The sequence below is a fragment of the Durio zibethinus genome, chromosome 5 (assembly GCF_047325235.1).
Source record: "Durio zibethinus cultivar Kanyao isolate XHJ-2024 chromosome 5, ASM4732523v1, whole genome shotgun sequence".
NCBI classification, from domain to species: Eukaryota; Viridiplantae; Streptophyta; class Magnoliopsida; order Malvales; family Malvaceae; genus Durio; species Durio zibethinus.
The window spans coordinates 33363813-33911335 of record NC_143166.1 but is presented as its reverse complement, the minus strand read 5'-3'; the positions used below and the strand labels follow the sequence as shown (position 1 = coordinate 33911335).

General features: G+C 33.5%; 57 protein-coding genes, 2 long non-coding RNA genes, 1 other non-coding gene and 25 pseudogenes across 137 annotated transcripts; 45 read left to right on the top strand and 40 right to left on the bottom strand.

The window, feature by feature from the left end:
- Positions 1-12735: 12735 nt before the first annotated feature.
- LOC149518941 (uncharacterized) lies at positions 12736-13708 on the bottom strand. Its single transcript, XM_089761523.1, has 2 exons — positions 13184-13708; positions 12736-13085 (listed from the first exon to the last, which is right to left on the bottom strand). Exons 1-2 carry the CDS (start codon positions 13379-13381, stop codon positions 12897-12899), a joined length of 387 nt encoding a protein of 128 aa, XP_089617649.1. The 5' UTR covers positions 13382-13708; the 3' UTR covers positions 12736-12896.
- A 20361-nt stretch (positions 13709-34069) lies between these two features.
- On the bottom strand, positions 34070-34925 carry LOC111281711 (uncharacterized). Of its 2 annotated transcripts, none has more exons than XM_022869360.2 (2): positions 34480-34925; positions 34070-34381 (listed from the first exon to the last, which is right to left on the bottom strand). In XM_022869360.2, exons 1-2 carry the CDS (start codon positions 34825-34827, stop codon positions 34157-34159), a joined length of 573 nt encoding a protein of 190 aa, XP_022725095.2. In that variant the 5' UTR covers positions 34828-34925; the 3' UTR covers positions 34070-34156. The 2 variants fall into 2 exon arrangements, with proteins under 2 accessions (XP_022725095.2, XP_089617648.1); XM_089761522.1 differs by having other exon boundaries at positions 34525-34920.
- Positions 34926-35928: 1003 nt separating this feature from the next.
- Positions 35929-37314, bottom strand: LOC111282696 (actin-100-like; annotated as a pseudogene).
- Positions 37315-37621: 307 nt separating this feature from the next.
- On the top strand, positions 37622-40271 carry LOC111283185 (cytochrome b-c1 complex subunit 6-1, mitochondrial-like). 4 transcript variants are annotated; one of them, XM_022871626.2, is made up of 5 exons: positions 37622-37713; positions 38026-38073; positions 38721-38805; positions 39894-39983; positions 40061-40271. In XM_022871626.2, coding segments are annotated over exons 2-5 (210 nt in total). In that variant the 5' UTR covers positions 37622-37713; positions 38026-38071; the 3' UTR covers positions 40094-40271. The 4 variants fall into 4 exon arrangements, with proteins under 4 accessions (XP_022727361.2, XP_022727363.2, XP_022727360.2 ...); XM_022871628.2 differs by lacking the exon at positions 37622-37713 and adding an exon at positions 37744-37762; XM_022871625.2 differs by lacking the exon at positions 37622-37713 and adding an exon at positions 37751-37833.
- A 1211-nt stretch (positions 40272-41482) lies between these two features.
- LOC111283184 (zinc finger protein ZAT3 pseudogene) lies at positions 41483-44095 on the bottom strand (annotated as a pseudogene). The gene is made up of 2 exons (XR_016342410.1): positions 43956-44095; positions 41483-43733 (listed from the first exon to the last, which is right to left on the bottom strand). The product of XR_016342410.1 is annotated as a zinc finger protein ZAT3 pseudogene (transcript).
- Positions 43802-48980, bottom strand: LOC111283182 (ubiquitin domain-containing protein DSK2b-like). 8 transcript variants are annotated; one of them, XR_016342408.1, is made up of 9 exons: positions 48427-48980; positions 46571-47335; positions 45493-45704; positions 45300-45413; positions 45029-45087; positions 44515-44656; positions 44346-44435; positions 44064-44253; positions 43802-43955 (listed from the first exon to the last, which is right to left on the bottom strand). XR_016342408.1 is itself a non-coding variant. In XM_022871621.2 (9 exons), exons 1-8 carry the CDS (start codon positions 48665-48667, stop codon positions 44105-44107), a joined length of 1659 nt encoding a protein of 552 aa, XP_022727356.2. In that variant the 5' UTR covers positions 48668-48980; the 3' UTR covers positions 43802-43955; positions 44064-44104. The 8 variants fall into 8 exon arrangements, 4 of the variants coding, with proteins under 4 accessions (XP_022727356.2, XP_089617440.1, XP_022727355.2 ...); XR_002689343.2 differs by having other exon boundaries at positions 44055-44253; positions 44628-44656; XM_022871621.2 differs by having other exon boundaries at positions 44628-44656.
- Positions 48981-49989: 1009 nt separating this feature from the next.
- On the bottom strand, positions 49990-52694 carry LOC111281707 (F-box/kelch-repeat protein At1g57790-like). The gene is made up of 2 exons (XM_089761313.1): positions 51071-52694; positions 49990-50619 (listed from the first exon to the last, which is right to left on the bottom strand). The coding sequence occupies exon 1, from the start codon at positions 52580-52582 to the stop codon at positions 51071-51073; it is 1512 nt and encodes a 503-aa protein (XP_089617439.1). The 5' UTR covers positions 52583-52694; the 3' UTR covers positions 49990-50619.
- A 144-nt stretch (positions 52695-52838) lies between these two features.
- On the bottom strand, positions 52839-55117 carry LOC111282744 (isocitrate dehydrogenase [NAD] regulatory subunit 1, mitochondrial). Its single transcript, XM_022870982.2, has 4 exons — positions 54407-55117; positions 54072-54311; positions 53442-53520; positions 52839-53273 (listed from the first exon to the last, which is right to left on the bottom strand). The coding sequence occupies exons 1-4, from the start codon at positions 54908-54910 to the stop codon at positions 52999-53001; spliced, it is 1098 nt and encodes a 365-aa protein (XP_022726717.1). The 5' UTR covers positions 54911-55117; the 3' UTR covers positions 52839-52998.
- Positions 55118-56303: 1186 nt separating this feature from the next.
- Positions 56304-58261, bottom strand: LOC111282560 (SEC1 family transport protein SLY1 pseudogene; annotated as a pseudogene).
- A 3233-nt stretch (positions 58262-61494) lies between these two features.
- LOC111282562 (cucurbitadienol 11-hydroxylase-like) lies at positions 61495-64909 on the top strand. Its single transcript, XM_022870692.2, has 9 exons — positions 61495-61777; positions 61879-62203; positions 62428-62577; positions 62654-62908; positions 63019-63108; positions 63195-63273; positions 63406-63512; positions 63631-63758; positions 63840-64909. Exons 1-9 carry the CDS (start codon positions 61578-61580, stop codon positions 63931-63933), a joined length of 1428 nt encoding a protein of 475 aa, XP_022726427.1. The 5' UTR covers positions 61495-61577; the 3' UTR covers positions 63934-64909.
- A 59-nt stretch (positions 64910-64968) lies between these two features.
- On the top strand, positions 64969-67329 carry LOC111282561 (putative flavin-containing monooxygenase 1). 2 transcript variants are annotated; one of them, XM_022870691.2, is made up of 5 exons: positions 64969-65490; positions 65639-65876; positions 66055-66230; positions 66400-66758; positions 66828-67329. In XM_022870691.2, exons 1-5 carry the CDS (start codon positions 65053-65055, stop codon positions 67165-67167), a joined length of 1551 nt encoding a protein of 516 aa, XP_022726426.1. In that variant the 5' UTR covers positions 64969-65052; the 3' UTR covers positions 67168-67329. The 2 variants fall into 2 exon arrangements, with proteins under 2 accessions (XP_022726426.1, XP_022726425.1); XM_022870690.2 differs by having other exon boundaries at positions 66400-67329.
- Positions 67330-67367: 38 nt separating this feature from the next.
- Positions 67368-74248, bottom strand: LOC111282563 (protein DETOXIFICATION 45, chloroplastic-like; annotated as a pseudogene). Its single transcript, XR_016342007.1, has 15 exons — positions 74140-74248; positions 73961-73987; positions 72918-73105; positions 72248-72624; positions 71687-71811; positions 71099-71242; positions 70824-70974; positions 70570-70702; positions 69671-69768; positions 69481-69581; positions 69131-69294; positions 68700-68775; positions 68444-68556; positions 68247-68342; positions 67368-68153 (listed from the first exon to the last, which is right to left on the bottom strand). The product of XR_016342007.1 is annotated as a protein DETOXIFICATION 45, chloroplastic-like (transcript).
- LOC111282144 (lysM domain-containing GPI-anchored protein 2-like) lies at positions 74037-76657 on the bottom strand. Its single transcript, XM_022870107.2, has 4 exons — positions 75740-76657; positions 74964-75084; positions 74682-74863; positions 74037-74421 (listed from the first exon to the last, which is right to left on the bottom strand). The coding sequence occupies exons 1-4, from the start codon at positions 76434-76436 to the stop codon at positions 74330-74332; spliced, it is 1092 nt and encodes a 363-aa protein (XP_022725842.1). The 5' UTR covers positions 76437-76657; the 3' UTR covers positions 74037-74329.
- A 167-nt stretch (positions 76658-76824) lies between these two features.
- GPAT9 (glycerol-3-phosphate acyltransferase 9) lies at positions 76825-81066 on the bottom strand. Its single transcript, XM_022870106.2, has 12 exons — positions 80854-81066; positions 80710-80767; positions 80308-80426; positions 80044-80143; positions 79730-79825; positions 79445-79541; positions 78709-78796; positions 78533-78629; positions 78355-78440; positions 78101-78220; positions 77853-77951; positions 76825-77227 (listed from the first exon to the last, which is right to left on the bottom strand). The coding sequence occupies exons 1-12, from the start codon at positions 80973-80975 to the stop codon at positions 77179-77181; spliced, it is 1131 nt and encodes a 376-aa protein (XP_022725841.1). The 5' UTR covers positions 80976-81066; the 3' UTR covers positions 76825-77178.
- Positions 81067-95710: 14644 nt separating this feature from the next.
- LOC111282591 (uncharacterized) lies at positions 95711-101288 on the top strand. 6 transcript variants are annotated; one of them, XM_089761312.1, is made up of 7 exons: positions 95711-95823; positions 95928-96212; positions 96279-96547; positions 96659-97217; positions 97493-97689; positions 98221-98444; positions 99825-101288. In XM_089761312.1, exons 2-7 carry the CDS (start codon positions 95930-95932, stop codon positions 100561-100563), a joined length of 2271 nt encoding a protein of 756 aa, XP_089617438.1. In that variant the 5' UTR covers positions 95711-95823; positions 95928-95929; the 3' UTR covers positions 100564-101288. The 6 variants fall into 6 exon arrangements, with proteins under 6 accessions (XP_089617438.1, XP_089617436.1, XP_089617435.1 ...); XM_089761310.1 differs by having other exon boundaries at positions 96279-97217; XM_089761309.1 differs by having other exon boundaries at positions 95928-97217.
- Positions 101289-115765: 14477 nt separating this feature from the next.
- LOC111281706 (serine/threonine-protein kinase BSK1-like) lies at positions 115766-133508 on the top strand (annotated as a pseudogene). Its single transcript, XR_016342006.1, has 9 exons — positions 115766-115777; positions 123706-123972; positions 124067-124201; positions 130124-130256; positions 130349-130453; positions 131133-131222; positions 131518-131704; positions 132112-132456; positions 132802-133508. The product of XR_016342006.1 is annotated as a serine/threonine-protein kinase BSK1-like (transcript).
- A 318-nt stretch (positions 133509-133826) lies between these two features.
- Positions 133827-135586, top strand: LOC111281705 (uncharacterized). Its single transcript, XM_089760421.1, has 3 exons — positions 133827-134005; positions 134111-134215; positions 134290-135586. Exons 1-3 carry the CDS (start codon positions 133827-133829, stop codon positions 134669-134671), a joined length of 666 nt encoding a protein of 221 aa, XP_089616547.1. The 3' UTR covers positions 134672-135586.
- On the top strand, positions 135045-137359 carry LOC149518940 (uncharacterized). Its single transcript, XM_089760420.1, has 6 exons — positions 135045-135167; positions 135240-135342; positions 135624-135718; positions 136003-136124; positions 136299-136390; positions 136548-137359. Exons 1-6 carry the CDS (start codon positions 135045-135047, stop codon positions 137357-137359), a joined length of 1347 nt encoding a protein of 448 aa, XP_089616546.1.
- A 1763-nt stretch (positions 137360-139122) lies between these two features.
- Positions 139123-140451, top strand: LOC111281704 (uncharacterized; annotated as a pseudogene).
- A 223-nt stretch (positions 140452-140674) lies between these two features.
- LOC111283104 (uncharacterized) lies at positions 140675-142617 on the top strand. Its single transcript, XM_022871516.2, has one exon. The coding sequence runs from the start codon at positions 141574-141576 to the stop codon at positions 142447-142449; it is 876 nt and encodes a 291-aa protein (XP_022727251.2). The 5' UTR covers positions 140675-141573; the 3' UTR covers positions 142450-142617.
- A 10120-nt stretch (positions 142618-152737) lies between these two features.
- Positions 152738-154129, bottom strand: LOC111282415 (NAC domain-containing protein 6-like). Its single transcript, XM_022870483.2, has 3 exons — positions 153813-154129; positions 153450-153718; positions 152738-153310 (listed from the first exon to the last, which is right to left on the bottom strand). Exons 1-3 carry the CDS (start codon positions 153994-153996, stop codon positions 152903-152905), a joined length of 861 nt encoding a protein of 286 aa, XP_022726218.2. The 5' UTR covers positions 153997-154129; the 3' UTR covers positions 152738-152902.
- Positions 154130-159861: 5732 nt separating this feature from the next.
- Positions 159862-162219, bottom strand: LOC111282358 (cytokinin riboside 5'-monophosphate phosphoribohydrolase LOG5-like). Of its 7 annotated transcripts, none has more exons than XM_089761306.1 (8): positions 161956-162214; positions 161768-161865; positions 161610-161640; positions 161379-161478; positions 161230-161300; positions 160985-161128; positions 160709-160786; positions 159862-160159 (listed from the first exon to the last, which is right to left on the bottom strand). In XM_089761306.1, the coding sequence occupies exons 1-8, from the start codon at positions 162073-162075 to the stop codon at positions 160055-160057; spliced, it is 747 nt and encodes a 248-aa protein (XP_089617432.1). In that variant the 5' UTR covers positions 162076-162214; the 3' UTR covers positions 159862-160054. The 7 variants fall into 7 exon arrangements, with proteins under 7 accessions (XP_089617432.1, XP_089617431.1, XP_089617429.1 ...); XM_089761305.1 differs by having other exon boundaries at positions 159925-160159; positions 161756-161865; positions 161956-162217; XM_089761303.1 differs by having other exon boundaries at positions 159925-160159; positions 161230-161478; positions 161956-162219.
- Positions 162220-172278: 10059 nt separating this feature from the next.
- On the top strand, positions 172279-174283 carry LOC111281702 (uncharacterized). The gene is made up of 3 exons (XM_089760419.1): positions 172279-172324; positions 172419-172727; positions 172839-174283. Exons 1-3 carry the CDS (start codon positions 172279-172281, stop codon positions 174281-174283), a joined length of 1800 nt encoding a protein of 599 aa, XP_089616545.1.
- An 11811-nt stretch (positions 174284-186094) lies between these two features.
- On the top strand, positions 186095-188496 carry LOC111281701 (uncharacterized). The gene is made up of 2 exons (XM_022869355.1): positions 186095-186263; positions 186428-188496. The coding sequence occupies exons 1-2, from the start codon at positions 186095-186097 to the stop codon at positions 188494-188496; spliced, it is 2238 nt and encodes a 745-aa protein (XP_022725090.1).
- A 449-nt stretch (positions 188497-188945) lies between these two features.
- Positions 188946-189619, top strand: LOC111281834 (auxin-responsive protein SAUR64 pseudogene; annotated as a pseudogene).
- A 2228-nt stretch (positions 189620-191847) lies between these two features.
- On the top strand, positions 191848-201327 carry LOC149518939 (auxin-responsive protein SAUR67-like). Its single transcript, XM_089761521.1, has 2 exons — positions 191848-192169; positions 201221-201327. The coding sequence occupies exons 1-2, from the start codon at positions 191896-191898 to the stop codon at positions 201295-201297; spliced, it is 351 nt and encodes a 116-aa protein (XP_089617647.1). The 5' UTR covers positions 191848-191895; the 3' UTR covers positions 201298-201327.
- A 117-nt stretch (positions 201328-201444) lies between these two features.
- LOC111281700 (uncharacterized) lies at positions 201445-206147 on the top strand. Its single transcript, XM_022869354.2, has 4 exons — positions 201445-201520; positions 203655-203853; positions 203952-204001; positions 204097-206147. The coding sequence occupies exons 1-4, from the start codon at positions 201445-201447 to the stop codon at positions 206145-206147; spliced, it is 2376 nt and encodes a 791-aa protein (XP_022725089.2).
- A 612-nt stretch (positions 206148-206759) lies between these two features.
- LOC111283109 (auxin-responsive protein SAUR68 pseudogene) lies at positions 206760-207403 on the top strand (annotated as a pseudogene).
- A 1425-nt stretch (positions 207404-208828) lies between these two features.
- Positions 208829-209286, top strand: LOC111283192 (auxin-responsive protein SAUR68 pseudogene; annotated as a pseudogene).
- A 4920-nt stretch (positions 209287-214206) lies between these two features.
- On the top strand, positions 214207-216070 carry LOC111283122 (auxin-responsive protein SAUR68 pseudogene; annotated as a pseudogene).
- Positions 216071-217104: 1034 nt separating this feature from the next.
- Positions 217105-222342, bottom strand: LOC111282653 (uncharacterized). Of its 2 annotated transcripts, none has more exons than XM_022870837.2 (4): positions 221509-222342; positions 218947-221096; positions 218208-218848; positions 217105-217644 (listed from the first exon to the last, which is right to left on the bottom strand). In XM_022870837.2, the coding sequence occupies exons 1-2, from the start codon at positions 221864-221866 to the stop codon at positions 221086-221088; spliced, it is 369 nt and encodes a 122-aa protein (XP_022726572.1). In that variant the 5' UTR covers positions 221867-222342; the 3' UTR covers positions 217105-217644; positions 218208-218848; positions 218947-221085. The 2 variants fall into 2 exon arrangements, with proteins under 2 accessions (XP_022726572.1, XP_089617428.1); XM_089761302.1 differs by having other exon boundaries at positions 218208-218772.
- Positions 217145-217944, top strand: LOC111282650 (auxin-responsive protein SAUR61 pseudogene; annotated as a pseudogene).
- LOC111282651 (auxin-responsive protein SAUR67 pseudogene) lies at positions 218848-219308 on the top strand (annotated as a pseudogene).
- On the top strand, positions 220523-221055 carry LOC149518938 (auxin-responsive protein SAUR68 pseudogene; annotated as a pseudogene). The gene has a single exon (XR_016342406.1). The product of XR_016342406.1 is annotated as an auxin-responsive protein SAUR68 pseudogene (transcript).
- Positions 222343-224571: 2229 nt separating the features above from the next.
- On the top strand, positions 224572-224847 carry LOC111281699 (auxin-responsive protein SAUR64 pseudogene; annotated as a pseudogene).
- Positions 224848-226349: 1502 nt separating this feature from the next.
- Positions 226350-226893, top strand: LOC111282652 (auxin-responsive protein SAUR63 pseudogene; annotated as a pseudogene).
- A 4401-nt stretch (positions 226894-231294) lies between these two features.
- On the top strand, positions 231295-234522 carry LOC111283108 (lysine histidine transporter-like 8). Its single transcript, XM_022871520.2, has 5 exons — positions 231295-231790; positions 231898-232034; positions 232242-232669; positions 233661-233792; positions 233902-234522. The coding sequence occupies exons 1-5, from the start codon at positions 231402-231404 to the stop codon at positions 234388-234390; spliced, it is 1575 nt and encodes a 524-aa protein (XP_022727255.1). The 5' UTR covers positions 231295-231401; the 3' UTR covers positions 234391-234522.
- A 954-nt stretch (positions 234523-235476) lies between these two features.
- Positions 235477-237714, bottom strand: LOC111282847 (uncharacterized). Its single transcript, XM_022871110.2, has 3 exons — positions 237112-237714; positions 236471-236656; positions 235477-236009 (listed from the first exon to the last, which is right to left on the bottom strand). The coding sequence occupies exons 1-3, from the start codon at positions 237559-237561 to the stop codon at positions 235722-235724; spliced, it is 924 nt and encodes a 307-aa protein (XP_022726845.1). The 5' UTR covers positions 237562-237714; the 3' UTR covers positions 235477-235721.
- An 898-nt stretch (positions 237715-238612) lies between these two features.
- Positions 238613-247485, top strand: LOC111282110 (GDSL esterase/lipase At5g55050-like; annotated as a pseudogene). Its single transcript, XR_016342405.1, has 7 exons — positions 238613-240440; positions 240544-241294; positions 245878-245970; positions 246111-246245; positions 246343-246585; positions 246714-246965; positions 247214-247485. The product of XR_016342405.1 is annotated as a GDSL esterase/lipase At5g55050-like (transcript).
- Positions 247486-248535: 1050 nt separating this feature from the next.
- Positions 248536-251122, bottom strand: LOC111282109 (uncharacterized). 2 transcript variants are annotated; one of them, XR_016342404.1, is made up of 4 exons: positions 250418-251122; positions 250222-250341; positions 249483-250065; positions 248536-248874 (listed from the first exon to the last, which is right to left on the bottom strand). XR_016342404.1 is itself a non-coding variant. In XM_022870060.2 (4 exons), the coding sequence occupies exons 1-3, from the start codon at positions 250973-250975 to the stop codon at positions 250054-250056; spliced, it is 690 nt and encodes a 229-aa protein (XP_022725795.1). In that variant the 5' UTR covers positions 250976-251122; the 3' UTR covers positions 248536-248874; positions 250013-250053. The 2 variants fall into 2 exon arrangements, 1 of the variants encoding a protein (XP_022725795.1); XM_022870060.2 differs by having other exon boundaries at positions 250013-250065.
- Positions 251123-253863: 2741 nt separating this feature from the next.
- LOC111282793 (rop guanine nucleotide exchange factor 1-like) lies at positions 253864-261929 on the top strand. Its single transcript, XM_022871035.2, has 5 exons — positions 253864-254424; positions 254998-255114; positions 255212-255750; positions 256185-256538; positions 261302-261929. The coding sequence occupies exons 1-5, from the start codon at positions 254139-254141 to the stop codon at positions 261734-261736; spliced, it is 1731 nt and encodes a 576-aa protein (XP_022726770.1). The 5' UTR covers positions 253864-254138; the 3' UTR covers positions 261737-261929.
- A 5581-nt stretch (positions 261930-267510) lies between these two features.
- LOC111281818 (heterodimeric geranylgeranyl pyrophosphate synthase small subunit, chloroplastic-like) lies at positions 267511-269524 on the top strand. Its single transcript, XM_022869525.2, has 2 exons — positions 267511-267997; positions 268765-269524. Exons 1-2 carry the CDS (start codon positions 267641-267643, stop codon positions 269428-269430), a joined length of 1023 nt encoding a protein of 340 aa, XP_022725260.2. The 5' UTR covers positions 267511-267640; the 3' UTR covers positions 269431-269524.
- A 148-nt stretch (positions 269525-269672) lies between these two features.
- On the top strand, positions 269673-274051 carry LOC111281816 (F-box/LRR-repeat protein 10-like). Its single transcript, XM_022869521.2, has 4 exons — positions 269673-270752; positions 271054-271259; positions 271413-271506; positions 272404-274051. Exons 1-4 carry the CDS (start codon positions 270585-270587, stop codon positions 273841-273843), a joined length of 1908 nt encoding a protein of 635 aa, XP_022725256.2. The 5' UTR covers positions 269673-270584; the 3' UTR covers positions 273844-274051.
- Positions 274052-274658: 607 nt separating this feature from the next.
- LOC111281911 (serine/threonine-protein kinase STY46-like) lies at positions 274659-283023 on the top strand. 3 transcript variants are annotated; one of them, XR_002689179.2, is made up of 16 exons: positions 274659-275514; positions 276028-276142; positions 277519-277619; positions 277701-277820; positions 278232-278286; positions 278635-278745; positions 279078-279128; positions 279970-280145; positions 280220-280327; positions 280823-280896; positions 281063-281238; positions 281447-281542; positions 282142-282238; positions 282356-282409; positions 282575-282709; positions 282809-283023. XR_002689179.2 is itself a non-coding variant. In XM_022869710.2 (16 exons), the coding sequence occupies exons 1-16, from the start codon at positions 275132-275134 to the stop codon at positions 282887-282889; spliced, it is 1917 nt and encodes a 638-aa protein (XP_022725445.2). In that variant the 5' UTR covers positions 274659-275131; the 3' UTR covers positions 282890-283023. The 3 variants fall into 3 exon arrangements, 2 of the variants coding, with proteins under 2 accessions (XP_022725445.2, XP_022725448.2); XM_022869710.2 differs by having other exon boundaries at positions 282158-282238; XM_022869713.2 differs by having other exon boundaries at positions 274683-275514; positions 282158-282238; positions 282634-282709.
- A 135-nt stretch (positions 283024-283158) lies between these two features.
- LOC111281915 (serine/threonine-protein kinase ATR-like) lies at positions 283159-300864 on the top strand (annotated as a pseudogene). Its single transcript, XR_016342403.1, has 16 exons — positions 283159-283785; positions 284282-284427; positions 284579-284691; positions 284886-285220; positions 285346-285470; positions 286090-286233; positions 286310-286891; positions 286974-287049; positions 287525-287837; positions 288685-289921; positions 290331-293445; positions 297940-298208; positions 298320-298889; positions 299336-299949; positions 300228-300422; positions 300549-300864. The product of XR_016342403.1 is annotated as a serine/threonine-protein kinase ATR-like (transcript).
- On the top strand, positions 300469-306248 carry LOC111281912 (uncharacterized). Of its 5 annotated transcripts, XM_022869714.2 has the most exons (6): positions 301548-301855; positions 302577-302828; positions 303545-303685; positions 304080-304814; positions 305480-305780; positions 305887-306248. In XM_022869714.2, exons 1-6 carry the CDS (start codon positions 301739-301741, stop codon positions 305901-305903), a joined length of 1563 nt encoding a protein of 520 aa, XP_022725449.2. In that variant the 5' UTR covers positions 301548-301738; the 3' UTR covers positions 305904-306248. The 5 variants fall into 5 exon arrangements, with proteins under 5 accessions (XP_089617426.1, XP_022725449.2, XP_022725450.1 ...); XM_089761300.1 differs by lacking the exons at positions 301548-301855; positions 305887-306248 and adding an exon at positions 300469-300997 and having other exon boundaries at positions 305480-305872; XM_022869715.2 differs by lacking the exon at positions 305480-305780.
- Positions 306249-306402: 154 nt separating this feature from the next.
- LOC111281913 (uncharacterized) lies at positions 306403-312294 on the bottom strand. The gene is made up of 14 exons (XM_022869719.2): positions 312045-312294; positions 310783-310894; positions 310116-310228; positions 309600-309722; positions 309299-309504; positions 309043-309118; positions 308597-308683; positions 308364-308444; positions 308196-308228; positions 307794-307847; positions 307661-307702; positions 307483-307561; positions 307318-307388; positions 306403-306702 (listed from the first exon to the last, which is right to left on the bottom strand). Exons 1-14 carry the CDS (start codon positions 312210-312212, stop codon positions 306616-306618), a joined length of 1332 nt encoding a protein of 443 aa, XP_022725454.2. The 5' UTR covers positions 312213-312294; the 3' UTR covers positions 306403-306615.
- Positions 312295-315468: 3174 nt separating this feature from the next.
- On the bottom strand, positions 315469-316677 carry LOC111282462 (uncharacterized). Its single transcript, XM_022870551.2, has one exon. The coding sequence runs from the start codon at positions 316218-316220 to the stop codon at positions 315726-315728; it is 495 nt and encodes a 164-aa protein (XP_022726286.1). The 5' UTR covers positions 316221-316677; the 3' UTR covers positions 315469-315725.
- An 817-nt stretch (positions 316678-317494) lies between these two features.
- On the bottom strand, positions 317495-323226 carry LOC111281698 (transportin-1-like; annotated as a pseudogene). The gene is made up of 15 exons (XR_016342005.1): positions 322575-323226; positions 321705-321992; positions 320862-320951; positions 320694-320771; positions 320518-320598; positions 320020-320070; positions 319766-319852; positions 319421-319693; positions 318868-318969; positions 318572-318634; positions 318425-318499; positions 318221-318292; positions 317970-318094; positions 317752-317809; positions 317495-317660 (listed from the first exon to the last, which is right to left on the bottom strand). The product of XR_016342005.1 is annotated as a transportin-1-like (transcript).
- A 5308-nt stretch (positions 323227-328534) lies between these two features.
- LOC111281697 (21 kDa seed protein-like) lies at positions 328535-329681 on the top strand (annotated as a pseudogene).
- Positions 329682-337217: 7536 nt separating this feature from the next.
- LOC111282162 (protein CHAPERONE-LIKE PROTEIN OF POR1, chloroplastic-like) lies at positions 337218-341660 on the top strand. Of its 2 annotated transcripts, XM_089761298.1 has the most exons (7): positions 337218-337310; positions 337585-337924; positions 338637-338799; positions 338904-339024; positions 339254-339573; positions 340287-340647; positions 341316-341660. In XM_089761298.1, exons 5-7 carry the CDS (start codon positions 339451-339453, stop codon positions 341489-341491), a joined length of 660 nt encoding a protein of 219 aa, XP_089617424.1. In that variant the 5' UTR covers positions 337218-337310; positions 337585-337924; positions 338637-338799; positions 338904-339024; positions 339254-339450; the 3' UTR covers positions 341492-341660. The 2 variants fall into 2 exon arrangements, with proteins under 2 accessions (XP_089617424.1, XP_022725873.2); XM_022870138.2 differs by lacking the exons at positions 337218-337310; positions 337585-337924; positions 338637-338799; positions 338904-339024 and having other exon boundaries at positions 339182-339573.
- Positions 341661-342623: 963 nt separating this feature from the next.
- LOC111283003 (protein ALTERED PHOSPHATE STARVATION RESPONSE 1-like) lies at positions 342624-349155 on the bottom strand. The gene is made up of 4 exons (XM_022871342.2): positions 345780-349155; positions 344548-344771; positions 343711-343934; positions 342624-343619 (listed from the first exon to the last, which is right to left on the bottom strand). Exons 1-4 carry the CDS (start codon positions 346672-346674, stop codon positions 342761-342763), a joined length of 2202 nt encoding a protein of 733 aa, XP_022727077.2. The 5' UTR covers positions 346675-349155; the 3' UTR covers positions 342624-342760.
- A 751-nt stretch (positions 349156-349906) lies between these two features.
- Positions 349907-355331, bottom strand: LOC111281447 (putative protein phosphatase 2C 60). 5 transcript variants are annotated; one of them, XR_016342402.1, is made up of 6 exons: positions 354778-355331; positions 353795-354237; positions 353092-353459; positions 350810-351375; positions 350598-350710; positions 349907-350440 (listed from the first exon to the last, which is right to left on the bottom strand). XR_016342402.1 is itself a non-coding variant. In XM_022869173.2 (5 exons), exons 2-5 carry the CDS (start codon positions 354111-354113, stop codon positions 350171-350173), a joined length of 1194 nt encoding a protein of 397 aa, XP_022724908.1. In that variant the 5' UTR covers positions 354114-354237; positions 354778-355331; the 3' UTR covers positions 349907-350170. The 5 variants fall into 5 exon arrangements, 3 of the variants coding, with proteins under 3 accessions (XP_022724908.1, XP_022724911.1, XP_022724910.1); XR_016342401.1 differs by having other exon boundaries at positions 350598-351375; XM_022869173.2 differs by lacking the exon at positions 350598-350710 and having other exon boundaries at positions 351139-351375.
- A 19938-nt stretch (positions 355332-375269) lies between these two features.
- On the top strand, positions 375270-383690 carry LOC111282424 (uncharacterized). 5 transcript variants are annotated; one of them, XM_022870490.2, is made up of 15 exons: positions 375270-375401; positions 375607-376153; positions 377577-377636; positions 378369-378450; positions 378551-378607; positions 379231-379286; positions 380212-380437; positions 381296-381379; positions 381656-381730; positions 382010-382093; positions 382457-382521; positions 382600-382843; positions 382917-383005; positions 383177-383291; positions 383369-383690. In XM_022870490.2, the coding sequence occupies exons 2-15, from the start codon at positions 375624-375626 to the stop codon at positions 383426-383428; spliced, it is 1827 nt and encodes a 608-aa protein (XP_022726225.1). In that variant the 5' UTR covers positions 375270-375401; positions 375607-375623; the 3' UTR covers positions 383429-383690. The 5 variants fall into 5 exon arrangements, 4 of the variants coding, with proteins under 4 accessions (XP_022726225.1, XP_022726229.1, XP_022726224.1 ...); XM_022870489.2 differs by lacking the exon at positions 375270-375401 and adding an exon at positions 375459-375568 and having other exon boundaries at positions 375652-376153; XM_022870494.2 differs by lacking the exon at positions 377577-377636.
- A 1416-nt stretch (positions 383691-385106) lies between these two features.
- On the top strand, positions 385107-387500 carry LOC111282426 (putative 26S proteasome non-ATPase regulatory subunit 3; annotated as a pseudogene). The gene is made up of 7 exons (XR_016342004.1): positions 385107-385162; positions 385247-385442; positions 385509-385645; positions 385819-385873; positions 385947-386056; positions 386267-386494; positions 386820-387500. The product of XR_016342004.1 is annotated as a putative 26S proteasome non-ATPase regulatory subunit 3 (transcript).
- A 472-nt stretch (positions 387501-387972) lies between these two features.
- Positions 387973-390399, bottom strand: LOC111282425 (uncharacterized). Its single transcript, XM_022870497.2, has 5 exons — positions 390091-390399; positions 389884-389980; positions 389623-389701; positions 389422-389503; positions 387973-388365 (listed from the first exon to the last, which is right to left on the bottom strand). The coding sequence occupies exons 1-5, from the start codon at positions 390121-390123 to the stop codon at positions 388225-388227; spliced, it is 432 nt and encodes a 143-aa protein (XP_022726232.1). The 5' UTR covers positions 390124-390399; the 3' UTR covers positions 387973-388224.
- Positions 390400-391405: 1006 nt separating this feature from the next.
- Positions 391406-399651, top strand: LOC111281786 (putative ubiquitin-conjugating enzyme E2 23). 15 transcript variants are annotated; one of them, XR_016342398.1, is made up of 9 exons: positions 391406-391505; positions 392225-394297; positions 394830-394967; positions 395417-395884; positions 396341-396410; positions 396500-396734; positions 396926-397237; positions 397996-398293; positions 399085-399493. XR_016342398.1 is itself a non-coding variant. In XM_022869451.2 (9 exons), exons 2-8 carry the CDS (start codon positions 392225-392227, stop codon positions 398245-398247), a joined length of 3453 nt encoding a protein of 1150 aa, XP_022725186.1. In that variant the 5' UTR covers positions 391406-391505; the 3' UTR covers positions 398248-398293; positions 399085-399651. The 15 variants fall into 15 exon arrangements, 7 of the variants coding, with proteins under 7 accessions (XP_022725186.1, XP_089617420.1, XP_089617421.1 ...); XR_016342394.1 differs by having other exon boundaries at positions 391406-391616; XR_016342392.1 differs by having other exon boundaries at positions 391406-391616; positions 396500-396639; positions 397956-398293; positions 399085-399273.
- A 716-nt stretch (positions 399652-400367) lies between these two features.
- On the bottom strand, positions 400368-401285 carry LOC111282938 (uncharacterized). Its single transcript, XM_022871242.2, has one exon. It carries the CDS (start codon positions 401170-401172, stop codon positions 400729-400731), a length of 444 nt encoding a protein of 147 aa, XP_022726977.1. The 5' UTR covers positions 401173-401285; the 3' UTR covers positions 400368-400728.
- A 738-nt stretch (positions 401286-402023) lies between these two features.
- LOC111282786 (mavicyanin-like) lies at positions 402024-402809 on the top strand. Its single transcript, XM_022871023.2, has 2 exons — positions 402024-402325; positions 402476-402809. Exons 1-2 carry the CDS (start codon positions 402148-402150, stop codon positions 402805-402807), a joined length of 510 nt encoding a protein of 169 aa, XP_022726758.1. The 5' UTR covers positions 402024-402147; the 3' UTR covers positions 402808-402809.
- Positions 402810-406854: 4045 nt separating this feature from the next.
- Positions 406855-410982, top strand: LOC111281826 (uncharacterized). Of its 6 annotated transcripts, none has more exons than XM_022869538.2 (7): positions 406855-406889; positions 407674-407828; positions 408317-408454; positions 408615-408752; positions 408849-409010; positions 409516-409805; positions 409960-410982. In XM_022869538.2, exons 2-7 carry the CDS (start codon positions 407699-407701, stop codon positions 410710-410712), a joined length of 1611 nt encoding a protein of 536 aa, XP_022725273.2. In that variant the 5' UTR covers positions 406855-406889; positions 407674-407698; the 3' UTR covers positions 410713-410982. The 6 variants fall into 6 exon arrangements, with proteins under 6 accessions (XP_022725273.2, XP_022725272.2, XP_022725276.2 ...); XM_022869537.2 differs by having other exon boundaries at positions 408591-408752; XM_022869541.2 differs by lacking the exon at positions 408317-408454.
- A 137-nt stretch (positions 410983-411119) lies between these two features.
- Positions 411120-412458, bottom strand: LOC111281827 (SKP1-like protein 1A). The gene is made up of 2 exons (XM_022869543.2): positions 412036-412458; positions 411120-411492 (listed from the first exon to the last, which is right to left on the bottom strand). Exons 1-2 carry the CDS (start codon positions 412348-412350, stop codon positions 411319-411321), a joined length of 489 nt encoding a protein of 162 aa, XP_022725278.1. The 5' UTR covers positions 412351-412458; the 3' UTR covers positions 411120-411318.
- A 1205-nt stretch (positions 412459-413663) lies between these two features.
- Positions 413664-415596, bottom strand: LOC111281696 (uncharacterized). The gene is made up of 3 exons (XR_016342391.1): positions 414985-415596; positions 414120-414877; positions 413664-414029 (listed from the first exon to the last, which is right to left on the bottom strand). It is a non-coding gene; the product is annotated as an uncharacterized LOC111281696 (long non-coding RNA).
- A 587-nt stretch (positions 415597-416183) lies between these two features.
- On the top strand, positions 416184-417459 carry LOC111281695 (chloroplast protein FOR GROWTH AND FERTILITY 2-like). Its single transcript, XM_089760418.1, has 3 exons — positions 416184-416497; positions 417041-417095; positions 417196-417459. Exons 1-3 carry the CDS (start codon positions 416184-416186, stop codon positions 417457-417459), a joined length of 633 nt encoding a protein of 210 aa, XP_089616544.1.
- Positions 416350-421150, bottom strand: LOC111283043 (putative CDP-diacylglycerol--inositol 3-phosphatidyltransferase 2). Of its 3 annotated transcripts, XM_089761291.1 has the most exons (11): positions 420969-421150; positions 420671-420760; positions 420489-420573; positions 420348-420397; positions 420080-420119; positions 419908-419952; positions 419759-419824; positions 419548-419662; positions 419403-419459; positions 419195-419293; positions 418520-418738 (listed from the first exon to the last, which is right to left on the bottom strand). In XM_089761291.1, the coding sequence occupies exons 2-11, from the start codon at positions 420735-420737 to the stop codon at positions 418679-418681; spliced, it is 684 nt and encodes a 227-aa protein (XP_089617417.1). In that variant the 5' UTR covers positions 420738-420760; positions 420969-421150; the 3' UTR covers positions 418520-418678. The 3 variants fall into 3 exon arrangements, with proteins under 3 accessions (XP_089617416.1, XP_089617415.1, XP_089617417.1); XM_089761290.1 differs by lacking the exons at positions 419759-419824; positions 419908-419952; positions 420080-420119; ... (2 more) ...; positions 420671-420760; positions 420969-421150 and adding an exon at positions 416350-416483 and having other exon boundaries at positions 418631-418738; positions 419548-419679; XM_089761289.1 differs by lacking the exons at positions 419759-419824; positions 419908-419952; positions 420080-420119; ... (2 more) ...; positions 420671-420760; positions 420969-421150 and having other exon boundaries at positions 418406-418537; positions 418631-418738; positions 419548-419679.
- Positions 417779-418685, top strand: LOC149518937 (chloroplast protein FOR GROWTH AND FERTILITY 2-like). The gene is made up of 2 exons (XM_089761292.1): positions 417779-417901; positions 417985-418685. Exons 1-2 carry the CDS (start codon positions 417847-417849, stop codon positions 418302-418304), a joined length of 375 nt encoding a protein of 124 aa, XP_089617418.1. The 5' UTR covers positions 417779-417846; the 3' UTR covers positions 418305-418685.
- Positions 421151-421346: 196 nt separating the features above from the next.
- LOC111282538 (putative BOI-related E3 ubiquitin-protein ligase 3) lies at positions 421347-423907 on the bottom strand. Its single transcript, XM_022870651.2, has 2 exons — positions 422894-423907; positions 421347-422792 (listed from the first exon to the last, which is right to left on the bottom strand). Exons 1-2 carry the CDS (start codon positions 423245-423247, stop codon positions 422226-422228), a joined length of 921 nt encoding a protein of 306 aa, XP_022726386.1. The 5' UTR covers positions 423248-423907; the 3' UTR covers positions 421347-422225.
- A 5660-nt stretch (positions 423908-429567) lies between these two features.
- On the top strand, positions 429568-430796 carry LOC111282139 (heavy metal-associated isoprenylated plant protein 26-like). The gene is made up of 2 exons (XM_022870099.2): positions 429568-429974; positions 430260-430796. Exons 1-2 carry the CDS (start codon positions 429894-429896, stop codon positions 430641-430643), a joined length of 465 nt encoding a protein of 154 aa, XP_022725834.1. The 5' UTR covers positions 429568-429893; the 3' UTR covers positions 430644-430796.
- A 556-nt stretch (positions 430797-431352) lies between these two features.
- Positions 431353-434195, top strand: LOC111282666 (WD-40 repeat-containing protein MSI2-like). Its single transcript, XM_022870863.2, has 6 exons — positions 431353-431748; positions 431981-432304; positions 432402-432545; positions 432626-432750; positions 433313-433408; positions 433750-434195. The coding sequence occupies exons 1-6, from the start codon at positions 431437-431439 to the stop codon at positions 433976-433978; spliced, it is 1230 nt and encodes a 409-aa protein (XP_022726598.1). The 5' UTR covers positions 431353-431436; the 3' UTR covers positions 433979-434195.
- Positions 434196-436096: 1901 nt separating this feature from the next.
- LOC111281853 (basic leucine zipper 23 pseudogene) lies at positions 436097-437879 on the bottom strand (annotated as a pseudogene). Its single transcript, XR_016342390.1, has 2 exons — positions 436960-437879; positions 436097-436233 (listed from the first exon to the last, which is right to left on the bottom strand). The product of XR_016342390.1 is annotated as a basic leucine zipper 23 pseudogene (transcript).
- Positions 437880-438435: 556 nt separating this feature from the next.
- LOC111281855 (rac-like GTP-binding protein 5) lies at positions 438436-442794 on the bottom strand. The gene is made up of 7 exons (XM_022869586.2): positions 442331-442794; positions 441283-441370; positions 441085-441194; positions 440921-440984; positions 439326-439390; positions 439099-439164; positions 438436-439010 (listed from the first exon to the last, which is right to left on the bottom strand). Exons 1-7 carry the CDS (start codon positions 442427-442429, stop codon positions 438900-438902), a joined length of 603 nt encoding a protein of 200 aa, XP_022725321.2. The 5' UTR covers positions 442430-442794; the 3' UTR covers positions 438436-438899.
- An 851-nt stretch (positions 442795-443645) lies between these two features.
- LOC111281856 (uncharacterized) lies at positions 443646-446109 on the bottom strand (annotated as a pseudogene). Its single transcript, XR_016342003.1, has 5 exons — positions 446101-446109; positions 445851-446059; positions 445646-445770; positions 444502-444642; positions 443646-444394 (listed from the first exon to the last, which is right to left on the bottom strand). The product of XR_016342003.1 is annotated as an uncharacterized LOC111281856 (transcript).
- Positions 446110-446198: 89 nt separating this feature from the next.
- LOC149518936 (uncharacterized) lies at positions 446199-447358 on the bottom strand. 2 transcript variants are annotated; one of them, XR_016342388.1, is made up of 3 exons: positions 447286-447358; positions 446552-446736; positions 446199-446310 (listed from the first exon to the last, which is right to left on the bottom strand). It is a non-coding gene; the product is annotated as an uncharacterized LOC149518936 (long non-coding RNA). The 2 variants fall into 2 exon arrangements; XR_016342389.1 differs by having other exon boundaries at positions 446552-446715; positions 447236-447301.
- Positions 447359-448217: 859 nt separating this feature from the next.
- LOC111282173 (beta-galactosidase 13-like) lies at positions 448218-452843 on the top strand. Its single transcript, XM_022870162.2, has 18 exons — positions 448218-448496; positions 448607-448815; positions 448919-448985; positions 449093-449185; positions 449270-449413; positions 449624-449718; positions 449814-449919; positions 450015-450099; positions 450183-450301; positions 450386-450553; positions 450710-450885; positions 451055-451164; positions 451259-451368; positions 451452-451559; positions 451649-451753; positions 451879-452024; positions 452123-452471; positions 452548-452843. The coding sequence occupies exons 1-18, from the start codon at positions 448281-448283 to the stop codon at positions 452671-452673; spliced, it is 2532 nt and encodes an 843-aa protein (XP_022725897.1). The 5' UTR covers positions 448218-448280; the 3' UTR covers positions 452674-452843.
- Positions 452844-454526: 1683 nt separating this feature from the next.
- LOC111281976 (E3 ubiquitin-protein ligase UPL3-like) lies at positions 454527-468075 on the bottom strand. Of its 2 annotated transcripts, none has more exons than XM_022869824.2 (19): positions 466888-468075; positions 466378-466488; positions 466155-466271; positions 465900-466070; positions 465655-465816; positions 464970-465215; positions 464765-464886; positions 463247-464678; positions 458640-458735; positions 456982-458541; positions 456572-456796; positions 456388-456492; positions 456169-456249; positions 456001-456069; positions 455773-455901; positions 455230-455397; positions 455005-455125; positions 454826-454908; positions 454527-454727 (listed from the first exon to the last, which is right to left on the bottom strand). In XM_022869824.2, exons 1-16 carry the CDS (start codon positions 467779-467781, stop codon positions 455371-455373), a joined length of 5547 nt encoding a protein of 1848 aa, XP_022725559.2. In that variant the 5' UTR covers positions 467782-468075; the 3' UTR covers positions 454527-454727; positions 454826-454908; positions 455005-455125; positions 455230-455370. The 2 variants fall into 2 exon arrangements, with proteins under 2 accessions (XP_022725559.2, XP_022725558.2); XM_022869823.2 differs by having other exon boundaries at positions 455230-455364.
- Positions 468076-471055: 2980 nt separating this feature from the next.
- LOC111281977 (L-ascorbate peroxidase 3-like) lies at positions 471056-476836 on the top strand (annotated as a pseudogene). Its single transcript, XR_016342387.1, has 9 exons — positions 471056-471294; positions 471472-471599; positions 472333-472382; positions 473128-473193; positions 473273-473321; positions 474322-474404; positions 474494-474573; positions 474660-474766; positions 475587-476836. The product of XR_016342387.1 is annotated as an L-ascorbate peroxidase 3-like (transcript).
- Positions 476837-478966: 2130 nt separating this feature from the next.
- On the top strand, positions 478967-480241 carry LOC111282100 (myb-related protein 308-like). The gene is made up of 2 exons (XM_022870048.2): positions 478967-479407; positions 479498-480241. The coding sequence occupies exons 1-2, from the start codon at positions 479145-479147 to the stop codon at positions 480006-480008; spliced, it is 774 nt and encodes a 257-aa protein (XP_022725783.2). The 5' UTR covers positions 478967-479144; the 3' UTR covers positions 480009-480241.
- A 12117-nt stretch (positions 480242-492358) lies between these two features.
- Positions 492359-492432, bottom strand: TRNAT-AGU (transfer RNA threonine (anticodon AGU)). Its single transcript has one exon. It is a non-coding gene; the product is annotated as a tRNA-Thr (tRNA).
- Positions 492433-494891: 2459 nt separating this feature from the next.
- LOC111282443 (actin-depolymerizing factor 5-like) lies at positions 494892-496100 on the bottom strand. Its single transcript, XM_022870520.2, has 3 exons — positions 496002-496100; positions 495663-495922; positions 494892-495225 (listed from the first exon to the last, which is right to left on the bottom strand). The coding sequence occupies exons 1-3, from the start codon at positions 496020-496022 to the stop codon at positions 495075-495077; spliced, it is 432 nt and encodes a 143-aa protein (XP_022726255.1). The 5' UTR covers positions 496023-496100; the 3' UTR covers positions 494892-495074.
- Positions 496101-498223: 2123 nt separating this feature from the next.
- LOC149518935 (26S proteasome non-ATPase regulatory subunit 4 homolog) lies at positions 498224-499728 on the bottom strand. Of its 2 annotated transcripts, XR_016342496.1 has the most exons (3): positions 499164-499728; positions 499008-499076; positions 498226-498829 (listed from the first exon to the last, which is right to left on the bottom strand). XR_016342496.1 is itself a non-coding variant. In XM_089761519.1 (2 exons), the coding sequence occupies exons 1-2, from the start codon at positions 499257-499259 to the stop codon at positions 498779-498781; spliced, it is 303 nt and encodes a 100-aa protein (XP_089617645.1). In that variant the 5' UTR covers positions 499260-499728; the 3' UTR covers positions 498224-498778. The 2 variants fall into 2 exon arrangements, 1 of the variants encoding a protein (XP_089617645.1); XM_089761519.1 differs by having other exon boundaries at positions 498224-498829; positions 499008-499728.
- A 9299-nt stretch (positions 499729-509027) lies between these two features.
- Positions 509028-511598, bottom strand: LOC111283026 (thaumatin-like protein 1). 2 transcript variants are annotated; one of them, XM_022871378.2, is made up of 4 exons: positions 511410-511597; positions 510615-511305; positions 509479-509582; positions 509028-509367 (listed from the first exon to the last, which is right to left on the bottom strand). In XM_022871378.2, exons 1-4 carry the CDS (start codon positions 511468-511470, stop codon positions 509357-509359), a joined length of 867 nt encoding a protein of 288 aa, XP_022727113.1. In that variant the 5' UTR covers positions 511471-511597; the 3' UTR covers positions 509028-509356. The 2 variants fall into 2 exon arrangements, with proteins under 2 accessions (XP_022727113.1, XP_022727112.1); XM_022871377.2 differs by having other exon boundaries at positions 509163-509582; positions 511410-511598.
- Positions 511599-519082: 7484 nt separating this feature from the next.
- On the top strand, positions 519083-522683 carry LOC111282249 (auxin transporter-like protein 5). The gene is made up of 8 exons (XM_022870257.2): positions 519083-519368; positions 519475-519660; positions 519771-519883; positions 520030-520213; positions 520393-520490; positions 521128-521335; positions 521460-521717; positions 522166-522683. Exons 1-8 carry the CDS (start codon positions 519210-519212, stop codon positions 522439-522441), a joined length of 1482 nt encoding a protein of 493 aa, XP_022725992.2. The 5' UTR covers positions 519083-519209; the 3' UTR covers positions 522442-522683.
- Positions 522684-526465: 3782 nt separating this feature from the next.
- Positions 526466-527938, bottom strand: LOC111283112 (glycine-rich protein 2-like; annotated as a pseudogene).
- Positions 527939-528618: 680 nt separating this feature from the next.
- On the bottom strand, positions 528619-532885 carry LOC111282195 (uncharacterized). 2 transcript variants are annotated; one of them, XM_089761288.1, is made up of 2 exons: positions 530376-532885; positions 528619-529341 (listed from the first exon to the last, which is right to left on the bottom strand). In XM_089761288.1, exon 1 carries the CDS (start codon positions 532407-532409, stop codon positions 530418-530420), a length of 1992 nt encoding a protein of 663 aa, XP_089617414.1. In that variant the 5' UTR covers positions 532410-532885; the 3' UTR covers positions 528619-529341; positions 530376-530417. The 2 variants fall into 2 exon arrangements, with proteins under 2 accessions (XP_089617414.1, XP_089617413.1); XM_089761287.1 differs by lacking the exon at positions 528619-529341 and adding an exon at positions 529891-530232.
- A 6472-nt stretch (positions 532886-539357) lies between these two features.
- On the bottom strand, positions 539358-539945 carry LOC111282638 (chaperone protein dnaJ 11, chloroplastic pseudogene; annotated as a pseudogene).
- A 2172-nt stretch (positions 539946-542117) lies between these two features.
- On the bottom strand, positions 542118-543668 carry LOC111282448 (uncharacterized). Its single transcript, XM_022870529.2, has one exon. It carries the CDS (start codon positions 543268-543270, stop codon positions 542314-542316), a length of 957 nt encoding a protein of 318 aa, XP_022726264.2. The 5' UTR covers positions 543271-543668; the 3' UTR covers positions 542118-542313.
- Between the last annotated feature and the right edge of the window lie 3855 nt (positions 543669-547523).

The following is a 547523-nucleotide window of genomic DNA, read 5'->3' as shown; positions in this document are numbered from 1 at the left end:
CAAAAAAATATATTTCATATTTGACTTATAAATATAAATTGTAATATGACAATTTTTACGTTTTATATATATTTGACATGAAATAAGGACAATACAAATATATCAATTGACAAATCTAGTTTAAATTGTGATTAACTTATGAAAAAAAACTATTTTAAGCAATTTTTGAAAAGAAATTTAAAATTATTTCTATTCACTTTTTAAAGTTAGAGCAATTGGTTCTTTCCAAATCATCATAGTTTCAATGAAAATAAATTAAATTTAACCATAATTAATATGAAATAAGATCATCATTTATAATTCATGAACACACAGGAGCTTTGATAAGATTTCTTCATTTCATTTTATTTTTACTTTTAGAAACATGAATATTTGCAACAAATTTTTAGTAGTCTAAACAACAATGAATTTTATTTAAAAATTTTTTAAAATCTCCATAAAAGAGAAAAAAAAAAGAAGCAAATAAGCGAGTGCATGTATCATATTCATGTAATTGGAATATTGCTATGTAATATTTTGTGTTAAATTGTGATTTTTTTATTTTAACATTTTAGTTGCAATATTTACATTGACTTGACAATATAAAATATAATATAATATAAATACGATATGAAAAAAAAAACAAAAATATTGATTTAATATTTTTGCAATAACTACATATAAGTTTAACAAAATCAAAAAATATATTTCATATTTTTATGTTAACATAAATTATAACATATAATTTTTATATAAAATATAATATAAATACATAAATTTTAATATTTTACACAATATAAATATACGTCTACATTTATATTTTGCATATCGGATAGATTATAGGTCAGTCCCGACCTAAATGAAATCAAGCCCATATGAATTGTGGGCTATTATTAGGCTTTACCTTTAAGGCTTAAGCTTCATTGAGCTTGAAAGCAGGTTGGGCGGTGCTTGCCAATGCCAGCCCACTCCATAATCTCCTTCCTCGATGAAACCCTAAAACTCTGAAAACCATCATTGATCTCTGTATTAGCTAATCGTTCGATCAAGGATACCTTAATTGAGAAAACCAATCAACATCAACCAGAAGAGAAGCAAGAAATGCCTTTAACTCTTCAACAAAACACCAACAACTCAAAGCTGGCCCCGAAATAGTTTTTTATCATTATTATTTTTTCTGGTTTTTTTTATAGAAATTTTATTATTTTGTAAAATTATTTCTATATAAAAAAAGAAAATAGTAATAATAAATCCTTTCAAATAAGTTTTCAAAATAATAACAATAATAATAATATAACAATCTTTTCAAACAAGTTTTCTAAAAAAAAAATATTTTCAAATAAATTTATGGAATCCATCAAACTATTAAGAAATTCCATGAATCAATTTTCAAAAAAAATAAAAATAAATAAATAAATTTTTTTATCCTCTAAACTATTAAAAGATTGTTTCAAAGTGAGTACTACCAAACTATTGAGAAACTTTACTGATTTTTTTGAATAAAATTACATTAACAAATCCGATGACGAAGCCTCTTCAAAGTAGGACATTAGTTTCTATAAATACTCTTAAGAGGAAAGAATTATCTTAAATTACTACCAAACTATTAGGATAATTTTAAGACTAATTTTTAATATTAAATAATTTGGTAAATTATAAATATGACTAAGGCTTGAATAATTCAAAATCAAATTTGTATCATCCTCTGGATAGGCGCTATAGGGGTGTTATAGCCTTCTTCACGTGTAACTATACTCTTGAATCTAAACTTTGGTTTCACATATCAAAATTTATTTCAAGTGGTCAATTACTCCTAAACAAAAAATATTGGTGACGACTCTTCTAATCCATGTCTAGCAGTAGGTCCACGGATTTATACATTATAAAACTCATCCCTCTTCCTCAGTGGTCGAGGTGAAAGAGGCACATCCCTTCTCTTCAACCATAAAAAAAGCAAGGATTTTTATGATCCTCTTTCAAGAAAAAAATGACATAAGGCTAGAAGCTCCAGTGGAGAAAAGAACTACACTGCACTAAATACCTCCAAAGAGAGGATTCTGATACAAATTGAAAGAAATTTCAACCTCAAATGATCGAAGCCACTAAGATAAAACAGAAGAAGGGATTCGACCAAAAGATGTGCCTTTCATAGAGATACATGCCATAATACTAAAGACTACATTAACCTAAAAAATGAGATCAAAACTCTTATAAGAAGAGGTAAGTTGAAGAGGTTTGTAAAATAGCGAAGACAAGGTCAACTCAGGATAGACTACAGACAAAACTAAAGAAAGCCTACTTAGGACAGAGAAGAAAGGCCAAAAAATAGAAGAAAAAAAGTCCAAAGAGATGACTTGAGATAAAAAAAAAAAAGGCTGAACTGATAACAATAAGTCGATTGTTAGCGTGATTAATGTAATCACTAGAAGTAGCTCAACCTTGGCTAAAAAAAGTTCAATCCAGGCATGATCATGGCCATGGGCACCTCAACAAAGAAAGAAAAAGACTGAAAAAATGAATCGATCTCATTTAGCCTAAAAAACTTTGAAGGAATCTAATACCCACATGATGATGCCATAATGATCACAACTATAGTATATAACTATGCAGTTAAAAGAATCTTGTTCAATAATGGGAGCTCGACTGATGTCACGTATTATGACACCATGAAAAAAATAAGAACCAATGAAAACCAGCTACAACCGATCACTACAACACTAATGAAATTTAAGAATGTGCATGTACTAGTGAAAAAAATAATCAAGCTACTAATCTTTTTAGGGATAGAACTAAAAATTGTTACCTCAATCATAGAATTTATGGTTGTGGATGCCCCTATAATATAATATTAGGCCAAATTAACTAATCTGTTAAATGACTCATAAGTTCAACTCTCTATCTTAAAGTAAAATTTCTAACACCTAACAAGGTCGGAGAGGTTAGGGGAGACCAATCCACAGCACAATAATGTTATGTCATAATAATGAAAAGGAGAACTAGAAAGCAAATTGATAGTTTAATCAAAACTGAAAGCGTTGAAGAAGGGCAAACAGTGAAAACAAAGAAAAAGCAAGAAACCATCAGCAAAAATATATAACGTAAGGCCAACCTGATGAAAGGGCACTCTAATATCGCTTCAAACTCTTAAGCTTCAATAAAAAAACATCTTTGGTTTCAAATTTTAAAATTTTAAAGTAACTCTAAAGATAACTGAGCTCTTAAGCTGGTGTAAACAATTACATGTAATTTGGATCGAGCTAATACATCGGTCAAAATATAGCTTGAAATGAAAAATATGTACCAATTCAACCATGCATTTTAGCAAGACACTAATAACGTACTAATCATAAAGTCGAGATCTATCTTCGTAGGAAATAATCCTGACCTAACTGAATAAAAAAAGATAATTGATTAAAGATCATACTCGAATGAAAATCAACTTGAGTTGGTCAAGAATCTCATACCAATTTCATTCTAGGATAACATCTCTGAAAAACACATACAGATCAAAACTAAACTTTAGTACAAGGATTAATTAATTTAACTTCTGAGAAATAATACCAACACGTTCGCTTGAATGCCATCTGATATGCCTAGAATTGATATCGAGGTGATGGTCTATAAGCTGCACACTAATCCTGAGGTAAAACTAGTTTGACAAAAAAAAAGAACTTTTACCCTAAAAAGACAAATGGCTATCGAGAAAAAAGTAGACATATTACTGTAAACAGGCTTTATCAGGGATGTTTATTACCCCGAATGGATAGCCGATATGGTCATGATAAAAAATCACAGTAAAAAATGAAGGATGTGTCTTAACTTCATCGGTTTGAACAAAGTATGTCCAAAAGATAGCTTTTTCCTCCCTAAAATAGATTGACTAGTAGATAATAATATCGAACATGACCTTTTTAGCTTTATGGATGCCTACTCTATTTATAATCAAATAAAGATACTAAAAGATGATGAGAAAAAGATGAATTATATTATCAAGAAAAGCCTCTACCATTACAAGATGATACCCTTCGAATTAAAAAACGTAGGGGTGACTTACCAAAAGATGGTCAACAAGGTGTTTAAAAATCAGATTGACTACAACATGGAAGAATATATGGATACATGATAGTCAAAAGTAAAACCTTGATCGAGCACTTGAAAGACCTCAGAAAGACCTTTAACACCCTAAAAAAGTATAATATGGGGTTTAACCGAAGCAAATGTTCTTTCAGGGTCACATCAAGTAAATTCATCAATTACATGATTAATAAAATGAGGATAGAAATGAACCTAAAAAAGGTTTAGGCAATCCTAAACATGAAGGCATCAACCTCGGTAAAAAAAGAATAAAGACTAACTGGAAGAATAGCTGCCCTAAGCCAATTCATATCTAGGTCGACAAATGATGTCTATCATCTTTCAAAATTTTTAAAAATATTTTTGACTTTAGGTGGACTTCTTAGTACCAAAAAGTTTTTGAAAAGCTTAAAATTTTTTTATCTTCTCCACTTATCCTATTTAAGCCAAGACTTAGTGGAATTTTATATGTATACATAGCCATTATAGACTAGGCCATTAGCTCAAACTTGGTCCGAAAAGAAAAAGAGAAGTAAAAATCGATCTATTTTGTGAGTAAAGTATTGATAAAGCTAAAAATTAACTACAGCAATATAGAAAAATTAGCTTATGTGGTTATCATTTCGGCCAAAAAACTTAGGTCATATTTTTAAGCCTATGTGATCCATATATTGACCAATCAACCATTGAAATAGGTTTTACAGTAGCTAAAAATATCATGAAGGTTAATCAAATGGACGGTAAAACTTAGCTAGTTTGACCTACACATACTATCTAGGTTGGTATTGAAATCTCAAGTGCTAGTGAACTTAGTTGTAAAGCTCACTTTAGTCCATATTGAAAAACAATCTAAGGAAAAAGAGAAAACCCCAGACCAAAAAAGTTAAAAGCTTTTTGTTAATGGATTAATCACGAACCACAACAAAGGAACCGGCCTCATTTTAATTAACCTGAAAAAATTACAATATCTATATGCCTTGAGATTTAAGCTCAGAGTATCTAATAATAAAGTAAAGTATAAGGCACTGATAGCTGATTTAAAATTGATAACCGAGCTGAATGTTCAATATATAACCATGTATAGTGACTTTCAATTAGTAGTCAACCAAATCAATGAGGAGTTCAGAGCTCAAAAAGAAAGAATTCAAAAATACCTAGATAAAGCATTAGCCTTAGTTTTTGGTTTTACTAAGATCGAGATAAAAAAGATATCGAGGTCTAAAAATTCATTGATAGATTCTTTATCTAAGATGGCTTTAATAATAACAACAGAAAGCTCGGATCAAGCTCTAGTAGAAGAATTTATGCATAAAAGCACCAAAAAAAGTTCATAGGGCATATCAAAGAAAAAAAATTAGATGATGCTAATCAAAACATATTTGACTATGGGAACATTACTCGAAGATAGGATCCAAGCTAAAAGATTGATGATGAAAGCTCTTTAACACACGATGATCAAGAAAAATTATACAGAAGATCTTTTATCCTACCTTATCTAATATGCATTAATGAGGAAGAGGTAAACTACGTCCTGTGAAAAATCTACAAAAGAATATATGAAAACCATATCGAACTTTGACCATTAGCCTACAAAGTGTTTAGGCAGGGCTATTATTAGCCTACCATCAGAAGGGACACGACTAAATTGGTCAAGATATATGATAAATGTTAGAGGTTTACTTACGTACAACATCTTTCCTTGATCGAGCTCACCCTATCATCAGCCTATGATTATTTTATATAGTGAAAAATGAATGTCTTTGGACCGTTCACCCCGGTCATGGGTTAAAGGAAATTTATCTTAATAGCAATATACTACTTCATGAAATGGCTCAAAGTTAAGGCTTTGACCACTACGATAGAGGCCTAAGTTAAGAAATTTGTATGGAAGAATATAGTTTGTAGATTCGACCTACCTCAATTTATAATGATGGATAATGGTAAACAACTTGAAAATTCGATGTTTAAAAAATGGTGTTTAAACCTTCACATTGACTTGAGATTAATATTGATCGCCCACCTTCAGTCAAATGGATAAGCCGAAGTAGTGAAAAGGACAATATTAGAAACTTAAAAAAAAAAAAACTAGATACAACGAAGGGGAAATGGGTCGATGAACTACCAATGATACTATAGGCTTTGAGGATGACCACTAAGGTACCAACAGATGAAACTCTATTCCACCAAGCATTTGGAATAGAGGTTATGATACCTGTTGAGATTGGTCTTTTAAGCTTAAGGGTTGAATTAGGGTCAGAAGAAAGAAATGAAAAAATGCCTTGGGTTGATTTAGACATTATTGAAGAACAAAAATACGTAGCCCTAATATGGATAGCAACTTATCAACAAAAGGTGTCTAGTTATTATAACAAAAAGGTTCAACGTAAACACATTGGGAAAGGTAACCTGGTGCTTAAAAAAGTTAAAGCTTCAAAAGTAAATGATCGAGATGACAAATTAGCCCTAACCTGAGAATAACCATATGTAGTTAAAGAGATCATCCATGATGCAACCTATAAGTTACAAGATATGAATGGTAACATAATCCCAAGGATGTGAAATGTAAATAACTTAAAAGTCTATTACTAATAGCTTGGACTAAACCAAGCTCACACTTGTATTTTGTATTTGAATATATAAATCAAATTATGCTATCACTCAGCTCATACCTTAATTGATCTAACAAAATCTGAATTGGAACCTAGATGGATTCTCAAGTTAATTTAATTTTAGATATTCTTAAACGACTAGGTAAACCCTCAACCCACTTAGCCGGGCTTGATCGAATTAACTTTAACCAAATCAAATATCGAGCTTAAGCTTGTATGAATAAAGAAAAAACTATAATAATAGAACCAAATTGAAACTTGAATAAAATGAATAGAACATATTTGAGGTCATCACAAAAATTGACCTCGTACATTAGTATTTTTAAGATAAAAAATTTACAAAAGTTAAATAAAAAAAAGAATTATGTGTCAGCAATGTCAACAGTAGTAGTAGTAGTAATACCCTCATCAGTAGAAGTAGTAGCAACTACTTTAGCTTTCCTAACCTCATCCACCTCATGTTCAACCCCTAAAATTACCTCAAGTTTGGCATCTATGTCCCTATCATCATCATCTTTCTCTATCTCCTTTTTAGGTTGACTTGAAAAAGGCCTTGATCTGATATTGTTGATATCAATATTACAGAGATCATGATTAAGGTTGATAAATTTGAATTATACCTCATCCTTGGCTAAATCAAAGGCATCGAGCACGTTGACTCTAGAGAACTCCACTTAAAGCTAAAGGAATTTACGAAAAGCTTTAAAACCCTTAACAACTTTCTTTTTCATATCTTTCTTTTCTCTCTCCTAGCTTTTAACTTAAACTTTAGCCTTATTATCTCAGCATGAGCATCATTAAGCTTAACTTGCTCCTTCATAGAATCAATTAAGGCTTTCTCAATCAATACGGCCTTCAACTTCACTGTCAGCTCATCATTCCTTATTTTTTGCTCAACCCTTTTTTTATGAAACATATTAACATTGTTCAGAGCATCCAAGCTTTTCTAGTGCTTTATAGCCAAGATAGCTACATCTTTCTTAACCTTAAATAGGTAGGCTATAGCAAGGTAAACATGGTAGAAAGCATGGCGGGTGTTATCCATAAGTTGAGGTGGAAGCTTCTGTTGGACTGTATAGGAAAAACTCAAATTTAAGTAAAATGAAAAACAATAAAAAAGCCAAGCTAAAGTTAAATAGTACTTACCAAAGGGAGGGATCATAACTTTGCAAAACCTTATCGTTACGTCAAGGTTCTTAATGGGGTTATCAATCAGAGTATACTTCAACCTTGTGCAAATCTTCTCCAAGCTAAGCCTTAACACTTTTGCTTAAGGATTCTAAGGTGGAAAAGAAAACCTCAACCCTCAAATTTTTTAACAGAGAAAGGTACTACTAAGAGCTTTTAATGAGTTGTGGACTTCGTTTTCCAGACTGTGGGGGAGTGTTGGGCTAAAGGGTTAATGACCTTGTCCCCTTTGTGAAAAGGGCTTTAAGTTAATTTTTTTTTATTTGAGCCCTTTTAGGCTTGAGAGTGTACTATAACAGGGAGAAGTTAAAATTTTCATTAATGGACATCTTTGTAAAATCAATCTAACAATTAGATAAAAATTAGGTTGAATAGGTTGAAATAAAATCCTATAAGGTTATCTTACAACTATCCCAATACTTCATCTAATTAATTATTTTAAGAGAGATCAACTTATGGGCATCAATGATGAGCTTCTCTATGGGTGTACTCTATTATTGTCTTGATCTAATAGATATAGGACGGAGAGAGCTACTAGTGCATCCACAAAAATGTCATACCCATTTTTTATCTCTCATGCCTTAATTTTGACAGTGAAACTGACCTTGATCTCACTATCTTTATTTATTTTTTATTTTTGAAGGCAAAGAAAAATAGCTTTCAATTTTTTATAAAGCTCAGGCAATTGATAAATAATTTTTTACTGGGCCAAGCTGTTACATAATATTACCTCTTATCACTAGGATACTTTTTAATGAAAAAAAATTTTAAATAGAGAGGGAGTGAGAAGAATGCTTAGATGTTGACAAAGAATGATAAAGCCTACTATGTACCACATAGAGTTGGGAAAGAGTTGAGTGATAGTTAAATTACAAAAATTAAAAATTGAAACAAACAAAGAATAAAGTAAAAATCTCAGATCGACCATGAATGAATCTCAATATACATAGAGCCAATGTGGTTGCAATTTATCAGTGACTTAATTTGAAAAGTTCGATATTAATATGCTATATCCCTCTCAGAAAAAAAGGAAAGTCGTCATCAGAGTGTAAACATAATGAACTGAACATATGTTATGATAGTCTTAAGGATTAACTTTGCCCTTTAATTCCCTGATCATGTGCTTAGGGCTCATACTGAGGTCATAAGAAGTATATACAAGAACCTCGATGAACTTATCTTATTTCGTAAAATTTTTTTTCTCACTATTACTTTTGTCCAACAAACTTATATTCCTCATCGAAACCTTTCTCATCGTTAGAATCTTTATCGCAAAAAAACTTTGACTCTTAAGCAGGAGTAAAATTCTTAGGTTAAACTGTGGCTAAAATCAATATGACTTTGAGGGAAGAAGGATGAGGTAGAGACTCTTCAGAAGAAAAAGTAATCTCAATAAGAATTGACCAAAGAGGAATAAAAGTGACAATGATAGCATCTATAAGTGAAAAGTAAAAGTAGAAAAAAATTGATGAAATTGAATCCTATAATGAAGAACAATTGAAGATAAAGAAAGGTTAGCCATAAAAGGTGGATTGACCTAAGAAATGGGGAAAAGAGGTGGATTCTATAAGTTAAAATCTATTTGAGCACATAATTTTTTTGTACTCATGACCCATTCTCCTCTTGTACAAGCATTGTTCTCATTTCGCTACCATGTTTCTTTAAGCATTAGGTTGAACTAGAAAGCCATCTTCTAACAATCACGACCTCCAATGACTGGCAGAATCAAGTTATTGTCATCCTGCCTGAGCTAACCCCATATGTTTTACCCTAAAACTTTCTACCTCTCTAAAACTAAAACTAAAAGACATAATTAAAAGTACGTACCGAAAAAAGTAGAGAAAATAAGTGATAAGAAGAACAACCTTAAGGCTAAAATGTTTTTGAAATAAAAAAAATTTAGATCGAACAAAGAGCAAAAAAAGCATAAAGGTGAAAAATGAAAGCCCCAATAGTCTTTTATATAATCGTGCCTAAGATCAGGTGCACTTAACCCAAGACATACGTGCAAGATCAAACCCTTATAAGGTCAAACCATGACTTAAGGCTAATAGTCTACCAATGCCAACCTCTTTTATGATGTTGGCTATGAAGAATCAAATTTCACACTATCTTTTTTTACCTATCTACCTTACACGAAGTGTGTTGATCACACATCTAGTAGTTTGATACTCAAACTGCTTAATGGAGGGATAGAATATTGAGGGTATTTAGTGGTCAAAAAGGTATAGTGGTCTTTCTCTATGTTTGAAGCCTTCAGCAAATAGCTAATGGTAATTCTGATAGTTATGCCAACCTAACATGTTATGTTGGTTTGACAAACTCAATTTTATATCAACCCAATCACGTCCTTATTGTCCTTCAATAGTCCCTCAATAGTCCCATATCGCTTATCTATAAATACAAATATCCAGGCACTATTAAGGCAAGTCTAATCTATTCCTAATTCTTCTTACTGCTCTCATTCTGACCTCACTCATTTTGATTTACGTGTCAAAATGCAAACACAAGAACACTCTCTACCTTTACCTTTAATCCTTTTTTTTTTGTCTTTCTAAGAATACCCTAAGATCAGAGCTCGACACAAATAATAAATATTTTCATACTGCAACTCAAAACAAAAAACCAAATGCAATTCAAATTAAATCATCTGTAATCACTTTTCATATTGTTGTATTGCAATTTAAACCAAAAAAAAAAAGCATTTGTTTCAATATTCTTTTTCAAATCTCATAGGCTATTTTTTTCTCTTTTTAATTAATAAATTAAACTACAAGTCTACAACCCTTTTAATCAAGTTTGTTCCTTGCAGAATAAATTTTTGTGCCTTTATGCATGTTTCTTGAAACATAATTAAAAAGGCAAAAGAAAAGGAAAACCTTTTAACAATGAGAGTAAGAGGAAACATAAAAGGAATTGTAAATAATAATCTATAAACAGTGATAATCCTCAAGCTCATTCCATCATTTGCTACCAATTTGTTCAACACATGCATTCCAACAAATGTCATTTGAACTACCACCATCACCATTGCTGCTGGCTTTATCCTCTTTTTTTTTTAGAAGCTTTTGCCCTATCATTTTTTATTGCTTTTGTTCCTTTACTGATGGGGCATTGCAATTGCCAAAACTCTAGGTTATTAAAACAAAAGAAAATAGTAAGCGATAAAGACAGTGCTACTATAATCATAAGTTGTAATGTATTAGGAAGTTTCATATGACGTATTCAAGTATATAGAACCTATTCAACACGTGCTTAGTTTCCAATATTTTAATTAAAATTTGTGGTTTATGAATTCACACCTAGCTTTATTCGATTTATGTAGTTATTTTTAAATGTTTTATATGGGTGTAATTGATATATTTGGGTTATAAGTTATTTAAAATTGATTCGGATAAAATTTAAATTTATTTCAATTATTGTTAGGCTGAGTTTGAGTTCAAAATCAAGGCGAATTTGAGCATTTTAATGCCCGACTTAAATAGTTCGCAAGTGTACTAGTATTTTTGTATTTTATAATATTTTTTTGTTATTTTAATTAAGAAATTACTAGTATATATATAAATTCAAACCTGAGTTTGAATATAAATAATTGGGTTTGAAATTAAGTATAAGAGATAAGTGCATTTTTTATTCGATAAACGAGCCTAATCGAATAAGATCAAATAATTTGATTTTTATTTTGAATTGAGTTCGAGTTGAATTTCATACAATAAATTTCAAGTTCAATTTGACTTTTTTACTATATCGACTCAACTCAATTATCTCTCTAAAATATTATGAAACAAATATTAGAGTCAAATATCAATACTTATAATCTCTCATGCTCATATTGAATTATAAATAGGTTAAATATCACCTCTTAGAAATTACTTAAATATTGGGCCTTTTCTTTTTGGTTAATGTTAGGGAGATTTTAATTAATTGCACTTAATAATCGAAATATTGAGTTAATTAATAAAATTTGAATGTCATCAAGAAAATAGAGAAGATAAATTGAATGCATATATTGTAATAGTTTTTATATATTACTTGAAAATTATATATCATGATTAGAGATGTAAATGAACAGAATGTTTAATGAACAGTTCGTGAATATATTTAGTTTTTATTTATTTATATTCGCTTATTAAATTTAATAAACGATTACGAACAATATTTTAAGGTTTCTTAATTAAATAAATATATTGTGAATATAATAAAGTTCATTAATGTTTGGTTTGTTTGTGAAAATTAATAAAGCATTTAATGAACAATTCATGAATATTTTTTATTAATGTTTATTATGTTCGCTTATTAAATTTAATAAACAATTATAAATAATATTTTATGATTCGTTAATTAAACAAACAAATAATAAACATAATCATATTTGTTAATGTTTGATTCTATTACAATCTTATTATGATCCAATCTAAGTTTTTGTATAATCTGGTGTAGGTACTATATAAAAGTTTTTCTTAGCTTTTCCTATCAATGTATAACTAATGAAAGGAGTTGCCGATCCCTGTCATTGCTTTCATTTTCTACTACACTTTTAACTTGATGCATAGAAACAAGTAATGCTACACTTATATAAGCAAATTTGTTCATATAAATTTATAATCGGCTGTTGTTTTAAGATATTCTAAATTAAGATATTATAGTGATTTTGTTTTAAAGATTTTTTTATTGATCACAAATAATTTTTTTAAACTCTATTTATTTCACGAAAATTAATTTTAAAAAAATTGTTTAGAAGAAATATTTGTAAATATTAAAATTTAAATTTAAAATTTTTGCATGAATCATCGAAGTAAAATTGAAATTCATATATATATATTAAATTTTTTTATATTTAAAATTAAAAAATTTTTAATATTATCTAAAAAACTTTTGTCTCTATTTGAAAAAGAAAATGTTGTAATTAGAAATAAACTCACAATTAGACTTCATTTCCCACTGGAATAAATTAACAACATAAAGCTTTTTCGTCCTTGATGTTATGAATGCTCACTATATTACATGTTGTTACTGAGTTTCCTTTGCTTCTGTCTTCTTTTCCTTCTACTCCTCGGTCACCTTTGGGACAGTCGGTGCCTCAGTTTTTGGTTCTTCTTTCTTTGGCTCTACCTTGGCTTCTACATTCTTTGCTTCTGGTTGTTCATTTGATTGTTCTTTCTTTGGTTCTGCTGGAGCTTCTACTTGGGGCTGCTGGGTCTCATTTGGTTCCTTCTTTCCCTCAGTCTCTTCAGGCTGCAGTCCATGCATTACAAGAATAGATAAATTAGGCAATCAGTGCAACTACGAAAATGTGGAGTAAGCTAAAGAAAAGGTAGAATTGATAATATTACTTCAACAAGCAAAGAACCAAGAGATTGTTGTTTGGTGTCATCAACTTCATCAGCCTTGTTTTCCTCTTTCTCAACCTTGATCACTTCCTCAGTGGTATGATGCTCAGCCTGAACAGATTCCTCCTTGGCGGGTTCAGGAGGTGGCGCAGCCGACGCCTCACCCCTCATTTCCTTTGGCACACTAGCGCAAGCACCCATGTTGGTTTGATCAATCTCTAAAATTAATTCCAAAAAGAAGGAGAGAACCTTAATTTCTCTTTTTCTCTTTATATTAACCTTAGAGAAAGGTTTGAAGAAGAAAACAAATAAAAAAAATGGAAATGAAGCCTATTGTGATGAGAATCATTTGCCTCATAGCGGGGCTTTAAATAGGGTTTGGTTTGTTTTGCCCATATGTTTGTCAATGGTGCAGAAAGATTCAAGGGAGGCGGTTGCTAGCAATCTATATAATTTAACTTGTTTTTGTTCCTTAAATCTTAAGTAGAACTGGTTTTTACGATCCTTTTTCACTTAATTTAACCTATCTTATTATATTTATCAAACCATAGTTTAAATTACATTAGTTAATTTTAGACACGTATAAAAAATAATATGATTTTAAATTAAAAAAAAAACGTATATGAGCTCAAGAAAATGTATTTTATATTTGACGTATGTAACATAATAATTTTTATGTTTTACATATATTTGATAAAAAATAAGTACAATACAAATATATCAATTGACAAGTCTAATTTAAATTGTGATTGATTTACAAAAAAAAAAAAAAAAAAACTATTTTAACCAATTTTTGAAAAAAGAATTTAAAATTATTTCTATTCACTTTTTAAGTTAGAGCAATTGATTCTATTCTATGTCATCATATTTTCAATGAAAATAAACTAAATTTAACCATAATTAATATGAAATAAGATCATCATTCATGAACACAAACCAGCTTTGATAAGATTTCTTCATTTCTTTTTTACTTTTAGAAACATGAATATTTGCAACAAATTTTTATTAGTCTAAACAACAATGAATTTTATTTAAAAATTTTTAAAATCTCCATAAAAGAGAAAAGACAAAAAAAAAAAAAAAAACAACAGCAAATAAGTGAGTACATGTATCATTTCATATAATTGGAATATTGCTATGTAATATTTTGTGTTAAAATTGTGATTTTTTATTTTTTATTTTTTGGTTGGAATATTTATATTGACCTAACAATTTAAAATACGATATAATGATATGATACGAATATAATATGAAAAAAACATAAAAATGACAATTTAAAATTTTCATAATAACTATATATAGGTTTAACAAAATTAAAAAATATATTTAATTTTTTTGTATTAATTTAAATTGTGACACATAATTTTGTATAACTATAATATAAATACATCAACAAGTGGTTGGTTCAATCGGTTAAAGTTCGTTCTCTTCGACGAAGAAGTCTTGAGTTCAAGTTCTACCAGATAAATACGTAAATTTTAATATTTTCGTATGTAATACGAATATACAAATTATCATGTCTACGTCTATATCTTGCATATTGAACAGGTTATGGGTCAGTCCCGACCTACATTAAATTAAGCCCATATGAATTCTTCAGGGGCAACACGAAGCTCGTTGTAAAAACAAATAAAATACATTAAGATATGGTATATAGTTTGTTGAATTGAAAATTAATAATTAAAAAATGTAATTACATAGAAATAAAATGAACAAAAAATTCTTTTTTTTCTCAATTCAAAAATATATATTTTTTATTTAAAGAACAGGTTAATTTCAGCCCAAAAACTACTTTTGGACTATTATGTTGACCCAATATGGTTAGGAAAGCCCACACATTCTGATCCAAACCAGGCACTTGGTGCATAATACGCACCCAGAACACTTTGAACACCAAATTGAGCTTACGTTTACGCTCGCTTCCTGCAAAACGGGCCTCACCGTATTAGAGATTTCGTGCTCCTCTAGTACTTTGAAATTTTCAAATTTTTTTCATTTTTCTTCTGTTAACTCGCATGATATTTCCATCTTATTTGGTTTTGATGGATCTTGGTTTTTTTTTTTTGGGCTGATCTAGACTTGTCTCTTCAATTGATTTTCTTGATCTATAAATCTAGGGTTTTGGGTTTAGTAGATTTAATCTTTCCACATTTTTTATTGTGAATAAGAAATTTTAATTCTTTTTATTTCAATTTCAATATTTCATTTTTCTGTTTAGAGTTTTGAAAATTTACTGCATTGCTGACTGATTTTGTAATTTATGTGCTTTCTCCATGTTAGAAGTCTTTAATAGACAACAAAAAGTAATTTTGATATTTATATCAATCTAACATGTCAGATCAGTCTGACATACTTAATGTCACATTAGCTCGGTCACATTCTTATTGTCTCCTAATTGTCTTCTATCGCTTATCTATAAATACGAATGTCCAGGTACTATTAAGGCAAGTCCAATCTATTTTTAATTCTTCTTGCTACTCTCTTTTCGACTTCACTCATTCTGACTTATGCGTCGGAGAGTAAACACAAAGAACACTCTTTACCTTTGTCTCTAATCGTCTTTCTCTTCTGTCTTTCCAATAACATCCTAAGATCAAAACTCGGCACAAACATTTGGCATGATAGGTAAGGGACCTTCTCCGCTCACTAGCCGAGCATAAACAATGCCACCTAGGAAAAAAAACTTCACAGGAAGGAAAGATTGCCATTTCGGCCCAGATGGAAACGCACAATAGCCAACACTCGATCGACTTATCCCATCACAAATCGACCTAACGATGGAATAATTTCAAGCTTTGATTGAGTAGATACATACCCTCAAACAAATGCCACAAACCATAACCTTACCACAAGTTTTGAAAGTGCCTAACCTAATCACTGTTGGTTAAGGAACCATAGTAAGACAACCAAGTTATGAAGAGCACATTCTCATTTCTAAGTAAGTTTTCTTCTTGTTTCTTCTCATTTTTCACCATAAATTAAAAAAAAAATTTTGTTGAAATAATATCTAAACATAATGTCTTCTTCAAATATCAGTTCATCTAGCAACGTAAATTCAATATTAGTATAAATTTTAAAATTTTCTTATGCTTTGATTTTCTCTGAATTTATTTTTCAAAATATTCAAATTAAAGGGTTTTTAGAGGATAGTCTTATAATATAAATATGTATAAGTTAATTTCAACTAGTTATTCTGTAGAATGAGACTTTGAAGGAGAACCCATTTTTTATTATTGTAACATGAATGTAGCTAGGTAAACTTCATAGATGAATAGTAATTTTGATAGAAGATTTTATGGATGCCCATATTATTAGGTAAATTTACTAGTATTTCTTTGATGTTTTTGCTGGTATTTGTTTCTTGATGTTTTCTTAGTGTGATTGTTGAAATTTATTTGCTGATATTTTTTTAGTGTGATTATAGGACACTGTTTTTGGATTTCATTTATAGCATGATCTTAAAATTTTTGAAAGAGCAAAAGATTATTCTAGGGCTGAAAAAAAAAAAGAGAAAATTTTTTATATAGTCATGTTCAAAGTTTAAAATATGAAGTTTTAAAATTAAAGAAAAATATTAGTGAAGCTGATGTTATTGCAGAGAATATGCAGTTGATGAAAAAAGTTAGTTTTTTGAAGTTGAAATTGAAAGAAAGCAATAAAATTGCTAGTGGTGAATGGTAGATATGCCAACTAGAAAATAATTTGATTTATCTAATTTTTTTTATACTTGTGTTTTGTGTAATCTTTTTCAATGCCAAAAAAATTTGAAAAATTTTACTTGTATGCTTGATAGTGGGTTAAGATTGTTATGAGGGTCTGTAAATATTTGTTAAAACTCTTATTATGTTAATGACAACTGAATCAATGTTATTATATGTGAATTCTATTGCTTTATGTTATTAGCTATGAAAATGTGGTTTAGTGCAATATATTTAACTTGTAATATGCAACTAGAAAGTAATCTAAGACAATCTGATAGTAGAGGTAATCTTATAGCAAAGTAATATGATGAATGTCAACAGAAAGTGTTTTTACACAATATTCAATATAGAAAACATTCAGCCAACAGAAGGCTGAATAGAAAGTGTTCTTATAATATTAACAAAAAAATAATAGTTAACATCAGCAACTAGCAGTAATAGTCAACATAACAGAACATCAACTTTTCAGATTTTTTGTTTCCTTTTATTTCTTTTAGAAGCAAGAACTTGACTTTCTTAAGTACTAATTGCATCCTCAAGAACTTTCATCTTGCCTCCGCTTGTCCCAACTACTATCACTTTCTGACTTATCAATTTAGGCTATTAAATAACATTTATCAAGTTATAATGGGTAATATTAAAGGAAATAAAATAAAAAATATATATGTTTGGTAAAGATTCACTGATATTTAAGATTTGTTTCCCTGTTCTAAGTTTGTACATAATTAATAACCTTGCATGCCTTTTGTCTTACTTCTAGTGACAGCTCCAATAATGTGATTGTCATTGTGACTTCCAATGTTATTTGTTGAAATTATTCTTTTCTCAATGGTTACTGTTGAAGAGTTAGACTTTGATAAAGGACTTATTTTTTCATCAATCATCCCATAAAGTCTCTTATCCTCATCTATAGAATATTTTAGTAGATCATGTTGGCTTTTTAGACTTTAGTTTTACATTTTCAATAGCAACAGAAGCAACCGCATTGATTGGATTTAAAATTTTTGTTGAAATTGGATTTGAAACTGGAATTGAAACTAAAATGGAAACTAGATTAAAAATAGAATTTATTGAAGCTGAATTTGAAACTAAATTTAGAGTTTGTGCAAATGCAGATGCAGTTGCAGTTGTAGATACAAAATTATTGATATTAGCATAAGTAGATGTAGATATGTAATCAGATTTGGATGCAGATACAAAAGCACCATAAATAGTAGTTGAAGCATGAGCATGGTTGCTTGAACTGCGTATAGCTTCAATATGATCTATAGTACTTGATGCACCTTACTCTATGTTCTGGTTTCCAATCTGAGCACATAGTAATCTTGCTATCATGAAAAAGATAATAAAGTTTAGTTAATGGGTTACGACACTTTAACAAGAGAGGATTTACAATAGTATAATATTTATAATAATAAATAAAAATAAAATAAAATAAAATTACCTAATTGCCTATCACAAGACGACCTCTTTTGTTATGGCCTAGTTGATGACATAGTTTACATATCATCATCATGCCCTTCTTGGATAGATTTATTGAATTGTTAGGCTTTTTTTTTTTGGCTCATCGTGATCTTTCTTCTACTAGTTTTAAGCTTGCTTGGCATATTTTTAAACTCTGAGCATAGAACATTATCTTCTGTCTTTGGTTTGGTATAATCTTTTCTTCTAAGCATAGGTTGTCAAACATTACTATAAGACTATAGATACATCTCCTTATGATACCAACTAGATACAAAATTTTTAATATTTCTACCTAGATCTCTAATTGCACATATAGCATATGCATATCGACTACCAGTAAGTTGGTACATTCTATAATGATATGTTTTCTCAAACACTAGACAATGAACCTATCTACACCCACATCTATTTCATATCCACCATCTTCATTAAATGCAACTACACATTGTGATGCTATAGTTGTATTTTTTTCTATCATTTTTATAATGTTAAGACCAATCACACCTTTCTTCTTAGAGCATTCTTTCTTTTTCTTCCCAATTCTTACCATCAAAGACCTTCTTATGTTTTCAAATAAAAAAATCATTAATTTTTTTTTACATCTAACAATGTCCCATTGAATGCTTCACATAAGTTATTGTCAACCAACTCACATCTAGAGTTTGTGTTGAAAAAGGCTCTACACCATTGCTGAGATGGGGTTTTTATTATGTTTACAGCTGCAGTCTCATTTTTTTTTGTAATTTCCTCATGTTTTCTTCAAATTATCTAACTGTTGAAGACTTAGCAATTTTTCATAAAGCCTTTTTCATCTCCTCACCTTTATGTCCCATATTAGCCTAATTAACATATACATGCCTAGCACAGAATCTATCTTCAACACTTGAAAGTAATTTTACAATTACATTATCAAGGCCATATGCCATTTAATTAGTTAAAATATTTAGTACAAATTTAATTTGATTTCAACAATTTAGTACATCTAAAAATAATTAATAATTAGTTAAATTATTCAATACATAATTTAATTTAAATTAGCATATAAATATTTACATTTTGTTAATCTATCATTATTGTCCATCCTATATCATTTTCCAAAGACATCAGTTTTGATTTCAACAAATCAAGAAACCATTTTCATGAAGCTATACACTCCACTTCCAACAATGCCCAAGCCACTAGAAACATTTGATTATTTTCATCTCTACCAACAGCACATAGCAACTTGCCATTTGTCAAACTTTTAAGCCAACAACCATCTAGTCCCAAGAAAGGCCTACAACCACTCTTTAAACCTTTTTTAAATGCCCTGAAACATATGTAATACCTTTTAAATACGGAAGAGAACTTCACAATGGCTTATGAACTTGCATCTTTACTATGCTGTCATTATTATTTTCTTTAATCACATCAATATAATCTCATAAAAGTCTAAACTTATCCTTATAATTGGTAATAATTTTATCAGCCATATTTTTTTTAGTCTCAACTCTTTCTTTTCATTCCCTACTATATCAGCTACATATTGATTTTCTACCTTTTTATTCCTTGTTATCTCAATTACATCTTCTATTCAAGTTTTATTAACAGCTCAAGAGCTAAAATAGCTTCATCTATACTATGTACTATATACACATCCACCACACCTAGATCTATCATATACCAAATCATATCAAGAGTGCTTTTATTATCATTTACTACCATCAGGCCATCAACTAGAATTTTTTCAAGTTTTAAATACAATATCTCACTAATATTCATATACTCAGCCTCATTACAAATGTATAACAACTTAAAGTAAGATATCTTATCAGGATCAACTATCAATTCCTTTACTATCTCATTTATATACATTAGATTATGACCATTACCAACAAAAGCCCTAGCATAGTGAAATCATAGAATATAATAATCAAAGCTCATACTGCAAAGCCAAGAAAATGAAATTTTGTCACAGTAAACCCTAAATTTCAACAACAACAATTGATAAGTTCTATAAGAATCATTTTTAACAAAAATTTATGTTATAAGTATTATAAAAAACCTTAAATCCTTGACAATGAAAGTTACAGTTAGTTTAAATGTGCATGCCCCTTGCATTTGTGATCTAATTTTTGTTATAAGTTTTACTTTGTTATAACCAAGGGTCATTATTTGAAATGCAATTTTGTTTTACAATAGGTCTTTTATGTGCACATACGGGCTCAAACGTTTAGCATGTTTTTCCTATGTTATTTTGTTCTTAGAATTAGAATTCACATGATTTACTTGATGCTATTATTTGGTAATATTTTTCGCAAGATAATTTATAAGGTAGACTTGAGGTTGTGATCATGCTTATACTTAAGCTTAGTTATCTTTCTGGTGATTTTGTGATTGGTTTTGTGGCTATCCTTATCATAATTTTGTTCTTGAACTATTATAGTTGACAATTATATTGGACTTTGTTAAAATTTTAAGAGATGTCTTGAAAGTTAGATTTTTGGAATCTTTTTTATTAGTCAGTGAGGTGGAGATTTAATTCAAACCTTTTTGACACAATAGCTTAATTACTAAACAAAATTTAGGTTGTGAGTGTTTTCAATCCTAAATTTAACCCTATTTATAATCCTAGCTACCATGAATTGTTAGGTTTTTTTATTTTTTATGAAATAACATTTATTTTTTATGCTGATTAATTAGCTTCACTTATGCTATAAATTAAGGCCACAATGATAAGTGATAACTTATGCTAGCACTAGTGAAGGCTTAAGTGATGGGTAAGAATCAAAAGGCTATATAAACAATTAAACAATTACAATCAACCACATACCAAAATATACCTAAACAACAAAAAACCCTAACTATAACTTTGAGCAATTAAGAGTAATAGCAGAAAATACTAACTATAATTTTGAGCAATTAGGAACAATAGTAGAAAATCATAACTATAAATTTGAGCAATTCGAGCAATTAAGAACAAAAACAAAAAACCTTAAATATAAATTTAAGTAATTAAGAACAATAGTAGAAAACCCTAACTATAAATTCAAGTAACTCGAGCAATTAAGAATAACAGTAAAAAACCTTAAATATAAATTTGAGCAATTAAGAATAATAATAGAAAACCTTAACTATAAATTTGAGTAATTAAGAACAACAACAAAAAATTATAAATCAGAATATGTCTAAGAATGAAGAATTATAAAAAATCCTAAACCAGAATATGCCTAACTTTGAAGAACAACAAAAAACCCTAAACCACAAAATGGCTAACTATGAAGAATAACAGAACTCAAAATATGTACACATATTATTCACTATATTATTATCTTATACAAATTTAACAAAAAAACAACAACTAAATTTTTAAATTTTCAAAGCCCAAACGATTAAATCCTAAATAGAATCAATTCTTGAAGCGTAATCAATTGAACCGAATGTTGGTTACCTTAAAATAGGCTGTTGAAAAATGCTAACCTCACAAGAATTAACAAATAAAATTGAATTAGTGATTGAAATAATTTGTCTAGGTGATTAAGGTTAAGAATGACCTGTTATGGGTTTGAAATTTTTTGGCTGTTTCTTATTTGTGTTAAACGTAGGTTTTTTTTTCTAAAAAACCATTTCATTTCTTTTTTTTTTTCCAAAATAGTAATAAAAAATCCAAATTGACATGAATTTATCTAATCAATTTATTCCTATTCTTTTTACCTGTTATAACAACGCATAACATACACATCATATTTTTTGTTGAAATAAATCTTACACTATTAAAAGTTGATAACATTTTACCCTTATTTATACAAATTAAAATGTTTGATCCTAAATTGAGCAATCACTTAAATGTTTAATCCTAATTTGAACATTTAGCCAACCTCAAACTTTAACCAAACAAGGACCTAGAAACCCGGATGTAAGCCATAGAGAAAGAGCTAAAAACAAAAGCAATGAAATTTGAGGATAAGCTTAAATTTCTTGAGACTTCGTCCTTTACTAAAGAGATCAATAGAACCATGCCTCCCAAAAAGTTTAAAATGCCGACTTCAAAAACCTACGATAATACTTCTGACCCCTTCGATCATTTAAAATTTTATAGGACTAACATGATAATGTTAGGTGCAGACAAGGCTTTGATGCGTAAGGGCCTTGCTACTACTCAAAGAAGCATAGCTCTATCTTGGTACAATAGCCTAGATCCAAGGTCAATTACAACATTCAAAAAGCTCAACCACTATTTTTTATTTCAATTTGTAAGTAGCTAAAAAACGAAGAAGATAACTTTCAGTTTAACGTCAATCCACCAAGGTCGCAAAGAAACTTTGAAGAGTTATGTCATGTATTTTAATGCAAAAGCTCTACAGGTTAAAGACTTGGAGCAAATAATAGTTGTAGTCACTCTGACAAGTGGACTTAAAGATAGAGAGTACCATCTAAAGTTGACATTGTCACTAGAACGACCTAAAACTCTAACTGACATCTTACTTGTAGCAAAAAAATATATAAATGGTGAAGCTACAATGAGAAACAACTAAGGTGAAAAAAGCTCATCCCTCATTCTCAGCGGTTGAGGCGAGAGAGGCTTATTCTTACTCTTTGGTCATAAAATAATGTAAGAATTTCTATGATCTTCCCCTAAGAGGAAAATGATATAGGGTTAAAAGCCCTAGTGAAAAAAGGAACTACACCATACTAAATACCTCTCAAAAAAAGATTCTGAAGCAAATTAGGAGAAATTTTGATTTCAAATGACCAAAGCTACTAAGACAGAACATAAGAAGGGATTCGATCAAAATATGTGCTTTTCATAAGAACACAGGCCATAATATTGAAGACTACGTCGACCTAAAAAATAAAATCAAAACTTGATAAATAAGGTCAGTTGAGAAGGTTTGTAGAGCAGTAAAAAAAAGGTCAACCTAGAATGAACTACAGATAAGATCGAAGAGAGCCTACTCGAGGCAAATAAGGAAAGCAAAAAAATAAAAGAAAAAAAGTCTGAAGAGATGAGCCAAAATGAGAAAAAAGTCTAACTAATAACAATAAGTCAGTCATTGGAGTGATTAATGTGATCACTGGAGGTAACTCAACCTCGATTAAAAGAAAGTTTAATATGGGTATGATCATGGCTATGGGTACCTCGATAGAGAAAAAAATGCTAAAATGAATCGACCTTGTTTAGCCCAAAAGACTTGAAAGAAATTTAGCACCTATATGATGATGCTATAATGATCATAGCTATAGTATATAACTATGTAGTTAAGAGAATTTGTTTGATAACAAGAGCTCGACCGACGTTATATACTATGACACCATGAAAAAAATGAGAATCAGTGAAAAGCAACTACAATCGATCACTACAACACTAGTGAAATTTGGGAATGAGTAAGTACTAGTGAAAGGAACAATCAAGCTATTGATCTTTTTAGAGATAGAATCAATGTTTGTCACCTTAATCATAGAATTTATGGTTGTGGACATCCCATTTGCCTATAATATGATATTAGGTCAATCTAGCCAATCTGTTATGCAGCTCATAAGCTTAACTCCCCATTTGAAAGTAAAATTCTTAACATCCAACGAGGTTGGAGAGGTTAAGAGAGACTCGTCAATGGTACGATAATATTATGTCACAATAATGAAAGAAAAGACTGGGAAACAAACTGGTAGTTCAACTGAAACTAAGAACATTGAAAAAGGGCAAATAGCAAAAATAGAGAAGAAATGAAAAACCATGAGCAAAAACATATAATGTAAGACTAACCTAATGAAAGCGCGCTTTAAAGCCACTCAAAGTTCTTAAGCTCTAACAAAAAGACATATTTTGTTTTATTTTTTTAAAATATAAAGTAACTCTAAATACTACTGAGCTCTTAAATCGGCATAAATAATTATATGTCATTTAGATCGAGCCAATACACCGGCCAAAATATAGCTTGAAATTAAAAATATGTATCAATTCAACCATGCATTTTAACAAGACACCAATAACATACTAATTATAAAGCCAGGATCTATTTTTATAGGAAATGGTCCTGACCTAACCGAATAAAAAGATAATTGATTAAGATTGAACTTAAATAAAAATAGACCTAAGCCAGTTGAAGATCTTGTAGCAATACCATTCTAAGATACCATCCCTGAAAAACACATGTAGATCAAAACTAAACTTTAGTACAAGGATTAATTTTTTAGAAAAAAGGTTGACCTATTCACTTGGACACCATTCGATATGCCTAAAATTGATACTAAGGTGATGATCTATAGGCTACACACTAATCCAAAAGTAAAACTAGTTTGACAAAAGAAAAGAACATTTGTCCTAAAAAGATAAATGATTATTGAGAAGGAGGTCGATAGATTACTGCAAACAAGCTTTATCAGGGAGGTCTATTACCCCAAATGGATAGTCAATATAATCATGGCCAAAAAGCACAGCGAAAAATTAAAAATGTGTGTTGACTTCATTGGCCTAAACAAAGTATGTCCAATAGGTAACTTTTTCTTCCCTAGCATAGATCAGCTAGTAAATGATAGTGTTGAACATGATCTTTTTAGCTTTATGAATGCCTACTTTGGTTATAATCAAATCAAGATATTAAAAGATGATGAGAAAAAGATTGCTTTTATTATCGAGATAGACATCTACTGTTACAAGATGATACCCTTCAAATTAAAAAATGCATGGTGACCTATCAAAGGCTAGTCAACAAGGTGTTTAAAAATTAAATCGATTGTAACATGGAAGTATATGTAGACTACATGATAGTCAAAAGCAAAAGCTTGACCAAAACTTGAAAGATCATAAAGAGATCTTTAACACCCTAAGAAAGTATAATATAAAGCTTAACATGAGTAAATGTGCTTTTAAGATGACATCAGATAAGTTTCTTAGTTATATGATTAATAAAAAAGAGATAAAGGCAAACTTAATAAAGTTCAGGCAATTCTAAATATGAAGGCATTGACCTCGATAGAAGAAGTATAGAGACTAATAGAAAGATTAGCCGCCTCAAGCCAATTCATGTCTAGGTCGGTAAAACTATGTTTGCTATTCTTCAAAATTGTCAGAAATATTTTTGAGTTCAATTGGACCTTTTAATACCAAAAAACTTTTGAAGAGCTTAAAGAGTGCTTATCCGTTTCACCTATCCTGTTTAAAGCAAAACTTGGCAAAATTTTATACTTATATATGGCCATTATAGACCAAGTCATTAGCTCGATCTTGGTTCGAGAAAAAGAGAAAAAGCAAATACCAATATATTTTATGAGTATAGTATTGACAAGACCAAAAATTAATTACATCAGTATAGAAAAATTAGCTTATGCGATTGTCACTTCAACTAGAAAACTTAGGCCATATTTTCAAGCCCATATGATTTATGTATTGACTGATCAACCATTGAAACAGGTCTTACAGAAACTAGAAATGTCAAAAAGATTAATCAAGTAGGTAGTATAGCTCAACAAGCTTGACCTGCATGTACTACTCAGGTTGACCTTGAAATCTCAAGTGTTAATGGACTTCATTGTAGAGCTTACCTTGGTCCACATTGAAAAATAACTTGAAAAAAAAAAAAAACCCATACCAAAAAATTAGAAACTTTTTGTTAATAGAATGACCACAAACCACAATGGAAGAACCAACCTTATTTTAATCAACCTGAAAGGACTATAATATCCATATGACTTGAGACTTAAGTCTAGAGCATCTAACAATAAGGTAGAGTATAAGGTATTGATAGCTGGTTTAAAATTGGCAATCGAGCTGAATATTCAATATATAACCATGTATAGTGACTCTTACTTAGTGGTCAACCAAATCAATAGGGAGTTCAAAGCTCAAGAAAAATTCAAAAATACCTAGATAAAGCACTGGCCCTAATTTTTTATTTTACTAAGGTCGAGGTAAAAAAGATATCAAAGTCTAAAAATTTATTAGCAAATTCCTTATCTTCGCTAGCTTTAAGAATAATGACATAAAGCTTGTATCAAGCCCTGGTAAAAGAATTGCACAAAAGCACCGAAAAAGAGTTTATAAGGCATATCACGAAAAAAATAAACTTGGATGATGCTATTCAAAACATATTTGATCATGGGAACACTACCTAAAGATAAGATCAAAGTTAAAGCATTGATGAAGAAGGCTTCTCAATACATAATGATTAATGATTTGGGTTAATACATTGATGAGAAAGAGACAGACTAGGTCCTATAAGAAATTCATGAAAAAATATGTGAAGTGACCTCGAACCTCGACCATTAGCCTACAAAATGCTTAGGCAGGGCTATTATTGGCCTACCATAAAAAGAGACGTAACTGAACTGGTCAAAATATGTGATAAATTGTAAAGGTTTACTTACGTGTAATATCTTTTCTTGACCGAGCTTACCCATATCATTAGCCCGTGACCTTTCATGTAGTAAGAAATGGATGTCTTTGGACCATTCACCTAAACCATGGATTAGAAAAAATTTATTTTAATACTAGTAGACTACTTTACGAAATGACTTAAAGTTGAAACCTTAGCCATTACAATAGAGGCTTAAGTCTAAAATTTTGTATGAAAGAATATAGTTTATAGATTCGACCTACCTCAATCTATAACAATAGATAATGGCCAACAATTCAAAAACTCAAAGTTCAAGGAATGGTATTTAAACCTTCACATCAACATAAGATTCATGTCGATCGCTCATCCTCATTCCAATAGACAAGCTTAAGCAATGAATAAGACAATATTAGAAGTCCTGAAAAATAAACTGGACACAACGAAAGGGAAGTGGATCGACAAACTACCAAGGTGCTATGGGCCCTAAAAATGACCACTAAGGTACCAATGAGCGAAACCTTATTCCATCTAGCATTTAGAACAAAAGCTATGGTACCTCTTGAGATTGGCCTTCCGAGCTTAAAGGTCAAATTAAGGTTAGAATAAGGAAATGAATAAGCACTTAAGGTCAACTTAAACCTCGTCAAAGAATAAAAACATAGCCCTAACATAGATAGTAGTTTATCAACAAATAGTGTTAGTTATTATAACAAAAAAGTTGATGTAAGCACATTAGGAAAGGCAACCTGGTGCTTAAAAAGTTAAAGCCTTAAAAGTAAATGACCAAGGTGAAAAATTAACTCTGACCTGGAAAAAACCATATGTAGTTAAAGAGATCGTCCATGATACAACCTACAAGCTATAAGATATGAATAGTAACACCATCCCAAAGACATGAAATGAGAATAACTTAAAAGTTTATTACCAATAGCATGAAATAAACCAAGCTCACACTTGTATTTTATACTTGAATATAAAAATCAAATTACACTCACCCGTTTATGCTTATGCTCACACTGAGCTCATACCCCAATTGATCTAACAAAATTCGACATGAAACTTAGATAGATTCTCAAGTTAATTTAATTTGAGATATTCTTGAGCCACTAAGTAAACCCTCAACCCACTTCCCCAAGCTCGATCGAATTAATTTTGGTCAAATCAAACACAGAGCTTAAACTTGTGCAAATAAAGAAAAAACTATAATAATAGAACCAAACTGAAACTTGGAATATAACATATATTTGATTCTATGCGAACATGATCGATACAAAAAATGGTTAGTAAATCATTCCTATCTGAGGTCACCACAAAAATCAACCTCGTACATTAGCATTTCTAAAATAAAAAATTTACAAAAGTTAGAAAAAAAAGAACTATGTGTTAATAACATCAGCAGCAATAATAGTAGTAATAGTAGCATCCTCATTAGCAAGAGTAGTAGCAATGACCTCAGCCTCATCAGCTTCATTCATCTCATGCTCAACCCTAAAAACTGCTTGAATTCGACATCTATAGCCTCATCATCATCCTTTTCCTTTTCTTAGGGCTGACTTGAAAAAGGCCTTAATCTGATATTATTGACATCAATATCAGAAAGATTGAGGTTGAGGTCAGTAAATTTGAATTATACCTTATCTTTGGCCAAATTAAAAGCACCGATAATGTTGCTTCTGAAAAACTCCATTTAAAGCTAAAGAAATTTACAAAAAGCCTTAAAGTCATCAATAACTTTTTTCTTTAGATATTTCTTTTCCTTTTCTTCAGCCTTTAACTCAAACTTCAGCTTTGTTACCTCAATTTGAGCATCATTAAGCTTGAGTAAGGCCTGCTCTCTCATAGAATCAGCAAAGGTTTTCTCAACCAAGACAACCTTCAACTTCGCTGTCAGCTTATCTTTCCTCTTTTTTTGCTCAACTTTTTTCTTATGAGATGCATTGAAGCTGGATCTAATGTTATCTAGAGCATCCGAACTCTTTTGGTGCCCCTCAACTAGGATAGCCACATCTTTCTTGACCTTGAGCAAGTGGATTATAGTAAGGTAGGCATGATAGAGAGCTTGGTTGATGTTGTCTAAGGGCTGAAGTGAGAGCTTTTGTTGGACTACATAGAATGAACTCAATCTTAAGTAAAATGATTAACAATAAAAAAGCTGAGCTGAAGTCAAGTCATACTTACCAAGGTAAGGGATAGCAATTTTACAAAACCTTTTCACTACATCAAAGTTCTCGATAAGGTCATTAACAGGAGTATACTCTGATATTATACAAATCTTTTTCGAGCCAAGCCTTAACACCCTTACATGGGGATTGTTTAAAATGGAATATGAGACCTCAACCTTTAATTTTTTACAAATGAAAGTGCTGTGAGAGTTTTTGATAAGCTGTGGACTTCATCTTTTGGACTACGAGAGTGTGCTGAACTCAATGGTTAATGACCTTACTCCGGGCCCTTTTAGGTTAAAAGAGTACTAGAATAAGAAAAAGTTGAAGTCTTCATTAATGGACATCTCTACAAAACCAAACTAATAGTTAGATAAAAAGTAGGTTAAAATAAAATCCCATGAAGTTATCTCACACTTACCTCAGTACTTTATCTCATTAATTACTTCGAAGGAGGTCAGCCTGTGGGCATCAATGACAAGCTTCACTTACAAGTGTATTCTATTATTTTATCTCGATCTAATAGATTCAGAATGAAAAAAGCTACTAGTGCATCTATAAAAATGTCAGACCCATTTATTATCTCTCATGCCTTAACCTCAGTAGTGACATTGACCTTTGTTTCACTATCTTTATTTATTTTTTATTTTTGAAGGAAAAAAAAATAGTTTTCAATTTTTTAAAGAGCTTAAGCAATAGAGGAATAATTTTTTATTGGGCCAAGCTGTTACGTAATACCACATATTATCATTAGGGTGCTCTTTAATGAAAAAAATCCCTTGAATAGAAAAAAAGTAAGAAGAATGCTTAGATGTTGAAAAATAATGATAAAGCCTACAATATAACATCTAGTGTTAGGAATGACTGAGTGATAGTTAAATTGTAAGAATTAAAAATTAAAATAAATAAAAAATGAAATGAAAATCTCATATTAGCCATGAATGAATCCTAAAATACACAGACCCAATGTGGCTGCAGTTATCAATGACTCAATTTGAAGAGTTCAGCATTAATATGTTATATCCCTCTCTAGAAAAAAAAAAAGGTCATCATCAAAGTACGAATGTAATAAGTTAAACACATGTTAAAATAGTTTTCAGGATTAACCATGCCCTTTAGTTCCCTTATCATGTCTTTGGCGATCATATCGAGGTCACAAAAAGTCTATAAAATTTTCCTATTCATTATCATTTTCCCCAGCCAAGGTATTCCCTTTTTTTTGTTCTTTTTCAAAACCCTATTCATCGTCAAAATCTCCACTATCAGAAGACTTTGACTCTTAAGCAAGAATATGATTCCAAGGTTAAATGGTGGCTGAGAGCAATGCAACCTAAAATGAAGAAAGACTAAGTGGAGACCCTTTAAGCAAAAAAGTAATCTCAACAAAAACTGACCAAAGGGGAATAAAAATGATAACGAGAGCATCTATAGGTAGAAGAGCATAAGGAAAAAAAACTGATGAGACTGAACCCTAAAAGGAAAATAGCTAAAGATGAAGAAAGGTCAACCATAGAAGATGGATCTACGGCTAACCTAAAAGATAGGAAAAAAATGGATTCTTGAAGTCAAAATTTATTTAAGCACATAGTTTTTTTATGCTCAAGACCCATTCTCCTCTTATCCGAGCATTGTTCTCGTTTTACTGCTATCTTTGTTTAGACATTAGGTTGAATGAGAAGGCTATCTTTTAACAATCACGACCTTCGATGACTAACAAAATCAAGTCGTCATCATCTTGCCCAAGCTAACCCTCTAGGTTCTATCTTAAAACTTTCGACCTCCCCAGAACTAATGCTAGAAGACATAATTGAAATTATGTACGAAAGAAAATAGAGTAAACGAGCGATAAAAAGAATAACTCTAAAGCCAGAAAGCTTTTAAGATCAAAAAATTTAGATTAAACAAAATGTAAAAAAAATAAAAATGTGAAAATTGAAAGCCCTAATAGCCCTTTATATAATCGTACCTCAGATCAGATAAACTGCACAAACTATACCACACATCAAAATGAAAATGGGAAGATATCTTTTTATCTTTTTTTTAAATTTTCTTGCTTAAACTACCTTTTTTTCTCTTTTAATGCCATCAAACTGGCCAAACTAGACAGACCTCAAGTCAAATCGACTAGACCAGATGACTTCCTATGAAGGTTAAATATCAAGTTTGTCATCAAAGTTCAAAGTAAAGACTCGAATCCTAACTCTTGAAATAAAACACAAGTGCAACATCAACCAAACGAACTCCAACACTAATCTTGGATCATCCCAAAAATTAATACCTCGATGACCTTCAAGCCAACTCTGCACTTAACCTAACACAAATGCATAAGATCATACCTCCACAAGATCTAACCACGACTTAAGGCTAATTGTCTCCCAATGCTGACCTCCCTAAAACGTTAGTTACGAAAAATCAAATTTCACGCCATCTTTTTTTATCTATATGCCCTTCACGAGTGTGTCAATCGTACACCTAGTAGTCTAATACTTAAACTGCTTGATAAGAGAATAGAATGTTAAGGGCATTTAATGTTAAAAAAGGTATAGTGATCTTTTTTTTTATGTTAAAAGCCTTTAGCAGACAGTTAGAAAAACTTTCGATATTTGTGCCGACCTAACATGTCTAGTTAGTCTGATATACTCAATGCCATATCAGCTCGGTTACGTCTTTATTGTCCCCTATTGGTCTTTTATGCTTATTAATGAATACGAATGTCTAGGCACTATTAAAGCAAGTCCAATCTATTCCCGATTCTTCTTACTGTTCTCCTTTCGACGTTACTCTTTTTTACTTACCCTTCGAAATGCAAACGCAGGGAACACTCCTTGTATTTGCCTTTAACCATCTTTCTTTTCTGTTTTTTCATAAATACCCAGAGATCAAAGATTGACACAAACAATAAATATTAGGGTTTTTTTATGAAATACTATTTAGATCATAATTAAAATACATTATTAATATGTTTATAAAAAACCCAAACGTGATTCAAATCAAATCATCTGCAATCTATTTTCATATTATCGTACTACAACTTAAAAGAAAAATTGTTTCAATATTCTTTTTCAAATCTCATAGGCTATCTTTTTTTTTTTTTTTAAATTAATGAATTAAACTACAAGTCTACAACCTTTTCAATCAAGTTTCTTCCTTTTAGAATAAATTTTTGTGCCTTTATGCATGTTTCTTGTAACATAATTAGAAAGGCAAAAAAAAAGGCAAACCTTTCAATAAGGAGAGCAAGAAGAAGCATAATAGGAACTACAAATAAGAATCCATAAACAATGGTAATCCTTAAGCTCATTCCATCATTTGCTACCAATTTGTACAACACATTCATTCCAACAAACGTCATTTGAACCACCACTATCACCATTGCTACTGGCTTTATCCTCATTTTTTTTTAAAAGCTTCTACCTTATCGTTTTCTACTGCTTCTGTTCCTTTGCTAATAGAGCACTATAATTGCCAAAACCTTAGGTTATTAAAACAAAAGAAAATAGTAAGCGATAGAGATTGTGTTACCATAATCATAAGTTGTAACATATTTGGGGAGCTTCATATGACGTATTCAAGTATGTAGAACCTAATCAACACATGCTTAGTTTTCAATAATTTAATTAAAATTTATGGTTTATGAATTCACACCTAGTTTTGTTCGATTTATGTAGTTATTTTTAAACGTTTTATACGAGTGTAATTGATATATTTGTGTTATAAATTATTTGAAATTGATTCGAATAAAATTTGAATTTATTTTGATTATTGTTGAGTTGAGTTCAAGTTTGAAAATAAGGCGAATTTGAGAATTTTAATGCCCAACTTGAATAGTTTGTTAGATTAATAGTAATTTTTGTATTTTAGTATATATTTTTGTTATTTTAATTAAAAAATTACTATTATATATATAAATTCAAACCTAAGTTTAAATATAAATAATTGAATTTGAAATCAAGTATAGAAGATAAGCTTTTTTTTATTTGATAAATGAGCCTAATTGAACGATTTTTATTTTAAATTAAGTTTGAGTTGAATTTCGAACAATAAATTTCAAGTTCAATTTGAACTTTTTACTCTATTGACTCGACTCAATTATCTTTCTAAAATATCATCTAACAAATATTAGATTCAAATATCAATACTTATAATCTCTCATGCTCATATTGAATCATAAACATGTTAAATATCACCTCTTAGAAATTACTTAAATATTGCACCTTTTCTTTTTGGTTAATTATAGGGAGATTTTAATTAATTGCACTTAATGATCAGAATATTGAGTTAATTAATAAAATTTGAATGTCAACAAGAAAATAGAAAAGATAAATTGAACGCATATATTGTCATAGGTTTTATATATTACTTGAAAATTATATATCATGATTAGAGGTGTAAATAAAACAAATGTTTGACGAACAGTTCATGAACATATTCAATTTTTATTCATTTATATTCATTTATTAAATTTAACAAATAATTACGAACAATATTTTAAGGTTCATTAATTAAATAAACATATCATGAACATAATAAAGTTCATTTATATTTGGTTTGTTTGTGAAAATTAATAAAGCATTTAATGAATCATTCGTGAATATTTTTTACTAATATTTGTTATATTCATTTATTAAATTTAATAAATAATTATAAATAATATTATATGATTCGTTAATTAAACAAACAGATAAACATAATCATATTCGTTAATATTCAATTCTTTTACACATCTTATTATGATCCAATCTAAGTTTTCGTATAATCTGATGTAGGTACTATATAAAAGTTTTTCTTAGCTTTTCCTATTAATATATAACTAATGAAAGGAGTTGCCGATCCCAATCATTCCTTTCATTTTCGATTAAACTTTAACTTGACACATTGAAACAAGTGATGCTAAACTTGTATAAGCAAATTTGTTCACATAAATTTATGATAGGCTGTTGTTTTAAAATATTTTAAATTAAGATATTATAGTGATTTTGTTTTAAAGATTTTTTATTGATTACAAATATTTTTTTTAAACTCTTTTTATTTTAGGAAAATTAATTTTCAAAAAATGTTTAGAAGAAATATTTGTAAATATTAAAATTTAAATCTAAAATTTTTACATGAATCATCGGAGTAAAATTGAAATTCATATATATTAAATTTTTGCATATTTAAAATTCAAAAATCATTAATTTTATCTAAAAACCGCCAAGTCTTTTGTCTCTTTCTGAAAAAGAAAATGTTGTAATTAGAAATAAACTCACAATTAGACTTCATTTCCCACTAGAATAAATTAACAACATAAAGCTTTTTCGTCCTTGATGTTATGAATGCTCACTATATTACATGTTGTTACTGAGTTTCCTTTGCTTCTGTCTTCTTTTCCTTCTGTTCCTCGATCACCTTTGGGACAGCCGGTGCCTCAGTTTTTGGTTCTTCTTTCTTTGGCTCTACCTTGACTTCTTCATTCCTTGCTTCTGGCTCTTCTTTTGATTCTTCTTTCTTTGGCTCTGCTGGCGCTTCTATTTGGGGCTGCTGGGTCTCATTTGTTTCCTTCTTTCCCTCAGTCTTTTCAGGCTGCAGCCCATGCATTACAGGAATAGATAAATTAGGCAATCAGTTCAACTACGGAAATGTGGAGTAAGCTAAAGAAAAGGTAGAATTGATAATACTACTTCAACAAGCAAAGAACCAAGATATTGTTGTTTGGTTTCATCAACCTCATCAGCCTTGTTTTCCTCTTTCTCAACCTTGATCACTTCCTCAGTGGTGTGCTGCTCAGCCTGAACAGATTCCTCCTTGGCGGGTTCAGGAGGTGGCGCAGCCGAGGCTTTACCCCTCATTTCCTTTGGCACACTAGCGCAAGCACCCATGTCGGTTTGATCAATCTCTAAAATTAATTCCAAAAAGAAGGAGAGAACCTTAATTTCTCTCTTTCTCTTTATATTAACCTTAGAGAAAGGTTTGAAGAAGAAAACAAATAAAAAAAAAATGGAAATGAAGCCTATTGTGATGAGAATCATTTGCCTTATAGCGGCGCTTTAAATAGGGTTTGGTTTGTTTTGCCCATATGTTTGTCAATGGTGCAGAAAGATTCAAGGGAGGCGGTTGCTAGTAATCTATATAATTTAACTTGTTTTTGTTCCTTAAATCTTAAAATAGAACTGGTTTTTAGGATCCTTTTTCACTTAATTTAGCCTATCTTACTATATTTATCAAACCATAGTTTAAATTACATTAGTTAATTTTAGACACGTACAAAAATGATACAATTTTAAATTTAGAAAGAAACGTATATGAGCTCAAAAAAATGTATTTCATATTTGATGTATAAATATAAATTGTAATATGATAATTTTTACATTTTGCATATATTTGACATGAAATAAGTATGATACAAATACATCAATTGATAAGTCTAGTTTAACTTATAATTGATTTATGGAAAAAAAAAACTTATTTTAAGCAGTTTTTGAAAAAAAAATTAAAATTATTTCTATTCACTTTTTAAGTTAGAGCAATTGGTTCTGTTCTATATCATCATATTTTCAATGAAAATAAACTAAATTTAACCGTAATTAATATGAAATAAGATCATCATTTGTAATTCATGAACACAAAGCAAATTTGATAAGATTTCTTCATTTCATTTTTACTTTTAGAAACATGAATAATTGCAACAAATTTTTAGTAGTCTAAACAACAATGAATTTTATTTAAAAAATTTTGAAATCTCTATAAAAGAGAAAAGAAAAAAAAAAACAACAGCAAATAAATATGTGAGTACATGTATCATTTCATATAATCAAAATATTTAAATTTGTAATTATTTTATTTTATTTTTTTTATTGAAATATTTATATTGATTTGATAATTTAAAATATAATATAATAATACAATACAAACATAATATAAAAAAAATACGAAAGTGACAATTTAAATTTTTTGTAATAACTATATATGATGTATTTAATATTTTTATATTAACATAAATTACGATGCATAATTTTTATATAAAATATAATATAAATACATAAATTTTAATATTTTATATAATACGCACGAACAAATTATCGTGTCTTCATTTATATTTTGTATATTGAACAGATTATGGGTCAGTCCCAACCTGGATTAAATTAAGCCCATATGAATTGTGGGCCACTATTTCGCTTTACCTTTAAGGCTTAAGCTCCGTTGAGCTTGACAGTGGGTCGGGCGGTGCTTTCTAATGCCAGCCCACTCCACAATCAAAAGAGAACCACAATCAAGCGTGATGGGCTTTTGAAAATGGTTATATAGCTTTTGATTTGCATATATTCAAACCGGTTTAATAAACCAAAGGTTCAGAAGTCAACCAAACTGAACTCATATAGACACATAACTGAATAATGTAGACTTCAGATCATCCAAATCAGAAGCACTTCCGGTGAACAATAGCAGGACCAGATTCATCATACTCACCCTTGGAAATCCACGTCTGCGACATTGAAAAATGGAAAATGAGCAATGAAAGCCAACTAGATCAAATACATCTCACAAGAGCTATACTTGGAAAATTGGAAGTTTCAAGCACAAAAGTTACCTGCTAGAAGGTGCTAAGAGATGCTAAAATGGATCCTCCAACCCTGACACTCTATTTTCTCTCAGGAGGTGCAACCGCCTTGATCTTCATGCTGCTAGGGGCAAGAGTAGTGATTTCCTTGCTTATCCTATCAGCAACAGCAGGGAACATTGTTGATCCACTGCTAAGAACAATGTTTCCGTACAGATCCTTCCTGATATCAACATCACACTTCATGATAGTGTTATAAGTAGTTTCATGGATTCCAGCAGCTTGCATTCCAATCAGAGATGGCTGGAAGAGTACTTCAGGGCAACGAAACCACTCTGCTCCAATTGTGATCACTTGCCTATCAGGCAATTCATAACTCTTTTCAATAGCAGAGCTACTCTTGGCAGTCTCCAATTCTTGCTCATAATCAAGAGCGACACAAGCACTTTTTTCTTTCATGTCACGAACAATTTCTCGCTCGGCAGTCGTTGTGAAAGAGTACCCTCTCTCGGTTAAGATCTTCATCAAAGAATCTGTAAGATCACGACCAGCAAGGTCTAATTGGAGAATCGCATGGAGGAGGGCAAAGCCTTCATAAATTTGCACTGTGTCGCTCACACTGTCTGCAGAATACAGGACAATACCTATTCAAATATGTGAGAATAGAGTTAATACTACATGAAAGGAAAACAAACAAAACAAAATCTTCATGCCAATTTCTAGTTTGCAATATTAAATAACAAAATAGCATCAATGAACAATGCCAAGTGACTTTACGACTAAAGTTATTTCATAGTCAGAGGCCCCATAATACAGCCAAAAGCAGTTATCCAAGCTATAAATAGATACCTGTTGTACGACCGCTGGCGTAAAGTGAAAGAGCTGCCTGAATAGCAACATACATAGCAGGCACATTGAATGTTTCAAACATAATCTGGGTCATCTTTCCCTATTAGCGTTAGGGTTAAGTGGTGCTTCTATGAGAAGTATTGGATGCTCTTCAGAGGCAACACGAAGCTCATTGTAAAAATACATAAAATACAAAAAGACATGGTATATAGTTTGTTGAATTGAAAATTAATAATTAAAGAATGTAATTACATAGAAATGTAATGAACAGAAAATTCTGTTTTTTTTTTTGTTCAAAAAAATTTTTTTATTTAAAGAAAAGGTCATTTCAGCCCAAAAACTACTTGTGGACTATTATGTTGACCCAATATGGTTAGGAAAGCCCAAACACGCTGATCCAAACCAGGCACGTGGTGCGTAATACGCACTCGGGGCACTTTAAACATCGAATATGCTCTCTTTTCGCAAAAAACAGGCCTAGCCGTATTAGAGATTTCGTGCTCTTCTGGTACTCTGAAATTTTCTATTTTTTTTTAAATTTTCTTTTCTGTTAACACGTATGATATTTCTATCTTATTTGGTTCTGATGGATTTTTTTATTGTTGACTGATCTGGACTTTTTCCTTCAGTTATTGTTCTTGATCTGTAAATCTAGGGTTTTGGGTTTAGTAGATTTAATCTTTTCCCTTTTTTCATTGTGAATAAGAAATAAGAAATTTCAATTCTTTTTATTCCAATTTCAATATTTCATTTTTATGTTTAGGGTTTTGGAAATTTACTGGATTGCTGACTGACTTTGTAATATATATGCTTTTTATAGGTTACCTCCATAGCTCTTCGCTGCTTAGTTATCGACTTCGTTTTCTATGTAAGCTTATCTTTTCCCATGTATTTTTATATCTGTTTGATCATGTGCTTACAAGTGGACTGAGTTTGATGACAATATATATTTAAATATACATGTTAGTGATCAGGTGGGAGTTAAAAATTTTGTTTGTTGTTTTCTTGATATGTCATATCATTATGGTGCATATATGTATATAAGTTTGTGATTCATGTAGGGTGTTGGTAGGTGGGGGTTGTTTGTGTGGGCTGACATGGACGCTGCAACAGATTGATCACATAATATTTTTGGTTATTTTGATGAAATGATTTCATACTTTGCCAAATTGGAATTAAATAAGCAATTCCTTTATCTAATCTAACCAATCGGTTAAGCAGTGGGCAGGGCATAGGATCAGGAGGGCTACTGGAAAAACCAGTAAAGGAAATGACTGACAGTGCTCAAACATCAAAATTGTTCTTTTTATCATCTAACATTATTAGATATTAAGATAAATTATCAGGAAATAACTGATATATTCTGATAAGAGTAATTGCTTATAATTATTTCAATCTTTGTCTTTTTGGTTTTAGTGGATACTTTCTTCATAATTACATTTTTTTCTCCAATTTGTGACTGCCTTTCAATACCATGCCCATATCTCAGTAATTTATCTTTTAAAAATATTTTAGGGCAGACGAGGAACCTGTTGACCAAAAAAGGCAGCTTGAAGAGGCTTGCAAGCCTAAATGCGTGAAACAACTTCGTTCCTATGAGGTTTGTAATAAACTAGTTGGTTTGGAAAATCGAGCTAGGTTTACCTATTCTCTTTTACCATTCTTTCAGTTATATGAGTTTGATAATTGTTGTTAGAAGTATAAACTCATGCAGTGTTGTTTTATGCTTTTATTAGTGGAATTTTCATGGGGGATTACTGTTTTGTTGTCTGTTCAGTTGTCTTGCACTCCATCTCTCTTTTTCTTTTGGGTGGTTTATTTCCTGTTTTTATTAATTGTTATAGTGTGCTTGTAAATAGTCTCTTATTTAGTTTTTCAAAGAATCACTAGCCCTAATTGTTTTCTTAGGATTATATCTGTGTTTTGAGTGAGTTACTTGTAGATCCCTGTGGCACTTTATGGATTACTTTCAGTTTGGGGGCTAAAAGTTGTTTCATGAATATCTTGAAGTGAAACCCACGTTCCATTTCTAACTTGTTGATGCCAACAAACTTTTCCTCCATTACCAACTCATTTGCTACTTTGCACATGAAAATCATTTCTGCAGCAATGTTATGCTGTTTGCATAATAGTATCTCAGTTTGGAGAATCCCATAAAAGGGCATATTTACTAATTTATTTATTTTTAAATCGGCCTTCCTATCTTTTTCATCTGTTTTACTTGAATTTTTTTGGCTAACTGAACAAATGCTTTCTTAAAGGAAAATTAAAGGCAGAAGACCTTCTCAACATCTGATGATTCTCATGGATTGATTGCATGCTCTACATTACCTACCTTGCCCCCCATATAACCTGATGAAAAGGTTGAGGCCAGAACTAGTTATTGAGGATATATGTGAAGTCTTTGTAATGCAAGTTGTTTTCTTCTACTGAGCCAGATGCAACTCCATATTTCCCTAAAAACCAGATCAAAGCAAAATCTGACAACATACTTACTTGATGAAAATGATAGGTCTTGGTAAAATATATATTTACTCTCAAAGGGGTTTGCCAGTGTCTTATCTTTTCTTGAAACTTATTAATTGTTCTAAAATGCTTAAATTTATTATTGGACATGTTCTTGTTTAGAACATTCTTCTGCTATGATTTGAATTATGTGGCAACTTATAAGTTAGTGCTTTCATACAGGAGTGTGTTAAGAGAATCCAAGGTGATGAAAGTGGGCACAAGCATTGCACTGGTCAATATTTTGATTATTGGTCTTGTATTGATAAATGTGTGAGTATTTTTATTTGCTTAGCCTCATTTTGGTTATATTCTGTACCTTGTCCTGATACCAACTTGGTGGAATGCAGGTTGCACCAATAATATTCTCGAAACTGAAATAACTGGGGCCAATGTTGTTAGACATCAGCATCATGTCCTGCTGTTTTGAGTTTGAAAGCGATTGTTTCAGAAACTATCAATCTTGTACCGCCTGCGTGGCTTATCTGAGAACTGCTAAAATTTCGTGTGTTACTGTGGAAACCTTTAATCATTGTCAATAAATTTGGATCATGGAAGACATGCCTATGGTGCTCTAGGTAACTTAGGAAACTCATTAATTGACCTAGTTGATGATGTTAGCAGTAGCAAGAGATGTATTCCTAACTTAGTTTCATAGTCAATCGTAATTAGTGCTCTATCCAAGGCTGGAAGGATAGATGAAACTAAAAGGAAATTCAAAGAGATGATAGGTAAAAACTTGCAACCTGATCCAGTTATTTTGGATACTTTAATCCATATTTTCTGTAAAGAAGGAAAGATCTCATGTGCATTTCGAGTGCTCAAGGACATGGGGAAAAGTGATGTAATAAGAGCATACAAACTTATAATTCACTGATACTTTGCTTAGGAAGTAAAAATCAAATATTTGAAATTTATGGACTTGTGAATGAGATGAGAGAAAGAGAGATTACTCCTAATGTTTGCACATACAATAATATTATTTGGTCTCTTTGCAAAAATGGGAAAATCCAAGTCAAGACGTCTATCTTGGATGAAATGCAGCAAAGGGTATAAACCCTAATATTTCTTCCTTCAGGATGTTAGTAGAAGCTCTCTGCATGGCATGTGTGGGCACGGGGAAGCCTTTTATTGTTTAATGTTCAGAAGCTAAAGTGGTCTTTGAAGCTGTGTTAGATAGATCATTTCATCTGGGCGGCTTCCTCTAAAAGGATCTCATTGAAAAACTCTTTTAAAAATGGGAAATTAGAGTAATCTAGTGGTATGTTACACAAGTTGACTATCAAAGGATATAGATTTGATCCTGCATCATTCATGCCGATGGTTGATGACTTGGGTAAGGGAGGAAACAAGCATGAGGCTGATGAACTTGCTGAGAATCTATTGGAGATGGATTGGCAAATAAGATATATCTAAATGCACGAGAATCAATCCATAGAAAGAAACAAAATATGGTGGAGATGACTGGCAAACAATAATGCACAGGTATGGCTGATGTAGGAATTCTGTCTTTGTGTCATTTCTTCTTTGGCTTCTTTGATCTTTGGAATGTTTGGTGCTAATAGCTAAATATAGACATCACTGAACTATAGTGTTTCCTCAAAAAGGAAAAAAGTATAAAGAATTCATTTTCTAATAAAATCATATATATAATTTCATGGTTTAAGTTTGAGAATGCTCTAGTTCTGAAGCAGTCATTTACCACGCACCTTTTATGTATTTTGGTATTGGAATATTCAGCTGCCCGTAAAACTGGTTGTCCAGTACTCCAATTTGGGTAAATGAATACACTGTTAAATATCAGGTGTACAGAATAATTCTAATCCTAGTTACATACAAGTCATACACAACTTTAACAAAGATGCCAGATGAAAGAATTCAAGCTTTCTTCAGAGACCTAACCTTAAATCCAAAGCTAGGCCCGAAGAAAAAGAAGATGAATCATTTTCAACAGGAGCAGGTAAATTCAGGTCCAAACCGCAATTTTGCCTTGTTACCAAGAGGTTGAGCCCTTGGTTCAGTGATGTTTCATACCCCCTCTCCCAATGGCACCTCTTATGCCCGCCTAAGGCTTGACCACTAGAGAATACCCTCAAGCAAATGCTGCACTTGTGACCCAAAACCATCATCAACTTACTATTATCTTCCACATTTTGTTTCACTAAGCCATCATTATAGCCGCTCTGATCCTCAACCTCATAGCCTTCACTTCTTGTTACTGCGAAACAACCCCGTACATTCTTGTGACTAGCCCTGTGGCCTCCCAATGCTTGATGCGACTCAAAAACCTTTTTGCAACTTGAGCATTCGAACCTGAAATTTGCATCCAAATTTGCCCCAAAAGCATCATTTTCTTGAACCCCAAGTTGACAATTTGTATCACATTCGCTCTCACTAGCAGCAGTACCATTGGCCAGCATCAACAAGGATGCTGCAATCTCATGATCCTCCTCAGTGATCAAGGCCTCGACATTATTCTTCTGTGTAACGGGGGAAACGGGCCGACGATGATTAGGAGGAGGGTTGATTCCACGCCACTGTCTCTCAGGGTGACATCGCATGTGTCCGAAAAGTGCTTTCCATGACCAAAATTTCCTCCCACATTCACTACAAGGCCGCGTAATCTTTGGTGCAGCAGGGTCAGGTTTTTTGGTATATTTAGGCCTGGAAACGATGCTAGAACAAGTTGGGAATTGACCATCATCGATCTTTATCAATTTGGACCGTTTCTTGCTGTTATTTGGATCAGAATTCACAACATGGCTTGACGAAGAAGGGAAGTCAGCGATGTTATGTTGGGTAGGAGAAAAAGTGAACCGAAACCCAGGATCAGAATCAATGTTTTCATTCATTTTCAGAAAAAGATAGCGAAAAGACATTGAAGAGTTGAAAGAGAAAAAAAAGGTGCAAAAATGGTGGATGTCTTGCTTATGTAGGAGTGTTGGCAGTTACTAGATTATGGGACAGGGAAGTTTTGAGTTGGGCGGTTTTTTTTCTGTTGGATGTTGGAAACATGGGGTGGTTACCTTAGCCTTAGCCATTACCGTGGGTCATGCTTCAGTGTATTCACCGAGCATTGAATGTAACGTGCATGCTCTACCATGGTAGCCTATAAGCATGCGCCTTTGGCCATGGATAAATGTTCAATGATTCATTGCTTCGATGCTATTTATAAAAGGAATCAAAAACATTGAACCTGCTTTAATCCAATTGGTTGATTAATTGGTTCCAAATGGTTCGTCCACTCTTTTAAGAGATAGATTCGTGCAAAGTTGGAGTTTGATCTACAGCATTTGCAATTCCCCTTATCTTTTAGACTTCCTTCCTTTGTTCCAAAAATAAAAGTAACAGGAAACTATTAAGGAAAGTGAACTGCTGAAAAGAGGAATATGAAGAAAATCTAGAATTGAAACAGAGCCAGACAAGACATTTAAAGTAATTCATTGAAAACGCAGGGAAAGAGAGAGAGATCGGATTCAAAAGCAAGGAACTTTGCCTCCAACTAAGTAGTTTAATTTACCGCTTAGTCCTTTGTACTTTCTAATTTTTTTGTTTCTTTAACGGGTCTTGGGCAATTTCTAACATGACACCCCAATCTTTAGAGCATTTATAGGATTCCCCTACTTCAAAAAAAATATATATTGAGATTTGTTATTCAAGTCGAAAGATTACCAAATAAATTAAAAATAAAACATGATTTCTCGTATCTTTTTATTTTCTTTTCCTTTTATTTTTTATTTTTTGGCTTTTTCAATTTTTTTCTAACAATTGTTAATCTTAAAGTCCTTGAGGTTTACCCTTAATTGAGGAACAAAACATTAGGTAAAATAATTTACGCCCAAGTCCTTGATATCCCGTTTGTGTATCCTATTTTGCACTCTTTCCAATGGGATAAGGCAATGCACGTTCACATTTCTTTCAACAGGAGTGGATTGGAGCGAAAACAAAGTAAATCTTCTTATCTTGCACTTACAAGCATGCTTGAACAGCCGATTTGCAGCAGTTTATCGACTTCATATCATACTACGTAAGAGTAAAATTTCCAGTAAGATTCCATAGAATCGAAAAGCAACGGAGAACAAAAACCACAATGCCAGAAGCATCCTCTTAAGTTCTTAAAAATAGAAAAAAAATAATCCGTACTGTATGTACATAAGGAAGTGCGCGATTTAAAGATGAAATGATCATCCAAGTATGCATAAAGCATATATCAACAAGTTCTCGGGGGTGTATCATCGTGTTTACCTGCTTATTCAACATGCCCGAAACAAGGAATCAGCATATATGTTGTATGCCCATAATCTGTGGTTTGCTAAGGCACCAGTCGAAATCAACTAATCTTACATGTCTTACATGAGAGTTGGTCGAATTCTAAAGCATAAAATTTTGAGGAATTACTGCCCGGAATTTCCCAAAAGTCTCTCAACCGCAGCATGGATATTTCCAGCAGTAGCACGTAGTGCTCTGATATTCTCTTGTGTATCAGAGAAACCCATTTCTTGGAGTTGTGATAACTGTGTAGCATACAGCTCTTCTGGGGGAACTGGAAAACAATGAAGATGACATTCGCAGTTACCCAAAAGTGTCGCAAATCTAATAAAGGCAAAGTCTTCATAAAGATATAAGAATGCTAACCATCAGGTTGGTTAGGAACACTCAGGCTACCAGCACCTAGACCACCAAACATATTCATCAACAACTCCAGACCAGCGGTACCTGGTGCCCCTGAAAATGCAATTAAATTAAATGAAATGTAAAACAAAAGGATAGATGAAAGAAGAGCAGGTAGTGGAAGGTAGCTAACTAAACTAGAGAGTTTAACGTTAGAGAGAGCCCTTGACAGTTCAAGTAAGTACTCTTCATGCCCTTTGTAGAGAAAATCCATAACTACAGTTTGCAATTGTTTTTATTCTCTACCTGTAGTAGCGCCAGTCTGTGCTGAATCCCTGTAAGAAAGCCAATGTGGTGAAAAAAAAGGCAATGATAATCATCAAGGCATGAATCCTAAAGGTATGTTTAATTTACTTTTGTAATCATCTTAGGGCCAAATTACCATACAAGAGAATTTGATTCTACTTTTTAAATCCTTCATATGGTCCAATCTAAACCAATAATTTAGAAATAATTATCTAATATAATTGCACAAGGTAAAAGAAATCTAGGTCCAATCAAGACACCAAACATATTAATTCACTTCAGAAAACAATTTTGATATATGTAACAGCAGCATGTACAAGTCTTAGGACAACCTCAAAAGCAAGAGTAGCAACAGACAATTAAGTTTTTAGTTACCAATAGAAAGAGGTAACATCACTTACTGGGTTGATTGCTGTCGATTGAGCTGAGACAGAAGTGACTGCTGTAAAGCTAGCATTTGCTGCAAGAAATAAAAGAAAACAAGGGAAAGGTGAACATAGGTGACTATACAGTACTTGAAAACACCAAATAATCTGATATTATCCAGTGGGGTACCCTCAACATGCCTATAAGGTGACCTTATATAAAAGACGACTACAAAACCATAAAGTCATGTAAGCATTTTATATTTATTAGTAGAGAATTCGGAGATGCATACAGCATAGAATATACCTGCATTGTCTCAGGGGAAAACATCTGACGAAGTGCCTCTGGGTTTTGCATCATTTCTCTCAATTGAGGATTCAAATCAAACATAATTCGTAGTTGGGGGTAGAGATTCATAATCTAAAAAGCAAAAACAAATTCTTAACAACATGGAATTAAGCAAATGACAATCTCTTGCTGAAGTGATTCTTCAAAGTACCTGATTCATATATTGGGGATTAGACGTCATGCTATGCATCATCTGTGATATAGCTGGGTTTTGCAACAATTGAGTCAACTGAGAAGCATCTGGCATTCCATTCAACACGGGTGGCATATCTGGCAGTCCAAGGCCTCCAAGACCACCAATACCTGGTGGCTGGACATTTGCAGCAGGATTTGACCTTGCAGTAGTATTGGTCTGGGTCCCCCCTGGCAATATGCAGCACACAGTTATTCATCAGGAAATCTGGATTTAAAACACATATGGAACAGTAGTAAATTGCACTTAAAGACAACAAAAGATTTAGATGTTCTAGTTCACTCTATATTAACTTTCGTGCTGCAACTGTGGTAAAACATTGTAGGAGACATCGGCTTAACTTACCATACAATTTTCTTTTCCTAAATATGAAGGAATCCCTCATTTGGAGAATGACAAAACAAAAGTTAAAACTAATTCATAATCATGCGACATTAAATATGAACAACAAGCTATGATTAGATGAGTTTCAAACAAATCAGTCATCCCACAACTGAACAAATTTAGTATAACATCCCATTTAAACATTTCAGATATTCTAGTTCAGTCAACATTAGTTTCATGCAGCAACTGTGGTAAATAAGACATGCACTTCAGCTTACTGCAGAAATTTTCTAACTAAGAATTGGTCATCCATATTGCAAAATGTCAAAAGAAAGGATAATAATACAAATGCTTGCAACATTAAAAAGGATAAAAAACCTATAATTACTTGAATCTCAATCAAATCATTCACCTCACAACTGAATAAACTCGGTATAATGTTTCATTTTAAACATTGATAATGTTTTATTATAAACATTGATCAAGTCCACATAATCAAAATTCCTTAGACCATAAGCTTTCAGGATAATGCTTCTTTCTTCAAACACATAAATTTTTTCTTGTCAATCAGTAGCATTTTAGATTCTGATCTACCTTTCTTGTCTACAACAGGAATAGCATGTGCATAAAATTAAAAAATATGCACATTGGACCAAAGAGTACGGCTAGACAGAAAAGATGCTTTAATGAAGTACAGAAGGCTGAAACTAACCACCACCAACGGTGTTGCTCCAAGGGTTAGGAAGAGGATTTGTGTTTGGGGAAGTTTGTCCCTGAGTGGTTTCAGAACCAGTTGTAGAAGTGTTGTTGGGTGAGTCCCTAGCTGGAGAACCACCTTGATTGCCCAATAGAGCTGCGAATGGGTTTGAACCCAGACTATTTCCATTATTTCCAGCCATAGTCGTAGCATTCAAAAATGGCTCCTGAACATTTTCATACATACGCCTAAGCATGTTAAATCCCTCAGGAGAGGATTCAATATTACTCATTGCCCTGTCAGTGTTTCGCATCATTTCACGCATGAGTTCAGGGTTTCTTGCAGCTTCTAATGTCTGCCGAAGAATGCTTGGATCATTAAGTACATGCCCAAGCTCTGGATTCCGATCAATAATCTCACGCATTTGGGGATTGCTCATAATCAAATTGCGCATCAACTCTGGGTTATTCATCAAACTTCGAATAGCAGGTGTATTCATTAGTTCCATCATCACATTGGGATTTTGAGTTAGTTGTTGCTGTACTTGTTCAAATTCACGAAGTCCAGATCCAAACAAATCAAAACCTCCACTGCCACCTAGTGGACTAAGTCCAGCGAATAAGGATGCTCCCAGACCAGCACCATCATTAGAACCAACACCTCGTGTCACCCCTGGTGAAGTATTAGGAGTTGCAACATTTGTGCTAGCTGCAGGAGGTGGCGTAGGTGAAGATGGGGCAAAACCACAAACCATGTGGACGGTATGATCAGCTTGCAAACCTTCATTGTGGGTCAAGTGATCATTGAATATTTTGGCATAAATGCACATATTACAAAGTTACTTTAACCCTCCAATGAAATAGATTTATGTTCTAAAGTAAGAATTAGGCAGCATTTACAATTGTTGGCCTTTAGGTATCATGATAGTGATTAAGAAGCTATCGAAATATGATTACACTGTCTTATTAAGTTATCAAACTACAGTTGTTTCTAAAGTAAGCATTAGGCAGCATTTACAATTGTTGGCCTTTAGGTATCATGATAGTGATTAAGAAGCTATCGAAATATGATTACACTGTCTTATTAAGTTATCAAACTACAGTTGTTTTAACTGATAAAAGTAACCAGATTTTGTGTTCAGTTTGCCACTCATATAAATGCTTTGTATAAAGAGAGGAAATATAGCATTCTTAATATAGACATAATATATATATACATATATTTATTGAATTAATCATTAAGACAAACTGCTGGATAGAAAGAGGTAGAGAGTAAGTACACGTGATGCAAACTGCTTAGCTAAAAGAAACAAAGGTTTGGCAAGCACTTGCACAGCACCATTCCCATCTGTCATTAAAGCTTTTCTTATGTTAAATGTTAAATGACTTGCTAGTTTTCCAACCACCAGCAGCTAAGAGCAAATTATCCATAACTCATTAACCAAATAAAACTATATCATCGGTTCTCAAATGACTCGCAAATCAAGGTTAATATTAATATTAATGCCTTCCAATTTCTTTTCTTCTGAACACATGGATATAGCTATCCAACAAAAACATCAGTGATCATGTCACCATCTTGAATTACTCCTGGTTAGACAATCAAATACATGGCCATCTAAACCAGCTCAAAAACAGCTCAACAAAATCAATACCAAACCACCAAAATCAGCATTTTCGCCAGGTAACAACCTAATTCTAAAACCCCTTTTAAGAAAATCAAGCATTTTCCTGATACTTTCAAAACTTCTTATCAGTACTTTTTTTCCTTCAGAAATTTCACCGTTTTCTATTACGTTTCTTATATTTCCGTCAAAATAGGAAATACCCAACATTAAAAAAAAAAAATTTCTAAAGGCAATTAATACTTACCATAACTTTGAAGGGTTTGGTCGTCCTTCAAGATTCGCCCTTTATAAATCAATCGTTGCTGGGTAGCGGGGACATCACAATTCTGAGCCAAAACAGCTTTGAAAGATCCAACAGTTGATTCGAGGCTGGTCCTCACCGTAAACTTTGTACCGTTTGAGCAGCGGATGTTAATCATCACCCCCTCTTCTTCTCCTCCATTGCCACCTATTCGCGACTCACTCGAATCGCCTTTCGCATCCATATCGCCTCTCTCTCTCTCTCTCTCTCTGAGACTGATCAAGAACCCTAACCCTAGAAAACAAAAAAAATAAAAAAAATAATTTCCTTTCGCTTTCCTTTTTTATAAGTTTCTATTTCTTTTTTTTTTTTTAATTTAGGGATTGAAATTACTTTCTAATAAAAATTGAAATCAAAGAATTGGGGCAATTTTTACAAAGAATTGTGAAAAAGAAAAAAAAAAAATTTTAGATTTGGAGAAAATTGTGGGATTTTAACATTATAGAGCGTAGTTTGGGGCGTGTGTGTGAGCTCTTGTTCTTGTGAAACAAGAGAGTAAATTAAAGTGGAAATCCGGATATTCTTTATTTATTTTTTCAAACAACATGTAGCCAATAGTATTCTGCCACGTTTCGTAGAGAATGGTACCCTCGATGAGGGTTTTTAGTCTTGAAAATGGGCTCAACTTTGTTCGTATTCGGCCCAATTCAGTTGGTCCAACCCCTTATATTTATTGCCCATTGTTTAATTTGAAATTTTTTAAATTAAAATAAAAATAAAAATATTTTCTATGCATTGCTAATTTCACATTTCTCCAAATATTCTAAATGTGAAAAAAAATATAACATAATTTGCATATTCTAAGTATGAAAAAAGAAATATTTGTCTCAAATGACTCTTATTATAGTTATCTGATTCTTCTCAAAGCATAATTTCAAAAGATTTTTTTTAATTTTCTCTATAATATTCAAGCTAAACATGTTTACGAGTCAAATTATTAGCTTTTTTTAATTCATAATCATAAATAATTGTATTAAGTACATATTCAAAACAAGAAAAGTATAAATATAATCTTTTCTTTTTTGGAATTAAAAGTTATAGAACATCAATTTAAAAAAATAAAAATTTCACGTAACATTTATCAAATCAAATTTTTTTCTTAATTAAATTATATTAAACTCAAACAACAACAAAAAAAAACTGAGTATGTGGCCAAAAAAAAAATTTATTAATTTTGAGTCAAATATAAAAAAAAAAAATTTTAATATCAAATAAAACAAATGAAACTCTATCCCGTTTCGATCTTTTATCATATCTAGAGATAAATAAATTAAATAAAAACAATACATTAGTAAAGTGGTGTAATTATAATATATGAATGAAATAATGAATACCATGTTAAGTTGGGAGTAAAAACTAAAAAAAAAAAAAAAAAGATGCAATAAAGTTGATAAAATGAGAAAAGATTGTATCTGCAGTAGATTAGATATATATGATGTAAAGATGTTTGTAGTTTCAAGAATAATTAAACGAAGGAATATGAAAGAGAAAAAGAAACAGGAACATGAACATGAACCAGTAAGTTTTATTACTCTACTACTCGATAAAATCAAATGCAAAAATTACATCTTGATGGAATTACATCACAATTCCATGACCGAGAAAATGGCATAAACCCCTTCGGACGATCGGGAGCCTCTTCATCTAATTTTCTTATTACAAGAAAAGCCCTCCACTGATTGCAGGAAAGGGTAACAATTAAAGCACAGCACGTCTTTAGCTTTAACATCCTAGACTAGTTTTGACTCACTGGAAACTCAAAATAGATTGATAATATGAATGGGAAGCAGACAAGAACGAAAACAAAGAATGTGGTTGGAGAGAAGACAAGGAAAGAAAGAAAGCAAAGAGTTCATGACCAAATGTATAAGAAAGAAAAGAAAACTAATGAAATGAAAGAAACCGATTAAAAAATGGAAGGACTAAGTTGAAAAGATCAGAGAAGTTGACAAAGAGCACGAGCATGGCACCGAGAAGGATGAAAATCAACAAAGCTAGATTTATTTTTCCAAGGCATGTCCGCTTCTTTGAAAAGTGGCGGCGGTTCGGAGGTCGACGACCGTCATCATTCTGCTTACTCCATTTGCCCAGGAAGTGAGTGAGACCTCCAAAAAATCCGATATGAGTGATCCAAGTCTGAGAACGAGCCATAATAAGAAGGTAGGGTGATAAGAAGAGTAGTTTTTGAAGCGATTCTGAGAGAGCAGAGAGGTAGTTTCACGGGTTCTTTCTCTCTTTTCTTTCTCATGGTCGTTAAAATTAGTTATATATAGATATGCAAGTAGCCAATGTGTCTCACAATTCAGTTATGATAGCCTCTTTCATATGCATTAAATATTTACCGATCACTCCGTTATGAAAAGCAAAAGAAATAATCAAGCAAGGCAATTATACATATATAGTTAAAACTTAAAAACAAACCGAGTTTAGAGTCTCTACATATCTATAAAATTGTTCTAAGAAAACAATTAGGCTGTTCAAGTATTCACCGTATGGCCAAAATTCTCCTACGCTAGCTTGACTTCCATTCTATCTGTTGAAACAATTTATATATTTATATATATATATATATATATATAAAACCTACCTATAGAGTTGGTGTGAACCAACTTATTCGAGAAGGCGATGGAAGTTTGACACCAGGAAATGACCGTTCAATTCTTCCATCTTGTAGGTAAAAGACACCACAATCGCGAGAAAGGATGGGGCCTGGATCTTCACAACAGTAATGTGCATCTTCAGTAAAGTAAATGCAATTTCCTTGAATCCCTGGACAGTCTTTGGCTGAAAGAGATAATGAACCTCCATAACCTATGAACAATACTTGGCCATCTATGTTGTTCAACCTATGCCACTGACCAGTACCAGGATCCATCTTGTATACATGAAAGCTACTTGTTTCGTAGCAGTCTAGTGGAATACCGTCATCTTGATCCATCCTATGAAATTCGTCATAGATTCTTTTGATTACAAGTATTTCATTGCTAGCTGATTCTACTAAATATAAATTAGATGAGTTCTTTGACAATAAGAAAAAATCATTCGCCATGAGCCCAATCTCTAGAGTGACGTCTTCAGGTTCAATGTGCAAACAGGGAATTATATTTAAATTCACTTCACACCCAGCTAATTCTAAATTGTAATTTTCGAAGTGTTCTACGCTACTTATCACATGCAGTGTTCTCTTAGTAAAGAGGAAGTCAACAAAAATGAAATCCGTAACTTCACCTTTACGACTAAAAATGCTCCATTGCTTGTCTCCTGGCCTGCAGATTGCAACCATTATAGGAGTGGGATCACAAGGGTCAAAAGCTCCTGCAACTATACATTCTGAAATGTTGGCTGAGGATAGTACGATCCCTCGGGCGAAGCATGAAATATTGTGTTCATTTTGTTCGTCTTCTCGTAGAAACTGTTGATAACCGGGAATTGTAAATAGAGAAGGTAGTTGGTGTACCTCTCTTGAAATTGGATTGAATAGAAAGATTTCTGATTCAGGTGTTGGCGACAGAGATAGAGCATGGCCAAGTGAGGGGATTGTAGCCTGTATTACTCCGTTGCAATAATTAGCCAACTTATCCCATCGAAGGGACGGACAATCCTTGGCCATAAGCAACCAACCTTTCGAAGATCCGCAGCATATCGCTCCTTGCAATCGCTTTGGCAACTTCAGCTTGTGTAGTTTACCCGCGGACATGTCAAAAAAGCTCAAGTGTCTGCTGTTCTTAACGTGGGGTAGCGTTAGCCATGGGATTTGGGGGGTGGTGGGGATATGTTTCTGCAAAGCAATTGCTTCCCAATATTTGCAGACGATACTCATACGTATGCGATCAGATATACATAGCCGCTCTACAATAACTTCCATGATGTCGCCTGGAGCCTCCTCCCAATATCCATTGGAAGTTTGCTTAATTCTCTTTGAAACTAGCTCTTCGATAACGTCCATGATTTCACTTGGAGCCTTCTCCCAATATCCAAGGGAAGTTTGCTTGATTCTCTTCGGAACTTTATTCTTGCGTCTGTTAAACCACAAAAATTTTGAGGGAAGCGGGCTCAAAGAAAGATAGTCTCCCAAATTACAATAAGAATGGAACTCCATATCAACTAACGATGGGAATAGATGGGAAGTTGTTTCTCTTCTTTATCCCTTTATATACCCTCTTTCTTTAAAAAAAAAAAAACAAAAAATTACACAATTTATATATATATATAGAGAGAGAGAGAGAGAAAGAGAGAGGTAGAATTTTACTATATCTCTCTCCCTTCTTTTTCTCTCACTAAACATTAGACCCATTAGAAGTTGAAATTTGTGACTCTCATTATCAAATTTACTTAAAAAAAATGTGTACAAAAGCTTCAGACGAGACAGGTATGCTCTTCGATCGAATTAATTATTTGGGAAAACGAATACATGCTTGAAATCTAAGAATGGCATATAGAAACCACGAAAATCATCCTAACTGACAATATTAAGACTTACAAGTCCAAGATGGAGGAGCCCATCTTCGAAAGTAATCAGTCTAGCTTAGCTATAACAGCATCAACAACTTCTTGTGTAGTGCTATCTCCACCAAGATCTTTAGTCCGGTACTTGCCTTCTGAGATTACACGTTTCACTGCATTTTCAAGTCGATCAGCAAATGAAGGAAACTGGAGGTGCCTCAACATCATGGCAGAGGAGAGAAGCAAAGCCACAGGATTTGCCTTCTTTTGATCCACTATCTTTTCTTTTCCCACGTTCCCTGCAGAAGCGCCTTGCTCAAAGACAGCATGTTCAGCTCCCACGTTGCCTATAGTGAAGAGAATTGTTTAATGAAATAGCCACAAGACAACTTATTTCAAATTATGTAGCAAGCATAATCACTATTCTGACAGGTTCCAGACTATATTCTTGCTATGAAATAGCTAAAAACTGAAAAGCAACACAAATTAATAGGAACCCAACACATAATCGATACCTCCAGGCATTACACCAGTGCCTCCAGCAATACCAGCTGCTGTATTTGCAACAAGATTTCCATAAAGATTAGGAGTAACCTAAAGACACAGAAGAGGTCCAACAGTTGAGTGAAAAGGTGAAACAGTCAAAGGTCAAACCACCGGCTAAATAACATAAATGGGATGCAACATAAAAGAAAGTTACAAAAATCTCCGGGGCAACGGACTTTCCTAGCAAATTATAAAGCATTTTCCACTACAACACAAATTGTGTTCTGCATTGATAACAAAGATGTCAAAAAGCGTACTTTACTGATCCAAGGTCAAGAAAATTTGGAATCTATGACTCTCTATTTTCATGTTGAACTAGTTTAAGACCTTGTATTTATCTCAACAAGAATACACATAAAACATCACAAGGCCAGGTAACACACTCAAAAATAACTTTCCAAGGATCATGTTCCACGAAATGTTAAAATTTTCCAAGTGTCATATATCAATATACACTGCAGGGGAAAGGTCAAGACACTAACTTCTAATTACATATGCAATATCATCATGCAAAAACATCAATGACTACCAATCCAGACCAAGGAGTTCATTTTAAAAGATGATCTATAACAAAATAAACACTATAAAAATCCACATACCATGACATCAAATTGTTCTGGTCTCGAAACAAGTTGCATACAACAATTGTCCACAATAATTTCATTGTATTTGATACTAGGATATTTAGTTGCAACTTCCCGGCAAGACTCTAGAAACAACCCATCGGCAAGTTTCATAATGTTGGCCTTATGAACAGCAGTGACCTTCTTTCGATTGTTCAAATAAGCATACTCAAATGCATATTTTGCAATCCGCTCTGAACAAAACTTTGTTATGACCTAACAAAAAAATAAAACAAAGCAAAATTACCCAGTAAGAAAATCTTCAAATTTTCATAAAAGAAAAGGCAATTCAATCATACTTGGTTACTTACCTTAAGGCTCTCAACAACCCCAGGCACCACTTCATGTTCGAGACCCGAGTATTCCCCTTCGGTGTTCTCTCTAATTACCACGATATCCACGTTTTCATGTCGGGTTGGCAATCCTGGTAAGTTACAACAATTGACCAAGGAAGCGTATAAATCCAATTCTTTTCTTAATTGCACATTCAATGAACTAACTCCACCTCCCATTGGTGTTCTCAATCCTCCTTTCAGACAAACTTCGTTCTTCTTTATTGAATCCATGACTTCCTTCGGCACCCGATTCATGTCGCCGTGAACTTCGTATTTCTCGAAGTATACCGGCGCGTGCATTGCTTCCATCACTTGTTCCACCGCGTTTGTCACCAATGGTCCGATCCCGTCACCTGGGATTAGGGTTACGGGTCTTGGGGCTCCGTCTCCTGGCCGGGGCATGTAGGTCACGGTTCGCCTTTGGGTTTTCCCCATTATAAGGGTTTTCAGAAGAGGAAGGGATCGGCGTGACGTGGACATTTTGGGGTGACGGTGTATGGAGATTTTGGAGTTATTGGCGGTCAAACAAGGGTTGTGAAGTTTGAGAGAAAGAAGAGGAACAGAGTTGCAGGAAAGACCATCGGACGAGACGCGAAGGCAAAAGAAGAGAAAGTCATAATTTTGCAAAGTAGCCCCTTAACTTTAAAGATTCTGTATTTTTATACGAAATTTTTAAAACTCTTTATTTGTGGACAGACTGAATTGTGACTAATACATTCTGCTATTAATATTGGTTTTTTTTTTTTTTTCATTTGTTTTTCATTTCTTTTATACTGTGGCTTTTTAATTAGATTGTAATATTTGCAATTTCTGTCAAATTACAAATGAATGAAATAACTAAATACGAATCTATAACTTAACTCCTATAAATTATTGATTTATATAATTATTTTTAATAGATAATATTTAACAGATTTAATATTTAAAATTTAATAATTCCAACCCTTTTCCCACTTTGCCACTCTTTTTTAAAATATTGTTTATTTTTTTTCATATTGAAATTCCTACAGGCAGTAAAGAATTGGTGCAGATTAGACTTCATATTTTTGGGGAGAGTAGAGCAATACATGCTTTTATTTATAGGGGGAATTGTAAACCAAATATTCATGTTTTCAGCTGCTTGCAGTCTTGAAAGCTTGCGTAGCCTTTAAATCAAATTACCATAATAAAAGAGTATGCGACGCATGAGACAAGACAGAGGGCAGGCTTGTTCAGAAACACTGTAATGGAGATTGAATGGAGAAAGATGTTAAGTGAAGAGAAAGTGGGGGGAAATACAAAAATTGTTTTTATCTTCTCCAATTAGGGTGCATGTGCATTTATACAAACAAACAGGAAACCAATAGCCACAAATGAATCGAGTTAAGCCCATTAGGAAAAGTCCTACTGAAATTTTCCAAGAATACGATTACAAACTACAAATGAATCTGAATAACACTCATATATTGATATCTGGAGAAATTATGGGGTAAAAAGAAATCCAAGTGAAACTTTTACTACATCTAAGTAGGGGAAAGGAAGGTGATGGAGAAGAAAAAAAAGAGGGTATTGACACTAACCCCAACTGCAGAAACTTACCCGAATAGAGAAAAAAATGCTATCAATTGTCAAAATACCTACTCACCGTAATGGAACAAAAATATATGTCTTCTGAATAGTCAAAGGTTCAAGTCTTGATTCAAACCAGCATGTGGACTTAATATCAAGACAAAAGTGCATTGCCCAATTAACTAAGTGCATAGGTACTCAGATAACCAGCTTCAGATCTGTATTTACTTTTATCACATGGTACCTCCAATTTGGATCATGCTGCATCCTTCATGCGCTGGACCAGTGAAAATGCAGGCTCTGCAAATTATATCCAAAAGCCGCACTAATTGGTTGCTGAAGACGTAGCAACAGAGAACTGCCCAATCCCATCTTCTGCCCCAACAGTGTGAGTTGCTCAACAAACTCCATTTCGGTTAAAATTTCCGTTGTTCCATATATAACATGCTTGAAAGGCTGCTGACGCTGGGCAAGGTCTTGCAAGCTGCCATACTCCACATAATTTCCACCACCGATCATGAAGACAATAGCTTCTTTAAAGGGTCCTTTCATATGGCTACTACTAGTGCCAGAGCTCAACTTAGGGGCACGAGGATCAAACACAAGGTAAGAATCAATTTCTGGGTTTGGCTTACCCTCCATCAAAGCTTCCACAGTCCTTGTCAATGCCAGCTGCCTATCACTAGGTAATAGGTTCTTCACACCTGCTGTGACAGCACTAATTGACTGACCATAGAGCTTCTCAGCCCAATCAACAATGTTATTTCTACTAGCAGAATTTGCTGATGCCAATGAAACATTCAATGACTTGATCTTCTTCACATACTGAAATGCACTTGTATCAACCCCAGATTCTCTTAGTGCTGCTTCCACTGCTTCGGCTTCTGATGGATTAATGATTTCTGATGAGATACCATACATTATAGCAAAATGCAGCTTATCTATCTTGGTACCTTTTCCCCTATACACCCAGCAACTCATTTCGATCAATGCCACCTCTTACCATCATCTCATACTCCTTCTTTACAGAAGAGTCAAGAGATCTCTCCTTTATTTCACCCAAGAGCATTGTTGCAATGTTTGGGTGTTTATCAATAACCTGCTTCCATTCTGCCAGCTCAGAGAGGGAATTCACTGCATTCATCAAGTGCTTCGTGTTCCCAATCAAGTCAGTCCAATCAAACTCAGCTCCCACAGTGCCACCAGTCCTTCTATTCACCTCATCAACATCCTTCTTATGGTTGTTCAATTGGGTCTCAAACTAAACAGCAACTTCAGGGAATTCCAATGATCCATTTGCCATCCAAAATGGGTCAGAGCTATCCAACTCATAAGATTTCATTCCACCTTTCTCTCCTGGCACACTCAGCCTATTAAGCTTCAATCCAAGAATATCATGTACGAGCGGGTGGTACCTAAAATCATGTTGTATCCCAGCCAATAACTCAAAATTCCGATCAAAGATACACAAAATTGGACGCTGAAATGAGCTTACAAAAGCCCCACCTTCAGAAAACAAATTGTTCTTTGACAACAAATGATCCCTCAATTTCTGATCCAATGCTGAAGCAACCATCTCTGCTGGTCCACCACACAGGCATCTTATCATGGGCACCACTGCAAGTGTAGCCAAAACACAAAATAATCCACTAACAACCCTCTCTATGATATCCTCAATCTCTTTATCCCCAGAAGATGGATCATTCAATTGCACATAAGTAGACTTCTGAGACAATGAGAACAAATTATCCTCCAACGTCACAAACTCCAAATACTGATCATGAACCTTTGAAATCCTATGGATTGAATCCGAATTCAAACTCCCAGAAGCAAGATCCTCCAAAAGCAGCCTTGTATAGATGAAGAGAAATTCAGATGGAAACTATCATAGAGAGAACACGAGGCATTGGCTACAATTCTCTGGATATTGGAATGATTAGGCTGAACAAAATACACAGCTGGCACATCATGGACAGGTTTTCGATCCTTGTCAAGAAGGAAGTAAAGGGTAACACCATGTTTCCACAGATCCTTGACATGGATCAATGGGGATAGTATATTTTGACAAAATTTGTCATAAATCAAAATCTTGTAAACCTCTTCATTAGCCGTTCCAGTGGGATTCACATGTTGGTTCAGGTTCAGCATTCAGATAATACATTATGTAAACCCAACAAAAAATTAAGGACCAAAACACCCACTAAGATCAAAGCTCCATAATGACAGATCAAATTGAACAACCCAGTAACCAAAAAACCAGACAAAACATAAAATTTAAAAAAAAATGGTGGGTTTGCGTTAGATTTTATGGATTTAGATTCAAAGAATAACAGACCAAATTCAACAAAATTTTAACAGGGTTAAATTAGAGACATAAAAGTTTGTTCCAACGGCATCTTCACTAAAATCTACATACAGAAAGAAATGGGGTTTTTGTAATTTGAGGGGAAACGAAGGAGAGAGATCAAAAGAGAGAATTTACCTGTTTGTTTTTGGCGAAGATTGAGAGCCATAGGAGACTGGAAAACAGAGCTCTAGCCAATAACAATTTCTTGCTTTGATTTAAGATAGAATTTGATAAATAATAGATTTGAACTTTTTTTTTTTTTGAGAAAAATAACAAATATGAACTTTTAAATCTTAAATACGCTGGGTTTAGCAAAACGTTGCAACATAGAAATAATAGGCTTAAATTTGACGAGGCAAACATTAGTCACACCAACCTTTTCGTGGGGAGAAACCCACGGTCCTCCTGATCTGCATATGTGATATGTCAATGAAAATGGCTGATCAATAATGATGGCCAAAGTCATGATTCGGGCTGACTGGCCGAGTTTAGTATTACCCTGTCCATGTCTAAACCCTATCTTCCATATTGTTGTCAAGGAATCAAGTATTATTAACTATATACTATATTTTTTTTATCACAATCGTATACGAAATTTTTTATTATATTTTAATCTGAAAATTTTGAATAAATATAAATTTTAAAAATTAAATAATTAATTAGATAAAATTATTTAAAATTATCTTACATATTAATAATTTAAATTATTCATTCAATCGTCTATATAAATAAATTTTATTAAATTTTTATGTATATTATAATATAATATTATTATGAGATATAATTTTTATTAAATTTGTGGAAGACACCTTTTTTTTTTTTCTTTATCTTTGCCTCTAGACGCCAAGTCCCCAACCAATAAATATCACGATTGGTTTCTTGGTTTACCTGCCGTTGGATAGATCCTAAGCCTAGAAAGTAGAAAGCCTGGAAAATAATCCCTTTCTAGAAAAGAGTCAGACGGCAGCACGATTGATAAAAGTTAAAACTTAAAGCAACAATCTCTTGACGAAACATAACTCTCAGGCCGAGAAGCAGAAATTTTGTTGATCCGCCGAGGAATGTCCTGCTTCGAGCGTCATAGGTTGACAGACCAACAGCGTGAGATCTGACTTTTGAGTTTTGATGACAAATCGATATTTTTCTCCACTGTCACTAACCAACTACGCTGATCCAAGTTTCTGAAACTCTAAACTTGGAATGACATTATATACTTGATTATATTCATTTTACTTTTAATAATTACTCTATCGCTTTGATCTTGAGCTTTTAATTTAATTGGTCATTTCAACACCTTCAAAGTGCAAGTTCCGCAGACATGGGTGCTAGCCCCTGCTTAACTTCGGGTTTGTCCCTTATAACCATAGTAAAAAGAATAAAATAACTATAACTGTGTTGCCACGAGCTTTGGTCTTTGACTTTTAGCGGGTAGAAAGGATTTATAAAAAGTTTTATAAATGAAGTTGGTTAAATATTTTATTAAATAAAGTAAATTAAAATGGATAGATTGAAAATTTTAATTATACAGATTAATTGTATAAAAATTTGATAAAATTTTATACAATTTTAATATACCTATTAAATAAATATTTTTAATAAAAATATTAATAAAATTTTTATTGTTAAATAAATATCAATCAAATTTAAATTATAAATAATATTTTTAATAATATTTTTATATTAAATTCTATCAATTTATCGATTAAAATTTTTTATTAAACTTTTTATTTATTTATTTTTAATAAAAAATTTTACAAATTTCAGTTATAAAATTTAATATAAAATTGGTCTTACGGTGAGATCGGTGGATCTGGTGTTTTAGCTAAAGATCCTGCTAAGACTTGTAGAACCCAAGACCAACAATAGAACTGGGCGGGTATTGTCATTATCGGTTAAAGATAAGTTCACAACTCAAAAGATTAGGACATGAAGTCAATAGATTGTATTTTTAAACAGTTGATAAGTTTGTAATTCAAAAGTTGAGTAAGAATGAAGAATTTTTGAATAACAAAAATCAAAGAATGATGTAAAGTGAAAGTTAAAGTAAAAATTAAACGGTGATATATAAATATAAAATTAACTAATGGTCTTTAAATTTATGTTGTTCGTCAAAATAAAAATAGAATTATGTATACAAAATTTATGTCGTAGGTTAACTAATAAGATTATGGTAAAATATCAAATAATTGGTTAGAGTCAATTATTACATCACATTCATATGTAATAGTTGGTTTGGGTCAACTCTTACATGTCATTCCTATGTAATAAGTAAGTTAATTAAAATTTTAAAAAATTAATTAATTAATTAATACGTTGAAATATTTTAAAATTTATATGAAATTAAATAAAATTAATTAAATATAAGATACGTGTTATGTATTTAAAATTGTTTATATATTAAAATAATAGATTATCTATCTTGAAAATTTTCTTTTCTGTAAAAAATTTTGATTTTTATATATTTATATAAAATATAAAATATAAGATATAAGATCTATCATGTATTTATGTTAAAATTGTAAAAGATGAAAAAAAATATAAATGAAATTATGCACAGATACAGTTTTGTATATCCTTTTCGCCCTTTCCACCGTCCTTCTTTCGCCCTTTATTTTTGCCTACGGGCTCCATGTCCCCGACCAATAACTATCATGGTTGGTTCCTTGGTTAGAGATAAAAAGATCACGATAAATTTATGATTCATATATTTATATCATATAAAATATTAAAATTTATTTATTTATATTATGTTTTACATAAAAATTAAGTATTATAATTTATATTAATATAAAAATATAAAATGTAAATTTTTTATTTTATTAAATTAAATATAATAATTATTAAAATATTAAATCGTATTATTTTATATTTTATATTATGTTTATATTATGTCACTGTACTTAATATTAAATTGGAAAATCTAGAAGTGGAATAGATCCTGAGCCTAGAAAATAGAAAGTGCCGCCGAGAAGTTTCCTTGGTGAAAAAAGGCCCCTGCAAAATGATCGCTTTCTAGAAGAGAGTCAGACAGTAACACCATTAATAAAGGTTTAAAACCGAAAGGAATTGACAAAATATAACTCTCTGACCATGAAAGAGAGATCTTGTTGGCCTACCGAGGAATCTCTTGCTATACGCGTCATATAGGTCATGTCCCCACCTTCAAAGTGCCAGTTCCATAGATCTTGTGCATTAATCTAGTGCTTTAAAATCCAACTCTTTGAGAAAATTTCAAGTAATCGAAATCCTACAATGTTGCCTGTTCAATTGTGTGTCGCTGCTTTGCTTGTTGTATGCATTACTCACTGGATATATAGATGGAGAAATCCCAAGTGTAATGGAATCCTCCCTCCAGGTTCAATGGGGCTCCCTCTCGTTGGTGAGTCCCTTCAGTTACTCGTCCCCAGTAACTCGTTCGATCTTCCACCTTTTCTCAAAACCAGACTCCATCGGTAGTGCTTCAAAAATCTTGAAATCTTGATCTTGCAAATGTTGAATTCCTTTGGTGGTATTGCAATACAATGTAATGTGTTTTTATGCATTTACATTTCAGATATGGGCCAATTTTCAGAACCAGTGTGGCAGGCAGGGCTGTGGTTGTATCAGCCGACCCTGAATTCAACCATTTCATTTTTCAACAACAGGGCAGATTGGTGGAATCATGGTACTTGGACTTGTTCGCAAAGCTCTTCAAACAAGCCGAAAACAGAGCAGATGGAGCCTATGTTCACAAGTATGTTCGAAACTTGATTCTGAGTCACTTTGGTGTGGAAAGCCTCAAAGAGACACTGCTTTCTCCGTTGGAAGCAACGGTTCGTGAGACCATTAGTACTTGGTCCAACCAGGAATCCGTTGAAGTAAAAGACGCTGTTTCAGCTGTAAGTTTCTAAGATTGTTTAGCTATTATAAACATGTCTGTAAATACATTGATTCCATGCTTTCTCTCCCCTTTCAACTAAGAACCAATCTCGATCCTTTTAACTCGGTTTATGCATGTAGCATCTAACTGATTTGAAATTCAAATCCAACACCTATAATCCCTTCTCCTATCTTCCCTTTGTCTAAAAAAATAATAATAACTGATCTCTATGGCAAAAAACAGATGGCTTTTGACTTTGCCACAAGGGAGATATACAGTTCGGATGCTGAAAATTTTTCACAGAACTTAAGAGAGAAGTTCACTTGCTTATCACGTGGCCTCTTGTCCTTTCCCTTGAACATCCCTGGTACAACTTACAACAAATGTTTGAAGGTAATTTGGTCCAAATTTAAACTTTCAATTTGAGTCATTTTCTGTCAATTTAGCTTATATGTCACTCTTGCTGCAGAACCGTAAGGCGGCTTTAGATTTGCTGTCCATGCTGGTAAAGAAAAGGCGTGCTTCACCTGATCAGATGCACAAAAAAGTGGATGTACTAGATCATGTTCTACAAGACATGACATCCGAAAAGTTTTTGACCGAAGATTTCATTGTTCAACTAATGTTCGGGCTTTCATTTGTTTCATTTGAGACAGTTTCAGGGGCAGCAACAATGCTTATAAATTTGCTTGGAAATAACCCTCTGGTGTTGGAAGAATTAACTGTACATACATTCGCCTCTGCACCTGAACTTCTTATCTTAATATATGGGCTGCCGATGTTTAAGTTCTTGTTAATTTGCATTAACTTGGAAGATTTGTGCTTTATTATCAGGCGGAGCATGAGGGAATATTAAAGAAAAGAGAGAACCCAAATTCCTCAATAACATGGGAAGAATACAAGTCAATGACGTTTACCCTCCATGTATGTGATATGAGTCGACCTGCATCATTCCTTTTTGGCAAAGAAAAACCTACCATTATCTCACAAACTGTTTATGTAATAAACAGGTTATCAATGAGACACTCAGGCTAGGAAGCGTATCACCAGGATTGCTAAGAAGAGCGCGGAAAGATATTGAATTCAATGGTATGCTCATACCAGACATGTATTGAGCATGAAGTAAAAAAGCTGCTTTTATGTGCTTAATGACCGTCAATTTGATTGAAGAGTATCATTTTTTAATTTGTACCATTGATGATCATCCGATCTATGCCACAGGTTATACAATTCCAAAAGGATGGGCGATTATGCTTTTGTCTTCCGCAGTTCAGATGAATCCTGAGATTTACAAGGATCCGCTTTCATTCAATCCATGGCGTTGGAAGGTGAGCAACAGCTTTTTTTTTCATACACGCATTGATCATGTTGAGCTTTCAAATTATCATTAAGTACTGATTTTTTTTTTCTCTTTGTCCATGTTACATGATCTTGAATGGGAAAAAGGACCTTGAACCAAGTGTTATTTCCAAGAATTATATGCCATTTGGTTCAGGAATTAAGCAATGTGCAGGGTCGGAGTACACCAAACTCTTCTTGGCCACCTTCATTCACGTCTTAGTCACCAAACATAGGTAATTAATTCTTGTTTAATCTCATAATTAGTTAGAGATTATAAAAGTTTTTCTCATTCTGCATATGCTTATTAAATACAGGTGGATAAAGATAAGAGGAGGAAACGTTACTCGAAATCCTATGTTGCAACTTAAAAATGGTCTCTGCATTAAGATCTTGGGGAAGAATGATTAAGGGATTGGCATCAATACTGAAAATTTTTCACATATGATGAAATTTACTATTATAAAGTTTGAGATTGCATGGCCATTATTATGTCATCAAGCAGTGTTTATGTGAATAGTATATTGTTGAATGTGAAGACTGAGCAGGAAAAGGAAAAGATCATAAAGAAGCAAAAGACAGAAAATTTAGCTAAATTTAGATTTAGTTGTAATTTGATATTTTAGTTATTGCCAATTGCACTTCTAATTTCTTTGTTGGTCCACTTTTTCACTTGTTCAAGTCAAAGTTAAACACAAGTAAGAAAGAAAGACATGAACAGGTACGCTTTATGACCAAAAATCAAATAATTTTTCAAGTCACTGTCAACTTTGATTCGAATAAATATACTAACATAAATTAGAAAGAAACGCATAGCCAGGGTTGAAGAATTAATGTTGTTTGATTTGCCAGAAAGTAACTGGATTTACAGATGGAGAAATCCCAATGCAATGGAATCCTCTCAATAGGGTCCCTCTTAACCCTTCAATTATTGATCATCCCAAAACACTAACTCATTTGATCTTTTTCTATTTATCAAATAAAAAAAAAATAAAATAAAAAAGACTCTGGTGGTATTTGAAAGGACAGAAAGAATTAAAAAGATGATTCTGTTCAATTGAGATTGACGGGATTAAAAAATATTTTATGTGAGAAATGAAATTTAAGAAAAGATATATTTGTATAGAAGTTACTGGTAGATAAGTTTATATGAGTTACACGTTGACAATAATAAATTACTGTTTTAGATAATAAAATTACAAATTATAAAAAAAAAAAAAAAGTTGACACAGTAGGTTATGGCTAGAAATGAAGGACATCAATATGAATCAAATCATTTTGAATATTCTCTTCATGAATAAAATTCAAAATTGTATCAGTATTGCAAATTGACACGCAACATGGCAGCAACAATTATCTTTTACTCTATAGTATTTTATAAAAATAAAATAATAGTAAAAATCTTTGAACAAATGACTTAGATATTATAGAAAAAGTGTAGCTGATTTCAATTTCTCGAGATCTACACCCTACACAGATCTATATAGAGGCAAAAAAGCAGATCTTATCAACATATCAGAAAATTTGGCAATGGAGAGGCAGGTTGCCGTCATAGGAGCTGGTATTAGTGGCCTCCTTGCCTGTAAATACACCTTGTCAAAAGGTTTCCATCCAATTGTTTTCGAATCGCAAAGCAGCGTTGGAGGGGTTTGGACCAAAACGGTGGAGACCACAAAGCTCCAGACTCCCAAGCCACTATATCAGTTCTCTGATTTTCCTTGGCCATCTTCAGTCACAGAAGATTTTCCTAACCAACACAAAGTCTTGGACTATGTTCAGTCATATGCACAACATTTTCACTTGCTTAAGCACATCAAATTCAACACCAAAGTTGCTGGTATTGAGTATGAAGGTCCCCAGGATGAAGAGATTCAATCTTGGAGTTTATGGGGGGGCACTGGTGAGCCCTTTAGCTCCAAAGGGAAATGGAATGTCATTGTGGAAGACTTGAAAACCCTTGCAACCGAGGTATGTGCAACTAGTTCTACCATATCATAATTCAGAGGATAAACAGTGATTTATGTTGCAAAAAGGTAAAAAGAAGTTACCAGGATTCCTCTTCATGCAGCGAATTATCCCTCTGTTCTGATTGAGACATCAATGAAATTTATTACAGGTTTTCCAAGTGGACTTTGTAATCGTTTGTGTGGGGCGGTTCAGTGGTCTGCCAAACATCCCAGAATTCCCTCCAAACAAGGGCCCGGAAGCATTTCATGGTAAGGTAATACATTTCATGGATTATGCTGCCATGGATGATGAAAAGGCTGCTGAATTCATCAAAGACAAAAGAGTCGTTGTTGTTGGGTTTCAGAAATCTGCATTGGACATTGCAATGGAGTGCTCCGCTGCAAATGGTAAGTATAACTTAATCTAAACTCTTGGGATTCAAAGTTCTTTCTACATTAGACTGAATAAAGAAAAACTGATAAATTTGGTTGACTTACATATGGAAAAGGAGCTTGTGATCATGTCTCTATGTGTTTGGTATCATTCCAAGGAAATAAATTTCTTTAAATTTCAAATGGATTGCAGGGGGGGAAAATCCATGTACAGTTTTTTACAGGACTGCACACTGGAATGTCCCTGATTATCATCCTTGGGGTTTTTCACTCGCACATATGTATCTTAGCCGTTTCTCAGAGTTTATGGTTCATAAGCCTGGTGAAGGATTTCTCCTTGGTCTCTTAGCTACAATTCTAGCACCTCTGGTAAAATATTTCTTTATTTCTTTTCCCTTGCTATTTCACATTTTCTTAGATTTATCTTGCTTGCTCTGAGATTTCTATATTTTGATTTGCACATGACAAAAATCAGATGGCCTCTAGTTTTTTCCATTACCTTTCTAAGGGATGATTACTTGTAATAACTATTTGACAGAGATGGGCATATTCAAAATTTGTTGAAAGTGATATAAAAAGGAAGCTTCGGTTGGCAAAGCATGGCATGGTCCCAACACATAGCTTCCTCCATGATATCAGTTCTTGCTTGACCTCAACGGTCCCAGAAAAATTCTACGACAAAGTTGAAGAGGGAAAAATCAAATTGAAAAAGGCTCCCAACTTTAGTTTCTGTCACAATGGCGTTTTGGTTGAAGATGAGAGTACAGCTATAGAGGCAGACGTGGTGATCTGGGCCACAGGATTCAAGGGGGAAAAAAAGCTCAGAGACATTTTTGTGTCCCAAACATTTCAAGACTACATAACTGGAACCCCTGATGCAGCAATTCCACTCTACAGGTTAATTGTCTACAATTGCCTTTTGCAGGTTCAGTTCTTTAATTCTCATTATATTTCTCGTTTGATCAGGGAATGCATTCAGCCTAGGATACCTCAACTAGCCGTAATTGGATTCTCTGAGAGTATTGCAAATTTGTACACCTCAGAGATAAGATGCCGATGGCTAGCAGAACTTCTTGATGGCACATTCAAGCTACCTAGTATTAAAGAGATGGAAAAAGATGTAACAAAATGGGATGAATACTTGAAACAATACTCAGGTGAATACTATCGTAGAAAGTGCATCGGTGCTCTCCATATATGGTATAATGATCAACTGTGCAAAGATATGGGATGGAACCCCAGGCGGAAGAAGGGATTCTTTGCTGAACTTTTTGATCCTTATGGCCCCTTGGATTATGTCCCTTGAAACTTATGGCCATTACAGACAATTCTAATATCTTGCATTCCAAATTCATGTTTTCTCATCATTTGGGAGCATCAAAATGCTGCTGCTATGATCTTGTTTTTATGAATTTAATTTAGTTCTTGTTTGTTTCTTCTTTCAATAAATGAGTTTTCTTATTTCTTATTTCGTCCTCTATATTAAGGCAAAGGAAAATAGGAATTGGATGAGGAAACACAGAGAAACAAAGATCAATTAATTCCATGAGGCTCCTCAAAAACATCCTATAGCAGAACTCTGATATTGATGCAAAGGAAAAAGAGCATTGAATTGGAAACATATAGAAACAAACATCAACATGATAAGCTCACCAAAAACACAACAGAAGCAGTTGAACGGTGACCCTGAACTGGGGGGTTTTATGAACATGCACTAAACTCAGCCCTCTCAAAGTCCTTGTGCAGGAACCACCAAGGCCCCGTTTTTTACAGTATTCTGGAAAAATAAACAAATAATAAAGAAAGATTATATTGGAATAAATAGGTAAAAAAAATGCATATACTGAATATTCTAAGCAATACTGATTTAGAATTTAAAGGGCACCACAAGTTGTTAAAGAATGGGCCAAACATACAGGTATAGAACATTGAAAACAATATAAAGAAGGCCACAGATTATTACAAAAAATTATTTGTTGAAAATGTAACTTGTGTTACCTGTGTATGCATGCAATTTCTAATATTTTTGACAATTAGCATTATTGTCATTAATTAGCTGCCAGATATTCCATGGGATAGAATTTCTATCAGTCCTTAACTGGCAGTCAAGACTCAAGTCTCCAGATAGACCTTGGAAACAAAAAACATAACTCATGACATACAAATTGATAACTGTAAAATTTAACTGACAAATCCTGCCGTCATACGCAAACCCATAAAGAGAGTCAAGCCCAACCAAACTCCTCTAAGACCAAGAACTATAGGAGCAAAGAGAAAAAATGCAGAAGACATCTAGAAATCACATAAAATAAATGTTAGAAGAAGCAAATTGTTAAGTTTTATACCTAAAATAAGGGATACTGAAATTTTTAAGAAGCAGCTTACCATAGAACAAGCTGCATATGGGAAGTCCGAGACACCATAACGGAGACCATCAAATACAAACACTAAAGCATTTATAGGTTGACTAGCACTGACAAACTATAACAATTTCAGAAGGAATCATCATACACATCTGAGGTCACCCATAAACAGAAGCAAAGAATGGGAAGAGTTTACTGGATATTGATTTGATTACTTACCAGTACCCCAGTCCTAACAATTCCTAGAACCTTAGCATCTTGGGTGAAGAAGGTGGCCAAAGAACCAAAGCATACTCCCAGGATTGCAGCCAATGAAACATCTGTGACAAACCCTAACCATAAAACCATGCACATTACGTCATTAAACGTATCAAAAGTCAGATTATCAACATAATGAATCTAGATACCCAACAAAGCCAAAACCAGAAAACAATGTGACAAGCAGAAAGCAATTGTAGGAAAATCCAAGTAAAGCTTACCTTCAACAAAAAGTTTGTAATTTCCTTCACAGTCTTTAATTCACCTTTAGATAGATAACTTCCAATCAAGGCCTACAGAAAAAGATAGATGTTAGAAAGAAGGACCTTATTTACTCACAATTCTAGGAAAGCTTAGAATGTCTTTACATGTAAAACAATGATTTACAGTCTGTATGTGTGTTTGTAACTATTACCAAGGAGCTGAATTTAGGGGATCTCGTTCAACATCAATTTACCCAAACACGGTGAAAAAAATGGGATCACTTCTTCTGGGTTTGTTGAGATGCTGTCTCACTCTGATCTCACAGATTATTTTGGTCAAAATCTCAGTAGTTAAATCACCAAGTATCGCATGGGATGATAGAGGATAAATGAGTAAATACCATCATGATAATAATTTAGAAAGATGCTCAAGAGAATTATGTACCTGACCAGATGCTGCAAGTGCATCCATAAGAAGAGATACAGCCTGCCATTCTTGCATGGGTATCTGATGAGCAGCCATAGACAGTGAACCTTGATGTGCAGCCATAGAAGTCCCCAGTGTCGATGTTATTAGCACTGCAAGAGTTCTTCCAAGAAGAAAACCACCTGTAAAAACCATTTTGCTGTAAGATATCAAAATAAATATCCTAAACAAATATATATCCAAGAACATAAAAGTGTAGACATCCTAAATAGAGAAAGGATTATGAAATGGAGCACTACAATCATAATAACAAAAACTGTTCTCTGCATAGCACAACATTCTGTATCTCAAAGCTAATAAATAATTACCAGATTTTATGTAGCTACCAAATTGCAATGTCCCGATCTTTGGGGGCAGTAATACAACTCTCTTATTTAAATACCCGATCATCAGAAAGGCAACAATGTACCCGATAACAAAAAAATATTCAGAATCATTTCAGGGAAGCACATTATTTAAGAAAAGAAGGGAATCAATGCCTGAAGCAGACATACTTACTGAGATAAAACAGTGGAGAGAGCTGCCCCAGCTACATCCATTCCAAAGCCATACATCAGTAAGGGGAAAAAGAATATGGCTAATAAATTGCCAACACCTGCATTGGAAGCAACCACATTAATTAGTCAAAAGAGGAACATAGAGAAAAGCTACCTAAAATATAAATCATTAATGACAGTAGAAAACAAAGGAAAAAAAACAAAAGATATAGAATATCCTAAAATATAAATCATTAATGACAGTAGAAAACAAAGGAAAAAATAACAAAAGATATAGTATCAAACTACTGTGTGCTTTACCCAAATCAACTCTATGCTTCTTCTATACCACTAATAGTGCTTTAATTTCCACAGTAACATTTAAAAGGTGATAAATGGTAGTTTGTAAGGAAGAAAAAGAGGAGGCAAACAATCCCAAGATGTGCATGCAAGATTGGGTCAACCAGAATAGTTAAAGCCCAAATTAGTTTAAAACAGTAATGACCAGAAGTGGATTTATTCCAAGGGGTAAAAGAGTGGTTATTACAAATGAATGCATGTTAGGATATGATCTACCCCACCCAACAATACCTAGATAATGAAAAAAAAAAAAAACTTAAAAAGAGGAAAAGGTTAATTTCAAATACTATTACACCCAGATTTTTGCATCCTTGTGTAAGGTTTGTAACTCTTCACTTAAAATGTAAATTAGTTCTACAAATTTACTGTTACTGATTATGGAAGGTCTATGCAGCAGCTTGCTACCAAATTTTGTTCTGCAGTTAAATGACAAACAAAGTTTATACACACATAAATTATATTACATGTATTCTAAGATATGTGGTCAACAAAAAGTAGACATAAACAGAGCTCATTCCAAGCACACCCCTTCAATGTCAAATCAAATACTTGCCTAAACAAAAAAACAGGAGTCTTTGTATCTTTAAATCCAAGAAAAATGCCTTGAAGAGCCAAAGTGACTACCGCAGCGGAAGCACCAAGAGCTCACTCTAAGTGAAAGAAACCATTTTGCTGGAGCATGCATATCTGATGTCTGTTAAGAGGATAAAAACAAGAAATGAAACTTCCACGTTAATAAGTATTTTAGCAAAGAGGGAGCAACAGAGGAATGGCTAAAAGATAGCAAAATAAATTTACAATAAATCTAAACTTACTGAGGGTACTCCCATCAACTTAAGAAATGATCCAGACCCAAAAGATAATGCCAAGGCCTCAAAGATGCCGCTAGAAGTAAAGCTGTAGACACCAAGGATAATTGCTTTCTTTCAGCTACACTATCCAGAGGCTTACCATTAGCACTCTCCACTTCAAAGTAAAAAAAAAATAGTCAAATAACAGGTAAAATGTTCAGTCATCTTAAATCTGGTACCATAAAGTAGAAACGCCATTAACCAAAACCATTATGCATCAAATGTCTCCCTAAATTAACCTGCTGACAAATTTTCAATTGCATTACTTGAGATGTCTTCAGCCACGAAGGAAGTAGCGACACTAAGGAGAGGAATATTAAACAACTTTGATACTACGTTAAAAACTGATATGGAAACACCTGCAGAAGCCAATGCCACGGAACCTGCAGAAACAACAAAAAGAATCTGTCCATAAATAAAATAAAGCATTGATTTTCAAATTTTGAAGCCTGAAATTGGGTGCTCTAGAGGCAGATTCTATCAACCTTTCAAATTTTCAATTACTTGAAACTACATGAAATCAATATAAACATACAATTTTTTTATTTGGGAACAAAATTTATTTTTGAAGCAGCAATATGTTACAATTTGCAATAGAGATCAGAGTAATATAAAGCATGGTTATAAAATCAATTATTGGTGCTTATAGAGAAAAGTATATACTTCAGAAAACTAACATTAGATTAAAAGATGAACAACAAAATCAAGAGTCAAAAAACCAAATTGTTAGTCTATTACCAAAGGACAACATTGTTAGCATCATAGAATCAAAAGAAGGAAAGTAGCATTATTTTTGTGATTAAAGCAATGGCAACATTAGATCATACTCAGTCTTCCAATATATACTGTCTCCATCAGCTGTGCTAAGGGATCAATAGCCTGTCCAGCAATTGCAAGCAGAGAAAGCATAATAAGTTCCCTCTTGACATCTACAGACGTCCCTGTCACCTCACTGCATATTTAAACTAGCAAATAAGAATTAGCAAAATGGAGTTTCAGAGTCCAATCATAAAGGAAGATGCAATAATGAAGCAGAAATAGAGTACCCAAACTATACTTGAATTTGATAATGTCAGCATGAATGATATGTTATTTTACATCACAGACCATGTAACTTCCACTAATGCTTAAAGTTTACTTTACCATTATGCTAGAGGGGAAGAAAACACTAAATTACAGAAATCAAACCCTATGATTTTCATAGGCATTATACAAACCAACCTACATCAAAACTACATATCGCCTAAAGAATATATATATATATATATATATATATATATATATATCATACACACGCACTAAGGAAATTAACTCTACCCACATTTCTATACAACATTAAAAACAATATAACTACGAAACAAATAGACAATGGGTCATAAAAATCTTACCGGACATCAACATTTTCAGATGAACTTAAAAGGGCAGTACCCTCTTCTTCATTCAACGCAAGTCTCTCCTCGACATCTTCCACACCAAGATCAGAACTTAACTGATTGCGAAACACCGGAAAACGGGGATTCCTACGTGCCACTAATGGTGACAACAATGAATTCTTATGTACTGCAGATAGGTGGCAGTTTCGCGCACCATCTGTATAACGTAATTCCTGTCTAAATTTACAAAATTTAGTTTGGTTTGATGAAGAATGGGAACTCGTAGACTTGTTAGTCTCGTTCCATGCCCTCTTTCTATTTGTCAATCCACTTGAAACTGTGGGCCTTTGAGTCTTGTGAGTGTCATTGCCAGGGATTATCAGCTTCTGTAGCTATCAAACCTGAAAATCACATAAAAAAATTAGAAAAAAAATGGAATCTTTATTTCAAATAAGAACTTTACCTTTAACAGAGCAAGATAAAAAGAAAAATTGAAAACTAGTAAAACAAGAGAAATCTCCCGACAGATTTTGTGTTTGGTTGTCGAGAAAACGAGGCAGATGAAAAAGAAAAGTTTGGAAAAAAAAAAAAAGGAAATTTACCGTTCTTTAAGGTAAGGGGAGGTGCGTAGAGTTTTAAAAATGTTAAGAAGAATCCAAAAAAGAAGAGAGAAAGAAATGTTAACCTGCTTATCGTATCGCCATTGACGGTACGGAAAGAAGAGAGAAGTGGTTTCAGCAGAAACACTTGCAATGGAAAGTGAAACTAAGACGCGGATAATCAAACTTATTTTGATAGTGGGCGTGGATTGTAAGCTATCGCTTTTTGGGCCTCCTTGGCCCAAATGGTTTTGGACATTTAGTGAAATTGGGCCTACACAGACCAAGAAAAAAATCCTAATTAATTAATTTACTAAAAATTTATTATTATTTTATACAAATTTTGTTTATATACACTTTCTTGAAATTTTTTTAATTTTTATTTTTATTTTTTAATATATCAAGAGTATATACCATCCTATTAACCCGACTTATGAATTTGAAAAACTCCACTAATCATGAATAAAATAATTTTTTATTTATTATTTAATTATACTTTATTGTGCTTCTTTGTATATAAATATGAGGTTGAAATTCGTTGTATTTTTTTATTATAAGATTTGTTGGGAATTGAAGCTCCATAACTGTCATTAAAAGTATGGTATTCTATCAAAAGATACTATAATTAAAAAACTATGTTTGATTGAATAAGGTGACTAATAAAAATTATTTGATATTGCAAGTTGTTAGATTAAAAAGCAAAGAGGTAGCATTAGATATCAATTAGCCTTGCAAATTGTTTCTTTTATTCAATTGGCTTTGCAATTAGTATTTGTTTTATCCTTCCAATCCTCGTACAATAATTTTTTATTTTAAAAAAACGTGGGCAGTGGGCACCCATAAGAAAAGTAATTATAACTTTTGAAAATAGAGTAGAGTTAATAATTTATGTATTTATATCTTATAAAATATTAATAATTTATATAAAAATTATGTATTTTAATTTGTATTAATTTAAATATATAAAATATATTTTTTATATTTTATTAAATTTATTATTAATTTTTATTAAAATTTTAAATTATATTATTTTATATATTTTATTTATATTATTTTCATGTCGTGTTATAGTTTTATAAATTATCAAAATTTAAAGCGGAGTTGCAGTTGACAGTATTCAGAGAAGAACCTTGAATTCCGCAAATGTCAGAATAACCTTTTAATTTTCACAAGAATAATTGCTGATAAAAGATTAAGCATCAAAATCCAATTAATTCAGGGCCAACACTTCCATAAAAAATCTTGAAAGAACCAATCTCATAGGCTGAAAATAACATATGCATATGGACCATGAAGACAGTAGCCAACGTGTTCCTTTTTCAGAATTGAAAGAGAATGGACTACTTTTTCTAGAAAAAAGTTGCACAAGTTTTTGAGACCACTCTTCAACTAAAAAGGCTTTTTTCACTAAAGTCATTTGCCTTCACCAAATCAAAAAAAAAAAAAAAAAAAAAAAAAACCAACTTTGCAGTTCTCTGCTTCGGTTACAACATTTTTTTTACTGGAAAAGATGGAAAGAAAACAAGAACAAAATGGAAAGAAAGTCCCAATTCAAACTGATCCTTGAAACATCATTGCTTGGAGAAGATGCTGTTCATCCAAAAGTGAGAAACAAAAGATTGTGAGTGCTGGATTAGTGATAATCATAAAAGCTTTGAAAACTGGTAGGGGTCAGTAACATTATGGACAGGTAAACGTAATTTGTTTGAACAATTAAGCAGAAATGGAAATACCGAAAATGGTCCCATAGATTTTGAAATTTGGCAGTGGAAAGGATTTGAGAGACAAATAGCCACATGCATGAAAAAAATGTCTGCCAAATTAAGACAGCTTAAAGAGTTAACATTTACTTGAACAAGAGGAGTCCTGAACAAGGCTCGTGAAGATGATTGAGTTGTTGAAGCCAGCATAGGAACATGTTGATCGATTGCAACCCGAAGTGTTACTACTGCCAAGGGATAAACCTTCACATTGCATAGGTGGGCATGCATCCCACTTGGATGGTTTGTTCCCAGATGGTTCACAATTTAATCTGACCAAGCCATAATGATACACATAATCAGGTCCCAAAGACATTAGCAAATTGAAAGGCCAAAGTCCTTAAAGAATAAGACATTTGAAGATATACTTACGTCCAGTTGCTGGCAGCATCACATGTGCATCTCACACAACCATTAGCAGTGAAGACGTATGTGCCATTAGAAGCAAGTAAGGGATAGTCCAACGAGTCAGTTGTAATTGATGAGTTGCAGGCTGTAAAAAAAAAAAAATGAAAAACTTCAAATTAATTTGACTAGGTTCTAAAGCAGACAATCTTTTGGAGATAAAATGAAAGATTTCCTGCTATGATTGATCTCACAAACTGATTGAAGCCTGAATAGTAGTAGGCCCAAATACCCAGCTAGCAGGATTGGAACTGGACAAGAGGGTAAGAACAGAAGAACTGAAAAATATATAAAACCTAAATATCGTAGGATTCTCTTGGTGGGGCAAAACAAAAAAATGGAATCATTCAAACAATATTTACCATGTCTATCTAAAAAAAAAAATCAAAATAATTAGTATAGTATATGACAAACAATCACTGCCAACTGCCAAGCTCTCTAATAGTAAAAGTTTTAACTATGCAAACTACGATATTTCTGCCATCACCCCCCTAAAAATATCATGGCTACAGAGGATGAAAAGAACCCGAAATGTAAATCCAAGGGATGAAGAGATATTTCAAATACTAAAATCCAAAGCTATTCAGACCATATGTCCAGGTTCATTGCCTAATCTCTAGCCGTCCCACCTTTTCACCTATTCCACCAACATATCAAGCCCAAAGCCAAAATACTGTTAACATAAGTTATTTTAATGGCAGGTTTTAGTTTTTAGCAGAGGGGTAAAACAGAAGTTACCATACCTTTGAGAGGAACATCAATTGGTTGGTTAGCTATTAACTCATTTTCGGCTTTGATCCCATTAATCTTAGCCAAAGTCTCCTCATCAGTTCCAAACTCCCGAGCAATCTCCTCCAAAGAACTCCCTGACTTCACCATGTGTGCGTAATGCACCACTCTCTCGCCGTCCACGTCATCACAGCTACAAGGCAACGGGATTTTCAGCTCCTGTCCAGGCGTTATCAAATCGGGATCCGGAATGCCATTGGCGGCTTGAATTTGCCGGAACTGCACTAACCGTGAGAATACTTCAGTTGCTATGTGGTCAAGCCCGTCACCTGCTTGAACTTTGTAGATTGGAGCCCCGCTGGACGTTCCAGTGTTGTTGTAGCAAACACAATTGATGGGGACTTTGATGACTTGTTGTGCCGGTATGGTGTGGTTGCGTGGAGTGTAGAGAGGTAAGTTGTTGGCTCCGAGGAGATTCCGGAGGTTCTTGACGTTGAAAAGAGATTGAATGGCACCGAGGTTGGTGTTGTTGACGGTGATGTAGCCGACCAGGGCACGACATCCAATCGGGGAGCTACAGTTGAAGCTTTGAGCAGTGGAATACTCGAGGTTACTGAGAGCTGAGAGCAATATTGGAAGGAGGAGAAACAGTTTAGCAAAATCCATGTTTCTTTTTGCAGCTGCTTCTAGTTCTTTGTTAGTTTGGTGCATGAGAAGAAAACCTGCAACCGTGTAGATGAGGGCTTTGGCTTTTAGGGAACCATTTGACCATTTTGACTGCGGAGAGATTGGAGTTTCAACAGTGTCGGCTTGACAAAATTTGCCTGAGCGTAAGTTTTGCTTTGATGGAAACCGTTTTACTACGGTTTTAGATTTTACTTTTCCTGCAGCAACTTGGGTTCTCTTCTCTACAATGTTTTCTTTGTTGAAAAGTCATTATCAATGAATGATGATTGAATAAAGCCATTGTGCCTATCTTATTTCCCAGCTACATTAGAAGAATAATCCGAATTGTTGTCAATTGATTTTGAGAAAATTGCCAATTGACTTCCACAGTTGCATATTTTTAAAAGAACAATTAAAAAAAACCACATATAAATAGATAAAAACATGCGAATAGCTCGAATTTTTCTTCATTTGTGTTTTTGGTATCGTGCAGCTTACGGGTCATATTTTATGTACACATGAAATGGACGTAACTGGGCCAGGCCAGCTGATCATTGCCGCCATTATACTGTATTCTTTTGATCGAAAAGCCGAAAAAAAACACACACACACACACAACAGTTCCAAGCATCAACCAGATGTACAGGAAAAAAAGACTATGAGTGCTGACCAAAACCACCGACTAATTCTAAGAAAAAAAAATCAGCATACAACAAATGGGAAATTAAGTGAGCAGATATGCCTCTCGTTATCGATGAAGACAACTAAACAAACGTACATTACGGTATCACTTTTCTTCCAGTCGCCGAAGCACAGATTCAGCAAAGCTTTGTTGTCTGCAAGTGTAAAATGAACCATTTAGACTACTATTCTTAGTTCCATAAACCAGCTCAGCAATTCAAAGCATAAAAGTAAAAAATTGAACAGCATGAATGAAATGATGATAATTGAAAGACTTCCAGGTACTGGAAACTTTGCAGCAAATATTCAATTCATCTAAAGTAATAAAATGACAGAATCACAAATGTAATAGCCTATGTTTATGAAACAAAAATAAATAATATAGCAATATAATCTTATTATATAAAAAAGTTACTCAAAATGGTGTCCTTATCCTGAGTAAGTCAAGGACTAGGAAATCCTGTTGTAAGGGTTGGTTAACAAGGACAAGGGACCTAGTTGCAACCATGTTGATAAAGTATTTTAAATGGTAACTTGGATGCACTGACATGAGAAGCTATATCTTTGTGGTATTAACAACAGTACCATGAACTACCAAGAACGACCTCATAGTTCCAGCTACCATTTAAGATGCCCCAGGCGTTTATGCACTTAAACGTGATACTAGGAAAATTAGATATTAGTGAATGCCATCAATATAAAACACAAATGAAGATCTAAAGATATCAGATGTTATCACAACCAGGAACAAGGGAAAGGAATAGGAGAGGATTGTCTTACTTTCGTTCTGTATGCTTAGGGCTAGGACGAGAGTACTTCAAATATCCATCCCATGGAACCTTTTTAAGACCTGCTCGGACAGATATTATGTCTCTTACCCTGTATAGAAGGATATCAGAATCAAAGCTATTGCTTTCTAGAGGACGACACAGAGCCAAGTTTGTGTCTATAAAAGATAAGAGATGACATAAAACTTGTTAACTGGTGCCATTAAGTACTGATCGAAACTAATTAAGAATAGTACTTACCTCTCTGCAAATTCAATTGGTGTTTCTCCAGGTTTTAGATTTTGGGGCTCTAGGTACCACACGTCACAAACAACAGCCCAGGATGTCATAAGCTGCAACAGATGCATTGTGAAGGACTGCCTGCATGAAATGTAATATTGGTAAGACATCAGAGGTATCACAAACCACAAAACAACAAATCAATGATGACAAAACATGCAAGTCATTTTATAGTTGTGCAGGAACAGCTGAACACTTGGTGATCAATTGCTTACTTCCGGCTATTCCAAAATGCATCAACAAAAATTTTATTGTACTTGATTGCAATCGGGCAAACTGTGCAACCAAGTTCAAATGCACCCTAAACATCATCAAAGAAACCAAGTTAAAGAAAGTAGGAACCATGTGAAAGGAACAACGTAGGCAGTTCTCCCAAAATACTAACAGCTATACCTTCTTAAACATAACACTATATTGATTGTTTACACAGGTCCCTTCAGGAAATATAAGAAGAGGATTATTGTCAACCCCCTGAATATGATCCCTTAACCTGAAATTCAGAAGTAAACACAATCATGAGAAGGAATACATATTGAAATAAAAATTTTCCCTACTCTAATTGCACTTACTTCTTTGCTACAATTTCACGATCTTTCGCCTCTGAACGGTTAAACCAAATACACCCTACACTCTCTAAAATAGTGCTCTGTATAAGTCCTGTATGTAAAAGAAAATCAAATAGATTGTTTCATTCTCAATATACACAAGATATTAACCTAATTCTCACTCCTCCAATACTGCCATCAAAATCTATTTTTAATAAAAGAAAAAGATAGCAGAGCACCTGGAATTGTGTTCTTTCAACTTAAAAAGATGAAAAGCTGCATCATAAAGTTATTCAACATCTATAGTCCATAACAGGCATCATGAAAACTATCAAACCAAGCAGCAAGGACATGCATTTCTCTGTCACCAACATTTGTGCACCAGTAAAGATCTTTGTGAATAAGAGGGCCGTTTTGCACAATAATAGTAATTGTGTACTGTATAGCCATAAAATCTTGAAGCTCATTCCAACAGAAATAATGGAGAAAATTTAGCAAACACAAAGCTATATATTTCTCCATAGGGATTTTCTTATGAAAACATAAAAGTAAGGAATTCTATAATTTCAACATCTAATATGAAATGTTGAGTGACAGGCTGTAACTGATGAGTTTTAAAACTGACATACAACCAGATGTAATGAAACGTGATTCAGGAAAACTCGGAAAAGCATGCAACAGAACTAATCAGCTAACCAAGAATCCCTACCAACATTAATTCTATAAACATCATTCATAAGTATTTTGCACTACTACTTACCAACCCATCCAGGGTGCTTCTGCATAATCACAGCAAATGGAGTCATCTGTTCTAATATGATGAAATCAATCATAGAAGTATGATTGGCCACAAACACCTGTTAAATCCATGGAAGGAATGCTCAGATACATTTTAATTTTGAAAGATACACAGCCTAAAAAGAGTACTACAGAATCAGACCAAAACCTCAATGAAATAAAAATTAAAACAAAACAAAACAAAAACTTAGATACAAACAAGGGAACTAGGAAGACCATAAGGAGTAGAAAGAATAGTCAGCTAAACCTGCTTGGGCCGCATGCTAGGCCGTGGTCCATGGTACTTAACCACTCCAGTCCAGGATGCAACAAAGAAGCTGCAGAGGAGCTCCACCAGAAACCTCTGAAAAGAAAATATAATGAACTTAATAAGTTTAGGCATAAACTTTGAATGAGATAAATGTGCTAGAATACAGGTAAAGCACAAGTTGCCTGTTTAGAATTTTAAACCTTTTCTTCCTTCATAAGTATGGTATAAAACCACCACACACACATACACATATACAGAGACAAAAGAAAGACATAAAAGCTGCACAAACTCGAAATGCATAAAGTTCACACCTCCATCTTTTCCCGCAGCTTATCGTGCCCTTTGAGTAGAAAGTGTACAGGAATGACAGATGACAGAAATAATATCCATCCTATCGTCAAAACTATAACCCTGCAGATTTAACAGCATAATGGAAACTCAGAAACATCGCGAGTATTTCAACATATAACATGCTACCTACTAACCTCTAAAGCTGACGTAAGTAAACCTATTCAAACAAAAACCATCATGCATTAAACAATTAGATATTACTTTTGAAAAGCATAATGGCTAACCTCACAGGGAATAAAACCAAGTACCGAATAGCCACACCAAAACACCACAGAGGAAACAAATACACATTCCAGTTCCATGGTTCAGGAGGATTCGACTTAAAACACCGAGTGAATGAATCCTGCCCATTGAGTACACAGCTATAATCAGTTAAATCTTGAAAAATCTTTCACCAGATACTTCTACTCAAGATCAAAACTTTAGCGTAAATAAGAACACGCCAATCATTTTTCTTTTATTAAAAATTACTAGATAATTCAAATTTAACTCACACTCAAACACAAAATATATATAAAATCAAGAATTTTGTTATTCACAAACTATTGGTCTTCGCTTTCGTTAATCATTTTCCCGGGAAACATGCAGACCTTTATAATAAATGAGGAGAGGAAGAGAGAGATTACATCAACTATGGCACCAGCGGCTTCAGTTAAAGTGGGAGAAATATCAAGTAAATCCCGTCTGAAACCAATTCAAAAACCCTAATCATTAATTAACTGATTTTCAAGAAAAAAATCGAAAGAAAAGATGGGGGGAAGTGTAATTACAGACGAAGCTTGCCGCGGGGTTCATGAATGGAGGATCCGGAAGGGAGATAATCTTCGATGTTGGGTCGATCCAAGTCCAATTCGGAGCTCGATGAGCTCAGCTTCCCTTCAATACCGCTCATTTCTTGTTTTCTTTTCTTTTTTGCCTTCCTGCGCCGTGGTGTGGTCTAATACTCTGATTTGGTTTGTGGGATTTTGTTTGGTTTGGACTTTTAAAATTGGGTTTTTTTCCTTATTTATATCGATAAAACCAAACAGAAATTTTTTTATTTTATTTTATTTATTTATTTATTTACTCTACACGCAATACAATGAAAATTCAATGCCCGTATGTTTTAATGATGTTTTTTTAAGAAAATATGAAATTCAAAATTTTAACTTTTTATTTCAAAAGAAAAACTTCAATAGCTTTTTAATTGTAGTTTATCTACACAATTAAGTAGATTTTATAATTTAATATGACAAAAATATATTAAATAATATGATTTAAAATTTTAATAATAATTATAAATAAATTTTTTATTTTTTATTGACATAAATTATAATATATAATTTTAATATAAAATATTATATGAATATATAAATTTTAATATTTTAAATGAGATAAATATTAGAATTAATAAGTTTACATGTTTATTTAAAAATAAGAAAGTTTTCTTTTTTTTGATAAACTTTTTTATCATTTAAGCTAACTTTAATTTATGAAAATTAGTTATAGTAATATTAAAATTTTATTTTCATCAACAAGGTAAATTCATAAATCAAACTCAAGAGCTTTTCCTTCCTTTGGTTTATTAATAAAGAAATTCCAACAAAAATTTTTAAAAAAAAAATCTATTAGTAAGTTTAATAAATTAGAAATCCAACAAAAATCAACAGAGAGAGAAATCATGATTTTTTTTTTCATTTTAGCAGACACTCAGTGAAAAAGAAATTAATAAAAAATTATTTTTAGGTTTAATATAACTCACCATTTTTGTCCCTTTTTTTAATAGAAACATCCAAGGACCAAAGTCCACATCCATTGGGTACAAAATTACCAAATAATAGAATCCTACTTCTCATTAATTTATACAAGAGAAAGAATTAACCTTCTTTTTTTTTTTTTTTTTTTTTGGTTCTTATTCAGATTTCAGACCATTGTGATTTATTATTTTTTTAATGATTAATGTGCCTTTCTTCTGATAGCATCTATTCTTGTTCCACCTCACTCTCTCTTAATGACACCCCAAATTTCAAGCACTTGGACTCCTTCAGAATAATTAATGAAGAGAAGTGTCTTTCTCGTTTGGGCCTCAAATTAATAAATTATTTGGTATAAATCGTAATCTACTTCAATTCAATGAACGGCGCAGCAAGCCTGGGTTCAAAGTATGTATGTAAATATATATATATATATATATGTATATATATATATATGTAAGATGTCAATTTAAATTAATATAAAATTTTTAATTTTACAGTTATTAATTTCAAAAAAATTTAATCTCATTTCTTAAATTTATTAAAATTAATGATTCTTTTTCAAATTTCTAATATAATTTTAAACTAAAGAAAATATTATAAGCCTAAATTCTCTCGAACTAATAATTTTTAAAAAAATTATAATAACATATCAACTAATTTAAGGGATAATTGACAATTAGTGATTAAAAAAATGTAAAATTTTTGTGTAACTTGATTTATATATATATATATATATGATAATTCATGTATTACAATTTATATATTAATATCATATTTTATAAAAAAATTATATATCATAATTTATGTACATATAAAAAAATAAAATGAACATAAATAAAAAACGACTGCTTGATAGAACCAGTAAATGTTTGAACCATGTTTCTTTCTTGTACTAATGCTTTTATTTTTATAAATGCTTGTTGCTAATTTGTCAGGGGTTTTTTGGGCAATATCCTGTACCTATACTTCAATTTATATGAAAAATAAAAGGAATTGTTGTGAATCGATTACAAGTTAAAATAAAAAATCAAATAGAATATTCATTAATCAAATCATTCACTCATTCACTTCATAGTTTAATAAATTTTTGAAAAATTGATTAATCGGACAAGAATAGAGTCCCATTCTACGCATATATATCAATACCGATAACAATAAAATCTATAATAAGAGAAAAATTCATTGTCTTTAACCCTAGAAGAGAAGTCTCCAACAAGAAACGCGTACATGGACACACAGGTTAGACATGCATATATTGTATCGTGGGACGTTGGTTTCATGTTTATGGCAGAATACTTGTTATTTATCATGGGATTTTGGTATTTAATCAAGTTTTCTTTTGGTGTTAGGATATAGCTCGATTGTCATTTATAGCTTTACGCAAATGAGAACATTAATGGCAAGCTTCTCACATTTGCCGGTCCTCGTGTCACGGGTCGAGACTCAAGCTCCGAACCCGCGCGGCTCCGGGACCCGGGCATTCACCCTTCCGGCGTCCCAGATCAGCCTTCCGCCACGGTTCACACCCTTGTGAAGTATTGTCCGCTCTGACCCCCCTGGCCTCACGGTTTTGTCCTACAAAAGGCGCCTCACAAGGCGGAGATGGTGTGAACCCTTTTATACCCCAGGGACCTTCCTATTATGTTCGATGTGAGATTCAGGACTCCCCCTTAGGTCCGTGACATTCTCCCGCACCCAACCTCGTGACGCCCTCGTCACGGAGGCCGGCCACCCTGCCTACCTCCCTCGAGGCGCTCGGCGTGGATCGAACGGTTTAGGGCTGGCTCTGATACCACTTATCACGGGTCGAGACTTAAGCTCCGAACCCGCGCGGCTCCGGGACCCGGGCATTCACCCTTCCGGCGTCCCAGATCAGCCTTCCGCCACGGTTCACACCCTTGTGAGGTATTGTCCGCTCTGGCCCCCTGGCCTCACGGTTTTGTCCTACAAAAGGCGCCTCACAAGGCGGAGATGGTGTGAACCCTTTTATACCCCAGGGACCTTCCTATTATATTCGATGTGGGATTCAGGACTCCCCTTAGGTCCGTGACACTCGTGCTTGGATAACCCAAGAGGTATATGAGAATCTCTATTGTTGATGACCTGACATTCCAGTGCTGCTCTTTCATACTCTGTGACCTTTTCCTGGTGAATAATTTGGAAGATAGCGCAATGTTTTAGCTTTCTCTTCTACTCGTTTCAATCATGCTGCATGAAGCAGTATGCTGATATTAAATACTTCTCATATGCTTGCTTAGAGCCTTGTCAAGGGCACTAATGTTGGGCACATTGCTGGTCTTCTCCGCTCCAATGGCAGAGACGTATAGTCTTCATGGCGTCAATTCGAAAGACATAGATCTGCAGGTTACAACACAAAAGTTTTGAAGAAATTCAAATGCGTTAAAGCTCAATCAAAGCAAACTGACATCATTTTTTGAAAGAAGACATACTTTTAATTGCTGTTTAACTACAGACAAGATACAAACTCGAGGTAAAACCTATGCCTCCATCCTCACATATTCATAGTAAGTTACCCTGAAATTTTAACATGGTTTAACTAGAACCCAGCTGAGTGTTACCCAAACTTTGACATAGTTTAACCAGAACCCAGATTTTAACCCTTGAGAAGCAGCCAAGGAAAAGGAAATTAGAGGAGAAAAATCATACAGCATTCATGTCTGAATGAATTGGTAGTAATCTTCTGGACATTGTGTTAGAATATCTTAGCTCTGGTCCAAACATGTTAATGTAGATAATACAATCTGTAGCCCAGCCCATCAAACATTGTTAGGCTTCTACACTCATAGGATGAAGTGGAACCTTTCAAAATCTACAAAGCAAGTTTTTGTTGAATATTTTATACACATGTTGATTCCACGGCTGGATTTTGCTTTTCATGGAATGATGTTCCGGAGATTCTACAAAAAGAAAGTGGGAGCTCTAGCAAGTTGTTGAGGCAGTGGTTGAGAAACCTCTCCTCTCTTCTCCGTGCGGTGGTTAAAAAAGTAGGAGTAATGATTGCAATGGTGGACCTTTCTTCTTTTTTGATTTCAGGGTGGTTCATTCCAAACAACCTCAATTGTCAATTGGCCCTTCATTCAAGTATTAGGTTGGGCCCCAATTTGTGCATTTCAAATTTTCTCGTTCCAACAAAATTCACTTCTAAGTGAATAACAATTGCCTTTATTTGATGTGTGGTATAAATTTAAGTGAATAATAATTTGAGGCAAAATATGATGGTATAATTGCCTTTATTTTCTCTTATATGAGGGCCAACATTATTTTGTAAGTCAAAATGAAGGGACACTAATGCAAAGAGAAAAAAAAATAGTGAAAAAAGGAGGAGGCCAGTCACCAATGCAGTATGCTAATCTATCCATCACAATCAAAATTATTATACTTCCAACATTATGTGACTTTGCTTGAAATTTGATCAAAAAAAAAAAACCTTGGCTTGAAATCAGTGTTCCTTTAGGATTACTCCAATTTGAGATGAACCTTGAAAATATAGGGATCAGGAGTTGTGATTAAGCAGGTATGTGTCATTACAATAAATTAATTAAAAAATAATGTTTTCAAATCATTATTAAAAATAAATTAACTTTCATATCAAATAATTTAAATTAAATCCAAATAAAATTTTGGAATATTCTTAATTTTATTATAAATAAAAAAAGTGAATTGATATACTTTTAAAAGAAAACTTGATAATCCCTTGGGTCATGTATATTTTAACCCGTTTACAGTAAATGTGAGCAATTAATCATTTTGATAGGTTTGGTTTGAAAAAAATAATAATTGAATTAATTAATTTTTATTTAACAAGTAATTGAATTAATTAAAAAATTTTAAATAATGAATCAAAATTGAACCAATCAAAATCAATTCGATTTAATCGATTCGATTTGAAAAAAATTAATAATTGAATTAATTGATTTTCATTTAATAAGTAATAATAATTGAATTAATTAATTTTTATTTAACAAGTAATTGAATTAATTAAAAAATTTTAAATAATGAATCAAAATTGAACCAATCAAAATCAATTCGATTTGAAAAAAATTAATAATTGAATTAATTGATTTTCATTTAATAAGTAATCAAATCGATTGAAAATTTTTAAATAATCAACTATAATTAAATCGCTCAAAATCGGTTCGGTTTAATTAAATAATCAAATTTTTTATCATTTTGTTTATATTATAAACAATTATTTAGTTATAAATTCAATCCTATAAAAGTTAAATTCAAGTATCATTCAAATTAAATCACTAAAAATTTTAATAATTTCAATAACATTTTATAAGAAAAAATAAATAAAAATATTTATTTTAATTTTTTTATTTTTATTTATTAAAAAATTAATTAATTCAATTAATTTAATTATTAATTTTAAGAATAAAAAATTAATTAATTTAATCGATCTAAAAAATTAATTATAACTAAAATTAAATAAATGACCATTTTTCATCGTTTTGATTAGGGATGGCATCGGGTCGGGTTCGGGACGGGTTTTGCTCACCCCGAACCCGCCCCGAACCGAATTTTTTAATATTCGACCCGACCCGATATTATGTAAATCATACCCGACTCGACTCAACCCGAAATTAATAAAAATATTATTTTTTAAATATAAATATTTAAAAATATCATTATATAAATATATATATATAATTAATTAATTAAAAAATAATTTTTTAATAATATCGAGTCGGGTAAAGTTGAATTTTAGGCATACCCGAATTCAACCCGAACCTGATCCGAAATTCGAAATTCAAATGAAAAAACCCGATCTTATAAGATCGAGTCGGACCGAAACTTATCGGGGACGGGCTTGATTGCCGTCCCTGGTTTTGATACGTTAAGTCGGTTTAAACCGATTTCGCTCACCCTTACAAAAGAGGTTAGAGAAAGTCCTTTGCTGGGAGCAAAATATGGACCAATTTCAGGGGGTTTTTCAAATGGAATGACTGCAAATTTAGTCAGAACACTCAAGTTCCTCCCTGCATGGTTTATCTTGCCTTTGACTTTCTTTCCATATGTCATTTGAGAACTACAAATAACGAGATTGGCAGATTCTAAAGCCCTTCACTGGCTAGTGCAAACTTTGTACCAATCATTTCAAAACAAAGCACCCAAACTTAGTAAATCGCCCAATCCTTGAAGTACTTATAAAATGCCAACTACCCACCAATCGTCCCTTCTCAAAAGTACTATTACTACAGCCTTTGTTTATATGCGGTGGACGCTGGGGTCTGGGCTCCCATTTGTCCTTCCAATATTGGACCTTGATTTTGATTCAAGGGTAGGCATTCAAATCCTATAAGACCATTATGGCCTAATTCTCTCACCATTGTCTTCTGTGGAACAAAAGGGGATCCCTCTTTTAGGGATTCTACAACAAAAAGTGTTCCTAATTGGAAGGACAGTGTGCATATTCTCATTTTGATTCTTGATCTTCAATCATGCCTTCCTTTTCCTTTCACTAATTTAATCAAAGATCACTTTACTTGTACTGCTGTTTTTGTGAATAACCAGATCATTTACTTGCATATAATTTCATTGACACAACCACATTAAGTTGAATTTAAAACCTAAGAATGCCAATATGTTTCAATGGAATTTACTACCTAATTACCACTAAAGTAAAGATTTCGTTGGTTTATTGTTTCACTTGAATGATCAATTACGTCCAAATGAAAGCGATGTTCATAGTTATAATTAAGAGTGATAACAGTTTGGATCAAATCGAATCCAATTTAATTTTTTTAAATAATATATAAAATTATTAATTTATAAAATTTGATTCAAATCAAAATTTAATTTTTATACAATTCAAACTAAATCAAATATTACCGATTTAGTTTAGTTTAACAATTTTTAAAAAAATTTTTTATATATTATTTTAACATAATTTTTAATATATTTAAATAGATTTAGGTATAAAATAATTATTTTTATTTTATAAAAAATTATAATAATATAAAAGTTAATAAAATATATAATTCGGTTTAGTTTTTTTTATTTTTTATATTTTAATTTGAAGTTCAATTTAAATCTAATATATATATATATTTAATATTCAAATTTAATTAGAATCAAATAAAAAAAACAATCAAAATTGAATCAAACATTATAATTCTAAATTAATTTTTTATTTTCTCAATTTTTTCTAACTCCTAATTATAACCATTTCTGCTTGTGTATGAATAAAAGGGGTTATTCACCTTAAGGAGTGATGAAGGGGTAAAGGCATAATAAGTTGCATTTTGCAAGCATGGAATGCAGTTGCAAGTTGGCATAGGGTCCTACTTTTTTAATTATTAAGTGATATATATTCCAACCGTCCAAGCAGAAAGTGAAGGGCAGCATTGTTTAAAGGTTATTCAATGCCTCTTCCACAGTTCAAATCATATATAAATGAGAAGAATTTTAGTAATAATTAAAATCGTTCAACTCAAGTTCACCTTGTTCTTTTTACTGAAAGTTATAAAAGAAGAATAAACATTGAAACATAACAAGCTTAAATGAACAGTTGAAAAAAAATTTTTTGGAGAATTTGATCGAGAAGTTAATTGCAACTATACTTATGATTATGTTTGTTTGTCATAAAATCGGTTAGTCTTAGAGATCATAAATTTAGTAATTTTTATATTTATTTATATAAAATATTAATAATTTATATATTTATGTCATATTTTATATAATAATTACATGTTATGATTTTTTTTTTTTGTTGAAAATCCATTGTCTAAATTCCACCTTTGAGCATAAAGAAGATGCTCAAGAATCCGAAAATCAAATTACATCCATCCATAAAATAATACATACAAGGAAAGCTTATATTGGCTAAATTAATTCTTATGTAGGACCAAGCAATGGCACAAATCATATAATAAATGAGTGCAAACAGAGAGCATCTGATTACTATATGCACCTAACTTTTTGGCTAGTCACAAGTCAATGTATTATGGACCAATTATAATGCTAGGCCAGTGCTAACACATTGGATCCGATTTTAAATGACACACTTTTATAATCTTTCTTCATCTTTGTTTCCTCCTCTGACAGAACTTAGACACAGAATAAATGGGGCATCACTGGATTTGGATTCAAAGAGACTTAATTAGGTAAAAAAAAAAAAAAAATCTGATATGTAAAGTTATATTTTTAATATGCAATATTTGGGTTAAAGAGTCTGAAACAACACCTTTATTATTTGTTTTTTAACTAAGGATATGATCCAGATCAAGAGCTAGGCCTCTGGTTTCAGTCATGATATATAATTGCATTAATTTTATAGGATTTTCCCTTTGATGATTGTTTCCACGGAAATTTACATCATATTGAATAATTAATGTCCGTCGCTCCATCCTCAAATAATTGTTCATTCTCAAAATTTGCACCATGTAATTATGAAATACAAATGCCACCAAACTTAATTTATTTGACAATCGAGGACGATTCTTCTAAACAATTATGACAGAATTTGACATGTTCTAAAAAAGAAATTAAATTGGATCAATTGTGTAAAAAAATTTGTATTAAACTAAAAAATAATAATTTTGTATAAACGAACGAATATAAATAAAAATTATGTTTATGATTTGTTTATTTATTTTTAAAAATATTCAAAATCGATTCATATTTGATAAAAATATTGTTCATTACATTTGAATTCAATTCATTCAAATGATAAGATATACACGTTAGAGTTATATTCAATTTGTTTAAATTAAATAAATTTATTAATTAATATTGAACAAACATATTTAAATATATATATATTAATATATTCATAAACAATAAATAAATATATTCATGAACAATAAACTAATTATTATCAAACAAATTTACATAAAAAATAACAGTAAATAGATTGAAAGTTAAACTTGTTTGTAATGAGTTAAAAAAATAAGTTGAGTGAATGAAAGTGATAAGATAATAAAATTAGCCTAAAAAATAAAAATAAAAATTTATTATCATTATTAAATAATAAATAAATAAAAATAGTTTTTTAATGAATGAGCTTTAAATAATTTTTAAATGAGTTTGTTTATAAATATAAACAAATCAAACAAACTTTTGTTTGTATTAAATTTATTTAATAAACGAATATAAAAATATTATTTAATATCATATGTTAAATTTAATAAATTAGCATAATCAAATATAAATCAAATATGTTTATTATCGATTCATCAAAATTTTTATTCAATTACACTCCCATAGTCATATTCACTAGCATCCCTTGAAGCTTAATTTCGCAGGCATGACTACTAATTATCATTAGTAAAAAAAAAAAATTACAACTTATATTTTATTTATATTTTCTTTATATATATATATAAAGTTGAAACGACATGGTAGATAGCATTAAATTTCTTAGTTGGTACTCATAGCCATAGCAATTATGGCTTTTGAAACCAATGCCCTTAAGTAACTCTCTACCAATGCAAAGTGGAGACCAAGAAAAATTGAATGCAAAAAATTTTGGAAGATGAAGTTTCATAATGGGAATCGAGATCCCAAAAAGATTAGTTTATTAATTGAAACATCATTTGAATACCAAGTTTCATTCTCCTCTCTAAAAATTACAAACTCATTATAATCTTATTTTGCAGGCAATGACCAAGAATGTTAGTAGTAATTAAAAAAAATAAAATTTTGGGAGGCTTTGATTCAAGCATTTTGAAAGTGAAATGGAAGTGAAAGTTATTGTTTTTTATAACATAACACAAATATGATGAAAGAAATAACATGATTTATAAATTTAATAATAATTATATATGTTTAATGAAATTTTAAAAATATATTTTATATTTTCGTATTACCATAAATTATAATATGTGATTTTTGTATAAAATATAATAATTATATATATGTTTTAAAAAATTAAAAATATATATTTTATATTTTTATATCGATATAAATTATATCGTGTGATTTTTGTATAAAACATAATATAAATATATAAATTTTAATAGTTTATATAATATAAAAACACAAATCATGAAATATATACGTACCATATCAAAGGGTTTAAAATGGGTTTAAACTTTTTGAAAATCAGAGAAAAGTAGTGATAGTCTTATAGAAGAAATAAAAATTGGGCAATAATTAGATTAACCACTCTTGCCAAATAAAGTGCAATTACTTGGTGCTTTAGGCTTTTGAAAGCTCGTTTATGCTGATTCAACAACTCTTAGCCTAGGTTCTTTGCTTTTCTTTTATGATTATGAATTTCGCATAAACCTACTTTAGACTAGCCCACTATAGGAAATGAAATAATCAATAACACACAAACTAGATTAGGTGCTAAGGTTTTAATTTAACACCCTCAAATTTTCTTAGCATTAAAAGATATATGGAAAATTGGACAAGGACGTTGAAATTAGATAATCCATTGCCCCTTTTTTGGAAAAAAAAAAGAAAAAGAGTGAAGTTGCTCTTCCCATTGCCGAAAGGGCTATCGTCTTTTTTATTGGTAATGAGTTCTAAGACTCTGATTAATATATTTTCTTCTCTATTTAAATAAATTTATTTTACGTCAAATTTAATAAATTTATAAAACATTATCTTTTCATAATATTTTAATAAATTTAAATTTAAATAATAAAAAATATTTTATATCACTTAAATCGGACGTCCGTTAATAATCCAACAAAAGGAAAATTATTTGATTGCATATTGGACATCTTAATTTCATTTCTGATTCTTCTTTTTCCATAATTTGAGAATATAATTGGTGGCGTGGGGAATCTTTTCCTTTGTTTCAAAGTTACTATTGATCAGTAATTTGAACAAAAGATACATAACCTTGACTAATTCGATGGTTATAAATTTAAAGCACAAAATTAATCACTACAAGTAAATTGAGTTGGGTATTAAAAACAAATCTGGCTCTGTCTATTACGTTCTCAATACGTCTTTAATCATTGTTTAAATGTGTCGGTTTCGCAATTTATAATTGAGTCTCACATATATGAAAAATATTGAAAAAAAAGTCAATCATGGAAAATAATCATTATTATGATCCTAATATCACGGATCTAAAGAGGAGTCTTGAATCTCACATCGAATATAAAATAAAATCATTGAAATATATAAGAGTTTACATCATCTTTTTTTTGTGAAACACTTTTTGTAAGATAAAATCGTAAGATCAAGAGATTAGAACGAATAATACTTTACAAAAATATAAATCATAACAAATAAATTGATCTGAGACATCGAATAAATAAATATTCGAATTTCAAAATCGCGCGAATTCTAAATTTAACTTTCGACTCATGACACTAACACATCTATCATTAGGAAAATATAATATAACTACTTATCACAAAAAACTATAGATATAATTTAAGCAATATCTTTAATTAAATTATAGTGAGATTTATTCTTCATTTGGATAATCAATAAAAAAAAATTTTCTCATTATACCATTATATTATGTTGGAACTAAATTTCTTTTCATCCACAATTCAAATGAAACTTTTTAAGTCAATTGGATTGAAAAAAAAATGTGTGCCACCATTATAGAAATCCCTTTTAATTTTTATTCTTTTTACAAATTATTTTAATAAAATCACTTTTTGAGAGGAAATAAAAGCACATATATTTTTCTCTTAACGTAAATTAAAATAAACTGTGAATTATTCGTTGAATCAATTAATATATTATTAAAATTAATATTTAAAATTTATAAATTTAAAAGAATTTAAATACGTAATATTTTTTTAATTAGGAATATAATAAGATATAAAAATTTAAAAATAAATTAAAAAATATAAGATAAGATTTAAGTGGTGAAGAAGGTGGGTGGAATCGGAGAGGTGCTTCGTGATGAAGTTATCTATAAAATATTAGGGAGGAAATTGGCCAGAAGTTTTTCATATAGTAATGAAGTTGGAAAAAGCAAACATCCAATTCAACACGTCTCTTGACGTATTATCTTATCATCTTATGTTTGTATATATTTTGAACATGAAATTGAGAAGACCGTACGTCAATGGTTTGATTGCGACTTTGCAAAATTCATTCCAACTTTAATACCAAAAAAAAAATAAAAAATCAGAAGAAGGTCTAAATTTTTTATATTTGACTGTTGACCTAGATCTCCCCAAATTGCCCATCTAGTTTAACACAAATTACCATTTCTGACTTGAGCAATTTTGGTATTCTATGACTCTTCTGCTCAAATAAATATGATTGTTTTAGGTTAAAATATGTCATAAGTTTTTTTTTTTTTAATTTTAAGAATTTAATTCCTTTAATATTATTTAAAGGAATTTAAATTTTATAATATTAATTTTTAATAATATTAATTTAATCATTAATAATTTATAAGAATTAAATTTTTTTAAAAAAATAATATTATAATGAGTAAAATCTTTTTAAAATAATATTACAAGAACTAAATTCTTAAAAATAAAAAATTACAATGACTTATAACATATTTGAACATTTTTCTTATAATTAAGTATTCAATTAAATATAGGAATGAAAAGGAAAATATCCTCGAAATGTCATGAATCTTCCAAAGATTTTCTTAGCTTGATGCCGTATTTTGAGCATATGCTAAGGTTTGGAAATTAAATTTTTTAAATATTATTTTTTATAAATGATTATATAAATTAATTAAATTAAATTAATTCAAATTAAATTTTTATGTACAAAATTTTATAAAAATTTTTATTGTCTTGAAGTACAAGCACAACGTCCCAAGGGCCCATCAACACTTTGGGGATTCTTGTTATATTATATGGTCACTATCTTCTTTAGACCTTTGTCTACCTTTCCTTCACCGTGGGGTTTTTTTTTGGCCTCTCACCCACTTATTTTCTTTTTTTTTTTTTTAACCTAAACTTTCTCCACCTTTTGAAAACTCATAATAATATTATTAAATTTGGAAATTCACACTTAAAAATAGACCTACTCATAAGTTAGATTAGAGTTAGTATGATTGAATTTGATATGATATTGTAATATTTTAAATAAATTTAGGTTTGATTTGATTTGTTTAATTTTATTTTTTATTCAAATTTATTCTTACATGTAATAATAAAGTCAAAACTCATTCAAAATATTGATATTTAAAAATAAGAAAAATAATTTTTTTATTTTTTTATAAATTATAAATTTAATTAATTTAATTAAATTTATAAATCATTTAAGTTTAGATTCAATTTAATTTTGTTGAATATAATTTAAAATTAAATTATTATTTTGTATAAAAATATATATTTTATTATATTATAAGTAATAAAATAAACCGATTTTATCTATTATAAAAAATAAACAAATAAATTTTGTCTGATAAAAAATATTTTTCATTTTTTGAATCAAGTCAAGACCTTAAATGATAAAACTTAAGTTCAATTTTATTTTTTGATCGAGTCTTATTTATTTATTTTAATTTATTTAATAAGCTTAATATTCATATTTAAACATTTCAAAATTTTATATAAGCTTTTACAAATTTTAGATAAGCTTTTACGTTCGGACGCATTACTTGATCTACGAGCATGTCTACTTAAAAACCTCATTAAATTTAACATCCATTGAAGGTTGGAGAATTGCAAAGCATTCAGCTCAATCTCTTTCTAGCAAAAAAAAAAAAAAAAAACTATCCTATTAACTTATAAAAAAATGAAAATTTTTATTAAATTGGAAATGATTTCAATCTCCTCCAAGGTTTGTCAGTATTTCTTTCACTAGATGCATAAAAAATAATTTTTTCTGGAAATTTTATAATATCATAGCTTTATTATTATTTTTTAAAAATACAGATCATGTGATTCATTGTTTAGAGACTATCCTTCAACTTAAACTCGATTTAAAAAAAAAAAGTATTTTTTTTTGATGAATTGATTTGGTTTTTTTGACCATGCAACTCATATTCACATTTTACAGTTAAAAAACTGTAATGATCATACGGATACACCATTAGAGTGAAGCTCTGCTCTTGTCAAGCCATGATTCAAACCAAAATTTGCCAATGTTTATTTTATCCAAGAATCTCTTTAGAAAAACGTGGTTTCTTTTCTTTCCTATAATACAACTTGTTTCCTACTGAACTACCAAATGTAACAATGAGGAATTGAGAATCTTAAAGTAAAAACTAAACTACTAAATGTTCCCTTCATGGGATGACTACTCTGACCTTCACCAGAAGAAGTTCCTTAGTTTAAATAAAAAAAATAAAAAAAAACCAAATTTTTAGTACTAGCTTTTTTTGTAAGGGTTTGGAGGGCCCCTTTTATAATCTGTTTTAACTGAAAAGAAAAATAAAAAATGGGATGAATAAATAATATTGACTCTTGAGTCTTGAGTGGGGTCTTAAGTCACCAAGCTGAATATTTTAGTACTATTTCAACAAATTTTTTTTTTCAGATACACAATCAAGTAAGAAATTTTATTGACATTTCCCAGTTTGATGACCTTTCCCAAATACATTTCTAACCCCAATTTGTCATTTTTCTATGCCTACTTCTAGCCAAATATTATTGTATTGGAATGTATATTTGAAATATTTTTTGGTTAGAAATACCAAAATAGAAGTTCACAAACTACTTGCCAAGAACAAGGGCTTTGTTGAATTTTCCATGCAAAAACAAGGGTAGTTGTAATTTTTTTTTTCATTTGAAAAAAAAAAAATTTTGCTTTTTAAAGAAGAAATTATGCATTTATTGTTGAGTTATATATTAAGATTTAAGAATGTAATTTTTTATTAAGAAAAACATTAATTTGACAATTTTTTATAACCAATTGTGCTCTAAAGAAAAATGTTGTCAGATTTTAAAATGTGAAAATAGAAAAAGAAAGAAGATTTGACTTGATTTTGATTTTTTTTGGGTTATCACTGATACGCTCTCCAGCAGCTATGTGCACCGACGGACAAAGCAAGCATTGTCGAGAAGAGTTTTCTCTCTCTTCTTTCTGCTACAATCCGACGTCACAGTCCGCGCTGGCAAAGATTCCTTCTTTTTTCTTGGCTCTAGCGTAAAATTTTCCTGAGAAACAATCACTATTATCATGTTTTTTGGTTTCTTCATCTAAATCTGGTACTAAACCTTGTTGGGTCTTTTTTTGGGGGGGGGGGGAAGTTATGGGATGTTCTAGTTCAAAGTTAGATGATCTCCAGGTGGTTGCGCTTTGTCGGGAAAGATGTGCTTTTTTAGATGAAGCGATTCAGCAACGTTTTGCCTTAGCGGAAGCTCATGTTGCTTACACTGCTTCTTTGAAGTTATTTGGTCAGTCTTTGAATGATTTCGTCGAGCATGATTTTGGAACTTCTTCAGGGGCGTTGCCTCCTTTACCTCCGTCCCCTAATAAGCTTAAAAGCAAAGCGGTGGATCCAGTTCAAGTTGGATCAAGTTCACCCAAAAAAGGTGCTATTTCTCACCACCATTCCCATTCGAATTCTGGGTCTCATCTTCACTTCTTTCCTGATTCAGATGAAGATGACTCTGGCGGGTCTTTGCACCATTCAGATCATTCTTCTCCTTTGCACGATGCTGGTGGGGGTCATATAGACTATATGCACCAAAACTATCACGATTTTGGAGCTTTTGGAACTGGGTCTTTTCCAGATGGGTTTATGCATATGAAATATATGAAGAAGCAACCAACGCCGTCTATTGTTTATGAGCAAAGGCCTATGAATCCAGAGACAGTTTACATGGGTGAAGGTTCATCTTCATCTTCTTCTTATCCTTACTCTTTTGTAAGTAATAATAATCCTAGTTCCAGTTCATACCCTTATCCGGGTTACCAAAATTCTGGTGGTTTTAGTAATTATTCTTCTTATTCGGCGCCTGGTTATGAGTCTTCACAGCAACCGTCATCGGTGGCCGCGGGGTCATCCTCGAAACCGCCGCCTCCACCCTCACCTCCGAGAGCTTCAGCTTGGGATTTCTTGAACCCTTTCGAGAGTTATGAAAACTATTATCGTCCGTCTACGCCGAGTCGGGATTCGAGGGAGGTGAGAGAAGAGGAAGGGATCCCTGATTTGGAAGATGAGGATTATCGACATGAAGTAGTTAAAGAAGTGCAAGGGGATCAGAAATTTGTTGATAGCAGGGGTTATTCGAAGTCCCCAGTTGAACATGAGTTTGGGAAAGCTGTTAGTAGTGAAGCAGAGGCTTCGCTTTATCAGACTAGGCCGAGTGTTGGGATGGAAACTGATGGGGTGGAATATGATGTTCATGTGGTGGATAAGAAAGTTGTGGATGATGAGAGAGCTGAGGAGCGCGGTAACGGGTCACGAGGCGCTCCAAGGAATGTTTTTGAGGTGGTTAGAGAGATAAAGGTTCAGTTTGTGAGAGCTTCCGAATCAGGGAGTGAAATTGCCAAGTTGCTTGAGGTGGGAACACTTCCTTATCGGCGCAAACATGGTAAGGATTTTCATTATCTTTTACTGGATTATTGTGTCATTGATTTGTCTATTTTCTTGATCTATAAAAATTTTCTGAATGTACATCATTCGTGGATTGGAAAGTTCTGATTTTTGCTATATATATATATATATATATATATATATATATATATATATATATATGGGTTTTTTTATTTGCAGCTTGATTAGATTGTTTTTTTTTTTTTTCAATAAAATTTGGGTTTTCTCTAACAGTAATACTAACTGTGGGTTTTGGGGATCTTTGTGAAACAGTTTCCAAGATGTTGCATGTAGTTTCTCCTTCATTATCAATAGTATCATCTAAGACTGCTGGGTCTTCATCTTCGGCTGACAACACTGATCCAGCTTTTCTAGACTTCAACGAAGAATTGGCCAGGAAACCAAAAAACCTTTCGTCTACTTTGCAGAAGTTATATCTTTGGGAAAAGAAACTCTACAATGAAGTAAAGGTATATTGTGTCTTGATGATGTATTGCTCGTTGTTGAACTTGGTATCTGTTTCTGCCCAACCCTTTACCCATCTTCTCTTTAGAATTTCAGATTCATGATTATCTAAAAATGCTGTAAGGACTACTTGATTCTTGACTATTGGTATTGGTTTTACATTTGGTTCTTTTAATTTCAGTGTATTGTTTTAGAATATGTTCGATTATCTATTATTATATACCTGCCCATGTTTTAGCTTAATTTGATATATATCTCATTAAGAAACTGTTTCTCTGAAAGTTACTGCTCTCAGATATTCACCTTTGAAGGGTTCATGTTGTTGCATCATGGATAACGTAATAGTGGTTTATATTTAAAATTATGTCGTTTCTGCATCCATTTTAGGAATACCTTGTGATCGTCATGACTTGGTTTTCTGGTGGCATTGCAATGGCTTAGTAATGGCCAGGGTTAAGAGCAGTTGTGCCTTTTCTTTTTTGTAGCTCCGTAACCTTTCCGATCCTCTTTAACTAGAAGTTTCTGATGCAATGCAGGCTGAGGAGAAGATGCGGTTAGCTTATGACAGGAAAAGCCGCAAGTTGAAGCGACTAGATGAAAGGGGTGCTGAAGCTAACAAAATTGATTCAACGCGGAATATAATCAGGAACCTATCCACAAAGATAAGAATTGCAATTCAAGCTGTTGACAAGATATCCATGACAATTAATAAGATCAGGGATGAGGAGCTATGGCCACTGCTCAATGAACTGATTGAAGGGTATTATTTCTTCTTGTTTAACTCTTTGCATTTTCCTATCTCATTCTGCATTCTCCACTGACATTGCTCTTTAGTCTTAACTTCTTAAATGAGTATTTTGCTCGTAGCTGACATAATTTTGTCTTACTTTTGGCCTTGCTATTTGATTCAGTTTATTTGATTTCTTTAATTAGCATCTTTAATCAGATTATTTGTTGCTGTCTTTATTGGTTGCATAATGACATTTCTTTGGCATATTTTAGTAGTTATTATTATTATTTTTATATGAATCTCTTGTCCTTGCTGATTATTATGTAGATATGCTGTCGAAACTTGTAACTCGGTGTACGGTCAAGAGTGTTGAGAGGTGGATGTCAATGTCTGGTACTGGCCTGAGAGGTCTTAAAAGGGTTTGAGTGGTTAAAGAAAGTAAAAAAAAGAGCTAGCAAACCTGCCTCCAGTCAAAAGATTCTTCTACAGTTGTTACTTATAAGGATACATGCTGTTAGATCATGCTTTTCTTTTCCTCTTTTTCTTTCTCTTTATGTGGATTCTTGAAATATTGGCATCAAATTTTTGACGGATTTGGCCTATATGTATAGTTTCTATCTTGGGAAGATTATTCATTTGAGTTTCAGGTTCATTGCTTGAGATTCTATACCTATTACTGAAAGGATTTTTTCTTTTTTGGTACATTTTTCTTCCCGGTTCTGCTTTGCTGGAATTAGAAGACAAATAGTTAAACCAGTTACTAGATTTATGTGCATTGAGCAATAATATGCTGTTAATGAAGGTCTTAGCTGTTGTGTTTGGGAACATAGATTTGAGATAATGTCTTTCAATTTGGTGTGTTATGTAAATAGTTCTGATAAATGTAGTCAATATATTTAATATTATAAGATTCAAATACCTGTGTTTTTGATGTATACAGATAGTATGCTAAAGAGTGACTTTGAAAGCAACTTCTCAATTGAGTATTTCAAATGCACCTTTGAACACTATATAGTGTATAATTTACAGGACAAACCAAGCTCAAATACACTTTTGTGAGATCATGTTCACAAATGTAATATGGGTAGACTTAATTAACTGCTTTTGAAGACATTTTATTAAAGTTGGTTATAAGTTGCTATATGAATCAAGGCCTCAGAAGTAAAGCAAACCTTCTTTGGCTGCAAGAAGTGTATGATTTCTGTGGTATTAAATTGCTTTCCAACTGAATCTCTTGCATGCTTTTCTATCTGCTTTTTCTAACTTGATTTTTTTTGTCGTTTTTCATGGTTTTCATTTCCTTGATTGTACTGAATTTGCAATTTTTTATCACTCCAAAACTAAAACTTATTGTTTACAATTATCTTTTTTACGATTTTCTTATGTCATTTCCTTGTAATTTGTTTTCAGGTTAAACAGAATGTGGAAATGTATGCTTGAAAGCCATCGTAGTCAGTGCCAGGTGATTAGAGAAGCCAAAAGTTTAGGTTCTATTGGATCTGGCAAAAAGCTCAATGATGATCATCTTAAGGCTACATTGCAGCTTGAGCGTGAACTTATTAGTTGGACGATAGGGTTCTCTAGTTGGATAGGTGCCCAGAAGGGTTATATCAGGGCTTTGAATAATTGGCTTCTTAAATGTCTTCACTATGAACCTGAAGTAACAGATGATGGAATAGCTCCGTTCTCGCCTAGTAGGGTAGATGCACCCCCCATATTCGTAATATGTAATCAGTGGTCACAAGCAATGGATAGAATATCTGAAAGGGAGGTGGTTGAATCTATGGGAATTTTTGTCAAGAATGTTCTCCAGCTTTGGGAACAAGACAAGTCAAAAATGCATCGGAGAATGATGGCCAACAAGGATTTAGAGAGAAAAGCTAGGAGTTTGGATAGAGAGGATCAAAAGTTACAGAAAGAGATCCAAGCATTGGATAAGAAAATTGTTTTGGTCTCTGGAGATGGAAGTAGTCTCTCAGTAGCTGGACATGTGTATCAGAGTGAGACTAGCAACAGTAGTTTGCAGGGGAGCTTGCAACGCATTTTTGAGGCGATGGAAAGGTTCACTTCTGAGTCCTCCAAAGTCTACAAGGAGCTTTTGCAACGTGTCAAAGAAGGGATTACTCCAGAGCACGAGAGAGTATCATAGGGCTGTAAAATGAAATGAATTATGCCTTTGGATTGATGATCTAGTTTACAGTATGCAGTCTGTTGCCCTTTGAGAAATGAAGCTTAGTGGTGGGCTATAGACGGTCCGGAAACGGACGACTTGGCTGGTTGCTTGTCTATTAGGGAGGACTTTGCTATGAATCGGATGATGGGGGAAACAAGATTGGAGCAAGCCTTAGCATTGTTAATGTTGAGGTAATGATTAACCATCTGCCTCTGACAAGAATAGTTTCAGATGGCCTACGCAGAAGGTAAGAGATCAGGAGGAGCAAGTGGCTAGGTGTTGCAAATTGCAAAGCTTTCCAACTGATTTTTTGCATTTGCTCATTCGGCGGTGATGAGAAGGGAGAATAATTCATGGTGTCCAAAATCCTACTCGAAGTGCAACTCATTGTTTTCTATCAACTAGTTGGCATAGAGCAGCATCCATTGAAAAAAATCGGCCATGCTTCTGCAAAAGAAACCAGCGCATGTGGCCAAACCATCGGAGTAAGCAGATTCTCCATCAGTTTTGCATGATTAAGAGTTTTGAATGTAGGTTTTTTTGAGCATTTTAGAGTGATGTTAGTCATACGAATACCCACAATCAAATGTTGTACTATACTGCAATTTTCTCTTCCATTTGGAATTAAATTACATCAATTTTTGTATAGACGACAGTTCAGACAGCCTGCAAATAGAAATGAGAAGTTTGCCTGCCTTTAACTATTGTCTACGTTTATTTTTTATTTTAGATTTGACATTTTAAAATATAATATTATGATATAATATGAATATGATATGAATAAATATAAATAAGATATAAAAATAAAATACGAAAATAATTCGATTTAAAATTATAATAATAATTATATATAAATTTAATAAAATAAAAAAATATATTTTATATTTTGATATCAATATAAATTTTAATATATAATTTTTATGTAAAATATGATATAAATATATAAATTATATTTTTACTTACAATAGTAACTCTACACTATTACTGTTAACATCTTGATTAGGACAGTTGGGTGTGAAGTCCCAACCATGCAGTAGAAGATACGAGGAATTGGTCAAGGTCTAGCTGATATGATACTACATTTGATTCAATGTTTTTGAAAAAAACTGTACCCAAATTGACAAAGTTACAGCATCTTGTAGTACAGATTCACTGTCACGAATTTTGACAGCTGAACTCTGTCTGAACTACAACTGTAACTGCATGATTAATGCAGAAAAGAAAATCCAGGAAGAATTACCCAAAAAATTCCAACCCAGAAAGAAAATGAATTAACCGCGAATCCCACATTGAGGAATGCTAGGGACAGTCGTCCCACCAACTAGGTTCATATACTCGAGATTTTAAATGTCACGTCTTTTGATTCTTGCAACACAAAACCGATGACTTAAACCAATAACTTAGGGGTCGTTTGATATTTGATAATGTTATGTGTTTTATATTTTATGTTTTAAAAATTTTTGTTTTATTTTTAATATATTAAATTTAAAAATATGTTTGGATAAAATATTTTTATTTAAAAAAATGAAAACAAAAACATAATGATTAAAGTTTTTAGATTCTATTTGTTATTAATAATATAATAATATTTACTAATATATTATTTATTTATTAATATATTATTTTAATATATTATTTATGAATATTATATTGATTAATATAATATAATATAATATATTAATAATATATTATTAAAATAAATATATTAATAATATAATAACTTACTAATATAATATATTATTAATAAATAATATAATATATTATACAATAAATAATACATTAATAATATATTAATATATTATTAATAATATATGATATTAATATAAATAATATATTAATAAATATTATAAATAATATTATATTAATATAATAAGTATTATATTAATAATAAATCATATAATAAATATTATATTACTAATATATTAATAAATTATTAATAATACATTATATTAACATAAATAATATTTTAATAAATATTATATTGATATTATATTAATAAATATTATCAATAATAGTAATAATATATTATTAATATTGTCATAATGTCTAGAGTCGGAGATCTATTGTTAGACATGGACTTGAAGGAATCACCGCCAATCTTTTTTTATCTAGGTGCGATTGGCCACCTAAAGAATCTATCCTTTCAGGGAACACCTAAGTTTAAAGGTTCCTAAAAGAATAGGTTCGGGTCTACTAACCAGAACAGGGTTTGGGAGTTCGATTACGTGTGAGGAAGGTTATAGCACCCTCACAACGCCCATCAAAAGATGTACCAGCTTAATTTTGTGTTATCCAATAAGCCTTAAAATTTTATCAAATAATTAATTATTAAAAATTATTCTCAATTAACTCTAATACTTTTAGCAAAAAATTAAAAAAATTCTCTCACCTCAAGAGTATGCAAAAAAATTACTGTTTCACTTGCAGAGGCTCCATCGTCGGATTATTTAACATTAAAAAAAATTCAAAAGAAATAAAAAGGAAAAAAATGATTGCTTTTGTACAAGGGAAAATTTATACCTTTAACTTTTTCCTAAAATATTTCTTTTGAAAACTTTAGTTTCGAGAAAAATTGATACTTTCAACTTTTCCTTAAAAAAAATCCTTTTTTTTTTGAAAATTTATTTTAAAGGAAAATTGATACTTTCAACTTTTTCTCAAAAATATTTTTTTTGGAAACTTTAATTTCGAGAAAAATTGATACTTTCAACTTTTCCTCAAAAAAAAAAATTTTTTTTGAAAATTTATTCTTAAGGAAAATTGATACTTTCAACTTTTTCCTAAAAATATATTTTTTGAAATTTTTAATTTCGATAAAAATTGATACTTTCAACTTTTCCTCAAAAAAACCTTTTTGAAAATTTATTCTTAAGGAAAATTGATACTTTCAACTTTTCTCCAAAAATATTTTTTTTTAGATTTTATTTAAAGAAAATAAAATAATAAAACAAAATAAAATAAAAATAAAAAATAAAGAAAAGTAAAACAAAAATAAAAATAAAATAAAGATAAAAATAAAAGAATATTAAATAAACATAATCTAATAATAATAATAAATAAATAAATAAAAATATATAAAAAAAACCTGGTACGGCTCGACTAACGGCTCGGCTCGGCTTAAAGAAGAGAAACGGCTCGGAGAACGCGGCTCGAAAAGGCAAATCATGCGCGGGTTGACGCTTAGGTCAGGTTGAATTTTGGCAAAACACGCGGATCTTCTGGGTTACTTAACGCAGAAACGACGTCGTTTTAGGAGGGTATATAAGGCTGATTCTTTCATTTTTTCAGCAGACTGAGCCTCCTCCCTCTCTCTCTTCGTTCCTCTTCTCCTCTTTTTCTCTAGAATACCCGAAAAACTCCGGTTGAATATTCACCGAATTCTAAAAATTTTTGTTAGAATCTAGATTTTTTACCGGAAGTTTGTCGAAAAACTGATCAGTTTCTAGAAATGTTACCGAAAACTAGGAAGTTGGCCGAAAAATTCAAACTTGGCCGGAATAATTGTTGAAAAATTTAACTTTCGTCGAAAAATTTAACTTTCGTCGAAAAATTCAATCGAAATCTGGAATTTTCCAAAAATTCTCAGAACAAAAAATCGTAAAAATTCTTCGAAAATTTTTGCTAATTCATAGAGCTATTCTAAACGCACTAGAACCTTCCTAGCCTTTAAATCTTCTTTATGTCTCTTTTTCTCTCAACCAGTACTCTTTTTTCTTCTGCTTTTTGTGTGTTTTTCCTTTGATCCTGAGGGTCCTTTTATAAGGATTGATCAGAAGAGTTTCTGATCAATTCCAACTCCTCTTTGGATCAGGATTCAATCATTGAATCCAATATGGACTCTAATTGAATCTCAATCCAATCTTTAGCTAAATAAATAAAAAAAATAAAAAAATAAAAAAATCAAATAAAAATATTAACGAAAATAAATCAGATAAACCAGAAAATTAACAGATAAATTAAAATTAAATAATAGATAAATTATAACATATAATCAGATAAATATATATAAATATTAACAGAAAAAAAATAATAAGGATATATATATTAATAAATAGTAGTAATAAATAAATAATAAATACATAAGATAAAAATAAAAAAAATATAAAAAAAACAAGAACAATAATAAAAATATAAATAAAATAAAAATGAAAAATACAAAAATAAAATAAAAAAAGAAAATGGGCTTACCCATTTGGACCATGCCTAATTGATCCGGGCTTGGATCAAATTGGGTGTCTACAGTTGCCCCTCTTTGCATATTTTTTGTGAAACAGAAATTGCACAAAGATGTAGACACCCAATCAAGACTCAACTCGATATTTGATCAAAACTCCTCTAAGCAGAGGCTCAGCGACTTTTGAAAAACATAAACAAAGCTCCTATAATCAGAGGCTCAACGACTTTGAAAAAATAAATAAAGCTCATTTAATCAGAAAAATAAATAAAGCTCATTTAATCAGAGGCTCAACGACTTTGGAAAATAAATAAAGCTGCTCTAATCAAAGGCTCAACGATTTTTGAAAAATAAATAAAGCTCCTCTAATCAAAGGCTCAACGACTTTTGAAAATAAAAAAAGCTCCTTTAAACAGAGGCAATTTTTTGTTTTGTTTTTTTTTTTAATTTGATCAAAGCTCCTTTAAGCAGATGCTCAACAACTTTGAAAAATAAATAGCTCCTCTAAATAGAGGCACCACGAATTTGAAAAGTAAATTACTCCTCTAAACAGAGGCAACGAAACTTTGGAAAGTAAATTGCTCCTTGACAATCATGTCCAAAGGAGTGAAAAATTATGTTTGAAGGAATTTCAGGAGATTATGCACAAATGCCTTATAAATCAACCCCGATACCAAGAGACATCCTATTTCAAGGATTAGGAACTTACTTGACAAGCTTTTTTTTTTCTTAATTTTGAAAATGTCTTCACATCTATCTCCTCTATGTGGGATTTTGGAATACCCCTACTTCTTAAATTTATGTAGTATATGCTATGCAATGTATATGAAATTCCATGCATGTTATGCAAATGTTGGCTAATTAACTCCTATTTAGTTTGTGGTACTCAAGCTTTTTAAGCTCTTTTTTTAGGCCCTGAACCCTTTGATTCTTCAAAAACTAGATTACACTGCTTTTTTTAAGATCGAACCAGTGTAGCTCTCAATCACCTCTTTCGCTCGTATTCTTTCTGTAAAAAAATTTCCTTTCAAATTCAATGTCCTTATCGAAAACTGAACATCTCGATTCTGCCTTTATCACTTTTGACTTATTCAATGTAATGTAAAAATCTTTCATGCTGTTACTCATTCATCAATCATTATTTCAAACTCAAAAAGTAAGAATGCATTTGCACATTTCTTTCATTGTAGGATATTAAGAAGAAAAGAATAAGAAAGTCAAGAAACAGTCACCAAAAAAGACACAAAGAGTGAAATAGAATGTCTTTTATTAGCAAAATGTTGGTAAATTTTGACCAATAGAGAATTACAAGGATAAGTGTGGGGACAAAGCCCAAAATGAACAATCTGATAATCATGATAACACATCTCAAGATTTTTTTTGAAAATCCAACCCTCTGATGTATTTAACAACTTGGGGCTCCTTCGAATTTGCTAGTCTCCATGTCAGCGGATTTTTAAATTTGATGCCGTATTCTTCTTATCTAAGCTGCCTTTTCAGGTTTTTAACTTAGACACCCCCTATGACTCAAACCACCCTTTTAGGGTTTTCGCCTTGAGTTCTCCTTTTTCATTCACTTTTTTTCTTTTTTCATTTTTTCATTTTTTTCATTTTTTTATTTTTTCATTTTTTCATTTTTTTCTTTAAGCATAGTATATTTCTTCACAGCATCAGAATTTATAGGATGAGGTAAATCATTTTCATCCATCTCAGTCAGTATCAATGCTCCATCTGAGAAAGCCTGTTTCATCACATACGGCCCTTCCCAATTCGGAGTCTATTTTTCTCTACATCGTGTTAGATTGAGAGAATTCTTTTCAAGACCAACTCTCTTTCTCGAAAGCAACGGGGTTGAATTTTTTTATCATGAGCCCTCATCATTCTTTTTTGATATAACTGACCATGGCACAGTGCAGTCAATCATTTTTCTTCTATGAAATTTAACTGCTCATAGCGTTCTTGAATTCATTCAGCTTCTTTCAACTCAACTTCTTTTAGAATCCTCAAGGAGGGGATCTCTACTTCCACTGGTAGTATAGCTTCCATCCCATAAATAAAAAAAAATGGGGTTGCCCCAGTAGAGGTGTGAACTGACGTTCGATATGCATGTAATGCAAATGGCAACTTCTCATGCCAATCTTTATAAGTCTCGATCATTTTTTCTAAAATTTTTTTTATGTTCTTATTGGCTGCCTCAACTGTCCCATTCATTTTTGGATAGTATGGTATCAAGTTATGATGCCTGATCTTGTATTGGGCATATATTTCTTGCATCATCTTACTATTTAAATTCTTGGCATTGTCTGAAATAATTCTCTTTGAAAGTCTATATCTACAGATGATCTCTCTCTTTATGAACTTACAAACCACAGAGCGTGTCACACTTGCATATGATGCTGTCTCTACCCATTTTGTGAAGTAATCTATCATCACAAAAATGAATCTGTGCCCGTTAGAAGCCTTTGGGGTGATTGGACCAATGACATCCATGTCCCACATTGAGAATGGCCATGGTGGTGCCATAACATGTAAAGCAGATGACGGAATATGGATCTTATCAGCATATATCTGACATTTATGACATTTACGAATATAATCAATACAATCATTTTCCATTGTCAACCAGTAATATCCTGCTCTTATGATCTGTCTTGTCATCATATGTCCACTAGTAGGTGCTTCAAATATTCCATCATGTACCTTTTTAATGATTTTCCTCGCTTCAGTTTTATTTACGCACTTCAATAATACTTGATCCCGACTTTTTTTGTATAGAACATCCCCATCTAGGAAAAAGCTCATAGCCAATCTTCGGATGACCCTTTTATCATTTTTTATTACTTGAACTGGGTAGTACTGATCCTTAATATACTGTAAGATGTCATAATACCAGGGCTTTCCATCTCTTTCTTCTTCTACATTAGAATAATAAGCTGATATATCCTTAACATCTAACTTGATGGATTGAATATCAGTATTAATTTGAATCATTACAGCCAGAGTAGCTAATGCATCAGCAATCAAATTTTTTTCTCGAGGTAAATGGTCAAACTGGATATCTTCAAATTATTTCGTCAACTCTAAAATATACTTATGATATGGAACGAGTTTTGAGTTTCTTGTCTCTCATTTCCCTTTCAATTGGTATATAACTAGAGTTGAGTCTTCGAACACTTTTAATGCTCTCACTCCTCTATCTATAGCAGCTGCAAGCCTATGACACATGTTTCATATTCAACAACATTATTTTTACAGTTAAAATTTAACCTTGCTGTTACAGGGTAATATTGTTCTTTTGAAGAGATCAGAATTGCTCTAATTTCATGTCTCAAGGCATTGACAGCTCCATCAAAATACATTCTCTAGCATTTTTCTCTATGCTCTTCTTTCTCCAATTGAGAAATAGTCATTAGGTCTTCATAAGGGAATTCCAACTTCATTGGCTCATATTCTTTAGTAGTACTGTTTGTAAGAAATTTCGCTATAGCGCCCCCTTTTATTACTTTTTGGCTCACGTATATAATATCATATTTCGAGAGCATTACTTGTCATCTAGCAATTCTTCCAGACAAAGAAGGCTTTTCAAAGATATACTTAATTGGATCCAATTTTGTTATGAGTCATGTGGTATGATAGAGCATATACTGTCTGAGTCTTTTGACAGTCCACGCTAATGCACAACAAATTTTCTCCAATGAAGAATACTTTGATTCATACTCCGTGAACTTTTTACTCAGATAGTAAATAGCTCTCTCCTTTTGGCTAGACTCATCTTATTGCTCCAGCACACCTCATTGAATTTTCGTATACTGTTAAGTACAGAATTAAAGGTTTCTCTGGAACAAGTGGTGCCAACACTGGAGGGTTTGACAAGTATTGCTTAATTTTATCAAACGCTTATTGGCATTCTTCATTCCATTTTTCAGGATTATTTTACGAATAAGCTTAAATATGGGATCACATTTGTAAGTAAGTTAAGAGATAAATCGAGAAATGTAGTTTAATCTCCCCAGAAAACCTTGAACTTCCTTTGGTGTGCTAAGAGGTGACAAATTCTGAATGGCCTGTATCTTATCTAGATCGACTTCAATTCCTCTTTCACTAATCACAAAGCCTAGCAACTTCTCTGACTTTACCTCAAAGGTGCACTTGACTGGGTTTAATTTGAGTTGGAATTTTTTCAACCTTTCAAATAACTTTTTGAGGCTGGTGACATGATCTTCATTCATATAAGACTTTGCAATCATATTGTCTACATACACCTTGATCTCTTTGTGCATCATGTCATGGAAGAGTGTTACCATGGCCTTTTGATATGTTGCTCCAGCATTCTTTAACCCAAAAGACATGACCTTGTAACAAAAAGTTCTTCACATAGTCATGAAAATGGTCTTTTTCATATCATCTGTAGCTATTTTTATTTGATTATACCCTGAAAAACCATCAATAAAGGAGAAAATCGAATGCTTAGTCGTGTTATCTACCAGTGTATCGATATGAGGCAAAAAAAATTATCTTTTGGGCTAGTCTTATTTAAGTCCCGATAGTTTACATGTATTTGTACCTTTTCATCCTTCTTAGAAAACTAAGACTATATTGGCTACTCACTCTGGATACTTAACCACTTGTAGAAAACTTACATTAAATTGTTTCTTCATCTCTTCTTTAATCTTTAGTAGCATTTCGAGTTTCATCCGTCTCAGTTTCTACTGAACTGGCTTACATTCTGGCTTTAGAGGTAATCTGTGCTCCACTATCTCCGTGCTCAACCCTAGCATATCCTAGTAAGACCAAGCAAATACATCTACAAATTCTCAAAGTAGGTCTACCAATCATTGTCTATCTCTTGATGAAAATGAAGTACCCATTCTGACATCTTTCTTATTTTCTTCATCTCTAAAATTCACTAAGTCAACTATCTCTTGATGAGGCTCAATTGGCTTATTTTCTTGTTCAATCATTGTCATTAGGTCCGGAGGCATAACATATTCCTCAGAATTCTCTTTATTGTCAAGTTCATTAGTGTTAATTGAATTTTTAAAGCTAACCTCTTTATTGTTATCATGATTATCTTCATGTTCATTTAAAGACCTGAAATTGGATGAAATGGGATATGTTGGCAAGATGTGCTTGAAAAGATGGAAATAATGAAAACACAAGAAGAAATGAATGAAAATACATCCTTCATATTTTTTATTAAAAATAATAAAAGATAAATGACCCAAACAAGAAAGATCACCCTAATGCCTTGAGTAATAGCTATTGGGATGTTACAATTACATTGTATTAGTCTCAAAAGTCACAGGCATCTCGATGGCACTCAAATTATTCAGCTCATAATCTGACGGACAAAGGTGAACCCATTTTTCTTGATTAAACCCCACTTCATTTTCAACAGCATTAATGGTTAACTAGGTAAAAGTGTTTTCCACACTTTTTTTTGTATCTGGATACATGAATCCTTCAAGTCTGAAAGTCTTATACAGGTGTGAGATAACCATTAGTCTTGCTGTCTTTCCTATTGACCTTCTTTTAACCTCCCATTCTGTCATCTCATAGCCTAGGCCTAATCTGTCACTATTATCTATCACCGTCGGAGGTTCTTTTATTTTTTACAAGTTTTTGCCCAGCCCCAGTCTTAGATACCAGCCCTTATTGATGACTTAGCTCATTAATATCCTTGAAAAGGACTGGCTTTTAAATCTTTCACCTATAGAATTAACCAATTCAAAATATCGATATGAGCATTCTAATACTTCTTCGGTAGCCTCTACATATGGAGTATTCAATGGTTGGGTCACTAGCATGTTTTTCTCCTTGACTACCACTACTAATTGACCTTCTACATTAAACTTGATCTTCTGGTGCAAAGTAGAGGGCACAACTCCTGTCATATGAATCCACGGCCTTCCTAATAGACAGCTGTAGGATGAAGAGATATCCATCACTTGAAACTTTACATTGAAAGTGCATAGCCCAATTTGTAAGGGTATTTTGATATCCTCCAGGACTTCTTTTCTAGTCCCATCAAAGGCTCTCATAATCATCTAATTGTCTTTCATATGGGAGTAATCAATGGGTAGCCTTACCAAAGTTGACATAGGCATGACATTGATAGCAGAGCCATTATCGATAAGGACTTTGGCTATGATATGGATCTTGCACTTGACTGTGATATACAGAACCTTGGCATTTTCTTTTCCCTCCAAAAGAATCTCATCATTGCTGAACGAAATGTGATTCGACATGACTAAATTTCCAGCCAGGTGATTCACATATTCAACAGATACATTATGTGCCACGTATGCCTGATTCAACACTTTCAACAGGGTATTTTGGTGTGGCTCTGAGTTTAGCAGCAATGATAGTAATGAGATTCAGGCTAGCATTTTATTCAACTGTTCAACAACTGAATACTCACTATATTTTATCAGCTTCAGAAATTCACAAACCTCTCTTTTTGATACCGATTTCAGATGATCTTTTTTAGGATTATTTCGTTCCTCTCTTTCTTTAGCCTTCTCTAACATTTTTGAAGTGTAGCACCTTTCACTTCGGGTAATACCTTCTACACCAGTTATGTTAGAAGCGTCAACTTTGAAGACATCTTCTTCTTGCCCCTAAACTACAATGTCACAACCATATCTCTAAGGTACAACCTTATCATCTTTGTATAAAAAAAGAGTTGAGACTTTAAAAGTTACTGGTCTGGGGATGAGTTTTTCTATGATTGAGTTTGGCTTGTTCTCACACTAAATTGTCACTAGCTTTGGAAACGATTTTGCAGGCTTATCCGTCATGGACACCTTAACACTTTTTAAGTCTTCTCTTCTTTCATAGACCTCCATCTGATGTGAATCCAAGAGTTTTTGCACCTCTTAGTGAAACTGCTCACAGGTTTCAATGGAATGGCCTATTACCCCATTATGATACTTACAACTAGTACCAGCTATATATGTTCCATGATAGCTATGTGAACTTACTAGTTGTATCATGTCAGCTCTCCGTAAAACATCGAACAGTTGGCTGAGAGGTGTCTTAATATATATCATTTTTTTCTTCAAATGATGCTCCTGTTCTTCACTTAGAGCATTCATATTATGGTTCGACAAGAAATTGCCACTAACATTCGGTGCAGTCACTTATCCCGTATCAAAGCAAATCATTCCATCCTTGATCAACCGTTGCACTTTGTGTTTTAGGGTGGTGTAATTTTTGGTGGAGTGGCCAACAATCTCATAATGGTAGTCACAGTGGGCTGTGAGATCGTACCATTTAGGGTAAGGTGGCTTGAGGGGTTTCAATTTACTAGGAGCAATCAAATGACTGTTGTAAAGCTCCTTATATAATTCTGTATAAGTCATTAGAATTGGGTCAAATACAAGTTTCTCACGGGTAGTTCGTTGCTCCCGCGAATCACCAATGAGGTTAGTTGGGCGATTTTGAGGTCTTGGGGTAGGCTGAGTGTTTGGACTATACATGGTATTTTGAGGCCTATGAGAGGTTTGATATGTTTGGGGGTATGATGATTGTATAAATGGTTGGTATGGGTGAGGAAAAGTGTTATTTACAGTAGGGTAATATGGCAGATATCCTGGTGGTAAGTAAGGTTGATAGCCCTCAAATTACTATCTATCAAAGCTCACGGCCTGAGCTTCAGTTTCTTTCTTCTTCGGGATTCTCTTACTAGATGCTTCATTTCTTTTCAGCTTACCATTCTTGACGGTACTCTCAATAATTTCTCTTGAGATTATCATATCAGTAAAATTTTTTGTTATATTCCTTATCATATTTTTATAATAAAGAAGTTTCAAAGTGCTAACAAAAAGTACTATGGTCTCTTTCTCAATAAATGGAGGTTGTACCTTAGAAGCAATATCCCTCCATCTCTGGGCATACTCTTTAAAAGACTCGTTTACCTTTTTCTCCAGGTTTTGTAAAGATAAACGATCAAAAGCCAAATCGATAATGTGTCGATATTGACCGATGAAGTCATGAGCCATATCGCTCTAAGAACGAATGTGGGTCTTATCCAGCTGAACATACCACATGGCCGCTGAGCCTGTAAGGCTATCCTGAAAGACATGTATCAAGAGTTTTTCATCATGAGCATGAGCTGCCATCTTTCGGTAATACATGATGATGTGGGTTTTAGGGCACTTCGTACCATCATATTTTTCAAATTCGAGTACTTTGAACTTATAAGGAATAACCACATTGGGGACTAAGCAAAGCCCAGAAGCATCAACTGAACCATAAAAACCAAATCTTTTTACAGTCCGTAGCCTTTGTTCTAGCATACTAATCTTGAAGCTTTCTTGAGTTTCCACTCTTATCTTTTTTTTCTCTTTTTCTTTCAAATCATCTAGATCAAGAATTGGTTCTATTACCCTTTCAGTAAAGACAGAATTTCCATAGCTATTATAATGTCCTGGGTTGAAAATTGACGGTATTCCAGGATATGTTGGATATGTGAAGTGTTACGATAGAACCTTTTGAGCAGACTAGGCTTGAGAGGGGCTAAAACTTGAAAGATACAAAAGGTCAGCCACTTCTTGCAATGAGGAAACTTGTTGGCTTGTATTTTTTTTAACTCTTTTTCCCTTATTCAACTTATTGAGAGCATCCAAAATTTTGCTTAACTCACTTTCAATCTTCTCATATGCTTTTTTTATTTTTTCAAATCTGTGAGAATTTTTTTACTCCATTTATCTGGCTCTGGATCTTGTGTTGTATCGATGGGCAGGGTTCTCGTTAGATAGAGCTATCCTTGAACCTTAAGTACCATGTCTTAGAATTAGTAAATTTGTATGACTATCATATAGTTACTTTATGAATGAGAATGCAATGAATGAAAAATACATGTATGTAAAGAACATTTACCTCAAAAATGATATTCAACTAAAAGATTTCATTTATTTCAAAAAACTTTTATCTACAATGAGTTTATCATCCTAGAATTATAGCCATAAAATTGTTTGATCTGTTCATATTGGGCCTTAGCTTCTTCGATGAAATTCAATAGATGCTGTCCATGTTCTCCTACTGTGGTCATCATTTATTTTAATGCCTCTGTCTCTTCCACCATTTTTCTTACCTTGCATACCCTTTTACAAATTTAGGTCGTTAGGTGCTCAATGTATTTCTGTCTTCCTAAGTTCTCTCTCTTACCACACCAGACTTGGTATGATAATTCTCTATGTTTCCTAACTAATGTAGCAATGTGATCTCCTTGTTCATTTAACTTTTGCCTTAACATGCTCAAGTAACTATTTAGCATGTTATTCTCTGTCTATACTTCAATACTTTCTTCTTTCAATTCAGCATACTCTTGCTTCAATCTTGTATTTTTCTCAGTCAGCTCGACAATGGTTATCTCTTTGGCCCTTTCTTTCACACATAACCTTTTATGCTATTGGTGTAGCTTTGCTAGGTCTTCAATAGCTGTATCACGTACTCTAGCAATCTTATGAACTTTAACTTTATGACTTTTGGCTCTATTTTTCTATTGATCTTTTTCTTCTTGAAACTTCTGGATTTATTGCTTTAACTTACCATTTTCAGACTCAAATTCTTCTGTTGCAAGCTCTAATTCTGATAGTGTCTCTTTAAATTTTTTTTCTGTTGGTGGTTGAGAGATTTCATAAGTGAATACCATTTCTTATCTTTTTTTTGTTCTCCAAACCAAGTACCATGAGGTGACTTTATCAGTAAACGATTCAAAACTCACTTTTTAAGGATTTTTCCATGCTTTAATCATCTCATTCATCCTCTGAAATGCTTTAGGCTCATTGTAAAAGAAATCTAATTGATGAAGCCTATAAGTCATAGAAATGAACTGTTCTCCCCCAAATTACCTTCTCACTATGAGTGGTGAATAATTTGTCACTCCCCATAAACCCAAAAGTGGGAGCACTGTACTATCCCCACATTGATACAACATAGGCTTATGATTCATCTATGGGGCTAACCATCTCACCTTAACGTTGGTCAACCTTTGTAGGAAAGTTATCCATTCTTTTTTAGACTTTCGTTCTGACCACCCACTTTCACAAAATTCTTTGATCGGAGCATGATTACGAATATAAAGCTTCAAGAAAGTATCATTTCCCTGTTCAAAATGGCTTTTCATCCATAAGTATAATAACTGTATGCAACCTATGAAGCACCTTTCATTTCGACGACAATAACTCAAAGATCTGATAGTCTCTACTAATATTATCGTTGAGGGATTACAGCCATTGATTACACTCTTAAAGAAGTCCACCACCGCTATCTCAATATAACCTAAAACTTTTAAGAAGATCACCATTCCGTATACAGCCAAGGTAAATATATCAACCCCCGTTCTTCATTGGCATATTGCACCAAAAACTCATGAAAGAACTTCTAGGGTAGGCAAACTTGTTCTTGTTTCTTCTTTGTATGAGAATCCATAACTTTCTTGTCTATCCCCATGAGTTGAGCCAGACCTTTACGAAATCTTGACTTATGTTTTTTGACATATATCTTGTCAGGAGCCTTGAGGTGCAAACCCAGTAAAATAGAATATTCTTCAATGGTGGAAGTCATATCAGCTTCATTGAAGATGAAACACTTGTATGCAGGATCTCAGAATTATGTTGCAACTCTGATTAATTGATCATCCACTGCTACTGCTAGAAGGTGTGCTATATGATCGTGTCTCTGGTAAAATTACTCTTGTCTTGACGGGCTCATCTTCTTTCAGATATCAACCAACTCCTCTAGATTGTTCTATTTATGGAGGATAGACATTTCTTGAGACAGAGTAGAATCATACCCAATTGGCAAGCAATCTCTCATCTTTAGATGAATATTTTCTAACTGGGCCCTTACTTCGTTGGGCGTCTCATAAGGTGCTAATACAGATGAAAAATAAACTAGTCGTTCATTGGAGTCCATGAAAAAATTTGTTGAAGATCATCTTTTAAGCAAATGTTCTTTATGCAACTGTATGATATGAGCATGAACCAATGCAGAAGAATGGGAGAAAAGGTTAGTACACCCAGAAAAAATAAATAAATAAATAACTAAGTAAATTTAAACATCACACAGAAAAAGAGGAATGAACCCCATGCTTCTGGTCAAATCTAAAAGGGAAGAATAGTGGCTCTATCTATAGGTTAGGCACTTCTAAGGTTCACTATATATGGTTTAAGGTCAAAGTCTAAAGGTTCTCAAATTGCTCCTTACATCATTGTCCATCACAGCTAGTAAGGCACCCTAATCCTCACTCATTACAGGCTACTAGCGAAAAAGGTTCAATTTGAGTGAGAGTATTTTATTAGTTACTGCAGAGGCATTAGACCTCATGAAAGTAATAGGTACTTTACTCCCTTCTAGAAGGACGGAGCTCGGGTATAGAGCTTATGTTATGTACATACATATGAATGACATGATTAATAAAATAAATAAACATGAATGAATAATAACACATATATACAAAAAAATTTAATTTTATTAGGCTTTTGGATAACACAAATTTATTTACTGGCCTGACTCTCAGTGTCCCCAGTGGAGTCGCCAAACTGTCATAACATCTAGATCCGGAGATCTATCACTAGACATGGACTTGAATGAGTCGCTACCAATCTTTTTTTATCTAGGTACGATTGACCACCTAAAGAATCTGTCCTTTCAGGGAACACCTAAGTTTAAGGGTTCCTGAAAGAATAGATTCGGGTCTACTAACCAGAATATGGTTCGAAAGTTCGGTTACGTGTGAGGAAGGTTATAGCACACTCACAACGCCCATCAAAAGATGGTACCAACTTAATTTTATGTTATCCAATAAGCCTTAAAATTTTACCAAGTAATTAATTATTGAAAATTATTCTCAATTAACTCTAATACTTTTAGCAAAAAATTAAAAAAATTCTCTCACCTCAAGAGTATGCAAAAAAATTATTGTTTCACTTGCAGAGGCTCCATCGTCGGATTATTTAACATTAAAAAAAATTCAAAAGAAATAAAAAAGAAAAAAAATGATTGCTTTTGTACAAGGAAAAATTGATACTTTCAACTTTTTTCCAAAATATTTCTTTTGAAAACTTTAGTTTCGAAAAAAATTAATATTTTCAACTTTTCCTAAAAAAAAAAACACTTTTTTTTTGAAAATTTATTTTAAAAAAAAATTGATACTTTCAACTTTTCCTAAAAAAAAAACACTAAAAAAAAAACCCTTTTTTGAAAATTTATTCTTAAGAAAAATTGATACTTTCAACTTTTCCCTAAATATATATTTTTTTTGGAAAGCTTGTTTTCAAGAAAAATTGATACTTTCAACTTTTTCATAAAAATATTTTTTTTTAGATTTTATTTAAAGAAAATAAAATAATAAAATAAAATAAAGTGAAAATAAATAATAAAAAATAAAGAAAAGTAAAACAAAAATAAAAATAAAATAAAGATAAAAATAAAAGAATATTAAATAAACTTAATCTAATAATAAAAATAAATAAATAAATAAATAAATAAAATATATATAAAAAAATTTTTGGTATGACTCGGCTAACGGCTCGACTCGGCTTAAAGAATAAAAATGACTCAGAGAACGTGACTCGAAGTGTCAGCTCGGCTCGGCTAATGGCTCGGGGAGACAGATCACGCGCGGGTCGAAATCGGATCGACGTTCGGGTCGGGTCGGATCTTGACAAAACGCGCGGATCCTCTGGGTTACTTAACGCAGAAACGGCATCGTTTTGAGAGGGTATATAAGGCTGATTTTTTTGTTTTTTCAACAGACCGAGCCTCTTCCCTCTCTCTTTCTTCCTTTCTCTTCTCATCATTCTCTCTAGAATACCCGAAAAACTCCGATTGAATATTCACCAGATTCTGAAAATTTTCTTCAGAATTTGGGTTTTTTATCAGAAATTCACCGAAAAACTGATCGGTTTTTGAAAATGTTGTTGAAAACTGGAAAGTTGGCTGAAAACTTCAAACTTGACCGGAATAGTCATCGAAAAATTCAACCGAAATCTGGAATTTTCCAAAAATTCTCAGAAAAAAAAATCACAAAAATTCTTCTAAAATTTCTGCTGATTCCTAGAGCTGTTCTAAATGCACCAAAACCTTCCTAGCCTTTAAATCTTCTCTATGTCTCATTTTCTCTCAACCAATACTCTTTTTCTTTCTATTTTCAGTGTGTTTTTCCTTTGATCCTGAAGGTCCTTTTATAGGGATTGATCAGAAGAGTTTCTGATAAATCTCAACTCCTCTTTGGATCGAAATTCAATCATTGAATCCAATATGGACTCTGATTGAATCTCAATCTAATCTTCAGCCGAATAAATCAGAAAAAATAAAAAAAATCAAATAAAAATATTAATGAAAATAAATTAGATAAACCAAAAAATTAACAGATAAATTAAAATTAAATAATAGATAAATTATAACATATAATCAGTTAAATATATATAAATATTAACAATAATAATAATAATAATAAGGATATATATTAATAAATGTAGTAATAAATAAATAAATAATAAATACATAAGATAAAAATAAAAGAAAAAAATATATAAAAAAAATAATAACAATAATAAAAATGTAAATAAAATAAAAATAAAAAAAACAAAAATAAAATAAAATAAAAATGGGCTTAGCCATTTGGACCAGGCCCAATTGATCCGGGCCTGGACCAAATTGAGTGTCTACAAATATATAATATCTTTATATTAATAAATAATATTGTATTATTTATTTAATATTATTTATTTATTAATATAATATTATTTATTAACATATTATTTATTAATATAATACTTATATAATAAAAATATTATTTTATTAATATATTATTTGTAAATCATTGTAACGATTTAATTATAATTTTTATGAATAGTATCTGTGAGATAATAGTGTCAAATTATTTCCAAAAAACTAAAATATCATTTTTATATTTTAAAAAATTTTCAAAATTTTCTAAAATTTTGTTTTCAATTTTTAAAAGTAGAAGACAAAAATAACCTACCAAATGTATTTTTATTTTTAATTTTTAAAAAAATAAAAATAAATAAACGAATGCTTCCTAATACAAGTTGAATGAATTCATATGTGAATAATACAAAATTATGTATAAAAAATAAGTGTGTAAATGATAGATTAATATTCACAAATTATTCGGATTTGGTTCGAATAAAACTCGAATTTGATTTAATTAGTATCAAATCAAGTTCGAGCTCGAATAACTTGACTTATCAATCGAGCTAAGTTCTAGCATTCTTATACTCGGCTTAAGTTATTCGTGAGCTTAATTAAGTTTTTATATTTTAATATATTTTAATTGATAAAATATCTCGAATTCAAGTTTGAGCTCGAGTACTTTGAATTTGATTTAATTATTATTGAGTCGAGCTCGAGCTCGAGCTCGAATAGTTTGACTTATCAATCTAGCCAAGTTCTAGCATTCTTATACCCGACTTAAGTTGTTCACAAGCTTAATCGAGTTTTTATATTTTAATTAGTAAAATATCTCGAATTCAAGTTCAAACTCAAATACAAATAATCAAAATTTTGTCGAATATAAGAATTGGGCTTATTTTTATGTGTTAATCAAGCGAATTCGAATAACTCGACTTTTATCTTGAATCAAGCTTGAGTTAAAAAAAATTCGATCGAGTTTAAGTCGAGTTTCAAGCATTAAATTTGGAATCAAGCTTAAGTTCGAGTTTAATACTGTATTGGCTCAAACTCGATTGATTACACTCTTAATCAGAAATAAAGGACAAAACAAACCTTTTTTATTTAAATATTTATAAATATTCATCTTTTTTTCAATTTTTTTGGTCATTTTTTTAAATCTCTCGAAATTATATTTTATTTTTTAAAAAAAATCTAAACTCTTTTTTTTATATATTTTAAAATTACATTTTAAAATTTTATTTTATTTTTTGACATTAAAAAATATGAAAGTTTAATTTTATAAAAAATTTTAATTTTAATATTAAATATATTAAAATCAAAATTATTTTCTTAAATTTCTTAAAAATCAATATATAACAAATATTTTAAAACGAAGAGAGTAACTGTTTTACCTTTCATACTTCACGTAGTGAACAACAAAGAAGTATCAAGATTTTTTATAAGTACTTTTTTTTTTTTAGTTAAAACTCATACAACAAGTTTTAAACATGAAACAATTTTTAAGGAATGGTTTTATGATATGGTTTTTATTTATAATAACATTGTCTATAATTGCTTTTACCCGATCTATTTTTAGATTTAGAGTATTTATGAATATTTTCAAAAATTAAAAAATTAAAAAAAATTAAAACATTTTCAAAGTTGTTTCATAAACACTTCAAAAATTAATAAATAAAAAAAATTGAAAATTTTTTTTCTCTAAACATTTTCAAAATTCATCGTCAGCTTTTTATACATATTATAAGTGAACAATTTAAACAATCTTGAATTCACCACTAACCTTTACTAAGTTAACAATTTTTGTTTATGGGACAACTTCAAACAATTTTTTAAGGAGTATTATTTTTATAACGTTAGCTTCTTCATTGTAACAAGAACTTCTCTAAAGTTAATATATAATACACCTAATTATTGGAAATATTTTAAAATGAAGTACTAGTAATAGATATTTCGAGGATGCATCAATTATAATTTTTTCAGGTTTTTTGTTACTTATTAATTTATTATTCATTGTACTATAATTTAATATAATTTTTCATTATTAAAATTTTTATATATATGTGGAAAATTTGAGTAATATCATAAGAGCATGTTTTTAATTTTTTGATGGCATGAGAAAATTTTTTTTTATATAAATTTCGATGATTGCTTTTTATATGTAGTTGATACAATAATTTATTCTCAAATTTGAATTTTAATTTAATGATTTTTTTTTAAATAATTTTAGACTTTGGTTGATTGTGCTTAATTTTTTACTTTAATTAATGGAATATACTGAAAATTTGAATAGATAAATTTTTTTTTTTTAACAATTAAAAAGAAAAGTGATAGCATTGTATTCAATTTTCTATGTAATAATTTTTTTAAAAATTGAGATCAAATTACTTATAAAAAATTAATGATGATATATTTTTAAAAGATCTGAACCATGTAGCATAATTTTTCTTGCTTGGTGGAGAATATATGCTTAATCTCTTCTTATATTCTCATTAAACCCAATTAGAGCCAAACAATGACTCGTTTAAGTATCTAAAAACAAATTGAGGAGAATTACATGAAAATAGTTCAATAATAGGTGTCTTGTAAAATAATAGTCCAACCAAAACAAAGAACAATAATGAATATAATTTAACTTCATAAGCTTTTGATTAATTGCTCGGGAAAAAGACTTGAATAAAAATTTTTAATTGAGTTTTGTAAAATTTTTTATTAAAAATTGTTTAATAAAAATTAAAATTGAAAATCAAAGTTAGTAAATTGATAGAGTTCAATGAAAAATCAATAATATATTAAAAAAAATTAAAAATATTGTTTTAATTTAAATTTGATGAGTACTTATTTAACGGTAAAAACTATTTTAAAATTTTTACTAAAAATATCTATTTAAAAAGAAAAATTATTTGATACACTGATAATGAGTTTTTTTTTTAACTGTATAAGTGAGGTTAAAATGGTGATACATGTGTAACCTTTTTTGTAAATTAATTTTTTTAAACTTTTTAAAATATATATAAGAGACTTGTCACCATTTTAACCCTACTTGTGGAGTTAAAAAGCTTCACTATCAGTGTATTTGATAATTTTTCATCTAAAAAAAATTAAATTTGATTATTATTTTTTAAAAATTTACACATCATATATATAATAACATACATGATTACCTAATAAGATTTGTTGATGTATATGCTTATGTGGATAATTTTTCTTTTGGACACATAAAAAAATTTCTAAAATTTCTCTTCATAATAACACATAAGATATTTTCTAATTTTATATTGTTTATAAAAAATATATATTTCACACATTATTGAATTATCCAAAATTTAAATGAAAAACCAATTTAGATTTAAAATAATTAAATAGATAAAATTATTTTTTGGGTAAGATTTTATTTAAATAAGTAAAATTAATTCTTATTTTTATTTATGGATTAAGTAAAAATATTTAAAAAATCATTTGTTATCTAAATCTTTTAAGATATATTTATTTGAAAAATTTTTAATTATTCAAAGTTTTTCTTTCTATTGAAAAAAAAATCATCTTTATCTATCAAATATACCTTTAGATGTATCTTAAAGGTAGTATTATAAATAAAAATTATAAATACAATCAAATATTTTCAACATAATATATTTTCATACTAAAAATTAGTAATAGATAAATCAATCAAATAAAACTAATATATATTGAGTTGAATTACAGTCACACAAGATGAGATTTAATTAAAGATTTTTTTTATTAATTTAAATCAAAGTGTATACATAAGCTCTTATTGAGTTATGAAAATAAAAGGAAATTAGATGAACATATAATAGACATTATTGGACAAAAACAAAAAATGACCTCAAGAGTGGTCAAAGCAAACATATATAGAAATTAAATAATTTATTTTTAAAACTCTCATTAAAATTTCATGATAAATATGCACTACTTATTTTTATTTTAAAATAATAAGGGCAATAATATATTTTTAAAATTATTTTTTTAATGATTTAGATATATATTTTTTTAAAATTTAAAAATATCAAATATAATTTTATCTTAATAAATTTCATGATAATCTTTTATTATTTAAAAAAAAACAAATTTAATCTCCTCATAATTTATAAATGATTCCTTGATATCTTAATTCATTAACATCAATTTGATTTTTTTGTCATTGTTCTCCACTTTTATGTGTTCTTTCTTTTCTTTCTATATTAAGGAATAAAAACACAAACAAGAATCAGGTAAAGCATAACTAATTGAACTGAAGAATTTACACTACCAGCGTCTAATACCATATATAATCTGATTATAATATGATAATTTAAAAGTTGTTCTATGCTTAAACTTACTTTAAGAATCCACAAAGTAAATATGGAGTTTTTCCATACCCACATACAGTGATTCCTTCACAACCTTGAAGAGTTTGTTCAAGCTTTATCATAATAATTAACACTTTCAAATTTATTTTTGAACAATTAAGTAAAAATAATTTTTTAATTCATAGACAAGAGAAGTTGGAGATGATGTAAATTAAACAAAATTAATTTGAAGTGATAAGACTTTTAGTTTTTATGTTAATATTTTAGTGTATTTAATAATATTATTTACAATATTTTTGGGATGTTTTTTCTTCTTCTAATATTATTTGTAGTGTATTTTAAAAATTTTTAATTTAAAATTTTATTTTTATTATAATTTGATATCTTAATTATATTATTTATATTTTACATATATTTTAAACGTGTAAATGATTAAATAATATTAATTTATATAATATTTTTATTTAAATAAAATAAAGATACCTGATAACAAATTAGTTTGATCTATATAACAATATTTTTCAATTTTTCAATTGTAATTTCCCATTTAAATTTTTATTAAATTATTTTTAATAAAAAATTTTGCCCAGTTTTTCCATAGACCGGGAAGTACGTAGAACAGTGACTACAACTATAAAGATCACTGTCTTAGGGTTGAAAATGATTAACTCATTTATGGCCGAACAAATTTAACATTGTAGTAGGAAAGCTAGCTAGCAGAGTAGCATCGCCCCAAAGACAGGAAAAAACCTGAAACAAAAACCCATGTCTTTCTTTGTCGCATGATTCTGTTCTGAAAAGTAAAAGAAAGCTTCAATCAAACTGAAAAAAGAAAAAAAAAACTGAATTATGGGTTGTTGTGAATCATATTCTCTAACAGAGACCCACCCAGAAAACGACCAGACTCAGCAACAACAACAGAAGCCATGCAACCATAACCAATCAGGTTCAGAAAACGACCAGACTTAGCAACAACAACAGGAGTCATGCAACCATAACCATTCAGGTTCGGCTGTTGGACCCTACCCGTTTGCTGCTAACGGAGTCCCTTCTTTTTCGGAGTTCTCTTTGGCTGACCTCAAAGCAGCCACCAATAATTTCAGTTCAGATGACATAGTTTCTGAAAGCAGGGAAAAAGCTCCTAACCTTGTTTATAAAGGTCGTTTACAAAACCGGAAATGGATCGCTATTAAGAAGTTTGCTAAGACTGCTTGGCCTGACGCTAAACAGTTTGCGGTGTTGTTATTGTTATTATTATTATTATTTGGTTTATTGCTTTTTTTGGGTTTTTAGTGAGATATTTGAAGTGCGGTTTTGTGGATTTGGTTAGGAGGAAGCATGGGGAGTAGGGAAGTTGAGACACAGGAGGCTGGCAAATTTGATAGGGTACTGCTGTGATGAAGGTGAAAGGCTGCTTGTTGCTGAGTACATGATTAATGATACTTTGCTAAGCATTTGTTTCATTGTCTGTTCTAATTCTCTTTTAACTTGAAGAAATCCTTATCTTTTTTTTAAATGTTTTTTATTGTTCCATTTTTTAATTTCTTGCTCATGTTAAGACGTGTGAAACCTAGTTATTATCCTGACTAACTTTTCTTCCGAAGAATAAATATGCGGATGGACTTAGTTATGTCACATATATAATTTGATTGCCCTTATATTTAAAGGACTGTTAGTTTAAGGTTTGCGAAATCATGCTTTGTAATCTCTTTTTCTTCATAGTGAAATTCTGTAGTGGTTGCAAAATGGACGTAGCTATTCTCATGTTGAGAGTGAATAATGTTAGGAAAATGGGGTCCAGTCCCATGTAAGTGGTTTTGGACCAAGTAAAGACCATGGGCCTTGATCTTTTATTTTATACAGAGCCCTAGCTACTTAATAAAAAAGAGGTGGGGTTGTTTTATGTGTGTGTCGACAACCAAGCAGAGAAAGAAGAAAAGCCAGGAAAAGCAAAGAGAGAAAAAGGAGAAGGGAGAGTTGGTTAAACGGAAGTCGATCCGTGGTCCGATTGAGTTGGAACCTTGTCAGGAGGTTTATGATTCAGAGTTATACATTCTGAACGGTGAAGATCGGGTTTGAAGCTCTCTAGGAACAAATCCAGGGTGTATTTGTTGAGTCACTTATTTGGTGAGATTTCTCCAATTGTTTCTCTAGTTGTTGATTAGCTCTAGTTTTAGCTAGAGAAGAACTTTGTATAACTATTATTTGATAGTGAAGATTTTTCTGGTGGCCCGTGGTTTTTTTTCCTCTACACTGGAGGGTTTTCCACGTAAATCTTGGTGTGCTTTATTTTTCCTGCGCATTTGATTATTGATTGTTGTCTATTGCTTCTGTATTGTTGTGATTATTGCTTCAGGCGCAACAAGTGGTATCAGAGCGAGGGTTATTTTGAAACATCGATACAGAAGCATCCTAGGATAGAAGTAAATTCTGTTTGAGATCATAGAGGGTGATACAGGTTCCATGATAAAATTGACAGCATCGAATTATTCAATTTGGAAGCCTATGATGGAGGATTATCTATACTGTAAAGATTTGTATGAGCCAGTATTGGGTGATTCGGCTAAACCAACAGATATGAAAGATGAAAGCTGAAAGAAGCTAGGTAGAAAGACGCTGGCTACAATCAGAAAATGGGTTGATATCAGCGTGTTCCATCATGTAGCGCAGGAGTCAGATGCTCACATTGTTTGGGAAAAATTGGCAGCATTGTATGAGAGAAAAACATGTATGAATAAAGTTATGCTTGTTAAAAAGATTGCAACTTTACAATACAGGGATGGACGATCTGTTACAGAGCACTTGAGTGATTTTTAAGATATATTTAATCGGATGACTACTATGGAGCTTAAAATGGATGATGAAATGAAGGCATTATTTCTTTTGGGTTCATTGCCAGACAGCTGGAATACTCTAGTTGTGACTGTTCTTAATTCAGCTCCTGATTATAAGGTGACATTGGAGATGGTAAAGGACAGTATGCTTAATGAAGAAGCGAGGCGAAAAGATGTAGACCCTGGGAATCAAGCTCTGGTCACAGAGAACAGGGGTAGAAACATCGACAGAGGTCAGGACTCAAAAGGCCGTGGTAAGTCTAAACATAGATCCAAATCTAGAGGTAAAGTGAAGTGTTTCCATTGTGGTAAGGTGGGTCATATAAAACAAAATTGTAGAATCTTGAAGCAAGAGCGAAAAGATGAGAAAGGCAAGAGTTCAGATGATGGCAATGTTGCAGCAGTGAATTCAGATAGTGATTCAGTTACTTTGATTTGTACACATGGTGATTGTAATCATGTTAGTGATCCCGGCATTGAGTGGATAGTTGACACAGGAGCGGCATATCATTGTGTTCCTAAGAGAGAGTTGTTTACAACTTACAAAGCAGGAGACTTTGGTTGTACCAAGATGGGAAACAAGAGTGTGTCGCAGATTGTTGGGATTGGTGATATTAGTGTACAAACTAGTACAGGCTGCATGTTGACTTTAAGGGATGTCAGACACATTTCAGATATGAGAATGAACTTGCTTGCTATTAATGTCCTTGATAAGGAGGGATATGAAAGCCGACAAAAGAATGGACAGTGGAAGCTTCTCAAAGGATCTATGGTAGTTGCAAGGGGAAAACTATGCTGCACAATGTATAAGACATGGATGCAATTGAACGGTAACCAAGTAAATACCGTTGAAAATGATGCTTCAGCAAACTTGTGGCACAAGAGGCTGGCACACATGAGTGAAAAAAGGTTACAGGTTTTGGCAAGGCACTCTCTCATTCCCTTGACCAAAGGTATGTATCTCGATTCATGTGATTATTGTTTGTTTGATAAGCATCATAGAGTTTCTTTTCGTAAAAGTTTTCAGAGAAAAGAAAATAGATTGAAATTAATTTATTCTGACGTATGTGGTCCCATTGAGGTTGAGTCATTAGGTGGTAGCAGATATTTTGTTACTTTTATTGATGATGCTTCACGTAAGACTTGGGTGTATATGTTGAAATATAAAAGTCAGGTACTGTAGTATTTTCAAAAATTTCATGCCATGGTTGAAATGATGACAGGGTTACCCTTGAAGTGTATTAGAACTGATAATGGTGGGGAATACACATCTAAAAGCTTTGAAGAGTATTGCTCAAAGCATGGGATCAGGCATGAGAGGACAGAACCTGAAACACCGCAGCATAATGATATAGCTGAAAGAATGAATCGCACCATTGTGGAAAAAGTCAGATGTATGTTGAGGATGGCAAAATTACCAAAGCCATTCTGGGGTGAAGCAGTCAACACAGCTTGTTATTTACTTAACAGGTCACCATCAGTTCCTTTGGGCTTTGACATTCCAGAAAGAGTGTGGACAGGAAAAGATGCTTCATACTCTCACTTGAAAATTTTTGGGTGTAAAGCATTCATGCATGTGCCGAAGGAGCAGAGATCAAAGCTTGACAGTAAAGCTACACAGTGTGTGTTTGTAGGATATAGTGATGAGTAATTTGGCTACAGGGTATGGGATCCAGTAAAGAGAAAGACAGTCAGAAGCAGAGATGTGGTCTTTCATGAAAAAGAAACCATAGCAGACCTTGAGAAAAATGAGAAGACTACACGAGTTACTGTTGAGTGTGATGTTTCAACACCGACAGAGATTTCACAGGAAAGAGCCACAGATGGTGAAAATGAGCCAGAAACAGAACTTGGGGATATGGATGAGCCAGCTACAGTTGGTGATGAGCCAGATGCTATAGTTTTGAGCAGGGGGAGCAATCCTCTCTACCTGAGAGTGTTGAGCAGGGGGAGCTACCTTCGGCATCAAGTGATGTAGAGTCTCAGCCTAGGAGATCTACTAGAGAGCGCAGGCCATCTACCAGGTATCCAAGTTTAAATTTTATTTTAGTTACCAGTGAAGGGGAGCCAGAAAGCTTTCAAGATGTGCAGGCTACTCCGGATAGAGAGCACTAGTTAAAAGCAATGAAAGAAGAGATGGAGTCATTGTGAAAGAATGGTACTTATGATCTTGTTAAACTTCCAACAGGGAAGAGGCCATTAAAGAATAAATGGGTGTTCAAGTTGAAAAAGGATGGTGACAAACTAGTGAGGTACAAAGCTCGATTGGTAGTAAAAGGTTTTTCTCAGAAACCAGGCATCGATTTTGATGAGATTTTTGCTCCAGTTGTAAAAATGAGTTCTATTCGAGTGGTACTGGGATTGGCAGCTAGTTTGAATCTTGAGCTTGAGCAACTTGATGTTAAAACTGTATTTTTGCATGGTGATTTGCAGAAGGATATTTATATGAATCAGCCTGAGGGTTTTGAAGTGAAAGGGAAAGAGCACTTAGTTTGCAAATTGAAGAAAAACTTGTATGGCTTGAAACAAGCTCCGTGACAGTGGTACAAAAAATTTGATTCTTTTATGGTGAGTCATAGCTATAAAAGAACAGCAACGGATTCTTGTGTGTATATTAAACAATTCCCTAATGGTAACTTCATTATCCTATTATTATATGTTGATGATATGTTGATTGTAGGACAAGATGCTAGTATGGTTTGCAGGTTGAAAGAACAATTGTCTAAGTCTTTTGATATGAAAGATTTAGGTCCAGCAAAGCAGATTCTTGGTATAGACATTATCCGGGATAGGAGAGCTGGAAAGCTGTGGTTGTCATAGGAAAAGTATGTTGAACGAGTGCTTGGTAGATTCAACATGTAACATGCTAAATCAGTTAGTAGTTCACTTGCCAACCATTTTCACCTAAGTAAGAAATCTTGTCCAGTGTCTAAGGAAGAGCAACTAGCTATGTCTAGTATTCCTTATTCTTCTGCAGTCGGTTCTTTAATGTATCTTATGGTTTGTACAAGGCCTGACATTGCTCATGCAGTTGGTGTAGTGAGCAGATTTTTTTCTAATCCAAGAAAGGTTCACTGGGAAGCAGTGAAATGGATTTTTAGATATTTGAGGGGTACCTCAAAAATGTGCTTGACTTATGGAGTTTCACAACCAGTTCTAGAAGGGTTTACTGATGCTGACATGGCAGGCGATCTTGATGGTAGGAAATCTACTTTAGGATATTTGTTCACTTTTGCAGGAGGAGCTGTATCTTGGCAGTCTAAGTTGCAGAAGTGTGTTGCTTTGTCAACTACAGAGGCTGAGTATATTGCAGCAACTGAAGCATGTAAAGAAATGCTTTGGATGAAACGTTTTCTTCTTGAATTAGGGTTGAATCAGAAAGAGTATGTGGTATTTTGTGATAGCCAGAGTGCTTTAGATTTGAGTAAGAATACCATGTACCATGCTAGAACAAAGCACATTGATGTTAGATATCATTGGTTACGTTCAGTGATTGAAGAACAGCAGATGCTATTGAAGAAAGTCCATACTGATAAAAATGTGGCAGATATGTTGACTAAGATACTTCCCAGGGAAAAACTTGAGCTTTGCAGTAACTTGGCCGGAATGAGTTCCCTGGCCAAGGTAAGTTCCAAATGAAACTGCTATGGTGATGAATCTCCTCCTAATGGGGCTGGAGGGGGAGATTGTTAGGAAAATGGGGTCCAGTCCCATGTAAGTGGTTTTGGACCAAGTAAAGGCCATGGGCCTTGATCTTTTATTTTATACAGAGCCCTAGCTACTTAATAAAAAAGAGGTGGGGTTGTTTTATGTGTGTGTCGACAACCAAGCAGAGAAAGAAGAAAAGCCAGGAAAAGCAGAGAGAGAAAAATGAGAAGGGAGAGTTGGTTAAACGAAAGTCGATCCGTGGTTCGATTGAGTTGGAACCTTGTCAGGAGGTTTATGATTCAGAGTTATACATTCTGAACGGTGAAGATCGGGTTTGAAGCTCTCTAGGAACAAATCCATGGTGTATTTGTTGAGTCACTTATTTGGTGAGATTTCTCCAATTGTTTCTCTAGTTGTTGATTAGCTCTAGTTTTAGCTAGAGAAGAACTTTGTATAACTATTATTTGATAGTGAAGATTTTTCTGGTGGCCCGTGGTTTTTTTTCCTCTATACTAGAGGGTTTTCCACGTAAATCTTGGTGTGCTTTATTTTTCCTGCGCATTTGATTATTGATTGTTGTCTATTGCTTCTGTATTGTTATGATTATTGCTTCAGGCGCAACAAATAACTGTAAATCTCTCAGGTTGAGAGTGTACTATAAATCTCGTGTGTTTCAATTTTGTTTTAATTTCTTGCTAATTTATTGAGTTCCTGTAATCTGTACGGAACTTATAGTATGTGTTACAGGTAGATTTTTCTTTGTAAGTTTGATATACGTGATGATATTCGCGATAATATTCTTTGATTGTTTTTGTTTTGTTAGTTAAATATTTCTCGGTTTATAATATACCTGGACATTTCTGTTTATCACAGACTAAATTTTAGTATTTGTTCACATTATACAGGGGAAAATCAAACCATTGAGTGGGCAACGCGTTTAACAGTAGGTTTCTGCATTGCTGAAGCTTTAGACATTCTAGTAGTGAGGGCCGTCCATTATACCATGATTTAAATGCATACAGAGTTATTTTTGATGAGGTATTGGTCTCTTGAATTTAGGGTTGCTTATTATGAAAAATAATAACTATCAGTTAGGGCAGTAATTGATGTCTTTATATTGGATTTTGTAGGATGGTGATCCACGTCTTTCCTGTTTCGGCCTGATGAAAAATAGCTGGGATGGGCAAAGTTATAGTAGAACTAATGTTGCCTACAGACCTCCTGAGTATCTAAGAAATGATTATTACTTTGCTAGTTGATTTATTTCTAGTGGTTACTTTTTACTTTCCTAAAATACTTACTTTATTCTTCTTCTTGTCCAAATATAAAGGGATTTACCTGTTACTCATCTCTGGAATTTCCTCTGGTTCTCACTAATGTTACTCTATGTAATTGGTGTATCTCACATCCATTAGTTTGCTTCAATTTCTTGCATGTTTTCCCAGTAAAAGACTTCTCTTCCTTTGTGTTTCATTCTGATGTTCTTCAAACAAGTTTGAGTAAACTATATGAATGATTTTAGGTTACCAACTTTGGCAGACTTCCTGTTGTATCAACAGTCACTGTTGCAACTTCTAGAGATCTTTGTTTGTTTCTCAGTTTCTGAGGCAAAAACTTGGTTAGTATTTTTCATAGATCATACGAACAGGGAATGCAGGCCAGGCTTTTATGTAAATGGATTCTGGTGTTAATTTGTTAATTGGTTATTGGTGTTTGCAAAGATAAGTTGAGTTGTTCCGATCTTTCTACTATAGCATGTAAAAATCATTTCTATATGTTTGATTACTTGTTTATCTGTCATTGTATTGTGCTGAACTATTTTGTACTGTTATATGATGTATGAGAACTGTTTTCTCTTTTCACTGAAATTTGTCGAACTTATGCTTCTTTGTCATTGCCACAATTTTGTATATTGTAGGGAGAGTCACCCCTGAAATCGTTATTTACAGCTTTGGCACTGTTCTTCTTGATTTGCTAAGTGGGAAGCGCATCCCTCCTAATCATGTAAGTGGATTTAATTGGCTTACATTTGGGGTAAAGGGGATGCAGAAATAGTATTCTGTAGTTATCTTATGGGCATTTGAACGATAACTTGCTTTTCAAATTGAGTTCATGAGGTTTAAATGCTCTACTGTAATTTACAGTTTCTGATTAGTTTTGAAATCTTGTACCTACCAAACTTCACTATTCCATTTCAAGAGCAGCTTGTCTTATGTCTTTACCTGTTCTAGTACAAGACAGTATTCATCTTAAAGGATACATACTTTGGTTTTATATTGATTGCTGTGCATGTTTGCAGGCACTCCATATGATCGGAGGTAAAAACTTCACTCTTCTCATGATTCAAATTTAGAGGGAAATTTTTCTACAGTGGAGGAGGCAACTGTGGCTGTTGGCCTTGCCTCTCAATGTTTGCAATATGAACCCAGGGAGCGGCCCAGCACGAAGGACCTTGTTGCCACGCTCCATTGCAAACCGAACCTGATGTAAAGAACTTTGCTGCTTTTACCTATTCAATTTCATACTCATTTATTCTTTCTTTATTGGTGAGCCAAAGATTTGGGACCAGGAGGTTCCATCTATTCCCTTTAGTTAAGAGTTGAAAACTTTTCACATGTATGGTTTCTGCAGTAATTAAAATCACTGAATGCCCCTAGATCTGATAAAGAAAATGATGTGCCATATCAGAGTCGTCGCAGATACTTAAAGGTCTTACTGTATCAATGCTTCTACACATGCTTCACCTTTGCTACCGTTACCTTGAACTGTCCAAAAGTTAAAAAATGATATGGAGTCAATTACATTACATTTGTTACCTGGTGGCTTGGTTTTGAAGATCAGAAGTGCATGTTTTTCTTTTTAGATTCTGATTATTGTATCTCCCGGTTTGCAGGTTCCATCTTATGTCGTGCATGGAATCTCAAAGTATGAGGAAGCTCCACTTTCACCGATGGGTGAGACCTGTTCACGACTTGACCTCATTGCAATTCATCGGATATTAGTGATGAATCACTACAAGGATGATGAAAGGACAAATGAGGTGAATAACACATTTGAGTGTATCCTTCAATCCATTTTCTCTAGTCTTTTGCTAAGAAGTCTATATAATTGCGGATTGCTTCAGTTATCTTTCGAAGATTGGATCCAGCTGATGAGAGATATGCTTAAGGTTATGAAGCGAGGGGACCATGCATTCTGTAATAAAGATTTTAAAACCGCCATTGACTGCTATTCCCAGGTTTAACTTTAAGACTTTTAACGTGTCTAGAAGTTTATGTTCTTTGGTAGAGAATTTGTCCATGATGCTATCTTGCTAATTTATTGTTTTGACATTCCAATAGTTCTGGGACAATTGATATTGTAAATTTGTGTTTACCACAGATCAGTTATCATAGTATCAAGCAGCTATTCCTGACCAAAATGACCTTTTATGTAATTGAAGTTACATGCTATAAGTTGACTCTCTTGAGCATCCGACTAATACTCATGCTGTAATGAGAGACAAATGTTAAACAAACCTAAACTATTATTAAACCTCTTGAGTTGGGAGGAAGCCTTATGGTTACTTTTTCTTTCTATGCAGTTTATAGATGCTGGAACCAAGGTCTACCCGACTGTTTATGTTCGGCGGAGTCTGAGCTATCTATTTTGTGATCAACCAAATGTTGCCCTTGCAGACGCAATGCGGGCGCAATTTGAGAAGCCTAAGTGGCCCACGGTCTTCTACATGCAGTCAGTTGCCCTTGCCAAACTAGACATGCATAAGGATGCGTAGACATGTTGAATGAAGCTGCTGAACTTGAAGAAAAGAAGCAACGAGGTATGAAAAGATCATGAGAAGAAAATTTAGTATTGATTCTACTCCCCTCAAAGTTTTGTGTACAAAGCTGAGCTTGAAATTGAATTTCAAAACTGAAATTGTATGAAATAGCAAAGAATGTGCATTTAATTATCTTTGTTTTTCCTCCTAATTCCAAATTTCAAGTTTGCACGAGCGGCATTGCAGTCCTGTTTTTCTCTTATCTGCAACCTGTATTTTCTTGTGGTTGTTTTCTGAATAGAAATTATTCAAAATTTAGCACGAGTGGCACTGGAATCTTGTACCCCATAAGGCATTTCTCAGCCTGATATGTAGGATCATTTTTGCATGACCAAATATTGAGTAGATGTTTGATCTGCAATTACACTTTCTGGAAAATTTATTAAATCTGCGCAACTATACAAAACGGATTGAACAGGAAGATGGTAGTTTGTTGCATGAGAGGGGACAGGGGTCTCAGTGCCACTCTTGCACAATAATTAGGCATCATTTCTGTTAAAAAAAAACGTGTTAGCTCATCATGTTGTATATAATTAAACTGATTTCAGAATTTGAAAAAGATTAGTTTGTTGTGTGTAGTAAGTTGGGTGGGGTGGAGACATTGAGCAAACATCGGCAGCAAAATGTTGAGATCCAGATCAGGATCAGTTAGGACTCGATGAGGTTGCAGATGAGATTCCTTCTGTCTCCCGATTGCCAATGTATATGATCAGAGCTTGAGGGGAAATGTGCATTGAGTTCATCAAATTGTTCATCGAAGCCTTTAGCCTTTTGATCTAGACAAAAGGATGGCTTCTTCGGCTTTGAACCAAAAATCCAATTTCCATGCTCGTTCAAACAGCTTGCCTTCTAGTTCTCATCCAGTTATTCCTCAATTAGAGAAGCATTTGTGTAGGCTAAAATTCAATGAAGCCGCCTCTTCATCATCTCCGTCAATCGGCCAAAAACTAAGTGACCCTAGAGATCTGTATGAATTGGTTGATAGTTTGCTTCAATTGCCTCTCACACAAAAATCCATAGCCCAACATTGCAATGATCAATAGGTTAATGATTTGTTGAAAGGGTCTCTCAGGCTCTTGGATGTGTGTGGTGTGGCCAAGGATGCTTTATTGCAGGCCAAGGAAGATACCCAAGAACTTCAATCAGTTGTGAGAAGAAGAAGAGGAGATGATGCCAGGTTCGTAAATGAAGCTAAGGCATATTTAGCCTCAAGGAAGAAAGCAAAGAAGTTAATAAACAAATCTCTGAGAGATTTGAAGCTACATTTAGTATGTTAAGAGAGGTAGAAGGAATTACCATCGCAGTGTTTGAATCTCTCCTGTCCTATATCGGTGGGACAACGATGCAACCAAAATCTACCAACTGGTCTTTGGTGTCCAAGTTGATGCACTCCAAACGCATAACATGCAAGGGTGAAGCTTCAAAAACCAATGAATTTGAGAAAGTGGATGCAGTTTTTTGCACTCTCATTCGTCACAAAACTAGGAAATATAGTAACATGAGCATTGAGAATGCACAAATTGAGTTGAAGAAATTGGAGTCAAGCATTCAAGATCTTGAAGATGGAGTGGAGTGCCTGCTTAGGCTTTTGATCAAAACAAGAGTTTCTATTCTCAATATCCTCAGCCATTAGCTGCAGAAAATTATAACAGATAGCATCCAAAAAAAAAAAAAAAAAATCCACAATTTTGTTCTACAATCCTTGTATATGGCTCAAAAATACATGTATACATGATCTGATAATTAATGGATATAGTATTCATGAACAAATCTACATCTTTCTTTGTTATTTAATACATTAAAATGTTAATTTAATCAAATTCAAAATATCAATTAAAATTTTTCGATGGAAAGATTGATTTTATCATGACATGAGAGTTTACCTAACCTAATGGTTCAGAATTTAACCAAAGGCATTCGGATCCTATTTCAAATTTCATGATTTATTGCTAAAAGTGTCGCCAATTCTCCTTCATAAGGACAGGCACTCATTCCTCATTAGGGTTATGACCTTCTTTGAATCTAACTTTCAGAATTCAAGTTTGCAAGGAGCACGGTTGCATTGTATCACCTACATGCTACAGCTACGGGCACAGCCCATAACCCAAACTACCGCTTGGTGTCTTAACGTACTGATAGCTGCAGCCCTGATTCCCAATTTGTATGATCCACAATTATAATTTCTTGGAAATTATCAATAGACCAGTAAAGTGAACCTTATGTGGACGAAGGTTGCAAACGCAGTCAAGCATCCAAGAATCCGAAATTTAGCTTTGTTGATTTATACAATCAGATATCCAACAGGTTTGAAATTCAAATCTAAATACCTGCAGGTTGCAACCCTTTCTCCTATACCCATGTTGTGGCCTCCTTTGTTAAAAAAAAAAAAAACTGGAGACACGAATTAATTTCATACTTAACTCTGCGGCCCTAATTGAAATTTAATTGCATAACCTAAACATAACTTTAGAAATATGAAATCATTTCCAATTTTATAAATTCTACAATATGCTTCTAGTTTTCTTTTTTTTGTTAATGTCTGAATTTTTTTTATCCTGCCCTATTGCATGATCTCTTCTGAACAGAATTAGGTTACAGGGTGATTGGTATGACCAGATCTACAGAATTTGAGTCCAAAGCCACACAGGGATTCCATATCGCAGCTGAAAAGATTGTGCTTGTCTCATTAAACACATAAAATGTGAATGAGGTTCATATGGTTAATTCAAAAAAAAAATGTTGAAATTTGATGAAGAAATGGGCTGGCAGGTTTTGTTTCAAGGGGACAATACAACATATTCAGATCACTTAATGTTGGCAGCTTTCACCCTTTCCCTCTATAATGCAAAGACATAAAAATATGAGTATTTGCATCCTGTTAATCATGTTTTAATAAAAATTTGATCAGATTCAAATGTCAGGTGTCCACAATTTTCACTTGCATGTATGTTTGTACTTGAGCAGAGATGGCAGAAGTTGCGGAGATGGTGCAGCTCATTGTTTCATTGGCTAAGTATGGATGAGAACCCCCCATTTGTATGGCTAGCCAGCTTTCCTGTCCCATTGGAAGGTATATGCCTGAGAAGGTGCCTAATCTATTGGTAGTTAGCCCAAGAGTATAATTTAATCTGCACGCCCAAATCTGACATTCACAACAATAAAATATTAGTAACAAGTTTGTCTTTTCTTTCATAACAAGACAAGCCATTCGTGCACATAATACAAGTAAATCTGTAAGTTCAAAATATATGGGTGGTTAGCTGGGTTGGGAACCTGGTGAGGGGACATTGCATTGACGTTGCTGAGATTGCATTTAAACCCGAATCCAGAAAATATTTGATGTTAGATGAGAGTGAGATTCCTCATAACTCACCTCATTTATAATATGCAGATGATAAGGAAGAATCTACAACTACATTGAACATTGAAGTCTCTCAGAGGCAGAAAAGGAAAAATGACTTCTTCAAACTCTCGTTCTATAAGCTTGCCCTCTTGATCACACCCCACAGTTCCTCAAATACAAGAGCATCTTTTACGGTTAAGGCCTATTGATAGTACCTCTTTGTCATTGTCAGCAATCAACTGCAAACTCAGTGGCCTTGGAGATCTGTTTGATTTTTTTGATAAGTTTTTGTTATTGCCGCAGACACAACAAGCCTTATCCCTAGGATGCAATGAAAAATGGGCTGATGAGTTGCTAGATGGACTCCTTTTGCTACTTGATGTGTGTGGCACTGCTGAAGATGTGTTGTCACAGGCCAAACAACACATACAAGACCTTCAATCGATGTTGCGAAGAAGACGGGCTGATGGATGTGAGCTTGCAAAGGAGGTTGGAGAGTACTTAGCCTCAAGGAAGAAGGCAAAGAAGATGATTCACAAGGTCTTGAAAGTATTGAAGACTAAATATTCCTGCTCACTATCAGATAAAGTCAATGACACCACGGCCATGGTAGAAATGTCAAGACAGATTCAAGGTGAAACTCTCACCACACTCCAATCGTTGCTGTTCTACATATCTGGATTGAAGGCACAATTAAAGATTAGCAGCTGGACCTTGGTTTCTAACTTGATGCGCTCCAAACATGTAGCCTCCGCCGAAGAAGCTACGGGAAGTAATGAATTTGAGAAGGTGGATACTGTGTTGCTAATCTTACTTGACCAAAAAACAAAGAAATCTAGTAACATGGGCACTGACAATATGCAAACCGACTTGAGGAAATTGGAGTTGAGCATTGAACATCTTGAACAAGTACTAGAATGCTTGCACAGGGGTTTGATCAAGACCAGAGTGTCCCTTCTTAACATCCTTTATCATTAATTAGATCCCCCCCCCAAAAAAAAAAGACCTCAAATCAGTGTATTCTTGTACAAAATTGCAAGATATAAATGTACAATTATTCATGATATATATTAAAAATAGCAATTTTAACAAGATTGGTATTGTTTAGGAATCTGAAATCTTCATTTTCGTTTCTGAGATTGTAATTATAGAGGCAGCTTAATCTATTTTTACAGGGATACTCAATATTCTGCACTGTTTGAAATACAAATGCACAAATATCAAATGTAGACGAAAAAAATAGAGCATAATGGAAATAGAAAAACCATTCCAATCTTCAATTCTGGCCAAAAAAAAAAAAAATCACATACTCAGATTCAACATGAATAACAAATATTTCAATAGAATTAATAAAAATTCAACGAGAATAATATGAAGAAAATTTGTATAATATATCACCATGACACCAGGAGCATGGGTCAATTAAACATTTTTCTACCACTGTTTAAGTTGGTTTCAAGTTGCAACGCTCCTTTCTATACAACTTTTTTTAGCCAAAAGTATTTACACAAATTAAGTAGCCTAATAAAATAGGTTAATTCATGCAAAGATAGCTATAAATTAATTTATTTTTGTTAAAACATTTGCAATACATGTAACAAAAAAAAAATCTAATAAACAGTAAATAAAAAAAGAACAGGATTTAACTCAGTTGATTTAAGAAGTTTCGTCAAATAAATTTAAAATTTAAAAACAGGCACTAGTAATTTTAGTTGCATTTTTTTGTTAAAAAAATAAGTTTAATACCCAAATAAACGCTCAAACTTTACTTTAAAATATAAATAAGCCCCCAACCTTTTATTACACGAAATTAAAATTAAAATTTTTATTTCATTGTAATTATATCCATGAAATCTTAAAATCGATTAATAATGTTCAATTAACAAAATTTTAAAAATAAAATTACTTCAAATATTTGTTATTCAGCTCATTCAAATAAATCTAAGCAATGGTTTTCTACAAATTAAATCATTAAACTAAAAAATCTCAACAAAAAATTAAATATTTCATACTGTCAAGGATCTAATTAGAATAAAATATAAGTTTATGACCTTAATTTCATAGAATAAAAGATCATAGACTTATTTTTATTTTTAGTAAAGTTCGAGGACTTATTAAGGTATTATCCCAAAATATATAATTAATACAAACATAAAAATACCTTGTTGCACTTGTGAGACATTTATATATAGAGACAAGCAGAAAACAATAAATAGCAGGATGTAAACAGAAGATAAGAGAATAGTCACACTAATGAAAGTTGGAAACATGCATCTCCGCCTAACTGAAACAAATCTCCGCCATGATAAACGCACGAGCGGCAACACGACCTCGCTTCCTATTTGGAGACAGGCCAAGCTGGCTTGCATCTGCATGCATGGATCTATGTCAACGCCACTCGTCCGCTACAAATCATATAACTTGGATAATTCAGCTTCGAGTTGGAAAGTTGGTGATGGGGAGACAGATCCAAAACATTGCTGCGATATTAGTGTTTACATGCTAATAAAAAAGCAACAGAAATTAAGAGGCAATCCGCAATGGCTACCTCTCTTTCAATAGCATTTCTCTTTTCTGGATTATATGATACATTCTTGTTTGGATTTCATTTTACAAAAACAAAATTTTGACCCCACATTTCAGTTCATCATGTATGTGCAAAATTCCTGTTGTCTAGAAACTAAACAAAAAGCATTAATTTTTTGACACTGACCAAAATATAAATGCCATTCACATGACAGATTCAAAATTTTCTATCAAATCATATATAATTTGCACTATTAAAAATTGTTATAGCTGTGTTTCTGTTAGTGGACAGTGGAATTATTGAGCTAATTTGTCCCGCTTCATTAAGAAAAAATATGCAGAATAGCGCAAGCTTTCTGAGCATGGCAACATGCGGAACATTATGTTGTATAATCATATTCAAGATGCTTTCGGGTTATAACTGTTGAAATAATTAAGTGATGAGTGTTGTTGATGGTGTAGTGGAGACAGAAGGTAAACATTTCGGAGATAGTTGAGTAGATCGAAATCAAGTCCATGTTGGTTCTGATTGATAATTGAAGAGAATGAGATTCCTCTTGTCTCCCCTCAGTAACATATATTCAGCAGATGCCAAGGAAAAGACAGCAAATACTAGACTTAGTTGAACACACAATTTCAAGGCTTTTCTAAAACAAGAAAAAATGGCTACCTCTCCTTTGAAGACCCAACCTTCTTACCATTCTCGCTCCAACAGCTTGCCCTCAAGGCAACACCCCCTAACTTGACAAATCGATGACAACCTGAGCCGATTGAGGGCATCAGAAGGAGCTTCTACATCATCATTAATAGGTCATAAACTGAATGGACTTCAAGATTTGCATGAATGTGTTGATATGTTGCTTCAACTGCCCCTCACTCAACAGTCTCTAGGCCAAGAACAACACCGAAAATGGGTTAAGCAACTGTTGGATGGATCTCTTATGCTCTTGGATGTATGTAGCACTGCCAAGGATGCTTTGCTGCAAACAAAGGAGGGCACACAAGAACTTCAATCAATTTTGCACAGAAGACGACGAGCTGAATTGGGGCTCGCAAATGAGGTTAAGAAATACTTAAACTCTAGGAAGGCAGTGAAGAAGGCAATCTGCAAGGCCTTAAAGAACCTGAAGCAAATGGAAACTAAATTTAACACATCTTCTTTCAGCAAGAGTGGTGAGAATGGAGCTGTGATTAGCATCTTAAGAGAAGTGGAAGCAGTTACAGTCGGAGTGCTAGAATCCGTATTGTCCTTTATCTCATGGCCAGATGCAGAATCAAAGTTGTGCCACTTGTCACTGATTTCAAAATTTATGCACCAAAAAAGAGTAGGACGTGTGGAAGAAGAAGAAAAAACAAATGAAATTGCAAATGCTGAAGCTACATTACGTTCCCTCATCAAATCTGACAACATCAAGCACGTTGAAAACGTGCAAAATGAGCTCCAAAAATCAGAGTTGTGCGTTCAAGATCTTGAAGAAGGACTTGAAATCCTCTTTAGGCGTCTGATCAAAGCTAGAGTTACTGTTCTCAACATCCTCTGTTAATCTTGAGATTCCAATTGCACATAAATTAAAACTACCTGTATACATTAAGCAATACAAAAGTTACATGATCATTTTTCCACAAATTTCTTCACTTTTATTACTTTTGGGATAAATTTTACTCATCTTTACCTGAAAGGTTTGGTGCTTATTTTTGCATTCATCAGGTTATAATTGCAACCGAAATCAAAATTTTGCTTCTAAATTTCGAAAAACTTTTGCGCAGTGTCAACCATTAAGCCTTTTGGATTAACATCTAGCTTTGGAAAGTCAACTTTCCTTGTCAACTTACAAGTTGAATAATAGAGCCCGCATTAACAAATTGCAGACACAGAAAATTTCTTGCATTCTGCAATTGGTAATCCAAGTATCTGACCTGTCACGATTCATCGTCTCTTTGGAGATGATTGAGAGTTTAAGTATAATTGAACTCGAGTCTTTGTTCAATTGATTCAAGCAGGACTCGTGAATAATATCCAACGAAATTATCCCCAAGCCGCGACTCATCTGTTATATAAAAAAAAAGCAAACATGGTTGAATGCTAAAAAGTGTGCTGGCTGTTTTTCTGTTCTTTTTAAATCGTTAATTGTTCACAAAACTTATTTTTTGTTCAGGAAAGGGGGAGCCAATATCATCTAATCGGATCTTACTCACTTTTTGTTTAGCAATTATTTAAAAACCATTCAACATTTGATCTAATCATTCAACTCTGATTAGCAAAATAGAGCATCTAAACATGTGAATGAGGAACATATCAACGTGTTCCTGCACTCGTGCAAACATATAATTGTTTCATTTTTCTTATTTAGATGAAACCATGTTCACAGCTCTTGTTTATAGCCAAATTGGATGGTATCAACGTGTGCAAAGATACTCATAGTATTTATATTTTAACTTAATTGGACAGTGAGCTGGAGAGCTGATCCAGGGGAGACATTGCATAAACAGTGCCGACAGTGTTTAGATCGAGATCAAAATCGAGTCAAAAAATTAGCTGATAGAATAAGCATTTGAGATTCCTTTTGTCTCCATGACCTGATATATATTTGAGCTGATGCCTACTGCTGCATAACAAGTTGCTGGAAACATTCAACAATTAGGCCTTCTTTCCTCAAGAAGAAAAAATGGCTTCCCAAACTTTTCACCACACTCGCTGTAACAGCTTCCCCCTTCCATCTAGACCAAACCCATTTATTTCACAGATTGATGAGAATTTGAACAGATTAAGGGCTTCTGATGCCACATCTACCTCATCGTCATCAATAAGCCACAAACTAATTGGCTTTAAAGATTTGTACGATTGTGTTGACAAGTTGCTTCAGCTGCCTTCATCCCAGCAAGCTTTAGCCCAAGAACAACATAAGGAATGCGTTAATGAGTTGTTGGATGGCACTCTTAGGCTCCTAGACCTCTGCAGCACTGCTAAGGATGTTGTGCTGCAAACAAAAGAAATCTCAAATGAACTTCAATCAGTTTTGCGTAGAAGGAAGAGTGGCGAAATTGAGCTTGTAAGTGAGGTGAGGAAGTACATAACCTCCAGGAAAGTTGTCAAAAAGACCATCCACAAAGCATTGGGAAATTTGAAGGCCATACAAAGAAAACACGTTTTCTCTCCTTCAGAAGATCATGAGACAAAGGCCATTGTTAGCATTCTTCGGGAGGTTGAAGAAGTCACTTCTTCCATGTTTGAGCATTTGTTATCTCTGATCTCGAGGCCAGAGCCTGGAAGTTTGTCATTAGTTTCGAAACTATGGCATCACAAAAAGGTAGCATGTGAGGATGCAGGAAGAGAAGTAAATGAATTTGAAAAGGTTGATGCTGCTTTAGAATTCTTTGCGGGTCAGAAGAATAGCAAATCTGAGAACATCATGAGTGTTGAGATGAAAAACCTGCTAAAAGACTTGGAGCTGTTTATTCAAGATCTTGAAGATGGACTCGAGTGCCTCTTCAGGTGTATGATCAAAGCTAGAGTCTCCCTTCTCAACATCCTTACTCCATAGAAAACTTTGATTACCTTAATCAGTCAATCCTGTACACAAATGAAATTTACATATAAATGAAATACTATTTCCATACTACAACTATTTACTCTTTTGCACATACTATTATGACCATTGTATGCCTTATTTTTCTGTCAGTAGCAATTACTTTAACCTTCATTTAAGCAAAAAACAAAAAAAAACCCCTGTAAATGAAATTGGACAAGGTCGTAATAAAGGAAAATATTGCTAAATAATTAAAAAAAGTGAACAAAAAAGAAAATAACAGCAATCGAAATGCTAAAAGGTTTCGGAGAAAATTAAGAAAGCTGAGTAACTCAGTGATAAGTTAAATTCGTTAGGTCAAGCAAAAAGTTTGCTGAGTAACTCGGTGATAAGTTAAATTCGTTAGGTCAACCAAAAAGTTTATCTTTGGTTTTTGTTTTTACTTTCACCTTCCCAAGATGAGCTACCTCCAAGAGAGTTCTGAAAACAAGGGACAAAAGAAAGCAATTAGTGAAGTTTAAAGCTGCTAGGATTCCTTTTGTCTCAAAATTAAAGAATAATAAATTATCTCTCCAAAACTTCAATGTCATTCACATGAATGCATGCACTAATTAAGCAATATAACAGGCTGAAATCTAAATATTATGTTTTAACCAACGAAAATTGGATGGCATTTCTTCAGTTTTGGCGGACAGATAAACATCTTGCAACATCAATCATTCAAGTGCAGCCATTTTTTATAATTTGACAAGATGAAGTTGAGCTTGCAGATCTTGCCAGCCTCCTGTACGACAAGAAATTAAAAGAAACTATTCAAAAACTTGATAAACTCAATCATGTCAATTGCATACACATGTTCATGCAAATAAAAATAATGAAACAATTATGACTAAATAAATTAGTTTCAGATGTGGTAGCGCTTGAGTAATGCAGACCCCTTGTCTCCAAATAATGGAGGTTATACATTAAATTATACGATTAGCAGACGATAATTAGTCCTAACAGGCAGAAGTGTACAGAAGAAAAAAAGAAAAAAAATAACTATTGTCTCTGGAAACAATTTTAAAAACGCTCGTGCATCGCCCCTTATATGGTATAGCCTATTCTCAAGAATCAAGATATATTAGGAGTTTAATAATTAAAACAGTTATGTTAATGAGTTGTGGAGCTGGTTAGGAGGAGACATTGCTTGAACCATGCTGAAATAATTGTTAAGATTGGTGTCAAGTCCATGTTACCTCTAACTGCAATTTGAAAGGATGAGATTCTTCATGTTCCCCCTATCACATAATGTATGTTGGATAGATGAAGGGAAGAAAGCAAATTGCAAGAAGAAATAATGGCTACCACTCCTTCAAACATCCAAACCTGTTACCATGCTCGTTCTAATAGCTTGCCCTCTAGGTCATGCCCACTAAGTTCAGAAGTTGATGAGCATTTGAGTAGATTGGCATCGTCTGAATCTGCATCTACATCATCATCCTTAAACCACAAACTTGGCAGCCTTCAAGATTTACATGATTGTTTTGAAAAGCTGCTTCAACTGCCCCTCACACAACAAAGCTTAGCCCAAGAGCAGCAGAGGGAATATGTCGATGAGCTGTTGAAAGGATCTCTTGGGCTTTTGGATTGTGCACTACTGCCAAGGATGCCCTATTGCAAGTAAAGTAATGCACACTTGAACTTCAATCGATCTTGCGCCGAAAGAGAGGTGCTACACCAGGGTTGCTAATGAGGTTAGAAAATACTTGACCTCTAGGAAGGCAGCTAAAAAGGCAATCTTGAAGGCACTAAAGAATTTGAAGCATATAAACAAAGCACTGTTTACAATGAGACTGGAGCCATGGTTAGCCTCCCAAGGAGGTGCAAGTGTCACGGGACTGGAGTGAAGTAAGAAATCTCATATCCGTTGAATATTAAAGTTGATTTTTGAATATAAAAATTCACACATTTCTCTCATTGTTAGACGTTTTTTGTAGGATAAAATCGTGAGATTAAAAGAGTCGGAACATATAATATCTCACAAGTGTGTGAACAGTGATAGGTAGACAGATCTAAAACATCGTAAGAGTGCATGCTCGGGTTCTAGAGCCGCATGAGCATGAAGATTGAGTCTCGACCCGTGACAAGTGGTATCAGAGCCAACATCCGACGAGCGCATGCTCGAGTCTTGGAGTCGCATAAGCCTAGAGGTTGAGTTTCTGCTTGTGACAAGTGGTATCAGAGCTAGCTCTAAAGGTATTAGCAATGTGCCACTAAGGACGGTGGGCCCCAATATCAGAGCCAATATCGGACGAGTATATGCCCGACTCCTGAAGCCGCACAAGCCTAGAGGTTGAGTCCTGACCCGTGACAAGTGGTATCAAAGTTAATTTTGAAGGTATTAGCAATGTGACACCAAGGACGGTAGACCTTCGTTGGAGTGGGGAGGATGTCACAATCTTGAAACAAAGTCAAAAATCTCATATCAGTTGAGTATTGAAGTTGATCTTAAGATATAAGGATTTAGACATTCCCTTCCTTGTGAGACGCCTTTTATAGGATAAAACTGTGAGATTAGAGGGACCAGAATGGATAATAATTCACAATGGTGTGAGCCGTGGTAAGTAAGTTGATTTAAAATATCAAATGAGTATATGTCCGAATCCAAAAACTGTACGAGTCCAGAGGTTGAGTCTCAGCCTGTGACACAAGCAGTCACTCTCAATGTGCTAGAATCCTTTTGCACACAAAAAGAGTAGAAAACCGAAAAGGAACAGCAGATCAATGAAATGGCAACTGCTGAAGCTACATTGCTATCCCTTGCAACAAGAAAATCTGAGATCATGCAAATTGACAATATTCAAAATGAACTGCAAAAGTCAGAGTCCTGCATTCAAGACTTCGAAGAAGAGCTTGAGGGTCTCTTTAGGAGCCTGATCAAAGTCAGAGTCAATATTCTCAACATACTCAACCATTAGCTAGCCTAAAAAATCATGTTAATTCATCTTGTACATTAAAAGCAAAATAAATGCAATATTCTTATGTCAAAGAGAAATATACTTCAGAAAATTTTGCTTATATTGCATTTTCCTCCTTTTCATCTTCCTTTCTTTCGTTTGTGTTTGCATTTAGATTCTCAAATACTACCTGACAAGTAGTCACTGAAGTGGTAAGGTAGAGGGACTGAAACTGATAACAGGGTCTGTCACTAGAAAACCCTAGTCCTGGAATTGGATGGGCATAGCACTAAAACTAAAACTGGAAATGCAACTGCCACTGGATGGCTCGGAGATCGTTATCCTTAGCTCCTTAGAGCAGGAGTAGGGGTCTTGGTATAAATGCGAGGAATAGTAAAAGTAGACACTTAGACATCCTATCCACGACTCTTATCCTACTTGCCTACTGTATGGGAATCTATGCCTAAGCGCTTTGTCATTTCCTTAAGTCATCTAATAGGATAACTTGAAAACTATCTTAACTGATAGAATTGCCCCTTGCTTGCTGGAACATATCCTTTTTTACTTAAATACTACCTATCTCTTTCAAATGCATTAAAATGAACTTGTGACTCAACCAGTTAAGATCACAAAAACTAGCTGACATACAAAAAAATTGATTTATTTGAGGGGAGCCTAGTATGCCTTCTTTATCAAAATAAAAGCTCTCAAAAACTCGAGATATCCCATGCCCTGCATATGCAATTGTTAGCCTCATGCTGTTTTATAATATCATGTCAAGATTACAAAACCAAGTACAAGGATCTTGCCTGCCTCTTGCATAACAGACTTAATGGACCATTTGCATTTCATTGACTAATCCCTAAACTCTTTAATTAACATAAATAACGGTGGTTACCTCATGCGGGAATCATAAGAATGTGGCTGTTAAGAGCACTTCAGAGGCAACGTTCCTCTTTGCCTCAAGGTTTATTGTTGCACAAAAAATAGCTTAAATCAACTGAAACGATGGACAAGAAACAATCAGAATAAACTGTCAAAATATCAATTGCTGGTTTAACTACTGAGGTTGCAGATCTTTTCTGCCTCCTGAATAACAAAAAATTTGGGACTTTACCCACCTTTGTTATAGTTATCTATGCAAAGATTAAAAAACTTAAATTAATTGCATAGACATGTTCACGCTAATGAAAATGTCGACAACATAAACCAGTTATGATGACATATATTACTTTCATATATGGGAGTACACGAGTGATGCAGACCCCATGAATTAGCAGAAAAATAAACTCCCGACAGGCAGAATGCAGAAGAAAAAATAGGTCACTGTCTATGGAAACGATATTAACACCGCTCGTGCGTTACATATCATTAAGTTTCAATTATACTATCCAAAACAATTATGCAAAGAGTTAATTTGTTGAGCTGTTGGACGAATCTCTTAGGCTCTTCGACCTCTGCAGCACTACCAAGATGCCCTGTCACTATCAGAAGAATGCACACAAGCAATTCAATCAATTTTGAGAAGAAGACAATGAGCTAAAACAGGGCTTGAATCAAGGTTAAAAAATACTTGAAGGAAAGCAGTGAAAAGGGCAATCCTTAAACAATTTGAAGTACGTGGAAAATGAATATGATACTTCTTCCTGAGGATGAGATCGGAGCCACCCTCAGCATCTTGAGAGAAGTGAAAGCAGCAACTATCGGTGTTCTAAAGTCGTTGTTGTCTTTTATCTCTGGGTCTGAGACAGAGTTGAAGTCTAGCCGCTGGTCACTAGTTTCAAAGCTAATGAATACCAAAAGGGTCAAGTGTGAGGAAGGAGAACTACATATAAATGAAATTGCCAACGCTGAAGCGACATTGCTTTCCCTTGCCAGTGCAAGATAAGCAAATATGGCAATCACATGCACATTGAGAATACAAAAAGAGTAGCAAAAATCAGAAACCTGTATTGAATATTTTGAAGAAACCCTCGACTTCCTCTTTAGTCGTTTGATCAAAGGCAGAGTTACTATCTCAACTTCCTCAGCTACTAGAGCCTCAATTATAATGAGTACTAAGTTGTATATTCATGAAACATACATATAATGTTCTTATGATAGAGAAAATGTTATGTGCCCAATCAATTAAAAAACTAGACCTGTATTCTGGGTGGGTTTGTTTTACTTTTATTTGTTTGTAAGGTCTATGTTTTAAGAAGGCCCTTTATATTTTACCATTATCGGAAGCGAAAGGGAAATAATGCTGTGTGATCCGAAATTCTTGGAAGCAGTTGTGATAGTCTGCTAAACCAGTTAAAAAGGGAAGGAGAGGGTATTGTAAAAGCATTCTGTTAAGAAATACAATTTTCAACTCTCTCTAAAAAATTTCTTCTTCTATTCTCTGTTCTTCTTCTTATTTTTTAAAAACCTTAGCTAAGTTCTTAAAGGCTTGCATCAGTAGTATCAGGCTTCTTTCCTGGCATTCCCAGCAACCATGATGGAAGGAGTTACAACACAAGAGATCAACCAGGTGCAGCATAGTGTAACCCAAACGTCAAATGAGCCGTAGAAGCTAAATGCAAGGGAAGGCCAATGGTTTGAAAATTTTTGGACTGAGTTTAGAGCAGATCTCAAGAAGCTTTTTCAGATAGCCTTTGACCCCATGTCTGGACTGGTGAACTTGAAGCAGATCGGAACAGTGGATGAGTATTTCAAAGAGTTTGAAGAATTTCTGAAATTTCTGAAAGTGGATGATGAATATGCTGTCAACCTCTTCATCAACAATTTGAAGCCTGAATTATCCAAATCAGTAAGATTCTTTCAGCCAAAATCCTTGACACATGCTTTGAATATAGCTAAGCTCTTAGAATCTTGGTTTTATGATGTGCCTAAAGAACCCTTTATATGGAACACTACCTCTGTCATTCAACCCAGTGTCCAGCCTCAAACTAAGGAACCCCTATCACTGTCGCCTTTACATATTGATGTGAATCCAACAATAACAGCACCATTAGACAAAAGTGACTCAGAAGATATTTTTGCCACTTTCGATACCGAGGATAATGATAAACCTTATGATAATTGTGTTGTTGTGAGTAGCATTGTCAATCCCGAAGCTTCAAAACCCTTCAAATTGATTTTCCATCCATTGCGGCATCATGGACATGGAGGTGAAGGTGTTATAATAGTTGATAACACGGTTTTTGAATCAATTAGTAGGGTTGGGTCAGTATCTGAAAAATGTCATGAGTTTAAGATTGATGAATTAATTGATAAAATTGTTATTGGGCAAGCTAAACGGTTCTTTGGTAGTTCTTTTGTGTTAAAATTTGTGCAGTCTTTTTTTGTTGGGAATTGGTATAGACCTGTCTGGGTTTCACACAATGAAAACTTGGTTAGGTCACTCTTTTTAGACGTTATGAAAGCTTGTCAGAAGCTGATTTTAGTTTTTGATCACAACAGATTTAGACTCTTAGTAATGGGATTAAGGAGTAAGGGTGATGTATTTTTTACCTTTGTGACTTCTACTATTGTTAATGTACTTGTTTACTTCAATGATTTTCAAAGGATAGCCACATGTTCGGATTTACTTGCCAGAATCAAGGCATCCTTGACGAAAGCAAAAGTTTCCTTTAAAAATATAGATGAGATGATTCTTGTTGGTGGATCAATTGGTACGCTTGCTATTCAAGAACTTGTGAAGAAGAAACTTGGCAATGAACTTAATATAATAGTTAATCCAGACAAACTCGTTGCTTTAGGGGCTGCAATTCAAGTGGATGTCTTACCTGAAAATATTAGTGATATTGTGCTTTTGGATCTGACCCCTTTGTCACTTGGTCTAGGAACTATCGTTGGTGTTATGACCAAAATCATCTCAAGTAACACTACACTTCCAACCACCAATTCAGAAATGTATTTAACAGCTACTGTTGGTCAGACAAATGTTGAGATTGAAGTACTCCAAAGTGGAAAAGAGTTGGGGTAATAATTCTCTTGACAGCTTTGCTAGTGTTCTACAAAGTGAAGTCATAATTGACATTGATGTTTTGGTGCATGAAGAGCCCGAGAGAGATAACATGGTTGGTCTGGATCAATTTATCTCCAAGAATGTTCCTCTGAATAATGGGATTCATGTCCACCCAATTCGTGCCATAGAGTTCTATGTTTTTCCTGTTGATAGTGTTTCTGTTCAGAGTAAGATTGTATCTGATCTTCCTAAATTTGTTGAAACGCTGAAGTGTTTGGCTAAGTCTTATCTTATGGTTTTTTGTAACATTAAAGAGTGGAGCGAGCCAATTGGCATTTGTGCAGTTGCAAATTCTGGAACATCCTTGCTGACAAGTCCAATGACTGCGATTTCCATCTTAGTCGAGCAATTGCCATCTTTGGAGTGGTTAGTCAGGAAGGTAAGGTAAGGCAGGAATCCAACAACACGGTCAGACCATCATTGAATTACTTATAGCTAAGGCACAACCTCAGAAAATCTACTTACAAATTGGATTGTGCACTTTTAACGGTGCTCATAGGGTTAACATGAGAATAGAGAGTGTCAAGAATGAGAGCAAAGGAAAATTATTTGGAATTCTTCATAATGTTATGTGTTCTGCTTGTGAAATGGAAGTTGTGGAAATGCAAAATCAATCAAGGCAGAATTAGACTCAATACTACATAGTAAACTATGTCGAGCAACTTTGTGACCAGCCCCATGGGTGAATTTGCTATTAACTGTGGAAGTCTCTATTCTTTGCCTACTGTTTCCGTAGCTATTGGTGGCCAAGTTTTTTATCTTGTCCAAGAAGAGTATATCCTTAGGGTGGATGAAGGTCCTGAAGTCCAGTTCTGCGTTAACTACAGTAGCATAGTGGAACAAGTTATTGATGCAGTCATGAATGATCAAAACAGGAAGCTTGAGACCATTCCTAGGCCGTATTCTACTGGATGGAAAGGATGGGATGAGAACATACTTGATTGGTGTAATTCTACGCAGCTTTGGTGGGGTCGCCACATTCCTGCATGGTGTGTTACATTGCAAGATGATGAAATGAAGGAACTTGGTGCTAATAATGATCATTGCATAGTTGCCAGGAATGAGGAACAGGATATAGCAGAAGCTAAGAAGAAATTTTTTGAAAAACAGGATGGCAACAAGTATACTTTGGTCTATGGTATAATGAATGAGGCCACTAAAGCTAATGCTTATTTCGACCTTACAAGTTTCTGCAATTCATCCTTGAGGACAAGGATGTTTTCCAATGAGGGAGTATTGTTATGTGCCCAATTAATTAATATATAAGACCTGTGTTTTGGATGGGTTTGTTTTACTTTAATTTGTTTGTACGGCCTATATTTTGACAAGGCCCTTTATATTTTACCATTGCTGGAAGTGAAATGGAGGTAATGCTATGTGATTCAAAGTTCTTGGAAGGAGTTGTGATAGTCTGCTAAACCAGTTAAAAATGAAAGGAAAGGGTATTATAAAAGCATTATGTTAAGAAATATAATTTTCAATTTTTTTAACACTATATTTAGATAGATATTAATAAAAAAAAAAAAAAGAAAAAAAATTTTTAAAGGAAAAAAAAACGTGCATGTACTTCTTATTTGAATAGTTATAATTAATAAAGAAAGGGAAATGAAATAAATTTTAATAACCATGGATAAATAGTACAAAAAAATTTTATTATAATTTTTTTCAATTATAATCTTTTTTTTATAAAGTAACGTATAATATATAAATATATTTTTATATTATTTAACTTATATAAATAAATTTTTTTAAATAAAATTGAGTATATTTAATACGATAAAATGTATTAATTAATTATTGATTTATTTTTAATTTTGTATTTAATTCAACATTTTAATTTAATTTGACAATAATTTGATTTATTTTATTATTAAAGCTTAAAAAATTATAAAATATTTATAAATTATAATATTATATAAAATACTCATAAAAAAATTATTTTTATAAGAAGAATTAATTATATAATCAAATATAATGTCATAATAAAAATATAAATATAATAATCTTTTATAAAAATAAAAATTTTTTAATTTTTATTCCTTTAACTTTTCCTCCAAATTGATATATTAAAAAAAATAAGAATTACAAGAGAAACTAAAAATTATTAAGTTTTTTCTTTCTTTCAATTAAAAATTTATCCAAAATAAAAAATTTTTTCCTTTATTTTTTTACTTTCCTTTCCTTCCCCTAAATCCAAACATAATTTTCTTCTTCTATTCTAGTACTTCTTCTATTCTCTGTTCTTCTTCTTATTTTCTAAAAACCTTAGCTAACTTCTCGGAGGCATGCATCAAAAAATAAAAAAAATATACCTTTTAGCACACATTCTCAATTCTTTTCTTTACATCGCATTGTCAGATACAAAACCAAAAAATTAGGGTTCTGAAAAAGATAAAACGAAAAAGTTGAATCAATCAAAGAAAACCTAAAGCAGCCTAAACCCTTATCGTGCAAATTCTCTATTCTTTTCTTTCCATCGCATTGTCTTATACGAGCGAAATTAGGGTTCTGCAAAAGATAAAAAGAAATAGTTGAATCAAGAACCAATGAGTTTATAAAAGTTTGGAAGAAATTCAAGGAAGAAACTAGAAGTCGAGGATGAAGAAGAAAATAAAGAAGGAAACGTTGAAAACCCCTAAGTCGAAACCGATTCACCGCCATTAAAATTAACGGTCGGGACGAACAATTTATACTATTTGGAGGATTTGGTTGCTTAGAAATCACGCTATTTTAAGGCGGTGGAGACCCGCACTATCGGTCGTCCGAGATTGAGATCTACGGTTCTTATTCGAAACAAGCTTCCCAATCACGTTTCTAAATGCCAAAAAAAAGGGTTACAACTTTGACTAAAATATTGGGCTTGCTAAGCCCAATTTTAGCCCTTTAAAAGCCCACATTACCCTAATCTCTAGTTGGAAGTTTTGATTTTCTGTCATGATCTTTATATTTGATTGAGTGGACCCTTAACCAAGTCAACGACCATCACGCAATCGCAGCAAATATCTGTCCCTGTCATGTCCCACTGAACCAATTGCGCCCATCATTCTTGCTTTCCCCTTTCTTTGGGGTTTCGGGACTGAATTGAAAGACAATCTTACAGAAAGCTGGCCCATTAACTAATATCCCACATGATCCGAGTTATAGTAAGTTAGATCAAAGTTATATTCTTTTGATTGGCATCAATTTTCCATTAAAACAAACCTCCAAGCTGTATTATGCCAATTAGATGTATTTTTCATTAACAGAGCCAGCAAAGTCTTCAAAAGCTTGAAGCTGTACAAACATTGATCATTCTCTTAGTCTGGTCAGATTTTTTTTTTTATAGATGAAATTATTAAAATTTGAATTCTAATTTTTTAAATTATCGGTCTATCACTTTATTAATAAATCACATTCCTGTCAAAAGTAATAAATTTAAAGTGCCACAGGGAGGGATCTAATAGTAGGATATGGTAGATAAATAAAGCTTATATACAACATCAAAGTCTAAGTTAAGCTTTGCACAATAATTTAGGCACTAGAAATTCAAGATGTTGGCAAACGGTGTGACGTTTTGAAACAAAGGACTGTTGAGTTGAGTCCAAAATTGATCATGGGTCCAGTCACTGAGCATTTTGGGTGGTTGAAGCTCTGGCAATTTTTCCTCGCCTAATGGTAATTTTAGAGACGCTGAAGAAATTTTGTTCTCTTTTACCATTGCTTCTTCTTCTTCATCTTCTTCAATTTCTTTCTTGAAGACCACTTGGGGTACAGAAATCGATGGCAGCAAATCTTTTTTTGGGCTGCAGAAAGAGATGGTCTCTAAGGATGACAGCGGAGATGAAGGAGATGTTTTCATCGTCTTCAGCTCTTCTTCAAGAGCTGCCCTTTGCTCCAGGACTTTCAGGGAAGTTGCCTTCCTATATATCTTGCACAAAACTATGTCCTGCATTTAATCATAAAAAAAATAAAATTAGACAAAATTGTATCTGTACACCTCGGAGGCTATGTCCGATAAAATGAGAATGAAATTACCATTAATTGAGAAAGTACTAAAGTCAAAAGTCCAAGTCATAAAACGCTACCTTAGGCAAGGAGCATCCATCTGGGAGACGATACTCGTTCATGACCCAATCAGTCCTGCTGCCTCGTGGGGCTCTTCCCACATAGAAAACAAGAGTTTTTTTCAGGCCAATTATCCGTTTTGGATCTGATAAGCTCAAAATTTTCCTGTCAGAACCGGTGGCTTTCCAGAATCCAGTTTCAGTAGTCCTGTTAGGCCTCCCTCCACTGCCGTGCTTCCTGTCTCTAGGCACAAAAAAATACCATTCCCTCTCTCCAATCTTTGACAATCCTATAAAACATCAATAAACAAAAACATATCTTAAGCATAACCAATCATATTTGCTTACATATACAGTTAAACAAACAAAACAAATCATATTTACCAGGCAAGTCCCAGGGATCATGGTGATAGATGTTGAGAAATCCAATTATATCATAACACAACTTCTTGCCATAAATCATGTTTCTGAGGTAAAAATTAAGGAGTTCTTCCTCGGTTGGATGGAATCGGAAGCCTGGAAGTTCAATCTCTGGGGTGGTATCATCCATATTGGATCGGCAGCTCATAGTGGAATCAGTCACTATACTCGATACTGCTACAGTTATTTTTCTGGGCTTCAGCTTTGGTTTAAGATATATTATAAGTAGGAGAATTGAGACAGAAAATGAAAAAATGTTGCTGCATGCAATGACACAGTTCGGCAGTTATTTATAAGGATAGTGGTAGATAAATGTTGCTGATTTATAAATGTTTAAAAGACCAAGTCGTCACAAAAATTGTGTGGGGGCAACAAAGTCTTGGAAAATTTAGAAGTGTATGCAAGAAAGGGGAACTGGGGCTTAAGGTATTTCATCAATGGTGGAACCCACACGCTTAAACACATTAAAGTCAACAGTGACTTGAAGCTGCGTGACGTGGATGGGCTGATTTGTCAGTTCTTTACTTGACCTCCTTTTCTTGTGTTTGTGGACTTTTACTTGGAAATTCCAGGGCATAGAGAGGTTTTTCCAAGAAAATATCTGCCACATAATTTGATATTTGAACAACGAGCTGAGATTGCTGATTCATGCTTCGAATAGAAACCAAGACTCAGTTGGTCTTTTAGCCTTTTCATGTGATAGGGAGCTTCATTTGAATTGGTCATAATAACTGCTAATTAATTTCTCTATGCTGCTATACTATTTAGTAGTATTTATCATATGCATTATCAACAGTATAAATTAATCGGGAATATAAATTTTTTTTGTTATTTTATGATCTAATTATTTAATTAATAAATATTTAAATATTATTTATAATTATTTATTAAATTTAATAAACGAGCATAAATTAATGTTGCTTATGAACCATATTTTTAAATACTATTTATGAATTATTCATTAAAAGTTATATTCATTTACATACATCTAATGAAATATGAACAAATCAATTTGTTAATGTTCATGATTATTCATTTAATTAATGAATCATAAAATATTATTTTATAATTCATGATCAAATATAGTTACATCTTACCCATCTTTATAATTTTTTTTTTCAAGTAAAAATATTGTTAATTATGAGATACCCGTTAAACTTAACAATCTAAAATATAATACAATGATAAAAGATGAATATGTTATTAATAAAAGATATAAAAATAATATAATTTAAAATTTTAATAATAATTATATATTAATTTAATAAAATAAAAAATATATTTTATATTTTTATATTCACATAAATTATGACATGTAATTTTTATATAAAATAATATATAAATTATAAATTTTAATATTTTATATTATACAAATGTATAAATTCGTTATAAGTGTAATTTATTAAATTGCTACAGAAAATATGTGTTATCATGATTATCGAAAATAATTACTAAACTGTTGACTTTGTTGACTGCACCCGATTAGAAAATGAAATGAATCATTGAGAAGGATCGTCGGAATAAATAAACCAATAAATCACTATGAATTAATTAATTAATTAATTAATGCTTTACGAAATGTTGTAGTAGCATGTTTCTTTATATTAGTGGTGGGTCAAAAATTTCTTTATATTAAAAAATATCTATATATAAATTCCACTGCTTAGTAAAAAAGAAAGACAAAAGTTTGTTTAAGTCGTCAATTCAAAAGCAACAACGCGTTTTTATCACATTGTCTAATGTATATTATTTTATTGGTTAATATTTTATTTGATATTTTAAATTATTTTAATTATTTAAAATCTCATTATAATAAGAGAAAGGACTTTCGTGGCTTTGATAGGTGCTTTGACTTGGAAGTCTTTGGCCATCAAGACCCTTATTAGTCTCTTTCTGTCTTGGGTAAACGATTAGAAACGTTCAAAATTCAATTTTAATTGAATTGATTTTATTTGTTTAATTAATTAATTATTAAAAATAAATTTTTTAAAAATAAATTTTAATTAATTTAATTTAAAATTTAAATTAATTTAAATTTTAATTGAAATATAATAAAACTTATATTAATTTACTTCAAAATTAATCAAATCGATCAAATGAATATTTCTAATAATGATAATAGTATAATTTTTATTTTTATTTTTTGCATATGAAATGATAATAAAAATTTTTTTATCAATTAACATTTAATAAAATCATGAATCTATCAAAATAGTATAAGTGAGTGCATTTTTAAATATTAAAAAAATTCAAATAAAATATAAAAAACCCTGACAGACATCGTACTATTAACTGATGATATTGACAGAGTCTTTGCTTTGGTTAATACAAAGATTTAATAGTAATTTATTCAAGAGCCTTCATTCTTCTTTTAACTATAATAAGCAAATTCAAAGGATGGGGAGGTTTGATGATGAGACAAAACTATTCAAGAAACAAAGGTAGCTTTCGCTACAATTTCGTAGAAATTTCTAAAGTTTTGGCGACGATCAATTTCATTTTTCACGTAGAAAAGGTTCACTGATTGGTACCCAAAAACACGGCTTCACTTTTCAACAGCTACCACATGCAAATCCAGTTTAATAATAATATTATTACTGTTGGTTATAAATTAACAAGAAAATTTTGTTAGTTTCATTTCATCATCTCTATTTTTTCTTTAAAATTGAGACAATTAATTAGAAAAGAAAAAGAATGGATTAATATTTATATAATGATATTAAAAATTTTAAATTATTAAACATTTAATTTAAAATTAATTAACTATAAATAAAGAGATCTAACCTAAATAATGGAGTACATAAAATTATATACTTATTAGATATAAGATAATATCATTTTAATAGATCTTCATATCACATAACAGATTTAAAAAGAACAATAAAAAAAAAAATTGTTTCTGATACTATATTTCACAGTAAACTTAAAATTAATTAATTGTAAGTAAAGAGAATAAATCTGAATATAAAATTATAAAAAATTATATATTTATTAGATTTGGAACAATACTATTTTAATATAAATTTCATAAATTATGTTGGAATATTATCAAATATTTTTTTATTTATTATATGAATTTATTATATTTCTAACAATTTTAGTAAGGGAGTTTTAAATATACATTATCATATAATATGATATATCATGTGTACAAAAAAATAATTACAATATATATTTTCTACCATCAAATACAATAAAATGACTTTGCTGCTAAGTATTTGACTTTGTATGTTATTGATTTTCGATTTTTTATTTTTTTTTTAAATTACGAAATACGATTTGAATTGGAAACTTAATTTTGAAGTCAGATTTTAGCAGGGCTGAACTCAAAATTTTTATTTTTAAGAAACTTACTTCGGTTAAGGAATAGGCTCTAGGCCCATTTTTTCCTAAAGGAAAGTAATGGTAAAGCTGGATGAACATGCCCAATGACAAAGAATAGGTAATACACAAGAAAATTCTGAACCCAAAATGAAGCCCAATTTACAATAAGTAGCGGCAGGAAATGGCATTGCTCGAATATAACTTACTTCGAAGCCCTGTGCAGCAAGCTGAAGGGAATTATTACTAGAAAGGGGCGATGACGATGAGAATCGGATTTTACTTGGTTTGATTTTTTAAAATATTATATAATTTATAAAATTTTAAATTTTAATTTAATTTAAATTTGAAGTTAAATTTTTATTTGATTTGAATAAAATTTTTATTGATTTGATTCAATTTTATTTTTTAAATTTTTATGTATTATTTAAATATATTTAAGTAGATTTTGATATAAAATTATTATTTTTATTTTATTAAAATTTTAAAAAATATATAAATTAAATATATATAATTCGATTCAATTTGATTTTTTTTAATTTTTAATTTAAAATTTGATCTGAACTTAATATATAAATTTAATAACTTAACTCAATCTGAATCAAATAAAAAAATCAATATAAAATCAAACATTACAATTTCGAATAAAATTTTGGTTTTTTTCAGTTTTTTTTCCTCGAACAGATGTTAACAATAAAGCATTGGTCCAATCGGTAAGTTTGGGGTAAGTTCAGTTATCTTGACGTAAGTGATTGATCTAGACCTCAAGGTGGTGAGTTTGATTGTTGACAAATTGCTTGCTGTTCAAACAAGTAGAGAGTTTGAATTGAACCAAACTGAATACTGATAGTCTGCTAAAAAGACCAGGTGTACGGTTGAAACAGAAGGGAGGAGACACAAGATAAGAGGAAATGTAAAATGTCTAGGTAAGGTTGTGATGGTGGGTTTGGTAGGGATTAGAAGAAGTAGAATTATAGCGTAGGCCTTGTCTGTCATTCACATCAGCATCAGCTACATTCTTCATTCAACCTGACATTGAGACATTTGCTCCCAAACTATTTGAGCATCAGCTGTTTTGGGTGGTTAGGAGCTCTCACTGTTTAATTGCTCCCAAACTATTTGAGCATCAGCATCAGCACCAGCATCAGCCCAGCTCCCCCCACCCCACCTTGACCATGTAGGTTTTGAGTGGGACTTCGGCCTTTTTTCTGTTCCATCCTTTGGGGTTTGGTTTTTTTTTGACAACAATAGTGACAAACAATAGTCTGATCTTGTTGCAGACAAGATTTGTACCAAACTTATTATTGACAGGCATTTCATTGTTTTCCAATTTTCAGAAATTTACAAATACTGGGTTCTTGTTTCACTATTTCTATGAAATGAGAAAGCATGGTCCCCACGTTTCAGTTGGAGCAACCATTCCGGCCTTCAAGTTGATGAACAACAGCTATCACAGTGTTCCTTTGGACAAGCTTTTAAGGGCTGCCACCACTCCTGTATCATCATTGCCTTTGCCGAAGTTGAAGGACCAGAACAGCACAAAAGCAAAAAACTCCACAACCAAAACCGGTCCCCAACTGCCTGTCACGTTGCCCCATAACCTGAACCCGATAATAACATGCTTCGTTGGACAACCAATGCTCTAATGCTTTTGTACTGTTTTCTTGCCTGGACTAGGCAGAAAGGATGTTGCCCTTCATCTCAGTGCCAAGTAGCCCTTCTGCCCCACAAAGGACCATTACCTATTTTCATATTATTTTGTGTATAACCCTATTAATTCCGAATAAGTCCTAGCCACTTAGTTGTTAGGTCCCATATATATGGAGTGAACACATTTCCCATTTAGTTCAATCTCCATTTTATTTAACTTTTTTGATATGCTTTTAGAATGGAAAAAGTGGTTAACAAAATTATTAAGGGTTCATTTGATGCTATGATGGAATGAATTTTACCGTATCAAAAGTACGTTTAATGATTGGATTTTAAACGTTTGTAAAGACAAGAAAAGCCAATAGCAGCCATGGTATGAAAAGAAAGTTAGGTTTATGTTAGGCTCAGATTATGAGTTTATCTAAAAGCTTGGCATCTTTTATCAGATTATTATTGAAGAAACAAGGTTGCGTATGAGGGCCAAAGAACAATTTTTGACCCTCCAATGATTAATTGGCTTTGATTAATTACAAATAAAGCTGTTCCTTCTGGAATAGCTTTACTTGATTCCAACTTTGATTAACCAATTTCTATAATAAACAAACAAATAAACTAATGCCACCACCTACATGAACCTAAATTTCCTCCTAGAATGGTGAAATCACAAGGAAAAAAGCTTCTACAGTTCAATTCTCCCGTCAAAAAGAACAGGAGCTGACTGACTTCTCCATTAAAAAAGAAAAGATATAAAGAAAAAGCAACCACCAATTACATTACAAGCAATATACCTGAGAATTTTTGTGAGCCTTTTTGTTGAAACTATGCATATAAAATAATACAGGGAAACGTGGATCTAATTGATTCTTAAATTTGGAGGATAAGTGCTGCTATTCATTGAAATGCATGTAAGTGCAACTATTACATGGTAAAAATATATAGAAACCTATCACACCAGAAAGAAATATATGAAACTTTCCATTTACGTTTTGGCATAGTCACATCCATGCCAATGACCAGAAAACTCTTCTCATTCGCAACATTTGTCAATGTTTTTATCTTCTTGTTCTGCAAATGTATTGAAAATATATGCATATTACATTAGAAAGAAGGCAAGTCAATTTGACATAACATGGAAAGAAGTTTGGTTTTCTAATTTTGCAACAGCAAAAGCTAGCTTGGTGGCTTGGTAAGTGATCATGTGCAGCCCTTTTTTCCTAACTTTATTTTTCAAAACATCATTGTCTCCATCTCTCTCTCTCTCTCTCTCTTATTTTACAGCAGTAGAAAACAAAACAGGCTCCAGTGTCCTGTGTCCAGCTACAGTTCAAAATCCCCGGTCCCTGCAAATGAGCTGGAGACTGTAGCAGTAATGTACACATCCACAATTGCAACTTTTAAGGTCATCAAATGATGAAAATGCATTAATCATCACTCGCCATAACAGTACCTTAAAAACTGGCAGAACAAAAAGAGACGAAGCTGTAAAACTATCAGCAAAGTAATGCATGCTCTTGTTAATGCCTTCATGGAAATACATACATAATAAAGCTGCTATTTTTTGGATCTTGCTTCTTGTTCTTTCTATAATATTTGTACATACTTCTAGATACCAAATTACAAGCTTAAATGCCCAAGTAATAATAAGATTAGCTTCCCTCTTTTAATACCAAATAGACCCACTTTTGTCACTATCTTCTCTTTTATCTTCTTGTCATTCAAACCTTACCAGATCATTATGGTATGGTTGGTATATGACCCAAAAATGAGAGTAAAAAGCTAGGAGCCTAAAACACCCTTTTTCCCTACTTTTTTTTTTCTATCTTTTCCATTTTCATGTCTCTCCTTTATAGAGCGATCTGAGTCTGCAAAGTAGTGGCATTAAACCCCACCTGTTGTGGGCCTTGTTGCTGTTGCTCAACCTCCCAGCTTGCCTTGGCTATGACTCCATCATGCACAGGCACGTAATCCTGATAAAAACAAAACAGTGCCATCATTTACAAGCAAACAGGACAGTAGAAAACAAGACACCGAGATAGTAATCTGAGAAAGATTCCTTTTCCAATCCTCCAGATTGTCTATTCCATATATGAACCTCACATCGTTAGTGCGTAAACAAACGTTTGACGACAAAAATGAATCAATCCCAGTTATAGGCAATAACCCACCTCAAGCTTCTGAACCAGTTCTTTGGCATTTGGTGCAGAGACAATGATGTGCCGTTGGGAAGGTCTGATAAAGCCATCATCCACGGCTTTGTCGATGAAAGTTAGCAAGTAATTATAATAGCCATCAACATTAAGCAAACCCACCTGCACATTTTGGGAAACAAAAGTTAGGTTTCAAAAAAGAGGACCCAGAAAACTGTTTTTCTCGATATTGGAAACAAAAATATTATGCAAATATTGCTTACAGGCTTGTCATGGATGCCCAGCTGAGCCCAAGTTATCACTTCCATTAACTCCTCCAAAGTTCCGTACCCACCTGAAACCAAACAAGGGAGCAAAATTAGCACTCTATGGATATATTTTGGAACAGAAAGGGAAAAGAGAGAGATGGGACCTGGTAGGGCAATAAAACAATCAGAGTGGCGGGCCATTTCTGCCTTTCTTTGGTGCATGTCGGCTACTGGCCTTACTTCCCCAACCGTTTCCCCAGTTATCTGTTGCTCCACATCCAAGAGACATTCTCAAAACATCATTGAAAAGCTAGATACTTAAATCTAAAATAGAGATGAAAAAGGCTAAAATTTTGAAACCAAGACTGGTGAAAACAAAAGAATTCCATTTGCACCTCTTTGCTCATCAGAGTTCTAGGAATGATCCTGTAAACAGAAACAAAACAAAATTTGATAGTCAATAACGGGAACACATGATAACCAGAAAAATGAAAACCATTTGCCAAAACCAAGAAACTGAATAGTATAGCTTGATTATAACTCATGAGTGTACCCAAGAACATTCCCTCCAGCATGGTGAACAGTTTGTGAAACCAAACCCATCAACCCAATACTCCCTCCTCCATAAACAAGGTCCAATCTTCTCGCCACCTTTCAAAATCAACACAAAAAAACCTTATACTAACAAAAAAAAAAAAGATATCGGCTTTAGAGAGTCAAGTGGGAGATTTTTTAGTGTACCAATTCTTGGGCTAATTCAACTGCAGCATCTCTGTAACATTTCCTCTTACCAGTACTGCTTCCACAAAACACACATACCCTCTTGAATCTTGATTCCACAACTTTCCCTTCCATATCCATTTCCAAAGATTCTTGTCAAGTTTCTTCGTTTGCTTACTCGTAAACAAAAGTGGGATCAGAAAGGAGGAGAAATTTGTTAGAGACAAGCACGCTCCCTTGCTTCACTTTGTACAAAGTCGAATGAAACAGGCCCCTATTTATAGGCTCCCAACCCCAAGTCCCACCAAAGATTATTGATTCTTATTGTTAAAATATATTTTTTTCAATAAATTTTTGTTTTGCTGCATGAAACAAAAAGAAAACCCTTACTAATTAAAAAATAAAATAATGGAAAAAGATTAAGTGAAGACAAAAAAGCAAGAGGCCACGGACAGAATAGGTAGTCAGTCAGGTTCATGCAATAACCATTGTAACCAACATCAAAACCACGTGTCTCAATATGATGCGATAAACATGAAGAGTTCGTGCAATACTGTAAGAAGATTCTTATCCACTAGGATATTGGAACATGATTCTAGTAAATATTTCAAAGAATTCATTTTTCACTTCTAATTAATAAATTTAATTATAAAAAAGAGAGAAAAAGGTTTGTGGATCAAGAATCAGTCTTGGAGAGAATAAGCGTGAGGGTTATGGCATGTTCGATCATCATAAATCATTCACCAGAGATTGTTATGATTTGTATATGTGTTTGCAGCCATGGTTTTTTCATTTCCAAAAAGACAAAAGGCCGATTTTGCTGCTACCAGCATTTAATTTTTTCAACACACTAAAGCAAAATCAATGATCTCCCTTGCAAGTAAGCACTCTTTCAGGATAAAAGGTTCAGGGCTTCAGGCATTTCCCTCAAAGCTGTATTATCAAAAGCAGCTTCCATTACCCAAGTAATGTAAAAGACCTCTTTCATAAAAAAAATGGTTACCATCTACAAATTCTTCTTACACAAAAATGAACTTGTAAAAAAAAAAGTTAAATATCAACAGAGAGTTGGCATTAAATTGGGTTGTAAGGGTTACATCATCCTTAATCACCATAATGATTTACTACTTTGATCATGTGGAAATTGGAATGGAAGCTATTGCTCACTTAACATCTGTTGGTTACTTGGTTATTTACCATTTGTCAGTACAGTTTATTAATTGTTGGTTAATAAAGTTTCCTACCCTTTCGTTTTAAATTGCCGTATGAGTATGACAAATCAAAGATTTGACTCCACAACACAGATTTGCCGTTTCATTATCAACCACAGTTTTGGCCCCTTCCCATATTTGTCAGCTTCGACTTTACACTCACTACTCAACTAATTAAGTTATCTATCCCCAACATCCACTACAGTTTTGTTACTTATCTACAGAGGTAACCAGCCAGTCCAGGGCCCCACGAACTAGAGTGACGGGTGCCGGACAAAGACAAACCCTGGTCCCTTTTCATTAACCTGGTTCTGTAGTAGACATGCATGTGGTTTGGAACATGGAAGTCCGAAATGTTAGACTAGTAGAAAAGAGCTAAAAGAAGTTGCAATCAAATTCTCGTTATTTCTATTGTTGGGAAATTGGTAATTGAAAGAATCCCCCCAATCCCTGATGGTGGGGTCATGGGGGGGGGGGGGGGGGGAGGGTGATAGCAGCCTCAAATTTGCAGGTAAAACTCACACGGCATTGCGGTTGTTGAAGGAAGGAATTCGCCAACTGGGTGGATGGGAAAAATTGGGACCCAGTTGGCGTTGGAAAGGACAGTGTTGGTCTGAGTCCTGAGAGTAGGGGCATTCATTTTCAAGTAGGCTATGGCTAATATTAGGCTCCTTGCATTGCTAGGCGCTTAGCCATTGCTCATCAGGCCTCTTCTCTTCTCAACCCCCTCATCTAGCACGTTCCTATTTAATGCTTCTGACATTTTCTTCTGCAACCTTAATTACGAGTGTTTTAGCCGCGTGTCATCAGAGACATGACATCCACTTGCTCCACAAATCTCATGAGCTTCTTCTTCCCTATTGTTGGCATAATCGTATATTATTACATTTATTTTTTTATTTTTGTCATTTCATTCGTCCTTCCTTTACTATTATTGGCATAATAAGAGCTAGGCACAAGAAAATGAAACCAAATTCAAATCAAATGATGATATCCCTAAGAAGTGGTCTTGATATATAATTTCTACCCATGTTAATTCTTCTCACATGAAACTAGAAACACTGCAAGAAATATCATTGGTCTATATCAGAATCATAATAGTGTCACATGTTACCTGAGCAATTATTCTGTTTCATCTTTCTTAAGTACTGAAGAGCATGTGAGAAGACAGTGAAAAAAGACAAACTCAAGAACTAAGATTTGCTGGATTTGCATGTTTCATGTCTACTCAAGTTTTGTTAGAATTAAACGTGGTTTAAGATTCTGTCCAAAGTTAAAAGGGTGTAAAAATGGAGGTCATGAAAGCCAAGGCAATCAAAACGACGAGACCATCGTATAGTGAAAGATGTAAATGCAAAAACAGTAGTTAAAATCAATGGCAGCGGCGCAATGATTGTTCTGCGCCGTCTCTATTTTGCATATTTACTTTTATCCCCTGGGGTTGTTGAATTTAATGGCCTCCTCCTCTTCTCTTCTCGGCTTCGGCAAAATTTTGCCAAGCAAGGAGCTTTGGCACTCAGGGGCCATGGCCCGTCTTCTCTTGGGTTGGGATCATTTTTTTATTCTCAATTTTTTTAATAAAAAATTAAAAATTAATACTACAAATCAATTTGGATAATTGAAAAGCTATTTTGAAATAAATTTAAAAAAAAAAAATTGACTTAATTGATTTATATAATTATTTTTTAAAAATATTATATAATAATTTTAAATTTTAAATTTTAATATTAATAATTTTTTCTTCTATCCCCAACTTCTTTTAGAAAAAAAAAAAACCCCAAGAATTAAAATGTATTTGATTAACCCATAAAATGATTGTGAAAATGATACTTGAGTCTATGGGTACTAATTAAAATTATAAAATAATAATGTAGCTTATTGACTGAGAGTCAACAATATTCTAAAGTAATTGCCTACCCTCTCCAATTGGTCTCATGATTACCTACCTTCAGCTTGTAAAAATAACTACTATATATATATATATATATATTTATGAAAAAGCGACTTCTCGCAAAAATTATTATATTTTATGAAATTATTAATACAAATTAAAATTATAAATCAAATTAATAAACCAAATAACAAATCTATAGTAAAATTACACCAAATTCACTCAATATTTTTAATAAGAAAAAGTTTAAAAGGATGGACTGTCATGATCTACATGTTGGTGGTGGAAGCTATTTCTCTTTATATTTATTTATTTATTTATTAGTCACACTATATCCAAGTGGACGATTCAAAGTTAGGCAATGTTCCTGTAAATAAGTTGGTACTCCATGCTTGTTGTTCTAAGTTTGTTGGGGTTGTAAGACTCATTGCAAGCAACCTTTTGCATAAACACAAGTATAATTTTATTGGGTTTGATCAAAATTTAGTTAAGCTCGACTCAAATTCATCACAAGTGTATTATATATATGGGTACATATCAATTTGATTGTGTCACTAGAGAATAATTTAGATAAAAATTTTAAGTGAAATTTGTAAAATTTTTATTAAAAATTATTTAACAAAAAATTTAAACTGATATATTAATAAAATTTAATAAAAAATCAATAATATATAAAAGAATTATTGAAAATGCAGTTTATAATTAAAATTTGTTGAGTGCTTATTGAATGGTAAAATTTTATCAAAATTTTTACTAAAAATTACTTATTTAAAAAATATATAAAAATTAATTAAATTTTTTTCAAAATTTGAATATTTGATTTATGTAATAAAATTTTTTGATCTATCAATTTTAATTTTAAATTTTATTTTTATTGAATCAATTTTAATAAAAAATTTCACGAATTCTATCTAAATAACTTTATCTAATTCTTTTTTTATATATCCACAGATATACCATCAATTCATAATAAACTCGATTATATATATATATATCAAATTTATAATAAATCGAATTGTATTATACAATATGTATCGAGTATGTATGATTTCCAAAATTGATTGTCTGCATATTAGGGTGAGATTATTTTTATGTTCAGGAAGAGTCAAAGTAAAAAAAAAAAAAAAAATCTCCTTGTTAAATTTGTAAGATGGACCTTTAACTTAAAATAATCAATGAAGAGATCCTTTGTTTTATATTTAAATATCAAGATATATCATATTTAATTGACATGAGATTTATATTTACAATTTAATCTTAAATTATAACTTTTGTGATTATGTTCCATTAATCCATTGCTTCCACACCACTCAATTGTATGTCCAATTGAGTTTTGTGCATCAATGTCCAAAGCCTTAATTTATCATTCTCTGCTTTTTGAGATGTGAATTACTTACCAAATACTCATTTTGTGAAGACCATAAGATGCAATCCCAAAGTATTAACTTAAGGTAAAGGCAGAATCCATTGTTGGATGGCCTTTTTCTTTTTCTTTTCTTGAGAATAGTGAAATTTCTGCCTCACTTAAAGTTTTAATTCTTTACTTCATTACCTGTAGCTTGAAAGATTCAGGCGAGTTACACGTTGAAACCTGTTTTTACAGGTTTACAACTATGAATATTTCTTCCTATAGAGACCAGTCATATGTTATTTCTCCCAGAGATTGCTCTTTCTCTATGGCTTAATTATTCTTGCAGTTTTCACCCAACAGCATTAGCGAGGTCTCAAATCTTGCAGGAAGCTCAATGTGCTTTTCAGCTAAGCAATATCAGATAAAAGCTTCGAAGCATTTGTGGCAAAGCTAGCAGTAGTGATGCTTCTTACAAGTGCAATGTTATAAAATTAGCTTTTTAACCAGTACTGCGATATTATAGTTTAATTTTAATTTTTTAATTCATTTTAATTTTTATATTATTTTAATAAAAGAATATATACTTTAGTTTTTTTATTTATAAAAAAATAATTTATCATATCTTGATCTTAAAGTTTTTTATTTTAAATATATATATTTATAGTCTATTTTGTTGAGAAATCAACATTTACAAGTAACATTGACACATAAAATAACAAGTTTAAATCATGAATAAAAACACACAAATATATTTATTTTACCTCAACTCAAAATGGTTTATTCTAAACCCAATCCACTAACAAATAAATCTTTACAACTGTGAGACTTTTAAAATGAAAAAAATTTTCAAAAACTCATTACTTAAAACTTAACCCAAAAACTTAATTATACCATTTTAATAACCTACTTATTTAGCTATTCTTTTAGTATCTAACTATCTGAGATTATCAAACCAAAAACTAAAATATTTTATTTATAAAGGTGAAACCCCTTATACATTTACTAAACTCCTGATGTGAGATATAAGATAAACTCAAAACTCATTAACTTTTGATGTGGGATTACGAGATTTAAGTCAAATATCAATAAATCCACCATTGACTTGAATCTCCAAACACTTCAACAATATTTGCAAAGCTAACATGCTTGCCCTTCTTTTTTCTTTCATCACAGGGATCCTAGCAACTTAGCCTTCATCAAGTATATACAAGTGATTTTTGATCATATTCCCTTGTAGAATCACACTACTATTTTTGTATACTTTCAACAAATCATTACTACCAAGTGTGTATATCTTCGAAAAGTTAACTCACCCAAAGCAATCAAATTGTAGCTATAACTCAGTATATACCTTACACGAAGAAGCGTCCTAACAACATCATTATGAGATTTAAGACAAACACTCTCAATGCCTTGAATCTGTACCTTTTCGTTGTCAGCAACCACAATATCCCCGTACTTTTCATTCTCATCCAACTTCATAAAACAATTTCTATCATTGTAAACATGAAATGTAGCAGTAGAATCGAAAACACAACCTTTTTCACTTTTCAAAGTTTGAGTCTCATCCATACAAGTCGTCAAAACAACATCATTATCATCAGATATGATGACAGTAGTATCACTATTTCCTTCATTCAATTTTTTCTTATCATTCGTCATTTTGAAAGTAATCATATCCTTTTTTAACTTCTTGCAGCGCACTTGAATATGTCTATTTTCACCGTAATAATAACATTTTATGTCACTGTAATCTTTATCTCTTGACTTGGATCTTCCTCTTGATTTATCAATTTTTTTTTAGTCCTCCATCGATAAAAACCCTATGTAGCTAGTGTATTTTTCTCAGGTGATGAGTTCTGTGCTCTCATAAACCTTTCATTCTCTTGTAACAGAGTAGTCATATCATCTAACTTTAAAGTATACCTACCCACCAACAAAGTTTGAACTAAAGGTCTATAAGACTTGGATAAAGATGATAGCAAAATTAAAACTTTCTCTTTATCTTTTAACTCATCAATAAAAATGATCAGCAACTGAGAAACCAATCTATTAAACTCATTCAAGTGATTATAAAGACTCGTACCTTCTTCTATCTTCAGAAAATACAAATCCATCTTCAAATATAATTTGTTAGTCAACAACTTAGAAGCATAAATACCCTCAAGCTTATCCCAAAAACTCTTCAAAATACTCTCAGTCAACATACTATACTTTATTTTTGAGACTAGCGCCAATCTAATAATACTAACAACTTTTTTTTGAATTCTATTTCAATTACTGTCAGACATTCCTTTAGGTTTATCACTCTTTAAAACTTAATCTAACTCTTGTTGTACTAACAGATCTTAAATCATACTTTGCTATAACATAAATTTACTCTTTTCATCAAATAACGAAATCTCAAACTTAGCATATGCATACTAGACATACCTTCTTTAGACATCTTGAAATACTGTTTCACAATCTCTTAGGCTCACAAACCATAAACCTCTAACCTCGCTTTGATATCACTTGTTGAAAAATTAACACTCACATGCAACATCGACACACAAAATAGTAAGTTCAAATCAAAAATAAAAACACACAAATATATTTGTTTTGGCCCAACTCAAAATGACATACTCCAAACCCAATCCACTATCAAATAAATCTTTACAAACTGTGAAATTTTTAGAATGAGAAGAGTTTTAAAAAACTCTTTACTCAAAACTTAATCCAAAAACTCAATTATACTATTTTAATAGCCTTTCACCTAGTTATTTTTTTGGTATATAACTATTTGAGATTACCAAACCAAAAACTAAAATATCTTATTTATAAGAGTGAAACCCCTTATACCTTTACTAAACTCTTAATGTGGAACACAAAACAAACTCAAAACTCACTAACTTTCGATGTGAGATTATGAGATTTAAAGTAAATTCCAACATATTTGATTCATGATAAAAAATGAAAAAAAAATCTAAAGTGTTTAATTCATGAATTATAAATTATCTAAAGTGGTTAAGTAAATATGTTGAGTATAAAAATATTTTTACATGATAAAAATGAAAAAAATCTAATGTAATAGACAAAACAATTTGATTTATGAATTATCTTATAGTATTCTTTAAAATATTGAAAGTATATAAGTTTTAGACTAATAGTGATGATATATGATACAATTAAGTTGAACATCTCTTAAGTAATTTATTTTAAAATAGAAGCAAGAAACATAATATTTCTATCATTGGCATCTAATTAATTAATTTTAAATAATTATTTATGGATTGAAGTAAGCAATAAAATAAGTATTTTTCCTTTAAAAATGATAGTACTTATTTTATCAAAATCAAATTGTATGAGCTCAAAACTAATTCATAACAAAGCAGACTATTTTTGAAATATATGAAAAATGTGAAAAGTAAAAAAATAATATTTCTTGATAATAGGTTAAAATTAAAGGAAAAAAACCAATAATCCAAAAAAAATATAATTTTAAGAAAAAATTTTTCTAGTAAGTTATATTTTAATAAATTTCCTGAAAAACAAAAGAATTTTAATAAATATTTATGAACATACTATCACTTTATGATAAATGATCGAAACTCTTAAATAAAATATAAAAAAAAAAGTTAGTAAATAAGTGTTAAAAGAAAAATAAATTGAAATAAATATTAATTTTTTATAAGAATAAAATTATAAAAATAATAGTATACTTTTCAAAGAAAAGTTTTAAGTCGAAAAAAAATAATAGTGCAACCCATACCATTTATAGGTTTATCACATGACAATTAAGTATATAGATAATTTTTAAATTGATAAATATATTTTGAATTAAAAAAAATATAATAAGTGATATTTATTTTTTAAAATTTTAAAACGTTTAAAAAATAAATGAATATAAGAAAATTTATAAAGGTGAAAATATATAATTTTGAGATTTTAAAATTTAAAAAAGAGATATATTTATATAACTAATGAATTTTAATTAAATAAGATTAATTTTTAAAATTTTAAATTTATATTAGAATTTAATTTTTATTTTAAATAAATAATTTTATCTATTTAATTATTTTACATTTAAATTGATAGAAAGAAATGTTGGTAATGTGAAACCAAGACTTAAAAATTTAAAATCAATATTTTCTACGAAAAGATATAGCTAAAACTAGAACAACACTTGCACTAAAAAATAATAGACAGTTAATTATAGATAATATTATAAATTGTATTATATATATATATATATATATGAATTTGTTTTTTTATTTAAATTTTGAAAGTTTTAAATAATTAAATAAAATTTTAAATATTTTTTTGATAAATAGTCTAAATTTGTAAAAATCTTATGTATTATTATAAAGAGAAATTTTTAAACATTTCTTACGTGTCAAAAAAAATTATTCAAGTAAACTTCTACATCAATAAATTTTATCTAATAACTATGTATCAAATAATATAATATTATATATGATGTGGGCTGCCCTCACTTCCCCAAGAGTACAAAATTTTTAAATTTTTTAAATATATTATTTTATTTTTTTATGTTACTATGCAATAAGATAACAAATTTTAATATTGTAATTATTTTTTATATTTTAAAGATCAAAACTAAGTTTTTATTAATTGTTGAATGATAATGCATAAATTGAGTCAAGGGGATAGCCAAAATTTTTTTTTAATGGGATTATATTTCAAGTTTTCTTATGTAAACACGATATCATATATATTATATTATTGAAAAAAAATCTATATTAAATATAAAAGTTTTAAGTTTATAAAATTGTAAAATATATTATCTTGCTACTTCAGAAAAAAAAATACAATGACAATGAGATATTATTTTAAGTTTATGATTTGATCATTCATGAAATTAAGTTATGTTTCATTTCATGTTTACTTTGTTTTTTTTTTTTATCTTTTTTTTTTTCTAAATAAAAACATTTATTATGTGTTTAGATACAAAAGTAAATAATTTTTTTATGAAATTATATGTATTAGAAAAAATTAAAATCATAATTAATAATTTTTAATATACATCAAGAAGAGAAACCAATAAGCAAACCGAATTAACTACTAACCAATCAATATGTAATCTTTAACAAAATTCATATTTGGTGAAACTTGAACATAAAAGCTTAAAGATTTGACGGCTTCCTTCTTATATTGAGATAATATTTCATTAGTAAGTGAATAATATTTTCAAATAAGTAAAGTCAAAGATTAATCAATTAATCCATGTGATAATATAATTTGTTAGTAATTAAATTGTGTTGAATAAAAAATTTATAATATATATATATATATATATATAAAAGTAAAAGCTTCTTTAAGAAAAATTTTTACTATTTAAAAGATTTTTATTAATTTTAGTGGATAAATATAAGTAAATTACACAAAAATTTACTAAAATACCTATACTAAATTATTTTTTTTAAGAATTCAGTGAGTTCAATTGACCCTTATTTTTGAATGTGCTATACTAATGACCCTTACCCGGTAAGTGCTGGTGGTGGGATGGTCGATGGCCTCGATGAAAGCTTCTTCATTTGGCATTTTTTTCTATGTTCTTTTCTTGGTTTCTTCTTCCCCTTGCTTGTCGGTAAACTTTGATGCAGAGATCAAACTAAGAAAGAGTGAAGGGGATGGAAGTAAAATACAAAATTAACCCTCAAATTATTTTTAATACCAAAACTGATTTGGCTGTCAAATTAGAAGAACGGGTTAGCTTTAATTGTATGAATGTATAGATGTTGACATGAATTTCTGATTATCGAGAACATTGATGATTAATTACATAAAACTTTTTTGAAATTTCAGTTGCTTTTTCTCTCATCTACGTAGAGCTCAAGAATTCGGTCTTAGAAGAAAATATTTACAGAAATTACAACAAAATTTTGGAGTGAATGGGAGCTTCGCCTGATGATTATAGTCAGCAGTATTCTCCAGCTTGTTCTTGTCATATCTGGGAATTTTCGACGAGGATACATTGGGAAAAAGTTGCCTTAAGCTGCAATAGCTTTATGGTTAGTGTATTTGTCAGCAGATTGGATGGCAACTCTTGTGCTGAGCACCCTTCTTAGGGGCGATGTTAATCCGAAAAATGGCCTTGTTGTATTTTGGACGCCCTTCATTTTGTGGCATCTCGGCAGCCCTCACAACATTACAGCTGATTCTATAGAAGACAATAAGCTGTGGTTAAGACACTTTCTGGGCATGGTGTTCCAAGTTTTAGAGGCAATTTACATCTACATTAGATTTCGATCAGACACTATCCTCAATTCTATGGCTGCTCCGATATTCATTGCCGGAGTTTTCAAGTATGGAGAGAGGATATGTGCTCTCAGATCTGCGAGTGAGAAGGAGCTCATAAATTCATTGTCCCCTTCTAAAAGAAAAGCTACCAGACCGGAAAAAATGATCAGAAGGGGGCTGTCTTAATCCACAATAAACCGTTGTTTTGAAGGCAAAGCCAATGTTTCTGATCTCAACTTACTCCGTGAAGCTTATTCATCCTTCATTAGTTTCAAGCCTCTCTTTCTTGGCCTCCCATTTAGGCTTTCCCCAAAATTTTATGATGACATGGTTTACATCAAGTCTAAATCTGCGAACCAAGCCTTCAAATTGGTCGGGACTGAACTGGGATACCTTTACGATTTGCTCTTCACCAAGATGGCCATACATCACCTTCAGGCTAAAGTGAGTTTATGTCTTCGAGCCTTCTGCTTTCTGTCTGCTGTGTCTTCACTGATTACTTTCTCAGCAATTGTGGATAAGAGTGTGCATTCAAAAGTCGACATTGTCGTTATGCATTTGCTGTTGCTGGGAGCTATTTGTCTGGACATATATTCATTTATAATGCACGCTCTCTCTACATGGGCAATGGTCTGGTTGCCCATTCCTGAAAACAAGGTACATAAGTTGTACTCCAAGGTTGTTGCTTGGAGATTGCCTTTGGTTGAATCCAAGATGGCGATCAAATCAATGGCGCAACATGATCTAATAAATTATTACGTCGAGGCCAATAAAAATAAGTTCAAAGATGCTGTTAGGATTAATGACATTGGTAATCTTCTACAGAAGTACTGGCATACCAATTGGAAGGCAGTTGATTGTGAATTGAAGCAATTCATCTATTCTCGTCTGGAAAAGAAACGTCTGCAGTGGGCCGAGAAGGTTTTCAGACTTGAAGATCCAGAGAAGTTGTTAAATGGGAAAGGTGAAAATTTGTTGGATGAAATAGGTATTGTTAGTGAGGAATTGAAAGGGGCATTGAAACTGGACATAACAGATTTTAGAGAACGCATTTTTATTTGGCATTTTGCTACAGAGCTTGTTTACTACGATGATGTTGACAGATTTCGAAGAGGTACGATGGGTTCATTTTGCCATATTGCCAAGTCCTTGTCTGATTACACGATGTACATCGTACTCGTCCGTCCATTGATGCTGCCTAAACGGTTCAGTGAAGTGATAAACAAAGAAAACTACCCCCCAGCCAAAATTTTTTTCCCAGCGAAGAACACCACCAAAAAAATGAGAAAAATAGATTCTGTCGGGAAAAGATTCACTTCGGCGGTGCTTGGTTACAATGATATTCTCGAGGAAACTAATAGAATCGAAGTGATAAGTGGTGGGAAATGGTTTGCCTGGACACTGCAAAAATTAGTCACTCAGCGTCTGTTGGATCACCAAGAGAAATGGGAACCGATTAGTAAGATGTGGATGGAGATGATGATTCATGCTGCTAGCCATTGTTCTTGGGAAGAGCATGCACAACAATTGAGGCATGGTGGAGAGTTGCTTACTAATGTTGCCCTTCTTATGGCACAGCTTGGTTTAAGCACTCAGATCCGCAAAGATGAAGAAACAGACGAGGATGAGCTCAACATGGCTCCATTCTCACCTTAAACACAAAATGTCAATGAGCCTGGTTTTTTTTTTTTTTAATTTATTTATTAATGTTATTATTTAGGTCCAGTAGATGCATGATTTCCTGTATGATCTTCTGATTGAATTTCCTATAAAGATTTGCCAAATGCCGTTATGAGAGCAAGAACTTGGGCCTATCTAGATCGAATACTGTATCAATTCCACTTCCACCTGTAAGTTGTTGGGCCTTTCTGACTCATTCTTATGGCAGTTGCAACAAAACCATCAGATGGGGAAACTTTTAAAAATATCATAATCTGATTAAATGTTAAATCATGGTCATTGTTATATTCCACTTCGACAAGCCCATCTCTCAGCAATCAAACGGGCTGACCAAAAGGATAATTAACTCTATATTTAAATATCAAGATATATCATATTTAATTGACATGAGATTTATATTTACAATTTAACCTTAAATTATAACTTTTGTGATTATGTTCCATTAATCCTTTGCTTCCACACCACTCAATTGTCATGTGAGAATCGAACTATACCCATTTGTTATAAAAACAGTAAAAGTTTTGTGCATCAATGTCCAAAACCTTAATTGATCATTCTCTGCTTTTTCAGATATGAATTAATCACCAAATACTCATTTTGTGAAGACTATAAAATGCAATCCCAAAGTATTAACTTAAGGTAAAAGCAGAATCCATGGAAAAATGCAGTCGTTGGATGACCTTTTTCTTTTACCTTTCTTGAGAATAATGAAATTTCTGCTGCACTTAAAGTTTTAATTCTTTACTTTATTGCCTTAAAGTTTTAATTCTTTACTTAATTGCCTGTAAGTTGAAAGATTCAGGCGAGTTACGCGTTGAAAGGTGTTTTACAGGTTTAGAAGTACTATAAATATTTCTTCCTCAGAGACCAGTCATATCTTATTTCTCCCAGAGATTGCTTTCTGTTTATTGCTTAATTCTTATTCTCCTTCTTTTTCCTTTTTACAAAAGAAACCCTAATTTAGATTGCAGGTGCGGCAAGTATTTGAATCTCAATTTTATAAAATATTAATTGCTAAAATTTAGATTAATTATTATTCTTCTTCTTTTGTTCAGCTATGGGAGTCGACTGATTCTGAAGTAGTAAAAATAAGGAAAAAGAATTGAAACACTGTTCATCCAATTGCATTGACCAGGTGGCAATTCTTGCAGGAAGCTCAGTGTGCTTTTGAGCTAAAGCAATATCAGATAAGAGCTTGGAAGCATTTTGTGGCAAAGCTAGCAGTAGTGATGCTTCTTACAAGTAAGTGCAATATTATAAAACTAGCTTTTTAACCTGTCCAATACACAAAATTTTTTAATTCATTTTAATTTTATATTATTTTAATCAAAGAATATATGCTCTAATTTTTTATTTGTAAAAAAATAATTTATCACTTCTTAATCTTAAAGTTTTTTTTTTTTTAAATATATATATATATTTATAATCTATTTGATTCATGATAAAAAAATAAAGAAAAAATTTAAATTGTTCAAGGATTATGAATTATCTAAAGTGAATTAAGGAAATATGTAAAGAATAAAATGTTTTTACATGATAAAAGTGAAAAGAAAATTTTTAAGTGGTAAACAAAATAGTTTGATTTATAAACTATTTTATGGTATTTTTTAAAATATTGGAAGTATATAATTATAAATTTTAGACCAATGGTGGTGATATATGATACAATTAAATTTAACATTTCTTGAGTCATTTATCTTAAAATAAAAGCAAAAAAAATAATATTTTTGTCATTGGTACCTAATCGATTGATCCAAAATAATTATTCATGAATCGAAATACGCAATAAGATGAGTATTTTTTTTTTAAAAAAAAATGATAGTACTTATTTTATAAGAAGTAAATTGTATGATCTAAAGAACTAATTCATAACAAAGCAAAATTTTCTAAAATATATGAAATGTGAAAAGTATAAAAAAAAAAATTCTTGATAATAGGTTAAGATCAGGAAAAAAATGCCAAAAATCCAAAAAAATATAATTTTAAGAAAAAAGATATTCTAGTAAGTTATATTTTAATAAATTTCCTATAAAACATAAGAATTTTAATAAATATGTATGAATATATTATCACTTTGTGATAAATTATCGAAACTCCAAAACAAAATATGAAAAAAAAATAGTAAATAAGTGTTAAAAGAAAAATTAATTGAAATAAATATTAAATTTTTATAAGAATAAAATTATAAAAATAATAGTATACTTTTCAAAAAAAGTTATAAATTGAAAAAAAAATAGTATAAAACATACCAATTATGGTTTTATTGCATGATAATTAAATATATAGATAATTTTCAAATTGATAAATATATTTTGAATTTTAAAAAAATAACTAAGATTTTTTAAAAAAAAAGTTTAAAATGTTTTAAAAAAATGAATATAAGAAATTTATAAAGGTGAAAATATCTATTTTTGAGATTTTAAAATTTAAAAAAGAGAAATATCTATATAACTAATGAAATTTGAATTAAATAAGATTAATTTTTAAATTTTCATATTTATATTATAATTTACTTTTCATTTTAAATGAATAATTTTATCTATTTAATTATTTTAAATTTAAATTAAAAAAAATGTTGATAATATGAAACCAGCACTTATAAATTTAAAATCAAGATCTTCTGTAAAAAGATATAACTAAAATTGGAGCAACACTTGCAATGAAAAATAATAGAGAGTTAATTATAGATAATATTATAAATTTTATAATATATATATATATACACACACATATGAATTTGTCTTTTATTTAAAATTTGAAAGTTTTGGATAAGTAAATAATTTTTAATTTTTTTGGTAAATAATCTAAAATTAAAAAATATTTTATGTGTTATTATAATAAAAGTTTTAAAATTTTTTTTATGTATTGAAAAAAATATATCCACGTAAATATTTACATCAATAAATCTTATCTAGTAACTTTGTATTTTGTAATATAATATTATATATCACACGAGCAACCATTGCTTTGTTGAGGGTACAAAATTTTTTAAAATTTTTAAATAAATAAATTTATTTTTGATGTTACTATGCAATAAGATAAGGAACTTTAATATTGTAATTATCTTGTATATTTTTAGATCAAAACTAAGTTTTTGTTTGATTGCCATCTAATAATGCATAAATCAAGTTAGGGGATAACCAAAAACTTTTTTCAATGGAATTACATTTCAACTATTTTTACATAAATACGACATCATATTTATTATTTTGAAAATATGTCACCTTTCACATTTTATACGAATATTTTTATTAGTAATTAAATTGTGTTGAATAAAAAATTTATAACCATAATATATATAAGCTTCTTTAAGAAATTTTTTACTATTTTTTGGATTTTTATTAATTTTAGTGGATAAATATAAGTAAATTATACAAAAGCTTACTAAATACCTATACTAAATTAAGTTACCTATTATATCTATATTAAATTAAGTTTTCTAAAAATTCAGTGAGATTGACTCGTATTTTGAACGTGGTGCACCATTGAATCTAATCATGCAACTTATTCATGATTAAAAGACAGTACTAACTCAAATGGATATGAGATAAATAAATAAAATATTAAAAAAAATTATCGTCTGAAACATCATTTATGAAGAAAAAAGTTTTAACAGGTGGAGCAATTACTTTCAATCCACCTTCCACATTGTAACCATGAGCTGTAGCCTTGTCTACTGCCTTGGCAATGCACAATCTCACACTCTCCAATATCATCATTGGATCTTTCTGCACCCACTTAACACACCAAAGTTTCAATTTTTATATTATATTGGTGAAAAGAATACCGTTCAAAATCAAAGAATTTATTTATATTTTTATGAATAAATATTGAATACAAATATAGGTAAACATTTTCTCTTCCTATGAAAAACTTCATAATCTAACGTGAAACTCTCATTTGGAAAATCTCGAGTTTTAAACGTTAGGTGTATCATGGAAAAAAAAATCAAAGAAGATAAAATGAGAGTGAGTTTTGAAAGAGTATCTGACTTAGAGTAGAATTGAGTAAACTCTATGGGATTTGATGAATTAGTTATAGAGATTCAAACTCAATTTATGAGGTATTATCCATTTTAATATAAAGGTATAATGGTTTTGTTTTATAAAAGGCATCTCATAAATTTATATTTAAATTTTTATTTATATATTATAACAAATTATTAGAATCTTTTGATGTAGGATTGGGGTGTCTCATACTCTCTTCATTAAAACTTGATATCCTCTTCAAGTCAACACAAAGCACATAATTGCACACATAAAATCATGGAGCCAAAATCATACTAGACATTGTGATTCTAGAAGTGATTCCTACTGCATAGCATTTAACTTTCTTAGGATTTTAGAGATAACTCTTATGGTGTAGTACTTATCACTCTAATGCCATTTATGGACACTTGCACTCAACCTGTGAGGTGTGAAGACCTACACTCAATCTGAGAGATATTATCCACTTTGATCCAAAAGTCTCACGATTTTATTCTATAAAAAGCATCTCACAAGTTTGGATTTAAATCTTTACATATGTATCATTAGCAGAATCTCAAATTATCCCTATGTGGGATTGAAGTGTTACAAACTCCCTCTGTTAAAGCTTGATATCCCCATTAAGCCCAACACAAAGCACATATAAATCACAGGATCATACCAAACATTGAGACTCTAGAGATGGCTCTCACGGTGTAGTATTTATCTCTTATACGACTGATGGTCGCTCTAATACCATTTATAGATATTTGAACCCAACCTGTGAGGTATTGTCCGTTTTGACCCGAATGACTCAGTTTTATTTCACAAAAAGTGTTTTACAAGTTTAGGTTTAAATATATATATATATATATATATATATCATTAGCAAAATCTTAGATTATCTCGATATGAGATTATGGTGTTATACTAGGTATTATTCGCTTTAATTTGAAGTTTTCATGATTTTATCTTATAAAAAGTATCTCATAAGTTTGAGTTTAGATCTCTCTATATATATTATAACAAATCCTTAAAATCTCCATATGTGAGATTAGAGTATCATAAACTCTCTCTTTAAAATTTGGTGTCTTCATTAAGCCCAACATAAAGTACAAATAAAACCAGAATCACACTAAACGTTGTGATTCTAGAGATGACTTTCATTGTGTAACACTTAGGTCTCGTAAGATTTTAGAGGTGGCTCTTATAATATAGCACTTAGCTCTTATCCAATTAGTAACTACTTTGATACCATTTATGAAGACCTACACCTAGACCTGATAATTTCAAACATGACATGGTGACACGATATGAAAATGATATAAGTAAAGGATAAGAAAATAATACAACTTAAAATTTAAAAAAAAAATCATAAATAGATTTAATAAAATAAAAAATTATATTTTATATTTTTGTATCGATATAAATTATGACACATGATTTTTGTATAAAACACGACACAAATATAGTATTTTATACTACACAATAAGACGAATTGTCAGGTTTACCTGCACCCAACTTATAAGGTATTATCCGCTTTAACTCGTTTCATGATTTTTTCTTACAAAAAGAGTCTGACAAATTTGGGTTTAAGTTTTTACTTATATATCATAACAGATTTTCATAATCTCTTGATATGAGATTGGGGTGTCACAAACTCCCTATTAAAAATTGATGTTCTCGTTAAACACAATGCAAAGCATAAACAAAAGCATAGAACCGCACACATAAAATCACAAAACTAGAATTACACCAAACATTGAGATTCTATAAGTAATTCTTATCATATAGCCTTTAGCTTTCATAAAATTTTAGAGGTGACTCACATAATGAGCGCTTTACTTCTATTTGACTGATAACTGTTGCGCCTGAAGCAATAATCACAACAATACAGAAGCAATAGACAACAATCAATAATCAAATGCGCAGGAAAAATAAAGCACACCAAGATTTACGTGAAAAACCCTCCAGTGTAGAGGGAAAAAAATTACGGGCCACCAGAAAAATCTTCACTATCAAATAATAGTTATACAAAGTTCTTCTTTAGCTAAAACTAGAGCTAATCAACAACTAGAGAAATAATTGGAGAAATCTCACCAAATAAGTGACTCAACAAATACACCCTGGATTTGTTCCTAGAGAGCTTCAAACCCGATCTTCACCGTTCAGAATGTATAACTCTTAATCATAAACCTCCTGACAAGGTTCCAACTCAATCGGACCACGGATCGACTTCCGTTTAACCAACTCTCCCTTCTCTTTTTTCTCTCTCTGCTTTTCCTGGCTTTTCTTCTTTCTCTGCTTGGTTGCCGACTCACACATTAAACAACCCCACCTCTTTTTTATTAAGTAGCTAGGGCTCTGTGTAAAATAAAAGATCAAGGCCCATGGCCTTTATTTGGTCCAAAACCACTTACATGGGACTGGACCCCATTTTCCTAACAATCTCCCCTTCCAGTCCCATTAGAAGGAGATTCATCACCATAGCAATTTCATTTGGAACTTACCTTGGCCAGGGAACTCATTCCGGCCAAGTTACTGCAAAGCTCAAGCTTTTCCCTGGGAAGTATCTTAGTCAACATATCTGCCACATTTTTATCAGTATGGACTTTCTTCAATAGCATCTGCTGTTCTTCAATCACTGAACGTAACCAATGATATCTAACATCAATATGCTTTGTTCTAGCATGGTACATGGTATTCTTACTCAAATCTAAAGCACTCTGGCTATCACAAAATACCATATACTCTTTCTGATTCAACCCCAATTTAAAAAGAAAATGTTTCATCCAAAGCATTTCTTTACATGCTTCAGTTGCTGCAATATACTCAGCCTCTATAGTTGACAAAACAACACACTTCTGCAACTTAGACTGCCAAGATACAGCTCCTCCTGCAAAAGTGAACAAATACCCTGAAGTAGATTTCCTACCATCAAGATCGCCTGTCATGTCAACATCAGTAAACCCTTCTAGAACTGGTTGTGAAACTCCATAAGTCAAGCACATTTTTGAGGTACCCTTCAAATATCTAAAAATCCATTTCACTGCTTCCCAGTGAACCTTTTCTGGATTAGAAAAAAATCTGCTCACTACACCAACTGCATGAGCAATGTCAGGCCTTGTACAAACCATAAGATACATTAAAGAACCGACTGCAGAAGAATAAGGAATACTAGACATAGCTAGTTACTCTTCCTTAGACACTGGACAAGATTTCTTACTTAGATGAAAATGGTTGGCAAGTGAACTGCTAACTGATTTAGCATGTTGCATGTTGAATCTACCAAGCACTCGTTCAACATACTTTTCCTATGACAACCACAGCTTTCCAGCTCTCCTATCTCGGATAATGTCCATACCAAGAATCTGCTTTGCTGGACCTAAATCCTTCATATCAAAGGACTTAGACAATTGTTCTTTCAACCTGTAAACCATACTAGCATCTTGTCCTACAATCAACATATCAAAAAAAAATCAACATATAATAATAGGATAATGAAGTTACCATTAGGGAATTGTTTAATATACACACAAGAATCCGCTGCTGTTCTTTTATAGCTATGACTCACCATAAAAGAATCAAACTTCTTGTACCACTGTCACGGAGCTTGTTTTAAGCCATACAAGCTTTTCTTCAATTTGTAAACTAAGTGTTCTTTCCCTTTCACTTTAAAACCCTCAGGCTGATTCATATAAATGTCCTCCTGCAAATCACCATGCAAAAATACAGTTTTAACATCAAGTTGCTCAAGCTCAAGATTCAAACTAGCTGCCAATCCCAGTACCACTCGAATAGAACTCATTTTTACAACTGGAGCAAAAATCTCATCAAAATCTATGCCTGGTTTTTGAGAAAAACCTTTTACTACCAATTGAGCTTTGTACCTCACTAGTTTGTCACCATCCTTTTTCAACTTGAACACCCATTTATTCTTTAATGGCCTCTTTCCTGTTGGAAGTTTAACAAGATCATAAGTACCATTCTTTCGCAATGACTCCATCTCTTCTTTCATTGCTTTTAACTAGTGCTCTTTATCCGGAGTAGCCTGCACATCTTGAAAGCTTTCTGGCTCCCCTTCACTGGTAACTAAAATAAAATCTGAACTTGGATACTTGGTAGATGGCCTGCGCTCTCTAGTAAATCTCCTAGGCTGAGACTCTACATCACTTGATGCCGAAGGTAGCTCCTCCTGCTCAACACTCTCAGGTAGAGAGGATTGCTCCCCCTGCTCAAAACTAATAGCATCTGGCTCATCACCAACTGTAGCTGGCTCATCCATATCCCCAAGTTCTGTTTCTGGCTCATTTTCACCATCTGTGACTCTTTCCTGTGAAATCCCTGTCGGTGTTGAAACATCACACTCAACAGTAACTCGTGTAGTCTTCTCATTTTTCTCAAGGTCTGCTATGGTTTCTTTTTCATGAAAGACCACATCTTTGCTTCTGACTGTCTTTCTCTTTACTGGATCCCATACCCTGTAGCCAAATTCCTCATCACCATATCCTACAAACACACACTGTGTAGCTTTACTGTCAAGCTTTGATTTTTGCTCTTTCGGCACATGCATGAATGCTTTACACCCAAAAATTTTCAAGTGAGAGTATGAAGCATCTTTTCCTGTCCATACTCTTTCTGGAATGTCAAAGCCCAAAGGAACTGATGGTGACCTGTTAAGTAAATAACAAGCTGTGTTGACTGCTTCACCCCAGAATGGCTTTGGTAATTTTGCCATCCTCAACATACATCTGACTTTTTCCACAATGGTGCGATTCATTCTTTCAGCTATACCATTATGCTGCGGTGTTCCAGGTTCTATCCTTTCATGCCTGATCCCATGCTTTGAGCAATACTCTTCAAAGCTTTTAGATGTGTATTCCCCACCATTATCAGTTCGAATACACTTCAAGGGTAACCCTGTCATCCTTTCAACCATGGCATGAAATTTTTGAAAATACTGCAATACCTGACTTTTATATTTCAACATATACACCCAAGTCTTACGTGAAGCATCATCAATAAAAGTAACAAAATATCTGCTACCACCTAATGACTCAACCTCAATGGGACCACATACATCAGAATAAATTAATTCCAATCTATTTTTTTTTCTCTGAGAACTTTTACGAAAAGAAACTCTATGATGCTTACCAAACAAACAATAATCACATGAATTGAGATACATACCTTTGGTCAAGGGAATGAGAGAGTGCCTTGCCAAAACCTGTAACCTTTTTTCACTCATGTGTGCCAGCCTTCTGTGCCACAAGTTTGCTGAAGCATCATTTTCAACGGTATTTACCTGGTTACCGTTCAATTGCATCCATGTCTTATACATTGTGCAGCATAGTTTTCCCCTTGCAACTACCATAGATCCTTTGAGAAGCTTCCACTGTCCATTCTTTTGTCGGCTTTCATATCCCTCCTTATCAAGGACATTAATAGCAAGCAAGTTCATTCTCATATCTGGAATGTGTCTGACATCCCTCAAAGTCAATATGCAGCCTGTACTAGTTTGTACACCAATATCACCAATCCCAACAATCTGCGACACACTCTTGTTTCCCATCTTGGTACAACTAAAGTCTTCTGCTTTGTAAGTTGTAAACAACTCTCTCTTAGGAACACAATGATATGCCGCTCCTATGTCAACTATCCACTCAATGCCGAGATCACTAACATGATTACAATCACCATGTGTACAAATCAAAGTAACTAAATCACTATATGAATTCACTGCTGCAACATTGCTATCATCTGAACTCTTGTCTTTCTCATCTTTTCGCTTTTGCTTCAAGATTTTACAGTTTCGTTTTATATGACCCGCCTTACCACAATGGAAACACTTCACTTTACCTCTAGACTTGGATCTATGTTTAGACTTACAAGTTACAATCTTTTTAACAAGCATAACTTTATTCATACATATTTTTCTCTCATACAATGCTGCCAATTTTTCTCAAACAATGTGAGCATCTGACTCCTGCATTACATGATGGAACACGCTGATATCAACCCATTTTTTGATTGTAGCCAACGTTTTTCTACCTAGCTTCTTCCAGCTTTCATCTTTCATATCCGCTGGTTTAGCCGAATCACCCAATACTGGCTCATACAAATCTTTGCAGTATAGATGATCCTCCATCATAGGCTTCCAAATTGAATAATTTGATGCTGTCAATTTTATCATGGAACCTGTATCACCCTCCATGATCTCAAACAGAATTTACTTCTATCCTGGGTTGTTTCTGTATCGATGTCTCAAAATAACTCTCGCTCTGATACCACTTGTTGCGCCTGAAGCAATAATCACAACAATACAGAAGCAATAGACAACAATCAATAATCAAATGCGCAGGAAAAATAAAGCACACCAAGATTTACGTGGAAAACCCTCCAGTGTAGAGGGAAAAAAACTACGGGCCACCAGAAAAATCTTCACTATCAAATAATAGTTATACAAAGTTTTTCTCTAGCTAAAACTAGAGCTAATCAACAACTAGAGAAACAATTGGAGAAATCTCACCAAATAAGTGACTCAACAAATACACCCTGGATTTTTTCCTAAAGAGCTTCAAACCCGATCTTCACCGTTCAGAATGTATAACTCTGAATCATAAACCTCCTAACAAGGTTCCAACTCAATCGGACCACGGATCGACTTCCGTTTAATCAACTCTCCCTTCTCTTTTTTCTCTCTCTACTTTTCCTGGCTTTTCTTCTTTCTCTGCTTGGTTGTCGACTCACACATTAAACAACCCCACCTCTTTTTTATTAAGTAGCTAGGGCTCTGTGTAAAATAAAAGATCAAGGCCCATGATCTTTATTTGGTCCAAAACCACTTACATGAAACTGGATCTCATTTTCCTAACAATAACGACTCTAATATCATTTGTGAAAATTTATTGTCCACGAATGAAAAGTAGTACTAAAACTTAGATAGGTACCCAAAGCTTTATACAAGCTCTCTCAAAATTTCACTACAAACCGAGAGTCTCTATCGGATACAATTGACACCGGTACACCATGGAGTCTCACAATCTGCTTTAACATATAACTCTGCCTGCCTCTCCAATGACATTCCCGTACGAATAACCAAGAAATGTGCAGATTTTGTCAATCTATCCATAATCACCCATATGCCGTCATTACCTTTTTATGTTCTAGGTAAACCAGATACAAAGTCCACAGTAATTCCCTCCCATTTCCATTCTGGAACAGGGAGAGTTTTCAGCAATCCCACTGACCTCCGATGTTTAGCTTTAACTTGCTGACAAGTCAAACACTTAGCAACAAATTGGGCAATCTCCCTCTTCATATTATACCACCAAAAAGTGCTTATCAAATCCCTATACATTTTTTTGCTGCCAGGATGGATAGTATAATTACTGAAATGAACTTCCTCCAAAATTTCTCTTTTCAGTTCTGAGTCATTCAGAACGTAAACTCTTTCACCGAACCTCAAAGAGCCATCATCATGAATCCTAAAATCTGGCTTTGAACCAGAATCCATCTCAAGTCTAATGTTTTGGAATGGGGGATCATTAGCTTGAGCATCTTTAATCCTTTGAATTAAGTTAGGCTGAACTCGTAAGTTAGCCAAATAAGCTCCAGAACCTCGTACTCATACATCAATATCCATTCTCTTCAATTCTTCAAAAATCTGTCTTTGATAAGTTATTATTATAGCCAAATTCCAGCGAACTTTCTACTTAAAGTATCAGCTACTTTATTTGCTTTACTAGGATGATAACTAATAGTCAAGTTATAGTTCTTCAACTGCTCTAACCATCTCCTCTGCCTCATATTCAACTCATAGATGGTGACCCAGTGCTGTGGTGTCTTGGTCGATGGCCTCCATGAAAACTTCTTCATTTGGCATTTTTTTCTATGTTTTTTCTTGGCTTCTTCTTCTTGGTTTCTGGTAAATTTTGAGGCAGAGATCAAACGAAGAAAGAGTGAAGAGAGGAAGAGGAGAGGGGATGGAAGTAAAATACAAAATTAACCCTTAAATTATTTTAATACCAGAACTGATTTGCCTTTTATATTGAAAGAACGGGATAGCTTTTATTGTATGTTTAGATGTTGACATAGATTTCTTATTATCAAGAACATTGATGATTAATTACATAAAAGTTTTTCGAAATTTCAGTTGCTTTGTCTCTCATCTACGTGGAGCTCAAGAATTCGGTCTTGAAGAAAATATTTACAGAAATTACAGCAAAATTTTGGAGTGAATGGGAGCTTCGCATTATGGTTATATTCAGCCTTATTCTCCAGCTTGTTCTAGTCATAACTGGGAATCTTCGACGAGGATACATAGGGAAAAGGTTGCCTTATGTTGCAATACTTGTATGGTTAGTGTATTTGTCAGCAGATTGGGTGGCAACTCTTGTGCTGAGCACCCTTCTTAGGGGCGATGTTAATCTGAAAAATGGCCTTATTGTATTTTGGACGCCCTTCATTTTGTGTCATCTTGGTAGCCCTCACAACATTACAGCTTATTCTGTAGAAGACAATAAGCTGTGGTTAAGACACTTTCTGGGCATGGTGTTCCAAGTTTTAGAGACAATTTACATCTACATTAGGTTTCGATCACACACTGACCTCAATGCTATGGCTGCTCCGATATTCATTGCCGGAGTTTTCAAGTATGGAGAGAGGATATGGGCTCTCAGATCTGCAAGTGAGAAGGAGCTCATAAATTCCCTCTCCCCTTCTAAAAGAGAAGCTACCAGACAGGGAAAAATGATCAGAATAGGGCTGTCAGAATCCACAATAAACCAATGTTTTGAAGGCAAAGGCAAAGTTTCTGAGCTCAACTTGCTCCGTGAAGCTTATTCATCCTTCATTGTTTTCAAGCCTCTCTTTCTTGGCCTCCCATTTGGGCTTTCCCCAAAATTTTATGATGACATGGTTTACATCAAGTCTAAATCTGCGGAACAAGCCTTCAAATTGGTCGGGACTGAACTGGGATACCTTTACGATTTGCTCTTCACCAAGATGCCCATACATCACCTTCAGTCGATAGTGAGTTTACATCTTCGTGCCTTCTGCTTTCTGTCTGCTATGTCTTCACTGATCGCTTTCTCAGCAATCGCGGATAAGAGTTTGCATTCAAAAGTCGACATTGTCGTTACATATTTGCTGTTGCTGGTAGCGATTTGTCTCGACATATATTCATTTATAATGCATGCTCTCTCTACATGGGCAATGGTCTGGTTGCCCATTCCTGAAAACAAGGTATATAAGTTGTACTCCAAGGTTGTTGCTTGGAGGATGCCTTTGGTTGAATCCAAGATGGCAATCAAATCAATGGCGCAACATGATCTAATAAATTATTACGTCAAGGCCAATGCAAATAAGTTCAACGATGCTGTTAGGATTATTGACACTGGTAATCTTCTACAGAAGCATTGGCATACCAATTGGAAGGCAGTTGATTGTGAATTGAAGCAATTCATCTATTCTCATCTGAAAAAGAAACGTTCGAAGTGGGCCAAGACGGGTTGCAGACTTGAAAATCTCGAGAAGTTGTTAAATGGGAAAGGTGAAAATTTGTTGAATACACTAGGTATTGGTAGTGAGGACTTTGAACAGGACGGAGCAGATTTTACAGAACGCATTTTTATTTGGCATTTTGCTACAGAGCTTGTTTACTACGATGATGTTAACAAATTTCGAACGGCGGATTCATTTTGCCAAATTGCCAAGTCCTTGTCTGATTACATGATGTACCTCGTAGTCGTCCGTCCATTGATGCTGCCTAAAGGGTTCAGTGAAATGATAAACAAAGTAAGCTACAACCAAGCCAAAATTCTTTTCCGAGTAGAGGACATATCCAAAAATATGAGAAAAGTAGACTATGTCAGGAAGAGATTTGCATCGGCGGTGATTGGGCTTCATAGGGATTTTCGAGTGGAAAGTAATAGCATCAACGTGACAAGTAAAGGGAGTGCGCTTGCCCAGGCATTGCAAAGTTTTGTCACTGAGCATCATTGGGATCACGAAGAGAAATGGAAATTGATTAGTAAGATGTGGATGGAGATGATGATTCATGCTGCTAGTCATTGTTCTTGGGAAGAGCATGCTCAACAATTGAGGCATGGTGGAGAGTTGATTACTCATGTTGCCCTTCTTATGGCACATCTTGGTTTAAGCACTAAGATCCGCAAAGTACCAGATGAGGAAGAGCTCAACATGCCCCCATTCTCACCTTGAACACAAAATTTAAATGAGATTGATTTTTTAAAAAAATTTATTAATGTTATTATTTAGGTCCAGTAGATGCATGATTTCCTGTATGATCTTCTGATTGAATATCCAATGAAGATTTACAAAATACCGGTATGATAGCAAGAGCTTGGGCCTATCTAGATCGCATACCGTACCAGTTCCACTTCCACCTCTGAGTTGTTGGGCCTAACAGACTCTTTCTTATGGCGGTTGTAACAAAACCATCAGATGGGGAAACTTGTAAAAATATCATAATCTGATTTAATGTTTAAATCAGGCTCACTTTTATATTCCACTTCGACAAGCCCATCTCTCAGCAATCAAACGGGCTGACATGGCCCAACTGAGGGTTCTGTCAGAAACAACTTACAGTTTTTTAGAATTGAATTTACAAGTCAGCAGAATCAAAAGCATCAACTGTGTCCTTAAGCCACATGACGGAAAAGAAGGATATCCGCCAAGGAACATGTAAAAGTATGTCCATGCAAACTTCAATTCCAATGGAAGTAAAGCTTAGAGATTCACTACAGAAAGAAAGCTACAAATTACGTTGTTTTCGCTCATTTTATATAAATTGTATCACTCCTTTTTCTTCCTGTCAGCACAAATTACCATTCCTCACTTCTGGCTCGAAGTCATAAATCCACTAGTCTCAAAGCGAGCAACATGATTAACACAAAGAAATTATCAGAAAGGCAAGAAAGTGGCAGAAGAAGGCTGCCATTGGGAGGAAAAGAATTACTTCATCAAGGTTCAGTAACACAATGGCTATTAAGAAACCATCAGGGGTCGATAAAGGCCATTTTGTTATCTACACAACAGATAAAAGCGGTTTTGTGATTCCCCTGGCGTATCTCAGCAATAGCATCTTTCTCCAACTCTTGAAGATGTCTGAAGAGGAGTTTGGTCTGTCAAGTGATGGCCTATATTGTTGCCATGTGATTCAATGTTCATAAACCATGTAGTCTTGCTCATCCAACTATGTTTAGCCAAGGATTTAGAGAAAGCTATGCTCAATTCCCTTAATACCCATCGCTGTTCATCATATAGTACTACTTTTTTCCATGAAGGACATGCAGATCAACAGGCACTTGTTTGCGGATTCTGAGTAATGTATATAATCTTGAATTTGGTAAATGATTGAATAGTTATCAAAGGTGTTTCAGTCCAAAAATGTAACTACTTATGTGAAGTGTAATATTACCATGACTTTTGATAATTAAAGTTGATGGCTCTCCCTTTGCTATACTGTTTCATGAACTGTATTACCGAATAATGAGAAATGGAACTAGAAGAATGGCTCTCCTTTTGTATGATCAAATTTTGTGTGGATTTGCAGCATAAATAGATAACAGTAAAAGCTTGTTTGTTGCTTAACTCAAGCCAAGGGAAGCCTGTTTGGTGTCTATGGGACAGTTTATCTTTGCAATGGATTCTGTACTTCACTGGCTACTCCATCCATCCATCAAGAATATGTGAAATGTGATCATTTAATTGCATGAAGAGGGAGAAAATATGTGACTGACTCCAAACCCCACATTATGACATTCATAATGGTTGGTTTGAGGTTGTTTTTGTAGTAGTGGTCAATACTAGCATATCAAAATCTCTTTAATTTATGGGTGATTATACTTATCAACTGTTGGACCATATTCACCCTACCTCACCATTATTTATTTTTAATTTCAAGCTTAATTTTCTAAGCTTTCAATTCTTTTTCCTTTTCTAAGCTTTCTAAGATTTAGTACAGATGATAAATGTTCGAGCAGGCTTGGTAAATGGAAATCAAATCGTTTCGAAACGGATTTCTAAAGAAATACCAGATTTTTGGGCGAAATTCCATGGAGCTTGCAGTACTAATTTAATCATCACGTCGGAGGTTATCCACTTTGTAGCTACTAGCTGGGCTGAGCCCACTGCCCAGGTAGAAAGACATTAGCCATCTTCTCTTTAGACAATCCACAAACACGAATTGGCCCATTATCGCGCTGATTTATCCATTGACAGGCCCAAATCTCTTCATCCATGATCCCAAATTTCAACTCAAGAAATTGACCAATGTTCTTGTAAGTCTAACGACTATATATATATATGATTTGGAAAGCCGAACTCTTCTTTTGTCCCTTTTTATTTTGGTTTTGGAGCAATGTTCAAAACCAAAATAACGACTATATATAAAGCACATGTCATAAACATGTGCTAACTTTGGGGGTTTGTTTATATTTTTTTTTGGTGTGAATCAACTTAATTTATCCAAGCAGAGGAGAAACCCAAGATTTCCAACAATCAAATCTTCTTGCTTGATAATCATCATTTTAATTTTACTCGAAAATCAAAACAGTAAATTTAGAGTTAAACCAGATTGTTATAAATAATACTTGCATTTTTTTTTTTTTATATATATTTGCGATTGCTATGGATTAAATATTGGTTACTAAAATTAAAAGTTTAATATTCTATAAATAAATACATGATTGATCATTGTATTGTATTTCTTTAACTAGTAGCAGAAAGAAGCAATTGAAATTCAGTGTACTATCCTAGGAAGAGAAATTATGATTTGTGAAGACCGTCTAACATATTGCTGTCTTTTAACCATGCTTGGTAAGTAACAGTATGATCGCAATGTAACCAACTCTGATAGGGACAGACCAAGGTAGAAGCAGAGAACATTTCAGTGCATTTTTTTTTTTTCTTGTTCTGTTGGTTTCACATGTCATTCTGTTATTCCGTATCTTCATCCAACTAATTACAATCTTACATTGAATATCCACCACAACAAAGCACATGGTCGTAGACCTTGTATAGAATCTGTCAATTAGGATGTCATCTAGGTAAAGTTCCAAATCTAGGACACCTTGTTACAGTCATCTCCAGGTTTCTTGTTTACTTAGTTTTATCCGCAGGCCTTGGATCACAAAAATACATGATTTTAACAAACCATGTGATTCCGTTAAATTTATAGAGGATATGATTCGGTTTTTCTTCTTACTGGTCAATTTACAACATCGGAATTTCATTATCTTCCAAGTTGCACTCTTGCAATTCCCCTAGTCTTAACCAGCATCGAAAGAATCACATGCAAAGTTGCAAACATAGATTCCAATAGAAGTACTTACATGCTTCAGCATTGAAATTCACAAAACATGGAATCAAGGACAGCATAGAAAGGAATTTTTTGTTACTCCTGTTTAAATAGCAGACTGATTCTAGCAATCACATACCAATAACCTCCTTGTTTACTTTGCTCTAAGATTTCCATCCACAACATATAGAGTAAGAAAGCATGATTACTATAAGAAGCTTATCATGATGTCAAGAAAGTGGCAGAAGATAGCAGCCATTGGAAGGAAAAGAATTACTTCAGCAAGAACTAATAGAAAGATGGCTGCTGCAAATCATTCAAATAAATCATCAATGGTTGATAAAGGCTGCTTTGCTATCTACATAATGGATAAGAGACGTTTAGTGATTCCCCTGGCGTTTCTCAGCAACATCATTTTCCGAGAACTCTTCAAGATGTCTGAAGAGGAGTTTGGACTGCCAACTGATGGACCTATAACATTACCATGTTTTTCAGTTATCATGAATTACATTGTCTTCCCTGTGAAAAGAGGATTAGGTGAGAGTTTGGAGACAAAAGTGCTCACTTCCATTGTAGACACCCTATTTAGTCCGGACTCAAGCCCATTGGGCTTGGTCTAACAGGATTTGGGTCTAAGCCCATTAGACCTGATTTAGGATCCACTTAGCTGGTCCGAATGGGCTTTTATTTTTATTTTCATTATTTAATATATATTTTTTTATTTTTATTTTTTTCTACTAATATTTTTATTATTTATCTGCTTTTTTTATTTATCTAATTATTATTTTTTTGTATTATCTATTAATATATTTATCTTTTTATTTTGATTAATTTTCGATTAAGATTAGGATAAAAAAATTGGAATGAATTTGGCTGTGATTTGGGAATTGACAGAGTTGGGATTGGATTCTCCAAATCCCAGAAAAAGTTGGGATTGATCAGAAACTCTTCTAATCAATCCCTATAAATAGGTGCTAGAAGAACAGAAGAAAACACACAGAAAAAAGGCAGACACAGAGAAGAAACAGAAGTTAAAAAAGGGTTTTGGTGTGTTAGAATCCCGAGCCGAGTCTCCGAGCTATTTTTTTTCCTCAAGCCGAGCCGAGCCGCTAAGCTGAGCCGTTCTCAGGTTTTTTTTTCGTTATTTATTTATTTATTATTATTATTATTATTAGATTAGATTTGTTTAATATTCTTTTATTTTTATCTTTATTTTATTTTTATTTTTATTTTACTTTTCTTTATTTTTATTTTCACTTTTTTTTTATTTTATTATTTTATTTTCTTTAAATAAAATCCAAAAAAATATTTTTGGGAAAAAGTTGAAAGTATCAATTTTTCTTGAAAATAAACTTTTCAAAAAATATTTTCAAGAAAAAGTTGAAAGTATCAATTTTCCTTAAAAATAAATTTTCAAAAAAGGTTTTTTTTAAGGAAAAGTTGAAAGTATCAATTTTTCTCGAAATTAAAATTTTTAAAATATTTTGAGAAAAAGTTGAAAGTATGAATTTTTCCTGCACAAAAGCAGTCATTTTTTTCTTCTTTCTTTTTATTTTCTTTTTAAATAATCCGACGATGGAGCCTCTGCAAGTAAAATAGTAGTTTTCTTGCATACTCTTGAGGTGAGGGGATTTTCTCAATTTTTTGCTAAAAGTATTAGAGTCAATTGAGAATAATTTTTAACAACTGATTACTTGATAAATTTTTAAGGCTTATTGGATAATATAAAATTAAGCTGGTACCATCTTTCAATGGGCGTTGTGAGGGTGCTATTACCTTCCTCACACGTAACCAAACTTTTGAACCCTGCTCTGGTTAGTAGACCTGAACCTATTCTTTTAGGGACCCTTAAATTTAGGTGTTCCCTGAAAGGATAAATTCTTTAGATGGCCAATCGTACATAGATAAAAAAGATTGGTGGCGACTCATTCAAGTCAATATCTAGCGATAGATCCTCGGATCTAGACGTTATGACAGTTTGGCGACTCCGCTGGGGACTTTGAGAGTCAGGCCAGCAAATAAATTTGTGTTATCCAAAAGCCTAATAAAATGGAACCTTTTGTATAGATTTTTTATTCATTCATTTTATTTACTTTATTAATTATGTCATTCATATGCATATGCATAATATGAGCTCTATACCCGAGCTTCGTCACTCTAGGAGAGAGTAAAGTACTTATTGCTTTCGTAAGGTTTAATAAAATGGAACCTTTTGTATAGATTTTTTATTCATTCATTTTATTTACTTTATTAATTATGTCATTCATATGCATATGCATAATATGAGCTCTATACCCGAGCTTCGTCACTCTAGGAGAGAGTAAAGTACTTATTGCTTTCGTAAGGTTTAATGCCTCCGCAGTGGTTAGCGAAATACTCCCATTCAAATTAAACCTTTTTCGCTTGTAGCCTGTAATGGGTGAGGATTAGGGTATCTTACTAGTCTGTGATGGACAATGATGTAAGGAGCAATTTGAAAACCTTTAGACTTTAACCTTGAACTACATATAGTGAACCTTAGAAGTGCCTAAACCTAAGATAGAGCCCTTTCTACCCAATGATAGGTGTACCCTGAAACTAAGACACAAGAAGAATGTTTATCTAATCATTTTGATTATATGACTTTGTGCATCATTTTCATTATCATATGTAACATTATACGTCGACATCACTTTCAATTCATCTGTGAAACTGACTATGTTGTTTGTTTGATTTTGTGCGTATGTATTATTTCCATGATCATGTTTTAAACATATCATCTTCATCCATTTCATATTAGATTTCATTCATGAAAATGTACATTTCATTCGTCCATCAACGTATCATACATAAAGTATAGTATAGCATTTTTAATCATAATTGTGGTGCTAAAGGTTCAAAGATAACTCCATCTAGCGAGAACCCTGTCCATCGATATAACACAAAAGCCAGAGCCAGACAAATGGAGCAGAAAAACTCTCACAGATTTGAAAAGTTAAAAAAAAACATAGGAAAAGATTGAGAATGAGTTAAGTAAAATTTTGGATGCTATCAACAAGTTAAATAAGGAGAAATGAGTGGAAGAGAACACAAGCCAATAAGGTCTTGTATCGCAAGAAGTGACTGACCCCCTATATCCACTTGATTTTGGTCCACCTCAAGCTTAGTCTACACAAGAGGTTCCACCACAACACTTCACATATCCTATATATCCTGGAATACCATTAGCTTTTAATCTAGGGCATTACCATAGCTATATGAATCATGTTTTTACTGAAAAGACAGTTGAACCAATTCAAATCCCTAATCTGGATGAACTGAAAGAAAAAGACAAGGGAAAGATAAAAGTGAAAACTTGAGAAAACTCTAAAATTAGTATGCTAGAACAAAGGCTATGCGCTGTGGAAGGAATTGGTTTCTATGGTTCAGTTGATGCTGCTGGACTTTGCTTAGTCCTTGATGTGGTCATTCCTCTTAAGTTCAAAGTACCAAAATTTAAAAAATATAATGGCATAAAGTGCTCAAAAACTCATATTATCATGTATTGTCGAAAGATGGCAGCCCATGCTCATGACGAAAAGCTACTAATGCATATTTTCCAAGACAGTCTTACTAATTTTATTGTTAGGTGGTATATCCAATTAGACAGAACTCACATCCGTTCCTGGAGTGACATAGCCCATGATTTTATCAGTCAATATCGACATATCATGGATTTGGCCCCTAATCGTTTGTCTTTACAAAACCTGAAGAAAAAAGCCAATGGGACTTTTAAAGAGGATGCCCAGAGGTGGAGAGATATTGCTTCTCAAGTACAACCTCCTCTGATTGAGAAAAAAACTACAGTGTTATTTGTCAGCACTTTGAAGTCTCCCTATTATGAAAAGATGATAGGAAATATAATAAAAAATTTCGCTGACATGGTGATCTCTGGAGAAATTATTGAAAGTGCCATAAAAAATGGCAAGTTGAAAGGAGGAGAAACTAAAAAGGCATCAAAAAAGAAAGAAGCTCAAGCTCAAGCTGTGAGCTTTGATAGACAACAATTCAGGGGTTATCAATCCTATCCACCCCAAGGTTACTCTCCATACTATCCTGCTGTGAATAATGCCTCATCCTACCCATACCAGCTAGTTCCACAATCACTTTATTCATCCACATACCGATCAATTTTTAGCCCTCAAGATCTTACATATAGCCTTAACATTCAAGCTCCTACAAGAGCCCAAATTTGCCTTACTAACCTAGCAAGTGGTTCACGAGAGCAACGAATTACTCGAGAGAAACCTGTATTTAATCCAATCCCCATGACTTATACAGAGTTATACCGAAAACTCTATAATAGTCATTTAATTACCTTCAGCCATGTGGAGCCGCTTAAGCCACCCTATCCTAAATGATATTATCCTACAGCCTACTACGACTACCACTATGGAATTATTAGCTATTCTACTAAAAATTACACTGCTTTAAAATATAAGGTGCAATGGTTGATCAATGATGGAATGGTAAGTTTGATCAAGAAAAAGCAACAACACCTAATGTTAGCACTCTGAGTGAAAGTCAAGAACAGAAAGGGTCCGGAGAGTCATAATGAATTGAGGGATAAGATGTCAATAGAGATTCTTCACCTGATCATATAGGGGATAATTTTGAAAAATGAAGATAAGACTGGTTGAAGTTTTTTTGTCATTTCTTTTCGAGTAATGTTAGATTTCTTTTTGCAATATGACTTCACTTGTTATCATTTTAATAAAGGCAAGTTAATGTATTTCATTACATTTTTTTTTTCTCTCGACCATTACTCCATGCTCTGTTACCTTTCATAAATTTACATTCTCATTCTCAAATTTCAGATGATGAATATTTAGACAATGATAATAATAATTTTGAGCTTTAATTTTGAGAACTCATCCATTATAATATGAGGAGATGATTTGAGCAAAAAAGTAAACTGTTACCAGAGGTGAAATAGATATGTCTTGAAGATGTGTAATCTTTTATACAGGTTCATGAGCTTTGTTCAATAGATGATGTTTAAGAAAGGTATTCACAATTAAGATAAAAAATTGTCATCTTTCTTTTACCATTCGAAAAATCATTTATTGTTACCCATTTGAGCCTATTATGATTTTTTTTTCTAAAGAACCCCAACCAAGGATCACCCTCTACACTGGGAGGTAATTTTTTTAAAATACACAAAAGGTCTCAAAGATGGAAAGAGAAAGAAAAACAAAAGATAAAATAAATGTCACATATGATTTGGGGTAAAATAATGAGAATCTTTTGTGTGAGGAAAAAGAAAAAGTAGTGAAATGATGTGGGGGCAAAATGCCAACTTACATCAAATGATCCTTTGGTCTTGAACCTTTTTAATACATGTTTTGAGCCTGTTATATCTATTTCTTTTATGACCTCTCATCTTGACCTACATTACAATCTTGAAAAGTCTATTTGGATTAAGTGTGAATGCTCAACTTGAATGATCATATGTTGGGCGAAGGTATGCTTATGATGAAACAATGAAATCATGCTACATTGCTTTAAAGTTTGATGTGTGAAAAGATATCAACAATGGGTGAAAAATGAGAAAAAAGAAAAAAAGATGATGAAAAAAGAAAAAATGAAAAAATGGAGAAAAAAATAAAGAAAATAAATGAGAAAATAAAAAAAAGATTCAAATTGAAAACCTGAAAAGGTGATTTGGGTAGAAAAATATCATGTCAAATGGTTCACATGGGTGGAAGATCAAAGACATCTGAAGATCCCTCAAAGACTGAGACAAAGTTCGCCCAGCTCAAAATGACTTCAACAGTAAATGGAATGAGTTTTTAAAAAAGAATCCTAGATTAATGTTGAGAATTATCTGGATATTCATCATTTGGACATACCATTCATCCCAATGACATGTATCCAATTTATTTCCTTTCTCATTTGTTTTGTACCAAAATAGATCTTCATTGATTATTTTTACTATAATTCACCTTGTGTTCTCTTATTGTTACATCCCTAGAATAAATCAAGAAAATGTATGAGTGCATTATATTTGTCAAGAATTGAAATGATAATGAATGAATGAATATGTGCTTAAAAGAGTCTTGCATTCATTTGAAAAAAAAATCTAAGATGATGGTGGTAACAAAATGAAAAAATGGTAGAAACCTAAAAGAGATAATTTAAAAGGATATATGATGTGACCAAATGAAGAATATGATGATGAATTGGATAATAAAATGAAGATGGGGTAAATCTTGAAAAGTGGTATAATCAAGTGATGAATATGGGAATGTATTGGTTATGGTTAAGTGATGAAAATGATATAGAGCAATAGACGAAACTGGTGTTGAGAAGCTTATGAATGATGACTAAGTGATGAGTTTACAAGGATGAATTGATCGACATGACTTGCAAGTTATGATTGAATGATGAAAATAATCAGTGAACAAAGTTTGTTTTGGAATGGTTAGGGTTGAGAAACCTATGAGTGTGACCTAGTTCAGAATGGTTAATGCTGAGACGCCTATGAGTAATGACTCAGTAATGATGGATGAAACTTGTTCTAAAATTTTTTAGTGCTGAGAAGTCTATGAATGGTGGTCAAGTGATGATCGATTGATGAAACTTGTTTCGAAGTATTGAGAAACTAAACAAGGAAGACATGCGAAATGGTAGAGTTTTGAGATCCATATCACCACAATTATTTAAAATTTTATTACATAGACATCTGCATTACATACATCATGGTGACATCGCCGCTTGAATAGTACATGCACATAATTTGATGAATTAAATTTTGTTTAAATATGCATGGCACTATGAGAATATAGGTTGTTGTATTTACATCATTAAGAAGGCATTTGCATATTTGGTCATGACATTCATTCATGCAAAATTTTGAGTCATTTGAAAAACAAATTGTGAATATTTTGATGAGAATTTTTGAGAACTCAAATGAGAATCTTTAAGTTTCAAAATGAGAATCTTTGAGGAGTGAAACCCTAAAGTTCTTCGAATGTAAATCTTCGAACTAGAATGAAGAGTTTGGAACTTTTGGATGTGAATCTCCAAAATACAAAGCTTCAACTTTTTGGATATGAATCTCTAATTTTTTTAAATGAGAACCTTTGAACTTAAATGTGAAACTCTAAGTTTTATTGCTGAGCCTTTGAACTCAAATGAGAAGCTTTGAATTTTTGGATGTGAATTTCAAGCTTGTCAAATGCGAACCTTTAAAAAGCCTTGAACTTTTGGATGTGAGCCTCCAAAATTCCAATGAGGATCTTTGATGCGAGTCTTGCAAGTTGTAAATGCAAATCTTAAGATCTTGCAAATTTGAACGAAACTGAAATTTTGATAATCAAATTTCAGTAAATTCTTACGAAGTTGAAAGGTTCTTACGAATCTAAACCTATGAATGTTGAACTCAAATTATGAATCTTTGAGTTCCCATTACAAAATTTCTTTAATCACAATCTATAACTCCTTTGGACATGATTGTCAATGAGCCATTTATTTTTCCAAAGTCACGGTGCTTCTATTTAGAGGAGCAATTTACTTTCCAAAAGTTGAGGTGCCTCTGTTTAGAGGAGCAATTTATTTTTTTAAAGTCGTAGTGTCTCTATTTAGAGGAGCAATTTACTGTTCAAAGTTGTGGTGCCTCTATTTAGAGGAACAATTTACTGTTCAAAGTTATGGTGCCTCTATTTAGAGGAGCAATTTACTTTCTAAAAGTTAAGCCTCTGATTAGGAAAGCCATTTATTTTTCAAAAGTTGTTGAGCCTCTGATTAGAGGAGCCATTTATGTTTCTCAAAGTCGTTGAGCCTCTGCTTAGAGGAGCTTTGATCAAAATTTTAACAAGCAAAAAAAAAAAAAAAACAAAACAAAACAAAAAAAAAAACAAAAACAAAAAAAAAAGTGTCAAGTTGAGTCTTGAATGGGTGTCTACGTCTTTGCACAATTTTTTGTGAAGCAAAAATTGTGTAAAGAGGGGTAGCTGTAGACACCCTATTTAGTTCAGACCTAAGCCCATTGGGCCTGATCCAATAAGATTTGGGTCTAAGCCTATTAGACCCGATTTAGGATCCAATTAGCTGGTTCGAATGGGCTTTTATTTTTATTTTCATTATTTAATATATTTTTTTTTATTTTTATTTTTTTTCTATTAATATTTTTATTATTTATCTACTTTTTTATTTATCTATTTTTTTATTTATCTAATTATTATTTTTTTGTGTTATCTATTAATATATTTATCTTTTTATTTTGATTAATTTTCGGTTAAGATTATGATAAAAAAATTGAAATGAATTTGACTGTGATTTAGGAATTGACAGAGTTGGGATTGGATTCAAAGATTGAATCCAAATCCCAGAAAGAGTTGGGATTGATCAGAAACTTTTCTGATCAATCTCTATAAATAAGTGCTAGAAGAACAGAAGAAAACACACAGAAAAAAGGCAAACACAGAGAAGAAACAGAAGTTAAAAAAGGGTTTTGGTGTGTTAGAATCTTGAGCCGAGTCTTCGAGCTGTTTTTCTTCCTCAAGCCGAGCCGAGCCGCTAAGCCGAGCCGTTCTCATGTTTTTTTATTTATTTATTTATTTATTATTATTATTAGATTAGATTTGTTTAATATTATTTTATTTTTATTTTTATTTTACTTTTCTTTATTTTTATTTTCACTTTTATTTTATTATTTTATTTTATTTTCTTTAAATAAAATCCAAAAAAAATATTTTTGGGGAAAAGTTGAAAGTATCAATTTTTCTTAAAAGTAAATTTTCAAAAAAAGTTTTTTTTTGAGGAAAAGTTGAAAGTATCAATTTTCTTCGAAATTAAAGTTTTTAAAAAAATATTTTTGGGGAAAAGTTGAAAGTATCAATTTTCCTTAAAAATAAATTTTCAAAAAAAGTTTTTTTTAGAAAAAGTTGAAAGTATCAATTTTCCTCGAAATTAAAGTTTTATAAAAAATATTTTTGGGGAAAAGTTGAAAGTATCAATTTTCCTTAAAAATAAATTTTCAAAAAAAGTTTTTGAGGAAAAGTTGAAAGTATCAATTTTACTCGAAATTAAAATTTCCAAAAATATTTTGGGGAAAAATTGAAAGTATAAATTTTTCTCAAAATTAAAATTTCTAAAAAATATTTTGAAAAAAAGTTGAAAGTTTCAATTTTTTCTGCACAAAAGCAGTCATTTTTTTTCTTCTTTCTTTTTATTTTCTTTTTAAATAATCCGACGATGGAGCTTCTGCAAGTGAAACAGTAGTTTTCTTGCATACTCTTGAGGTGAGGGAATTTTCTCAAATTTTTGCTAAAAGTATTAGAGTCAATTGAAAATAATTTCCAGCAACTAATTACTTGGTAAATTTTTAAGGCTTATTGGATAATACAAAATTAAGCTGATACCATCTTTCGATGGGCGTTGTGAGGGTGCTATAACCTTTCTCACACGTAACCGAACTCTCGAACCCTGCTCTAGTTAGTAGACCTGAACCTATTCTTTTAGGGACCCTTAAACTTAGGTGTTTCCTGAAATGATAGATTCTTTAGGTGATCAATCATACCTAGATAAAAAAAATTAGTGACGACTCTTTCAAGTTAATGTCTAGCGATAGATCATCGGATCTAGACGTTATGACATCCATTACTAGCTATCGCTGCTTATCATATACTTATTTCAATGAACAACATGCTGATCAACAGTCACTTGTTTATGGATTCTGAGTGAATCGCCTTTGAATCTTGCAAATTATTCAAAGTATCATAGTCTATTACCAAAAGATGTTTCATTCTAAACTCCAAGTAACTTTGTAACATGCAACAGACATCGTTGATAATTAAAATCAGTCATTGCTCGTCTCCTTGATAAACATGCAGGTTGAATGGCGGCGGCGCAATGATTGTTCTGCGCCGTCTCTATTTTGCGTATTTACTTTTACTCCCTGTGGTTGTTGAATTTAATGGCCTCTTCTGTTTTTCATTCTCTCTTCTCTTATCACCTTCGGCAAAATTTTGCTAAGCAAGGAGCTTTGGGACTTAGGGGCCAAGGCCTCTCTGCTCTTGGGTTGGGATCATATTGTTTTTCACTCAATTTTTTGAATGAAACATATTCAAATGAGAAGTATCATATTTACGTTTTTAATTGTTTTCTTTTTCGATAGGTTGCTCTCTAGAAATTCAATTGGAATTATAAAAAAAAAATCATATAATTATAATTTAAAGAATAATACTATAAATCAATTTGGACAAGTAAAAGACTTTTAAAATAAATCTTAAAAGCATAATTTATTTCAGTTAATTTATACAATTTTTAAATAAGTGATATATAAATTTAGAATTTAGAATTTAATACTATAAATTTTTTTTTCTTATCTCCAACTTATTGTGTAAAAAAAAAATCCGAAGAATTAAAAAGTTTTTAGTAAGAGAAAAAAGGTATTTGATTAACCCATAAAATGGTTGTGAAAGTGATACTTGATTCTATGATAAAGCGATACCAATTAAAATTATACAGTAATAATGTAGCTTATTGACTGAGAGTCAACATTGCCTATCCTGTCCAATTGTTCTCAAGATTACCTACCTTCAACTTGCAAAATTAACTACTATTACTACTCTATATATATATATCAAGTTTATTTTAATTTCTCCTATTTTGTCCTAATTATTTGACTTTGCATGTAGTACAAGAAAAAGCTAATTGTCACATAAATGATTATTTTTTATGAAATTATTAGTACAAGTCAAAATTATAAATCAAATTAACAAACCAAATAACTTGACAAATCTATAGTAAAATTACACAAATCCACTAAATCTTTTTTATTAAAAAAAAGTTTAAAAGAATTGATTGTCATAACCTACATGTTGGTGGTGGGAGCTATTTCTCTTGATATTTATTTATTTATAACTCACACTATCTCTAACTGGACGATTCAAAATTAGGCAATGTTCCTGTAAATAGGTTGTATTTCCATGCTTGTTGCTCTTAAGTTTGTTGGGGTTGTAAGGCTTATTACAAGCAACCCTTTGCAGAACACAATATTCTTTTATTGGTTTGATCAAACTTTAGTTAGGCTGATCCAAATTCATCACAAGTGTATTCAAATGTGTCATATGTATCATTACATATCAATTTGCTTGTGTATTTATAGATACACTATCAATTTATAATAAAATCAATTTTTTATATATGTATACATATATATATATATCGATTTTATAATTAATTAAATTGTATTACAAGACACGTACGAAGTATGTATGATTTTAACAATTGGTTGTATGCATATTAATGTTAGATTATTTTTAATTTTGGAAGAGTCAAAGAAAAAAAAAAAGATGTCCATGTTAAATTTGTAAGATGGACATATCACTTAAAATAATCAATGAGGAGATCTTTTATTTTATATATTTGAGTTAATTATGCTTTTAATTCTTGAATTTTGAGAAACATACAGATTGGTATTTAAAGAAACAAAATATACAATTTACACGATAAACTTTCAAATAATGTATCGTTTTAATCCAAATTATAGTATTGTTAACTTAACTCATCTATATGGTATCTATCAAGTATAATTTTATTAAATGCATGTTATTTATTGAATAAAATTGTTAAATATTTTATAAAAAAACTTTATGTGAATGTTACACGATGAAAAATGATTGATTGATCCTATACATTTTTTACAGTTCAAGTAAATTAAAAAATATATCTTTTAATTTATATTTAAAAAGTGTTGATAGTATGTGTGGTAATTATATAACTTGATAATATTTATTAAATATCACATATATAAGTTGATATGATTAGCGGGATTAGAGATTAGGTTACTATGGTATATAATTTAAAAGTTTAAGATAAAAATTATACATGATTTAAAAGTTTAAAGTGCAAATTATACATTTTAATTTTTTAGGTACCAATTTATATTGTGATTTTGTTCCATTAATCCTTTGCTTCCACACCACTCAATTGTATGTCCAATTGAGTTTTGTGCATCAATGTCCAAAGCCTTAATTTATCAGTCTCTGCTTTTTGATATATGAATTAATAACCAAATTCTCATTTTGTGAAGACTACAAAAGGCAATCCCAAAGTATTCATTTAAGGTGGAATTCTGCCTTTGGTAAAAGCAGAATCCATGTTAAAATGCAATGGTTGGATGGGCCTTTTTCTTTTTCTTTTTCTTTTCTGGAGAATAGTGAAATTTCTGCCTCACTTAAAGTTTTAATTATTATTTACTTCATTGCCTGTAACTTGGAAGATTCGGGCGAGTTACTCGTTGAAACGTGTTTTACAGGTTTAGAACTAGGTCACAATTCTTGCAGGAAGCTCAATTTGCTTTTGAGCTAATTAAGCAATATTAGATCAGATCTTGGAAGCGTTTTGTGGCAAAGCTAGCAGTTGTGATGCTTCTTACAAGTAAGTGTCGTATTAATTATAAAACATAATGACATAAATTTCTGATTATCAAGAACATTGATGATTAATTACGTTAAACTTTTTCGAAATTTCAGTTGCTTTGTCTCTCATCTACGTCGAGCTCAAGAATTTGGTCTTGAAGAAAATATTTACAGAAATTACAAAAAAGTTTTGGAGTGAATGGGAGCTTCGCTTGATGGTTATAATCAGCCTTATTCTCCAGCTTGTTCTCGTCATATCTGGGAATCTTCGACGAGGATACATAGGGAAAAAGTTGCCTTATGTTACAATAGCTGCATGGTTAGTGTATTTGTCAGCAGATTGGATGGCAACTCTTGTGCTGAGCAACCTTCTTAGTGGCGATGTTAGTCTGAAAAATGGCCTTATTGTATTTTGGACGCCCTTTATTTTGTGGCATCTTGGCAGCCCTCACAACATTACAGCTTATTCTTTAGAAGACAATGAGCTGTGGTTAAGACATTTTCTTGGCATGGTGATCCAAGTTTCAGAGGCAATTTACATCTACATTAGGTTTCGGTCAGACACTGACCTCAATTTTATGGCTGCTCTGATATTCATTGCTGGAGTTTTCAAGTATGTAGAAAGGATATGGGCTCTCAGATCTACAAATGAGAAGCAGCTCATAAATTCCTTGTACCCTTCTAAAAGAAAAGCTACCAGAAAAGGAAAAATGATCAGAATAGGGCTGTCTGAATCCACAATAAACCGTTGTTTTGAAGGCAAAGCCAATTTTTCTGAGCTCAAATTGCTCCGTGAAGCTTATTCATCCTTCATTGTTTTCAAGCCTCTCTTTCTCGGCCTCCCATTTGGGCTTTCCGCAAAATTTTATGATGACATGGTTTACATCAAGTCTAAATCTGCGGAACAAGCCTTCAAATTGGTCGGGACTGAACTGGGATACCTTTATGATTTGCTCTTCACCAAGATGCCCATACATCATCTTCAGCCTAAAGTGAGTTTATATCTTCGTGCCTTCTGCTTTCTGTCTGCTGTGTCTTCACTGATTGCTTTCTCAGCAATTGTGGATAAGAGTGTGCATGCAAAAGTCGACATTGTCGTGACATATTTGCTGTTGCTGGGAGCTATTTGTCTCGACATATATTCATTTATAATGCACGCTTTCTCCACATGGGCAATGGTCCGGTTGCCCATTCCTGAAAACAAGGTACATAAGTTGTACTCCAAGGTTGTTGCTTGGAGGTTGAATTCCGTTGAATCCAAGATGGCAATCAAATCAATGGCGCAACATGATCTAATAAATTATTACGTCAAGGCCAATACAAATAAGTTCAACGATGCTGTTAAGATTATTGACACTGGTAATCTTCTACAGAAGTATTGGCATACCAATTGGAGGGCAGTTGATTGTGAATTGAAGCAATTCATCTATTCTCATCTGAAAGAGAAACGTCAGAAGTGGGTCGAGATGGGTTGCAGACTTGAAGATCTCGAGAAGTTGTTAAATGAGAAAGATGAAAATTTGTTGGATGAACTAGGTATTGTTAGTGAGGATTTGAAACTGGACATAACAGATTTTACACAACGCATTTTTATTTGGCATTTTGCGACAGAGCTTGTTTACTACGATGATGTTGGCAGTTTTCGAAGAGGTACGGTGGGTTCATTTTGCCAAATTGCCAAGTCCTTGTCTGATTACATGATGTACCTCGTAGTCGTCTGTCCATTGATGCTGCCTAAAGGGTTCAGTGAACTGATAAACAAAGTAAGCTACATCCAAGCCACAAAATTTTCCCAGGAGAGGACATCACCAAAAAGATTTGCATCGGTGGTGCTTGGGCTTAATAGAGATTTTCGGGTGGAAAGTTATAGCATCGAAGTGATAAGTGGAGGGATTGCGTTTGCCCAGGCATTGCAAAGTGTTGTAACTGAGCATCGGTGGGATCACGAAAAGAAATGGGAAATGATTAGTAAGATGTGGATGGAGATGATGACTCATACTGCTAGTCATTGTTCTTGGAAAGAGCATGCTGAACGATTGAGGCAAGGTGGAGAGCTGCTTACTCATGTTGCACTTCTTATGGCACATCTTGGTTTAAGCACTCAGATCCGCAGATATGAGGTTCCAGATGAGGACGAGCTCGATACACCTCCATTCACACTTTAAACACAAAATGTGAATGAGCCTGATTTTTTTTTTTAATTTATTTATGAATGTTATAATTTATGTCTTGTAGATGCATGATTTCCTGTATGATCTTCTGATTGAATATCCAATAAAGATTTACCAAATACCGGCATGAAAGCAAGAGCTTGGGCCTATCTAGATCGAATACCGTGTCAGTTCCACTTCCACCTGTGAGTTGTTGGGCCTAACAGACTCTTTCTTATGGCGGTTGTAACAAAATCATCAGATGGGGAAACTTTTTAAAATATCATAATATGATTAAATGTTTAAATCAGGCTTACTTTTATATTCCACTTCGGCAAGCCCATCTCTCAGCAATCAAACTGGCTGACAATGGCCCAACTGAGGGTTCTGACAGAAACAACCAAAAAAAGAGGGAATGAAAATAAGGCATGAAAGTAGCTTGGTTTCAGCTAGCATTTTCGGAAAAAACAAAAAAGGAAAAGCTCCCTTTAATAGTGGATCTCACTGTGTAGTTTATATCTATATTCTTATGGTTTTTTAGAATGGAATTTACAAGTAAGCAGAATCAAAAGCATCAGCTGTGTCCTTAAGCCACATGACAGAAAAGAAGGATCTCCGCCGAGGAACATGTGAAAGTATGTCCATGCAAACATCAATTTGAATGGAAGTAAAGTTTAGAGATTCACTACAGAAAGAAAGCTACAAATTAAGTTGTTTTCGCTCTTTTTATATAAATTATATCACTCCTTTTTCTTCCTGTCAACACAAATTACCATTTCTCACTTCTGGCTTGAAGTCATAAATCCTCTATTCTCAATGCAAGCAACATGATTAACACAAAGAAGATTATCAGAAAGGCAAGAAAGTGGCAGAAGAAGGCTAACATTGGGAGGAAAATAATTACTGCATCAAGGCTCGGTAACACAATGGCTATTAAGAAACCATCAGGGGTTGATAAAGGCCATTTTGTTATCAACACAACAAATAAGAGGCATTTTGTGATTCCCCTGGAGTATCTCAGCGACAGCATCTTCCTCCAACTCTTGAAGATGTCTGAAGAGGAGTTTGGTCTGTCAAGTGATGGACCTATATTGTTGCCATGTGATTCAATGCTCATGAACCATGTAGTCTTGCTTATCCAACGAGGTTTAGCCAAGGATTTAGAGAAAGCTATGCTCAATTCCCTTAATACCTATCGCTGTTCATCATGTAGTACTACTTTTTTCCATGAAGGACATGCAGATCAACAGTCACTTGTTTGTGGATTCTGAGTAATGTATATAGTCTTGGAATTTTGTAAATGATTGAATGGTTATCAATGATGTTTCAGTCTAAAAATGTAACTATTTATGTTAAGTGTAATATTACTATCACTTTTGATAATTAAAGTTGATGGCTCTCCCTTTGCTATACTGTTTCATGAACTGTGTTACCGAATAATGAAAAATGGAACTAGAAGAATGGCTTTCCTTTTGTATGATCAAATTTTTTGTGGATTCGCAACATAAATTGGTTGCAGTAAAAGTTTGTTTGCTTCTTAACTCAAGCCAAGGGAAGCCTGTTTGGGGTCTATGGGACAGTTTATCTTTGCACCGCTTAATGGATCTGTACTTCCGCTTGCTACTCCCTCCATCCATCAAGAATATGTGAAATGTGATCATTTAATTACATGAAGTGGGACAAAATATGTAACTGACTTGAACAGAAGTGATTCCATCTTCTGTCCCTCAGGATCAAGGCAAAGGTGCTAACTTTTGGGCTCTTTTTACTTTTTTTTTTTTTTGGGTAAAGCAACTTCATTTTTCAAGAAGAGGAGAAACCAAAGAGTTCCAACAACCAAATCTTCTTGCTTCATAATCATCACCTTAATTTTACTCAGGGAAATCAAATTAGTAAATTTAGGGCTAAATCTGACTGTTATTTGTAGTACTTGTATTGTATTTCTTTTTTGTTACTCGTGGTTGCTATGGATTAAACTTTGATCACTAGAATTAAAAATCCAGTACTCTACAGACAGATCACAGGATTGATCATTGTATTGTATTTCTTTAGCTAGAGTAGAAAGAAGCAATTGAAAATGCAGTCCTTCTGTTAGGGACTGACTTCACTGACCAGACCAAGGTAGAAGCAGAGAACATTTCAGTGCATTTCCTTTTTCTTATTCTGTTAGTTCCACATGTCCTGTTATTCAGTATCTTCATTCAATTAATAACAAGCTTAAATTGAATATTCCATCACAACAAAGCACATGGTCGTTGACCATGTATAGAATACCTTGTTGCAGTCATCTCCAAGTTTCTTGTTTACTTAGTTTTATCCGCGGGCCTAGGATAAAAAAATACATGATTTTAACAAGCCATGTGATTCCGTTAAATTTGTAGAGGATATGATTCGGTTTTGCTTCTTACTGGTCAATTTACAGCATCGAAATTTCTTTGTCTTCCAAGTTTCACTCTTGGCATTCCCTTGGTCTTAACCAGCTAGCATCGAAAGAATCACATGCAAAGTTGCAAAGAAAGATTCCAATAGAAGTAATTACATGCTTCAGCATTGAAATTCACAAAACATGTAATCAAGGACAGCATAGAAAGGAGTTTTTGTACCTCCTGTATAAATAACAGACTGATTCTAGCAATCACATACCAATCAACCTCCTTGTTTACTAGCTCTAGGATTTCCATCCACAGCGTATAGAGTAAGCAAGCATGATTACTACAAAGAAGCATATTAGGATTGCAAGAAAGTGGCAGAAGATAGCAGCCAGTGGAAGGAAAAGAATTACTTCAGCAAGAACTAATAGAAAGATGGCTGCTGCAAATCATTCTAATAAATCGTCACTGGTTGATAAAGGCTGCTTTGTTATCTACACAACGGATAAGAGACGTTTTGTGATTCCCTTGGCGATTCTCAGCAACAGCATTTTCCGAGAACTCTTCAAGATGTCTGAAGAGGAGTTTGGACTGCCAACTGATGGACCTATAACAGTGCCATGTGATTCAGTTGTCATGAATTACATTGTCTCCCTTGTGAAAAGAGGATTAGCTGAGAATTTGGAGAGAAAAGTTCCCACTTCCACTACTGGCTATCGCTGCTCATCAGATATTATTTTAATGAACAACATGCGGATCAACAGTCACTTATTTGTGGATTCTGAGTGAATTGGCTTTGATTCTTGTAAACAATTCTGGTATACGAAAAGATAATAGAGAAAAAAAAAAAGCATGTTTCTAGGTGTAAATTATTCAAAGTATCATAGTGTATTACCAAAAGATGTTTCATTGTAAACTCCAAGTAACTTTGTAACATGCAATAGACATCCTTGAGAATTAAAATCATGCGCGTCTCCTTGATAAACATGCAGCTATTAAAACATGTGAGGAAATCAAGTACCTATGATTTTAACAATGGTTGTATGCATAATAAGGTGAGATTATTTTTAATTTTGGAAGAGTCAGAGAAGAAAAAAGATGTCCATGTTAAATTTGTAAGATGGACATTCACTTAAAATAATCAACAAAGAGATCTTTTATTTTATATTTGAGTTAATTATGCTTTTAATATTTAAAAACTTTAGAAAAACATACAAACTGGTATTTAAAAGATAAAATATACAATTTGCATAATGAACTTTCAAATAATATATCGTTTTAATCTAAATTGTAATATTATTAATTTAACTCATCTTTATGGTATCTACCAAGTATAATTTTGTTATTTGCATGTTATTTGTTGAATAAAATTATTAAATATTTTATAAAAACCTTTATGTGAATATCACACGACGAAAAGATGATTAATTGATCCTACACATTTTTTACGATTAAAGTTAATTAAAAAAATATTTTTAATTTATATTGAGAAATTATTGATAGTATGTGTGATGAGCACATAATTTGATAATATTTATCTAATATCGCATATGTAAGCTTATATGATTAGAATGATTAAAGATTAAGTTACTGTGGTACATAATTTGAAAGTTCAAGATATAAATTATACAATTTACTTTTTTATGTATCAATTGATCAGATAAAATAACCTCAAATAATATTCAAACCAAATATATTAGATAGCAAAAAAATTAAATTATACATCTTTTGCGAATCTAGGAATCAAACAAATAGAGCTAATAAATAAATCTTCAAACCACTAGTATAAGAATACAAGCAATTTATGTGAAAAACTTTCCCAAAATAAAGAGCAAAAATTATGAGTAACAACAAATAATTTTCACTATCAAAATAATGAGAATATAAAGTTTTTTTCTAACAAAAATTAAAGGTATGTAACCATAATATCTTAAAATTAAACAATCTTGATAAAAAAATCTTGCAAGAAAAAATTGAAGAAATCTCGCTAAATTTAGGGATTTTATTAAATTTAAAAATTAACAAACACCTACAAAATTATAAGGTAAAAAACTTGAAATTCGATTTTCACTGTTCAAACTGAAGAATAATTAACCATGAATATACTGATAAAATTTCAGTTCAATTAAATCATAAATTGACATTGATCAAATCACTTGATCGAATTTGCACAAAATCTTTTTTTTTTCTTTATTGCCACCACACCTCTTTTGTTTTTTTCTGAGCCATGTAATATTACTATATATAAGGTTTTAAAATTCTATAATTCAACATGAAAAGCTTAAAAAGTTTTTGGTGAATGGACTTTACTTTTAAGTCAGCTTCACATGAAGTAAACTAAGCCCAACATCAATTTGTATTTTTTTTTTCAAAATTTAAGTATTAAAAGTTTAATTAATTCTTTTTATTAAACATCAAGATATATCATATTTAATTGACATGAGATTTATATTTACAATTTAATCTTAAATTATAACTTTTGAGATTATGTTCCAATATTAATCCTTAACTTTGCTTCCACACCACTCAATTGTATAGCCAATTGTAAAAACAGTAAAAGCTTTGTGCATCAATGTCAAAAGTCTTAATTGATCATTCTCTGCTTTTGAGATATGAATTAATTACCAAATTCTCATTTTGTGAAGACTACAAAAGGCAACCCCAAAGTATTAATTTAAGGTGGAATTAATTCGGCCTTTGGTAAAAGCAGAATCCATGGAAAATGCAATGGTTGGGTGGCCTTTTTCTTTTTCTTTTCTTGAGAGTAATGAAATTTCTGTCTCACTTAAAGTTTTAATTCTTTACTTTCATTGTCTGTAACTTGAAAGATTCAGGCGAGTTAACAATTGAAACCTGTTTTATTGGTTTAGAACTACAAATAGTTCTTCCTTTAGAGACCAATCATACATTATTTCTCCCAGAAATTGCTCTTATCTGTTTATTGCTTAATTATTATTCTTCTTTTTTTTCTCTTTTTACAAAAGAAACCCTAATTTAGATTGCACGTACGGCGGGTATTTGAATCCCAATTTTATAAAACATCAATTGTTAAAGATAGCTGAATAAATTAACTAATATAAAATTGGGATTCATTATTATTCTTCTATTTAATCAGCTATACAAGTCTATTAATTCTGAAGTAATAAAAAAAAATTGAAACGCTTTTCACCCAATTGCATTAACCAGGTTACAATTCTTGCAGGCGCTCGATGTGCTTTTGAGCTATAAGCAATATCGGATAAGAGCTTGGAAGCATTTAGTGGCAAAGTTAGCAGTAGTGATGCTTCTTACAAGTAAGTGCAATATTATAAAACATATTGACGTAAATTTCTGATTATGATCAAGAACATTGATGATTAATTACATAAAACTTTTTTGAAATTTCAGTTGCTTTGTCTCTCATCTACGTAGAGCTCAAGAATTCGGTCTTGAAGAAAATATTTAGAGAAATTACAACAAAGTTTTGGGCTGAATGGGAGCTTCGCTTGATGGTTATTATCAGCCTTATTCTTCTGCTTCTTCTCCGCTTATCTGGGAATTTTCGACGAGTATACATTAGGAAAAAACTGCCTTATGTTGCAATAACTGTATAGTTAGTGTATTTGTCAGCAGATTGGGTAGCAACTCTTGTGCTGAGTACCCTTCTTAGGAGCGATGTTAATCTGAAAAATGGCCTTATTGTATTTTGGACGCCCTTCCTTTTGTGGCATCCTGGCAGCCCTCACAACATTACAGCTTATTCCTTGGAGAGCTGTGGTTAAGACACTTCCTAGGCATGGTGTTCCAAGTTGTAGAGGCAATTTACATCTACGTAAGGTTTCGATAAGACACGGACCTCAATTTCATGGCTGCTCCGATATTCATTGCTGGAGTTTTCAAGTATGGAGAAAGGATATGGGCTCTCAGCAGCTCATAAATTCCTTGTACCCTTCTAAAAGAAAAGCTATCAGACAGAGAAAAATGGATCAGAATAGGGCCGTCGGAATCCACAATAAACCGTTGTTTTGAAGGCCAAGCCAATGTTTCTGAGCTCAACTTGCTCCGTGAAGCTTATTCATCCTTCATTATTTTCAAGCCTCTCTTTCTTGGCCTCCCATTTGAGCTTTCCGCAAAATTTTACGATGACATGGTTTACATCAAGTCTAAATCTGCGGAACAAGCCTTCAAATTGGTAGGGACTGAACTGAGATACCTTTACGATTTGCTCTACACCAAGAGGCCCATACGAAACAATCAGCCAAAATTCAGTTTTTGTCTTCGTTCCTTCTGCTTTCTGTCTGCTGTGTCTTCACTGATTGCTTTCTCAGCAATCGTGGAAAAGAGTGTGCATGCAAAAATCGACATTGTCGTTACGTATTTGCTGCTGCTGGGGGCTATTTGTCTCGACATATATTCATTCATAATGCATCCTTTCTCTACTTGGGCAATGGTCCGTTTGCCCATTCCTGAAAACAAGGTACGTAAGTTGTACTCCAAGGTTGTTGGTTGGAAGTTGCATTTATCCGTTGAACCCAGGATGGCAATCAAATCAATGGCGCAACACAATCTAATAAATTATTACGTCGAGGCCAAGACAAATAAGTTCAAGGATGCAGTTAGGATTCTTGACACAGGTAATCTTCTGCAGAAGTATGGGCATACCAATTGGAAGATTGTTGATTGTAAATTGAAGCAATTCATCTATTCTCATCTGGAAGAGAGACGTAGGAAGTGGGCCGAGAAGGGTTTCAGACGTGAAGATCTCGAGAAGTTGTTAAATGGTAAAGGTGAAAATATGTTAGATGAACTAGCTATTGATCGTGAGAACTTGAAACTGGACATAAAAGATTTTACTCAACGCATTTTTATTTGGCATTTTGCTACAGACCTTGTTTTCTACGATGATGTTGACAGATTTCGAAGAGGTACGCTGGGTTCATTTTGCCAAATTGCCAAGTCCTTGTCTTATTACATGATGTACCTCGTCCTCGTCCGTCCATTGATGCTACCTAAAGGGTTCAGCGAAGTGATAAACGAAGAAAACTACACCCAAGCCAACAAATTTTTCCCAGGAAAGGACATCACCAAAAAAATGAGAAAAATAGACTATGTCAGGAAGGCATTTACTTCGGCGGTGCTTGAGCGTGATGATTTTCTGGAGGAAATTTATAGAATCAAAGTGATAAGTGGTGGGAAAAAGTTTACCCAGGCATTGCAAAGTTTTGTCACTGAGCATCGGTGGGATCACGAAGAGAAATGGGAAATGATTAGTAAGCTGTGGATGGAGATGATGATTCATGCTGCTAGTCATTGTTCTTGGGAAGAAAATGCTCAACAATTGAGGCATGGCGGAGAGCTGCTTACTCATGTTGCCCTTCTTATGGCACATCTTGGTTTAAGCACTCAGATCCGCAAATATGATGTACCAGATGAGGATGAGCTCAACATGCCTCCCCACTTTAAACACAAAAAGTCAGTGAGCCTTTTTTTTTTTAATTTATTATTATAATGTTATTATTTAGGTCCAGTAGATGCAAGATTTCCTGTATGATCTTTTGATTGAATTTCCAATAAAGATTTTACCAAATGCTGGTATGAAAGCAAGAACTTGGGCCTATCTAGATCGAATACCATATCAGTTCCTCTTCCACCTGTAAGTTGCTCGGCCTATCTTACTTATTCTTATGGTGGTTGTAACAAAACCATCAGACAAGGAAACCTTTAAAAATATCATAATCTGATTAAATGTTTAAATCAGGCTTACTTTTGTATTCTACTTCGACAAGCCCATCTCTCAGCAATTAAACGGGCTGACCAAGGCCCAACTGAGGGTTCTGACTGAAACAACCCCAAGACGGAATAAAAATAAAGCATCAAAGTAACTTGGTTTCAGCTAGCATTTTTGGAAAAAACAAAGAAGGAAAGTTACCTGTATTGTATTTCTTTTTAGGTACTTGCGGTTGATATGGATTGAACTCTAGTCATTAGAATTAAAATTTCAATACTCTACAAACAGACCACACGGTTGATCATTATATTGTATTTCTTTAGCTAGTAGCAGAAAGAAGCAATTGAAAATGCAGTGTACCATCAAAAGAAGGGAAATTGTGATTTGTGAAGACCATCTAACATATTGCAGTCTATTAACCATGCTCGGTAAGTAAAGTATATCTGCAAAGTAACCAACTCTGATAGGGACTGACTTCACTTACCAAACCAAGGTAGTAGCAGAGAACCTTTCAGTGCATTTCTTTTTTCTTGTTCTGTTGGTCCACATGTCCTTCTGTTTTTCAGTTTCTTCATCCAACTAATTACAATCTTACATTAAATATTCCACCACAACAAAGCACATGGTCGTTGACCTTGTATATAATCTGTCAATTAGTGATGGTGTTCCTAATTTCTTCAAGGATGTCATCTAGGTAAAGCTCCAAATCCAGGACACTTTTTTGCAGTCATCTCCAAGTTTATTGTTTACTTAGTTTTAACCGCAGGCCTTGAATCAAAAAAATACATGATTTTAACAAACCATGTTATTTCGTTAAATTTATAAAAGATATGATTCGGTTTTGCTTCTTACTGGTCAACTTAACCAGCATCGAAAGAATCACATGCAAAGTTGCAAACATAGATTCCAATAGAAATAATTACATGCCTCAGCATTGAAATTCTCAAAACATGTAATCAAGGCCAGCATAGAAAGGAGTTTTTTTTCCTCCTGTATAAATGGCGGACTGATTCTAGCAATCGCATACCAATCAACCTCCTTCTTTACTTACTCGAAGATTTCCATCCAGAAAATATAGAGTAAGCGAGCATGATTACCACAAAGAAGCCTATCAGGATGCCAAGAAAGTGGCAGAAGATAGCAGGCATTGGAAGGAAAAGAATTACTTTAGCAAGGACTAATAGAAAGATGGCTGCTACAAATCATTCTAATAAATCATCACTGGTTGATAAAGGCTGCTTTGTTATCTACACAATGGATAAGAGACGTTTTGTGATTCCCCTGGCGTTTCTCAGCAACAGCTTTTTCGACAACTCTTCAAGATGTCTGAAGAGGAGTTTGGACTGCCAACCAATGGACCTATAATATTACCATGTGATTCAGTTGTCATGAATTACATTCTCTCCCTTTCGAAAAGAGGATTAACTGAGAATTTGGAGAGAGCAGTGCTCCCTTCCATTACTAGCTATCGATGCTCAGGGGATAATTATTTCAATGAACGACATGCAGATCTACAGTCACTTGTTTGTGGATTCTGAGTGAATTGGCTTTGATTCTTGTAACAATACCGGTTACGAAAGATAATAGAGAAAAAAAAAAACTTGTCTTAGGTGCAAATTATTCAAAGTATCATAGTTTATTACCAAAAGATGTTTCACTGTAAACTCATAGCAACTTTGTAAAATGCAATAGACATCCTTGATAACTAATATCAGTTATTGCCTGTCTCCTTGATAAACATGCAGCTCTTAAAACATGTGAGGAAATTAACTTCCTTTGCTTTATGTTGCACTGAAAACAGCAAGTTTTATTCTAAAACGATATCCACAGATCCAGCATCCTTACATGATATTTTTCTAGCATCAGTGACAATAATCTTTAGAAGTTATTATGATCTAATCACAGCTAATGATTGTGCACTTGGATAGCCAAATGGAGCTAGATAGCAGAGTTCATGACTGAGCAGGTATTATGGGTCAATTTCTATTAATTTGAGACAGTTTAATAATTTTGACCACCAATAACACTCTGAAGGTGAACTTATACTCTAATTAGAAGTATAAGGCCTACCAAAGACTGGCTGTTATGACATAAAGAGGGTAGCCAAGTTGCTAGACAGAAAATATATTCAACTGATTTGCACCATCAAACAATCAGATTACATGATTTTAATATTTGGCCCAGTAAAGTGGTAGAAGATCTGTAACCAACACAAATAAAATGCTCCACTCTATTTACGTCAAGAAGCAGAATTCCAAATAATTTGATTCTATTTTAAGCTAGTTCAGTTTGTTCTTGTGATTACATTTAATGGCAAGTGAGATGCAGGGGAACCGGCCATTCTTTTAAGGAACAGAATTTCCATCATATGATAATATCCTCGACAAAGTGATATGGACAGAGCAAATGAAGGTACAAAGAAGAGAACTTTTCAAAGAATTTTTTCTTGTTTGAAATCTCCTTGGTTCCTCTTTTACCTCAGTATTTGAGCATTCATACGAAGATAAAATTAATTTCAACATCACTAGTTAACGGCTTGCATCGATTATCACTTCACATATATGTCAATATACCCTATAAGCAGAACATGCTAAAGCATGAGGCGGCCACAAGCAAAATGGAATCATTTTTTTTCCGATTGAACGACCAACAGTAACAGTACATAGGTTTTAACCAACATGTGGGAACAAATTTTAGTTATCGCTTTGAAGGTAGATCCAATCATTCAAACTTTCCTGTGAATCTTTAGCTTATATCAATGCAATGCATGATGTCGACTCCGAAAAACAGTAACTATACTTTTGCATTGGAATTCTTGACGGTAGGAAAATCAAGTTAAGGAACATTTTTGTTCCTCATTCCTGGATGTATATACATAGGTGAAGTAACAAATTGATTGCTTCAATCTATCAAATAGAAATTAGAATACCAGTTTCATGGTTCTTTGGCAAGACATACATACATACGTTTATAAGAGAGAGAGTACAGCCAGAATGATCAGAAACAAGAAACTTGACAGAATGGCAAAGAAGTGGCAAAAAATTACTATCATGAGGAAGGAAAGAATTTCTTTACCAGGGACATCTAATGCAAAAGCTATTGCAGGCAGCGTTGATGAATCATCGGTGGCTGAAAAAGGTCATTTTGTTATCTACACCACAGATCAGATGCGCCATGTTGTGTCCTTATATCTCAGCAATAACATATTTGTTGAACTCTTAAAGCTGTCTGAGGAGGAATTTGGTCTATCAAGTCATGATCCTATAAAGTTGCCTTGCGATTCAGCCTTGCTGGAATACATAGTCTTCATTGTCCAACAAGGCTTGGATAAACACTTGGAGAAAGCTCTGCTTAGTTCCATTTCTCCTGGTCGCTACTCCCTTTGCGCTTCTTTCCATCAAGGACAGACGGGCCAACATTCATTTGTTTGTGGATACTGAACAGATCACAGTTGAATCATGTAATGATTGAAACTACCATAGTGTAATATAGAAGTTGTACTCTAAAATACTTAAATTACAATGGAATGCAACAGCAATATTATTCTACATGGTATATAGTTTTTCTTCGGCAAAAAATGTTTTGTACTGAAAGCACAAATTCATTCTACAGGAATAACTTTCCTAGTTAACATGAGCATATGTGTCTTATTGCAACTGTCTCAAAAATATCAGTGTAAAGTGCAAACACAAAGAGGTTAAGCTTTTATATTCCTCCTAAAACTATTTTATGCAGTATGCACCTCATCTGGCTGCTTCTACAAGCTCCCAACAGACTTGTAACAATTTTGAATGAGTTGCTTGTCATCATGACATGTTTGCCAGGATAAAATGATTCAGTTGGAACTTGAAGCCACCAGAATTTATTAACTACTAGGATGCTCAATGAGACAAATTATTTACATTCTAGGGTCAAGGTGATATCATTTAGAAAGCAATAATAAATGGTGTTTCAATGGAAATAAACAAAATGCATAACAAACAAGTTACAATGACCTACCATTTAAGTTTTTGTTGCTTCATGTTTGTAGATAACAAACACACATGCAAGTATAACCACCTCTTTTCTTCAATATTCACATGGCTTTACATCCTACCAGCTTCACAACTACATGGAAGAGATTATCCCATGGATAAGTAACAGGAAGGTCATGAAACCGATTGGATTTGAGAGAGACAAGAAACAGGTGGCAATTTGCTTGAGAGAAGGTTTCTTATTGCTGTTTCGATTAATGAATCTCATCCAAACAGGATCCTAAAGGTATGTTGGAATCTTGATCAACTGATCATCAGTCAACATAATTGCAGTACTGGACCATAATGTTGTTAAACCACTTGGCAGATAGATAACGATATGTCTGCATGTACTTCTATGGTCCACCTTGTTGGGCTCATCATCCAAGAAAAGCAAACATGCCCACCTTGCAGGTTACACCTCATATCTGCACATCACATGGCTTTGTTTCCCAGGAATACCAGCATTCTACTAATTCATTAAAGGGACAGTCTCTGGCCTTGTGATTATATATTATCCCATTTCCATTGCCTCATATCCAACACAACAACTGCATTCAGAAATCAGAGTTCTAAGACCTAAAACTTCCCTCTATTTTCTTTCATCTTAGACTCTTTCCTACAAAACTTAAAGTAAAGCAAGATGATCAGCGGTAAGAAGCTTATCAAGTTAGCAAGAAAATGGCAAAAAAGGGCTGCAATTAGGAGAAAAAGAGTCACATTACCAAGAACCACTGGGCATGCTGACAAAAACAGTTGCAGCACATCATCAGTGGTGGAGAAGGGTCACTTTGTTGTATACAGTGTGGATCAGAAGCGCTTTGTGCTTCCTATGGAATATCTCAAGAACAAAATCGTCATGGAGCTATTCAACTTGGCAGAAGAAGAGTTTGGACTACCAGGCTGTGGGCTTCTCGTCTTGCCTTGTGATGCAACCTTTATGGAATATGTAATTGCTTTGATCAAAAGGAAACCAAGTAAAGACATGGAGAAAGCATTGATCCTGTCTGTAGCCAGCGGTCGTTGCTCATCATCATATCTTTATCAGCAAGAAACGAGCCAACAGATGCCGATATGGAACTTCTAAAGCAAAAGTTTTTTATTTTCTCATCTTGTAATTGATCCAAACCTTTGTAGATTGGAGTATACAACGCAAAAAGTCAGAATTTTTGTTTCTCATGTTCAGTTTCTTGGATCTTGACAAGGCAATTACTTCTTATCTACAATAGTAATCAACAATTTCATACCAAATAATATAGAGGAATTGAACACAAAAATATATGTCATGTTTAACATATTTTGTTCTCAATAGGAAATAATCAAACTACAGTTGTACTCCCCACCGACGCTGCATTCTGAAACTTCCTTACCCATTTTGACGAGCTTAGAAGCCAAAAAGTTAAAAGGCAAGGAAACAAATTTTGATTTGTACTTTGTTTATGACTCAACTTGTCCAAGCAGGGATGAAAATAAGAGATGGGTAAAAGCTTAGTTGCATGAAGATATCTCAGTCAAAAAGTAGTTACTTTTTTTATGTATAACCAATTATAAAATTTATCAAGTAAAAGCAGCTGAATTATATAGGGAGGACTAATTTATAAAGTTATACAAATTAAGCAGGATGTACCGCACACATAAGCTTTCGAGCCTAGTATCTGGGCATTGAATTGAAGTAAAACGCAACCATATCCGACCCCACAATTCAAAACCTTCAGTACGGAAAGTATGATCATCAAAACCTCTGCTGTTTGCAATCTCTTGGAGCCATTAACAGACGATCAATGTGAAGCAGATTACATTTTGAGATATCTAAAAGCATAACAGCCCGGAGATAAAGACGTTTCACTCTTTTGGGCAAATCCTGTTTCAGAAACTATAAATCCGATCAATCCAGATTTCAATAAACTAGAACCACAACTTTTTCTTGTTGTGTAACATATTCAGAACATGTGGGTTGAATACGATGCGTGGTCTTGCACATGGCCTGTTCTGCCAAACCCAAATAAATTTGATGTTGAAAAAAATATTGGACCACTTCCATTAACTTCCAGACATGCCCAGCTGGCGACGTTCCAAATGATCGCTCTCATTTTCGAACCACATGGTTTTGCTTCCCTTTAGCCCCGACATTGAGTTGCTTCATTCAAAGGACTGTTTTTGGGACGTTTGTGTATATATATTCACCCAATTTCTGTTTTTCATCAGTGCAGCACAACAAAACTTTTTAATTTCCTAAGATCTTTACATTCTCTTCATTTTCTTGTCCTAAAACATTCTCCCTTGTTTTACAAAAGCAACAAGATGATCAGTGCTAAGAGGCTTATCAAGTTAGCAAAAAATTGGCAAAAAATGGCTGCAATTAGGAGAAAAAGAATCACATTACCAAGAAGCACTGAGGATGCTGACATAAAAAGTTGCAGCTCATCATCAGTGGTGGAGAAGGGTCACTTTGTTGTATACAGTGTGGATCAGAAGCGCTTTGTGCTTCCTTTGGAATATCTCAAGAACGAAATCGTCATGGAGCTATTCAACCTGGCAGAAGAAGAGTTTGGACTACCAGGCAATGGGCTTCTCATCTTGCCTTGTGATGCAACCTTTATGGAATGTGTAATTGCTTTGATCAAAAGGAAACCAAGTAAAGACATGGAGAAAGCATTGCCCCTGTCTGTAGCCAGAGGTCGTAGCTCATCATCATATCTTTATCAGCAAGAAACGAGCCAACAGATGCCAATATGGAGCTTCTGAAGCAAAATTTTTGTCTTTTCTCTTGTAATTGATCCACACCATTGTCGATTAAAGCATATAATTCTAAAAGTCAGAATTTTTGTTTCCCATGTTCAGTTTCTTGGATCTTGACAGGGCAATTACTTCTTATCTACAATATTAGTCAACAATTTCATACCAAATAATATACAGGAATTGAACAAAAAAACATATCTGCCATGTTTAACATATTTTTTTCTCAAGGAGATAATCAAGCTCTAGTTTTTACTCCCCAAAGAAGCTGCATTCTGAAACTTCCTTACACATTTTGATGAGCTTAGAAGGCAAAAAATTAAAAGGCAAGGAAACAAATTTTAATTTGTTACTTTGTTTATGACTCAACTTGTCCAAGCAGGGGTGAAAAATAAGAGATGGATAAAAGCTTAGTTGCATGAAGATATCTCAGTCAGAAAGCAGATAACTTTTTTATGTATAACCAATTATTGAACCTATCAAGCAAAAAGCAGCTGAACTTCTACAGGGAGGACTAATTTATAAAGTTACACAAATTAAGCGGCACGTACCGTACACATAAGCTTTCAAGCCTATTATCTGGGCATTGGATTGAAGTAAAATGCAACCATATCCAACCCTACAATTCAAAGCCTTCAGTACAGAAAGTATGACCACCAGGACCTCTGCTGTTAGCAATCTCTTGAAGCCATTAACAGACAGATCAATGTGAAGCAGATTACAATTTGAGATATCTAAAAGCATAACAGCCTGGAGATAAAGACGTTTCACTCTTTTGGGGCAAATCCTGTTTCGGAAACTATAAAATCCCATCAATCCAGAGTTCAGTAAACTAGAACCACAACTTTTTCTTGTTGTGTAATATATCCAGAACATGTGGATTGTACTACGATGCCTGGTCTTGCACATGGCCTGTTGTGCCAAAACCAAATAAATTTGATGTCGAAAAAAAGATTGGACCACTTACCATTACCTTCCATACATGCCCAACAGGTGACGTCCCAAATGATCGCTCAAATTTTCGAACCACACGGTTTTGCTTCCCTGTAGTCCCGACACTGAGTTGCTTCATTCAAAGGACTGCTCTTGGGACCTTTGTGTTTATATATTCACCCAATTTATGTTTTTTCATCAGTGCAGCACAACAAAAGCTTTTCAGTTTCCTAAGGTTTTTACATTCTCTTTCTTCTCTTGTCCTAAAATATTCTCCCTTGTTTTACAAAGGCAACAAGATGATCAGTGCTAAGAAGCTTATTAAATTGGCAAGAAATGGCAAAAATTGGCTGCAGTTAAGAGAAAAAGAATCACATTCTCGAGAACCACTGGGTATGTTGACACAAACAGATGCAACATATCATCAATTGTCGAGAAAGGTCACTTTGTGGTGTATATGTAATACCCAAAAAAAAAAAAAAAAGATTATTCTAAGTATTTTTATAAGTGGGAGACTCTTTAATAAAGAATGAGAAGTGCAGAAGACTTATTGATAAATAATTCAAATTCTTTATTAATAGAGTTAACTTTTTAGTTTTCAGTCGACGATTAATCGTAATAAAAACAAAAATTTATTTCTCATATGTTTCTTATAAAAAATAGATCAATTGAAGGATTCCAAGTGAAGGAAAGAACAAATCTACAAGGAGAAATTATCTGATAGAGGTGAGTAAATAATCTTTTTTAATTTTTGGAGTATTGATGGTTAAGTCTTAAAGTGTAAATTATAATCGAGAAACCCTAAAATTTTAGGGTTTCTATTATCCTTCTTTGGGCAGATGATTTAGACTTTAATTAGAGTCAAGTTAAGTGTTGAGAAAGTTGGTAATGTGAATTTATTGTTGAAACAGAAATTTGATAGGAATAGAAAGGAAAATCTTTGTTTCGTATAAATTCTTATATAAATCATGTGTTTGTAGTGATGAATTAAGATTATATTCTGTATTAAAGGGTTAAATACTACTATGATTACTATATATGGTTGGAAAGCATGTTGAATCTACTTTCTAATGAAATAAACGGGAGTCGAATTCGAGTTCCCTATGAAGAGTTATCTAATTTTTACCTAAGGAGGTGCAGGCTGCCTAGTAGCAGCAGTAAGGGGGAATTACGAAATTTCCCTAAATTTTTATACAAGGATTTACAGTTTAAGCCATATATGTTTGGAAAGCTTATCGAGTCTACTTTCCAATGAAATAAGCGAAATTGAATTTGGAGTTACTTATGAATAAATACGTAATTTTTATAAAAAGGTATACAGGCTGTCTGGCAACAGCATATGATGTGGATTTCAAAAATTGTTATAATTAATCCACAAAGAATCATGAGATGAGCCATATATGTTTAGAAAGCTTGTCAAGTCTAGTTTCTAACGCATTAATAAGATTTTAATTCCAAATTGGATATCTTGAGTTATGATCGTTTTAGTAAAAGTAGCGTAGACTGCCAAAATTAATTACTCGAGTTATTACTTGTTTAACTTAATTGTTTTGGTATAAGTGACCTCAAATGGGTTGATTAATTATTGTTACGTTGGAATTATCTTGAATAGGCCACTAAATTTTGAGGGAGAAAAATTAGGTGGTGGAATCAGAAGAAGGTAAGTAGAATCTCACACACTTTGCTTGTTTTTTAATCTATGTATATATATATGTTTCTAAATGAAAGAATGTTTTATTTCATTATTTTCAGTGTATGAAAATAGGATCAAGCATATGATTATTTTGTGTTTCTCTATATAAATGATGGATCATGCTAATGAATGAAATGAGAAAATGATTTATGTTTAAAGAATGATTTTATGATAGCTACGTTTTTATATCCCTGAGAAGTGGGATCATCGACATCAGAACTTAGTTCTACGACCCTGGCTAATGGGTAATAGTAGTTAGCAAAAACATGATCATACGACCCTGGCTAACGGGTAATAGTAGTTAGCGTAAGCCCTGACTAACGGGTTATAATAGTTAGCAATGATCATGAGAATGAAATTGTCGATACGGCCAATGTCACGGGTTATAGCAGTGACTGTAGCTAACAATTTGAATGATAACGATTTGATTGATAATGATGATTTACAATGATTTTTAATGATTGATCCATGATTTGGTTTGATTACGATATTTGAATGATAACATATTTTACAATGATTTATAAATTTATAAAATGTTTGACAGAACGATGATATTGAGATGTTTTAACATTTTGATTTGACTAATGTTTTGAATGATCTATATGACATGTATGAAACGATGTTTGATCCGGTAAGGTGTGTGAGCCTTTACTTACTGAGCTGTGGTTTGCTCATTCCCTATTTTCTTTTCTTTTACAAATGTTATGAATGATAAGTATGTTTAGCTTGAGAAAAGCTAGAAGAATCGAGCATTGGAGAACTACTTAGAAATATAAGATTTTATGAAATATTGTTTATTTTAGTTGTAATACTCGACTTTAAACTTTTGGAGACTTGTTATCTAACTATGTACTTAATGAGAACATTTTATATTTGAGAGTTGATCAATGGTTGTGAATTAGGCTTCGTATTGCTTTGGAATTTTACTTTAAGATAATATGACCGTGTTATACCTCGATTCGGGGCATGACAGTATAGCGCTGATGAGATGCGTTTTGTGCTTCCTTTGGAATATCTGAAGACCGAAATGGTCATGGAGTTGGTCAAATTGGCAGAAGAGGAGTTTGGACTTCCAAGCAATGGACATCTCACGATGCCCTGTGATGCAGCCTATATGGAATATGCAATTGGGTTGATTAAAGGGAAAGCAAGTAAAGAAATGGAGACAGCGTTACTCATGTCTGTAGTTAGTGGCCGTTGTTCATCGTCATCGTATATCTATCCGCAAGAAACAAACAGACAGTTACCTATGCGGGGTTTCTAAAGCAAAACATGTTTTCAATTTTGTAGACGATCACACCATTGTACATTTATGAAATCTAATGAGAAAGCTCCTGATTTTGTTTCATATTTAGTTGTCTGCCATGGCAATTGTCCTTTTTTATCTTCACTGCAACATCTCCAACATGATCCTACATATTCACTAGGGGAAAAAACCAAGAAGAAAAACAAAGCCTAATCCTCTCCTGTCAAAATATGCTATACACGAATTGATTTGAACACGACTGCACAAGTCCATGGTTGGGCCTTTTTTGAGAAAACTGAAGACCCAAATCCACTTGGGGATTGTGGATGCAGCAGCTGATCGATTTCTTAAAACGGGGTCTGCAATTGGATAAGGGCATGGGATTCATCTAGATTCTAGGCCATGAATGCAAAACCATATTTTACTTGCTCCACAATGTATCGTATTAGAATTAAACCCCGTCTCGTTTCCCATGTGTGGGATTTTCCGATTAGCCAAATGGGTCAAATTAAGAAGATAGAAATTATTTTTGTTAGACTTTTTAAATGCCCAAGCATGAAAAATGAAATACTAATGTTAATATTATGAAACCATACCACTACACACGGCAAATCCTATTGACCTTTGTTCTCAACCAGAAGTTGAGTCAAAGTTTTATCCTTTTGGTTGAAAGCTTGTGCTTCTCTTTATTTTAAAATATTTTGGGTGGCTGCCTGAAAATCCTTTGTTCCAAAACTTTAATCTGTCCTGATTTAGGGATTATTGTCTGTTTAGCCATTGATGATTGTTCTAAAAAGTATCATACACCAATACCAATTTCTGTTACAACATGGCCTTTTTTTGAAACTACATATTTCTTTCCCAGGGCAGGTGCATTTATAGGCGAATTCCTTGCCGAATTTATACTTCGCAAATAATATCAGACTAACAAAATTGAAGCCATCAAATTTGACCCACAATTTTGATCCTGGAATGACTAACGGGACCTTAACTTGAAGCCGCTGTACACGTTCAGAGACAGGAGGAAGGTGAAATAGGTTATAATCCAAAAACATGGAAAGCCTGGAGCGAGTCTTTTGGGGAATCATGTTTCAAAAGTTAGGCTTTTGCATCCCCTTCCGGCTTTTGTTGACTAATAGATTATAACCATTCAGATGTCAACTCATTGAATCATCACATGATTGTGTCCAGGTGAACCCAACACAGGGCAACCCACTTGTAAGAAATGTAAGCGTCCCAAGAGGTGTTGTTAACATGGAAATAAACCAATTCCATAGCATTCCAGCTCCAGGCATGCCCATCGCCCAATCGACTACAAACATTTTGTCACATGATTTTGCTTCCCATCTAACCCAGCAAATGTGGCCTGGTCAGCCGGACTGTCTTTGGCTTTGGAATTTTGTATTCATCCAACTCTCATTGCCAACTACACAACACAACAACATCACAGCATTCAGTTTTCTAAGATCTAAAGGTCTCTTCTCTTGTGTCTCATAATCTTCTCACCATTTTTATCAGCAACAACAAGATGATCAGTGCTAAGAAGCTCATCAAATTGGCAAAGAAATGGCAGAAACTGGCTGCTATTGGGCGAAAAAGTATCACATCATCCGAGATGACGTCCATTGGAGATGTTGGCACAAAGTTGCAACACATCATCAACAGTTGAGAAAGGTCATTTTGTTGTGTATAGTGCGGATTAGAGACGCTTTGTTCTTCCTTTGGAATATCTCAAGAATGAAATTATCGGAGAGCTATTCGCTCTGGCTGAAGAAGAATTTGGACTACCAAGCAATGGGTTTCTCATGTTACCTTGTGATGCAGCCTTTATGGAATATATTATTTCTCTGATCAAACGACAACCAAAGATAAAGCATTGCTCACATCCATTGCCAATGGTCGCTGCTCATCATCTTCATATCTTCATCAACAACCAACGAGTCAACAATTACAAATCAGCAGCTTCTAAAGCATAATATGTTCAGTTTTGTAACTAAATGATACTTCTGTACATCTAAGAAGTTTAACTTTAGACTAATGAAAAATGGTTTATTTTTTATTTGATTTTCTTGGAATTACAATTGGGATTATCTTAAACAAGACAAGCCAAATTATTGCAAATATAAAGATGGAACTGTTTTGTAGGAATTTTCTGTACATTATCTCATTAAACATTTTTCTTAACAATTTTGTGAAGACTTGCATATGACATAACTAGTGAAGTTAATATGACTATGGCAAAGCCTCATTTGATCATGAACTAAAATGGATGCCGAAACTGCCCAATTGCCAAGGCAGATCAGAGAGGAAATAGAATTGCTAACACTATAGAGTAAAGTGGCAGTACCTCTAGTGAAATTGGGTTGTGATTGCAATTATATCCAGTCAAAAAATTAGCAGATCAGTTTCAATTTTCAAATCTAATTCACCAGGCAGTTCAATTATCCCTCATTAGACTAATCTTGCCAATCATCCCTTTTAAGTTGCTGTTGTTGGGAATTCTTGACTTCCCAGGTTCCTAATGAAATTCTGTATATGGCACTACCAAAGTAATATTTTTTTTTGTCTAACTAGTAGAAAAGAAATTGATGTCTTGATCTTAAGAGGAAGCGTTTTAAGTAAAAGTAAACATGTTTGGCTTTGAAAACCAGCAAATCAAATGAATTATGTTCCATTCTTCCCCATTTATCACTAAGTTTTGACTATATTGCAGCATAAACTGCTCAAAATAACAAGATATATATTAAAGATGTTTTCTGATATCCAACCAATCACCTTTTGTTGAACAAATGGTGCTGATGTAGGTTATTAAAATTCATAACCTGCATTGTAGATGGTATGTTTATCATTGCTTTGGAAATTGACAGCTTCTGCTGTGCAGCTAGACCTCCTTGGTCTGCATCTTGGGGCCTTTTGGTCAGAGCATTCAAATTGGTAAGAATGACAGGAATCAGGTTTACGTAATAGCAAGAAACTGTTAGCAGAGACATTGAATCCAACCTCTTTTTCAGTTTTTCAAAAATTATAAACTGGATTTAATTGATCCACATATTTTTATTGTCAGGTATGATATCCAAATTCTTTGGGAACTAACGTGCGTAGTTTGCAACAAATTGATCTTCCACCAAAATTTCTAGAAGGCATCTTCATAGATTATCCTGAAATAGTGAGCATAAAGCTCACAGAAGACTAATTGGCCAATTGCCATACCCAGACCACTGAAATTGTTAATTATGTCAAGTCCAACCTCTCCCTACTTTATTAGAAGGATATATACGGTACTCTACTCTTTGCAACCAACCTGCAAGACAGAGAGAAATCCCATTAGATGAATCCCTTATGTACAGTGCAAAATACTAGTTGTAGGTTGCTTTGAGCAATAAGCTATGGTCCATTGTATTAGATAATTAATTAGAAGCGAATGAACAAATTCATCTATCCATCTAGATTGCCGGTAATCTTATTGTCATTTAGACCCTCCCACGGCCCACCCCTTTCTAGATGAATAGTGGGACAAAGAAATTGTGGTAGATATATATTGATTAAGATTCAACGCAATGCACAGCTAGAGGATTTTTCTGCCATTAACTCGCCTCGTCTTGCACATGCCTAAATCTGCCAAAACATTTGTTCTCAGCCTCTCAACCTGCTGCGTTTGCCAAACGATGTCTTGATAATAATAGCAATTTGACTAATTGATCAAGCCAAACAGAAACCTCTCTTCTCATTGAAACCAATCATATGCAAATGTAGCAACGATTCGCTACACTAGGTAACCCACAAGTGAAGCTGGCGTCTGATTGCCCTTCTGAGTTTTGAATATATAAGTGAACGGCTGCCAAAAGGTTCCTCAGCTCAACAATCAGATTCAAGTGTGTTCCATCAAGAAATAAACATTATCTCTCTCCTTTTAACAATTTCAACAATCGAAATGCATCATGATTAGTGCCAAGAAACTCATAAAGATGGCAAGGAAGTGGCAGAGGGTAGCTGCCCTTTAAAGGAAAAAAATTTCATTACCAAGAGCTAACAGAGTTGCAAATGCTAACCAAAGTGGTGTTATTTTGGCAGAAGTGGCAGACAAGGGTCACCTTGTAGTTTACACAGCTGATGAAAGGCGGTTTGCTCTTCCCATTTCATATCTTAACAATTACATCATCAAAGAACTTCTCAAGATGTCTGAGGAAGAATTTGGTCTACCAAGCAATGGGCGTATCAGATTGCCATGTGATGCAACCTTCATGGTATATGCAGTTTCTCTGATTCAACGGCGAGTTGATAGTGATATGCAGCAATATCTGCTTCTCTCTATGTGCAGTAGTAAATGCTCATTATCTTATTCTCTAAATCAAACTAGCCAGCAGATACCAGTCTGTGGTTCTGAACTCATGGCTAAAAGATTTTTTCAATGTCAAAACCGGAAGTAGTTTAATAATTCATCATAGATACTGAAATTTTTTATTACAATACTTGAGATAATTTCTTCATAGGGTTGTTGAGTTTTCCATATTCAGCAGTGTCAAATACTCTGCCTTTTGTTGACGGTAAAGTCATGTTACAAATTGATAATCAGATCATTCAACCGATTATACATCCCAACAAATAAGTGTGAACTAATTATTTGACTATAACAAATCCGATCAAGTCAGTGGTTTTTACCCTTAAGAGAACCTTCGGACTAATTCAAAAAGAAATGATGGAAAATTTTTTAACACTTTCCTTATTGAACTCGAAACTTAGCTTCCTTATTGAACTCGAAACTTAGCTCTCATGTAGTCATTCTTAAGTAGCATCTAGTAAGTCTGGGATTTAAATTCCAGCATAGGGAATCCCCCCTTTTTATCCCCAAGCCTATGCAACCTCTTTGTACGGGAAAAAAAATTACATTTCGTGTTCTTAACAGCTACCCGTCGTCAGGTGAACATTTTGCATATTTCTTTTTGAAGATTTCTTTCAGGTATGAATTTGATTTCACATCATTATGATGTTGAGGAATTAGTGTCAAACCCTTTTCTCACAAGTCATGACTCAGATTATTACAAGCTTGGCATATTTCTACCATTACCAACCAAATTCCATGACTTACTTTTTACATAAAAATTTTCCTAATTGATTTTGTCTGATTAAAATAGATACAACTAGCAGTTTATAACAGTCAGCCAATTGTCATTGACTTCTAAGAGGAAAATTTTTTAATATTTTGAGCAAAACAAAAGTCAGATGTTGTCACAATGTATGCTTTAATTTCGGGTTCATACCCCAAAAACTAAGTCAAATCCTCAATGAAAAAAGTTGAGCAGATAAAACTTTGAATGCTTAAGGTCAAATGAATCAGATAAACTTGAACTGATTGGATTAACAGACAGAGATAGTTTCCAACAAAAACCATTTTTTTTTTTCTTTAGTCAAATCTTCAAGGCCCTAAAATTTACACTTGGTGAACATATGGCAGTTAATTTTTATGAAAATCTGTGTCTATTAAGAAAACTATTGGCTTTTGTAACTAACTGTTGGTTTTATCTAATTTTATGTCATGCCCCAAAAATCCAATTAAGCAGCCTGGTTTGGTTGCATGGGAGCATGACAAGTTTCTTTTCCTAGTACTTCAGTTGCCTGCCTAATTTGACTTCAACTTTTTTTTTTTTTCTAAAAAAAAAATTTGAAGTAGTAAAGAACACCAGAAACACAATATTTAACGGAAATATCACTTTATCAATTTAAACATAAACCCCTATGCTTAACTTAATATTAAAAAATCTCAAACGTGAAAATTGAGCGATTTGATTGGCATACCTTCAAATTAACCATCTTATAGCCCACTTTCTTTGATTACAAAACAGGGGATTTTGATACCTTACAATAGACATATATGCATACATACATATATATACATATATATATAATACTATATAATATTTTCTTTTCAAAAATGTCGGGCGTTACTTGTTCTAAAGGCACCGTAACCCAACTAGACAAATTGGGGACACAATTGACTAGAAATTACTTGAGGATATTTGATAAACTCAAACGGATTTGAAACTAGATAAAAAAAAAATACCTACTGGTTGGAAAATGCAGTGCATCTTAACTATTCTCAAGCTTTTTCCATCATAATCTTGCATGTTAATGCATCTTAAATGCTTTATGTAAGGACTAATTCCAAGTCAAATCCCAGATAAGGATTAAAGCAATTTCTCAGTTATTGCTTAATGAATATGTAATACTTGTCCAAAAAATTTTGGTAGGCTACTTTCAATGACCGGCGGTGCTAAAGTGTGACCAAAAAATTTTTTTCATGGGTTGAAAAAAAAGTGTGCCCCGGCTGTCTGCAATAGAAATTTTAGCATCCTTTTTTCTAAAATCAACTTGTTCTCATTGTCAAATATTAAATACTGTTTATGCAGCTTTAAGACCAAACCACAAAGCACAATCAATGCTTTGAATCCAAGGTCTATATATAGGCAATTTTTTTAGTTCATACTTTGTGGGAGAACTGAAGGGGAAATTATCAAATTATTGCAGAGGAAAATATATTCTAGTGCAAGGAGGTGAGGACTTGATTGGATAGTAAAATGGGTGACGTTAATGAAATAGGCTCCAACCCTGCAACACCAAGACCGGCTTTTGTGGCACCAACACCGCCAATATCAGCTCCTCCTTCACAGTTTCATTCTCCTTCTCTTTCTCGATCACCACTTCTTTCCTCAGTTGATCATATACAACCTGCAAACAAAACTCCCAAGAATTCAACCCCCAGGATTAGAACTCCACGATTTATTACTCCTTTGGGAAGTCCAATTAGAAGGGCTCTTCAGCTTACTAGGCTTGATCCTCATGATGCTTGGCTTCCAATCACTGAGTCAAGAAATGGAAACGCTTACTACGCTGCGTTTCATACCCTTTGTTCAGGAATTGGTATTCAAGCCCTTGTGCTCCCAGTTGCTTTCACAATTCTTGGGTGGTAAGTAATCAATTACATTTCAATTTTCATGGTGCAAGTGCAACGGGTTCACTTTATTTTATTAGCGGTCAAAGTAACAGGTTATCTTTTTTGTTGTTGTTTTTCAGGACTTGGGGCATTATAAATTTGACTGTGGCCTTCATATGGCAACTTTACACCCTATACATACTGGTGCAACTCCATGAATCTACTGAAACCGGAATGCGTTACAGCAGATACCTGCAGCTTTGCGGTGCAACTTTTGGTAAAGCTCAAACATAAAACTTTACCTTACTAACTAAATATAAATATTGAAGTCAATAAGGTCTTAAAATTCTCAATTGTCTTCCAAACTGCCCTCTGATTAGCCAATGCAACAATATTGCTGCTTTTAGAACCATATAAAATATTCTCTTCATCTGCAAAACAAGTAAAAATTCAAGTTAATATTGATTGTAATCCATGAATTCAGGTGAGAAGTTAGCAAAGTGGCTGGCTCTGTTTCCCATCATGTACCTATCAGGAGGAACATGCGTGGCCTTGATCATCATTGGCGGCTCAACTTCAAGGATGTTCTTCAACATTGTATGTGGTGGAACATGCACTGCTCATCCACCAACCACCGTAGAGTGGTACTTAATATTCACTTCTGCTGCAGTCCTTCTATCTCAGCTGCCTAATTTGAACTCGATAGCCGGTGTGTCACTCATCGGAGCCATCACAGCTATTGGGTACTGCACCCTAATTTGGGTTATTTCAGTTGTTGAGGGAAGAATGCCAGGAGTATCATACAATCCAGTTAAAGGAAGTACGCAAGTTATTAGGATTTTTGACGTTCTCAATGCACTTGGGATCATTGCTTTTGCTTTCAGAGGCCACAATCTCATACTTGAGATTCAGGTAACTTTTCTTATACCATTACATGTTATTTTCAAGATTAGTGATCTTCAATTATTATGTTTCGTATAATATTATAAGTCACTATGATTTTATATCACTATAATTGCTATTATATGAAAAAATAAATTATAAAATATCCAAAATAATCTTGTAAAAAGAAAGCAAAAAATTTAATACTTATTGAATTAATAATTTATAAAATAGTTCAATATTATTTTATAAAAAACTATAAAATATAAATCAATTTTGATGAAAAATAATTTTTTAGAAAATTATTAAATAATTTTATTATTTTTATAATCAATAAATATTTATTCAATTGTAATAATTTTTTAAAAAAATAAGTTATTAAAAATATATTTTTTTGAAAATTTTTATTAATTATTTTTCTAATACAATTTAAGTGCATCTTTCATCAAGATAAATTAATCAAAAAATTATATTAAAATTTATTTTCTTATAGCAATAAAATTTTTTCATCTTTTAAATTGAAAATTATTTCACACCTCAAAATAATAATTTTATCACCTAATAATTTAAAATTATTATCACGTAAAATTTTTAAATTATTATTAAATAAAATAATATAATTATTAAATATAAATCATATTAATTTTTTAACAAATTGGTTCGTACCAAACATTTTCTTAAAAGCTCCTTTATGGTCAAAGTAATTAAAATTCTTCTAGATGTTGACCATCTGAATCATAACCCATTAGGCGTTTTTTTCTTTTTTCCTTTATTCTTATCCTGGAAGGCAGCCTAACAAGTAAGAAGTCTTTGCGTGCTAGAGTGCAATAGCCAAGCCATGAATTTCTACGTTAGGAAATAAAATACTCAATTGCTAGAAAAAGTTGACACTGGACCACAAAAATAAATTTTGATCATAAGAATATCTGTCAATATCCCATTAAACCATAAGCCGAAAATATTGAAATTTAGCAATCAAGAATGGCCAAATTTCTGAAGAACATTTTTGTTTTGGTTGCAGGCAACCATGCCCTCGGACGAGAAGCATCCCTCGCGCGTGCCAATGTGGAAGGGAGTCAAGGTTGCATATACACTTGTTGCATTGTGCTTATTCCCTCTTGCTATTGGAGGCTACTGGGCTTATGGTCAAAATGTACTTTATTTTCTCTGTCAAAATCTTTTTTTACAATTGATTTCTCAGATTTAATACATTAAATGTTATCTAAACCAACAAAAAAAAAAAATGGTTTTCCTTTCGACAGATACCAAAAGATGGGGGCATGCTAACAGCCTTGTATGCATTCCATGGCGAAGACACCTCCCAGTTCATACTAGGATTAACAAGTTTATTCGTCATAATCAACGCGCTAAGCTCATTCCAAATCTATGGCATGCCAATGTTCGACGACATGGAATCCAAACTCGTTAGGAGGATGAAGAAGCCATTGCCATGGTGGCTCCGAGTAATTTTCCGGGCTATGTTCGGCTATGGATGTTTCTTTGTGGCAGTGGCAATCCCCTTCTTAGGAAGCTTGGCTGGTCTAATCGGAGGGATAGCATTGCCAGTGACCTTAGCTTATCCATGCTTCATGTGGCTTAAGGTTAAAAAACCAAAGGTTTTTAGCCCAACATGGTGGCTAAATTGGGTGTTAGGTGTTGTAGGGATGGCTCTAAGTGGGGTTTTGATTGCGGCCGGAATTTACGTTGTCATTGATACTGGTATTGAGGTTAGCTTCTTCAAGCCTCACTAATAGGTAAATTGGTATGAGGGTGTGATTAGGTCAAACAAAACAACTACTATTATTATATTTGTTATAGATCCTATTTGTAATAGTGAAATTGGTTTTCCACAAAAAAAAAAAAAAAGCATTTAGCTTCAACTCCTTCTCTACATTTTTTTTTTAAAAGAATTCTAATTCTCGGATATGATTACGTGAAAATGATCACGAAAATTTGACAAGATTAATCTATAATCATAAAATATAAATTGAAATCAAATGTATTAATAAACTTATATTTATTTAATTAAAATATATAAAGAATTTTTTTTATTTTGTTTTATAATTAAGATTAAATTACTCCACTGATCAAGTAATAGATAAAATCTAAGCAAAAACAACTTCATGTTTATCTTCCAAATATCAAAAAAATATAACTGATTAATATAGATTGACAATTCGTATCATTGTATCATATTTTATATTAAAGACGATTTTAAAAGTAACATGAATAATTTTGATGTAAATATGAAATAAATATTTAAATGACACAAATAATTTAAATATAAATACGATACATTTATTATACGTGTTACATGTGATATAATATAATTAATACGTTTAAAATTAATTTGTTTAACGTAACTCAAGTAACACAACATAACATAATTTACACGATTAAACACAAATAACACAATTATACACTATTAATCTATTGATTTAAATGAAAAATTATTTAAATTAGTATTTAAATAAAAAATTATTTAAAAATTAAAAATTAAAAATTTATTTAAACAAAATAAATATGATTATTAATTTATTTAAGAAATAAACTAAAATAATTTTTATAATTTATATATTTTATATGCTTGCATGAATAATATTATGTTTTAAAATTATCTTAAGAGTATCATTATTATTTGACTTGAATATAACATAAATAATATAATATTTTAATCGTATTGATAGAATTAAGACACAAAATACGATTACATTAAATTTATATATAATTTTTTTTACGTCCTATTATCATATCGTATTTTAAAATTATTAAATCTATACTTAAACAATCAACTTGCTGAAAGAGAGGAGCCAATTAAAACAAATTTAATCATAAATGAACATAATTCATCTTGTTTCTTCGGCAAATCTCAAAATTTACATTGCAAAAGACTAGGATCTATATATTCAGAGTTCACCATCCAAGTCCAAAGTTTAAAGCATCAAAGGAGCATTCATTCAGAGATTTTAAGTACCTGGAATTCTTGGGAAATTAAGATTTCAAAAAGCAAAAATGTGAAAACTCAGGTTGGTCATGTTAGATGCCTAATACTACAAGTTTACGTACAAATGGAGATGAGCATTCACTGATAAATACATGAATCTGTCAAATTAAGGGCCTTCCCAAGTTTGTTTCCTCTGAGTGTGACAGAGCATCTGAACCGGCCATAGAACTTGGTCTTCACCAGTCTGCCCAAAATGTAGGCCCTTGACCTCATCACAAATGTCAGGTTCAGAGGCACTGCTAAGCTGCCCATGTGCTCTCTGGAGTTCATAAGAACCGGTATCCCACCATATAATGGAACTTGATTCCCTTGCACAATTGTCACCACTTTCCGCTGACTCTTTCTTGATTGAGTAAACTTCTTCATCTATTTCATAAACAAAACATCATCATAAACCTCAAAGTGTCTTAAGAAACTAAAGCCGAGTGGCTGTCCAAAAGCCAACCATCTTTTAAGCTTTAATCAAACCCGAAAAGTGACAATATTAAGAACCCAGTTTCAAACTTTGGAACATTCCTTGCTATCCTAGAGGATGAACTGTGCACTATGTATTGTTCCAACCTTGGAAGACAGCTAAGCAGCAAAGATTCATGTGCCATGTGCGAATGCCATAGTGTTTCTCTGTGTTGGACCCTCTGTGGGGGACCCATTGTGATTATTTTAGGTGCAGTCTTTGCAGCCTTTTTAAGGCACTCGATTAAAGACATCCAGTAGCATTCAAAGCCCTATGCTAAAATTTTCCCACTTCTCTAGGCTGCAAACTGCTAACCCAATAAGTCTTTTGACCCAACCAAAACAGGGATTCAAAAAAAGGATTCCACTTTTACCTGTCCAGAGGCAATTTTGAGCTGGAAATGGTGAAGCTCCCATGGGGTAGAGGTGACATGGACGGCATAGAAAGTAGCTGGATTTCTGTATGAAATCATGACCGTTGAGTTAAGTGAAAGCATATCAGTTGGCACCCCCGACTGGTCGGTTCCTGCCTGATAATATAAGTTCTCGAACGCTATGTGCTGCTCACAAACCAGTACACATTGTTTAGAGAAAGTAGTGATTTATTTAGTAAAAATTACAATTAATAAATTGAAAAAAAAAAAAAAAAAAGCTCAAATTGCGGGATTAAGCAATTAAAATGGCGCCTATTCCATATTCCTAGCCCCTAGAAATCTGTAAATGCCCATTCCACGAAAAAACTCGTGAACTGAGTCACTGAGTTGACTCATATCGAAGAGAAAGAGTTTATAATTTCATCAATGGAAAGAAAAATCCTTCTTTTCTTTCAGTAACATTAAATGCTCGGTGCCTACTATGTTTTCCTAATGAAAAATTAAAGGTTAATGATTTACAGAATAAAAACAACTATAATCACAGAGTTCACCCAAAAAGAAAAGCCCACCAAGTACAAAGAGATGGGTGACAATTGAGTCAACTCACAGAAAAACCAATGTGCCAAAAAAAAAAACCTGACCTTAACGAAGATTTTAGGCTTGTAACTCTTGCTAGCACCCCACAAGATCAAGGAGAACACCGTAAACAGCACAAAAAACAAGAAAACGAGGCAAAGATAAAGCCTGACGTTAGTAGCCCTGCGTCCATTACGACCGTCCATTGCATCATCGTCGTCGTCGTCGTCGTCGTCATTATCGACATGACCAATCCGCACATGCTTCCAAGCAGAAAGACTCCTCGGGTTCTTAAGAGAAGCCGAGAACCTTGACGTAGATGACTCCCTGGAATGGTGAATGGGAGAGCAATGGTAATAATGGTGCATTGGTGAAGCTGTGGGGCTTGACCCATATGACATCTTCTCAACGTCATGGTTCGAGGGGCTCTGGACATAGTAAACAGGCCTCCTGGGTGACCTTGGTGGCCATGACGCATCAATACTCGTTCCTTCTGAATCCGTTTTTGCATGCATTTTTCTGGTCTATCACTCTGAGATCGACAAAGAAGAAGAATAAAGCTATGGGTTTTTGAATACAAACGAGAAAGGAAACTGAAGCAAAGAAAAGGAAGAGACAGAGATGGCTTTCGACTTTCAAGTTTTTGGAGTCACGAGACACGAAAATTGTTCCATTTATTGTCTATGATTTTCCATTTTGTATTTTTCCTTAGGAAGAAATATAGAAGAAAAAAAAAGTGGCATGCTGGGCTCACTTGGGTGCCATTCTTGGCCCACCAAATAGATTTGACTATTTTAAACATTTTAAACATAATACATTATATAAAAATAATATGAATAAAAATAAAAAAATAATATAATTTAAAATTTTAATAAAAATAAAAAATATATATTTATATATTATGATATAAATTTTTTATATAAAATATAATATAAATATACAAAACTTTAATATTTTATACATTATAAATATATAAATTATCAAATTTATAGAAAATAAAACATCCACCGTCGTTAATGTTCATCATTCGTCAATGAATGCCAAGGACCGTTGCCGCAGGTAGGCCCATTGCACTTGCCTTGCAATTAATATTATAAGCATTTAATATATATTATTTATCAAATATTGAAAACAAAGTTTATTAATATATAATGGTACGAGATTTAATTTAATTATTCTTGGACTGTAATTAAAATTATTCTTGTTTGATAAACTTATTAGTTAAGAGTTATCTAAAAATTTATTATCCAAAAAAAAATTAACAAAAAAAGAGCATATATCTACATTAAAATCAAGTTTATCAATAAAGATAATGAGATGAGATATAGTTATTCATGAATTCTAATTACTAATTTTTTAATAAATTAATCCATTAAGAGTTACCAAAGAATCATTATCTAAAAAAAATGTATTCTAACAATAATTTAATATGATTAAAACTCTTTTTTGCACAAAATTAATCTTATTAACAAAATTTGAAATTATAATAAATAAATTTTAATTTAAAAGGGCAATTTAAAAAAATTAATGAATAAAAATATTCATTTAAGATATCCACTTAAACCCACAAAACCAACCACATTAGGCCAAAGTTGGGTCAAATCATTAAACTAAAGCCTGGACTTAAAATATCATATTCGGCCCATGGCTCGGGCCTCGGAGCCAAGACCTGATACAAAGAGAAGGGCGGTTCTGCCATCTGGGTCAACAGCAGCAATATCACGCCAATCATCCTCAGCTGCTAAAAGTTCTGCCAAAGCCTTGTCGTCAGCTTTCTTAGCCGTTGTCCACCATGGGGTTTCATATTCTGCCACTACTTCCTTTGGCTATGAAATCTTGTGGAACCCATGAAGGGGCATGACCGTCTTTCCATTCTATAAGTATTCCATATATTTCCCACTTGGAAGAGCCTATGCCGACGATTCATCATGGGAATCATCCGCTTTATCTTTAAGGTTTGCTTGGAATGTGTTCCTTGTTTCTTGGAAGTTTTTTTTTTCTTGGTTTTGGACCCCAAAGAGAGCAAAATTTTTGTTGGGTTTGACGTGAGTTGTTGTCGTAGAAATGAAGTGGAGGGTTTTGGGAAAGATCGAGACGAGATAGAGATTGGTTTAACAAGAGAGTTCCCATGTTTGAGATTGGTCGTGTTGTAAAGGAACAAGTGAGTTCGAAGAGTTAGAGAAGTAAAGTGAAGTGGCGATTGCAGCTTGGTTACTGGCATTGGCATGTTGTTGGGTGTAATCTTGAGAAGGGGAAGTTTTAGGATAAGAAACGCCATCCATTTTCTTGATAGCAAATTTTTAGGCAGCTAGGTTAAATTCTATATTAAAATTCTTTTCAGTTTCTATTTTGAGCTGATCATCCCTGATTTCAGGCTGAAAATTCAGTGATGCTTCCCTGAGTGCAATTCTTTATCACAAGTCACAACAACAACACAGCTAAGCAGCTAAATGGACGGACTATCCATAAAAAATGCATTTGTTAGCATGATATGAATATGGATATTCGACTAACAATCACTTCAATGAAAATTCACAAATATGAAAACTCACTGTCATCATTCTGTCAGCAGCCAAAAGAGGCAGGTCGGCTGTTAGTAATTTGAAGTTCCAGAAATCCCATTACATTGCATCTCCGCGTAAAATTATTTCCTTACCATTTTCAACCCCGGTGAATTTAACCCCCCGCAGGATTCCCTTTTCTCCTGATTTCCTACTTTAATTTCCACCCTAACAGGGACATTTTGGTCTCTATATTTGACATGTAGCCTACCTTTCAAATTCTTACTGGACAGTTTATGAATGAAAGCCACATTTTGGACATTTTGGTGGGTCAATCACCACATTCATGATCCCCAACTATGCACACTATAAAAACATGATACACTTCAACCAACCAACCCGAAACCACTCATTTCTTCTCTCATTTTCTCATTTTCTTCTTCTTTTTTCTTTTCTCAAATCATTAAATCTTTTTGTATTGGTTTTATTAGTTTATTCATTCATTTGTTCGTTGTTTTTGGCAGAGGTTGACCTTTTGGGAGATCCCTTTTTGGCAATGCACTTTAAATAAGTCACGTATCGGTTACTAGAGACCACATTGAAGTATCCTGTCCTGTAAAGGCTGTAACCTTTTTCTTTTAGGTTTACCGAAGCCTGTCTAGCTTCCTCGACCTTCTATATCATCAAACTGCACTAAATCAAATCCAATTCTCTTCTTCTCCATCAGGACCATCACAAAATGATGCTTAAAGGGTCCAGCTCTAGGGTATAGACTAAGATGTGCAATCTTTGTAGTTCTTGCTGTTGTTATTGTTCAGGCTGAGGATCCTTACAGGTTCCCCAACTGGAATGTTACTTATGGTGATATTTCCCCACTTGGGGTTCGCCAGCAGGTTTGTAAATTAATATATAATATGCTATCAGTTATTTATTAATTTCTTTTTTATATCTGGGTTTAGCTGTTCTTCTGAAAGAGACGTTTTATTGTTTTTACAGGGAATTCTTATTAATGGACAATTTCCAGGGCCTGATCTCTATTCTTTACAAGTGAAAGATCAAATTGACAGCTTTTTCTATTAATTCACAGGTTCTGTATTGCTCAAAGAAAAAAATTATATATTAAAATAAAGGTAATAACATGTCGAATCTTGTATGACCTATTAATAAAATGTTGAATTTTTAATTTCAATGATCAGAATTCAAATTTTTTTAATACTAAAAAAAGGTAATAACATGAAAAGAAAAAGAGTCAAACATAGAAATAACGTGCAAAGAAAAGCCAATTAGGTCAATTAAACATAAGGAAATTTGTAAACAGATGAAAGATATTGCCTTGTGTCTATCATAAATCATAGAAAAGCCAATTATCAATAACAAGAAGGAACGGTTCAATAAAAGGTCAATCCGGCCTTGGAATATTACATTCCACCTAACGGAGAGTAATATAACCTTGCAGTTTTGACCATCTCTACGGTATTTCCAATATAGATTCCTAGGATTGCTTTGCATATAAATAGTTTGTAGAATGAAGCTACTACCAAAATAGAGAGAAAAGGATTTAAGGAAACGAGTTATTTTGCTCAATTTCCCATGGCTAAATGTTTGGTCTTTGTCTTGTCGTTGGTCATAGGTATTCTTCAATCAGCAACTGCAGAGGTGCCAGCCATCTTCATACTAGGAGATTCTACAGCTGATGTTGGAACCAAAAATTACTTGCCTGGAAGTACTATAAGAGCTATGTTAGTGTGTTAGTGGTTGAAGCAACTAGGTATGGCATTTTTACTTACACTTTTGTAATAGGTTCTGCCATCTGATCAATTTAGATAACATGATGGATCTGTGCATGGTGATCCATACTGTTAGGCAAACAACTCTTGTAGTAGTTAAACAAACTTTTGTATGTTAAAGCCTATATATTAATGAAATGAAGCTCATGATCTGCAGAGCCAATTTACTTCAAATGACAGATTAGTTTCTTCTTTTTTTTGTTCTTCCTTTGCTCTAAATCCTTCAATTGGTATTAGAGCATTCTTTAAGGTCTTAGAAGACCTGTGAGTTTCAAAAAATTGAGTGAAAAGCCATCAAACACTTACCAGCCAGCTTTTGTCAACCTTAAATGGCCTCAAGCAATTGCTCCATACCTCCACCTCTTATTTTTTCTGGTGAGAACTACCAGATATGGGCTGTCAAAATGAAGACTTATTTAAGTGCTTTTGATTTGTGGGAAGTGGTGAAAAATAAGAAGGAACCACCACAACTTCCTGCAAATCCAACAGTAACTCAAATGAAAAATTATAGTGAAAAAAAAGCAAAGAGGTACAAGACTAAAAGCTGTATAGAGTCTTCAGTTTCTGATAACATATTCATTAGAATCATGACTTGTGAAACTGTAAAACAAGCTTGAGATGTGCTTATGGAAGAGTTTCAAGGCAGTGACAAGACAAGACAAATACAAGTGTTGAATCTTAGAAGAGAGTTTGAAGTCTTAAAGATGAAGGAGTCTGAAAATTTAAAGCAGTACAATAACAGACTCATGAAGATAGTAAATAAGATTAGATTACTTGGTGAGGAGCTGTCAGACAAAAGAATTGTAGAGAAGGTTCTTGTCAGCTTACCAGAGAGGTTTGAGTCAAAAATCTCATCCCTTGAAGACTCTAAGGACCTGACCAAGATAACTCCAGCAGAATTGTTCAATGTTTTACAAGCTCAAGAGCAAAGAAGGGCTATCAGACAAGAAGATTCAATAGAAGGTGCTTTTACAGCCAAAGAGAAAGGTAAGATGCAAACAGAAAGCAAAGACAGAAAACAAGGAGAGCAAAGAAATAAAGGTTCTAGAAACAGTGAAAAGAAATGAAAGTTCCCACATTGCTCTCATTGTAAAAAGACCACTCACTTGGAGAAATATTACTGGTATAGACCTGACATATAATGTAGGTACTATAAGCAGCTTGGTCACATAGAGAAGGTATGTAAAAATAAAAAACAGCAGTAGTCAGATCAACAAGCCAGAGTTGCTGACAATCAACAACAGCTAGAAGAGCAAGTTTTTGTTGTAACTTGCTATGGAACCAGAACCACCTCAAGTGCATGGCTCATTGACAGTGGCTGCACACATCATATGGCATCTGATATCAACATGTTCAAAGAACTAGACAAAACCTGTACCTCTAAAGTCAGATAGGTAATGGTGATTTCATAGAAGTTAAAGGAAAAAGAGTAGTGACAGTTGAGACACCAACAGGTACCAAACTCATTTCAGATGTGTTATTTATGCCTAAAATAGATCAAAACCTGTTAAGTGTAGGACAGTTGCTAGAAAATAACTACTCTTTAGTTTTCAAAGATAAGGCATGCATAATTCATGATCCCACTAGCCATGAACTCTTTACTGTTAATATGAAAGAAAAATGTTTTTCCTTGAATTGGCATGAAGCAAACTCCTCTACATATGCTACTTCACATGATGAATCTTTTTTATGGCATAAAAGGATGGGACATTTCAACTACAATGCATTGAATTTCATGCATAAAAATGATTTGTATTAAACATGCCTACTGTTGAAGTCAGTGCTGGAGTGTGTGAAGTCTGTCAGCTAAAAAAATAAAGTAAGTTGCAATTTGTAATTAACAAAGCATGGAGGGCAACTGAAAAACTACAACTTGTTCATACTGATGTTTGTGGTCCTATGAGAACCTTGTCCTTGAATGGCAGTAGATATTTCATTGCTTTTATAGATGATTTTACCAGAATGTGTTGGATTTACTTCATGAAACAAAAGTCTGAAGTTACAAATGTATTTTGGAAGTTCAAGGCTTGGATTGAGAATTAAAGTGGCTGCAAAATCAAGATCATAAGGTCAGACAATGGTACCGAATACACATCTGACAGATTTAATGAGTTTTGTGAAGTTACAGGAATTGAACACCAACTAACAGCAACTTACACTCCACAACAAAACGGAGTCAATGAAAGGAAGAATAGAACAATCATGGAGATGGCAAGATACATGCTGTTTGAGAAGAATCTTCCAAAGAAATTTTGGGCAGAGGCAGTCAATACCTCTGTCTACTTGCTCAACAGGCTGCCCACAAAAGCTTTGAAAGAAAACACTATTTTCGAAGCCTGGTATGGAAGCAAACCATCAATGCACCACCTCAGAATTTTTGGCAGCATCTGTTATGTGTTTGTTCCTGATATCAAAAGGGACAAGCTTGATCAAAAAGCAGAAATATGTATTTTTCTGGGTTATAGCAACATCACCAAAGGCTATAGGACTTACAATCCACTTACAGGCAAGATGATTGTAAGTAGAAATGTGAGATTTAATCAGCAAGCTGCCTGAAATTGGGAAAAGTCAAAGGGAGAATCAGTCAAGCAAACTGCTGCAGACATGATAAGCTTTCAAGATCAAGAAGATTATATGTTTGAAAATGAAATCATTGATCATGAACCAGTGAGAGGAATCAGACCACTCACAGATATTTATCAAAGATCAAATGTTACCATTCTTGAACCTGCAAGCTTTGAACAAGCTGTCAAATTTTCAGAGTGGAAGAATGCCATGAAGGAGGAGATTCAAATGATTGAGAAAAATCAAACATGGATGCTGGTTGACAGACCAAGCAACAAAAACATCATTGGTGTTAAATGGATTTTCATAACAAAGTTGAATGCTGATGGTTCCATCAATAAACTTAAAGCTAGATTGGTAGCTAAAGGCTATTCCCAGCAGCTTGGTATTGATTTTTCAGAGACATTTGCTCCAGTTGCAAGGTTGGACACCATAAGACTGCTATTAGCCTTAGCAACTCAGCAAAATTGGAAAATATACCAACTTGATGTCAAATCTGCCTTCTTGAATGGTTATCTTAAGGAGGAGATTTACATTGAACAACCTGATGGTTTTGTTGCCAAGGGACATGAAGGTAAAGTCTATCTACTCAAGAAGGCTTTGTATGGATTAAAACAAGCTCCAAGAGTGTGAAATTCCAAAATTGATGATCATTTACTGAAGTTAAGATTCAAGAAAAGCCTCAGTGAAGCAACATTGTACATTAAAGTTTTTAACAGTGATGATCTGTTGATTATCTTTTTATATGTTGATGATCTTTTGGTGACAGGTAGCAAATCTGCTCTTGTGGAGGATTTTAAGCTACAAATGCAGAAAATTTTTGAGATGACAGATATGGGAGAAATGTCTTACTTTCTTGGAATGGAGATTCATCAAGACCAGCAAAGAATCTTCATTTGTCAAAGAAAATATGCAAATGAAATCTTGAATAAATTTGGGATGAAAAATTGCAAACCAGTCAACACTCTTTTGGCTCAAAAAGAAAAACTTATTAAGGAAGATGGAGCTAACAAAGTTGATGGTTCTATTTATAGAAGCTTGATTGGTTGCTTATTGTATTTGACAGCAACAAGGCTAGACATCATGTATGCTGCAAATTTACTCTTTAGGTTCATGCAACATCCTAGTGAGTTACATTTTAAGGCTGCAAAAAGAGTGTTGAGATATGTCAAAGGAACTAGTGAACTTGGAATTTGGTTCAAGAAGAATGAAAGTTCAAGATTGATTAGATTCACAGACAGTGACTGGGCTGGCTCTCATGAAGACATGAAAAACACTTCAGGCTATGTGTTTTTCATTGGATTAAATGTGTTCAGCTGGAATTCAAAGAAACAAGGAACTATGGCTCAATCAACAGCAGAAACAGAGTATATAGCTGCTACAGCTGCTGTTAATCAAGCAATTTGGCTAAGAAAAATTATGATGGATTTGAGTCAAAAGCAAGATGATCCAACATAAATCTTTTGTGATAATTAGTCAACAGTTGCAATGGTTAAGAACCATGTGTTTCATGGAAGAACTAAGCATATTAAGATCAAGTATCACTTTATTAGAGAAGTTGAAGCTGAGAATGAAGTGAAACTAGTGCATTGCAAGTCAGAAGATCAAATTGCAGATATTCTAACCAAAGCCTTACCAAAGGCAAGGTTTGAAACATTGAGGAAAAATCTTGGTGTTTCCAGCAGAAATGCCAAGGAGGAGTGTTAGTGTGTTAGTGGTTGAAGCAACTAGGTATGGCATTTCTACTGGCACTTTTGTAATAGGTTCTGCCATCTGATCAGTTTAGGTAACATGATGGATCTGTGCATGGTGATCCATACTGTTAGGCAAACAACTCTTGTAGTAGTTAAACAAACTTTTGTATGTTAAAGCTTATATATTAATGAAATGAAGCTCATGATCTGCAGAGCCAATTTACTTCAAGTGACAGATTAGTTTCTTCTTTTTTTTGTTCTTCCTCTGCTCTAAATCCTTCAAGCTAACTTCCCGCACAATGGCGTCGATTTTCCTTTTGCAAGAGCAACTGGCAGATTCAGCAATGGCCTTAATACCGCTGATTTTATTGGTTAGTATATATATATATATATATAGTTGTAGTGCTCCTCGCATTTTTTTTCTTCAGTAGGCATTTCCTATAACATAAACTGATGTGATCATTTCAATCTCATTAGATTAAAATGGCTTTGTCTTGTGTGATGGTTTGATTTGAACTATTTGGTTTCAAGAGAAGCCCGTCAACTTTTTTTTTATCTTAATGGAACATCTGCTATCAAGAAACGTAGCTTTAGAGGTATCAACTTTTCATCAGCAGGATCTGGCCTTCTTCACACAACGGGACAAACAACGGTAAAGCCTCTGAATTTCTCCATTGCATAAGGCAGATTTTGGTTGTTCATTCCTCGTATCTAATTCAAACTTGTTGCTGATCAATATTTCTTCTCAGTTAACATGGACTCAACAAAAGAATGTTGTACCAATTGGTGAGCAGGTATACCAATTCTCCACTGTCTACAATGATCTCTTAGCAATAAAAGGTCCATCAGAAACAGAAAAGTTTCTCTCCAAGTCTCTGTTTTTCATCAGCACCGGTAGCAATGACATTCTGGGGAATTACCATTCAAACAACACAATACCAAAAGAACAGTTCATACCCAATTTAGGACTCGTATATGAGAAGTACTTAAGGGTGAGAGTTCCATCTTTCTTCTTTGAACCATCATCAACTGTAGCAATGTCATGTCTTGCTTGATACAAGTTGTCTCCAACAAGGGATAACTTCTGTCCATTTGAACTGAAGTCATTGTTAATGTGCAGAATCTGATTAGTCTTGGAGCAAGGAAGTTTGGAATAGTAAGTGTTCCACCAGTTGGGTGTTGCCCATCTCAAAGGCTTTATACAGGTAATGGTGATTGTTTGGAGGAGTTGAACGACCAAGCTATAGGGCTTTCTATTCAATACTGGACACCCTTATGCGCAACCTCAGTTCAGAGTTCATGGACATGAAGTATTCTCTTGGAAATGCGATTGAGATGACAATAAATGTTATCGATAATGCTCCAAAATTCGGTAAGCCTTTCACTCAGAAATTACATTTATACATGAACAAGATATGCATCTAGCCACAAGTTGAATTACAAAACAATGTTCTAGTTCCTTTCCCCAAGCCAAATGTTGTATCAACTTCAGATTTCACTTAAAATATTGCTTTGATAGCAGCAAACCTGGCACATTGAGTGATAATATACATTTGCATTTGTTTCAGTTGAATGATAATATAGAATCTAATGACCTTCGATTTTCATTTATTGTCTCAGGTTTTACAGATGTCAAAACTGCATGTTGTGGAAATGGCACATTGAATGCAGAATCCCCTTGTACTCCGACAGCTAATCTTTGCTCAAATCGCCATGAATACTTGTTCTGGGATCTGTTCCACCCTACACAATCTGCTTCAAAGTTGGCAGCTTTTACCCTTTACGGTGGTGAACCAAGATTTGTAGCCCCTGTTAACTTTTCTCAGCTGGCAGAGGCCTAACACAGATGCTGTCTTAAAACTTGATGAATAAAGAAACAATGTGGAAGGTTAACGACGAACTGAAATTGGATAACAGAATAAAGAAATAAATTACAATAGATTCTATTTTGCTACATATATGAAGACATAGACACGACTGTGGACAGATGTCCAAATAGAACGATAACGATATGGCCTCTTTCCCTGTAATAAGTTCCAGTTCCAGGAGCACAACCCCACGGGAATAAACATCTATCTTTTCATCTGTCTTTCCACACACCACGTACTCTGGTGCCAAGTATCCAAAAAGCCCCAACAATGTCAATTACCTTTGAAATTGCAGGAACTTGGTAAGATTGATTCTGCATTATTGCTGCTCCAAAATCTAAGAGCTAAAAAAAATCCAGCATAATTTGTGAGCATGGAAAATGAATTCACTTAATAAAAAGTATTTGGAGGCAGACACAGATATATTAGCATATACCATAGATTTCAGACTTTAATGTTGGCTGTGTTAAAAGCTCGAGTTGAGCTCTTCTTTGGCTAAATCCTGTCTCAATAAATAGGTTAACAAAAGAAGTTACAGAATTAGTTGACGCTTGCAAAGTGTGCTGCAGTCTCAAACTAAGGTTCTCAAACAATTCCTTTTTGGTCAATTCCCCACTAAGGAATCTTATTCAGTCTCCATTACATTGTGTTTTAGGATGAAAAAGAAAGTCAAATTGAGGGATCCTAAAGATATAATCTGCTTTGTTAATGGGCTAACAATCAAAGTCCCATAGAAGCTAATTGTTTTGTTTGGTGACTTACTGCAGTTTCTGTTCTTTTGCTACTTTACTTTCTGGTTTCTTGTGCTGTATACCTATCATAGCGATCTCTTTAGCATAAAAATAATAATATGATCTTTTGTTTTCCATTTAGCTATGGTCTTCGGATAGGAGCCCGAAAATTCTAACATTTTATGGGGCAAGAACAAAGATGGTAGACACTGGATCGGCTTATTGATCATGATAATTTGTTTAAGCCGTATATAGCCGAAGGTGGGCAAGAAGTTCAATGTCCATGCTGTGTACAAAATTATTATTGTCGAGGGCTAAGACATCCATATACAAATGTCGAAACTGAAACTCACAAAACAAGTCTTTTAAAGCGAAGATGGCCAGCAAAAATTGTCAAGACAAAGCATCCCAAAAATGCATGTTTAATATAGGTGTATTTTTAACTAACAATACCACTTGAGTATCAATCCAAGATCTAAGTCCATAAAACAAGAGCTGTTTGTATCACTTGCGGATCTATTTGAATGGCTGAATGACATTTCATATGAACATAACTTATCAGGTAAAATTCTTTCTCAGGTCGCAGCAAAATGTCGTCATCTCACGATCCAAGGAACTTTATTGTTTAGCCCATCCTTGGAAGTTAAGAGAGGAACCTGTACCCACTTTCCCATCCGTGCACCTAGTTACATGTAAGAAGTCACATGTAAGAAATTACCATTCAACTAAGGACTTATAGCATGTGTAGTCATTGAAAGCAAGCAGTTAATGTACATCAAGTGGTAATGCTAGCTGCTGAACCACTAGTGGATTTGACCCTATTGGAACAATGCTGTGATGGCCATCATATTCTTTGAAGGAGAGAATCAAATGGTATTTCGTGTAAAGCATCTTTTAAATAAGCTCATGCATGCCAGAAAGCTCCACATGCTTTATGATGTTCAGCATTTAACCACAAGAACACACAAGATTTAATATAGATAAATGAGGATCTAAGTGCTACACGCAAGTTAAATAGCATTGCATGGACTTCATGGATCAACATTTCTTGATTAATCAGATTCCAGTTGACCAAGCAATTGCAATTTCCAAATCTTTTGAAAAGGCCATAAAAACATCAAAAATAGCTATTCAGTGATAAAAACTAAACTTGGCATCCAAGAATTTACCACATTGGTCCATGGAAAATCAAAAAGCAGAATCCCAAAAACTTGATAAGCATTCCAATGATGCAATGACATTGGCATAAGCTACTTAAGAAATATCACTAAGAGGCAAGTTTCCTCAGACCTTTACAGTATGCAACGGTTTGATTGAGGCATTGCATTGTTAACCCATCCTCCACAAAAGCCATTAAATTCCACTAGATTCCTAGGGCTAGTAGACTTCCATGTACATAAGCAAAAACAATCAGTCTAGTGACATAATAGTGACTTAAAGCTTAGGATAGCAATAGAGAACTCAGAAGCAAGCCTAACGTAATTTTAGTCACACATGAGAGAAAGGTAAACCTTCCAAAGGATCTATCTTATCTTTGCAACTTAATCAGTAATTTGCACAAGCTATGCCAAGTATTTCTCTGCCTGTACATCAGTCAAAAGGAAAAAAGAAAATAGGGAAACAACCATAGTTAAAGTAACAAATCAACAGAGGTGGAATCTGATGAGTAATAATAAATAGCCAGTATTATTAGTTAAATAAAATTTTATTTCAGTTTTAAGCACTAGGCAGACACTGCATACATAGTAGGCCAGAAACCAACACAAGTTTATATGCCACAATTGCATCTCTACACACAATTTGTTCGAAGGAAAACTCGCCTGATATTCTAGCCTGAGGAAATCTTAGCAGTGATCACTCTTCACTCAGCGATCTGCACACACAAAATAAAAATTATGTTAGGCATAAAAAACACTAACAATTGTTCATGATATTCAACAATACCTAAGCAAATCAACCCATCAGATCATTTCAAATTAGCGGAGGGCATGGACACGGCATTAGTTCAAACTAGGCTAAAAAAACTTGCCTGGTTTAGAGGATTGTCAGGAGATTTCTTCCATAGTTTCCATATCATATCCTTGTATTGAGTGTGAGTAAGACCCGGCTTCTCCTCTTTAAGCCTGGGAAGCTCACCTTCTTCAAATGCCTACATACATTGATAATACCAATTGAGAGAGTAAATGAAAATTCAGGAAAGGAATAAGACAGCCCATGAAACGCACCTTAAAGGAGGCCTTAAGCCGCCTCTCAGGGTGGCGATCCGCGGGAAGATTATCCGCCACAGACATTTGCGCAATTGCCTCCTCCACACTTCTTGCTTCAATCACGGAATCATCCCTATTCGTGTTTGTCGCTAACACCATCCTCTCATACTCTTCTTCCGCCGCCGTCCTACTCTGCCTCTTCTTCGTCTCCTCTGCTTTCTTCGCCATCTCCGCTTGCTCCTCCTCCCTCCTCTTCCTCAGCTCCGCTTCCGTCACCTTCGGCACCGGAATCGACACGCGGTTCGCCTTCTTTTCCGGTTTCTTCATCGCTTTATCGATCTCCTTCTCCTCCATCTCGGCTTGACGACGTGCCTCCGCACGGCGAGCTGCTGCTTCGGCTCGTTTCTCGGCGTCCTCCTCGCGTTTCTTGGCAGCCTTGGATTTAGGACCCTCGGCTTCGCGCCAGTACTGCTCTTCTTTCTCCCGGGCTTCCCGCTCTTTCCGATCCGATTCAGTGGCGCTCTTACGTGCACGCGCAACCTCGGCCTTGCTGTTTACACCCATCTTCTTCGGCATCTTGTCGCAAACTCAACCGTCAGTTAGGTTTTCGGTTTCTTTTTCCCGATTTGGATTTCAGAATTTTCAGAAATAAATTAATCCGTTAAAATAAAAAATTTTAAAAAACATAAAAGCTACACCCAAATCCAATCATCTAAACCACCAAATCCTTTTGTTTTCAATTTTCGCAAATATTAAAACAAAAAATAAAAATAAAAAACATATTTGGGCTTGTACAACGTTCTTGTCGTTCAATCAGTATGGTCACTTTAAGCCCGGTCTGCTCCGAGTTGGACCGAACTAGTAAATAAAGTGCTTGGGCCGTATGAGTTCGTGTTCCTTAACCCACTAACCCTTCAGCCTTGAGTTACGTAATTTCAAAATTAAAACACTTAATTTTTAATTTTTTAAGACAATTAAATAAATACTATATTTATTTGAATTGATTAAATGCAGTTCATAATTATTTAAGTAAATTTTTCTTGAATTTTATATAAATTTATCATTAATTATTAATTATTTTAATTAAATTATTATTTTTCGTCTCATATATAAAAAAATAAAAAATTTAAATACGTAAAACTTAAGTTTTTTTTTTAATCGTAACTTCCTTTACATACTTTACTTTTATCCTCTTTTAAAATCACGAACATTTTACTATTTTGAGTATTGGTACGTATCTTGAAAAACTAATTCAACGCTCTTTAATTAAATTTTTTGGTTACAAACCCAATTTTCATCACCTCCAATCTTGGATCAATTCTTATTTATTTAAGACACCAGAAAAATCATCAACAACAATATACATAAATAATTAAACCTTAAAAAATTTAAAAAAATTATATATTTTATTCAAATTATATAGGCCATTTTATTTTCGAACAAATTAACATTTCTGAAAACCTAAAGTGTTAATGCAAAGTACAATGTGAAAAGAGCTATGAAGGAATAGCAAGTGGACAAGGCACTACCAATTTGAATGTGATTAAGAAAATATGGTTATCATCCCCACACGTCTTTGGGATTTACTTAATTATTATTTAATTACTTGGTAATCAGTGGTATCATTAACTACACATTCCAATCTCAATTAACAAATTAATTGTTAATTAATTAATATTTATTAAAGTCTAGGTCGGGTCAACATCATACATAAAAAAATAAATGATCCTCCGTCCAAATTCCCTTTACAAACATAATAAACGGCACCGTACTTACCTCAGCACTATTAAATGAACAGATCAAATTCGTATCAAGTACCCGACCAGCCGACCTATGATGTTTTTTAAGCTACAGCTCGATCACGTGCATGAAACTCCATAGCTATCAATGTGATCCTTAGTTAGGGACAATATAACTCCACCCTACATTTTAATCATTAAAATGCACGTGGGTCCTAGATTGAGGGCTCTCATCTCGATCATCCGATCTGATTTTTGACCGCTGGTCAACCGAAGATTTTAATGACGTAAAAGGAATCCGCTTCGATTGCATCAGACAAGTAATAGAGTGACACGTGTTAGAACAACTGATTTTGGGTGATATCAGCAGCTGATGTGTGGCATGTTTAATTTTGAAAACGTAGCATATCCGACATCGATTACTTCTTATCCAAACAATGTCAGGGTTTTAGCTGCTAAAGATTCTTTCTATTTCTCACATCCCGATCGTTTAATAACACGACGGTCCCACTTTGTTGTCTGCAACGGTTTGAGATTCCAAACCCACAGTAATTACACTCTCACACACTGACAAAGATGAATTTTAAACCGAATTAATTTCTTAATCAATCCAACGCCTCAAGGATGCGAGCTCACGTTATTTTAAATGTAAACGTCCGCTTCCCAACCTTCACTCCCCTGCAAAAATACTAACCGCCGTTTGGTCCCTTCCACGCTCCATTCCTTCCGAAATAACAACTGGGCCCCATACCTTGCCGTACACGCAAGCAAAATTCGCGCCATGCATGGGAGAAATTTAGCCACGTCATCTGGGAATTCCAGCGTCACTGTTTTATTAAAAAAAATTAAAAACCTTGCGACCACATTTAAATCTTGAAAACAAATGTTTTTATTAATAAGAACTTACACTTATTGTTATTAAACTGAAAATTACTTTATTATTTTCTTAATATTTTTAATTTATATACTTTTTATCTTTCATATATAATTATTTAATTTACTTAAAAAATATTATACATTTAAATTCTTTTCATATGTAAGATTTAAAAATTTAATCATTGATAATCATTTAAGTTAATACTCAAATTACATGTTAGGTCTCAATTTATCATTAATAATAATATGATTCAATTATGCAATAATTTCTAGTACAGGGGAACAATGACCGAAGTAAAAGGCTTGTGTCGGATGGTAAGTAGGGGTAAACAAATTTATGAAAAAATTAAAAATTAATTTAAGATTATAATTTTTAATTTAGATACGATTAGATTAATTTTTTATTTGATTTAAATTAAAATAAAATATAAAATATATATTAAATTTAAATTAAATTAAATTTTAAATTAAGATGTGAAGAATCAAAAAAATCAAATTGAATTAAATTATATATTTTTATTAATTTTTATGTATATGTTAAATTTTTATAAAATAAAAATAATTATTTTATATATAAATTTATTTAAATATATTTAAAATTTTATTTAAATAATAAATAAAATTTAAAAATCAGAAACTAAAATCAAACCAAAACAATAAAATTTAATTTAGATCAATTTTAAAATAAAATTAATTCAGATACAAATTAAATTTAAAATATTTTAAAATATTATACATTATTCATAAAAATAAATCGATTCTATTCAAACAGTTATTACCCGAAACAAAATTGTGACAAAGCCGTAACGGAAAGATGAGCAGCGGCAAACGCCGTCTCTTTTGCTTTTGCACACGAAAACATCATCAGTACCAGTGACAGTACCAAGCACACAGTGACAATTTTAGAGAGAGAAACCAAAGAAAAAGCTTAAGTACTTATAGAGAGAGAAAGGTTAAAAAAAAGGAACACATACCGAGAGAGAATGTGATAGATTTCTAATTCTAAATTTCTAATCAATCATTTCAGTTCACCGCTACAACGCGAGAGCGGAGTTTCTTCTCAGCGTTAGCAAATGTCCGGCTGAGGGATTTTGTTTTTTAGCCGTTGGATCTTGTGATTAAAGATGATGGGGATTGTATCTTCTGATGATGATGGCTCTGATCAGCAGAGCAACCGGTTTGGGAGTTACAGTTTGAGTGCCGACGTCAGCGAGTCCGAGAGTTGTTGCAGCTTTTCGTGTCGGCGATTCGATGGAGAAGGTTGTTCGAGTTCGATGACGTCATCTCCGAGGTTACCGGCTGTTGGAGGGTTCGGTTTTCAGGCGCCGGTGATGTTGCCGGTGATTGGAGGGAAGGATGTCGTTATTTGGAATGATGATAAGCCTGAGAAACGGGACACCGATTTGTCGGGTATTTCCAATTTCTTTGTTTATTTTTGTATTTTTGCTTTAGATATAACTAAAATTTTCCAAGATATAGTAGATTTATGCTTAGAATATTCCTAAGCAAAATGATTTTGCTTGTTTCTATTTGTAGCAAAAAAAAATGTAATTATGATATTTCTTGTGACTAATAATTGCAAAAATGATAAACCTTAAAAAGAAAAAAATGGCAGCTTTTACAACATATTATGTTTCCATATATGGTTATTTTTGTAATTTTTGTCCTTTTTTTTTCTAGTCATGCCCTTGTTTTTTTTTTTTAATTTAAAATAAAACTTGTTTTTAGGAATTTTTGGAAAATCGAGCAGGAAGATTGATTTCTTCTTTCAATTTTTTTTTTCTGTTATAGCAAGGAAAATCTATAAGAAAAACACCATCTGGCTGTTATGAGTATTCTATTTGTTGTAATTTATTGTTTAGTGTGCTTTTTTAAGGATTAATCTGCTTGATTTATTATTATTATTAATTTTTTCTTAAATTCTGTGGTTTTTATTATTATTTTTACTGATTCTTTTAATGTTTTCAATGTTACATTATGTAGAAGTTGAGATGATGAAGGAGAGATTCGCAAAGCTTCTTTTAGGAGAAGACATGTCTGGAGGTGGGAAAGGAGTGTGCACTGCACTTGCCATTTCAAATGCAATCACAAATCTCTCTGGTTGGTGTGATTTTGCTTATAATTTCTTGTACCTCGGGTTCTAGTATATTCTATAAATTTCGTTTAAGCCAAATGGTACTCTTGTTTATAATGGCAGCAACTATCTTTGGTGAGCTGTGGAGGTTAGAGCCACTAGCACCGCAGAAGAAGGCAATGTGGAGGAGAGAAATGGAGTGGCTTTTGTGTGTGAGTGATTCGATTGTTGAACTTGTACCGTCAATACAACAATTCCCTGGAGGAGGCACATATGAAGTCATGGTTACAAGCCCACGCTCAGATTTGTATATAAACCTTCCTGCCCTTAAGAAGCTTGATGCAATGTTGATTACCATGCTTGATGGGTTTCGTGAGACAGAGTTTTGGTATGTTGATCGGGGAATAGTTGTGGGTGATGGTGGTGACTCCGATGCTTTTCCATCATCTGTTTCTGGAGGAAGGCCCTCAATTAGACAGGAAGAGAAATGGTGGTTACCATGTCCAAAACTGCCTCCAAATGGTTTGTCTGAGGATGCAAGGAAGAAGTTGCAGCAATGCAGGGATTGCACAAACCAAATTCTGAAGGCAGCCATGGCGATTAATAGCTGTGTGCTGGCAGAGATGGAGATACCTGCTGCTTACTTGGAGACCTTACCAAAGGTATGTGACTGTTTCTCAAATATTGACATTTGAGCAGTCTTGCTGAAAAACGCATTAGAAATCATGCATTGATACTGTTTGTTGGGTAATAATTCTTGAACAATAATGGTTGGTACTCAATATTGATCTGTCAATTTAGCGATTAATAATTCCCTAATGAGCATCTCTATCAAGAAACCTGCCAGTTAAGGAAAGTGCTCAATGTTGGATTGAAAAGTTAAGAATAGCTTTGGAAGGGAATGGACATGCATCATTAGGTTTCTCTCATTGAATGTCAAAATAACTGGATCATTTTAATGTTGCATTCAATAGTAGTTGAAAATTGACACTCTCTGACAGTTTTTGTGAACCAACTGTGTTTCAACATAATATTTCTTACACATGCTTTAAGTGTAACAAATTTTCCTTGCCATTTGATGTCCAATTGCCATCAGAATGGAAAAGCTTGTTTAGGAGATATCATCTACCGTTACATTACAGCTGGTCAGTTTTCGGCAGAATGTCTACTTGATTGCCTTGATCTGTCAACAGAACATCACACTCTGGAAATAGCTAACAGGATTGAGGCAGCAGTACATGTTTGGAAGCAGAAAGATCAGAGGAAACACGTGAATCACATCAAAGCTAGGCGCTCATCATGGGGTGGAAAGGTCAAGGGCCTTGTTGCTGTTAGTGAAAAGAATAATTTTCTGGTCCAAAGAGCTGAGACCTTGTTACATAGCTTGAGGCTTCGTTTCCCTGGTCTTCCACAGACAGCACTGGATATGAACAAAATTCAATATAATAAGGTATTTTACACCGATTCTTTATGAAAAAAAAAACAGAAGTATTAATTGTCTGTATCGTCCACTATCATCAGAGATTATTCTAGCATGTGTTTGTTAAACAATGTGGCCTAATAAATGTGACTTAGTAGCTCCTTGGTTAGTTAGTGAGGCTACAACCAGCTAATGTTAGTTGGGCCACAGCTTTTTAATGGGGTAACGGGCCTATAATGAGTGAATTTACAATTTATGTTATCTTGTTTTGGTGATCTCTCTTAAAGTGAAAGACGAATTTCTTCTACTAGTTAGTACATTATGTAGCTGTGGTTCCCATAATGTTGGTACATGTGTGGTTTGTATCCTTCTTATTGTTTTATGGAGAAAACTTTAGTGAGTGTGGAAAAATTAAGAAATAAAACTGTGTGAAAAACTAAAAGTAAAATTGAATGTATAGTGAAAAACTACTCATTAAGAATTATACAAGAACCTTAGGTTTATATACAACTAAATAGGAGTTAAACTAGAAAATTAAATCTTTCTAAAAACTAATCATATAATTGAGAGATTGTCTATCCTAATTTTTTGTCATTAATTTTAGAGATACAAATACTTAATTCTAGAGATACAAATATAAATACACAGATTACAATATTACAATCAGTTGTAAATAAATGTTTTCTCACACTTTTCTTCAAGCTGGTGAATAGGGGTTTCCCATTTCTAACTTGAAAATAATTTCTTGAAATGTTGCATTGCTGATACTTTTAGTTAATACATCTGCAAGTCGCCATTGGTTGATACATAAGGTGTACAAATCAACTTATTGTCTAATTTTTTTTTTATGAAAATGTTGCTCTACTTCAATGTGTTTTGTTTTGTCATGTGGTACAGGATTGTGCGTAATGCTTATTTTAGACTTATTATCAGAGTAGAGTCTCATTGGTTTATCTCACGTGATCTTCAAGTCTTCTAGGATAATCTTTAATCATAGTAGTTCACAAATTTTTTGAGCCATTGTTTTGAATTCTGCTTCAGCACTTGATCTTGCCATTACAGCCTTTTTTACTGTTCCAAGTCACAAGATTACCACTTAAGAAAGTGCAGTAGCCTGAAGTAGATCTTCTATCAGTTACTGAACTTGCATAATCAACATCTGTACATGCTTCTAAAACTAGTCTCGAATTTTTTTTTGAATAAGATATATCTTTCAAGATTGACTTTCAAATAGTGTAATATACGATAGAGAGCCTGTAGATGCATTTATTTAGGATTATGCATAAATTGACTTACCACATTCAGCATATGTCATATCAGGTCTAGTATGTGAAATAAATGAGTCTTTCAACTAATCTTTGGTACATCTTTTTATCTACAACAGCATCTTCATTAGCTTTTTCAATTTTATGATTAGGATCTATAGGGATATTTGCAGGTTTACATGTGAGCTTCTCAGTTTCCTTCAGAAGATTCATAACATATTTCTGTTGTGAAATGAAAATATCATGCCATGATTGATTTACTTCAATTCTTAGGAAGTACTTCAATTTTATTAGCTCTTTTCTCTCAAATTCTCTAATCAAACACTGTTTTAGAGATTCTTTCTCCTTTTCATCATCTTCAGTTACAATTATATCATCAATATACACTAATAGAACTGTGATTGCCTTGAATCAGAATGCTTGATAAACAATGTGTGATCTTTTTCACTCTATTTACATCTCATTGCTAGCATCATTTTGGTAAATCTCCCGAACCGAGTTTTAGGAAACTGTTTACGGTCATATAAAAAATTTTCAGTTTGCATACTTTGTTTCTAGATGAGCTTCAAATCTCGGTGGAACCTTCATATATATTTTTTCTTCCAAATCATCATGTAGAAAAACATTTTTTACATCAAATTGTTGAAGTTATTAATTGTAATTTACAGCTAATGATAACAAAATTTTAACTGTATTCATCTTAGCATCTGGAGCAAAAGTTTCTTGATAATCCATTCAATAGGTTTGAGTGTAGCCTTTAGTCACTAATTTGATTTTATATCGTTCAACAGTATTATTTGCCTTGTATTTTACAGTGAAAATTCATTTACACTTCACTGGATTTTTTCTTTTAGGCAATTCTGTCAATTCTCAAGTTTTATTTTTCTCTAAAGCCTTCATTTTTTTTTAATGGTTTGCCTTTATTTGTCATTGGATAATGTCTCGGATAATGTAGTTGAAATAGAAATAATGTTTAAGTTCACAAGAAAGTTTTTGTGGGATAGTGAGAATTTTTTAAATGACATAAAATTAGAGATTGAGTATAGTGGATGTTTAGTACATTTTTTGGTTTATTTTCTAATGGCAATAGGCAGATCATAATTATTAGTTATAATTTTAGGAGATTCATGCTCATTTTAAAAAACAAAGTAAAAAATTATAGTTATCTCATTTTCAGAGCTAAGAGCAGGTTCTTGGACTGGCACTGGTTCAGGATCTGAAATTTTTTTTGAGTACACTTATAATTCTTTCATAAAATTAAGAACGATATTATCTTTTGTCACATTTTTTGTATTTGAAATGGGTTCAGACTCAAATTCAGCAAAAATAGGTTTTGACTTAAAAGAATTAATGGGTGAAAATGTTGAAGAATGAGACAAATCAAACAAAAAAAAATATTTATCATTATCTTCCATGAATGAAGTGTCATCTGAAGATAAGATTGAGTAAAAAATTATTTATTTTCTTCAAAAATGACATCTGCAGACACAAAATTTTTTGGTAGGAGGATGATAGCATTTATATCCTTTTTGAGTTGATGAATATCTCATAAAGATATTTAATTGTTTTTGGATTCAATTTTCTCTTGTTATGACTGTGCACATGAACAAATGATGTACAATCAAATATATTAGGTGTGAGGTTGTTTATGATATTAAGGTTAGGATAGAATTGTGATAGTAGTTTTATAGGGGTTTTAAATCTCAAAATTTTTGAAGGGAATCTATTTATAATATGTGTGGCAGTGAGAACAGTTTTCCTCCAGTAAGATTTGGGTACATTTGCTTGAAAAAGGAAGGCTCGAGTTGTGGTTAGTAAATTGTTATTTTTTTTCTCTGTCATTTCATTCTGTTGTGGAGTATTAACACAAGATGATTCATGGATAATTTTTTCCTTTTTAAAATAGGTGGATAGAGTCTGGTTGAAATAATCTCTTGCATTATCATACCTAAATCTCTTGATTCTCACTCTAAATTGATTTTGGATCATGTTTTGGAAGCTTAAAAATATACTATTCACATCTGATTTGGATTTAAGTAAAAAAATTCAAGAGACTTTGGTATAATCATCTATGAATGAAACAAATCATTTTGCATCAGAAATATATCAACTTGCACTAGAAATATTAGGAATTATAGAGGGACCTCAAATGTCATTATGAATCAAGTAAAAGGAAAGAACTTCTTTTGTTACTAATTGAAAAAGACACGTATGTTCTTTACAAGTTCACAAACATCATAATGAAAATCTTCAACATTTAATCCTTTAAACAAATAAGGAAACATGTTTCTCAAAGTTCTAAAAGAAGGATGTCCAAAACAAAAATGATAAAGTCAGATTTTGTTTTTATTGAAAGATTTTTCGAAAGAAATGACAAAGGTAAACTATTCTTGATATTACTTGTGTTATTTAATCTCTCAAGATAATATAGTTCATTCTTCTCTTTAACAAGTCTAATCTTTTTCTTCGAACTTTGGTCCTGAAATTCACAATAAGAGGGATAAAAAATCACTTTGCAATTCATATCTTTGGTAAGTTTTTGTATGGATATTAGATTAGTAGATAATCCAGGAACGTGAGAATATTTTTTAGAATAAACGAGATATTAACTTACATCTTTTAATCTTGTCACTATAGTAAGTGAACTATCTTTCACAATAATTTTTTTATTACTAGAATACAGGGTATATGTGCTAAACTTCTGTGAGAAATGTATTATATGATCTATGGCTCATGAGTCAATAACTTAAGAACTCGTAATAAGCTTAACTGAGATATTTAATTCGTGAAAATCAAAAGCTTTACCTGAACTAGAGACTTTATCCAAGAAACATATCACAGTAGGTTTTTCAAGAGTTTTTAATAAGTTTCTCAGTTTTTCAATCTCTTTTCTGTCAAAATCTTTTTGTTTTCGAGACACTTGTAGTATTTCGGTGATTTTTTCAGTTGACACTTGTTCAAATTGGGTGGTAGTGATATCTGTCTTTGAACTGAAACAAGTCTTAAGATATAATCAGAAATGATTTTTAGCAATAAAGGTTAAAGAAGGAAAAAATAGAGTGGCTACGAAGGTCTTAGCAGGGTTCGACAATGAAGGTCTAAACAGAGTTCAGTAATGAAGGTCTAAAATAGAAGTCAACAATGAAAGCTGAAAATTTGGCTTCCCAAGAAGAGCCTAAAGCTATGATACCATGTGAAAAAATTAAGAAATAAAATTGCGTGGAAAACTAAAAGTAAAATTGAATGTATATTGAAAAATTGCTTATTAAGAATTATACAAGAACTTTAGGTTTACGCACGACTAAATTGGGGTTAAACTAGAAAACTAAATTTTTTTAAAAACTAATTCTATAATTGATGAATTGTTTATCTTAATTTTTTATCTTTAATTTTATGGATATAAATAATTAATTTTAGAGATATAAATATAAATACACAGATTATAAAATTACAATTAGTTGTAAATAAATATTTTTTTACAGTGAGCAACACTGAAAATAGCCCCCCTCCATTATCTTTTAATTGCAGGATGTTGGGCAATCAATTCTTGAAAGCTACTCAAGGGTGATGGAGAGTTTGGCCTTCAACATTATGGCAAGAATAGATGATGTCCTTTATGTTGATGATGCTATTAAGCGCAGTGCTGCTGTGGCAGAAACAATCTCCCTTTTCAGCAGGAGCGGTTTGAGTGGTCTTCCAATCCAGAAGCGAATGTCTCCGAGCCCCTTCTCAATTCAGCACACTCCTTATGCCTCTCCTTTTGCAACACCAACGTTCTGTTCTTCAACTCCACTCACTGGAAGCCCAGGAAGGGCACCTTCCTCTTTAAAGAGAAATGTTCTTAAGGAGGAACCAGACTGGAAATTCGAAAAACCATATGCGGCTGAATTTGAGAGGGTGTGGTCATATGCAGGGAGCCTCAGCGCAAGAAGAGTTTCCGAAAATGCTCCAGAGAGAGACTGAAATCAAAGATTCATGACTTCATTGGTGGCTGACAGGTTAAGAGAAATCTGTGATCTAATCTTGTATATTTCTTAGCATTAGGAATAATGGAATATCAGTCTCAAAAGTTTTGAATTTTTTTTTTTTTTGAAATTTAAATCGTGTTAGTGAAAGGAAGAGGACTATGCTTTAATCGAACTGCTATTCTTGGTCCTTTTTGGGTCGCATTTTCATGGCCAACTTTATGGATAAACAGAGGGCATTTGACCACCAGATGTCATTCAAACTAGCAAGTTACTAAGAGCAAACAATAGGTGCCTCAGAAAAGGAATTCGTATCTAACTAGCCAAGAAATGAGACAACAGAAAGAGATAATGATAACAATGAACTGAACATCAAGCCAAACAGAAAGAGTTACTGATAACAATGAACTGAACATCAAGCCAATTGAAAATTCAGCATTAAACAAAAGGACTTGGGAATGCGAGTTAGAAACAACAAAATTTGAAGCTGCACTTTGAACTTGGGAGATTCTACCTCTTGCCCTGCGGAAGTCACTCTTTCAGGAGATTTGCTGCGCTTGGAACTATGAGATCCGACTTCTTGTCCTGCAGAAGTCACTCCTTCAGGAGATTTGCCTCGAACCTCTCTTCTAAAGATTTCTAAATTCGAATCAGGATACTCGTATTCAATTTCTGGTGTAGCTAAATTTACTGAACTAGTAGAGTTGCTTATAACTTATGGTGAAGAAATCACTGATTCTGGAGAAGTTACCCACTCAGGAGGTGGCCAGAACAGGTTACAGTAGGTAGGGCAATTCTCTAAAGGACCAGCAGTACCATTGTCTAAATCAAACACAAAGTCCATTTTCATAATAATCAGGACAGTGAAAACTGAAGGAGAGACCTCTCGGATAGAATATGAGATTTCCTTTACCCTAATAAAATTCAGAAGCTTGTGCAGAAATTGATTGACGCAAACCCAGAAACAAGATTTGATGCCCCAAACTCTCCATCTCATCCCACTTCTGCTCTTCTTCATCCAACCTGAAAATTCTAAAACCAGACACCACAGGTCTCTCATCATCAGAATCAGAATCTGAACTTGTGAGGAAAAGCATTTCAATAGCCAACAAATTATCACCAGACTGAACCGAGAACTTTTTGCTAGTGGGAGAGCTAACATGCTCTATGAAACTAACGTTTAATGATTGGTCAACGACTATAGTTCTTCCCTCTTTCTCAATGACATTGAACTTGCCATTAAAGGAAATAATATCATGAACACCACGCACATTTTCAAGTCGAGTCGTTTCATTTTGTCCCGATCTAAAAAAAAGCACGTATGGGACAACAAAGTGAAATACGGTGAGCGTCATAAAATCATTACTGTTGGTACTTGGACCACATGAAGGCAACTTTCTCTCTGATTTCGATGCCTCTATCATCTAACTCGCTAGGGTAGGGTCACCATAATAGGAAAGATACTGACAAAAAATTTGATGACCCAATTCAATGACTTGAAAGTTTGTTAAATCCAACACCTTTGGAAAATTTACCGGCAGAGGTTCTAACTCAGTATCTGACAGGGCATCTAATAGTCGCATTTTCACCCCATGGGTATCATATTCTCGGATATTGACCAACCAGGAAGCAGGAGCTGTTTGGTTAGCCCCCGGCAATCTAACAAGGTATAAGGTGTTTGTGCTAAAACCTTCGGGAAAGTATGAATAATTATAAACTCCGGCATTGAATGATTGCCGTCCAAGTAAAGGGTGAACTTGTGGTGGAAATGAGGAACGCCATGAAGAGCGGACAGATCGGAATCGGAGAACATCAAAACGGGTTTCAAGGCGTTTTGGCTATTAGAGATAGAAGTTCAGGTGGGAGTTCTGACCAATCTGCCATGGGTTAAGATTAATTTTTGCAGGAGAGTAGGATGACCAGTAGTTATTCAATGGTATACTCGGTCATAAGAGAGAAAGCTGGTTAAGATTAGCGTAATCTTTTCTTGTTTCACATTTTAAAACTGCATACTTTCAATTGTTCTTTTCTTGCAGTTTCCTGGAAAGCGATAACTTCACCTAACAACCGACAAAGAAACAATAAACTAAAGTAAAAGCAAATGACAAAATACTACTACTACTATTGAATAAGTTGGAAAGACTAAAGAGCCATTTAAAAATGGGCACTTATTAGTTGCCAGCCTACTACCAACGAGGACGTTTGTCTTTTGCTTTTATGAAAGTGTCTGTAGAATAAAAGAAATAGTCTTTTTCGTTAGAGCAAACAAATACAAAGTGCAACCATAGCTAGATAATCAGCCAAAGACAAGCCAACCATGAAGCAGAAGTACAGCATGGCCGATAATACAATGTTTTTATTTCTGCCTGTTGCATTCGCCAAACCAACTTTTAAGATACTGTTTACACATAAGACTGAATTGAGAGAAAATCTTGGTCAATGGTACAAAGTTACCGCAGAAATACTGGTTACAAGAGGCGAACATATATCTTCATTCACAGTCAATGAAATTACATTAAAGAGAAATGTTATTAAGGAGAAACCCGAATGGAAATTTCAAAAACCATATGCGGCTCAATTTGAGATGGTGTGGTCATGTACGGGGAGTCTCAAAGCAAGAAGAGCTTCCGAAAATGCTCCTGAGAGAGTGAAATCAAAGATTCATGATCCTATGTGAGAAAAGTTGTATGGATAGTAGAAAATGAAGTTGCATAGTTTCATTGGGTGGCTGACACGTTAAGAGAAATCGGTGATCTAATCTTTTGTATGTTTCTTAGCATTAGGATTATCAGTCTAAAAGTTTTTATTTTTTATTTTTAAATTTAAAATCGTGTTAGTAAAGGGAAGAGGATTATGCATTGATCAAATTGCTATTCTTGGTCCTTTTGGGGTCTCATTTTCATAGCCTGTTTTATGGATTAACAGAGTGCATATGACCACCAGCTGTCTTTCAAACTAGAAAGTTACTCGGAGCAAAACAATAGGTGCGCCACAGAAGTAATTCGTTTCTAACTAGCCAACAAATGAAACAACAGGAGGAGTTACGATGACAATGAACTGTAACAAATATACCAATGCCATCAGACTGCCATCAAGCCAATTGAAAATTGAAAATTTAGGATTAAACAAAAGGACTTGGGAATACGAGTTAGAAACAACAAAATTTGAAGCTGCACTATGAACTTGGAGATGCGACCTCTTGCCCTGCGGAAGTCACCCTTTCAGGAGATTTGCTGCGCTTGGAACCAGGAGATCCGACTTCTTGTCCTGCAGAAGTCACTCCTTCAGGAGATTTGCCTCGAACCTGTCTTCTAGAGATTTCTAAATTCGAATCAGGATACTCGTATTCAATTTCTGGTGTAGCTGAGGTTAATGAACAAGTAGAGTTGCTTATAACTTCTGGTGAAGAAATCACTGATTCTGGAGAAGTTACCCACCAAGGTGGTGGCCAGAACAAGTTACAGTAGGTAGGGCAATTCTCTAAAGGACTAGCAGTACCGGTGTCTAAATCAAACACAAACATAAGTCTATCATCAGAATTATAATAACGTGAACCCATGGAGAGACCCCTCGGATAGAATATGAGATTTCCTTTACCCCAATAAAATTCAGAAGCTGATGCAGAAATTGATTGACGCAAACCCAGAAACAGGATTTGCTGCCCCAAACTTTCCATCTTATCCCACTTCTGCTCTTCTTCATCCAACCTGAAAATTCTAAAACCAACCACCTTATGGCTTACAGAGCTTCCAATATTCAAAGGGCTTTGAACATCGGAATGTGAACTTGTGAGGAAAAGCATTTCAATAGTCAACAAATTATCACCAGACTGAACCAAGAACTTTCCGTTAGTGGGAGAGCAAACAAGTTCTATGAAACTAACGTTTAAAATATTGGTCTACGACTATAGTTCTTCCTTCTTTCTCAATGGCATAGAACTTGCCATTAAAGGAAATAATATCCTGAACACCACGCACATTTTCAATTGGAGTCTTTCCTTTTTGTCCGGATCTAAACAAAACCACGCACGGGTCAACGGAGCGAAATACGGTGAGCGTCATAAATCATTACTGTTGCTACTTGACCACATGAAGGCAATTTTCTCCCTGAATCGTATGACTTTACGAAATCCAGGAGTATGACTGAAAAAACATTGACCAACAAAATGATGACCCAATTCAATGACTTGAAAGTTTGTTAAATCCAGTACCTTTGGAAAATTTATCGGAAGAGGTTACAACTCAGAATCTGAAAGGGGATTTAATAGTCGCATTTTCAACTCATCTGTACCATCTCTGACATTGACCAACCAGCAAGCAGGATCTGTTTGGTTAGACCCGGGCAATCTAACAAGGTAAAAGGTGTTTATGCTAAAACCGTCGAGGAAGTATCCATTATCACAAAATTTGGCATTTGATGATTGCCGTCCAAGTAAAGGGTGAACTTTTGGTTGAAATGAGGAACGCCATATAGAGCAGACAGATCGGAATCGGAGAACATCAAAACTGGTTCCAAGGCGTTTGGCTATTAGAGATAGAAGTTCAGGTGGGAGTTGTGACCAATCTGCCATGGATTGAAACTTTTGCAGGAGAGTAGGATGATCTGCAGCCATTCAATAGTATACTCAGTCATAAAGAGAGAAAGCTGGTTAAGATTAGCATTATCTTTTCTCGTTTTGCATTTTATAACTGCGTACTTTCAATTTTTCTTTTCTTGCAGTTTCCTTAGAAAGTGAAGGTGGTAACAAGCTAGAACACTACACGTGGAAGGAGAGTTCATTCAGATCGAGGAACTTCACCCAACTACTCACAAAGAAACAAGAAACTAAACTAAAAACACATGACAAAAAGAGCCGCCGTAAAATGGTCACTTGTCAGTTGCCAGCCTACCACCAATAAGGACGTTTGTCTTTTGTTTTTGTGGAAGTATATGCAGAATAAAAGAAATAGTCTTTGCCGTTTAAGCAAACATATACAAAGTGCAATCATAGCTAGATAATCAGCCAATCGTGAAGCAGAAGTACAACATGGCTGATAATCTAATGTTTTTATTTCTGCCTGTTGCAATCACCAAACCAACTTTTAAGATGCTGTTACATGTAAGATTGAATTGAGAGAAAATCTTGGTCAATACTACAAATTTATTGCAGAAATACTGGTTACAAGAGGCGAATATATATCTTCATTCACGGTCAATGAAATAACATGAAAATGTCATTTCTGACTTGACCACTTAGTGGCCACCTCATGAACAGAGTGCATAACACAATAATCCAACTGCTATATGAAAGAAAACCACATTCCATTTAAGTCCAGCCACTCAAGAATCATCTGATATGAAAACTTCTCTTTGGCCTTTTACGAAGTTTTAACCTTGGATGCATTACATCAGTGGTAACCATTTCAAGACACATATAGCTTCAAACCAAAAAGGCCACAATATAAGTCTGTGCTTTCCTCTATTTTCGCAGTTAATCGATTGCTCACTATCAGTCTGACCTTTTAGAAATACTACTTACATAACAAACCATGGTTCAAGAATGAAGATTGTTCTTTTATTTATCGATTCTTATTTTCTGGAAAAGGCCCTTAAACTTAATGGGCTTCTGCAATGGAAATACAAAATTTTTAGGACAAAATGGGCTTTTGATTGACCTAACAAAGACAAAAACAAAGACAGCTTGTTCAAAGCGGGGACCAACATCTATTGTAGACGCTGACGTGGCAGAAAATTGATTTGTGGATTTTTCTTTTCTTACGGAAAAAAACTCATCTTTTTTCTTCGTTCAGCAAACGTGTAGCTTCCTTCCCTCTGTTCACTTTACAGTTTCCAATTCAATCTCACTTTACATTTTACCAATTCCAACCATCAAAATCTTAATCAATTCTTACAGAGAAAAACAATGATGGGTTTTTCAACGTTGGTAACATCAGGGCCAAACCTCTTCCTTCCCAAGAAACCCCAGAACTTTAATTTCCCAATTCGCTGCCTTTCTTCACCGTCTGTATCAGCTTCAAGGCAATCAAAGTTAACCGAGTTCGATTTGAAGACTTACTGGACCACCCTTATTGCAGAAATCAATCAGAAGCTTGAAGAAGCAATCCCAGTGAAGTACCCAGAGCAGATCTATGAAGCAATGAGGTACTCTGTTCTAGCAAAGGGTGCTAAGCGAGCCCCTCCAGTTATGTGTGTGGCTGCGTATGAACTTTTTGGTGGTAACAGACTTGCCGCTTTTCCTACTGCTTGTGCTCTTGAAATGGTTGGTCCTGTCTTTCCTTTTACATATCCAATTTCCTCTGTTTCTTGGATTGGGAGTTTCTGTTGATATGATCTAATCCCTTTTTGGTGGTATATAGTACAAAACTTTGGTTGGACTTAATTGAAGCATTTGTAGAATATTTCATGGTGGAACAGTAGTAGATAAAGTATGGGATAAAGATTCCTGGTTAGTTCTTTAATGCCTTTTAATTTTAGAGAATCGGGGTTGATTTGATCGTTGTTTGCAACTAGAATTTGGGTTGATCATGAAAAAAGTAACTAGAATTTGGGTTGAACATGAAAAAAGTAACCTTTCCCATTGTTTTTGAATAAAATCAATGTCCAAATTAATAAAAGAATCTTAATAGAATGAGAATGATAGCCAGGATTATACACAAGGATGCCTAACTTACTGTGAATCCAGCCATAATCATAATTCATAAACAAATGGAGTAGGATTGAACTGATTCATGTGCCATGGAATTCATACTTCACTTTTAACTTCATAGTTTTAGCTTTGTTTTATTATATATTTTCTTATCCAAATATGAATTAAGGCTGCTACAATAACCAATTGATATGTCAAGATCAAGGCCCCGCAATCCAAGAGACATTTTTTATTCGCTGTTTGAAAGTTTTCTATTGTTTAAAGTGAAGTCGGCTTTTACATTGTCTGTAAGCAGTTTACAAGGGGTGTAACATTCCAGTAACTTTATAAAACCTGCATCGAGGTAGATGCAAGTTATAACTTCAATCTTTTTTACACAGGTTCATGCTGCTTCGTTAATTCATGATGACCTTCCCTGCATGGATGATGATCCAGTACGCAGAGGCCAACCATCAAACCATACAATCTATGGTGTTGACATGGCAATCCTTGCTGGTGATGCACTCTTCCCTCTTGGCTTCCGCCATATTGTCTCGCACACACCTACTGAAATTGTTCCTGAGGTCCGCCTCTTGCGAGTGATTGCTGAGATTGCCCGCACTGTGGGGTCTACTGGCATGGCTGCCGGGCAGTTCCTGGACCTCAAAGGTGGCCCCAATTCTGTTGATTATATTCAAGAAAAAAAATATGGTGAAATGAGCGAGTGCTCTGCTGTGTGTGGGGGATTGTTGGCTGGTGCTAAAGATAATGAGATAGAAAGTTTGAGGAGGTATGGGAGAGCTGTTGGTGTCTTGTATGAAGTGGTGAATGATGTTCTGGAGGCAAAATTGATGGAAAATGAAGAAATGGAGAAGAATCAAAAGAAAGTTAAAAGTTATGTGAGTTTGTATGGGATTGAGAAGGCGATGGAGGTGGTAGAGGAGCTTTGGACCAAGGCGAAGAACGAATTGGATGGGTTTGACAAGTATGGTGACAGTGTTGCACCACTATATAGCTTCATAGATTATGCTGTTTATAGAGGCTTCAATGTTGGTGACTTGAGTTAATGATTTTTTTCCTGCATTCTGCAATTGATGAGACGCTTAAAGTTGTGAATTTACATTGATGATTGTTAGTTGATCTGGTTAACTTTGGTGGATATCTTGAAATTTGCTAAAAATACATCATCTGCATGGTCTGGAAAATTTGAGTAGCATGCAATGGAGGCTGCAAATGGTAAGCTAGGGTATCAATGGATACCCCCCAAAGATTGGAAAACAAAAAAAATTGAAGGGAAATTTTGTCTCGGACAACCAAAATTTTTTCTTAGGCACCCTCGCAATTTTCTTCTGAACATGTCTTTCTTAATTCTCTAATCACTCCACTCATTGCCACTACTCAATATCTGGCTATAGTTTATATCCAGTCAAGATCCAGCATTCAGTAGATATTTGATATTTACGAGAAAAGATCTTGGATCCGGCACTGATAACAACAGGCTGATATTTTGGGACAGGGATACTTTTATTTGCAATTAGCTCATGTCATGTCCTGAGGTGTGCTTAATTCTGGCCTTTTGGCAGTTCATTTAGTTTTTTCTTCAACACCATGGCTTTTGGTAAGTTGAAGATTCAACGCTTAACTTTAAAGTAAAACAGAGAAAGCATATCAATACAAGAAAGGGTAGTTATCCGTACCCATATTTGGTTTCCTCCAAACAACAAGAGCCGGCAAACAAGCCCACATGAGGCCACATCGGTTAGGTCTGATTAAGCTATTCTCCATGATTGTCAAACAAGGCAACGAACCTGATAAACTTATCACATGATCGATCAAATTTGATGAAAAAACAAAATAATAAAAAAATATATACAATTTAAAATTAAAAAAAAATATAGATTTCGTGCTTAACAAAATTTAACACGAATCATGAATCTACTTACAGTGTCCGATAAAAGGGAAAGCTAACAGCGTAGAGATAGCAAAGGACAGGATCCTAGATTTATGACCTTACAAAGTAAAGAACAATCATCTACTAAGCTCCATGTGATGTTGCGGGTACCATCTAAAATGTGCACCAGTTCTTGACGAAACCCCACTTGTTCTCTCTATCTCCTTCCTGCCTCAACAAAGTAAAGAAATTGGCTAATACCCAAATACCCAGGTCGAATTCTTGGTCAAAAGCATCAAGAAACGAATCAAACTGAAAAAAAAAAAAAGGATGGCGAGTGGGAGCCCGGAGTCCCTGGATCGGTTGCCTACGGCCCTTCTGGCTACTATAATGACGAAGCTTGATGTCTCTTCCATCTGCTCATTGGCTGTCACATGCAGGACTTTCAGTTCCTGTGCTTCTCATATCCTCTCTTTTCTTCCCCATTTCCACATCCTTGTAAGTTTTACTGTCCTTGTTTGCTTCAAAGTTTGGATCTTTAGCTGTTTTGTTGTTGCTTTCTCAATTATTTGTTGTTGTTGTTGTTGTTGTTTTCAAATTTCCTCAATCATTTTTTTTTGTTGATCTGGGTTTGGAATTGAAGAAAGGTATTAACTTTTTATTCTTTTGGTCGTCAGATCCTCCATAAACAAATGAAAATCTGAACTTTTGAATATTGATGTGATTTTTGGAGTTTCAAATTGAATTGTAATAGTTTGTTTTTCTCACAGAGAATTGATGTATTTTGATAATTTGGCAGGACATTTCGCTGACTATGGAATTGATCAAGCCACTGTTGCCACCAAACCCTCACCTTAAAAGCTTAAAGCTTAATTGTGGTCAGCTTAGTGATTCATCTATTGAGCTATTACTTCGACCTTCTTTACAGGAACTTTGCTTACACAATTGTGCAGATTTTAGTGGAAAACTACTCTCTGAAATCGGATCACGATGCAAGGACTTAAGGTATATATCTTTTCATGGTGTTTGGTAAAGGTTCTTTTGCCATTTAGATATTTGCTTTGCTGTGGAAATGGTTGATGTGTGATATATGATGCTGTTTTTCTTACCACTTCCAGGAGATGTTGTTATTAGCTTTATATGTTAACTTTCATTCAGGTCTCTCTACTTGGGTTCAGTGGCTGAGAAAAGGGGTCGGGCAATACATATTTCTGACCTGGAGGAATTACTCGGTGGTTGCACCCAATTAGAAGTAAGGCTTATTTGTGAAAGTAATTAATAAGAAAGAGGTCTTAAAGATTAGTAAACGATTAAAGGAAATTGTCGTTGATACGTTAAACATATGATGGAACCAGTTAGCTATTTACTTGTAGACCAGACAAGCCCCTTGTACATAGATTCATTTTTCAAAGGAGAAAAGGAGTTGATATATTTCCAAAAAGACAGCGTTTCTAGTTTTTGGACATCTACTATTATGATTTCTTTGGCAATGTCGCATGCTTGAACATAAAAGTCAGTTGTAGCCCATTTCAAGGGTTAGCCCTCGACTGAGAGGCGGGCAGGAAATGGTTGGCCTTTTCAAGAAATACTTGACAGTTTAGACTATTCCAAAGTCGCAGATTTAATATCACCAATAATATTATAATCATCTTCCGATTTCTTACTGAATTCATACCATTCTATGGTACAATAGGATATATGTGAATAAATGGAAATGGAAAATTAGCTAGCCTTTCATTATAGAGACAATACTAAGGAAAGAGAATTAATTACAAATTACACATTAATGCTCCCAATTAATCCCTCCTAAACTGTCTCTCATGGAATATTCCCATAATATTCCAACTCACACGCATGCATACACTAACACAATAGATCATTAATATTCATTTAGTTCATAAATTTACTGGAGTGGGTACATTATCTTCCTTATTGACTGATCTGATAATTGATTGTTTATTGGCATTATCACAAACTGTATATGTTTTCATGTATATAATTTACCCAGAAGGCTGGCTGATTTTGGATGTATGTTTTTCTAGTTCTTTAATGTATGTTTTTCCTGCATAAACTACATCTGTATCATTTTTTACCGATCTAACACATGCCACCTGACATGCATTCCATTTTCTTTTCAATTCTGTGGCAGGCACTGAATCTGATGTTTGACATATCGCTATTTCTTCGTCATAACTTTGCTCGGGTTTGGACTTTAGCTTCAGAAAAGCTCACCTCTCTTGAGATTGGCTACATTTCGTCAGTTATGGTGACCGAACTGCTTAGCCCTAATGTTGGACCCCATCAGTGTCCAAATCAAATTCGACCCTCTGTATTGCCTGGCATCCAGAAGTTATCTCTTTCTGTTGATTATATTACAGATACAATGGTTGGTACAATATCAAAAGGTCTCATCTTATTGACACACTTGGAACTTCGAGATGCACCTCTTATAGAACCACGAGTTACATTTGATCTTACCAACTCTGGCCTTCAACAGATCAATCAGCATGGGAGATTGAAACATCTTTCTCTTGTCAGGAGCCAGGAGTTCCTTATTACTTACTTTAAGCGAGTAAATGATCTTGGTATACTACTGATGGCTGACAAGTGTGCAAACATGGAAAGCATTTGCCTTGGTGGCTTTTGTCGTGTTACAGATTCAGGTTTTAAGACAATTCTGCATTCTTGCTCAAATCTGTACAAGCTTAAGGTGTCCCATGGATCCCAGTTGACTGATCTGGTTTTTCATGACATTGCTGCAACTTCCCTTTCTTTGACTCATGTTAGTTTGGGATGGTGTAATCTTCTAACCAACCATGCGATCAGGAGTTTGGTCTGCAACTTGGATCTTAAAGTTCTTGATTTGAGGGACTGCAAAAACCTTGGGGATGAAGCCCTACGAGCTATTGGCTCTCTCTGTAAATTAAAGATGTTACTGTTGGACGGCTCTGATATAACTGATGTAGGAATGGCATACTTGCAACATGGGATTATTGGCTCATTGGTTTCATTATCTGTTAGAGGATGCAAGAAACTTACAGATAAATGCATCTCTGCGCTATTTGATGGCTCTTATAAACTGCAGTTGCAGGAGCTGGACCTATCTAATCTTCCTAATCTCTCTGATAATGGAGTTTTAACACTTGCAAAACATCGGGTTCCAATTGCTGAACTGCGAATGAGACAATGTCCACTCATCGGTGACACTTCAGTCATGGCACTAGCCTCAATGCAGGTTGATGATGACAGAGGGCATGGTAGTAGTTTGCAATTGTTGGATCTCTACAATTGTGGTGGCATCACGCAACTTTCATTCCGGTGGTTGAAGAAGCCTTATTTTCCAAGATTGAGATGGCTGGGTGTGACAGGGAGTGTAAATAGAGATATTGTGGATGCTTTAGCTAGGAATAGACCATTCTTGCATGTTGCTTGCCGTGGTGAGGAAATAGGGACTGATCCGTGGAACGACTTAGACGGTTCATACATGCATGACTATGAGGAGTTGGACGAACTTGAACGGTGGCTTCAGGAAGGTGAGGATGAGAGTGATGATGAAGAGATGGATGATGCAGATATGCTGATGGGGTAATTTCTGAATATATATTTACTTTGTACTCCTGCAGCTACCTGCTGGTGGATGTACTTTTAACCCATTAGAGTCATTTTCCTGTAATCTATTACTGTGGTTACTGACACTCCATATTGGGAGAAGCCATACATACGGATTTTATTGCCAATGGATCAGCAAACATCGAACAAAATCTTTGAGATTTCTATAAAGTTTTCACCGTCTTTATAACACTGGAAATGCTCTATGTTTCCACACTTCCCACAGGCGCTGGCCCCCCAAAAAATATGAACATGGTTAAAACTTAAATTGAAACTTTAACAATTACTTGCAGTCTACCAGAAAATGAACAAGATTTGAAGCAGGCGGTTCATAAAACAATGAATCCGATGAACTAGGTTAAAACAGGTGGCAAACTGAAATGTCACCCTCGTGGCTCAAATTATATCATGTTCTTATCATTCAGGTTCACTCTCAACCTCAGAAGCCACCATCAACGACTACAAAAAAATCAACCTTGATCTTCTAGCTAGTATCTCAACATTTTTCAACCTTTCTCTTTCTATGCAAAGCTTTTTCACACATTTCATGTGAACTAATAATTATTACTGTAACCCCATTGCCTTTTTTTGTTAAAAAAATTAATTCTCTCGCTGGTTTCAATAGCAAATAATCGTAACTTATAATTAAAAAAATCGGTTCAAAAATTGAAGGTCTCCAATACTAACCTCAATCATAACATAAAAGATAAAAAAAAATTGAATCCAAAACCTTAAAGTAACTATACATATCTTCTATCTTATATTCACCCAAACATAATATTTGTTACTTGAACTGTTTCTGTATATGGAAAAAAAAAAAAAAAGACTACAGTCTTGGTTATGCTAATGCAGTTTCTTGATGATAAAGACACCTAACCTACCAAAAATCAAAGGTGACCCTACTGATTGACCACTGCTCCAAGCACCGGGGAAGCAAAAATCCTTTTGCCCACAGTGTCCGTTTCCTTTCTCTTGATGAACGGATGAACAAGGTCAGTGTCACTTTCCCATTAACTGGAATCTCACCATTTAAATGAAACATTAAGGACCCAGAATATGCCACTTGGGATAGCTTGTTTGGACACGAGAGTGAAACAAAAAACAGCCAAATCTTATTGGAGAAAGAGGGTGGTATGGCTTTTAATAAAGGATTTAGAAAAAACCAAAAGCAAAATCGAATAGGTCGAAATGTAATCCCACGCCGACTGATTGAGTGGTGCGCATTACACCTTTAAATAATTTCCGGAACCTGGGTTTCATGTTGAAGAATGAAAATGTTTTTATGTTTTAATTTGTATAAAAAATCTGCGTCTCCATATAAACTCATCGTAAACGAAAAGCAAAATATCATCACATTCACACCTTTCCTTTCCTTTCCTTTCCTTTTGGCTTTTATTTTATTTTCTTTTCCCCTTTTTTTTTTTGCTTTTTTGTATATTTTCTTTTTTTTTTTTTCAATGGTGATGGAGGATAACGAGAGTTGCGGGAGCAAAGCGAACGACACATCGCCGTTGCAGAGCCGGCAACAGCGGCAAAAGCTCGATGTGTACAATGAGGTGCTCCGGCGGCTTCGAGAATCCGACAAAGAAGAGGCTAATCGGCCTGGTTTCGAAGACGAACTTTGGACTCACTTCAAACGTCTCCCCAGTCGGTATATCCTTTCACACTTTTTTTTTCTGCATGAATAAAATACAAAAATATATATTTATATATATATATATATATTTAGTAACATTTTCACATATTTTTTCTTATATCTATATCTGTTGTAATTGTTATTTTGTGATTATAAAGCTTTTCTTTTATCGATGCACTGAATCTCAGATACGATTTTTTTTTTTTTTTCTGTTTGGATTTTGGTCTTCGAAGAATATATAGCGTTTGGAGTTAAGGAAGTGTTTGGCTTAATAGGTTAAATCAGTAGTGCTTAATATGCAATTTTCTTGCTTAAGATTTTGTTGTTCCTTTTTTATTAGTGGATTGTTATCGTGTTTTTGATGTTTGGCTTGCTGCCAATAAGATCAGAAACAAGTAGAGTGAGGCAGATTTAATTTTTCTTTTTTTTTTTTCATTTTTCTTTTTATTTCTCGGGTAATTTAATGTTCTGATTTTTGTTGAATTAATAAATAGTTGTTTTAATTAAGCGTGACTTAATACATTGCAGCTATGCGTTGGATGTGAATGTGGAAAGAGCAGAAGATGTACTTATGCATCAAAGGTTACTGCATTTGGCTCATGATCCTGCCAACAGACCAGCAATGGAAGTTCGTCTCGTGCAGGTGACCTGCTATTTTTGGTTGCATTTCATAACTAGGCATTAGGATTTGCTCTATTTTTTTGGTATACATGAAAGATAGTTATTGCTAAACATTAATTTCTTTGGCATTCTTAGAAAGATAGGATGTGTATGGTTAATGTGAGAGTTATGTGATGTGGTTTACCCGGCCTTATCAGATTTTGGAAAATTAAAAGTTGTCAGGTCCTACTACTCACTAACTAACTTTTTAAAATTATTAGAGACATTCATTGTATACAACGATACATTATATTTACAAGGGTTATTCTTATATATGAGTGAAAGTTTGGAAGTTGAAATATTATTTCACTGTTTTGGGGCTCCAGTCCCATGGTGTTCTTATATATAAGTTGTTCTTTGCATTGTGTAATCAAAGAAGTTAGATTGCCTTATCTTTGACATATGGAAAAAGTATGCGGAAGTGCATGCATTATTTTTCTTTAGTAAGTTTTAGGTTTATGGTTTGGACTTTGAAGTTGACTGGATTTGCCCAAATCTCGGTAGGCTAGCATAAAGGTTTTTGTTGCCTATAGTTGTCACATACAAAACACCCCATCCAGTTTATCTCGACTTTGTCTGAAATTTAGTTGGCTGAAGCTGACTTATTCTTTCTGTTTGCGTCTGTATACTTCATCTTCACATCATGGAGATCAATTTTCGTGTTGTCTCTTCTATTCATGGTAATTGTGGAAAGATAGGGAGAGATACTTATGAAATTTAGAATGTTCTTTATCATAATAATGTTTGATTGCTTATTGGCATTGGTAGATGCATTTATTTATCTCAATTGTAAATTGATCCTTTTAAAACTTTCTAAAAATGAATGCATAGCATTAAACTATAGTTGTCAATAAACATATCAATTATCTAGTTGACAATTGCAGTTGCTACTACTATCATCCTGTTCCACATGCTTCTTTATTCGGGCCATAAACTATGAATAAGGTTATGAAGCTAACTGATTGTAAAATGTTCTATCTGATGTATGTGCATAATCAACACTGTTAGCAGTTTAATTTAAATGATTTCCAAGCACATTTTGTCATTCCTTTTTCTCACTTTGTAAACCCTAACCATGTAAGTTCTTATGCAGTTCAACATTATTTTAAAAGTGCATTTGTCTCTCTCACTCTCCAATCGATAACTTTACATATGTTTTTTCTATTTGATACTGCTTTTGTACCCATCTATATGTGAGCATCTTGCAGGTTTCTTCTAAAAGTTCCAGTTCTGTATTTGAATTGATGTGTCATTTAATTTTCATAATGCATAGGTCCCAGCTCTTGATTGTTTTCAAATGTTCTGATACTTCTAAACTTCATTAGTCAAATGTATCATGATGGTTATGTGATTGTGTAGGTCCAATCTATTTCTGATGGGAGTTTAGCTGATTCTACTCTTTCCAACCCCCTGCGTGAGGAATCAGCTCAAAGTTCTCAGAAACACTCTAGTGGGCAGAGGTTTGCTTTGATTGTTTATTTTGCACATTGACTGGTGTTGTTAATGATGCTTACTATTCTGGCTGGCTTTTCAATTGTCAGCAAACATCCACCACCTGCCTTTGGCTCATCGCCTAATCTTGAAGCCCTTGCACTTGAAGCAAATGAATCTCAAGATCAAGATGGAGATAGTTCTGTACATGCCAATTCACAATTTTCCTGGTATTTATTTATGTCTTAAAATGTCCATAGGCAAGGGCCGATTGCTTCTACTAAGATTTTAGTTAAGGTAGTGGTAATTTGGTTTTTTGGACTTGGTTATCTTATTGTTTTTGAACATTATATATTGGTTCTTCTAAATATTTTGAAGTGCATTAATTAATAAGATCTTGTTAAAGTTCAAGTTTTCTTGCCCGAGAATCATGCTTCCTCACCCGCTGTCTTTTGTTGACTTTAGTTTTAGGTGTGTTTATGCTCATTCGTGTGATGACATCTATTGTCATTTTCAGCTTTTGTCTATCTGTCTTACTTTTCATCGACTGTTACTTGTGTCATTTTGGTGAAGTTTTATAAATACTTTCTATCCATTTGGATGGTGAAATTTACATTCTTTTCTAATTCGTGCTGATGCAGGCCCATGCATGAAATTACATTTTCAACAGAAGACAAACCAAAGCTTCTCAGTCAGGTATATGATAGGTTTGTTTATCAAATTAGAAGTGTAATTTTTTTATCATCTTGTTCTCTTGAAGTTGTTGCTTTAAGAACTTTTATGGTTACACTCTTAGATTCTTTTGGAATAAAATAATGATAAACAATGTATCTTAGGTTCCATATGAGTTCTTGGTTCAATCAACTGGCAGCGCATCTGGCTAGTCATTTTGCATGTAAAAACAACTATTATTTTATTTTTATCCACTGTTTAATTATTCCACTAGAGTCTTTGAGCTTATATGTGAAATGCACATCTTTCTAAATATCTGACCATGCAGTATTCTTCTCATTCCATTGGGTCATGCCCATGCAATACTTGCAGTTGACCACATTGCTTGCTGAGATTGGGCTGAACATCCAGGAAGCACATGCATTTTCCACAATCGATGGTTACTCCTTAGATGTTTTTGTTGTTGATGGTTGGCCTTCTGAGGTACTTCTCATTTTAATATCATACTTCTCTAGTTATGGACAAAATTGTTTTGTACAAATACCATTTAACTAAAACTTATAAAATAACAGCTCTCATGATTGGTTTTCCAATATTTTATGTTTACCTATCAATATTATATAAGCTGTCTGTTTCATCAACTTTTGAATTCTTTCATTTGTTAATGGAGATAGTAATTATTTTTGTTTTCTTGGGACTCAAATTAAAATTCCATTTAGAGATGAGTGCTTATTTCTGTACTGAAATGGTTTCTATAGTAGAAAATTATAATTTTTTAGAACTTGCTTAACGGACTTCTGATATGAAATTGTCAGGAAACAGAGCAGCTTAAAGTTGCTTTGGAAAAGGAAGTCTTAAAACTTGAGGTAATTCCCTATGGCAGTTTTAAGTGTGTTCAAATTTCTTATGAGACTTTTGAATGTTATCTAGGGTATTATCTGTGAAAGATCTCTTTTCTTTTCTTTTTTTGTCAAGGTGTTTTAATTCCCACAACTCTAGTGATTAATATGGAATGCTGTGGGGTTAGTCGTATCAGCAAGGCTTAAATTCACTTGCACTGAGTGTGCTTATCATTTTTATCTTGCCCTATTATGTTTACGTATTGGTTTATTGAGAGTCTAATTTAATAAAATTTTTGCCCTGTTTGCCTTTGATGGTTTTCTCTTTCCAAGTGGAGCACTGCATGATAATATTAAAAATTGATCAACTGTAAATTACCCCTTGTGTTACTTGAAATGTTTCAAATTTGCAATATCATGATACAAATGTTCATTTCGATGCATCATTAGACCCTTGCGTTGTTCTTCACTGGAGTCTACATGCGGTGAATGGTCAACTACTTTTAGCTAGTTTAATAAATAGCACGCCTGGTGACAGAAAATCATTTATGCTACAACCCTAACATAATGAAACTAAGCCCTTTTCCTCCCCTTTCCAAGGTTTAGGATTAATCGGCTTCGAATCCTAATTGGTTAATATGTGTCTTGTGATCTGCATAAGCTCTTTGGATGTGTTCCATGCTCTTTTCTTTCTGTTTTCCACTGATAAGTGATTGGTTCAATTCTAGGTAAGGTATATGCTGAAATGCTTAATGTTTATAGAGAAATGGAAATTTTTAATATGAGAGTTGGAATTTATTAGCTAAAAGTTTGTGCTTAAATTGTGAGCAACTCAAACCAGACTTTTCTTTCAATGGGTTTTTTGCAGAAGCAATCTTGGCTGAAGCACAATTCCTTTTCTCCTACAAGGGACTATGAGGAAATGGGCACCAATGGTGATCAGAATTATGTGGCAATTCCAAATGATGGGACTGATGTTTGGGAAATTGACCCTAGACACTTGAAGTTCGAGAATAAAGTTGCATCTGGGTCATATGGCGATCTGTAAGTGAATTAATAACTTTCTGATTGAGCTTTTCTTGAGCTTTAATATAATTGTCCTTTTTAACCTGTTTTAGGTATAAAGGTACTTACTGTAGTCAGGAAGTGGCTATTAAGGTCCTAAAGCCAGAGCGTATAAATGCTGATATGCAGAAAGAGTTTGCCCAGGAAGTTTTCATCATGAGGTTTGTGGAGAAATATCTCGATGTATTGATTATAAGTTGTGCCCCCCCCCCCCCCCCCCAACCTTAAAAAAAAAAGAAAATAAGTGTGAAGCGGTGGTTTTTCCTAACTTATTGTCAATTTCAAGGATATTAAAAATCTGAAGTTAAAGATACCTTCTTTTTGTGGTTTGAATGTCCTATAAGCTCAGTTAGATTGATGATTAGCTGATAACATTAGGCTTCTCTAATTGCTGTGTTTATGTTTCTAGATGTTGTATACTTCGATGTATGTTTATAGAAAGAATACCAGTGACATAAATGTACATTTAGGAAGTAGTTACTCTGGATTTTGATGTTCTTGATCGGTTTTCTAACTTTTACCCTTTTCTTTCATCATCAAATGCACTGGTTTTTAATATTTATCAAAACAGAATTCTTCTTTTGGATGACTCATGACTGCATTAGTTCTAGGAAAAATCTGTTGCTTTAGTCAATGATTCCCTTTAAAATTTGCAGGAAAGTTCGGCATAAGAATGTTGTACAATTTATTGGTGCCTGTACCAAGCCTCCAAGCTTGTGTATTATAACAGGTAGCCTGCTGATTCTTTAGTTTTCTTTATTAACTTGACAAAAGTGAGATTTAAGATTATCATTCTCTCCATCTCTTGGTTATTCTTTTGCAAATGAAAGAAAATATTAATGTTAGTTTTCTTTTTCTCTGTCATTTTTGCCTTCTCCTTTGTTTTCTCTCTGCAGAATTTATGTCTGGTGGAAGTGTATATGACTACCTTCATAAACAGAAGGGTGTTTTCAAGCTTCCATCATTGCTTAAAGTTGCAATAGATGTTTCCAAAGGAATGAACTACTTGCACCAAAATAATATAATCCATAGGGATTTGAAGGCTGCCAATCTTCTAATGGATGAAAATGAAGTAAGATGCTTAAAGTTGCTTAAGTTTATTCTTTCAACTGGCTTAAGCTTGTACTTAATTAGTCCTTTCCTGGAGTCTTGCTTGAGAACAAATTTTCTCTCCTAAAAACATGGTCATGCTATAATTCATTGTGGTCAAAGTCAAATTTAATGCTTTTGCCCTATGTTTACTATCTTGATATTAATCTATTACATGCTTTGTTTTACAGGTGGTTAAGGTTGCTGATTTTGGGGTTGCTAGAGTGAAAGCTCAATCTGGAGTTATGACGGCTGAAACTGGAACTTATAGATGGATGGCTCCTGAGGTGAGCTCTTAATGCAAAAGCTTTTATAAACTGTTCCATGAATATTCCTAACTTCCCTTTCGGTGTCTCATGAATTATAAAGAAAAAAAAATGAAATCAATGGATGATGCAGCATTGGATACAATGTGTCATTTTCTGGAAATGTGGTTGTACTTAGTGAAGCTAGCTGATTCAATCAGTTAATATCCATTAAAAATTAAATTAGAGGAGTGAAATCCTTGATTGAACCATAATATAAGTCACGTTCTTTATTGACTTTTTCACTAAAGTTGAAATCTAAGCAAGGTATTTTAGCTATTTTTTGTTGATAGTTTAAAGTGCTTTAATTGTTCTCCAAGATATGAGACATTTTGAAAAGGCAAACAATATTTGTTTAAAGTAACATTCAGGAATTGATTTACTTGCCTCTTTGTTATCTTCACTTATGTTTCTTTATTATGACTAGGAAGGAAAGATGTTTGTAGCTAGATCAGTTTGTTCTTATTCATTGTTGCTTTTATTTTCCTCTTTAGATAAATTGGTAGTAGCATTAATCCAATTAGTTGAGATTATTATTCCTCCTCTAATTGGTTGTTCATCTTCTCATTTTCTTACAACAGTTCTTTTGCATTGAAGGTTATTGAACACAAGCCATATGATCACAAGGCCGATGTTTTCAGTTTTGGGATTGTATTATGGGAGTTGTTAACTGGAAAGGTATTGCTCAGCCACTATCTGTTCTTTGATTTGTTCAGGTTATGCATGCACGGAGATATGTGCTGGTTTGTCTCAAGGTTGGTTCCCATGGTTACCTTGCTTTTGTTTGATTGTCAGCTTCCATATGAATACTTGACCCCATTGCAAGCTGCAGTTGGAGTAGTTCAAAAGGTATGTCATCGCTGGGAAAATTTTCTTCCCTCCCTGCCAACCTAAAAGAAAGCAGGAAAACAGATCATGATAACGAAAAAGCCATTGAAGGATTATTTTTATGGTGCTTAGAACAATATTATTATCACTTAGAATTAATCACTTTTTCATTGACTCTGATTCTAGGGTCTACGTCCGACAATTCCAAAGAACACTAACCCAAAGCTTGCTGAACTGCTTGATAGATGCTGGCAACAAGATCCCACACTAAGACCAGATTTTTCTGAAATTATAGAGATTTTGCAGCAAATTGCCAAGGAGGTTTGTTTTTATTCTCTGCCCATCACCTTGCTTTCCTGTGTAGGATTTGTTCACATACTTCTAATGACTCAATCAATATACTTATGGTTCGTAAAACAGGCAGGAGATGAAGGTGATGATCGGCACAAAGAGAAATCTTCCGGAGGATTTTTGTCTGTCCTTAGAAGAGGCAACCACTAGCGTAGACATATGTTATACAGTGATGTTTATAACTTGAACATAGGCTTTTTTAACTATGTTGGCCATTCCCAACATTTTCATCAGCACTGAACATTTTTTCAATTCAATGATCAAGTTATGACCGTGTTTGTTCCCTTTTTTTTTTCGATTCTTTGTTTCTCCCTTTATTTATCGTCTTCTATGTCCACTCTTCAACCAGCCATTCCCTTTTTTTGCTTTGATTTTTCGATTTGTAACATGAGTTTCCATTCCAAGAGAAGTTCTTCGGATTCAAACCTCTTTATTGTTACTTGAGGAAAAGACAATGTTGGTGCTGCTTTTTGGGATGATGAAACTGCATTTGGGTTGCTAATGAACAAGAGATTTTCTTGAAGAACGTCAGCAACAATGGAGATTTCTTCTGGCATATGAAAATATAAACCCAATAAGGTCGGGTCAATGAACCCCTCGAGTCCTCCAGTGATTGCACGTCTGGCTTGGATGTGGTGCACCACGCGTGGCCCATGAGAGGTCCACAGTAAAAACCGGTTTTTGGGAAAGGCGGTGCAACGGTAAAAAAAATAAATAAATAAATAAAGGAGATAAGTGTGGCCAGGGCAGGCCATCAAAGCGGCAAAACGTTGTGGTGGAGAGCGAGAGAGCGCCAAAGTGCAGTTGGGAGGGAACAACAGTCAAGAGAGCGAGAAACAGAGAAAGAGCAAATGCAATGACCAGTAACAGTAACAATAAAAATCTATCGAGCTTGGTTCACGAACTTCGTGAACGCATTGCTGCAACTTCTTCCACTCCTTCAAACAACAACATTAACAAAAGTGGTGACGATGATGCTTTAGAGGCCAGATTCCGTGCTGTTCTCCCAAATCTTCTTCACACCTATGTCGTTCCCTATTCGTCTGGTACTCTTTCTTTCTATTTCCAAAACCCATTTCTTGTTCTTTCTTTCTTTTGGTTTTTTGGGTTTTCATGGGTTTTACTATGTGGGTTTTTTTGGTTGTCTGTGGATGAAAAAACCCATTTCTTTTTCTTTCTTTTGGGCGTTTTTCTTGGTTTCTTAAGTATGGGCACTTTACTGTGAAGAAATAAAAGATTTAAGAAAGAAAAAATTCTCCTTTAAATGGTAAGAAAATGAAAGGCTTTTCTTAGAAACCATAAACCAAAAAAAGGCTTTTCTTTATCCTTTTTCCTTTTTGTAGGTTTCTTTTCTTAAAAAATAGAAGTTTTGATGTTATTCAAGAATTAAACTAAAAAAGTGCTTTTTTTTTCCTTTTCCTTTCTGTCGGTTTCCTGAGAAAACAGTTTGTTTACAAGAATCTAGTTTTTCTCTCCTTTACAAGAAATTTGTTACTTCAATTATAAATGCTTTTATTGTAGTTGATGTTACACTTCTTGCAGCCAATAAGCGAGAAGTCATAGCTGTGTTGAAGCTCATTTCTCACACAGCAAGGAATTTTCCTAGAGTTTTTTACCATGGCAAGGCCAGCGCTATTCTACCCGTGATTGGTCGGATTTTGCCCATTTTTTTCTGAACCTGCATTTTGGTTAGTGATTTACTAACATTCCATTGTTTAAAGCATTTTTTGCAGTGTCTCTTTTATCTGGTGTTTGGGTTTTGTTAAACTTTTTTTATTGCTTCTTTCAAAGCTTTTCTGTTTTGTTCTGTATTTTCAAGAACTATATATCATATTTCAGCTCTCGACATGGAGTAATTTTTGAAACAATTGGACCCTTTCTATCCTTGCTTCGTGCTGGGTCTCGAGATGCATACCGAATGCTTTTCATTTATGCCATGTGTGCCATTGAAGGTAAAAGGAGAACTTTGTGAGAATTTCTATTTATATGATTATGGTTTCACTGCTTCCTTATGCAACTGATTGATCTTAATTTTATGATATTTGTTTGTCCTAATCCATAGTGGCTTAGTTATTTGGCAGTCTGATCATAATGCATCTAAAAACATTAAAAAAGAAAAAACTAACACGCCTTTGTATTCATCCAGATATCTTGTATATAGGATCCCTCTCCATGGAAAATTCAAGAATTGCAGAAGCCACCAAATTTACTTTGAAGTGTTTCCATCAGTCCTTTCCTGGAAATTTGAGTGATTCAACACGTCTCTGTGATCTGCCAACAAGCAATAAACCCATTGATGGCCCTGGCATCTTGATTAACCTATTTGGCAGAAACAGGTGGCAACCTTTTGCAACTTGGATCATAAAGCTTCTCAACAAATGCTTAACTGAAGGAACTCTATACGTGGAGGGTCTCGTTGATACATCATTTGTTTGTACTGCATGCTCTCCTTTATGTTATGGAGATGCTGATTTGCATATGGTGGGTTTTATGTATATTTAATAATGAGCTTCTTGCAATTTTTTACATCTTGGTTCATTTAGTTTGTTCACATGGTTTCTAACATCCTCTTGTTAGAGTAGCTGACAATTTAAATTTTGTAGAAGGCATGTTTTGACTTTGCACGTGTCATTGGGTCAGCGATGAGTTATGAAATTGTTCCTTATGAGAATTTAATCCAATCAATGTCCACCATATTAAGTGAGGACAAAGAGGGGCTCCCTGTTTTCAGGTTTGCATTCTGATTTATGATGCTTTTATATGAGAAATTTATAATTAAAAAAAAGTTCTAAAAGAGAGCACAATCCAAATATGAAGGAACCACGGAAATATTATAAAATTATGACCCAAAGAGTGAGTTTTAATTCTTGGGACTATAACGTTATATTGGTTTAGTTTTAATTAGGATTATGAGCTCGATGAGAAGTAACATATTATATTTTGTCCAACTAGTTACAATGGAAAAGTGCTGACTAAGATGGTTTCTTTATGGCCTATTTTATAAGTTCCAAGCACCCCATATGTCAGTAGAGTGCTTCTCAACGAGAATTACATATTGTACTTTATCTGAAGGAGTTACAGCAGCTTATGGGTCAAGTCACATGGTACCACATGGGGAACATTTGGACTTTGGTGTCATAAATGTACTGAGGATTCTGACCTCTTCCACTTGTTTGGGGAAATTATGGTCAATTATTTGGAGGCTTAGATTGTGTAATTGCATATATGCTTGAATCTGATTATTTTCCTTATTCTTCTTGTTTTCCAGAAATTTCTTATGTTGTTGACGTATGGAATTATTTTTTTTATGGCTGTCATTCTTAGTGTTCTATACTGTGTTTACTTTTGAGGAACTTAGCATATGATTCCTCCATAGTGCTTGCCTTAAGGCATTGCACACTAGCTGTCCTGATGATGTTGTCAAGCTAATGGCTGAAAATCTAGTTAATGTTTTCTTTCACTCAATGTGGAGAACTAAAAGCATGGAGCTTAAGGTAAACACAAGGATTTTATTGTTTGGCATATATATGTATGTCTTCTGGATACTCATAGATATATATGTATTTCCAGGTTGCATTGTGCACTGCATTTATACTATACGGGTTTCTAGAACTTGTCCCCTCATATATGGAGACCTGAATCTCTTATTAACGTACTTTGTTGTCCCCAAACATGCATTTTGTTGATTGATCGCTTTCAAGTTGCACTCTCTATTCTTGGTGCCACTCGTGTTGGAGGAGGGACAACAGATCATAGCAACTTGGGTTTATCAGCCTCGAGTGATAAATGAATAGCAAACCCAAAGGTTGGGGGAAAAAGACATAACATTGATGTTGATCCTTTCAAGATCAAACGCCAAAAGGTAGATGGAGAAATTAAGTTTTCTAACACTAATGTTCCGGGGATATTAAACTTACTGATATAGTTTCTTATGAAAGAGAAGAAGGATATGCAGACACGATGTATGAGTCACTTATTTTATTTGTTGACACTTTAAACGCTCCTAGTGTCAAACATGAAGCTTTGAGACCAAATGTTGCATTAACGGCTCTTAGCCTGCTTTCTACTGCCTTCTGTAGATATCCTCAGACCAATATGTCACTTTGCATCTTTCAGCAGATGAAGACTTGGATTCCGTGGATATGTGAGCAGGTAAGCATGGATATGCAAATTTCTTGTTAGCCTACTCATTTTTGTGGTTTCTCTATAATTTATTTAGGCTCATGCTATGCAGGCAAAGAAAGGGAGTTCAATCATGCTTGATATTTCCATCTACCTGGAAGGAATTCATGATATGCTGCTTATACAAGGTAAGGCGGTAGTTAATCTTCATTGGAAGTTTCACTTAAACTTGACTTGTTAGGAATATGTTCTACTAAGATGCTTGACAATTTGATGTGCTTTCCTAAGTGTCTAAATGAAGAAAATAGCTACTAAGTCGTTTCACTTTCATTGAGTAAGCCTTGGATGTCTCATGCTATGAGTGCAACAAAAAATGCATCCCCTAAAATTAAATTTATATAGACAGGTATTTATATGAAAATTAAAACATAATTGTTTAAGTCTTCTTTGCCAATATAGTTTCTGATAATTCCTCTACTTTTTACTAGTTCATGTAACTCAGTGCAACCCGATTAAGCTTTAATTACAATTAGATTAGTTAGTGACTATGCAGCGTGAGTCCTTTTCCTCATTCAAAAAATGTACTTCATTTGACAGTTTAATAATGGATTCTATCATATTTTCTGGTATTTAATACAGTTTGTTTGAACCCTTCTTAATTAGGGTCCATTTTCTTTGAGTACAACTTGTTTAAGAATGAAAGTGATGAGGTGAACATAAATGTGGTGCTAAAGCTTCCATGGACCCACACACTAGTGGTCCCCAAACCTTGTCTTCCATTGAAAGCAAAACTCATCTCTGTTCAAGTTGTGTCAAAGCTTGGTCCAAGATTTATAACTGGAAGTGGTTTTGAAGTTCTGGACTTAGCTCTTCATGATGAAGTTGAAGAAGTGAGAAAAGAAGCTCTTGTTTCCATGCCACTTATTGTGATCTGGTCTGGTCTTGATACACAAGCAAACATTTTCAGAAAATAGGAGTAAGTGAGAAATGGGACCTATTTGTTCATTTGCTTTTCCTGGTATTCATATTTGCATTTTTGGCAGCATTTGTACCTTTTATAGTTCATGATGAGGTTTGGATTACATAATCTCAAGTTTTATTCGAATGCTCTATTCAAAACATGATGCATACTAATAATGATTTCCCCTGCAAGGAAATTAAAATTATATCCCTTTATGATTTCATGTATAAAGGCTCATTCTTTTGTATCATTACTAGATTCCTGTGTCAAGAAGTGTGACAATTTCTAAATACTCTATTTCAGCTAGTTCAACAAAGTGGCACAATTCTTTTTTCATCATTTTGTTGGGGCAATTACTTATATCAACACATTTTGGTATGAGTTCATTACATTTATTTTGTTGCCCTCCTATTGTACATGTAACATTAGTAACTGAAGTAGTTATTCTGTACTTGTGGCATGACTGTTTGTTGTTGTAATTGGCAAGTTATCTATGCGGGTTAGTGTATGTGATACATACTGTTAGTAATTGGATGATGTTGTAACATGTGAATAATTTGGGAGTAATGAATGCCAAGCATGACCAGTTTATCCAAGTAGCTTTCATTAGACACTCTTTTTGTCTGTTAACTTGAGGTGCCTGCCTATCATGTTAAGGAGGATGAGGCCCTTGTGTTTCTATGATTTGTTTTGATCACTAGGAACGTGGATAAAATGTTCTATGCTAATCTATTTTATTTCATCTTTTGTGAGAGGGGGTGGTGAAGATGGAAGGGTATCTTATCTTATGGATAAAATTATTATTATGAAGATTCCTAACTTGAATTCATTTTTTTGTATCTTCAACCCTTTGAATAATCAGGTTCTTGGAGAAAGCTTAGCATGAAAAGGTCAAGAAAGTGATTCCATACTGTCTTGGATTTTTATCATGCCTATATGGATCTTACCATGGTGTTGATGGCATGGAAAAATGTTCCTGCAAATTATTTTTAAATATCAAAGATAAGAAACAAAATGAGACATTAGATTATTTGCTTCGAGGATTCTGGTGTTCAAAGTGTGATAGAGGTGTTTTGTACAATGATGAACCAAATTCTAAAATCATGCACCCACCTGACACACAGATTTTGGAAGGTGGTTACAATTTTGATTTTGATTATCTTCGGTCTTTATATTTTAATCTACTTTATAATGAGTCTTCCAAAGAGGTTCAGCTTGCCTGTGTTAGAGCTATTCGAAGGATCCTTTTACATGGCCCTCAAGATGTTCTGCTTAAAATGAGAACAGAGTGGCTTAGATGCTTTGATTTTCTGCTGCTCAATGGAAAGAAGTCTGTAAGAGAAGCATTCTGCACTCAGATTAGTTCTTTCCTTCAAGATCCAATATTTAACTTTTTATTTTCAGATGGGAATGCTTCAGAAAAATTCTTGGATATGATTAAACATGCTCTGGCAGCAACTGAAGATCCCCAGATAATAGAGACTCTTCTGGAATTAGCTGCAGAAATTATGATGGCAGTTGATGTTTATTGTCAACTCTTCTTATTTTCTTTGATCTTATTGATTGATCAGCTGGACAATCTACACTTGACTGTGAGAATGAGTGCATCACGACTAATAAACAAATCTTGCTGTTTCCATTTTAAAGGAGGATTTGAACTATTGCAAAGCTGTTCATATTCGCAATGAACTGTTTGATTATCTATCTATCAGGCTTGCAAGCCGTCCAAAAATGGTAAAAGAGTTTGCAGAGGCAGTTCTTGGTGTTGAAACTGAAGAGCTACTTAAGAAGATGGTTCCTGTTTTTCTTCCAAAGCTTGTAGTGTCTCAGCTGGATAATAATCAAGCAGTTGACACCTTATACGAGTTGGCCAAGTGCTTAAACACTGACGTGGTGCCTCTGATAGTAAATTGGCCACCAAAAGTGCTTGCCTTTGCTCTCAATCAAGCAGAGGAGAAAGAGTTACTCCGCTTTACAATTTTACCATGCACAAATTGGTTCAAATAACCAAGAAATATTTGCAGCTGCACTGCCTGCACTTTTGGATGAACTTAGATGCTTCCTCGATGGCGGTGATTTAAATGAGATAAACACAAGATGTAAACCTCCTTCCTATCTACGAATCTTGTGAATAATTATTAGATTCATTAAATAGTTTTATTGATCATTTTCCTCTTTTACTATATCTTTTTTTTTTTTTCTTTTTGTCGATTAGATGCTGAAATCCTCTTTTATGTCAGTTGCATGGACTTTTCTATGTTTTGTTTGTCATGGGGTACATGTTGTCTTGACTTTGCATGGATGTCTGTTGTTTACTTCTTTTCATAAGTTCTGTGCACATATCCTTCATTTGAACTTAGTTATATTGATTATAATGATCCTTTTAGATGCTTTTATTGAGTGATGAATATCTTGAGCTGACATTTTGAAACTTCACTGAGAGCCCAAAAAGTGTTTTAAGTGTTTGTGGGCACGCCACTGATTATGATTGGTTTCTATATAGGTTAGCGAGGGTACCTCAGATGATTAAAAAGGTTGCTAGAGTGCTGACTGATGTTGAGGATCTTCCAGGTTTCTTGAGGAATCATTTTGTGGGCCTCCTTAACAGTATTGATAGAAAAATGCCCCATTCAGAGGATTTTTCACTGCAGAAGCAAGCTTTGAAACGTATCAAGATGCTAATCAAAATGATGGGTTCACACTTGAATACCTATGTGCCAAAATTAATGCTGCTTCTCATGCATGCTATAGGTAAAGAATCGCTCCAATTTGAAGGACTCTCTGCATTGCACTATTTCATTGTTCAGTTGGCAATGGTATCATCACCTAGCACTAAACATGTAATTTCTCAAGTTTTTACTGCCCTTATACCCTTGTTGGAGAAAGATACAGAAAATTCCTCTGCACAGTTGCAGAAGCTGGTGGAAATTTTAGAAGAACTTGTGTTGAAGAACAGGGTTATTCTGAAGGAGCATATTCATGAGTTTCCTCTATTGCCCAGTATTCCAGATTTAACTGAGGTGAACAAAGCTATACAAGAGGCCCGTGGAGCAATGACTTTGAAGAATTAATTACGAGATGCTGTTGCTGGTCTGAATCATGAGAACCTGAATGTAAGGTATATGGTAGTGAGTGAGTTGAGCAAGTTGCTGAAAATAAGAAAGGAAGATGTTGCAGCTTTGGTAAATGTTGAAGGTGGTTCAGACATGGAGATCTTAAGCTCTGTGATCACATCATTGCTCAGAGGGTGTGCTGAGGAATCAAGGACTATAGTAGGACAGTGGCTGAAGTTAATGTGTGCTGATTGCCTTGGAGCTCCTGGTGCAGTTGACCCTGCAAAATTGGGGAATATTTCATGCCAACGCTTTAAAATTCAATGCTTAGATGATGACCTTATTTTTGAGTTGATCCATAAGCATCTAGCAAGGGCTTTCAGGGCAGCACCTGATACTGTTGTATAGGACTCCGCCGCTGCTTTGGCCATACAGGAGCTTCTAAAGATGGCAGGTTGTGAGGCATCACTGGATGAGAATATTGCTTCTATTTCTCAGAGTAAGAAGGATAACGAACCTTTAAAAACCACTGCTTTGGGGATCAAGACTTCTGATATTAGCTGTGGGAACAATAGCAGGGGTCAGAAATTATGGGATCGCTTTTCTAATTATGTTAAAGAGATAATTGCCCCTTGCTTAACCTCTAGATTTCAGCTTCCAAATGTGGCTGATTCCACATCTGTTGGACCAATTTATAGGTCTTCTATATCGTTTAGAAGGTGGCTTTTCTCTTGGATTAAAAAGCCGACTGCACATGCATTTGGTTCTCGTGCAAGCATTTTTATTGCTTGTCGACGGATAGTTCGTCATGATATGCAAACAGCAGTATATCTGTTGCCATAGTTAGTCCTCAATGCTGTCTGTCATAGCACAGAAGAGGCATGCCATGGTATTACAGAAGAAATTCAATCAGTTCTTAATGCTGCAGCTTCTGAGAACAGTGGGGCTGCAGTTTATGGAGTCAATGGTGGGCAGGGTGAAGTTTGCATTCAAGCAGTTTTCACTCCTCTTGATAATCTTGGCCGGTGGGTAGATGACGTTAAACGAGAACTTGCTCTCTCCCAGTCTTTCCAATCATCAGCTTCAAGGCAACAGGCATCCAAGTCAAAGGATCAAAGTTCGGCTTTATCTGCAAGTCATCAACTCCTTGTTCAGTGTAAAAATGTTTCAGAGCTTTTAAGTGCAATTCCAAAGGTTACCCTTGCTAGAGCTTCCTTCAGGTGTCAGGCTTATGCAAGGTCTTTAATGTACTTTGAATCTTATGTGCAAGGAAAATCAGGTTCCTTTAATCTGGCAGCTGAAAGGAGCGGCATATTTGAGGATGAAGATGTCTCATATCTAATGGAAATATATAGCTGTCTGGATGAGCCTGATGGATTGTCAGGCTTAGCATGCTTACATAAGTTACGAAGTTTACAAGATCAGCTCTTAATAAACAAAAAGGCTGGAAACTGGGCAGAAGTTTTGACTGCTTGTGAGCAGGCATTGCAGATGGAACCCACCTCTGTTCAGAGGCATTCTGATGTCCTTAACTGTTTATTAAACATGTGCCATCTTCAGGCCATGGTCGCTCATGTAGATGGCCTGATTTCTAGAATACACAAATACAAGAAAACATGGTGCATGCAAGGTGTGCAGGCTGCATGGAGGCTCGGAAGGTGGGACCTGATGAATGAGTACCTTAGTGGAGCAGATGAGGAGGGCTTACTATGCAGCAGTTCTGAAAGTAATGCTTCTTTTGACCTGGATGTGGCAAAGATTCTGCATGCAATGATGAAGAAGGATCAATTCTCTGTTGCTGAGAAAATTGCACTATCCAAACAAGCTCTCATTGCTGCTGCAGGCATGGATTCCTATTCACGGGCTTATCCAATTATTGTGAAACTTCAGTTGCTACGGGAGCTAGAGGATTTCCATACTCTTCTCATTGATGAATCTTTCCTGGAGAAAGCATTTCATCTGGGTGATCATGGATTCCCAAAAGTCATGGAGAACTGGGAAAATCGACTCAGATTCACACAACCATCACTTTGGGCAAGGGAGCCATTGTTGGCTTTCCGTAGACTGGTTTTTGGTACCAGTAGCCTTGATGCTCAAGTTGGGAACTGCTGGCTTCAATATGCAAAGCTTTGTCGTTTGGCTGGTCATTATAAAACAGCTAACCAAGCAATTCTAGAGGCACAGGCTTCTGGTGCACCTAATGTTCAAATGGAAAAGGCTAAGCTCCTTTGGAGTACTAGGCGCTCGGATGGTGCCATTGCTGAGTTGCAGCAGTCTCTTCTGAACATGCCTGTGGAGGTTGTAGGCTCTGTCACGATGTCATCAATTACTAGCGTTTCACTGGTTCTGCTAAACCCACAACCTTTACCTGGTGATACTCAAGCTATGAATGAGAACCAAGAGATTGCAAAGAACCTACTCCTATATTATAGATGGATTCATTACACTGGGCAGAAACAGGAGGTGGATGTGATAAGTCTTTATTCCAGGTTGAGGGAACTGCAACCCAAGTGGGAGAAAGGATACTTTCTATTGGCTAAATATTGTGACGAAGTAGTTGTTGATGGCAGGTGTGGAAACTGAATGTATATTGAAAAAATGCTTATTTACAATTATACAAAAATCTTAGGTTTATATACAACTAACTAGGGGTTAAACTAGGAAACTAAATCTTCATTAATTCTAGGGATACAAATACTTAATTCTAGATATACAAATATAAATATACAGATTACAACCAGCTGTAAATAAGTGTTTTCTCACACTCCCCCTCAAGCTGGTGAATATGTGTTTTTCATTTCCAGCTTGGAAATAATTTCTTGAAATGTTGCACTGCTGAGACCTTTAGTTAACACATCTGCAAGTTGATCCTTGGTTGATACATAAGGTGTACAAATCAACCCACTGTCTAGTTTCTCCTTTATGAAATGCCGGTCTACTTCAATGTGTTTTGTTCTGTCATGTTGCACAGGATTGTGTGCAATACTTATTGCAGACTTGTTATTACAGTAGAGTCTCATTGGTCCATCCCACTTGATCTTCAAGTTTTCTAGGATAATCTTTAACCATAGTAGTTCACAAATTCCTTGAGCCATTGCTCTGAACTCTGCTTCAGCACTTGATCTTGTCATCACATTCTGTTTTTTACTCCTCCAAGTCACAAGATTACCACCTAAGAAAGTGCAGTAGCCTGAGGTAGATCTTCTATCAGTTAATGAACCTGCATAATCAGCATCTGTATATGCTTCTAGAACTAATCCCGAATCTCTTTTGAATAAGATACCTCTCCCAGGATTGGCCTTCAAATAGTGCAATATACGGTAGACAGCCTGTAGGTGCACTTCTTTAGGACTATGCATAAATTGACTTACCACACTCACAGCATATGCTATATCAGGTCTAGTATGTGAGAGATAAATGAGTCTTCCAACTAATCTTTGGTACATCTCTCTATTTACAGCAACATCTTCATTAGCTTCTCCAATTTTATGATTAGGATCTATAGGGGTATTTGTAGGTTTACATGCAAGCTTCTCAATTTCCTTCTGAAGATCCATCACATATTTCTGTTGTGAGATAAAAATATCATGCTGTGAGTGAGCTACTTCAATTCCTAGGAAGTACTTCAATCTCCCTAGCTCTTTTATCTCAAATTCTTTAGCCAAACACTGTTTTAGAGATTCTCTCTCTTTTTCATCATCTTCAGTTACAATTATATCATCAACATACACTAATAGAACTGTGACTCTCCCTGAATCAGAGTGCTTGATAAACAATGTGTGATCTCCTTGACTGTGTTTATATCCCATTGCTAGCATCACTTTGGCAAATCTCCCGAACCAAGCTCTAGGAGACTGTTTAAGGTCATATAAAGCCTTTTTTAACCTGCATACTTTGTTTGCTTCTAGATGACCTTCAAATCCCGGTGGAACCTTCATATATATTTCTTCTTCCAAATCACCATGTAAAAAAGCATTCTTTACATCAAATTGTTGAAGCTGCTAATTGTAATTTGCAGCTAATGATAACAAAATCCTAACTGTATTCATCTTGGCAATTGGAGCAAAGGTTTCCTGGTAATCCACTCCATAGGTCTGAGTGTAGCCTTTAGCCACTAACCTGGCTTTATACCTTTCAACAATACCATCTGCCTTGTATTTTACAGTGAAAACCCATTTACACCCCACTGGATTTTTTCCTTTAGGCAACTCTACTAGTTTCCATGTTTGATTTTTCTCTAAGGCCTCAATTTTTATTTTCATGGCTTGCCTCCATTTCTCATTGGATAATGCCTCGGATAATGTAGTTGGAATAGAAATAGTGTTTAGGCTCACAAGAAAATTTTTGTGGGATGATGAGAATTTTTCAAATGAGACAAAATTAGATATTGGGTATAGTGGATGCTTGGTACATTCTCTGGTTCCTTTTCTAATGGCAATAGGCAAATCATAATCACTAGTTATAGTTTTAGGAGATTCATGCTCATTTTGAGAAACAGAGTCAAAAACTGTAGTTATCTTATTTTCAGAGTTAGGATCAGGTTCTTGCACTGGCACTGGTTCAGGATCTGGAACTTTTCTTCTTGAGTACACCTGTAATTCCTTCATAGAATCAAGAACAATATTATCCTTTGTTACATCTTTCGTATTTGGAATGGGTTCAGACTCAAATTCAATGTTTGATTTGGGTTCAATAGAAATAGGTTTCGACTCATAAGAATTAACGGGTGTAAATGTTGAAGAAGGGGGCAAATCAAGCAAAAAGAAGTCTTTATCCTTATCTTCCATGAATGAAATCTCCCCCTGAAGATAAGGGTGAGTAAAAAATGGTTTATTTTCTTCAAAAGTGACATCTGCAGACACATAAAATTTTTTGATAGGAGGATGATAGCACTTATATCCTTTTTGAGTTGAAAAATGCCCCACAAAAATACATTTAATCGCTCTTGGATCCAACTTTCCCCTGTTATGACTGTGAGCATGAACAAATGATGTACAACCAAATATCCTAGGTGTGAGATTGTTTGTGGTATTGAGATTGGGATAAAATTGTGAGAGTAGTTCCATAGGAGTTTTAAATTCCAAAACTCTTGAAGGCAACCTATTTATAATGTGTGTGGCAGTGAGAACAGCTTCCCCCCAATAAGATTTAGGTACATTTGCTTGAAAAAGAAAGGCTCTGGTTGTGGCTAATAAATGACTATTTTTTCTCTCTGTCACTTCATTCTGCTGTGAAGTATTAACACAAGATAACTCATGGATAATCTCCTCTTTTTGGAAATAGGTGGATAAACTCTGGTTGAAGTAATCTTTTGCATTATCAGACCTAAATCTCTTGATTCTTACTCCAAATTGATTTTGGATCATGTTTTGGAAGCTTAAAAACATACTATTCACATCTGATTTGGATTTAAGTAAAAAAACTCAGGAGACCCTAGTACAATCATCTATGAATGAAACAAATCATCTCGCACCAGAAATATTAAGAATTGTAGAAGGACCCCAAATGTTACTATGAATCAAGTAAAAAGGAGTAGAATTTCTTTTGTTACTGATTGAAAAAGACACACGTCTATGTTTTGCAAATTCGCAAATATCACAATGAAAATCTTCAACATTTAATTCTTTGAACAAAGAAGGAAACATGTTTCTCAAGGTTCCAAAAGAAGGATGTTTAAGACGAAAATGATAAAGCCAGATTTTGTCTTTATTGGAAGATTTTTCAGAAAGAAATGACAAAGGTAAACTATTTTTGATACTACTTGTGTTATTTGATGTCTCAAGATAGTATGGTCCATCCTTCTCCTTAGCAAGTCCAATCATCTTCCTCGAACTTTGGTCCTGAAATTCACAATAAGAGGGATAAAAAGTTACTTTGCAATTCATATCTCTGGTAAGTTTTTGTATAGATATCAGATTAGTAGACAATCCAGGAACATGAAGAACATTTTTGAGAACAAACAAGGGATTAACTTGAACATCTCCTAATCCTGCCACTGTGGTAAGTGAACCATCAGGAACAACAATTTTCTTATTACTAGGACACAGGTTATATGTACTAAACTTTTGTGAGGAATGTGTCATGTGGTCTGTGGCTCCTGAGTCAATGATCCAAGAACTCGTAATAGGCTTAGTCGAGACATTTAATCCATGAGAACCGGAAGCTTTACCTGAACTAGAAACTTTACCCAAAGAACATACCATAGTAGGCTTTTCAAGGATTTTCAATAAGTTTCTCAGCTTTTCAATCTCTTCCCTGTTGAATTCTCTTTGTTTCTGAGACATCTGTAGTACTCCAGTGATTTTTCCAGTTAACATTTCCTCAAATTAGGTGATAGTGATATCTTTCTTTGAAAGGGTTCGGCAATGAAGGCTTAAACAGGATTCGGCAATGAAGGCCTAAAAAAGTCGGCAATGAAGGCCTAAAAAAGTCAGCAATGAAGGCTGAAAATTTTTCTTCCCAAGAAGAGCCTAAAGCTCTTATACCACTTGTCACGGGTCGAGACTTAAGCTCTGAACCCACGCAACTCCAGGACCTAGGCATTCACCTTTCCGGCGTCCCAGATCAGCCTACCTGCCACGGTTCACACCCTTGTGAGGTATTGTCCGCTCTGGCTCCCCCTGCCCTCACGGTTTTGTCCTACAAAAGGCGCCTCACAAGGTTGAAGTGGTGTGAACCTTTTTATACTCCAGTGACCTTCCTATTATGTTCGATGTGGGATTCAGGACTCCCCCTTAGGTCCGTGACATTCTCTCGCACCCAACCTCGTGACGCCCTCGTCACGGAAGTTGACCACCCTGCCTGCCTCCCTCGAGGTGCTTGGCGTGGATCGAACGGTTTAGGGCTGGCTCTGATATCACTTGGAAATTGAATGTATATTGAAAAACTACTTATTTACAATTATACAAGAATCTTAGGTTTATATACAACTCACTAGGGGTTAAACTAGGAAACTAAATCTTCCTTAATTCTAGGGATACAAATACTTAATTCTAGAGATACAAATATAAATATACAGATTACAAGATTACAACCAGCTGTAAATAAGTGTTTTCCCACAGCAGGAAACGTCAAGAAGAGAATTTTGAGCTAGGTTCCAGAATAGTTCCCTCATCTTCTGCTATTGCTAGTTCTTCAAACTCAAACACTGAGAAAGACTGGTGGTCTTACCTTCCTGATGTTCTGTTATTTCTATGCAAAGGGGCTTCATCAGGGTCACAAGAATCTTTTCCAAGCACTTCCAAGGATGTTAAACCTGTGGTTTGAGTTTGGAAGCATTTATCAGCGAAGTGAAGCAGCCTCTAATAAGGATTTGAAAAATGTCCAAGGGAAGGTAGGTTTAACACTTTCATATGAACTTTATCTTTTATTTCCTATAATAGTGGTGACACATTTTTCTTATTACTTAATGATGGACATTCTTTCTTGATTCATCTTTTGGCAGGTAACTAGTATAATGCGAGGCTGTTTGAAGGATTTGCCAACATATCAGTGGTTAACTGTATTGCCTCAGCTGGTTTCTAGAATTTGCCACCAAAATGAAGAAATTGTTAGATTGGTCAAAAACATAATCATTTCTGTTGTCCGGCAATATCCACAGCTAGCACTATGGATTATGGCAGCAGTTTCAAAGTCCACAGTTCCTTCCAGGAGGGAAGCAGTTGCAGAAATCATTCAAGTTGCACGGAGAAGGTTTGGCCTAGGAAATAGTGACAACAATTTGTTTGTGCAGTTTGCTGGCCTGATTGATCATCTCATCAAGCTGTGTTTCGATGAGGGCCAGCCAAAATCAAGGACTATTAATATCTCAACTGAATTCAGTGCATTGAAAAGGATGATGCCTCTGGGCATTATCATGCCAATTCAACAATCTCTTACCGTCAGTCTGCCAACCTACGATGTGAATCTAACCGAATCCCTTTCTTCTGATATCTTTTCTGGTGTGGAGCTTCCTACAATATCTGGAATAGTTGATGAGTCTGAGATTCTTTCATCTCTTCAGCGACCTAAGAAAGTATGTAATTCAGGCTTCCTGGTTTTCCAAAGAAGGGAAAAAGTTTTCTTTAATATATTCCTTCTACTTGTTTATTTTAGCTTAATCACTGATCACTTTCATGTCATGCCATAACTGTGTCTAGAGCCTGCATATAAGGTTGTCTGAGAAAGTTTTAAAAATTTTAAGTTAGATTTTACTAAATTTGTACAAAGGGGTAATTTTATAGAGAGTTTGAAATGCCAATGTTGCCTTCATCCCTTTCCTTGAAATGTGTTTTTTTTTTTTGGGTCTAAATTCTATACACCATGTTAGGTAGGCTCCCGAGCTAGATAGTGGTGTGTTATATCATTTATTTGTGATTGTGATCTCTATTACATTCCCTCAATCAGCTATCTGAAGAGTCCAAATAGTAAAACATTACACATCATCTTTATAACCTTGATAATGTTTTTTTGTATATCCAGATTGTATTATTGGGACGTGATGGCATTGAATGTCCATTCCTCTGCAAACCCAAAGATGACTTCCGGATGGATGCCTGCATGATGGAATTCACTGCAATGATAAACTGCTTATTATCAAAGTCCCCTGAAAGCCATAGGAGGAAACTATACATTCAGTGATTCCTCTTGCAGAGGACTGTGGAATGGTGGAATGGGTATCTCATGCTCGAGGGCTGCAGCATATTCTTCAAGACATATATATCACATGTGGCAAATTTGACAGGCAGAAGACAAATCCCCAAATTAAACGGATTTATGATCAATGCGAGGGTAAGATACCAGAAGATGAGATGTTGAAGAACAAGATTCTTCTGATGTTCTCATCAGTTATCCATCAATGATTTTTAACTACTTTTTCAGAGCCTGCTGCTTGGTTTAGGGCTCAAGTTGCTTATGCTCACACAACAGCTGTTTGGTCCATGGTTGAGCATATTGTCGGGCTTGGAGACTGACATGGTGAGAACATTCTTTTTGATTCTACAACAGGTGACTCTATTCACGTTGATTTTAGTTGCTTATTTGACTAGGGGTTGCAGTTGGAGAAGCCTGGGCTGGTGCCTTTCAGGCTAACCCAGGTAAGAATGCTCATGATACATGCACGTTGCACTATCACTGGATTCTATAATGTGTTGACAGTGCTGAATTTTGCTCTGTTTTCTTCAAGTACAAGACTTTCTAAGAAATATAACCCCCCAATTTTTTTCTACCTAAAATTCAAGTTGTCTGTGATTTTATTAACCATATATTTGAAATTGGTGAATTACAATCTTCTTAGTCTTATTCCTGATTTCTGTTTTACAGAATATAGTAGTGCATTGATAGTCCTATTTCTTTTTTAATGTGGAACATATAGAACATGATTGATGGATTGGTCATCACTGGATTTGAGGGCATCTTTTTGAGGATTTGCGAAAAAACACTTTCAGTTCTGAGGACACATAGGGAGACCATGATGAGTGTTCTTGAAACTTTCATTTATGATCCTATTGTGGAGTGGACAAAATCTCACAAATCCAGTGGAGTAGAAGTTCAGAACCCGCATGCACAGGTTTGGATCATCTGTTTCCTCCTTTTCCATTGTTGCATCTTGTAACTAGCTCTCCCTTGTGATATAAAATGCTTCATACTATATTAAGTTACAGCATAACAACTAAAGCATGTCTGAGTACTGCAGCGGGCCATAAGCAATATAGAGGCAAGGTTGCAAGGGGTGGTTGTTGGTGTTGGAGCGGCACCATCTCTCTACCTCTAGCTGTGGAAGGTCAGGCTCGTCGTTTGATTGCAGAGGTAGTCTCTCACAAGAACCTTGGAAAGATGTATATATGGTGGATGCCATGGTTTTAGAAACATGTATGTATCTTATACAGTTTTGCTTGCTTGGTGTACGAATGAAATAAGTAAAACCCTCATACTTCACAGTGGGAGATGTAATTTTTTTTTTGTCATTTTAATTATAAAATACAAACTAATCGACCAAATTCATGTTGGAAGACCAAGAGTGCTGCAAACTAAATCAAACCAGCATCAGTAAATATCAAACTCAAAGGCAAGATGGTGCTCAGCAACATCTTGGGCTCCCTTGACGGATCAAACGAGGAACTTTGTCATCATATATTACAACTGGTATGCCTTGCTCCGTTGCTCAAGGAAGAAACAGCCTATCTATCTGTTTGTCCATGGTTTCGTCGTTTTAAACTTGTCATCTTTTGAAACATGGGGACATGGTTTTCAGAATCATGAAAATCTTGTTTGAAGTTTTCCTCCACTCTAAACATATAAGGACACAGCAATCTTGCCAATGGATGCTCACCCTCTCTTCTTTTTCTGACAATCCCATTGATAGATTTCCATTTTCTCACTGATTTTTGTTGTGTCTAGAATTCATCATTCTGTTTGGAAGCTTCTTAATCGTTGACCTTAACCACATGCTTGTGTTAAATCCTCGTCCTAAACCTTGAAAGCTTCGTTCTAGCAACTTCCGACCACTGACAATGCCACGTGTCAAACCCTAATTGAGCTTCAAGACCCTTATGCTATAGAACAAAAATCAACATTGGATTTGCCCCCTTTTAGGTTTAAGTTAACGTACGTGTGTAATCATGTATGTTAACACACAAAATCTACGCTCAGAAACTCATATATATAAACGGCAGAGAAAAAGCCCTTGCAGTTTGCAGTGGAAACAATATATACATAACCAACGCTTCAACAAAAAGAAAGAAATTGATTTCTCTGTGTGCTCGCTCTGACTCACTGAGTCACGAACAACACAAAACCTTTTCAACTGCGAATCGAAGTTGATTGATTTTAATTCGTTGTTCTTTTTTTAAATAGTTCTCGAAAAAAATTCTTTTCTTTTAATTGATGATGAAGAATAAAAGGGCAAGAACGAGTGTGGACAAGGCGGTGGTTGATGTTTGGCAGAGGGAAGTCGGGAAACTCTCGACTAGGAATTTCGCCCACCGGCTTGCCGCTTCCGAGGTCGAACTCCTTATTCTCATCCCGGATAACCTTATTCCTATTTTTCTTATTTGTTCTTCCACAAAATTAGTCCTTTTTTCGCTTCATAAAGATCTTTATATTTTTTTTTTTATCTATATTCCAATTTTTTTAGTGGGTGAATGTTTAGTGATTATTGATTTATGAAATTGATAATGGTTAACTAAATTTATTGTTGTGATTTAATTTAAATTAGTTTTGATTGATGGTAGGTAGATTCTAGTTGATATTGTTAATTTTTAACCATCATTGATTTGGGATTGGAAAAATAAATGATGGGTGATAAATCATGAGAATTAGTGATAGGAAAAGCGATGATAAAAATGTCATCTTTGACAAGGATTGTATCGGAAATTTTTTATCTTTTTCTTTCAAAACTTTCTTCCAAGTATAGATTTTTTAATAGTAACTGCAATAGTTAACTGAGAAATTCCAATGTCAGCAATTTTCTTATGAACAGCTTTAATTGTTGCTGTCATTTGATGTGTTGTTGTTAATCAGCATTAGCTCCTGAGAACTTGTGTCTTAAGGTTTTGAATGAATGGGTATGCTTAATACATTGGTTTGGATTGCTAATATGGTTATAATATAAGTGCGACAGACCAGCGAGCAAATGCCTAAAAAGTGGAAATACTAACTTTTTACCCTTTAGAAATTTCTATGTTGCAGTAGGTTTTGATTAGTTAATTGTTTTTTGTTCCAGGATCTTGTGCTCCGACTTGACATTTACAAGAAACTTGTAAAGCACCAAGGTTGTGTGAACACTGTGAGCTTTAATTCTGATGGTAACATTTTAGTCTCTGGCTCTGATGACAAGCGGGTTATAGTATGGGATTGGGAAACCGGAAATTCCAAGCTTTCTTTCCAGTCAGGTCATGTCAGCAATGTTTTCCAAGCAAAAATCATGCCTTACACAGATGATCGCAGCTTGGTTACCTGTGCTGCAGATGGGCAGGTGAATTTCTTATTTAGGCATGCAATGTTTTTCTAAAATGTTAGGATCAATTTAGAAAATTGCTCTGGGCTGGTGATCAGTTTTCTATGTGAATCATAAAAATACACCCGTTGATAATAGTTTTAACAAATTTTTCTGGAGCCAGGAAGTAAAAGTAGTTCCGTTTCAAGTCCTGTTTATTTTTGTAAAGATAAAATTGCATATGGGATTTGTATTTATTTACATAACTAAACTATGGTAACCCTTGCATTGGTTTACAAAGTACATAACTAAACTATGGTAACCCTTGCATTGGTTTACAAAGTACTTAAACAGAACAAGTTAAACCAATCTTTTCTCTTTCTTTGAATGTAATGTGTAAGTTAACAAGCTAAGTTTTCCTAATATTTCTCCATCTTTTTCTCTATATGCAAAAAATTTTAAGTTTTAATCCATCAATATTATGAATTCTTTGAACTCTCTGAACTCTCTGTTATATATTATGTGGTCAAAAGCAACAAAGTACCAAATTCTCTGTTGAACTGCAAAACTTTTATCTTCCTCTGGGATGAGGATTATTGCACCTACTTTCTGTCTCTTTTTTCACTTAGAAGGAAAATGAGGCTTAAATGAAAAAAGTGTTAAGCAGCTAAACTTTAGCATGTGCTTAAGCAAGGACCTTATATACTGAATTCAAGGAGTTTTAATTCTAACTGAGAACTGATTCTTAATTATAGGTTCGACATGCTCAAATTTTGGAATGTGGTGTCGAAACTAGGCTGCTGGCCAAACATCAGGGACAAGCTCATAACTTGGCCATTGAACCAGGAAGCCCTCATATATTTTACACTTGCGGTGAAGATGGATTAGTGCAGCATGTGAGTTGTGCTTAACTGCAGAGTCATCATTATTTCCTTTCAATTCTTTTAGTTGATAATTTACGAACATTTATGGGATTAAAGAAAACTTTTATTAAGTCATATGTGGCTGAGTTGGACAACCTTTTGAGGAGTTAAATTTAGATATCAGGTTGCCTGCAATTGATTCTTTTCTTGTCGTCTTATCTTTCTGTACCTATTTTTTCTTATCGAATGGCTGTTTGCCAGAGAAAGTGGTGTCTTAATTGAGAACATAGTCTTACCACTGCATTCTCATGTTATTGTTCTCTTATTTTTGTTGTATGATGACCTTTCCTCTAATAACCTGATTTTTTGTCTGGATTTTAATATATCTGACTTATACAGCCCTGTTACATTATCACTTGCATTTCAGATTGATCTTAGAACTGCAGCACCTACAAAACTTTTCACATGCTCTCACATTGATGATAGCAGGGCTTACATGCCAGTTATCCCTCTCAATGCTATTGCAATTGATCCAAGGAACCCAAATCTCTTTGCAGTTGCTGGAATGGATAAGTATACTCGCCTTTATGATATTCGCAAATATAAGTGGGATGGCTCAACTGATTTTGGTCAACCTACAGATTATTTTCGCCCCCCTCATTTGATTGGTGATGATCAAGCTGGAATAACAGGCTTGGCATTTTCAGATCAGAGTGAGATTCTCGTCACCTACATAAATGAGTTCATCTATCTCTTTACACAGGATATGGGACTGGGGCCCAATCCTGTCCCATCATCTCCATTATCTGCATTTAGTGAAGCAAGTGAAATGGGATTTGATCACTCAGCTATGGATGCTGATGAAAAGGCTATTCCTCAAGTTTATAAGGGACATAGAAATCAGGAGACGGTGAAAGGTGTGAGCTTCTTTGGACCTAAATCTGAGTATGTGGTTAGTGGATCTGACTGTGGCCGAATATTTATTTGGAAGAAGAAAGGCGGAGAGCTCATTCGCGTTATGGAAGCAGATAAGCATGTGGTCAACTGTATCGAGTGTCATCCTCATACCACAGTTCTTGCCAGCAGTGGAATCGAGACTGACATCAAGATATGGACACCAAAGGCTATTGATAAAGCTACTCTTCCAACAAACATTGAACAGGTATGTCTCATCCTTCTAATCTCTTACAGTAACATATATATATATATATAAAAGAATAGCACTGGTATTACTTTTTGGGTTATAAATAAAGTAGCTTAAGATATCAAAATGCATTTTGCTTCATAAACATACTGCTTGACAGTAGGACAAAAGTGGAAACATCCCACCCTTGTTCGTTATTGTTTCTCTTTCCTCCAATAGAGACAATTATTTAAGATTTGGTTCAAGATATAGGAGTAACTGTTACAATGTCGTTTTGGTACTTAAGTTCTTAAAAAAAAAAAATCTGTTCTGAGAGGAAGGAAGAAGGTTTTGGATTTAGACATGCGCCATAGTAAACCAAGGTCCAATGGCTTTTGGCAGGCTTTTCTTGTTTAGTTTTTCTTTGAGATAAACTACTGTGTAATCTCTTTTAGTCCAACCATCCTGGCGTCCTAAAATATTCATGTACTCCTAGGAATTCTACGAATGGTAGAAAATCTGACATGTATTTTAGATGCCAAGGTAGCTTACCAACTAGCAACCCAGGAATCATTGAATTTAATACCAAAGTTGGCTTTCTGTTCTTAATTGTGTAAATTCATGCTGATTGGTTGGCGATACCATTCTAAAGATGTATAAGAAGCAGAGGAGCTGATCACTCTGCCATTACTTCTTTGCAAAAGGTGCCAAAACCAGCTCTGTTTCGTTTGTTTTCCTTTGCTGCATTCAACGAGGATGATGATGATTATAATTTTTTTGATGTTGCTGCTGCTGATGATGATGATGATGACGATGAGGAGGACGACAATGATGATGATGACACTGATGATGATTACAATGATGTTTATGATGACATTGATGATGATAACGATTACAATGATGATGATGATGATGATGATGATGATGACGACGACGATGACGATGACGGTGACAATGGCAATGAAGATGTTGATGGTGGTGATGATAGTGATTGCAATGATGATGGTGATAATGATGTTGATGATGGCAATTACAATGCTAAAATATTTCTTGAGAGTTACAATGACGCTAATGATTAATGTGATTGTAATTTTGCACTTTCTGTGTCCAGTTCAAACCAAAACCTAGGAGTAGGATGTACCAAGTAACAACACCGCAGGACCTGATGTTGCGCTTGTTTTCACTGCAAAGGCGGGGGAGTAGCCCAGAACAGAACGGAGAAAACTCCTCAATCGCTGGCGGGGTACCGCTAGAACTTGTATTGTCATTCAACGCCAACAGTGATGCTTCTTCAGATGGTGGTGGGAATGCCTCTGGTCCAGAGGACTTGTTTAGTTGAATGATCCTGTTGTGGCAACCATGTTTAGTAATTGTACATAGGGCTTTAAGTTAAACCACATTGAGTGGGGTTTTACAAATATTTATGTCCACTGCTTCTTTTATTGGACATTTAAGTTCTTTCTCATTTTTTTATTTATGTGGCTATATTACCTGTTGATCTGTGAGGGAGAATTTCTACTTGTGGAGCCCATTAAAGGACCAAAATGCCTTGGTTACTTGGAACTTACATATTTAATCTTGCTTTTGGTTTCTATAATAAAACCTACGAATGGGTCAACAAATCTGATTGATCAACTGCACATCAGCTTTTGCCACTCTTTTGGCAGGTTATTATAACTAATCAGAACATAGAAGCATCTGTATGCTACATATTTACAAACCAAGTGAATTTACTTGTAACAATCTCTTTCAATAGCTTTCTTCTGCCTTTCAAAAGAGGCAACCTTCATGAAATGCTTTCACTTTCTATAATTAGTATATATCATTTAAACCATCCCAACTAAACCTCAATGCAGTTACCGCTGTTTTCGTCACTGGAAGTTGAAGGAGCACTCCCTATCATCAAACTCTGAATGAAGGCAATCATCTGTCAAAAAATAAAAGTCGTTTTAGTTACCTAAGTCATAAGGAATGAAGCTCCAAGCGATAGATAGAAACAATGATTAAAAAAAAAGTGTGTGAAGCTATCAGCAGGGCCATGCTGCTCTGGTGAGACTGATTTCTACTAATGTCAAATTTTAAGTTCAGCCTTTTACAGATAAAAAGGTTGGATCAATCTTAGTCAAATTAAAGCTTTTGATCTATTAGAAGAATCCAATCTCCGTAACCTATTGGATTTGGCATTCTTAAAGACAGATTTAGGTTACTGTGGCACATTATATGCTGTTGATGAATGCAGAATTTATAACTAGTTATGGACAGTGACTTGTAGTAGAAGCATTTCTATTGGTGTATGTACGTGCTGCATTCAGTGAAGCTCATAAAGTTCTTTTCCTTTTCCTTTCTTTTTTTTTTCTTTCTGAAGAAGTTATTAAAAGCTGCAAAGTAAAAACTAGTTGTTGGGGGCCGATTGATTACAGGTTACCATACTAGAACTAATCAAGATGCTCATGCTAAATCAAACAGATAAATAATCAATGTTCGATGTTGAAATATGAGAAGTGTGTTGACAATAGTAGTTTTACTAGGTAAAAGTTCATACCAATGTTATCGCAATGCACATAATACTAAAGCCAGGGAAATGAAATGGCGCTTCTTCAGACAGGAACAATGCTGGATGAACAAAGGGAGAAGTGATTAATTCATATTCTTCAATAAAAGCTATAAATTTTTGGGAAAAGGGAATAAAATACCAGTCTTCACACACCTGTCAGAGGACTAAAGATTAATGGAGCAATGATGTTGGCCAAGGAACTCACGCCTGATATGCATCCCTGAGCCTTCCCCTGATGTAATTTGTTTTTACCAGTTAAAATTATGCATGAACAAGAGGATTGAAATAGGACAAAAGAACAACACTGGAAATCCAATTTGCTAGAAATTACCTGCTCTTTGGCGCCAGCTTTTTTTGATACAATACTGCGTAACTGTATAATTCATAATTAAGATTCAATCAACAAAAGTAGTCTTTCAGGTAACAGAACAAAGCTGTCATGAGATGGAAGCAAAAGAACTCACAGATGGTGGTGCAAAGACCATCACAATAGACAATGCAGTAGCTGCATATGGAACCTGCATAGAAATGTGTTTCCTCCCAATGTTACATACCGAATGGCTTAGTCAGAAGCAAAGGAATGAGTTATATATGCTCATCAGTGGATTGATTTCGTTGCAAAAGCATTATTTGCAAAATTGAAATAGAACTCAAACAATCTCAAACTTTAAAATAATGCTATTTTTATCTGATATTCTGATTTTTGTTTCCTCAAGGTGGTTGCCATGTCACCTTGTTCTGAAAATCCGGGTTACATAACTTTGATTTTAAGGTTCTCTCTGTGTCAAATGAGAGAACAAGAATTTTTTTTTCTGCTCTAGTAGTAAAAGAAGATGAAGCTATAGCAACTTTGATGAAGAAATTACCCAAGCTGACCAGGCTATGCTGCAAAGAATGGCCTGCATTACACCAGGTACAAAATTCATCAGTGGTTTGTCTTCTCAACACATGGTTACAATTTCATCAGCTTAAAGCACATTATATCAGACGGAGTAATAATAAAAGGTTGAACAAGGTAAGAATGCAACTCTTACATTTGTACAGGTGACTAGAAGTCCTATTGAAAGCAACCTTCTGTCTCCTATGGGAGATACCAATAAAGGCATGAGAAACAACTGCAGGATTCAGAAGCATATAAGACTAAACATGAATCTTGATTGTTGGAGACCCAAAATATGAAATGGAAATAGGGAAAACAAAAGAAAACGAGAGTCAAGTAGTAGTATGAGAAATGTACCAACAACAATATTTATACTAGTATATATACCTGTGAAATAGTTGATACAATTCCAGCAATTAGCATCAAATCAGCAAACTGATTCTTGTTAAAGTGGAAACGAGCCTTTAAATAGTACTGCATGGAAGAAAAATTTGCCCAGGTGGCTGTAAGAGACTTTAATCTGTTTGATCACAAGATTGCACTTGAAGGTTGAGAAATGCACAAGCATAAAATTTGGACATTTGATCAATTTATCAAGGCTCAGATTGGTTAGCTGTTACAAGCATAGAGACTTTAACCTACTCTATGACTCTTATCAGCTACAAGAAACATTAGCTGCCATTTCTGGAAAAAAGAAAAGCTTTGAAGAATTGTTTGCTTCTGAATCGTTGATTTTGTCATTTTCAGCTATGTATCTTTGGATGATGAGATCAACAAACTTATCTCAAGTTTCTATTTGGCAAAGGTTTTCACAATTAGAAAGGAAGCCACACCATTGATGAAGATATCATCCCACCCTCTGCAAGACTATTGAAGAAAGCAACAGCTGCTGCTTGGGAAAATGATGGACTGAAATTGAAACTTTATTAGTCATTTCAAACACTAATAATAACACGATTACATCAAATTATAGTGAGGATTAGTCCATCAAAACAACTTATGCCTTCACTTCTTTAAATTGATAGGTTAACTTTACCAGTTCTGGGATTAGGCCAAAGTGCTAGAAAATATTACCATACCAAGCCTTACCTGCCCTTTAGCAAGGAAATAATGTCTCCCACGGATGGAATTTTCTTGGACACTGACATCTTTCTAGGTGCATTACCATCCTTTTGAATGACATCTTCCCCTTCTTTCAAGATTGGTTGTGTCATACCGTTGACTTGATTTGGTATACTTTCCTCAAGGAATATTCTCATGTACACTACTGCAAGTATTGATACAAATGTAGCAACCTGAAAGGGTAAAAAAAACTTGTAACAAAAATTTTGAGATGCAACAATGAGCAAAGGTACAGTTCAGAGGTTCTAGAGAAGTCTCAAGGAAAAACCTGAAATGTGGAACCAGTGGCGAGGAAACGAGCTGCTAAGGTTGCACAGACAAATGCACCTGAGCTTATGCCTGCGAGAATTCCAAATGCAGATGCCCGTTGGCTATCAGAAATGTTGTCTGCCTGCAAAGGCAAGACCAAGACCACAACTTCCATCAAATAATAAATATGGTTGACATACATGTGGTAAAGCCAAATATGTATATTTACTTCAGTTTTGGGACTGAAGATTGTTGTGTTTGATAATCTAATGCAAATAATCAACTCTTCGTAAAATCATTTTGTTTGTGCTTGAGTACGGGTTGAAATAAAATGTTACTAATATGTTAAAGGGGTTAAGGAACATGCGCAAGGTGCTTTTTTGAGTCAGTAATCTTTTAAAAATTGGCCTGTTTGACATCTTATATGGAACTCCATCATTAATAGTTTAACATAGAATCAAGTACCAGGCTTGTGAAAAAGTGCTTGCTGCCAAAATTACAAGGCAATGAAGGATGATTCAGGGTTATTAGTTACCACATAAGCAAGAGCAAGGCAGTTAATGCTGCCTTCACAGACCATGGCAGTGAGAGTCCTGAGCGCATAGTAGGCATAAAAATAATTTGTTGTTCTGCTGCATGCCAATACAGCTGCAAGAAGATGGTCACATAAGATAATAGATATATGTCATCCTTCGAATTGCTTTGATGGAAAAAAAAAAAAGGCACAACTCTTGCCTTTGCTAGATTTTTAAGGTAACGGCACTAACATCAAGATGTGACCACTCACTCATAAAGAACTATTTGGTTTACATGGGAAGCAAGGGGGCAATAAGTGAACGGACTCAGACTCGAAATTTTTCGATGTGAAATTGGATACAAAAACAAAAAAGCACAGAGAAATTAAAGCACACGGCAGATGCAAACTTTCAATGGTGAAGCCTTAACAACCTGTAAAGCAACATGCCAAAATGGCATCCATAACACTTTCCTCACCTACAACCCAATTCAAAGGTATATAAATACTTGACAATGACTGACCAGATTAAGTTGGCAAAGTAACCATGAGGTAACCCGTCAACCCACACCAACAGGCATAACACGAAACATGTGTTTTGGCCCACAGATAGGACCATGGAAGCACTGATGAGACACCAATTAGTATTAAGCGAAGCTAAGTAGTGAAATCTCTATTCATATCATACCGAGGGGAATAATAGACAAAGTCATAGGTAATGTGAGCAGAGCTTTTCTTCCATACTGATCCGACAGATTCCCAATAAGTGGCATCATCAAGGCCGTCCCTAGTCCTATGATCTGCATCACACCAGACACTGTCACACGGAAGCAATAAATGCCACCAAATTGAAGGAATAATTTCTAAGAAAACCAATATGTAGAATCCATTGGATACATCAACATATTCAAAGATGAATCAAGTTGGTTTATGATTTGGAAATGCTTTCTTCAAAAATCAATTAATTAACTGATTTACTCACGTTTATGATAATGGGTTTTTTAATAATATTATTGATCCAAATTTAAGGTATCGACAAACACAATCCAAATCGAAGAATAAGCTTCAAAGAAAAAAATCTAAGCTCTTTTCCCAATTTTTTTCTTATAAAATTAAATTTTAATAACTCTGAACTGAAATTCTGTGAAAGTTATCTTGTAATGGACATGTTAACACGACCCTTTTGTCTTTTGTCGACACTGTGGCAAGTTGCTTCCATCTCAGTTTTTGGCCTCTTCCACTTTAGTCGCCCAACAAAGGCATATATACTTGAGTGACGAAAAAAGTTTGTGCGATCGTGATATCTTAGATGTGAATTATCCAAAATGACATCACGCAAATTCAGGAATCGGTTTGTTTGGAAGGAAAAGACCCGAATATTGGTAGGTTTGAACAGTAGCTAAGATGGTGATTAGTGCGCCAAATGGCCTCTCACCTAAAAAAAACTGACGACCAAAATAAAAATAAAATAAAATAAACTTGCTGGTGCATACTTTTCCACATGTATTATAACCTTACCATACATTAACATTGAAGATATTTGTAATTTATTGTAAAAAAATGAGGTAAAAAACAAAAAAAAAAAAAAGTAGAATTTTACAGGACTGTTATGGTTCTTCATTTGAAACCAAAAACAGAAAAAACAAAAAAATGGGTTCTAAAATATTTTCCATTTTCTCCGTTCTTCCATGATACTAGTAGAAGACATGAAAATGATGAGACTGATAAAGTGTCTCCCTAGTCTTTTGTCCTTTTTTTATTATTATTTTCCGTTTTTGAGAAAGGAAGAAGAAAAGTAAAGAATAGGAGAATCAAAGAATATACAATTTTTTTTTCTTCTGTTTGTTGTTTGTTAAGAAAAGACAGGGAGTGCAACTTTCCAGGATTTTCAGGGTTAAAGATGAAGACGATATTGGTAAAAGAAGAAACAAAAGTAGAAGAAACACGTACAGCTTGTTGGAATCCAGAAAGGTAAATGGCTAGGGAGCATTCATCAGTGCCAGGGCAAACGGCGACCATGGTAACATCAGTAATGACCGGAACCACGATGAAGCTTGCAAAACCTGACATGAAAACCGTCACGAAGAGATGGCTTAACGCTGTTAGCTTCTTCTCCATCTCTCTCTCTCTCTGAATGGATGAAAAAGCAAAGTCCTACTGCTGAACACTAACGCTCGAAACTGTGAAAGTCTAAAGAGTCGTAATTGACTCGATGTTGATGGGTTAAATACAAGAGCAAGAGAGAGTCATGTGGATCTTTTTTCCCTTGATTTTATTCTGAAAATGACAAAAAAGAGATCAAAAAGTAAAAACACCCCCAGTTGCTTAACTTCTAATTAACTAAGTTCATCAGAAAGTGATAAATGAATTAAACTTGAAATAAACGGATGATAACGACACCGAAGCTTTTGTCAAACCTTGAACAGTTTAACTTGCCTCTAAAGCTTACAAAAAAAAAAGACAATCTACCATTGATGGCAATATTAATATGATAAAATAGTTCGTCGGTTGTTTCAATTTGTAATGATTTTCTCTAAGTTGGTTTTTTAGCAATAATTGTTGTTTGGTTCCAAAATACTAATGAGCTTAACCTATCATAAAACAGTCTGTAGGGTTGTTTCAATTTGTCTTGGTTTTTCTTAAGTTGGTTTTTAGCAATAATTGTTGTTTGCTTCCAAAATGCTATCAGCTTAACCTTTTTTTTGAAGTGAAATTTCAAACAGTGTACTTGGTCGATTGCAATTTATCATTTTCTGTCACTGATCTTAAGATCAATTCAAAAATTAAAGGAAAAGCAAGAAAATTAAGTTGTAGGTTAAGATATAAAGTTAAACTATATTGTACTTCTTTATTTAAAATTAAGTTCAACAAAAAAGTTAAATTATAAAGATTTCAATCTAAAATAAATACTTATGTTAAAACAAAATGATTCTTTTGAATGCATGATGAGCATAAGGGAATAAACGAAAAAAAATATTTTAAAAATAATTCATGAATATATTAAATTTTTATTTATTTATTAAATTTAATAAATAATCACGAATAATATTTTAAAATTTATTCATAAGCATTCGATGAATAACTAATGAACATGCTCGATTTTTATTTATTTATTAAATTTAATAAATAATTAAAAATAATTTTTTATAATTTATTAATTAAATGAATAACTTATAAATATAATCGTAATCATTCATATACAATTTATTTATACTATTAAAGATAATATTTTAAATTAAAATTTTCATGAGTCTCTTTGATCATTTATTCACATGAAACATAAATAAACTTTTTGTCCATAAAACCAGTAAAGTTGTCCCATGTATTAAACATGGAGTATAAAAATATAAATCATATGCTATATAGTTTACAAACAGGTGAGAATAAAGTAATAAACATTATTGAGCATGATTCACCCAAAAGTAACTCTAATTATGCTTTCCTACTCATTCATGACTCAAGCATGGCCCTCTGTTTACACCATCCCCGCTGTTGTTCAGATACATTGGCATATTTTCCCAAGAAAGTGAGGGAAAATGGAAAACCTAAGAGAAGGCTATAAAAGTTTATAGATAGTCTAAAACCAATGTTTGGGCTCCAAGTGTTATTCTCTGCGTTGAATTAGTACTAGCACTAAGCTTTTCTTCGGCTAAAACGTCAGGTTGGGTTGGATCATTGGGCTTTGTAATCCTTGTCCATATCGTGCGCCCACGATGGCCACGCCTGTCGGTCGATAAATAGATGGAATCCATGTTTTGGGATTTGGGGTTCAGTTTCACCATGCTTTTTGTCCCTTTTTTTTTTTTTTTTATTTCTAACGATAAAACAAAAAGCAAATTTACCATGGATCAAGAATTTGTTAGAAGCCGAAATCAGAAAACTCTGAGAAGCAATTTGTTAGAAGCCATTTCGCAGGCTAACAGTGGAGGCATTTGTCGTAAGGAAGCAAGATTTGAAGCACAAATGTCAGGAATTATTAATGGTGGTAGTAGGAATATTATTAGCGCAAATTACCAATCATCACCATCTCCAATATCTGTAGAAAAACGGTTAAATCTTCAGCGAAGAAAACATCTTATGAGGTCCAATGCAATTAAGAACAGCCACCATTCTTGGAGTCCTGAACTTCAAAGCACTCCTGAGGAATGAAGAATTTCTAAAACTCAACTACAGGTTCTTTGACATGTTATTAATTTGGTTTAAAACACGTAGCTAAAATATTTGACGAGAAATTATGTAATTTTTTATCAATGATTCTGTAATATTTTCATGTACATTTGATTGACATTCTTGTAGCTTATTTCCTCTGGTATTTTGCAATAATAGTGCATGGGTGTTCTTTATTTTCGACAGACCATAAAGATGTATTAAAGAAACAATTTTGTTTACAGACAAACACCTAAGCTCCTTGAAGTTTTGGTGAACTTTCCTTTCCTCTTCCATTACGTGCAACATTTTGCATGTTACCAAACAGGCTTGTAGGCATAGTTTTCCTTGCACTATTCGTTTAGAAAAATGCCTGTCATTTTTGTGTTATGAAACTATCATAGTCATTGATGAATTGGTGGCAATGTCATCGACTTACGTGTAATTTGGACAAGGCATTTAATCAAACTGAACCACTAATAGTACTACTTAGCTTTAACATGTGAGACGACTAAGCTTGGCCAACCAGCAAACTTTCCTCCCCAACATAGTAAAGAATTTAAAGTGGAGAATTTGATAGTTACATCTTTTTACAATTGTTCGCAATGTAAAAATAAAAAAAAATAAATGTTAAAATTTAAATCTCAAAATTATTGAGATAATTGCATGAATGAATTTGATTAAATCCCGAGTTATTTGATAGTTATATTTCAGATTATGCACCACAAAGAAACTTTGGGTTAGTGAGCTATAGTCCAGAGTCCACACCATTTGTCAAGATTGCTGCATATGTACTTCACCTATTATATGCATGTAACTTAGAGCAAAATTGATGCTTTTATAAGGACAGATGGAATGTACAGAATGAAACTAACCTAACCTAGTAACTAATAAGAAAACGAGGAGCCCCACGTATGCTTTTAAGAGTGATTTACTGATTTATCTTATAATTACTCAATAGTTAGACTTTATTAATCACTGTCCTTTTGCCACTAATCAAAGAGTGATTCTTGAAAATTTTTTAAGAAAAAAAGTTTAAAAGCAAATCAAGTTTTACATTTTTTAAATCATCGTTAACTTATAAAAAAAATTATGAATCACTTATCAATAAAAAATCGTAAAATTTGAATATGAATACTTTGCAATCAATCCTTGAACCTTAACCATTCAAAAATTATTAATATTATAAGTTGGATTAATTAAACGTAATTTAAAAGAAAAAAAAAAAAAAACGAATCCGAAATTGTATTAACTTCACAGCAAAATAGCAACTTCCATCCATCTTCCTGAAATCAAGTATGTTGAACTGTTAACATTGAATATTTCAATGATTTTTTCTGTACTTACAAAAGCAAGAAGCCAAAAAATTTTTATGAAAAACCCAAAAATGAATCTCTATTTACAAATTGAACCACTATCCACCGGTCAAACCTCAACCGCCACTGAGATAGGAAAAAAAAAAAGGAGGGAGCTGCCATCTCAGTTTCAGTCAACTTTGTATTCATCATCGTCATAATAATCATCGTAAACCTCTTCTCTCCTCTCCCAAAACGCCTCCTTGACGCTCCTCCAAACGACATCATATAACCACAAAACGCACCCACATTCACCGCAGCACCTTTCCTTAAGCCTTCCAAACAAACCCTTTTCTCCGACCTCCGGTGGACTCGACATGGGCAGCAAATAAGCCAACGCAGCATGCTTAACAAGTGGATTCTTGATGGGAATTTCATGCCAACTTGAATTATGCGTTGGTGATGCGATCGCTGGAGTTTGTGTAGGCAACAAGTCCTTCAAACTCGTGTAAGAAACGGACTGCATCGTGATCATCTCTATGTCTGAAACCTGAGATGAACTGAAGCCGTTGTGTAAGAAAAAAGTTGGTGAATGAGAATTTATTGAAGGATGATCAAGATTTAGGTTGGCTTCTTTGTTTGTTTTTGTATTTGGGTCTTCAATTATGGAATTATCGGTAGCCATGAATCTAGAGGATTTGTTTTTGATTGATTGCTATATTTGGAAAGGTAAAATTTTTGGCTTAAGCCTTTTAGCTTTGTAGATATAATACTTTATAGTTAATACTAACTAATTGAAAGGACAAATAGATGGGTTTTCACTTTGGGGTGTGCAGAGACAAATCTGGAAGAATTTTCGGAGAATTTCAGACACAGCTGATTTTTAAGGCTGTTTTCCAAAGGTTGTTATCTGGGCCAGCAGGAGGGAGAATGAATGAAGGGTACTTCAAGCGACAGGTTGGCGCGTTCTTTGAATGAACCGGTAGATTTAAAACATTTGTCTGATATAGGACTAATAACGTCTGTCACGCGCGCGTGTAGATGAAGGAGGAAAATCAAGACCTTTTGAAGTTTCATCGAACTGTGCTGTCTCTGCAATGGCAGTAGCTAGATTTGGATTTTGTTTTGTTTGTTCTTTTCATTTTTGTTTTTCTCTCCGATAATTCATTCGTATATTCATATAATCTAAAATATTAAAATTTATATATTATATGTTATATAAAACTATATATCATAATTTATATTAATATAAAAATATAAAATATATTTTTTAATTTCATTAAATTTATATAATAATTATTAAAATTTTAAATTTATTATTTTAATATTTTATTTTTAAAACATATTTATATCGTATCATCATATCATATTTTAAATTATCTAAATTATAAATATATAAAAATCTTAAAAATTTTAAGCATCTTAATACTATTAATTTTATAATTGTTGATTTTGTCCAACCTGAATATATCATATATATTTCCCAACTGGATTTTGTCCCTATTCTTAGAGAATATATGTCAAAAAAATGAGATTCAATGCTCTTGTTATTTATTTATTATATTTTACTTTAATTCGTTTTTAGTAAAAAAAAAATAAAAGTAAATAAAAAAAGTATTAAACCAAACAGAATATGAGGAAAAGAAACTGAGGCAATAGGATTGAAGAGAAGGGGAAGTCCTAGAAAAACTTACAAATAAGAAAATCAAGTAAAAACTTGCAGAGAATCAGAGTAGCCAAAATTCTGCTTTGTTTGTGGCCCACACGGTACACCATCCATTAGTTCATTTGAGTCCCAGCAGGCTAACATTTGTTGTCCATACTATGAAACCCCAATCTCATTGTCGCACAAAAGTAAATAATCATAAAAAAAAAAAAAAAAAAAAAAATCCACTAGGCTTGACAATCTAAAATACGATACAGTATTACAATACAATAAGAAAGAAGACATAAAGGTGATAGCATAAAATTTTAATAATAATTATATATAAATTTAATAAAATAAAAAAATATATATTTAATATTTTTGTGTCGAATTATGACACGTAATCTTTACGTACCAACTTGCAATAGCTTTGCATATGAAAACAAGTGAACTCAGTTACCTTGATGGATTTGCCCTACCCTGAAAAAGTTTAGTACCACCCAAGCACAAATTATATTATTATTTTAACTATTAATAACAAATAAAAATTATTATAAAAGCAGATTCATACCATCGCACATAGACCTAGACCTCGGAAAGCATCTTCTTTCTCATTATCATCACGAATGCTGCCACAAATTGTTTATCAGATGAGTTGACATAATACAAAGCTAACAAAGTGAAAAAATGAATTACGCTCTATGAAGTGTAACTAAATGTACCTGTAGATAACAATAGTTTAACTGTACATCAAGAAATAATTTAAAAGAGAGATAAACTAATACTTACATAGACAAAGAAATACACCATGATTGCATGAAATGCTCCATGTGTGGTGATACAAGCTCTGGGCAGAACCATGCAAGTCTCCCTAATGTAATTGCACTATTTTCAAGAAGTGACTTGTTGAGCCCCTGCTAATCATACACAGATGAGATTATGGTATCATAGGGGACACATAAAGGAAGTAATGCACAAACACCTAGTTATGCATATTTGTAGCATGCCAACAAACTTCAACAACAGAAAGGGAAGGTTACCTCAGCATGCTTAAGAATTGGAACCAAACATGAGATCAGAGTCATGACGATTGGAGAAATTTCTTGATGAACCTGAAATTAAAAAGACAAATGAGGAAAACATGGCGGTAAAAGAACCAAGGGGGTGTTAACTCATTACAGTGAGTCAACAAAATGGTTAATTAATCTCATTTCATCAAGCCAAAGAAAGAAGAGCTCACATACCTTAATTGCTAGCTCTCCAATAGACCAACACGCATTGTTTGCCACTGAAGTGGTTTCCTTTAACTTGGGAGTGTTCTGCATGGACATATATTACACAAATTATAAAGACGGCAAACTGAGATCTGGAATCCCGAAATGTGTGCTTACCAATTGCTTGGCTGTAACATCAAGAAAGTCAGACAATTGAGGATGCAAATGAACAGGGCAAACCTAATCAAGGTCAAATTTTGAATAAAGTTAAAATAAACTAACAAAGCACTACAAGAATACAACAAGAAGTTTGAAGTGGATCAGCCGGGAGTTTGGGACCATGCTTGAGGCTTATTCATTAAGAGATATACAAGCTTCACGTAAAAGAATCCCCCTTATCATCGCAAAAGAGGGAAGGGTCAAATTTAAATTTAGCCTATAGCTTTAAACTGGTGGATTCATTTTTAACTTACTCTTGCAAGGTCCCCAACAAGTGGAAAGGCACTTTGTCTAACATCAGAAGCATCATCCATGCAACATTGCAGAAGCAGGTCCCTCAAATTACTCTGTGAAACCTGCATGTAATAGGTCCACATGAACAAAACAAACATACAAGTTCACATTGTAATATAACATGTTTAACTAATCATAAATTTAATAGTTAACAGCAATATCCAGTTTGCAACACCAATACCGGAACAAATGACAAGTGATCAAACCCTAGGTATGATGACAATTAATCTTTCAAATATTAAGGGATGAGATATACAAATTTTAAAGGAAAATATAGCATAAGAAAGTTTCCTATATGAACATTTTACCAATGGCTAATTACCCAGTCAGCCAATACTCATCGAGGGCTCCCTGCAATTTTGCTTCACATGAATTTCTAACAAAAACTTTCCACAAAGATAAAAGCAATGCCCACTTTGGATCAGATAGGTAAAAAAGGGGGTTGGGGCAGAGTGGAGGGGGTGGTAGAGGATCACATCTCTTTTCATGAAGTGCAAAGAAGAAAGCAAGTACCAAACTCTCTATTGCACTGTCAAGGCCCTTTGCAAGTCCAGAGAGCAAATCAAGCGAGCATACAATGAACTCCTTATCATACTGAACCCCAGCTAAAACAGGCACACCCCCAACACTTCTGAAATATTTAACACGCATATTATGTGAACAAGCAAAGGTGAGAAAGTAAAAAAATATATAAAAAAAGAAAAAAAAAAAGGTTAAATTAAAGGGATATTGCATTCCACCAAAAACTATTAGTTTGAAGCTTGTCAATTTGCATAAGCTATCAAAAATATGGTTTTAAAAGACATCTTACTCTTCATATAAGACATTCAGACATAGAATGCACAAAGAACAAAGTTACCAAAATTCACATGCTTCAAGTGCCACTTCATCATCAGTGTCCTTATTGACTTGCAACATATATTCAATTACATTCTTCAAATGTGGCTGTGAAATAGTTAGAAAAACACATCAGAGAAAAGAAAAAGTAGACTGTGGATAGGAATAAAAAGACAAAAGAGTATGACATAAGACAAAAAGAACTGAAACTACGAAAAGAACTGCAATAAAAAAAATGTGAGAAAACTAAAATGTAACAAACAAAAGATACCCACCTTCAGAAAAGATGGACGGACTTCAATTAGCTGAATAAATGCTGCAGAAACCTGATCATTTGGCAAAAAAAGCATTGATCTAAATATACTCAAGCTTAGAAGAGACAAGATAGCATCCCACAATTCAGCACTAACTCGCAATACTAAAAATTTTGTAAGAGAAAGAAACAGTTCTTTTCATAGTATTCTAGTTAATGCATGTATTGTCCAGCAAGTTTATAGTCTCATGACCGAAAAAACCGTAGAACCATTAACATCAAGGACTAGATAAAAAAAAAAAAAAAAAAAGTCTAATTCTAATACTGCAGCTTCTAAATCAATGCCGAAACCAGAAAATCAGAAATGAAAAGTGACTCGTGCCAAGCTTTTATAGACTTGCTGTTATAATAAATTATAAGGAAAATTAGGAAATACTTGCAGCAGATTTGAGTATTCCATGCAAAAGACTTAATTATAATTAAAAACGAGTGTACAAGAGGAAAAAGAGAAACTATGCACCAATATCCGCACTTCTGCAAAAGGGTCATTAGCAAGGACAAACAAACCCAGAAGATATTTATCCATGGATTTGTATAAAGCCTGCAAGAAATTAATGTATAATATCGAATACTGTCCCAAAAGTATCAGAATGACATCCATTACAATTAAGATTACAAACTTTCAAGTTAACTTACAGAAGGCATCAACATAATGTATTGGTTTACAGAACCCAATGAAAGCTTTCTTAGAGAAGCATGTGGAGACTGAAAAAACTGCTTATACCACAGAAACATAATTAGCGACAACAACAGAGAATTGACATATGCAATGATGGAATTTCAATACAAGTAAATGCATTTCACCTGAAATAATCGAGGAAGGAATATGTTGATGGGCCTTTCAGCTAACCCAGGCACATCTGAATCCAGCACTTGCGATTTATACTCACAAATCTGTGTTACGAAAGAATGGTTGATGAATTGTGTAATAACTTGGTACAAACTTAGCATCTAATTGCGTCTTTGCTATGGGAGCTTTTGTCAGCTAGATTAAATTTTGACCTTCAGAGTGCAGTAAGACCATCAGCATTAAAAATAATCATATAGAACAACACACAAAATTTGGCCCATTGAGAATCACCAGGGATTCATTGCTATTTATATAAGTGACAAAAGCACCAACAATATTTGAAACAGTTTTCAATAATGTAGAGTGTCAAGGATTTTGCACCAGGGAAACTTCACATATTGGCTACAAGAATATTAAGAAGAAAGGACAGCAACTAGGGGAAAAATAAGTAGAAATTGTGGTTCAAATTGAAGGCAATCCCTCAATGAGATATAGAACCTTGTTCCAGCTACAATGCTTGTTTATGCATAGGGAAATCTAGTTCCAGAAGGCCAAAGAATAAACTGCTTGATCCTACCAGACAAGATGGGTAATGAATATTACATCTCACCCTAGAGATTTTACGTCGTACTAACTTCATTTGACTAATTCTGAATGTTATCTAACAGCTTTTGGACAAAATTACAGCCACATGCTTTTATTGATTTAATTGACTCCAAAATTTTACAGTTTAAACTATATAAAACTATTAGAAAACCATGGTTTTACATTGAATAAACTAAAAGGAAGGTTCTCAACAATAATATGACGGTTTCCATTCAACTATGATTGAAATTACAAGATCCCTCATTGCATACCTTTGATAATGCATCCATAGCACCTTCTATGTGATTTAGGTCACTGCTATCCAAGCAATTTATTACAGCTTGCAACAGCTAAGACCATCCCAAAATTCACCCTAGTTGAATAACCACAGTTACAGTAGTCCCAACTGTTGACCTAATGTGTTTATCTTCTGCTCCTAAACAGCGTAGCAATTCTGACTTTATATATTGTTGGTGTGCAGGAGCCATCAACTTATATGCAGTTCTAAAATTATTTTTCAGCAGCAGACCAGCAGCTTGTCGAATCTCTACTGATTTACCCTGCATAAATTTCCAAAAATGAAAAAAAAGAGAGTTTCATTAGCACATAAAAGCAAACATGTGTTCATAATATTTCCAAGACATCAATTTTTTGCATTAGACACCACACACCAACATAAAGGCAAAACTACACCATAGTGGATATGTTTTGATCAAGAAACATTAAATCCCTGCACCAACTAACAATCTGACTGATAACCACATCCCCAGTTGACCCACTCAAACCCACCAAAATCCTTGTTTAACCCAAAAACACTATCCTTAATCCAGAATCAAGTACCTCTCCAACCAAAGGAAATTCAGTTTAAATCGTTATTTGCTCCATAAAAATGACCCAATCAATACTTAGAATGCAGTTCATACAAGAAATGTACGCTATCTGCAAATTCTAGTACAGAATTATTAAACCTACAGTCACCCAATTCAATAAACACAATGCAATAAAAAGAAATTCCAGAAAAGAAATAAAAACTCTGCAATCCAATCAATACCCATAATCCAGTTCCTCAAAAAACACACGAAAATCCAACCAAAAATATTCTACTAAACTGGTTACAAACGGAGAGAGGAAATAAAACAAACCTCAGCTCGAACAAGAATAAAAACGAAATAGTTGTTGAAATCAGGGAACTGTGAGTAGTGCTGAAGCTGTTGCCAAATCTGAGACTTATCAACCGAAGAAGAAGGCGAAATCTGCTGCTCCGGTAATCAGCATATCTCCTTCAACCCCTCTTCTTGTGCCACGAGGCACTCCCATTCGCCGCCATTCAGATTCTAGTTGTAATAAAATTTAATTAAGAAAATGAGTTTTTTTTCCTTTTTTGGTTGAGGATTTTTGGAAGAGTTTTGCACAAGTTGAGAGACTTTGGTGGACAAACAAGCGAAGCATAGAACTCAAGTAGCTGAGCTGTTGTTCTCTCAAGTTAGTTCGTAAGAAGTCAAGAACGTAACCAAGTTTAAATTTGGCAATATCAACTCGAAATTATTTTCAACAAATTAAATTCTTCAAACAAAAACGAAAGAAAAATGAAAAAAAAAATGATTAACAAAAAAAAAGACAAAAAAACAAAAAGAATTTGCAAATGAAGGAAAGATTTTGGGCTTCAAGTTTCTGTTTCAGATTAGGTGTAATGGCGATTTCTATAAACTTGCTTTCTGTCCATCGGTTTGTGATGATCCATGCCATGATTTATGCAACAACATTGGAATAGATCCATTTAGGCTGCATTTGGATGCGCAGATGGAAATAAAAAAATCAGCTTTATAATCCAAATGAAATCACGATAAGATACGATTAGAGGAATTTATCAGATCATACCTTTAATTTGTCACTAAATCTTTTAAGTTCAGTGAAAAATTACTTCCTCTATCATAGCTATGTTTTTTTATATTATTCATATTTTTTCTTTTTTATCCTTGAAGATATAGTGTAAAGGTTAAAATATTCTTGTTATTTTTATCTTTCACTTTTTTATTCAAAAATTATAAAAAATTTTAGAAATTCAGTATAATAAATAAATAAACATTTTTATAATTGAGTAATTGATTAAAATAAATAATTACATAAATAAAAAAACAAATAAATATTATCAATTTTAATTTAATATGAGTATAAATAATTTTAATCTAATAATCATTAAAGATTGATATATGATATTACGTATCTGTTTATTATCAACGTAGTTATACATTGATATGCGACGCTACATATCTATTGATTGCCAACATAATTATATATTGATATATGATATTACATCTATATCTATATATATATATATATTGTCTTATTAATTATTGAAATTTTTTGTCTTGTATGCCCTAAATGTTAAAGTGACCAAATCTCAAATTAGGTATGGGAAAGTATGCATACGAAGTTTTTGGAGTTTGTGAAATTTTTTATAAAATTTAATTTAATAAATTAATATAATTCAATGAAAAAAATTAATAATGTATAAAAATATTATTTATAATTAAATTTGATTAGTGCTTATTTAACAGTAAAAATTATATTAAAATTTTTATTAAAAATATTGATCTAAAAGATATCAAAATTTACAAACTTGACCTATATAATAAGAATTTTTAATTTATCAATTTTGATTTTTTATTTTAATTTTTTTATTAATTTTAATAAAAAAAATTCATAAATTTCACCCAATAAATATTTTTTTTAAGTATGGATGTACATTAAAATGGGCAATTATTAGTTGTTATTTCTAAATAAAAATTTCTAGAAAGGCATTTATTTATATATATTTCCTATAAAAAATTATAATAAAAAATAAAATTACAAATACTGATATTTAAAATTTTAATCTTTTGAATAAGTGACTGTATTTATTTATATATTATTATGTATAATATTGCATTATTTGAACTTTAAAATCTACACATACATATAGGCATAGAGATAAGGCTCAAGCCTTAATTTTACTTGGAAATCAAATCTTTAATTATTATTGTTTTTTTTTTTCCTTTTTTTTTTGTTATTTTACGCTTTGATAATGAACAATAATATAGTTATGTCTTGTATTTTATTGGTAATTTTAATATTTTATTTAAATTGATATTCTTATTCAATTTTTGGCAAAAATTTTCACCATTCAATAAATATTAATAAAATTTTATAAATATTGTATATAAATTTTGAATTATAATTTTTAATATCAAAATATCACAATTTAAAAATAAAAAAAAATTTGTAAACTAAAAAATTTGAACCTAAACTCATTAAACGACGTCTCGTAAGTGGTAAAAGAGAATTGAAAGTACGCTATTACATAAATTGCATCGATTTATATAATAAAGTTTTTTTCATTAAAAAATTTAAGATGAGATGAGATTTTTTCAGTTCAAGATCAAAGTTTTGTAAGTCTAATAAAATATTTATATTAAATTTGTAAATAATTTATTAAAAAAATATTAATAATAAAATTAAAATTAAAATTTTATTAATAAAATATTCAAATCTCATTAATGCAGATAATATAAAATTTTGTCATATATATATATATATATATATATATCTTTGTAATCCAAAGGGGGTCCAACGTTCATATTAGATAAGATCATATATTAATATATACTGACATGATATCAATATTAGATTTTGTAATAATTCATTAAATGGGGACTGTTTGTCACTTCTATCAATGTTGGCTTTAAGACGGGGCATTAAATATGGTTGGATTTTGACATTTATATTGATCATTCAATCTACATCAATTGTGGGACATCTTTATTTATATATATATATATATATATATTAAAATTAATAATTTAAAATATAATACGATCACATGATATAAAAATAATACGAATAAAAATTATAAAAAATATAATTTAAAATTTTAATAAAAAATTAAAAAAAATAAATTTTATATAAATTTTATAACATATAATTTTTATATAAAATATGATATAAATATATAAAATATTAATATTTTATATAATATAAACATATAAGTTATCAAATTTAATATATATATACAGTACAATTAACTTATGTAGATTAAGTAGTACTATTTAAAGTAATTAAAAAATAATATATTAATTAATTGTATTTTTTTTTAATATCACCTTAACCAACATTGTTATGTGATCATTGATGCTGTCAAACTGAGCATGCAAAATCTCCAGATTTGATATATGGTACTATATCATACAATGGGAAAGGAGTGGTTGTCATTTCTAAATCAAAGCTGCCAAGCAGGCATAGATTGACATTGCATTATTTTTCAATTGTTGAACATTCAAATCTGCACATTCAGAAACCAGGCTGATAAAGTAGATGCTTGAAGAAGAATGACATGTTTCTGTCTTGTGTTTTTTCTAGTATAAGGCTGTGTTTACCGACAGAGCTGGATTATACCCAAGAAGAAAAACAACATAAATAGATTAGTCAAATGGGAATGGAAAATAAATCCTGAATTCTGCCAATAATTATAATAATTATCTAGTAGTTTGAAGTATTGACCATCAATCACCAATGAAATTTAGAGTTTGAGACTTTAGATTATATACGATAATTTTAAATATAAAATAATAGTTGATATAAAAATAATATAAAAAAATATTAAAATGATATATATTTTAAAATTTTAATAAAAATTATATATAAATTTAATAAAAATAAAAAAAAAATATTTTGTATTTGACGTGAAAAGAATTATGACACGGTATTTTTAAATTTTACACTAAATAAAAACGATTAATACAAATACATAAATTTTATATTTTTTAGATAAATATAATAATTTATGTATTTTTATCGTGTTTTATACGAAAATATATATTACAATTTGTATCAATAAAAATTATTTTTTTGTTAAATTCATATATAAATTTTATTAAAAATTTAAATTATATCAATTTTATATTTTTTTATATTATATCATCATCTCAAATTTTAAATAATCAAAAATAATTTTAAATGCATCAAAAGAAGTACTATGTTTGACACATTGAACCGGAAAAGGTATTGTTGACACTACTTGCTCCGATATTATATCAATGATTTGGGGTAAGCAGAGCAGTTGTGCCAAATGTGTGAAGCAAATGTTGCCAACGTTTAAGCAAGCATCGTTAATTTCAAGAGAAAAATTATATATATTATTTTATTTGATTCCATTTTAAGTATGTGTTATTTGACAATCGACGTATAATCAAGAGTAATGGAATAAATTACATCACACAATCTTTTCGTAACATTTAAAATTAAAAAATTTTATCAATGGCTTTAAAAAAAATGTTTTAAATTCATTAACCTTATTAATCTGCTATTAAAATTTAACAAATTTGATTATTTCAAAATTACGTATATATTTACGAAAATATTCGTATGACAAAAAAAAAAAAAAAAGAGTTCTTTTAACTTTTTTAGTTAAAATTTAAGTAATAAACATTCATGTCACTTTAACGTGACATAAACATATTTAAATCAAACATTTATTTAATTTTTAAGTTAAATTTTAAGTCATAAGCATATTTCACTTATTTAAATCATAAAAAATTAAAAAATGATAACATAATTCATATTTAGTGAGGTTTTGATTCATTGATCTAATATAGATGATTTTTGTAAATCGAAAACAGGTCAAGATAAGATAAATTTTCATTTTTAGAAATCGAAATCGTATAAAAGGAACACTTAAAGTACTTCATCCATCTCATCTCAAGATATGTCTAAAAATATATAATTTATTTTTTATTTAATTTTATATTTATATTAAAAAAATTATATTAATAAAGTTATTATTAATACTTCAATTTACAAAAATATTATATTTATATATAATTAAAATGTAATTAATTTTTAAATAATATTTTTATGAATGTTATACTATTGAATTGATTTTAAATCAAGTTAGGCCTATACATGTTTTATATATATATATATATATATATGTTAGGTCAAATTTGAGTATAAAAACATAATAATCCGATAACAAATAGGAGTTGGTAAGAACATAAACTCATCTTTACCCCACCTGTTATCATCTTTTAGTTGAGGGTTCTTGTAGTACTCAATTTGATTTCTTTTTTTTTTTATTGGACAATATTCCTCTTTTTTTCTTTTTTAATTTAGATATATATAATTATTTATTTTAATTTTAATTTTATATATATGTATTTTATTAAAAAATTATTATTTAATAAAAAATTATATTTATACATAATTAATATGTAATTTATATTAAAATTTTTTAATTAATATTATACTAAATTAAAATTATTTTATTAATTTTGAATTAATACAAATCAGATGTAAGTAGGGATGGCAACGGGTCGGGGCGGGGCGGGTTTTTGCTCACCCCGAATCTGATCCGATTTTAAATATACAATACCCGAACCCGTATCCGACCCGACAAATTTTTCATTTTTAATACTCGAACCCGACCCCGATCCGATATTGTATAAAATCAAATCCAACCCGACTAGACTCGAAATTAATAAAATATTATTTTAAATATAAATATAAAATTAAATATATATAAAATTAAATATAAAATTAAAAAAATAATTTTTTATATATATCGGGTCGGATAGGGTCGGGTTTGCTTAAAACCCGACCCCGACCCGAACCCAAAAATTTTTTACTCTACACTACCCTACCCGACCCGATATCCGATTTTCAAAAAAAAAAAAAAAAAAAAAAAACCGACCCTAAAGGGTCGGGTCGGGTCGAAACCGACGGATTTGGGTGATTTTGCCCTCCCTAGATGTAAATGATATATATATATATGTGTATATTGAGTTATGATTTATATAAAAACTAAGTAGATGTCAGATTAAAATTAAAATCGGATTAAATTATTAAAAAATGATCGAAATTAGGATAAGTATGTATCTGTACGGATGTATTGCCGTCTTTAAATGGATGATAATTAAATATATACATTATTTACAAATTAATTGATAAAATTTTATTAATTATTGCTTTTATTAAAAAATTATAAACGAATTCATTCGTTTGTTAAATTCGTCATGAAAAATATTAACTATAAATAAAAGAATTTTGGACACACAAAAAAGCGCGGGCCATTGCTAGTAATAATGAATTTTACCAACATCATTCCCTCATCTCTATATATTGAAATGAACTCTAGGCAACCGACATCCAAATGTACAATACACCGACATAATATTAACGATGAAGACTGAGATAACTATTCTGTTGCTGTTTGTTTTTGTGTTTGTGTTCTCATCAAAATCAGTTGCATCTTATCCGGTGATTGACGTCGATGGTGACGAGCTCCGGCAAGGTCAAACATATTACGTTCTTCATCATTCCGCGGCACGGCTGGCGGGTTAACAATTGGCAGAGGTAGAAATTATACTACCCGCTCGTACGATGTTTTCCAAGCAAATAGCAAACAGGACTTTGGTGTTCCAGTGACTTTCACTCCTATGACAATCGGGAGTGATGCTGTAGTCGGACCAGAGGACCTAAACATCATGTCCATTCCTTTTGAACCCATACATTGTAACGACTCAACAGTGTGGAAGGTGGTCCGGTTTGACGAACCAAGAGGACAATACTTTGTGACAACTGGTGGGGGTGAAAGGTGATCCAAAGGCTTTATCTAGTCAATTTCAGATTAAGCAGGCGAGTGGTGGTGTGGAAGGTGATCCACTTGCTTTGTCTAGTCGATTTCGTGTTAAGGCATATACATTTGCCTATTGTCCTTCAAAATATTTATGCGGCGAGATAGAAGTATATGAAGAGCGTGGTTTTCGCCAACGACGTCTAGTTCTTACCCGTTATGGATCGCAATTCTTATTTGCGAAAGCTGAGACTCTAAAACAACTTGTTGATGTATGAATATTATCCTAGCAGCAGCTGTAGCTGTTACATCTATCGGAAGAGAAATAAGAAGGCGAGGCTCTGCTTCCCTAAATGTATTGATTAGGCACGTTGTCCATTACCGTCGTTGTTGCTTTTTTTTTTCATTTGAGTTCAAGTTTAGTACTCTACCAACATGCTATGCAGCTGTTGGCGTTGGTGTTGCCTTTGACAAATGTATAAGTACTATTAGTGAAGGAAATAAAAGGTGCTGGGCGGCATTAGCTTTCCCGGTATCTACTCCCTTTCTTTCTTTGAATGTGAGGAAGCTGGAAATTCCTAGTAAAAACCTGAAAGTAGAACAGTAAAAAATACAGGAAGCTGAAGCTTCGTGTTGAAAGAGTTAACAGTTAATATATAAAAATTCCACAGCTATCGGAGGCAGAACCCTTTGCACTAATAAAAACATGCACGAAGCCATGATTATTAAATTATTCAAAAGTTTTTTTCTTTTAATAAGAAGGCAAAGCAGGGATGACGAGGTTAGAACCTATGCCTCCATGCCCTTCTCAAAACTTTTTAAACACTAAGCTTATGTTTGGATACTAAGCCTATGTTTGGATTGAAGGGAAAGAAAAAAAATGAAAGGAAAATAAAGAAAAGCAATGGAAGCAGGAAAATTTTTTTTTTATTTGGATAAATTTTTAATTTAAAAAAAATGAAAATTCAATAAGTTTTTATTTTTTTATAATTTTTAATACATCAATTTGGGAGAAAACCTATGAAAAAAATGTTAAAAAAATTTTATTTTTATAAAAAAATTATTATATTCATATTTTTATTATAATATTATATTTAATTTTATAACTAACCTTTCTTATAAAAATAATTTTTTTTATAAATATTTTATATAACATCACAGTTTATAAATATTTTATAATTTTTTTAACTCTTAAGAACAAAACAACTCAAATTATTATCAAAATAAATTAAAATACTAAATAAAATATAAAATTAAAAGTAAATCAATAACTAGTTAATACATCTTATCATATTAAACATGTTTAATTTTATTGAAAAATATTTATTTATACAAGTTAGATTGTATAAAAATATATTTAGATATTATATGTTATTTTATAAAAAAAAGTTATAATTGAAAAAAATATTATAATAAATTATTTTTTCATTATTTATTCAAACATTGATTGTTAAAATATTTTTTAATTTTTTTATTAATTTTAATTATTTAAATAAAAATTATATGTGCTATTTTAAAAAAAAAAAAACTTTTCTCTCCTTTTATTACGTTTCCTTTCCTTTCCTTTATTCAAACATGTATCCAATCATTGCGTAAGTCAAGAGGTGGAAGGCAAATTATTTAAAATTTAGAATCGAAACGTTACGCATATTGTTGAAATTTTCACGGGCTTTTTCTTCGATGAGAATTTCGTGCGATGATTTAAGCTTTATGTAGTTTCAAGGGCGTTTGGATCCTCTTTGCGTTTATCTGGGTGAAGATCGCGGTCTTTTTCTCTGTAAGCTTTGGTGATTTCTTTTGGGGTTAAATTGGCTCCTTCCTCGCCGGGAGGTAAGCCCAGGACGATGTAATAGTCAACGTCCATAGCTGACTCTAATTCCAAAGCAACCAAATCAATAATTTAAGAAATTGAGAAAATTTGAATGGAATTAAAATTGAGGTCGGTCTAGGGTTTTGGGCTTTTAAAGTTTAAATTTTTACTTGAAGGAAAGATACACCGGGCTGAGTAATTGTTGGCCCGAATGTGAATCAAATTGGGTCGTTTAAAGAGTTTAGGTTAACCCATTGTAGATTGAGTTCGTAAAGCCGATAACCCAAGTTTCTTCTAGTTGGAACAAGGCAAACGCAATAAGTAAATGTCACAGGCTCTGACCTTAGATTCAGAATCTGTGCGGTTTTAGGCTTGAAATCTTTTTTTTTTATATCTAAATTAGCCTAAAACATAAGCGTGCGGGCACTAGAACAATGGGAAGGGTTGATTAAGCAAGTTAAAGAAAAACATAATAACAAGACAAAATGTTAAAATATACTGTATATTCACTGAAACAGAAGTGTTTAACGGTGTACAAATGAGGGTGGAGCAGCCCTCTATTTATAAGTGAGGCTCCAACTATACTTAATGGCAATATCCCTAGAATAAAGGCTAAAATCAAGGGATTATACAGATTACGATCAATCAAGATTCTAACTCCTGATTTTTAGGGTCAACCAAATCTGTCAAGAGGCTCCTGCTGATCCTACAAGCTTTCAGAAGCTTCCCTTGCGTATCTAGCACCTTGGGCCCTCTGGATGTGGTACGGACAGCCTGCATGCCAGGCCTTGGCCTCACGGGCCAGCCTGTAAGCTAGGCAAGCGTTCTAGCCTCGTCTCCTAGGCCTTGCACGTAAATACCAGCCAACACGCCTGGTCTGCGGGCTTCAACCTCTGGCTCGCATGCTGGTGCACCTGATGTGCCTGGCGCGTGTGCCCAAGCATGACATTCTCCCCCACCTGATTGCGCAACGCCCTCGTTGTATCTTTTACATAGTACTACCTAATTTGATCTTCAAACTGCCATAAGTCCTCTGCTGGTTCCTAGCTCGCCTCACTGTCTAGAAATCCCTTCCAGCGCATCAAGTACTCTTGTCTTGGTTGATAGTTCTTTCGTCTCACCTCTCGGTCAGCTATGATGCTGTGGATCTCTTTTTTATATGAAGTTTTTGCTCCAATGGCGTACGCTTTGACTCTGCTTGTCCTGGATCTCTCTCATCCTTATGGAACAACTTGAGCATGCTCACACGGAACATCGAGTGTACCCTCAACTTAGGTGGCATATCCAGCTTGTAGGCAACCTTGCCTACCCTCTTGACTACTCAAAAAAGTCCCTCATACCTTCGGACTAAGCCTTTGTGTAGCCCTTTATGGCACACAATAGGATGCAGCTTTACCAATACTAAGTCTCTAACCTGGAACTACACATCCCGTCTATTCTGGTCTGCCTACTTCTTCGACCTCTTTGTCGCCTTGTGTAGACAGACTGTGGCTAATTGAGTTTGCTCCTGCCATGCCTTGGCAAACTTGTATGCTGCTGGATTCAACCATATATAACCTGCAACAATCGAATCGAGTGTTAGTAGTTGTTACCTTGTCACAACCTTAAATGGGCTCTGGTTCGTTACCTCGCTCCTTTGTAAGTTATAGGAAAACTGTGCAACATCTAGCAATTTTGGCCAGTACCATTGTGTGGCACTCACATAGTGCCTGAAGTAGACCTCCAATAGTCCATTCACACGTTCTGTCTACCCATCGATCTGCGAATGCATGCTGGTGGAAAAGTTAAGGCTGACCCCAATAGCTTGAACAACTCAGTCCAAAACCTGCCCGTGAAATACCCGTCCCAATCACTAACAATGGTCTTCGGCACTCCTCAGTACTTAACCATGTTCTTCAGGAACAATCGAGCTGCCTCCTCAGCTGGGCACTTTTTGGTTGCTAGAATGAAGATTCCATACTTGAAAAACCTGTCCACCACTATCATGATGCTTTCAAACCCTTTTACTTTGGCTAGACCGACTATAAAGTCCAGAGAAACACTTTCTTATGGTCGCTCTGGCACTGGCAATGGCTTCAAGAGATCGCCTGGTTTCTTGAGCTCCATCTTGTCCTATTGGCACATAAGATAAGTCTTTACATAGGCCTCTACATAGTCCCTCACGTGTGGCCAGTAGTACCGATCTTCGATCAGCACCAAGGTGTGGCTCACTCCCGAGTGTCTAGCCTACCTTGAATCATGGCATTCTTGTAAAACTTTCTTACGGAGCTTCCTGTGCTACGACACAAATAGTCTACTGCCCCTGGTGTACAACAAACCATCCTGCACCTAAAACCGCCTAGTCTTACCTTGCTGGGCGTACTCTATAAGAGCCTTAGCTGTAGGATCATGCGTAAGTCCCTCTTTGATGTGCAACACCAATGACCCCTCTGGTTGGTTAATGGCAGCAAGGTTAGCCTTCCTACTTAGGGCGTCTGTCATTAGGTTCATTTGCCTCGGCTTGTACTCCATCTGAAAGTCAAATTTTGTAAAAAAATCTTACCATCTCGTCTACTTGAGGGATAGCTTCTTCTGTGTCTGAAAGTAGCTGGTCGCCACATTGTCTGTCTTAACCACGAATGTCGACCCCAACAGGTAATGGCACCAAGTGCCCAAGGAGTGCACCACTGCTATCATCTCTTTCTCTTGGACTGTGTACTTACGCTCAGTCTCGTTCAGCTTCTTACTTTCGAACTCGACTGGACGTCCTTCCTGCATCAACACGCCTCTTATGGTAAAGTCTGATGCATCCATATGCACCTCATACGGCTTGGCATGGTCTGGCAAAGCCAAGATTGGCTCTTCGATCACAGCCTACTTCAACTTGTCAAAGGCTTCCTAACACCCTGTGTTTCACTTCTATGCTCTCTTTTTCTTGAGTAAGTCAGTCAATGGTATGGCTATTACGGAGTGACCTTTGATAAAGCACCTGTAGTAGTTAACTAGCCCAAGGAATGATCTCAACTCAGTGACCTTGGCTGGTGGTTGCCACTCTATGATGGCGTGCACCTTGCCTTCATCCATGGGTATCCTGCCACCTTCCACTATGTGGCCTAGGAACGGGATCTCTTGCTGGACAAATGAACACTTCTCCTTCTTGACAAATAGCTTGTGCGCTCGTAACACCTTGAACATCTGTCTCAAGTGATCTACATACTCTCTCAAAGTCTGACTGTAGATCTCAATGTCATCCAAATAAACCACAACAAATCGATCAAGAAATGACTAAAATACCTTGTTCATAAGGGTGCAGAATATTGTTGTGGCATTCGTGAGTTCGAATGGCATGACCAGAAACTTATACAAACCATACCGAGTGACACATGCTATCTTTGGCTCATCTCTCTCTACGATCCTAACTTGATAGTAGCCCGACCTTAAATCTAGCTTGGTGAACCACCTTGCACTCCCAAGTTGGTCGAACAAGTTCACAATGAGTGGGATAGGGTAATTGTTCTTGATGGTGAGCTTGTTCAAATCCCAATAGTCTATACACAGCTGTAACGACCCATCATGCTTACGTTAGAATAGAATCGATGCATCGTATGATACCTTCGATGGCCTGATGAAGCCAGCATCAACTAACTTTTTGAGCTACTTCTTCAATTCTTCCAACTCCGGTGGAGACATTCGGTAAGGCGCTCTAGCTGGTGGTTTGACCTAGGACACCAGCTCAATCTTGTGGTCCATCTCTCTCTTAGGTGGTAGCTGGTTAGGCAGCTTTACGGGCGTCACATCACTAAAGGTCTTCAGTACCTTTAGCACTTCCAAGGGTGACTCGATCTTTTTTTCCCTTGGCTCATCATATTTCAGGGCTACTAAGAAGGTGTCTTCTTGTCTGCTTACTGCCTTGGCAAATTGGATGACTGACACCACCCGCGACCCAACTCCAGACCCTTTCTTCAATGGTACTAGGCATTGGCACCATGCATCTAAGATACAAATACAATCGGTAAAAGGCACAAGAAGGGTGTTAATCCGAACAAGAAAATTTAACCTAATCACAAACTCATAGTCGTCAAGGGATATTACCTCTATGGTCTCTTTGCCTTTCCAGTTTTCAAACTGTAACTCCACTCCCGACGCTATTCTAATGGTTGAAACCTCTTTGAAGTTTATCATTTTAATGGTACCAGTTATTTTTTGCACCTTTAGTCTGAACTTTCGGGTTTTATCACCTGAAATAAAAAAATGTGAAGCACCTGTGTCCACTAGTGCACTCATCTTCTGACTTGTAACCATCAGATCCATAAACATCAAGCCCTTTGAATTACGGCTCCTCTTACTCTGGATAGCATTGAGCACCAACGACCCAAGCTTTGCTACCCCTTAACTTTGGCTCCTCGTCAGACTCCTTGTCTATAGCAACCAGCTTACCTTTTTACAGGCAATTACGTGCTATATAGCTTTCTCCACATAGGTAGCATACTAGTGGCTCTCGAACCCCTTTTACTTTCCACTTGCCTACTGGTGGCTTCCTCTCGCCATCCTTGGTTGAACGGTCTCGGTCCCCATCTTTGAACTTTCGATCATGGTCTTTCCTCTTGAACTGCTTCTTTCTGTCCCTATCATCCCTGCCCTTACCCTTAGGCTTGAAAGACTCAAACTTATTCAGAGGCTTGAACTCTATCAAGGCCTCGACAGTAGTCATGGCTTTAGCCAAGTCATGAACTCCCCTCCGTTGTAACTTATGGTTCACCCACGATTTCAGCCCATCCATGAAAGCAAATAAGGCATCCTTTTCGCCTAGATTCGAGATCTGCAGCATCAGTTTAGAGAATTTTTGGACATACTCTCTTATATTCCCTTGCTGGCTCAGCATGCGTAACTTTGCTCGTGCCTCATCATCGGCATACTCTGGGTAAAATTACTCTTTGAACTCTTTTTGAAACTCTGTCCAAGTTCCAATCTTGGCGCTTTCACGCCTGACATCATCACACTTATGCCTCCACTATAATAATGCTACATTAGTGAGATACATAGCAGCGGTGCTTACCTTTATCGTCTCATCTTGCATGCCCATGGCCTGAAAGTACTGCTCCATACCCCATAGGTAGTTGTCTACTTCCTTGGCCGTCCTAGTCCCTTTGAACTCCTTAGGCTTAGGGACATCCACTCTGGACTTGGACACTCCAGCAAACATGCCATTCCCAATGGCAGTCTTGCAAGCAACGAGCTCACTGGCAAGCTCTTCAATCCGTTGGCACATAGCCTCCATGCCATCTCGCAAGGTCAGCACTTTAGCCTCCAAGGCCTAATTCTTTTGGGTGATCACGTCCATACCTTTGTTGAGAGCAGCTTGCAGCTCACCTTGGATCTCCTCCCCATGGAGTCTAGAGATGCAATGTGAGTCTTCACTTCCTCAAGCTTCTCCCCCATGTCGCCTATGGTCACCTTCACCTTGGCTAGCCTACCGTTCATGGTAGACCATATATCTCTTGAACTAGCTTTCCTACCTCTTCCAAGCCCCTGCTTCTGGGCCTCTGGTTGTTGGTTAGCAACGTCGCTTTGGGATGCCATCTCCTCAATCACGATCTAACCTGCACAACACAAACACGCAGAATTGAACTTGCTCTGATACCAACTGTCACGGGCTCCGACTTTAGACTCAGAATCCATGCTGCCTTAGGCTTGGAATCTTCTCTTTTATGCCTAAGTCAGCCTAAAATACAAGCGTGCGGGTACTAGAACAATGAGAAAAGTTGATTACACAAGTTAAAGAGAAACGGAATAACAAGGCAGAATGCTAAAATATGCTATGTATTCACTGAAACAGAAGTGTTTGATGGTGTACAAATAAGGGTGGAGCAGTCCTCTATTTATAGTTGAGGCTTTAGCTACACTTAATGGCAATATCCCTAAAATAAAGGCTAAAATCAAGAGATTATACAGATTACAATCAATTAAGATTCTAACTCCTGATTTTTAGGGTCAACCAAATCTGTCAGGAGACTCTTACTGATCCTGCAAGCTTCTAGAAGCTTTCCTTGCGTATCCAGCACCTTGGGCCCCTCTGGATGTGGTGCGGACAGCCTGCATGCCAGGCCTTGGCTGAGGCCAAGGCCTGCAAATTGGGTGGACGTTCTAGCCTCGTCTCCTAAGCCTTGCACGCAAATACCCACCAACAAGTGTGGTCTACGGGCCTCGACCTCTGGCTCGCGTGCTAGTGCGCCTGATGTGCCTGACGCCCCACACAGGGCGTGACACAAGCACCGACACTTTTTTCTCTCGAAAATGCCTTCTCTGTTTCATAGGATAGAAACAGTGTCGCAATCTTTGTTCTTTCACATTTTTTATCCGATTAATGAACATTGAACAGCGTTAATAGTTTGGTTTTTCTTCTCAGGTTTGAGTCTGATCAACCTTCTTGTTTAACTGTACCTTGCAAAGTGGCGCCAACCATTGTCTCCAACACTCCAAACCGTAAGTAATTTCTTACTAGGACATGGGTATGTCTTAATATTTTTGTCTTAATCTCTTATTTCTATTCCAATATTTTTCTAATTTATGAATTTCTCGAAAATGGGTAAGTCTTAATACTTTTGTTACGTACACTTTGCCAATCATATTTTTTTATGCTTCTTGGAATCCTTATTGGTGACGCATGTTGTATATGTTACCTGTTTCATTTATGGATTATGGTTTTGGTATTGCTTGACGAGGTGTGGTTTCACGGATTTTGATTGTTTTGATGCAGATGATGGGGGTGGTTTATTTTCTTCAGTGAGGTTGCCGCAAGATAATCCAATGAAGGTTATGTGGAAGCAAGCAGGGCTTTGTTAATTTGGTTCTTGTAGCATCGATTCTATTGATATTACTTATTGTATCATTATTTCATGTTTGGTCTTGCGAATCTTCATTTTCTTTCTTTTCAGGTACTTTCGATGCTTTTTTTTTTGTCTATGTTTACTTTGGTATATCTGTACGTCCATCATCATTTGGATTTTAACCCGCTGGTTATTCCTTCAAGCACGGTACAGCATTTGGATTGACGGTAATATAGAGCTGACAGCTGATCCATTGCTCATTCTTGAAAGGTACATTCACGTGTTATTGAATTGTTAAGAACTTTTCTTTTGCCATATTTGTCCCCTTTGATGAATGAGAGGAAAGACAATCTCTTTTGATTCATTATAGCATTGATATTTATTAATTATGTATGTTCTCAAGTTATTGAATCGTTAAGAGCTTTGCTGCTTACATATTTTTCCCCTTTGAATGAATGAGAGGAAATACAATTACTCCAGTTTTATTAAAGCATGCATCAGAAAATTTGATAAAATAAAATTTTATTTGAAGGCAAATATCCAACCAAGAACCTCCCTGGCTGGGACTTGTTTTTTTTTTTTTTTTTTTTTTCTCTTGCTATATGGAGTTTGAATTATTATCTTGATGTAGAAACACTTAGATCATATGAATTATTTTCTAGGGCAGATACTTATGGCATTATAAGCATACTTATGCTGTTGCTCAGCACAGACATCATAGGAGTATATATGAGGGGGCTGATGCAAAAAAGCATGAGAATGCTATATGCCAGACCTATTATTGATCTGCACGTGAAGATATATTACAATGAGGGAATGGAGCCATGGCATTTGAAGAAAAAATACTATTAGCGGTATGAAGGGAGACATATATTCTCATATGTCCTTCCAAGAAGTTGATAAAGGATGCATATAATATTCTTGTTATAATTCTATTGATGCAAATAATATTCCATGGTACTAATGCTAAAACCAAATGCAGATGTGCCTGAGGGAGCCATAATTGTAAGAGAACGTACAGTACTGAATAACTTGTTTAACTGCTTGTGGTTCAATAAGGTCAATCTCTGCACACCAAGAGACCAGCTGAGCTTTGGCAATCTTGATCATCTTTTGAACTTGAAATGATCATTGAATGATTTCTTGTATGGATCCATCCCTCCTTCATCCAACACGAATACCCTTGTAAACTTTTGTATAATATACCTGTTTGACATAAAAGCACCACCTTTTTCTTCCTTCTTACAAGCCCTGGTCACCTATGTCTTAACGAGCAACCGCCTCCAACGCCAAACTATCCTGCACCAGATTATCTCGTTCTCTCATGTTTGGTTAAGTGACTGTCCTTGAAACAGAGACATGTTACACGTGTACATGGTTCTTACTCTCTTAGCCACAAATTTTACGGTTTTTTTTTTTTTGCCTTCAGCTACTGTATCTGTATATAATTAGCAAAGAAACAATTAGTCAGATAATCAAACGGTCCCCACTCCTCAAGCACAAGCTTTTCATGTCTGATTAAATGCACTTGTCCAAAACATATAGAATAAAGAAAAATATCTAAGCTTTCTCGATTTTTTTGTGCCCAAATGGCTGCAGCCACACTTACCGTCCGGCCTAACCGTCTCACTACCAGCTCCCCTATTCCCAGACCGCCGGTTCACCTTCCTAACCAACCCCACCCTTCTTTAAAACCCGCAAAAACCGAGCTGTGGAGGCCCGCTATTATCGTCCACTCCCGGCGAACATTAGCCGCTCGAGCAGGTTCGCGAGCTGATGACTCCGCTTCGTTCGAGATGTCTGTTGAGAACGCACTTAAGCTCCTCGGAGTCTCCGAAAGTGCTTCTTTTGATGATATTATTCGCGCCAAGAATTCGATTGTTGCTAATATTAAGGATGACCAGGAAGCTATAGCCCAGGTTGATTCATTGCCATTTTTTTCCTCAATTATTTAAAATTTTGTGAATTTAAAAGATTTGGGTGATAAATATTGAACCTTTTTTTGCAAATGTTGATAATTTGCTTCTGGGCGTTGGATAAAATTTAGTGGCTTAAGTAAAATTTGAGGTTTTGGATGATGATATTTTTTTAATATGAATGAATTTAGCTTAAAATTTTGAACTTTGGCTCCTGGTCCTGGGTATAGCATGAGCTTTTTAGGACTTTCTTGCACTTATTTGCTTTCTCTGTTATATATGATTTGTAAATTTTTACATTTATTTCTGTTTTCAGATATGAGTTTTAGTTTTTGCTTTGTATCCATTGCCTAGATTTAATTTTGTTTGTGCCAATCTCTAATAATCGTTCTTTATGGCATGTGATTTTCCACTTGTTACTGTTCTAAATATTAGGATAGTGCCTGGTGGACATTTCCCATTTTTTAGATTAAACAAGTGCTGTTATATTGTTCAAAGGAAGTGGAATTATGATGCTTATGGTGGTTCATCTATCCTTGTTTGCACTCAACTAAGAAGATCCTCTAGATAAAGACCATCGGATGGTTGGTTTTTTAGATAAGTGTTAACTTATACATTTTCTTTGTTATTATGATTATTTATTTTCCACTGAGCAAATTGAGTCTTGTAAGGTTGTCTATAGTTTTGTTTTCTTAGTACTATGGATTATGTTTTAGGTTGAGGCTGCATATGACATGTTGCTTATGCGGAGCTTAACTCAACGCCAAGCAGGAAAAGTTGTTGACAGAAGCATTCGATATGCAGATGTTAAACCTGTTACTCCTCTTGGGGTAGGATCAATGCCTCAGTGGGTGCAGACAACTGTGAAAAATTTACCTGTTTTGGTTGAAACACCATCTACCGGCGAATTGGGCATACAAGCTGGTGTATATGGAGCTCTTATGGTTCTGACTTACGTGAATGGAGCTTCTACATCCTCTGGGATTCCTTATAATGGACCTGATGTTCCTGGGCTTATCTTAGCAAGTAGCTTTGGAGCTTCCTTGTATTTCATGACCAGAAAGAATGTGAAGTTAGGTAATGAGGTTTCTTGCGTATAGATTATGTTGCTTGCAATAGAATTTTAATCACATGTTACCTTTTTTAAATATGATAGTCTATCAGTTGCTATTTGGGTTGTTTTTTCATCTTAATGAAAGAAGTAAAGAAGGGCGAGTAAGAGAGCAGAGCAGAAAAACCACCTACCGGGAAGAGGGGCTGCTTCTTGTTACTGGGTGAAAACATTGTATATGATGCTGGCAAATGTTGCCGTAGTCCAGGTCAAATTAATGACTGTTTTAAGTCATTTAATTTTATTCGGCTGTTATGTAGGGTATGCTTGTGAAAATTTATTACTAGAAGAATTCTGAATTTCCTTTTATCATGTATAGATGAAGATTTTTAGTGGTTTTATAATGTCCATTGTATTGCTGACACCGTTTCTGCTTCCCTGTCTAGTGATTTGTCAGAATTTTTGGTTCCTTTCTCGCTTCAAGCTAATCTTCTTTACGATTTTCCTTAAGCAGAAATGAGGCTCTGCTATGGAACTCCTTTAAAGCAAAAGGAAGTTTGCCATTGCAATTTATGACCCTTTCTGCCAAAGCATGCCAATACTTTAGACTGCATATATTTTGTGAATTTCAAATTTGGTTCACTTCAGTTTGGATCAAAATATCTGAATTCGTTTCCTTATTTTCTTTTTGCAGGTAAGGCTACAATAATAACTATAGGGGGGCTTGTTGCTGGTGCTGTGGTGGGATCAGCTGTTGAAAGCTTGTTGCAGGTAGACATAGTCCCATTTCTTGGAATACACTCGCCGGCTACCGTTGTTAGTGAATTTATACTCTTCTTGCAGCTCTTGGTCTCTCTGTATCTAAGGTAGGAAGAAGAGGATGTTTTGTAATTTGAATTGTAAAACCTGTAATTATTCATTTGCATGATCATAACCAAGCTTTTTCAGGATGTGTATCATCGCATTCTGTACAAAACTACAAATACAAGGTAGTGAAACTTCAATCCCTCTGAAAATCTGATAAAAAATTTTGTTCTAACATTGAAGTTTCTTTTGTTTGATGTAGTGTCCCTATTACTTTCATGCATTCCACTAAAAATATTGTTGGTTTTCTATCACTAGCTGTTAGCTAATGCATCGAAACAATGAGCCCTCTTCCTTATTGCATCAATGGATTGTGGAATTATGGTATATGTGGGAGAGTGAAATGAACCCCGAAATAGAATTTTCACTGATAAAAAGTGGATAGTGAAATGGTGAAGACAATTCTTGTACTCGTTTGTCTGGACTGCCTGAAAGGAAACCTGTTCATGTGTTGGAGCTTTACTGCCTTTAGCAATCTCAAACAATACTTCTCCAGTGGCAGTGTCCATAGAGTAGCAAACAGTACCGTATCTCATCTGATAATTAGTGTATTTGTATCATGTTTTTTACAAAAGTTAGTATCACAATTTGTGTTAGTACAAAACACAAAATATATTTTATTAATTTTGTCAAATTCAGATAAGATTTTTATCAAAATTTTAAATCATATTATTTTTATATATGAATTTGTCTCTATTTCCAGAATAAGGTAATGTGATTGTCAGAACCAGTGCCATCATCCTGTACTTACACACAAAAGTTCGGCATGAATTCATACCCCTTTTGTTATGAGAGTCCTTTTCATACAGCCAACAAAATGAGAGCGGCAAATCTGATCTTGCCGGCAAAGCATAAATAATAGAACAAGCTGTGTCATTGTCCTATGAATTAAATTGTCGAAAGCGAAATGTTCTTATGTACGAGGCTGCAAAATGCCCATATTTGTTAAGATGCAAAACTTGATGGAACCTGAATGTCCTTTGTATTAAGATGCAAATTTTCTGTCTTATTAAAATGCAAAACTTGTGGAAGGCCTCGATCGAAATTTCTAATACCTTGGACTTGGCCAGTCGTACAGGAAAAATATGCAAAAGAAAAAAATCTCATAGTGCAGCACTCAGGATTTTAGACATGTCAATTTGTTACTCAAAGAAAGTGCATCTTAATATATTTCGACAGCCGTTAGACATGGAAATGTAAATAAATTTGTCTTAGCGAGCTGCTTTGACATGATGTAATATCCAAGTAGACTTAGAGAACATTAACCTCATTTTCTCAGGCTTCTTGTTTTGCTTTAATGTCATCTGCTGCCATTTTCATCAGCTTGGGGGAGTCCTCTATGTACGATATGCTACCCTCTTTTTCACTTCGAGTGACAAGGTCATTGTACATCTTTAGCGAAGCCTTTGAGAATTCAATTAGGGACTCAAAAACAGTTGAAAATCCTGTCTGAAATCCATTTAATGTGATTCTTTGTGTTTCTTGCATGTAATTGTGGTGTTTCTCCCTTTCTACCTCCAATCTCTTTCTGAATATATCCAACTGATCCTTCTTCTCTGTAAGATACTCATTCCGCTGTTCCATCTCTGGCTCGGATTGAGATTCAGTAAGCTTGGAGTCCAGAAACCTGGTTTCTGCCTTCTGGAATGCCATAGTCCTTCTGTCAAGTTCTTTAGCCATGCCATCAACTTTCCTCTTCTGTTGCTGTTCCTTCCCTTGCTGAGCCCACAGCGCCCTTACATCCTTAGAGAAGCTTTTCAATGAAAAGGTGACTGCCCTATCTGGCGACTCCTCCATGGAATTTAACCAATTATAACACATCACAAGAAGTGGAGGCCCATTAGCTCCATATGGTGCAGCCGCACTCCTTCCTCTGGAAAAGAATTCAACTTCAGGGACCAGGAACTTGGTTAGCCAACCATGAAGAGCTTCAACGTATGCTTTTTGAGCAGCAACATACTCTGTGAAGCAAGCACGCCAATTTTGAAGCTCAGCCTCGAGCTGAAGCGTAGCAAGTCGGTGAGAATCATTGCAGAATTTTCCATATGCGGGGCAGGCAAAAGATTTTACTTCATTAAGAATTTTGTTTTGGGTTTCATGGGATTCAAGCATAACTTTCCAAGTTAGTGTAAGGCTGCACAAAATAAAAGTAGAATCAAAATCCAAGGGAATTGCGGATGAAAATGAACAAGGCGGTCTGACTCGTTTTCAAAATTTTTACCTACCCTTTTAACAGTTCAACAATTTGAGGCTGTAGTTCTTCATCTCTTAATTTCTCAATTCTCTTTGAGATTGATTCAGCACTTTTTATAGCAATCAAGATTCTGGCATATAAATCCTTTACTGCAACTCTGGTTTTGTCCATAGTGGGCTCATCATACCCCTTCACATCCTGGTTTCTCAGTCGAGAACACTTTCTCTCATAAATTTTCCGTGCGCTGTCTCCAGCCTATTGTAAGTTAAAATGTCAAATGCACAACGGATAAATACAAAGAAAAAGATTAATCAAGTAAGTCAAAGAAAACGTCAGCTGTCTCATTTTTTAATCTTCTGCAGTTTCATTTGGTGCAGAATTTAAGTGACACATGCATATGCTGAGTATGATGCAAACATTCTATCATTGGAATTTGGAACCAAGAGTTCATTGTAGCATCGGCAGTTAGATTTTCTTTCAATGTCATTGCTACAAACCTGGTTTAACTAGTTTGATTCTAATCACAGCCTGTCAAATAAAGCAAAAGTCCTTTCATTTGGAGAAAATTTTTTATGCTTACAACTCATTTTATATAATTTTTAATCCAACGGAAGGTCCTATAAAGAACTAGTTCTTGATATTGCAGCGTTATTTTCGGGACTAGTTATTAATCCCGGTTAGGTAATAAGAAGTGGAAGTGTAGTAGGATAGCTTTGCATGAACCTATGGCAACAGGGTTATCCTTTTTCTTTATTTCCTTCCAGGAGCCAAAGTTATTACCACTACTTTACACATTACACGAACTCAGAAGCCCTGGTAGGAGCAATCATGAATGTTGCAAAAACAATATTCATTGTTAATGGTTTACCTTAACCTCTTCGTAAAGCTTCTTTTCCCATGCATAAAGTCTTCCTAGTGTTAATGAATGGCTTCCTGATTTCATTCCTCCATATTCATCAAAAAGATCATTCGTGTATTCTGTCCATGCTGAACAACTTTTTGAACTGGATGCCACAAGACTCTTACATGATGAAGGCTTAGACAAAGTGGAGCGATGCCATGTAATAGCCTGGATGAGCTTAGTTGAGTTCTCTGCAAGAAAATTAGCAGAGTGAATGATTACTTTTTATGAGATGGATATTAACATGGTCAGATACAGCTTGTGCTAGTGAATAGTGCTTTATTTTCCAAGTTACATATAAAAGCATAGCAGGAGGATAAAGAAGGAATTTTGTGGTGTAATCATAACAATGGAATAACTGAATGTTGGACCCACATGTGCAAAAGCAGGGCATAAAGACTTGAAGATTTCCAGCTTTAGTAAACAAAAAGAAATGATTGCAAAGTTTGATATTTAACATCTTGCCAGAGAGAATGACAAAGAAACAAGACATAGCAAACGCCCAAAGAAACAATGAAAAAAACCATAGTATAGTAAGAAATTGGACGGAAATTTCAGTTAATGAAAAAAGCATTTAAACCCACTTCTGGAAATGGTTTCATTTGCATTGCCGGTGTGAAGGAATTCCACTATGCCATCATGTGCTTTTGGGACTGGACCCTCCACCGACCATCCAAATGAAGCGTATGGAAACAAATTTGACAGGTAATTAGAGGTCATTAATGCATGCAGTTAATTAAAACTGTACTTTCAAAACAAAATGACATTAAGAAAATAGACAGACAATCACTATTTACTATACTAGATGATAACTTTTAAGCAGAAGAACACAACAAGAGCCTAATTCGTCAAGGATAACAAAAATTACCCCCACCAAAGATTTTTTTAAAAGGTTTAGGATAAAAGAAATAGTCCTCAGTAGTCGAAGAACAAAAGTTGACCCAAAAGCAAAGGTAAATGCTGGAGATTAAGGGGCTTATTCTACACAAATAAATGGCAAATATTAACAGTATAAGGTCCAAATGTTTTAACTTTTGGAACAAAGGTAGCAGGACAATCGTCAAAAGAAACAAGGAAAAGAAAACCAACTTAAAATTTTAGTCCTAACTAAAACATGTTGGTACATCATCAACCTTTGAGATAAGCTCGCTTAAAATTAAAAACAAGACTAATGCAAAGCTACCCTGATACATACCCACCTTTGGTTTCCTCCAAACCAGATTGCAAATGAACCATATTAGCCTCTAACATTCTTGATACATCCTTTCCAGAATCATAAGCCCTAATGAAATGGTCCTCAATATCCTTCAAGGCTTCTAAAAGCTCCCTTCCTTTTTCTGGGCTATCAAGAACTGTAAGCCCCTTCGGCTCTCCTTGGCTCACATTATTTTCTTCCTTCACTTTTGCCAGACCACTTTCATTCTCTTCATGCTTCATGTTAGTATATTTTTCTTCAACAAAGACAACTTTTTTCTCTTCCTCTCTGGTATCTACTTCCTCTTCTAGCTCTGGTATCCCTTCCTCTTCCCTCACCACTCTTAAATCATCATCAGAACACCTGTTATATCCACTTAAAATCTCTGGTCTGACAATATCAAATGGATTAAAGAAGTCCCAACTGAAATCCCTTTGAGGTGATGGCATTGGTGGTGGCATTTGCATATAAAAGTACCCACAAGATTGTTGTTGTTCTTCTTCTTCTTCTTCCCTTACCATCTCTTCTTTAGTCTCCTCCTCTGAAGTATCTGAGTTCATTGAAGAATCACAAGACTCACAAGCAATGGCTTCATGGGTTGACTCTGAAGGTCCTTGTTGAAGGAATATTGGGTTGGTTATCACATTTTGATCTGTGGCTGGTGGTGTAGGTGGGCAAGGTGGAGGAAAAGTGATGAGAAAAGGTGAAGAAGGTGAAGAATGGCGAGCTACAAAGAGCTTAATAGCAGCTGCTAGTGCGTAAAGAGCTTGACAATACCTACAATGTGCCTCTGCAAGTGCATATCTTCTATCCACAGCTAGCTTTATGAGGCGGTTTCTTTCTCTGCAAATTGACAAAACTTCTTCTTCTTCCTCTAGTTTAGAAGCAACACAACCCATTTCTCTTGCTAAAGTCTAGAGGTATTTTTTTTCTGGTTTTAACAGGCGTAGAAGCTACCACTTTTGAATATATGGGGATGGGGTAAAGCAAAGAAAGGTGATCTTTTGGAGGAATCTGAGTATTCTTTTCTGATAAAAAGGAGGTGGGGCTGTAACAAAATGGAAGAATGCGTTAGATTTTACAAGGGTTAGAGAGGAGGAAAGAAGCAAAATGCAGCTTTAGGGAAAAAAAAAGTTGGTTTTATTCTTGAAACATAGCTCTTGCAAAAGTCTAAGATTTTCCCATTTCATCTCTTGGCACCATGCACTCATACACAAAAGGAAATTCTATATCCAGGTGGTTCTTTTTCTTTCTTTTATTTTCTCCTTACCTCTAATTTTTTAGGGGGAAAATTAGAAATCTGTTCCTATGATGAAATATTGATAGTTATATCTAAAAAAAGTAAATTATTTTGGGATTAGTATTTAACTATCATGAAGAGTGAGATTAACTGATAAGAGAAAGAGTAACTAGAGCAGCAGATGGCCACTAGGCCAGGAAAGAGAATAGAGACGGTAAGGCAAAGTAGGGGCTCGAGAAGGAGAGAGAAGAGAGAGTTCTTGTGTTTAGTTATTTTACACTAAAAAATTGGTGTGCAGCAATGGTAATCTCACTCTATATCTTAGATTTTCAAAGCAGACATATGTCCCATTGGGTAGTCTAGCGAGTAAAAAGAGGAGTCAAATGTACAGTAATTAATTTGTCGTAAAAGGATAGTGACCAGACCACTGCAAACACCAGAGAGAGAGAGAGTGTGTGTTACTGTATTTTTCTTGTTCTTTGAACTGCTCCCTCCTGCCTTCCAATCCTCTAATAATGGGAGTATAATTGTGTTACTTACCACTTGTTAAGGTCTTTAATGAGTTGTTAATTGTGGGAAGCTACAGAAGTAGAAGGTTTAATCTTAACTGTCATTGTCTTTACTGTTATGGACAAATCTGTCCCTTTGAAGTTTTTAGGCCTCCTGTGTCTTCAAGTTAAAGATTTTTTGGCAATAGCATTATATATTTTGCAAGGATTTCGAGTTCTGAGTGGTGTAGTTTAGAAAAGAAGGTTCCTGTTTGGTCCATAAATGAATAATGTGAACGCCAGAACTACTGACAATTCCACATGAACTTTCAGGTTATAATTAGCCTGAGTTAGACAAGGTACCATTGCCATCAGGCATCAGCTTCACTTTGCTTATTTTTGTTGTATAAAAAAAATTCCTGATAGATATGTTGCTCATCCTCAAGGTCTGATATTACTAATCAACAAAATTAAGAAACTAAAAATTCAACACTTGAAAGGAGTTTTTTTTTTTTTTTTTTACATGCATGAAAGAATGATACAGTATATTTACTTATGAGAAAAGTGGAGATTGCATTAAGAAAATTTACACCATGAATGATTCATTCATTCCAACTGGATTTCAGTTCAGATGATTAAACTTTTAGAACAAATGGGAAGAAAAGAAAGTACATAGGACACTGTTGAAAATACTGCTGAGAAAATGCACCGGGAAAGTGGGAAAGGCCCCAAAGTCTGTAGAGATAAAAGAATCAAATCTCAAAATTCCATTTCAAGTCAAAATATTGTTAGCACAATCCCAACAGCAAACTCTTTGCAACTAACTTTAGTTTATCACCAACTGTCATTGCCTTTGACTTTGTTTTCTTGTTTTTTTTTTTTTTTTTTTTGTTTAGTTCTGTTCCACTCACAGTTCATTGTTTAGGTTTAAGTTGTTTGTTACCTGGATAAACTTTTTTTTTGGCTGCAAATTTCCTACTAAAGCAAAAGCAAATAGTAAAATATAAAGTCATATTTGTTTATTAAAAATAAATTAGTTTCCTATTGAGTTAACATGACACCTTGGTTAGTGCATTCTCAAGAGGCTTAGTGTCGGTGGTCCTTTGGTGGTCTTGCTTTATTTGTTTCTGTTCAAAATAACCTGTAATGGAGCTCAATGGCTTTGAAAATGGAGCCAGTCTTTTTATTTGGTGAAGGTAAGTGCCAAATGCTAATACACATCCATAACTATGTTTTTGTGAGTTTAGCGAGAATATGCCTTGACACAATCTGACAAATGTGAGGAAAAAAGCCTCTTTTCTCACCTTGGAATTACATACTTCCTCCATTTTCAATAACCAAGCTTGATTTGCCCCAAAAAAAAATGTATTTCTCACTTTGAAAGGAACAAGAATCAATTGTTGGATGTCAAGAAACAAATAATATAACGACTGGTATTTCTATGCCAGGAGTCACTCACTAGTCAGGATTGAACAAGATAAGAGCTAAAAATCTTAGACAACCTCAACCTGACTTCAAAGTCTTGTCCTAACTAGAGATAACAATGGGTTAGATTAGATCGAATTTTTATTCATCTTAAATTTGATTTAATTTTTTATTCATAAAATTTGAATTTAACTCGATTCAAAAATTTTTTAAAGTTTTTTTATAGTCAAATCTAATCCGATATTATATAAATCGTATTTGACTCGATTTGAATTAAAATTAATAAAATATTATTTTTTTAAAAAATAAAATATTTTTAATATATATATAATTATATAAATATATATAAATAAAAATTTTAAAAATAACTTTTTATATATATCGAATTAAATTTACTTAAAATCCAACGCTGATCAAACCAAAAACTCAGATTTCAAAAAAAAAAAAAAAAAAAACTGACCCTATTAAAATTAAGTCAGATCAGAATAGTTGGATGCATGTTTAACTGCCAACCGTAGTCCTAAAACCCACTACTTTATTGGACATGAATGGTTGGGCCGACTCTCCAATTATCATTTTTCTATAATGAATTTTATCCTCATAAAAATAATGTGTATTTACACCCTAAATTCATTTTCCCTATCTAAAAGAAAAACTCCAAACCATACCCGTGTCATGTAGCCCTCAACTTTAAGAGCAGAGAATTCCATTACCTAATTATATGTAGTTCAGGTGACCCATACCGTGGATTAGGAAACCTGAAATGAAATGTGGAGTTGGTCCTGACTCCTAGTTCCATTCCAGGTGATGTAATAACCTCCACCTGCCACAGCCTACCTCACATCAATATAAAATCCAACATTGTAACAGTTATGAAGCAGGTATACATGCCAGGTCTCTTAATGGAAGCTTGAGAACCTAAAATCAATATCTGCATGATGTGGAATTAAGAAACTGAAAAGTGTCAAATGCACCAAGTGGAGAACAAAAGAGAGACTATAAATTATATAAGGAAGACTAAGGAAACTATCCCAAGTAATTAACTATAATAATAGTCATCTTGTACTCTTCTCTAGTTCTTTGTAAGTTTTTCAGCAGAGAAGCTAAATGCAGGTATTAGTTTCCAGTTACAAGTTACAGTGTGCATTAAAGAATTGAAGGCTTGCTCCTCTTATCGCTTTTGGAAGCCACCCGGTATTCACATAAGAAAATGATACAAGAAGGAAAAGCAACGCAGCATGATCAGGTACTGCCAGCTTCTGTTGGCGTGGTACAAGGAGCCAGTGTATTAGGAGGCAAGTTAACTCCTTCCCCTTTAACAGATAAATTAAGACCCCTTACTGAGCTAGCCTTGCTCACAAGGTTTGAGTCAAGAAACACCACAATTACTGTGATGTCATCGTGGAAATGCCGACGGACACCGCGGTCAATCTTCTTCAAGTCAGAATACCTCATTTCTCTCTTTTTTGCAGCTTCTTGTAGAGCAGTTTTTACCAGCCTCCTTGCACTTCCCTGCATAAAGTCCAAAACAATAGAAGTTCATTTTCCCTGATCTTTTGATGCACAATTTTAAGATGAATTTTATGTCATCAATGCAATGCATATGCAACCATTTATCTGTGAATGACTTTATACCTTAAGATCAAAAAAGAAGGAAAACAAACATTACATGACAAACAGAAAGGAAACGGGAACATTGTTCCTCCTCCCTGCAACAGCATTCATTTGTGCATGCATGTGCGTGAGTCACTTCTCCCACGAGTATGCATGCTGTAAGAAAGACTGGAGAAAAAAACTGTGTATTACAGAGTGTATTGCCATTCATATTTGGCTGGTTGGTCTATATTGAAGAAAATGTGAAGTACAAACTCGTGTTCATACCAGTTGACTTGTTCCAATTCAGGTATTTTGCTTACAAATTAATATGGTAATTGCTAAGCAGCAGTAAGAGGATGGGAAAAAATTGAACAAGATGCAGCTGCAAAGTCATGACTCTTCAAGTGGGATGCCATTGCTCAACGACAAGGGAAATATTCTCAAGATAACAAATCAAAACTTCATTAACAACTTGAATTCCAAAATCTATTATGAACGACCAACTTAAAAAAAGCTTTTATACTCTAAACCAAATGAAAGTTTCAGAGTGAAAGGAAAAAAAAGTACATTTTATAATAAGATAAATAATATTTAACATTGAGGCATAAACTTACACTTCGTGGATGATTGTGAACTATATCAACAGCTTCTTGATTGCTTAGGTGCTCCCAGAGCCCATCAGATGCAAATATCAAGAATTGATCATGTGGCAGCAGCTTGTGCACTGATATTGATGGGTCTGCGCTCAATATTGGCTTTTTGAAAGGTTCGCGAAGGCGAAATTTGGGATATAAAGGTTCCCTGTTGAACTCAGCCTTTTTCAAATATACATCACCAATGGATCTGGAAACCTGAAGGGTTGAGAATTTTATCAATAAACACTCTCAAAAAGTAAGAGGCAGCAGAAAAACCATAGAAAACCATAGCAAGGAAAATTCTTTAACTGTTGGACAGATTGCATTTACTCGTGAAATATACTAAACTTCTCTCTCTCTCTCTCTCTCTCTCTCTCTCTCTCTCTCTCTTTGTTGTGTGTGGGGGATGTTTTTAGTAATCTTATTACAGATACTTCGTGAATGAATTAAGGCAGCGCAGACATTCTGATCAGGTTCAAGGTTTCACAAAAGGTTTCAACCAGTTGTTGCAGGAAATTTTTGCATAAAGGAGAATTGCCTGAGGAACCAATAGAATCACTTCACACAAGAAATTCATAAAATTAGTTGTACTTCTAGGTGCACGTAGTTTTTTTTTTTTTGAGAAACTTTACAATATTTATAAAGATTCCATATTGACATGTGGGAACTTTCTAGGAAGTTTCTCAAACGATTTGACCAAGCATCAAAAACCTCTTTAAACCATCATTTAAGGAATTCAAAGGTCCCCTGTTGGATTTCATAGCCTAGATACAGATTCCTAATCTGAAGTTAGAAAACCCGAAAAGTACTAGAATTAGTCATTGAAATAAGATGTACTTTTGCGAACAAGAACTACTTCTCCAATTTCAAGCAGTCAATTACACCTCCCTTCTACCCCGGAAGGAGGTTCGGCTTGTCAAGAGGTGGCTCCGACCATCTTCCAAAGCCATAATGACTGGGCAAATCAGAATTTATAGTTTATTCTCTCTGTTAAACGTGAAAAGCCACATAACTCCAAAAACAGGAATAACTAAAACCTATCTCATTAGAATATCGCCTTTCACCAAACCTCTCTGGAAACAAAGCTCATACACCTGTATAGAGATGAAAAATTATACAGCTAATGTGATTCCATAATAAAGCCTGAAGTTCAAAAGTAGTCAATTCCAGGATCACCACTGAGCTTATTAGTGCCTAACTTGGAATATATGTATACATGACATCATATCACTTCCTTGCCATGAGATCAACATACAATCCAACAAATTTTTTAGATTCCATAGCTTTATGCAACAGCCAGTAGCACTATTTTATCCCTTTCCATCATCTTTGTAAATTACTAAGTTCTCTAATAATCAAAGGTTTTTCTCATTTCCCTTTCTCTTTTAAAGCCATGCAACCAACTGGAATCAATAATTATAATGGGCATCCTTCCCCTCCATGGCTCCACCCTTTCCTCTCCCGAACATTGCCTTGGAATTTTAATCAAATACAAATATTTTCACTCCAAAAACACTAAAGACCAGTTTTTGGTTTTTATTTTCAAAAGGTATGCGTGTGTAGATGAAACACTGCCTCAGATTCATACCTTTCTCTAAGAATTTAGTATAAATCAAGCTAGCTAAAACAAACTTTTCAATTATTCATAAACAGCATGCTCTATAATGCTCAACTTGGACAAGTAGTGGCTCAGCCTCTCCAAGTGCCAGCAGCACAGATGAATCAAAGTGCTACTTGCTCCTTTTTTTTCACATGGTTATTCTTGTCGAGAAAGGTAATATAAGACACAAAATTCCTCTCACTGATTTTTTTTTCCCCAACCACTTATACAGCTAAAGCAAAAACATGGCTGTTTATAAAATGGTATTACCTACCCATCTTAGCAGTTACGCAGCTATTAAAAACAAAAGTTGTTTGCATAGTGAAACTTACCTGTATGAGACCTTTTACACGCCATACATTGTGCTTCAAAACTACAATTTGCGAGTCATCAGGGTGCAATGACTGCAGCTCCTGTCTTACAGACTCTATGCACGCATTATGCTCAGCTGACAGCTGAATGGCTAGAACCTCTCCAGTTGCCTTCACAGCTCTCCCTAAAACAGCACGGGAATCACCAAGGTTGGCAACATAAAGGGTTCCACCACAGATAACACCAACAAGGCAGCAGGATCCAACAGCTGCAATTTGTGGTTTCATAGGCCATTGGTTGGTAACGAGAGACAAAAAACCCTCTTCTGTTGCTTGATATGCTTTTCGTATTACATCAACTGACATTGTCTGATGCTCTGAAGCGAACCCTGAACATAACAAATATTTCAGAATAACAAACATCACCAATACGAAGGGGCATGAAAATAAGAAAAAATCAAAGCTAAATATGAGGCTCTACAGCTACAAATCACTAGTGAGAGTGTGAGACACAAAATAACAAAAGTGATACTAAAGAAACTATAGCTGTTTGAACTCAGAACAACAAATCCTTAACTATGGCTGCAACAAGTTCACCACACTAATTCCCTTCGATCATTTAATTCTATCCAAAAAAATTCTTATTGACCATTTATTTTTGCTCTACTTAATCAGTAAATAAAGGGCAACAAAAAATTAACCCCAGCAAAGGCTTTGCACTTACGCTTGAGATGTCGAAAGAGATGATCATTGATGTAGCGCGAAGTCTCTGGGCCCCCATGCCCATCATATACACCAACAAAAGTACCATAGGGGCCAGACTCATGTGAACTCAAACAACCAGATTCAAGCTGGCTCTGATCCTCAAGTAAATTGTTGGCCTGAACCACTGCCATCGAGAACTCACCATTAAAGTGCTGCCCTGTGTCCTTGTACCACAAAAGCCCATCTTGGCGACCTCTAGCATCTGAACTTGTGTAAACGAGTCGATCTGACCTTGGCCGAAAACAGGCCCTCAAAAAGTTCATCAACACAGATAACATCCCTCATCTCATCCAAAAAACCTCCAAATTTTTCTCATCTAAATAACCACCAAATACAACTAGGCCCTAGAAACCTGAACGATGATCTGTATCCTCCTTTGCTTCTCAACACAATAATGGAACACTACAGCAACATCAACAACAAAGCACACCAAGAGGTTAGCAACAGTGCAATTTGCAATAACAGCTCAAAGCAATTAAACCAAGAAACCTCAACTACAAATTAGTATCTTCCACTACTCCTCAAGGGACAGCTACCAGCATCAATAGAAAGTACAATAAATTTGATAACTATATAATCAAAATAACTAGCAGATCAATAAATGATGTACAAGAAGCCACCTTTTCAGTTTGTTTTAGTTATAAATATTGAGCTCAAACAACAAAAATGTTCTCTGTAAAAACAGGAAAGTCATGACCATACAGCACCTTATGCTGAAAAAATCAACAAAAAACGAAGGAAGGGATTTTGAAACAACAGAGTCGGTCAAAGCTCACTTTATTTTTTCTAACAAAGTAGTTGGTCAGCCATTAGGATATCCAGAAGGTCTAATGTTTCACATTTGAGACAAACAACCCAGTTTCACATATCCCTTTAGAATCATCATAATTCCACTGTTCTTTCCCACACTAAAAATAAAAAAATAAAAATACAGAAGCTTACCCTTTTGTTAGACTACTTCGGTTTATACTCTAGAAGGAGGATCTGAAAATAGAAAAGGAAAGAACTTCAAGTGGGCACGAAATTGGAATTAGCAGATCTATGGATCAATCAAATCAAAGAAGGGGAAAAAAAGAAAGTTCGGGTTTTGGTTTTTGATTTTGTTGGTTTTAAGTTTTAACTAGTGATGAGATAATTGATGAAGAAGCAAACAACACAATAGAGAAGAGAAATCAAATGGATGAGTTCTTTTTTTTTTCAAAAAGAGGTCTTTTTTATGTGCAAGATTTTGGCTTTGACCTCTCACAACTTATAAAAACTCTCACTTGCTCTCCTTTCTTTCTTTTCTGTCTTTCTTGTTTCTCACTCTAAATTCTGAGCAGACAGAGACCCATAACGGACCAACAATGGAGAGCGTAAAGCCAGCAAAGCAAAGGTCCAGTTTTGGGCTCCACACCCCTATGCTAAGACAGAGAAAATGAAAAACAACCTCGAAAGGGTATAGCTTCAAGAACTTAGAGACACAGTTAATGAAATCAAGTTTTATGGGTTATGATACTGTGCATCATCGCATTAACTTTGTACCCAAGAAATAAGATTAATGAGTCACGCGTGGCAGCATATGCTTTTGCCACGAGCCTTGTTTACCGGTGATTTCATCTTGGTCCACTCGTCATTACACGTGTTAGTGTATCAAAAGTAGGATGAAATCTTTGTCCTTTGGCGTTGGTCGTTATTACGAGTTATTGCTAGAGACGGAGTCATGGGTCAAACCTTGCTACGTTCAACTTTAAACTCAAACTCGGTTTTTGTTCGTCTACGGATTTTGACTTAGCGCAATTTGGAGGAAGAGCGGTGTATAAAATTTAGAGATAATTATTCATGTATTTATTATATAAAATATTAAAATTTATATATTTATATCATATTTTATATAAAAATTATATATTATAATTTATATAGATATAAAAATATTTTTTTTATTTTATTAAATTTATATATAATAATAATAATAATTTTAAATTATATTATTTTTATATTTTATTTCATAACATATTTATATTGAATTATTTTATTATATTTTAAATTATCAAATTTAAATTAAAATATTATTATTTAAGGGTATTTTTTTTGTCATTTAAAAGTCAGGAAGATAATTTTTTATGGTTTGTAAATATGATAAAGTATGGATTTTTCAAACATTGACCATCCAAACAAGTGTGAAAAGGAATATTAAGATTGTTTCAAAGTATAATATAGAAAAATAAAAACAAAAAATAAGACGAATTTTTCAAGGGTAAGCTTTAATGCCAAGGGCAATTCCCTGCACAATTGGCATAAAAAGAATGGTTTAGACAGGTTCTTTAGGAATCTTACGATGAATCTATCACACTCCATCCATCCATAGTGGATTTATACTTGTTTTTATTTTCCTTAAAGTTCCCTGTTATTTTTTTAATTCATGCAATAATTTTAAAAAAATATTATTTAATAAATTTGAGATTTAAATTTTAATATTTATAAATTTTTTATATTAAAATAATTAAAAATTTAACGTTTTATCATGTCTCCAAAAAAAAAGGTGATTGTCTTAATGCAAAACATTGCGTGCTAACGTGCACATGAGGCACTATCAAATATGAAGTGGTCGATTATCAGGAATTGGGTAATTAGATAGGAGGAATTATCCACCCATCAAATCTCCAATGGTGGAACTGTTGGGTCCATTTTTGCAAGGTCACTTTTCTTCTCATTATAGTGGATTGTTGCACCTTTGCTGAGGCTAACTTGCGCCAGGGATTGCCACTTTCATTTTCATTAGATAAGCTAATCATGCTTAATCAATTTTTAATCAAGAGAGATGGTTTCTTTTCTTTCTAGTTAGCGGTTATTGCTCATTGATCAAATTTTATTAGGGTTGTAAACGAATCGAAAATGAACAAATAAACATATATTTGTAGTTTGTTTGTTTATTTTTAAAGATATTCGTATTCGTTATGAAAATTATTTTGTTATTTACATTTATTCATTTAAATAATAAATTATTTTTATTCGATTCATATTCATTCAATTAAGTTAAATGAATTCATTTGTGAACATTAAACGAATATATTTATGACCATATTTATAAATAATAAACAAATCATAATCAAACAAATTTAGATAAATAAATTATAAATGAACATAAACAAATGCAAACAAATATAAAAAAATCTTAAGATAAGATTAAAGTAAATGATAAAAATATAATTTTATTAATATTATTATAAATAAATAATAAACGAACGAGTTTTAATTAAATTTTAAATAAATTTATTCATGAATATAAATGAACTAAACAAATATCTATTCATATTTAATTCATTTAATAAATAAATATAAAAATATTTTAAAAAATTATTTATTAAATTTAATCAACAAATATAAATAAATAAAAATTAAATATATTCACGAACAATCCATCAAAAATTTTATTCATTTACAACCTTTTTCATTAACTTTTGACTTTTGCCTTGCTCTATGATAATACCATTGAGGCATTGACTTTTTTTTTTAACATTAAAAAATTCTGTCATTCTATCATTTCTCTTCATCTATATTTTATGATCGAATTTCTAAAAATTCGTTAAATAAGTCGATATACACAAGATAGGATTAGAATTCTTTTCGCCATGCATCTAATTGAATGATTGAAGCATATTTGTTTGAAGAACTAATTGAGTTGGAATCTTCACTCACTAAAAAAATGCGAAGCACAAAGAGGGCCAGAAGAATAAAAATCTATGCATCCATATTTACACGGCAGTGTGAAGTGCGCATCAAATGTTCCGAGAGAAGTTTTTTTTTTTTTGTTTCATCCATAATGGTATTGTATTCGTTGCATTTGATCGATTCTCCGTCGCCAATGTTGTTGTTATTGTTGTTCGATTGTCCTTTCCTTATCCTGCTTCAAAATTCCAGCATGTTGTTGTTGTGAATCATGACTGGTCTGCTCTCTCTTTCTTTAGAGAGCGATAGAGCAATGGCATAAAAGAGTTAAAATCCATCAGAGAAAAAGAGTCGACAACAGATTGTCATTTCATTTTCATTTTCCTGTATTTATCCTCTTGGCAAGTAAATTGTCATCTTGTCAAAACAATGGCTAAATTTGTGGATCTTGTTGTTGCTTTACCCCTTTTGGCTTAGCTGCTTTCTGGTGTGTTAAGAGCTGACCTTGAACTTGGCAATGGGAGGTTCAATTTCAAAATTTAACTATAAGTGCTAGTTAAGATAATATTTCGTGAAAATCGATCGTTCAGTTTAAAAAATATTATTTATTTTGATTTAAATATCTCATATTTTTAATAAATATAAATTTAATTTTTTATACATACATTGTAATAGCTTTTCACAAATTTTTAATAAGAAATTGGTAAAGTATGTGTCTTCCAAAAACATTTTTGCTATATTAGACAAAAATGACAACAGAACGAATATTTGTTATTTTTTATATATCTGTATTTAAATTTGTTTTTATAATTTTCGAATTCGTTTAAATATCTATTTAAGTTTAATATTACTATTCAAATCTCAAATCTATTTAAATAAACACTATCTATTTAAATATATAAATTTATTAAAATATTCGTTTATTTAAATTTTTTATCAAAATATAAAATAAATAAAAATTTAATTTAAAATTCAAGTTCACTATTAATTAATAATAAATAAGAATTATTTTTTAAAGTCTTAAATTTTTTACAAATATAAAATTTTATATATTTTACATATATAAATGAATAATGGATTTGAATTTAGATATACATTATTACTCATTAAAATTTAAATGGATTCAAATATTAGATAACTAAGGATACTATTTGTATCCATTTCAAACCTTTCACGAATAGTAAATTTCTTATATAAATCCGTTAATTATCTATTTATAATTATTCAAATTTAATATAAATAAATCAAATAGCGACAAATGCCAATTTATTTATTATTTATTATTATCCCTAATACTAAATAATAAATTATTAGAAAAAACAGGTTTACCTCCACTTATTAGCTTAATATTTGTTCAAATTTTTTGTACTTTTAAAATTAAAAATTCACCACTTTTAAAAATGACCTTTCTCGAATGTGTTTTTTTAAAATTCTATAGATTAGTACAATATTTTATGTTGAATAGCAAAATTCTTTTGTGAATGATGTGGGGAGAAGTTATGGACAAAGTTGGATAAAAAAGAAGTAAGATTTGTCCCTTTACCTAACCTTAATTTAAAATAAATGCGCAGGACAGGACGGTCCAATCTTTTTGATTGGGAATATTTCTCTTTTTTCTTGTTTTAATAAATCACATACGAAGTATATGGGTTAGTTCACCCCAAATTAAAATGTAAATGTTCAATTTGTTTTACTTGCTTTAGTAGAAGTTTCTCGCATCCAATAACACCATTAAAATTCAATTCAAGGTGTTTTATTATCTAGAGAATGTATTTATAATTATGGAAATGAATAAACAATTCGTATAATCATCTCATTTGAGATTTTAAAAATTTAAATATTGATATAAAATTTAATAATTTAAAATATGATAAAATAAAATAATATAAATATATTATAAAAATATGATATGAAAGTAACGTGATATAAAATTTTAATGATAATTATATATAGATTAAATAAAATTAAAAAAATATATTTTATATTTTTAAATCGATACAAATTTTAATATATAATTTTATTATAAAATATGATATAAATATATAAATATTAATATTTTATGTAATAAAAATATATGAATCATCAAATTTATATAATTATTGATTTGTACGACTATTCTATCAATATGCTTTTGAAGCCTCAAATGTACCACGTGAACAGAATGAAACATCCTCACAAGGTCACAAAATTTCTTCGTTGTGCACGCCTTTCATTTGACTTCGGAGGAAAGATTGGATGATTCCAAACGAACATGATCATAGTAGAAAATTTGTAGAGTGAGAAAGGAAACAAATCAAGGAAAAGAAAGCCCAACAGCTTGGCGAATTGCAGTTCAGTTCTATTAGGTCCTACATAAGCTACCTGTTCCTTCCATAAGACAGATAAGTACAATTAATCAAGCAAGTTGCAACAATGGTGGAACCCTTTTTTTTTTTTAAATTTGAGGGAGATGGAATTGAAAGCATTAAATGATAAAACTGATTGGGAATTTTATCTATTTTTCAAAATTTACAAATCATATTATCCAAAATTTAAGTTTATATTGTTTGATTATCAACTTATCGGGATTGTTTTTATTTAAAAATTTATTTAATTTTTATATGAAATAGCTATTAAAAGATAAATTATAATTTTATTTAAGTTAAATAAAAAAACAAATGAACGAATCAATGTATAATTAAATAATTCAACGTAAAATTTTGATCAACTTCACATATAATGAATGATTTGATAATCACATAATAGATAGATCACACGGGTGATGGGTCCATATAAAAATTATAATGAAAGAGAAAAAAAAAAAATGAAAAATGGTGGGAGAAAGAAAAAAAAGTTTGAATCAGGCAACGGATCATGCGATCATGTTTCATTATGCCTTTCTTTCAACCACTTGAAAGATCTACAATTCGGATAATGTTTTTCAACTCATTAAAACTACGTTAAAATGTCGTGTCTTTCAACTCTTAAAATTGAAAACAATGTACTTGGTCTAGGTTCTATAACATTAATGCAGTGGACCATCTCTTCCTTGTCGAAGAAGATAATTGAAAGAAAATTTAATCGGAATATAACTGTTTAAACTATTAAATTTTGATTAAAAAAATTAAGGTTACTTACATATTAAGCTTATTATATCTTGACGATCACGTTAATAACATTTTGGCTATCACGTCATTAGTGTTTATCATATAAATGTTCGGTTGATCACGTTATCGTTAATGAAATATAAAATAAAAAATTAAATTATGTAAACAACTTTTATTTGCTTTTCCGCACGTTATTTTTTATTTATTTTTTCATCATTTTCATTATTACGAGTGTTAAAATGCTTTTCTTTTTCTTTTTCTTTTTTTTGATAAATTTAACACGTTTTTTTAACTAATTTCTAACAAATCTCTGTCACTGAGATCATAAATTATGTCATCAAAGCTCAATGAAAGAAAATCAAGGCTCAATTGGTAAAAGCCTTCCTTAGTAAGAGCTTCGAAATATTTACTGTAAAAACAATTAGGATGTGTAATTTCAATTGGGGAAACTTTATTATTATTATTATTATTAATTAATTATATTTTCTTTTCATTTTCATAACTTTGACCACTGACTTGGAATTAGGGACTCTTTTCCATCAAGTGCCAAACTGCAACTTGACCAATGCCGAAAGTTATGTTTGGAGCATTCCAAGTTCGTAGTTTTGTTCTTGAATCTTTGCCCTAAACAATTAATAGTGTTTAGCTTATAAATGGGGTAATTTGGCTTTTCCAATTACATTCATTGACCACTGACTTGGAATATTTTCGTTTACGAACTTTTTTCAAGCATAAACTTCATATTAATGAAAGCTATATATCCAATATTAATGAAAGCTATATATCCAATACAAGTTGACGTAAGTAATTAAAATTTAAGGTTTGAATGTAAAAATATTCAAATTCGAATTTTCACGCAATCTATAAGTTCAAAAGCCCCGAAAAAAAAAAATTCATAAATTCTTTTATAGGTTGGTAGCTTTTCCTGACCTTAAAGATGGGTAATCCCTTATTTCTAAACTTTATCAGATAAAAAAAAAGAAAGTTATATATGCTTTATATAACATACGTATAAATGAAAATTATTTTTAATGTATACATCATTAATCAGTTGTATTTTTAAAATTTTCCAACAAGATTAAAAGCTGTGATTTTTTGCATCACAACATGATCACGCTTTACATGATTATGAGCATTGTTGATGTCATAACATATACATCCATGGATCTACTACTAGACATATATTTTAAAAGTTGCCATCAATTTTTTTTGTTTATGTGCGATTGGTTACCAAATTGAATTTATCTCATTTAAAGAGAAATCCTAAGATTAACTTAAGTGTCTTTAAATAGTAAATTCTAATCTACTAAATCAGATTTAGGTCTGAGAGTGTGGTTACGTGTAAAAAAAGTTATAATATCCTCACAAAGCCCATCCAAAGGATGGTACATGTTTGATTTCAAATTATCTAAATCTTAACCATATTTACGATTTACTAAAATATTTAATATTAAAAATTAATCTTAAAATTACTCTAATAGTTTGGTAGCAATTTAAGTTAATTTTTTCATATCAGGAGTATTTATGGAGACTAATATCCTATTCTGAAGAGGTTTCATCGTTGAATTCATTTAGATTTTATTTAAAGAAATAATTAGTAAAATTTTTTAATAATTTGATAAGATTCACTTTGATACAGATCTCCCCATAGTTTGGTAAGATTTTATTATAAAATTATTTTTAGAAAACGCATTAAATCTTTCAATAGTTTGGTAAGATTTAATTTAAGATGCAAATCTTTCAATAATTTGGTGTGATCAAAAAATCAATTAAAATAAATAAAAATCATCATGCAGTAATATAATATATAATGCAATTAAATAATCATGCAATCACATAAATAAATATGCAAATAAATATATTAATCTTAGACCAATCATGCAAATAAATATTAATAATCATGCATTTAAATTCATTCAAAATTAAACACCAAATAAAATTTTTAGACTTTTTTTTATTTTTTTCATTCTTGAATTTAACCATTCAATTAAAATAATAAGCAAAAATAAAACAAAAAATAAAATAAAATAAAACAGAAAGATAAAAAAAAGTAAAATAAAAAAAATAAAAAATAAAAAAAAATAGAAACCCGGGCTACGGGTCGAGTCAAAAGCGAGCAAGCACTCGAGTTAACTGGGTTTACATGTAAGTCAAAAGGTTGGCTAAAATGATGTAGTTTAGATCTACTATAAAAAAAATTTAACTTCCACAGATGACTCTGATGCTCTCTCTCTAGCTAGAGTTTTCTCTGTCTTCTCTTTAGACATTTAACAGAAAATTCAATCTATTAAGAACACTGACAAGATTTTCCAGATTTTGGTATCAAAAAATTCAACCAGTTATTGGAATTTTCAAAGTTTTTCAAAAACATTGATGAACCTAGAATCCAACCACCTTACTCACCTTTTAACTGCCGTAACCTTTGTTGAAAAATTCAAACTTCAATCGTAAAATCTTAAAAAAACCCAATAAACCCCAAAAATCCCAAAAATTGCAAACCCAGGAAACAGAAACCCTAAGAACACCCAAACAACCCAAAAATCAACTTACTTAAGCTTGAACTTCTGTCCAAAAATTTTTAGAGAACCATACCTTAGAAAAAGAATAGATTCAGAAACGAAAACCTAGAAACCAAATCGAATTCCCAAAAAACAAAATGCAAAGAATCCTTTATCCTTTTTGTATATTCTTTCCCTGTATTCTTCCTAATTTTAGAAGTCCCGAAAAATTCAATCTTGATTCCAGAAACCCTAAAAAATGAATCTAACCAAAAAATTACCCAACCAGAACCCTGGTTACCTAAGCAACTTTTATTTTTCTGTAAAAACTTTCCTCAAGAGTTTCTGTCCCCCTATTCTATGTGATTTAGGGTATCATTTATAGGTTTTGTCATAAAAAAATTTAGGAATTTCATTGAATAAATCAAATCTACCAAATTCGATTAGGGTTTTACTGAATAAAAGAGGATCAAATATGTCAAATTTGATCACTACATGATTCTTGGGTTTTAATCAATGCCTTTGATTATGCGTGATTTTGGATTTTAATCCATGAATATTTTTTTAATCCAAACTTTAATCGATTGCAAATATGATTTTATTTCCTTTTTGTTTTAATATAATAATAATAATAATAATAATAATAATATGTTAGGCCAAAGCCTGTATCCAATTAACAATATTGGGTTCAAAGCCTAAACATAACTGTAAAAGGTCCAAATACGAGCATCTTTAAGGCTCAATAATCCCAAAAAGATTCACATTGAGAATTTGATTAAACTCCAATGAAATGTGGTGTTTATAATTACTTCTCTTTGCACATTTCTATGAAAAAAAAATGATAAAAAGACAAATACAAATATTTTGTTCATGTCAACTCAAGGATCCTTTAAATAAAGGTATGCAATTTAAAAAATGAGTTTCTCTGCACAAAGGCTAAATAACTTTAGAATAAGAAATGGGCTCTTCTAAATAGTGGCTAAACAATTTTAAAATATGAAATGAGCTTTTTTATTCAAAGGCTAAATGACTTTAAAATAACAAATGGACTCCTCTATATAGAGGCTAAACAACTTTAAAAAATAAACTAGGCTCCTCTATTTAGAGATTAAACAACTTAAAAAAAAATGAAATGGACTTCTTTATCTAAAGGCTAAACAACTTTAAAAAATAAACTAGGCTCATCTATTTAGAGATTAAACAACTTTAAAAAAAATGAAATGGGCTTCTTTATCTAAAGGCTAAACAACTTTAAAATAATAAAATGGGCTCCTCTATTCAGAAGCTAAACAACTTTAAAATATGAAATGGACCCTCTATTCAGAAGCTAATCAACTTTAAAATATGAAATGGGTTTTTTTATTCAAAGGCTAGTTAACTTTAAAATATAAAATGGGCTCCTCTATTCAAAGGCTAAACAATTTTAAAATATGAAATGGGCTCTTCTAAACAGAGGTTAATCAATTTTAAAATATGAAATGGGCTCTTTTAAATAGAGGCTAATCAACTTTAAAATATGAACTAGGCTCTTCTATTCAGAGGCTAAGTAACTTTAAAATATGAAATGGGCTTCCTCTATTCAAAGGCTAAATGACTTTAAAATATGAAATAGGTGCCCTCTATTTAGAGGCTAAAAAACTTTAAAATATAAAATAAGCTTTTCTAAACAGAGACTAAACCACTTTAAAATATGAAATGGGCTCCTCTATTCAGATGCTAAACAACTTTAAAATATGAAATGGGCTCCTCTATTCAGAGGCTGAACGACTTTAAAATATAAAATTGTCTTCTCTATTCATAGGCTAAACAATTTTAAAATATAAAATGGGCTTCTCTATTCAAAGGCTAAAAAACTTTAAAATATGAAATAGGCTCTTATATGTAGAGGGTAAACAACTTTAAAATAAGTGACTGGGATTGAACCACAAAGTTAAAAAAATAAATGACCTGGTCTGAGCCGAGGTTGAAAATAAGTGACTGACTTATACCAAAAAATATGAATGAGACTGAGTCGTAAGTCAAAAAATTAAATAACTTGGATTAAGCCAAAAACTAACATGAGTGACTGGGACTAAACCGTAAGTCAGAAAAAATAAATGACTTGGATTGAATTAAGATTGAAGATGAATGATATGGATTGAACCATGGTTAGGAACATAAATGATCTAGATTGAATCAAGATCAAAGATGAGTAACTGGAATTGAACCACAGGTCAAAAAAATAAATGATCTGGATTGAACCAATATCAAATATGAGTAACTGGAATTCAATCATAGGCCAAAAAAATAAATGATCTGGATTGAACTAATATTGAATATGAGTAACCATGATTGAATCACAAATCAAAAAAATAAATGATCTTGATTGAACCAAGATCGAAGATGAACAATCGGGATTGAACCGCAAGTCTAAAATTAAAATTCAAAAATTTGGCCTGAAATTTAAAGATTTACAATTTAGAAATTCAAAGATTTGCAAGGTTCCATAACAGAAGTTGAAAGATCCTAATATTCCAAGTTTCATAAAAAAATTTGTAAAGATTTCAAAATACACAAAAAGTCAAGATTCATAAAGGTTTGCAAGAATTTCAAGTTTCACAAAAAATTCGCAAAGATTTCAAAATTTACAAAAGGTTAAGATTCACAAAAGTTTACAATAATTCCCATTTTTGCAATAGTTTCAGGTTTGTAAGAATTCAAAAATTTGCTAGACTTTCAGATTCGCAAGGGTTTTAGATTTGCAAGAACTTCATATTCATAAGAATTTTATATTCATAAGAGTTTCAAGTTTGCAAGAATTTTAGGTTTGCAAGAGTTTCATATTAGCAAGAATTTTATATTCACAAAAATTTTAGATTTGCAAGAACTTTAGGTTCGTAGGAATTTCTGTTTCGCAAAAATTTTCATCATTGTAAAGATTTACAAACTATAATTCATAGACAATATCCGAAGATTCACATTCAAAAGATTTAAAGTTTCATATAAACAAATTCATGGATTCACATAAAAAATTTCAAGGCTCGCTTCCAGAATTCAAATATTCTCATTCAAAAATTTTGGAGATTTACACCCAAAAGTTAATGATTTTCATTCAAAAAATTTAAAAATTCACATTTAAAATTTATATTTAAAAAATTTTAGATATTCATATTCTTAAGTCAAAGATTTTTATTTGAAAAACTTAGAGATTCTCATTGGAAATTTCAAATTTCACCTTCAAAACTTTAACATTTCACAACCAAAATTTTAAAGATTTTTATTTGAAAATTTTCAAGTTTCACATCCAAAATTTTAAAGATTCATCTTAGAAAAATTTTAAGAATTCCCATTCAAAAAATTTTGGGATTCTCATTCAAAAAGCTCATTTAAACCAAGGCTCTAGAATTTTAAAAGTTTGGAAAATTTTCCTTGTCTAAAAATGAAAAATCTTCCTCATTTGAAGAATCCAAAGTCAAACATTTTCTCCCAACAAAGACAAATGTCATGCCAATAATGCAAATGCCTTTTAAACGATGTAAATACAACAATTCAGATCCTTATTAAATGATGTAAATATCATACAATGATTTAAATGTTCTTTACATGCATGCCCCAATCATGATGCAAATGCAATTATTAATGATTTAAATAGAATGTAAACACAATGTATGTAACGTAGATGCTACTAAATCAATGCCATAAAATTCAATTGTGATAACAAAGTTCTAAAGACTCTACCATCTTATATATTCCTTCTCAACTTCTCAGCATTAACGATTTTAAAACAAATTTCATCATTCGATCCATGTTATTTTCTTCATATGGTCTTAACTCACAAGTTATGTTAATCAATCATTGTATTCATCCCTGGATCACTTTATTTACCCTTTCCACATCATTTTCTCAAGCTTCTGCCATCTTGAATTTCTTTCAAAATAATGTAAAATCTTTTATGAACATCGTCATTCATTTATTCATCATTCAAATTCATGATAGACATGATATATTTTTTCAATTCATTCAAGGGATGCACACTTGGTAAAGAATAAGAAAAATGAGTCTTCATTATAAAAAAAAAAAGTAAGGTCAAGAACAACTGAAAAATGAAAGCAAAATGCTATAACTATGTAGATGGGATATTAACATCCAGAATAATGATTGTTTAGATAATTTTGAACTTTAATTCAGAATCCTCTTTCAAAAACACATTCGATTGATATTCTCGATCATAGACATTACCTATATTCCTAAGATCCTCAAATGAAGTTGTATTTTCAAATTTACATCTTTACTTAAACTACCCTATCGGGTTTTTAGTTTAAGTTTTTCTTTTTTTTTATTTTTTCATTTTTTTTTGCACACCCTTTTTTAATCTTTTTTTCTCATTTATCTTTTCTTTTTGATCCATCAATGATACTTTAATCAAAATCTCAAACAATCCAATGGTAGATATATCTTAGTTCAATTTATGATTCTCCAATTTAAATATTTATATTCGATCACAATAGACTTTTAAAGGACGTAACGTAAGCTAGGTGAGGGGTCATAAAAGAAATAGAAAAAACAGGCCCAAATTATATTTAAAGGCTTATTAAACCACATGTAGAGCACTTTGACATTTTATCTTATCAATTTCTTTTTTTTTTTCATCATTTTTTTTCAAAAAGATTTGAGTACAAAAGGACTTTGCCTTTGAAATCACTAAGGATAAACAAACTTCTCAAATTTTACCCCCAATGTAAGGGTAATCTTTGATTTAGGTTCCTCAAAAAAATTTTCAATAGGCTCAAATAGGGTAACAAAGGTTAATTTTACTCATTTTGTGAAATGTAAAAGAAAAATGATCATTTATTATTTCAAACATGAATACTCTTAATAGAGAACATTGAATAACTAAGAGTAAACTTATGAATAAACTATTGCAAAGATAAGATAATGTATTGCATCAGTTTCTTCTTCCAATGAGCAAAATTTTTTTTCAGATTTATCTTTTTATTCAGCAGTCCCAATAAATCAACAATTTTAATTTATCAATAAGATCATTATGAATGATGTTTTCAAACTTAAATCTTGAATTATTGTCATGATTGTTTGAAAATTCATTATAAAAAAATGGATATAGGAAAAGATATGAGAATGTAAAAAGTATATAATGGTGATTTACACAAAAGAAGAAATGTCATGGAAATGCATAAAATTTGTCATTTTTATTAAAATGATAAAAAATAAAATGAAATTTTAGTACATAAAGAATTCATCGTTCCAAAAAAATCCTAAAGTGACAAGTAGTTTCATTTAGCTTTATCAAATATTTTTCAAAATTATGCCCTTAGGTGATCCAGTAAAGGGCCTTTGTAAATATTTAACTTCTCTGACTCGTTAAAGCTCATCGAGCCTACTCAGATCAAACTTTGTATTTGTGCTTAAAAGTATGGCGTGTTTCTATGGAATAACCCACATTCTCATTATGGTAGTCATATGTGACATTAACATTGCATCATTTAGGATAGGGTGGCTTCAATGGCTCTAAAAAGATTAGAGATACCATGTCATTCTTAACTAATTTTGGAAATAGCTCAGTATAAGTTATAGGGATGAAATCAATATGAGCTCTTTTTTAGTTGCCCCTAGATCTTTTCAAACTACTTAATTGATTGTAATACTTTGAAACCGATGTACTAATAAAACTAGGCCCATATATGGGTGCTTAAAAAGCTAGTTAATAGAGATTTAAAGCGATATTGTTTATAGCTGAACAATGAGGCTAGTAAAAGACTTGTGCAATATTATTGGCTACTGGATAGTAAGTTGGATGAACATATAATGGATATAGAGCATAACTTCTGAATTGTTACCCTTTAAAACTCACCACTTAGACTTTATCTTCTTCTTTCTTAAGCATCTCACTTTTTTTGGTATTACCTTCTCTTTGCTTAAGCTTACCACTCTTGATGGTATTTTCAATAATTTTTCCTAAGATCACCATGTCAGTAAAGTTTTTTGTTGCATTTCTTATCATTTTCTCATAATAAGTTACTTTCAGAATGCTAACGAATAATACTATCATTTTTTTCAGTCAGAGGAGGTTAAACTTGAGCAGTCATATCCCTCTATTGTTAGGCATACTCTTTGAAAAACTATGTTGCCTTCTTTTTCATGCTTTGTGAAGAAAAGTGATCAAAGATCGAGTTTATGATGTAACGATACTGATTAATTAATGCATGAGTAAGCTTCTTTTAAGAGCGGATACAGGTTCAATCTAACTAAATATATCACCTTACAGCTGAGCTAATAAAGTTATCTTAGAACACATGCATCAATAACTTTTCGTCATTGGTGTAGGCAATTATTTTTCGATAATATATAGTGACGTGTGATCAAACACTTAGTATCATTGTACCTCTCAAACTTTAAAACTTTGAACTTTGGTGACATTATAACATCTGGGATCAAGTAAAGGCTGACTGCATCGTTGGAGCTATAAAAGTCTATACCTTCAATCTCTCATAATCTCTCTTTCAATAAGTTTATCTTATGTTTGGACTTGGAGTTCTCTAAACTTTCAATCGCCTTCAATTCTAACTCTTTATTCTTTTTGAGGTCATCTAAGTTAGGGATCGAGATTGACTCTACTACCCTTTCAGTGAAGACATGATTAGCAAAACTTTGAAATTACCTCAGAGTTGCTGCATATGGCCTTCTTATATAAGTGTACCCTACAGAAAATGTGAACTACTATGGTGATGTACCTTGAGTGGATTGAGCCTGATATGGGTTGTAGCCAGAAAGATACAAAGGGTCAATAACATCATGCAACGGATGGTTTTTAGGTTTAGCCCATTCTTCTATAATTTTTCCTTTGTTCAGCCCATTAATTCTTTCAAAATTTTGCTTAACTTTCATTTGAGCTCTTTTTGGGCCCTCTCCAACTTTTCAATATAGCTCACATTGTCTTGCTTCATTCTTTTGGCTTGGGCTTGATTGTTTCATTGGTGGTGAGTTGGTCAAGTTATCTTTAAACTTTGCTATACCATAATTAGGGTGCATATTTATACTGATATTTATGAAACTATCCAATTATGCATGAGTTTGAATGCAGAAATACATGAATGCAATAAAGAGAATTTAATGATATAAATGCATGCATATATAATAAAAGAAAATGGCTTAGTAAACATGACATATACAAAGAATAATATAATATAAAAAAATAGTGTAAAGAGTTAGTATGCAAATAGTATATATAAAAAATAAATTTACAAGTAAAATAAACATCTCATCGTATGCCCTATTTAGGGGTTTCTAACATAAGAGAAGGCATAGCTCTAACTTAGGTTTGGACCCTTAGGGTTGTTTATATGTAGGCTCAAAAGTTTGACAATCTAAGGATTCATAAATTGTTCCTTACACCATAGTCTATTATAGACTAGTAAAGCACCCAATTCTCACTCATTATAGGCTACAAGCGAAAAGGTTCAATTTAAGTTAGAATTTTTCACTAGCCTATGTGGAGACATGAAATCTCATGAAGACATATGTACTTTACTCCTTTATAAGGGACATAACTCAAGTGTAGAACTCATGTTTTCTATATACAAATGAATGATATATATATAAAATGAATAAATAAATAAAATACAAGTAAGAAAAAAATTTTTAAACTTATTAGGTTAGGCTTGGATAATGAGAAATCATTTACTGGCCTGACTCTCGATGTCCCTAGTGGAGTCGTCAAACTGTTATAATGTATAGATCCATGGACCTACCACTAAATATAGACTCTAAAAGTCATCATTAATCTTTTTTATTTAGGTGTAATTGACCACCTAATTGAATCTATCTCATTTAAAAATAAATCCTAAGATTAACTTAGGTGTCTTTAAATAGTAAATTATAGTATATTAAACCAGATATAGATATGAAAGTACAGTTACGCACGAAAAAGGTTATTGCATCGTTCATAGCGTCCATCCAAAGGATGATACATGTTTGATTTCAAATTATCCAAACATTAACCATATTTATGATTTACCAAAATATTTAATATTAAAAATTGATCTTAAAATTACTCTAATAGTATGGTAGCAATTTAAGGTAATTTTCTTATCTCAAAAGTATTAATAGAGACTAGTGTCATACTCTGAAGAAGTTTCATTGTTAGATTCATTTAGATTTTATTTAAAGAAATAATTAGTAAAATCTTTCAATAGTTTATTAAAATTTACTTTGATGCAGATTTTTCAATAGTTTAATGAGATTTTATTATAGAATTATTTTAGAAAGATGCATTAAATCTTTCAATAGTTTGGTATGATTTAATTTAAGATGCAAATATTTCATTAGTTTGATATGATCAAAAAATCAATTAAAATAAACAAAAATCATCATGCAATAATATAATATATCATGCAATCAGTTAAACAAATACATAAACAAATATATTAATCCTATACCAATCATGCACATAAATATTAACAATTATGTATTTAAATTCATGCAAAAATAAATACCAAATAAAATTTCTAGACTTTTTTATTTTTTTCATTCTTGAATTTAACCACTCAATTAGAATAACAAGCAAAATAAAGCATAAAAAATAAAACAAAATAAAATAAAACAAAACAAAAGTAAAATAAAATAAAATCAAAATAAAAAAATGGAAACTTGTGCTGTGGGTCGGGTAAAAAACGAGTAGGCACACAGGTCAGCCAGATTCATACGTGGGTCAATAGGTTGGCTAAAATGATGTCATTTAGATTTGCTATAAAAATAAAAAAAAATTTAACTTCCACAAATGGCTCTGGTGTTCTCTCTCACTCTAATTGGAGTTTTCTCTTACTTCTTTCTAAACATTTAATAGAAAATTCAACCAGCTAAGAACATTGGCAAGATTTTCCAAATTTTGGCACCAAAAAATTCAATCGATTGTTGGAATCTTCAAAGTTTTCCATATACAATGATGGACCCAGAATTCGATCACCTTAATCACCTTTTGGCTATCATGACCTTGGTCGAAAAATTCAAACTTCAATCATAAAATCTCAAAAAAACCCAATAAACCCCAAAAATCCTTGAAAACTGCAAACCCAAGAAATAAAAACCTTAAGAACACCCAGACAACCCAGAAATTAACTTACTTAAGCTTCAACCTCTGTCAAAAAATTCTTGGAGAACCAAACCCTAGAAAAAAAAAACAGATTAAAAAACGAAAACCCAAAAATCAAATCAAATTCCTGAAAAACAAAATGCAAAGAATCATTTATCCTTTCTGTATATTCTTTCCCTATATTCTCCCTAATTTTAGAAACCCTAAAAAATTCAATTTTGAATCCATAAACCCTAAAAAATGAATCTAACCTAAAAATCACCCAACCAGAGCGTCGATTACCTAAGCAGCTTTTATTTTTCTGTAAAAACTTTCCTTATGAGTTTCTGTCTCCCTCTATTCTATGTGATTTAGGGTTTCATTTATAAGCTTTTTCCATAAAAAATTTTAAGAATTTCATTGAATAAATCAAATCTGTCAAATTCAATTAGGGTTTTATTGAATAAAAAGGGATCAAATCTATCGTATTTGAGCGCTATTCGATTCATAGGTTTTAATCCATGCATTCAATTATGTGTGATTCTGGATTTTAATCCACGAATTTTTTTTATCCAAACTTTAATTAATTGTAAATATGATTTTCTTTCATTTTTTTTTAAAACAAACAGACACAATAAAATAATAATAAAAAAATACATATGTTGGGCCAAAGCTCGTATCCAATTAACAATAGTGAGCTCAAAGCCTAAACGCAATTGTAAAATGTCCAAATATGAACACCTTCAAAGTCCAATAATTTCAAAGAAATTCACATTGAGAATTTGATTAAATTCCAAACGAAATGTGGTGTTTACAGTTGAAAGCAATGTTTTGAGTCCTTTCCATAGGAAAGATTATCAGCCTGTCCTCAAGGCTGTTGGTGATGTATGCTATGATCAATGCTTGAATATAATATATACAAACAATTATTTATATATATTATTATGTGAAAATTGAAACAATTCAAGACTTGTTTAATTTTTGGTGATCAAAGTTCTCTTAGCTTTCATTCTCATCAATTTGGGGTTATATCCACTGGTTTGGAAAAACATATGCATGTACATGTATAGTTCATCCGATTTAGTTAAGAAAATGAGAGTCTTGAAACTTTAAACATTTAGCAAGAACTGACCTTTGAACCAAACTGATAATTATTGATAATATAGAATTTCAACAAATATGTTTATTACATACATTAACATGATCTAAAATCACACTTACATATACATACATACATACAATATACATTGTTAGCTAATATTATATAATTTTGGGATCATTCAAAGTTACTTTAAGAACAATAATACATAAAAATTTATATAGAAAGTGTACATTTTTAGATTAATATCATTTTTCTTTAAATGTTTTTATCATTGTATAATAATATTTCTACTTTAAATTGGTATTGGCTTGATAAAAATTTTGTTTCTATGAAAATATTAGTATATATAGTTACGTGTAAGGTCCGATTCATGAATAAATCCAGTGGATGTGTCAAAATCTAATATCAATAATACTATTATTAAAACGTGAGTTCAACTCCCCGTGGTAACGGAGGATATGATTAATTAATTTTAATGAATTTTATTAGTCTAATCTATTTGATCATTTTTCTATTGTCATGTTTGGAAGTCGGAACAATAAAGAACAACCTTCTCATAGCATACGTAGTTCAGTTTCCATCCGGGGAATGTTTCATGTGCCCACGAGGGTGCAATTGAATTTAATTAAAGTATTAAACCCTTGGCTTTATTATGTCAAATTGATCAAATTAAATAGGCAAAGAAACTTTCTGGAAAAAAAAATATATATATAAAAAGTTCTTTTCTTTGTTGTCGTCTAGATGGCCTTATCCTCGTTATATGAGAAATCACCAAGAAAATATAAAACAAATCCAAAAAAAAAGAAAAAAAGCAAGCACGAAAGCATGCATTAAATTAATTAATTAATTAATTAATGCATATAATACTAGTTAGACTAACGTATGATTAAGACATAAATATAAAAAAAATTTAAAATTTAATTTAATTAATTCATATAATTATTTTTAATTAATAATATTTAATAAATTTAAAATTTTAATACCGGCATTTTTTTTTTTCGTTCGACCCTCCAAAATATTAGTATAAACAATGTTCAATAAATAAAATTTGTTCTACACTTTCCAACTTGTCCTTACGGTATGCTAGCTTTTCTTTTGAATAACGATTCAAAATTCAAAAGGCTTGGGATTTTGGAACATTAAACTATATAAAGTTATAAACATCATTGAACGCTTGATTGCGTGTTTCACTTGTTCATTATAACAAAGACCATAAAAAATTGGACCATTATGCATAAATTAAAAATGATTGACAATGATCTCCATATCTGTCTTAGAACAAATAATTTTATAATAAGTTTATACATGATATGTTGAATCTAGATATTTACTTAGTCACAACAAAGAATTATAATAAGTTAAATTTTAAAATAATTATTAATAATGTTTTCAAACATAATTACAAAATCGACCAACAATGGTGAAAAATGTTTGACAACTATCTCAATTGGCATCAAACTCCATTAAACAAACAAATTATTTTAATATATACATTTCAATTTGAATATATATATATATATATATATATATATCCAATTATCACAAAAATGGTTTTTTAATACCAATAACATGTGAAACAGCGGCAAGCATGTGCTTGAAAAAAAAATTATTTCTCTGTCCATAATTTAAAATAAATAAAAGGGATTTAAAAATAATGAGGACGGGCCGGACCATAAAACAAAACGGGCCATGGGCCTCGAGGCTGAAAGTAACCGGCTGAAACCACCGATATACAGGAACTTAAGAACAACGGTTTAACCCAAATCGGTAAAAGCCCTAATTCTTATTAGTTAATGTCAGTGAATGGGCCGGTCCATAAAAGGTATACAGGCTATGGGCCTCTTAGCCTAATGTAACTGACCTAAACCACCTATATATAGGAACTTAAGGCCCTCATTTTGAACCCAAATCCAGAGCACCCTTAATTCAGATCTAGTTCATGTCGGTGAATGTGATCCACACCTGGATCCGAAAGACCGACCCGCTATTTCCATTTTCGAGTAACTAGATTTCACTCGAAGCCAAAATTTCACATTGCAGCGAGGCCTAGCTAGCGGTACACAGGTACGAAAGGAAATTCTCGGATTTCGCTTTCAAAACCCTAACAATTGACTTCTCCGCTAAGTAATTGCGACGAACGAGAAAGTAAATCTTGAACTTACATTTGGGTAAGCTTTTGGTGGATTTTAGGGTTTATTAATATTATCTTTTCTTAACTTTCTTTTGTCTCAACGGGAAAACAAAGTTGTAGTTTTAGATTTAGAGCAAATTTAGGTTAATTTAGTGGAACTAATGGAGTTTATCAGTTTCTTTGATGTTTCGCTTTCGTATTGTGGTGAGTTTAAATGATTGGTTTTTGTCTGTTAATCTCAGATTAGAAGTAAGTAAATATGGATTTTGATGAATATGAGTATTTAGAAAACACGGTTGAAAATCCTAAGACGCAAAAGACGAAGAAGGAAAACCGTAACGGCAGCGTTGATAATGTCAAATTCGAGGAGAGGAATCGGAGTCGTAGTTCAAAGCATAAGCGGGAGGAGAGACTTGATGATCGTCGCCGATCCAAGCGCTCAAAATCACAAGATGAGTCATCACGTGATCATGACCGACACAAGGAACGAGGCGCATCTCGTCAGCGGTCAGAGTCCAGAGATGGCGAGAAGGATAGGCACAGGAGTAACCGAGAACACAGAGACAAGGACAGGGATAGGGAGGATAGGAATAGGAGGGGCAGAGAGAAGGAACATGAACGAGAAAGGAAAGAGCGTTATCTTGAGAGTGAGAGGAACAGGGAAAGGGAGAGAGAGCGGTCACGGAGAAGCAGCAGTCGATCAGAAAGAGAACAAGAGAAGAGTCGGGACAGGGAGTTTAGAGAAAAAGAAAAGGAGAGAGAGTCAAGGGAACGAGACAGAGGCAGCAGGTATCCCTGCACTTTATTGTCACTTCCATTTGTTTATTTTCTTGCTTCTTCGTGCATGTCTTTCTTGATACATTTGGCTTGAGAATTGCCTTGATGCATAACTGCAAATATTAATTTGATGCGATGATATTATGCTAATAATTTGTTTACATTTTATAAGTAAATTTAGCATACAGGTTGCTTGTTGCTGTGTTAGTGTGTATGGTATATTATGATTATTATTGGTACTCATATACTGGTTCAAATGCAATATGGTTTCAATTGAAATTGTAATTTTTACAGGCCGATCTTGAGTCAGAAAGGTCTATATTGACATTTTCATTTTGCTTGAACAATTTTCCTTTCTTGGAATAAATTCTCAATAACCATTTGCTTGAAACTTAAAATTTGTGAGGATCTTTTGTTATTTCCTTATGACTGAATTTGCTAAAAAACATATTTTATTGCACCTATTCATTTTTCTTATTATAAAAAGCTAACTCCTCTGAAATGTAACAACGAAAAAGGTTGAAAAATACCTTTACTATTATTGCTAGCTATGATTTTTTTTTTTGGTGAGAATGTAGTGTAGGATTCTGTCAAAAAATGCCAACCACTGGATTGTGATGCTAGCTATCTTATGCTGATTGCAATTTATTTTTTTTTTTTCAAGGAAATTGTTATTGAGGAGATGCCTATGTGTTTGTTCTAATTAGTACCTAGACATGGGGAATGGTCAATCTTGGAGGTCAGAGACCTTATATTAATTTTTTCCTATTTGGAAGATGTAGCATGGAATAGGGGTGGCTGAAAGTAAATATAGGTAATTTTGTGCATTATTAGGGTTACTGGATGATGATTGTATATGAATTGTAAGGGAATTGGTTACTAGTTCCATTGTCTAGTTGTTCTCCTCTTATTTAACTATCTGGATTACAATTTATCTTTCGATTGACTAAACTATAGAGCTACTTGAATTTTCTTTCTGATATTGGTAAGGTGGTCATTTTAAGGTTTTTAACTTACTTTGATGATGGCAAATTTCTTCGTAGATGGGTTGTTGTTAGTGATGAAATAATTTCTTAGTTCTTCTTATGCAAGCTCTGTTGTTATAGTGAGCTAATCTGGTAGTAGATATTTTCTCCCTGGCCTTGGTGTCCTGTTTCCCAAAATCTCTCCAAAAGTTGGCATTGCTATATATCGGGTTCTTTCAACAGAGCACCTGCCTTGCACGTGTAACCATGTAGAAGATCTAGATAATCCATCTTTTCTCTGTCGTAGATATGCTCTATCTGTTGTTTCCTCCAAGTATAATTCTCGCTTGCTTAACGGGTTTTATACCATTATCTAAATGAGTTTTTCTTTCTCCAGTTTCATATAGTTGTGCTATTTATTCGGTCTTCTTAATTCTGAATATTAAACATTAGATTCTGGGAACTCGCAGATGTGCTAGAGCAATCTTCAGATGGTCTTTCTGGCAATTGGGCCAGGCACTGGAACACAGGTCATGGGTTTTAAATGTTTCTTCCTAGACCATATTTGAAAGCTTGCATTGCAAGAATGGAGTTTCAATCTTGGAGGTTTTGACTGGAGTAGTGATATCATGTTATGATTTCTGTTACCCTCCACCTTTAAAAATGAGTTGCTTAATTGTATCTATTATGTTGCAGAAATGCTGGTGAGGGTATGATGGGCTTTTCTTAAGCTTTAAGATGCAGTTCATCTTCGTGTTCAGTTGGATACCAGATTGGCCATTCCTTTTTTTTTTTTTTGTTTTGCAGGATATAATCATTAAAATGTTGTCTTGAAGTTTTAGGTTTTAGGTAACCTTAGTGCTTTCTTCTATTGTCTAATGTTTGATTTCACTTTAATGAGATGAGGTCTTATGTTGACTTTGTGTAGTTCCCTGCAGGACCACGTAACACAGGTTCAGCATTTTTATGCATGTTGGAAGAGAAAAAATTAATGCCATTATGGATTTTGCTTTTTTCTATGTTTGTTCCTTTTTTTTGCAGTGATTGCATGAAGTATGCATTTGAGAGATTTCTTCACTTCCCAGAAGCAAAATCATAGTTTCTACTTATCTTCACTCTTCACTTCCCAGAAGCAAAATCATATTTCTTACTTATCTTCACCTTTAAAAATATTTTTATCACTTTTGAGTGGTCCCATTGACATTTTTATCTGTTTTTAAACAATATAAAAGGTTGTTTTACGTTTTTCCTCCTTTTCACAGGAGGTATAAAGACAAAAAGGCAGATGTGGCAGAGCCTGAGATTGATCCAGAAAGGGATCAGAGAACTGTATTTGCTTATCAAGTATGGATGCATTTAGATTGTTCGTTTTGTCATATTTTTGTGGCCCTGATGTTTTTCCTCATGGCTGCCGATTTAAAATTTTGTAATCAATTTCTGACAGATACCCTTGAAGGCTAATGAAAAAGATATTTATGAGTTCTTCTCTAGGGCTGGCAAGGTGATTTTTATTTTTATTTCATGGTTCCATCTCAAAATTTCTTCTATACAGGTTACGTTAGGCTCATTTCTTAAATGTAGTAAGTATGTTGCTTAAGACCTTGTATTTTATGTTATGAAACTCATTTTAATTTAATTACCATTTTGTTCATGTCTTAAAGGATTTTTTAGCAATTGTAATCTGTATGAAGAATATAATTGAGGTAATTTGGCAGAAGGTTGTGCTGGAGTTCCCTATTGTTCGCTATTGTTATTAGTTGCTTTGAACTGAAATCATTTGCTTTATTATTAAAATTAATGTTTAATTGCTGTTGATCCTATATATAAACTGGTTTTATTAATCTTTCAACGTGTGAATCTGATTGAACCTATTGAAATTACATTAAGTTATAGAATGATTAGTAGAATTAGTTGATTTTTGTTTTAAGCAAAAATTTAAAAGTCTAGTACAATTTATAATGTTATCCACTCAGACACTTTCAACAGTAAATTTGAATGATCATGGATGCTGACAAATACAGATTAGTACACAGAGACAAGTTTTTTCTTCTTTTTTCTTTCTGTGATGGGTAGTGATGTGTTTTCTTTTTTTTATCTGCATACTTATTAATTCACAATTTACAGGTACGAGATGTTCGCCTCATACTGGATCGAAATTCAAGACGTTCGAAGGGGGTTGGGTATGTACTAAACCTTAATGACTAGAATTTGCAATTCTTAGGTGCTATTTGTTTGTTGCTTTTGCTACTTGTTTCCTATTATTTGTTACAGAAGTGATAAAAAAAAAAAATACCAGTTGTAGGTAAAAAAATTTTGATACATGCGTTACATATATAAGTAAATCCTTCTACGTTTCTATTTAAAAAATATCTATTTGTTTGTGTATATAACAAAACTTTTGCTTTTCTCTTCTATGAGCAAAAAGTGTGTATCAAAAGCAAGAACCAAGCAAACCCTTTTGATTATGCTTTTGCTTTTACTATTTCTCATCTACTTGGTGATTGTTATGTTGTTGTCTTGAAAGAAATCCTATGCAATTCATATCATGTGGGAAAGCCTAAATGTGCTGTTGTTTGAAAGATTTTACAATTTTGAACAATTAGATTGGTTTGGTATGTGTCATATGATATCTGAGATGTGATTTGGTAAGAAATTGGGAGGTGTTAATGTTCCATGGATGCTGCTAGTTGGCATATTCTAATAGAAATAATTGATATAGTATGGATAATTCATGGCAAATTATATTTAAGTAGTTTGTTAGAAGAGTGTAAAATAGCTGTAGCTACGTTAATGCATCCAACGTAAACTAGTTGGTAATTGGTTGAGAGACTCCAAATACTATGAATCTCAAGTTAAACCAGTCTATAGGAAGGAAACTTCTTAATATTTTGCTTTTGTGTAGCGTCAATACTAACAGTTATGTCTATAATGCAAAGGTATGAAAATTAGGCAAGTAATAAACAGCAAATAGGTAACAAATTTGTAAGTTCTTTTTGGAGAAAGTGGTGAGAAGATGGTGCTTTGTGGGGTGGTTTGGTATGTTGTGTTTCTTGTTGTGTGTGCCAACTGCATTCCTGTGGAACTTTACTTAGTTTCTTTATGCAGGTATATTGAATTCTATGATGTAATGTCAGTTCCTATGGCAATAGCACTCTCTGGACAGCCTCTTCTTGGTCAATCAGTGATGGTGAAACCATCAGAAGCCGAGAAGAATCTTGTTCAGTCAACTACATCTGTGGCAGCTGGACAGACAGGTCCACATGCTGGTGGGGCTAGAAGGTTGTATGTTGGCAACCTGCATTTCAACATAACAGAAGATCAACTTCGGCAGGTAAGAATGTAGGGACTGTTAATGATGTACACTTTAATGTTTGGGACAGGATAACAATTATTGGTTTTGAATTCAGCTAATATTAATTACTCAGGGTTTGGGTTCTAATCTGAAAGTGTTATTTGAGGAATCAGATAGCATACTAATTGACCTGAAGAAGAGTTAAATTAATTATTTAGCGAGGGAAATATTCAAAGATATGAGAAGGCTAAACCTAGGCTTGGTATCCATGTGTCATAGAACTTCCAAACAAGTAGATGCATTAGATGTCTTGCAATAATATGTGGGCTTCAAAAGATTTTCTTCATTAGCTTTAGAAAACCGAAACTCTTAAATATGGTAAAGACTTAGTTGCAAAATTTACTTGGGGGGAAACTGCCCATTTCAAGGAGACTTGGCATAAACTGAACTAATGTCCCTTTTCTTGTTTCTTTGCAAAGTTGTTCTTGACCATTTCTACGTATGACAATAATATAGCTCTTGAACTCAAGTTCCCCCCTTTTCTGAAGTGATTTTGCACTTACCATTCATATGTATGAGTTGACCATAATTACTATAAATCATTTGTTGAGATTGGAGTGATCGGTTAGATTGGTAAGCAAAATGAAAAAAGTCTTAATGTGCTTTTGTTACTTGATGCTTTACACTATAATATTTGCTAGGCTGTTTACTGTTGAGGTATTTTTTATTAATATAGTTGCTTTTGCTCATCTTTTATAGGGGTTTTATGTTCCTCTCTCTCTCTCTCTCTCTCTCTAATCCTCATAATTGGAGTACTATCTCTTTATCATACTTCCTTGGGATCCTTTGTGCTTTTGCTGGATTAATATTGCTCATTTCCTTTTTTAAAATGCTCAGGTTTTTGAACCCTTTGGTTCGGTGGAGCTGGTTCAGTTGCCTCTTGATGAAAATGGTCAATGTAAAGGTTTTGGTTTTGTCCAGGTAATACTAAGCAACCTGAGAAATATATTGTGATTTTCCTTTAGCAAATCCTTAGATCCATTGATATGTTGAAGAGTGGAAGTGCATGTATAACCCCCCAAAAAGGATAAACTTTGAATTGAAGAGCTCTGCCTTTGCTGTATATTGAAAAGCTTTATCTAGCTGTTTGTAATCAAACAGGCCTTAGTATAATATTTGAATTTGAGATGGCTTATTTCTTAGATGCTTAGTAGTGCATGTTTTGAAAAGATAATTGAATGATTGTTCTTCTTGCAGTTTACCCAGCTGGAAGATGCTAAGAATGCATTGAATTTGAATGGACAGCTGGAGATTGGAGGTCGAGTAATCAAGGTAATCATGGGTAATCAATGTTTTAGTTTGGTGTGGGTATGCATATATTAACTGATATCTGATTTAAGGTTCCACATCATTTGAACCTTTAACTACTCAATTAAATTTGCAATAATTCTAGGAACACATAAACCCTTCTATATTCTTTTGCCTTCAACTTTTCTTTTAGCTGCTGTTCTATGGAACATGCAGCTATCAATTTTTTACCACCAGACAGCCTTAAGAATGAGAGTTTTTAGTTATTTATATATGTGTATGTTTCTTTTTCCATCTGTTTAGGTATCAACTGTTACCGATCAAGGTCCATTGCAAGATGTTGGGACAAATGCCACTGATCTTGATGATGACGATGGTGGTGGCTTGGTAAGTATCATTCATAATCCTTTTTTTTATTATTATTGTTAATGATCCAGAACTCTTTTATGCATTTAAAGAGGTATCAGTTGGCTAAGAATGGTTTCTGTTGAACCCACCTTTAGAGCATAGCTCAATATTGATATTGCATTTGAAGAAAGGTGTAAACTCATGCTATCTTGCTCAGGTTGTAGCAATTTTTCCAGGAGGATGGTGAACAAATGTGAAGTCATAGAATATGCTCTTGTGACTGGACTGTCTTACATTTGTCTTTGATTTGCTATCTTTATCTGTATTTGATGAATTTGGTTAGTCTTGGCATGCGTGTTTTCTGACTTTCTAGTAAGCTGACAAAACATTCTTCTGAATCAGTCTCTTAATTCATCATCTCGAGCACTTCTCATGGCGAAGTTGGATCACAGTGGCACTGCATCAAGGTTAGCCTTTCTCAATCTGGTAATTGTTTTATTTATAAGTTATCTGGCTGGAACTGCATTTGTCTCCTTTATCTGCAGTATTACTGGATCAGTAGGCATGCCTGTTAATAGCACTGGCCTTACTGCATCAACAGCACCAATCCTTGGTGCTGCTGCACCTGTGGTACCAGCCCTTGTCCCTCCTACTGTGCAGGCCTCTGTTCCTACAATATCTGGACTTCCAGGTGGTCCACAACTCCCTACTAATGGGATTCCTATCAACACAATTGGAATCCCAAGTGAATGCCTATTGTTAAAGAATATGTTTGATCCAAAACTGGAGGTTGGTGTCTATGCCTGGATTGTAGAGTTTCTTCTTCTTGTTTTTGTCTAACCATATCATATTCTTATAACAGACTGAACCAGATTTTGATTTGGATATCAAAGAAGATGTCAAAGAAGAATGTTCAAAATTTGGTAATTTAAAGCATATATATGTGGACAGGTATATTACTAGGCAACATTTGGTTCCCTCCAAATGCTTGTCCGATTTTGAGGATGTCAATATGCCATTTAATTCATAGTTAACGGTTTATAACATTTTGTTGCCTTAATTTTGTTCTTTGTATCTCTATTTTCCTGCTGACTGTCGTGGCTTGTATAATTCCTTGAACAGGGATAGTGCTGGTTTTGTCTACTTACGTTTCAAAGATACGCAAGCTGCAATTAATGCACAACGGAACCTACATGGAAGATGGTTTGCTGCAAAAATGATTACTGCAACATTCATGGTAAATAAGTTCTTTAGGTTATCTGATTTCATTTCTATTCAATATTTTGGAAATAAAATATATATTGTTGTTTGCAGGTGCCGCAAACCTACGAGGCAAAGTTTCCGGACAGCGACAGATACTTGGATGATGTCTAACCTAAGGCTGTTTTTGAACTCGAGGAGGGTCAAATTTCCGTGGAATTATAAATCCCTTGCAACTTTATATCTCCCAGGAACCTGTATGGGAATTTCAAAAATGGAATTGGATGCAGTATTCGTACTAACACGATTTTTTCATGTTTGATATACCACTGCAAGAAGGTAGGAATAGTTGTGTTTTTTGTGTATAAATAGTAATTGTCGCTGATGACAATGAAATTCCTATAAAGCGGTTATGGTAGCTAAAATTTTTCTATCATCTAATGCAAAAAAAAAAGAAAAAGATATATATATATATATATATATATATATATATATATACATAAAATATGGAGTTATGAACAAAATCTGCTTGATTAAAAAAAAATCTATTACCTGGAAACTCAAAATCTGCATGCGTAAAGCAAATAAAACGTAGTAAGAACTTATATTTTTGAGTTAATATATTGTTTATATAGAGATAAGAAGGGCTTTGATATTTTTGCAAGGTCAATATGGATGGAGAACGAAATTGGTTGTACAAACAATACAAAAAGATTTGCAAAATAATGACACGTGTAACGATTGTTCATGGTTTGATTGTGTTGGAGCTCACCACCACCAACATGGGAATGGGACAACGCTTGGAAGGCTTTGGATGCCGGTGGCATAGGTCACTCCGCCTACAAAATAAGGATCTTCATAGGTATTTTAACTGAACTTAAACTCGTCCTATTAAGCCCCAAGTTTTCGTTTTTCATTGACTGACTTGGATGTTTTCGAACAATTGTGTCAAAGAGGCTTGATGATAACTAAGTTTCCCTTGCAATAACATTCAAAGATCTTAAAAATTTCTTAACTTTTTCTTTTTAATTTTATAAAATTACGCCAACCTACAATACATGAATCCAAACAATACTCGAGCTTGGCCCAATATAGAGTTTAGTTGGGCTTTCTAGATCTCTTCTATACCCCAAAAAACGGAGTCCAAACGCAGCGTTTCATCTCTATTTGATAATATGACTGTTGATTTTCACCTAAGCGGCGTCGTTCAGTCTGCCCTTTTCTCTTTCTCCGACACTCCTCTCCTCCTCCCCTCTCTCTCTCTCTCTCTCTCTCCAGACTTGCTGATGAAGAAACCGAGTTGAAACTGAAAACCTTGCTCCTTCGTTTTACTTGGTTCTCGGTTCCTCCAAATCAAGACATTTCTCTTGCCAATCAAATGTCAAATTTTCTCAATCCCCATTATCTTTTACTTTCAAGCATCTCTCTAATTAAAATTTCACTTATTTAATCTGATTTCTTACATAAATTTTCTTTTCAATTCGCAGTTGTTTCAGATTCTCGGAAATGACTCAAGATTTGGAGATGAAAGAGCAAGCAGCTCCTTCCAAATTTAACCTTTTTTTTATGTTTTCTGAAATGGGTACTTGTGGGTTTTTCTCGAATTTGAATAAAATTTTCTGGGTTTCTGTATGATTTGAAGGAATTGGAGATATTTTGTTCTGTGGTTTTTTGGTCAAATTGATAAGTATGCTATCCTCTTAGGTTTGACTTGATGTCTTAGTTAATTCTAAGCATTGAAAAGCATGGTAATGATAGTAAAGAAATGGTTGCTTTTATGAAGTTAATGATTGGTGATTGTTCTTTGATTGACCTTCTCTTTTGAGATATGATTTTTTCTTTTTACAATGTCATGGCCAGTGATTTTGAAGGTTTTCTAGTTCCAATGTCAAGGAAATGCCTTGATCAGTAGTCAAGTTTCTCACTTTTACCATTCATGTTCTTCTTAGAAATATTTGTTTTTTGTATGAGTACAATAAATTGTTCATAATTTAACAAGTCTTGCATTTATTTTTCTTTTAAGAGCTCAATTGTTGAATGTTGGTGCAAGGACGGTGATCACGAGATGGAAGTCGACACTGCAACCTCTGTGGTTCAAGCTCCTGCAAATTATGCCCTGCCAGAGCTAGAAATCTACTGCTACTTGCTTGTCCTGATATTTCTGATTGATCAAAAGAAATACAATGAGGTACATTAGCAAATAATTTCATCATGATGTTTCCTGTTTCTTTTACATAACATTGCCTCGTTTCAGGCGATAGCAAGTTCCTCTGCAAGCATTGCCCAGCTGAAGAATACGAATAGGAGGACGGTCGATTATGTAGCTGCTAGGCTTTACTTCTATTATTCCCTCTGCTATCAACTCACGAGTGATCATGCTGCAATTAGAGGGTGAGCTAAATTGTATTCAAATCTAACTTTTACCATCTGTTGTCTTTAATATATGTTCTGGTTTATGCTTTCTTTTTAAGAAATCTCAGCTTATTATTTTTCTAGCATGCATGATTGGACGTAATGTACAGTATGACATCCTAGGTCTAATTAGGATGATCATTCATTGACAGTAACCTTCTAGCCCTGCATCGGATTGCAACATTGCGCCATGATGAGCTGGGTCAGGTAAACCTTCAAGTATTGGAGCAATTATATTTCTGATGTTTGGGTCTTATATTTGGATATTGCTCTTGTGTAGGAGACACTTCTCAGCCTGCTACTTCGCAATTACCTCCATTACAATTTGTATGATCAAGCAGAAAAACTGGGGCCAAAGGCACTAGATTTGAAGCTCACTCAAACCAGCAGGTAAGTTGCAACTTTTTTGTATCTGTCTTTGAACAGTATATCTTAAAGTCACCCATGTTGCCAGAATTTGTTTTCTTCATTTCTTTAAACTAAATTGCATTTTACAGGTTATGAAGTGGTTGCCTGGAGGTTTGACATGGCTTATGGTTATAGCTATGAAAACATTACAGTTAGCTTTAAATATCCTAAGACAAAGGTTCTCCTCTTCAGTTTTTCCGGTACCTCTTTTACTTGGGGAAGATTAGGACAATACAATTGGAGTACACAGATGCCATAAGAGTCTCGAAAGCCCCTGTTGCGGCCTTTGGTTTTCGGGTTCAATGCAACAAATGGGCTATCATCATCCGATTACTTCTAGGAGAAATCCCTGAGAGGACTGTTTTAATTCCGAAAGGCATGGAAAGGCATTGATGCCATACTTTGAACTGACAAATGTGAGTTTGAGTTCGACATACTAATTTTGTTTTCATTTTGCTTTTTAAAGAACCAAGGGCCCATATTCCAAGCATGACTTTCCCAATAAGGAAAAGGAGAGAGTCATGTGTGTAGCTCTTAAATATTTTCACGGGTTTTATCAGTATCCCTCATGTTTTCTTATTCATCAAAGTTTGGATTGCTGCTATTTAAGTCATTTTAGGGAAATTTAAAATTTTAGTGCAAGAACCCAGAGTTATAATCATTTGGATTGCCTCTTGGGTTTCAGCAGTTCCAAGATTTTACTACTGGTTTTGAGAACACAGAAAATGTTTGTGTGTATTTCCAGGCTGTACGCATGGTGATTTGGAGCTCTTCAGATCTGTTGCTGAGAAGTTCTTGGAGTATTTTCAGTTCAGACCAGACCCATAATTTGATCGATAAGCTGTGGCATAATTTCATTTGGACTGGGCTACGCGACAGAAGTATCTCATAATCTCGCATCTCACTGGTTGCCAAGAAGCTTAAGATTGGACTCTGTTGCGGATGCTGAGAGTATAGTAGCCAAGACAATCAGAGATGGAGCTATTGATGCGACATTGGGTCATGCAAATGGATGTATGCTCTCAAAGGAGACAGGAGACATCTACTCTACAACTGAGCCTCAAATGGTTTTCAACTCTAGGATTGCTTTCTGACTCAATATGCATAATGAGGCAGTGCGTGCACTTTGGTTCCCACCAAACTCCCACGAGGAGAAAGAAAGTGCTGAGAAGAGGAGAGAAAGATAACTAGAGCAAGATCTTGCAAAGCACATTGCAGAGGAAGATGACGATGAGTTTTAATTCCATGGTATGCAAAAGGGAATTTATCCACCATATGATGGTTTCATCAAGTTGTTCATTTTCGTTTTAAATGCCCCAGTAGAAACGAATTAATGGGGTTGCTCATATTTTTCCCCATGATTTTTAAGTTTTGTTCCGTGAACAATGCCATGTCATTTGAATCAACCATCCAGCCATTTGATACATCTCTAGGTAGAACTCTTCTAAAGATGATTGTCTGATGTTGTTAGAGTAGTTATCTTCGATGTTATCTTCAATGATATAGCTTAGATTTTTCACAGAGAATAACAGGAGCCAGGAATGGCATATGATTCCTGTAAACATCTTCCAATTCAATTTGTCAAACTAAGGAAAGCAAAAATGAATGCGGTTCTCTATGCAAAGAGCTCTGAGAATGGCAAAAGGGCATTTCATGGTCTCACGCAAGCATAAGGTTCTGTAACTATAAAGAATCAAGGTATTGTAGCATAGGCTAATGAAGAGTCGTATTGATGAAGAACATTCAAACATCATTTACCAAATACCAGACAATAGAAGCTGTAATAGCTGGAGCTGGCACATCATGTTTTGGTCTGAATACAGCGACCATATTCTGTAAGGGCTCAACATGAATGACTAGTATGTCGTTGGCCAATATGTGAAAACAAGTAACAGATATGGCTGAAAGAAAAATACTTAGCATTATTAACAAAGTAATTTCTAATTAGAAGAAACGAAAAATATCAGTCACTTGTTCATCTATGATACAACTCACATCCTGAACAATCATGAATGATACAAAAGTAAGTTCAAACTCCTAGGTGAGGCAGAAAAAGGGTAGAAGGAAAAGAAAAACGGTAATGAGAACCAAAAATAACAGAATTTACTAGTTTAATGAAGTTATTCAAAAGCTTTGATCTCACACCAGAATCACCCAGCTGAACTCAGCCCAAATGACTTGACTATTGTGCTCACTCTTTCTGCAAAAGTTCTGGAAGTAATCTTTTTACCAGGCACATGAAATGGGTTTGAGACTGCATCAACATATGCAGCATGGAACCTCCTGAAAAACTATACATAGGTACAGCAAAATTGAAAAGCAAGAACAAGTCAGACACCATAATAATATTGTAAGCATCCATTCAAAATATAGAACATAATATACTATTTTTTTCAATACAAAGAATAAAAAGCTTTAAGAAGAAATACTCATTTGTCTAATTCCAAGAAAAGCAACACACTCAAACATTGGTCTCAAATTTATGCTAAGAAAGTAGGTGTGAGTGTGCCATTGGCGGATGGGGGCAGTAACTGGTAGCAACCACCTAGATCATCCAATAAGTGGAAATGGAACATTCAAACCTACAGTTATATGAGGAACCCTTGACCATCTCATCTGAAACAATAACAAAAAATAGAATTCCACATAGGAAAATCTACAATGGAAGAAAAAATCACAAGCTAGGATTTCAACAAATATGTTTGATTTCAGCAGAAACAACCACCAAATTTTTCTGTAGTTTCCATATACGCAGGTCTAAGTCTAACTCCTAAGACTTGTCCATGTATCAGGATTGACCAGCAAATCTAATAGATAGATATATCACAAGAATTAACTCATGATTTACCACTCTCTAGATTTCAACTTTATTGCTTCCATAGGTTGTCATCATCCATGACTATAGCCTCATATTATATCAAGGATAGGGCTGAAGCTTAGTAATCCATCAGTAGTAGTGGCTAAAGCTTAGGCAAAGTTCTTAACTGAACATAAGGAGAAAACTCAGCCCAACACTCATTCATTACCAAGACAAATTCAAATACTCAATGCCACCACTAGTTCGTGCGTGCTTCCTTGACACTTCATCTAGGGCTTAAAATTTAATGAAGGTTCACTTATCAATAAACCTATTTTTAGTTATAACATAGCTATAGACCCATATTATAAGTAAACCAACGAAGGAAACGCAAAAATAAAGATAGTATTAGAAATGATGCATTATTGCACATCAACATTGTCATAGCTCCAATGAAAAAAGAAACAAAATAGAAATGATATATTTACGGACTTCAAATACAATCCTTATTCCTACAATCCAATTCGTTGTCGGATACAGCAATACTTACATTTCTAACATCGGCATCTCTAACATCTAAATTCGTCGTCACCAAAATGAACTTCACCTTTGTGTTAGTCAAATAACCATAGCTGCAAACAACACAGCCACACACAAGAAGTTCAACATTCCAATACTTACAAAACAAAGCGACGGTAGGAATTTCGAATCAAATGTAAAAACAAAATTGACTGTAAAATTAACCTCTTACACTTTATAATTCTCTGTAGGATAAAGCAATCCCAAAAAGGTCTCGTTCAATGGCGGCCCAGATTTTTTTGGATTGTTCACTATAAATATATAATTATATATAATCATACATCATCAGATGTTCAAAATCTATGATTTGAAATTAGCATAAGCGAAATTTTAAATTAAAAAATAAATAAATTTTAACATATTTGCCGCTAAATGTGCCTGATTCAGATCCTACTATGTCAATGAAGAAAAAAAAGTGAATTCTTAGTAATACCTCGCTCGTCGACGACATCGAGGGAGCAGTGGACGATGTGATGGAGCTTGAGAGCATCATCGGCGTCGGTGAAGCTCTGTATGTAAAGAGGATTGTTCTGTTCATCATAATGAAAAACAGATCATTAATAGAAACAAAAGGAAAAAGATTTCGCTTTGTGAATTGATGCGTGAAATCAAGAACGGTTGAAAGAGGAGGGTGGCGCACCTGATGGCCTACGACGGCGACACACACTATCATCTTCTCCGGATTTCCCTAAGCGCCAAGCTCCCTTCACTCTTACGGAAGACGATTGGATGTGAAGTCTCGGTTAGTTCGCGTTAATTGGAGAAGTTTTCAGGTGTTCTCGACTCTCGAGCGTAGTTAGATGTAGTGTGGCCACTTGATCTGTACCCTTGAAACTATAGCTCCAGGAACGCCAACCGCCGTTTGATTTTTTATTAAATCGTTCTTTTTCTTTTATTATAATAAAACTATAGAATAAAAATGAAAATATGCGAGTGAAAATCATATAGAAAGAAGATTAACATTTAAATTTAATTAATTTTACCATCTTATAAAGCTAAATGAGGAATTTTATCTATATCTTATATTCCATTTCAAGTTAGGCACAATATTTTCTTGGTTAATTAGCTCTTTATGATTTTTTTTTTCTCTCATTGTATTAAGGACTAATTTTGATTTAGTTAAGTTTCACCATCTATTTTATCTAAATTTTGTCATAAAAAACTAAGATCATATTTTCAAATGCACTTTGACATTTAAGCGTCCATTTAGATTTACGATAAAATTAATTTTAATAAAAATTATTATAATTATGATTAAAAAAATTTATATCGAATAAATTTCATTAAAATTGACATTTAAATTTAATTGATGATACAAAAAATTTAATCACATAAAAATTACGATAAAATCCAAATTTCTACTAAATCTATTAAATGTATGAAAAAAAAATTAATATAAAAAATATGATGCATTATTGATTTAATTTTTTTTTATATATTTCATGATGATAACATAACTAATTAAACAAGTTGTTACGTGAGCGCTGATGATATAATGGTCAAAATATTACTTACGTGATCATCTAAATATAACACTTCTAAAACTTAAAATTCGATATACTTTTAAGGGTTGCCTTCAAACAAAAGGATACCTTTCCTTCCCTTCAAAAAATCGCCCAACGAAACTCATCCTATTTCTTTACTTCAAATGAAGATGTAGCGCAAGTTTTAATATTTTATATTATTTTTTTTAACACATGAAAAGAATAGTAAAATACCGTTATTTATTCCTTTAAGGCGTATATATATTCTCCCAAAAATATTTGAAAAAAAAAAATTTATAAAATTCAGCAAATCTGATGAAATTCAGAATTGTTGGATCCCTATTGGCCCAAACATCCAAACACCAGACAAAAAATAAAACTTTTTATAATTACAAATCTACCCCTACACTCCGCTTCCAGAGTCTAGGCTCCAAATTAGTACTTATTGTCTAATTTGTCTTTTTTTTTTTTGGCCTTTTTCTCTTTTAAAATACAAACAGCTCCTCTCCGTTCCATTTCTGTGTCTCTTTTTCTCTATTCCTCTATTCAAAAAATCGCCGATTTTCATCAGGTAATTTCATCTTAGGTCATCTTTGAATCCTGCGATTAATTACCGATGAAAGCTGAACCAATATTTTCATTTCCCTTTCTACTTCCTTTCTACAATTTTTATTGGAATGAGGTAGAGCAGTGTGGATTTGAGCTGCTTGCTCTTTTTTTTTTTTTTAATTTTAAATTCAATGATTTGTTACTTGATTAATTTTTGAGCTGTTTTTGGAGATTGTTTTAATCCGTATTAGAGTATGTGAATATATATTTCTTAATTTTGCTTTTGTTTTGGCATTCAATTGTACATTTGGATTTAATGCTATCGAATAGAAGACCTTTGTTTCTGGAATAATTCGAAGCACTTTTTTGTGTGTGTTTTGAATAGGATATTAAATGGTTAAATGCGATTTTTAGGCAAAATTTTGGTTTGATATAAAATCTGGTGATTAACTTTTTGGAAAGAGCTCAATGTTAGTTTAAAGTGTATGATATCTGAGTAAATTTGTACTTTCTGTTTTAGAAGAAACTGGTTTAAGAATGTTATGTTTCATGAAAACCTTATTGTTAATCTGTTAATATCGAGTTATGTATGTTGTTAGGTTATTGTAAAACCTCAGATTATTGTTAGGTTGAACAAAAGATTTGGAAATTAGAAGTGAAATGCTTGATAGGTTGAAACTTGCTTTGCTGAATTAAGTGTGCTAAATGATAGTTTTATGATGTTTGTATATGTTATCTTAGATGGGAACGAAGCAACCTTTATTAGCTTTTGAGACTAACGAGTCCACCACAACAAGTTCGCATGAAAGTAACAGTTTGAGTCAGGGTGATTCTACAACAAATGGATCTGTTAGTGATCAAAATGTAAATAACCCAACTGATGTTGGAGTTAGTAAACAAAATGAGACTTCCAGTAACTCGCATAGTGTTCCTTATATTTATCGACAAGATGTTGTCAGGATTAATGCAAGTGGTTCAATTGGGATTGTGAGTGAAGTTGCTGGTGACTCAGATTCAGATGGAAGCATAGCCGATGATAGAGATGACGAAGATGAAGAAGAAGATCTGGATGGTGAAGATGAAAACACTGATGTTGATTACAATAGCAATGTTAATGAGAGTGGTGAGGGGAACAAAGTTGACCGCGATTATAAGTGTGGTGATCTTCAAGCCGATCAAATTCGGGTACTCTGGATGGATGATACTGAGCCAGTTCAAAGTATTAAGAATGTAACTGTTGTTGATCGGGGTTTCTTACATGGGGATTATGTTGGTGCTGCTTCAGACTCAACTGGGCAGGTTGGTGTTGTGGTGGATGTCAATATCTCTGTTGATCTGTTAGCTCCAGATGGATCTATTATAAAAGATATCTCCACTAGAGATTTGCAACGTGTGAGGGATTTCACTGTGGGTGATTATGTGGTCCTTGGTCCCTGGCTAGGTAGAATAGATGATGTTTTAGATAATGTCAACGTGTTGTTTGATGATGGCTCTATGTGCAAAGTTATGAGGGCTGAACCATTGCGTCTCAAACCAAGTACTAGGAACACCCTTGAAGATGATAGTAATTTTCCGTACTATCCTGGCCAGCGTGTAAAGGCAAGCTCTTCATCTGTTTTCAAGAATTCTAGGTGGTTATCTGGCTTATGGAAGCCAAATCGGCTAGAAGGTACAGTCACTAAAGTTGCAGCTGGATCTGTGTTTATTTATTGGATAGCATCTGCTGGCTATGGGCCCGATTCTTCGACTGCCCCAGCTGGAGAGCAGAATCCAAAGAATCTAAAACTGTTGTCTTGTTTTACACATGCGAATTGGCAAGTGGGTGATTGGTGTCTTCTTCCAACTTCATTGCAATCCATTTCTTTGGACAAGGGTTTGTCTAAACTGCAACATAATGGTTCCATAAGAAATGGGGGAAAGCATAAAAGTGACTCAGAAGAGGTTACTCTGGAAGAATCAAATGATAATGGTGAATCCATGGATCTCAATGCAATGTCTACACCTGATGAAAACAATGCAATTATTGAAACTAAAGACAATGGAGTTATTGAAAATAAAGCCTCACCTGAATCTAGCTCTTGTAGCAGTTCATTATCAGTTTCAAAGGCGACTGTCCATGAGCATTGGCCACTTCACCGCAAGAAGATACGTAAAGTTGTGATTAGGAAAGACAAGAAAGCAAAAAAGAAAGTGGATAATTTTGAAAGGGCACTTTTAATTGTCAATAGTAGAACAAGTGTTGATGTTGCATGGCAGGATGGAACGGTGGAACATGGAGTACACGCAACGACGTTGATCCCAATTGAAACTCCTGGTGATCATGAATTTGTTGCAGAGCAATATGTGGTGGAGAAAGCCTCCTATGATGGTGATGATGAATATGAACCCAGGCGTGTTGGGGTGGTAAAAAGTGTTAATGCAAAGGAGCGGACAGCTTGTGTAAAGTGGTTAAAGCCAGTTGCCAGAGCAGAGGACCCTCGGGAGTTTGAAAAGGAGGAAATAGTAAGTGTGTATGAATTGGAAGCTCATCCAGATTATGATTACTGTTATGGTGATGTGGTAGTTCGATTACCCATGGCTTCGGTTCCCATGCAATCTGCTTCTGGTGAAGGCTCCATTAAGGAGCCAAAGCAGGAAGATGGATCAAAGGAGGTAAAACAAGACTTTAAAAAGCACTCAGGAAGTAATAAAGTAGAAGGTGCATCGCTGAATGAAGCTTCCATGGAGTTCACAGATCTTTCTTGGGTTGGGAACATAACTGGCTTGAGAAATGGTGATATTGAGGTTACATGGGCTGACGGGATGGTCTCAACGGTAAACTTGATGCCTTATTCTGTGAACTATCATTTCGTTTTCTTTCTCCTTAGAGTTGTCCATACCTTCTGAATCTTAAACTTTGCATCTTTTATCAGTTGGTTTTCTTATATTTATTACATCGGTAACCTCTCTTCCCATCAATCTGGCTGATATAAAACATTAGAGGCTTTTTTATCTCACTGGATATTGTTATTCTGGTTGGAATGACAGAACCTGCTCTCTGTTGTGTTCTTTTGAGTGGTTTATTCTGTATGTGACCATTAATGGTCTCACATAGATCCCAAGGAGGCTAAATATAAGCATTATAACCTCAGAGAAGGTTTCAAATGACATTTTTAGCTTATTGTTATCAGTAAATTTATCTTTCTTTACTTATATTCTATTTATATGTGCTTATTGTAGGAATATCTTAACTACTTGTATGTTTTATCATGTGATGATTAGTGATAACTTTTTTTTACTGTGCCTTTTCTTCCATGTGAAGGAGCATAGGTATTGTTTTGACAAATTGATCTTTTGGTTTGTTTAGGTTGGACCTCAAGCAATTTACGTAGTTGGTCGAGATGATGATGAGTCAATTGCTGCCGGGAGTGAAGTAAGTGATGACGCAGCTAGTTGGGAAACTGTTAATGATGATGAGATGGATGCTTTTGAGAATGCTGAAGAGGTTTGTTTCTGTTTGAAACAATAGTGCGGAAGTCCATAAATTTAAATCAGTTACATGTCAGTATATCAATTACTTGCAAGCAGGTTTTCGTAAAAAGTGGTTCAACAGTTGTCGATCTTGACACTTCATTCTGAAACACTTTTTTATGAACCAGAATATGCTCTGGGATGATCTCAATAGGTTGAGATTTAGAACTTTGAGAGCAAAAAAAAAATTGATGTATTAATCACATATTTTTGGGAAAAAAATATCTTTGCCTTATTGTGCAGGTAGGACCATCAGATGGTTGGAAAAAATTTTCTAGATGCCTTCTGCACATACATGATCACTAAACCTTTTATGCGCCATGCTAGTAGAACTATCAGTAAATTATTACATAATCTTAAATTCTAACAATTCATATATTTTGTTTCTCAGCTGAGTGAATGATGTAAGTATTTATTGTTCAGGATCTGGAACCACAAAATGCCAGCAACATTATTTCAGAAGTAGAAGAGGGCATGGAGAATAATTCTGGAAGGAATGCAGCATTATCTCTCCCCTTAGCTGCATTTGATTTTGTCACCAGACTAGCGAGTGGATTGTTTTCGGGAAGACAAAAAAATGTTGATCCAATTGGTTTGGATTCCAAAGGAGAAAATGAGCATCAGCCCGAGGGAAGAGATTCCAGCTATGAGTCTAGCTCGCAGAAGTCTAATGTTCTTGATAATTCCAGTGGCGAAAGTGTTCATGGAAAAGGACAGGAACACGTTGAATCTAAGGCTCAGAAACATTCACTTTCAGTGGAAGGTTTATTCAACTTGAGAATTGAAGACTCAGATTCTAAAGCAGGTGATGAGGATCATGCTTGCAGTTTCAGGCGGTTTGATACAGCTAAGGATCCTTTAGATCATTATTTTCTTGGTGCAAATGCACAGGTAGATGACCTTTCATATATTAGCATAAAAAATTTATAGCTTGCTTTGTTGTCTCGAGTTATAACTTTAAGCACATGAAATATAATATTTGGACATGGACTTTTCAAGTTATCATAGTATGATTAGGATCATCCCATTAATTTGATTGTGTAATTAAAAATGCACACTGACATATTGTAGTGCCACTTGGAAAGCTATGCCATAGACTCAGTTTCTGAATTGAATAATTGATAAAAGAACTTCTTTCATTAATGAAGATAGCCTGTTGCTTGAGGAGACTCTAATATATTGATACGTTGTATTTCTTGTTAAATTTTTTAGGTTTTGTGTTGACTCGCTCTACTATGGTGTTATTACTTTTTAGTAATTGTAGTGTATAACCTTACCAGTTGGTACTTCACCTGTGTGGTTATGTCTTTTGGATGTTGAATCTTGCCACATTAATCATGCTTGCAGAATAATACTGGAAGGAAGTGGCTAAAGAAGGTTCAGCAAGATTGGAACATCCTTCAGAACAACCTGCCAGGTAAAGATTGTGTAGTGCAGATATATCAAAAGGTTTCTGGTCCTTGGCTGTATCAACCTTTAAGTTAAGCACTTATAACTATTTAACAGATGGAATCTATGTACGAGTATATGAGGATCGGATGGACCTCTTGAGGGCTGTAATAGTTGGGGCATATGGGACACCTTATCAAGATGGTCTCTTCTTCTTTGATTTTCACCTTCCTCCTGAGTATCCTGATGTGCCACCAGTAAGATTAAAAACCTTCTCTTATTTCTTCATTGCCCCTCCCTCCATCTCTTTCTTCTCGGGGAAAGATATACTTGATACTTTTTTAGGACAAAGGTATGATGACCATCATGTTAGGCCTCTAGACTGGGCCCAAATTTGATTACTTAAAGCTTGAAATATGTTTTCCTCATCTTTTAAAGTTCAGAGAATTTAACTTCTGAGTTTTTTGAAATTTTCTTTAATCTGTAATAGTATAAGTGATTCATGTTACTGTTTTTTCTCTGAGTGGGGTTTTGATTTTGCAGTCAGCGTACTATCATTCAGGTGGTTGGAGGATAAATCCCAATTTATATGAGGAAGGCAAGGTGTGCCTTAGCCTTCTAAACACATGGACTGGCAGGGGAAATGAAGTTTGGGATCCATCGTCCTCAAGCATCCTTCAAGTCCTAGTTTCATTGCAGGGGTTAGTGCTAAATGCTAAGCCATATTTCAATGAAGCTGGGTATGATAAGCAGGTTGGGACAGCTGAAGGAGAGAAAAATTCATTGGCATACAATGAGAATACTTTCTTACTGAACTGCAAGTCAATGATGTATCTCATGCGGAAGCCCCCAAAGGTGATTGTTACATTTCAGTAGTATGTTCTCTTTATTGAGTTACTGTTGCATGGTATGTAGGGAGTTATCCCCTAAGATTTTAAAGGGGTAATTATTGGCACATATAGTTTCTTAGTTTCTAGAATATCTAGGTGTCATCCTTGGTTTTCAACAGGTACAGCGGAGTGAAATTGAAGGTCAACTGTTCCTGTTAATGTTTGGTGCTGATTTATCGAACCTTCACACGTTGGTTTTAATACTTAGCAATAGTTTAGGGTAAATTCTACTTACATCTTTGTGGTTTGGACATTTTCTACATACCACCCATGTGCTTTTCTCTTTCCCAGATGGCCCCCTGTGGTAAACTTCTGTTCCCAGAGGGGGTTACACAATTAATTTTATCTGGTAAATAATTAAAATATCCTCTATTCAAAAAGTACTTTATTCACACAAGGGTATTCTCATAATTTTACTAAGAAATATTAATGGTAATGGAATTTTACCATAGGAGGCTGTCTTAAAAAAAGGCACAGGGAGGCTATGCTGGAAACATCCAAACCACAGGGGGTGTAAGTGAAGTTTGCCCTAGATTCAAGTGACATGGTATAGTCAAATATTTTCATGCTTCCATCTTTTTGCTACTTAAGTTGTTTCACGTAGGCAATTTTCTCATTAGTGCTTGATATTATATCTTAGATGTAGTAGGGGTTTTCATGATTCAGCTTTTTCTTTTTTTCAGATACAAATGATTAGTTTTATAACTTTATGACCATCTCTAGGACTTTGAAGAACTTGTCAGATGCCATTTCAGGAGACGTGGTTATTACATCCTTAAAGCCTGTGATGCATACATGAAAGGCTACTTAATTGGCTCTCTAACTAAAGATGCCTCTTTTAGTGATGCGAACAATGTAAACTCCACTTCAGTTGGTTTCAAACTGATGTTAGGCAAGATTGTGCCAAAGCTTTTATCAGCACTTACTGAAGTTGGAGCTGATTGTCAGGAATTTAAGCATCTCCAACAGTCATAATGGTGGGTTCTAAAGACAAACACAGCATTGCCATCAAAGCAACAAGGTCAGTGCTGGTACTTCCAAATTCCAGATGTCTTTCGATGTAAACGCTTGATCATTGATTAGAGGACTTGGTAAAACATTCTCCTCTCGTATTCGGAAGCCTTTAACTACCTTAGAAGGTTCAAAAGTTGTGCTGATTCTCTTCTTTTCAATTCTTTTGAGTGAATGTCTTATAACTTTTTTGTTCACTGATTTCTTTTAGTACCCTAGGAAATAGGAATGGGAAGACAGTCAGGGTTTTGGATTGACTGATGACTTCAAATGGTAAATTGATTTAAATTGGAGAAAGTATCCGTTGTCTCAAGTTTCATTGTATGTTCATAGACTTTGATATGAATATTACCAAGTGAATCGATTATCCAAATCGGATTTCTTTTTACTCTATTTGTTGTTCTGATAGGATGCTGTAACACGGGTTATGTTATTTCAATTTCTACTTAAATTGAACTTAGGTTTTCCATTTTATCAAACCTTGTGAGTTATCTTAATACCCGTGCGAATCTGAGAGCTTTCGCATAGAAAAGGATTTTTTGGGGATATGTAAACATGATAATTTATGTATTCATCTTGGATTTTTTTCTTGTCAAATATAAAAATTATTATATTATAATTCATATTGATATATTAAACATGAAATATATTTTTCAATTTCTGTATAATATATATATATATGATTTTTATCAATTTTAAATCTTGTCATTTTCATATATTTTTTTATATCATTTTTATGTCATTTTTATGTCATCAAGTGGTGTCTAAAACATCCAAATCTATGGACATAATCATTTGCAGGCTCGTGATAAGAAGCATGAATATGAGAAATGCTGCTGAAAATCATAGGCATCAATGTTCAACTTGCTGTTTGCAATGGCGTCGTTTCTCTTCTCTACCACGACGAATCAATTGATTTAATGCAGGCATCGCTCTTTGCTTTGTCCTTCCCCCGATTTTTGCCCTATCCCTAGTGATTACTCCCGATCCAAAACACCCTTTTTCCATTCATAAAAATCCAATCGGCAAAATCAATGAAAAGGCCATCAGGGACCAAAATCCAAACAGATCAATCTTGTTGGGAGGTACTGTCCATGGAAAAGAACTGACTGATAATAGGGTTAGCACTCTATGAAATCAAGAACTAGACACAAGAAAGAATAATATCCTTCAAAAGATTGTATATACGCATTAGATCGGAAGGTTCCACAATAAATTGATCTACCACTTGTGTCTCAATTTATTTATCAACTAGCTCGGAATGGGTACGGTCCAAAAGGTGTTTGATAGGGCTGTAAACCATATGCCTTCCTACAACAGCGAGGTCGGACCAGAAATTTTTTAATTTTAAAACATCAACGATATAACAATCCTACCAACACGTAAAAAATAATCAGATCATTAGGAGTTATTTTTTTATCCAAAAATAATAATAAACAGAGAGAGAGGGGTTTCAATTAAACTACATGAAAGTCTAGCGAAGCAAACGCCACACCAGACATATTACCAGATCAAGGTGGCCAATGGCTAAAATATATAGCATTTATTTGCAATTCTCTCCCCTTCTTCAGCATGGAAAAATCACAGGAATTTGTGCGCGTGATAGGATCTCACTTTCATAAGAAACCCCACAAGGGAAACTAATTAAGGTTTGTTTGGTAACGTAATTTTTTTTAGTTTTTCTCAAAATTAGAAATAAAAATATATTTGGTAGGTTGTTTTTGTTTTTTTATTTTTAAAAATTAAAAATAAAAATAAAAATTATTAAAAAAAATTATATTTTCAAAATTGTGGAAACAATTTGATATCATTACAGCACGAGTGCTGTTCACCTGTTCGAGAATCGAACATTTTTCCTTGAAAATGTTAAAACTTTAACCTTTTTCTCTTATATATTTTTATTTTTACATTTTTATAACTAAAATATTTTATTTAAATATGTTTTTAAATTTAATAAATTAAAAATTAAATAAAACAAAAATTTTAAAAACATAAAATATAATATACACAATAATACCAAAAGATCCCTAAGATATTACTTCAACCAAATTTCATAATAAATTGAACCAACTGTTTTCCCCTAGTTCAAACATTTTATAGTTTAAAAATTCAAGGATTTTTTTCCTATTCCAACCTATATGATTATTCTACTAGAACGTGCCACCTTTTCCTACAATTTCTCCATCTGATTTTCCCAATAAGAATTTAAAAAAAAGAAAAAATCTATAAGAATCTTAGTTCAAGAACTATAATTTCTCCATCTGATTTTCCCAATAAGAATTAAAAGAAAAAAGAAAATACATAAACAGCAGTAGTATCACAGTACTATGTAAATTATTATTGCAAATTTGTTGTTCCAATCCTAATCACCACCAAAACAAAAACCATTCACAGTGAAAGTTATCTATATTTTATGATTGTAAAAATAAAAGAATGAAAAAGAAATCATACGCTATTCTTAAAAATCCTCGTCCTTGCCAAAAACCTAGCGATTGAAGGTGTAAGCGCGATAGTGATCGGAACACGAACAGGGAACAAGGCCTTGTTACAAAGCACAGCCAATGTAAGGGCTCCACCAGTGGATGTGGCAAGCTCAGCGATCCAATTTTTTTCCTTCTCTTCAATCACCACCGTTGGTTTCTCAATCGATTCTTCCATCAAGTACCCATTTTGGGTTGGCGATTGAGGAGATGGGTTTTGGTTTTTTTGTTCTTTGGAAAGGCCCATGATATGGAAGTTATTGAACAACGATTGGACGTCAACGTTGTTCTTGATGGCCACATAAAAGCCTGTTATGGAAGCTGCAGAGACTGACAAGTGAACCCCAAGTGCCACTTTCCCGTACATTTTCACAAACTCCTTGAACCGGCGCCCACCAAAAGTAGCCATTTTTTTTTTATGTTGTCAGAAGTTTTGGGTTTGTAAGAAACCAGTATTTAAACGGGGTTGGCAGTGGTTTAGGGTTTAACGGGTTTGCATTAGAGTTTAAGAAATAGAAAGTTAAGGCCCAAACTGTTGTTTTCCCTTTGGTACTTTTCATTTCGCAGTTGGGTTCTAGTTTTAGCTTTGGAGAACATTGGGCTTACTTGCCAGGCTTGCTGTTTTCCTTAGGGGATCATTAGATCTTCTAATGAGCCTGGAAGCAATTATTTACATGTGACGTACTGAATTTATTTTCTTTGTTATCTATTCTTTTTGGTATAAGCTTCAGCCTGGATAGAAAAAAAATTTACATATGCTTTGGGATTTGAGTACCGTCGATGTTACATTTTAAAGATGATTATATAAATTAAATAAATTTAGCAATTTTATGATAGGTGGTGCAACTAGTTATATATTTATCATTGGACTGAAGACCTACCTGTCATATAGAAAGTATAGTTAAGAATGCGAGAATGCTTAATTTATAATTTATGCCACATTGTCTTGTCCTTATTAGTTGAAGGCTTCAATACTTTATATATGTATCTTTTGTTTGAAGCATCTTCCACCATCAATCATTATAGACAGCACATACAACATATCACTCTTCATTCAACTTTTCATCTAATTGGTCGGTTGCCATTTATTTGGAGCTTTGAATTCAATTACTTTTTGTCACTTTTGAAAAGTTCTCACCTTAATATAAGATAGTCGTAAGAACTAAGAACACCCATGGCTACTTGTAGAAACATTTGAAAAATCCCAGTCTTAGATCAATGATTTGGTGCCAGTTGTATTCTATTAATTGTTCTATAATTAATAAAAACTGATAATGACAACCCCTACTTTGATAAAATTGATAATATCTAACTTTCAACCATCTAAAATATCTTGATTGGTTTTCAATTCTTTTCAGCAAACATTTTCACTGGTTTCAAAGCTATGGAAGACGAGATTGTAAGATATGGTAGCTTCCCCATCATTTTAATTCTCTGTTTTTCCTTCTTGAAGGGTGCCACATCTGAATTTTACACTGTTGGTGATGAGGACGAGTGGAATTCAGAGGTAGACTATGTTTCCTGGTCGCAGAAGTACAATTTCAGCGTGGGCGATGTTCTTGGTATAACCTGTTTCCTTTAAAACCTTCTTTGCAATTTGGTTTCAGAGCTATATGTTTTGTAAAGTTTGCAGATATAGCAATCAGCAACTATATATTTCTACAAAACCAAGCAGATGGTTCAAATCTAATTGATGCGGCTGTCTTTTGTAGAGTTCAAATATAATAAGGGGCAACACGATGCCTTTGAAGTGACAGAGGAAACATACCGATCATGTGATACGAGCAGTGGAGTTCTAGCCAAGTATGAGACTGGGGATGACCAAGTCAAGCTCACCGAATCGAAGAAGTATTGGTTCGTCTGCAATGTAAGTGGCCATTGCCTTGGGGGAATGAGGTTTGGAATTGATGTTAAAGCAGGAAACACCAGTACTAATTTGGAGCAAACTCCATCAGCCAAATCTGGTACTGCTTATGCCTTTGAAAGATGGAGCTTGGGTCTCTACGTTTTTGCATCTGGAATTCTACTCAATTTGTTTTGTTGATTTATAGTCGCTGTTTAGGCACTATTTTTCGTTTTCTTGACCTTTACTCAAATGCTTTTTATCCATTTTTTAAAGTCAATTAATTACTGAAAATGTGAACACCATTAGTAAACTCACGAGCAAACCAGAGAGAAAAGAAAGAAACCTGACAGATTTGCAGTATGATCTGATCTCTTAGTTCCAAAATTGTTGTGGCTGCTGCTGCCGTTGCTTTTTGCCAGAACAAAAAGCCCAGACAACGGCCCCTTTCCAATCAGGCTGCAATCTTTGAGTATGATCAGGATTCTATTTGCCTACAAGTTTCAAACTTATCCCAAGAATTGTAGATGCAAATGAGTAAAGTTTTTAACGAATTATTTACGTTTAATTTTTCTTTGTTTTTATTCATTTATTAAATTTATTTAATGATATAAAATAATGTTTTTGTATTTATTTATTAAACAAATTATATTTAAACAAAAATCTATTTGGTTTTATTTATTTTTTTGTTTATTATTCATTTATAATAACAATACAAAAATTACACTTTTATTCTTTATTTTAATTCTATTCTAAAGTTTATTTATATTCGATTAAGATTTATTTATTTAAATTTATTTGATTATAATTTATTTATTGTTTATGAATATATTTATTTATATATATTCATTTACTATTTATGAATAAATTTATTTAATTTAATATAATTAAATAAAAACCGGACATAAACATTTCATCATTAAATCAAACTAAGCTCAAAAAAATATAATTTATTTATTAAATATAAATCGAACTCGAATAACTGTAAAAATAAACAAAAAATCTACAAACATTTATTCTTTTATATTTAATTCATTTATAACCCTATCAAAAACAAACTAGCCAACTTTATTTTTTATTTCGAGAGAAGCTTATGAATTAATTTGTCCAAGTGTAAAAATGAACAAATATTATTTTTTATATATATGATAGGAGCATGTATTGATCTTAATTTCCTTTGTAACATTTAAAAATTTTACTGATGATAATAGAATAATTTTTCTTCAATAAAAATGAATTCTTTCAGAACAAACAACAATTTTTTTCTTAGGATCTTACATTAAAAAGGAAAAAAAATTCCCAATCTATTAGCCATGTCAAGTTCCACCACATTAATTGAGAAATCCATAGACGGTCTTAATTTGCTGCCTGCTTGTCCCTATCAGCCACCTTAATATTGAACAAACAACCACCCATTACTCTGTATTATCAAATTTCTCAAATTTTTTTTGGTAGGATTAAAGAAGGTAAAAAATTTTGAAATTAATGGTTTCGATGCGATCTTTTAGGATTTATTTTTTTTTTTAAATTAGGTATCGAGTTGGGTGACATGAAAAAAAAAATCAAGGTCGAATTGGAGTCAGATTTTAGGTAAATTCGATCTTATCCGATCGATATATATAAATATAATTTTTTAATTATTTATATATATTTATATATTTAATTTTATATTTATATTAAAAATAATATTTTATTAATTTCATGTCAGATCGAATCGAATATGATTTTATATAATGTTAAATCGAATTAGGATATAAAAATAATAAAAAATTATCAGATTGGGTCGAATTCGGGATGAGGCAAAACCTACCCTACTCTGACCCGTTGCCATCCTTAGGTAGGACTGTGGATTTTACTGTACGATTAATATGATATAATTGAATTTATAGTATCAATTAATTTAAATATTAATTTTAAAAAAATTATTTAATATAATTTTTTTTAATTTTAATTACAATAATTTATTTCAATCATAATTATAATAATAATAATTATTATTTTTAATTTTATCAAAATTAATTTTATCACCTTCCAAATAGACCATAAAATTGGGTAAGCCAACCCATAATACTGAAAAATAAGAAAAGAAATAAAAATTTTTATTTTAATTATTTTTTTTTATTAATAAATTCACATGTACAGGGCCATTGATACTGGGAAGATTGCCCTTTTTCTTTTTTTACGGAAATGTCAAATCTTCTAGTGGTCTCATTTTTCGTATGTGTGGGGTCCATCTATGCTTACCTTTTTGGGTTGCAAAATTAAACATCTTTGCGTCACAAATGATCTAAATTAATTAGGTTTGGAATAAATCCAAATCCATCAACAAAAACTATATATTTTTTTCAAATAAAAAAAAATGGCTATCTGCCTTTTTATATTTTAGAGATTATTATTTTTCATATTTATTTATTTTATTTTAAATTTATAATTAATTTTAATTTAATTTATCATCATCAAAAACATTTTCCCTTTAAAAATGGTTTATGAAATTTTTGTTATCACAACTTTTAATTAATGTTAGATATATATATCTAAAAATATTTTTCATACTTAACACAAAATTTAATATTATCACGAAAATACAAAAAAATAAAAAATGTAAATAAGTATTTATAATTTTTTTACTCTAATTATTTTTTGCACGATTGTGAAAAATAATTAGTGATATAAGAATAAATGTTAAAATTAGCTCATTTTAAATTTAATATTTATTTTAATATAAAATTTTATAAAAATAAATAAAAATTTATTTCAACATGGCATTTCACGAGTATATTTTTGTTATATTTGGAATATCCCCATTACATTTCTTGTTTATTCAAAATTATTTTTAATAATTATTAACAAAATATTTTGTAAAATATTTTATTTTTATTAGCTTTAATTCAAAAATCGCTAAAAATAAAAATATAATGATAAACTTTAATTAAATCAAAGTATAATAACAAAATTCAAACCAATGCATGTTGGTTTTGAGTGGTTAAAGAATTCATTTTTTTTAAATAAGATTTTAATTTTAAATTTTATAAATAAAAAAATTAATATTAAAAAATTTTATTTTTTGTAAGTTTGAACTCAAAGTAATTATCGAATACTAATCTTCAAAAAAAAAAAAAAGAAATTTAACATTCATCTACAATATTACGAAAAATTTGTGCCTCGAATTTTTAATTTTAAATCAAGACAAATTTTATTATTTTAAATGTGTACAAAATTACGTACAACATTCAAATTAAAATAAAAATGAGAGCTCTCGTTGTCAATAATTTTCATCAGGATGCTTTTTTACTTAAATAGAATAAAATAAAATATATTTTTCATATTTTTATCTATTTTGAATTTCAATGCTTACATTAAAAAAAATGAAACATTAATTAAAAAATATTTATTGTCGGTTTGAAAATTATATTATAAAATGAAGAATTATTCCTTTAAATCCCACGTCATGTATTGCCTTACATATTAAGCAAAGCTACAATTTTTTACAATTCTTTTTAAAAAAATACTAAAATTTCGTCTATCTTGACGAGTAATTACTAATTTATATAATTCAAAGGGCATATCTATCAACATTGACTAGTAACGTTAATTAGTAAAATACTGTATAAAAAAAATTTGTGGTTGAACCACAAATGTCGCTATTACATTACTCCAGCCTATTAATAAATATTATAATTACACGTGTAAGTAAATAGAACATACCTTTGTTAATAAATTTGTTTTTTTATTAAATTTAATGAAAGATTATAAATATGTTTTAGAATTTATTAATTAAAAAAACTAATTATGAACATAATAAAATTTATTTATAGTCTAACTTGATTTTTATTGATATATTTTTATTATAAAATTTTATTTGCATATTAAATTTAAAAATTATGTAAAAATATTTTAAAATTTATTAATTAGATAAATATATTATAAACCTAATAAAATGAAATCTTTGATATAATAATCAAGAGAGAAAAATAAAAATAAAAGGGAGCGACACGTGATTGATATGTATGTAATTTTAAATCATAAATGTTGTAAAAAAAATGTGTCATTTTCCTGTTTGACTTGTGGATTATAAACAAACAAGGGTCTTCCACAGATTCACGGCGGTCAGACTACGAGAATGCCAATGGCAAGAGAGTCGCTTTTTTTTTTTTTAATTCACTTTTCAGACACGTTCATTTGTCAAACTTTTATCACAAAGAAAAAGCCTTCAATAAAATATGTGTCTGATAACATCTCTTTTTTATTGTCCTTTGTCTCTCTGACTCTTATCTTCCCTTCTGGTATTCTTCTCTTCTGTCTTTTTTTTTTTTTTCTCAATTTATTTTTGTATTCATTTACTACTGCTTATATCTCGTTTATCTATCTGATCTATTCTGGGTTTCTGAGTTGTTATTTGGGTTTTTTTTTTTTTTTGTGTGTGTGTGGTTTATATGAGATGAGATTTTGGAATTAAGACAAATTTCTCTGTTCATTTTGTACATGTATCCTCTGTTTGGAAGGGTGGAAACAGTAGGAAAAATGTAAACAAAGTTGATATCTAAAGTTTCTGTACGTTTAGTTTTCTGTGTCTTTTTTTCTCTTTGGGTCCTCTGTTCCTCTTTACTTTTCAATTCCGCTTTTGAAAATTAACAAAACGCCAAAAGGTGTTTTTGGTCAAAAATTTCCGGCTTAACTCTTTAATAGAAACAGTTTCAGTTTACATTTGCTTCCCTTTCCCAATTTATAGATATCAATATATTTTGGAAAATCCTTATGATTCGTGATAGTAGGTGTATCAGAAGTTCTTTTTTTTTTTTTCATTTTGTTGAATTTTAATCTAGTTGTTACCTGTATATATAATTTCAAGTTTTTTTCTATAACTTGTGGATTGAAGTTTAATACTTTTTATTGATTTTGGAAAAGAATTTTGGTTTTGAGATAAAGGATTGAAGACTTGGTGCATGCTAAAAATTCTGATTAGCAAGTGGAAGATCAAAGCAAGCTAGGATCTTTTTGCTTACTATTCACTTGCATGAGATAATTTTTAGTGAATTAGTTGTGTGCTAATTCATTATGAGTTTACAGAGGTAAAAGTGAAGTCAACAAGGAGATGGATGAGAATGGAAGAGTACATCCGGATTGTGCTAATGCTGCTAATCCTTACCATGAATGTGGTGTGTATTGCCTAGAAAAGATTGCTGAAGGCAAGGGACGAAAGGAAAAGGATAAAAAGAAAATAGGTAATCAATCTTCCTTCCTGTGCTCCATTTTCTCATGGCTGTTGAAGTTGTTCAATTCTATGGCCAGTCCTCTCAATTTTCCTGGTAGTTTGTTCATTTTGGAAGACAATCAAAGCCTTTCAGGAGTTTGTGGGAAAAAAACCTTACCCTGAAACTTCATGTGCTATTGATTCATGCCCAATTCACTGTGACTGAGGCAAGGTGGATGACTAAAATCTATTTAATGGTTTAAGTAAACCAATAAAGGTTGATTATGGGACTAATTAGTCTAAAAAGTGAAGTTATTGAAAGCAGCATTATTTTTGTGGATGCAGCATCGATGTATTCCTGATCAGACATGTTATTAAGCCTAACCTAGACACTTTAAATTTGTTAGATTAATTCCTGATCAGAGTTTCAATGATATCAGAACAAAGGTAAAAACCTGAGCTTTTATTCATCACTTTCTAAAGACAGGCTTAATTTCCATGTCCGTTTTCATTTGTTAGATAACCACTATGGTATAAAAGAAGTTGTGCATACCACAAGGGTTGATGATGGGGGGAGAGTGCAACCAAATTGCCCTAAAGCATCTAATCCTTACCATGAATGCAATGAATTTTGCATCCAGAAAACTTCCAGGGCAGGTACTCGGGGTTAGAAAAGAATCAGGTTGCTGATAAAATAAGTTCTTTACTCTATTAGTAAGGTTTTGAATTCTGTTTAGGTTTTGCTGATCTCCTTCTAAAACTAGGTCTATATGTCTTTCTTTTTATTTGTTAGATAATCACAATGGTATAAAACAAGGTGAGGTTAGCAAAAAGAAGGATGACGAGGGAAGAGTGCACCCAACATGCAGAAAGGCGTCTAATCCTTACCATGTATGTGATGAAAATTGCTTCAAAAGAACTACAGAGGCCATTCAAGGGGTTAAAAAGGAATCAGGTTTAGAGATTTGTTGTATCAGTACATTTTTGTATTGTGGGTTTTTTTGACCGCTTTCTAAACATAGGCATAAATGTTTTTCTTTTTATTTGTTAGATATTCGCAATGGTATAAAACAAGGTCAGCTTAGCAAAAGGAAGGATGAGAGAACAGTATATCCAACTTGTCCAAAAGCATCTAATACTTATCACGAATGTGATGAAAATTGCTTCAAAAGAAATACTGACGCCAATACACCGGGGGTTAAAAAAGAAACAGGTTTCGCCCCCTCTTTTTTCTAAATGATGTTGCTCATTAAGTTGCTTGAAACAACCTCTCGTGCAAGCTTCTTTTTTCTTTTTTGTTTGTTTCTATGGAGTTGTATTTATTTTTGCTGAAAGAATATGGAGTACAATAAATTCTTACAAATAGATAACAAAATAAAATGATATAGAACCGAGAGAAGATGGGAGAATTATGAAGTGTGAGAGGCCTCATCCAGCTTATTGTTGGCTCTTCTAAGAACCTTGGAGAGTTAGGAGAAGTCCTTAAAGAATTCACCCTCATAAGCCATCTGATGCATAGGTTTTTGCATATTCTAAGATTTTATTTGTTTTGGCATGATATTGCGGCTTAATGTAATTTTTAGTCTGATACACTTTGAGATGCATTTTCACTAGTTTGATGGCATCTAAGGATTTGATTGTCCCTCAATATTGATGTTTCATATCAAGCTGCAGAAATTCACTGATATATGTTCCTGATTACGGTATTGTCATTGTAGGTTCCAAAATTCTAGATGCTTCTAGAAGCTTTGGCAAGAAAAAGAAGGGATCTGAGTCTCAGCCGAAGTCCCCTCGAGCACTTGAGATTACCCCTGCCCTAGGTGCGGTTTACCCTGGTAATCCTAAGTCACCTCGATCTCATTTTTCTAGGAAGAATATGGCAGCAGAGAATGGTGAGTCTTTTTCTTCTTCTGAGCAAAACTCTAAAGAGATTTATTCCCGAGATCAATCTTTGGACAAAGCGCAAATTCAGTACTCTCAACCACTGCCTATGTCTGGGAAAATCATGGTTGGTCCCCCCCCCCTCTCTGTGTGTGTGTGTGTGTGTGTGTGTGTGTGTGTGTGTGTGTGATAAACCCGCACACCAACACACTTGCACGCGAAAGCATTAGTAATTCTCAATTTGTATCCATGTGAATCCTCTCTTATGTCCTCTCTGACAGTCCACTGATGATACACCAACCAAATTGAAAGAAGCAGAGAAGGATCAAAATTCTCCTAAGGTATGTGCAGATGCAAATACTGAGGGTGGGAAAGATGTCACTAGCTCAAACTTTAGTTTCTCAGGGATTGTCCGAGCTTTAGAAGAGAGTGATGAGGAAGAAGAGGTTGAATCTGTTATCTCTGATTCCTGTGTACCAGTTGGAAAATACCATGTGAAAGCAAGTATCTCCTCGATTCTACAGTCAATTTTTGACAAGTATGGAGACATAGCAGCTAACTGTCAGTTGGAATCAGCTTCCATGCGTGCTTATTATTTAGAGTGCTTGTGTGCTGTACTTCAAGAGTTGCATTCCACTTCATTCAAGCAACTGACCAAAGCGAAAGTAAAAGAAATGTTTGCTGTTCTTAAGGATGTAGAATCTGCACATATTGATGTTAGATGGCTGCGCGCTCTGCTTAATGAAATCTCAGAAGCTATTGAGTTTGTTAGTCAACGTCAAACTATTGAAGCCAAAAAGGCCAAGTACGATCTATCATTAGACTCGTTAAGGAAAGAACTGGAATCTCAAATGGAAGATCTAGCACAGAAAGAAAAGGTGGCTGCTGATGCCCGGAAGCTAGTCACAGAAACCCAGGCTCGTCTGGATGACATTGAGCATGAACGTTCTCAATTGGACAAAACTATTTCATCAATACAGTCCATCACGGAAAGATTCCAGGGCAAATCTGTGGCGGATGAACTGCTCTTGTGAAGCAAAACGTTAGTATTCTGGATGTGAAAGTAGTTTGTGTAGAGCAATTGACAATAGGCTTTTATACTTGCTTTCAAGTACCATATCTTATCCGTTTCTAGGATTTCTGGAATAATTGAACTGTCAAGAGAAAGCACAGTCCTTGATCTTAGCCTCAAAAAATCTTATTCATAAAAGTGGCTTTCATGTTGCTTAACCTAAATCTTGTATGATCATTGGATTAAGCTTTCTTTTCTTAAAAAAAAGGAAATAAAAAACAGTTCAATTCCATCTCCTATCTTCCTTTCTCCTTGACTCATGTTTCAATTCGTGGTGTTTTTCATTTAAAAACAAAATTATTTGACTGATAAGCACTTAAAAAATAGCATTAAATTTCGGAGGAATAATGGATTCATGTAATGGAAGAGTAAAAAGACAAAGGGAATACGAAATGTATTATGATAAAAGGGGAGAGGTTCATATTAGATCCTCCAGAAGTTAAAGCATATAACAAAATAACCAAAAGAAAAGCCAATGTTTGAACTTTCTCCAACTGGAAAACCTACCACTAAAACCCAGAACCTGGGATAATATCGACATTCCTATCATAATATCAACATTTCTCTATCACTCGAATGCCCACTGGTTCTCCCTCCTAACCTCCTCTTCTTCCTCAGGGGTGAAATCGTTCTTGATGTTGAAAGTCTTGCGGATCTCCTCGGGTGTCTTTCCCTTGATCATGTCAGCAACAGTTTCGCAAGTCAAGTCCAACAAGTTCTTGATATTCAAATAGTTCGCAGCCTGCAAAAACCAACATCAAAATATTTAACAGCTTTAATATTAGCATCAAAAGAAACCCAAAAAGGAAATTTCCTGAAAAGCTAATCATAGGTTCTTCTCTCCATCGGAACAAGAGGGCCGTTATGCTCATTACTAAACTTGTTTAAGAGATGAAATATAATCAAGGTATATCTTTTTTATCAGAGGTTGAATCGATCAACAGAAGAAGAATTAGGCCAAAAATTAGGATATATTCTAGGAAAATAAAACTTCCATCGAAAAGAAGCAAATGAAAGGCTTTCATAAAAATTCTCGAAAACCATGATAATTTCCCCCCTTTCTATTCTCGGCAACCATCAAATCAGTCAATATAAAAGAACTAAATCGTTTTATTAACATTATTAAGATAAATAAACAGATAAGTAGATGGTTTAAATTAAACCCTAATCCCTAAAAATAACAGCATTGTGAATAGCAAATAAATTATGAGGGCATCAACGAGAGAAAGAAAATGGCAGAATCGTAAATAGGACAGAAACAAAGGGACAAAAGAGGGAAACTAACCAGGATGAGGTCAAAGAGGGTATTTTGGTCAATCTTGACAAAATCAGAATCCCAAGCCTTGAGTTCATCGTTGGTGCTCTTGTCCTTGTCCTTGTCCTTGTCGGCAGCGGCAGCTGCATCGACGTGCTTCTTGCAGTACTCAAGGACCTTGGATAAGATCTTGCTGGTGACGTTGGGGAGAGGGATCTCGTTGTCGGCGCAATCATCCTCAATCATGTGCTTGATCGTCTGCGACTCCACCGCCACTGCTTCCTCCACCTCGAAAGTCTCTCCGTCGGAGCTCTTCAACATTATCTTCTTCGAAGTTGACGCCATGGTTTTCTACGATTCTCTCACAAACGGTGTGAGTAACCCTAACCCCAAAAGCATAAAGAACAAAAAAATCGAGAGAGCGGAAATCTAAATGTTACTCTGATTGAAAATGGGAAAAAGGTGGGCAAAAATGTTTGGTATTTATAGAAAGATTTAGGGTCTATACGCTGTCGTTTTAAGCGCGAACTTAATTTTACTTAGGCTTGGATTTCCGGTGAATAGGAAGTACATGGTAATCTCGATGTTTACGTTTACTTTTTACTATTATTTTTGTTACTGCCTTTGGCCGGTAGGTTTTTTTTTTATTGTTTACAAAAATTAAAATCCACTTTGGGGTGAAAATTTGATAATCACAAGACTTTTAAAGCAAACTCATTCAGTTAATTAATGCCTTTAATCCTCCGACACTTAACCATTTAATATAATTTTATTTTTTCCATGACAAGAATTAAGAATTAATTTGACAATGGCTAGTAACGCATACCTTTTTCTATGAAATTTTCAAGTATTAAAATCATGAAAGATATTAAATTCCACATCTAACATATCTTTTTTTTAACAAATAAGATTGTAATTTAGAGATAAAAATAGAAATTACAAGTGTTATTTTTTAAACATATGAATTTAATAATTTAAAATATAATATAATAATATGAGATAAAAATAATACGAATTAATTATACAGAGATAATATGATATAAAATTTTATAAAAATCATAAAAATGTTTAATAAAATCAAAAAATTATATTTTATGTTTTTGTATTGACATTAATTATGATATATTATTTTTATGTAAAATATGATATTTCACACGATACAATGACATAAATTGCGTAACTAATTTTTTACCATCAAAACAAAGCATAAAGGAAAAGGGTTTTAAGTCTAGAAATCAACAGGGAAATAAACATTCCAAAAGGTAGCCATATTAGGGCATGAATTGTGCCATTTTTGGGGGCTAAAAGAAAGGAAACAATAAGCTGGAAAAACTGTTGGATTATGCGATAAAATTTTAAAATTGTATGATGGATGGTGATCAGTACATGAGTGCAAAGTCATTTACATTTGATGAAACTGTAAAGCTGTTCTTTACAAATTACAAGACAGCAAGATGCAGAGCATAGAAAGATTACTCTTCATAGGCACAATACACACGGTAATTGCCATTGCATATGCTAACCAATATAATCTCAGAACAGCCCCATCCTTCACTTTCACTAGGACAAACAACTTGCATTGCGGCCTGGATCGAACATTTGTACTTACAGCTTGGAAACGAGTAAACCTGAAATGAATCAACATGATTTAGCCATTCCCTCGCGAGTCGACTGCATAAACATGAGGAAAACAATTAAAGTCTGAAGGTGATGATAGGTGAAAGAATACTAGCGAACATTGCCTTGGAAGCAGACGCAATGTGAGGTATGACTATGGCATTCTTCATCTAAGTAAGCCCAGGTTTCATGAAAGGTTCATCCGAATGCAACAACATTAATGAACGATTATGTACTAACTTGATGGTGGTTCTCATGTGGTTGATTGAATTTGAGATTGAAAAGTTTGTCAAAGTCACCTCAAAGACGCCAAGACCAAGTCGGAACATAGGGTTTTGCTTCAGATTCTCAACAAGAGCTACTTCATCTATTACTGGGCCCATGCTACAGTTTACATGGATTGCTTCCTGCAAATGTAAAATCCATATTTCATATATCCTTAAGCAAGCATACTTTCAAAGTTAATTGTTGAGCACAACAGAGAAGTTCTTAATCACCTTCTTCATCATTGCAAGCCTTTCTTTGTTAACCAGATGATAGATGGTTTTTTATCCAAGACAGGGTGAAGACTTACCTAAAAAGCATCAGTAGCAATAACAACATTAAAAAGTTCTCAGCAAAGACAATCCTACCACATCTGCCTCCTGAAGCCCCTCATCCATTGTCGATGCTCTTTTCCAGCAAACAGGATGCTCTCCATTGGCTTTCAATAACTCACCATAAGCTGCAATGGGGAAACGTATTAGTAGAAAAAGAGGATATGACAGCTCAGCACCTTGAACAGAATGTTTCAAAACATCTGTGACAAACTTCCCTAGCCGTGTTGCTTGGTAGAGATCATAGTATATTAAGTTCATTTGACCTTCAACCTGTTATAAGATAGGCAAACAAAATCACTCTCATTAATGCCGCAAAGCAGGCATGGAAGTAGAAGATGCTATGCTTTCACTTTAAAATTAAGCAACAGAACCTCAAAAATCCAAAATATCATCTCTGTTTATATTTGGGGGCAGCTAAGTTCAATGTGTTGCAAACATTTTTCAAGGTCAATGCCTCTCGTTAGCATCCTCATAAAAACCTGGCACATTACTATTCGACAATTTCAAATGAATTATCTAAATTCTAGACTAAATTTATGAAATCTGATGTGCAATTTAGTTAAGAAGAGATTACCATCATTCTGGAGTACGCAGATCCAATACGACCAGCTCCAATTACACCCATTGTCTGTCCTTTAAGTAAGTTTCCCACAAATCTGCAAGAGAAAAAGTGGAATTGCACAATCATGATGTAGGTGACATTTGGAGTGTATCATCTCTGCACAGCAAAAGTGAATGATACGGGTGTATTTGGTGGACATACAGATGAAGGAGCCATCCATCATATAAGCCTGTCCTCACGAACTCATCTGCTTCAACTATTCTTCTAGCAGCAGCTAAAGAAAGAGAAGCGGCCTCTGCTGTTGTTTCTGTGAGTACCCCTAAACCAAATTAGCACCAACATTAGCTCAACATTTCTATTTAAAATTACTGAACCAATTCTGCAACCATTTTCCACATAATATATAACATTTACATCCATTCTCCTATGAACAAGGTAGGTGTATTACTAACTATTTAGTAAATTTTACAATTCATGTGTTTATATTGATTTATTTTGTATTTAACATGTATAAAATATAAAACTTATTATGTACTAATTCATGTTGACAAGTCAAATATAAAACGAAATTGAAAGCTATTGTTGGAAATATTCGTGCTAATAATTACGCATTCAACAAAATCAATCCAACTTCAAGGAAAAGATGATAATAGAGTGTTGGAAATACTTGCTTCCTGTAAACCCAAAGGCAAGTGGGGATGGAAAAGGAAATAAGGGTTGAGACGTGAAAGGCTTACTCTTTGCTAGAGTAGCTGTTGTGGGCACATATGAGGCCATAGGTTTGAAGGAGATTATGACTGACTGAATGGGATAATTTATCATTACACAACAGATTATTATTAATACTAAGTATAGTAATGCTCTTGTATTTTAAGGATTTTGTCGCCAAGAATTTTAAAAATATTATTTATACTTAACAATTTATCGTTTTGATAAAATATATATGATTTTGTCTATTTAAAAAAATATATTTTATATTTAACGTATTAATGCAAATATTATATGATAATTTTTTATTTTATACATATTTGTACAAGACTAGCACAATAAAAATATAAAAATGACTAGATCTATATAATGCTAAAATACTAAATTTTTAATTTTTGTATTATTATTATTTATTATTTGGAGCCAATTTCACTTGATTGACACTTCCAAAAAGGGGTTTCAGTAACGAGCCAAAGGATTTAATTAAATTTTAAGTGACTAAAGCTAGGGTTTAGTTAAAATTAATTAGATAAATAGTCTAGAAGAAATTTAGTAAGTAGTAAATATAATCCCCATTTTCAAATTTCAGTTAACATTCTTGTTTCCGTCTGCCAAAGCTCATATCTTCAAAAGAACTCCCCCTAAAATCTTTACCTTTTAAAAGCTTCACTTTCGGAGAGACAAAGGAAGCCATGGAAAGGCTTCTGTACTCGTCTTCCTCAACCCCTTTGGAAATCTTTCGAAAGCCCTCTCCTTTTCTCTCTCAACTTGGCCGATTCCACTGTCCTAAGCTCGACTTCCTTCCTTCACTCGCTCGACCACAACTCAGGCGAGTCATCTCTATTTCTTGCAAAGCGGGAACCCATCTCAGTTTTCTTCTCCTCAATCCAACCCAATCAATGAATTGCCTTCACTCGGTTCTCCCCAAGTCCACTCAGCAAATGGGTCAACACCCATTTCCAATTTCCTCAAGCTTATTGCAATTGGAGCTTCTGCACAAAAAAAGGTATGGAGTTTATGCAAGTTTTTAATAAAATTATAACGAGTTAAATATAATAGAAAATTGGAGCGAAACCAGCTTTAACGAAGAGTCTACTCTCTTCACTCTTCTTGCTAAATGAATTAAGTCTAGCTAAACATTGTGATGAGCGAATGTTGAGTTCATGCTTTGCAGTTTGCACATGTACAATTTCTTATGGAAGATAAAAAGGAGTCGCCTATGTTATTTTTCGAGAGGCTTATACAATAAGCTAATTCTATTTGTCATGGAATCGCTTCCACTATCTTTTTCCACAATCAAGTCTCTTGCATGACGAACCCTGATTGAAATTTTATTGTTGTGAGCATTGCAATAGCGAGTTACTGATATTGTTAGTGTCTGAATGTGAAACCTTTATCATTAGTAGAACTGAAGGAACTCATGCATTTGGAATTTTTGAATTCTCCACTAGAGCTGATTAGTGTGATTCTGAGTTTTGGATAGATGAAAGGAAGTATGGGATAAATTATGAATAGATGTCATTTATCGTGCACATCCTTGTAATCTCAGGCATCCAATAGCTGTGGAAAATTTTTGTTATGCATTATATCTCAGTCAGCATAGTGTTTGCAATTTATTAGGAATCAAATTCTGTGTGGAAACTGAGAGTACTTTAGTCCTCTCTGGGTGCAAACATTTTTTTTTTTATTCTACACATGTTTCAGGCAATCACAGCTGGGACGTTTATAGCTCTCTCTGCCATTATCATGTTCTTAATCCAACCAATTTTTGCACCAACAGCTTTTGCAACCTTTCAAACTGCCGCTAAAACCAGTGGCACTGCAGCTTCTGCTGCGGTTGGGGGCAGAGTAATCTGTTCTGACTTATTAAGTTGTGCATGTGTCATGGGCCGAGACGTGGCTCCAGGACATGGGGATGGCCTCTTCCGTCATAATTCACACCAATTTATGAAGTATTATTCTTTTTGATCCTCTTAACCTAACGGTTTTGTCCCACAAAAGATACCTTACAAAAAGAAAATAGTGTGAACCCTTATATTTCATAATCAACTATAGTATACAGTCGATGTGGGATTCATGACTCTTCCCTAAGATCGTGACACATGGACTGGTTTCTTTGCTAGTTGCTAACACACCTTGTCAGGGCCTGACCACCTAGCTGCTTTGGCTCCACTATCAATTGGCCGTTCTTGAGTGAAAAGTGCTGTTGTTGGAGCTCTGTGGGGATATGGCCATGATGCTGGTCAGGTTATCTTTGGATTACTATTTCTACTTCTAAAAGACCGCCTTCATATTGAAGTTATTAGGACTTGGGGTACAAGAGTAGTGGGCTTAAAATTGCTCGTTATTGGGGCTATGGGTATAAGGGAAGCTTCAGAAGTTCCCGCCCCTTGTGTTGCCTTGGAAAATGGTGAGTGTGATTTAGCATTTATGAGACACTCGAAAGCACAGCAGTTGGGAAAAAGAAGATTGATTTTGCTACTTTTGCCACAGGGATCGTTCATGGATTGCAACCAGATGCACCAATGATGGTTTTGCCAACACTTGCTTTGCCATCTCGCTTGGCTGGTGCTGCATTCCTTATTATGTTCATGCTTGGAACTGTAGTGGCAATGGGTAGCTACACAGTGTTCATAGGCTCATGTAGGCAAGCATTGAAGGATAGGGTGCCCAGAATTACCGAAAAACTTACTTTGGGCTCTTCCATTGTCGCAATTGCTCTTGGAATAGCCTTTCTCGTAAGCCAATTTTTGGATATAGTCTTTATTGATATCTCTGACCCAGCATCAAGATATGCTCTCAAGTTTCTTTAGCATCATGGAAAAGATGTTAGAATTTCTTGTTTGTTGAAGCCATAAGCGAGTTATTTCTGATTGAATTGTTTGATGCAAGTTTACATTATTAATACATTAGTCTCAGGATCTACATCTCAACGCACAAGGGAGAAATATGATGCAACACATCATTAACACCAAGCTGTTGATTTGGCAAAAGCATGCAAGTCATGTGATCAGTTGCATCCACAACAGAAAAAAAGATGGGAAACCTGTCATCCCAAATGGTGTTTATTAGGACCTCAGAAAAGTAATTTGAGTCACCAGTGTCAACATCTATACATTAATGTTAAAGATTTAAGCACCTGAGGCCAGAAAAAAAATCTGCTCTTGAAATGGAAAATTCGAATCAATTATGGCTTCTGCTTTTTTTCAGTGTCGAAAACCACACATGCGTCTGCTGCTGTCTTCATCTGAAACCACCAAATAAACTCTATTAGGATCCAGATCGTACAACAGTTTAGTATGTGCAGCACTTGAGCCAAACAAAAAAAAAAACCAGTCAAACTAATATAAGTTAAGAATCTTTTCTCTTTGAATTGAAGTCAGGAATGGAGTTGTGGTGCTTCTACCAGAACCAACATGTGTTTTATCCCCATAGCTTATCTAGGGAAGTTCAGGTCAAGATCAAACTTAAGTACAGTTCAATGCCAGCATCTCATTGGAGCTTCTTTTTCATTTCACACTGAATATTAGTTATTCATACATCCATCTAAAGTCTAGCATCAGTTTAATTCCCTATCTTATATCATGCCAAATTAAACCATCTGAAGAAACAGGAAAATGCCATTACATCAATTTAACAGGAAAATGCGGAATTGAATTAAATTGATGGAAGTTCGATCAAGTTAAAAGGTATATGTGGCTACCTGTATAATATTGATGACCTGCTTGATAGAGCATCCAAATAAACTTAAAGCAACTAGAAAAGAAAGAGGTGAGCCCTGTTTCAGGGTAGTCAGTATAACCTGAAAGGAAAACAACATAAAGCAAATAGAGAGAAGACAATTAGAAATCAAGGTGCAAAGGAATCTGCTCTTCAAATGGGAAAGGAATTATGCAAGAATCCGGACTTACATCCATCAAATTTTCAGTATGGTTTCTCCCAATAAGAAATAAGGCTATGTAAAGAACCTACAAAGAAAGTCAAGATAACTCAATATATAAGTATCAAAAAATGGAAAAGTAAATAGATGGAAGAGAGTTCTAAAAATATAATTGCCTCGCAAGCCACACAGCAATAGCCCATAAACATCCGATTCCCATAGTAAAGTTTGAAAAGCCAACTGGAGCTGTCTTTGACATCTTTATGACTAGTCTTACCCGCAAGGAATGTACTGAAATTTAAATATGAAGAGTTAACAAGAAAAGACATCCTAGAGAAGAAACAATCATATGGCATGAAATATGTATTTCAAGGCAAAAAGAGCTACCTGTACATCTGCAGCCAGTGGCTAGCAATATCTAAGGCTAGCAATGACAAGAAAACCAAGCTAGGCCTGCGTAAAAATGTGATTGATATAGCAGGATGCAAGCATTCTTGGCAACATAAATACACATGAAAGAATGGAAGAAAACTTACCTATACACTTGAGAAAGAATAACCAGTAGACAAGCAGTGCTAATCCTGAATAACAGAATCAAGCAAAATCACTATGGAGACAACTGCATAATTCGAAATTTCTACTGACATCTATGGAAAAAAAATAAAAAAACATACTGAAAGATATAATAAGACAGCCTTAAAATTTTACCTATCCGTTACCATATCCAGAACAGCTCCAAATGTTGACGCTGAAGCACAAAGAAAAGAAAATAAATCATATTCTGCATCTTACAGACGCCGCTTTACATGACATGCATGCCTTTCAAGTTTCAACATCCCACAAAGAATGGCAATTTAAGGAATTATATTCTCTATGTGCTATACTCGATCCTAAAATTGTTGCCAACATGCCACCTTTACATTGATGCTTTAACTACTTTCATAACTTTGAAGATAAATAAGAGTACTGATCAAACCTTGGTTGAATTTGCGAGCACACCAACCATCCAAAGCATCACAAACAAAGCTGCAGTCCCAAATTTAGTCACATTTAAGCCTATCAAAGTTCACCAATCTCAAAAGCAGATAAAACATCATATCTTAGCTAAAATTCTCACCTTAGAAAATAGAGAACAGCAAAAAGTCTTTTGCTAGAAAAACATTGAGCAAAGGCATAGCAATTCAAGAGAATTCTTATATAACCTACAATTGCAAAATTGAGAAGTCTTCATGCCTAACTACAAATAGCTTTTCAACTCAAAAACCATTCAAAATTCAAACTTTGAAGAAAGGAACCAACCAATAATATTGGGAATGTATAGGTAAACAGACAGTTGCCGTGGCATTGTTTTAGGCTTGTTGGCCATTGAAAACTTACTTGTAACCAAACCTGTAAGAGAACAAATGGGTTAAAAAAAATTCAACAAAACAAGCTGAGGATACATAAACTAAATAGAAATTAATAGCAAGTAATTGGATCTGGGTACCACCTGGGGAAGCCAATAATGGAAGTTTTGGTGGATGGAATGTGGGTTTTCAAAGAAAAACCAAATGCATTTAAGAAAAAAGAGAAATTTGAGAATTAAGAAAGTCCATACCTTTGCAGCTTTGCTGTGTGAATCTCTTTTTCAACCGTCTTTGAATAAATTCTGGCTCACTTCCGAAAGATTATTCTTTTTGAGTAAATTACCCAAATACTCCTTCATTCATACTATAATTATTCAATTTTAACAATTTTCTTTTTCAATAAAATAAATTTACCCGAGATTATGATCAATTTTTTTGATTAATTTGAAAAGATTATATCTAGAATTCAAAATTTAATTCAATTTAATCATTTAATCATTTTTAAAAGATAATATTTAATAAAATTAATTTTTAATTTTAATATTTATAATAATATTTATATTTTTTATTATGATTTTTTACATAAAAAATAAGATTTATTTTAAGCTACTCAAACATGATTATAAATTTTACCCTAATTCCTTGAAGTGGGCTATATTTACCTTTTTTTTTCACTTAAAAGTCTCATGTTATATCCATAAAATAAGAAAGAAATCTAATAAATTCTTATACAATTACACCTAAATAAATTATTTTTTATACTTCAAAAGCATTTTTCATATTCTAATCTAAAAACAAAAATAGAAATAGAAATAAAAGTAGTGTTAAAGAGATTGCCCAGAGCCACTCACCCACTCTCTCAAATTTAAGAAAAAAATGAAAGCATCCAAATCAGGTTTTCTTCTCATCAAAGAAGCTGTTGCAATTTGCTGAGTTCTGAATTTGGCAACTTGCTTTTCATTTCCTTTTCAAACAAAATGCAGAATCAAGGAAAAGAAAAAATGTCCCATAAGACTTGTATGGTAGCAGCAAGAACATATATATATATAAATATAATATGGAATTAGCTTTCCAAATGTGAGGTGTGAACACTGGGACAGGGAGGTTTAGGTTGGAATCTGACAATGGAGCTGTCACTGCCAAAGCTAAAAAAAATTGCCATAGTATCAGATATGAATAATCAAATCAATCTGCCATAATAATATATCCTACCACTACTGCCTATAAAAGTGTCAGGCAATAACTCCAGGATGCTCTGTCCTATGCCCGTAAATTTCTGTTCATTTGATTCTTTTTTTTGCTTCTTTTAGTACATGTTCAATCTAAAAGCCAAAAGTACCAAAAATGGCAACAAAAAAAAAAAAAAACTGAAAAAGAGAGACCTAATGTCTAGCATACACATGGGTTATGCTCATCAGCATCATCGTCATCAGATTTTCTGTTGTTGTCTTATTTTTTCTCTCTGCTTTTCTTTTCGTTCACTTTTCCCCGGAAAATTTTGATCCTGCCTAAGAAAGCAAGGCCTCTATGCTAGCTTTCTTTGCTGTTCTACAAACGGGGCAAGAATCAAGAAAAGCAGCACAATCCTTGCACGAACTAAGGTGTCTGCAAGGAAGGAACAAAACGCACGAACTCCGAGAATTGCAGCATTCGCAAACCATAGTCGTCGCCGTCGTCTTTCTTGTTCTTTCTTCATCTTGTACATGATCAGCAACAAGCCCTGCAAAGCCCCTGTTTTCCTCTGTTTCCGTTCCTTCTCTGTTCACTTCACAGCATGATTCTGCATCATCTACTCCGTTGTTAAAACAACAAGAAGCTTGTTCTCGTAGTTGTTCAAGCGTGTTGTTTAAAGACACAACCATTGCTTCATTTTCCTGTGCCACTCTTTGCCATGCCTGGTTTTCCATCTCAAGTTTCTTCAACAGATTTTGTAGCTCCATTGTTTTATTTGTTGCTTTTGCTATCTCTTCATCCTTTTGTCTAAGTAAAATAGATGCCTTCGGTTCTATTTTCTTTACCAAGAGTGCAACTTGTTGCCTCCTTTGCTCTTGCAGTAACATCCTCAGTTTTTCATTCTGAACAAAATTGAACAAAAATCAGGAAGAAAATTGAAAAAAAAAATAAATAAACGATCTTTAAAGAGAAATCCCAATAAGGATTGCTATATTGGTCTAACCTGTGATCTGATAAACTGATCAACCTCATGTCTTTGTTTCTCATTCTCAACTTGAGAAACCATGGTTTGGCAACGCATCATTAATTCACGATTGTTACTGTTGTTGTTATTGTTGTTCTTCAAAGAGGAGGGAACAAGACTGTTGTCAAAATAGAGACTTTGATTCCTTAGCTGCTGATTTTGAAGCTGCTGCAACTGTTGCTGTTGTTGTAATTGCTGTAGCTGCGATTTCTGTTGAAGACTGAAACAGAATTGATTAAACCCACCACCACCGCAACCATTGTCAATCCAATCCTGGGAACCACACAATGTAAAACCAATATTATCTGAATACAACTGCGCTTGTATGGCCATTCTCCTTTTCTTCAACCAACCAACAACCCCTCAAAAGAACCAAAAGAAAAAACCAAACCACCAAAGCAAAGCACACCTTTCACCTCAAATCTCTGTCCTTTACCACATAGACCAGATCAAAAACTCAAATCGGTTTTCCTCATTTGGGTGAAGGAACCTCTCTATCTCCCACTTTCTGTTTGATGTTTCAGGGGCATATGGTGTATATTTATAAGAGAGAAGGGGTCAGGTTAGAAGTGTGAATGAATATATAAAATTAAAAAATAATGGGTTGAATTCCAAAGTAACTGAAAAAACTTGAAAAGGAAAGACAGATAGAGAGAGCTTAGGATAATATTTTCTGCCTTACTTTTCTCTAATAATAATCCTATAAAAAGGCATTAAAGAGAGACGGGGGAGAAGAGGGATGCCAACATGCCATGTATGAATTGGTACGCGGTAAGCATTAAGCAGCGAGGTATACATGCAGATTTTGTGACTAAAAAACCATTGGGTCAGAGATTTCAGAGGCGTTTGTTTGTTTGTTTTTCTTTGAATGAAAAAAGAAAAGTTAATTCAATTCCAATGTGGATTTACTCATTTATTGTGTGAAAAAAAAAATGAAAGAGCCTCTCTGAATTGGTCAGAAATTTTTTGGGAAAAAAACAACAGAGATGTATCAGTCAAGTCATTTGGAAAGCCTGAAGAATAGGATTCTAATTCTTATAATAATTCTCCTTTCTCCGATTTCTACATTTCTTTTAATTTTTTTGGGAATGTAAAAATTTCTACTAGTTTATATTTTTCTTTGGGAACATAAATTTTAAAAAATTTTCATTGTCATGGAAATTTCGTTTTCTATCTATTTTTGTCATTGACATGGTACCTTAATCTAATCTTTGTATGGTTTCTTGCTGGCTGGACTTAAATTCAAACTCATTTAAATTTGTAAAAAGAATGCTGCTACAAATATTATTATTTGGGAAGTAACTAGTTGAACTTTGCTGGTATAGCCAACAGCTAAATGATGATTTTCCCGAGAAAATTTGAGCCAGATTGGTGGTTGCCCCGAAATCCACAAGAATCCATTGAGATATAGTCAGTAGGAAGTCCAAAAACAAATTCCCTTCCAACATGGGATGTCTTATCTGACAAATTTTTAAAAAAATATTCTGCCAATGTGATAAAAGGTTTCTTATATTGTTGTTCTCACCAAAGTAGAGATAATGATGCCAATGTGTCTCTTATAATTGAGTCCCAATTGGAATAATCGAGTAAAAGATCATAGATATAGTTTCAGATTATAACTCCATTATCTAACCATTCAAATTCGAATGCTCTTTGAAAAATGGTTCTGATCTCAATATCCTCAAATGACTTCAGTTGGGGCTAGTGCTCATCAGTTTGTTTGACAAAGATAAAATGGTCTAATCTCATGGTGTAGTTGCCCCCAAAGCAAGTGTTAATTACCGCTAGACAGTTTTCAATTTTCCCGGGAATTGTAGAAAGAAAATTGGTGTAAGACAGTGGAAATTTTATTGGCAATGAGAATCCATAACTCTTATCAGGGAAGATCATCTGTTTCTCTGGTGCTCCACATGCACGAACTTGCCAATGCAAAGCCAGCAGTTCAACACCTCCCAGTGGATCCTAAATCATGGAAAATTTGTCCAATGTCAGCAAGATTCTAAAGGGGTCCAACATATGGAAAAACATAAAGTCCACGGAAAAATCCTGGTTACAGAAACACAGTTCCCTAGGCTTTTTTCTTTCGTTTGTTCAAGTACTGTTACATTTACATGTACTTAAATAATACCGGGGAAAAAAGGGTGGCAATCTTTATTCTTTAATTTGAAAGCGTTGTTTCCGTTTGCATTCGAGAAGGAAGCAGAGAGGAAACTTGGTGAGAGCAATGGCACATATGGAGTGAGGGTGGCCCCATGTGCTGCCCACCAACCGTGACCCCATGAGTCCTATTCCCCCTTCATCATCCATTGCCTGCCTACCTGCCCGGCTCTTCTGTATCCAAAGCCCATTCTCGTATTTGGTGCGAAGTGTTGCAGCAGCTTCCCAACTACTTCTCTTTGTTTTCTTTTGCTTTTGGCAAAGTTGATTCTGATATAGTCACAATCCTGGGGTTCCCCACTCCTCACTTCCCATAATGGAGGCCGTCCCCACTTCTAAAGCCCTGTGTTAGGCCAAAACTATCAGATTAGAAAGGGCCCCCAGGCTTTCTAGCTTCTCCATGTTGTTTTCAAAACGATAATGATTCAAGTTTTAACTATTTCTTTGTGTAGGAAACACGGTCATTGCTTGATTAGTGGCTAATATAATAACAATAGACAAACAAACAAAAAACGTAATGGAATTTGACTAAAAAAAGTGGTGATTACTGCACTATTCTATTAACGAGAGGTAAATCTAACTTTGATGGTACATTTCAAGCATGCATTTGTAAAGACTTAAGCATTTTCAAATTACCTAAAACATGTAGTTTGAAATCTGGAATTTAATTAATTCATTCGTACAATTATTTTGAAAGCTAACATTTAATATTTTTATTTTTTATTTTTATCTTAGAAAGAGAAGAAGAGAGAATCATGACAGATATTTGTTTATGTTTGTTTGATTAGTGTAAACTCCTAAGCACCAAATTTTGATTAAAAATTTTTCAATATGGCAGGTGGGCTTGTTTTTCTACGTGCCTTTGCTAAGCATGCATTGAAACAATCCCCCTAAATTAATGGTCAATCCATTTTCATCATTAGCTAAGCACATGAATTGGTGAATGATTAGAAATCTTTGGCTTCCTTGTTTGTTTCAAACACCAGCTCAAGCTCTCAACCTAATTCTTTAAAACCATTCAACTGCTCACCAAACTCAAATTTGAACTCATATACTCAAACAGATCATAGATCTTGACAATTCAAGATCATATGTTCAAATTATTCATATGAAAAAGCTACTTTTTCATGGGAGAAAATTAGGACGAGCCTATCAAAGCTTTGGCAGTTCGAGTTATTGTTTTAGTAATGGGTAGACTTTGAAAGAGACGAGACGGTGACTTGAGGAGTTGTTGTTAGACCGCCGAGGCTGCACCTACCTAAGGGGCAAGGTCCCATCCTCATGTGACCCACCAATACATTTAAAGTCATATATCTTGTGATGAGTGAGACTTTCCATGCCCGGTTGCCCACAATTTGAGACTCGAATGGCTAGACCATTCACTGCAAACGGTCATTAAGGACCACTCTCTCATGACATTTTGGAAAAAACAAAGTCTTTTAAAGAGAATCATAACTGCTCAGAATTGTTCATATGACAAAAGCATGATTCAGGCATGAACTGAAATGATTGTAACATTTTAACAATATAACAGAGTATCGAATTATGCTTTAGCTTATCTATATATGCATTTTGAGTTTAAATGTGATAATAATAAGAACTTTAACAATTCAAATTGAACAAGCCAAATATATTTGATTATTAACTTTTGAGTCTCGAAACTCGAAAAAAATACATGTAACGTCTTCACTATTATATTGATAACGTGTGTATATATATACATATATATATATATATAAATTTGAACTCGTATTTGTAATTAGACGACTTTTATACAAACAGTGAGAGTGTGAGACTGAAAGACATATATGGGGATAAGCATCTTGACTGAAAGTGTTAACTATTAATGGTGATATCCGGTATTCAAAGCAAACCTGCAGTATTTGTTGCTTTGTTTGTCTGTGTTTGTGCACCAGCCATACATGCATGATTAATGTAACAATTAACCATTAATTATAATACAATAACAAGCCACTGTTACAAGTGAAAGCATATGGAATTGGTGGACTGGAAACATTCAATCATCCATGTTGCGAAGACTGGATCCATTATATGCATCTGCAGCTAGGAATGCTGAGTACATAAAAAATCATTGTTGGAATGTTATGATTAAATATTCGACTCCCCTAGCTGCTAAGTATTTTTAATCTTATTCAACCCAAATTTATCAATAAGAAGGTAATTCAAATGTAAGTTTCAAGATTAGTCGTTGAAGCTGCAAAAATGATGTAAAATTTTTTTGAAAGTTGAAATAATATATGACAATGAGTACCTTGTAAACTTAACTATACATGGCAGCAAAACTTGCGCCATGCCTTACGAGTCTTGGTTGTATAAACAGCATGCAGATCTAATTTCGCAGCAAAAAACCAGTAAATGAAAGGAACAAATTGTTCAAAACGAAAAGGAAAGCAAATATGGTACAGGAAAAACCCTTCAAGACCTCCTCTAACTACTATTTTTATGTCTTTAGACTTCTCTATTCCTCTAATGATCAGTTTTCAACTCAAAATTGAAAATTGCAGAATAGTTAAAGTTGTTTTATCTCACAAACTGTTATGAAATTCCGAATTTCTTGTGGTCTTATTGCTTGACTCTAACTTAATCTTACCACCGAAGTAAGTGTGGTTAAAAATTAATATCCATGTAAAAACTTAGAAAGGCTCAACAATATTCCTGTAAAGAGGAAAAGATATACTTGAAGATGGCAAATTCGAAGTAGTGAAGTTGAATAACCTTCATCCTTTCTCTGTTTTTTAGGATTTTGGGCAATGTTGCACATCTCATGAGGGCATTAAATAAATACTAGTTGGATAAAAAAAAAAGGGGTTCCCATTTTGTTCCATATTTGCTCCCTTGAAATGTTCATCATCACAAAAAAGAAAGAAAGAGTTGGTTAATGTGACCCATGCAATGTCAGGTGATTTCACATTTCTATATTGGAGACCGACACACGCAAGTCATGTGTAGTGTTGTGTCTTTGGTGGATTCCCATGCCCTTTCATTAACTAAACTTCCTTCCTTTTTCAATGCTGCTCACAAAAGGTAAACAAACAGAAAAAAAAAAAAATTTTTTGACTTTGAGTGCTTCTCGTGAAACTTTGACTGCATAATTTTTGTTCTTCGCTGCTATCACCAACCTGTACGTGGATGACTCGAAGTGGCACACACTTTCTCTTTCCCTCATTCACTGTATAAACATTGAATACCCTTATCCCTTTTGTTTGAATCTTGATCGGTATGGTTTGTAACGTTTATTTAAAGCAAGCAAGATATGCTTTTCAAAGTTAGACTAATTCTAGTTTCCAGGAAACTCACTTCCACCACAACTAGCCACGAAGACCTCATTGACCCTGACCCTTCTTTCCTTTTTTCTAGTCATGAGAAATGGATCAGGGAGTGTCCCCGTTTCTCTTTTTGACGTTTGAAAATCAAACAAGAAATCGCATACCTACAATAAAGTCATTCATATCCATATCTGCCCTGTATGGCTTTGTTTTTTAACTTTAAAAGTTTGTATTTTAGATCAATAGTCAAAGGTTTGAAACGAATTCCAATCTCTTCGCTCGGAAATGATGGCTTTATTCTATATGTATTCTTGAAACAATGAGTAAAAAGAACTATATGAATCTTTGTCAACAAGTCATGACTAGAATTGCTTCACAGTAAAATTATTGGATAAAATTTGTGTAAAGATATCAATAAATTCATGAATTGCATCTAAAGTCTACCGATAATAGTATTATGGTGTGGCCACCAAGGACACAAATATATTGCCTTCTCAAGTTCTATGCACCGCCAACTTCAAACAATTTAAACAAGTTTAAACAACAATTAAAGGAATTTAGCTCCTTTCACATGGATCAAATTGGTAATGGAACTGCCTTCCTTACGTTAAACCTACTGACTGCTGACAATGAATGCGGCTAGCTGGCCCTTTTTAATTTGAGCTCAAGTGGGCTTGGACTTGAGACATCGATTGCAAATCAGTTTTCGGCATTGATCCAACATATTCCACCGTCCAGTTCAGGGAACTCATTAGGAAGCATGATAAGGCCCATGATTATCTTCCATACGAGAGATTGGCTCACTTGGCAGTCACGCTCACGCCACATGCAAATCGATACCATCCTCTCATCTCTCGCTCAGTTACGAGGCAATAAGGAAGAAAACTCATGGGACCCATTTTATCCTAAAGGCCCCACCCAGCACTCAGATTACACCGTAGAGCACCAACTCATGGGACCCAACATAAAAACCAAGGTTCCCGAATCCATGATTCATTCACACCAAACCAAAAGTCATGGCACTATGGCAGCGTGGATAGCTAGATGCTGAGGCCCACAGTTGGGTAGGAATCTTCTTCCTCTGATCTCGCGCCAAACAACCAAAGAGTGGGCCCCCCGAAGGCATTACTGTTCACAGTCGGTGTCGTTCCTTCAATTGCATGGATAACCACGTCAAGTTAAAGTTATCGATTCTCTACCTTCACCACCGACCAGGCGACTACAACAGCCACACGTGGCGCAAAACTAGCTGAGCACAAGAATCAAACGATGTAGATTTCTACGAAAAGTGCAGACGGAACACCAAGTAAAGCCTTGTTCTATATAAAGTGAAGGGATTCCTGCCTGTGTGATTATCATTCTTAGACAGGAAACCCCTACTCCTTCATGTTGGTTGCAGCATACTTATCTTTTATGTACTGAGGAAATCTTCTACTATTACTTTCAGCAGCTTTTTTCCTTCTTTTGTTTTTGGTTCTTCAATTATCGAAAGAGAAAAAAAGACCCAAGGAAAGAACAGACGAGAGAAACAAAAAATGGGAGCTCTGGATTATGTTTCTGATCTGTTTGACTGTTCTCGTGGCAGTTCCAAGCTCAAGAAACGTAAGCAGTTGCAGGTATATGTCTTAAAGCAAATCCTTTTTAACTTCTGGGTTTTGTGTTTAAGTTGTGGAAATAACTCTAATCCTGGCAAAAGCTGCTCCTTTCAATAAATTTGCTGCATTTATATGTTATGAACTAGTTAAAGAAGCTGTTTTTATTATTCTTTTTTGGTTTGGGGTTCGGATCTGCTGATCAGAATGTTAAATTTTTTCTGCGAAGGTGTTTCCTTTGTTACTCAGGATTCATCAGCCAACTTTAACATTTTGTTTTTTGTTTTCGTTCGTGATTTGTTTGATCAGACGGTGGAGATCAAGGTGAAAATGGACTGCGAAGGATGCGAACGCAAAGTTAGAAAATCAGTGGAAGGAATGAAAGGTGTGACGCAAGTGGACGTCGAACGTAAGGCCAACAAGCTAACAGTCGTTGGATATGTCGACCCAGCAAAGGTCGTCGCACGCGTGGCACATCGGACGGGCAAGAAGGTAGAGCTATGGCCCTACGTGCCTTATGACGTGGTGGCCCACCCTTATGCTCCTGGGGTCTACGATAAGAAGGCCCCAGCAGGGTACGTTCTTAACGCTGACGATCCGCAGCTGTCGAATCTCGCACGAGCTAGCTCCACTGAAGTTAGATACACCACGGCTTTTAGCGACGAGAATCCTGCTGGTTGTTCTATTATGTGATTGATTGACATTAAAAACATAGTCTAATTTTTGTGTTGAAAAATGAAAATTTGTCTAGTTCAAGGATTTGTTTGTAAAGTGTACAACTGGATATTTGGTCAGTTGTATCAAAATGTTTCATGAGTATTTAATGGATAGCATTTTGTGGTAAAAGTACTTGGACCAAGAGATGGCTCTCAAATTCGAGTTTTATAAGTATAAAACAACAATGGGTTACATCAAACACATTTTTTGCCATTTTAAGGGAAGGGAAAATGGGGAAAATGGGAAGAGACCAAGAGAAAAGTAATGAAGATTTGATGCAAAAGAAGAGCCCCTGATGATGGTTCACAAGTAGATTTGATATAATTCATATATTTATATCATTAAAATATTAAAATTTATGAATTCATATTATATTTTATGTGAAAATTAAATATTATAATTTATATTTATATAAAAATATAAAATAAAATATTTTTATTTTATTAAATTTACATATAATTATTATTAAAATTTTAAATCGTGTTAATTTTATATTTATTTTTTATATTATATTAATTTGATATCGTACCCTCACTAAACATTAATACGAGCCCATAAGGTCCAGCCGACGCCTCAGTCTTGGGCTTGAAGACAGTTCTTTCGGCCTTCCATCAGGCTTTCTCAGGTTCTTAGACCCTAGCCCCAACCCAAAACGATATCTAGCCGACCTTCGATTTCCTTTCGCGAAAAGAAAGAAACCGAAACCCTCGCTTCGCTTCCTTGTATTCATTTTGGCGGGAGAATCGAATCCAATCGAGTGCGAGAGACCATGGTAGACGATTCAGAGATGAACCCAGATCAGGTAGAGGAGGAGTTCACCGTGTGGAAGAAGAACACCCCATTCCTCTACGATCTCGTCATTTCTCACCCTCTCGAGTGGCCTTCTTTGACTGTCCACTGGGTCCCATCTTCGCCAACCCCCTACGGAGCCGACCCATCTTTTTCCGTCCACAAACTCGTCCTCGGGACCCACACCAGCGGTGGTGCCTCGGATTTTCTCATGATTGCCGACGCAGTCCTTCCGACCCTTGCCGCAGAATCCAATTTTGGCTCTAGAAATGATGACCCAGTTATCCCTAAGGTTTGTTGATCTTATAGTTTTTGTTCGATGAAATTACTAGATTGTAGCATTGAATTATTGATCCCGTTATTGGCATTTATATCTTGCTTATGAGGACTTTTATTTGGGTTCTAAAATGTTTAATAAAATTACTAATACTACGTTTTAAAAATATAATAACTAGCTGGAAGGCGAGATTAAGTTTGTGTTATTCTGATGAAATTGCTAGCTGAAGTTGGTTGGCTGTTGATAGGTGGAGATAACACAGAAAATGCGTGTTGATGGGGAAGTGAACAGGGCAAGGTGTATGCCTCAGAATCCTGTTATTATTGGTGCAAAGACAAGCGGCTGTGAGGTTTTTGTGTTTGATTACACCAAGCAGGCAGCAAAGGAGGAAGGGGCTGAATGTGATCCTGATTTGAGGTTGAGGGGTCATCACAAGGAAGGGTATGGGTTATCATGGAGTCCGCTTAAGGAGGGTTATCTTGTGAGTGGTTCACAAGACCACAAGATATGCCTGTGGGACTTGTCTGCTTGGCCTCAAGAGAAGGTTCTTGATGCAATGCATGTTTATGAGGTATTTGTGAGACATGCTCTTTTGTTCGATATAAATGCTACGATTTTAGTGTTTGTGAGGTTTTATTTGATTATGAGATTTGTGAGTTTCCTTGTAGGCTCATGAAAGTGTGGTTGAAGATGTGTCGTGGCATTTGAAGAATGAGAATATATTCGGTTCTTCTGGTGATGATTGTCAGTTGATAATCTGGGACTTGCGTACTAACCAAACCCAACATCGTGTTAAAGCTCATGAGAGAGAGGTGAAATATAGTCTTTTTTTCAGTTTTATGTTTCAATGTCCTTTGGTCATCTGACAAGACATGTTCTTCTTATGTCTCAGATCAATTATTTGTCTTTCAATCCTTATAATGAGTGGATTCTGGCTACAGCATCTTCTGACTCTACTGTAGGATTGTTTGATATGCGAAAACTGACTATGCCTTTGCATGTTTTAAGCAGTCACACGTAAGTCTTCTGTCTCTCAGATTGATTCTGGTGTTTAGTATGCTAAAGCAAATTACATGTTGACTCTCTTTTTTAGTATATGCGGTAATTGAAATTAAAACCTAATTGATCTCTAGTTCTAGGTTTATCCAACTCTATGCTGTTCATTGATTATGTATTTGCACCCAAGTAGACATGTGCAGCTAATGTTTGTATGTGCTGAAAAGTAATTAATCTAGTTCTGCTGGATTTTATGTAGCCTTCTATTTTGGCTCTAAAAATTACAAATAGGTCATTAGTAACTAATTGAACATTATAGAAGCAATACTCGAATCTTCTTACAATGAAAGTAATCAGGATTATTTATTGATAAATTTTTTGAAAGGAATTCTGGGTTCTACTTCCTGTCTGACGCAAGTTGTACATAAACATTTGTGTACTGTTCATTCCATTTTCTTGAACCTTATTTTTTTAGTTATGTAAACTATTTTTTGTCAAGACACTTCACGAACCATTTTCTGCCCAAAATTGTGCATGAAATCATTGAAATTGGACTTCTCACCTTGGATTGGTCCTTTTACAGTGGAGAGGTCTTCCAGGTAGAATGGGATCCTAATCATGAGACAGTGCTGGCATCTTCTGGTGATGATAGAAGATTGATGGTTTGGGACCTTAACAGGTAGTTTGGTCTTTTTGCTTTCAAGTTTTATTTGACCATATACTTTATGACATCAGATAAAAGTTTTTTCTTCAGATTGAAATGTCCTGATGTTGGTAGGAGCTATATCATCAATTTTAAAATATTTAAATCTGTTGTTCACCCTGGGATTGACCATTGCACAATCCAAACTGCTGAATTGTTTTGTTCTCATGGAATATATCATGTCAGGGAAGATGATTAATCCAACTTCCTTAAAAAAATAACCCAACTCACCACAATTGACATTGTTTCATTCAGAAACATTATCCATCTCTCTTGCTCTCCCTCATGACCTACTACTGGTGTTTGTTGGCTTGCAGGATTGGAGAAGAACAATTAGAAATTGAGTTAGATGCTGATGATGGTCCTCCCGAGCTTCTTTTTTCTCATGGAGGCCATAAAGCTAAAATATCAGATTTCTCATGGAACAAAAATGAGCCATGGGTGATTTCGAGTGTAGCTGAGGATAACACGCTTCAGGTCTGGCAATTGGCAGAGAGTATATATCGTGATGATGATGACTTGCAAACTGCTGAGGACAATCCATAGCCCATAGGTATTGACTTTGTTTAAGGATGTGTTTTAAGTGAGTTAATGCGAGTTATAATCATGTCTTCTATGTCAAGGACTATAGTAGTCCTTTGACATGTTTGAATCAATGTTCGAACCTTCTGTCTTCGTTGGTGTATTGATGGTTGGTTTACTGTTGACCTAAATCTGCTTTAAAGCTAGTGATTGAGTTTACCGAGCCCAGGTTGGGGGCTAATCCCTTGTGACTCCTAGAACAATAGCATCAAGTAACACTCTTAGAAAGTTGCCTGAGACTTTGTCAAATAGATGAACCAAAATTTTAAAACCAAATAGGTTTTGTCTATGAATTCATTGGAGGAAACAACCTAAAAGGGTTGAAGCAGTTTCTTTTGACTGATGGAGAACCACTGATCCAATGACAAATCTTTTGCCTACAAGCTATATATCCTTCAAAAAGTAACATAGTTTGGTCCATCTTCAAGGAAACCAAGGTTTGTCTTTTAGCATCTGATATTGCTCCATCCTTTTAGGGTTTTCTCACATACAAGTTTCCTTAAGATCATGGAACTGTTGCGGTCCCTTCCCATCTCCCGAAAGTGCATATGGCTCCTAGGATTTTAAATGTATTTTCATTTAAATCCACAAGAAACCACCAAAAATTGAGTAGAAACGGGCCTTTCTCTACAAAAAATAGGGAAACAAAAAGACTTGTACCAGACAGTTATTAGGGATGTTAATCTTATTCGTATTCAATAGGAAATTTGATTTTTATTCAAATAGGGATGGAGATGGTATTATGTTGCGGGTACAGGAATGAAGAGGCATATAATTTTAAATTTTTATTAGGTATAGTGATAAAGAGGAATAATATAATATTTATCTCGTATTTGTATTTTATATATGTTTTTTATATATTTAATAAATAATTTTTTTATTAAAGAATATAAATTATTATTTTAGATTAATTAGAATTAATATATTTTATTAAAAAAATATGGTAATAAAAAATTACTTAAATATATAAAACAAAAATAAAAAATATTTAAAAAATAAATTTTTATTTTTATTTTTTAAAATATTATAATTATGAAAATTGTTTATACTTATTAAATATCCACGGAGATAATAATGAAAGTTAATATAAAATATTCATTGAATATGAAAATAAGGGTGGATATAATATAAATATTCAAAAATGAAAACGAAGAATGTTTTATTTTATTCAATTTTATTCATTGACATCCCTAATAGCCATGAGCAAGACTTCTAAAGTAAATTCAAGATCTAATAATTATTGAATTACCCAACCTCAAGATTCAACTGTTTTTTGAAATTTAAGAGCCACATTTCTCCTTCCACTTTGTTTCAATTGTAAGCTTGTGGCTACTAGCAAGCTAGACGGCAGCTATTCTCGGTTATCGGTTACAGAAAAATTCGTAATGTTTAACTACCCCATCTTTTACGGCTAGGAGTTTTCATCAGATATCCATTGATCGAAACCTCAGTTAAAAGACGACACTTTCCTCTCGAGTAGGCGTCTCCAGCCATCCTAAACAGAATGCTAATGGCAAAAGAAAACTTCCTGTGCTTTGTCGATGCCACACAACGAGACTAGGAATGGCTGAAAGCTATGCAACCTAATTTGTAGCTTCCCATGTGAATCACAAGCTACGATTGCAGGGACTGAAACTTGTAATTCACCTGCTAAGGGCTCACAGTATTGAAAGATTAAAGATATTCCACCTTCTCTAATTCTGTAATTCATCAATAAAAGAATTCATATAGCTTAGAAAGAGAGAACTATAACTCAACCCAGGCAAACTTCAATAGAAGCAAAAGGTCAAAAGAAAAAAAAACACTACTCCATACAAGCACTAAAAAATTTTAATGAAAATCAGCAAAGCATAGCATCGTTGCTAGTAATTATTAACGGATCTCATACATTGTGGGTCAGAAGATGGGACAAGTTATTTATTCAGTTTAGCTTGATCAGAAACCAGGCTGTCAGTCACTGTTATAAATGCTACGGGCTACAATCCAGAAGTTTCAGCTTTATAGGTTTGTTGGCTTTAAACCATAAACTAAGAAGACTATAAACCCACCTTGAATAACCCATAAGTAGGGTTAAAAAACCAAAAAATAAATGGAAAATGAAAAAGAAAAAAAAAAAACCAATGCGACCTTAGGGAAGTAGGTGATGCATCCCAAGAAAACTGCTTGTGGGAAGGCAAATATGTAATGCTTGTCTCAACCTGCTGTAGCTGGATAAACACCTCCCAAGAAAATAGATGTCAATATTAAAGCCACAATGTACTCAAAAGCTGAGTGTTATTCAGTTATGCAGCTATACTCAGTTTGGAAACAGTCCATACAGCTCATCATATTCAGAACCAGTACCAGTGAAAAGGCCTCCCTCTTGAGTATGGCTCATAAACCAAAAGGACTGGACAAGTACTACATTCAACAACAAATATGCTGTTTTTTTCTCTCTTTAAACATTGCTCAGTAATATGAGTGAACCCATTTAAAATATAAAGAAATCACCAACATTTTTAAACTTTAAAAATTTATGTGGTTATAAAACAACAGCTAAATATTCAAATAATGTTCCACCACTCACGTTGGTCCTTATTTCTCATGTAAATTTTCTGCCATTCCTCTATTAATGATTCTAACTTTTGATAGTTAATGTGGTTATCAACCAGAACTACCAGATGGTTACTATGTTTCGAACAATGACGAACTCCATAGTTGCAGCAAGCAAAAAATGTAATAACTTCATTATAGAAACACAACAGAAAAACTACTTACAGCAGCCCTAACAAGATACAAAAAGATTAAATTTTGGATTGGAAATTCCAAGCCAGAAACTAGTGAAGCAAATAACTATAAGCAACATTTACAGATGGTGATAGAATAAAGTTCAGATCAATCATGTCAGGAATTAACTTTCAATATCCATCATAAACTATATGAAGAAATCAAGGGAAGGAACTTACAAAATTAACCTTTCTTCCTTTTTGTGCCAGAAGAATTGCCATTGGACCCTGCACTTCCAATCCCACCTGTAGAAAGCTCCTTTGGTCCAGAGTTCTGATTTGCCAAACATTGCATATTGTCAAACTCACACCCATTAAATCCTCCTCCGTTTAGCACTGCAGCTTCTCCTGTTTTACCTTCTACACCTGGGTGAAGGCAATACATCTGATCATTGCATTGCACATTGCAGGGATTCATCACATGAGAACCGGGCGGATTCATCATGTTAGCATTCGTTGTTGATTTCTGATAAGGAAACGATCCAATCTCCCCTTCAATTCTTCCTCGAACATCCACAAGCAAACACTTGAGCCTAGCAATCTCAGCCTCCAATGCAGCCTGACCTTGTAATCTCTTCAACAGCTGCTGGTTCAATGTCCTCAGTCTCACAACCTCATCCTCCAACGAAGCAGCTCGTGCCTTAACCTTTTCCCTATACTTCCTAACAGCTTCTCGATTACCCTGAGGGAGTTTCTTCAATTCCTTCTCCCTAGACCCAGCGGTGACATCAATAGCAGCCTTTTGAGGAAGGCACATTTTTGGCATGAACATGGAAACAAGTGTGTGTATGAGAGTTATCAGGGCCAGGTCGGTTACAAGTGTGTGTATGGGTGCAAGCATGACAATCCTTGAGTAATTCATCGAAAAAGCTGTCTATTGAGCAACTGCTTGGAATATAACCTAAGTATTTGCCAGAAAACACTTCATGGTTCGAAAAATCAAGCTCCCCATCGTCCATTACAAGTAGAAATCCCCAGGAGAATCAGAGGGAAACACTTAAATCTAGTGAAGGAGTGATCAATTTACGATTTTGAACCTGACCCAGATAATAAATCATGCCCAACTAGCAAGTAGCAATTCATTTACAAACATTTTTCAAAGCAACCATTACAAGATTAAAAAAAAATCAACTGAAAACGAATCACACAATGAGAAAGTGAAATTTTTTATACCAGGGAAAAATTATATACTTTCAATATTGCAGAAAAGGTAAATTTATGGCATTTTGAAGATTCATAAAGTGGACGTACCAGAAACAAGAAATGGAAAGACCGAGCCGCCCTTTCAATTTATAGGTACTTGAGGTACTTCACTGTAAATTAAAAAAATTACATGCCGGGCGGCGGTCTGTTGAGATGCAATTATGGTGTTTTGTCCTTTATTAACTGAAAGGCGTCCGCCGTGGATGTGAAAATATTTTGCCACGTGGGTGATTATGGTTAGCTAGATCGTGATGATAAGGATTAAGATCATTGGGGACTGATGTGGATGAGTCATCATGCTACTGATCATTGAAGCCTAACGGGCATATGACCGGTTTAAGACATTAGCCAGGTTGGTGAACAAAGAATCACCATTTAGCTCAAAAATTATCAGGATATCTGGAAGAAGATTGAGTTTGTGTCCGGAAAGTAACACTTGTTTGTCAACAGGTGTTGGCGTAAGTATTTAAGGTTTACTGTCTGAATGTAAAGCATACAAATTTGAATATCCTTACAGTTCTCTAATAATTTTGATCCAAAGATCTAAAAAACATAAAAATTACACTAATACAAGTGGATACTTCCTCTATATATAGTAGTAAGTTGCTTCAAATGGACTACCATCAGATCAAATCACAAGAAACAAGATGAAACAATTTGGTTGTGTTCTTACACAGGGTTCTAGTCAATAGATGAGGCATATCTAAACCCAGAAGGCCATTAATATACAAATTCAGAATACAATCCATCCTAGAGAGAAAAGAACATATTTTGATGCTTAGAGAGTTCCCTCCTGGTTCTGTCAATTCAGACTACATATGCCATAAGGAGCAATTTTGTCAAGGTGAGGAGAGATAATAATAGATTGTGAGAGACTAACAGATTAAATGGTTAAACGATAACTTTTCTTTGCTAGATCACAATATTGAGCAGGCCTTTTCAGCCGTTCTCTTCTTTTTCTTCTTCTTCTTCTGCTTTGGCGGCTGGAGAACCATTTTGATGGCCGCATCAAAGACGGCTTTCACATTCTGGATTTCAAGAAGTAATTATCACAAATCCTTCCAATGCTCAAAACCAAAAGGCTGAAGATAAATTACCAACCAAATATTTATGTACCTGCTGTGTCTTTGAACTACATTCAATGTAAACGGGTGCTCCAATTAACTTGCTCAATTCCTCCCCCTTTCAGCATAAAAGAACAATAGAGAATCAAAATTAGGATCTTATGCTCTCAACTAAAATGACACTCTGGTTATTAAACTGCAAATAGCAGCATGATGAGACAATGTGAATAACTAAGTAGAAAGTTCTTATTATGATGACAAGCGAGCAGCCATTAGTACCTGGGCTGTGGTAATGGGTACTGCACCAGGGTGATCTAGGAAGAACTGCTTATCATCCCGAAGATCTACAGAAAGAAAATTTAGCAGCTGTTAATCAATCATAGATTGACAGCTTTAAAGATAAATTTAGCAGTTATTGATGCTATATCTGATTTGGAAACTGTTCCAGAAGATATTTCCCAGAATATTTACTAAAAAGAATAGGAAACATTGGGACAAGGTCAAAAAATAAAAGGTTGAGAAATGGAGTGCTTCCATTAGCTTTAAAAAAAGGGTAAACTTCCATTGGATAGCTGCTTCATTTGCTTTCCTTGTTATTCATCTGCCATGGGATTTATTTTTTTCTCTTCTGAAACTTATAATGGTCTTCTTTACTCCATGATCAATGATTCATGCCATAGTGAAATTGACTATTTAACTAGCTCAAGATAGAGTGATGAACTCATATGGAAGTAAACCTAGGAATACAATATCAATGAAAGAACATATAGTAGGCACAGTTTAGAAATTTTCGGCTTATTTTGTTTCTGTCCCATTTTCTTCAAATGTCCTCTTAGTTGATGAACATTTAATTGCGTTCATATTCTACATCAGCATCTCATAGGATTTGTTTACATCAATAACTTTTGTATAACTCCCAAAGATTTCCTTAAAACCAGTAAAATGAACAGCTTTTTTGAATAATCCATGGAACTTTAGTTTCAATTTTGCTTGGTCCTCCAGCTCGGAGGGGGGGCGGGCTGGGGAGGACATAAGAGCATCTAGATTATTCCACAAGCTTATAATATATCCAAAAAGATCACTTTTGATGACTCAATAGGAGAAACAATTTACTGGCAAAAAATAAAATGAAACCGATTGTAACCGAACCAATAAGTTATGCAGGACTAAGCTAGAAAGTTTTCCAAACTTGTCTTGTTTAAAGCATTCTTTTAAATACATTAGAAAACATACTAATTTGAGGCAAAGTCAGAATGGATTGGTTTCAGGTTTCTGCCATTATGGTATTTACACCTTACTCCAAATCAAGTTAATGACCTATGTAGAAGAAGAGACTAGCCTCAACTATTTAGATGAAGACAGAATTGAAGGAGGTTTTGGCAAGGGCACAAGCAATCGAACCATAAAATTCTAATTGTTCTTTTTATTAAGAAGAAAACCGAAACGAAAATGTCAATAGTTGTAAAGGTTACCGTAGCTTTATTAAGAAAAGTCTTGCAATCAAAACACCATTATAGAGATCAAACCTCCATTTAGGATTTTAGGCGCTAGAACAGATTAATCTTATGAGGCAGGGGCAATGCTGAGAAGACGGATGGTCATCCCATGGCACTACACTACTTCACCCGGCAAGAGGAACTTCTCCCCTTATCTCAAGGGGAAACAAACTCACACCCCACCCCCTACCACCTCTGTCTTTCACAGAGTAGGGAAAATGAGAAGAAGAAGGAGTTGGCAATATTGTAAATTTAATAGGATTCACTAGCTTTAACCACAACATATTATACGGGGAAAAATGAAAATTATTGCATTAAGAGCTTATTCAAAAGAACAGATAATCGATAAACTTGGTAAAAATTGGAGTAGAATCTAACCAAGCTTAGTGCCAACAAGAATAATCGGAACACCGGGTGCATAATGCCTCAACTCAGGAATCCACTGACAATTTGGAACAGAGAATGTATTAGTAGATCAAGTAATTAGAAAGTATATCATTAAAAAGAAAGTCAAAAGTTTCTACAAATAATAATAATCTCACTTTCTTAGCAACATTTTCATAGCTGGCTTTGCTAATGAGAGAGAATGCCAGCAGGAAGACGTCTGCTCCACGATAACTCAAAGGTCTTAATCTATTGTAATCTTCCTGGCCTGTCTCATGATAGAAAAACAAATTCAAAACTACAGAAATAAACATCCTAAGACAAGAATAAGGAAATATTATGGAATTCAAACATACCAGCAGTATCCCACAATCCCAGATTAACAGTGTTCCCATCCACAGCCACATTTGCACCAAAATTGTCAAAGACAGTTGGCACATAATCCTGTTTCCCAAGACATTGCAGAGGATGTAGGGAAAATGTTATAATGACCCAATCCAAAAGCCATCTTAAAATAATCATAAAAATGAAGCAATAACTAGACAATCATGATTACAAATTTAGCATCAATCAACACTTTATGGGTAAGGTTCACCAAAAGGAGGAAATTCTAGCACAAGCATTTTTTTTATGCCAATTTAAAGGACAAAAAAAACCAGCATCATGGCCATGCCCATCACCCATGATTCACGGTCATACAAGCACCTACCATGAAAAATCCTTACATGGAACTTCCTACTAGCAATAGTTTCTGATACAGCAATTTTTTTTCTTTCCTCTCTTTCTAGCAGAAAAAGGAAATTAGCGAGACAAAATTTTCAGCTTTAAACAAAACTCAGCAAATTAAAATGAAAACCTAAAATACTAAGCATCCTTTTTCATGCATGAAAACTCAAACAGACCAAATAATGATAAGTTATATAAACTATAAAAAGCAAAATAAAAAAAAACATCTACAAATTTTTTGCAACAGAAATCCTTAAGAAATTGCTCACTTGAACACAAGTTACGAAGAATGAGTCAATTATTCAGAATAATATTCTACACCAAATTCAAGATTCCAAAGATAAGTATAACCAAAGAGAAAAAGAAACAAAAGCCCCCCCCCCCCCCCAAAAAAAAAAAGCATCTTTGTGAAATAGTCACATTGACCACCAGAAACCAGCACAAATTCTGTTTGGTTGCCAAGAAAATAGAGGAAACAAAAAAAGAAAAGAACCCATGAAAATCCAAGTCAAAAATATTCTTTTTCTTCTTTCTTCAGTACCAAGAAGAGTCAAATTTCTTTCGATTTCCCAAATTTTCTCAGGAACCAAACAGAAACCCTAAAAAACAAAAAAAAAAAAGAAAAGAAAAAAAGGCCGTTTCTTTATTTCTTTTTCTTTTTCTTTTTTTATAACTTACAGTAGGGAAAGTATTGCTGGTATAGGAGATAAGCATGCAAGTCTTGCCGACGGCACCATCACCGACTGTGACGCATTTTATGAACCTGGAAGCACTCATTTTGCGCGACGTGTAACCGGCAAAAGTGAAGTACGGTTAGAGTTGTTCTTCTACCTCCCGGTCACTTCCGTCTTTGTTTGTTGTCCAAACTCCAAACGGTGGAAAAGAAAGGCAAAGTCTAGTTTAGTTATTGTTAAGGTCCGACATTGTTTTTTATGCTGAGTTGGGAGAAAGAAATGAAGTCGAACAGAGAAAACCGAAACACATTGTCAGAGAGAAAGAGAAGAACTTGGGGAAAGGCCAAAAGACAGCTCTCGGACAGCTACAACGAGGAACTGCTGCCTGAAACAGTGCCCCAAATTTCTAGCCCTAACATGTACCCATCTTTCACTCCCCTCTTCTATTTTCCATTTTGCGTCTTGTATGGTAAATTTTTGGTAAAGAAAAATTGTAATCTTAAAATAAAAAAATTGTAAATATTGAAAAAAATAAATGATTGAATAATCCGAATAAACCAAATTTTGTCTTCATGAAAGTGAGAGCGTAATAGAGGCCATTAAGGTTAGGATACAATCAAATTTGATTCGATTTTTAAATATTAAATAATATTATAATTTTTAAACTTTAATATTTCATAGAAATGATTAAAATTAGATCAAATTTTATTTAATTAATTAAATTTGATTTATTGATTTTTGAATTTATTTATTTTTCATATATATTATGTTAGTATAAAATTTTAATATATTTAAATAAATTTTGATATAAAATTATTATTTTTATTTTATAAAAATTAATAAAAATATATAATTCAATTCAATTTAATTTTTTTAATTTATTATTTTATAATCCTAAATTCAATTTGAATATAATATATATTTAATATCTAAACTTCATTCGAATAAAAAAAATAATTCAAATTAAATTAAATACTACAACTTCCAATAAATTTTTAATTTTCTTGATTTTTTTACCTAATGTTAAACAATAAAAAAGAGGGATGAGTAAGAAAACTCAAACTGCCTATGACATATTTGTAATTACAAGTAGACAAAAGGCATAATATATAGTTGTACCTAGAATTGTGATGACATTCTTATGTTGTGCAACAGTGCTGAGTTTTGATTTATATCATCAACTAGGACATTCCAACAAAGGTACATCATCATTATTCAGTGTTTTTGGCAATTGCTTTAGTGTTGGAAGCAAATTAGTTTTCATTGCTTAGCTGCTGCTTGGACAAGTCATTATCAATTTATTACCAATCACCAAACGCTTTGTCTTGACCTCAATATTTTTGTATTATTATTATTATTATTTTCCTAACAAGACAAAACCTAGAGACAATTAAACCTAGCTAAAAGAAACATTAAATTTCTCAAAGCACATGGGGGCCGGTTACCACCAACTCCATGTGCTATGACAACCAACTTCCTACAAGTTTCTTTCAATTCAACATCCGTGTATCTGGCAGGCAATGTCCTGAGATGCCTTGTCCCCTACTTGTTTGCTCCTACCAATCAACCCTGCAATCAAATTTCATTCAGATAATAATAATAATAATAATAATAATAATCATTCTTTTGTTCGTGATATAGTTTCCAAGGCTGATTCCAATTGTCTTCCAAAGTTTGCCCCTGCTCTTTTCCTTCTTTTTGAATCCAACTGTTTGTTTCTTTTAGAGTTGCATCTTAGTTTCAGAGTAGACAATTTCCTGAGCAATGATGGATGAATCTTTAAGGTAAGTTGAAAGAAGTCCAGAAAATAAAAATCACTGACAATGAGTGCAAATGTATGATTTATCCCTTCTCCGAGCCAATCATTTGTTGAGCAGACATTTTTGATGCTCCATTTGCAAATTTGGAACTCATTTCCCCTTCATTTACAAAGTAATTATTGATGACAGCATATTACATAGATTTGCAACCAGCGAGAACAGAGAGGGTTTCTAATCTAACACCTGTAACTGCATTAAGAAATCTTATCCCTTGCAAGAGTCAATTTGTTGTCAAATTATCTCCATTTCTGCTCATTCAAGTACAGTTCAAAATGATCAGTTGTTTATCTATTTTGTTCTACTTTTAAATTGACTTGTCGTTGCAGAGATATAATTTATGCTACCAATTACATACCTTACTGCCTGTTTGAGTGCTTCCACAGACACCAGTTTGACTGGCTTTGTGAGCTTTTTCAAGTTTGTTCTGTCAGGGAGAGGATCAACCATATATATTCCATCTGATCTAAGAGGATTTCTAAATGCTGTTCTCAGGTTCCTGCATGATTAGAAAAAAAAAAGGAAGTGAGAAATTTAGTTTAACAACGAAAATGACACGGATCATTGACCACCTATGCTCCCATTAGCTCAGTTCACTTTGTGGAATATCTTTCTGATGCTTTCTACAGAACATAATAGAAAAGAATTATCTGGAGGTGATTTACTACCAACTCCCAAGATATTGGTCAAACAAGTTAAAGTAATGTCATGCCTACTTTTTGTTACATATATTGACAGTACATAACTTGAAGTCTGAAATAACAGAATGGATCAAAAGTTAAAATATAAAGAGATAAATTACATAGACGAACATAAAAAGAAAACTGGATAATGCAAGCCTCATATTAGGAAGATGTTTAACTAGCTGCATAAAAGACCAAATTGGATTTGATGAAAAAACATAAGAAAGCTATGAAATACCTTCAAAGACAAACTAAACAAAGAATTAAGTCAAGATTTTACATCTAATTTCTATCCAAGATTTTCTTCTTGCTACAAAAGAATTAGCTTTTTTAACTTCTTGCTTAACTACATAATGGATCAATCCACATTGCAAACATTCAGCAGAAATCAGACTCCTCGAACTTGAACCCACCAACAAACTTTCACATGTGTTGAGCATTTTCTGTAGATGTGGCAGTTAGACATCATGCACTTCAAGCAAACTCAAACAAGGTAATGACTGATATTGCAGGGAAGTTTAAAATCATAGATTGTTGATGATGCAAGCATAAGTGGAGAGACCATAATCATTCATTAGGAAAGCCTAATAGCATCATTCAAATCATTTTTCTTTTTCAGCCTTTTTACCAGTTAATAAGTGCCTATAACACCTGAACCAGACGCAGTAGAAGCTTTTTACTCTTATGTCACTTAAAATTAATCATTTAGTACATAATAGATTTTTCTCTCAATCCCATTTCTTAACCAGGTAAAATACATGAGAGCCGTTGTGCAAAGACAGTCAATAAAACAAAAGAACATTAAGACATGTAGCATACTTGCTTATGACAAGCGTGCAAGCCATTCCATCTTTTCTTTTACCCTTGTAAACGCCATAGTCAGATGAAGAACCAATCTTTAGAATTTGGGTGGGTGCACTGATACTCAACGAAAATCCCAATCTCTACAAAATGATACAGAAGGCATTAGTTTCTTTATGAAGAGTACCCTACATAAGCCAACTAACATATGACAAGTTGATACCTTGGTGTCTTTGCATACGTTGCAACTGAACAATGCAAAAACTGTTCCAGCCTGCTCCTTACAATCATCAAACAAGAAAAGAGAAACGGTATTTTCATCTAAACACCTAATTTTCCATATGCTATAGCTCTGCCCAATAGAACTAGTCTTTAATTCGCCTTTTCAGTCAACACTCCCATGGTTGCCTTACATCCATAAAGGGTGTCTCCCGCCAAAAAAATTCCTATAAAAGGCCAAAATATCTAGTTACCTTCCACATTGCAGTTTATATCTAACTAAGCTTAATTCAGAGCTTTGCAAGTAATATTCTAGGTAAGAACGAACTTGAAGAGAACTTAAATATCCAAAAGCGAGAAAACATCTTCCAGATTTTAATTAGATTATAAGCCGAAGAAGTACAACATTCTTTATAGTCCATAGCCAAACAAAAGGAATATCAGACAAGCGCTCACTTAGCTTCCTGAAAACAGAAGAAAAACACAAACTTTAACATGAAAAAGAAGTACTAATAGAAAACTGTCACACCACTTCCGCTTTGCACATTTGGCTAGTTTGCTGAGAAAATAGGCAAAAAAAATGTTAAATCTTTTAACTCATATTATAATAAAGTTTTAGCCTCCAATAATCAGATAAGTCACCCGATTAAAACCAAGTCATCATTTAGGCCACTGTAGAAGAAGTGGAGTTGAACTTGGTTTTACCTTATACGGAAACCTCAAACTTCTCAACTTGAAGATCTTGAACTCTTAGGCATTGACTTGGGCCACTTGGCAGGTCCCTCAACTTGTTTGGGTTCATAATCAAGGCAATGTTCGACAAGTTTCTTTCCCTCTCTGCCTTGGTCATCCATCATCTGATAGGTACCCTACAAATTTAGGCTAACTACCTTGAAAGAAGAAACAGAGAGATACCATTTATCAACTTTGAAAAAGAAGAAACTGAGTGATACTCATTGTTAATTTTCAGGGCAAGAAAAATAAGTAAGCAAAACCCAGATGCGAAAACAGCAAATAAAAGGAAATTGGAAAATGCAGAGGCAGAGGCATAAAGCCAGATGCAATTAGGGGAAAATAAAAGATGCCCAGAAACGTTTTCTAATAAGCAAATTCAAAGCCAAAGCAACCATGAGAAAATGTGTAAACTTTGATTGATGATAAAGCGAGCACTGGGTTACCCAGAGACTGAAAGTGGGGATTTGAATTCACCAAAAACTTAGTTTTCCGGTTGAGACAAAAGAAAGTGAAGAAAAGACAATAATAAACCCTAAAATCCACCAAAAGCTAATCCAAATTCAAATCAAATTCAAGATTTACATCTCGCTCGTCGCAATTACTTAGCAAAGAAATCAATTGTTAGGGTTTTGAAAGTGAAATTTGAGAAACCACCTTTCAAGAAGACAGCAAAAGCGACCAAATTAGAGAATTTTTTAAAGTACCTGTGTTACCGCCACGATCACTCTCGAAAATCGAAAGAGCGGGTCGGTCTTTTATGGGTCCACCAGGTGTGGATCACATTGACCGACATGAACCAAATCTAAATTAGGGTTACCATGGATTTGGGCTAAAACCAGGTTCTTAACTTCCTATATATTTTGTTGGTTTAGGTCGGTTACTGTTAAGGCCCATGGCCTATGAGTTTTTCAAATTCCGGCCCATCCTAATTATTTTTAAATCCCTTTTATTTATTTATTTTTAAAGCGTGGATGGAGATTTTTTTTTTCCAATTGAACGTAAATTTAATCTTACATTTAATTCATATAAAAATTGACATAAAATAGATTAAATTTTCATAATTAAAGATGAAATTTAATAGTTTTTTAATTAAAATTACAATGCCAAAGATTAAAAAATATTTATCTCAAAATGTCGAATATGATTAATACATTTTACTCTGAGAGGTAATAATAATCAAATTCATCCCAAAAAAAAAAAAAAATCAGCACTTAAGTCATCATCAAGCTATCTCAAATGGTTTAATACATTGTTAGTCTTTTCCTGAACTCAAGCCACGTTATTGGAATGTTACGGCAAAAAGCACATTTTACATGCACGAGGAAATATTGGTGGCTAAGGCCTCATTAATGTCTGTTCTACAACCGTTCTGCATCCCTCCATATTCAAATTCTTCCGAGAATAGCAAATTTTCTCGAGAAAAATCAGAAATCAGTTACATTCAAAGGTTAAAAATAGTAATATGACATGTCATGAATCCGGAGTTTCATCCAAGACCTTAAAGGCACCGTGCCTTTCTCCTATATCATTGTTTTTCCAAGAATATGTCATTTGAGCTTACCGGGCACCTCTCCTTTAAGGTGGAGGTTCCCAAAGTAGGCTTCATTATTTATTGTTTCTAAACGAATTTCCTTTTGGTCCCCAAAAAAAAAAATCCATTTCTGATAGAAAACAAAAAGATTCTTCTACTGAAATAGCGATGGCAGTATCAGACACTATACTTTTGATAACCCTTTTGACATTGCTGGTTACTTCCAGCATTGCACATGACAAGGATGATAACGATGGGGATGAAGTTAAGGTTGAAGGTAAGGCAAATCAGGGCGTGACTTATGATGGAAGGTCTATGATCATCCATGGCAGAAGAGAGCTTCTCTTTTCGGGCTCCATTCATTACCCTCGCTGCAATCCAGATGTATGCATGGTTTTTTGTATTAAATATATTCTTATGTTGATTATTTTCTCAAGGAACTTTGATTTGATGGATGCATGTAGAACTAATTTGTTGTGTTGAATTGGGTTCAGACCTGGCCCGACCTCCTCACAAAAGCCAAACTTGGAGGTCTGAACGTGATTCAAACTTATGTTTTCTGGAACGTTCATGAGCCAGTTCAGGGCCAGTTCAATTTTGAAGGAGAATATGACTTGGTGAAGTTCATCAAGATGATTGGGGAGCATAAAATGTATGCAAACCTCAGGGTTGGCCCATTTATCCAGGCTGAATGGAACCATGGGTAAAGATTGAAATTTCTCTTTTCTATTCTTATTGAATCCTCATTTCTTCAGCCTCTCTCCATGTATCTGCTTAACAATGTAGTTTTTAAATGTGAACTTCAGCGGATTACCATATTGGCTAAGAGAGGTCCCCAACATCACATTTCGTTCTGACAATGAACCATTCAAGGTAATGTGTCTTCTCCAATCTGATATGGTATTTCTACTTGGTGAAAGACTGAAAACTCTATACAAACGATTCAAGATTTCATTTGAGTAAAACTTTACCTTGTGCAGAACCACATGAAAAAGTTCGTTAAAATGATTATTGACAAAATGAAGGAGGAGAAGTTGTTTGCTTCACAAGGAGGACCTATCATTTTATCACAGGTTTGGTTGATACACTCTTCCTCTCCTAAAACCTATATCAATACTATATCATTTTTGCCAAGTTTGATCTTATAAATTTCATAGATCGAAAATGAGTACAACACTATTCAACTAGCCTTCAGAGAACTTGGAGATAGTTATGTTCAGTGGGCAGGAAATATGGCTGTTGCCTTAGACACCGGAGTTCCATGGATCATGTGCAAGCAAAAGGATGCCCCAGGTCCGATTGTAAGTTTACCCGATAAGCTCTTTGATTTCTTTGCTACGAAGAGACACAAACAACATTTTGTATAGAAAATCTAGCAAAAATTTTCTCCATCGATCCTGGTGCATGTAAGTGTATCATTATAATTGTAAAAGCTCTACATAAATCAATAAAAAGATGGAAAACCTGCTCATTTTGCATAATAAAGTAGTAATATATACTTCATCGTTCAGATCAATACATGCAATGGAAGACACTGCGGAGATACTTTCACAGGTCCAAATAAGCCCAACAAGCCTCATCTGTGGACTGAGAACTGGACTGCACAGTGAGTGTATTATTATTGAAGATGTTCATTCGAAAATTCAAGTTGTATATATAGGCTAATGCTGTGGCTGTTTCAACGTGTTTTTAATAATTCAGGTATAGAGTATTCGGAGATCCACCATCTCAAAGATCAGCAGAAGATTTGGCATACTCGGTTGCTCGCTTCTTCTCCAAAAATGGAACTTTGGTCAACTACTATATGGTAGGAAGATACTTGGCTGTCGTCTACGAGTTCAATTCTTATCTAAATGACACTCTTTTTAGACATAGCTCACTGTTCTTTTTTTGTGTTTGCAGTACTATGGTGGCACAAATTATGGCAGAACAAGCGCTGCTTTTACAACAACTCGCTACTATGATGAAGCCCCTCTTGATGAATATGGTAGGATTAAGAATCTTGTTATGTAATGATCTATGGATTTAAGTCCTCTATACAGCTAATTTCACATGTTCTGAATGTTGCAGGTTTACAAAGGAACCCAAAATGGGGTCATCTCAAGGACGTCCACAAGGCCCTTAATTTGTGCAAGAAGGCTCTGTTTTGGGGGTCTCCTGTTGTCCAAAATTTGGGTCCAGACCAAGAGGTAAGCATCTATATAGGCTAATCGAGTGGATTCGGTCAGAGAAATCAATATGGTTACTAAGAGTTAAGATATTGTGCAATGCAGGTTCGAATCTGGGAGCAACCTGGAACTTCATACTGTGCAGCTTTCTTGGCCAACAATGACACCAAGAAAGCACAAACAATCCATTTCAGGGGTCAGGATTATGGCCTGCCAGCTCGCTCCATTAGTATCCTCCCTGACTGCAAGACCGTGGTTTACAACACTCACATGGTAAAATCCTGACCCTTTATATATGTCTTTTATCTCCACTTATAGTAACTACAAATTGGCCATCTTCCTCCTTATAACATGCTCCCAAGCTGCCTTGTGTTTTCTTGCTGCTTTAAAACTTCTAAATAATAACTTATCTTTGATTATTTAACGCAGATCACAGCTCAACATAACTCAAGAAATTTTGTAAGATCAGCAATTGCAAACAAGAACTTTAACTGGGAGATGTACAAGGAAGTCGCTCCTACCGAACTTGGATCCAGGACCAGCCTGCCCATGGAGCTTTATGAATTGACCAAAGATACAACGGACTACGCTTGGTACACGACTAAGTAAGATAAAAACTTACAACACCATGTAAAGAAACCAAATTATAAAGATCAGAACATTTAATTGATTTTAACTGTCAGAGAAGGATATTGATAGGGGATCCTTAGAAAAGTTACCAGGCATTTCTACTTACTGCCTAAATTTGACTTATCTATGAAATTCCTGCTGCAGAATTGAATTGAGCCGACGTGACTTACCAATGAAAAAGGAAATCTTCCCAGTTTTACGGGTTGCAAGTTTAGGCCATGGAGTCCATGCCTTTGTAAACGGGGAATACATAGGTAAGTGCAGCATGCATACAGAGAGGATCAGGCTTTGATGCACTTTGCATTCCAAGCAACAGATATATAACAATCTTGGTGTTTTGTCTCTTAGGTACTGCACATGGGAGCAAAGTTGAGAAGAGCTTTGTCTTCCAGAAACCTGCAAAGTTCGAGGAAGGGACCAACCATATTGCACTCTTGGGGTATTTAGTGGGACTTCCAGTAAGGCTTTTGCAACTTAAAGCACATTTGGGCTTGAATGAAACTTGGAGCAGCTACTGATGAGATTTTCTTTATTAATTAAGGATAGCGGAGCCTACATGGAGCGTAGATATGCTGGTCCTCGTTCTATCACCATCCTAGGTTTGAACACTGGAACACTTGACTTGTCAATAAATGGCTGGGGGCATCAGGTATCAGTGGACTTTGATTTTTTATGGTAAATTTCACACACCTGGTCGTTGATGCTGGCTAATTAAACAGATTTGGTGCCTATTTTCAGGTTGGACTAGATGGAGAAAAGAAGCAAATATACACTGAGAAAGGCTCAAAGTCGGTTGAGTGGACAAAGCCCAGTGGAGAAATCCCATCTTTAACATGGTTCAAGGTAATTCCTGGAGAATTTTTATGTTAGGAATGCTTGAAATTTTCTTTTCAGATGTACAAATATTCATAACTAAACCACAAATGGTTGACACATGCCTGATAAATGGAAAATTTCTTGTTATACAGGGATCTTTTGATGCACCTGAAGGAGACAACCCGATTGCCATCCGGATGACTGGTATGGGGAAAGGTATGGTGTGGATCAATGGAAAAAGCATTGGCCGATATTGGATGTCATACCTTTCTCCTCTTCTACAGCCTACTCAATCCGAGTATGTAAGCCATAATCACAGAACTATAACTAGAAATAGATCGTCATCAGTGAAAGACCAAACTGAAATTGTTTTCATAATTTGTGCTTCTAATTCAGGTACCAAATCCCAAGATCATACCTCAAGCCAACACAGAATCTCATTGTTATATTTGAGGAAGAAGAGAAAAATGATCCTAAAAATGTTGAGATCTTACTAGTTGATAGGGATATAATCTGCAGTTATGTAACAGAATATCATCCACCATCTGTGAGGTTATTTGAAAGCAAAGGAGGTAATCTTCGAGCCAAGGTGAATGATTTGAAACCAAAGGCTGAACTGACATGTCCAAACCAGAAACATATCGTTGCCGTAGAGTTTGCAAGCTTTGGTGATCCTTTCGGCGCATGTGGAGGCTACTTTGTTGGAAATTGCTCGTCTCCGGTATCCAAGGAAGTTGTTGAAAAGGTAAGTCAAGTTTAAGTAACTGTTACATTACAGGGCACTTTTTGAGTTATTAAATTGCTCTTTTGTCATCGAACAGTTTTGCTTGGGAAAAGCCAGCTGCAAAATTCCATTGGACACCGTGCATTTCGATAATAAAAATGATGCATGTCCAGATATGAAGAAGGCACTTGCCGTCCAAGTGAAGTGTGCTTATAAACCCTAGTCCTCTTGGAGAAATCAAAATTAGTGTTCAACTTTCTTTGTATTTTCTTTGTATTTCTGATCCATAAAATTGCAACGGGATGATTGTGCAATTTCCAAGTTAGCAAATTGATTTACGATCTTCAAGCATTTTTCTTTTTCTTATTTTTCTTATATATCTTCCATTTAAGCAAACAGAAAAAAAAAAAAAAATCATTGACTGCAGCTGGAAGTCCTTAACAAGCTTCAGTAGAATCTGCAAAAGCCATTAAAACCAATCTGTGCAGATACCAAGACTCTTCCCTCAACTTTCATGGCTGAATAGGGGATTGATTTGTAAAATTTCTGCCCACATTCAATAAAAAGTCAGACTCAAATTTAAGCTCTTTGGTCATTGACAGATGCCCAAGTAAGTTATCCTTCTCTATGCTTCAGAAATTGAAGGATATTCAACCACTGTAATATGGATTCCTACAAAGCAAGCTAACTTCCGGATTCTTAGTCACTGCTGCCTTGTTCTGCATGCCTAATCTCAATGCTTCCACATGCATAAACATTAGAAAGGAAGCACAATTTGATTTCTCTTGATTTTGCTTAAAATCATGGAAATCCATGACGTTGAATTTGAAGATTTGGGAATAGCAAATAATAGCTTCCAAACACCGTCTGAATAGCAAGTAATAGAAAACAGTTGCAATGCCCGGTATTCATAAACTTTCATTAACGTACATTATTGGATAGATATTAATTTAAAAATTTTAAAGAAAAGAAAAGGTTTTTAAAGAAAAAAAATAAGTATCCTTTATTTGGATGATTAAAATTAGTAAAAGAAAGAAAAAAAAAAAGAATTTTACATCTATTATTTAAAAAAAATAGTAAAAAAAATAATTCATTATAAATTTTTTATCAATTATAACTTTTTTTTATAAAGTAGCATATAATATATAAATATATTTTTATATTAACTAACTTATATAAACAATTTTTTTTAAATAAAATTGAAAATGTTTAATAAAATATGAGTATTAACTAATTATTAATTTATTTTTAATTTTGTATTAATTCAATATTTTAATTTATTCTTATAATAATTTGACTTGTTTTACTATTAAGACTTGAAAAATCATAAAATATTTTTATAAATTTTTATATTATATAAAATATTCATAAAAAAATTATTTTTGTAAAAAATATCAATTATATAATAAAATCTAATGCTGTAATAAAAATATAAATATAATAATTTTTGCATAAAAAAAATTTTTAACTTTTTTTTCTTAGTTTTTCTTTTAAATTGAAATATTAAAAAAATAAAGATTACAAAAAAATTCTAAAGATTATTGAGTTTTTACTTTTTTTTTTCTCTAAATTAAAAATTTATTCGAATAAAAAGATGATTTTTTTTATTTTTTTATTTTATTCTTTTTCTCCACTCAATCCAAATAAAGTGTAAAGATAAAAAATATGAATCAAAGAGGTCAAGAAAATGCTCTACAAATTCAAAAACTTATACTTTATCTCAAAAAGACAAAAAAAAAAGAGTCAGATAGACTTGTATTTTAGACTTAGATAAAAATATTTAAAGTGAAATTTTATTCAAAAATAATTAATTAAAAATTAAAAAATTATCGTCACATAAATTAAATTTAAAATTGTTAACAAATCTTAATACATTATTCAAATAAATGTTTTTACTAAAATTTTAATAAAAATTTTCAATTTTAAATAAATATTAATCGATCTACAAATTTTGATTTTCAAAATAAATTTTTTTATTATTGGTTTTCTGTATAACGTAAACCATGCATTAAAGGAAATTTTTTTTCTAATTAAGGGAAGAAGAATAAAAGTACTAAAATAAAGAATGAAGAAGGGTGAAAAGGCAGAACAATTTCATCATTTATTCATTTTCGCCACATATGTAATATATCTTGCCAGCCAATAAATCGTCAAACCAAAAAAATAAGAAGTAAAAAAAAATTCCTATTTATATACAAAAGCTCTAGCATCTGCTACAATGCTTCACAAAATCCCCCTCGCAATTTCGTTTTAGTTTGTGCTATAGTCCCGATTCACCTGATCTCGAGTTAAAACCAAAAAAGAAATTCATTGCCAAAAAATACTCACAAACTGAAAAAAAAAAAAAAAAGAAAAAAAAAGGTTTGATCATTTACCCAGAATTTCTAGGGCTATGAACGCAAAGTTTGAACAGATGGTCCACCATTAAAGTACTAACAGGACCTTGCCAATGCCATTACTAAGGAAAGAGCAGTGAAGAGGAGCGTCATTATTTGAGCAAAAAATAATACGCCACTTTGAAACATCAAAAACAATCGGAGGTGAGAAAATTGACCTAGATTGCGGTGTTCAAGAATATACAGAGGCCTGTTCTGGTTAGTCTTGCGAACTCATGATAAATCAAAAGATCCTTGCCCTTCGCTGATTGCATATAGCAATTTCTTATACATAATCTCCTGTTCATACAGCAGCAGTCGTCGATGAGGAAAAATGATATCAGTGGATATTGGTGACAATATCATAAAGATAATCATGAAAATTCAATCTAAACTAGTCATACCTTGGTAGAATATGGAGGAAGCTTCAAGTAATTAGCACAAGTCATGACACTGGGCAAGTCATCATCTGCTGATTCTGATGGTCCAGTTCCATTGGAAGCAGCAGCAGTAGCAGCAGCACTTGCAGATGCAGAATGCTGCACTCACACAGATAAGAGTATTAAAAGAACCTAAAAGTAATAATGATTAGACAGACACCATAAACTGAAATTACGTTGCTGCTTTAAACATACTGCATAGAGAGAATAACAGGATTATTTTAGAGATAAAGAAAATAAAAAGATGCTTTGGCCTAAATCAGAATCTTACCCATAGCATTCAAAGTATGATTCACACTTTGGTAGCAATTTTAAAAACAATGGAGCAATTGCAGGTAAATAAGACACAATCTTTGTATGCACTTCAAAAAATTGACATAAATAAATACCACTTCTACTTGACTTTCAAATCATCTTCAAAAATTTCAACAGCAGGATGTCATCAAAACACCGAATGTAAAAGAGAAGAAACTTTGATAGAAACTTTTTCAATCCAACTCTGGTTACCTTTCTAACGATTGTCAGCTTTGGATTCAGCACTGCCAGGCCGCCAGGTGGAAGCCTGGGCGCACCAGTAACAAATTGACAGAAGGCCCGCTGCTGTTTAGGTGTAAATTCTCCCATAATTTCAAGAAACTATGAAATCACAAAACCATTCATTAAGGATCAAATAAGAATTAAACCAGAAGTTAGATCTCAAAGTACTTAAATGAGAGTTTTACAAAAGAAACATACATTAACAATTGCAGGGCTCTTAGCTGTATATCCATGATCAAATTTTATGTAATCAGCAAGTGTCTCAGCCTGCATAATTAGAAGTTAAAATTGTTAAAATCAAAATGGACAACTAGTTTTAATCAAAGAAGTTAGAAATATTATCACGCAACTGAAGTGTCACATTACCTCCCACAACTCTCTGCGACCACACAGCAAATAGTCCATCTCTTGGGGAGTAAATATTTGCAACGACGCGATATCAAAAACCTGCTTGTCATATAACAGATATATTAACATTGCAATGAATCCAAAAAACAGCTCTTTACATGAATTAACAAGAAAATCCACGATGAACATCAACTTGTGGTCATTCAAGAAAACTCATGATTAGGAAAGCAACTCAACCTGATTAAATCCAGCCCTAAATGCCTCCATTTGCCGCATAATTCCAGTCTTGACGGTTGCATCAACCACCAAGGATATGTATTCCTCTAAGTTATTAATATCCACCTGATGTACTTAACAGTGTTAGAATAATCTATTGACAAGAAAAAAGGTGGGGGAATAGAAAGAGAGGTTGAAGATATACAGTTGCATCCCCTAGCTTCAGTGTGTAGTCTGGATAGCCTGGAATTGTAAAATCCAAACAGAGATCTTCTATCGGGGTCCCACGGAAGTGTAAATCACCAATCGCACCACAATTGTCACCACCCATTGATTCTAAATATTGCTTTCGACCAACAAGAAGATGCAATTCTTGCAAAATTTTCCCAAACTCAGTGTCAAAAGACAGAATATCATGCAAATCAAGCTCCTGCAATGGATTATAGAATGCATCTTTAGCCAGAAAAGTAAAAGATCACTGTGGTAATAAAGGAATTTTATAGGTGTGCAAACATGCAATCCAAGCTTAATGAATATTTAAGATGTTCCAAAAGTTATGCCAACCAAAAAAAATTGAAAAATAGTTCCACAAGTTAAACAATGCAATCAGCTTACTTGATCAAGAACAAGTTTATAAAATGATGTTGATAGAGGCAGGTCTAAAAGCCGTCCATCTTGAAGAGCTTTAGCCATCACACGCCCAACCAGCCGGAAATATTCAATTACTTTAGAAAACTGGCTATCTTCAGAAGCATCAGCATTTGGTGGCCAAGGTCGAGGGAACAACCCTAGTGGTGCTAGGATTATATCTCCCTCAATGGTAGCAGAACCAGCTGTTTTTCCATTTTTCTCTTCATCTCCATCAATTTCCATTAATGACTTATCCCACAAAGAATCCGACCTCCACATTCCAAGTCCAACCTTCTGCAAATCATGACTTAAGAGTGTATAGAACTCCAAGGTTGGACCCAATCCAGTGCCAACTTCTCCAAAATATTCAACCTCAAGCACAGCTTTTTGGCTAGAATACATCTCCATTACTTTTGCAGCAGAATCCAAAATGCGGTTTCGGGAGACACGAACTTTCTGCCGCTGTAACCTACCAACTCTCACCTCTCTTTCATTAGTTGATCCATGGCCATCAGAACCCTGCTGCTGCTGAAGTCGATATAATGCACGAGACAAGCCAAAGGCAGTTGAATAAAAGTACTGCCTTCGAATCTCAAAAGGAAATAAAAAGGGGCATGCCTTTGTCAACTGGTAACACCAAGAAGGAAGGCTTCCGCTGCAGAGAGCAAGAGCATCCTGTATTTGCCGAGCCAGTTTAGGTGTGAGCTTACCATTAACGAATTCCTCATAAGGCACTCTAGAACTGGTTGTACTCAACTCATCCAGATTTAAAATCTTTCCTTCAGCAAAATTGTCAGAAACAATCTGAGCTCTTAAACGAGGTGCAAGCTGATTCAAACCCTCTAACACACGCAAAAGTGCCAATATAATATAAGTAGGATTAGATCTTTCTAGATCACAAGGAAGTTCCCCTCGCAAAATGCTATCTAAAAGTGACATTCTATGAGTTTGGGGATCAGAGCTGGAGCTGGAAGAACCAGATTTAGCAGTTTTAGATGCTGTAGCAGAACCTGATCCCCCTACTGATGTTCGGTCAGCTTGGCCATCGGCCCTCTGATATGTTATTGTGTAGATATCACTCCAGAACCTGCTTCCATCACTAGATATAAAATCACTACTAGCATATCTCTCATCATCGTCCTCATCTAACACAAGCTGTCTTTGAATGGCCTGATAGATGGTCAACTGCCTGTTGAGCTGTTTCCCACCAGCAGTAAATATCAACTTTGGAGGCTCATTAGAACTGCCAAATGGAGGTCGCCCTTGTCGATCTCTACCTCCCCTAACACCTCTACCATTGGCAGATCCAAGCCCAGCCATGGCAGCAGCAGCAAACGACATTGCACCCCTTGAGCCATAACCACTCCTAAAATCAGCAGAATCAGAACCCCTAATAGCAGCAGCTCTGCTGCTAGATCCTGAAGCTGCATTAGTTTGGCTATCACTTGCAGCTGGGGCAGGCGTGCCATCTTCAGCTGAATCACCCAATTTAACATCATGTACTTTGTCTGGTATGCAAACAGGAAGAGAAACATCTCTAAGCACCTGTAAAAGAACAGTGGATCCATCATGCAATAGTGATATTAAATGACGTTTACGAACAAAAAGGGCCTTTGCATTTATACAGGCATAAGATCACTTACACCTTCATGATCATCATCTTCATCATCAGAAATGTCATCATCCTCAATCACCAAAGCATCATCAATCTCCACAGGAGACATATCCAATTCTTCATCCTACAAAAAAAAAAAAAAGGATAAAATGGTCATCTTCAAACAGGAGATAGAAATAACAGGCACAATTTCATTCAAACAACAGAGAAGGAAAGCACAAGCCAAAAATAGGGAGCCTAATATCGAATAGGACCACCTTTGTTACAAATGATCATCAATTTAAACTAAACTCAGCATGTGAGCTTATAAAATACTGCGGGAAAATATTTATTTACAGCTGGTTGTAATCTTGTAATCTGTGTATTTATATTGTATCTCCAGAATTAAATATTTGTATCCCTAGAATTAAGGACAAAAAATTAGGATAGACAATCTCTCAATTATAGGATCAGTTTTAGGAAGATTTAGTTTCCTAGTTTAACCCCTATTTAGTTGTATATAAACCTAAGGTTCTTGTATAATTCTTAATGAGCAGTTTTTTAATATACATTCTGTTTCACTTTTAGTTTTTCCATATGGTATCAGAGCTTTAGGCTCTTCTTGGGAAGCAAAATTTTCAGCCTTCATTGCTGACTTCTATTTTAGGCCTTCATTGTCGTACTCTGTTAAGGCCATCACAGCCATTCTATTTTTCCCTTCTTTAGCCTTCATTGCTAAGAGTCATTTCTAGTTATATCTTAAGACATGTTTCAGTTCAAAGAAAGATATCACTACCACCCAATTTGAGGAAGTGTCAATTGGGAAAATCACCAGAGTACTACAAATGTCTCGAAAACAAGGAGAGTTCGATAGGGAAGAGATTGAAAAGCTGAGAAACCTACTGAAAACCCTTGAAAAGCCTACTGTGGTATGTTCCTTGGGTAAGATCTCTAGTTCAGGTAAAGCTTCTGGTTCTCATGGATTAAATGTTTCAATTAAATCTATTACGAGTTCTTGGGTAATTAACTCAGGAGCCATTGACCATATGACACATTCCTCACAGAAGTTTAGTACATATACCCTGTGTCCTAGTAATAAGAAAATTGTTGTTGTAGATGGTTCACTTACTACAGTGGCAGGATTAGGAGATGTTCAAGTTAATCCCTCGTTTGTTCTCAAAAATGTTCTTCATGTTCCTGGATTGTCTACTAATTTGATATCTATACAAAAACTTACCAAAGATATGAATTGCAAAGTGACTTTTTATCCCTCTTATTGTGAATTTCAGAACCAGAGTTCGGGGAAGAGGATTGGACTTGCTAAGGAGAAAGATGGACTATACTATCTTGAGATATCAAATAACACAAGTAATATCAAGAATAGTTTACCTTTGTCATTTCTTTTTGAAAAATCTTCCAATAAAGACAAAATTTGACTTTATCATTTTCGTCTTGGACATCATTCTTTTGGAACTTTGAGAAACATGTTTTCTTCTTTGTTCAAAGGATTAAATGTCAAAGATTTTCATTGTGATGTTTGTGAACTTGCAAAGCATAGACGTGTGTCTTTTTCAATTAGTAACAAAAGAAGTTCTACTCCCTTTTACTTGATTCATAGTGACATTTGGGGTCCCTTTACAATTCTTAATATTTCTAGTGTAAGATGGTTTGTTTCATTCATAGAGGATTGTACCACGGTCTCTTGGGTTTTTTTACTTAAATCCAAATCAGATGTGAATAGTATGTTTTTAAGCTTTCAAAACATGATCTAGAATCAATTTGGAGTGAGAATCAAGAGATTAGTCTAATAATGCAAGAGACTATTTCAACCAGAGTCTATTCACCTATTTCCAAAAGGAGGGGATTATCTATGAGTCATCTTGTGTTAATACTCCACAACAGAATGGAGTGACAGAGAGGAAAAACAACCATTTACTAGCCACAACCCGAGCCTTCCTTTTTCAAGCAAATGTACCCAAATCTTACTAGGGGGAAGCTGTTCTCACTGCCACACACATTATAAATAGGTTACCTTCAAGGGTTTTGGGATTTAAAACTCCTATGGAACTACTGTCACAATTCTATCCCAACCTTAATACCACAAACAACCTCACACCTAGGATATTTGGTTGTACATCATTTGTTCATGTTCACAGTCATAACAGGAAAAAGTTAGATCCAAGAGCAATTAAGTGTATTTTTGTGGGGTATTCATCAACTCAGAAAGGATATAAGTGCTATCATCCTCCTACCAAAAAATTATGTCTACAGATGTCACTTTTGAAGAAAATAAACCATTTTTTACTCAACCTTATCTTCAGGGGGAGACTTTATTCATGGAAGATAAGGATAAAGATTTCTTTTTGCTTGATTTGTCCCCTTCTTCAACATTTTCACCGATTTATTCTTCTGAGTCCAAACCTGTTTCTACTGAGCCTAAGTCAAACACTGAATTTGAGTTTAAACCCATTCCAAATACAGAAGATGTGATAAAGGATAATATTGTTCTTGATTCTATGAAGGAATTACAAGTGTACTCAAGAAGGAAAGTTCCAAATCCTGAACCAGTGCCAGTCCAAGAACCTGATCCTAACTCTGGAAATGAGGTAACTACAGTTTTTGACTCTGTTTCTCAAAATGAGCATGAATCTCCTAAAACTATAACTAGTGATTATGATCTGCCTATTGCCATTAGGAAAGGAACTAGAGAATGTACTAAACATCCACTATAACCAATCTCTAATTTTGTATCATTTGAAAAATTCTCACCATCCCACAAAAATTTTCTTGTGAGCCTAAACACTATTTCTATTCCAACTACATTATTCGAGGCATTATCCAGTGAGAAATGGAGGCAAGCCATGAAAATAGAAATAGAGGCTTTAGAGAAAAATAAGACATGGGAACTGATAGAGTTGCCTAAAGAAAAAAATCCAGAGAGGTGTAAATGGGTTTTCACTGTAAAATACAAGGCGGATGGTACTGTTGAAAGGTATAAACCCAGGTTAGTGGCTAAGGGCTACACTCAAACCTATGGAGTGGATTATCAGGAAACCTTTGCTCCAGTTGCCAATATGAATACAGTTAGGATTTTGTTATCATTGGCTGCAAATTACAATTGGCAGCTTCAACAATTTGATGTCAAGAATGCTTTTCTACATGGTGATTTGAAAGAAGAAATATATATGAAGGTTCCATCAGGATTTGGAGGTCATCTAGAAGCAAACAAAGTATACAAGCTGAAAAAGGCTTTATATGGCATGGCCTTAAATAGTCTCCTAGGGCTTGGTTCGGGAGATTTGCCAAAGTGACGCTAGCAATGGGATACAAACAGAGTCAAGGAGATCACACATTGTTTATCAAGCACTCTGATTCAAGAAGAGTCTCAGTTCTATTAGTGTATGTTGATGATATAATTGTAACTGAAGATACTGAAAAAGAGAGAGAATCTTTAAAACAATGTTTGGCTAGAGAATTTGAGATAAAAGAGCTAGGGAGATTGAAGTACTTCCTAGGAATTGAAGTAACTCACTCACGGCATGGTATTTTCATCTCACAACAAAAATATGTGATGGATCTTCTGAAGGAAACTGAGAAGCTCGCATGTAAACCTGCAAATACCCCTATAGATCCTAATCATAAAATTGGAGAAGCTAATGCTGCTGTAGATAAAGAGATGTACCAAAGATTAGTTGGAAGACTCATTTATCTCTCACATACTAGACCTGATATAGCATATGCTGTGAGTGTGGTAAGTCAATTTATGCATAATCCTAAAGAAGTGCACCTACAGGCTGTCTACCGTATATTGCACTATTTGAAGGCCAATCCTGGGAGAGGTATCTTATTCAAAAGAAATTCGGAGCTAGTTCTAGAAACATATACAGATGTTGATTATGCAGGTTCAGTAATTAATAGAAGATCCACCTCAGGCTATTGCACTTTCTTAGGTGGTAATCTTGTGACTTGGAGGAGTGAAAAACAGAATGTGATTGCAAAATCAAGTGCTGAAGCAGAGTTCAGTGCAATGGCTCAAGGAATTTGTGAACTACTATGATTAAAGATTATCCTAGAAGACTTGAAGATCAAGTGGGATGGACCGATGAGACTCCACTGTGATAACAAGTCTGCAATAAGCATTGCACACAATCCTGTGCAACATGACATAACAAAACACATTGAAGTAGAGTGGCATTTCATAAAAGAGAAACTAGGCAATGGGTTGATTTGTACATCTTATGTATCAACCAAGGGTCAACTTGCAGATATGTTGACTAAAGGTCTCAGCAGTGCAACATTTCAAGAAATTATTTCCAAGCTGGGAATGGAAAACACCTATTCACCAGCTTGAGGGGGAGTGTGGGAAAACATTTATTTACAGCCGGTTGTAATCTTGTAATCTGTGTATTTATATTTGTATCTCTAGAATTAAGTATTTGTATCCCTAGAATTAAGGACAAAAAATTAGGATAGACAATCCCTCCATTATAGGATCAGTTTTTAGGAAGATTTAGTTTCCTAGTTTAACCCCTAAGGCTCTTGTATAATTCTTAATGAGCAGTTTTTCAATATACATTCTGTTTTACTCTTAGTTTTTCCACAAATACAAACAACTAAGCCAAATGATAATTCACATCTTAAGATAAAAAAGCATACCTCAGAACTAGAGTCACCATTAACAGGTTTCATTGGAGCATCTTTATCCAGAGCAGCTCTTCTACGAGCAGCATTTCTTGTTAGAGGTCCTCTTGGCTCCTCTTGAGCAGACTTCAAAACAGCCTTACCTTTGCCCTTTGACGAACTTGTGCTTTTCTCCTGTGATGGTTCCTTTCTGGCTCTATCTCCTATAATAACAGATGATCTGGACCTTGAAGAAAGACGACAAGCGGTCAAAGCAGGAGTTGAGGTAGATGGAGAAGAAGCACCAGCCCCACAAGGTGTGTTCCTAGATTCCGAATTTCCTACAGATACAGAGGGTTTAAGAGCGGTGTCACTGCGCTGAACTCGCGGCCAAAGAAATTCTTCAACAGCTGCTAGACTTGCTAATGGATCAATCAACACAACGTTTGAAGAATAATCACGAAGAGACTTATCTCCTTGGGCTCGACAGAGGCGCAACTTAAAAGGCTGAGATAATGCACTTAGTCCAGAAGAATAACGTGCACTCACACCAGATGACCTAGATGAGTGACTAAGAACTACAGGGAAACGCTCGAGTGATGATAAAGCATTTTGAAGCTTCTGAACCAAGACAGTCATAGGAGCAGTACTTCCATCATCCACACCTGAAGGAAGTGCAACACTGATAAATGATTTGAATCTTTTAAGGGCTTTGTGATGAAGCTTAGGCAGGTTTACATCTAAAATTCTCTCCTTTGAGAAGTACCCGCAAGAAAAATAGTTTAACAAGGCTGCAACAACACCACTACCAATAAACTCAAAAGTGGATACACCATCCCCCTTACTTAGTTCTGCTAGCATCTCAGAAATCACCCCAATCAAATACTCTTCCTTGCTAGCAGAAAAATTAGCCAATCGAGACCCTGAAGCTTTAGATTTTCCTTTTGCCTTAGTCTTTTGTTCATCAACACCGGCATTCAATTTCAAACAAAGATTTTTTAAGTGTAAAAGATCATCCGTTACTCCAACTTCAACAGTCCCGGGACCAGAGGGGAAATACTTATCTTTAAATGCTTTAGCACATGCACTTACTGCAGCGCGAAGATTGGAATTGGCTGTAGGAATTTCAACTGAACTTGGAAGTGGGCCAATATTCACAGGTGCTGGATTCTTGGACTCCTCCACTGAACTTCCTTCAGGATTTGAGTTATTACTGCATCGTCTTAAACGCCTGGCACGCAATGATGTTCCAGATACAGAGTCATTATCCTTCTCAACGGAAGATGCTTGAGCAGGAGTGGTATTTTGATTACCAATTAATACAAGCTGGTCCACAGCATGAACCACACCCTCTCTGACAAACATTTTGGAGAAGGTTTCAGGAAGCTTTTCCATGAGGATTTCAGCAATTTGGAGGGAAGGAACCAAGGCATGTGGATCTTTCCATGCTAAAACACCAGCCAAGAAGCTACAAGATCAAACAATATAATAAGTTTACTATAACCGACCATTGCATGAATATGTACAGAGCTCTGTTTTACCTAAGATGGATACCTTGATATGTTGGTCGCGCTCAATAGATTCTGGATCATGTCTGCACTACTGAAGTACATCAGTTTTCCGATAACTGAGAGACATTTGTGACGAACAGGGCTATTGACGCTGGAACCATAGATCTGCTTGACAAAAAGATAGGAGACCATAAGTACCAACAAATCAAGAGAAAAACAAACATCTACCTTCTGCAAAGGAAACTTACCTGTATGAGAACAGGAAGGAGATCCTTTCCAAACTGCTGAAGAAGTTCTGGTTGATCATTCAATAATTTCTCTCGGGCTGAAAACTCAGGAGCACTTCCATTGGTTTCTTCTAGCTTTCCAGAGCTGCTAGCAGAAGACTTCCTCACAAGAGATCCTTTCACAAATAAATTAAAGCTGGGGAGGGAGATGGTTCCTTGTGGCAATGGAGGAAGAAGCTCATTTGCCAGATTGACAATCTCAAAAATCTACACAACAAGATAAGAATTACAAGATCACCAACAGATATGGTTAATATGCATAAGCCATTACTGTGGCCATTATAAATAAATAAATTGCAAGAAAAAAACAGATACATTTAAAACAAGTTACTTTTAACTACAAGGAAAAAGCACTGAAACACAAGTTTTACATAAACTTATTCTAAAACTCAAAGTTGATACTGAGTTTTAAAGGTTAGACCGTTTTCCTCAGCACTGTTTTTTTTTTTTTTTTTTTTTGGGTGGGGGGCGGGGGGGGAGGGGGAATTGAGTTGTAAGGACTGAACCCTGGTCACAAGAACTAATAGTCCAACACTGCTTATATTTACATATTATAGCAAACATCATACATATCACATTACACAGGTACATATAAACAACAGGCAATGACAACTATTATCTCTTCTGCTTGGATTAAAAGTCTTACCTGCTCTGCTGGTCTGCTTAATGCTGGAGGAACAGATGAGTTAGCAGCAACGCCAGAACCTGACAGTATATCTTTAAGTATGCCACTGATCCCAAGGAGAAGTAAAGTTTTCGCTCCCAGAGGAGACCCACTTGCACATGTTGAAAGCAGTCGAATTAAGCCCTGAATTCAAAAAACCAAATGTCATGATGTTGCACATAAAATGCATTGGCATAAAGATAAACAAAGGAGCAACATCTATTCACCGTATATGTTGGTGTGCTCAAAGATGCCTGTCCACCTCCAGAATTACTTGTGGAAATGAGAGATGCAGCTTGAGTAACCAATCCATGATTACATAGCTCATCTAATTTATCCGGGGAAGATGCAAAGGCCTCAGCAATGCGAGTCAAACAAACAGAAGCATGCTCTAACACCTACAAACATAACAAAATATACAAGATGAAGAAGAAACACAATTTACAACAAAATAATTATCATTAATACAATGCTCAAGATACCTTTGAATCATGATATTGCAAAAGATTTGTTAATAGTGGTACAGCTTCCATGACATAATCAGCAGCATCTGAAGGGAGTTTCTTGCACATATTAGCAGCAGTAGATAGTGCCACTCGCTGGAACATGGGATTAAATAGAAGAAACAAAATAATAAGAATCTAAATAGCAAGAAATTCCTTCACTCCATAAAACGTTAATACTCAAAAAAATTCACAAATTTACCTGAACCCCAGTGGAGAAGAAATCCAGGTATGACAGCACTGCCATGAGAGCACCAGCTCGCAGGCAGGCAGTTGGGTGTTCCTGAGATATCTTCTTCAAAGCTTGCAAAGACTGTTGACAGCATTTCAACCAGAAAGATAAGTAACACAAACTAAAGCAAATCTACAATTTTGAAATTTCTAACTCAAGTCTACAGTTATGGAAAATGTAGTATAACGTTTGATATAAGCAAATTTCACAACAGTGAATTACCAAGGGTTAGTTAGAAACAAACCAAATTTACTTAACACAGGCTGTCAAGTAAATGCCTAGTCAACTATCTCAAATTGATCTGCATTCAAGCCAATTGAACTCAATTTCTAGTAAATTCAGTTAGTTGCACTCTAGTTTACAAATGAAATGCAAGATGCCACTGAATCAACTCAAGGAATTTCAAGTTTAATCACATGTTAAATTACTATAAATTTCTAATAATCAATAATTTCAAATACAACCAAAATAAAAACCAACCTGTTCAGCCAAGTCCATATACTCAATAGTGAGCAACCTAGCACAAAAAACCGAAACTGCACCATAGTGCACCACAGCAGCACACGTAGAAGGCAACACATCACACAAATGAGTAAGAGCCCTTGCCGCAAGAAGCATAATATCAGGATTACTCTCATGATTAAGCAATCCAACTAGCACGGGAACAAACGAATCCACAGAAAAGGTGCTCAAGGACTCCTCAGTCCCAATTGAAAGCATGTCGCAGAGCTGCGTCAACGCCTCCACTTGCCTCCCTTCCTCACCATCAGAACGCAATCCAGACAGAATCTTCTTCAACCTCCCGCTTTGATGAGATGAAGACCCAGAACCCATAGCCGATGAAGGCAGCAAATCATCAAGCCCGGCACCAAGTTTCCTCAACAAGCCTTGTAACGCGCTGCTTGCTGACGTCAGATTCTGCTGCAAAATCCCTACACCGCCTTCGCTATCATTATCATCCTCATCACCTCCAGAGGCATCCATATTTAACCCAAAACTTCTCTCTGGATGATTAGAATTATTGTTTTTGTTATCTCTATTATCCCTACCTCTATCGCGAATCCTTAGGTCATGTTCCTTTTCTTTGCCTTTATCGGAGGTGAGATTCGGACTGTCACTTGTTGTGGTTTGGTTAGATTTGCTGGAACGACGATCGCGGCGGGAACCGGAAGAAAATTCGGTTGTGGTGGGGTCCATTACGGCAGCGGCAGCACTGGAAGTGCGAAAGCGAGTCGTTGCGGTGGTGGAGGAGGTGGCTGAGGAGAAAGAAAGACGAGCGCGTTTGTGAGAACGAGTGGTGGGACCGGAGGGAGAAGATGAAGATGAAGGGCCAGCTGAGGAGGCCTCCGCCCGCTTCCGGCTCCGAGTTTCCATACAAAGGGGACCACCGCCCCTGATTACCGGATTGTCGCCACTACAAGATCGACGACTCCTGATCCGATTATTCTTTGCATCTCAACAACAACTGATCGACACCCGAGAAAATAGAAACAGAAATTCACTCTTCGAACAAAATCGAAACCCCAAAATTAACAATCAGGGAAACAAGGCCATGGTCTTGGTTCTAACGAAATTGCAATTCGATGATTAATTGGGAGAAAATTGGTGAGGGATAAGGGTAGAGGCTAACACCGAAACCTGAAACCCTAAAGTGAAGAAGGAATAAACAAAACGAGGCTTTTTTATTTTTTATTTTATATACATTAGTAAAGGTTTTCAGAAAAAATTCTCTTTTTCTTTTTGTTGGTCATTATATAGAAATAAAGAAATATTTGGATAAAATATATATTTTTTAGGAAAAAAGAAAAAAAGAATCTTTCACAGTAAGCTTTTCCATGGCGGTGAATTCTTCTCCACTTGGACCGTCTCCATCGGTGCAACCGCATGGGCATTAATTTTATATATAAAAAATCGTATATTTATATCATATAAAATATTATATTTATATTTATATTATTTTTTACATAAAATTTATATATTTTTTATTATATTATGTTTTAAATTATAAAATTACTACAGACTCCCAAGTAATTTCACTTCCTTATTTCATTATTTTTATATAATAAAAGAGGATGTTTGGATTTTTATATAGATACAATATAAATTAAATTTCAATTAAATTAAATATGCTTTTTTAGTTAATAATTTAAAAGAAAAAATTCAGTACCCAACATGCCAACCAATCTGCCAGATTAAAAATATCATTTTCGGTGGGACCAAACAAGGAAAATAATAAAAGTGTAAATAATTAAATAAAATTATTTTATATTTTTCACAACATTCTAATTTAGATGCTATTTGATTTTTGAATAAATTCATCATTGAAAATTAAGTATTAAATTTTTAAATACTAAATTTATGATATAAAATTTATTTATATGCTATTGAAAATTAAATGTTAAGTAAATTTTTTAGTGATCTTTTATAAAAAAAAAAATGAGATGTGATTTTATAATTATTTTCATTTGATAAAAGTTAAAAAAGAAAAAAATAGATTGACTTAATACATTAATATCAATGCATTGAAATGCTTTAATTAAATGATTTTAAAAATAGTATATCAAATGTATTGAAAGTATAAAATTATTAAAAATTTTAAATTTTAATAATTTAAAAATTTTCAATAATGTATCAAACACACCATAAATCATTTAAAAATTAAATGTCTATTTAGATGAATAGTAAAATTAGCTTAGACAAAAATAAAAATAATGATAAAGATAAAATTAATTATTATAACGATAAAATTAAAATTAATTATAAAAATATATATTTAAATGCAAACACAATAATGATTGTGAGGTGAATTATAAGAAAAAGAGAAATAATCATTAAGAATATTATATTAAAAATAATTTTAATAAAAATTTTAAATTATTTAATATTTATAAATTTTATTATTTATTTAACTTTTGTAAAATTTAATAAATGTGAATTTATTTGTTTTTTATATAATAATAAAATTTATTATGTAATAGTAATATTATATTAAATAAAATAATAAGAAAATTATTTTACAATTTCTAAATACTAAAATCAAAATAAAGAAATGAAAAAAAACAGCGTTCTCAACTCAGTTTTTCACGCCAAACAAAAAGGAGCTGAGATTTTTTTTTTTTTTCAGGTTTTGATGTAAATTGCTTTGGATCCAAGGGTAAAAGAGAAAAAAAATTCATACCATATGAGCCAAAAAAAAAATTAACCCAATGTTTCATTGGCTAAATTTATTTAATTAATCATCATGACATAAGACATTAAAAATCAAACAATTTAATGCTAAAAATTTGTGCCACCAACGATCCTATTGTTACCCGTCACAAAGACAGTCCATAATGAAATAATGCATTTTTTAAACATTTTTTTTTTAATTGTTAGGAATTATTACGTGGTTTTCATTGTTCTTTTGCTTTACCGACATGCTGAAGTTGTAAGTATCCATAAGACAAAATAATGCTAATTCATGGTATCATTAAGCCAATCGGCTTGTTTAGCAATTAAGATTGAGGTTTACTCAAATGATAATTATTACTGTTATTGGATTGTGATTTTATAAGGGTTACATTTGACTTATGAAAGAATTTCTTTTAAAAGATAAAATAATGAGAGTAAAATTCGAATAGATATAATAAATTTAAATACAATACGATAATATAATATAAAAATAACATATAATAAATTATGTATATATTTTTTATAATCGTATTTTATGTCTTAATTATATCGATACGTGACATTACAATTTTATATTTCATGTTTTACACATGTTATATATTTATTACATAATAAATTAATTAATTATATTTTAATAATATTATCACGTCAATACGAATAAATGACATGTTGATAATATGTATATAATCATATTTTAGTTTTTTTATTTTATTATCATTTTGATTTAATATTGAATCATTAATTATATATTTTAGTATTAATCATGTTATTATATATAATTATATTAATTGTGTCGTATCGTGTTATTCATTTTTAAAACGGATTAAAACATATTAATTATATTATGTCGTGTGTAATATATATAATACACGTATTATATTTATGTTTTGATTATTTGTATCTTTTAAATATTCGTATCAAAATTATTCTATTATATTTAAAATCATATATAATATAAAATATAACATAATAATACAAATTGTTAGATCAACTTCTAAACCTCAAAATGAATAATATTTTATAATAAACATGATCCAACAATTTTTACAGTATCTTATAATAAACATGATCCAACGAGTTTTACATCAATAATGTTAATTTATTGCATCAGTAATAATTTATCTGTAAAAAAAAAAAGTGTAATAATAATAATAATAATAATAAATGTTTGATCCAAAAGGAAAGAATTGCGGTTTACATTTTCCTTTGCAAAGGAAAATTAGGCCAGCAAATTGATTTTGTTATTTGTCATTTTCGATTTTCTTTTTCCGCAAATGATTGTACTATCGAGTGGGTCGAACAAGCAACAGCCCGTTCGTTGATGTTATCGTGGACTCGTCGTCTAATGGCGGTTTAAAGTAAGGCCCATGTTGCAAGCATGGTCGATTTTAAAGCAAGTTCGCCTTACAGGTTGGGCTTCTTTGTATAAAGTCCAAACCTTATCCAAATCCTGTTTCAATGGCTCATTTTCGTTTTCGAAATCAAAGTAACCATAAAAAACAAAACCTCTCTCCTCATTTGCTGTTCTATTCCACAGTTTGAACTGGTCTTCATCATATCCTCACTTTTCACAGAAAAGGCTAACAAAATCAGTTGATAGTTGATATCTGAGAGAGATTTCGATGGCGTTTCCAGTAGTCGACGCCGAGTACCTTAAGCAGATCGACAAAGCTCGTCGTGGCCTTCGCGCTCTCATCGCCTCATGTTTCGCTTAGCGTATTTCTTCTTCTTCTTGTTCTTCTGAATTTAGTTCTAATAATTTAGAAAGAACAAATTATCCGGAAGAAAAATAGAAGCCAAGGAATATTGTTTTTAGTATCATTCATTAGTTTTAATGACGAATTTTCCTTGTGAATTGCTTGATTTCCCATTTTCCGCTTTCTTTTCTTGAAGGTGGCACGACGCAGGGACGTACGACGTCAGCACCAAGACCGGTGGACCCAATGGCTCCATAAGGAATGAAGAAGAGTACTCTCATGGCTCCAATAACGGCTAGAAAATCGCTATTGATTTTTGCTATGGCTATGGCTTCCAGTTCATTCATGTTTTGATAGAGAGATTTCATTATCTGGAATGCTGAAATAGTTGTTAATATTTCACTCACTAGAAAGGGTTTTTTCCTTGTTTTAAAGAATCTTATAAGGTGGAAGCAGGAGTGGCAAGTATGTCGGTGAGAGGTGTTGACATAGGTTTGAACAACGGAATCATTTGCTTCAAAATCTCACGTACAAGCATGACATGATTGTTAGACAGGGGCTATAGCAGATTACACAAATTGCTCAGTAAAAGTTTAGCTCAGTGTAATAGATTTGTGTGCTTATTTTGCAAAAATGGAAGATGTTATAGGCTCAAAGTGATTCGGGTGATCTTATTTTGATCTCACTCTATAAGGTTGAACTTGTGTGGCTCTGTTCGGTTTGAGCCATTGAAGTTTGGGCGATACATTGTTTCTTGCCTTGGTCGACAAAGCACCATATCTTTTATGGTGAATTTCTATCGTCTGGTAGTCAGTTGTCTACTTCATTAGGAGTTGGTGGTAGAAATATGTCAATCTTCGCAACCCATTGTTGCAAATTTTATTGTACGTGAATTGCTATCAAGTGTTTTGAATTTATATTAATACATTTTTTGTGTGTTTTCGTGCATGTAAAATGTCTTCATATGTATTGTATGTTAGTTTATGTTAGAATATACATCTCAAAGGTTTTTATTTATTTATTTTGACTAAAGAGTATTTTCTTTGGCATATTTCAGAGGAAGTGAAGGTTAAACATCCCAAGATCACGTATGCAGACCTATACCAGGTGACTATGCAGTTGAAAGCGTTGGCATGCATTTTATTTGACATTTAATTGCATCACTGGAGAACCAAAAAGTATAAAGTGTATTTTGTTTGATTTTAGAGAAAGCATTCGGAGATGAGGAAATTAAAAGACAGACCTATAGCTTTAAGAAATCACAATGATGTTGCTCGAGAAAGTTTTTAAACAAAACTTTTCTAAATCTTTTGCCTTTTAAAGGCTACATTATGTGCTTCATATGACTGGACTTATATGAAAAAGGGCTCTTTTTCTGTCTATGAACACATTGGGGAAATAAAGAAACATTTACATGCTGATTAGATACTGAATCTAAAATCCTCGTTGGAGTTTGAGGCAAGGGTTTTTGGTTTAGATTCCTCATAGGAAGTTATATTGTTTATTTATGGAATAAAGGGTAAATTTACCATTATACTTATGTGGGTGGTTGAAATTTACCATCAATCTTTCAATTGGTGCAATCTTACCATATTACTTTTAATTTGAAGAAAATTTATCATCGTACTTCAAAATTTGGAACAATTAAAACCCAAATCGCATAAGATATTACTTGAGAGGTGTCGTAGATTTTGAGAATGTTTGTTGCACTTACCGAAGTAACTCTCTGTTTCTTAAGAGCACGTCTTCTTCATATGCCACACCATACAACGACTGACTTAGATTAAAACCAAAGTTGTTGACTTTGTGTTGTATGATGAATGTCCCATAATTGTATCGATTTCATTTTCAGCTTGCTGGAGCTGTTGCTGTTGAAGTCACTGGAGATCCCACAATTGACTTTGTACTAGGAAGAAAGGTCTCTTGTAGTGGCTTATTCTTGCAAATGTAGCTTGTTTTCCGTTAATTCATTAGATTAACCATGTTCTGTTTAATAGGATTCGAACATTTGTCCCAAGGAAGGCCCACTTCCAAATGCTAAAAAAGGTAACTGAAATTTCTGAAGTCATTTATGAAACCAAAATTTGACTTTCTGATTTCCACGCACTGGGAACTGTAAATTCTGGGTAATTGGGCACTTTGAATATTCGTAAATTTTGATACTTAAACGATTTATCTAGTTATCCAGTCATATCTTTTGCTACTTTTAGCATTCTTTTCTTATGTGTTTCTTCAAAATAAACGGAAGAGATTGAACTGAAGGCACTTGTCTAATGTCTAATATGTGTGACCTCGGTGCTTCTTACGTTCTCTATTTCCTGCAGTTCTAATGAATTAAATATGAACTTTGCAGAATACATTATAACTTTAGTGTCGTCATTACTCTCTCTGATAGAAAAAGTCATGTATTCTAATAATTTTTTGTTGTCGGATGATGGGAGTTAAAATTCCCTTGAAGAATGCTTAATGTTGAATGGAGCATAGGTTACTCTTAACAGATAAAACGATCATCCTTGTGCCACCTTCTATTTCTCTATTGCAGCTTGGGTCTTGCTCTGAAAATTATGGTATATTGGCAAATAAATGTCTGGATCGGGATTGTTGACTAAACTCTAGAGGTTGATCGCTATCTTTTGGAGTGTTTAGACTCCACTAAGCAAAACAAGCCCACAAGTTTGTCGTGCTGGTTTTTCTGTCAAGTTTGTCTGTCTAGAGCCAGGAATGGGAGTATGGGACCATAGTTACTGAAGTCCTCATAACAGCAACAAACTGTTCCCTAGGAGCCTCTTCTGTACCGGTCAGATGACACCATTTAGATCAGTTAACAGTAGTTACGTCTGCGCTGTATACTATATAGGGAGAGATTGACTTGGTACTTGGAAACCGAAATAGAATTAATTAATCATTAGTTCAACAAACAGTTTTGAATATCTTCTTCCACATGTCACTTTACATTCAAATGCAGGTATAATATTATGTTTCTATGTTGTGAAGTTGTGTGCTAAATTTTGCTTTTTTTTTTTTTTTGTAAAAATCCTGGTGATAGGTGCACCTCATCTGAGGGACATCTTCTATCAAATGGGTCTATCTGACAATGATATTGTGGCATTATCTGGGGGTCACACTCTGGTACATTTTCTTACATGTTCTTGTCTATGCCTGGTTTTGTTGGTTGTAGATTCAACATCAGACTTTTTGGGTCGGCTTTGGTGTTATAGGGAAGGGCTCATCCAGAGAGATCTGGTTTTGATGGCCCTTGGACCAATGAACCACTGAAGTTCAATAACTCTTATTTATCGTAAGATTAAGATCTGTGATTGGCAAGCTATTATGTTTCCTTCTTACTTAGAATTCACACGAAGCCATTTGCTATTATTGTGCCAGGGAGCTGCTCAAAGGGGAATCAGAAGGGCTATTAAAGCTTCCAACAGACAAGGCTTTGTTGGATGACCCTGAGTTCAGCCAGTATGTATGTAGAGCAATATGCAAAGGTAATACTACAACTGAGTGGTTGCCATTTGTATTACCTGTACAAATTTTATGAGGCCACTTTGAGACATTTATGGAATGCTTGTGTGCAGATTTATCTTGTCACTCTGCAATGTTGCTGAATTTATAATGTAATTGCCTGTGTATTTAATACGATTTTATGTCTGGTTTTTCGTAGACCTTGTTCTTGGTAGATCATGATGTTACTTTTACTGTTTCTGTTTGGGCCACTTGTGCACTGGTGGAAGTGTCAGAATCTTAACTAGAGCCTACCTGAAAACCTACTTGAAATAACTAGATTGAGGTTGAACCAATATTTGAGCAGGTAATTATTTGTCCTCATCTAACTGAATTCAACCTTGCTTCAAGGAGGGTTGTGCTATTTTAAAGACCTTTTACTTACCAACCTGAACCCGCCCGTGCTTCTTTTAAATTAGTAATTTGTTGGGTCTATATGATGTTTCTGTGTGATCCTAGTCTAATGTTAGCCAAACTTGGTCAAACACTGGCTAATGCCTTGCAGGAATCATCTCTTTAGGTGATATAGACCAATCTTGGACTGAGACATTATGCAAATAAATATCTATTCTGCTATGATTCCTGGACTAGCAAATACCTAAGTCTAAGGTTGGTACATGGTTAAATTGATTGAAGCTGTCGGTTGGCATCCTCCAATGCTATGTTCTGATCTTCTCTTTAATTAATCTTTCATCGCCATTCTATTTCTTTTGAACTTCATCTTTTCATATGATTTTTCTTAGGGTTTGGCCAATCTTTTATCTGACATGTATGATATTCCCTCTCATTTCTGGCATTTGGAAGGATGAGGCTGCATTCTTCAGAGATTATGCAGAATCACATAAGAAACTTTCAGAACTAGGGTTTACTCCCAGCTTCTCTCTCTCCAAGGTAATTGTAAATGACAGCACCATATTGGCACAGGGTGCTGTTGGGGTTGCAGTTGCCGCTGCTGTGGTGATATTAAGCTACTTTTATGAGGTCCGCAAACGAATGAAATGAAGCTAGATTACTATGTCTTTTTACAATAAAACATGCATTATTCCCTTATCAATTAGCAGAACTTGGACCGATCATCTGGCTACCCATGCAATTGTTTTCTGACCATGACATCCCCTCCTACAGGCCGTGTTCATTGCCAATCTAGACATATTGGTAATATTAGTAAATGATGAAAATACATTCTCCCATTTTGAACAGTATTAAACAAGCGTAGGGACAATGCCCCAGAACCACTTCAATGCATGACATTTCCGTTACAAAGTACAATTAAGTTGGAGGTTGCTCTGTTTTCATGTTTTTTTGTTAATGGCGTTGGTTTTCAACTCTAATTGAGCCACCTCGTTGAAGCAGGGAGGGACCAATCACTAAAACAAGATCTCAACCAGATATGCGCTCTGCCCCAGGGATACTGGTCATACTGCAAGTCTGCAACCAAAAGGCATGAAACTAAAGAAATTTTTGACAAAGGTGTGGATTTGTATGTCTCGAGACTGAAACTGACCTTCCGCAAAGTTTAAGAGAGTCTCACAAGGTGGAGGGGGAGGGGCAGCCAAAGAGAGAAAGAGGTAGGTAGGTAATGTAAGGGTCTTAACTCTTCAGCCTGTTTAGGACAGCTATGCTTACTCCTCAAGTCTTGCTGAATACCTAAGCACATGGCATCCACTTGTTGCTGTAATTGTTTGAGTAATATGTAAATTTTTTTGAAGCCCTGGGATGAAAAAAAAAAAAAAGGTCTTCCCTTGTCTTAAACTACCGAAGAAAAAGACAATACTAGCCTAAACATTACCCCTCTTCAGGACCTTAACCAATCATGTGGTAGAATAGGGGACGGCTCGTTGGGAAAAAGAATTGGTTAAAATGCCGACCTAACTGATTGCGATGAGCGCCGTGCCGCGGTCTGGTTGAAACAGGTGAGGCACGATCAATTAATGCGTGTAGGTATATGTTTGATCATGATTTTTTGTATAGGTTAAATAATTCTATATTTTTTATAAATATTATATATTATATTTGTATAGATATAAAAATATAAAATATATTTTTTAATTAAATTTATTTATAATTATTATTAAAATTAAAAATTGTATTATGTTTATTTTTATCATATTTATATCATATCAAAATATTTCGTTTTAAATTACACATTAATCTCTAATTTTTTTCCTCCTATCATCTTTCACCATGCACTTTCAAGTTTTTCTTCTCTTTTCGTGAGCAAATTTGGTGTAAAATTTAATTTTATTGTTTGTTCAAAATTTGAAAGGCAAAAACAAATAGATAGGCTTTGGTGGGTATTTGTTAAAAAATTAAAAAAAAAAAAAAAGTACTGGAGGGAGAAGAATAAAATCTTAAAGGGTGCCCCCCATATAATTTCAACACAAAGTGAGGACAGTCAGAAAGGTGAAAAAAATTGGTGAAATTCAATATACAGATTCTTTCATGGGTGGACCTCTCCCCCTCCTCTGAAAACAATATCTGCTCATGATCCTTAGCTCTTACCATCTAATAGAATTTCATGATAAAGAGAGAGAGAGAGAGAGAGAGAGAGAGAGAGAGAGAGAGAGAAAGGCTCGTGTGTGGTACGGGGTAACAAATTCTAATATGCAAATTGGATGGAAAGATAGAAGACAACAACAAAATGGTGAAATGAATCAGGCTTTCCCATCCCTAATCTTTGCTGCCTTCTCTTCTCCTTTGTTGATTAAACTTACACCGCAAGGTTGGGGAAGGAGAAAAAAAAGAAAAAAAAAACCAAAGGAAACATGGAAGGTGAACCAAAGTTTACGTACAATGTGTAATCGAGCTGTATTGAATAAATAACTGATTCAAAATTTATTGTTTAAAATTTAATTCAAGTTTAATTAAATTTTAATTTTTAAATTTAAATTTTACTTAAAATAAAAATTAAGTTATTTGAATTCATTAAATTAAATTTTTTTATCAAGTAAAAAAAACTCAATTATCATATTTAATTTCGATTATTTATATTTAAACTCAAAATCATATTAATATATATAAATAAAACAATACTATTTTAATTAAAACAATTAAAATATAAAAATTTAAGTAAATTCGTAAAATATTCAAATTAAATATTATGATATAATAATATGATTGATCTAATAAATTGTGTTGTTTAAATTCGACATTAAATTCGACTTAATAATAATAAAATTAAAATTAAAATTTATTTAAACCAAATTTAATTAACTTACAAGCGAAGATTTATTATTTACACCCTAATAGCAACCACATCCATAATATTTTCCTATTCTCCCCTTTTCTTTCATCATCTTGCCCTGTAAACCGAACCTCCAAGTCTTCTAGAAGCCCTTTGTCTGATGCATGATAGTATACCAATAGAATAAAGAAGGGCAACTACCATCTCTATATTATGATTTATCCACAAGAATAAACAATCCACTTGGACATTTTCTTTCCCATATCACTGCTACAACTAACCAATATAGCAAGATTTTTATATTTTTCCCACTAAAATAACACTCACTATTCATATACATAATCCATAACTTTGCTTCAAGATTTGATTTTTGTGCAAACCAAAACTAGCCAACATTAGCTATATAGTATTATCAAAGACTACTTTTTAGAGCTAATTATCAAGGAAAACATCGGGCGGATATAATATTTAAATCTCAATATTTAAAACTTTTTTTTATTATTAAACCGCAATCTCCATGAATAACAAATGCATTTCAGGTGCAAAATAAGGCTGATATTTGCCTCTTTAAAGGATGGTAGCTCCAACAACAGGAAAAAAAATATAAGTTGTACATGTATTCTGGTAAATGTTGTCTGTTGAGTTGGGGGAAAGATATTATGAAAGCTAACTAAATTATTAATCTAAAGTAGTGAAGGTTTGGACAAAGGGCCGAAGGTTTGAAAAAAGTGGGAGAGGAGCAGAGATCACACTTTGTCTTGCCCATACTTTAATACCTTACTTTACACCTACCTGAAGGTTACCCACAGTTTATATATATCTCTTTAACTTGATATTATATAAGATTGATGCTTATGTCATCAAGAGAGATGCCACCAGCCACAGCCACTCACTCAAACCTGTCTCACCAACTCACATCTAGAAGCAAAATTAGGGTCAGTCTCTGTTTGTGAGAGTAATAGTGAAAAGGCTATAAAACCGCTTCCAAAGTTCTCTGGAAGGGCCGGCCTCATGTTCCAGCAACGCAAAAAACAAGGCCTCCACGCCATTTTCAACCTTCACTACTACTTCTAAATTCTAAATATTAGTTATATATTTATACTATTTGAAAACAGCAACGTAGGTACTATAGGACTGCTAGTTTCCACAACTTTGTAAAAGTTTCTTCAACGACTCAAATGGGACGGTCTCCTTGCTGTGAGAAAGCTCATACGAACAAAGGTGCATGGACCAAAGAAGAAGATGATCGCCTCATCGCTTACATCCGAGCTCATGGTGAAGGTTGTTGGCGCTCACTCCCTAAAGCTGCTGGCCTTCTTCGCTGTGGCAAAAGTTGTAGGCTTCGCTGGATCAACTACTTAAGACCTGACCTTAAACGTGGCAATTTCACTGAAGAAGAAGATGAGTTCATTATCAAGCTGCATAGCCTTCTTGGTAACAAGTAAGTATACGTATTCAACTTTGGTACTTTGTAGTTTTTGAAAATATTGATTGGTTTTGATGGTATGTCTTTTGGGGATTCGTTTTATAGGTGGTCTCTTATAGCTGGGAAATTACCAGGAAGAACAGATAATGAGATAAAGAATTACTGGAACACACATATAAGAAGGAAGCTATTACACAGAGGTATTGATCCTGCAACTCACAGGCCACTCAATGAGGCAGCTCAGGATGTAACAACAATATCTTTCAGTGGTGCTAAAGAAGAGAAAGAGAAGGTTAATAGCCCTAGTGGATTTGTCAACAAAGATGAAAAGATAATCCCAGTTCAAGAAAGGTGTCCAGACTTGAATTTGGACCTCAGAATTAGCCCTCCTTGCGATCAAACCCAGCCAGAGCCATTGAAAACTGGAGGGAGGACTCTTTGTTTTGTTTGCAGTTTGGGAGTGAAAAACAGCAAAGACTGCAGTTGCAACATAGGTACTGCTGGTAGCAGCAGTAGCAACAGCACCAGCAGTAGCAACAGCAATAGCAACAGTGGTTATGATTTCTTAGGCTTGAAAACTGGCTTCTGGGATTATAGAAGTTTGGAAATGGAATAAAGGGTATTTGGATTTTTAACCAGGTAGCTAAACAGAAATGGAGAGAAATGACAAGGAGATTGTCATTAGTTTTAAAACTAATCCCTCTAATTTTCTCTTTAATTATCTCTAATTTGTATGATTATTAGATCACTATATATATGTACTAATAGTACAGGTAATCATTATTGGTGAATGTTTTTGCATTGGATCATATACTTTTTCTTTCCTCAATGTAAATTTTTTAACTTTCCAAGGGAACGAGGCAGTTCCTTTACACTTTTGTTTTTACCTCTCTTTTCCAAGAAAAAGTAGAGCTTTCTCAGACCTCTATGATCATTGATCAGATCTTCAAAAGGGTCATACCTCTGGCATAAGATAGGGAATGAGGGAGGGAGATTCTTTTCTCATATTTCTTTCAAATACAAATGATGACTCTTTTTGCTATTTTACAAAAAGATCTTTCAAAAGCATATATATTTCCCATTCCTTTTAGTATTTTTTGTCAAACTATTGTGATGCATGTTGATTCATGTGATAAGGAAAGGATTTTTTGACTTTTTTTTTTTCTAAATATAAATTTTGGGTTTGTCTGTTTTTGGGAAAGGGCTTGATTTTCATTTGGAAGCAATGGATAAGCTGTGAGAGGAGGAGAAATGAAGAAGGATGGGAGTGGTGGGTAACCTATCCCTTCCACTCTAATAAAAGCTCCATTCACTATAATAAAAGGCGTGAAGAAACTAACAACTGTCCCTAGTAACCATCCTTCTAACAAATCAATCATCCTGGCCATGAGCCCCAACCAACCAATCTATCAGACATCAAACCCCGCCTACCCTGTCTGTCTGCCTGCCTTTGAATGATCCTTTTTAAAGGAATACATAAACAAATTAGCTTAAATTTGTAATTATTTTATGTTGACAAAAGGTATTGTAAGCGGTCCAGTCCAATCAATGGGGGACGATGAAGCTTTGATGAGGTTCAACACTGGCGCAATGCTAAGTCAGGAGATCCAATTTCCATAGGTTTTGAAGAGAGAAAAACGATTTAAGAATTGAAGTAGTGATGAATGTCAGACAGCTTGACATCGAAATCCATAATAATTCATGTGGGAAAAGAGAAGACAAGTGAAAGCCGAAGTCGAAGTTGGTAGAAAGAACATGGCCCGATGATGAAGCCATGAGGTTCGAATGTTGACTTTTATGTAAATCAATTATCTCATAATTTAAAAACAATAAATCACTAATTATTATTATTATATAATATATATAAAATCTTATGGGATGACCAATCTAGGGTTCATACCCTTACCTTTAGTGTTAGTTAATTGATTGAGATCATGCATGCATGCCTAATGTAACTTTTAACTCTTGATTTCACCAATTTATTTATATTTCTCCAACTTTATTAGCCCTCCATGGGAATGTCATTAACAAGTTTAATCGTTAGATTATTCATTAAATTAATAAAATTTTCATCTTTTTACCGAATAAAACTTAAAATCGTTAAGCTTAAATTATATCTTTTATACATATCGAACCAATCAAATTATTTTCATTATCAACATTTAATATAAATAACCAAAAAAAGAAACAAATTGATTTTTTATCATCTTTAAAAATAAAATTAAATATATTTAAAATTTAAATCTTGATATTTTATAATTTTTTCATAATAATAATAATGTTTCTGGTATAATTTTAATAAAATGAAAAAGAAAAACCCAAACCACGAAAAGCAAAGCCAAAGGCAAAAATAAATAAAGATTAAGTAGCGCAAGTGGCACATGGGTGTTAGCTTGATTGGAACAAAATCCAAAAAAAAAATGGCCCTTCACATACAGAAAAGGTCTCACTTTTTCCACATTTCACCACTTTCTTTCTCTCTTTTTTTTCTCTTTCCTTCTTTTTCAAAGGCGTTTGGTATAGACATTAGAAGCTTCCATGGGATATTTCTTTTTATTTTTTCTCAACCCCTCCCTGCCCTTTTTTTTGGCCCACTTGCTCTCAAAGAAAATCATTTAGCATAGTCTCAAGTTATTAATAATAATAATTATAGCTGCTCTCTCTATCAACAAAGTAATAATTGTTCCATCTTAATTTTTAATTCTTCAACAACCACCAACATCACATGGATGGCACTTGAAGCAGGACCGTGGGGTTTCCCTTGTCTTGCCCAAATCACCCTTTTTATCTTTAATAATTAAAATCAATTCCTTTATTTTTCATTTATACTTCCAATTATAAAAATTAGGATCTATAGTTGTTTTCTTATATTTTACATTACATACAAAAATTATTTTATAAATATTGTACTATTATATTTTTTCTATATATTATTTTTTTACAATAAACTATAATTGGAAAATTAAAAAAAAATTATAAACGTTGGTTTTGATCCTAAACCTAATAGATGTCATTTTATAAAAATAATTAAATGAAATAATTGGATTAAGTATTGTATTAAAAAAATTTAAATTGAAAATAGCATTAAAATTGATAAAATTTTAATTATACAATTGAAAGGTTAGATTGAAAATCCCATTATCATATTTCAAGGCTATGTTTTGCGTTGAAAGGACAATATTATTTTATCCTCATGTTTTACTAGTTATTTTTAAAAAAAATATTAAATAAATTAACAGTATAATTTTTTAATTTTATAAATAAAATTAACAGTGTATTTTAAAAAATAAATATTAAATATAATTAAATTTACCAATTAAAAGACTATAATTAAATTATTTTGGTGGATATATGATATAAAAAGATGGTATCACTTGTTTTGAAATAATATATAAAGAAATTTGATTATGTGATTTTATTTTTAAAAAAAGTAATTGGGGAAATAGAATGGCAGGGTTTGTAATTAGAGGGAAAAGAAGGGGGGTTTAGTAAGAGGCTGGAAACGTCTGTGTCCCACACGGTACCAACTCCGCCCTTTTTGGGCGGTAGTTGGACTTGGAAGCCGTCGGACGTAGGCCCATGTGGGCGGTTGCGGCGTCGGGACCCGTTTGCACGCCACTTGTGGGCCCTAATCCAACACGCTTCTTCTCTTTCTTATCACCAGCCCGGGCCCAGCTGCCCCACCTCCTGTCCTTTTTATCCTTTCTCTAAATCTATTACTACTATTAATAATAAATAAAATTACACTAAATCTATTTATAAAATTTGATGAGACTTTAATCAAAATTATTTTGAAAAATAAATTGATGGGACTCATAAAAATTATTTATTTAATTCTTTTTAAAGAAAAAGAATATGAAAATTTTGTGGCAGCAAAGCACAAGTAACATGTGTTAGAACAAATTTTTATTTCTACCTTTGTTAAAAGTGTAGCAATATTCAGTCTGAGCATGTGGGATTTTTAATATCTAATAATCAAATTCAATTATTTTCAATTCTAGTCTTTGCAGTAATAATTTTTTTTTGCCTGTAATATTCTATATTTTGAAAATCATTCTTTTTTATAAAAAATTAATAAAATAACATGTATTAAAAATAAAAAATAATTAAAAAAATATATGGCAATTTTTTTATTTTATTTGTGAAATTAAAATTTTATACTGTTAATGTAAAAAAAATAAAATTTTTTACATGTGAATATTAATTGTATAATAATAAAATAATCATTTTTTAAAAATTTTTAAGAGGACAGAGCCCTATAACAAATGGGAGAAAGGAGATTGGAGTCGAATTCCAACCTTTGTGTCTTCTTAAGGCTCTCTTTATCGCTTGATCAAAGACAAATAATCATATTTCATTCATTCCATAAATATATTCTCGTTTATTTTATGATTTAAACTCGATATTTTTAATATGAAATTTTAAAATTTAATTATTGGGATGTCTATTTGAAAAAATAAAGATAATTATCCTAAAAGATCAAACAATTAATATTCCCCTATGCATATGAATTTGTTTGGTTTTGTCAATTAGGGCTATAATAATGAACTTTTTTTTTTTTTTTTTTCATATTGTTCATAATAATCCCACGTTCACTTTAGTTACAAAATTCAATCCACATGTGTTGGTAATTTGACAAAATCATTCAACGGTAGAAAAAGCATGTCAAAACTTTGAACGTGAAAGAATCAATTAAATTAATTATTAATTCCTTCAATTATTAGAGCTTTTTAGTTAAACCATAACATCATGAATCATTTCGACATTGTTTATGTGTTTTTAAGGTCAAATTTTTGAATTGAATTTCAATGCAAGAATGGGTCATATTACAAGGATTCATACGTAAAATTAATTATATATATATATATTTATACGTAATAGATATCTTTTTATTTGGTTCATTACATGTCATTTATGATATCTATAATCTTTCTATTTATCTATTTATAACATTATTTAATGTAAGTCTCAATAGGGATTACTTGATGACATGCTATATAATTAATTTTATTTTCATTTAATAATCAAACAAATAATAAGCATAATAATATTAATTTAAAATTTTCACCAAAAATAATAAAAACAAATCTATAAAAAAAAGAACCACAAAAAAAAACTAAACTATATTATAATTAAATCTATAACTATATAAAAATTAACTACATAAAATTTAATATATCGACTATCTTTTGAATCAGTTGACATGTCATTAGAATTGATATTTGAAGATTACGAATTCGAAAAAATTTAAATGTGTAATATTCTATTCACTTATATATGTAGTAAAATAAAAATAAATTAAAAACTAAAAAAAAAGACATGACTTAATATTATTTATTGAAAAAAACCCTAATTCAATTTAGGAAAAATGTTTTCTATGTGGCACCTGAAACAATAATCACAATAATACAGAAGCAATAAACAACAATCAATAATAAAAAACATAAGAAAAATAAAGCACACCAAGATTTACGTGAAAAACTCTCAAGTGTAGAGAAAAAAAATCATAGACCACCAAAAAAATATTCACTATCAAATAATAGGTGTACAAAGTTCTTCTTTAGCTAAAACTAAAGCTAACCAACAACTAGAGAAACAATTGGAGAAATCTCATCAAATAAGTGACTCAACAAATATACCCTGAATTTGTTTCTAAAGAGCTTCAAACTCGATCTTCACCGTTCAGAATGTAGAACTTTGAATCATAAACTTCCCGACAAGGTTTCAACTCAATCGAACCACGGATTGACTTTCTTTAACTAACTCTTCGTTTTTTTTTTTTTTGCTATTTTTGGCTTTTCTTCTTTCTCTACTTGGTTTTCGACACACCTTTAAAACAATCCCATCTTTTTTTTATTAAGTAGCTAGGGCTCTGTGTAAAATGAAAGATCAAGGCCCATGGCCTTTACTTGGTCCAAAACCAGACCCCATTTTCCTAACAATCTCCCTCTTCAGTCCTATTAAGAGGAGATTCATCACCATAGCAGTTTCATTTGGAACTTACCTTGGCCAGAAAACTCATTCCGGTCAAGTTACTACAAAGCTCAAGCTTTTCTCTGAGAAGTATCTTAGTCAACATATCTGCTACATACTTATCAGTATGAATTTTTTTCAACAGCATTTACTGTTCTTTAATCACTGAACGTAACTAATAATATATAATATCAATGTGCTTTATTTTAGCATGGTACATAACATTCTTACTCAAATCTAAAGCATTCTAGCTATCATAAAATATCACGTACTCTTTCTGATTCAACCTTAATTCAAGAAAAAAATGTTTCATCCAAAGCATTTTTTTACATGCTTCGATTGATGCAATATACTCAGCCTCTGTAGTGACAAAATAACACACTTCTGTAACTTAGATTGCCAAGATATAGCTTTTCGTACAAAAGTGAACAAATACCCTGAAGTAAATTTTTTACCATCAAGATCGCTTGTCATGTCAGCATCAATAAACCCTTCTCGAACTGGTTGTGAAACTCCATAAGTCAAGCACATTTTTGAGGTACTCCTTAAATATCTAAAAATTCATTTCACTACTTTTCAATGAACCTTCTCCGGATTAGAAAGAAATTTACTCACTACACAAATTAGATGAAAATGGTTGGCAAGTGAACTGCTAACTGATTTAGCATGTTATATATTGAATCTATCAAGCACTCGTTCAACATACTTTTTCTATGACAACCATAGCTTTTCAGCTCTCTTATTCCGGATAATGTCCATACCAAAAATCTACTTTGTTGGACCTAAATCCTTCATACCAAAGAACTTAGATAATTGTTCTTTCAATCTGTAAATCATACTAGCATCTTATCTTACAATCAACATATCATCAACATACAATAATAAGATAATAAGTTACTATTAAAAAATTATTTAATATATGCACAAGAATCTGTTGCTATTTTTTTATAGTTATGACTCACCATAAAAGAATCAAACTTTATGTACCACTATCGCAGAGCTTGTTTCAAGCCATACAAGCTTTTCTTCAATTTACAAACTAAATGCTCTTTCCCTTTCACTTCAAAACCCTCAGGCTGATTCATATAAATGTCCTCCTACAAATCACCATGCAAAAATATAGTTTTAACATCAAGTTACTCAAGCTTAAGATTCAAACTAGCTACTAATCTCAGTACCACTCGAATAGAACTCATCTTTACAACTAGAGAAAAGATCTCATCAAAATCGATGTCGGATTTTTGAAAAAAATCTTTTACTACCAATCGAGCTTTGTACCTCACTAGTTTGTCACCATCTTTTTTTAATTTGAACACCCATTTATTCTTTAATGACCTCTTCTCTTTTGAAAGTTTAATAAGATCATAAGTACCATTTTTTCGTAATGACTCCATCTCTTCTTTTATTATTTTTAACCAATGTTCTCTATTCGGAGTAACCTGTACATCTTGAAAGCTTTCTGACTCTCTTTTACTGGTAACTAAAATAAAATCTGAACTTCGATACTTGGTAGATGGCTTACACTCTTTAGTAGATCTCATGGGTTGAGACTCTACATCACATGATACCGAAGATAGCTTTCTCTATTCAACATTTTCAGGTAGAGATGATCGCTCTCCCTGCTCAAAACTAATTACATCTGGCTCATCACCAACTGTGGTTGGCTTATTCATATCCCTAAGTTTTGTTTCTTGCTCATTTTCACCATCCGTGGCTCTTTTATGTGGAATCTCTATCGATGTTGAAACATCATACTTAATAGTAACTCGTATAGTTTTCTCATTTTTCTCAAGGTGTGCTATAATTTTTTTTTCATGAAAAACCATATCTCTACTTCTGATTGTCTTTTTCTTTACTGAATCCCATACCCTGTAGCTAAATTTCTCATCACCATATCCTACAAACACATATTATGTGGCTTTACTGTCAAGCTTTGATCTATGTTCTTTCGACACATGTATGAATGCTTTACACCCAAAAACTTTCAAGTGAGAGTATAAACTATCTTTCCCTGTCCATATTTTTTTTGGAATGTCAAAGCCTAAAGGAACTGATGGTGACCTGTTAAGTAAATAACAAGCTGTGTTGACTGCTTCACCCCAGAATGACTTTGGTAATTTTACCATCTTCAATATACATCTGACTTTTTTCACAATGATATGATTCATTCTTTCAGCTGTATCATTATGTTACGGTGTTTCAGATTTTGTCATCTAATGCTTGATCCCATGCTTTGAACAGTATTCTTCAAAGCTTTTAGATGCGTATTCCTTATCATTATTAGTTTGAATACACTTCAAGGGTAACCCTGTCATCCTTTCAACTATGATATGAAATTTTAAAAATATTGAAGTACCTGATTTTTGTATTTCAACATATACACCCAAGTCTTACGTGAAGCATCATCAATAAAAGTAATAAAATATCTACTACCACCTACTGACTCAACCTCAATGGGATCACATACGTCAGAATAAATTAATTCCAATCTATTTTCTTTTCTTTGAGAACTTTTACAAAAAAAAAAACTCTATGATGCTTACCAAACAAATAATAATCACATGAATTGAGAGACATAACTTTGGTCAAGAGAATAAGAGACTGTCTTGCTAAAACTTGTAACCCTTTTTCACTTATGTGTGCCAGCCTCTTGTGCCATAAGTTTGCTGAAGCATCATCTTCAACGGCATTTACTTGGTTATCGTTCAATTGCATCCATGTTTTATACATTGTACATAATAGTTTTTCCCTTGTAACTATCATAGATCCTTTGAGAAGCTTTCACTGTCCATTTTTTTGTCGACTTTCATATCCCTCTTTATCAAGAACATTAATAGCAAATAAGTTTATTTTCATATCTAGAATATGTCTGACATCCCTCAAAGTCAATATGCAGCCTGTATTAGTTTGTACAATAATATCACCAACCCAACAATCTATGACACATTCTTATTTCCTATCTTGGTACAACTAAAGTCTCTTACTTTGTAAGTTGTAAACAACTCTCTCTTAGGAACACAATGATATGCTACTCCTGTGTCAACTATTCACTAAATGTCGGGATCACTAACATGATTACAATCACCATATGTATAAATTAAAGTGACTGAATCACTATCTGAATTCATTGCTGTAACATTATCATCATCTGAACTCTTACTTTTCTCATCTTTTCGCTCTTGCTTCAAGATTTTATAATTTTATTTTATATGACCTGTCTTACCACAATAGAAACACTTTAATTTATCTCTAAACTTGGATTTATGTTTAGACTTACCACGACCTTTTGAGTCCTGACCTCTGTCGATGTTTTTACCCCTATTCTCTATGACCAAAGCTTGATTCTCAGGGTCTATATCTTTTCGTCTTGTTTCTTTATTAAGCATATTGTCCTTTACCATATCCAATGCCACCTTATAATCAGGAGTTGAATTAAGAACAGTCACAACTAAAGTATTTCAGCTGTCTGGCAATGAACCTAAAAAAAATAACGTCTTCATTTCATCATCCATCTTAAGCTCTATAGTAGTTATCCAATTAAATATATCTTAAAAATCACTCAAATGCTCTATAACAGATCGTACATCTCTGTACTGTAAAGTTGTAAGCTTTTTAACAAGCATGACTTTATTCATACCTTTTTTTTTCTCATACAATGCTGTCAATTTTTTTCAAACAATGTGAGCATCTGACTTCTGCGCTACATGATGGAATACATTGATATCAACTCATTTTTTTATTGTAGCTAACATTTTTCTACCTAGCTTCTTTCAGCTTTCATCTTTATATTTGCTGATTTAGCCGAATCATCCAATATTGGCTCATACAAATTTTTATAATATAGATGATCCTCCGTCATAAGCTTTCAAATTGAATAATTTGATGCTGTCAATTTTATCATAGAACCTGTATCACCCTTCATGATCTCAAATAAAATTTACTTTTATCCTAGATTGCTTCTGTATCGATGTCTCAAAATAACTATCGATCTGATATCACTTGTTGCGCCTGAAGCAACAATCACAACAATACAGAAGCAATAGACAACAATCAATAATAAAAAATATAAAAAAAATAAAGCACACTAAGATTTACGTAAAAAATTTTCTAGTGTAGAGGAAAAAAACTACAGACCACCAAAAAAATTTTTACTATCAAATAATAGATATACAAAGTTTTTCTATAGCTAAAACTAGAGCTAATCAATAACTAGAGAAACAATTGGAGAAATCTCACCAAATAAGTGACTCAAAAAATATACCCTGGATTTGTTTCTAGAGAGCTTCAAACCTGATCTTCACCGTTCAGAATGTAGAAGTCTGAATCATAAACCTCTTGACAATGTTTCAACTCAATCGGACCACGGATCGACTACCGTTCAACTAACTCTCCTTTTTTTTTTCTCTTTACTTTTTTTGGCTTTTTTCCTTTCTCTACTTAATTTTCGACACACCTTTAAAATAACCCCGTCTCTTTTTTATTAGGTAGCTAAGGCTCTATGTAAAATAAAAGATCAAAACCTATGACCTTTACTTTGTCTAAAACCAATAAAGTGTGGGACACTTTAATATTTGCACGTGAAAAATAATCATCTTAAACAAGAAAATGTAAGAGAAAAAGAAAGGAAAGCAATGGTGCCCATGTTACAGGAGGGAATAAGAGAGCAAAACCCTAGCCGGTGGGTAAAGCTAAAAGAGTTTGGTGAGATGGCTCAAATAATGATCAGAGAGGATAAGCAGGAGAGAGAGATTAAAAGATATATGAGATTGTGTGGCTGAGATGTATAGAGTTCAAAGGGTTAGGTGGAAGTCACCCTTTATCTGAGGGTATGGATCCCATTGCAATGCAAAGAAACTTCCTTTGCAACAATACACGGGTCAACTATGTACCTGTCCCCTACCCAAGAACTTGGCTTCACCTTCTTATAAACTTTTTTTTTTTGGCATTAAATTTATTGGGCCCTACTCTCTCACTAAATTATTTTATACCCATGCTATTTTTCCACTTTGTTGTGCACATAATTGTACCTACCTGCCCAATATCTTCCAATATTATATATCTTCTTAAGGCTTCATTGAGAGCCGATTGTAACGCTCTTATCGATACATTTTATTGTTGAATCTTTAAGAATTTAATTATATGTGAAAGCGTAGTGTCCTAATCGGCTTCAAATAGAGCATAAATGCAGTTAATTAGGTATATCAATTTGTTTCGTGTAATCCACCAAATCATTCTTCATTGTTTATTTTACTTCAAAGCAATAAAACCTTAGATATTCCTTCACTAGCATGGTTCTAGAAGGAGGCCAAAAAATCAATAGGTTAAGTTTCCCACGTTTTCCACTAAAGATGGTTGGAATTCTTGCCATAATTGGCCATTTTCAGCACAAACCTAATTCGTACGTGGGCATCCCCATTTCATAAATAACAAGGCTAGGAGAAGAAGAAAGGGTAATTCCTTCTACTTATGATGTAGCTCATAAGCCAAGCCCCAAGTCTATTGAAAAAGCAATAAATCCTACAAACCTTACTTAAAGTGGACCACCGACTGATTTATTCTTAATTTTTATATAGTTAGGTTTGCTCTTTAACGTATTTAACAGATTAATTTAATTTAAAATGTGAAATTTTTTATGTTTTTTACCTAACAAATAAATATACATCACGTTTGATTTTGAATTCATATCTTAATTAAATTAATTTATACAATTATCAAACAAATTTAAAATTCAAGTTTCAGCACAAATAATTTTTTAAATTTTTTAAAAATAAATATCTCGTTTATTATTGATTTCATTTGTCATAATGGTGTATTAGACTTTGCGTATCGAATTATTGGATATGTGCCAAGTGGGATTAAAGTAATAATCTCAGGGTTCCGGTTGTAAACTTTAATGTAACAGGGGAACCTGACAAGATCTAGCAGCAGATTCTCATCCACTAAGGTCTTGAATTTGCACTAACCAAAATAAAGAAAATGCCAAACATCTTTCTCACCCTTGCATGGATAATCCTTTCTATGGGAAAAATTGTGGGAGCAAAATTATTGGTAAGTTAAATGATGCTTGAGGCCTTGTAAGTGGAAACCAGAAATTGTGCTGTTTCTGAATTTTGCAGCAGTGGCTGGCGCCTACCTTATAACTTTGGATCTCAATGATGAATTGAGCCTGAAAAATCTTGCATTCTTTGATTCCTTCTTCATCAATAATGTTGCGCCAAGGCTACCAGTAACAAAGCCAAGAAAGTGCTTAGCAGCTTGGGTGCAGCTTTATATCAGTCGTATATCTTAATGGGCCAGCCACCACCATAACCTGAAAGAGTTGGCACTTAATTTCTTAAGCCTATATTTCAAAGAAAATACACGAAAGTGGCAACAAAAGAAATTGGACTTTGAAATTGAAGGCTCACGAAGTGGACTGGCAAATGATATTGTAGTTTGAGATGTGAGAAAAGGACGTCTTACAAGAAAACCTTCTTCGAGTAATTGTCAAGTTTCTGACGACTAAGGAGACGAGCATGAACATGTTCATTCCGTCTTCTACCAGTAAAAGCACGTTGGATGCTGACAATACAAGTAAATTGTAACAAAATTCAACATGTCCAACCAATTGACATCATAACTAAATAACGTTTCAAGGGAGAAATAATGAGGGGAGCCCAAAGAGATATGAGAAATTGAGCTAGGTTTCATTGGATTGGGAGGGGGGGCTTATTTGCTGGCATCTGCAGCTGTTTTCTCTTCTTCAATCTCAGCAACAATGGCATCAATTTCAGCTTCTTCTAGTTGCCGCATGCAGTCCATGCTCTTTTATCATCACGGATGCTTCTTTGTTCTTCTCCCCACTCTCAGCAACGTAATCCTACTTTGAGCTGACATCATCTGATCTTTTGAGCTGGATAAAGTTATGACTTTGGCCACTTGCGGCATTTTGTACAAGTGCTGACTCAGCATTTGACTAATTAAGATTAAGGTTAATAAAAAAGTTTATTGTTTTGCTCTCGTTGAGAGTCGAACTCAAGACCTCCCGCTTACTAAACGGGTGCTCTAACCAACTGAGCTACGAGAGCTTGTTATAACCATTTCCAAAGCCCTTTATTAACCGAAGAGAAAATGTTGGCTTTGTTTGGCATGTCCGTTCAGGCTTTAGTAGATGAGATGCAAGCAGAAGCCCGAGAAACGGGAGACATGAAAATTGGGCTATGGTTCAAGTGCCATGGTTACAGCCTCTTGGGGGTCTCCTCCTTCGAGAGATGCTACTGTTTCAATGGGATTACACTTTCACGTTCTCAACTGCTCATTTTCATGGATAATTGGATCTGGAATTATGGATGTCAGACACAATATTACTAAAGCAGAAATTGCTTTTTTTCATGTTGTCTATGTTTCCTTTTTGGCAGCTGTAATATAAATCTCTCTAGCAAAATGCCCTAAGGGGCTGTCTAATTACTAGTTGTATCATTGCTTCTAACGTAATTATCAACAATTGTGTTTCTAAAACCTATTTAGCACATAATTCCAGATTAGATATGGTTTTGTCTGATTTGCTTTACTGTTAACATTGAGTAATTCCTGTGTTAAAATGATACAAGTGTGAACAACCACGATAACAAAAGTAAGGTTTGCCCCTCACAAGTCGTTACTTATATTCATTAATTCATATCAATAATTTTATGAACTTCAAATTTATATATACGTGCTCAACAGAATTCAGCTTGATTTTGGGAAGGTTTGACAAGAAACAAACAGAAAAAAGTTGAGGCCCAATATGTTGCATAGGCAACTGTGCAAGTTGAACTTGATGGTCCAGTCCTTATGGCCTAATGCGTTGCACAACTTCAATTGGGTGTGGTTTATATCAGGGCCTGGCTCGAGATGGGTTTTCACGACTTGGTGTCTGTTTTCTGTGATAACAAAACTTAAATAGGAGCATATGATACCAAAAGGATTACCCTCGAATGGTAACTTAAATAGGAGCATATAAAAACAAAAGGATTAACCTAATGGTAATCTCATTGAAGAATTAGAGGTTACAAGCATCTCCTCCTGAGTGAAAGGAGAGAATGGTTTGTGCAATTGAAATCAAAGCAAGTGAATGACTTGGTTCAGTTGGTAGAAATTAAAATAATCTAATTTAAATTTTTATTGTCAATGATCTTCTTTGATAAACGATTTGTATATCTAATGTAAGTGATTCATGACACATAGAATATGATGTCTTCTCCTCACCTAAAGTTCTTTTAGTAAAAAAAAAAAAAAAAAAGAAATTAAAGCAAGGCAAAAGATGCTCTATCATTGAATTCACAAACTTTATATATGATTAATAGCCAAAAATCAAGGTCACCTAACTGCTAGAACATAATATACAGGTTAGACAAGACACAAAAGGCAAAAAAACAGGATATCAATGAAACACATCAGATATGAACTGTGTTCTCTAGGAGTCAGGTGCAAATTGCCAAACCATGATTGCTTTTCGGTAATTGTGGCCCATGACATCGATTTCCTTCTTCACACAATTCATAACCTATCTTTTCTTAGAAAGATCTACCAGTTAGTTCTCCTTGTTCCGCCATTTTCCTAGTCATTGTTTTATTTATTGCATGTAATCTTTATGCTGTTGCTCTAACATCAGAAATCAAATGTACCGGACATCCCTTGCATGTTCTTTTTTTTTTTTTTTTTGGATTGGGCTATTTGGGCAAACTTACTTTCCATGAACAATGACTTCTTCCTGTATAACTGGATGTAATAATATTAAAACCTCGAAAATTTATGTACAAGGGGACCTCTCCAATTATGGGTAAAAATATGACTAATTTTTAACCTGCTTTTGTGCATTGAGTGACTGTTCATGTTGAACAATCTATCAGCAAATTGAGTTGTAACTACAGTTACCAGCCAATATTACTCGTTACAGGGTAGATTCATGTCCAGTGAAAAAAAACCTGCTATGTGTAAACAAGATTTTCTACTTTGGATATTTTGCCAATCTCTGTTAAATTCTTAGTTTCTTCATCATCTGATAATGACCGGCCACCAATCCAATCCATCATGGTTTGGGTGTCATGAGCTGGGCAACTGGGGGTCTACCTAAAAAAAAAGAAAAAGCTTACAGTTGGTACCTAAATTCTTTTCATTTTCTCATGTCACTGCCATCTTTCTTTTAGCACAAGACTGCTTTAATTCTCCAGCCTTTTCCTTTTGGACAGAACTGCATGCTCATAATCAAGAAGTGAGAGGTTACCTTACCTATCAGCATAAAAGTTGATGTTTATTTAGCAAATCTTGCAGGAAACGTTGCATTTTATAATTGAAAATAAAAGGTGTAAGATGGAAAAGTGATATCAGAGAGTTCAAAAAGGATTATCATCCTCATAAATGAACATGCCCTACAAGCAATTCTTACAGCTCAATTTAGTTGGTATTTTATTTGTTAAATTGAAAAGCAAAAAAAAAAAAAATTCCATCTTTTTTACCTTTTTTTTATGATAAAAAAGGTGGAATTGATGGGTGATTTGTCCTCAACTTAGCACACATGGAACATCAAAATATTATTACAAATTAGAAGATTAACTTAAACTTTTTCTAAAAATCTAGCAAAAAAAGTAACAACAACAAGAAGAAGAAAAAAGGAGAAAGCACATGTTGTTGGAGTTATTAAATAAAAGTAAGATGCTCATAAACAAGTTTTATATGATTATATATAATCCTAATTGGCTTTGTCCTTAATCACATCAATTCCCATCTCAGTTGGGTCTGTTGCTTGAACTTCATAGCTGATGCCATCTAGCACTCTTCTCAGCCCATCTTTGGATGTGGCATACAGCATTTTGGCTCTAGTTCTTGATGCCGTCGGGGACCTAAAATCCAAGATTAACATGCAAATTTGTTCTTGGATTAGTAGAAAATAACAAAAAAATTTAAAAAGGTGGAGTGTTTGGTGATCAGTCTCATCACTTCATATAGACTAAGCTACCAAATCACTATTAGCATCATAAATAAAATATATGTTCCTAAGCCAATGAACTATTAGTTTAATGATTCAGATAGACTTCAAAAATAAAAATTTTGAGTTGGAATCTCAATTATAACACAATATATATTCATAAAGCATTGAAATGCTTAGATTCGTATTTATGAAGCGTAACATTATTGATATTGCCCTTCAAAAATATTAATCAAAATCTCAATTATTTGCCTATTATTAAGCCACTAGAGAAAATAATATGCTAATTATTATTGTTATATATAACATGTTACCCTCGTATACAGTAAGGAAGTAGAAAGAGCGACGGACCATGTAATGAAGAAGATCTTGCTTTTCCGACAATTATCAACGGTGACGAAATCAAAATCAAACACAGCATATCGGCAATCATCGGTAGGCAATGATGCAGCAAGATCATCATAGCTTTCGCCAGGGCCACCGACCTTATCGACGGTCACCAGCCTTGATTTCTCATCGATCTTGAACACAATATATCTATGCACTTTCTTCCATTTCATCTCCATGAATGAGTTCTTGCATTCTTCAGTGACCCACATCCCAGTTGTAGCCTATAGCATCATACACGCAAACACACTGAATTACATCTGCTTAACCAAAAAAAAAAAAGTGAAAAGAAATGGGATGTACCATCTTGAAAGCCATTGCCATTGTTGTTGAATATTCTTTTGTCGTTGCCAAAACTTGAAACCCAAGGTGGTGAGAATTGAGAGTGGCATTTATGGGGTTTATATAAAGAGATAGGTTTAGAAATGCCACTGAAGTTCATTCATAATTACAACTCAATCTTACCTGATATGCTCTGTAGATATTGTTTAAATATAAAAACATGTATTAAATTTTAATAAAAATATTTTTATCAACTAAATATTATTTGAAATTGAAACGGTCCATACTTTAAAAACCTTATCCATAACTCGGCTCAAATCGAACCAAATCCATGAGTCAAGCAGGTAATGTAAAGAGATCCAATCTGAATCATCTTCTTCATCTATGAAAAAAATAGAGTTAAGGGCCTACTTAACTAATTCTTTAACATTCCTTATAATTGTATTTTTAGTTAATTACCTTTCTAGTAAAGGCAACAAGATAAACATAATTAATGTGTTATTTAAAATCTTTGTATATCAATTAATTTGAAGTTTTCAGTTAAAATAAATTATTTCAGTTACATTCTTTTCAAAAACTTCCCTAATAAATTAAACTATTCAGTAATTATTTCCAATCATCTAATATTACTTGGAATATTCCATTGTTTTTTTTGGCCAAAGGCTATTAACCCCATTGTTATTATTTTTCATTCTTTAAAAGTTCAAACAACAGCTTGACCTGTTTTTTTCTTTTTTTTTTTATAATTTATCCATACTGTTTTGTTAAATTTATCCATGCTTACAACACCATCATCTTGTTTTATGATTGAACTTTCGTTTTATCGTCAAATCTTTTAAAATTTCAATGATAAAATAACATAATATTTACTAAAAATCATTTTTTGTCGATCATCCAAAAGAAAAATTAGTCAATTCAATGACAGAGGTAAGATGCACAAAATAATTCAGTGGGCTGCAAAGAGCATGTTGATGCAACATTTATCAATCAACAATGTGTAGTGGGTACCAATTCAACTTGTGGATATTGGAGAAAAAAAAGGAAATTACAAAAGCTTTTTGTTTATATTGAAAATGTATGTTCTGTCCTTCACCTTTTGATATAGTGATAAGGAGGTTTTATGAAGATATAGAAGTCTTGGTTTCGAGTCAAGATCTCATTCCCTTTCTCCTATGTAAGAGCTATGTTCTACTCTGAACCAATAAAAGAAAATGCATGTTCTTTTGAGTTTCAAGAGAATTTTCTTAAAATTTGAAAATTCTAAAACTGAGAAAAGTTATAGCTATAAGTGAAAACATAACCTAAGTAGAAAAATACGGTGGTCCTATCTCGGATAGCACACCCACATTTCCCCATCTCTCTCTATCTTTGTGTTCCTCAAAAGGGTTGTTTGCGTGAAAGCAAAGGATAAGAAACAAAAACAACAGTTAAGAATGAAGACAAACTAAGTTAAAATTGATCAAAAGAAATGAATGTAAAAGAAAAAAGTGTTTTCTTGATATAAATGAATCCATTATCCATGCCATTGCCATGCATAAACAGATTTCTAACGCCTACAATTCCAAGATTTCACATCCCTAGCGAGGCTCGAGTTCTTCTATAAACTTGTCTGAAGAATGTGTACGTGATTGGGGCAACATCCCAACCATTAGTTCTCATAAAATAGTGTTGCTGCCAATCGTTTTTCTATTGGTAAGAGATCCAGATGATTGATACGAGTTGGATATGTAGTTACAAACGCTAACACCCAGGAGAATTTTTCGCTAGGGAAGCAATGGACGTGGATGGGGAGACATAACCCCTCCACTGTGGAAAAGCAGAAACTGCTTTATTAGGCCCACCAGAGGTGTCCGATCGACCAACTTTTTCTAACGTGAATCGAAGTCTCACTACATGGCTTGCTTTTTAGTGGTGGGTAATGTGGAATGGCTCGTTTTGGGAGGGGTTCGACCCCACGAATCTCACCTTTTAGGACCAGCTATTTCTTGATGGCTTAATCTGCCTCAAACTAGTCAGGAAAATGCCTGTCTGGCTACTTTGATTTCTACCCACTCTTGAAAAGAAATACTGACTCAGGAACAGAAAGATTGATATCATGTTTTTCAAACCGGTTCTTCACTAATTACTGCAAAGCAATTTCTGATATGTGGAGGTGGTTGGTTCATGCGAATCCAGGGAACCATCTTTCACATAAATACACGTCAGAAGCTCTTCTTGCATTATCCCTGGAGCTCCTTAAGTTTGCCTCATAAACAACTACACATGTCACGTGGAGCTAGAAACAGGTGAAAACCTTTGATTAAGAACATACTGTTGGGCTTGCCTCTTGAACTAGGCTTTGTTGTAATAAAAAAAATAAACATGTAATGAAAATTGAAATGGAGCAAGCAACTTGTGTACCATTCAGGATATATTTAAAATTATCATGATTAAAACCTTAATCACTAAAATTAAAAAGTCAACGCAATGTCAATAACACGACTGTTGACAACTTGGAATCAATCTTTGCCATCAGACACCAACATATCCTGCATTTCCCTTAGAATCAAATAAAACTTGCGACATGAATGATAACATCCTAATCCCATACCAATAAATGGTAAATCATTAATCTTCGAGTGTTTTAGAACCGAAAAAGAAAAAGTTTCAAGTGAGTCCACCGCACAGTTTTGACACACTTCTCAAGTGTCTGTTTTGCGTCAGGAAAAACAGAACCGGCTGACACATCAACCAATATATGAAGGTAGATTTGGATTCAGCAATTTAAGTTTTGCATTCAGCAGCAGTCCACTAGATCTTCACTTGTCATCTTTTGGCTGATGCTCATCTTCCTTCTTCTTTTCTTGCGACTAGTAGCAGGTAAAAATTTACGACAGATCAGTTTAACTACTAGAAAAGGTGAGATATTCTTTCAGCTATTATTAATAGGTAAAAGTTTAATGTGTGAGTGGTGGAAACAATGTCATCACGAATAGAAAATTGCGTTTGAAGTTCATGTTAGGTTATGCTAAGTTTAATGAAACAAACGTCGGATTGGCCTGCCAAAGATGCTAGCAAATCTTTCACATTTGGATCATTTGGGACAAGTCCTGGAAGCTGTAAAAGCCATAACATATCAGAATGCTTGCAACCGAAGCAGAAATTGATTATCGGTTTCAAAAAGGGAAATTCAACTAGACTTACCGATGAAAGAATGGATGACATAAAAGACTGATCTACCAACACCTTGCTGACATCTGACTGCGCTGACGAATCTTTTGAGCTGTCCTGCATGGACATCTGAAGTGCTGCATGCAAAAAACCAGACCATTTTGTGTCTAGTTTAGAATTGGATGATATTGATGCATGCAATTGGCTACATTTATATATCTACAAGTATTACTTTGGAGTCTAGCATCTTAAACCAGTAAAAGATACAATGCAAACCAATATAAAGCAAAATCCTGACACACTCAACTGTATACACATTAAGATAGCTGCAAACCAAAAGGCATATATAACTATTACCCTTACATTAAAGATAAAAGATTGCCTTAAGCGTCAGAACTAAACCTAGTATGGTTTAGTGCTTTGCTTTGATGAGATTTGATTGGTAGGATTTAGCAAGATATAAATACGACTAGCCAGAGACATAAATGGATGCCGCACTCACTTGAACCAACTATGTGAAACAGAATCTATGGAAGCATTTTGTAATTCCTCATAAACAAAAGAAATAGTAGACCATTTCCTCCTTCGAAAAGAAGAGGTGTAGCGTCACGGGTTAGGTTTTCTCTCAACAAGCAACAAACCGTATGGTATTTGAATGGACGCTTCCACCCAAGTCAACCGTCAATAGTTCGATATCTGAACAAATAACCATAAGGTACAGTTAGTCCCAAGCATATGCAATAAGACACATTCATATTGAGATCAATCTCAAGTACACACACAAGAAGGCACATTCAGATCGACAAAAAGAAAAACACATCAAGGCAACATTCGAGACATTCGAATCGGAGGTGAATTTTATTATAATCAAGGATAATACATTGGGACTTCCCACCATCACTAGGGCTAGGGGGGCAACCCTTGAAGGATGGCCTAAGCTCATATCGCGACCGGTGAGACAGCCTAACAATACACTGCCCGCTCACCCCCTAAAAAGCCTTAGAGATTTTAGAGCTATGCTACCACTAACCATTATAATGTTTGAAATGGAGACACTTTTTCTAGCATAAGAGATCTACCCGGTCATGGCTCTATACATGGGTGGCTCATGACAACCTAAGCCCTGGTCATGGCCTTATACAAGGTTGGCTCATGACATCCTCCCCCATCTATTCTATCGACATCCTCGTCAACTTGCTGGCTTGAAATTCTTCAATCTTCCTCTTGAATCTCCGAAGGTCGTGTTCCCTTTCCCAGCTGATTTCTTATAGTCCTAATCCCTCTCAATTCACTAAGTATTCACGAACTAGTCTTCAAGATACTTTGATTTTCCTGTCGGTTAAGATCTCTTCGACTCGACGCTCTGAGGGTGGCTTTATGGTGATGGCGGCTTTGGTTAGCTCCTTTCGGCTAGTATCTGTAGATCTGTATGGAAAGGTTTCAGGCTGCTCACATGAAATACTGGGTGCACCTTCATCCACTTTGGTGGATCGATTTTGTATGAAGCATTCTCCACCTTGGAAAGGATCTTCACTGGACCCTTATATTTGCACACTAATCTGCGATCTCTCTTTCTCAAGAACATGATTTGTTCAAGGACTAGTCGAACAAGAACCAAATCACCAACTTGAAATTATTGCGCCCTGCGACCTTTGTCCGCCTATTTTTTCATTTGTTTCGATGCTTTCTCCAGGTAGGCTTGTGCAATCTCAGTGTTTTATTTTCACTCCTTGCCGAGGTTGAAGGCTCTCAGATTCTTCCCTCCATATTGCTCCAAGAAAGTATGGGTAGCCTTGGTAATTGTTCGGTGACCACTTAAACGAGCTCTTGTTAGTGGAAAAGCTTTTGTTAAAATTAAAGCAAAGTTGAGCAACGTCCAATAATAAAGGCTAATTCTTTTGATTGGCTTGAACAAAGTGCCTTAAATATTTCTCTAGTAATCCATTGAACCGTTCTGTTTGACCGTTGGTTTGAAGGTGGTAGCTTGAGGAGATGTTAAGTTGAGACCCCAATATCTTGAAAAGTTTTCTCCAAAAGGACCCCGTGAATCTCGGATTTCTGTCACTTACAAAGTTTTGAGGGAGGTCCTAGTATTTGACCACATGTTTAAATAGTAATCGAGCTGTGTCTTCTGCAATACAATATTTGTGAGTAGGGATGAATGTGGTGTACTTAGAAAAACAGTCAATTACCACCAAAATAGCTCCAAGATCACTAACCTTGGGAAGGCCCTAAATGAAATTGAAAGAAATGCTTTCCTACGATCTAGCGAGCACCGATTGTGGTTCGAGCATGCCTGCAGGTTTCTTCTTTTCAACTTTGTCTTGTTGGTAAATGAAGTAAGTTTTTGTATAGTCCATCACGTCTTATCGCATGTGAGGCCAATAGTATCCATGTTTCAATAAACAGAGTGCGTTGCCAGCCCAGATGTCCGACCCATGGTGTGTCATGATATTCCCTCATCAGTATTTGTCTCAAACCTCCTGCTCTTGGTACAAACAATCAGGGCCCCTTAGTCCATAAGACCCCATTTTCTTGTCAGAAGTACTTGGACTTTTCTTCTTCAATTAGCTTTAGGATGGCACTGGCCTGCGGGTCATTCCCTAAATGATCTTCACTTAACTTGCGAATGTCTGTTGTGACTCTGCTAGTCGTCATTGGGGTAATTCTTTTAAGAGTTATTAACTCTGTTCGTCTGCTCAATGCATCAGCCACTTGATTGATCTTTCTAGCGGTGTGCTCAAAACAAAAGTCGAACTCCGTTAAAATTTTTTGTCATCTAGCTTGTTTCGTTGTAAGCCTCGGTTGGGTGAGAAAATGGCTAACGGTCGCATTGTTTATCTTCACGACAAAGTGTGAACCCAACAAATAATGTCACTAAGCCCTCAAGTAGTGAACTACTGCCAAGAGCTCTTTTTTCTGGGCCGTATATTTTCTCTCAGCTTCGCTTAGCTTCCTACTTTCAAATGCTATTGGGTGACGTTGTTGTAAAAGCACTCTCTCAATAACAAAATCAGATGCATCCGTCTGAACTTCGAAAGGCTTTTCAATATCAGGAAGAGCTAAGATAAGATCTTTTATAATAGCATCCTTCAATCCCTTAAAAGCCTCTTAGCACTCACTTGTCTAACACCATTTATGCTCCTTTTTTAATAGCTCCGTGAGGGCCGTGATCTTGCGAGAATACCCTTCTACAAACTTTTTATAATAGTTGGCTAGTCCAAAAAATGAGCGAAGTTCACTAACATTCTTCGGTGTCGTCCACTCCTTGATGGCCCTAACACTTTTTCATGTCCATTCGAATGTGGCCATGTTCAACAATGTGATCAAGAAAATAGATTTGGATCTAAGCAAATGTACATTTCTCTTTTTTTACATACAACTGGTGGTCTTATAAAGCACCTGGTGCAAGTGTTCTTGATATTCTTTCAGAGTAGAGTTATATACCATTATGTCATCTAAATAGATAACTATAAATTTGTCTAGATAGTCATGAAACACCTGATTCATCAATGTACAAAATGTGACAAAAGTATTGGTCAATCCAAATGGCATAACAAAAAATTCATCAATTTATCATTAAATAAATATTATTTATAATTTTTATTATAAATAATATTTATATATATAGATTTTCATGACATATTACCCTAATCTCTCCCTTCTAGTTGAGTACATTTATTTTAAACCAACTTATTGTTAAATTAATACAAAAAAGAAATAAAATTCTCTCTTCTTGATCTAGGAAGATAATTTTTCCTAAACCAAGTGTTGATATGTTATTAGCACGAAAAATTGGTTATCAATTTTTTTTATTTGAAGTTGTTAATAATTTTATCTTTATTTTCCTCCCAAATTTAGAAAGATTCAATTTTAAGTTAAAAAACTAAATTTTATTTTTTTTATTTTCTAATTTTTCTCTTATCAAATAAAAAAATTTTAATATTAATTTTGAAGGAAAAAAAATCAAATTCATTTACTTTTTCCGTTCTAAAATATTTGTTATGTGTTGAATTTCATAAAATTTAAGAAAAAAATTTGGACTTTAATACACTTAATATTAAATTTTAAAATTTTTTATAAAAGTAAAATTTTATAATTTTTAATATAAAAATTAAAAAATGATTAAAATATTTTTTATTATAAAAAATAAGAATTTTAAATATTAAAAAAATAAAACATAATTTTGAGACAATTAAAAAAAACGAAAAAGGTATATTTTTACACTTTTTCCCTCTTACCAAAAAAAATTATTCCATTTCCATATTTTCATTCATTTCCTCTGATACTTTTTTAAATCTTACCAAATAAAATAAAATATCAACACCACCGTATTTTTTTACCAAAATACCTTTAATAATTATTTCAAAATTTTTTTATATGAATTATTAAAAGCATTTTTTTGACAAAAACGAACTGAACATAAACAAATATGAATATCTTATTATTTAAAAGAATTGAGTTCGAACACAATTAATAAATTTATTATCAAACACAAATCAAACTTAAATAATTTTAAAAATAAATGAACAAATCATGAATATATATTCATTTATTTAAGTTCAATTTATTTACAGTCCTATTGATATTTGTCAAAATAAACATTTTCTTTTGTAATTTTAAAGAAATTCTTTTTGTTGTTATTAAAGGAAAATAACCAAATAAATACTCTTTGTTGTTTGGTAAATAAATAAATATTATTTGTGATTAGGGAAGATTAACCCAAACCCCCCATGCCTTAAGTATATGAATATTTCTTCCTAACAAATATTTCATTTGGAACGTATTATTTTACCTTCTTTTTTTTTTTAACTCATGGGTAACTTGAATTGATCTCGATAAAAGTTTGGAAGAGTTTGCAATGGTTTTGTTCTTTTTGGAGGTGTTCAAATTAAACACTTTCAAATCCATATCATTACATCCTATAAAATATTATATTTATATTATATTTTATATTAAAATTATATATTATAATTTATATTAATATAAAAATTAAAATACAATTTTTAATTTTATTAAAATTTTAAATTATATTATTTATATTATATCTTCATATTTTATTTTAAATTATCATATATATAATTAATTACTGTTTATTAATTATTTAATTATTATCCAAAGATGGAGGAATTTATGCTGTCCAAAGCAAGATATGATGTGAAACTTGTCAGCTTACGTGTCCACAGGATAAAAAATGTGAAACCCCTTCACCCTTTTTCCTTTGATTTGAAACTTGTCAAGTTACGGGTCCTCTCAAGCATCACCCACGCTGTTAAAGAAAATGGTATTGTAAATTTTAATATAATATGAGATGGAAGCAGTTCGAGTCGCGTGTCACCTTGCTATTGGCTTTTTCTTCGCCATGTCACTTTAAGCTGACCGTTGGATAGGGTGCCATGCTGGACATAAAAGTGCAATTGTGGAAAACGCATTGGATTGGATGCTCTCTCTCGTCTCTTCATGTATGCCTACAGCCATGTATTTTTTATAACGTAAATTTTGGTCTTTTTACGAAAGGTTGACTTCTCATGTAATATTTTTTTCTTTATTTTTTTATAACATTTTTAATTTTTTTAAATGATTTTTTTTTTTAAGAAATCACCTTATAGCAAGATTTTTTTTTTAATTTTAATTATTTTTTAATGATTTATTTTTTAGGTGAAACTCATTTAATATTGAAAATATGTTACTTATTTAAATTTTTTATTGATACAAATAATAAAATAATTAATATCAAATAATTTTTTATTAATTTGAAATTATACATATATTTTTATAAAAAAAATTGATATCAAATTAATTCAAAAAAAATTTATAAAAATCGATGAATGTTCAAAAACAGGTTTATGATAATATACCCAAATTATTTTATAGTATATATAAATATATATTTTATTATTTATTTAATTTTATATTTATGTATATTCATCGATTTTTTATTAAAAATTTGATATTAAGTGATTTTTACACCCAAAAATAAAATAAAAAATACTTTATCAAATATATTTTATGAGAAAGCATAGTCTTCCTTGAAAAGCAGAAGATTTTTACTTAAATATTGAAATTGGTTCAAAAAATTAATTAAAGTAAGGAAATTCTAATCCAAAATTATAACTGATAATTTTAAATACAAAATAAAAATAATATAAAAAATTATATATATCTTTTTAAAAAAAATGTTTAGTATATATTCGTACTAATATAAATTTTGATTTGACATAATTTATATTTATATATATTGACATATTTAAATATATAATACAACACGAATAATATATTTAATTTAATTTTATAATTAGAGTATATGTTTAACATGCTTAACATATTTAACATATTTTTATATTTATTTTAATTTAATTTAAACATATAAAGATTATTTTAATTTTTAATCTTTTAATTATGATATTTAATTAACTATTTAATATCATATAAAAATTATTTTAAATATTTAATTATGATACTCATTTAATAATTATTATAGAATTTTTTTTTATTATTAATATATATATAATATTAATATTAATATTAGTCATATATATTATTATTTTATTTTTAAATCTTTAATAGTTTATTATTTTGAATTTGATTTTAAAAATTAACATAATTATGTAATATATATTAAATTTTAAATATATATTAAATGGATTTTTTTTATTTTTTAAATATGTAAGTATTTTTTATATTATTAATATGTCTAGTTTATTAAAATATAAATAATAGATAATTTATAGTTATTTATTATTTTAATCATTTTGTATATTTTTATGATAGTCGTATCAATTTTTATATATTTATATTAGTCGTATCTATTCATGTATATTTATGTTATTCATATCGTATTTAAATAAATTAATTATATATATATTAATCGTATCGTATCGCATGTAATAAGTATAATAAACGTATCATATTTATATTTATGATTTAAACATATTTTATAATTCGTATTGTGTTTGTGTTTTAATAATTTATATTATTATATATGTCAAATATGACACAAAATATAATAAAAAAATACGAATTGCTAAATTTACCCTAAACGATTAATTAATTAATTAATTAATTAATTTTTGTCTCCAAAAATAAACACAAGGATGACGAATTTTCCCGATAAATCCATTATCAGCTCAATCCACCGACAAATGCATTTGTAGTACATTATAGTTCTAACTTGTATGAGTCGTTCTCCCTAACCTTAACCATTTGGTTGAACAGTGGACGAAACATCTATTTCCAGCTTCAAAACAGACCTGAATACACTTAAATTTGATTCCCTCCAATTTCAAAGAAGAAGGGTATATTACGATCACAATGCACAAGATTTGGGGGTTTAAAATGAATAAAAGAAGAAACTACTATCCCATGAAAATCACTTTATCTATCTATAATTATTAGCGTTAACATGTCAATAAAAATTGGAGTAAATGGTTAAGATTTATGGTTTGAATATAAAAATATTTATATTTAAACTTTTACAGTCCTCTATTGATAGATGATTTATAAGTTCAAAATTTTTTAAAACAAATTTGTAAATTTCGTTATGAATTTACGGCTTACTTACCTTAAAAATTGAATAACTTTTCTTATTCCTAAACTTTTCTCGGTCAAAAATAAATTATCGGCATTGACATGGAAACAAGGAACTTTATCTTCTGGGTGCAGGGTGTCTTTCCCACAACATTGAGCCAAGAGATGTTCTCTTTTACTAGATAACATACTAATACTTAGTAGATATGGTTATATTATTTACTGTGGAGGAGTATTCATTTTAACTATCAACAACAGTGAGGATGGTCAGGTCCACAAACATGGGATACATTGGCAATTTGACCCACCAGAGAAGCAGTTAATCCCTAAAGCTAATTGGATTTTGAAACATTGGCCAAAACCCCAAACGAAAATTAGCAGTGTTTTTCTTTTCCTCTTCTGAAAAAATAAATTTTCCTCAGTTGCTTTCGACAAAGAGAACTTTTCAGAGCATATGAACCAGGTAAAATTATATTAATATTATAATTATACCCTTCTTCTGGACAGATGAGGTCGATTAATCCTAGCCCCATGTGACTATTGATTAAAAAAAAAAAAAGGAATCAAACCTAAAGCTTGAATACTTTAACCTTCTTTTTCATGTAAAAAAAGAATATTTGGAGCTTGATCGTATCAAAGAGAAATAGTGGGCAGATCCTTGTTATGTTCTTTTAAGTGAGTAAATCTATCCTCAGAATATGGCATTTGCTTTCTTTGTATAATTATATTAGATAAACCTCATTAGCTGAGAAAAGAGGGAAATGGATCGATGGTTAGTATTGTTATTCTCATCTGGAATAACAAGAAGTTTGAAGGCCAAAATGACTGGTACTATATTTTCTGATGTCAAAAGTGATCAATGTGGGTAAGATTCCACTTTATGTCTTTTAAGGCAGGCCGCTTTTTGATTTTTTTTTTCTCCTCTATATCTTTCTTTGTTTAAAACAAACGGCTGCAGAGGAGTTTCAAAATATGCTATTAATAAAACATTTGCTGCACTAGTTTTGCTTTTTTAGTTTATGTTTGTCGAGTTCTATGCATCCCTTCCATTCCATGTTTATAATTTATATCGCAGACTTGTGAATCAATCCAAACGGATGCATTCTCATGGAAACATAATAAAATTGGTGTCTGTTTGTGCTGAGTGTTGAGTTGAAGGGTAAAACTCTGAAATTAAAAAAAAAAAAAAAAGGAGAAATAGAATGGTTAAAGGTAGAGATTAAGAGTTTTTTTGATGTTTGTACTCCGACATTAAATTAAAAATCGGCCAAAAAAATAAAAAAAAATGAAAGTATAAGAATATGAAATATCTAAATAATACTTGAATGATCGTATTTATAATTAAAAGTAAGAAGCTTTGAGTAATTTAGATTGTTGTAGTCAATATTATCATCAGTGATTACTTGGCACACCGAGCTAACTTGGATCCTTTCAAGGAGTGATAAATCAAGTATTAAAAAAAAAACTTTAAATAAGTTGATGAGATAGTCGAGTTTATATAATACTGTACATAATACCACTTGTTGTTTGCCGATAATCTCTAACAAGAAAAAAATCATTTTACCATTTGAATCCAAAAATCCTTTAACAGTGTCCGTTATTTTTCCTTTGTGTCTTTCCAGTGTGGTGGATTCAAAATGCCTATAGTTCCACTTTCTTTGGCTTGAGAAATGTTAATTTAAGCATAATGGAACTAACCCGTATAATATAATAGTGAGTAGTGGTTTTGTTAATTGTATGTCAGACATATTTGGTGTTAAATGAAGCAAGGATAACGTTGGACCCATTGGAATACTTGTGGTAGTCTTGAAGATGAGAGTTGTAAGGATCCAACAGTTCACTGGTCCATTTCCATTATTGTCACTGCTTGCTTACAGCACATGTGAGCAAATTGCATGGGGAGCCAACTCCATGTGGGGTGAGGCCAGGTTCCTCATCACAGACAGAGTCACAGGGAGCAAACAGTACTTGAGATAGAGATAATGGCATTTTCACTTGTCAGTTTAAACTTTAAGGATGAGATAGGATCTCTTTCCATTATTGAATACGAACTCAGTTTAGTGTCAGATATTCATTTGCTCAGCTTCAGGATCAACAACTCAAGTCCCCCACACCCCATCCCAGTTTTTTCCCCTCGACCATTCCTTTTACATATCCCATTTAACATGCATGGATATACTATCAAACAGTCAAATTCCACTGCAACCCGGCACCCAGTTGGGCATTCAATAGCTCTTGAGCAGGGAAGTCATAAAACGTGTGGTCAGACCAGATGGGCAGGAAGCCCACCGACTACTGGGGTCTATTTCTTCACTCAAATCTTTTGTTTCATTCTCCGTAGAAGAATTTGAATTGCGTCCGCCATCCAAGTTAAAAATGTAAAATCATCCGTTCTAAGAAACAAATTTCATTAAAGTGATAAAACGATTTCTGATACTCAGAATTTCAACCTTGCTATAACTCACATGTATTGGATTGACAGTAAAAATTTAGAACCCGTGTATCAATAGATAAAAAAGATAAGCATAGAGAGATAGCTATGTATATTTTTTGTTGGCAAACGTGAAATCTCAATAGCAGTAGGCAATCTGAATTTTTAAGTTGCCTAATCATTTTAGTCCAGCAATAAACATCGGGTGAGGCAGAGAACTGGTACAGCAGCGATCAGGATGGCACGTTCTCTCTTCAGCAAGATCTTGCTAATCCTTGCCTGGAAGTGTCCAGGCCAATGTTAGTCACAAAGGTAAAATAAGTTGCCAAAAGAGGAACAGAGCCATGGCAGAAGAGGCCGCACGGGCAATAAATTGCACTTGGAGCACACCTGATAATGAAGCTCCATTTGCATGTAAGCTTGATAGGTATATCATACTCTTATTCACAAGTGGTAGCAGTGCACCATCTTTACGTGCACCAAGCACTTTTTGGCTGCAATCCATAAAAAATACATATGCACAGTGTTTCATGAGATATCTGTATTAAATAATTCAAAATTACAGACTTTCTACTCTGAGGACGCAATGATTTGGCCTTTGTATATAGCAGCTACATTCGATAATACATTCACATATTCGTCTTTCGAACTTGCAGACATGACATCCTAGTTTAATGTTTTTCAAAATGACAGAGTTCTACAGATTAATTGATGGATGCTTGTTGTGAAGGGTATGTAAGAAATAAAGCATATAGGAAAGGCAAAATAGGGCGCCACACAACTTATGAAAAACAAAGAAACCAAATGTTCTCAGTGACATGGTGTTCATTTCTATTTAAGCATTTCTAAAACATCCATTCTCATAACTCAAAGCAGATCGTAATTTGATATTAGGAAAAAGTGATGCAAGAATAGGAACACATTACTACCGTCATCCAAATAGATTTGTAATCATTGAATAAAAACAACAGTTGATGTTATTGATTATCAAAACTGGCAGCTTTTGCAAGGTAAGGAAGCACTAACCTCAAGTACCCAAAAATAACTATTGATCAATGAGGACCATCAAAATTAACAATAGCAGAACTACAGACCTCTTGAACTGAAGCCACCATCATTATGGTTTTCCAGTTTTGGATGAAATATTACAGCTCTAATTTTTCCATCAAGAAACCAATTTGTGCGCTAAGACACTGACAAAAATGGCTGTGAAACATAAGAAAATTAGGTGATTTACAGCACATGAACTACAACTAGAATGGTTTCAAGATCCAGCTGTATCAATATTCCTTTTCCAAAAAGCCAAAGGGAGCATTAGGAAGCATCACAAAGTCAACTTGCATAATTTGATATACACTTGCATTTTAGCCACAAAATACGCCGAATTTTCAGGAACATGCCAGCGTGGCTGGCTACTCTTATTATGCAACGAATGAAATGACAAAAACCACCCTCAACGTAACAATTACTAAACCAAGACCGGAAGTTTCCGGGGATGGGAGAGAGGGTTTGTTAGTAAACTTCACCTGGTGTAAGGAGGCGGGCAAAATATGATGGCGTAATCCGCGCCGGCACACGTGTACGTACTCGTACCATCATCATACGCATAGCTATACGCTCGTGGGCAAGCATGCTTGAAAAACAACGAGTAAGCCGATGGCCGACACGCGTCAGGCGTTCCATACGCCCCGCTGCAACAGTATTGGGGATCTCCGAAAGCTTCACACGCGCTCCTACACCCCACGCCTCCACCATCCTGACGCGCCACACGCAACTCCGTAGGGCAAGCGCCATTGAGGTCCAATAAGCAACCCGTGGCGCTACAGTTCCCGCCTTTACCTCCCTTGGCGACGACCAACATCGGCAAATTGTAGCCGTCGACTAAGCTGACGTCATAAAAATCTAATCCCCCGGCACCGTTTAGTGTGAATTCCGCGAGAGTAGCTGGTGGCTTAGCGCCACTTCCGGAACATTCAATTTGGCCAGAGCCACAGTCGCCACTTAGGCAAAAGAATTTACCGGAGGAGTCGAGGCCGCAAAGGGTTCGACCCCATAGTCGACCGGACCACGACCTGGGTATGGTTACGGTTCTTGAGTTGCCAGGTTTAAGAACGAAGCCGGTGGTGTTAAGCTGAGCCGTATTGGCACCCGATAAAAAACCAGGCCAGATCGTGTGGCGGCACTTGTTGACGATCTTGAAAGAAGCTGGGTTCACTTCTGCGATTGAAAACAAGGAAAGGGTCAGTGGCAGAGATTGCAAATAAGGAAAAAGAACAAGGGTTTGGCAAAGAAAAGATGGAGTCTTTGAAGGTTTTGTTTACCTGAGAAAAGAGAGAGAAAGAAGAGAGAAAGAAAGGTGGAAGAGAGATGAAGACGATCCATTATTGAAGAAATTAAAGAACTCTACTTTCTGAATACCGGGAGTGAGACTTCAAGAGTGTGCGTTTGTGGGGCTTTGGCTGTTGGCTTTTGTTTCGGTTTTAGCTTTGGTCTTTTTTACCCGTTGATAGGGGGGAAAAATATTGGAAAAATGAAAAATCGATTTGATTTTATAGTTTTTTATTTGATTTAAGCAAGAATTTGTTTTATTTAATTTGAATCAAATTTGAATATTATAAATATATATTAATTAATTTTGAGTTAAATTTAAATTAAAAATAAAATTAAAAAATTTAATGAAAAAAAAATATTTTTAAATTTTTGTATATATTTTAATTTTTTATAAAATAAAAAAAATAATTTTATATTAAAATTTATTTAAATATATTAAAATAATATAAAATTTTAAAATTTATTCAAATTCAAATTAAATTTTAAAATTTTATAATAGTATATAATATTAAAATAAAAAAATCGAATCTTATCTGAATCATTGTTATTTTTGCCCATTTATTTATTTAGAAAGAGAATGAAAAATAAAGACATGAATATAGGCCAAATGGGTACATTATATTTCTACACTTAACGAAGCTTATGAAATAAAAAGATGGCCTAACAGGTTTATTTGCACTCCTGTGAATTACAATACAGGTGTTTATGCATAGAAAGTGCATTTGCAGCACATTTTGAAATCATATTTTTTAATGGTACGATTTTTTATTTTACACCCACTGAACTCAGAAAACAACAATTCACAGGGTAAGTGCTGTAACTCCTCCAGGCACTTCTGATACATTGTTCTCTCATTTAATGCATCACTTTGTAAAGCTTTCAACTTGACTGCTGACAAACTTCTTGATAAAATCTCGTGTAACTGACCTGATCACTTCATTCTTAAAAGGCTGTTCGTCCACAATTGTGCTGCTGAATGAAAAGCTCAACCATAATCTAGCACTCCTCCCTGTGTGACAGACATGGACTCTGTTTTCTGACAGGGGGTTAATCAAGAGAATGAAGATTTCTTTAACCAGTGTTTGAAAAAAAATATGAAGAAGTACTAGAATCAACAACAGATCATTTGCCACACTTGTGATTATCACCAACGGTAAAGCTTTCTCTCATTTGATGTTTCCTTGTTTCAGATTCAGACCAATTTGACAGTTGGGTTCAGCTTATGTTCTTTGAATGCATTTCTTGCATTGGATTCAATGTTTTGGCATAGGCGTTAGAATGCCCTGCTAAGGTTGAACTAGTTCTTTATCCAAACACGAGAAACATAGAAGAAAATTTTCTTCTTCAAGTCATTAACAAACAAGATGGCAATGGAAGGATGAGGTTCCACAGTAATCACCAAACAGAACTTATGTACAATATATGACATCAATTGAAATCCTAACTATCATTGCTTTGAAGAAGCGTTAAGAAGAATGAACTGATAAATACAACTGAGTTCCAAAAATCCTATGTTAGATGTAGAAAATGAAGTCATCTTCACCAAGGCTCCAAAACTTAGATGATCTCATCTAAAATTATGAGGTTCATCAGTATCATACTTTCTACAAAACAATGCGGTGAGGAAATCACAGATTAATTGCTCATATACAACTAGTATCTAAATTAAATTCCAAGATATTCCCATCATCCAGCAGTTGCTTAAAAGATTGAAAAATCTTCAAAAATAAGAACTTGTGATAGACTGATCAGAGTTGTGTGTTCCCACTTCCCATAATCAAAGAGAAATTCAGTAATCAATAAAATCTAATGTATCAAACCAGGCTTAGATAACAGAAGCAAACAATCCAAATTGCTAACAAACATGCACAAAGCTTTATATCGGTTGGCTATCAGAAGTCCAATAATATGAAATCCCAAAACATAAAAAGTTGATGATGCAATTCAAGCATAATATTTTCTTGTTTTCTTGGCACATTTTCTCAGCAAACAAGCAGAGAACACTGGTTCGTTTCTTTTGACGGGACCTTTGATCAAAGTTCAGACCGCTTAGTGACAAGGACACGGAGTGAGTAACTAAACAACAAGCAAGCTTACTAACCCAATCACTTGTAGCCACGTCAGACGTTGTGGTCTATTCAGTTGTGTTAATCGGCCGATCATAGCCGTTGAAATTTTGGACTTTTGTTCTGAACTTTCTGGTCTTGTTGCACAATAAAATTTGGGCCTCCATAAATTCAACAAGAAAAGCTTGGACCACTGATGAAGCACATAGAGTCAATTCAAATGCCTATAAAACACGAAAAATAATATATTGAAATGCATTTCTTGTGCTTTGAGATGGGCCAAAACATGCAGCTTTAGTCGTGTTGTAACGCAAGAACAAAATGACAAATTTTCTTTCAAATATAGGATTCTTTTTAGTCCTAGAATTTGCTTCCAAAAATGGAGGCCAAAAAGGAAAAGCCAACATCATGTTGTTTGTTGATAAATGGGGTGGCTTGGCTTCTCACCAATTATAACTTCGTTTTGAAAATAAAGGGTCAGACCCAATTTTCTCTTAAGTTTTGCAATATAACTATTAAATAAAAAAAAATGCCCATTGTTTGACTCATTTGGGAAAGAAAAACCATACTTAAAAAGTTAAAAATGAATCCAAGTTTAATCCTATTAATTTATACAATTATTTTTAAAATGAATTTAAATTTCAACATTTATAATTTTTTTTAATCTTTAGACTGTGACAAAAACCACCTTTATATATATAAAAAAAAAAGAAAAGAAACACTTATTGATTAGTAATTGAGTTTGGTTAACGGGGTTTATAAATATTATTTAAGATTAATTAATATGCCATTTTAAAAAATATTTTATATTTAATAAATTATTTTCATCAAATTCAATAAAAAATAATGCTTTAATTATAATTTTATTTATTTAAATATCACTTTAATCAATATCATTAGACACTTAACATTTCCTTTAGCAATTTAGCAATCTTTCACTAAATTTGGCATAAAATATTGTCTTGTCTAAACATATTAAGTGCTGTTGTTTAAAAGCAAAATGCATTGTCTTATCAATATCTATTGATCTGAATGATAAAAAATTTGGTTTCTCTTAAATAAGGTTTCGATTTTGACTTATGTGAATGAATAAAACAGGTTTGAAAAAGTTTATCTTCTTTATAAGATTCGACTCAACTCGATTTCAAATTAATTGAAGTTCAAAATGACTATCAGATACAGAGAGATCTCAAACAAAAAAAAAAAAAGTGCATTGTCTTGATTTAGCTTCATATCATTTAGAAAGAGCAAATATATGTGCACAATGTTATAATTGAAACTTTAATTTTATTCTTTTCTTCTGCTGTAAAAAGAAAACAATACATCCTAAAACAATAATTTTGATGAGAATTATTATTGATCATCATAGTTTGACAATCTTATTAAAGTTGTGCATTCAATTTCAATCTCCTTTGCTGTAGCACTGGCTGCCTGGCGTGCTGAAATTAAATTTCAAATGTTGCAGCATTATTAATGTTTTTTTTTTTTTTTGGTCTTTATGTCTACGATTAGGATGACATGAAATTAAATATTTTTAGAAGATCTCTCTTCCTTTTTTGTTAGTCAAAATTAGCACAAAAGAAAATTGAATTATTTTAAATTTAATGACCCAAACAAATAAAAGACAAAATTTAATACAATTTAAAGTTTATTTGGTTAGACAAGAAAATCGATTTTAATGAGATTGAAAATAATAATAAGTATTATTATAATTACAATTAAAATTTTATAAAAATTAATATTTAAATTTAATTAATGATACGAGAAAATTAATTATATCATATTAATAATGCAACGAAATCCAAATCTCATTTACCATCTAGCCACATCCATTTCAATGAGTTAAGCACTCACCCCTTTCTCCATTCAAATTTCTTATCAGAACCAATCATTTTTTTTTCCTGTGGATTACGACTGATTCGAAATTTTTAGTTCTGAAAACCCTTAAATTCATGGCAATTTTTTTTTTAAAAATAAATTAAAAGACCAGAGAGACTGTCACCATCCACTGAAATTTAGTTCCAAATACTAGCAGCAAATCCAGGATTCCACTCATCAAAACCGTTCGTCAACAACTAGGTCACTTCACACTGAAACCCTAGATGAAGAAAACCTGTCATTGTTTATCTAATTATTACAATAAATATATTAAAAAAAAAAACACCTGATACAAATTTGATGAAGAGCAAAGATTATGTTACAAGAACAAGCAGGCAGAGATTTGGTGATATGCAGCGCAAAATGAGTGGTCAAGGAGACAGGGTTCCAGAGGGAATGTTTCTGGTCCCAGTGGCTGAAAAGCACGATTCTTCAGGAAATGGCTGAGCTGCCCAACAGGCCCCATTAATATGTTGCACTGCACCAATACAAAAGCTTTTTTTTTTTTTTTTTTTCTTCGGGGACTTAGCCTGGAAACGTACTCATGCTTTTATTTCATGATATCAACACAAGTTTTATTGGTTTCATGCTTTTATTATGTTTTAGCATCATAGCTTGAGAGATAATCGATAATCTCTCTGGGTTAGTTGTTTGAATTCAAAAACAAGAAAAGCGGTGAATAAAAAAAGGTTAAAAGATTAAGATAAAGAGTGATAAGAGATAATAAGGGGTCAGATCAAGATGAAGTGAGTTTTTACTCGTTTTGAACTTATAATATTTGAAGCATAATTGATTCAATAATTTTTTTTTTTTAATTTTATATATGAATTTGACTTGATTCAATATTGTATAAAATTATATGTGATCGATTAGATTCGAGATTAATTAAATATTATTTTTTAACATAAATATAAAATTTAATAAATAATTAAAAAATAAAATTATATACATAAAGTTAAGTTAAGCGAGACAGATTTACCTGAAATTTAATTTTTTTTAATTATTACCCAATTTGATCCAAAATCTGATTTTAAAAAATTAATTTTATGAGATTGGGTTAAGTTTGAAACGGATAGGGCTGTCATATTTAAGTGTGATTGCACAAGAAAAAAATTCAATATTCTTGTTCTTATTTCTTACACCTTGAAGTTTGATATATTTTTGTAGGTATATTGGCAATTGGCACACTTGGGTATTATTATTTGCAACCCAACAATTTATTTATGTTAATATTATCAATTTGTATGTTTTTAACCGTACCAATCAAGATGAGTAAAATTGCATAAAAAGGTAAATCCACATTATATTAAAAATAATTAAAATTACAATTGTATCAAGGAGAGTTACATCATATTAATAATAATAATAATTATTATTATTATTATTATGATGCTATTTCCAAGGGCACATGAATCATGATCTAGCAAGTCTCCAATGAAAATTTCTTATATATCTTTAAAACACGGTGGTAGATATTTTTTTATATATGAGATTATTCAAAATTAAATTTTGATAATTAAAAGTTAAAATTTAAAATTGTATTAATAAATCACATGATTGAAGCGTACATGACATTAATAGTTAAATAATATATGTTAGTTTGTTTTTATTCAAAAAAATGGATTTTGCTAAAAAAATAAAAAAATACGTGTATTAATTATTAATTTTTAATTGTACTAACATTCTATTCACGTTTAGTGTAGGATCCTTTATTCATAAAGCATAATTTAAATCTCTTTTTCCAAAAAAAAAAAAGTACAATTTGATGATATTTAAAAGATTATTTTTTAAAAAATAAATATTATATTAATTAATAAATTTATAATTTAAGTAAAAATTTAAATATCATATTAAATATTTTTTTATAATTAAAAATATTTATAATAATATCTCTAAAAAAATCTACAATACTAAATGTTAGTATATAAACTCCATGTGATGAAGTGTTTTGGGTTTGGGCTTGGGGTAAGAGAGCAAAAAGATGGATTCTCGAGTCTACAAAGCCATTGGCCACGTGATAAAATCAGCTTTGTTCTTCTCGTAAAGCGGCCACGCCCGCTTGGCTGCAATCATGCGGTCTCCTTCGTTATAATTTTTCTTCACTCCTTCCCTTGCTTATTATTATTTTTTTATTTTCTTTAATTTTGACTTCCCCCAATGTGCCTTGTTCTTTTACAATTTTAATCCTCTAATTACTTTTTTTTTTGGTCATAAGTTTTAGGCGGTAATTTTTTAATGTTCGATAATAATTTTAAATTTTAATTAATTTAAAATTAAATTAAATTTTATAAAAAAGATAAATTTTTTAAATTTATATTTTTATTCAAAAATTTTAATTTTTTTTTATCATAATAACCCTTTTACAAGTGATTCATATTCAAGATCACATAACATTATAAAATTAGATGAGTCTACATTGTACTATTTGGTTCTATTAAATGGAATTGAAACTCATGTACTAAAGATTTATTGATAATAAAAAAGTTACTATTGTCTAGTGTGCTTCTAGCATCAAAATAGAGGCCCCAAAATATAATAATTAAATCTTCGCACGGGTAAGTGGATCTGATTGTGCTGAACCTAAGTTCGAAATTTTATTTTATTAATAAAATAATTTTTTAAAAAATATTTAATTTAAAAATAATAAAATTTTTACATATATATATTTATTTATAAAAATTAAAATCATTACAAAAGAAAAACGACGACAAAATTAAAACTCACGTTCATATAATATTTTCAAAATTTTTTTATTACTAAATAAAAAATTATGACAAAAAATTAAAATTAAATTAAGAAGAAAGATAAATGTAACGATAAGAGAAATATGATCATTTTGAATGTACGATTTGTAATTATTTATTTTAAATTATTAGATATAATATATTTTATTTTAATTTGAATGATTGAATAATTTATTTATTGTTAAATATTTTTAAAACAAAAAAAGGAAGCAGGGAGACCTGTTCATGGGGATTAAGGTGTAATCGAACCGAGTCGAGTTAATACAGTGAGAGGCTTGAGCTCGAGCTCGACTCACAACTCACGACTCGATACTCGATTCAAACTCGATCGAGTTTTATTTTTCAAGTTCGAGTTCGATTCGTGATCGAATTCGAGCTACTTGAACTCGCTCGATTAAGCTCGAATAATATGTAAAAATAAGCTCAATTCGTATATTCGACAAGAGTTCGATTATTTATGCTTGAATTCGAACTCAAATTCAAAATATTTTATTAATTAAAATAATAAAAATATATTTAAATATAAAAATTCGATTAGACTCACGAACTACTCGAATCGGATATAAAAATATTCGAATTCGACTCGATTGATAAGTCGAACTATTCGAATTTGAGATTGATTTAATAATAATAAAACTGAATTCAAATTTTTTTCAAATCGAATTCAAATAACTTACAAATATTAATATATCATTTATACCCTTAACGTTAACAAGCCAACGACGCTCTAATAATATTTTTTGGCTAATAAAGTAAGATTAGAATAATTTAATAACGAACTAAAAGACAAAAATTTTAATTTACAAAAAACCCACAAAAAGAAAAACAAAACTTTAATTTAAGCTCTAAAAAGTAGATTTACTCGCTTCCCAAAATCCCTCTCTCAGTCTTTCGAAAATACCTTTCAAACACGGCCTTTTTCCCACCCTTCATGTCTTGCAATATATATACCCTGTATATCTATACTCCACTTCTGTCAACCACCAATCCTCTTCTTGCATTGAAACAACACTGCCCAGTTTTTCATTAGAGGAAAAGCAGCGAGGAATTGGTGAATAAAACAGAGCTGAAGACTGAGAGGAAGTTAGAGGGGAGGGAAGAAATGGCAACTGATAAGGTGGTGGAGACTGTAATTGTTGGGAATTATGTCGAGATGGAAACTGAAGCGAAGCCTAAGGAGGGCATGAAAAGCAGGATTTCTAAACTCTTTTGGCATGGTGGTTCTGTTTATGATGCCTGGTTTAGCTGTGCTTCTAATCAGGTTTTTGTTATATCTTTGGTTTTCCACTCTGCATATAGCTGTAAAAAGTGGTTTTACACTTATGATAGAGATTAAAATTTGCGGTTTCTTGATTTTAATTTTTCAGGTGGCTCAAGTGCTGCTTACATTGCCATACTCATTTTCTCAGCTGGGGATGCTCTCTGGCATTCTCTTTCAGCTGTTCTATGGTTTGATGGGTAGCTGGACAGCTTATCTCATTAGCATACTCTATATCGAATATAGAACAAGGAAAGAAAGAGAAAAAGTTGATTTCAGGAACCATGTCATTCAGGTTTTAACTCTATAGTCTTTAGAAAACAACTTCATATATGATAAAATGATACTGAAAAACAATTTTTTATCTCAAAATTTTAACTTTCTATTTTTTTTTTATTTATATAGTGGTTTGAGGTTCTTGATGGGCTCCTTGGAAAACACTGGAGGAACGTGGGTTTGGCATTTAACTGTACTTTTCTTCTGTTTGGATCTGTTATTCAACTCATAGCTTGTGCAAGGTACATACTCAGACTCTTTGCTTTTTATCTGTATTCATATATATATATATATATATGTATATATATGTTTTAAATTGTTGGATCCAAATAAATAATAATGACAAGCAATTTCTTGCTGTTGGGTATCTTTTGTTTTGATGTTGCAGCAACATATATTATATAAATGATAATCTGGACAAAAGGACTTGGACTTACATCTTTGGGGCTTGTTGTGCAACCACAGTCTTTATTCCTTCATTTCACAATTACAGAATCTGGTCATTTCTTGGCCTTGTAATGACCACCTACACTGCGTGGTATCTCAGCATTGCCTCCCTCCTCCATGGCCAGGTAAAACTCTCACTTACCAGTTAACACCTGAAAATTTTAGCCACTTGAGGAGCTAACAAATTGAAAATCAAGTTATTAAAATGTTGAACAAATTGGCCAAAGATTGTTGGGCTTGAAGCATATTAGTATAATGTATAATCAATGAAATTAAACGTATAATTGTTAACTGGTAAATGTAGGTTGAGGGAGTTCGACATTCTGGTCCAACCAAGCTGGTGCTGTATTTCACCGGGGCCACAAACATTCTCTACACCTTTGGAGGACATGCTGTTACTGTGTAAGACAAATTCATATTCATTAGAATCCTTGTCTTTTACGTTATCTACAAATCTTAATAGCTGTTCAGAATTATAAATATGTAAAAACAGTTCTGAAATTGACCAGAGCTTCACTTCTTCAGACATGATTTGACCAGTGGAGATCTAATGGCCAATCCATATTCAAAAGCATATGATTCTCTAATGCTTTAAAGTTTAAATCATCATTAATTTTAGTATAAGGTAATTATAATTCTAGCTTTTCATTCCCTAAATTGCCCTTTGTAAGCGTGGAAGGCAAAAAGTTGGTTTCTTCTTCGAAGCCCCTAGTTTTCCTTTTCAATGTAGAAAGCCAATGATCTTTCTTTTTCCTTTACTTTCGCTTTTATCATGAGAAGAGGCCAAGAGGGGGTCCAGCTTTGTTCAGTGAATCCAACACAGACCTCGGACAGAAAAAGCCTGTAAAGTCAATGGAGCTGAAAGCGGTGGCTTAAGGCCTTAAACCCAAAATTAATTCAGCCTAGAGCAGACCTCTTCCAGGCCCTGATACCCGAGAAATGATGAACGTACTTGATAAATAGCTAAATATGATAGTAGTAGCACGAATTAATTGCTAATTAATGAAGAATTAAGTTTGTGTGTGGTGGGGGCATGCAGGGAGATCATGCATGCAATGTGGAAGCCTCAGAAGTTCAAGGCTATATACCTGATAGCCACACTGTATGTGCTGACACTGACACTTCCCTCGGCTGCAGCTGTCTATTGGGCATTTGGAGACATGCTTCTTAATCACTCAAATGCCTTTTCTCTTCTCCCAAGAACTGCCTTCAGAGACATGGCTGTCATTTTAATGCTCATCCACCAGGCATGCCTATGGATTCCATTATTAGATCCATCCATACATATATAACAAATGTTCAATTTATTACATCCATCCATATCCAATAAAGTTTATTTTTATGATGATTTTTTCGTTGGGTATTGTGCAGTTCATAACATTTGGATTTGCATGCACGCCTCTATATTTTGTGTGGGAGAAAGCAATTGGGATGCATGAGTGCAAGAGCCTGTGCAAGAGAGCAGCAGCAAGATTGCCTGTGGTCATTCCCATTTGGTTTTTGGCCATTATTTTCCCATTCTTTGGACCCATAAACTCTACCGTCGGATCCCTCCTTGTTAGCTTCACTGTCTACATCATTCCTGCACTGGCTCACATATTCACCTTCAGATCAGCCACTGCCCGAGAGGTATCACACTCCACCCCATCATCCTAAAATACGATCACCCAGGAACTAAAACAAAACTCAAAGATTAGCTAATCAGAGTAAGAAAAGGCAATGCAAGATATTTACTTTATGTCAGAGTCAAAGCATTTGACTGAAGAAGTGAGAGAATTGAAACTTGATGTCATTAGCTGTTGATAAAGAATAAGAAAACCAAGTCGGTAGCCTGTGGTCACAGTCAAGCAGACCAGTCCCGGTTCTTTCTCCTAAACTGATAACCTTCTAGATTTAACACTGAACATTTTTGGACAACATTTTGATAATTGTGAGTTAGTAGTATTATGTGTCTTTGCCTTGTTTCATGAAAAAGGCAGTAAATGTTGTTGCAGAAGGCACTAGATTGTGCTGCAACTGTCTACTGATTTATGTATAACAACTAACCTGTGATATTTGATGAACGGCTGTGATGCAGAATGCAGTGGAGCAACCATCGAAGTATTTTGGAAGATGGGTGGGGGCATATACGATAAATGTCTTCGTTGTGGTGTGGGTCCTGGTTGTTGGGTTTGGATTTGGTGGGTGGGCGAGCCTGACCAATTTCATCCACCAGATTGACACATTTGGGCTCTTCACAAAGTGTTATCAATGTCCACCACCAGCACTGCCAGCTTCACCCCGACCCCATGGCCTCAACGCCACCGCAGCTGCTCCTCCACACCACCCCTTCAACCACACTCGCAGCCCTTAATTTGTCTCACTGCCTGGATTTGCTCAATTCCAGGGGGTTCCCCTCATGGATTAACTAAAATCGACACCATGCACGAACATGTCATCGTGTCATTTGAACACTTTGGTCATCTTTGTTACTTTAGGCAGTAGACGGAGAAGATAGAAGTTGGAGTTAAATGGAAATTCACAAATCACATTAATCTTTGGCTAGTAAAATCAATTCTGTATACACACAATGCCATCCAATTATCTCTTTTTTTCTCCACTCTTTACTTTTCTGTGTTCAAACGCTTAGCCTAATAATTTTTCAGTAGGAAATGAATGATAGAAGTATGAAACTGAAAGCTTTTTAATTGGGATATACTATTATGAAGTAACCTTTCCTTGTGTCAAGCAAGTATAAGATTACTATTTCTATAAAGGAAGCTGTAACAAATGGCCAAAAACGAGTTGCAGAACAGAGAAAGAAAATGGTTCTTTGCAGTTCTCTATTGCAAATGCTTCCCTTTCGAATAATATTGGAATTACTCTGATTCAAATGCTTAAAGGGATACTACCTGGGAACCATCTCAACAATGTTTAGTCAATCAGTCGTGCAATTGACAGATAACAGTATAATAACAACCTTCAAGCAGCTGCTACGAAAGGAGATTAGTAGCAGACCATAGAACAAAGCAGCTTTCATGCAGCATGGGGAGCATCTTTCATTATTATTATTTTTCATCTATGTTATCCATGATGATGAGAAATGAAATGATGATAAATTATCAAAAGGCTTTACCAGACATACCCTATTAATGATTAAAGAAGAAGATAAAAATGACGTAAGGGGATTGAAGATGTTGCTTGAATGTTGGGCGATAAAGCTGCTAAGACAGTCACATAATAGCTACACCAATGCACTAGTTTTGTGGGAATCTTAATAATCTTGCAGCCATGAAAAAGCTAAGTGTTGCAGCAGTCACAAAGTTGTCAAAGCTTCCTTTTGCAGGAGACCATATTCCTTTTGCAAGAGCATGCCAGAAAAAAATAAACAAATAAAGGCTCAAGGCTTTTCAGTTAAAGTTCTTCTCTTTATTCGCTAGATAATAAGACAAATGACATCAAGTTGGAGAATCCTCTCCCAACTGAACTTCAAAGTTTATTTCAGGAGTAAGTATGTTTAAAGTTTTTAACTAATATTCAAACATATTCTAAATTTCTAATATTATAATTTGAAAATTTCTCAAAACAATTAAGCTTTGGGCTTTAGGGTATATTTGAAAACTTTGAAAAATTGCCAGAAATATGGCTAATTGATTCTAAGTTCAAATGAAGAATAGGTAACTATTTTATTGCTTATGATCCATCCCTAATTGCAACTGTGAAAATAAAATTTGATTTGAGTATTCTATTTTTTTTATTTATACAAGACGAGAGTGGTGATTATTATAATTTTGGTATTCATTGATATAATTTTGATAATATTTGATATAATTTTTATAACTTTTTAATATTTTAATTTTTATGTCCAGTAATTGAATTGATATCACTCGTGATTCTAAACTCAATCAATGGCATTAGATGTAATATAGATACGACAAAAAAAAAAAACAAATGAAAAGAGAAAATATTGAATAAAAATGAGACTAATCTAAAGTAGTGTTTGGTTTAAAAAAACAGTGCTATTTTCTGTTTTTATTTTCCAAGAAAATGAAAAATGAGTGAAAATATGTTTGATAATTGAAAATGAAAACAAGTTCTTAGAAAATAAAAATAAAAATGAGTTGAAATATGAAAACAAAAAAAAATATATGTTTTCAATTATGAAAACAAGGAATATACATTATTTTTTTTCCTTTCGTTTGGCAAGTTATCATTTTTAAACACTTTTTAATATATATTATATTTATAATTAAATGACATTAATATTAATATTATTGAATATTTTATTTATTTTATTATTTTTTCAATTTAAAAAACAATTTTTATTTTCATTTATCAAATACATTTTTTAAAATACAAAAAATAAAAACTATTTTTTAATAAATAAAAATAAAAAATAAAAACAAAAAATATTTGAGCCCAACCTGGCAGTGAACCTCAATTCTTGACGACCCATGAAAATCTTCAACAATTACAAGTTTTATATAAGAATTTGGTCATTTTCTAATAGCTTGAATTTTTTAGGTGATTGATAATTTTTTTTCTTTGTCGTGATAGAGTGATTGATAATATAATATGAAGGTAAAGTTTTAATTACATGTTTGAACATTAAAAAACATTAATCAATTTTTATTATTATTTAGTTACCCACCATATTTGATCATTGTGTGCAACACTCGTTTCTTTTCCAATTTGGATTTTTTTCCTATATTTGAATTCATGTGCATACTTCATTGTAACAGGTAAATGGTAGGAAATTACCCAAAAGCGTGATTTCTTGTCCATATTGTAGATTTGTGATGTGCACCATTCTCAATCTCTTATATACAAAGGCCATTGGTGAGAGCCAACAGCGAATGGGACACTCTCAAATGAAAGGAAAGGAAATGCAATGGCATATTACCACTACAGATGAATAAACAGGGCATCGCAGATGTTTTACCCACAATTGCAATTGAAAATGAAAATATGGTTGCAAATTGATATGAAATTCAACTCGATAATACAATATAAATAAAAAAATATGAAAATAATATTATTTAAAATTTAAAAAAATAAAAAATTATATTTTATATTTTTATATCGATATCAATTATAATATATGATTTTTATGTAAAATATAATATAAAAATAATATTTTATTCGATATGAATAACTAAGTTCTAGTTGCGATCAGCCGTATGGAAGATTTGTTATAAATATTAGTCAACAAGTTGGGCTAGTTAGGCCCCCATTTTTGTAAAAATCAATTGCCATCCTCCAAAGCCCAAATCCAATCCTCCAAACAAAAACAAACAAAATTTGAATACGCAACTTACCTTCAACTCCGGTCTCACATCAGTATCAGCTACTTCATTCAGGATTTAATTTTCATGTCACTAAAGATTAATATTCATCCCGAGGCTGCTCCCAAACATTTTCATCATTCCCAACGACCAGGTATAAATACTCCCCTTCACAGGCAAAGAATAACATCCATTTCTATCCATTTTTCTCTTCGTTTTGCTCTCTTACCTTGAATACCCACTAACTTAGCGGATCACTACCCCACCGTCTTAGCATCACAGCACAAACGCCAGAACATCGTCCGGCCTTTGTTCTTGACTTGTGCTTTCGTCTTTGACAGGTGCTACCCCCAGTTCGAAAACAGCACTAACAGGGTGGGAATGGGGTCCTTCCAATTGAGCATTGCAAGTCGTTCCCAATGAACTTTCGACTTCAACACCTATTACTCTTGTCTGGCCATTAAAAAAAAAAACCCAACACTAATTTCTAACATGATAAACCATTTACCTATTCGCTATTGCTACAAAGTTCTATCTGAAAAATAAAATAAATCCGCCACATCACAAGGAAAAAAAAAATGAACAAGGAATCCACCAAAATTACATGATCACTACTAATTCTTGCCGGGGCCTTTAGGAGGAAACATGAATAACCAACATAGTTAAACCACTACTCTTGTGTCCATTGTTTCAGTCCAAGTACGCATTAACACCACCTGACTGTTTCAACAAAACTGTTCTATTAAAACCGAATAAATAAAACATTAGAAAACCAGATTCAACCATTAATAGAACCTTCAAAAACACAGATAAGGGTCGAAGGAATGGACCACTACTTATTAAAAAAAGCATGGAAGAACCCTATAATTGGGTGGCTTTCTGTTGCATTATTCATGTGCTTTATTCACCAATCACTCCCAACCCCTTTCAAACAGCATAAAGAAAAAAAGGGTAGGAGCTGTCCATCTACACTTTCCGTCCCTACATATAAAAAGAAACCCAAGAAAAAGAGCATCACGCTGAAAATGTCACTTTCATGAACTTGTATATCAACTATATAACACAAATCCAGTCCCATCTTCCATCAAATTCCTTCTCCCTCCAAGCCAATAAATCCCAAAGATGCACTCAGAATAAAAGTAAAGAATCACGTCTAACAACTGACTCCAAAAGAGTAATATAATACATGAACAGATATATCAACATATCACCAAGCATCTCATCGAAATTATACAGAAAGAAAACCAAACCAACAAATGTTTAAAGGAGACCGTAGGATACTATAAAGAGAAAACACAAAAAAGACTGAACCAAACCACCAGCTTGTTTTTATATTATACGTATATAAACACTTGATAACAGTGAGGGTTTTAACATCATTTTCTTTTCATCATTGTTCATAACAATTCTAAATCCACTCCACTGTAACCCTATAAATGTGCCCATTACAACCATTACTAAACATCAAAAACCTAAAATAAGAAGGGAAAAGACCAACAAACTTACTAGGAGCAATCCTTCTTCATAAACAAAAAGGGAAAAAGCCAACCATACTGATAATAGGAAGCAGAGGATATTTCAAAGACATATTTAACCCTTTCCACCTCAGCGACCATTGTTTGGACACTCCCTTGCGAAATGCCCAGAGACTCCACAGTTGTAACAAGCCAAGCCACTTCCACCGCCTGAACCATATCTCAAGCTGCCACCACCACCACCACCACCCTGTTCGCAATCCCTCGCCAAATGTCCCATCTCCCCACATTTAAAACATCCTCCATTGCCGCCGCCGCTATAACCACCGCCCCCAGCTCCGTCGCCACCTCTCCTACCTCCACCACCGTACCCACTTGCACAATAACCACCAGACCACCCACCACCATAACCTCCTCCACCGCTGCCGCCGCGTCCGAATCTCGAGGTGCCACGAACGGGGTTACCATTGGGGCCAGTAACATCGACCGCCTTGGTGCAACCTTCAGAAGACTCGATGACGAACTCGACCTCTTCACCATCAGCAAGGCTACGAAAATCCTCGGAACGGATTGAAGACTGGTGAACGAACAAATCCTCGCCGCCTTCTTATGTAAATATGAACCCAAACCCCTTTTGGTCACTAAACCACTTCACCTTCCCAGTCATCCTACTCTCACCCATCTTTCCCACAAAACCCAGATCAAAAAACCTTGCCAAAGCCCCTTTGTACTGCAGACGAGAGCAATGCAAATGGTCTGAAAGCCACTTCAGCCATGGAAAATAAAATAATAAAAGTTAATTAATTTAAGGGATCAAAGGGACGGCGGGGGTTCAGAGGTAGGGATCGGACGGCTGGGAATTTGAATGAGGTGGAATATGGAGCGTCTATTATATGATGAATTAATAAATGACCTCATTTTAATAAATTTTTTTATTCACATTATTTTTTGCAAATTTAATAAAAATAATGCATTAATTGCAAATTTATTTATTGAAATATCATCTTAATCAATGTAATTAAGCACTAATTAAGATTTCTCTACTAGCATTAACGTGGGTGCAATTAATGGGTGTATTTAATTATTAAAAAATGTTCACTAATGATTTCTTTTTTTAATGTTCTCTAATAATACTATTAGTATTAGTTAAGATGGTATTTTAAAAAAATATAATTAGAATATATTTACCATATAAGATTATAATGATATTATAAATAAAATTAGATTAAATGATATTATTTATCTTGTGTTTGTCATATATAAATATTAGAATAGTAAAAGTTATTTATTAATTAAAATTATTTTTTCTTAAATTTTATATAATATTAAATCATTAATATAATTTTTAAAGATATAATAAAACATATAAGTTCAATCTTATATATTAAAAATAATTTTTTTTACTTTAAAATGATTGAATCATTTTATACTAAATAGATAATTAATACTTCTTATAATTTTAATATCTTTTTTAAGATACAAATCAAATATAATATAGGATATCATCTTATTTTATCTATTATTTTAAGTATGTTTAGTGTATAAGATTATGATATGATATGATAAAATAATATTATGATTAGTATTAGATTAAATAATATTATAGTATCTTATATTTGATTTAAGTAAAAATTAAAATAAAATAATTTATTTATTAGTCAAAATTATTTTTTTAAAAGTTTATATAATTTAAATATTTATATAATTGTTAAAAATATAAAAAAAATATTTAAATACAATTTATTGGATTAAAAAATAAAAATAATCTTATTTATTTTTTAAAATATTGAATCTATCTTATATAAAAAAGATGATTAATTTTTTTTATAATTTTTTTTCTTTTAGATACAAATCATCAATAATATAGAGCGTGGTCAGCAGGCAGTCAGGACCCGCATTTTTATTCCTTGCCCAGGCCCTTCCCTTTTCCAGTCTGCCAATTCCACGTTTCATTTCTCACAACCCACTAAATCCATCAGGTCCTTCGCAGTGGGAAAAGTTGTATAATAATAGAACAAATTCATAACCAGATGTTGCACAAGGAGCGGAATCATAACTAGATCAGTAAGAAGCTTAGGCTCATTCATAAATATGGACATTGGGACCCAAAGAGCCCAGAACCATCTCCAGCCTACTGGTTCAATCTTTTGCCCAACCCACTTTTTCTTCAAGGCCTTTGAATGATTCTAGTCCAAGATGAAACTTCCAAAAAATGTACAGCTGAGCCATCACTTCATATGCTAGATATCTCACCCAAGAGGGATTGACATGACTTGGCAAAAGTTGACCTCATTTGAGGAACTAGATCAGTAAGAATCTTGGTGGTGTGGTGGCATAATGCTAGAAAGGCCAATACTACTCCATAGGTTTATTGGAGCAAAGGGTTGTTACTATTGCTGTCGAGCATTCCTTTCCACGTGTTACAGGTGCTTTTGGTTAACAGCATTACAGCTGTCCGAGTTAAGGAATCCAAGTGCTGTTTTCAAGCTAATCCAGCCAAGCTTTGATTATATCCTATCCGATGTAGAATGTCAGATTTGGTAGAATGTCACAAGTCACAAAAAATCCAAACATAATCAATACTTGGAATGTATTATCCAGTTAGACTTACCCAAAAGCAAGCAAGCCAGCTTCATCTATCTAATCAGAACCAAATTTCAAAAGCAGAAAACAGGAACTTTGTTTGGATATGCATGAGGAACTGCAGATGTTCAAGTTCTTTCCTTATCGTGTACATGTTGTCCATTAATCATCATGAATTTTGGTCTCACATGAAAATGTAGAAGGAACTAGCTAGCATCTTTCAAAAATGAATGCAACATGGTTCCGCATGACCCACATCTTTTTTTCATGAGCAAATTCAAAGTAAAGTGATTGACAAACTTGGCCAGCATGTTCTGTTCATTGACCCAGAAGCAGTTACTCAAAAATCAAAATGCAAACCCTCTTCAATAGCTGAAGAACAGAACTGGTTCTAAGTTGAAGCGACACATTTCAAAAAGCACGGAAAGGAAGGTCATCTTCATATGTTCATGAACAGTGTAATGCTAATAATCAGAGAAAGAAAAAAAATGGTGCAGGAGAAGCAGCATTTGAAATTGTTTCAATTAAATTATATCATCATGTAAAATGTGCTTTGAGTAATGACTTGAGATCATGTATTGGAGACTGAGATTACGTACCAAATTTTTGGAAATCTCAGCTATCCAGAATAAGGCATGTTTTTGATGTCAGTAATGACTTATGAGCCTTATGACCTAGACAGAGTTTGCCAACCACACTGTTTAAAGAGCCATGCTAGTATAAACTGTAAAGCTACCAGCAATAATGCTAACTGCAAAATTTCAATGCCAGTACCGAGCTGATGATGATAGGCGACGCCGGTAGCAAAGATACCAGACAAGACTAACAAAGGAGAAAACGAAGAGAGTAAGGGTAAGAAGCATGAGAAATAGCCTATTAGCCATTAGTGTCTCCTACATGACTACCATAGCAGTGTTGACATCAATGCTAATTTATATACAATTCATTAGGGTGAATAAACTTACAAAACTGAACTATTTCAGAAAATCTTGCACAAAATGATAAAGTTAATGGAATCCTCTTGAACCCCTTGATTGATAGAGTTCCAATCTACTTTTGGCTTCTGGCAATAATGAAACAATATTATGATCTTCAGATAGATGAGCTTGCTTTGATGCCCACTCGAGTACTATAAGCACCTCTTCTTGTGCAAGGGTCTCACTGTCTGGAACATTGAACGCGAGGTAACACAGTAGGATCAATGAAGGATACTGAACCATTTGTTCACCAAAGTAAACCAGTTGAATTAAATGCTTGGCGCCTCCTGCACTGATGATGGCTTTGGAATGAGTAACATGGAGGTAGTTTTCAGGTGTTGCGAACTTGTTAAGGGCAATGGCAGCTTCCATAGAAATATCGGCTTCCCTTTCATCAAGCAGTTTCACCAATGGCCCAATAATCCTTGTTTCAGTTGCTCGGAAAGTCCTGGCCAAGTTTCCAATAGCTTTGATGCAAGGCACAAGAAGGTCTGAGTCTCCCTTTTCTATGACTTTGAGTAACTGCTCCACAACAGCTTTGGCAGCAGGGGAAGTAGGCTTGAAAGAAGAGCGTCTCAATTCAGCATTTTGCTCAGCTACAGCCGTGATTTCCATTAATGCCATGGCTGAATAGGACTGTACATCATCGGCGCCCTTCTCTAACAAAATTGCAAAGCACAATAGAGCTCTTGATTCCGTAATGCTATGACATATAGCAAGATTTCCCTTGCAAAGCTGCCAGAGTGCTCTTGCCGCCATTGCCTTCATTTCTGCTTTGGTCACTGGGTCTTCAAACTCCCTTCCCTTAATGCTAGTTCCAGCTAATGAAACATGTTGTGGATGGTGTTGATGATGATTCTGGTGTGACTTGGCACTTTGCTGGCTGCTTTTGGGATGGTTAACATGGTGGTTATTTGTAGAAGAATTTTGTGGTTGCGTTGACTTAGAACCGTCAGGAGTTTGGCCTTTCATAGCCATAGTGTTAGCAACCACATTTTGCAACTGGTTAGGTGTTTGATTCCCCATAGGGTGTGTAGTGGTAGTAATTTGCTTATAATCATCTCCGTGATCCTTTTGATTAGTTTGATCTGGAGTATTACTAGCCATAACAACCGAATGAATAGACATCGTTTGCTTACTGACAATGGCATACTTACTATGCTCTTGAACGGTCTCAAAGGCGAGATGACTGTTGAGAAACCGAATAATATTGTTCTGTGAAAAATGGTCTTGGCATTTGGGGTGATGCGCAGCCAATTCTGATACAGCCCAAGCCACCACAGATTGAACCTTCATGTTACCGTCTTTGAGGATTTTCGCAAACACTGAACAAACACCTGCATTGACAATCTGTTCGACACTTTCCGGGTCACGTCCCAGCAACCCAATTGCCCTTGCTGCATTTACCTGACCTTCCGGTTTGCCTTCCTTTGCCAACTTTAATAAAGGAGGGACCCCTCCTTCCTGTATGATCAGCTTACCATATCGATCATTGTCTCGAGCCAAAGAAACCAAAGAAGCAGAAGCATCAGATCGTTCATCCAATGAACCTGTATAAAGAATGGCAATCTGTTCCCATATAAGACACAATATTGGTTCGTTTGCTGCAATGGGAGGAAGACCGAGATATTCATCATCACGATCATCAACCGAGGCTGACACTCGCAAGAGCCACGAAACATCTCCTATAGAATTCTCAAGTTGCATTGATGTTTTCCTAAAGGCTGCCGCAGGGATAATGGTGAAAACTCGCTTCATGATACCACTTGCACGGCACTTGATGACAAGAGCTAAGGCCTTGTCCAGGACTTGCTCGGTATCATCGATGATTCTTCGCGTTGGTCGTTCGTAAAGGTCGTTGCTCGCACGTGCAGCTTGACGGAGGAGCCCTGATAGCTTCTCGGTTTTGGCTTTGAGCTCTTGGCAGTCTTGTTTGAAAGATTGTGCTTCATCCGCGGCCTTGGTTACGAGGTCTGCCAATTGTATTGGCCTTGTCAGGATCTGTTTCACAATATCCGTCATGGTCTAAGCCGACCCGGAAACAACGACAACGGGAAAGTAAGGACCTGACCTTTCAAACAGCAAAAATCAAATTATGACAATGATCCTTGTTGGAGGAAAAAAAAAAGGTAAGAGAAAAGGGTTTGGTCCCAAGCGGTGAATTATTTGATTCCTCTATAAATGGTGGATCATATTCGTCAGTTTTTAATCAATGAAGAGAGAGAAATGCTCGTATTGTTTTTGCATATTGGACCTGGAAAAAGAAAACGTAAAACCAGGGGTTAAAGATGTGTAAGGAGTTTCTGTAACGGAGAAGGTTCTTGGCATCAGACTTGCATTTGCATGGTGTTCCGTGGCGGAGGCAGTGGCGGTGGCCGAGAAGGAATGGTGGCACCGCCAGTGAATGCAAAGAGGGAGAGGGGAGAGAGACGGAGAGAGATTTGTAACGATCAAACGAGATTTTCTCCAAATTAGATGTCCAAAAATAAAACCACCGTTCTTCTTGCGTTATATATAGGAATTGAATTGGTCGGTCCATCAATTATTACACAATTGTGGTTCAACGAATATGAAGTCTCAAACAAAAGTCCGCACCGCGTATTCTTCTCCGTGACGTCCACGCTCGACAACTATCGTCTGGAAAATGAAAATTTGCCAAAACGATTGTATACTTTTCTTAAAGTCATATACACGCTCCTTCAAGAATGCGCAAATCAATTCAAGCTATTCAAGTATTGACTGCCAAACTGGCTTCCCTCGGGATTGAAAATTAGAAATAAATATTTTTATTTTATAAAAATAAGTCTTTTTAAAAAAAATTTGAAACGCTCCTTACATAGTGACGTTTGGTGTCTGTGCTTCATCACCCTTGGCTAGAAAAAGAGGCGGAGGCCCGGTTAATTTGAAATAAGCTATTTTTAAGCACAAGTACTATTTAGGAGGGTTGGCATCGTCCGATCATGAAAGTGGTATGTTATTTTCTTGGATCATGATAAATTCAAAGATAATTGGGGTCGAAGAATATCATATTGCCTCTTTGTATTAAATCATGAGGTTAAATGATAGTTTTCATTATGTCTCTCAATTTTTTTTTCTTTGAAGTGAGATTGATATATAACCAAAGATTATAGGTTGGTGTTTGTGTTAGAAAGACAGGAATAATTAAGCTAGCTGGCAAGAATGAATTTAAAAATTATTAAAAGAAATTTTAAAATTTATCAATTTATATAAATAAATTTTTATATTTTTATTATGTTTAAATGAGCTCGTACTTTTTAATTTGTATTAAAAAATATTTTTATTACAAGCAAAATATTAATTTATATTAAGAGTTTATTTAAATATAAATTAAAGTTTTAAAATTTATTTAAGTGTAAAGTAAAAATTAAAAATTTGTTTGAGTGCAATAAAAATGTATGAATTTATTTAAATAAAATGATTTCATGAGCCTTTTTATTATTTTAACTTTTTTTATTAAGTACTATTATTTTATGAGAAGAAAATATTTGAAAATGATTCTTTTTTATAACAAAAAAATTTTTAATAAAGGAATTGTATATTCTAATATTCTCATCAAATTTATTAAATATTATCTTTTAACATTTACTATTCAAATTATATGTAAATAAAAGAGCGAGTTAATTCTTTTTATTAAATGAAAGAGATTGATAAAATCGATGACAGCAGTATTGGCAAGAGAGGGAATATATATGGGAATGGGAGGAAGAAACATTGCAGGGAGAGGTTCAATATCCCCACAAAATATTTGTATCTGTCTGATAAGGAAATAAAATCAAATGGCATTTGTATCCTGCTTATAGAAACCCATTAAACAAAAGTTACAAGCTTCGATGTCATCGATATTCTTCATCAAATTCATCATTGAAAAATTTTACCAGCAAGAATCAGTGATGAGGTATTGTGTTGCAGGCGTTTTTTTTTTTTTTTTTTTGCTGTTTGATGGACGTGATATCCTTGATATGCACCGAGTAATTTTGTCTTCTACATTACTTTTCGACTTTCATGCACTACATTGAACGTCACAACTCAGGTAGTCAGGTTCCACTTGTCAGGATAAAAAGGAGGTGGCTTTAAGCTTTCTCTTTTTCTCCATTTCAATTTCAAGCCAGTGAAGATATAAAGGATAGAAAAGCATGCATGTAAAGTTCAATTTTATCACCGGTTTGGGCTTAAGGTTTGAGATCCGTGTGGGGCACTATGGATTCTAGTTACCATTAACGGGCACAAAAAGAAAAAAAAGGGCAGATCACTTTCTTCTGTCTTCATCATTTGAAAAGTTGGAAGAATCTGAGTTAGCTTTTTTCCTGGGCCACTGAATGTGAAATGGGTGGTTGAATTTTCATTTTCTATTACTAATTGGGTACAGAAAGGGTGTGAAATCCTTCAGGATACGAATGAGATGATATGTATAACATGGAACAATCCAAGTGATAATAACTATATATAGGAACAATAGCCAAATACATTTGTTTTACAGGCAATAAGAAATAAGATGCACGATTAATCCTGTGGTTGTTGAGATTTTAAAGTGTTAAACACTTAATTCAGTGTTTCACATTCATTCTACAAATAAAATGGTAGTCTTAAATTTGACCGCGGTGTTGAATCTGTTGATATTATTCCTGCTAAAAGCTTGAATTCCATCCTTCAGGAAACATATCATAGAAGATCATTTTCATATCTCGTATCTCTAAGCAGAAAATTGTCATACTACTATTATCTGATCATCTCCATCTAGGATTTTGCACTACAAATTTATCATTGCCTGCATTTATTTCAAATGACAAATTCCAGAGTTGCCTGAATCCCGAACAATCATTCTTATAAATAAAAAACGACACTATCAAGAGTCTATTCCTGAGCTTGGGATGACTGCAACTGCAATTTTCTTTCACTTCAAAACAAAAATTTAGTTTATCCTATAGATTTTTCTGTGCCAGCTCACCTGAACCAAGAATCATTTTATACTTGCTTGTTTTCAGGTGGAAACAAATGAGTTAGTGAAATTATAAGGAGATATTAAAAAGTGCTTATGCCTGAGAAATTATATAGCATCTGGACAATTGGTTCAATGATATATGTATGTATTTCCTGCTCAAAGAACAAGTTCCCCTTTCCCTGAAATATAAAAAAGAAGGGACTATATAAGCCTTAAAGCTGACTGAACAGCTTCATTACAGTATGAATTTATTGCAAAATTCACAAGCTCTCAAAAAAGCTTGATGATTAAACCCTGCGAGGCTGCGACCCTGCTTTTTTTTTTTTTTTTTTGGGATAATTGAGAAGCATAACCTCTAGAAAAAATGGAAAGGACGTGAATCAGTAGCTCTATGCTCCAACAGTCCAATTTTTTATTATATAGAGAAATTTTTGAAATCGAAGATGCTGCCAACTCTCCTATTGCAGAACAACTAAGGCAGAATGACCCCATAACAAACCTGCCAAAATTCAAAAAATCATTTTCTTCCTTTTATGTAATTATTATGATATCCACTTCACCATGCATTAGTGCCAAAGGAGGAATAAAAATCCAAGCCCTGAAAGTCTGTGACATGTTTAAGTAGCTGTATTATACAATAATTTATTTGTATCAAAACCCGAAATGGTAATTTGATGGCATCTTCTTAGACAATAAAGTTTTGCCATCTGCTTATTTTAACCATGCAGGGTGAGTAATGACGGGATTTGATCCAAAATTTTTAACATATTCTTCAAGAAACGTAGAGCAACCTCTCCACAGCAGCCAATGTAAAGTTCCAAACTAGTCCCTGCGTAGGCCATATGTAGGGTAGGAAATCCAGGATAAGTCACGGGTCACACTCTCACACTAACATAAAGGAAATGAAAAACCAAAAAAAAAAAAAAAAAGTGATGACTGTTAAAGTGGAGTTATCCCAATCTAACAAATTTTCTCTAGTTTTATATTGAAATTGACTACTTCACTTATAGTTAATTGGTTCAATGACTCGTAGAAGAGAAATATTCCAAAATTCCAATTAGCCATTTTCGGACAAGGTGTACAACTTTTGCCCCTCCACCCTCCTTCCCTCACCGGAAGAGTCCACGGAAATCGCAATGAAGATTCCAACGAGCAAGGACAAACCAAGTTTGAGCCTTTCTTGCGGTGCCATAAACCAAAATCACTTCATCTGCTGAAAATTTGATGTAACCAATTGTGTGGGTTATCCTGAATCCTGCTTCTGAACTGACCTTGCTTGCCAACTCCTTCGATAATTCCCAATGTCAATTATATAACTTGGATCCCACTGTTTCTATATGGGACTGTTGAACTCATTTTCTTGGATGGCATAATCATGTAACTCAAGCAAACCACAGCATACACGTATCAGTATAGATATATAAGTATGATGGTGGCACAGTACGTACTTATAGTCAGCTAGTCCAACTTGATTATGCCATGTGATAGCAGTAGCATCAGAGAACTGCAAAAAGTTCTGCTTGCAGTCTAGAATTTCACTTCCAAACACATTGCCAGCACTTATTGGCTCGAATTATACACAAACGACAAAAGGATGTAGCTGTGTCCTAGAACTTTCCCTCTTGATTTTCACTTGTAGATTATAGTACAGTACTTGTAGGAAAAAGCTTACGGAAAGAAGTTTGGAATATATCCCAAAAAAAATCTGATTTATTAACGTATAACAGTTTTCCCCAAATCTAAAAAGAACAGTAAAGAGGCCAGAAATGTTTTCATCTCCTTCTCTCACCTTTCATTACTCATGGCTTCCACTGTAGTACTCGAATTGAAGAAATCGAATTCCTACCAATATTTTGCCATCATAGATTCATCATCCATGGCAGTGAATAATTAAGCAGAGATCACGTTCTTGTGATTTGATTACACAGGTGAATCAGTATTTTGTATCCCTTTTCACGTGATACTGAAAAGCTGGGAGCAATTAATTCCAAAGGATAACTTTGCAAAATCTTAAGGTAATTTCCCTGAAAATAACTTCAACGAGAGAGTAAAATCCTAGTAGTTTAGTGCAACAAAATACGTCATAAACAAAAATTCAACTGCCAACTTCAGTTTCTAGCTCAACACAGATATATGTTCATCAATTTGGTACAACAATATAGTAAATATATGAGGCTATGGGCATCAAATGTCCTCTAACTTCATTAATAAAGTTTTTTTTCTTTCTTCTTTTGGATGAACGGTGTAAAAATGACAGTTGTTTTCAGAGCTGTGAGGTCGAACCATGTTCATGATATTGATTGACCATAAGACAGCAACATTAATGGCAGGTCGTATTAAACTGTTGATGCATTACCTACTTTGACATCTGCTTTAATACTAGCGGATATAACGTGATCATATGCATGTGATAATTTGATAGTTTCCCTATTTATAAATTAGTCTATATAGAAATAGTTAACTTATGTTCTTCCATTTTCTGCTAGGTGTGCATAAACCATCCCTGTAGATTAAAATGTCAGTAAACAAACTCATCCGATCAGGACATTACTCAGCCGGTCAGCCCTTATACTGGTTTTGACATTCATCTACTTCTGGATTTGGAGAGTTACAAAGGCAAAGGCTATTGGTCCTGAAGGCCCAATTTAACTGCAAAGAAAGCCTACCAATGTCTTACCCCATCTTTATGACCGAAATGGATCTTCAGCCATCCAAAGCACCCCAATTCATATCCACAAAAAATAGAAGTGGGATTGTTTTCCATTCCATTTTTGGTTTAAATATTTAATTTTTATGACTATTTTATAGAGATGATAATAATTTGCATCGAATTAAATTTAATTTTTTTAAATAATATATAATATTATAAAATTTTAAAATTTGATTCAATCCAAATTAAATTTTACGTGTTCAGTTTCTTAGTTTTTAAATTTTAATTTTTTATATATTATTTTAATAAAAATTTTAATATATTTAAATAGATATATATATAAAATAATTATTTTATTTTCTAAAATTTTAAAATATATATAAGAATTAAAAAATATATAATTTGATTCGATTCAATTTTTTTTTTTAATTTTTTACATTTTAATATGAACTTAATATATATTTAATATTCAAATTTAATCTAATCCAAATAAAAAAATTGACCTGAACTGAATTAAAAATTATAATTTTAAATTGATTTTTTTATTATTTTTTTGATGATTTAAATCGAATAAAAAAATTGATTTGAACTAAACCAAAAATTATGATTTCAAATCGATTTTTTTATTTTCTCGAATTTTTTTCAGCTTTACCGTTTGAAATGAATTTCTGATCAGTTCAACCACATGCATTCTTTCCTTTAATCCCATTCCAATTGCAGTCCACCAGTTATTTTGAATTTTAACACAGTAATATTAATTGTATAGTTTTATTCCGTGGAACAACCAAATTAGTAACAGTCAAGTAATATTTCCAAATCAAACAAATAAATCAATTTTAAATAATAACGTTTTTGTTCTTCTATTAAAAAAAAAAAACTAATGTTTACGTTCCTTCCAATTTTTCAATGTCCGTGTGTTACCATTTACCAACAAATCGACAAAAGGTCTATTCAATGTTGCATCTCACTTTTGTTACATTAACAACTGGGCCTAATCATACAAATTTTTTTTTTTTTTTTTGAAAAATAGCGGTCATGGGAGGACAAATTGATCCAATAAATGTTAAAATTTAAATTTTAATATTTATAATTTTCTATTGTTAAGTTACTGTTTTTTATTCCAAAAAAATCGAATTCCATGATATTTCATAAGAGATATGAGCCACTTGATGTCTTCAGTTTTCCAGAAGAGATATGTAGTTTTCAATTTCCAAATTAAACTATTGTCAAACAAAACAGGTTGAATATCCATGATTCCAGTTCTGATTATGTTTGAAAATGGCATAGAAATATCAGGTTTTTTGCAGGCATACAACGGCATTACCTTGCTTCTGTTCTTTTCAAAAGAGAACAGAAAAGCTGCTTAGCTCAAAAACTAGTTTTAATTATCTTCCTCCGTGGATTAGTACATTAATTACACCAACTAGTTAACTACCAACACTGATCAGTCTCCCAATTCCTACGACTACTATAACCAGAAAACCCCGAAGAAGAAGCAACTGCTGCTGCTTCTCCTGCTGCTGCCATTGTTGCTGATGTGAGAGCAGAGGAATGAAAGCGGCGGTTCCGCATGTAAAGATCCCTGTCATAATCTGCACGTTTTTCTGGGTCTGATAACGTAGAATATGCTGCATGGATTTTCCTAAATTGATTAGCTGACATTTCTTTCTGATTGATGGACACAACATCAGGATGACATGTTCTTGCTAGTCTCCTATAGGCTGCCTTGATTTCATTCCCGTCGGCGCTCATCGTAATCCCAAGAACCTCGTACAATGATGTCGATGAAGCCATTCAGTTCCAAGATACTTGGTCAAGTTTTCTTCTTTTCAGGCTCTCTTTCTGGTTATAATCTGAAGAACATTCAAGGAATGGATTTGGAGATAAAGATCAAAATTTTAAACAGAGAAAAGCTGAGTATTTTGATGGAGATAACAAATATTTGAAGGAATGTGGGCTTTATTTATAGAGGTGAAGAAATATGACAAGTGGAGCCGATCTAAACATGGTCCAGTGTGATTATGCTTTGATAAATTCTTATCCATAGGGTGCTATCCCTTGCTGAGTCAGCTCACTGTTCATGTGGATAGGCTTACTTTCAGAAGCCTTTGGTTTGTGATTCTTAGATTATTGAGGGAAAATCATTTCGAAACAAAATTACATTAAAGGATAACGTGTGATTATTGAATTTTGTTGAATTAAATAATGTAGTGATTGATCTCACTCCCGTCTTCCTCTGCATCTCAATCCTATAAATGAAGGAAACTTGGAGCAAATGGTAATTCAATCATTGGAACTGGAAAAGAATTGTCTCACTCAATACTCCATCTTGTTTTTCTAGACTAAAATTCAAAGAAATATTTTTAATCTACCGAGAATTTTCTCTGATCGTATTCATAGTATATTGCAGTAAATGAAAATTCCACTCAATGACTTGATTCAAGGTGCCTTTTTTTCTTTCTAATTTGCGTATGAAAGTGGCTATTTTTATATATCACAAGTGGCTGGACTTAGATATGATCCAAATCATTTATTATTTTACAAAAAGGGTGCAACCATTATCCTCAAAAGTCCACGGAAAAAAAAAAAAGAAGCTAGATTTAAGCTTCCAGCCTTAGCATATGCACTTACTTTTGTTCGCACAGGTAAAGACACATGTTATAGGTATAAAATGGTCAAAAAAATATAATTATTTTTTTTTAATTTTTAATATATAATTAAAAATATTTTGATCATTTAAATAAATTTTATATACCACGTTGGTTTGACATATTCAATGTCACTTTAATTTAATTCTGTTCAAAATATTTTTTTTTATCTTTCTCAATTTGAAGATTTAGATATTATAAACTTTTTTTTTTATTTTCTCATCTTCTTTCTGATTTAATCTTTACTGATTTATACGTCAGAATATAAACATAAAAAATCCCTATTACTTTTACCTTTAACTGTTTTTTTTAATTATTACAAAATTACCCTCAAATCAAAATTTAGCATCAACAACACAATTCAACGATAACTTTAGGTAAATTCTTTGATGGTCAAACAAATCCGTTTTAATCTTTTGAGTCCGTCTTTATTAAGGCTTTTCGATAATTGGTTGGATCTTTTAATTAAGTTTGAAATATTATTTGAGTTTAATTTCTTAATCCCTGTGAGTTGTCCCACGATAACCAAAGTCATTGATTTTTTTCTTGTCTTCATTGATGTTATTTGATTCCTAGCCAGCCTGGTTTTTTGACTTGGCATGTACGTTTTTAATTGGACCTATGATTTTCATATTCCCGTGAATCTCTACTGTTTAAACTGCATATTGAATTGAAGCATCAAGTATTCACTATCTGTGCAATCTTCTTTTGCAGGATTATTCTCCTCAATATTCCAGGAGTTAGTGGATACACTGAGACATAAATTTTGTAAAGAAAAGGCTGGTGCCAAAGGTTCCTGACATTATTCAGCAATGTCATGACATCTGATCTTGATGGTGTTAGCATAGATGGAATTCTGAACCAGATAAAGCTGTGAAAATATCTGAGTATTGTATAACCTTTTCGTTTGAAGAAAGGTTAGAAGAGCATTGCAGATTGTATTTGAAAATGGCAAGAAGCAATCACGAATTTTAAAGATTGTGCGTGCATCATTTTACATATCTCACAAGGATGGGGATCCCTTTGATTCCTCCTTTCAAGTGAGTACTTTTATCTTTTCTGATCCAAAAATCTAATGGATTTGCCTTTTAGTTTTTACTTTGTTGTATACTCTTTTTTAGGGCTTTTCCTCCATTTCAATTTTAACTTCTCATTTATTAAGAATCAAGCTGAGTTTATGTAGCTAACAACTACAAAAGCTGCCATGAAAACCAGGCATAGCACATTTGTAACATGGTCTTATTGTGTGAGATATGAAGCATGTTTTTAAATGGAAAATGTAGGAAGCATGTGTGCCTTAACTTAGCAGCCAGCAGACCTTGATCATAAGCTTATAAGCATTTTGAGCCTAAAATTTGCATTTCTTTCCTTTTTTTTTTTTTTTTTTCTTGAGAAGTTGTGGCCTATTGGCCACTCCAGCTCAAAAAGGGCTCTCAGAATTGCAGAAAAACCTAAAACTGAAATAAGAAAACTAGCCAATCCAACAAGAATATATATCACATCAATGCACAATAAAAATACACAATGCTATACACATTATATAAATACCACATTACAAACAAATAACTGGCCACAGTCAATTTTTCCATGGATGAAGAAACTGGTTACAAGAGAAAATATCACAAATTATTCTACCAAAAGATAAGAGAAGAAAAATTCACAAATTCATCAACACTTGCCTTCAACCCTGGCTTGTGTAAGGCCAACACAAGCATCAACAAAATCCTCATCAATAAAATCTGTAGAGAAAATCTGCAATCGATCAGGACAACCCTTGGCAAAGCACTGGGTAATGAACAGCCTAGCATATCCATGAATCCGTCCCGTTACTGGTCTAACACATAACACAGGGTTATCTGCCTGTGGTGTGACTGTGTTCTCCACCCTATAAAAGAATTTCCTTGATGAAACTGGTTGTTGCTCACCCAAATGCTTCAAATTGCTCTCAAATTTTGTCGATGGTAAATCTGTGTCTATCCAATTGTCCTTCAGATAATTAGCACTCCAGAATGGAGAACCTGGCTTAGGCTGAGGAGACTTACTTGGTTTCCAGACACAGATAATTCTCTTTGGCAACAATTCAGATATTGTTTTGCCAAAGACGTGATCATCCTGGTGGATCAGGAAATCCCCAAGTTTTTCCTCCAAGTACTTCTCAAATTCCGGAGGATCTTGGTGCCCAAATTCAGTGCGGATCTCAAGAATTATGATCTCTGACTGTGTCTCGGACAAGAACTTCATGATTTCATTGATGACAACATCAACGCTGTATGTAGACAGGATTCCATGGCAGACACGACGATCTTCATTAACTCGAATATCCAAAACTCTGGTGCCTTTAACAAGCTGTTGGTAGATGGAGAAAGACTGGCATTGCGCAAAAGGGCGAGAGATACACGGAATCCCAATCTTGTTGGTAGCAGAATCATGAGTTCCAGGCCATACAATCTTGTTTATGCGAAGTTTCTCCGGACCGAGGCCTGCCATCCAATTTTTCCTATCAGCTGGACGGTAGTCACTACCAGGAAATGTTTCCCCACAACTTTCATGAAGGTCACAGAGCGTTTTCTTTTCAGTGGAGATTGCCTTACGTCTTTCCAACTGTTTAGAGACCTGAGAACCCATTTTTCAATCAGAGAAGAAGAAAAAGATTGCTGAATCCTTCCTCCTCCCCTTCTTCTTCTCTTCTTCTTCTTGATGATCCCTTGTTTTCCTTCTGTTTCAGGTTATAAATTAAAACCTTTCCTTTCTGGAGTTGAATATGTAACATAACGTCAGATAGTGCAATTGTAGGGTCGACCTTCTTGTATTATAGATAATAAAACTGATAAGACAGGCAGCCTTCTCCACGGTTTATATAATTTATTTTCTCTCAATTATCTTCAATACTTTAGTTTCAGACTGGGATGTTAAAACTGTCTTTAGTGTGGGTGGGTCGCTTTGATTTTCATTGCATTACCTCTTGGATTCTTCCACCTGTGTGGCTGCCGAACATTGTCTAAACTTTGGCTGGTCTTTTGATAATTTCAATCCTGATTTTTGCTAATTCCACGAGTTAAATGCGGGCTCGTGATGGTAGGTCCAATGGGACGGCACTCGGCAATGGAAACCAAAGTTCTCTGTGAAGGAAGCCAATCCCATTCGTCCAAATCCCATTTCTGGTTCAACCACTTCGGAAAGCGAAGGATCTAAATAATTAATGCTTTTCTTTAAAGAAAATGTTTGCCAACCAGAGATTTAATCTCACTGTTCATTGATCAATGAGTATCCGGTGTAAAACAGATTTTATTAGCATCCATAGAATATACCTCATTAATTGACTTGTCCTCTCTGATCAGAAAATATCCTTCCTGTCTGAAGGACCCAACATTCCAATTGTTAGACACGAATTTTCAAAACTACATTCAAATTGGTCCAAAAAGACCAGCCTGCTTCATTACAGGAAGAGCGAATAACCTGAAATAAGATGCTTTTCCAAGACCAAGAGTAACAAAGTGAGCTGGATGGCCATTGGAGCTCCAAGAAAGATGGCCCCAATGGAGGTTATATAATCTCATTGAATAAAGTGGAGCACACAATTGATGAAGATTGAGGGGCCTACCATGTGCACTGATGATACGTAGAATAAGCTTCAATGATTATAATGTTAAAAAATTAACAGGCACACCTAACACTTACGTATAAAATAATAAATTTAAATAAAAAATAAAAAAATATAAATATATTTGTTTGAGTTTAATTTAAAAATTACATACTTTAAACTTAATACACTAACAAATAAACTTTTATAATTGTAATACTTTTAAAATAAAAAAAATCACCAAAAATTTTTTACTCAAAATTTAATCTAAAACTCAATTACATCATTTTAACAGTCTATTCACTTAATATTCTCTTGATATCAAACTATCTAATATTATCAAATTAAAATTAAAATATCTTATTTATAAACTTTTTATACGTTTACTAAATTCTCAATATGAGATATAAGATAAACTAAAACTCTTATAACTTTACTTAACTTTTCATATAAGATTATGAGATTTAAGACAAATTTCAACAAATCTTCCCTTAACTTGAATATCCACACACTTCAATATTATCTACAAAACTGACACGTTTGCCTTTCTTTTTTTCTTTCATCACAGGAATCCTAGCAATTGGGCCTCCATCAAGTATGTACAAGTGATTTTTGACCATATTCCTTTATAGAATCACAATACTTATACTTTCAATTAATCATTACTATCATAGTATGTGTACCATCGAGAAACTAACTCATCCAAAACAATCAAATTGTAACTACAACTTTGTACATATCTTACATGACGAAGCGTCCTAATAACTCCATTATGAGATTTAAGGCAAACACTCCCAATGCCTTGAATTTACACATTTTCATTGTTAGCAACCACAATATCTCTATACTTCACATTCTCCTCTAACTCCATAAAATAACTCTTATCATTGCAGATATGAATTATAGCAGCTGAATCTAAAACCCAACCTTTATTACCTTTCAAAGTACGAGTCTCATCCATACAAATCATTAAAACGATATCATCATCATTAAACACAACGTCAGCAGTATCACTATTTTTTTCATCCGATTTTTTCTCATTATTTGCCCTTATGAAAGTAATTATATCTCTTTTTGGCTTCTTACAGCGTACTTAGATGTCCTTTTTCATCATAAATAATATTTTATATCACTGTAATATCTGTTTCTTAACTTGAATCTCCCTCTTGATTCATCAATTCTCTTTTGAGTCTTTTCTCGATCACAAACCTCTACAACTAGTGTACTCTCCCCAAGTGAAGAGTTTTATGTTCCGATAAATCTTTCGTTCTTACACAAATGACAGTCACATCATCCAACTTCAAATTAGACCTACCCACCAATAAAATCTGAACTAAAAGCGTATAAGACTTAGGCAAAGGTACTTCTTTTCATCTTCTAACTCATTAACAGAAAATCGCTAGCAATTGAAAAACCAATATATTAAACTCATTCAAGTAATTATGAAGACTCATACTTTCTTCCATCTTCAGAGAATACGGATTCATCTTCAAACTTAATTTATTAGTTAACCACTTTAATGCGTAAATACCTTTAAGCTTATTTTACAAATTTTTTGGAGTACTCTTAGTTAAGACACTATATTTTATCTCTGGGGCTAACACCAATCTAATAATACTAACAACTTTTTTTTTAAATTCTATTCCAATGATCCAATCCTTGTTGTACTAACAAATCTTAAATCGTATTTTGTTATAACATAAAATTACTCTTTCCATCAAATAACAAAATTTCAAACTTAGGCATAGACATACTTTAACATACTTTCTTCAGACATAATAAAATAGGAGATCATATGAAAAATGTACCTGATTCTTTCCTTTCCTTAGCTCATTGGCCATCCGCCGGGAGTTTCGGATTTAATACCGATATTTTAGCAACAAATCCAATAAATCTAAGTGTAGTCCTTGGTGTATTGATCTTTTTTGGAAAGAGAGTGTCTGCGAGTTGTTTATTTCAAGAATAGGTTGGATTCACCCGGTTGCACTTTTTTTCATTATAACTAGAAAAGAAAAAAGTGCATGATCCTGCAAATTACTTCTGAATAAGTTTCAAAATCATATTTAAAAACCATAGCATTTCGTCATTCATTGGTACATCGACTTTGATTCTCTATTAACCAATAATCCGGTACTTCATGATCTCTCCTCGCCTGATACTACTTGTTGGAAAATCAATACGCACGCAGCACCTATACACACAATAACAAGCTTAAATCAAGAATAAAAATACACAAATATATTTGTTTTGGCTCAACTCAAAAATAGCATGCTCCAAACTTAATCCACTAACAAATAAATTTTTATAACTGTGAGACTTTTAGAAAAAATAACCAAAAATTCCTTACTCAAAACTTAACGCAAAATTCAATTATACACTTTTAATAATCTACTCATTTAACTATTCTCTAGGTGTCAAACTAGATGTGAGATACAAAACAAACTCAATCTCATATAATTTCGCTTAACTTTCGATGTGCGATTATGAAATTTAAGGTAAATCTTAACATATAGAATGTCAGTAATTTTAATTTGGATTGCTACAATGAATAACAAGAAAATTAAACACGAGATTTTCATGAGTTAGGTTCAATAAATCAGCGACTATGAAGAAATCAATAACCTTAAAATTGGTAATCTGGAACCAGGCTTCTGCAAGAGCTCAAGAGTCAATCCTGCAGTTAATTCAGCTTGTTTGACTTCATAATAAAGAGTCTTAATCCTCTGATATACACCATAACAAGGAATGTGAAAATAATGATATTTAAATCACGGAGCTAAGAAATTTATAGCTAGAAATGACAGAAACAGATGCATAGAAAGATCTAAAGGCAAATAGGAACTTCTTCCAGTGAATCTCTGCTTTGAATAGCGATTTGGGTTTAACTGTGCCCGAACATAATTTTTTGCCCAGAACTCAACCTGAAATAGAATTTCGTTAAATGGCATTTCACATTTTTGCAGAAACATGGACAAATCAAAAGCTGCAATTGTTGATTATCTGAAATCAGTTATTCCAAGAACTTGATAAAACAAAGTAAATATGTGACTACTTCTCATCCACTTAATGTAAACAACATAATTATTATCATGTTCATCAGCTCTTCCTCATTTTGTCCACACCACATAATAATAGATTTGACATTTAAGAAAGGGGAAAAAGATGGAAAGCCTCAATGTAATGCATTCTAACAAATATATATATATATATATATATATATATATAACTGAACTGCTTCTTTAACATAGCTAAATTCAAGAAGAATGTACACATTATACATAACATAGTCAGGAACTAC

Bases quoted from the DNA above. Each gene is read 5' to 3' on its own strand.
- LOC149518941 (XM_089761523.1), bottom strand. From the start codon at position 13,381: ATGGGTGCTTGCGCTAGTGTGCCAAAGGAAATGAGGGGTGAGGCGTCG. The intron at 13,086-13,183 runs GTAATATTATCA...CATGGACTGCAG, and splicing joins TTGGTTCTTTGCTTGTTGAA to CCTGAAGAGACTGAGGGAAA.
- LOC111281711 (XM_022869360.2), bottom strand. From the start codon at position 34,827: ATGATTCTCATCACAATAGGCTTCATTTCCATTTTTTTTTTATTTGTT. The intron at 34,382-34,479 runs GTAGTATTATCA...CATGGGCTGCAG, and splicing joins TTGGTTCTTTGCTTGTTGAA to CCTGAAAAGACTGAGGGAAA.
- LOC111283185 (XM_022871626.2), top strand. The intron at 38,806-39,893 runs GTTTGTAATAAA...GCTTTCATACAG, and splicing joins AACAACTTCGTTCCTATGAG to GAGTGTGTTAAGAGAATCCA. The intron at 39,984-40,060 runs GTGAGTATTTTT...GGTGGAATGCAG, and splicing joins GGTCTTGTATTGATAAATGT to GTTGCACCAATAATATTCTC.
- LOC111283182 (XM_022871620.2), bottom strand. From the start codon at position 48,667: ATGGATGCGAAAGGCGATTCGAGTGAGTCGCGAATAGGTGGCAATGGA. The intron at 45,705-46,570 runs GTTAGTTTCAGC...GCATATTGCCAG, and splicing joins GAGCAACACCGTTGGTGGTG to GGGGGACCCAGACCAATACT. The intron at 45,088-45,299 runs GTATATTCTATG...TATTTCTTGCAG, and splicing joins TTTCCCCTGAGACAATGCAG to CAAATGCTAGCTTTACAGCA.
- LOC111281707 (XM_089761313.1), bottom strand. From the start codon at position 52,582: ATGGAGTTCCATTCTTATTGTAATTTGGGAGACTATCTTTCTTTGAGC.
- LOC111282744 (XM_022870982.2), bottom strand. From the start codon at position 54,910: ATGTCCACGTCACGCCGATCCCTTCCTCTTCTGAAAACCCTTATAATG. The intron at 53,521-54,071 runs GTATGTGGATTT...CTGTGTCTTTAG, and splicing joins CAGAACAATTTGATGTCATG to GTTACTCCTAATCTTTATGG. The intron at 53,274-53,441 runs GTATCGATTATG...TCTTCACTATAG, and splicing joins CACTGGTGTAATGCCTGGAG to GCAACGTGGGAGCTGAACAT.
- LOC111282562 (XM_022870692.2), top strand. From the start codon at position 61,578: ATGTTGCCTGTTCAATTGTGTGTCGCTGCTTTGCTTGTTGTATGCATT. The intron at 63,274-63,405 runs GTATGCTCATAC...TCTATGCCACAG, and splicing joins GAAAGATATTGAATTCAATG to GTTATACAATTCCAAAAGGA. The intron at 63,513-63,630 runs GTGAGCAACAGC...AATGGGAAAAAG, and splicing joins TCAATCCATGGCGTTGGAAG to GACCTTGAACCAAGTGTTAT.
- LOC111282561 (XM_022870690.2), top strand. From the start codon at position 65,053: ATGGAGAGGCAGGTTGCCGTCATAGGAGCTGGTATTAGTGGCCTCCTT. The intron at 65,877-66,054 runs GTAAGTATAACT...AATGGATTGCAG, and splicing joins GGAGTGCTCCGCTGCAAATG to GGGGGGAAAATCCATGTACA. The intron at 66,231-66,399 runs GTAAAATATTTC...ACTATTTGACAG, and splicing joins CTACAATTCTAGCACCTCTG to AGATGGGCATATTCAAAATT.
- LOC111282144 (XM_022870107.2), bottom strand. From the start codon at position 76,436: ATGCACCAAACTAACAAAGAACTAGAAGCAGCTGCAAAAAGAAACATG. The intron at 75,085-75,739 runs GTATGGTAACTT...TTTTTTTTACAG, and splicing joins AATTGATGTTCCTCTCAAAG to CCTGCAACTCATCAATTACA. The intron at 74,422-74,681 runs GTAAATGTTAAC...TTGGATGAACAG, and splicing joins TCAGGACTCCTCTTGTTCAA to CATCTTCTCCAAGCAATGAT.
- GPAT9 (XM_022870106.2), bottom strand. From the start codon at position 80,975: ATGAGCGGTATTGAAGGGAAGCTGAGCTCATCGAGCTCCGAATTGGAC. The intron at 79,826-80,043 runs GTGTGAACTTTA...TTTTCTTTTCAG, and splicing joins AGCTGCGGGAAAAGATGGAG to AGGTTTCTGGTGGAGCTCCT. The intron at 78,630-78,708 runs GTAAGTGCAATT...TCTGAATTTCAG, and splicing joins CGTGAAATTGTAGCAAAGAA to GTTAAGGGATCATATTCAGG.
- LOC111282591 (XM_089761309.1), top strand. From the start codon at position 95,930: ATGGGATGTTCTAGTTCAAAGTTAGATGATCTCCAGGTGGTTGCGCTT. The intron at 97,218-97,492 runs GTAAGGATTTTC...TTTGTGAAACAG, and splicing joins TCCTTATCGGCGCAAACATG to TTTCCAAGATGTTGCATGTA. The intron at 97,690-98,220 runs GTATATTGTGTC...GATGCAATGCAG, and splicing joins AACTCTACAATGAAGTAAAG to GCTGAGGAGAAGATGCGGTT.
- LOC111281705 (XM_089760421.1), top strand. From the start codon at position 133,827: ATGGCTTCTTCGGCTTTGAACCAAAAATCCAATTTCCATGCTCGTTCA. The intron at 134,006-134,110 runs GTATGAATTGGT...AGGGTCTCTCAG, and splicing joins CTAAGTGACCCTAGAGATCT to GCTCTTGGATGTGTGTGGTG. The intron at 134,216-134,289 runs GTTCGTAAATGA...AATCTCTGAGAG, and splicing joins AGAAGAGGAGATGATGCCAG to ATTTGAAGCTACATTTAGTA.
- LOC149518940 (XM_089760420.1), top strand. From the start codon at position 135,045: ATGACCTTCTTTGAATCTAACTTTCAGAATTCAAGTTTGCAAGGAGCA. The intron at 135,168-135,239 runs GTACTGATAGCT...AATTATCAATAG, and splicing joins CTACCGCTTGGTGTCTTAAC to ACCAGTAAAGTGAACCTTAT. The intron at 136,125-136,298 runs GTGCCTAATCTA...ATGGGTGGTTAG, and splicing joins GAAGGTATATGCCTGAGAAG to CTGGGTTGGGAACCTGGTGA.
- LOC111283104 (XM_022871516.2), top strand. From the start codon at position 141,574: ATGGCTTCCCAAACTTTTCACCACACTCGCTGTAACAGCTTCCCCCTT.
- LOC111282415 (XM_022870483.2), bottom strand. From the start codon at position 153,996: ATGAGCTGCCGATCCAATATGGATGATACCACCCCAGAGATTGAACTT. The intron at 153,719-153,812 runs GTAAATATGATT...GATGTTTTATAG, and splicing joins TGATCCCTGGGACTTGCCTG to GATTGTCAAAGATTGGAGAG. The intron at 153,311-153,449 runs GTAGCGTTTTAT...GATTAAATGCAG, and splicing joins ATGGATGCTCCTTGCCTAAG to GACATAGTTTTGTGCAAGAT.
- LOC111282358 (XM_089761303.1), bottom strand. From the start codon at position 162,075: ATGGATATGGAAGGGAAAGTTGTGGAATCAAGATTCAAGAGGGTATGT. The intron at 161,641-161,767 runs GTACACTCATGA...TTCTGTTTACAG, and splicing joins GCTGGAGGGAATGTTCTTGG to GATCATTCCTAGAACTCTGA. The intron at 160,787-160,984 runs GTGGGTTATTGC...TGTTTTTATCAG, and splicing joins AACTGGTTCAGAAGCTTGAG to GATTACGTGCCTGTGCATGA.
- LOC111281702 (XM_089760419.1), top strand. From the start codon at position 172,279: ATGGGAGCTTCGCCTGATGATTATAGTCAGCAGTATTCTCCAGCTT. The intron at 172,325-172,418 runs GTTCTTGTCATA...ATTTGTCAGCAG, and splicing joins TCAGCAGTATTCTCCAGCTT to ATTGGATGGCAACTCTTGTG. The intron at 172,728-172,838 runs GTGAGAAGGAGC...GTTGTTTTGAAG, and splicing joins ATGTGCTCTCAGATCTGCGA to GCAAAGCCAATGTTTCTGAT.
- LOC111281701 (XM_022869355.1), top strand. From the start codon at position 186,095: ATGGTGACCCAGTGCTGTGGTGTCTTGGTCGATGGCCTCCATGAAAAC. The intron at 186,264-186,427 runs GTAAAATACAAA...TCGAAATTTCAG, and splicing joins GAAGAGGAGAGGGGATGGAA to TTGCTTTGTCTCTCATCTAC.
- LOC149518939 (XM_089761521.1), top strand. From the start codon at position 191,896: ATGGCTGCTGCAAATCATTCAAATAAATCATCAATGGTTGATAAAGGC. The intron at 192,170-201,220 runs TAGACACCCTAT...TGACATCCATTA, and splicing joins AAAAGTGCTCACTTCCATTG to CTAGCTATCGCTGCTTATCA.
- LOC111281700 (XM_022869354.2), top strand. From the start codon at position 201,445: ATGCAGGTTGAATGGCGGCGGCGCAATGATTGTTCTGCGCCGTCTCTA. The intron at 201,521-203,654 runs GTTGTTGAATTT...CATTTTGTGAAG, and splicing joins ATTTACTTTTACTCCCTGTG to ACTACAAAAGGCAATCCCAA. The intron at 204,002-204,096 runs GTAAGTGTCGTA...TCGAAATTTCAG, and splicing joins AGTTGTGATGCTTCTTACAA to TTGCTTTGTCTCTCATCTAC.
- LOC111282653 (XM_022870837.2), bottom strand. From the start codon at position 221,866: ATGTGCAAGACCAGGCATCGTAGTACAATCCACATGTTCTGGATATAT.
- LOC111283108 (XM_022871520.2), top strand. From the start codon at position 231,402: ATGGGTGACGTTAATGAAATAGGCTCCAACCCTGCAACACCAAGACCG. The intron at 231,791-231,897 runs GTAAGTAATCAA...GTTGTTTTTCAG, and splicing joins GCTTTCACAATTCTTGGGTG to GACTTGGGGCATTATAAATT. The intron at 233,793-233,901 runs GTACTTTATTTT...TCCTTTCGACAG, and splicing joins ACTGGGCTTATGGTCAAAAT to ATACCAAAAGATGGGGGCAT.
- LOC111282847 (XM_022871110.2), bottom strand. From the start codon at position 237,561: ATGCATGCAAAAACGGATTCAGAAGGAACGAGTATTGATGCGTCATGG. The intron at 236,657-237,111 runs GTCAGGTTTTTT...GTTTGTGAGCAG, and splicing joins AGCCTAAAATCTTCGTTAAG to CACATAGCGTTCGAGAACTT. The intron at 236,010-236,470 runs GTAAAAGTGGAA...TTTATGAAATAG, and splicing joins TCAAAATTGCCTCTGGACAG to ATGAAGAAGTTTACTCAATC.
- LOC111282109 (XM_022870060.2), bottom strand. From the start codon at position 250,975: ATGCCGAAGAAGATGGGTGTAAACAGCAAGGCCGAGGTTGCGCGTGCA. The intron at 250,342-250,417 runs GTGCGTTTCATG...CAATGTATGTAG, and splicing joins GGCTTAAGGCCTCCTTTAAG to GCATTTGAAGAAGGTGAGCT.
- LOC111282793 (XM_022871035.2), top strand. From the start codon at position 254,139: ATGATGGGGATTGTATCTTCTGATGATGATGGCTCTGATCAGCAGAGC. The intron at 254,425-254,997 runs GTATTTCCAATT...TACATTATGTAG, and splicing joins ACGGGACACCGATTTGTCGG to AAGTTGAGATGATGAAGGAG. The intron at 255,115-255,211 runs GTTGGTGTGATT...TTATAATGGCAG, and splicing joins TGCAATCACAAATCTCTCTG to CAACTATCTTTGGTGAGCTG.
- LOC111281818 (XM_022869525.2), top strand. From the start codon at position 267,641: ATGATGGGTTTTTCAACGTTGGTAACATCAGGGCCAAACCTCTTCCTT. The intron at 267,998-268,764 runs GTTGGTCCTGTC...TTTTTTACACAG, and splicing joins CTGCTTGTGCTCTTGAAATG to GTTCATGCTGCTTCGTTAAT.
- LOC111281816 (XM_022869521.2), top strand. From the start codon at position 270,585: ATGGCGAGTGGGAGCCCGGAGTCCCTGGATCGGTTGCCTACGGCCCTT. The intron at 271,260-271,412 runs GTATATATCTTT...ACTTTCATTCAG, and splicing joins TCACGATGCAAGGACTTAAG to GTCTCTCTACTTGGGTTCAG. The intron at 271,507-272,403 runs GTAAGGCTTATT...ATTCTGTGGCAG, and splicing joins GTGGTTGCACCCAATTAGAA to GCACTGAATCTGATGTTTGA.
- LOC111281911 (XM_022869710.2), top strand. From the start codon at position 275,132: ATGAAAATGTTTTTATGTTTTAATTTGTATAAAAAATCTGCGTCTCCA. The intron at 277,620-277,700 runs GTTTGCTTTGAT...TTCAATTGTCAG, and splicing joins AAACACTCTAGTGGGCAGAG to CAAACATCCACCACCTGCCT. The intron at 280,897-281,062 runs GTAGCCTGCTGA...TTCTCTCTGCAG, and splicing joins AAGCTTGTGTATTATAACAG to AATTTATGTCTGGTGGAAGT.
- LOC111281912 (XM_089761299.1), top strand. From the start codon at position 301,739: ATGATGAAGAATAAAAGGGCAAGAACGAGTGTGGACAAGGCGGTGGTT. The intron at 301,856-302,576 runs GTCGAACTCCTT...TTTTTGTTCCAG, and splicing joins ACCGGCTTGCCGCTTCCGAG to GATCTTGTGCTCCGACTTGA. The intron at 304,815-305,479 runs GTATGTCTCATC...TCTTTGCAAAAG, and splicing joins TTCCAACAAACATTGAACAG to GTGCCAAAACCAGCTCTGTT.
- LOC111281913 (XM_022869719.2), bottom strand. From the start codon at position 312,212: ATGGAGAAGAAGCTAACAGCGTTAAGCCATCTCTTCGTGACGGTTTTC. The intron at 310,895-312,044 runs GTACGTGTTTCT...GGTGTGATGCAG, and splicing joins TTTCTGGATTCCAACAAGCT to ATCATAGGACTAGGGACGGC. The intron at 307,848-308,195 runs GTAATTTCTTCA...ATTTCTATGCAG, and splicing joins GCATAGCCTGGTCAGCTTGG to GTTCCATATGCAGCTACTGC.
- LOC111282462 (XM_022870551.2), bottom strand. From the start codon at position 316,220: ATGGCTACCGATAATTCCATAATTGAAGACCCAAATACAAAAACAAAC.
- LOC111282162 (XM_022870138.2), top strand. From the start codon at position 339,244: ATGGCTGCAGCCACACTTACCGTCCGGCCTAACCGTCTCACTACCAGC. The intron at 339,574-340,286 runs GTTGATTCATTG...ATTATGTTTTAG, and splicing joins ACCAGGAAGCTATAGCCCAG to GTTGAGGCTGCATATGACAT. The intron at 340,648-341,315 runs GTAATGAGGTTT...TTCTTTTTGCAG, and splicing joins CAGAAAGAATGTGAAGTTAG to GTAAGGCTACAATAATAACT.
- LOC111283003 (XM_022871342.2), bottom strand. From the start codon at position 346,674: ATGGGTTGTGTTGCTTCTAAACTAGAGGAAGAAGAAGAAGTTTTGTCA. The intron at 344,772-345,779 runs GTGGGTATGTAT...ATTTTCTTGCAG, and splicing joins TGGTTTGGAGGAAACCAAAG to AGAACTCAACTAAGCTCATC. The intron at 343,620-343,710 runs GTAGGTAAAAAT...TATTTTGTGCAG, and splicing joins ATTGTTGAACTGTTAAAAGG to CCTTACACTAACTTGGAAAG.
- LOC111281447 (XM_022869173.2), bottom strand. From the start codon at position 354,113: ATGTTATCTGTGTTGATGAACTTTTTGAGGGCCTGTTTTCGGCCAAGG. The intron at 351,376-353,091 runs GTAAGTTTCACT...TCAACCCTTCAG, and splicing joins GTGTAAAAGGTCTCATACAG to GTTTCCAGATCCATTGGTGA. The intron at 350,441-351,138 runs GTAAGTTTATGC...GACTTTATGCAG, and splicing joins TTCACAATCATCCACGAAGT to GGAAGTGCAAGGAGGCTGGT.
- LOC111282424 (XM_022870489.2), top strand. From the start codon at position 375,526: ATGGAGTTTATCAGTTTCTTTGATGTTTCGCTTTCGTATTGTG. The intron at 378,451-378,550 runs GTATGGATGCAT...AATTTCTGACAG, and splicing joins GAACTGTATTTGCTTATCAA to ATACCCTTGAAGGCTAATGA. The intron at 381,380-381,655 runs GTAATACTAAGC...TTCTTCTTGCAG, and splicing joins AAGGTTTTGGTTTTGTCCAG to TTTACCCAGCTGGAAGATGC.
- LOC111282425 (XM_022870497.2), bottom strand. From the start codon at position 390,123: ATGATAGTGTGTGTCGCCGTCGTAGGCCATCAG. The intron at 389,504-389,622 runs GTAAGAGGTTAA...TGTTGTTTGCAG, and splicing joins CCTACAGAGAATTATAAAGT to CTATGGTTATTTGACTAACA. The intron at 388,366-389,421 runs GTAAGTATTGCT...ACCTATGTATAG, and splicing joins GAGATGCCGATGTTAGAAAT to TTTTTCAGGAGGTTCCATGC.
- LOC111281786 (XM_089761294.1), top strand. From the start codon at position 391,551: ATGAAAGCTGAACCAATATTTTCATTTCCCTTTCTACTTCCTTTCTAC. The intron at 391,617-392,224 runs GTAGAGCAGTGT...ATGTTATCTTAG, and splicing joins ACAATTTTTATTGGAATGAG to ATGGGAACGAAGCAACCTTT. The intron at 396,411-396,499 runs GTAAAGATTGTG...ACTATTTAACAG, and splicing joins CCTTCAGAACAACCTGCCAG to ATGGAATCTATGTACGAGTA.
- LOC111282938 (XM_022871242.2), bottom strand. From the start codon at position 401,172: ATGGCTACTTTTGGTGGGCGCCGGTTCAAGGAGTTTGTGAAAATGTAC.
- LOC111282786 (XM_022871023.2), top strand. From the start codon at position 402,148: ATGGAAGACGAGATTGTAAGATATGGTAGCTTCCCCATCATTTTAATT. The intron at 402,326-402,475 runs GTATAACCTGTT...TGTCTTTTGTAG, and splicing joins CAGCGTGGGCGATGTTCTTG to AGTTCAAATATAATAAGGGG.
- LOC111281826 (XM_022869537.2), top strand. From the start codon at position 407,699: ATGGATGAGAATGGAAGAGTACATCCGGATTGTGCTAATGCTGCTAAT. The intron at 407,829-408,316 runs GTAATCAATCTT...TTCATTTGTTAG, and splicing joins AAAGGATAAAAAGAAAATAG to ATAACCACTATGGTATAAAA. The intron at 409,806-409,959 runs GTTGGTCCCCCC...CCTCTCTGACAG, and splicing joins CTATGTCTGGGAAAATCATG to TCCACTGATGATACACCAAC.
- LOC111281827 (XM_022869543.2), bottom strand. From the start codon at position 412,350: ATGGCGTCAACTTCGAAGAAGATAATGTTGAAGAGCTCCGACGGAGAG. The intron at 411,493-412,035 runs GTTAGTTTCCCT...TGGTTTTTGCAG, and splicing joins CCCTCTTTGACCTCATCCTG to GCTGCGAACTATTTGAATAT.
- LOC111281695 (XM_089760418.1), top strand. From the start codon at position 416,184: ATGGAAAGGCTTCTGTACTCGTCTTCCTCAACCCCTTTGGAAATCTTT. The intron at 416,498-417,040 runs GTATGGAGTTTA...TTGTAATCTCAG, and splicing joins GAGCTTCTGCACAAAAAAAG to GCATCCAATAGCTGTGGAAA. The intron at 417,096-417,195 runs GTTTGCAATTTA...CACATGTTTCAG, and splicing joins TATATCTCAGTCAGCATAGT to GCAATCACAGCTGGGACGTT.
- LOC149518937 (XM_089761292.1), top strand. From the start codon at position 417,847: ATGGGTATAAGGGAAGCTTCAGAAGTTCCCGCCCCTTGTGTTGCCTTG. The intron at 417,902-417,984 runs GTGAGTGTGATT...CTTTTGCCACAG, and splicing joins TTGTGTTGCCTTGGAAAATG to GGATCGTTCATGGATTGCAA.
- LOC111283043 (XM_089761291.1), bottom strand. From the start codon at position 420,737: ATGGCCAACAAGCCTAAAACAATGCCACGGCAACTGTCTGTTTACCTA. The intron at 419,663-419,758 runs GTAGCTCTTTTT...TTTAAATTTCAG, and splicing joins CACTGGCTGCAGATGTACAG to TACATTCCTTGCGGGTAAGA. The intron at 419,294-419,402 runs GTAAGTCCGGAT...TTTTCCTTTCAG, and splicing joins ATACTGAAAATTTGATGGAT to GTTATACTGACTACCCTGAA.
- LOC111282538 (XM_022870651.2), bottom strand. From the start codon at position 423,247: ATGGCCATACAAGCGCAGTTGTATTCAGATAATATTGGTTTTACATTG. The intron at 422,793-422,893 runs GTTAGACCAATA...AATTTTGTTCAG, and splicing joins ATCAGTTTATCAGATCACAG to AATGAAAAACTGAGGATGTT.
- LOC111282139 (XM_022870099.2), top strand. From the start codon at position 429,894: ATGGGAGCTCTGGATTATGTTTCTGATCTGTTTGACTGTTCTCGTGGC. The intron at 429,975-430,259 runs GTATATGTCTTA...TTGTTTGATCAG, and splicing joins AGAAACGTAAGCAGTTGCAG to ACGGTGGAGATCAAGGTGAA.
- LOC111282666 (XM_022870863.2), top strand. From the start codon at position 431,437: ATGGTAGACGATTCAGAGATGAACCCAGATCAGGTAGAGGAGGAGTTC. The intron at 432,546-432,625 runs GTGAAATATAGT...CTTATGTCTCAG, and splicing joins TTAAAGCTCATGAGAGAGAG to ATCAATTATTTGTCTTTCAA. The intron at 433,409-433,749 runs GTAGTTTGGTCT...GTTGGCTTGCAG, and splicing joins ATGGTTTGGGACCTTAACAG to GATTGGAGAAGAACAATTAG.
- LOC111281855 (XM_022869586.2), bottom strand. From the start codon at position 442,429: ATGAGTGCTTCCAGGTTCATAAAATGCGTCACAGTCGGTGATGGTGCC. The intron at 440,985-441,084 runs GTGAGATTATTA...CCAAATTGTCAG, and splicing joins ATGAAAATGTTGCTAAGAAA to TGGATTCCTGAGTTGAGGCA. The intron at 439,011-439,098 runs GTACATAAATAT...CTTGAAATCCAG, and splicing joins GTAGTTCAAAGACACAGCAG to AATGTGAAAGCCGTCTTTGA.
- LOC111282173 (XM_022870162.2), top strand. From the start codon at position 448,281: ATGGCAGTATCAGACACTATACTTTTGATAACCCTTTTGACATTGCTG. The intron at 450,100-450,182 runs GTAGGATTAAGA...TGAATGTTGCAG, and splicing joins AGCCCCTCTTGATGAATATG to GTTTACAAAGGAACCCAAAA. The intron at 451,165-451,258 runs GTAAGTGCAGCA...TTTGTCTCTTAG, and splicing joins TGTAAACGGGGAATACATAG to GTACTGCACATGGGAGCAAA.
- LOC111281976 (XM_022869823.2), bottom strand. From the start codon at position 467,781: ATGGAAACTCGGAGCCGGAAGCGGGCGGAGGCCTCCTCAGCTGGCCCT. The intron at 464,887-464,969 runs GTAAGTTTCCTT...TTTGTCAAGCAG, and splicing joins TCCTTCCTGTTCTCATACAG to ATCTATGGTTCCAGCGTCAA. The intron at 455,126-455,229 runs GTATGACTAGTT...CTGTATGAACAG, and splicing joins TTCCTCCATATTCTACCAAG to GAGATTATGTATAAGAAATT.
- LOC111282100 (XM_022870048.2), top strand. From the start codon at position 479,145: ATGGGACGGTCTCCTTGCTGTGAGAAAGCTCATACGAACAAAGGTGCA. The intron at 479,408-479,497 runs GTAAGTATACGT...TTCGTTTTATAG, and splicing joins CATAGCCTTCTTGGTAACAA to GTGGTCTCTTATAGCTGGGA.
- LOC111282443 (XM_022870520.2), bottom strand. From the start codon at position 496,022: ATGGCAATGGCTTTCAAGATG. The intron at 495,923-496,001 runs GTACATCCCATT...ATGATGCTATAG, and splicing joins TGGCAATGGCTTTCAAGATG to GCTACAACTGGGATGTGGGT. The intron at 495,226-495,662 runs GTCCGTCGCTCT...CTTGGATTTTAG, and splicing joins AAGATCTTCTTCATTACATG to GTCCCCGACGGCATCAAGAA.
- LOC149518935 (XM_089761519.1), bottom strand. From the start codon at position 499,259: ATGTCCATGCAGGACAGCTCAAAAGATTCGTCAGCGCAGTCAGATGTC. The intron at 498,830-499,007 runs GTTTGTTTCATT...ACCTGCTACTAG, and splicing joins CTTTGGCAGGCCAATCCGAC to TCGCAAGAAAAGAAGAAGGA.
- LOC111283026 (XM_022871377.2), bottom strand. From the start codon at position 511,470: ATGGATCGTCTTCATCTCTCTTCCACCTTTCTTTCTCTCTTCTTTCTC. The intron at 511,306-511,409 runs GTAAACAAAACC...TTTCAATCGCAG, and splicing joins CTTTCTCTCTCTTTTCTCAG to AAGTGAACCCAGCTTCTTTC. The intron at 509,583-510,614 runs GTGAAGTTTACT...TATGGATTGCAG, and splicing joins TGCCCGCCTCCTTACACCAG to CCAAAAAGTGCTTGGTGCAC.
- LOC111282249 (XM_022870257.2), top strand. From the start codon at position 519,210: ATGGCAACTGATAAGGTGGTGGAGACTGTAATTGTTGGGAATTATGTC. The intron at 520,491-521,127 runs GTAAGACAAATT...GGGGGCATGCAG, and splicing joins GGAGGACATGCTGTTACTGT to GGAGATCATGCATGCAATGT. The intron at 521,336-521,459 runs GCATGCCTATGG...GGTATTGTGCAG, and splicing joins TTTTAATGCTCATCCACCAG to TTCATAACATTTGGATTTGC.
- LOC111282195 (XM_089761288.1), bottom strand. From the start codon at position 532,409: ATGACGGATATTGTGAAACAGATCCTGACAAGGCCAATACAATTGGCA.
- LOC111282448 (XM_022870529.2), bottom strand. From the start codon at position 543,270: ATGGGTTCTCAGGTCTCTAAACAGTTGGAAAGACGTAAGGCAATCTCC.